We start from the raw sequence: 576,716 nt of genomic DNA, 5'->3' as shown, positions 1-576,716 counted from the left end.
TTTGCGCTTTGGTTGCCCTAAGTCGGCAGACATGGGTCCCTTGCTCACCTTGCCAATGCACTCAAGCTAACCTGGCTGATAACGGCTGATTAGCCAGTAACCAGTCCCATTATGGTTGTTTCCGGGCCAGGTAAGATATGGCTTGGCCGTTCAGGCTGGACTGCTCCCATGAGGCATAGGGTCAGACTAATTTGCATATGGCCATGTCTGAACTGGGGTGCTGCAATGAGCTACAACCTAACATCATGGGCATACTCAAATGGCAAGGCAAAATATTTGTGTCAAAAAAGGGTAGTGACCTTTGCACAAGGGGACACTCCCCACTACATTTATACAATTGGCACAGTGTGTCAAACAAAATATTACCAATTTTATTTCTCCCCCACCCCAAGGGGGCAAACAAAGCTAAAAGGATGGGCCCCAAAACATAAACAAAAAAGTGGGCATCCAAAAAAGGCCCCCAAGGGGAGTGACCCTTGTCCAAGGGGCCACTCCCCAGCACATCCCTAAAACAAAATTGCCCCCAAGAGGGGAGCGACCCTAGTCTTAGATGGTCGCTCCCCTACACACAAAAAAAATTGTGGGCTACCTAAAATGGCCCCCAAGGGGAGTAAACCATGCCAAAGGAGCCACTCCCCAGCACATCCTTTATATTTTTGATAAATTAGACTCCCCTGGGGGTAGCCAAAGGCTTACGAAATGCCCCCTAAAGGGGAGTGACCCTTGCCTAAGGGGTCAATAAATAATTTTTTTGAAAACCTAAAATGGCCCCCGTGAGAGTGGCCCTTGCCCAAGGGGCCACTCTCCAAAACAATGCCCGATTTTATAAATTTAATTCAAAATGTAAATAAAGTTGTGCCACCTCCCAGGTGGCCAACAATTTAAAAAATATGCCCCCTAAAGGGGAGCAACCCTTGCCTAAGGGGTCGCTCCCCAAAACTAAATAGAACACCTACAATGGCCCCCGTCAGAGTGGCCCTTGCCCAAGGGGCCACTCTCCAAAACAATGCCCGATTTTTTCATTTTTAAAAAAATAATTAAATAAAGTTGTGCCCCGTTCCCGGGTGGCACTTAAAAAATATGCCCCCTAAAGGGGAGCGACACTTGCCTAAGGGGTCGCTCCCCAAAACTAAATATAGCACCTAAAATGGCCCACGTGAGAGTGGCCCTTGCCCAAGGGGCCACTCTCCAAAGCTATGCCCGATGTTTTATTTTTTTTCATTAAATTAAGTTGTGCCCTCTCCCGGGTGGCCAACAACTTAAAATATATGCCCCCTAAAGGGAACGACCCTTGCCCAAGGGGCCACTCCCCAAACAAACAAACATTGCCATTTCTCGAAAAGAAAAAAAAAATCCCTGGTGTCTAGTGGGCATTCCTGCTGCACGATCGCACCATCGTGCAGCAGGAATGCTCTAAAGAGGCAAAGAGGGAAAGGAAAACCCTTTCCTTTCCCCTGATGCCTCTTTAGTTTAAATCCACCCTGCCCCAGCCCCCAAACTTACCTCTTACTCCTCCGACGCGCAGGAAGCAAATGGCTTCCCTGCATGTCGGAGGAGAAAGGGAACCGCCAATGACGTCATTGATAGCGCGGTCGGGGTGGGGGGAGGCAGGGGAAGGTCTTCCCCTGCCTTCCCCGCAGAAACGAAGTAAATCGGGCACCCGCGGGGGGAGCGCTGGCGCTCCCCCCGCGGGTGGGGCTCATGACGAGCTGAGCTCGTCATGGGCACCCGAGCACTGTATGTCATGACGAGCTCAGCTCGTCATGAGCATACAAGGGGTTAAACAACATTATATATTTTTCTGAAAATTGTAAAAAAAAAAAAATTTTTTAATTAAAACAGAAATATTTTCTTTTGTTTTATTTTTGTATTTTAATAAATTTATATAATGTTCTTTTTTATTTTATTTTTTCAAAATATTTTTGGGAGTTGTGCACCCAAAGCATACCTACCGCAGCAGGTCCACGTACTCTAGCCGCCATTTTGGAAAAGTCGTGAAGGATCCGCTTATGGTGAGCGACAAATGCGTGTTTTTTTCAGTTACGTCATATACATACAATGTCACGTGGTGTGCGCAACCGGTATGCGAGCGGTCCGTGACTCCTGCTCCTGCGTATTCGCGACACATGCACATTACAGTACGCAACGCTTGCGCGGTGGTGGGTCCCACGTGACGTCATATACGCACTAGGCCGCTCAAGGTGGGCGACTCCAGCGAAACTTTTTATGTTGTAAAATGATATGTATGTGTCTTTAATGTAGATATTAGGGCAAGAGATTATCTAAGGGATTCATAAAAATAATATATTTCTACTTGTAATAAACGTATATATTATTTTAAAATATATTTTTGCGAAGTCGTGTCGGGTGCACGGATCCAATGTGACCTAAAAAAAAAGATTGGTTCATAACATTTCCCACTGTAACTATTGAAGGACCCCACCCATTCTTGTTGGAGCATCTTCAGAGGAACATCTCTTTTCCAGCAAGAACCCTTTTGGCTTTGTTTTGGTGTTTTTCAAAAACTATCAAAGAAAATGGCATCAGGACAGCAGCAGCAGGTGGAAGAATCTTCGGATGAAGAAATTTTGAAGGAGGCACCACGTAAACAGAGGCCAGAATCTGTAGTGTAGAAGTTCTTCACTTTTCCAGCAGGGGAAAAAAAGTAAATGCCAGAAAGGTGACCTGCAAAATTAGCAAAAGAGTCCTCTCAAGAGGCAGTGAGAAAAAGTATTCATGCGGCACTGCCAGAATTTACAAGCATCTCCGGTTTCTCCATTCTCGTAATCTTGCTAGGTAGTAAATGTGGCTAGCCGCTCTAAACCGATCATCAGCTGTGGCTAGTACACCAGGAGCATCATCAGGAACACCTGCTATGGACATAAGACCAGAATTTGCTTTTCTGGAACAGCACTGTGTCAAGTGTAAAAAAATTATATGCTACGGTGAGCAGTCGGTGGATACAGTTTGTGCTGCCCAACGCAACCATCGCTGTTAATTTTTTGTTGTTGTTCTTTTTGGAATGATAACTCATTCTAAAAGTTTCCTGTTTAATTTGTTCCTTCTACTAATGTACATATCCACACATTAAAGCAATCAGTCATAATTAGCAATTCCAATTCCTATTCCCAAATACACATAATACTATCCAAAGTGTATATTAAACAACATTTATACACATTAAAAAAAATGCATTAAATGTTTTTTCATTAGAAAATATGACTAACTTCAAATGTTACACCTCACAAATGTACACCTCACAAATTAATATCTGAACATCTAAATTGATTTGTAGATTATGAAGCATCTGAATCACACACCAGATATTCTTATGCACACAATGAATATAGTGCACTGCTCTTAGCAAAACTAAAAAATGGCAAAGTCTCCCTCTCATTCTGCACACATACACATGTAAATGTTGAATCACATTGCTTCCCAGGTTAATTCAAATTCTAAAACACGTTTCTATGGGTTAAACATATCAACCCTTGCCAACTGACCTCTAACTGAACAAAAATTGCTTGTGGAATTTTCTGAAGTCACGTCTGGTCCGTGCACCGTAAGCGATGGAACCGCGGATACAGACGAGACTTCAACAGTACAATACAAATACTTTTAACATTTTTTTTTCATAACACACTACTTCTAACTATACCTGTGACTTTGGAAATCTCACTTCAATTTCCTTTTACATTAATATTTATAAGAAATACACATTTTAATGTCACACATAACTTCCAACCCTACCCCCATTCTGCTTAATGTCTGTTTCCATAGTAACAGTTCATGGAACACTCAACTGAACACACAGGTCACAAGTTCAGCATGCAAAGTTGCAAATTCAAACAGCAAATGTACTTGACTTTTCAAAATACCAGCTTGTCCTATCTAATACCTTTCAAACAGTTTTTACTAACCAATAAGAAACATGCTTTTTAAACACAGAAACATGCATCCTGTTTTTCACTCTATAATGTTCTCAAAGAACCAATCCCTTCTCTTCTTTTTTTTAAACTACATCTTGTCAACCATTTTAGAGCCTCTTATTTTACCAACTTCCTTCTTCACCCAAAGACATCTTTTAAATGCATCCAGACTTCCCTTCAAGAGCTTAGAGTGTGGATTATGGGACACCGCTATATTTTCTGGTGCAAAAGGTATGCTGAAAGCAGAGGTATTGACAAAGACCTAACTTTGCAAAATGTAGATATTAAATGGATTGGACAGAGCGGATTAAAGTGGCACCGATTGATGCCATTGGTTAAATCCTTTTTGCATCTCCAACACCCTGACCTCATAATTGTGCACTGTGGTGGGAATGACCTAGGCACTTTGACTGGGGTAGGTCTGGAAATGCTACTGGAGGACACCTTTGCAGAATTGATGTTACTTTTCCCCCAAACTGCCTTCGTCTACTCTAACATATGTCAAAGACAGAACTGGAACTGGTTCAATCAACTTTGTCCACAGATTGAGAAAGCTAGGAAACATGTCAATAAAGCTGTTTCTACTTATCTCAGAGAATATAGTATGGGGTCCATATATAACAACAATCTGCGTTTTAATATGGATGGTATCTACAGCAGAGATGGTGTACATTTCACAGATGAGGGAAACAGTCTATCTCAACAACTTTAGACTCTGCATAGGCACTTACATGTAGGTACCAAAATCTCCCAATAAACAAAGGGCTCTTTTTAGAACCACCCAAGATCAAAACATATCACCTAGAATTATAATAAAAAAATCGTAATTGTGTTTTTGCTGAGAGTTGCGTACCTAGCGCGACTAGGAGTCACGTACCCAGCGCGTTCACACCAGGGGGCTGCGCTGGGAGTCGCACACCCAGCGTGTTCACACAAGGGGGCTGTGCTGGGAGTCGTGTACCCAGTGCGTTCACACCAGGGGGCCATGCTGGGAGTCGCCCACCCAGCGCGTTCACACCAGGGGGCCGCACTGAGAGTCTCGCTAGGGTCGCAACTCTAAATTTTTCATAAAAGAAAACCGGCTCCTAGCACTAATTTCTATTTGCCCTGGGGGTCCCATCCCCCACTGCCTATCCACGTTGATGGGGACCGTGGGGGGAGGGAGCCCCAATGCCCCCACCGTCCCGCCGGCTCCCTGCGTCCTGTGAGAGCCGGCATTGCTTTTCCACATGGGGAGCTGCTGACATGCAGCTCCCCGTGTGGAAAAGCAATTCTGCTTTGGATTTTGTAAAAGAGAGCAGGTTTGCCTGCTCTCTCTTTCAAAATCCAAAACCAGAGTTTGCTAAGGTAGAGCGGGAGTCGTGCTCCCGTCCTACCATAGAAAACAGCAGTGTCCCGGGGTAGGCACCCCGGGACACTGCAGGAGCCAGCCCTGGGGAGTGGCAGTCCCCAGGTCCATTAAAGGCTATAGGAAGGGCCCCCCTCAAAACATTTGCAAAGCCCCGGGAAGGTGGTGGTCGCCGGGGCCGGGGGGTCTGCTTCGAACCCCCGAATTTGAATTTTAGTGCCCCGGGAAGGTGGAGGTCCTCGGGCGTGTGGGAGCTTGAGCCCCCCAACTCAGGTAAAATTATAAAAAATAAAAGCCCTGGGGGGTGGCGTTCCCCGGGGCTGCAGGGGCCTCCCTGGGCCCCCGCTATTAAATTTTAAAATACTCCCTGGCCCACCCGAGAGTTAAAATTAACGAAGCGAGGAAACCCTCACTCCGTTTTTTAAATTTTTCATCCGGATCCGCACACCCAGCATGCATTCTGCTGTTTTTAAAAAAAAAAAAATGCTTTCTTTGGCCCTGGGGGTACTTGTGGGACCCCCTGAGCAGGCCTAGGGGTCAGAGTGTTTCTACGCTGCCTCCTTTTCCTGTTTTATGCATTTGTTTCCCCGTTTTCTTGGGCCTCAGTAACCAGCTGCCAACACTTCCTGGTTTGGAGTGTTGACAGCCAATTAGAATGCAGCTCGTGATCGGCAGGGTGCGTGGATCCACCGCGCCTCTGTATATCGATATATATATTTTTTTTCTCAGCAACTACTGAACGGATTTACACCATTTAAGAAAAAAGAGTTCTTTCTAAGGCAAGGACTACCTTTATGCCAAATTTGGTGTAATTCCATTCAGCAGTTCGAGCTGTAGCCGTGTCTAAAGTTTCCTATGGAAAATGCATTTTTGACCACTTTTTTATTAATTTCTCAGGAACTACTGAACTGATTTACACCATTTAACAAATAGAGTTCATTCTGAACCATGGGCTACCTTCTTGCCAAATTTGGTGTAATTCTGTTCAGCATTTTCGGCTGTAGCTGTGTCTAAAGTTTCCTATGGGAATTAACATTGAGAAAATATGTTTTGGGACCCCCATTTTTTCTCGGACCCTGCTTGCCAAATCACCGTGAAATTTTCAACATAGAAGCAGTCAGGAGTGCCCCACTAGTTTTGAAACGTTTGCGAAGATTCGTCAACCAGCACCAAAGTTATTGGGAAAACAAAAAATGCTTTTCCTATGGAAACTAGGGGCCCCATTAGGATGGCGGGCGCGTTGCCGCCGCCGGCCTGGCGGGGACAATCTGCCCGCCATCCTTGCTGCATAGACCCCCCCGCCATATTAACATGGCTGGGGGGTCCGCGGCGGACGGAAAGACCGTCTGCCGCCTTGCGACCGGGGCGGAAAAGGGTTTATATGGTGGCAGTGTCTATCAGACACCGCCAGCCATATTAGTATGGGCTTCTTCAGATGCCTTTCCCGGGCGGCAATGCCGCCACGGAAAGGCATGCAGAGTCTGGTTTGGGAGCCTGAAGCGGGTCCCAATGGACTCCGGGGGGGGGGTGGGGTTGCACATGGAGGGTACCTATAGTACCCCCCAGCAGTTCCATGCACAGCATGGCAGGCACAGCGCGCCTTCCTGCCATTGTGGCAGGCGGTGCTGAGTGCACCGCCCGCCACAATGGTAGGAATGCTGGATGCGCCCACCACTGTGGGGGACGCATCCTAATGCTGGCCATGGGACCGCGCCCTTATGGCGGGCAGTTCCATTCACCGCTAGGATGACGGGCAGACAAGGTCGGCCCGTAATCCTAATGACCCCCTAGGTTATAACTGTACTTGCTGGCGACTGCCAATAGGATTTATATATATATATATATATATATATATATATATATATATATATATATATATATATATATATATATATATATATATATATATATATATATATATATATATGTATGTATATATATATATATATATATATATATATACATATATATATATATATATATATATATATATGCAAAAAAGAAGGAGAGAACTCTGGGTAGTTCTCAAGTTTAGGTGGAAAGCAGCTCCTATAAGAGCACTCTCTTGAGAGTCCTCTAACAGGAGCTGCCTTCTACCTAAACTTGAGAACTACCCAGAGTTCTCTCCTTCTTTTTTGCATAATTTATGCATCACTCTATGCCTGAAAGTTTTTTTTTAACTTATACTGGGTGCTCCCTTGTGTCTGGATAAAGCTATACCTCTCTGAAGAGCTCTAATTAGAGCGAAACACTATGTCAGGGGTTGCTTTTACTCATTTCAGGTTGGCTTGAGTTGGTATTTTACCAATTCAAAGCTGTAATACTGTGCTTGGAGTGATAAATGGCTTTTGTCATTTTACAGCTCGGCAAGGGCAGCACTGTGCTAGCCGTATGCTTAAAGACCTTGCTGTAGAAATGGCAAAAGACTTTGTCCTTTACTATCTCGGCATGGATAGCACTGTGCTAATCCTATGCTTAAAGACTTTAATAGAAAAACAGACATTTGAGGTGAGCAGATCTAGAGTGTCACTGGTGTTGAGAGTGCTCTAACAGGAGCTGCTTTCTACCTAAACTTGAGAACTACCCAGAGTTCTCTCCTTCTTTTTTGCATAATTTATGCATCAGTCTATGCCTGAAAGGGTTTTGTTTTGACTTATACTGGGTGCTCCCTTGTGTCTGGACAAAGCTATACCTCTCTGAAGAGCTCTAATTAGAGCGAAAAACTGTGTCAGGGGTTGCTTTTACTCATTTCAGGTTGGCTTGAGTTGGTATTTTACCAATTCAAAGCTGTAATACTGTGCCTGGAGTGATAAATGGCTTTTGTCATTTTACAGCTCGGCAAGGGCAGCACTGTGCTAGTCCTATGCTTAAAGACTTTGCTGTAGACATGGCAAAAGACTTTGTACTTTTCTATCTCGGCGTGGATACCACTGTGCTAATCCTATGCTTAAAGACATTGATAGAAAAACAGACATTTGAGGTGAGCAGATCCAGAGTGTGTCTGGTGATGAGAGTGCTCTAACAGGAGCTGCTTTCCACCTAATCTTGAGAACTACCCAGAGATCGCTCCTGCTTTTATGCATAATTTATGGGTCACTCTATGCCTGAAAGGGTTTTGTTTTGATTGATATATATGTGTGTGTGTGTGTGTGTGTGTGCGTGTGTGTGTGTGTGTGTGTGCATGTGCGTGTGCGTGTGTGTGTGTGAGTGTGTGGGTGTGTGTGTGTGTGTGTGTGTGTGTGTGTGTGTGCGCGTGTGTGTGTGTGTGTGTGTGTGTGTGTGTGTGTGTGTTGCAACTCCAGCCAAGTCTGGCCCTGGAAAAAGGTATGGGCTTAAAATTTATATTTGGTAAAGTTGGGCCTTGTCCAAGGCTGTGAATGCTGTGACAAAACCTCAAAGTTCCTTCACGAAAGATCTCTGAATAGGAGACCTTGAGCCAAAAAGACTGCCTTATGATGGTAAGAGATCATCCAATTTGGGTCAGGATAAATCTACACCTCTGATAGACAGATCACAATTGGCATTTCTCAGAATGCAAATGCACTATTAGGCCCTTTCAGGGGACAAACCACAATTGTGTTACCCAGCTTGCAAAGAGCCAATTGGCCCAGTTGAACATGGCATGTCTCTTGAGCTACAGGGCCATATCTAAAATATTTGATAGAGGCCCCGCCAGGAGCAGGAGTTTGCCCTGGTATCCACAGCAGACTCTATCGCCTTTCTCTGGATCTTGGGAAAATGTATCCAGGAAAATTGACATATTTTTGTCCACCTCCTGAGTCATGGAAACTTTGTCCTCTAGGGTCGGTCTGGGTCATTCCACTCTGAAGCAATTTCTGACATCCTTTCAAAGTCCTTTGAAGTCTTGATTAGACATAAACAACAGTCTGAGGGAAGGATTTCTGATGACTGTGGGTGTACAATCACTTCTGGATCAAAGAGATCTTCAAGAAGTCCAGAGATATCATCATTGGTTTGAAGGGACAACCCCCCACTCTTGTAACCACGCTCTAACCATTTCCTATTATTACCTTGGGGCAACCAGGACCGATGTCCCTCATTATGGGAGTCATATACGCCTTTCTAGTGGGATGGTTGGGACTGGGTCCTTCTCCCCAGCTAATCTTTCTGGGTAAACCTAATATTGTGCATCTTGGAAGAAATCTCTATGGTTTTCACAAGGAAAACATACTTTATTTTCACAAACACATTCTCATGGACGTCTTATTCCTTTTCGCCTTAGAATAGCTCTGCCTTCCTGATTTGTCAGTATGACACCCTGATGTGTGTTGCTTTTTCTGCTTTTGTGGGTCCAGCTGACTTTTTTGTCAGTTCATCGATATGAGACTGCAGAGGTTGTAGAGAAAGTGCAAAGAATTTATCACAGTATAATTGACTGTGGTCCCAATAACTTTTGTTTTAATATATTTTTGATATACCATAAATACAAGTAGAATAGAGCAAACAAAAAAGCAGCACCATGGTAAGTACAATAGTACACATAGTCAGTGGCGGCTCGCAGTGGGAGTGCTGCTGGGAGGTGGGGCAGGGTGGGGAAGGGGAAGGGTGGGGGGGACATGGAGTCGGACATACAATGGCCACGAGTAAAGTAAATAAATAAATAAAACGATTTACCTTGTGCTCGCTGCATCGCCTTGTCGGTGATTCAGCGAGCGCAAGGTAAATAGTTGTATTTATTTATTTACTTACTTTACTCGTGGCTGTCATATGTTCGACTCCACTACCCCCCCATACCGCCCCTCCAACCCACCGCACTCCCACTGTGAGCCGCCACGGCACATAGTGCACAAGCAGATCAGGATTCATAGTCAATACAGAGAGGCGTAGTGTGATAATCAGACTTCATTGACAGCCAACATCAGACCTTATGGGGGTGTTGAATGAATGAATAATATGCGACTCGTAAAGTGCACAGCTACTCCAAGGAGTGTCCTGGCACTGCGCTTATTAGCCACCTCACAGAATACAGTCGGACCATCTACTCTTTTTTAAAAAGCCAGGTTTTCAGCTTTTTATTGAACAATGAGATGGCATCCACTGAGCCTAAATCAAGAGGGAGTGGTTCCATGCAGATGGCCCAAGATAGAAATGAAATGAAATGAAATGAAATGAAAAATTCCACTTATATAGCGCATAACTGCCCGGAGGCCTCGATAGGAGTTCTAATGCGGCCAGAAAGCTATTAGCTGACTGCAGGTTTCTAGAGGGGACGTAAATAAGGTAGCCTGCACCTCTATGATGAATTGTCTTGTGGACCAAAACTAGGGCCTGATTAGGATCGCGGTTTTCCCGCATCCTCCGGGCCGGCGGAAGCCACCGCCGGCCCGGAGGATGCGGGAAAACCGCTGCGGAGGCACAGAAGACCCACCGCCAAATTAGGATGGCGGTGGGTCTCAAAATCCATCCGCTGCTTTTCCGCTGCTGTCTCCTTCCGACCGCGGCGGAAAAGCTCCAACATGGCTGGCGGTGTCTGTCAGACACCGCCAGCCATATTAGGATAGCGGAAAACATATGCTTTTCCACGGCGGCTTTTCCGCCATGGAAAAGCATACGGAGATTGCCTTTGTGGGCCCGTTGTGGGCCCCCTTGGTGACGGGGGGTGGGGGGTGGACATGGGGGGTTCCTATGGTACCCCCTGCATTTGTGTGGACAAAGCGGCGGGCACCGCGAGGTGCCTGCTGCTTTGTGCACGCAAATGCCGTGCATGTTTTTTTAACATTGCGGCGGGTGCAGCTTGAAGCTGCACCCGCCGCAATGTTAAAGATTGACCTGAGTCCGTCCGCCACCATAGAGTAGGAGGGACCGTCCGCAGGGGCTGCGGAGGTCCCTATGTGCAGATTAGGATGTGACCGCCAGGGTGGTCCCTCCTACTCTATGGTGGCGGGCGGACTCAGGTCCGCCTGCCATCATAATCAGCCCCCTAGTATTTTAAAGAGGATTCTCTTCCTTATTGAGAGCCTATGAATGGCAGGTAGGTGCGTGGACACATGCGTTCTCAGAGTCAGGCTAAGGAGAATGCGGGTTGACATAGTCTGGACCATCTGAAGTCTATTGATCAGGTAGTGAGGAAGTTCCAAATGAAGGCTATTTCCCATAGTCCAGCTTAGAGGTTATAAGCACCTGGACAACTGAATTCCTTGCAGAAAATTAAAGGAAATCTAAAAACTTTTTAAGATATGCAGTAGCCCGAAACATGTGCCTACCACATACTTGGTTTGTGGTTGGAAGGATAGGTGGTTGTCGAATATCACAACTAAATTCTTAACTGTTCCCTTCTGTGGGCTTGGAGGTGGGGCTTCTTTAGGCCAAAAGTCCTGCCATGTTTTTGGGGCGTTATGACAGAAGATTAGTATTGAATTTTTTTCAGCGTTACTTTTTAGTTGATGGGTGGCCATCCAGTGGAATACAGCTGTAAGGCAGGTTTTGATGGACTCTCGCAATCTCTTCTCCCCTCCCCCAGGAGAACAACAGCTGAGTGTCATCAGCGTATGATATCACTTCTGCCCGCAAGGAATCTGCCAACTGTGCTAGAGGTGTGTGGTACACATGGCATAGTGTAGGGCTCAGAGCAGAGCCCTGAGGCAAACCCACTGTCAACTCATAGTCTCTTGAAGAAAAAGAAGGAATCCATATTTGATGTCCTCTGAACTCCAAAAAGGAGGCTAGCCAGTTCAAGGCGTGCCCACCTATCCCAATAGATTGGAGATGTCCTAGAAGCCTAGAGTGTAAGGACTGTATTGAAGGCAGATGACAGATCTGGAATATATATATATAATATAGTCTTCCCCTAGCGTTCAAAGTACCTCTGATGTATTAGGCGACTTCCATTAGCGCTGTTTCCATACTGAAGTCAGGTCTAAAGCCGGGCTTGCTAGGATGGGGCAGATCATTAATTTCAAGATACTGGGAGAGCTGCTTATTTACATTTTTTTCCAGCACCTGAGACAGGGCCAACATTAAGGATATTGGCTTATAGTTAGACTTCTCACTGTGGTCCGCTGAGGTTTTTATAACAGGGGCAGGATTTTAGCCATCTTTTACGAAAAGGGGACTGTTGCTGAGGACAGTGAAGCATTAAGCACCATGTTGGCCAATGGGTTAATGGTAATTGCCCCAATGTTAACAGGCTAATGGGACATGGATCTGATGGAGATCCTAATTTCAGACTACGTATAGCAGCCAGTGATTGCTCCAAGGGGATAGGCTGGAAGCAAGAAAGTGTCGCCTTAGCAGTAGTGACCGTACAAGAGCGTACTATGCCCATCAGACTCTCCTTCAACTAACTGGCAGAGGAAAGGCTAGCTTGGATAGTTGAAATCCTATTTTGAAAATAAAAAGCCAGCTGGTCACACCATTCCGCGGAAGGTTGATGGATTCTGGCACAAGGACGTAACGTTTTTAACAACTCTGAAACTTTTCCTTGATTTGGTCCCTGCTTCCCCTATCATGTTCTCAGTGTACTTTCTTTGCTATTTTGACTACTGCATAATATTTTTTAAGAGCTGCCTTATATATGTCCTTGCCATTAGCATTGAATGTTTCCGCCACTGTCTCTCCAAGATTTTACCCTCATTCCTAAGACTGTCTGTAAATCAGGGGTCAGGTGGCTTATTTCTGCAGGGTGTGCGAGAAGAGACTGGTGCAAGCTTATTTGATGTATCACGGATACAGCTGTGAAGCAGGCTGGCATCGTCCACAGCTCAGCCATAGAGAGAAGGAGCACTCTCTTCCAAAGAGAGAATACATTCCAGTGGTTGTACTCTATGAAAGGCTCTTGAGGCACATGGGAATATGACTATAGGGGGTTGCGCTTTTGCTAAGACAGGCCTGCCAGACTTGATCAGGTAATCCCCTGTCCAGACTAGCATGATGCTAGAGATGATTTGGTCCAATACATGAACTGCATGATATGTAGGAATGAACACGTTTTGGGCAAGCTCTAGGGATGACATGGTTTCTGATAGTCCAACCACTTCACTGCCTTCTATTTTATCCATATGTACATTTAAATCCTTCAATATTATAAAATGTGGATATCTTAGGGCCCAATGATCAAGGCATTGCCTAAAGATTTAAGGACAGGGCCTGCAGTGCCTGGGGGTCTGGTAATTAACGACTGCATGATATGTAGGAATGAACACGTTTTGGGCAAGCTCTAGGGATGACATGGTTTCTGATAGTCCAACCACTTCACTACCTTCTATTTTATCCATATGTACATTTAAATCCTTCAATATTATAAAATGTGGATATCTTAGGGCCCAATGATCAAGGCATTGCCTAAAGATTTAAGGACAGGGCCTGCAGTGCCTGAGGGTCTGGTAATTAACGACTCAGCCATCAATTGGTGGGGAGATAGGGTTAGGCGAAAGCCCAATGCCTCTTCTTCTTCAAGATCATCGATAGAGATTGGCAGGCAGTGGTAGTCTTCCTTGTACACCATAGCTATCCCCTCTTCTCTTCCGCTCAGGTGGTCCTATTTGATAGACTTTAGGAATGGCTATGGTAATTGTGGGGTTGGACGATACAAAGAGCCATGTTTCTTTCATAAACAGAATGTCTGAATTTTCTTCACTCAAAAAGTAAAAAAATGTTGCTTGCATGTGTCTGCAGTGAGCGGACATTAATCAAGGCTGCAGATAACTACACAGTACTTTTCCTAACTCCAGAGCTAGAGGCAGGGACATTATCCCGTAGTGGAGGTTAAACTTGCCAATCACATTGAGGACAGGAGTAGCCCTACTTTATTGAAAGTGGGGGGCACTGTAGAGTACATCTGTGGGAAAAATCCTTTAAGCAGTGAAAACCATTTAATCACCACATCTTCAACAAACAGGTTTATTGCATATGCCCAAACTAATACAGCTGGGAGAGCGACATGCTATAATAAAAGCATAAGTCAGTCTCAAACTACACACGCTCCGAGTCTAGTTTTATAATACTAATTTTGGCAAACATTCATACCATCAATATAATGTGAACAATAGAAAAAAAGTCCTGCTTTTCCGTTATGTCCCCCCCAGATTACACACATTTCCTTCAAGCGCAGGTTTTTCCTGTGTACGTGACTTCTAGAAGTCACACCAGACTCCAATTGGAACATTCTCTGCTGCTCCCAATTTTCTGTTACATGTTCAAGTCAGGAAGTTTCTCAGCAAATATACAATCAGAAGAAAAAACACTTAAGTCAGACCACATTTAGAACTTTTTTTGAAAGGTTATTACCAGATAAAATGTGTAACTTAAACATGCACCTCTAACCAGACATTTAATAATAATAATAATAATAATAATAATAGGCAAGTTTATAAAGCGCCTGAATACGCTCAATGGCGTGTCTCCGCGCTATGGTGGGTGGTACTGACAGAACCCTCGCAGCTTAATATTGGGCCAGTCTACCGAACAAACAGATGGGTTTTCAGTCTGCCCCTAAATCTTGACTCAGAGGGTCCGAGGCGCAGTTCCAGCGGGAGCTTGTTCCAGCTTTTGGCAGCCAAGAACCTGAAAGACCTACCCCCAGGCAGGCCTTTCTCACTCTGGGGACCTTCAATAACCCAGAGCCAGCAGATCTCAATGCTCGAGGCGGCTCATAGCGGGTGACGAGATCCTGTAATGGCATCGGTGCCTTACCGCCCATGATTCGGTGGCATGTGCACAGAGCCTTGAACTCAATTCTACTCCTCACCGGCAGCCAGTGAAGAGCTCGGAGCGCTGCCCTCGAGGCCGATCTCCTGGTCAGCCTCAGAACCAGGGTGGCCGCGGCGTTCTGTAACACCTGGAGACAGTCGAGACTCCTTTCTGTGGCCCCCAGATAAAAGAGATTGCCATAGTCCAAGCGTGCTGTTGCCAGGGCATGCACCAGCGTCCTTCGGGCCTCCGTGGGTAGGAGCGCAAGAACCTTCCGCAGGCCCTTCAGGACACCAAAACATGCCCCCACCACTCTGTTGATCTGAGGCCTAAATGTCAGGTCGGTACCAAGCCAGATGCCAAGATTTTTGGCTTCCTGACAAGGTGTCGGTGCCGACCCCGAACAGGGTGGCCACCATGCTGAATTCCACACACATGGGCCCCCCCCACCACGAGCACCTCTGTCTTGCTGCCGTTCAGCCTCAGGCAGTTGGAAGACATCCAGGCTGCCAGCTCCTGCATGCATGCTCTGAAACTGTCCGCAGCAAGACCCGGCGCGCGTGATAGGGAGATGACCAGCTGCGTGTCATCAGCATAGGACACTATACACAGCCCATGAGCCTCCACGATGGTGGCCACCGGGGACACGTACAGGTTAAAAAGGGTTGGGCTCAGGGACGAGCACTTAAAAGGGGTTGGGCTCAGGGATGAGCCCAACCCTTTATACCGCATTATACTGTTTTTCTTTCTTACATGATAATATTTCACAGTTTGTGGGCAAGTGATAGGTAAAACGGAATAATGATCTGAATAATTAAGGCCCAAGTCTAAATTAGGGTTTTGATTCCTTTCATTCCCCTCTCTAGTCGATTCTTCGACTACTTCTTCACTACCCCTGTACATTTCTTCCAATTCTGTATTTTACATCTCTTTATTTTCTATTATAGGAAAGGAAACATACCTCACACTTTAGCTGTAACCCTCTTGCAACATGCTAAAATAACCTGAAATACCAGGCACATCAATAGCAACAGAACTATTATAGGCAACAAGGCCTTAGAAAACCCCGACATCCAGGACGGCACCCAACCAAACCAGCCAGTGGACCACTCATCTAGAACACCCTCTTCTTTCTTCATTTATGGATGCAAATTATACTAAGTCAATATGGCCTGAGTTAGATTTCCTTCATCTTCATCATTTGCCGATATGAAAGTGCAGCATACAGAATTAATTTTTCTACTTACCCCTCCTTCGATTGCTGTCATTAAGTTCAAAACATATCTGTTTTCCATTACCATAGGTCTGATTGAACGCAACACTTCTTAAATTGCATTAAAGCCATCTCCAGTAACATTTATTGCTTTCATCAAGTCCCACTGGATGATTTAAACCCAGCGAGCAGTTGCTTTTGCTTGAAACATAGGTAACAGATTCCCAAAAACTGTTTGAGCGTCATTGAACATCCTATACTCTTTGGGTACATCCTGCCACACTGAAGTTCCAAAGTACCCAGCCATCCTTTTTCTTCTGTGATGATGTAGAAAAGTTGATGCTTTACACATGGAATTAAAATGCAACTCTTTTATTTGTTTTGCTGGTATTACTATAGATGGGGTATGCAAGTCACCAGAGAACAGATTCAGCTCCAGTCGAGGAGTAATTGAGTGTATATTCTAACTCCACACAGTAAGTAGACAAAATATCGAACATTTAATATCGATAGTAAAAAATATCGATTTTCTAAATATCGACATTAAAAATGTTTGTTTATTGTATATGTATAATTAAAGCGAAGTTAAAAATATCGAATGTCAAAATATTGTTGTGTAAAAATGTTGATAATGTGTAGTATTTTGTAAATGTTTGTATTTAATGTGATAATGTTCTTTTTTTCATATTTTAATGTTTATTTAAATGTATTGTATATTTCAATTTGTTTAATTTTTGTTCAAATTGTATATATAATTTTAGGAGCAGGATGTTGGGTCTATAGGGGATAAGGGTGGGGAGTGTTTTAAAAATATATATTTTAAATGTACATTTATTTTAAAAATTCAAAATTTTAGAATTAATTAAAAAAAAAAAAATATATATATATATATATATATATATATATATATATATATATATATATGTATATCATTACGTTTTGAAAAATATTTTTAGGAGCGGGATGTGGGGTTTATAGGGGATAAGGGTGGGGAGTGTTTTTAAAAATATATTTTTAAATGTACATTTTTTTCAAAAAAATAGATTTTTTATTTTTAATTATTAAATTAAATTTTGAAAAATATTTTTAAGAGTGGGATGTGGGATTTATAGGGGATAAGGGTGGGGAGTGTTTTAAAAATATATATTTAAATGTAAATTTATTTTTAAAAAATAAAAATTTAGAATTACATTTTTTAAAATTATTTTTAGGAGCTGTATGTGAAGTTTATAGAGTATATGGGTGGGGAGTGTTTTAAAAATAAAAATTATTTTTTTTTCAAATTTTTAATAATTTACAAAAAAAAGTACTTTTTTAAATTTTATATAAAGATTTGAAAACAAATTATATGAGCGGGATTTGGTGTTCATAGGGCATAAAGGTAGGTAGTGTTTTTAATTATATATGTTATAAAATGTAATATTTGTTCACAATTTTTGAAAAATTTAGAAATAAAATTATTAGAAATTTAAATTTTTACTACATTTTTGAACATTTTGTTTTTGGACTAAGAATTTGAGTTTATAAGCCATATATGTGTGGAGTCATACAAATATTATTCATAAGAGTCATATTTATAATAAATGTATATACAATTTAGATTTTAATAAAAAATTGAAAATTAATATTACATTTAAATTTCTAGATAGATTTGTGGTTTGGAATTTTCTGTTTATAGGGTATATTTATGTGAATTTTCTTAAAAGATTTTATTCAAAATTTTTATATTTTGAATTATTTTAAGTTATCAAATTATTTTTAGTGTCCAGCACCTACATCAATTTAATGTAGATTAGAGCGGGATTTGGTGTTCATAAGGCATAAAAGGCATAAGGGCGGGTAGTGTTTTTAATTATATATGTTAGAAAATTTAAGATTTGTTCACAATTTTTGAAAAATGTAGAAATAAAATTATTAGAAAATTTAAATTTTTATTAACATTTTCAAAATTCAGTTTTTGGAGTAAGAATTTGAGTTTATAAGCCATATGTGTGTGGAGTCCTAAAAATATTATTCATAAGAGTCATATTTATAATACATTTCTATACAATTTAGATTTTAATAAAAATATTAAAATTAATATTAAATTTATATTTCTAGATACATTTGTGGTTTGGAATGTTCTGTTTATAGGGTATAATTATGTGTATTTTCTTAATAGATTTTTTTTCAAAATGTTAATATTTTAAATTATTGTAAGTTTTTAAATTATTTTTAGTTAGTGTCCAGCACCTACATCAATTTAATGTAGATTGGAGTGGGAATAGTACATTATTTTTGATTAGTGTCCAGCACCAACCCCAATTTAATGTAGACTGGAATGGGAATAGTACATTATTTTCAATTAGGGGCCGATTCCGATTCGGTAAAATCCCTATACAAATAGCCGTAAGGAGCATATTTCCCATACAAATCATACCCGTAAAGGTCCACGTACGTACGATGAAGTATGATTCGGATCCAAAGCAGATCGCCATACGAATCGTACTAAACAATGTACGACAAAAAAATACGTGCGATTTGTATCCGGAACACGCATTACGCGACGTCCGTACGTAATTAAGCAGCAGTTTCCGGCCCAGCAAGTACGATTCGTCTCTGTGACACCCCGTACAACCCTTTTTCTACGGGAGCTCAAAACGTCCGTAAAAGCAGAGTACAACCCGAACCGCATCCCCGGTATGCGACATACAGGCCATGAACCACATTGCCCGTGTCATCCCAGTCCTGTATGCCTACGAGCTGGTGCACAGAGACCGATGACGGCGCGTACTATGAAAACAACGTACCGCAACAACTGAAGTGTACTTATACGGTGCGTCTAACACGCTCGCATATAGCACCATTGCAATAGTAATACGAGGCACACACACGTCATGAATGTAAGGGTACGGTGCGTTTCACATGCTCGCGTATGGCAACATCACAATAGTGATACGAAGCGTACACATGCCAGGAATTTAGTGGTACGGTGCACTCGCGTATGGTACCATTACAATAGTGATACAATGCGTACACATGCCAGGAAGGTTGGGGTACAGTGCGCTCGCATATGGCACCATTACAATAGTGATACGAGGCACACACACATCAGGAATGTAGGGGTATGGTGCGTTTCACATGCTCGTGTATGGCAACATCACAATAGTGATACGATGCACACACACGCCAGGAATGTAGGGGTACGGTGCGTTTACCACCCTCGCGTATGGCACCATCACAATAGTGATACGAGGCACACACACGCCCAGAATGTAGGGGTACGGTGCGTTTCACTCGCTCGCGTGTGGCACCATTGCAATAGTGATACACGGCACACACACACCCGGAATGTAGGGATACGGTGCGCTCGCGTATGGCACCATTACAATAGTGATACGATGCGCACATGCCAGGAATGTAGGGGTACGGTGTGCTTGCGCATGGAACCATTACAATAGTGATACAATGTGCACACATCCCAGGAATGTAGGGGTACGGTGCGCTCACGTATGGCACAATTACAATAGTGATACGATGCGCACACACCCCAGTAATGTAGGGGTACATTGCGCTCGTGTATGGCACCATTACAATAGTGATACGAGGCTCACACACGCCATCAACCCCATCGTTTGTGTCACGCCAGTCTTGTACGCCTTGGACCTGGTGCGAGAACAACAGCCAGGGGCTAGGGGGGGTGAGGGGTGGAAAACATTACACATACCAAAGTCCCACCCCATAATCTGTATGCCATACATCACCACCAATGTCCGGTTACCTGAGGGGGGTGTCCAGCAACCCCTGCGTACCGCACAAACGGAAGGGTACGCGTCAATCTGGCCCTGCATATTACCTTCACATTGGTATGTGCAGGTCTGGGCCAGCAGTGTCCAGCTCCAAGGGGGGGGGGTGTACATCACTACCAGTAGTGGCCAGTCATATGGGGGTGGGTGCAGAGGACTCCCAGCAGTGGCCAGCCATATGAGGGGTGGGTGGATATGACTACCAGCAGTGGCCAACAGTTTAGGGGTGGGTGTATATGACTCCCAGCAGTGGCCAGCCATATGAGGGGTGGGTGGATATGACTACCAGCAGTGGGCAACAGTATGGGGGTGGGTGCAGAGGACTCCCAGCAGTGGCCAGCCATATGAAGGGTGGGTGGATATGACTACCAGCAGTGGCCAGCCATATGAGGGGTGGGTGGATATGACTACCAGCAGTGCTCAGATATAGGGGGGGTTCATCATCATCAGCATACCACAACTACATGGGGGTATGTGCACATCCCTAACTTGTGACTATAATGATAGTGCCATAGCAACACATCACTTACAGCAGTGTCCCACTCCCTGGAGGATGGATTACTTTCACCCACTGCGTGACACACCACATATGGGTGTGAATTCAAATTCTACATGCATACCCACCCATGGCGGCTGCAGGCTAAATACACACTCTACCATCATGACACAATAGTGTATAGTGATGTCACAGCCTACCAAACAAAGAGAGCGAAAGGGAACACACACTGTCACGCACATCCCAGGACTGATATGAATGTCCAGGTGGTGTTCAGACCACCAAGATGTAGTCTCTCATGGAAGGAATAGGGTTGAATCCCCTGAGATACAATGCACAAAATTGTGAGTCATGGGCCCAAATAACCTGCATAACAATTCCCATCATAGGGGTAGGCTGTGATTTCACACATGCATAGCGGTGAAAAGGGTGAATGTGTCCCTGAAGGCATTTGTACACACTCAAAACACAAGTACAGTGAGTAGCAAGGATGGCACAGATGAATGAGCAGTAGACATCTGTGAGCAGGCATGGCCATTGCTCAAGGGAACCGTCACCAAAAAAGGAAATGTGAACACATGTCAGCACAACAATTGTGCAACTGTTTGCAGTGAAGATGTCAGGTGCCACAGAGGAAAGAACACTCCTTGGACAATGTCTCAAACCAAAATGAACACACACAACAAATGAGGAATTGGAGAGACACTGTTATGGCACACAGATACCAGGGCCCACATCAGGACCATCAACAACAAACATCATTCATTACCCACGCATAATACAATGACACCAACTCCAGGACCCTCATCTGCAAAATCAAGTACCTGCAATGCAAAAGTGTTCAAAGTAAAAAAAAGGATTTATTCAGCACAGAAATCATAGGTGGGTTAAAAAGAGTCCATGCTCAAATAGGCCAATGGCCAGTCAGTCTCAGATGTCCATGAGGAGGACGTTGGGTAGCCTATCTACCCCTACCTTGCCTGCACATGGAGTACCTCATGGAACGTTGACCCTTGGGGGGCATCATCGGGGGCAGGACCAGGCACAGCAGGGACAGGAGTGGGAAGGGTAGGTGTGGTGGGTGCAGAGGTGGACGTATCCACCTGAATGGGTGGGGCAGCGCTGAAGGTGGACATATACTCTGAGCTGCACACTGCAGCCAGTTCGTCCAGCCCAACCCCTGCACCTGAGGACACTATTGTAGTGGAAAGAGAGGGCTGTGAGGAGTGCGGACTATGACTCTGGCTGCGTGTATGAGGTCTAACCCCAGCCCCTGTGGGTGTGCCTGCAGCCCCCTGAGTGTGCGCGCCAGGAGGTGTGCGCTTCTCCATATGTGAGGTTGTGCTGCCAGTGTCTGTTGGGGTGCGTGATCGTGTCTACCTGCATGTGCGTGGGACAGGTATGGGAGAGGGGAGTGTGGATGGGTCCGAAGGAGGGGGGGACAGACTGCTGCAGGAGGGAAACTGCTGCCGTCAGTGATGAGTCCATGGTCTGCATAATCCGACGTTGGTCAGACATCGTTGATGACATGCCCTTCATGAAAGACAACAACTGTGTCAGGATTAGAGTGTAGACATGGAGGACATTCAGCATTGATGTCTGACCAACCTGTAACTGGCGGAGTACGTCCACAGACTCCGCACTGAGGGCATCAGGGGTGACAGGGGCAGGGACTGCGGTGCCGGGGCTGAAGGATACATGGGAGGGCTGCACGGACAGAAGGGACGGAAGCAACTGGGAGGGTGGAGATGGTGCTGGAGGAGGGGGGGACAGACTCGGTGCTGCTGTCAGGTGTTGCTGCAAATTCACCCTCCTCATGGGAGTCAGTATCGGATCCATCGACGTGGGAAGAAGCGTCGCCTCCCAACAGGTCCGCAGACTGACTCCCCTCACCCTCCGTGCCACTGGCTACCTCAGACTCCTCCACGCTGGTGGCACTGTGGCTGGGTACCTCCTGGTCAGTGCAGCTATCTCCTCCAGTTTTGGGTGATGATGCTGTGCGCAAGGAGAAGAAACAGAAATGCATCAGTCACCTGTACACATCTGACACATGAGCACAACATCAATAGGTCACACTGCAAATCATGCCATGCATCATGAATAACAGCCAGATAACTCTGCACATATTTGAGCCTTGTACTGCCCAGTTGGTATAGACACAATGCTACTTGGACACAAGGATCCGAAGAAACACACCAGGCCACAACTTGAATGGGAAATACACGGAGAAGCTAGTGTTTGTTTACAGGAGAGCAGATCAATACAATGAAGTGATGCCACCTCTTGTTCACCAAGAAAGAAACAGTAGTGGTGCCCCTCAGGGCAAACTAACCCACCTCACTCCCCAAGGTGTCACCACACTCAAAGTCCTGTAAGTACATTTGGCAAAAATACATTTTTAAAAATGGCGGCACCTTGGGACTCACGATACTTTACACAATCGACATGTATTGAATGTGGTAAATCGCCATTTTGTGAAAAGAACACTTATGTGCCTGCATGAAAGATGTCTCACAAGGAAGTGCACAATAAAAAACATTTCCACCTTCATTGAAAAAGCTGGCACCGTTCCAAATAAAACACTGTTAAATTTGTTAGAAACAAATGGTGTTGCAGATTGTCCATATACATGGGCCAACGGAGGTGTTGATGTCTTGACACTCCTTAGTTTGTATCATCGACAACAAAGGACTTTCAATACCTCAAGCCCACTGTGGGAACATGTATATGGAAATCAAGCCACGCCATTTATCGCTAACACTGGCCTCTTCGAAAAGGGGCCAGCATCTTCCATGAAAGTGGAAATGTCGTTTTGTGTGCACCACCTTGTGAGACATCTATCATGCAGGCACTTAAGTGTTATTTCCACAATTCGTAAAATTAACACATTCTAAACATGAAGAACTTTTAACAAGTGTTGTGAGTGCCAAGGTACAATCATTTATGTGACACAACTTGAAATATGTCGATCCTCACATGGGCATCCATTCCTTGATGACACAGTTGCCTGCACATAAAACCTACTGGCTGTCATGTGGAGTGGCACACATGTCCCAACTCAGGACAATGCTTAAGCTAATGGGCCTGCAATTGTGATGGACAAAATCATTGCTGCATTGTGGACACACCCTTATCCCCAGGCAAAATGTCGACACAGATGTCTGCACACAAAGACAATACAGAGTTGCATCTGAACTAAATACATGTGGCAAAAATGTATGAGCCTGAATCATGTATGGAACAAAATGACATAGGCTGCAAAGCCCAAACAGAAACCACTGGCCACCATCACAGGGGCAGTGCATGGTGAATCATTGTTCAGCCAATTCTCACCCACAGGTCAGACCTGGCAAGGCTAAATCAGGCGTGCCCATGTAGACCTCTCCCGCACAACACCCCCATACCTCAGTCAATGTGATTGATACAGCTCAAGAAGTGAGACCTCTAAATCGGGGTAACAAAAACTGTGCAGCAACAATTCCAAAAGTAACTGAACCTCACCTCATGGGGCTGGCAATACATATTTGTGACAAACAACCATCAACAGATTGTTGTGAATAGGCACACAGGCACTGCCCAGTGTGAGTACGCACAAGCCAAATGTTGTATCCCTGTCCAGTGGACACATGTAGCAGACACAGGAAAAATACAAACTATGTCAGGGACCAATGCCACAGAGGCAGACCTATGCTGAACCCACATAGAATGGGCACAGTGTTGGATGACACACATTATTAGGAGGTCAGGGTGTCTCAGGGGACTGTAGTGGGCACACTGCTCCGTGGGCCTGGCATGAGCTGACTGTACCATGAGCAACCGTCATGGCAATATGCATATCTCCAACTCATGTACATCATGTCTGAGGCCACAACACTGGTCATGCATGCTGCAAGGTTGTGCAATTGAAACTTCACACTCCTATGTTGAGACTCATCATCAGTGCCAACAAATATGGAGCCCCAACACAGTGGATAGGTCATGGCACAGGCAAGGTCCCAACACATATCACAGACCACCCTCCCACATGAAACGGAAATCAATGTGCAGTCTAATTTTCTAGCACCCTAGATGAACGTGTGCAAATGTGATTACACACAGACCCAGGGACACATGTGAAGGAGGGGAAGGGATGAAAATGTGCACCAGGTGACTATGGGGAACCGAAAAGGCACTGCACATATAACCTGTCTGAGCAGACACCCCAACTGTGGGAGTGTAGCCAAGCTTCAGAGCACTTCAAAAAGCAGGTGACACACAATACAACAAACAGCCATGTACCTACCATCTCCTTGCTGCTGTCTCTCCTGCAACTGCCCATCGAGGTCTGGGAACACCACCGCCAGGACACGGAGCATGTGGGGGGTCAGGCGAAGGCGTCCACCATGCCGGCATGGAGGTGACAACTGCAGCTGGACCCGGGCGATACGCCGGGCCCAGCACCGGATGTCCTGCCACCTCTTTTGTACGTTCCTTAGGTGCCGGCGAGGGCCCCCTGCAGACCTGACTTCCCTGATGATGTCACGCCAGATTTACCCCTTCTCATATGGTGTTACCTGTCAGGAAGACACAGTGAGACACCATCACTACACCTGCTCCATGTCCCAGAGACACACACTTGCACATCTTTGATAATGTGAATAGGGCATAGGATGCTGACAGGAATTGTATCATTGTCCATGTGAATTTGGCCTGTGTGCAAGCTCCAATGCACCAAATGGCATTGAAAGCCAACAGATGGTGTAACAGGTGCAACACACTCACTGATCATGGCGCACACTGGGCAGCACATGCAACTGCAGGGTGTCAGACAGCACGTGCCAAGCAGTCACATATCCCACTCCACTGACGAACCCTCAGCAGACCAGACAGACACACCCTGGCACAGATCACTCGCCTGTCACTGACAACAACGGATACAACCCTCACTCTGCACATGTGCCACTTGCCTGTGGGGTGTCACAGGTGTCGTGCTAGCTTTGCAAGTCTGGCACACAGCACTGCTTACTTGTCACATCAGATGGGGAGAGCTGCTACATACGCCATGCAGCTGCGGTGCAACACATCACATAGACACTCACCCACATGACAAGGCACATTTACACACATCATTGTCCATGAGGTTGTACACATCATTTGGACAATCTCACCACAGGTCCCCTCAAGTCATTAACATCTGTGACTACAGTCACCTCTCACTCCGGGGGGACCACTGTTCCACCTCAGGACATTCGGAAATAAAGCCACCAAGGTTTGGCACAGCTGAATGTGTCATTCACTATGCAGTGAATGTCACAGTAAGCACAATGCAAGTGAGAAGTGAACACACATGAACTACATCATGCTCTGCATGAGAGACATCAGCATGTACACCCCCTGGAACTCACTCCAAACCACATTGCATGTCTGTCCCACCTGGACACAATGCCTGTTGTGACACTCACACAACAAGTGCACAGTCAAAGGTCGTGGAGTCAGCACACACCTGCTCCTCTGGTCTCCCATACAGCTTCCGGGACTGTGGGAGGAGGCTGTCCAGCAGGGCCTGGTTCTCATCCTCTGTGAATGCCTGGGCCCTCTCCACAGTACGTGCCATGGTAGCCAGAGGACGCAGAGACAGCAGCAGTGTGGTCCCTCCAATGTTGTGCAGGCAAGTGCCCTCTCAGGGGTTCATGCTGCCTTAAATCAGTGCTGTTGAGGGGCATTCAGTTCGAGGAGTACAGAGTGATAGGTCAGATTCGTTCGCATCGTACGTTTACTCCAATCCCTATAAACATACGGCTCTGACATGTATTCGCATGGTTTAAAATTTGAGCTTCAGCTCAACAATCATTTTGCAACATTATATTTTTTAGGCCAACTGACTTTTGCAGGACACCTGTTGGACACATAGCAACTTAAAACTCAGTATCCATGACGCCCAGGATGCATTCAGGGCCTACTACTCGTCCCCTATGTGTACCCTAAGTAATTGTGAGATCCACACACGTGTACGGTGCATTTCACGCGCTCGCATATGGCACCATTACATAGTGATACGAGGCACACACACGCCCGTTATGTAGGGGTACAGTGCGCTTCACGCGCTTGCGTATGGAACCATCACAATAGTGACATGAGGCACACACACGCCCGGAATGTAGGGGTACAGTGCGTTTCACACGCTGATGCGAATGCAGGGGTATGGCAAGTTTCACACTCTGATGCGAATGCGGGGTACGGTGCGTTTCACACGCTCATGTGAATGCGGGGTACGGAGTGTTTCACACGCTGATGCGAATGTAGGGGTACGGTGCGTTTCACATGCTGATGCGAATGGGGGGGTACGGTGCGTTTCACACGCTGATGTAAATGCGGGGGTATGATGCGTTTCACGCGCTGATGCGAAGGTGAGGGTACAGTGTGTTTCACACGCTGATGCGAATGCAGGGTACGGTGCATTTCACATGCTGATACGAATGCGGGGTACGGTGCGTTTCACAAGCTGATGCAAATGCAGGGGTATGGTGCGTTTCACACGCTGATGCGAATGCGGGTACGGTGTGTTTCACACACTCGCGTATGGCACCATTACAATAGTGATACGAGGCACACACACGCAATGAATGCAGGGGTACGAGTCGCACAAGGATGTCTATCAAGTACTTGTCATTGCATACTTTCATGTGCAGGTCCTAGGTGTGGCAGCCAGTGATATAGCACAGGTCATCTAATCTTGTTGCACAATCGATGTGTGATGACCTGTGGACACATGTCATGTGTGATGGGGCACTATGTGGCACACATCACCTTGACACTTGTCACATGTGTATCAGTAGTCCGAATTTGTCATGCACAGCAACACTGGGATGGCACTGTCATCACAGCGGGACCTGTCTCCTGATGCCAGGGACAGGGGCACTTTGTCAACTGACATGCCAAGCTCAGCATGACCCTATGACACGCAACTCCTCTTCACGTGCGGTAAAGACCAGGCATGGGATGGAGAGAGTATTCGGGGCTGTCTGGGAATGGTCTTCGACTGGTTCCAACGGAACAGTCTGAAAGCCAACTCCAGTAAGTCGGAGGTCTTATTCTTTGGTTGTGCCACCGACCCTGAGTGGCGGCAATGGTGGCCGTCTGACATGTGTCCTCCCGCACAGTCATCATTGGTTGCCAAAAACCTTGGTGTCAAGCTGGACAACAAGCTTTCATTGAGAACTCATGTCCTCGGTCTGGCCGGCACCTGTTTCGGCATTTTGAAGATGCTCCGCAAGTTCCTTCCATTGCTGTCTGTGGAGCATAGGCAGATTACTGTGCAAGCGCTCATTGCATCCAGGTTGGATTACGCCAATGCCCTCTTTCTTGGCCTCCCTGATTATCTGGTCCAGCGCCTGCAGGTGGCACAAAACTCTGCTGCACGCGCCATCTTTGGCCTACATAGGCGAGCATGTGCTTCCGGGTTGCTGCAGACGCTCCACTGCAGTCTGAATCTCTCTTCACTGCTGTGGTTCTGTGTGAGGAAGGTCCGCACTGGGGGGCGCTCTTTCAGCTTCAAGGCACCCCAGTTGTGGAATTCGCTCCCACTGGCAGCACCTCTAATCTGCTTCAGTTCAGGAAGAGCCTGAAGACTTGGCTTTTTAATCTCTAGTTTTTTCTGGTGGGCCTTTTCTTTTCCCTGTATCTGTTTTTTCTTGTTATGTTGTTTTACATTGAGCTGCCTGTGGAAAGCGCCGGGACACTCTTTTAGAGTAGCCGTGCGCTATATAAACTTACTATAACATAACATAACATAACATAACATGTGACTATGTCAGGTGGGTGTCATGTGTTCTATTGAGATTGCTGTTTGTGTTCTGTAAACTGCATCTGCTGTTGGTGCATCTAACAAGGGTCTGTGTTGCGATGGGAATGGTTTCACATCTACGCACACCATGTCACATGTGTTTTCCCACAGCTGTTGGGTCTGTGTGCATCAGACATCATATTTCCCCAGGCATACATGTCTGCGTTGTGTCAATGGATGTGTCAATCTTCATTATTCCAAAACATGTCCTGCAGGGCACCGCCTTTACCAAGGCCATTCCCGGACTTGGCTACCATGAGGGAAGGTGCCTGCATCAGACGTTACATATTCACTCAACAGTTGATTGAGGACTTGACGAACAAGCTGGCACCACATCTCCAACCGCAACACAGGTATCATACTGCGCTGACCCCCAAGATAAAAGTGATGGCAGCCCTACATTTTATTTGCTACAGTTACGTTTCAATTAACCATAGCTGATGTTGGTGGGATGTCACAGACGATGTTCAGCCTTGTCCTGCGTGATGTTTTGGCAGCCATAGTGGAGCACATTGATGAATTCATCAAATTTACTACTCCTGAAGAGTTGACAGATGTCAAGGGTGATTTCTATGCCCTGGGAGGGATGCCACATGTCATTGGGTCCATTGATGGGACACATGTGGCTTTGGTGCCACCATACGCACAGGTACAACTAGAACACAATGTCCTGAAAGGTGAAAGTCAGTAGACAATTATACATAGCATGCAAATAGCATTACTTGGGTGGGCAAGAAGGAGAGTACTCATTTTTTATGTCAAAAGGTAATTATTCATCTTTATGTGGTAACATACGTTTCAAGGTCGGATATACACAGTTAAGAACAGCACTGCATAGAATGTAATGACAACCACATGGAACTTGGTGCAACAAACGTGAATAAATAGTGCAGGTGGCGACGCAAGTGCAAGGAGAACAGCGTAGTTGGCGCACTGTGCATAAGGTGCAGACTATTTACAGTGAGTGGCTAAAACGGCACATGTGACATTGTGATATCACAGTGGGCACAATTGATTTGGTTCGAATCTAAAGCCACTAGGGAGAAGTGCGCCTATTAGTCAGGCTGTTAGGTCGACGGCGTTTCGATCCGGAGCATTTCGGATCATCATCAGGACTGGTTGTCTGATTTAGGAAGTGCTTCGAAGGATCCTAGAGGGATGGAATCCTTGTAACCAAACAGAAGGGGATGACTTAAGGCAGCCTGGGCGATCACCGGTTAATTGGCATCTGGGCTGCTTGGCAGAGCTCGCTGGAAACTTCAGCGCTCGTGACGGCCTTCGCCGACATGCGGACAGACGCGCTGATCTAATCAGCGCACTATCAGCACGGCCGATAGACACGGCCGGCTACAACACTGAGTTTCACGGCATCTACTTACCGAGTACGGCTTACTCACAGGGCCGTCACGAGCACTGAAACGAATGTTACCACATAAAGATGAATAATTACCTTTTGACATAAAAAATGAGTACTCTCCTTCTTGCCCACCCAAGTAATGCTATTTGCATGCTATGTATAATTGTCTACTGACTTTCACCTTTCAGGACATTGTGTTCTAGTTGTATCTTACCTACCCAGTCCTGACTTGGTCTATGGGTTATACTCCTGTCTTATCTATAAAAATAAAAACCATACGCACAGGAGCAGGCTTACCGCAACCGTAAACATTACCATTTAAAAAATGCCCTTGTGGTGTGTCTTGCTAACAAGCTAATTTCCCACATTTGTGCACGTTTTCCAGGATCGGCACACGATTAATTCATCATGAGATGTAGCAGGGTGCCACAAATGATGCTGCAGCTGTGCAACTAGCATGCATGTCTTGTTGGTGGGTAAACTCTGTTTGTCCTGTGTGTTTCAGTATCTTTTGTTCTTACGGCATCTCCTAACCCACTTATTTACATGATGTTTCCATGTAGGGACCTCGGGATATCCCAACATGCCATGGCTAATGACACCGCTCCGCAACCCAAGAACTGCTGCAGATCAGTGGTACAATAATGTACACAGGCAGACCAGGCGAGTGATTGAGAAGACGTTTGGCCTCCTGAAGAGCCAATTCCGGTGCCTCGATAAGACTGGGGGATCCCTCCCATATGCACCGGACAAGGTCTGTAAGATCTTCATTGTGTGCTACATGCTGCACAACATGGCAGTTGAGAAGGCAGTGCCACTCATCCCGGATCCTGAGGAGCAGGAACACCCACCTATTGAGGATCAAGGGCTTGGTCACGATGAAGTGATAAGGAGGAGGAGGATGAGATCCGGAGTCAGCTCATACGCAACTTCTTATCATAATTGTGATTTACTGGGTATGAGTGAGCAAGCTTGTAGCATTGAGTGGCATGTGTTGCAATGTGTATGTCCAGCTGACTGTATGCAAAGTGACTTTGATGTGTATTCTGATGTGTCACTCGAGTGCTGATGTCATGCCACACAGTAATGTGCAATGACTTTCTTTGAAATTTGCATGCGTCCTACATTGTTCATGTTTCGTAACTGCCCATGTCTGCTGCATAAAAAATTTCTGGTGACCTCTTGTGTCATTCCCAAGTTGCTGTGCCTGTTGTCTGCTCATGTCATTTTTGTCCTCCTGCTATTCCTCATGATGATTGCAATGTGGGCTGAATCAGCGTTCCATGCACGGACATGTGTAAATGTCAGTTCGGGTAAGAAATCCCAACAGGTTTTTTGGTGTTTCTACGGTTTAGGAATGTGTGGGAACTGTTTCTGTGCATGTTGTAGTACCATGCATACATGTCTCATCACCATGGATCAAATAACATGTAGCATCACTCCCATGACATGACAGTCACTCTTCTTGACAGCCATCTGTAGCGGAGTGTGGACTCTGGTGAAGGCATCAATGTGTGTAAATCTTGCCCCTGACGCATTGCGGATGCCACGGGTTGACATTGTGTGGGACATCACAACAACAGGCTCTATGGGGAATTGCAGCCTCTCCGTGTGCAGCAGGATGTGTTTGGCTCATCCCCTTAATATTGTGTGCCTGTACATTTGGATTTACAACATCCATGTTGTGAAGGTGGGGGTCAGCGTATGTTCCACATGTTCTGTCAACTGTCCTGTGAATCTGTTCGTATAAATGCATTGCCCTTTGTGAAAGTATGTCATGTAACTGTCACGTCGCTTCCTCAGGGCCGGTGGAGAACACTGCGGTGCAAGCCTTCTTGGTAAGTGGATGAGAAATTACATTTCCCATGAAGCCAAGAACGTGATGCTGATGAATGCACGAAGTTGCGCAGAAGCGAATGTAAACGCTTCCGTGGCACCAGTCGGGTGCCGTTAATTCCAGGATTCTCTTGTGGCGTGCTGCATATCCTGGTCACAGCAGGGGTGCTTTTGCACCATCGCTCCTCGTTACTCTCTGTTAAGCTCCGGCCCAGCAGCTTGTTCTGTTTGGCATTTTGAAGCCCAGTTGGACAAGCCTGATGACTGGCTCGGTAAATGGGCAAAATATTGATTCCAAAATATAGACAAACCAAAATATCGAGTCCAAAATATAGAATGGACAAAATATCAAATGAACAGAAGATAGACATCAAAAATATAGTTTTGAAGGTAAGTAATGTAATATCGATTTTAAAAATATAGACAGTAAAAATGTCGAAGTACATATTATAGTTTATAAAAAATATCGAATTTTTAATATTATCGAATTTTTTAAAGTGTTTTTTATTTTAGTATATGTGTGAAAAGTGTATATATTTTTGTAATTTATTTTAAGTAATTAATTTTATGTTATTTAATTATTGTGTAATTTAATTCTGTAGCGGGTTGTGGGTTTATAGGTGAATAGGGTGGGAAGTAATTTAATTATAATTAATTAAATATGTTAATTAATTAATTGGTATTTATTTAGAAACAATTGGTAATTATTTTTAATTGGTAATTAATTAATTCTTAATTGATAATTATTTTTTATTAATTGATTAATTGATAATTATGTGAATTAAATTAATTTATTTTCTGTAGCGGGTTGTGGGTTTATAGGGGAATAGGGTGGGAAGTAATTTAATTATAATTAATTAAATATGCTAATTAATAATTGGTATTTATTTTGATGAAATTGTTAATTCATTTTTAATTGATTAATTAATTCTTAAATTATTATTTTTTAATTAATTGATTAATTGATAATTATGTGAATAATATCAATTTATTTTCTTTAGCGGGTTGTAGGTTTATAGGGGACTAGGGTGGGAAGGAATTTAATTATAATTAATTAAATATGTTAATTAATTTATTGGTATTTATTTTGAACAAATTGTTACTTTTTAATTGATAATTAATTAATTCTTAATTGATCATTAACTTTTATTAATTGATAATTGATAATTATGTGAATTATATTAATTTATTTTCACTAGAGTGGGAATAGTAAAATGTATCCCTATGCTATCCAACGCTTTCCCTACTGTTGCACTCTCTGGAGTAGGAATAGTAATTTTTACCCCTACGCTATCCAACGCTTTCCCTACTGTTGCACTCTCTGGAGTGGGAATAGTAATTTTTACCCCTACGCTATCCAACGCTGTCCCTACTGTTGCACTCTATGGAGTGGGAATAATAAATTTAACCCCTACGCTATCCAACACTTTCCCTACTGTTGCACTCTCTGGAGTTGGAATAGTAAATTTTACCCCTTCGCTATCCAACGCTTTCCCTACTGTTGCACTCTCTGGAGTGGGAATAGTCATTTTTACCTGTACGCTATCCAACTTTTCCCTACCGTTTCACTCTCCGGAGTGGGAATAGTAATTTTTACCCCTGCGCTATCCAACGCTTTCCCTACTGTTGCACTCTCTGTTTTGGGAATAGTACTTTTTACCCCTATGCTATACAACGCTTTCCCTACTGCTGCACTCTCTGGATTGGGAATAGTAATTTGTACCTCTACGCTATCCTACGTTTACCCTACTGTTGCACTCTCTGGAGTGAGAATAGTAATTTGTACCCCTGTGCTATCCAACGCTTTCCCTACTGTTGCACTCTCTGGAGTGTGAATAGTAATTTTTATCCCTACGCTATCCAACGCTTTGCCTACTGTTGCACTCTCTGGAGTGGGAATAGTAATTTTTACCCCTATGCTATCCAACGTTTTCCCTACTGTTGCACTCTTTGGAGTGGGAATAGTAATTTTTACCCCTTCGCTATCCAACGCTTTCCCTACTGTTGCACTCTCTGGAGTGGGAGTAGTAATTTTTACCCCTACGCTATCCAACGCTTTCCCTACTGTTGCACTCTTTGGAGTGGGAATAGTAATTGTTACCCCTACGCTATCCAACGCTTTCCCTACTGTTGCACTTCCAGGAGTGGGAATAGTAATTTTTACACCTCCGCTATCCTACAGTAATAATATTGTGTATTTTATATTGATATTATGTTAATATATATATATGTTTTAATAGATATGATTGTATTTTTTTATATAAGTTAAATTAGTTATTTAATAATTTTAAGGTAATTTAAGTATTTTTAAGTATATTGTAGCTATTTATTTTTAATATTTTTTTAATTTTACATTAATTTTAACAAATACGATATTTTTATAATGTATATATATATATAAACGATATTTGGGGGTCGATATTTTGGTACTTACCTGTTTGTAGATAGGAATTCGATATTTTGTCTGTCGATATTTTGGAATCTATATTTTGGGTAGTCTATATTTTGTCCCTCGATATTTAGTCAGTGATCCGACTGGCTCTTGCGGGGCTTCCTTGTGTTTATCTAATTCCCTCCCTCGTTGGACGAGCTTCTTAAGGATCTTGCGGGGGCTGTGTAATTTCCCTTCTTGACCCTCATTGATTCCCTAGGGGAACTACGGATTGTTGGCTGTGTGAGACGCGCAGCAGCGCATTTGAATTACTGTTTATTGGACTTTATTCATACACTGTGAATTTCTGGATTACCGCAAGGCTTTAATTGCGTTGAAGCAGCCTGCAGAGCGTTATACCCCCTTCATATCACTGCAATACTCTGCTACCGTTTATGTTTCTTCTGTGATCCCTGTGCTAGTTGCACATTCCTTGGAACAGGATCATAATATTGGCTATTTCTTTTACAACTCGTACAACATTATCTTTGGTGTGTTATGGTGTTTCATCAACTTTCCATGTGCTATGAATTCATGTGGATTGTTCATCTCTGTTTTCACAGCAGGGGCTTGTAGAGCTCGTCCTGAAGAAAGCTCCAATTCCCCTGTTACCTGGCTCTTAAAACTTTTTGGGTATGTTGCTAACTTCTGGATAAATACATGGAAACGTATAGAACAGCCTTCTTTCTAAGTGTGAAGTAATGTCCTTCTTCTATCCTCAGATCCAGTAGCACTTTCATTACTGTGATCCCAACTAGGATACAGTGGCTGTTGTTTCCCTTTACAGGTATTACTGTTACAGTATAGTTCCTGATGTATTATGTGATTCAGTGACAAGAAATGTTGAATCCTTATGCTTGTTTACATTTGTTTCAGATCTCCCTCTCTGCTGTTCCCTTCCTTTCCTTCCCTCGCCTGATCACCCTTTTGAGTCGCACGTTTCCGAGGATTCAAGGCCCTGACAGTCACAGGCAGTCATGTGCACATTGGTTCAACATCAGTACAGGTAGACTCATTACATGACTGTTATTTTCTACAGAGCAATGGCACTGGCCATGGACATTGGCTCATGCGGCATGGCCTCAACACATACTTGATCCGTTTGTGTATTAAATGTGTTCACCACAACACAATCTCTGTCACCGCAGATCTCTTGCCACTTTGCATGCGTCATCTATCACAATAATTGTCAAAGATTGTGCATATGGGTGTATGTGTACTTTGGCAACATGCATGCAGTTCTTCATGACTAATGATCCCTATTGTGCATGAAGTACTTGGTTGTGTATGTATTTCTGCAGGTTGCTACCCACAACGGGCAGGCAACACCTGCTGACGCTGTGTGTCCTGGGCGCGGCTTGCCTATTGGAGCCTGATCCTGTGCCCGTCATTTTTGGTGATTGTTCATCCATTTTCTTTGAGTGACCCATGAGTAACCAGACACTCCTTCCTTTCCTTACACCTGTTACACTGTGCCTTTCTAACCTCCTTGTCTTTGTGTGCTAGTTTTTGCCTAGCTTCTCACCCCTTCCGCCGTCAGGTGTTCATGCATTCCTGCTGCTGCCTCCCCTGCGGCACCGCCCCACAGAGTGCCATGATTCTGCAACCCACACGCCTCCTAGATGCTCCTCCCTCCCTCCACCCATTCATAATGCAGGCAGCAGCTTCCTGTGCCACTGTTGCGCCAACGTCGCGCCAAAGACAGGACCGTCAGCGCCCGTCAGCGCCTGTCAGCGCCTGCAACATGCACAGTTCAAGACCCTCTTGTCCTTGCATAACCCACGTAACACAACAGACTCATGCTCCAGCCACCCTCCAAGCAATGAACACCGGACAATCAACCACCTGCTATCAGGCAACCCCTAAGCGCACACACGACAGCTTCACAGGCTGGGTGTGCAACTCAAACTACCTACACCACGCTGTGCCGCCTACCAGACCATGTCCTTAAAACCAGGTCACGTGCCTCCAACTCCACACCCGCTCTGTCCGCCAACACGCCATTGCACTCTGTTACCTCCTCAACACAACAGCCCCACACATCGCCTTCATTACAGTAACCTGGTTGAATGCATCCTCAGCACACAACTTCAACATTGCCATCACAGACGGATACAAGATCACCCGCAGGGACCGCACCAACCATCCAGGAGGATGAATTGCAATTCATTCAGATGTACACCTTCAGAGTCACATACAACACCAAGTACACACTCAGCATTGTCAGGCACCTGCACTTCAGGTTTCACACCAACCCCCTGACCACCCTCAGACTAACACACATCTACAGATCTCCAGGCCGAAACCCACAATTCGGCTAAGCCATAAACAACTACATCAGCATGCACGCCCTCACCTCCACAGACTACATGTGGCTGGGGGACAGCAACTTCTGGCTGGAAGACAACCACACTACCATCCTTCATTGGTACATCAACATTTGCATCCAGATCTCCGACAAGCAACACACTGCCCCACACCATGCTACAGATTCCCCAAAGATGCTTGATCTAAGTCACCACAGATGAGCTGTGTGGCACCCTCGCCCAGGACACTCCAACCAACATCACCGCCACACCCTGCAACCTCACACACTGGATCAGCGACTGATCCAACACTCTTGCCACATTGATGGACTTTCCTGTGAAGCACAACAACAGTTAAGCCACCTGGGACAAGGCAGACCTACTGGACTCATACAGATCTAGCCGGACGTTTGTGCAAATCTTGCGACACAAACAACCATCAGTTACCTTTCAGTCCTAAAAACCGCCACACACAGACATCACTGTATCATCAGCACGGACAAGAGGACATCCTTCAGATAGGGCCTAGGCACCAACACACACGACATCAAGGAGTTCATCGGCATCGTGAGTGAACTATCTAACCCCAGCTCTCCATCCAAAAGACATCCCACCCTTACAAGGCCAAGCAAATCCCTCGCAACATTCTACCACTACAAGCTCGTGGACATACATGGCAGCCTCGCCACACAGAGGCAGACACCATTTTTATCCGCTGGGCATACCCCCCCCCCTCAGGTTCTGGACTCTAGTCAGCAGCAAAGACACCACTCGGCTCATGTACACCATCCACTCCGGCTCTCCATCAGGACCCTTCCCACACAACATCTCAATCACAGCATACCCCATCCTTGAAGCCCACCTCCGGCACGTCATGAATGTCTCCTTTGTGTACGCCACATTCCATGGGAGCTGGAGGCATGCAGAGACCCGGGCCCTTCTTAAACAACCGACGTAAGTACCGTAGGATCTCCTGGAACATCGCCCTGCTTCCCTACCCGGCAAATGTCATCAAGAAACAGTCAACGAGCAACTGACCAACTTCCTCCAAGCAAACACCTCCAGGCAACCCGCCCCAGTCCATCTTCCACAGTAATCCCACCACTGCAACAGCCCTCATTGCCACCACCAATAACATCTTGGACCCTGCTCAACAATGGTGAGACCACCACCCTCACCCCCCTCAACCTCTCAACGGCATTCTAAACCATGTGCTACCACACTGTCAGATTACACATCTCCAACACTGGGATCCAGAGGAGGGCCCAGGTTTAAATCACCAAGTACCTCACCAGCAAGGCCCAGGGAGTCTGCCTCCCCCTTCAGCACGTAGTACACTGGGGTCATCTGGCCCATGCCCCAGGGCTCATATCTCAGCGTCACGATCTTCAATGTCTCCATGACCCCCCTCTCCACCATCACATGTGCACATGACCTCATCATCATGTCCTATTCTATTGACACTCAGCTGCTCCTCACCCTCACCAAAGACCCAGCCACTGCCAGATCCAACCTTGAAGAAGGCACGAGGTCCGTTGACGAATGGATGAACATCAGCCACCTGAGGCTGGACTTGGACAAGACTGAGGTCATCATCTCAGGATTTTCCCCTTACGGCTGGGACAAGTCCTTGTGTCCCACCGGCCTGGGCAGCGCACCAGCATCCAGTGGCCACGCACACAAGCTGGTGTTCATCGTAGACTCCTCGCTTACAATAACCATGCAACTCAACTCCATCTCTACCTCATGCTGCAACACCCTCCGCATGCTGCGAATGATCCTCAGATAGATCCACTTCAAGGCAAGACAGACAGTCACCCAGGTCCACGACACCAGCCGAGTCAACTACGGCAACGCCATCTACGCAGGAACAACAGCCAAACTCTAGGAGGACTTGTACGCATCCAGGGTGCATCCGTACACCTCATCCTCAACATCCCCCGCCACAGCCACATCACCGTCCACCTGAAATACCTACAATGGCTCACTGTCAACTGCAGAATCACCTTCAGACTCCTCACCCACACTCAGGAGGCACTCCACAACCCCAGACCCAAAAACGATCTTGGACGTCTCTCATCCAACACCCCGTTGCCCCAACTCCGTCCAGTCAACCTTGCCCTGGCCACCATTCATCACATCCGCAGAACAACTGCATGCGGGAGATAGTTCTCCCACCTCACCAAACAGACCTGGGACTCCCTCCCCGGGTACCTCCACGTGACCCCATGACCTCTACGCCTTCATGATACTCTTCCAAACTGTCTGTCCGAGCAGTATCGCACCCCCCCCCCTCAGCTGCTTGAAACCATCACGGGTGAGTATTGCACTCCATGTATGTATTTGATGATACATTATGACCTATGTGTGTCCTCGACCGGACTCAGATCCCAGTGTATGGATGTCTTGCGTTTGTTCCACACTCAGGCATACTTTGACATATCCCCACACGTATGTTGTTGACTCATGCTAAATGACTGCAACATCAATTTTCCTTGTGATTGTTTTGTTTATTTATCTGTCAGGTGCGTGATTCGTGAGTAAGTGATAGGTGCTGTACAATAATCCAGAGAATCCAAAGTTCACAGAGGGATATGTGATGCTTTGCAGTTGGAGTCACCAGAGTCCAGACCACAGTACATGGCATCATTGTTCAGACTGCAACCAGCAAGTCCATGTGGCAGAGTAGGACAGTCAATGAGGTGATGCTGTTGCACACAAAGTCCAGGTGCCAGACCAGGTGGCTTGGGAGATGCGCATGGCTCACTGTCTCTCACAGTCTTTTCCGTGGACGACCCACCTTCCTTGGGGGACCCTCATATGCAGGCCTTGACGATGCATGGGATGCTCCGTCTGATGATTCCTCCTCCTTCTCCTCCTCCCTGCTTGTGCCTGGTGGTGGTCTTTGCCTAGAAGTGTCTTGCCTGGTAGCACAGGGAGGGTGCTCCATGTTGTCTGCGATCCGACGGAGTGAATGGCTTATGTCCCTTTGCACCGCCAGGAGCTCAGCCAGTCTTGCCTCCATCCGTCCTTGGTGTTCTTGTTGATTGGCGTGTTGCTCAGCCTGCAGGTTTTTGATGCCTGTGAGGGTCCCCACTACCTGGCTGATCTCCCTGGTGTCCCACCGGTATGCCTCCATGATGTTGCGTAGTTCTGACATACCGGGCCCTACAGCTGGCTGGTCAGGTTCTCGTCTCCGCCTGACGCCCCTCCCACCACCCCTGCCCACACAAGCCTGGCCTGCCGTTGTGGGCACATCGGGTCGACAGGACCCCTGAGGGATGGCAGTGGTGGTGTTGTCTGCCACCTCCTGGGTGCCCGGCGAACCTTGTCCCTCATTGTCAGACTGGCTCAGTTGTTCACTGTGGGCAGGGATCCTAGATGTCTGCTGGGATGTGGCACAAATGGTGGTTGTGGTTGGCGCAGATGTCCCTGATCCAGGTGCTGCATGGGTTTTGCCACCAGAACTGCCAACTTGGTCGGGGTCATCCGTGGAGTGGTGAGAGGCGTCGCTGTCGGTGGGATCAGGGTCCCGCGGAGCCTGGGACTGTGAATCATCTCCCCCATTGTTTGGGGTAGATTCCGCACATTGCCCTGTGGGTGTGAGAGACAGACAATGTTAATGCCATTTAATGCAACATCCATTTTTCATACACATTGTAGTTGGCACTGTTCCACCTGGTAGTTGTGTATGCTTTGGATTGTCTTCCCTGTTCACTTGTGGATGGGTATGTTGTGGGGTCAGATTGATATGTGCTCCAGAGTCATTGACATGTGGGGGCATATTTACAATAACTGGCACATCCCTGCATATCAGCAGGGATTTGCCAGTCATTGTGTACCACAGCTCTGCCAGTATGGATGCAACACATTTACAATGCGGAGCACCATGGGGGAAAAACAGCACAGCTGCGTCACGCATCTGTGCCGTAGAAGTGGAGCATTGCTGGAGTTGCGTCGCCAGCGCAACGCAGCTCCAGCAATGCTCTGTGGTGCCCTATATGCACAATGCTGCGTCAATCCTTACGCCTGCTTCAAGCAGGCGCAGGGTTTTGGTGCAGCATGGGCTTAAAAGTGACTGAGTGAAATCTTGTAGATTTCACTCAGCCACTTTTGGGAGGCGTTCCTGCTCCGGAACGCCCAACCACCCCCCGTGCCAGAACACCCACTTCTGGTGCAGGGCTTTACAAAGTAAAGCTTCTCCCAGATGCGTCACCTTGTAAATACACAGCACCATAGCGCCACTTTTGTGCCGCCGCTGCGTCACAAAGGCGACGCAACGGCGGTGTGAAAGAGGAGCAAGGGGCTTGTAAATCTGCGCTGTGCATTTTTTGCCTGGATGCTTCAGCAGATCTGTATTGGTTTCGTTGAGTTACATGGCCATTGTGACAGTGGGGCACTCCATTGCCTGTCCCAGGAGGGTATGTTTGTGTAAGGGGTGTGTGTAACAGGCCGTGCTGGTAGTTGGAGTCTGAGTTGACACTGGGCCTCCCTCGTGATGTAGCTGTTCCCCCATGGAGCATGCTGCCATGACAGTGATTGTGAGTTCCTGTTCAAGATATCTGACCTTGTTGTCCTGGTGTTTATGTTTGCACTGGTCACAGGAGGGCCTTGTGCTGCCTACACCAGGGCCCAGTGTCAGCTATCTAGTCAGTACTTTCCCACTCCCTGTGCATTGAGCATGGTGCATGAGTGTGTACCTGGGCCCTATGGGATGAGGGCTATTGGGTCTGATTTGGAGTCCCACAATGCATTTTGTGACACCCACCCTCCCAGCATACCGGAAGTCCATGTTTGGGTCTGTGCTTCCTGTAGCATGGGACAAAGCATGGCCTTGCTTTCTCAATGGGGCATAAACATGTTAGTGGCATTAGCCTTGTTTATGGCTGTAGTTCTGGGCGGTGGGCACTTGGGGATTGGTGCAGGCATTTTTTGTACTTGGGGTGTGGATGCCATTACCCCCATGTTACATAAGTTGTTTGTGTACTCACCAGGCTCTACTACTCCTTCAATTCCATATACTTCCACCGGTGGAAGCAGGGCCATCACCTTCTCCTCCCAGTGCTGGTACTGTACTGGTCTACGGGGACCGCCACCGCCAGTGTGCTGGCTCTGTGCGTACTCTTCGTCCATTTTGAGCTTGATCATCCTCCGCAGATCCTACCACCTGGCCCGGCACTCCTTCGTTGTGCGTCTGATGAGCGCAACAGCATTCACCCTATTGACTATCCTCTCCCACAGTCGGGTTTTCTCAGCTATGCTGGTCCATCTGACCAATGAGCCAAACAGCTGTGGTTCGACTCTGATGACTTCATTGACAAGGGTCTCCATCTCCTCCTTTGTGAACTTTGGATTGTTCTGTGTGGACATGGTGTGGGGTGACGGTGTGTATGGATGTGGGTGTGTGGGTCTGAATGTGAATGGGGGTATGTGTGAAGGGGGATGTGTGCAGTTGGTGGTGTGTTGGCAGTGTCTGATACAAATTGAGTCTGTTGCAAAGGATCATGGTTTGTGTGTGTGGGCCCTTTTTATTGGTCCATTTGTGGGTGGGGCTTAGTTTGAATTTTTGGTGGGTGTGTTATAAGGGGTGGTCCTGAGTTAGCCCCTCTGTTTGCCTGTTTGGATCTGCCCAGGACAATCATTTCCATGGTTTGTTCACTGGAGACGTGTTTTGTGGCGTTGTACGAGCCGTTTTCACCCTCCTTGTTTTGTTTTACAGTGTCCGCGTGGTTCAGTACGGCTCTTTTAGTTGTATTTGCTTCTGTTTATTTGTGTGTCTAATGCGACATTCTCGCGGTACGAGTCGTTTTCAACCTCCTTGTGCTGTTTTACGGGGTTCGCGTGCGCTTCTTTCAGTGTGGGTTCGTCTCGTATTTGATTGTGTGGCTCGTACAGCATGTTTACGATTCTTACGGTTCACTTTGAGGGTCCGTATCGTACTGATTTTCCTTTGCTTTTCGTACGGTTCGCAACGATTCGGTCGTATATTTTTCCTACAAATCGTACTACGCGATTCGGATGGAATTGTACGATTCGTGCGGAAAGGGCTACGGATTCGATTCGTCGTACGGATTAGTTTACCGAGTCGGAATCATCCCCTTAGTGTCCAGCACCTACCTCAAATTAATGTAGACTGGAGTGGGAATAGTAAATTATTTTTAATTAGTGTCCAGCACCTACATAAAATTAATGTAGACTGGAGTGGGAATAGTAAATTAATTTTAATTAATGTCCAGCACCTACCCCAATTTAATGTAGACTGGAGTGGGAATAGTAAATTATTTTTAATTAGTGTCTAGCACCTACCTCAAATTAATGTAGATTGGAGTGGAAATAGTAAATTATTTTTAATTAGTGTCCAGCACCGATCCCAATTTAGGGGTTGATTCCGATTCGGGAAAGAAAACCGTCCTACGATTCGTATTTGTAGCCGTTTCCTTAGGATTCGTACAAAGCCGTCCAAATTGCGTGGTACGATCCATTTCCAAAGATTCCGTCCGAATGTTTATGAACCGTACGAAAAACTAGCGAAGAATCGTACGATACGGACTCGGCTACTGAACCGTACGATTTGTAAACATGGCATACGACCCGCCAAGTATGATCCTGATCGGAGACCGTGAACACGATTCGTAGGGGAAAACTCAGTCGCGTATGAACTGTGATTTGTACGCTAAACATCGCGTATGAGCGAGCCGCACAATCAAATAAAAAGCGAACCCCCCTTAGCGAAGCGCACGCGTACCCCGCAAATATGTCCCGTATGAGAGAGCTACACAATAAACTACAAAATGAACCCCCCTTAACAAAGCGCACGCGTACCCCGTAAATACGTCACGTATGAGAGAGCTACACAATAAAGTACAAAACAAACCCCCCTCAAAAAAACACATGGTACCCCTAAAACGGCACAAGGAGTGTGCAAAAGAGTCACACAACACCACAAACCATATCTCCTGTGTACAAACCATTGTAAAGCAATGTCCTGGCCAAATCCAAAGTGGCAAACAGAGGGTCAAACTCAGACCCACCCCTTATAACACACCCACCAAAAAATTCAAACTAAGCCACACCAACAAATGGACCAATAAAAAGGGCCCACACACACAAACCAGCATCCTTTGCAACATACCCATTTACCTACAGAGACTGACAACACACCAACAACCTCACACATCCGCCTTCACGCATATCCCCAATCATATTCAGACCAAAACACCCCCTTCACATTCAGACCCACAATCCCCCATCCATACACACCATCACCCCCCCAATCACATTCGCCCCACAACATGTCTGCACCAAAGAATCCAAAGTTCACAAACCAGGAGATGGAGATCCTTGCAGATAAAGTCATCAGAGTAAAGCCACAGCTGTTTGGCGCATTGGTCAGACAGAACAGCACAGCTAACAAAACCCAGCTGTGGGAGAGGATCGTCAATAGGGTCAATGCTGTTGCACCCATCAGGCGCACCAGGAAGGTTTGCCAGGCCAGGTGGTATGATCTGCGGAGGATGGTCAAACGCAAGATGGATGAGGACAACGCCAATAGCCAATTCACTGGAGGTGGTGGTCCCCGCAGACCAGTACAGTTCCAGCCCTGGGCGGAGAAGGTCATGGCCCTGCTACCACCGGTGGGAGTACATGGAATAGATAGAGTCGTGTAGCCTGGTGAGTATACAAACAGCTCATGTGAAATGGGGGGACTCCCAGCATGTGCCAGACATAAGAGGGGTTGGTGGATATGACTCCTAGCAGTGTCCAGACATAGGAGGGGTATGTGCACAGGACTTCCAGCAGTGCCTAGACATAGGAGGTGGGTGTGGATATGACTCCCAGCAGTGTCCAGATATAGGAGAGGAATGAGGATATGACTCCCAACAGTGTCCAAACATAGGAGGGGGTGTGGATATGACTCCCTGCAGTGTCCAGACATAGGAGGGGGTGTGGATATGACTCCCAGCAGTGTCCAGACATAGGAGGGGTGTGGATATGACTCCCAGAAGTGTCCAGACATAGGAGGGGTGTTTGCACAGGACTCCCAGCAGTGTCCAGACATAGGAGGGGGTGTGGATATGACTTCCAGCAGTGTCCAGACATAGGAGGGGTGTGTACACAGGACTCCCAGCAGTGCCCAGACATAGGAGGGGGTGTGGATATGATTCCCAGCAGTGCCCAGACATAGGAGGGGTGGGTACAGAGGACTCCCAGCAGTGTCCAGACATAGGAGGGGTGTGTGCACAGGACTCCCAGCAGTGTCCAGACATAGGAGGGGGTGTGGATATGACTCCCAGCAGTGTCCAGACATAGGAGGGGGGTGTGGATATGACTCCCAGCAGTGTCCAGACATAGGAGGGGGTGTGGGTTTGACTCCCAGCAGTGTCCAGACATAGTAGGGGTGGGTGGATATGACTCCCAGCATAGGCCAACAGTATGTGGGTGGGTGGATATGACTCCCAGCAGTGCCCAGACATAGGAGGGGTGGGTGGATATGACTCCCTGCAGTGTCCAGACATAGTAGGGGTGTGTGCACAGGACTCCCAGCAGTGCCCAGACATAGGAGGGTGTGTGGATATGACTCCCAGCAGTGCCCAGACATAGGAGGGGTGTGTGGATATGACTCCCAGCAGTGTCCAGACATAGGAGGGGGGTGTGTATATGACTCCCAGCAGTGTCCAGACATAGGAGGGGTGGGTGTACAGGACTCCCAGCAGTGCCCAGACATAGGAGGGGCTGTGGATATGACTCCCAGCACTGCCTAGTCATAGGAGGAGTGGGTGCAGAGGACTCCCAGCAGTGTCCAGACATAGGAGGGGTGTGTGCACAGGACTCCCAGCAGTGCCCAGACATAGGAGATGGGTGTGGATATGACTCCGAGCAGTGTCCAGACATAGGAGGGGTGGGTGGATATGACTCCCAGCAGTGTCCAGACATGGGAGGGGGTGTGGATATGACTCCCAGCAGTGTCCAGACATAGGAGGGTGGTGTGTATATGACTCCCAGCAGTGTCCAGACATAGGAGGTGTGGGTGTACAGGACTCCCAGCAGTGCCCAGACATAGGAGGGGCTGTGGATATGACTCCCAGCACTGCCTAGTCATAGGAGGGGTGGGTGCAGAGGACTCCCAGCAGTGTCCAGGCATAGGAGGGGTATGTGCACAGGACTCCCAGCAGTGCCCAGGCATAGGAGATGGGTGTGGATATGACTCCCAGCAGTGTCCAGACATAGGGGGGGTGGGTGTATATGACTCCTACCAGTGGTCAACAGCATGGGGGTGGGTGCAAGGCTTAGGGCCAGAAGGCTGCAAGGGAGATGGTGAAGAAGGTTAAACTCTGGACAACCCTATCACCACTACTGTGTATGCACAAGCCCAATTGCAATCATCCAATATGGTCCAGGTACACACCCATGGACCATGTTCAATGTACAGGGAGTGAGAAAGTACTGACAACATAGCTGACACTGGGCCATGGTGTATGCCGCACAAGGTCATCCTGTGACCAGTGCAAATACTAACATCAGGACAACAGGGTCAGATATCTTAAACCGGAACTCACAACCACGGTTATGGCAGCATGCTCCATGGGGGGACAGCCACACCATGAGTCAGGCCCAGTTCCAATGCACACTCCAACTACCAGCACGGCCTGTCACACACACCCCTTACATAAACATAGTCAGCTGGGACAGGAAATGTAGGAGCCCACTGTCACAACCGTCATGTAACACTACAAATACCAATCTGATGAAGCATGTAAGCAAAAAATGCACAGGCCTGATTCACAAGTCACTTGCACTTATACCACGATGACGTAGCTACACCTTACTGACGCAGCGGACGCACAAATATTACTGCAATGGTGCTGGGTATTGACGAGGTGATGCACCTGGGAGATGTGTCACGTTCAAAAGCCCTGCGGTAGAAGTATGTGGACTGGTCATGGTGTGTTCGTGTTGCGGTGTGCGGTGGCTGCCCGTCACGGCACAGCAACACCTCCCAAAAATCTTTAAAATTTCACTCAGCCACTTTTATGCACATGCTGCCTCAAAAACCTGTGCATGCCTGAAGCTGGCGTAAGGATTGACACAGCATTGTGCAGATAGGGTCACACAGAGCATTGCTGGATCTGCGTTGCACCAGCGACACAATTCAAGCAATGAGCCACTTCCATGGCACAGATGTGGGACGCAGCTGTACTGTTATCACACTATGGTGATCCACAGTGTGAAAGTGTTGCATCCATGCTGGCATAAGTGTGGTGCACAATGACTGCCAAATCACTGCTGATATGCCTGGCTGTGCCATTCATTGTAAATAGAACCTGACATTAAAATGTGCCCTGAACACAGATCAATCTGACACCACAAGTGAACAGTGTGAAAATTCCAAAGCAGGTGTAACAGTGATAACGACAATGTATATGAAAAATATTTTTTGCATTAAATGGCATTAACATTGTCTGTCTCTCACACCCACAGGGCAACATGCACAATCTAACCCCAACCAGGGGGAGAAGGATCACAGTCGCAGGCTCCACAGGACCCTGATCCCACGAACAGCGACGCCTCGCACCACTCCATGGATGACACAGACCAACCTGGCACCTCTGGATCCCAAACTCGTGCAGCAGCTGGATCAGGGGCATCTGTGCCAACCACCACATCCACTCCTGCCACATCCCAGCAGACAGCTCGGAGCCCTGCCCACAATCCACAACTGAGCCAGTCTGACAATGAGGGACAAGGTTCGTCAGACACCTATTAGGAGGCAGACAACACCACCACTGTCAACCATCAGGGGTCCCGTCGACCCGATGTTCCCACAACAGCAGCCCGGGCTCGTGTGGGCAGGGGTGGTGGGAGTGGCACAAGGCGGAGGCGAGAACCTGACCAGCAAGCTGACGGGCCCGGTATGTCTGAACTCAGAAACATCATATAGGGATACCGGCGGGATACCAGGGAGTTCAACCAGCAGGTCGAGCAACACGCCAGTCAACGACGACACCAAGGACGGATGGAGGCAAGACTGGCTGAGCTCTTGGCGGTACAGAGGGACATAAGCCACTCACTCCGTCGGATTGCTGACAACATGCAGCACCCTCCCTGTGTCACTAGGCCAGAAACATCCAGGCAAAGACTGCCAACAGGCACAGGGAGGGAGAAGGAGGTGGAACCATCCGACGGAGAGTCCCAGGCATCTTCAAGGCCTGCATATGAGGGTCCCCCAAGGAAGGTGGGTCATCCACGGGGAAGACGTTGAGAAGCAGAGGGCCATGCGCATCTCCCAGGTCACCTGGTCTGGCATTTTGCCTTTGTGTGCAACAGCATTACCTTATTGACTGTCACACTCTCCCACATGGACTTGCTGGTCGCAGTGTCACCAATGATGCCAAACACTGTGCTCTGGACTCTGTTGACTGAAACTGCAAGGCGTCACATTTCCTCTGTGAACTTTGGATTCCCCACATTTTTGTACAGCACCTAACACATACTCACATTTCACTCACAAGATGGAGAATAAAAAAAAAACAAACACAATAAGTATTGATTTTGAAGTATTTTTTCCGGGAGTCAACAACATACGTGTCGGGATATGTCAAAGTATGCCAGAGTGTTGAACAAACACAAGCCATCCATACACTGGGATCTGAGTCTGGTTGTGGACACACATAGGTCACAATGTATGATCAACTACATCCATTGTAGTAAATACTCACATGTGATGGTTACTATCTGCTGAGGGGAGGGGTTGCCATACTGCTCTGACAGACAGTTACGTAACAGTCTCATGAAGGTGTACAGGTCATGGGTAATGTGTCGGTGTCCAGGGAGGGACTACCAGGTCTGTTTCTTGATGTGGGATAACTATCACCTGCATGCAGTTGTACTGTGGAAGTAATGAATGTTGCCCAGGGCAAGGGTGGCTGGATGGACTACAGGCAACGTGGTGTTGGATGGGAGACGTCCATATTTCTCTTTTGGTTTGTGGTTGTGGAGTGCCTACTGAGTGTGGCTGAGGAGTATGAAGGTCTGCCTGCAGTTGACAGTGGGACTCTCAAACAATCAATCAAACAAGATATTTGTAAAGTGTGCTACATACCCGTGATGGTTTCAAGGCGCTGGGTGGAGGAGAGGGGGCTGCTACTGATCGAAGAGCCAGGTATTGAGGAGTTTTGTGAAGGGCAGCAGCTCCTGGGTCTGATGTAGGTTGGTTGGGAGAGTGTACCAGGTCTTGGTGGCGAGGTGGGAGAAGGATCTGCCGCCGGCGGTGGATTTCTGGATGCGTCGAACAGTGGCGAGGGCAAGGCTAGCAGACCGGAGGCTGCGGGTGGGGTGTAGAAGCTGAGTCAGTCATTGAGGTATGCTGGTACGGTGGTGTGTAGGGCTTTGTGTGCGTGGATGAGGAGTTTGAAGGTGATCCTCTTGCTGACGGGGAGCCAAAGCAGGGCTCTCAGTTGGGTTGTGATGTCACTGCGTTGGGGGCATCGAGGATCAGTTGTGCCGAGGCATTCTGGATGCGTTGCAGCCGTCTCAGGAGCTTGGTTGATGTTCCTGCGTAGAGGGTGTTCATGCAGTCCAGTCTGCTGGTGACGAGGGCCTGGGTGACGGTTTTTCTTGTGTTGGAGGGGATACATTTGAAGATCCGGCGTAGCTTTCGCAGGGTGTTGAAGCATGACATGGAGACGGCGTTGGCTTGCTTGGTCATGGAGAGGGCGGATTTGAGGATGACCCCCAGGTTGTGTGCGTGGTCGGTGGGTGCTGGGCCTAATCCTAGCGATGTTGGCCACCAGGAGTCGTCCCAGGCAGATGGGGTGGTGCTGAGGATGAGTACCTCCGTCTTGTCTTTATTCTGCTTCAGCCTGCTGTCCATCATCCATTCTGCAACGGCAGGAAGGGTGTGGTCCAGGCCAGGGCCATCTCTTGGATTCCAGCTTCATGGAGGCGTGCTGTTAGGGTGCAGTGCCAGACCGTGTCGAAGGCTGCTGATAGGTCCAGAAGGATGAGTGCGGCTGGTTCTCCTATGTCCATCAGGATCCAGATGTCGTTGGTGATGGCGATGAGGGCGGTCTCTGTGCTGTGGTTGCTGCAAAAGCCGGACTGGGATGGGTCCAGGATGTTGTTGTCTACTAGGTAGCGGGTCAGCTGTCTGTTAACAGTCTTCTCTGTGACTTTTGCGGGGAAAGTGAGCAAGGAGATGGTCCGGAAGTTCTTTAGGTCAGTGGGGTCTGCCTTGTGTTTCTTCAGTAGGGTGTTGATCTCAGCATTATGCCAGCTCTCCGTAAAGGTTGCTGTCTTGAAGGAGATGTTGATATTTTTTCGGAGATGGCGTGCAATGGCTGTGCTTGTGTTGTTGAAAACATGGTCAGGGCATGGGTCAGATGGGGATCAGGAGTGGATGGAGTTCATGGTCTTGCTGGTGTCTTCGTCGCTGACGTTGGACCAGGCGGTCAGGCGACTGGTGCGTGTGGAGGTGGCAGGGGTGGTGGCCTTGGTGGTGGATGAGGGAGTGTCTGTGTTGGAGCTGTCATGGAAGTCAGTGATCTTGCAGTGAAAGAAGGTGGCCAGTGATTTGCACAGGTCTTGTGATGGTGGAATGTCGTTGGTGTTAGAGGTGGGGTTGTAGAGGTCTTTCACAATGTTGAAGAGCTCTTTGGTGTTGTGTGTGTTGTTGTGTAGGTGGTCCTTGAAGGCGGTCCTCTTGGTAGTCCTGATGAGTTGGTGGCGTTTGTAGGGGACGTTCTTGTGGGCTGTGTAGCTGTCTGGTGTTCAGTTGCAGAGCCAGTTCTTATCCAGTTTTCGACAGGTGCGTTTGGAGGGCCGGAGGTCTTTGGTGAACCCAGTGGCTTTCTTGTTGTTGTGATTGGGTCGGTGTGGATCTGGAAGTGCATATGCTTGGCGGTGGTGAGGGTGTCGTTGGTGTTGTTTGTGATTTTGAGGGAGTCCTTGTGGATGATGGCGATTCCCCCTCCCACTCTGTTGGTGCGGTCTCTGCGGGAGATTTGGTAGCCCTCTTGGATGGCAATGGCGATGTCTTGTGCTGCGGTGACGTTCAGCCAGGTCTCTGTCAGGAAGGCGACGTCGGGGGTGATTGAGTCTAGGAGGTCCCAGAGTTCGATGGCGTCCTTGCGAGCGGAGTGGGCGAGGAGGAGGATGCATTGGAGGTGGTGGGTTCTCTGTTCGATGGTTTGGTGAGCCGGATTCTGTTGAAGCTGCAGTTCTGGCTGAGGAAAGTCCCTTGGGTGTGCTTTGGGGTAGCACGGTAGCAGGAGTTATCGCGTCCGGGGTTGCGTGCGTGGAGGGTGCTTGAGTCGCAGTGCAGGCTGGTTTTGTAGTGGCTTTGGGGTCCAGGGATTCTGGCGCTGGGCGCGGTCCTGGCACGGACAGGCGCAGATGGGCTTGCCTTTGGTGCACCTTTGTTGTGCCAGTGGCGCACCCACTGTGCACGTCCGCCATTTTAAAGCGGGGAGGAAGGTGCATCTGGGAGGCTGGACCATGGTGGCGAGGGGGCGTTGCCGCAGGGGTGGCGACGGGAAGGGGTGCGCAGAAGCAAGGGGGCGGGTTGGTGAAAAAATTGCATGAGCACACCTTAGCGGCTACAATGGAAAAACAGAGCACAGCGTACACGGAGGAGAAAGATACAAATCACAGGGGAAAGTGCAGTAGGCAACCGCAAATGCACAGGTGAAGGGTGGGCACAGCAGGTGCAAAGTCACGCTTCACGCAGTAGCGGGCAGGGAACAGGTGGAGATGTTCGGTGGCAGGGGGGGCGACCTGGCCTGCAAGCAGGGTCAAGGGTCACTCTTGACTCTAGTAGGTATCTCAGGTGGACGGTCATGCGGCTGTGGCAAGGGATGTTGATGATGAGGTGTGCGCAAGTGCCCTGGGTGTGCACATGTCCTCCTGGAGTCTGGCTCTTCTTCCTGTGTAGAGGTTGTTGACGTAGTTGAGCCGGCTGCTGTTGTGGACCCAGGTGGCCGTCTGTCTTGATTAGGAGTGGATCTATCTGAAGGTCTATTCCAGCATGTGGATGGACTTGCATCATGAGTTAGCGATGGTGTGGATTTGGTGAACCAGATGCAAACATTAATGTATCAATGCATGATGGTGGTGTGTCTGTCCTCCAGGCAGGAGTTGCTCTACCACTGACCCATTTTTTTCCATTTTAGCTGTGGGTCTGCATGCTGAAGTACTAGTCCAATGTCTGAGGAAGCAATCATAAAAGTTGTGTAGCAACCCAGTGGTTTAAAATTTTAACACAATTTATGTGGAAGCCTCTCAGCTCAATTACCATATGTTAATCCACTTCCCCTACTGACCCCCTGCACACATCCTTGCAAAGATTCACTATCAACACTGAAACGTCATGTGGAACCCTTACCTCAGATTGGTCTCTAATCCGGATGTGTGGAGACATACGTTCCTCCTGCACACCTTTAGTAAAGGTAACACAGATCCTGTTAAAGCTCCGAATGTACACCAAGATCTATCTATCAGTCCTGGCAAAGATATATGTGAAATTTTCATGGAAGCAACTGATGCACTTTTTTGAAGGTAATAGCCTCCTTCATGATTCACAATCCAGCTTCCATCCCACCCATGTGGCCTAGGTGGCCCTCACACAAATGGCAGACTCTATACGCTGGGTGGTAGATGGAGGTTCCAAGGTGGCATTGGTGCTGTTTGACATGTCTACAGCATTTGACACCATAGACCATCACATTCTTCAGAACCACATGAAGACCACAGGTGTGTGGTCCTCAGTGTTGAACTGGATATTGTCCTAACTAACTGACTGCACACATCAGGTCCGCACCGACAACATCGACTCCTTAGTCAAAACACAGAAGTGGGGTATGCCGCAGGGCTCTGCTCAGAGCACGCAGACTTTGGTAATATTTACTTTACCACGCTGGATGAATAGTTTGTCATGTCTGGAGTCTAAATGATATCATATGCTGAGGATCATTTGATTCTAATCAACTAAAATCCTGTCAGAGCTGCAAATTTTGAGCATCACCTTAATTGGTCCTTGGTGCTGTATGTCACTCTGGGGGTGTACCTCACAAAGTTTTGACAATCATACTTCTGGATAGTTGGTGTCGTCCTTACGGGTTGTCAAGTATCCATCTGTGATGGCAACGTAGAAGTTGTGTGCTGTGCTTACGTACTACCAGGTCACAGTAATGATGGTTTTGTGTTGTGCTGTTGTGTTGAAGGTAACAGAGTCCAATGTTGTGGTGGTGTAAGTAGCATGTGTGTAGAAAGGCGCACATGACCTGCTTGTATGGACATGCACTGTTATGTTTGGCAGTGCGGGGTTGGCAGTATGAGTTGTACACACAGCCTGCGAAGCTGTAATGTGTGCTCTTAGGGGTTGCCTGATACCAGGTGCATGATTGTCTGGTGTTCACTGTGTGGAGGGTGGCAGGAGGATGAGTCTGTAGTGTAACCTGTGTCATTGAATGACCACAGGGCCTTGCACTGTGCACGTTGCAGGCGCTGACAGGCCTGCCTTTTTTCATGGATGTGGTGCAACTGTGGCACGGACAATCTGCGGTCTGCCTTAAGAATGGAATAATGGATGGTGGAGCATATTGGAGGTGTGTGTATCGCAGAATCTGGCCACTGGGTGATGCGGTGTCACTGGGGATGCAGCATCAGAAATGTCTGAACACATGATGGCAGAAGGTGTGAGACACCATGGAAAAGTGGCACACAAAGACAAGGATATGTGCCTAGCAGCATGTTACATGTGTATGGAAAGGAAGGAGTGTCTGGTTAATCATGGGTCACTGCTAAGAAATGGGTGAACAATCACTAAATATGACGGCCACAGGATGAGGCACCAAAAGGGCAAGCGGGGCAGAGGACAAACAGCATCAGCATGTGTTGCAGGACCGTTGTGGGTTTTAAGCTAAAACAATACATACAAAAGCATGTTTGTCAATCACATAATGGACCATGACATATTACAAACACCATGCATGTTCCAATAGTACACATAACCACAAACATTGTAAAGTATGCCATAGATGAGGCATGCACACTGGAAAGACATCTGCGGTGACAGTAGTGGGGCACAATGTACACTTAGGAATACTGGTTCAAGTTTGTTCTGAGGCCATGCTGATTTAGCCAATGTACATGGCCAGGGGCATTGCTCAGAAGGAAATAACTGTAATGCAATGAGGGTACCTGTAATGCTGCTGAAACTATCTCCACACGACTGACAGGGACAGTTAGTACCTTTGACGCTGAAAGGGGTCCATCTCCAGATAGCCCCTTTGTCTGAGTGTGAATGACAGAATCTAAAGGGTGATCAGGCGAGGGAAGGAGAGGATGGGAACAGCATGGAGGGAGATCTGAAACAAAGGTAAACAAGCATAACAATTCAACACTTCTTGGCACTGAATCACATTATACTTGTGATGTATACTGTAACAGTTACACCTGTGTACTTTAACCACAGCCACTGTATCCAATTTGTCAGCACAGGTTTGGAAATGATACTACATCTGAGGTTTTAACAGGGACACATAAAAGGATCGCAGAGTTTGTCTCCTAAATGAAGGGGGTCTAACGCTCAACAGGGTGCTTCACTACAATTAGAACCATGCGCTCACAAACTTACTCACAGTGTATGAATGTGGCTAAAAAAATACAGTGAATTGAATGTGTAGCAGTGCTACTCACACAAATCAAATGGCTGTAGTCAGCCCTGGGAATCAGTGAGGGTCATGAATGTAAAATACACATCACAAGCTAGAGCCGTACTTAGCTAATGCAACGAGGAAGGGGATTATTTAAACACAAGGAAGCCTAGCAAGAGCCAATCATTGGCTTTTTAAACTGTGCCTTACAATGCCAAACATGACAAGCAGGTGTGACCAAACTCTACAGAGAGTAATGAGGAACAAAGCCAGCAAACCACCCCTACCGTGACCAGGATATGCAGCACAGCACAAGAGTTTGCTGCGATTAACGTCAACCGACTGGTGTAACGGAAGTGTTTACATTAGCAACACCACTACGTTGCTACGTCACAAGTGTAACATTCCTGGAATCATGGTAATAGAAAGTTGACATAAAGTTACCAAGAAGGCTTGCAAAGCAGTGTTCTCCACAGGTACTGATGTAGCGACCGGACAGTGACATTACATACTGACACAGGGGGCAATGCATCCATACGAACAGACTCACTGGACAGTTGTCAGAACATGTGGGACATACAGTGGGCCATACCTTAACAACATGTCAATAGGTAAACCAAACTGTACTGGCCCACAACATAAATGTGATGAGCCAAACACATCCTGCTGCACACAGTGAGGTTGCAATTCCACAAAGAGCCTGTGGTTGTGATGTCACACACAATGTAAACCGGTGACATCCGCAATGTATCTGGACCATGGTTTACACACATTGATGTATTCACCAGAGTCATCAATCAAAAACAGATGACTGACAAGAAGGGTGACTGTCCAGTCATGGGAGTGTTGCAACAGCATCTTGATCCATGTTAATGACACATGTATGTATGCTTCAGCAACAAGCACAGAAACAGCTCTCACACATTCCCAAAGCATACCAACCCAAAAAAACATGTTTAGATATCTTACCCTAACTGACATTTCCATATGTCTGTGCATGGAACGCTGAAGTGGAAATCATCACGATCAATAGCAGGAGTACCAAGATGACACAAACAGGCAGAGCGACCTGGGAAAGACAGGCACACAAGGGGACACATTAATAAGAATTGCATACAGACATGGTCATTTGAAAATACATCACAATGTAGTACACATGTACATTACAAATTCACTCATTGCACATATGCGTGTGTCATGACATCATCAGTTGTGTGACACATCACAACAAACATCAAAGTGTTTTCGCATACAGTCAGCTGGACACACAGTATGCAACGCATGCCACTCCATGCCACAAGCTTGCGCACGACTACCCAGTCACTCACCATTAAGAGAAGAAGTTGCATATGAGCTGACTCCGGATATCATCCTCCTCCTCCTCATCACTTTCATCATGCCCAAGCCCTTCATCCTCAATGGGTGGATGTTCCAGCTCATCAGGATCCAGGATGAGTAGCACGGCCTTCTCATCTGACATGTTGTGCAGCATGCAGCACACAATGAAGATGTTACACACCTTGACCGGGGCGTATGGGAGGGATACGCCGGTCTTATTAAGGCACCGGAATCGGCTCTTCAGGAATCCAAACGTACCCTCAATCACGCGCCTGGTCTGCCCGTGTGCATTGTTTTACCGGTGGTCTGCAGCTGTCCTTGGGTTGCGGAGCGGTGTCATGAGCCACGGCATGTTGGGATATCCTGCGTCTCTTACAAATATACGATTCAGAAAAGGGGGTGGTGATGAACAGAGTGTCTGAATTAAGCAGACCACTCTTACCCAGTCCAAAGATCAGGGCTTGATCCATCACCGTTATTTATCTCACTGCACCATCACAGCTCAGAACCTGGCTATATGCAAATCAGTCTGTCCCTGGCCTAGTGCATCATGGGAACAGGGCAGACTAAACTACCAAGCCAATTCTTCACCAGAAAGGAGACAAGCTACCGGGGACCGGTTTCTGGCATTTCAGCCGTCTTCGGCCCGGCTTGCTTGAATCCTGATGGTGCAGTGAGAAAGGGACTCATGTCTGAGTATACCCTGCCACACCTATAGTGGCCAAAAACGATTCAGAAAAAGGGGTGGTGATGAACAGAGTGTCTGAATTAAGCAGACCACTCTTACCCAGTCCAAAGATCAGGGCTTGATCCATCACCGTTATTTATCTCAATGCACCATCCCAGCTCAGGACCTGGCTATATGCAAATCAGTCTGTCCCTGGCCCAGTGCATCATGGGAACAGGGCAGACTAAACTACCAAGTCAATTCTTCACCAGAAAGGAGACAAGCTACCGGGGACCGGTTTCTGGCATTTCAGCCGTCTTCGGCCCGGCTTGCAGTGAGCTAAAAAACGGTGATGGATCAAGCCCTGATCTTTGGACTGGGTAAGAGTGGTCTGCTTAATTCAGACACTCTGTTCATCACCACCCCCTTTTCTGAATCATTTTGTCCACCATAAGCGTGGAAGGGTATACTCAGATGTGAGTCCCTTGCTCATTGCACCATCAGGATTCAAGCAAGCCGGGCCGACGACGGCTGAAATGCCAAAAACCGGTCCCCGGTAGCTTGTTTCCTTCCCAGTATAAGAATTGGCTTGGTAGTTTGGTTTGCCCTGTTCCCATCATGCACTGGGACAGGAACAGACTAATTTGAATATAGCCAGGTTCTGAGCTGGGATGGTGCAGTGAGCTAAAAAACGGTGATGGATCAAGCCCTGATCTTTAGACTGAGTAAGAGTGGTCTGCTTAATTCAGACACTCTGTTCATCACCACCCCCTTTTCTGAATCATCTTACAAATATACAGCGTGTTGAAATTTGGGTAAAGCAATTTCATCAGAGCAAACAAAAAATTAAACATACAGGACAAACAGAGTATACCCCCCAACAAGACATGCCCGATCGTTGCGCAGCTGCAGCATCATCTGTGGTACTGCTACGCCTCATGATGAATGCATCATGGTATGATCCTGGAAAAGGGCACAAACATGGGAAATCAGCATGTTTGCAAGACACACCACAAGGGCATTTATTGAGTGATAATGCTTCCTATTGCGGTAGGCCTGCTCCTGAGGCTGTGGTGGCACCAAAGCCACATGTGTACCATCAATAGACCCAATGACATGTGGCATCCCTCCCAGGTCATAGAATTCATCCTTGACATCTCTCAACTCTTCAGGGTGCGGAAATTTGATGAATTCATCAATGTGCTCTAACATGGCAGCTAAGACATCACGTAGGATACAGCTGAACATGGTTTGGAACATACCCCCCGCATCTGCAATGGTAAATTGAAACTTACCTGTGGCAAAAAAATGTAGGGCTGCCATCACCTTTAGCTTTGGTGTCAGCGCAGTTGGATACCTGTGTCGCGGTTGGGGATGTGGTTCCAGCATGTCCGTCAAGTTCTAAATGAAATCTCGAGTGAATCTGTAAATACGGATGCAGTCACGTTCCCTCATGATCTCCAAGTCGAGAAAAGGCCTTGGTAGAGGCGGTGCCCTGCAGGACATATTTTTTAAGAATGGAGAACAGCTGTCAGCCAAAAAATATTCCAATGTACATAGCACATGCAACACTGGCACTACACATCAAGGTACTATGGAGTCTGGTGTAAGCAATACATCCTGGACACATATGCCAGCTTCCTGGCACTTCAAAAATAACCAAAATACATCGGTAGTTTTTGATAAAAACATTACATGCACACAAAAAAATGCTGGGCTGCTCTGAGTGAGCAGAGCAATATATCACTGGAGTGACGCACATCACCAGACCTGCATTAGAAGGTTGTCATCCCATACAGACTGCTGACTGCAAGGCACAGACCCAGGTCACATGGAATATCTATTGGACATATCTTACAACTTGCTAATGAGGTGTGTATGTGACAACGCAACACCACAGCAATTGTCACGATGCAGACATGTATGCATGGGGATCAATGATGTATGATGCCATCAGAACCCAAAAGCCATTGAACAGACATATGTGGCATGGTGTGCGTACATGCAAAACCATTTCAGTCACAACACAGACCCATTATAGATGCACCAACAGCAGATGCATTATACAGAACCCAAACTGCAAATTCAATCTTCAAAATTACACACACATTACATTGTTACATAGGGACCTGATTAGCGTCAAATTGACAAGTGAGAAATTGCCACGTCCCTGGCATCATGAGACAGGTTCCGGAAGTGATGACTGTGCAATCCCAGTGCTTATGTGCATTACAACATGAGCATGATGATACCAATGGGACAAGTGGAAATGTGATGTGTACCACATAGTGCCCCATCACACATCACATGTGTCAACAGGTTAACACATATCAATTGTGCAACATTAAATGATATGCTGTGCCATATCAGTGCCTGGCACACCTAGGGCCTGCTCATGTAAGTATGCAATGACAAGAACTGGATAGACATCCTTGTGTTAACCGTACTGCTACATCTCTGCCATGTGTGCGCCTCGTATCACTATTGTTATGCTGCCATACATGAGCGTGTGCAACGTACCATCCCCCTGCTTTGACTCCAGGGTGTGAAACACACTGTGTAAAATGCACCGTACCCCTGCATTCACATCAGCGTGTGAAACGCACTGTGTAAAATCCATCGTACCCCGACATTACGTGCGCATAGTTTCACTATTGTAATTGTGCCATATGCGAGCGAACCGTACCCCGACATTGCGTACGTGTGTGCGCATCGTTTCACTATTGTAATGGTGCCATACGCGAGCGAACCGTACCCCGACATTGCGTACGAGTGTGTGCATCATTTCACTATTGTAATGGAGCCATATGCGAGCGAACCGTACCCCAACATTGCGTGCGTGTGTGCGCATCGTTTCACTATTGTAATGGTGCCATACGCGAGCGAACCGTACCCTGACATTGCGTGCGTGTGTGCGCATCGTTTCACTATTGTAATGGTGCATACGCGAGAAAACCGTACCCCGACATTGCGTGCGTGTGTGCGCATCGTTTCACTATTGTAATAGTGCCATACGCGAGCGAACCGTACCCCAACATAGCGTGCGTATGTGCGCATTGTTTCACTATTGTAATGGTGCCATACGCGAGCGAACCGTACCCCGACATTGTTTGCTTGTGTGCGCATCGTTTCACTATTGTAACGGTGCCATACGCGAGCGAACCGTACGTGGCATAATTTAATGAGCTGTAATAGTGTTCACACCAGAGTGACAGCTGAATGTACTCACTGATGATTATGTTTTTTTTTACCTGTGGTGATTTTGTACATATGCTGTGTTTGAACTCATGGGCATTGAAGAGTGTGAATGTTCCTTGTCACTTGGCTGAGTGTGTGTGTGATGTTTTGCACCACAGATGCATGGTGCATGCAGCAGGTGTAGCCATCTGATGAGACAGGTATGCAGTGTTCTGTGCATGACTTGCACGGTTAGCCCAACACCTGTGGCACCTCTTTGTCAAGTGTGGCATGTGCAAAGTGAGGGTTATATACAATGTTGAGACTGACAGGCAAGTGATCTGTGCCAGGGTGTGTATGTGTGGTCTGCTGAGGGTTCGTAGGTGTAGTGGGATATGTGACAGCATGTCATGTGCTGTCCAACACCCTGCAGTTGCATGTGTTGTACAGTGTGTGCCATGATCAGTGAGTGTGTTGAACCCCTTATGCCATCTGTTGCCTTTCAAAGGTATGTAGTGCATTTGTGTGTGCCCACTGAGCAAATTCACATGGACAATGATGCAAGTCCTGTCAGCATCCTATGCCCTGTTCACATCATCAATGTAGTGCAGGTGTGTGTGTCAGGGACATGCAGCAGGTGTAGTGATGTTGTTTAACTTTGTCTTCCTGACAGGTAACTGCCTATGAGAAGGGGGAGATCTGGTCGGACATTGTCAGGGCTGTCAGGTCTGTGGGGGGCCCTCGCCATCGGCTGATCAACATCATGAAGAGGTGGCAGGACATCCAGTGCTGGACCCACCGTATTGCCCGGGTCCAGCTGAAGCTGGAAGCTACACGCCGGCATGGCGGCAGCCGTCACCTCACCCCCCGCATGCTCCAGATCCTGGAAGTGGTCTTTCCAGACCTCCATAGGCAGTTGCAGGATGGACAGCAGCAAGGAGGGGGTAGGTACATGTCTGTTTGTAGTATTGTGTGTCACATGGTACTTGAGGTGCTCTGAAGCCTGTGAACACTCCCACAGTTGGGGGGTCTGGTCAGACAGGCTATTTGTGTATTGTAGTTTAAATTCCCCATATTCATCTGCTGCTCTTTTCCATCCATTCCCCTCCTCCAGATGTGACCCCTGGTTTGTGTGTTTCCAATTTTGCACATGTACTTCTAGGGTGCAAGGTAATTAGACAGCACATTGATTTGCGCATCTTGTGGGAGGGAGGTCTGTGAAATGTGTTGTAACCTTGCCTGTGCCCCGACCTGTGCACTGTGTTTGGCACTCATATTTGTTTTCACTGATCATGAGTATCAACATAGGAGTGCAATTTATATGATTCACATCCTACCAGCATGCATGAGCCATGTTGCATACTCATAAATGATGTACATCATTTGCAAGATATGCATAGTGACAAGACGGTTATTCATGAGACAGTCAGCAATGTCTTGACCCACAGATCTGTGTGCCCACCACAGTACCCTGAAACACCCTGGCCTCCTAAACATGTGTCATCCAACACTATGCCCATTGTATGTGGGTTCAGCATGGGTGTGCCTCAGTGGCATTGGTCCCTGCCATACTTTGTATTTATCATGTGTTAGCTACATCTGCACACTGTCCATGGATACAAGATTTAGCTTGTGCATACTCACACTGGGCATTGCCCGTGTGGCTATTCTCAAGAATCTGTTGCTGATTGTTTGTGACTAATATGGATTGCCAGCCACAGGAGGTGACCTTGCTGTACATTGTCAAAAGTTGCTGCACAGTTTTCGATACCCTGATTCTGATGTTTAACTTATTGAGCTGTTTCAAACACATTAATGGAGTGATGGGGGTCTTGTGCATGAGAGGTGTGATGGGCCTGCCTGTTTGGCCTTGTCAGTTGTGACTTGTGGATGTCATTTGTGAGTTAAAGCTATCAGCATGCACTTCCCCTGTGATTCTGGACAGTGCTGTCATTGGGGTCTTTACAGGCTATGTTGTTTGCTTACAGAGATGATTGTGCCTCAAAGATTTCTTCAACATGTATGTAGTTGCGGTGCTGCGCTGTTTAGTCCTAGTGCGCACACTTCAGTGCTCACATTTCCCATGTGGTTAAGGGTGTGTCTACAATGCAGCAATGATTTTGATCTCTGCAATTGCAGGCACATTAGCTTAAGCATTGTTGTGATTTGGGACATGTTGGCCACTTCACATGACAGCCAGTATGTGTCATGTGCTAACAACTGTATAATCTGGCGATAGATGCCCCTGTGAGTAGTGACACATTTGAAGTAATGTCACATTGATCAATGTCCCTAGTCACTCCCAACACTTGTTGAGAGTTGTTAATGTTTGGATTGTGTTCATATGAGAAAATGTGTGGGTTACACTTATGTGTCTGCATTATAGTTGTCTCATAAGGTAGTGCACACCACACAACCTGTGCAATGTTTTTGAATGAGCAGGCAGGTTTTGAATGCGGCCAGTGTTAGTGGTTAATGGTGTGCCTTGATCTACATAGACATGTCCCCACAGTGGTCTTGAGTGCTTGAGACTCCTTTGCTGTCAATTGTACAGACTAATGTGTGGCAATCCATCATGACCTCAGTTGGACCATGTATATGGTATATGGTCTATGCCATTTATTTCTAACAGTGTTTCATCTTGAAGTGTACAAACTGTCTCAATAAATGTGTATATGTTGTTTGTGTGCATTTCCTTATGAGAGATCTTTCATGCAGGGACATACGTGTTATGTTCACAAGATGGATAATTTGAACATACAATACAAGTTGAATATGTGAAATATGCAGAGTCCCAAGCTGCTAAGATTTTACTCCATTACTTTTCACCAAACACTACTTCATGGGCTCTGTGAGTGGTGTAACCTTGGGGAGTGAGGTGTGTTACTTTGCCCTGAGGGGAAACACAACTGTTTATTTCTTTGTGGTCTTGAGGTGGCATAACATCATTGTATAGATCAGCTCTCATGTAAACAAACAGAACATCCTCAGTGTGACTCTCACTCAAGTTGTGGCGTGGTCTGTTATTTGGATCCTTGTGTTCAAGTAGCATTGTGTGTATACCAACTGTGCAGTACTAGTCTTAAATATGTGCTGAGTTATGTGGTTGTTACTCATGATGCATGCCATGATTTGCAATGTGCCCAAATAAATTTGTGTTCATGTGTGAGATGTGTACAGGTGACTGATGCATTTTTGTTTATTCTCCTTGCCAACAGCATCATCAACTGACACAGGAGGAGACATAAGCACGGACCAGGAGGAGGGACCCAGCCGCAGTGCCACCAGTGCTGAGGTGTGGGGAGTCAGGCGGCCAGACTTTTGGAAGGGGACACTTCTTATCATGCGGACGGCTCAGCTTCTGACTCCCAGGAGGAGGGGGAATACGCGGCGATAGCATCTTCCACCACTGTGTCTGTCCTCACCTCCTCCAGACCCATCTCCACCCTCCCAGTTGCTCGTGTCCCTTCTGTCTGTGCTGCCCCCCCCATGTCTCCTTCGTCCCCGGCACCGCAACTCCTGCCCCTGTCTCCCCTGCTGCCCTCAGTGCCATGTCTGTGGACCTACTCCGGCAGATTCATGTTGGTCAGACATCAATGCTGACTGTCCTCCATGGTCAAACCCAGATACTGACAAAGTTGTTGTCATTCATGGAGGGCATGCCAGATAACATGTCTGACCAACATCTGAGTCTATTGTCCATAGACTTCTCACTGACGGCAGCAGTTGCCCTCCTGCAGCGGCAAGTCCCCCCCACTCCTTCAGAGCCATCCACATCCCCCTCTCCCATACCTGTACACTGAACACGCAGACACACAAGATCACGCACACCAACAGAGCCACCCAGCACACCACCACGGAAGTCAAGGCGCAGATGTACTTCATCGTACGTATGGGGACGTTGTAGGTGTACGAATCCCATGGGAAAAACGGACCGTACTGCGATTCGATGGGATTTTACCAGATCGGAATTGGCCCCCAAATGTAGACTGGAGTGGGAATAGTAAAATATTTTTAATTAGTATCCAGCACCTACCTCAAATTAATGTAGACTGGAGTGGGAATAGTAAATTAATTTTAATTAGTGTCCAGCACCTACCCCAATTTAATGTAGACTGGAGTGGGAATAGTAAATTCTTTTTATTAGTGTCCAGCACCTACCCCAAATTAATGTAGACTGTAGTGCGAATAGTAAAATATTTTTAATTAGTGTCTAGCACCTATCTCAAATTAATGTAGACTGGAGTGGGAATAGTACATTATTTTTAATTAGTGTCCAGCACCTACCCCAACTTAATGTTCACTGGAATGGGAATAGTAAATTTTTTTTTTTTTTTTTTTTTGTCCTCATCTGCCTTCCCCTCTGACGGAAGATACCAACCACCTTGCACGGCCTTACTGGCGTGATATGTGTTAGTGGCGGGAGATATGTGTCGAGAAAGAAAAAGCCAGTTAGGGGAGCATTCTTTTGACTCCATCTAGGTATGTTTCAACCTGCCGGACCTTGTTCGAAACTGTCCTAGCCCTTGGTCCAAAAGAGTAAAGATGGCATAATCATCGGACCCGGGAGAAAAAAAAAAAAACCCGGATCATCTCCAGTTGGTCAGGAGATCCCAAAATGCTAGCTTTCTCTTATTTACAGATCTCATTAGGTCTCTTTTGGATATCTCATATAATGAAGTAAGCCATGAACAGTGTAGAGGAGGTGTCTTCTCTACCCATTGGATGCAAATCTGTCTTCTCGCCATCAAAATTGCATAGAAAAGAAATTATTTTTCCTTGCCTGTGATATTGTCTTCTGTTCCAAAGATGACAAGTGGGAGAGTTATTGACAAGGAAGTGTTTAGTATGGAATTTAAAGTGTTTTTCACGTCTTCCCAGAATTTGGTTATATTAGGGCATTCTAGAAACATATGTATGTCACATGCGTCTGCTAAGTTGCATTTATTACATTTTTTGTCTGTTTGATATTTAGACAATTTCCGCGGTGTTAAATATGCCCTATGTACAGAGAAAATGTGATTTCGTACAAGCCAAGAGGGCTTTACGATGCTGCGTAAAATCTCAAAAGAGTTTATCCACCTCTCCTCGCATGGAATCCCAATTTCGGTCCCCCATAACTCATCCGGGAGTTTAAACTCCCCTTCGCTTTCTTCCAACAGAAGCCAGTACCATCTAGCTACTTCTTTTCCTCCAGTTGGACGTTCTACTAATTGTTGTTCCATTTCACTTATTTTTCCAATGTTACTGTCTTTACAGATTTCAGATCTTGCCCAACTATCCATTTGAATATATTTGAATCTAGAAAGCCCTGGGCCAACTTGCTCATATAACTCATCCCAAGTTATAAGTTTTTTATCTTTAAGTAGGTGGCCCCATTTACAGATGCCTGCTTGTTCAATTACATTGGACAAGTTATCTTTCAAGCATAGTGGTAACCCGGGAGAGTCCCAAATTGGTGCGTAGTTTGAATAGTAAGATAGTCTCAGTTTTTTCCTGATGTTAAACCAATTTTTGGCCCATGAATGTAGTGTTTTCAGTTTTATATTTTTGAAGAATGTTTGACTACCAAATTTAAACATAAAGCCATCTGCTGCAAGATTTGTCTCCTTTAGCATGGCTCCATACATGGATGTACTAGGTAGATTAGATGGCATTTTAAGAAGCATTCTAGAATAGGACATCTGAAAGGCCCATGAATAGAACATTAGGTCCGGTAGTGCAAGGCCCCCTTTTTCTCTTCTTCTTCTGAGCTTCTTCCATGATATTCTTGTAGTCTTGTAGTTCCATATAAATGAGTTGATTTCTCTTTGACATTTTTCCAACATTTTGGTGTTCATAGTTATTGGGATAGTGTTAAAAATAAAGGTGAATTTTGGGAGAATACACATTTTGACTAAGTTAACCCTTCCTGTTATAGAGAGAGGCAGGTGTGTCCAAGATTTCATATGTCTTTTGCTTTCACTGTGTATTCTTTCCAAATTAGTTTGAGCAAGGGTGCCGACATCTTGAGTTATTTTGATTCCCAAATATCGCATTGAGGATGAGATATTAATCCCGAGATCTAAATTGGGTAGGTTCCATGCCATGATCTCACTTTTGCTCGAATTTATGTCGTACCCTGAGACTTGGCCAAATTCTACAGCACGTTGTATAACCACTGGGTATGCCTTGACTGGATCAGCTGTAAACACTAGTATGTCGTCTGCATACAGTGCTACCCGTCTTTCCCAGTCTCCGAAACAGAAGGGTGAAATGTCCACCTCTTCCCTTAACACCTGGGCAAAAGGCTCGATGTATAAGTCGAATAGGAGAGGGGAAAGCGGGCAGCCCTGCCTTGTACCTCTTGTAATATTAAATGCTTCAGTCAAGGACCCATTAACCAGCAACCTAGCTGACGGAGAGTTATATAGCTGTTTAATCATTCTGCAGAACACTTCGCCACAGTTAAATTTTTTTAGGACATCATTTAGATAGAGCCAGTTAACTCTGTCAAACGCCTTAGTTGCGTCTAGAGTCAGGGTAGCCAGAGGGAGAGAAAAAGCGGTGGCAATATCTATAGCCCCTATTAGCTCACGGGTTAGCTCAGCTAATTGTCGCCCCTTAATAAATCCTTTCTGATCTTGATGGATTACAGTACCAATAACGCTAGCCAGTCTTGTGGCGATTATAGTTGTAAAAATTTTATAGTCGTTGTTAAGTAACGATATTGGTCTGTATGACCCACACTCTAATGGGGATTTCCCTGGTTTGGGAATGAGAACAATTGTGGCTTCGCCCCAAGATTTAGGCATAGGCTGTTCTTCCAATAGAATGCCATTAAAGAGTTCAATTAATATTGGTATAATGGCGTTCTCAAGTGTTTTGTAGATCTCTCCCGGCAACCCATCCGGGCCTGCCGCTTTGCCTTTCTTGATTTGACTGATAGCTTTTTTCACCTCCTCTTGTGTGATGACTGATTCTAGTGATTTGCTCTGGGTCGTCGAGAAATTTGGTAATGTAATGGCTTCCAACCAACTATCTCTTGCGTTTGAATCATTGGGGAGATCCTCTTTGTAGATGAGCTGAAAAAATTCAAGAAATGCTCTTTCTATCTCAGGACTGGTAGTTCTTGTCTCAGACTCACCTTCTATCTTAATTTCCCTGATGTAGTTTAGGGCTTTATCAGATTTGATTTTCCAAGCCAGAATTTTTCCAGCACTTTCTCCAAACTCAAATTGGGAAGATTTACTCGCTTCCCACCTTCTATTTATTCTCTCCTGCAGTATTTGTTCTAATTCTGCTTTCAACTCAGCCATTTGTTCTTGTTCTTCAGCTGTACTTGAGGGTGAGGATGTTTTTGACTCTAAGGTTTTCATGCCTTTTTCTATTCTATTTATCTTGTCAAAGTATAGCTTTCGTCTATATGAAGCTCTGTTAGTTATTTGTCCTCTCAGAAACGTTTTGAATGTCTCCCAGATGATTGTTGGGGTGGCTGAGTTTCTATTTAAGTCGAAGAAGGTTATAGACTCCTTAATTAGGAAGTTGATTTCCTCTTCTTCAAGTAGGAGTGTCCTGTCAAAGGACCATGAAGGGTGTTTGATGGAGGTTTCAGCCTTAAGAGTAAACTCTAATGCCGAATGATCTGACAGATGAGATGGAAGGTATTCTATTGATTCTAGAGTATCTTTTAGACAGTAACTAAAAAAGGCATAGTCTATTCTAGATTTGTGTTTAAACCTGCTGTTCTTATAGGACACCCCAATCTTCTTACCCGCTTTTTCTCTCCAAAGATCAGCCAGACCCATGTGTGCCATAATTGCTTTTAATGTTTCCCTAGATTTGATCGAACCAATATTTTTCGATCTTATTGATTTATCTAGTTTGGGATCGAGCACAATATTAAAATCACCCATCCAGATTATTGGGTCTTGCACTGTTAGTAATTGAATCCTTATTGCATCTAGATGTGATGGGTCGTCCGAGTTTGGACCATAATATCCCACCAAAACTCTAGTATGACCATCAAGCGAAACTCTTATCATTAGCCATCTCCCTGTTTGATCTTCCTTGCTCTCTAATATTTCTGCCTTTGCAGATTTTTTAAAGATAAACACTACCCCTCTTACGTTGGCATTATGGTTTGTGGAGCAAAATTTATCGATCCATCTATGTTTTTTTAATATAATATTTGCTTCTGTTTTGAGAAGGTGTGTTTCCTGCAACACTATGACCTGCGCCGGTGAGTCTCTCAGATATTGTAGTATTCGCTCACGTCTACCTCTCACGCGCAGGCCATTTACATTCCAGGACAAGAATTTAGTGCATGTCATAGTTTGCATCTTCTCCTGACACCCTTCGTTTTTTTTGTATTATATAGAATTTCCTTAGACCTAGCATGAAAATAGCCTGTTTTAGTAAAAGTCGTAATATTGAATATTTAAGCGAACAGTTGAGGAGCACAAATGAGGATTTTTTTTCCCTTCTACCACCCCCCCACCCTCCCCTTGCCCCGGGAAACCCCCCCATACTTACTCTGGCTTGGTCTTTAGCCAGATTAACGCCCATCTGCAGCCCATCCATGGACTACTACTGCTACCTGTTATTACAGGAGTATGTTAGTCTGTGAGCAAGTAGGGATAAAAAAAAGAGCTAAAAAAAAAAAAAAAAAAAAATCCTCTTCCTTTTTTTTTCTTCTCCTCTCTCCTCTCTCTCTCTCTCTTCCCTCCCTTCCTTCCCTTCCACTATGTCATTAAAGTAATCGTGAGCGTGAATCAAGTGGGAGTTTCAAGTGCTGTTTGCATACATATATACATATACACGTGTATACGTGCACACCTATATAAACGCACATACACAAATATATCTAATTATTCATTCATTCCTACCTTCCCCTATGCATATTTTCCGGTGATTATATATATACATTTATTGTGGGTATTTTATATATATATATATATTTTTTTTTTTCTTGTTTTCCCTCTTTTATTCCCCTTTCCTCACTTTTCCCTTTCCTTCCCCTACTTCCCCCTTCTTCCCATTTTTTTTTTTTTTTCCTTTTTTCCTCTTTCTCTTTATTATTTTTTGTTTTTTTTTTCTTTCCTTTTTTCCCCTCTTCCCCTTCTTTTTCCTTCATTACTTTCCCCCTTTTTTTTTTCCCCCCAACCCCTTTTTTTTTTTAATTTACCGTCTCCCTATTTGAAAATTCCTTTTCCTTTTTTCTTTATCTGTGTATAAACCGCTTTCTAAGCCTTATGAGAATGGGTCTGGTCGTGGGCTTGGGCTTGGGCATGATCTCGGATGGATTCTAGCAGCTCATCTGCGTCTTGAGTAGTGCGAACGTTATGCATTTTGTTATTATACATGATGCGCAGAAATGCAGGAAATCTCATCTGCACCGTAGCCCCGTAGGATCTAAATTTATCCATGCGCTGCCCCAATTCCCACTGTCTGTCCAGTGTAGTTTTTGAAAGATCAGAGCGAATTTCAAAGGAAAAATCCGGGCCTTTTATTGTACCGGCTTTCAAAGCTAGGTTTAGTATTTTCTCTTTAAGAGTGTACGTCTGGAAATTAATTAAGACTTTCCTAGGTTTGGTCCTCGCCGGATTCAAACGAAAAGGATCTCTATGTATCCGTTGGATGTCTTTGCCAAGTTCTTCTTCCGTTTCCTCCAAGTTAAGTGCCTCTTTTATTAGTTTTATTATGTATCCCTTGAGATCTCCACTTTCCTTCCCTTCCGGGATCTTCAAAAGTCGGATATTGTTGCGTCTAGAAAAGTTTTCCAACACTTCTATTCGCTCTTTCATGCTCTCTCCCTCTTTTTGAAGATTGTATATTTTTGACCTTGCACATTCAAGATTGTTTGTTAGTAGACCCACAGAGCTTTCTAGAGTCTCGGTCCTCTCATAAAGGCCATCCACCTTATGACCTAACTCCTCACAGGTTGCTCTTATTTCATTTTGATTAATCTTGGAGACTACAAATTCCTGTTTAATCTCTTCTCTCATTGTCGCAATGGAGGAGACTATACCCTCTAGCGATTTAGCGAGGTTCAGAGCTATGTTTTGTTCAGCTTCACTACCAACTAATACATCCAGGGACACCCCCTCTTTTGCTATTATGCTATGAGCTTCCTTCTCTGTAGGTAATTTTAGAACCAAAGGTGTGGGTGTAATAGCCGATGCTTCGGCCCCTCGCCCCTCATCTTGTTGGGCCACAGTTAAACCTCCGGTTAATAGTGAGTCGGGGTTGCTCTGCATTTGCTTGCTGTTTTCTAGTGCAGCTGCTGCCATATCTTGGGTGATCTGCAGAACTTGGGGTAGGACTCTAAAATATGAGCGTAGTGAAGGTGTAATATCCCCTGGGGCTTTGGAGCTTTTATTCTTGAGTTTATTCTTAATTTTTTGTTGTTTTTTGCTGTCTAGGACTGTTTCAGATTTTTTTTTTAAGTCCTGTGCTTTCTTGTGAACCTCCCCCCAAGTGCACTCTGGGCCCTGTAGTTCTTTTTCTGAAGTTTTAGCCTTACTCCTTGTTACTCTCCCTTGAGATTCCTTAGTCTGATCCTCACTACAGCCTCTTATGCGTTCGCTACTTATGGTCCCCCTTACATTAGTTAACCCCACCTTACTTGGGCAAGTGTTGGTTTTAGTTTGATCCTCCAGTTCGGCCGGTTTTCTTTGCACTTCTGCTGTTTTCCTGTTTTTTCCAGCTATCTCAGCCTCTGCTGCAACTCTGCTGCAACTGTGGTGCCTTTCCTTGCTCCCATGATCATTCTCTGCCACTGTGTGGAATCTCCGTGCAGCAGCCACCCGGCTGCGCCTTATCTCCGCTGCCGCCCGCCACCAACACAGTCGAGGAGCAGAGACCGGCAGAGATAACACTGCCGGTGGGCACATCCACAAATCCAAAGCACGCCGGCTGACACTGCAACCGAGAGTCTGCAGTGAAAGTTGCAACCCGGGTCCCACCTCCCTCCTCTCAGCTCTCAGGAACTGCCAAAGAAACACCTCTCCACGCTTCACTCTTGAGCCTGTGCTTGGAAGAGAGAAGAGAGAAAACGCCGTCACAAAATCTCTGCGTGTAATTTTTAAACGGGTCCGATTTTCCTCCCGCTTTCTCTCATTACTGCATCTTGGTGTTAGTGCCGTGGAGTAAGAACAGAATCTCCGGTCAGGTGTAATCTTTAAACGGGTCCGATTTTTCCTCCCGCTTTACTGCTTCACTATTAAGCCTGTGCTTGAAGAGAGAAAACGCTGTAGAGTAAGCACAAAAAAACGCCGTCACAAAATTTCTGCGTGCGATTTCAAACGGGTCCGATTTTCCTCCTGCTTTCTCTCATTACTGCATCCTTGGATCTGCTGCTCCCCTGGGCGAGCGCGCCGCTCTAGCCTGCGGCCGCCATGTTTCCGTGGGTAGTAAATTATTTTTATTATTTTCCAGCACCTACCCCAATTTAATGTAAATTGGGGCGGGAATAGTAATTTATTTTTAATTAGTGTGCAGCACCTCAAGTTAATGTAGACTGGAGTGGGAATAGTAAATTAATTATAATTAGTGTCCAGCACCTATCTTAATTTTATATTATTTTTAACATATTAGTATTTATTGTTATAAAAATCATTTAAGATAGTTTTGTATTTACAATTTGTTAAATAGGAGTAAATGTATTCAGTATAATTTTGTATTATAATGTTTGTAAGAATAAGTATTTTTTTTGTAAATTGTATGTAATGTAAAGGAAGCACAGTAAATAGATTTCATATAATTTTTATAAGACTTGTTATATATTTTTTAATTTTTTAATATGAGTCGAATGAAACACAAATCATTTTTATTACATTTTTATTTCATACAAATAAATTAATGCATATATTTAGAAATATGTGTTATGTACATCTTACAACAATTTAGACATTTTTACAAAGTAATTTTTATTTTCAATGAAATTGTACATTTTTTTAACAAATTATATTTAATACAATTGTAAGTATTGTATACAGTTATGAAAAAAAATTCTCTTTTATTGTATATGATGTACATTTTAAATATTTTAATACGTTTTTGTACATATTAAGTTTTTTATTAATATTAATATTCAAAATAGTAATATTTATTTTTAAACAATATTTTCAAGTGTAATCACATTTTAACACATGTTTAATAATATCATTTTTTTAAACAATTCGTACAGTTTTTTTATTTTTTTTGAATTTTTGAATTATAATAATATTATTATTTTTATAATATTTATTTTATAATTTCACAACATAGGTATATTTTGTTACATATTTTGCTAAAAAATAAAAAAGAGTACAATTTTATTGACATACTGGCATTTCCACCACTACCGCAGCTGGCTGTCCGGTCTGAGGAGCTCCGGCATTGAAAGGATTCCTCTGGAGATAGTCCACCCTAGCCCGTAAGTCCGCAGTTTCCTGGCGGGATGCCGCTAGATCGTTCTGCACATCGAGCAAGGCCGCCAACACGTCATCCATTGCGGCCATGGTTCTCTACCCAACCGGGAGGATGATTTGGTTTGTTAGGTCGGATATTATGTAATCCCTGGGTACCTCAGGATTGGGTTAATACTAACACCACCCTAACATCATCAACGGTGCAATTACACAGGATAACTTGTTGTGTTGGTTAAACCAGGTTTAATCACTCAAAGCACGAACTTATAAGCACAGTACAGCGGTGATCCGTTATAGGGTTGAAAACCCCCTGTGATAGTTACTGACCACTCCTTCCAACCGTCCTCAGCACGAATGCCGGTCCTGGCATTCACCAACAGAGGGCACTATGCTAAGCAGTGGTCGACAATGCCACTCGAGTGTTGTTGAGAGATGTCCACCTTACTGCCAAGCTCGTCCTCCGCATTAGTGTCGGTCCCGACACTGTCCAACGGAGGGCATCAAACAAGCAACTCTAGGACAGCTCTGGTCCTGCTCGGTTCCTTCGAGCGGGGAGCTTGTTGTACATAACAAAGTAAAGTAAAGTGCCCTGCACGCTCGATAACCCTCGAGCGGGGACTGAGACAGACTGTGCAAAATGTTCAAGCCCAGCGCACTCGATAACCCTCGAGCGGGGACTGAGGCAGACTGCTCGACACTTATGTACACGTCCAGCGTGCTCGATAACCCTCGAGCGGGGAAGGAGGCAAGTAACGCAACCAAGCACTATATCAACGCGCTCGATAACCCTTGAGCGGGGACAACGGCAAGCAGTGCAACAATACACAAGTTCAGCGCCTGATAATTCTCAAGCGGGCTCTACTACTGCTGGAAAGTGCTGCACTTGGAGATTACTCGATAACCCTCGAGCGGGGACTGTGGCTTCGAACTACGGGTCCCAACAATGTTTGAGCGGAACTTCTCCAAAGCGAGGACGTACACATCCCCTGTTTCCCCATGACAGAAACAATACGGAAGTCCAAGAACCAAAGTCTCACCTCATCAGAAGCACTGGCCCCGTGTCCCGATACCACGAACACTGAATATCCGACGCTGTCCTCTGCGTCCGATATCCTTTTTATGCCTGCTCTTCTGTCGGCGCGTACTGCGCATGCTCCCTGCGTTGCCCTCTGGGTAGCGTAGTTCTTCAGCGCGATTGTCTGGGGGTTGTGGTTCTGAGAACGGAACGGCAGCGCAGTTGATCCGTTCTGTGTCCTAACAGATTTCCACACCAGTGCTTTCCGGAGCTTAGCACCAGCACTTATTTCTCAGGGCCAGGTCTATGACACACCTGCCAACTCACAAGCTGTGGTGGCAAAGTGTGTCCCGGAATATATTGGCACTTCACACTGTCTCTCAGTGAAGAGCCAATATCATCACACAGTTAACCCATCGCTGGGTAATCAGTTTTCCCTGACAGTTAGGTGATTTCCCACACAAATGTGCGATATTTCTTCTCATCTGTGCATGCAGACTTTCCACAATGAAGGGCAGGAGTAGTTGCCCCCTCAAAACCCTCCTCAGCCCATGGGGGTCACTGGTGTACCTGGGCTAAAATCCAGTCCCCACTGCCAAGCCTGACACTGCAGGATATCTCTGAGAAGGTGTGAGGGCTCACTGGAAAAAGAAATAACCACATCAACAGATACTCAGCACCGCTTTTATCTGGCCAAATTACGTTTTTGCCTTGACCACAAGCCTCCTCTTAACTCCTTAAGTGCTCATGACGAGCCCAGCTCGTCATGAGTCACAGTGGAGCTGTGCTCATCATAACGGCTGTGCGCCGCCCACGCCTGATTGATTACCTGCCCGTGCGGGAGAATTAATCAGTGGGTGGGGTTGTGATGAGCCCAGCTTGTCATGAGCACAACTCCACTGTGACTCATGATGAGCTGGGTTCGTCATGGGCACCGCGGCACTGCGCTCAACCCCTATCCCCCGCACCGTGGAGGGAATTACCCCTGCAGCGAAGGGGTTAAACCGGGTCCTTTGCAGCATGCCATATCAGTGAATGAGAGCATGTGGTGTAATGGCCAGATGAGGATATGCCGACCTAGGAAAGGGATCTAGGAAAGGGAACCCGAGTCTCGGCATTGGCTCAACACATCATATGATTCTGGACAAATCACTTAATATCCCCCGGTGTCGTGCCTACCTAAGATGAATGTTTTCTTTTGATGCCACTTAATGGGATATGCCAGACACAGACATTTCCTTAGTGGAGTCATTACATGTATTTATGCCCAGTGACAGCACAGCACCCTTCAACCCTGCTGCCTTCTTCTCAGTACAGGAAGACAAAGATTGACATCCTTTCACCTTTACCACTCCCTCCTCGCTGCCGAGAGACTCCTCACACAATCTTCACATTGTTCACTCTCCTGGGTGGTGAGAGACTCCCCATATACAGGTTATCATTTCCCTCTCGTTTCTCAGTGGTGTTAATCTTTCCAAGCACTCTCTTTTTTGGCAGCTTGCAAAATATACTGACAATTTTCCTGCTTATCACGTGCTGGGGTGAGGCCTGGACATGTCCGTTAAATGTTTCAATGCTCTTTGTTACTTCCCACGTACACCGGCCTACAAGGCCCAAATAATATCTTTCATTCTGCGTTCTCACATGACATTTTATAATCCCACAAACATTCTTACTGATGCCTCACCTTCTAAATTTACATATTCCCTTTGAATACATAAGAAGCAATTGAGATGTGGCTGTTTTTGCACTCAGGGCTGGTTTTAGAGAGGTGCGATCGGGGCAGCCGCATCTGGCTCTGACTTTGGTGGGGTGTACTATATTTAAACATTACTTTTGGTTTTAAAACACATGAACTTCCCTGTTCGTCCAGCAGTTTCAGGCAACAATGAAAATATCAATTAAACTAATGCTCCTACTGGTGAGAAATTGGAATTTTATTTAATGGCAGTTTTACCTCATCAGAAAGCAGTTTGGATGGTTAATGTGCCTGCTGCACAGAACTTGTACTATGTTGATCACAGAACTGAGCGTGAGTGAACTGTGAGTAGCACTATAAAGAATGGAATGCATGTCAGAGCGAGGTTATGGAGAGATGAGCAGCACTGTTGGAGAGTGGTAGTGAAGAAGTTAATAGAGAATGAGGTTAGGGGGCAGCAAAAACGACTGTCCCACCTGGCACTACCAGCGTAAAAGCCGCACCTCCACTGCATGCCACCTACAAAGCTGAGAGCAATACCCCACTTGACTTCATTGAGCTTACTGAGACGGTTTGGACCTTGCACTTCATGTAGGACTGAAGATCAGCTGAAAGGCACCTTCAGGAAGCCACAGTTAGGATGATCTTAATATTTTACAAATTAACCACTGGTACAAATGAAAGGGCAGTGTACTCAACACTCGCCTGCTCCCCTGGTTTCTCATACAGCTTGCAGTACTGTGGGAGGAGGCTGTCCAGCAGGGCCTTGTTCTCCTCCTCAGCGAATGCTAGGGCCCTCTCCACAGTCTGTGCCATTGCAGAACCCAGAGGATGCAGAGACAGCAGCAGTGGTAGTCAGAGATGTGATCCTGTGACATGTAGTGCAGGCAAGTGAAGTCTCTGGGAAACAGATAGCCTTTTATCTGTGCTGTAGAGGCAGAATCTGTTCCATGCGTCTGAAGAAATAGGTCCTAGAAGTTCGCGTCATACAAAATTGTCCAATCCATGACATTGCACACATCATACACACCTTTTGCGTCGTTCAAATATGCTGCATCTTTCAAATATTCAGCATCATGACACCCTTTACTTTGATACATTGTTGTTGTGAGCTAACCGAATCTGTGTGCAGGTGATTCGTACATGTAGCAAACCTTGTCAGTCTCCATGACAGTCAATAGCCAATGCATGTGCCCGGCTTGGTCTGTAACTGTACAATGAGTCTTTTTAATTCTCACTCGCGTCTGTCTCCTTGACAGTCAATAGCCAATGCGTGCGCCCAGCTTGGTCTGTAACTGTAGGACGCGTCTTTTGAATTCTCACCCACGTCTGTCTCCATGACAGTCAATAGCTAATGGGTACACCTGGCTTGGTCCGTAACTGTACGACGTGCTTTTAGAATACTCACCCGCCGCTGTCACCATTACAGAAACCAGCCAAAGGATGCCACCCATAATATTTTGACAGAGACTCAGGTGCTTTACAACAGACAAGCAGCCTGTCATACGGTATCTGAAATCACATTTCACACATAATGACATGTGTGTGTATATGGCTCCACATTTCATATTGTAGGGGGCACATTGTGGCACAAATGGGGGCAAAAACCATTGTGTGTGATGCACATCACACTGTGAGTGACAACTTTGCATATCACCACCCAAGGCTTGTACACAGTTCCAGGTGCCCATTGTGTGTTCACATGTTACATACACCCTCACTTACAGCTGAGATGGACTGGGTGTAACAAAGTCTTCCTGAGCTAACATTGTGAGGTTAATCCAGAGTATTTGTTTAGTATGCTACGCACATGTGTCTTTTGTTATGTGGTAGGTGTAAATCGTTTCCAACATCGATCAGATTATGGCATGTGGGTTGCTTTTGCGTCTGTGTATCACAGACATCCATGTTTGACATGCAAAGTAATCTGGGAGCACATCATGTGTTTTTTTTATGGGTGTGATGGTACGTGTACATTAGCCGCTACAATAATGACAGTGTCCATGTGGCATTACAAGATCCCTGTGTGTGGACCTTACAAACACCTGTCATTTTGACAACACATCTATCCTCAACAGTCACCGAGGTGTTTGTTTGGTATGTGACATTTGCTCAGATGTACTGTGACAGACCCCATATATGGTTCACAGCACACCATCGCACTTTTGTCACCATCAGGAGCTGGAATGTTCTGTGAGGGGCACATAGCTAGCATATGTGTCCATGCTCAACAGCACATACCTGACTTCATTTTGTCGTGCTATGATGTAGCATGGGAATTATTGCATGTTCGTTGTCACAGATGAAAGCAAAATGTTAAGCTTTCTTTTCTCATTTATTTACTGCAGGAGACCAGCTGTCCACTGACCCTTCCCACACCTAGAAACCATGGCTGAACATGACAGCATCTGACGTTACTGCTTCACCAGACCACTAATTGAGGATTTGGCTGAGTAGTTGGCACCACATTTGCAGCCTGGACGGCCATATCCATAAGCGCTGACCTCCAAGGTGAAGGTGATGGCAGCCCTACATTTCTTTGCCACAGAAACCTTCCAGTTCACTGTGGCTACTACTGGTGGAATGTCCCAGACAATGTTTAGCTGTGTGGCACGTGATGTTTTGAACGCTAAGTTGAATTTGCTGAACCTGTAAATCAAATTTACGGTTCCATGACAATTTACTGATATCAGGAGTGACTTTAATGCTCTGGGAGGGATGCCAAGTGTCATTGGCTCCATAGATTGGACACATGTGGCTTAGGTACCACCACAAGCAAATGAACAGACATACAGAAATCCTAAACATTTCCACTCCATCCACGCCCTGGTGGTATGTCTGCCTGACATGATAATCTCACATGTCTGTGCATGTTTCCCCGGATCCGCACACGACGCATGCATCATGAGGAATAGTATGATCCCACAGATGATGTCCCAGCTGCAAAACCAGCTTGCCTGGCTTGGTGTTTAATGTCTGTTTACCTTGTGTGCATTTTGTAGATCTGGTTTTAACCCTCTTATCAGAACCATGATATGTTTCTTTGTTTGTCATGAACTGACTGGTCCCAATAGTGCAATATGTTCTGGCTGAGAAGGTGTGTGCAGAGCAGGCCTTGCTCGCAGTTGGGGTCATTGCAGAACCTCCTCCTCCCCCAGAGCCCAGAGAATCCCCCATAAACCATGCTTCCATTACACAGAGTCTAAGTTTAGGTTCAAGGTGTCTGACAGTGGGGTCCTGGTGTGTCTTTATGCACAACTCCCAACAGGGCCTTGTGCTCCCTACACCAGAGCCCAGTGTCAGCCATCTTAGCCCGTACTTTTCCACTCCCTGTGAGGTGAGCATGGTGCATGGTGGTAATCCTGTGCCATATGGAAGGAGGAGTGTTGACTGTGACTACAACTCCCATCATGATTTTGGCTACACCCACCTTCCTAGCAAACCCTACCTTCCTTCCTGTGAAAAAGCTTTCCTGGGAGTAAATGTGTGCAAACAAGATGGTTGCTGCATGTGCCTGGTATTTGTATCCCATTGCCTTGCTGTGAGTTTGTGCTGAGTTTTGTAATATTTGTGAATGGTGAGATTTCCTGTTACATTGCAGGTATGTTGTTAGTTACAATCTGAATTTAAACACAGATTGCGCCATGGATTGGTGCTCCTCAGCCAAGGGGCCAGTGTCAGGCATCTTGGATGTGGATTTACCTTGAGTCTCAGGTTGAGCATAGTCCCAGGGGTAGGGTTTGGTGTTGGTGGGAGGGGTGTGTGTGTGACAGGGCCTGCTGATAGATGTGGTCAGAGCTAGCCCTCCTTCTCCACTATAGCCCAGATAGGCCAGCATATACCATTCTTCCATGACAGTGAGTCAGACTTTACATTCAAGGTGTCAGGCCGTGGGGCCTGATGTTTGTTTGAGCACTACTACCAACAGGGCCTTGTGCTGCCTACACCAGAGGCCAGTGTCAGCCATCTTGGCAGTATTTTCCCACACCCTGTGAGGTGAGCGTGGTGCATGGTGGTATTCCTGGGCCATGTGGGAGGAGGACTGTTGACTGTGACTACGACTCCCATCATGCTTTTGGCTACACCCACCTTCCCAGCAAACCATTCTTTCCTTCCTGTGACGCAGCTTCCCTGTGAGTGAGTGGAACTGTGCTGGCAAGATGGCTGACAGTGTTGGTGTTTTGAGCCAAAGCCTTGCTGTATTTGTTAGTAAGTTTGTACATGTTGTGACATAGGTGCATGTTACTCTGAGATTGCAGGTATTGTGTTTATCCAACTGGCATACACATCACAGGATATTTATCTTTGGGTTGATATGACTTTGCGAACAGTGAATGGTTTCACTGACCCCCTGACAGAGATGTCTGTGGGTGTGTGTTGCCTCACACTTTTGGCTAGTTGTTTATGTACCCACCAGGCTCTGGTATTCCTGATAATCTATGGATGCCCTCCGGTAGGAGGATGGCCCGCACCTTCTCCTCCCAGGAAGTGAAATGCGTAGGTTTTGCAAGAGGGCCACCGCCGGTCTGTTAGCTCAGGGCATGGTCTCTGCCAATCAGCTTATTGACCCTCCTACGCACATTATAGTATCTGTTCCTGATGTCAATTGTGTGCAGGCAAGGTGCTTGTGCATTCATCTTGTTGACAATCCTCTCCCACATCTTGGTTTTCTGGGACATGGGGGTCTGTTGGACCAATGTGCCAAATAACTGTGGCTCTACTCTGAGAATTTCTTCTACCAAGACTTCCAACTCAATATCTGTGAACGTTGGATTCTTCTTTGGGGGCATGGTGATGGGTTGTGGTGAAGATGGATGTGTGTGTGAGTATGAAAATGAGGGTGAGTGAGTGTAAGTGAAGCTGGGTGTTTGTGAGTGTGCTTTTAGGGAGATCCTAGTAGTGTGAAGGTTGTGTGGTGGGTGAGTTGTGAGTGGGTCTCTCAGTGCAGTGTGGTAGTGTTCTCTGCTGGCTGTTCTGTTGAATTTGCAAAGGATCATGGTTAGGATTTTGGGCCTTTAAGTAGGTGGAGTTGTGGGTGTGTCTTACATGATTTTCTTTGACAATGCTTGTTTAGTCTGTTTCTGTTGGCTTCGGTTGAGCATGACGTAAAGGTTCAGTTGACCGTGATGGATGCTTTTCTCAGGATTTGCGGGGTTGTCTAAGTCTGTTACACTCACGTTATGCTATGTAGCATCATTCGCGTACGAGTCTGTTGCTTCGTGCGGATGCTAGGCAAGGTAGCATCGATCGCGTACGAGTCTGTCGCGTCGGGCTAATGCTAACCTATGTTGCATCGTTCGCGTACGAGTCAGTCGCGCCGGACTCTTTTACGGCCGAATCACTGGTTTCTGTATGTGTCAGTCATACGTACTGTGCTCCGTGTGAGTCAGTTGTGTTTCCCACACATTGCATCGTACTGCGCCGGTCGTACAGTGCTTGTACGTGTCGGTCGGAATACATTCCCATTGGTGTTGGCTGGTCTGATTTCCGACCAGAATCTAGCCCATAGTGTACTGCTTTTTCTGGTTGTTCAGCAACAGTTCCTAATGTCTAGACATAACATAGTCACAAAGCTCAGCACAATAGCATTATCATATAAACTGTGCCCCATCGCCTTGAGGACAAGAGAGGACAATAACGGCAGAGACGGTTGTACTGGATCAATAGCAGGGCCCAACAAGGAGCCCTGCGTAAACTAAGGTTACACTCATGATGAGGACCACCTAACTACATACACAAGGGATGGCATCTGTTGCCAGTCCGAGACATTGCAAACATATCCCTGTGCTCGCAAAGTAAGGATAATCGTAGCCAGATATATAATTTGCCATGGCTGGGATATTTGTCATATACAGTTTGTGAGTAACACTAATTACTTTGTTTAGTTGCAATTGTCTAATGATTGCAGCACATTTGCTTCATAATAGACAATAATAGTTTCAATCAATGTATTGTAAACTTTCTTCATGTTTTTCTTCTGGTTACTACAGGCATGATTGATTGAACGCTTGAGTTACGAAAGGAAAGAACCTGTTTCCATGGTTCCTTTTCAGGACTAGAGGGTCATGTTCGAGGCTGAAAAAATCACCTGTTTCTTTGGGAAGGTTAGGAGTTCAAGTGAGGCAATGTGAGTTAGCCATGTTTGGGCCAACGGGTACTGACGTACTAGATAAACTCAGTCCCTACAACCTGATGACCTGTTGTCCAAATACACAGTTCTGTGATACCAGTAAAATACGTAAATGTGGTGCTACCAACTTTGGTCCGGTACTTATTTAACAGATCTCCTGAGTAGTACTTCTGAGTGCCCTTAGTACCCTAAACACCTCTATCATAGACATCCCTAGTGTTAGGGATTAATCCTGCACAGTGTATTTAGGAAGTACCTACATTTTGTCTACTGGTTGTGTAAGCTTGAACCTTTAAAAGGATATCCATTCAAGTGTTTCCACTCTGTTTCCTTTACTTTATTACTATTAATTGGCAATGTCGGTGGTGATGTAACCTTTATGGATGAAGCCTATGATGTCTATAGATTATTCTTGAGTCAATTTTCCAGCTGTTGATGCTAACACACAAACATTTCTAACATACACTAACATGGCACCCCGTGCTCAATACAGAGTATATCAGCAATTATAAATACCACTTTCTGTTTGGGAACATCAAAATTGGCTCCGAGGCACCCTAGTACACATGCTGGCACATGTCCGTACGAAACCCCTAAGTAATGAGGGAGCCATACGGCCAGCGTTGGCTGGTTATACACCATACTCTAATGTACAAAATCTCAATGTTAATAGGCTAGTGCCACTAAACAATGTTCTAGGGAGGCTATACAGATGCTTAACTCAATATCTCATGCACCTTGATGGTTGTCCCAGCGCGGGTTACTCTAGCAGGACTCCCCAGTTGCTTTCTGTATCACAAATTAGCCCTATCATGATTTATGCAATTATGGGAAAAAATCCCACAAAACGGGACAAGATTCCTTTTTGGATAGCTCAATGAATACATAAAATTGAAGCCATGTTATCCCTTATGGCAGTGGTTCCCAAACTTTTTAGACCCGTGGCTCCCTTGACCTAGTTGGCAGTTGGCCGTGGCTCCCCACCATTGTTTTACCCACCCACCGGGGTGCCGCGGCGCACCCTTTGGGAACCACTGGTCTACATGAAGAATCAAGGCTAGACGTGATGAAGGATTCAGAGAGTAGCCATCACTGTCATAAAACTATTTGCAATCACAAAGATCTTATAAAGTACATCTCAATGCATACATAGAGTAGTATAAAGCACTCCCACTAAAAGTAACCAGGCTAGAGAAAGGCTCAAGGAGCTCTGTGGCATTACAAGAAGTTTACGTGAGGTGGGCTCCGACCATGGGTATCCGCAGAAATGTTTTCGGGGGGGGTGGAAATTTTTAACTTCATCACCATCCTCCTTGCACTCTTTCCCCCTCCACCTTGCACCCTCCCCCCTTCCCCTTGTACCCTACTTCACCTCAGCCTTGCACCCTTTTCTACCTTGCACCCTTCCCCCCTCTGCCTAGCACCCTTCTCCCCTCTGCCTTGCACCCTTCTCCCCTCTGCCTTGCACCCTTCTCCCCTCTGCCTTGCACCCTTCTCCCCTCTGCCTTGCACCCTTCTCTCTGCCTTGCACCCTTCTCTCTGCCTTGCGCCCTTCTCCCCTCTGCCTTGCGCCCTTCTCCCCTCTGCCTTGCACCCTTCTCCCCTCTGCCTTGCACCCTTCTCCCCTCTGCCTTGCACCCTTCTCCCCTCTGCCTTGCACCCTTCTTGCCTTGCACCCTTCTCCCCTCTGCCTTGCACCCTACTCCCCTCTGCCTTGCACCCTACTCCCCTCTGCCTTGCACCCTTCTCCCCTCTGCCTTGCACCCTTCTCCCCTCTGCCTTGCACCCTTCTCCCCTCTGCCTTGCACCCTTCTCCCCTCTGCCTTGCACCCTACTCCCCTCTTGCCTTGCACCCTACTCCCCTCTGCCTTGCACCCTACTCCCCTCTGCCTTGCACCCTTCTCCCCTCTGCCTTGCACCCTTCTCCCCTCTGCCTTGCACCCTTCTCCCCTCTGCCTTGCACCCTTCTCCCCTTTGCCTTGCACCCTTCTCCCCTCACACTCTCCAACATGCAGCAGTCACGAGTGACGACCCCTCAACGAGGAGTGAGGCAAAGACAGAAGCTCGCAGAGTGCGGCTGCATCAAGGCATAAGGCGCCCACCCAACGCTCTCTACCAGGCCTCTCACCCTGCACGCACCCAATGCTCTCCACCAGGCCCCTGAACCTGCACCCACCCACCCAATGCTCTCCACCAAGCCCCTGACCCCGCACCCACCCACCCAACGCTCTCCACCAGGCCCCCGACCCTGCACCCAACCAACGCTCTCCACCAGGCCCTCCACCCTGCACCCACCCAACGCTCTCCACCAGGCCCCCCACCCTGCACCCAACCACCTAACGCTCTCCACCAGGCCCCTGACTCATCACCCACCCACCCAACGCTCTCCATCAGGCCCCTGACCCCGCACCCACCCACCCAATGCTCTCCACAGGACCTGACCCTGCACCCACCCACCCGACGCTCTCCACCAGGCCCCTGACTCAACACCCACCCACCCAACGCTCTCCACCAGGACCCCCACCCACCCAACGCTCTCCACCAGGCCCCTGACCCCGCACCCACCCACCCAACGCTCTCCACCAGGCCCCTGACCCTGCACCCACCCACCCACCCAATGGAGGTTAAAGATAGTCATTTTATGCATATCTGTGCTCCCAGAGAGAACACTGGGTTACCGCCACAGGTTTATTAAGCTGCGCACGAACACCCTCTCTCTATCCCAATCATTAAATTATTCCACCATTTAAAGAATCCAAAATATATGTCATCAATAATGTGATTTTTCTGCCTGATAATGGACTTGGTACAATGTTGCACATGAATTTGAAAAAGCTGTCATAATAAGAACGTTCGTGAATGTCATTTGACAGTTGAAAAGTTTTACCCTCTTTCTGTGTTTTGGTCGGCTGGATTTTTTTTTGCTGCAGATTTAAATAGCGCAAACTCGGCCTGAAGAGCACCAGTCACGTTACACAAGGATACATTCATGTATTCTTTTTTTGTTGGCGCTGGGAGATTAAGTGATTTGCCCAGAATGACACATGATTCTGAGCTGACGTCGTGGGTCGAACCCGGTTCCCCAGCTCCAAAATTGGCAGCTCGCAGTTTCACATTTTGAGGATAATTATATATTTTTTTCAGACCCACATCCTGCACAGCGGCGCGGCGCCCCTGGCTTCCCTTCACGGCGCACCAGGGTGCCGCGGCGCACTCTTTGGGAACCACAGATGTATGACATAGATATTAAGAGTGTACTCCCTGGTCAGGTCCTGAGCATGGGTAGAGGAGGGGAGAAGATGGAGCTTGAGGTCAGAGCTACCCACTTTCGAACTGAGGAATCAGGTTTGATTCTGGTTTTGGCTCAACATCCTGTGATCCTGGGCAAATAACTTAGGGGCATATTTACAATAACTGGCGCATCCCTGCAAATCAGGAGGGATGCGCCAGTTATTGTGCGCCGCAGCTCCGCCATCATGGATGCGCCGCATTTACAATGCGGCGCACCATGGTGCAAAAACGGCACAGATGCGTGACGCATCTGTGCTGTAAAAGTGACGCATTGCTGGAGTTGCATCGCAAGCGCGACGCAGCTCCAGCAATGCTGTGGGGGCCCTATCTAGTTAATGCTGCGTCAATCCTTACGCCTGCTTCAGGCAGGCACAGGGTTTTGATGCAGCATGGGCCTAAAAGTGACTGAGTGAAATCTTGTAGATTTCACTCAGCCACTTTTAGGAGGCGTTCCTGCACCGGAACGCCCCCTCCTGCGCAGGAACGCCTACATGTGGCGCAGGGCATTACAACGTGACGCATCTCCCAGATTCGTCACCTTGTAAGTACCCCCGCACCATGGAGCAGGATTTGTGCCGCTGCTGCGTCACAAAAGTGACGCAACGGCGGCGTAAATGATGCACAAGGGGCTTGTAAATCTGCCCCTTAATCTCTCCATATCTAAAAAAGGAACATGTCCTTATGAAATGTCATTAGTGCTCATGTAAAGCACTCCAAAATGTTTGGGTTGGGTTTGCTCTATATAAAAATTGAGGGGGAAAAATGAAAAAATTCGTTTCATTTACTCTTTCAATGCTATTTGCATCTAAATAACAAAAGGGGCTCGTGACTCCACAAGGAGCATTACCCCCTCCTGTGCTGCAACACCTTCCTTTCTGCCACTGACTGGCATCTCTTTCACAGCTCATCAGCAGCTGAAAGAGTTGATTGCCTTTTTAAATGGTTAGATCTGCCAGGCGCTTATGGGCATCATCTTTTGCCTTTCAGTAAGAAGTGCCTGGATCTTCATTGGCAGGCGGGCCTCACAGCTATGTCTGTAGCCGAGTCCCCCGTCGCCGTGATGCTCTGCTTCAGAAAGGCAGAGACTAGGGGCAGAACAACCAATTAATCACGGAGGCGAGGGGGGCGAAAGTGACACATTCTCAGGTCTTTCACACTTCCTTTCCCACATGTGCGCGGCGCCCCTGGCTCCTGATAACGGCGCACCAGGGCGCCGCGGCGCACAGTTTGGGAACCACAGCCTTATGGGACCAAAAAATAAACACAGGATATTAACTATGTGCTTACTCTTTGGGATGATTCCCGGAATAGGTGACTGTGCCTATTGGGGCACAGCCTGCTGCTGTATATAACCTTATGCATGGTACTCCATCTATGGCAGTCTGGCAGTCTTGCCAGAGGTGTTGAAACAAATACAAAACCCTTGACTTAAGGAAGAAATTAATGGGAAATGTTCCTGTGGTCTCCTTAATGATTCTAGCAAATATTAAGGGCGAAGCAGCATCTTTGGCGATACAGCAAAGGCTTGCGCAGGTCGCACCAGTCTACCAGGACCGTGAACTACCTATAATTATCGCTGAGGTGTATACCTCGCTTGGATGCAATAATTTGGAAACTAGACCAATTACACTACATCATGGTGAACATGGGTCCGACAAGAACATTGCCAAGCAGAACAAGGAGTTTGTTCAAAAAGAATGGGGCAAATCAAAAACTAAAGAAAAGGCTGGGTCTGCAGGTGGTTCTAAGCAACAGGGGCACTCTGAATGTCACTACAATTTGCATGATCGCACACAATTAAAGTCACCTGATAGGTATCAGTATTTTGATACTCGTCCTTCTATCTCTCTTCAGGACTCGTTGTATAAACAATACAAGAGAGAAATGCATTCTGAACACAGATGGGAGGAGTATGTAAAACCAAAAAGGACTCACAACGCTCGTCTGATGCGAAGATTAAGAAGGAAGAACACACATTCCTGATTATGCACAACACATTAAACCAATATAGGAATTAATTCATACTGATTTTTCCAGTTTACCTTGGACATCAGACCACACTGACATACTCAGATCATTACAGTCTGACTTGCTTGCTACATGACACTTACATACATGTGTCAACAACACAAACCTGGTGATCATTATAATTGCAGGTGGTATTAGCTTTACATATCTCACCTTTAATGAAGGTGAAACAGTACTGATTGCATATAAATTGCATTTATATTCCAATGCGGAAATGCATTTTGCATCCTCTGAAAAAATACTGACTCCAGTTCAGATAGCTGTCAATAGCCTCTTCCATGAGTCGGACGGCCCCCGGCCGTCTGACATCAAGGTGGGCGTGTGCGTCGGACGGCAGAGGGTTGTCTGATGTACACACTTGTGGAATTCACAGCAGGGAACTGTGCACCACATTGAAGAGGTTAAGGAACTGGCACAAGGAAAATGCATTTATTATTTATTTATGATTATTATTATTTGCTGAGTACAACAAATCATCCACAGGGGGATCTCTCAGTGCCTCAGTAACGGGCAACAGAAGCAGAACTATGGCCATTTAGAGATTGAATAACCAGGTCTTGAGGAGTTTTCTGAACTGAGTGAGATTAGAGCAGGAGCAGATGTGAAGCATCAATTTGTTCCAGCGATGGGGAGCCCGGTTGGAAAAAGAGCGACCACCCACTCTGGTTTTATTTATCCTTTTGGGGCATAGTAACAATTGGTTGCTAGATCTCAGTTGTCGGTGGGGATATAAGGTTTTAGCTTATTTTTCAGGTAAACTGGTCCCTTCCCCTGCAGTGTTTTAAAGACCATGTATAGGAGCTTAAACACTGCCCTTTTTTTATGGGCAACCAGTGGAGCAGGTGCAGGAGGGGTTCAGATGGTGACCGGGGGGGGTGATTTTGGGCAAGGCGAGCTGCTGTGTTTTGCACTACCTGTAGCCTTGAGAGAAGTTCTTCCTTTATCCCTACCAGTAGGGAGTTGCCATAGTCTACTCTGCTCACTAATAGTGCCTGAATTAGAGATTTTCGAGCTGAGAGAGGTATCCATGGGAACCCCTTCTTGAGCATTCACACCAGGCAAAAACATGTGCCCGAGATGCATTTCACATGTTCATCCATGGATAAATTATCATCCACTATGACTCCTATATTTTTCACCCATTTTTTCAGAGTTGGGGACATTCCCAGTTCTGGAAGTCACCAGTCCGCAGACCATATCTTGTCTGCCTTTCCAAATAGGAGAATCTCAGTTTTATTTATGTTGAGCTGCAGAAACTTTGAAGTTATCCATGCTGTCGTTTTTAACATGTAGTTTTAAAAAATTTCCTTAGTGATAGAGGGATTCAGGGTCAATCATTATTATCAATTGAGTGTCATCCGCATACGAGATGGTCTCAAAGCCACATGATCTAATAATCTTAGCCAAGGAGGACATATTATTGTCATTTCTCCCATCCCAGCCTTACCGGCTGTCACAAAAGCCAGCATTCCAAATGCTATTGCCCTCCATCCTAGATGGATGCAATGGGCAACCTCCTTAACAGCTGCAGACGTAGATTATGTCTTTGACCCGTTTTTGCAAACACAGGAATTTCTGCAATAAGGGCATGTCTATCCCATGCCTAGCAATGTTTTGCCTCTTGAACTGTTTAAATATTTTGTTTATACTGATGGTTTAGCCCAGCCTACTATAGGGACCAAGCACCAATATTTGCCAGCATAAGCCTCCATTCATGGTGTGATGTTGTATGGTAACAAGTTGCACCCAGTCTTTAGGTGACTGCATTGCGCAGTTGGCTGAACTGAAAGCATTTCTTATGGCCCTGGAAAATATGGATCCTAGATTCCCCTCTCTAATAGTGTGTGATTCGTATTAATGTGTACATTCTTAATGACAATTTGCATTATTGGCCCCAGAATGGTTTCAGGAACTCCAAAGGAAACACTATAAAGTATAAGCTTCTTCGAATGAAGATAGCGGACCTCAAAGATAGGTTCCCGCAGGCTCAAGTTACTCATACATTGAGTCATCAGCATATTGGAATACACATTGTTGGGAATTCTCTCTCTCTGGCAGATAAAGCTGCCATGGCGTCAGTTTCAACAGCAAAACCTGCTGCAATTACTCATTCTCATACGAGGGTAGATGACGACATACTAGCTGCCGCTCATACCACACGTGACAGCACTCCTTTTTCTGAGGGCATTCCAGCTAAGAATACTTACTATTTAAGTGAACAAAATGTTCCCTTTGCTATAACTCCAGGAGTTGGTGATCATGTGATTCCCAACCTAAACAGCAGACTAGACTTAGTGAAAGCTGCGCATGGCGGTGTTGCATCTGCACATGCAGATGTGGCAACCACAATTCCCTTACTTCAACAGCGTTATTTGTGTGCATGGCTTATACAAACCAGCCAATACATTTGTCATTTGTTATGACATTTGTCAAAAAATTTAAAGTTTCACTGTGGCTCACCCCCCACAGACACACCTGTTGATTTCAAACAGAACAATCGGCAGCATTTATTTGGACCCTTGTGGTCAACTGAATTCGGGTGGATGTTTCAAATGTATCCTACTACAGTTGAATCTTCATCAAGTTGATGTTGATCCACAACGTTCATCTGACACTCACACTGTTATTAAAGATTTCAAAGTCGTTTTTGGAACATATGTATACACTACATTACACTACATTCTGACTAGGGCCCTGCTTTTGCCTTGAAGGCATATAGAGACACTATGGCTTCTGTTGGTCTATTGCTGCGTTACTCCTCCCACTATCATCCTGGGAGAAAATCGGTGGTTGAGAGGATGAAGCGTGACTTAAAGCAAGCATTAACAGCTAGAGTATTAGGTTTAGGGCGTAGCTGGATCCATCCCCTGTGTGGTGTTCAAAGAGCACTTAATAACCTCCCTCAATGATCTCTGGGTATCCGTAACCCATACGAGGTCCTTTTTGGCAACAAAATATATGTTCCAGACTTTTAAGGCCCAGACATTGTGGCAGCAGCCACGCCCTTTGACTAAATGATCAGTCTGCTGTCTTACAGGATTTACAAAACTTCTGTGGCAGCCAGGAGAACGAACAGTTGAAGACTTTAACTTGCTTCAGAATCAACCAGCAGCCATCACTTTTCAGATGAATTCCACAAGTTTCAAATCTCAATGGTGAGAAGATTGCAGTGAAGGAATTTGGTCCATCATACAGTGCATCGTGCCAGTCCTAAGCATTCAAGGTACAAGAACCGTCATATTGCCACCACTCACTGGTTCCAAAGACAATCGTTTTGTCATCATTGATTAACTAAAGTTACATAATGTGGTCTATACTAAATAGTAGCCCTCGAGGACTCCATGGTGGTTCCCTAACTCCTCTCGCTACCATACAGGAAATTTCTCTACAGCTTGTAAGCAACATTGGAGCTGTTTCTCCCCAGCAAAGGTGGGGGGTGACTGAACTTCAGTCAATTCCTGGTGCCGCTACAAATACCAGCCATATGATGGAATTGAGTGCTGTACTTGCTACTGCGTCTCCTGCATATCAGTGCTTAATTTGTGCAGGTGGTTTCCGCAGAGGTGCAACTAGAGCAAAATTTCAGGGGGCTACTAAACATTTTAGGGGGGATAATTCTTCCAGCAATAGGCAGAGTGGAGGTAAAATGGTGAAGAAAGAACAAAGCCTCACAGCAAAGGCACATTAACACATAAATCATATTTTAAGGACCTGTGAAGTACTCAGTTGTGGCTGCGATTAACTCAAAAACTGTCTGTGTGTGTGCCCGGGAAGCTGTCTCAGCCCCGGCTGACACTCGACGGGGGCCTGAAGCTCTTAAGCCCATTGGGTGGGTTTCTGGTGCTCAGGTCCGGCGCTTATTTCACGGGACCATTCTATGCGATCTTTTTCCCATGGGCAGTAGGTCCGGTAGTTATTGAAAATAAATTCCTGTTCTCCTTCTGGGCTTCCTGGTATGTCCTCACAAAAAGGCCCACACTGGTCCAGGCATATTGAATGAGCATCATCATCATCAAGTTAGATCATGCCTACCTTTCACAAGGAATATTGTTTCATTTCCATTGGAGAATGGCTGAGGCGGGCTCATGGCTGAGCTGATGCAAGGCAGGCTGGGAATGTGCAGGTCAAATGTTTCACAACATTGTACATCAGATTTTTTTTAAAGTGCGTAGCATACTTTTTTTAATCAACTCGCACTGAAATGGAGCTGAGCTGTCTATAATTCTGCATTTGAGGTGCTGATGGCCCACCACCTACCACAGTTATTGTCGGACCTCAGTGTGCACATGCTGCTCTGTACTCATTACAAACTGCCAGCACTTTAATTGCCTGGCCCTGGAAATATTTTGGGGAGCAGCTGGGCAGTAGGCATAGCAGGGCATGCTGAACCCAAGCAGCACAACAGTGAATCGCTGTGACTGGCCATCACCCCTCAAGTATCGGGTAAGTGGAGCAAATACTTTCCGGCGCTCAGAGGGCCCTTGTTGATTTTGCCTTGAAAATGAAGACTGTGTGCATTTTTCGAGTATTTTCTATCCTTCGCGACAGATAGTTCGCACTGGCTGCAGGATTGCAAGGGTACAAGAAGTCTTCATTTGTTCGAAGAAATAGCCACAAAAAAGGCTTTTTCTAATCTACAAGTTGCTTTTGACTTTACCGAAGTCAACAGAATGGCTAAGAAGAACTCTAAACAAAGAAAAGCTTTTACAAAGGGTACCCATCATCCAGAATCAAATGGATGCACTTCTTGATTTAAAATGTCAATGTCAGTGGGCTGAAGCAGGTTAGTTTATAGCAGTAAAGTCACACTTGCCGCATTGTCTCTGCAAGTGTGTCCTTGCATTTAATCTCCACTAAGTTCAATTACACGACCTCCCATCTGCCAGGGGATGAATGACAGGACGGAGACGAATGAAAAACAACTGCTGAAATTGATTGATCGAAACATACAGGCCGTGTCCAAAACCAAACCGAGCAATGGTATGTAGCGGAAACCATTGGCTGTCTCTTTAATTAAATCTACTTTTGGAACAAGACCACCCACTACACTGTATGTACTTGGCTTATTATGAGAGGCCAAGAGATACCTGTTTTGAGAAAAAAATGATAATTTAGGAGCTAAATTGAAAGAGTCACATATAACTTTTTTTTTCATTCTTCCACGACTGTTGCCTCTGAAGGACTGAAGTGTCTTTCAGGTTGTGCAAATGATTTAGTGCCCACTTGTTAAAATGTTGTTAAAATGTTAAAAATGCAGGTTGTTTAGGGGAAACTACAGGCAGACCAGTGCAAATAAGCCTAAAGTGGACAAATTGTAAAAGGATGCTGTAATTTAAAATCATTACATTGTTTCTATCTTTCCACTTCAATCTTGCACTTTGAATCTCTGCTATCCCCACTTCTCTTCACATTCTTTGTCTACCGTATCTAACTTTGCCTTCAGACCTCTCCTCCTTCCTCACGCTCGTTTTTGTGTTTTTTCGTCTTGCATATATCTTTATATCCACTCCAGGAATCAGTGTTTGATCTCAGGGTCATAAATGTAATTCTTGGTGTGGCCACACAGTCTTTCATCTTTCTGAGGTTGATAAAATGAGTGCCATTGAGCTGCACAACAACATTTTTCATTTGGTGTTAAGGCCCCCTTTGATGAGTATGTGCTTTACAAACATCCATGGTGTGGTAAGGACACAGAAATGTATTTTAATCTTTTGTTTTTCAATTTCTTTCCAATATTACACTGTCATTATTCCCTCTGTCCCTCCTAAGTCCAGTACCTTTCATACTTATATCCATTCCTCTGACCTCCTTTCATTCCATCATTTTCTCTTCCTCAGCACCTCCAGCCATGCCTCCTTTCCTCTTATCATTCTTGCTTCCTTACACCCCGATTCATTCCCCATCCTTCCTCCCTCAGTGCATTTCTTCCTTCTACCTCCATTTATTTGTTACTTTCTTTTTTTCCTGCTCCTTCCTTCATTCCTCCTTTAATTTCTTATCCTCAGCCCCTCCTTCAGCTTTTTTACTCCTTTCTTTTCTTCTTTCTCCTCATCCATCACACATCATTCACTTCCTTTCTCTCTCTATTCCTTCATTACTTCCTTTCACATTCTTTTCTTATTTCCTCCTTCTTTCATCCACTACTCATTTATTTCCTCACTTTAGTGCTCCGCTTCTTGCCTGCATTTGTTGCTGCCTTCTTTAATGTATACCTGCCTTCATCCCTTCCTTTCTTTTAAACAGCACAGTACAAGCACATTATTTTTAGTTTGCAAAGCTGTCTCAAATCCTCAAATGACCTTTCTTAAAGCTGTATTTTGAGATTTACACACATTCTCTAATTTTAGTTCATTGTTTTAAGTTGTTGTCATTGACTTCCTGTATGTTATATTATGTATGTAATGTTATATTGATTTGTACATATGTATGTTTGATTGGTTCAGATGCTCCGTCCATCACCACTCCCTTTTGTACCGCTTTGTTTGCCATAAGTTGGCGGGGTATGCTCAGAGGTGAGTCCCTTGCTCACTTTGGCACTGGGTTCAAGCAAGCCAGGCTGAAGACGGCTGAAATGCCAGAAACCGGTCCTCGGAAGCTTGTTTCCGGTCCAGGGAAGGCATGGCTTGGCAGTTCGGGCTGGACTGTTCCCATGAGGCACAGGGTCAGACTGATTTGCATATGGCCATGTCTGAACTGGGGTGGCAGAGTGGGCTAAAGAACGTGATGGATTAAACCCAGATCTGTTGACTGGGTGTGAGTGTATGATTGGTTCAGATGCTCGTCCATCACCACCCCCTTTTGTACCGCTTTGTTCGCCATAAGTTGGCAAGGTATGCTCAGACGTGAGTCGTTTGCTCACTTTGCCACTGGATTCAAGCAAGCCGGGCTGAAGACGGCTGAAATGCCAGAAACCGTTCCTCGGAGGCTTGTTTCCGGTCCAGGGAAGGCATGGCTTGGCAGTTCGGGCTGGACTGTTCCCATGAGGCACAGGGTCAGACTGATTTGCATATGGCCATGTCTGAACTGGGGTGGCAGAGTGGGCTAAAGAACGGTGATGGATTAAACCCAGATCTGTTGACTGGGTGTGAGTGTTTGATTGGTTCAGATGCTCCGTCCATCACCACCCCCATTTGTACCGCTTTGTTTGCCATAAGTTGGCAGGGTATGCTCAGACGTGAGTCCCTTGCTCACTTTGCCACTGGATTAAAGCAAGCCGGGCTGAAGATGGCTGAAATGCCAAAAACCGGTCCTCGGAAGCTTGTTTCCGGTCCAGGGAAGGCATGGCTAGGCAGTTCGGACTGGACTGTTCCCAGGAGGCACAGGGTCAGACTGATTTGCATATGGCCATGTCTGAACTGGGGTGGCAGAGTGGGCTAAAGAACGGTGATGGATTAAACCCAGATCTGTTGACTGGGTGTGAGTGTTTGATTGGTTCAGATGCTCCGTCCATCACCACCCCCTTTTGTACCGCTTTGTTCGCCATAAGTTGGCAAGGTATGCTCAGACGTGAGTCGTTTGCTCACTGGATTAAAGCAAGCCGGGCTGAAGACGGCTGAAATGCCAGAAACCGGTCCTCGGAAGCTTGTTTCCGGTCCAGGGAAGGCATGGCTTGGTAGTTCGGGCTGGACTGTTCCCATGAGGCACAGGGCCAGACTGATTTGCATATGGCCATGTCTGAACTGGGGTGGCAGAGTGGGCTAAAGAACGGTGATGGATTAAACCCAGATCTGTTGACTCGGTGTGAGTGTTTGATTGGTTCAGATGCTCCGTCCATCACCACCCCCTTTTGTACCGCTTTGTTCGCCATAAGTTGGCAGGGTGTGCTCAGACGTGAGTCCCTTGCTCACTTTGCCACTGGATTCAAGCAAGCCGGGCTGAAGACGGCTGAAATGCCAAAAACCGGTCCTCGGAAGCTTGTTTCCGGTCCAGGGAAGGCATGGCTTGGCAGTTCGGGCTGGCTGTTCCCATGAGGCACAGGGTCAGACAGATTTGCATATGGCCATGTCTGAACTGGGGTGGCAGAGTGGGCTAAAGAACGGTGATGGATTAAACACAGATCTGTTGACTGGGTATGAGTGTTTGATTGGTTCAGATGCTCCGTCCATCACCACCCCCTTTTGTACCACTTTATTCGCCATAAGTTGGCAGGGTATGCTCAGACGTGAGTCCCTTGCTCTCTTTGCCGCTGGATTCCAGCAAGCCGGGCTGAAGACGGTTGAAATGCCAGAAACCGGTCCTCGGAAGCTTGTTTCCGGTCCAGGGAAGGCATGGCTTGGCAGTTCGGGCTGGACTGTTCCCATGAGGCACAGGGTCAGACTGATTTGCATATGGCCATGTCTGAACTGGGGTGGCAGAGTGGGCTAAAGAACGTGATGGATTAAACCCAGATCTGTTGACTGTGTTTGAGTGTTTGATTGGTTCGGATGCTCCATCCTTCACCACCCCTTTTTGTACCATATTGATTTGTACAGCACATGTATCACCTGAGAGGGTATCAAGGTGCTTGGGCAAATGCTGCCTCCTCATTCTCCTTGACCTCTCTGCAGCATTTGACACAGTGGACCACAAACTCCTCATCAAGGGCTCCAAGAAAGAGCTGGCCTCGGCGAGGTAGTTCTCAAGTGGTTCTCCTCCTTTATAGACAACCGCACCCAATTAATGAAAATCAAGAACTTCACCTCCGAAACCCAGCAAGTTAACAAGGGCGTCCCCCAAGGATCGGTGCTCTCTCCACAGCTTTTTAACATCTATATGGAACCGCTTGCCAAACTACTCAATAAAACCAACATCCGCTTCCACCTCTACGCGGATGACACTCAGATCTATCTGGAAACCTCCTCTCTCACTGACATCCAAAGACTAAATGATGTCCTGAAAGATGTTCAAGAATGGCTAACAAACAACCATCTGAAACTAAATCCTGACAAGACCGAGACACTCCTCATCTCGAACAAGGATGACAACCCCCAAATCACTGAATGGCTAAAGGAAATCGATGCGCTCAAAGGGAATCTTACTCTAGCAGACTCTGTTAAATCTCTTGGCTTCACCCTGGACCCAAAACTAAACATGATGAAACACATTAAGAGCTCTGCCAAAAGTGCATTCTTTAACCTCAAACTTCTGAACAAAATCAAACCCTTCATCTATAACAAGGATCTCAAACTGGCCACTCAATCCCTTGTACTGTCAAGACTGGACTATGGGAATGCAATCCTAACAGGTATTCCTAAATCACACCTGGCACCGATCAAAAGAACATTACATGCGGCAGCCAGAATGATCACCGGCATCAAAAAATGTGATCACATCTCCCCGGCACTCAAAGAACTCAAATGGCTACCAGTAGAAATACGAAATAACTTTAGGACGGCCTGCCTAACCCACAAAGCCCTCCATACCGGCAAACCCGAATACCTGGCAAAAAAAACTCAAAACATCTGGTCAAGCCAGGAATCTGAGAAGCTCTAACTCCCTCCTGCTCATCATTCCTAAAACCAGAAAGAATAAAAAACAGCGGACTGTTCTTTCACGGGAAACGCCCCTAAAATGTGGAACTCCATCCCCACGCACATCAGAACCTTACCGTCCTTTGTGGAATTTAAAACCCAACTCAAATCCTTGTTCCTCATCCGTTCTCTTGGCTGTGGATAAGATGTAACAGATTGCAACACCAGATCTTTGTGCCCGCATTGAACCTTGATACCAATGAAGCTCTGCAGTACATTCATGCAGCTCTTACTATTACTCATGGATTGTCAATACCTTTCTTATGTCATGCCTTTGGTGATTATATGTGATTTTATGACTGTAAAGTGTATTGAACCCTTGAAACCAAAGAAGCTCTGCAGTACACATATGCAGCTCTCACTGTGACACTCGTTGATTGTCAAAAACCCTTCATATGTCATGCTTTTGTTGATTATATGCTATTCTCGACTGTAAAGCGCTCTGTTACCTCTGGGTCTTGACAGCGCTATATAAAACTTCAAAAATAAAATAAAAATAAATAAATAAGATGTGTAGGAATGAGGTCCCTGAGGTGCTTATGTGAAGAGCCAGGTCTTCAGATTCTTGTGGAATTCAAGAAGTGAGGAGTTGGCTCTGATGTGTTGAGGCCTGAGATTGTGGAAGGAGCCAATAAAGGAAGTGGGTGGAGCCACTAGAGAAAGTGGGTAGAGCCTCCTTAAAAAATGTGAGCACCTACACTTTATATTTTACAAAACAAGCACTGCTGCAGATGATGTTGTTTACATGATCCATCCCTTTTAGATTCTACCAGTTCTCTTACTACACCTGTGGCTCCAGTTTTTCAGCAAATTTCTTCTGGTGATTTTGTGGGAACAAATGATTTTTCATTCGACTTTTTTGACAGTTCCACCTTTCTAGACACTAATCGGACCTGTGTTTTCATTTCATGGCTGAAACGCAATTATTTGGTCCCTCCTTGGATATATGTTTGATAACACTTTCTTTAGTTTATCTACTTCTTTGGATTGAATTTGTGTTTGCTTTCTTCTTGCTAATAAATGCCCATTATCTGCCAAAACCCTCTGCCACAGAACTGGTGGATGAGGTGTTAACACCTCACTCATCTTCACATAAACTGAAAAGAGACCTGTCCCTTGTGAAAATTTCATCTGTCCCAGTAACTGATAATATTGTTTGGGATAAGGTCCCCTATGATATTTTTGGTCCTACAGAAATTTTTCAGATTCCTTATGTATTTAAAGTTTCCATGGGTGATATCATTGTACCTTGGTTACATTCTGCAACAGACAACCGTCCAGGGGACGAGTCTGAATGGTCACTCCCCGAGGTAGGGGGTTATACTGGCCCCCAAAAATTCAGGACTAAGGTGGAAACCTAGACAAGTAGACAAAGGTGTGGTTCTGGAGATACAAGGTATCCTTTCTCCCCCGTGGGGGTGTAACCAGACCGGTAATTAAAAAAAAAAACTTATCCTTCATACATTTGGAAGGGTCAGAGACACCAAATCTTGAATCATTAAGCATATTATATTTAAATGAGGACAACAATATTCTAAATTTAAAAAAAAAAAGTTTCCATGGGTGATGTTATTGTACCTTGGTTACATTCTGACGGTTGGGATGTTGACACTGTAAACGCCATGCTCTCAGAACTGGAATATTATACTGTTTTTGAAAGTGAAGCCTTGTACCTTAATTGTACTAATTATGGTGAAATGTTATGCTGTCATCATTAAGCACATAATTATGTACATGGGGCTAGTGTCCAATGCAAACTTTTTAATTACACCAAATGGGAAATTTCGCCAACTCCCCCGGAAGGTCGTTTAGTCAAATATAGGGATAAATTCACATATTTTTCTGACCATGACACATCAGCGCCAAAGTATTTCTATTTTTAACTTGTCCCCACACCACTAAAAATATATTTATACTGACGCAAACCAAACTCATATACACAGATTTATTTGTCACACAATTATCACTAAAAGGCTATGAGAATTGAAAAGATACTATTGAATTGAAATCAATCTGGGGTACCAAACATTGGCAGGTTTAGGGAACATACTGACGAGTTCAAGGGAAGAGATGCACTCCTTGTCGTCCCGAATTTACTCTTTTCTTTGCCATTGTGATTTTAACAGCGTGCAAAATCCTGCTTTGCGCTTCGTCTCAATGCGCTGTGACAATATAACGTTTTCACAGGAAACCCCTTAGTGATTCCGCCAGGTTGTACTGCCACACTTTGTAAGTTTGAATCAAATGAATCAATTTATTACTTTACTCATATTTTTCATCATAATTTACTCCTTCTTTGTAGTCCTTTACTCTTGATTTGTATTCAATTCACTTTACTCAATCTTATGGTAGACATGCATGTTACATAAAGTTCAGGAGTCCATATTGCGTTCCACATACCATGATATTTATTAAAACGACCCAATGCATTTCGGGAAGAAAATTCCCTTCGTCAGGGGCATCTACAAATACAATAATAAAATGATTTAGCGGACATATTTAACTGCTGATAGCACTTTATTATATTAAAAAACTAAATTCATGATTTTATAGAACGTAAGCTAATTCAAGGAACATTAATGCGATGATTTGACCCGTATTTAGAACCAATTTCATTCCCTCCTCGGTCTCGCTAATTATATTCAGTACCATATATACCGACACCTTTTCCCCTCTGTGTACTACATAACGTTACGATGTTATCATTGCCGTACAAACATATAATCGTGTACGCTTACAATGGCTAGCGAGTCCCCATATTAGTTGAGATTAAAACAAAGCATTCCTTCCTTCCTTCCTTCCTTCCTTCCTTCCTTCCTTCCTTCCTTCCCAGTGCTATCAAAACACTTCTGATGCAAGTGGTTTAGTCAAACTGCAAACTAGCCTTCCCTTCTTAATCCCGTGCCTACTCAACGTCAACAGTTAATTCCTTACACATGTGTGCCTTCAGATATCGCACGTGAACATTGACAAAGAGCTACCCTAATTCTTGACCCTCAATTACCACAACAGACATCTTATGTTGAGAGTGCTTGATTCCCACACAAATGATTTTTCTAAATGACATGGTTCAACAAACGACAAGTCTGGGACTTGCAAAAATTAAAGCCATGAATTCACGTAATATCCCTTCCATTGTCCAATTCGACAATTGGCAACATTTAACCAAATACAGTGAAGGACAGCTCAATAGGATGGTACACAATGGTACATTCAACTCCACACTTTCTGGTCCAAACAGGTGGTTATTGTGCCAAGGTACAAAAATGGTTGTTATGCTTGTTTTTTCAATTCCACACTGTGGTTTAAGGCAAGCAGACCAGACCCTCGTTATTCCCAATCTCAACGCTCAGGGATAGTAACCACCTATTCCGTAGGGAAATTGTGCCAACGATGGTTGGAGCTTTCCACATTGCCTCCAGTTAAACAACATCTTTCTCTCCTATCAGATGATATGGATCTAGCAGACCTCTTGTTGAACCTAAGTCTCTGCGTTCTAAAAGATTCATTTATGCCACTCAGGATGAAATTTGGAAATTGTCACAAATAGAAGCTGCAGTATGTTTAAAACAAATTGATCAAGATAATTTGGATAAAGTGCTTACTGTTTTAGATAATAGTATTAGAAAGTTGTCTTGTCACATTTACAGCTTGAATAACATTGTGTCATCCATTATTGATATTATGCAAAATGACGTCTTCATTATACCATGGGCAAAGTCAGCTTAGATCTATTATGTAATTTAGTTGGACACATCAGATATTGTAAGCTGGCCGAATGCCATGGCGTTACTTAAATTCTACACATCTATTCTTGACTTTTAATCTAACAAGTAACAGAGACTCATGGCAAAAAAAGATGTTACATATTGACAAGTTATAACAACTCCTTTTCACAATAGCTGAAACACCTGCAGCTGCCTGGTTATCATGGCGTAATATATTTGCCAATTTCAACATTCATATTTACATTGTTGTATGAAACATTTTCTAGTGGGAAGATATGAACCCCTGGGAGGGAGCTTTATTCATGAATTATGGTCACCTTTTTTTTCTAACTGATGAGAACGAACGGACAGAGAGGTAATCCTTTACTGGAAATTAACGCAACTCTTCTGTCAGCCACTTGTTTGTTTGTAAACATATTACTATTCACAGAGCATGTAACACTAATTTGGCCTGTTTTCTAAAAAGAAAGCCAACCCATTCAATTTTTCAAAAACTTATTGTCCTTTCAAATGGAAGTTACTTAATGTTAAACAACCAAGATTGTTGTGGGATGAAAGCTGGTATTCCGTACGACCTTTCTGTTCCCAGATAGTGACTTGCAGTAGTAACATAGTAACATGCTTTTATCTCCAACGCACGAGGTTTCAAATGTTTCTACTTGGCCTTTCATTCACACTTTGAAGGCCGATTTCAACAAGCTGAGCCAACTCAAAGCCTTATTGTTTCAAAAAGATGTTGCATTAACATCTGCCTGAGAAACCTTTGAACCACAGGTTGCAAGGACTTCCAACGAAATACAATCGCTTTTAAAAACTAACCTCCCACAGCATTTCAGGGAGCTTGTGCATCGTATTTTTAATGCATCCAATACTGCCGGTATAGTGCACTTTTTTAAACCAGTCTGGACTGGCTTGGTCAGTACCTTCAAGAAACTCATTCATACATTCTCTATTTTCAAGTGTTTTTGGAGGCATTCCTTTGGTGATATTCCTCATTTGAGTAATTTTGGTTCTATGTTTCCTGTTCCACAATGGATGTTCTGTTTTGAAGCCCACTGTTCATTGAATTACCACCAGTCCGACTGTGCTATGAGCGCATGATATGATTCTTTGAAGCCCCACTGCTCCAGGAACTGAACACTTACTGGTCTGTGTCTTTCACACATGGTTTACCTGTGTGCAACCCGGTAAACAGTCAGAATATCGAGTTTTTAATGTCAACTTGGACTAATATCGAGTGCAGAATATCGTTATACAAAAATATCGACTGTCAGAATATAGTGGTCAAGAATATCGAGTCTAAGGTAAGTAATATTGTTTTTAACACTATCAAAATCATTAATATCGTTTTAAAACATATCGAAGTCATTAATATTGTTTGCAAAAATGTAGTTGTTAAAGATATCTTTTTTTAGTTAGTGTTATGTATTTTAGTTTGTATTTTAAATGTATGTGTTCTATTTTTTGGCTAAGTATTGCATTTGTTTTTTAATATATGTGTTACATTTTTAGAAGTTATTAATTTTATTTTAAGTAAATTTGGCGTTTTAGTCCCATAGTGGGTTGTGGGTTTATAGAGGAATAGGGTGAGAAGAAATTTCATTATAATAAACGTATTTATCAATTTTTTAGCAGCTATTAATTTTATTTTAATAAGGTGTTGCGTTTTAGTTCTGCAGCGGGTTGTGGGTTTATAGGGGAATAGGGCGGGAAGTAATTTCATTATAATGAATTAATTCATATTTTTTATTAATTACCATTTATGTAATATTTTATATTGTTAATTGTGCTAATTAATTTATTAATAATAATTTATTAATTGGTTGGTAATTATTATTAATTAATTGTTAATTATGTTAATTGTGTCATTTCTTTAGGAGTGGGTTGTAGGTTGATAGGTGAGTAGAGGGGAAGTTTAAATATAATTAATTAATTTATATTTTTTATTAATTAATATGTATGTATTTAATATTTTATATTGTTCATTGTGGTAATTAATTTATTAATAATTGGTTGTTAATTATTATTAATTAATTTGTAAATATGTTATTTGTGTCATTTTTTTGGAGTGGGTTGTGGGTTGATAGGGGAGTAGTATGGGAAGTAATTTAATTATATTGAATTAATTAATATTTTTTATTAATTCATATTTATGTATTTAATTTGTTATTATTGTTAGTTGTGGTAATTAATTTGTTATTGATTATTTATTCATTGTTTGTTAATTATTATTAATTAATTGGTAATTATGTTAATTGTGTTGTTACAGGTGTATGTATATATGTATATATTTTTTTATTTATAATTTGTTATATATTTCTAAAATGTTACAAAGTATTAAAATAATTATTTATTAATTATTATTAAGTAACATTTTCTAATAATTCTAAATATTTTTTAAGTTATGTGTATTATTTAATTTATTTGACATTATTTTTTATTAATTTTAAAAAACGACAGTTTGTACTTCTATATTTTTAACAACGATATTTTTTGGGGATATTTTAGAACTTACCATTATGAAGATAGGATGTCGATATTTTTGACATCGATATTTATGTCCTGATATTTTAGGAACACAATATTTTGTCACTAGATATTTTTGTCAGTGATCCGTGCAATCCATGTTTCATTGCCTCTGGTGTCCCTTTGAATGGCCTCTCGATATTTGTCTCACAATGCAAGTGACTGTTCCTACGGACATGGACCGAATGATGAGTCCAATATCGACCAATTTTTGGAACTGCCGCAAGAACTTTCAAACTCTATCTCGAATGATATGGATGCAACACACAAAAACACATCCCTAGAATCGGCTGATAATGAGGTTCATAGCTGTTCTTTTGAGCTTTCTGATTGGGGCTATTGAGGAATCATAGTCTGCAGAAACTGAATCCATTCTGAATATAATTAACAATGACTGTGGGAAAGACAGCCTCCGGATAATTTGACTCCTTTTCTAAATGTCACTTTTGGTCAAATTTTGCCTATTTTCTTGTTCGTTATAAATCGCAATATTGCACTGCATTTGCTTTGCTTGTGCTTTTATTATTTTGTTAAGCTTTCCCAACAATGGAAGGGGTGTAGTGATTTCCCTTCCAGACCCACTTTGGTTCTCCCTTAGCTTTGCATTTTAGGCTGCCTAGCCACCTATAATACATTGGTTTATGGGACAGTATTTCAGAGAACATGGTGCACATGTTTACTATTCAGGGACACTTCTATGGATTTACTCTACATATTGTATAGTATTGTATTGTATTGTATTGTATATGTGCTTATGTAGCGCTACTGCCACCCTACGGGTATCCTGGTGCTCAGATATAGGAACACACAATCATCATGATGACGAACAGAGAGATAAATCATGAAGGATCAGGTATTATCATATAAATTGTGCCCTGCCCCCTTGGGGGCCAGAGAGGAGAATTCTGGCAGAGAGAAAGCTGTACTGGAAAGACAGCCGTGCCCGACTTAGATCCCTGACGTAAACTAAGTTTACACTCATGATGTGGACCACCTAACTACATACCCCAGGTATGGGGTGTGTTGGCAATCCTAGAGATTGCAAACATATCTCTGTGCTTGCATGGTAGGATACAGTATCAATATTTGTGTTCTTGGCAGTAAATCAATTTCTCTAAATAATAATAACAACAGCAGCACAAAAATTACACAACACAAATTGAAATGTGGTTCGCATCCACTGTTTTGGCTTTGTATTGTCTTAATAATATCTGATGCAAATTCAATTCAAAGCATTTCACTGATATGATCCTTACATTTGCTCAATGAAACAAAAGTGCAGTATTATTTACAGTGCTCTTGGTGGTAGATGGAGAAAGGGATGGGAATAGAGTGTTCAAGTGTAGGTGGGGGACCAGGAAAGGTAATGGTGACATATATACATCAACGCAAATTTTTATATATGTTTCCATACATGATAAAAATTTTCCCAATAGCATACATAACTCAATAGGACCCAAAATAATTATATGCAGTGTCACTAGAGTTTGTATTAGAAGTGTAGTCGACGTTTCGACCCCTAAGTTCAGGATAGTTATGGTCCTTGAGGTGGGGTCTTCTTTAGGACTGTGGGAGCCCCTGTGGGGAACAAACGGTGTGTGAGGGGAATGTTTACAAACATGTGTGTGCTACAAATAAAGTGAGGTATGGATACCTACGTGGAGAGATGACGGTGGACTCAATCCGCCGTATTCAATGAGAAGGTAGGACTTAGGATAAGCTCCTAATGGGAAAGGGAAAACATAGAAACCTTAAAAGGGACAAGTGGATAGAAGTAATCATGATCGACACTGAAAACACTGAATGGTTAACTTATTAATGATGTTGGACAGTAGCTGACTAGTAACCATCCAAAACTCGAGTCAAGCAGAGTGGGGTTCAAACCATGACAGATATTTAATTTCCATGGTTAGGATATTTGTCTCATACAGTTTCTTAGTAACGCTAATTACTTTGTTTAGTTGCATTTGCCTAATAATTGCAGCACATTTGCTTCATAATAGACTACAATAGTTTTAATAAGTGTATTCTAAACTGGCTTTATTCTGTCAACTATGAGCATGCAAGAGTGAGTATGTGAGTTAATAAAGGGAAGAATTTTTTTCCAGGGTTCCATTGGGGTGAGGAGGGTCATGTTCGAGGTTGCCAAAATCACTTGTTACACTAGGAAAAGTAGGAGTTCAGGTGAGGCATTGTGAACTAGCCAGGATTGGGAAATAGGCACTGACGTACTAGAGAGACTCAGTCCCTACATATTGATGTCCTTTTGTCCTAATTTATAGTTATGTGATATCATCAGAATCCATGCAACAATGAGAACCGTCCAGCCCGAACTGCAAGGCCAGGTCCAGACAAAACTGAAGTGCAAACAACCTAAGATCAGTTCTTCACAGACAGGAAACAGTTTCCAAAAAAGTAGGAGGGTGTAGCATTGTGTAGGGCTTAGTGGGTAATGCATCCACTTTTCAATTAGGCTCTTGCCTCAATTGGAAACCATTGTGGGGCGTAAGTAATAGGAGAAATGTGATCACATTTTTTGTGATCTGTCACACAGAAAGGTACTACATGAAGCACTGCTCTCAGAGGTAACAGGTGTTGCTTGAGGAGAAGCGAGAGTTCCCATAGTTAATTTTGGAAAGTACCAGCACCTGGCTGCAGTTGTCAGGTCCTGCTGTGGGATGAATTTGCCACAACAGTCTAAGTTGGTGGCAGGCACTCTTCGCCATGGATACAATCGGCTTCTGAAGGTGAAAGTTAATGTCAAGGATGAATTGCACTGATTTAGCATTTTCCACAATGGACGGTTCACAGTTCAGTGTAAAGACAAATCAAGACAATCTTGGGCAGGAAGGTTGACCTTTCTTTTGTGAGAGTAGACAATTTTTTTTTCGGGTTGAGTTTTAGGTGCTGGTGGTCATCCAATTGTAATCCTGTCAAGGGGGTTCGGGTAGGAGTATGTCAACCTGGCAAGAAATCTTCTGGTATATAGATCTGTGCTGCACTGGTACTCACAATGGACTGGCAGCCCACGGGGAACGGAAGACGCAGTCTAATCTTTCCCCGGGGGTATTCGTGCAGTAGAGGCAGGACATGGTTCGGGATAGGTTTTTCTGGGGGGAAGGGGTGTGTCATTTAGGGATATATAAGGGTCCGGAAAGGCGTAAAGTTCTCTTCCGGTGCTTGTGCATCACCGGGGGGAGTCAGGGTAGGTTTTTTTTTGCTGTTCTTTGCGGTGACGTGGGTGGGATCATTTTTGGGATTTTATCGCTTTGGTGGGTGGCTCACCGTGTTTTCAGCGGCCTGCGGGGAGTGCCTCCATGTTTTTGATTCCAAATGGCCGACAAGGAGAGGTGCAGGCCGGCCCCTTCAGCAGATGCAGTCCGGGCCGCTGTTGTGGCCTGCCTCCCCGAGGACGATGGAAGCCGGCCTAAGGTTGGCTCACATAGGAGAAGGAGGGGCAGGAAGTGCAGCGCGAGCAGGGTAGGGCAGAAGCAAATGAGCTGCCCGGCCCCAGTTGTGCAGTAGAGGTTTTGGAAGGGGCCGGGGCTCATCAGGGTAGTTAATCAGGGAGGGAGCCTGGGGCCAAACAAGCACAAGGCAGTGCACCAATTGGAAAGAAGGGAAAAAGGAGGATCACAACCCTTTCCCTATTGTTGAAGGACACATTTTGTGACTCCAAGGGCAGGGGGCCAAGGGCCCACCGCTTTAAAAAAATTCAAAGGTGCTGGTGGGGCCACCTAGGGCAAGGACACGGGACCTCAGGGGGAAATATGCACTGAGACAGTCAGAACCCACAACCCCATAGGATAGGAGCAGAGGTGCCAAAGAGTAGGTGTGCAGATGTAGATATTGAGGCAAAGATCAGGGAATAGCCCCGCCTGGTCCAAGACCTGAAGTGCGCTGGCTGGCATTATGTGAGGCCTGTGAGAGGGACGCAACAGCATGTCAGAGGTCGAAGGCGCAGGTCAGAGAGGAACAAGCAGGCAGGCCAGAGCCAAGGACCACAGGCCAGGGCAGTGGGAGATGGGTTTGGGTGCCAGCTAGTGGGGGTCAAGGGGAAAACACCAAAGTGGCTATTGCGGCCCAAGGGCACGGTAATGCACAGGAGCCCCCTAGTTGGCGCGGCCAATGGTGAGGGGGGGGGCAAGGTCGGCGGCAGACTCCAACAAAACATGGGTGTTGCTAGCGGGCGCACTACAGCTTTGAGACGCTGGCAAGAAGGCACGATGGGGTCTGCGGCCGCCAACCCAACATCGAGGGAGCGGGCTTGTGACAAGATGACTGTCAGGGATAGGTTTTGTGTGAAAATGATGGAGGTGACAGTGGAGCGCCAAACAAGCAGGTGGTAGGCGATGAGTATAAAGTTGAGGATGAGCTGCTGCTGGATTATGAGAGTGATGAGTGGGAAGAGGGGGAGTTGCGGGAGGAGAATGGGGTAGTCCGGCACAGCCACCATGGCACCAACTAAAGGTTCACAACACGTTCTCCAGTTCATGTTTTACAGCAGTCAAGAGTGGACACTAAATGGGCCAAAGGAAAGGAGAGACGCGACAAAGGGGAACGCGAAACAACTGGACGGGGGCCCGAGCCATTACCTTCAGGTACGGGCGAAAGGTGGTCAGTTTGGGAACGGGGGAAGGGCAGAAAGAGAAACCAGTGAGACAGTCGGTAGGGGTAGGGATTGGTGGGGTGACTGTAAAGAAAGATAGGAAGAAAGTAATAACTGACACCAGTGCATCATGTACACATGATTGTGGGATGAAACATAATGATAAAAAAAAGGCAGCAGTCGGATAGCTCGTCGAGTCGGATAAAGACAGTACGGATTCAGACAAAGCCAAGCATTAAAAAAAGTTGCCTTGTGTGGGCCTTGTGATGCCACTAGGGTCTCAGCTGTCTGAGAAGACATTGAATATAATATGGAGGCACGAATATGTTGATGTATTTAAACTATTACACAGGGATATACCAGCCAAAGAAGGGTGGAAAGAGGAGGAGTGGGAGCTTACGAGGCGGCCAAGAGTGATGATCAATAAAGAGAACTGGACGTCAGGTTTTCTTGTGCACACCTGTATTTACTGTGGGAAGTATGGGCACAGTGCGATAGCGCTGCTAAAATACATGGCTATAATTAGGAAGGCCCAAATGCATTTTGGTGGTTTCGCTTGGTTCAGCTACGATGAGGGGTTCAATCCAGACAAACCTTGGGGGGGGGAAGTTGACTCAAGTCACGTTTCGGCCCTTTCAGCCGAAGCCTGCCCCACAGTGGGCAGGCTATGTGCCAAAACCAGCTGGAGCCAATGTTGGGGCGTGCTGGTATTACAATAAGGGCTACTGGTCCAGGTACCCATGTAAGTTCATACATGAGTGCTTGAAATGTGGGTGAAGACACCCCATCACCCAGTGTTTCACACTGGCCACCCCATCTGAACAGTGGAGGGGGCACGAGGGAGGGGACAGCAGGGTCACCCTGGGACAAAAGGCAACTACTCCCATTAAGCTGGAAGCTTTGAGGCTCTGGCTGGCTATTTATCCACAAAGAGAGGAGGCATTGCGGCAAGAATGGGGCTTAAGGGAGGGTTTGTGAATCGGGTATCAAGGTCCTAGGAAGGAGAGATGGGCTTACAATTTGCGGTCAGCCCAAAAATTCCCAGGAGTAGTCGTACCGAAATTGGAGAAGGAAGTGAGAGAGGGGAGAATGGCAGGTCCATATGCTTTTTGGCCCATGGCAGATTTGACAATGTCCCCCCTGGGTGTTGTACCGAAGAAAACAGAAGGGGAGTTCCGGCTCTTTCACCACTTGTCATGGCCGAGGGTGTGTCAATGAATGATTACATTGCGGAGGTTGATTCCAAGGTTTTGTATGCTTTGGTGGATGATTCAATGGCCCAGTAGAGGAGCTGTGGTCGGGGGCGGAATTGGAAAAGTGTGGCATCACGTCAGCATTTCGTTTACTTCCCATACATCCCAAAGATTTTCAGTAGTTGGGCATGCAGTTTGATGGGTGCATATATGTGGACAAGGTTTTGCCGATGGGCTTCGCCATTTCGTGTGCACTATTTAAGGCATTTAGCACTTTCTTGCAGTGGGTTTTTACTAGATCCAGTGGTCACAGGCAGGTGTTGCACTATTTGGACGATTTTCTATTTGTGGGCAGGGAGAACTCAGATGAGTGCCAGTTGGCACTTCAACCTTTTCAGTGGACGGCAGATGCATTTGGAGTGCCGTTGGCACCTGAAAAAACAGAAGGCCCAAAGGTAATGTTGACATTCTTGGGAATTCAGTTGGACACAGTTGCGATGGTTGCAAGGTTACCTCAGGCCAAGGTGAATGAGATGCAAGCTTTTCTGCTGGAGGTGATACGTGAAAGAAATATTGAGCTGAAAAAAAGTGCAGAAACTTCTGGGATACCTCCATTTTGCATGCTGAGTGGTGTGAGGGAAGAACATTTTGTTGTTAACTGGGCTTGGCCATGTCTGGAGAGACTTAGCCACACCACAGGGTCAGGATTTCTAGGGCAGTCAGGGCAGACCTATTCGTATGGAGGACCTTTTCAGCTGATTTCAATGGGGTGCCAATGAACTTTTTGGACTACAATGTTTCTGGCAAATCCAGATTGTTTCTGATGCTGCTGGTGCACATGGTTTTGAGCTTTTCTGGGATGGCTGTTGGTGGGCTAAGTGTTGGCCGGAACACTGGGTACTTCAAAGGCATGGCATCGCCTTTTTGGAATTCTTTCCTTTGATTGTGGCATTACATCTGTGTAAATGTAAATGTATTTGAGCTTGTAAAGCGCACTGCTACCCGTAGGTTTCCTGGCGCTGTATAACGCTGGGGAACCCGTCCTGGCTTTCCCTGTGAGATGGTCCCTACTGGGCACCCACAAGGTGAAACCAGGCATCCCCGGCGTTGATGGGGCTGTTTGTGGAGATTAAGCAAGCTATTGCCCAGAGTTGCTGAGTGGGAGCCATGATTAGAGTGGCATCGAGGCAAGATTTATCGAGCCCGCTGACATTGGCCCAACACCCTGCCGCGTCGGGAATTGAACCCTGGTCCCGAGCCGACCTCTGCTTCTGGCTCTGCCGTCTCTAACCAGTGAGCCACACTACTGGGGAGGAAAGCTGGCAAACGTAGATAACAAGTCTGTGGTTGACCTGGTTAACAGACAGAGGGTCAGGAATCTGAGAATGCTGAAGTTGCGACGAAGTTTCATGCTGAGGTGTCTGTGTTTGAATATTGTGTTTAGAGCCCATCATGTCCCAGGTGCCCATATTGACATTGAGGATGCTTTATCTCATTCGCAGTGGCAGCAATTCAGATTACTGGTGCCTGGAGCGGACACAGCCAAGATGCCGCTACCGGTCAAGATTTGGCAGCTTTGTGAATGAGGGTCATCAATTTGGTGGAGGGAACTTTAGTGGCATCCACAAGAAAAAGCTATAGGCTGGCGTGGACCGATTTCTGGGCCTTTGAAGGGAATGTGCCGCAGGTTGGGACTGTGATCCTGAAGAGATTAAGAAAAGAATGTTGCATTTTGTCCTTTTTTGCATTGACAAAGATCTGTCACCCATCACGAATAGTGGAGAAGTGTGGCTCAATGATTAGAGATGCAGAGGTCTAGCCCGGGACCAGGGTTCAATTCCCCGCCTTGGCAGGTCTTGGGCTCAAAATTCCACTGACCTAATAATTCTCGCCTCGGTGCCTATTCCAATCATGGAGTCCCACTCTGCAACCCTGGGCAATAGCTTGCTTAATCCCCACAACACTAAGGATGCCTGGCCTCCACCTTGGGGGTGCCCAGGAGTAGACGCCTCAGAGGGAAAGCCAGGATGGGTTCCACAGCGGTAATCGTACAAGCGCCTTGAGACCCTTGCGGGTGAGTAGTGCGCTATACAAGTATCAATTTACATTTTACGAATGGGGAGAAGTTGTCTGGGATCTCTTTTTACGGCAAGCTACATTGGGGGCTTGACCCTGCTGTGAACAAGATTTTAAGTTGAATGCTGAAAAGTTGGGGGAAGCAGAGGGAAGGAGAGGTTTGGCACTAGGGGAGGCTGTTACGTTCGATTTGGTGGAAGAGTTATTGGGAGTCCTTCTGGGGTGCTGTTATGACAAGTTTGAGTTAGCCATTTGTAGGCTCTGCATGGTGTGGATGTTTTTCGGTGCTTTTCGAGTTTCTGAATTGAAGGGGTCGGGAAAGCCACCAGGGTTGCAGGTAGGTAATGTAAGTGTGGACACGGGACGTTTAGGGATATGGTTGATTCATTCCAAGACAGTTCAGGAGGGCAGGGGAAAGTGGGTTTGGCTGAATGAAGGAGGGTTGTCTTCAGTGTGTCTGGTTCAAGAGTGGGAAAACTTCATGAGGTGGCCACAATACTTTTTTGAGAGTATATTTTGTCATCTGAATGGGAGGCCTATGTTGGCATCACAGCTATTGATAGTAATGCAAATGGGCCTTCGCCGGCTGGGCAGGGACGCAACGGTCTTTGGGACTCATTCCTTCAGAATAGAGGCAGCGATGGAAGCAGCAGGCATGGGGTTGGGTTGGGACAGTATTTGGAGGATTGTTAGGTGGTGATCTAGCTGTTATGAGCGTTACGTGAGAAAACGATCATACAAAGGGTTGTTGTAGAGTAGAGGGATAACTGGGGAGGAGGTCATGGGGGGTGTAGGGAGCCAGAGGCTGAGGATAATGATTTTCTCTTTTATAGCAGGAAGTGTGAATGGCCCAGGGGCCAAGATGGTGACCTGGATCATGGGACATTGTCTGGTTCATTGGACAGCCATATATGGGGACCAGCAAATTTACTGCAGAGATCTGGGTCTGCACAGCAGCCGGTACGAGGTGCTTTGGTGGGGAAAAAGCTGAATGCATTGGTGAAACTTGATGCCATGATTGGCTAAGCTTGTACCACAGAGAGGTTGCCCGAACATGTTGCTGATCCATTTGGGGGGAAATGATTTGGTGAGGTTATCCGGTTTGACTCTTTTACAACATATGCAGAGGGATATTGAGTCCATCAAGAGGAATTTTTGTCCGGAACTTACATCATATGTACAGAGTTTGTGCCACATCACAGCTGGCGGGGGCAATTCGTCATGAAGTTATGGACAAGGCTCGCAGGAAACTAAATAGAGCAATGAGAGTGTTTTGTAAAGGTCTGGGGATTACGATGATCTCGCATGTGGGGATTCGTGAACAAGAGGTGTGCCTGTTTCAGAATGATGGAGTGCATTTGTCGAGGATGGGGAATGCTTATTATATGATGGACCTGAGGGACACAGTAAGTCGCCTGTGCAATGAGAACATATGGTGTAAGCGATATTGGTCGTGAATGGATTGTAGAAGAAGCAGAAGGGGAAAGGGTGGGCAGAAAAACACCCATTGAGGTTTATTCTGGGTGGCGGAATTTTGGGGGCCGAAAAGTCACATGTAGGCTCTTACACACCCTCGGGGGGGGAGAACAGCGGTGGCAGTACCTTGTCGGGAAAGAATGGAATGAGAAAGGACGGTTGGGGTTTGAATATTGCTCTGAGAGGTGATTGGATGGGTGATGATGTTGGGGGATTGTGGTTTTAAGGTATAAGTTGCTGTTTAAAGTTAATAAAGTATTAAGATGCAACCATGTCCTAGTAAAGTTGGTCTTTTACACTACCCATGGGTTATGGAATGTTTATTGTTGCACGATGGTGGCTCCTGGGGAAAGGAAGATGCAGTCTAGTCTTTCCCTGGTGGGTATTTGTGCAGTTGAGACAGGACATGGTTGGGGATACGTTTTTTAGGTCTCGCCTGTCGATGCCCATGCGCATCGAGCAAGGCGAGAGTATTGGCACTTATCCGCTCTTTATCCACACTGCAAGGAATCGTGGCGATTCCTTGCAGTGCACGAGAAATTTAAGCTCAATGTGCATGCGCATTGAGCTTAAATGCGCGTGCACATGCCCCCAGCCGCCTGCCTTGCCTACTCTCTCTCACAGCCTCCCCCTGCTCCGCCCCCTCACTACTTGATTGCACGGCCGCTAGGCCGTGCCTCCCCTACTCTCCTCCCCCCTCCTCCTCTCCTCCCCTGCCTGCCTTTTGCTCAATAGTTCTACCCCTCTCTCTTCCTGTGCCTAAATTATTTACAAAGACTCACATTGCTCCTACTACAAGCCTTTGAACCCGCCATCTCCCTGAGGTGAGTTTCGGAGACGTTTCGCAACGATTTTAAAATTAAAAGAACCCCGAAAACTGTAATTACGAGTCTTACTCACCCCAACAGCTCACAGCACTATCACCAGCGCCGTACCCGCTCCGCCCCCTCCCCTTCCCGCCGTGTCGTATTACTCCTCCCCTCTCCTCCGTCCGTCTTGTTCTTTTGCTCAATAGTTCTACCCCTCTCTCTTCCTGTGCCTAAATTATTTACAAAGACTCACATTCCTCCTACTACAAGCCTTTGAACCCGCCATCTCCCTGAGGTGGGTTTCGGAGACGTTTCGCAACGATTTTAAAATTAAAAGAACCCCGAAAACTGTAATTACGAGTCTTACTCAGCCCAACAGCTTACAGCACTATCACCAGCGCCGCCATAAGCAGCACGGCACATTACGTAGGAATAAAAAAAAAAAACACCAGGCGTCCTCGCGAGAACCCCGTGTCACGCGGGTAAACGGGGCGGTAGCAAGGTATCTCCATGGAAGTGTTATCGTATGTTGTTATGATGGAGCCGTTCCTCCGATTTTTTTCTTTCTTTGCTGAGATTAGTCCTGCAGGAATCTTCTTCTACATTTTAAGTGTACATGATCATATTGTGAAAAGTCTAATGGCACGCTTTACGCTGAGACTTAGGGTACTATTTGTACCTAGATGTTCGAGCGTTTAACATTTCACTTTTGTCCCGTCCTCTACAGATCGCTGGTGCTAGCGTCTTATAGCTTGTTTTTTACTGAAAGTAGTCACACAAGCACAGTACACAAAGCTCCCCGGCCTGTAGTTCAAGCCCCACCCCACGCAGCACCTGCAGGGGGCTGCCTGATAGAATCAGACTGCCCACACCCCTCCATAGGCGGTATTCCGGTGCTATTGTGCCCACTCTGGTAATCATGACGCCCCCTGCTGCGTGCATTTACAATGTGATGCGTTCCTTCCGCTGGAGGGCAGATTCGACCACACACTGTTCACAATCACAAGCAGGCTCTGTTCTGCAAGGTGCCGGGGGACCTTCCTGCAGCCCACGCGTTTCTAAAATGTCAGTTCCGTAGGTGTTTCCGACAGCCCTCCCCGCGGCTCACAGCACGTAACTTTCCTTAAGGGATGTTGTTTATCTCGTGTTTTGTTTTCTTTTTATAGGGATATGTTTTTATGCATTTATGACAAGGTCTCGTGGCGGTGTCACCTCGCATCCCAAAATACCTACCCCCTCACCCTCAACCCCTCACCCTCACTCACCCTCACCCTCACTCACCCTCAACCCCTCACCCACCCTCAACCCCTCACCCTCAATCCCTCACCCTCAATCCCTCACCCTCACTCACCCTCACTCACCCACACTCACCCACACTCACCCACACTCACCCTCACTCACCTTCACCCTCACTCACCTTCAACCCCTCACCCTCACTCACCCCCACTCACCCTCAACCCCTCAACCCCTCACCCTCCCTCACCCTCATTCACCCTCAACCCCTCACCCTCACTCACCCTCAACCCCTCACCCTCACTCACCCTCAACCCCTCACCCTCAATCCCTCACCCTCACCCACACTCACCCACACTCACCCACACTCACCCCCACTCACACTCACCCCCACTCACCCTCACTCACACTCACCCACCCTCACTCACCCTCACCCTCACTCACCCTCACTCACCCTCACTCACCCTCACCCTCACTCACCCTCACTCACCCTCAACCTCATGCTAAAGATTTACAAAAAAAACCATTAACAATTCTAAAAGCACTAACTCTAATGCTGCGAGACCTATTGCATTTCTTTTTTTTTTTTTTTTTTTAGTTCACAAAAAATTTTTATTGAGAGAGATGAGCAAGCATTACAGACATGAGCATATATCATGCATGGTTCCTGCATCAACAAGAGCAAGGACACAAGTATACGAGCATAACAAAAACAAAGGAGGGGTAAATTAAATTAAGATAATCTGAAATAAATCAATAAGCAATTCAAAACAAATCGTAAGGAAAGAAAGATAACACAGGCAGTGCATCAGTACATTTTCAAGGATACAGTCATAGGTGGAGCAAGATGACCACGTAAGTCAATGAGGTCAGCCGTTTGGACAGGTAGGCAACCCGGACTATGGACAGGGTGTATATGTGCATGGCGCATCAGGTAATCATGGTGGTTTAAATAGGTCGAAGTGAACGTCAAGCGAGGACCACAGGTTCCTATAGGGGGGGCGCCAAGGTGTAGCAGCCAGCGCAATATTGTCGGCTCCTCTGAGGTTCGAAACCCAATTGAGCCAGTGTGGGAAAGAAGCTTTGCCAGTGTCCTTCCAGTTATTCAGTATGAGTTTGACCGCTGCTGTCAAAAGTAAGTCAAGTAGGGCTTTATCATTTTCATTGAGGTTAACAGCTTTGGCAAAACCCATGACTAAGGTTGCAAATTCCCTCGGGAGCGAAATATGTAATACTTTGGTAATAAATGCGAAGATTCTATCCCAGTAGTCGGATACACAGGGGCATTTGAATATTAGGTGTTCTAGGTCCCCACCCTCTGCCGTGCAGTTCCAGCAGGAGTCATCTTCCTTGATGTTGTGCAGGAAGAGTCTCCTAGGAGTCCAAAAAGCTTTGTGGAGAAGCCAGAATTTAGATTGGGATAATGTAGGGCTGATTTTGTGTCGCGATGTAGATTCCCATATTCTGGCCCATTCTGCTTCCGATGTCGGTGTGGAGGAGTAAGAATCCCAGAAGGACTGTGTGGAAGTTGTCAGCTTCGTGGCCTGAGGGCGGATCAGTTTGTATATTCTGGACACCTGATGACCCTGTCTGTTAATCGTGTGTAGGTATCCAGGAAGGGAGGGGGTGACGTTGGATAAATCTGTTTTGGAGAGGGCCACTTTGATGTGTAAGAAGTAATAGAAGTCTATGTTCTGGAGTTGAAACTTTTTTAGTAGGTCATTGAAAGTGAGTGGTAATGGACCATCATACAGCTGATGAGGGAAGTGTATACCCTTCTCAATCCAAGCATGATTATTCATTGGTTTCCCTTTGTATAGCAGTTTTGTATTGTTCCACAGCGATTCCCATCGTGATTTACAAAATTGGTGTGGTAAGAATTTGCTTACATGAAGGAGGGCAGCCTTCGTGTTTCTGAGGATGGTGCCTGAGGATACAGTGGGTTGTGGTTTGGTAGTGAGGAGGGTGGAGGGGGGAAGGCCATGGAGGATGGATTTTTCCACCGACAGCCACACTGGGGTGTAGTCTGAGTGTGGAGTGAGCCAAAAGGCCCCTTGTCTAGCTAAGAACGCGGTTTGATAGAGCTTAAAGTCAGCTAGGTTGACACCTCCTAAGGTTTTATCCAGCCTTTGTTTTTTCATGCTAATTCTGGCTTTTTTCCCTTGCCAAAGGAAAGACGAAATTAACTTATCCAGTTTGGAGAGGAAATCTTTGGAGAAGGTGAGGGGCAGCATAGTGCTTAGGTAGTTGATTAGCGGTGATATCATCATTTTTATAGCTTCAATTCATCCCCACCAAGTAATAAATCGTGGGGACCAGCCGTCAAGGATTCTTTTAACTTTTGTCATTGTCAACGTTTCGTTGTGTGTGATGGTGCTCATTAATTTATCGGTGAACTCTATTCCTAAATATTTTATAACCCCTGTTTGCCAAGCTAGACCTGAGTTACCAAGAACTTCTTTGGTGGTGAAGATGTTTAGTGGTTTAACCTCGGACTTATCTTTGTTTAGCTTGTATCCCGATAGGTATGAGTACTTGCTGATGACCTATTGCATTTCTAATGCTTGTTTTCTGGGGGGAAGGGGCGGGTCATTTAGGGACATACAAGGTCCGGAGAGGCGTTAACTGCCTTTTCCGGCCCCTCTGTATCACTGGGGGAAGTCATGGTAGGGTCATTTTTTGTTGCCCGCCCACCCACCTTACTTTAGGAGAGGGTCAAGAGAGTGTGCACATTGGGGGGGTGCGTAGTTGGTTGTATGCCAAGTGTAGAACGGGTTGCAAGTTTAGTCAGTGGGGCGGAACTCTTGGGGGCTGAAAAGTCATATGTGGGCTCTTACACACTGGGTTTGAATGTTGTTCTGAGGGGTGATTGGACGGGTGATGATGTTGGGGGATCGTGGTTTGTTCCTGTTTAATGTTAATAAAGTATTATGATGCAACCATGTCGTAATAAAGTTGGCACTTTACACTACCCATGGGTTACGGAATGTTTGTTGCATGAAGAGCGTTTGAGTGCTGAGAAATAGAGAGTGCGTGCGATTGCTTGCAAGGAAAGCCGCTATATTATTGTAACTAACGTGGTTTTACAGCCACGTTAATAATAAGACCACTATATATCAAAGTGTGTAACGAAAAAACACTTAACTAACGCTGCAGCAGGAAAGAAAGCATGAGCACTCGCCTCCGGTTCTGCCACACAATTTAAAACACATTTGACCAGAGCCTTTCGTGCAACCTGGAAAGAATTAAAGTTAAAGGCTTTCTATATATAAACACTGTATGTGCCGCTTTATAAAATTAGAAAATAACGCTAGTGTGTAATATTTATCACTTTTCAATAGTTGGCAATCCATTTGCTCTCAGTTATGACCTTGCCTTTGAATGAAAAAAAAAAAGAACTGAAGGAATCAGCCTTCTAAGATGGCCGCAATATTGTATACAGGTTGTATGTCCTCTTTCTATTTCCAAGACTATCTAGTTTGACGGGCTCTGGAGGGTGGTGTGTTCCAGCTGTCGCTGGCCAGAGTCGTAACAGCTACAAGTGTGGACGAAGCTGCTGCGGCGACCATGGGCTCCCCAGTGGTGAGTACACAACTCTTTCCTTATCCTACGAAGCCACAGGTCTTTCGGCTGACAGTACCCCAGCCGTGGCAGCACCTTAAACAGAGAGCTGTCCCTGAAGTAGCAGCAGTCTGTCTCCTAAGAGGTTGGGCTGTCTCGGGGGTGTACCACCACTGCTCCTCCCTACCACCACAATTTACTTTACCATTCTTACGGTGTTTCCTCGTGTGCTTATTATTGCAGTCCACAGGGTTACATATTTTTTGCATAATTGAAAGCATTCCAGAACTTCATAGTTCGATTAATATAGCATGAAGCACGTGAAGGAATCGCGATTGCGCTGCTTCGTGCCAGACATCAAGAAAACGATGGTTCTTAGATAGTAAACCTGATTCTTTGGTTTAGGCTGTTGAATACTTTTTACCACGTGTTTATAATAGTATTACTTGCTCAAAGGGCGTCTGTATTTAAAAAAATCTTTTTTTGATTTACACAATTGCAAAATACGGTCTCGCGGCTTTTACAGGCTATTCACGATATAGTGAATAGCTCCTTTAGAATTGTATGCGCGGGTTTTAAATTGATGCAATCACATTAAAAGCGCTTCCTTCATGCATAACAAGCATCGCTCCTACGAGCACTCATTTCCATTATAGCACAATAAACATGCAGATAACCATGCAGCAGGAAAACACATCAGTCAACGCGCAACAATTGTAACAGAACCCTAGCAGCAGGGCACACAGACACAGAACAAGAGCACGGGCGAATGTGCATTATAAAAAGGGCATGAAGTGTTGTAGTTCTTGGGCATCGGGTGCTGCATTTCAGGGGAACACGAACACCTGTTAATGCGCCTCACAGGAGTACTGGTCGTTCACGCGATGAGCATCAAAAGAGCAGTGAACAAAGAATAGTTACTTGTAAGATACAAGGCTCTGTGGGTTATAAAAGCAAAGGATGATGTACCGTAAGGGGCACATGTTAAGGCAAACACGCGATGGTGTCACGTATGACGTGATGTGTCTCACGGCTTATGTGACACCTTTAGCAATTCATATGGTTTTTCAAAAGTATCTACAATACTGGAATGCTTAAGTCCTCAACACATGTAGTAGTAGTTACAGCCAAATTACAAAGACCTGAATCCAAAACGCATTCGGCTAAGGCGTTAGAAGTGTTTAAAAGTGCCAGTCACGCATGCCATGGGTTACCTGGAAGCTATTCACTTAAATGAACAGATGGAAACAAGCATTGGCAATGCCAATAGGTACGGCTGTAAAGGAATGTGGCATGCAGGCCTTAAGTGGGCCGGGTCTAGTCAGTGCTCAGCACCAGCAGTTCTAAAAGGCTGGTGCTGTCGAGCCACTCCATAAAATATATATTGTATTATATAGATAGTTGCATCTGTCTTACTTCCAAGGGTTCTCTGTTTTCTCCTTTCTGCATTCAGAACAAAAAAAGTATGTCTTAACATTTGTAAGTAATTTTATTTGCTGTACTCATTCAAACGGGCTCATCAGCTAATACAAAAGGTGATAAGGCACAATGTAAGTAAGAATTATGCCATCATATATCAGTAATTTCCCCAAAATCTGGAGACCTAAAATGTTTTCTTTAGTATGGTATGTTAATTAAGCATGTAGTGCACTCTGAGAATCTAATAGTGAAAAGATGCTGCAACATGTAGAAAAAATGCCTGTTTTAAATTATAGGTGTACAAGCTAGGCCGAGTACCTAGATCGAGTCCAGATTTTTGAGACAGCCGCAAACTATCTAAATTAGTTCTATTTAGAATCATTGGAACCTATTCACAAATTATACCTCATAGTAAGTTTTCTAGTACTGGAAATATACTACAAAATGCTAGTCACAAACTACGTACAGAGGCCTGTCTTAGCTTCAGATTGCGGAGTCTCCCCACGCTTAGGTGTACATTTTTGTAGTAAACGTGGGGGAGTGGCTGGAAAATGAGGAGTACTGTAACTATGGGGGTTAGGGAGAAGTAGGGAGGGATATAGTAACAAGGGTGTAGGGAGAGACATGGACGCACCCCAAAAACAACAATCCCGCTCCTATTCACAAACTTCTATAGTGACAACTGCCAAAAAGGACCCACAACACTAGTAAATGTACTCCAGTTCAGAGCTGGAGTTGGTACAGCACCACACATGACCAAATGCTGGTGCTCAAATACCCTCCCATTAAATATAATGGAGATAATGATTAAAATAGACTCCCACAGAAAACAAATGTTAAATTAAATTAATGAAAATAGTTGGAAAAATAAATATCATATAACGTTAAAAAAATATACCTTATTTTTACTTTATTTGGACATATTGCAACTTGAATTTATAAATTAAAATAACATTATTATTAAAATATAATGAAATTAGATTTGATTCATTCTGTATGCCACTTTTGATAATGATTAATACATAATATTTTTTGTTACTTTAGATGTGATTTTTTATATAAACCTAAGAAAAATAATAATTTAATCTATTAAAATTAATCTAGTAAATGTAAAATACGTTACTAATAATACTTAACACAAATTACAAAGCAACCTATGAATTAAAGCTGCACGCCTGTTGTAGTCACAATTATTTTTTCATTGATTACAGTCAACCACTTCAAAGGTCCGCTGCCTATGGACCAACCAAAACAATAATATACACCAAAAATAGAGAGGCAACAATATTTGGACAATGTAAACAAAGAATGAGTCTTGGGTCTTCAATCCTGAAGTCGAATCTTGCTTTATTAATTTTCTTATTTCAAGCCATGCATTTGCAAACTTAAACCAGGCTTCATCAGGGCTAAATGATATCTGATGATCTATGCCGTTGAGAGTCTATTGAACTAAACCGCAAAGTGTAATGAGGTCATAAAAACAAGATCCTTTATTTTCAAATGGCCACGCCTCATGTCCTAATGCACGTATACGAAAAAACCAAGGAAGGGAGCAGAGCCGCGTATGGGGACACATCGGTAACGACTCCTATTGAGTCCTTTGCAGATTGGCAATTTAACCCCAGACGTTCCAGAGGCTCATGAAGTTGGCTATTCTAAGACAAGTAATGCAATTTGCATAATACTTGAGATATACCGCTGTAGGTACATTATAGCCTATAAGCCAAACACATATATTTTGTTCACTTTTTTTAAATATCAATTACTGCTTTTACATAGTGCAACGTGAGTAAGTTGTGCACGCTGTCGTGAAGGAGTTGATCTCCGAAACATGTAGACGCACACATGAGGTGATGTACATAATCACGACAGTACCAGCCCGGGGACCAAAATAAAGAATTTTTGTCAGTCCAAAGAGCCAGGTCCTTTTTAATCTTTCACTCATCCCACCACTCACTCACATTAATATATTAAAATACCCTCACATGCACCATACATAGTCATTACCTCTAAGTGCTCCCGCGTAGTCGTAGGTCGCAGCGCGCCGCATCCCGTAGAGGGGTGCTAAGACCCCTATGATGAAGCATGACACCAAGGGTCCTTTTGGTGTGTGAGGGGTATTTTAAAAAACAGTAAGTGCTCCACACCGCAGTGAGGAACACTTCCAAACACTATATGGTGGATTCTTTTTGTTTATCTAATGCACGTATAAACAGGGTTTAAAGATAAGTTTTAGCAAGCAAACTATTTGCTGACAGCTACGAAAACTAACATTATCGCAGGATTCTAGAAAAGACGAAGTAATAACTGACATTTACGCGCATAAGTGTATGCAGAATGATGTTTTTTTATTTAGTAACATCGCAGGATTCTAGAAAAGACGAAGTAATAACTGACATTTACTCGTATATGTGTGTGCAGAATGATTTTTCTATTTTATCCGCGTCACAGTATGAGTAATTATATGTGTGTGAGTGAGGGGAATACTCTTGTGTGAGTGATCTAAACAATCGTTGGAGCAAAAGCGAGGTTACCTTTATTTGAGCTACTACCTTGCAAACAGATAACCAGCCGGTTTCTCGAAGAAGAATATATCACCAAAGTAAAAATATACCACAGTATACATTATACTACAGAACGTATATTCCACGTTATGGTGATGTGTTAAAAAAGAAAAGAGAGAAAATACGACCATTTTAATTTCTTTCTTTTATATTTCTGATGCCAATTTGGTAATTTTTTGAAGGGGAATTATTTACCCCTATAACAGATTAGCCTATTTTTGCTATCTGTTATTAGGACAAAAGGCATATAACATATAATTTATCTATCTTTTGAGTGTAGTAGGGATCACATACGGTCCTGAGAAGTAAAGCAGGGGGGACTGCTTACGAAACATGTCGACCTAGTAGGGTATGGTACATACATCCTACCTGAACCCCTTTTTAGGTCTCGCAGACGTAAACAGCAGGCGTAAGCCTGCTGTCTGCGAGACATCTTTTGTTGGCGTGTTAGGAGGAATGTGAGACAGAGCTCAAGCACGAGCGTCGCTGTCTCAGATTCCTCCTCGGGGGCGCGCACGGCACCACACACGCATGCGCATACACAGAGACACACTCCACACTCACGCATGCGCACATACACAGCCATACACAGGCACACACACACACTGCATACACACATGCAGACCCACAGACACATTCGAACACACACAGACACACGCGCGTACACCCCCCTCCCCTCCCACTCACCGGGCTCTTTCGGGCTGGTCGGGCACTCACCGGGCTGTTGCTGGGCATCGGGCTCCTCTCTGCGGCAGTCTCGTCGCGGCACCAGGGGACAGGACTTCACTTCCGGGGCTCCCTCCAGCACCTGGGAGCCCTGCAACACTCTGGCTGTTGGCAGCCCCGGGACTCTCCTCAACTCATGGGAGCCCCGGGCTGCGGAGAGGCCATCAGTCGGCCGGCTTCACTTCTTCCTCGGTGTCGGCGGGCGGGACTTCCTGCCGGATTGCAGGCCCCGCCCCCGTCTCGGCCAAAAGTGCCTGACTTCCGGTTTTCACGGAGCAGGGCTGCGGCTTTGATTTCTTTCGGGGGCAAGAGGGGTAAGCACCCTCGAATTAAAATATAATTATATATGCGAGGTGGGCACTCGCAAAGGACCTAAAAACGGGTCCCGTAAATAATTAGATAAAGTGCTCTCGGGCAAAATGCCGGGTGGGCACCGGCCTGGTAACAAAGCGCTCTCAAGCGTAGGGAGAGAGTGAGCGCGAGGGTACAATGGGTTAATAAAAAAAACCTGCATTCAGACGCCCATACCCGTAAGTGGACACCCATCAAAAAAATATCTGTTTTCTGTAGTCTCCAGCTGTAGAACTCACTTCCGCAATTAAATGCTGCTTGGAGTAGCCCTGACTCTTTTTGTACCTAAAGCTTCACTTTCCTTTCTCATTATGTGCAGAATAACACTAGCATTTCACGCTATTTCAGCAGAGCTGCAGGTTTCAGAACTGAGCTGTGTGAACTGCTGTTAGATATCCGTCCTGGTTTGCTTCTAAGTGCTGTGCAGTGTACAACAGGTGTACCTAAGTGCACTCTTTGTTTCCTAATTCTACTGTTGTTTTACTTTGCTCCTGCCCCCCCTTCCGGCCGTGTTCACTATGCTCCTGCCCCCCTTCCCGCCGTGTTCACCATGCTCCAGCCCCCACCTGTTGTCTGCATTTCCTTTGCTCTATCAGTATCCCACACTGTGACTCTGAGCGCTATTTTTTTTGTTAGGCGCCACACTCATGAGTGTATTCCAAAGGCGTTCTGTGAAGATCGTCATACTGTGGGCGCTGTTCACCAGAGCTGCCTCTTAGCGCTATGGAGGGGCGCCCACGTGGATGTTTCGGTACTCCGAGAGAATGAGCCGGTGTCAGTCTGTGCCTGAGGATCTGCCCCACGCAGACACCCATCCTCATCTTCACCGGAGTTTCGCTCGGTGCAAGCGGAACCCCACCGCCCTCACCTTTTAACTTTCGTTGAAACTGTTTTTTGTTTTACTGTACTCTTCTTATTGCTATAAATGAGATAATTACAATATGAGCACCTACTGCATGTTTAAATAATCACAGTGATTAAATACTACAATGTTAGTATGACCGTTATACCAGTCACTGGAGGAGTATTTTAGAAGACCTTTTGGCAGGAGTTCCCTTGCATGTCACTACACTTTCATTTAATTCTGAGTATGACCTAAACAGGCGAACAGTAATTCTTCTTGGGATTTAGAAACTCGTGCACTGTACCCCCTGCACCATGTTTTCGTTAGTTTTCCCTCATGTCACGTTTTTTGTGTGCGCCTCACGCTGTCTTCTCCCTCCTCTGTCCCTCACTGTCCTTAGTCTCCTCTGTTCTTCACTGCCCTTCTCTCTCCCCTGTCCCTCACTGTCTCTCTTCTCCTTCATCTGTTCCTCACTGTCTCTCTTCTCCCTCCTCTGTCGCTCACTGTCCTCGGTCACTCACTGTCCTTGATCTCCATCCGCTGTCACTCACTGTCCTTCTTTTACCTCTTCTGTCGCTCACTGTTCCTCTCCTTAGTCCCTCACTGTCCTTCACCCTCCTCTGTCTCTCACTGACGTACTTCTCTCTCCTCTGACCCTCACTGTCTAACCCTCACTGTCTGTTTTCCCTCCTCTGTTACTCACTGTCCTTGTTCTCTGCCCCTCACTGTCCTTCTCCCTCCTCTGTCCCTCACTGCCCGTGTTCTGTCCCTCACTGCCCTTCTCCTCTGTCATTCTTCTCCCTCATCTGTCTCCCTCTGTTCTCTCCCTCTCTCTCGCTCTCCCTCTCTCCCTCTCGCTCTCCCTCTCTCCCTCTCGCTCTCCCTCTCTCCCTCTCTCCCTCTCCCCCTCCCCCTCTCCCTCTCTCTCGCTCTACCTCTCTCTCGCTCTACCTCTCTCTCGCTCTACCTCTCTCTCGCTCTACCTCTCTCTCGCTCTACCTCTCTCTCGCTCTACCTCTCTCTCGCTCTACCTCTCTCTCGCTCTACCTCTCTCTCGCTCTACCTCTCTCTCGCTCTACCTCCCTCTCGCTCTACCTCCCTCTCGCTCTCTCCCTCTTGTTGCCACCACAACACCACAGCATCAATCTCTCCAACCATTCATCAACAACTGGTTCATATCTGTTCTCTCAATGTTTCAAGCTTTATTACAAATGTCACAAAAAGATGTTAATATTTCACTTCTGTTCTTGGATTTTCGTCACAATAACATGCACTGAACATAATCTTCACAAAAGTTTAAGCTATTGCCATTATAAATTACAATAACTTTTAAGTATTAATTATTAAAAAATAAATAAATGCCATTGTTGTTTGTAATATCAATACATCTAAGTCACCTAAATACAACACATATTGTATTACAAATGCTATAGGTGTCACATTTGCAAAAGTTAAAACTATTGGCATTGTAAATGACAAAGCTATTAAGTTTGCGATTGTCAAAACCAACACATGAATACAAAATTTGTCATTTACAATACCAATAGCTCAAACTTTCCTAATGCGAGACCTATTGCATTGCAAATGCTTGTTAATATTTCCAGCCAAGGAAGCAAATAAAATGGGACGGGAAGACCCCCATGATGAAGCATGACACTATGGGATTCATAGTGTGTGAGGGGTATTTTGATAACACATAGTGCTTTTCAAGGACAACTCTTAGATCAGCAGAGTTCACTTTTTTCACATCACGATTAAATATATATAAAAATATATATATAAATACATAGGATAGAATCTTTTTGGTTATGATAATTGTACTGGAGGTGGATTATATCTTATATACCTCTACTCTCCCTCTCCTTTGTTATTTTTGAGATTAAACCAGGCTTCGTCAGGGCTAAATGATACCTGAAGATCTACGCCGTCGAGTCTATTCAACTAAACCTCAAAGTGTAATGAGGTCATAAAAACACGATCCTTTATTCTCACATGGCCACGCCTCATGTCCTAATGCACGTATAAGTAGATGTGTTACTCGTTTTGAAAGTTGATTCCAAAAGATGTAAACATTAGTATCAAGTCAGTTCGCCTCCATAAACCCTCTGTGATAGGAGGGTTAGGCGCAGGAAAAACAGGCTGAGCGGTGGCCCGTATATGCCACCTCGGTTGTCCTGTCAGACGGATGTGTTTGAAAGTGGATAAACTATGATGTAGCATTTGTTTGCTTGCGTCCTGCATTTAACATACAATATGTTTGCTGATGTTTTCAAGTTTAATAAACTGTTTTATTTTTCCCTTTACTCTAACATATGGAGACTGCAGTCAGGGCAGATATCTCCTTATAGTAAAGTATGGGTAAAAGTTCCCTATACTTTACCAAAGGAAAATCTCCATTCCAGAAATCACCGTACCTTTGCAGATAGCAAGCAATGTATGTTAATTTCTTCAATGAATATCCTGAAAATCTGGAATGGATCCAGCTCTCCTGAATCTCTGACATTTCTCTTTTAACTTCTCTCTATATTCTCAATCCATTGTCTGTGCATACTTTAAATGCCAAAACAGTGGGTCTTTGTGCAATAAATCTTTCTAAATGGATGGGACCAGAGCTACTTTAGCATCAAAATAAGCCTATATGTAGCCCAATCTATTGTCAAGTAAGGCCCTGGATCTTCACATAAAAGAAGGATAATAAACGCCCACCTTTTGAAATTGTTGCCTGAAGACCTACCTTAGTTTCTACCTGCAAAGATGCAATGAGCGAGCTCAGCTTGCTCTAGGAATGCTTTGAAAAAGCAATACTCAATTTCTAAAGCATGGCTTTGGGAATCCACCCAATCTTAAAGATCTCAATTCTACTTCTTGCAGCATATTTGATTCTAATATTACAGTCACTATGGTCTGGCATTAGAATGATTTCTGAATTCATAAAATGACTTATCAAAAGCAGGCATTGACAGTGCTAGTCATCTTGGTATTTGTACAATGACAAGGTTTATTTTAGGCTTCACCAATGCACAACAATTTATGGGCAACATGTCACTACAGAGACCCATCTGCATAAGAAATGTCCATCCACGTTAAGGTCCACAAGCTTTGCAACGTCTTTTTTTGTTGTTGTCTGGTGACCTGAAGGGATTCACAGTGTCTGTGTCCACTGAACTGATAAGGTGAGCTGCTCATTTAACCTATTTGCAATCACCTAGTAATATTTGCTGTTTCTTGTCCTGTTTATATTATATGATTTGATTCTTTGTTGAGCGGTATGTGGCTGGTTTGTCTACCTTTTTCTTCAGCCTCGATTTTTATTTTTTATTTTGCTTGTAACGGAGCGTTTGCTCCTTAGTTAAGAACTACTTTTTCTGTGTGGTTTTCCTCTCTCTCCAGACAAATTCTGACAGCTGTAGTTCATAGCGCAACTTTTTATTATTTTATTTATGTAGCGCAGTCATAACCCTAAGCAAGGGTGCAGAAACACTTTACATAAAGGAGCAAGCAATTTCAGAACTAGAGAAGATAGATGGGTATCACAGAAGACAAATGTACAAGAATGTTGAAATGGCTTCAGAGACGTTAACTGTTGCACAGTAGTAGTATTCTTGTTAACAGCTTCTAATAACGGGAAGGTTAGAAAAACATTCAACTTGCAGGTTGTTGGAATATCATTCAGCTAAGAGGGAATACTGCGAAGGAGGGACTTATACATTTTAGTTAGTACAGGGTTTTTAATTTTTGGAGTTTTTTTTGGTCAAAAATTGCTGGACATGTAAATAAATTACTATACATATATATATATATATATATATATATATATCAAGTTCCTTATCTTAAGCTGTCGTGGAGTCTTTTTAGATTATAATTATGTGAATGCTTGAACATTGCTAGAAACCAGGGATTGGATCACACCTTGACCCAACAACATTAATCCTTTCTTGGGAGGCGGCAGTCGCACATGCAGACCGCCCTGCATTACCACCCAATCCATTACAGTTTTCCTTATGATTTCCCAGTGCCAAGGTTTGGTGATAGAGGTAAAAATTAGATGGATGAAGGGTACATGTCAGAGGAATAGGTGTCAGAGGAGGGTGGGGGACTTTGATTCACCAACTTAAACTCAATTTTTATCCTTTAACTTTATATTCTAAAGTATTTCTAGAGCACCATCTAACAGAGATAGTAGAATGTGTACAGTTAACCAAGTACAATAAAAAAAGAGCAAGGAAATGCAGGCACTAGTGGGCCATGTCTAGAGCAAAGTTAAGTCTATGCAACCTGCAATGCCTTCTCCCCTAAGAAGTAATTACACCGTATAGGGATCCAAGAGAACAGTATGAGGGCCATAAGATAAGGCGTACACGAATGATCGGCTTGAATCATTCAATTGATTCTTTTTCAGTTGCATTCCTTTTAACAGGTGAGTTTTAAGTAGTTTCACAAAGGTGTTAAGTAATTTAACGAAGGAAACAATTAATTAATTCATATTGAGTCATTACTGATCAGCTAAGTGACCTCCTTGAGTATGTACTCTATCCAGGTTCGTTATGAGAGAACCTTAGTGAATGTTTTAATGTAGCATATAATCTCTAGAAAGATATTTAATCAAGTTTGTAAATGGATGATCAGATTCTTGCAGTATGCTCTAAGCGGGAGCATTAGCTGGCAGATGGGTTAAAATGTGATTATATTGCCATTAAAAAAACAGTACAGCATTGTTTGTAATGTCCTTTTTTATAATAAGTGATAGTCGAAGGAGGGTTGCGCAGCATTTGGTTGTGATGAGAAGAAAGTAGATTTTGTGAGCTTTCCCATGGGCTTTGATTTTGGTGTGATTAAGTGGTTACATAGAAGGTGGCTCCTATTTGGGCAGTGATAGGTGGTCGATGGCATGGGCATTTAGTTTTCTCAGCCCAAACCTGTTTAGAAGCCTTAAGGTAGTGATAGGTTGCTCTGATTCTCCAACACTAACTCTCACAATGGCGATTGGGGGTGGTGGTGGGAAATACGTAAAAGGAAAAGGTGAGAAGAAAGCCACTTCCGTGTTGGTGGTGCTTTAATTTTTTACTATGGGGTTGGCTGTTTGATTCTTGCGCACCAAGGAGCATTGGAGCTACTTGTATTCTCCAGCTCCAACTCCTAGCGTGGTGGTGGTGGTGGTCCGACTATGCCTGTGTGAGGAGACACTGATCTTCCTCAGTCAACTATCATACAGAGTGCTGCTCTGATTTCAGTCCTACATGCGTGCCTTCCTTTGTCCACTCACATGTAGGGGGGCTGTAATGGCCACTTTATTAAGAAGGTGCATAACTTTAAATAACACCGCATTAACAGTTAGATCATAATTCAATCTCCAAATCAGCTTAACATACCTTCAAAACCTAAACCCCCAATGGTGATCAAGCATCCTCCAAAAACTATAATCTTGTTAAAGAAACCCCCCATCATTTTTCTTCCCTTTCCCCTTGTCCGGTACTCCCACCCCCCTCACCCTCTTTGAGGGATGGATAAGCCTGCTCGAGACTGTCCACCCCCCAAAAACATTCCGCTACACGGGAAAACCGAAGAGTTTTCCTGTCCCCACCAAGAGAATTGTAGTGCGAGCTGTTATGAAATTCTGTTGGAGCACTATACATTTTGATTCCATATTTTGCAATCAGGTCTCTCAATTCAAGTAATGAATATGCTTGCCCCATTTGAGATAAATGGACTCCATCATCTCGAAAAAGAAACCCCTCTGAAAGTGTTATATGCCCATGAGATAAACTGTAATGCCCAAAGAGCCACAAAATATTGGCATAGCTCTACTGACTTTACCTTTCACTTCCTCCATTGCTGCATGTCACTGTGGTCCTCTCCAATGTTGGCTTGTTATAAATTCTATCCAAATTCCATCAGTACCACTCAATTATTCTTTATTAAAAAGTTACCAAATCATTTTCACCTACACCAAGCATAAGTATATCTGACCATCACCAACCCAGTCCTGCAGCTTCCTACCGCCCCAATTCTAAAAGAGTGTGGGCCAAAAGAATAGGATTCTTACCCAACCTGCTGATCACCTTCCTCATTACTGCTAATAGCTGTGCAATAAAAATCCTGTTTCCATTAGTGTGGCATAAATATTCACTGGCTTACAAAAACTGGAAATCTGAAAATTGGCAAATTCCATTACAAGGCAACGACCTTCCACCCCACTTTTGTTCAATGAAACCCATTTACACCTGTCGAATTGATCCACCATATCCTTAATCTGTGTTGCTCTAGAAAAACGTAATTGCCACGTATACCTGCTGTGTGCTTATCCCCAGCTCTGACTGCCCCAAAACAACCACAGAAAGCATAACCTAAATGTTTAAACATTAAAACTGGTCATAACAGCAACTTGGCAACTACATCAACATTTGCTTTAACCAATCAAGTCACTAGTTCTCTCAACATTGTTGTACCGCTCTGTTCCCTACTTAAACCTTTAAGTACTTCTTTCCCCAGCACACTGCCTGCCTGGTCCCTACCCGACAACAACTGCCCGAGGAGTTACTGACTCTGATGGTGCAATCCTGAACTTTTTAACATATCGGGTGACGAAGATACGCCGTGTTTCATTCTCGGCCTACCTCAGCGTGGAAGCCGGGGCCTCGATTTCCAGCCCACCCGGGCTGGAGTTGAACAACATCGGCTGTGGACTTTGGGACTCGTCCGGTCTCTCGAACGGAGACACACTTTACTCGTTTCCAATGGCGATTTGATATCCTGTCTACACTGCAGGCGCCGCAGCGTGGCTCTCCGGTTGCTGTGGTCCTGTGTTCGGTGCCTGGAGACACTGTGAGCCTCCCGGGGGTGACGGACCGGAGCCCTGACTAGTGGCGAAGTTGTGGAAATCGTGAGGTGAGGGCGCCCATTGTTGTTGTCTGCTCCGGTTGTGCCTGCTACCCCGGAGTAGTCGACCTCCGGGGTTTATATCCTGCTCTGTCGCTTCGTGAGAGGAGATGGAGGGGACAGAAGGCACACCATCGCTGCACGCCGTAATGGCGGCCATTGGGGCGCTCCACTCACAGATCATCGTCCAATACCAGACACTGTCTGCAACAATGGACAATATTTGCCGGAGACCGGACGGCGACTTTTCGGCATTATTACGGCCAGCTGTACTACCCATGGACCATTGTGGGCTCAACTTTGAGGACCCTGTGCGGAAGCCGGATTCCGTGTGCGCTGCTGATCCCTACAAGATGGTTCGCGCGCCCGTGAACATTGTTAGCTTCCCCTGCTTGAGCCATAACCCACTGAACATCGACATGGACAACCTTGAGTGCCTCCACAAGATCACTTGTGGTTATCGGAGAGCTTCATTATCCTTCTACGCTTTTTCTCACTTGCTTTGTGGATTCCATGCAATTTTATCCTTTTTTCGACTCGCTCGTACTGACTTGAACTTTTATGAACGCTCTGCTGTTTTCACTGTCGTTGTGGTCTGGATTATAAGTGCTCTGGTTAATAATCGTACTGGCCAGGGTTAACCTGTGCTTTTTTTGGGTTTGGCATAATACTCTACCTCGCTGCTGGGATTGAGACCTGTCTTGTACAAGGGTTGGGTGGTGTGTATCATACTTCCCCGTACTGATTTTATATTTTGCTGCATTCTATTGTGACTGTGTTTCGGGGTGGTTTTACCTGGTGGAGGGTTAAGGAGTCCGGGAGTGTGCTTTTATCTCACCTCCTCCGCTTTTTCTTCTCTTTTAGGGATCTTTCTGGGCGACAGGCACGCTGCTAGTGGGTTAGGCCGTAGCCATTGCAGGGGTGCAGGGTGGGGGGGGGGGTTGTTATTTTGCCTTTGTTTTGTTCTATGGCCCCCTTTTTCTCCTTTTTCTCTCTTTTAGGGTTCCTATGGGCGACAGGCACGCTGCTAGTGGGGTAGGCCGTAGCCATTGCAGGGGTGCAGGGTGGAGGGTGTGGGGGGGGGTTTGTTATTCTGCCTTTGTTTTGTTCTATGGCCCCTTTCTTCTTCTTGCAGTGTCCGGTAGCAAAACTTTCTGTTTCATCCTGGAGTATACAAGTGGGCGAGGTCTGAGGGTGGGCGGCTACGATGAGATATCGGTTGTTTGGTTCTTTACCCTCCTTGAGCTAGCTAGTGCTTGCGTCTTTACTGTCCCTTAAGTTGGTCCGCGACTACCTTCCTACACCTACCCAACTTTATTATATCTTCGAATGTGTGGCTCCGGATATCCTGTATCTTCTTCTTTACTTTGTCTCTGGGGAGGGGGGGGAGGGGGGAGGGGGGGTTAAATGCAAAATGAAAACCTTATGAATAACACGCGATCTGCACTGTGTTCAATGCTACATATATCCTGTACCGCTGCCGGACCTCAGGGTAGCCGGCTGAAGAGCTGTGTTATTGAACTTCTTATACGTATCTCCTAACTGCGGTGTCCGGCCCTTGAGGTTGTAGATGTACTCCTGTAATTTTTGTGAATAATATAATAAAGGTTTTAAAAAAAAGCTTGTTGATAACTTCTTTGTGTGGATGCTGCAACTGAGTCTTGTTGTCTTCCGCCCCAGGTGCCAGAATTCGAAAAGTCCCCCACGGAAAACAAGACAGCGCATCCGCTATAGTTTTATTAACTACAGGAATGTGATATGCTTGAAAGAACAATGTTAAGGTGCAAGAGTTGCAGCATAAAGGCACGTAAAAACCATAAAACTTGCAAATTCCTTGACTTTGTATGTTAATCAACTCCACTACAGCCTAATCGCCTACAATGAAAAGGACATATCTGTTCTTGAACTTCTCTCCACACACGAACAATGGCACAAGTAGTGGGAAGTATACTAAAAGGCTATGCTGTGTACTGGCTGTAACCATTGTTCAAGCCAACTTCCTAAACACCAACGACCGTCCCAAAATATACCAAAACATTAAGCCCCGGATGCGTCTGAGAATATTTGTAACTGCCAGATCATATCTTCATCCTCCAAAAACATAGACACTCTTATTGAACTCCGCAAGAAACTACAACCAGATGTGAAGGTTAGCCTTGATAGCCGCAGTTATACGCGCTCTGTGATTAGGGAGATAGGTGCTGGAAAACAACGTGCCCAAACACCTACAAAAAGGTTCTGCTGGCCCTGACCACTCTACAAGCAAAGTTCAGATAACCCAATAATCTCTGCACCTTTCGAAGCTCCAGTTTCTTTTCATAAATCCTAGACAACAAGAACAACGCAATCTCCTGAACGTTCACCACTAGTAGCCTGGCTACCATTTCCCTCATGTCTATTTCAATTCCCAAAAAGACAATTTTGTGTTGACTTTCAGTTTTTCCTGGTGCTAGGGGTACACCAAGTTCTTGAGCCATAACCTGAAGCTTGTGCAAAGCCTTTGGCATTGGTCAGTGTTCTGTACACCAATGAACATAAAGTCATCCCAGTATTGAGAAACAGGCATATGGCCACTAAACGGGGTAAAACACCATTGTGAGAAAGTGCTAAAGGTCTCGAATAGAGAGCCACGATATTGCACTGCCCATAAGCAGCACTTTGTCCACATAGAAGGTGCTGTGGAAATGCCTGCCTAAAAGTTCAAAATCAGAAGGATGGATTGGCAAAAGACAAAAAGTTAGGTGGCTCACAACTAGTCAAACAGACTTTACTCCCAGATTTTAACTTTTTTCATGTTAGGGTGGAGCAGATTTCTTGTGGTTGATGGTTCCTTGTGGTTGATGGTTTATTTGAATAAAAACGCTCATCTGGGTGAGATGATCATAAATGGCATGACATGGCATGTCCTGGGATCTCTGCATCAGTTCTAAACACAGACACGTATACAATAAACTCCCTGATGCCTACCTCAGATGTGGTCAGATGTGGTCAGTAGGACAAGCAGCCTGGTTCTTCAGCACTGGCTAACGTTTCTTTATGCAGGATCACTTGACAAGACAGGAGCTGCCTTCCAGACAGGGGCTTGCTGAGTTTTAATATATCTGGATAACTACTATGATCGGCCTATTTTTCAGCAGTCTCAAATTTGGCAGATAACTCTTACAACATAATTTGCCTAAGATCACACAGTTTCACAAATTACAATCGCAATTGTGATTAGTACTCGGGTCTCAAGAATGTATAGGTGGCAAATTAATCACTAGGTCTAATCTGCTTTATGTGTAACACACAATTATTAGTATATTTTGTCAGTCAACAGAAAATGGAGCCAGGCATGTGTAATTAATAATGCTGTATATAGCTCTGGTTTAACTACGACTCACGTTTGTGAAAACAGGGACTTCACACATGATGTGGTTACCAGTCCCATACAGTGATTTCAGGTTGGTGAAGCCTTTAATAGCGATGCCAGTGTGCAGTGCCACAAACCCTATGCCATCTGCAACCCTCCCCACACACAACCCCCCCACACACAACCCCATACAACTCTCACCCACGCACACAACAACCCCCACACACACACACAATAACCCCCACACACACACACAACAACCCCCACACACACACAACAACCCCCACACACACAACCCCCCACACACAACCCCCCCCCACACACACAACCCCCCCCACACACACAACCCCCCCCACACACACAACCACAAGCACAACCACACTCAACACTCAACCACAAGCACATACCCAACCACACGCCACCACAAACCACACACCCAACCCCACACACACCCAACCCCACACACCCAACCCCACACACACACAACCCCCCACACACACAACCCCCCACCACACACACCCCCCCCCACACACACACAACCCCCCCACACACACACAACTCCACACACCACACACACCCCACCCCCACACCCCCATACACCCCCACACACCACCTCCCCCCCCACACACCACCTCCCCCCCCCCCCACCTTCCCCCCCCCCCCCACCTTCCCCCCCACACACCACCTCCCTCCCACACACCACCTCCCCCCCCACACACCACCTCCCCCACACACAACCTCCCCCACACACAACCCCTCCCACACACACACAACCATCTATCTATCTATGGCCCTCACTCTATCTATCGCCCTCACTCTATCTATCTATCTATCTATCTATCTATCGCCCTCACTCTATCTATCTGTCTATCTTATCTATCTGGTCTGTCTGATCTGTCTTGTCTGTCTGCCTATCAATCGCCCTCCCTCTCTCTCTCTATCGGCCTCCCTCTATCTATCGCCCTCCCTCTATCTATCTATCTATCGCATCACCACAGCATCACTCAGCACGACTACAGCATCAATCTGTGCAACCATTCTACAACAACTGGTTCAAATATGTTCTCTCAATGTTTCAAGCTTTATTACAAATGTCACAAAAAGATATTAATATTTCTGTTCTTGGATTTTGGTCACAAAAAAATACACTGAACATAATCTTCACAGAAGTCATTTACAAAAGTTTAAGCCATTGCCATTATAAATTACAATAACTTTTATTTAAGTATTAATTATTTAAAACAATTAAAAGCCATTGTTATTTGTAATATCAATACATCTAAGTCACGTAAATACAACACATATTGCAGTACAAATGCTATAGGTGTCACATTTGCAAAAGTTAAAACTATTGGCATTGTAAATAACAAAGCTATTAATTTAGCTATTTTCAAAACCAACACATAAATAAAAAAATTGTCATTTAAAATACCAATAGCTCAAACTTTCCTAATGCGAGACCTATTGCATTGCAAATGCTTGTTTTCATTGTATTAACATGTGTTTTGCAAAGTAGGGTGCGTTCTCTTTGTTCAGTTTTTTTTATATAAAAAAAGGAAGAAAAGCAACCCAGTTTGACTGATAAAGAACATTATGCTTTTCCCTGCCAGAACTGAACCACAAGATCATAAAACAGGTTTATGAAAATGTTAGAGCTAACCTGGAAAAAGAACTTTTTCTGTAAATTGGTGGTAAGGGACTTATATCTGGTTCAGTATATCTTTGGTTCAGTATAAATCAAACAGGTACGAGTTAATTTGTTTATGAAATGGTTCAAGGCCTGTATTTTTTGCATACTAAATCAATGTGCCTGCACTAACGGGGTAAATTCTTGCCCAGGTGCACGTTCCGTATACAAATGATTTACATTATCATCCTAACAAATCAATAACGTGATGCCTCCTGATGTGTCACCAGCTATTGTGTATGTTATTTCTTCTTAGGCTGGTCTGTCTGCTTCTCTGTTTCTCCATCCTTTTCTCCCTCTCTCGCCCCCTCTCCCTCACTCTCTTTCGTGAGTCAGTTCCAGCTGGTCTAATGGCATCTGAAATTTCCGGCTGTGGATGGTTGGAAAAAGTGACATTCTCAGAAACGCATGGGTGAATACGTTTAGAGACGAAAATGGGGATGAAAAGCAAAACAGAGCTTCATTTCGTTGAGAGCGGGGACAGGTTTTTAGGCCATTGTGAGGCATGGTGCCTAAAAAAAATACAAACTTGAAACATGATTTCGCCTACCCAGGCATGGTTCAAACTAGCCCCCACTGTGTCTACACAGACGTCTTCCTTTTAATTCTCGTATGCAGAGCTGATTCAGCATCTAACTGATGGCACGTTTTTCATCCTTATATGGACTTGATCAAGGCCCTCGATCCCGGAAGAAGTAAATATGTGTTAAAATACCTCTTGCTTTGTCCATCAGTCATAAAAAATGGTTTGGAAGATGAATCAAAGTCTCTGTTATTCATAGTGCACCAGGGGAAGTAGTGCGGCCAATTGGCGCCGAAACTGCACACAGACATGTTGGCAGATGTCACTGTCAATCAGCGTTTACAAGGTGCTAGCCGCTGTGCCATCTCCAGATGTTTTATTCTGTAGTCTAAGAAAAACAAGCGTTTCCAATGCAATAGGTCTTGCATTACTGAAAGTTTGAGATATTTGCGTTGCTAAAATTAATGCAACCCCAACAGCTCAACCCTTCAGTAATGCAACTACTATTGCATTGCAAATGATTTGATTGCTGAAGCGGCCACAAGCCTTTGTCTCTTTATTTACTTTGGTTACAATGGCGCAAACCACGCTTTAGCTGTAAACATCTTAAGCTAAATCACGGGTGCCACGATGGCTTCTAAAGTAAAGATATTAGATGTAAAAACACCATACACCCTTAAATCTTGGCATTGTATGGGGATGAACGAGAAGCGATTTTGCTATTTTTCTACATGAAAAACTATATTCCAGAATGAGAAATGTTTTTAAAAAAAAATAAGGTGCATTTGCAATTTCATCCAAATTGTAAATTGGTAAATTCCTGCTGGTGTGAACATTTGTCATTTTAAGCGTGGACATACACACAAAAATGTATCATACTCACATATTTAGGGGCCAATACCTTTTTGCGAATCTCTGAAAAGTAATACACAAGCTGCATCTTTGTTAGTTAATAGGCCACAATGACCTGTGAGCATACCTCCATGTAATAAGAAAGGTCGCAAGTTGTTGTTGTGCATACACACCAGTATTTGCTATTAAATAATACATGGCTAGCATTTGGACCTAGCAGACCTCAGGATACTGGAAGGACATCAAGTTCGCGCTATATAAAACTTTATTTAAAAAAATTAACCAGACCGTGGCCAATTAAAGGAAATACGGATTTTTGATACAGAAAAATGCGAAAGTTCCTGGTGAAGCTGAGGAGAGTAAGAGTACAAATCATGAGTAGGGTTGCTAACGGAGGAAATGAAATTACTGAACTGAAGTTCCTTTAAACATGACCAGCAACCTTTGAGACACAATATATTTGACTCAAAACAAGGTAAAAGTATTATTTAAGCATGCAGACTGATTCCCTTATGAAGTATCATTGGATGTAAATGATAGGCTTATTTTAATTAAAAAGTAAACGAATGCAGAAACGATTTTCCTCGACATGTGTGCGACGTGTAGTTTCTTTTTTACTGAAGGGTACACAGTTGCAATACATTGTCCATTTTAACTTTTGGCAAACCTGCCAAACTAAAAAGTCTGTTTTACTCTATTTCACTTTTTGTAAAATGCATCTTGCCACTGTTAGCTGTTTTGCGGCGCTCTGCCAGGGAAGGATGCAAAGTGGAAGGTGGTTGCACACAGGCGCTCATCATGGCACACCTCTGTATTCCCCCGAATCCTTCTGTACAACCTCCTTGAGGTCTTCCTACAAGTGGTAGAGGGCAGGTAGTGGTTGGCGGACAGGGTTGCGCTAGTGGTGGGGGAATCAAGTGGCTAAGACCTTTAACAGGAACGGCTGAGTGATATATATTGGCACTACTATAGATTACATTTTTCGCAGTGGTGAACATTGTAATCTAATGAATTATAAATGAGTAAACATTTCTTTCCAGGATGTTTTTTACCACCAGGTTTTGAGTGACATCAAATAGACCACGAGAGATAAACTAGAGTTGTCTATTATGTCCCTCGGAACCACTGCTTAATTTGTTAAAAAATAAAATAAATAAGTGCATGCCAGGGCCCTACTCAGGTGGTCACTGAAGCGTGCACCACTCATTGCCCTTGCCAGCGCTGCCAATAACAGTACCAACACAACTACTAGCCATCACACTCATACAGTGTGACAATTCAGACTATTCCCAGCCACCCTAAGCTATGAGAATAGTGTGGAATAGTCTGATTGTATTGTGATTTTTAATGTCTTTTTTTAATTATTAAACACAATTGGCGTGCTCATCTCAAAATTAGAACGACAGTGCCGACATGTGGTGGACTGTTTTTAAGCACAGGCTAAAATTAAGCACTGCTCAGAAAGCAGAGATGAAAAGCATCCCCATATTTCACTTTTTACCCATCTATAATTTTATGGTGTCTAGGCCCCCCAAATCATATGCCCCTGCTTTCAGCTGCTATAGAGGTGTAATAGGAAGCCATACATAACATGGACTCTTTTCCCTGTTCTGAATGTAATAAAATAAGTATCTGGCCTCACCCGTACCACTCTCTGTGCCTTCACTCCCCTCTGCTCCAGCAGCTATGCTCCCTGCATTCCAGCGCTGTTATGACAGATTCTGAGAACCCAGCCAAAGCTCCCTGGAATTACTTTATGATGTTTTGTAATCCATAGTTGCTACCGCATAGCGTGAATTACTGAAGTTGGAATCCAGTTATTCACGCTGATGGCTCTCTGAGAGCCATAGATAACAGAATGTTTAATCCATTAATTTCAGAGAGGCAGATGGTAGCATAGTACCAAAGCAGTATCTGGATGCAGTAGTAGTGAAAGTACCCTTTAGGCCTAACATAATTTGAGTGTAACTGGAATATGTGTAGATTGTAAAACCACAAACTTCCATATTCTGTATCTGGATTTTGGTGGCCTGGGAAGTGATAGGTTCAGATGCTGGGGATGAGAATGAGCCTAGGAATACCTCACAGACATGTTCACTGAATGGCACTACTGTTCGATGCCGCTCTGGGTGTGGTTTACAGCTTTGCCACTTCCCTCTCAACCATCAGCCTGTGGTGTGGTAACATCTCCGAAGACCTTGAAACAACTGTTTACTGAACACCTGGACATACATTTGCTATCAGCAATTATAAATAAATAAAGAAATACAATATGGCTATTTGGCTCATTGTGCCCGCAACCCAGAATATTGTGAACTCCACCGGCATAGAGTATGTGTCAGTCTTCATCGATCATGCTTTGTTCAGCAACTTTAGAGAAGTTGATCTCACCTACTCCGACCTTGGGCAGAGCGGTAATAAACGGCAAGAAAGCACCAGGTAGGAAATGGTAGGGAAGTATCACTGCACCAGGGCTACTGCCTCTGCCAGCGCCTACATGACCTCATTGATGACTTGTTCTGTACCATTCCGACAATCCCCTGAAACCATCCAGCACCAACATTGATGGGATGTGTTCCCCTGTGCCAACATAAAGTCTTAGTTGTGCTTGTTAGCACTGATTAAAATCGGATCCAAGTTTGCAACAATATATTTATTGACCATAATTAGCGTTATAAAAGAACATATCTGTGCAATTACCTGAACTTTGCTCTACAAGTTGAGTTGCACAATGATGCCAATAGTCTTCTGAATGGAGCTGTGTGATGTTGCCCCTACATTCCTTCTGGAGCTAAAGGCCCTGGATAGTAAAATACCATAAGTAGGTAGTTCCTACTGTAACCCGGTTTCCCCTCTGAGCATTGCCTGATAAACTATCGAAGTTCTACTGGGTATTATTTAGTCATAGTGTTGCTGTAGTTTTCTTGACCTACTTGGTGGTGTAATAGGTTGACTTGAAAAGTACAGACATAAACGCTGATCAAAAATATTGTATCCTGTTATGTTAATCCATAAACATAAGCATCTCAGAGGGGTGTCACAAAGAGTTCCCTCACCATTACAATGATCCTTCTTCGTTCTATCTCTACAGCCAGGCACACCATGGTTATTTTGGAATCCCTTTGATTGCTGTGGCCGATCAGATTTGGAAAAACACTCTTCAAACATAGAAGTAGGGCTATACTTTTGCATTGACCGAGCTCGAGAATGACTTAATTGGCAGCGCCACTAACACAGAAAACGGACAGTTGGGCACTCGAGGGAATTAAATGCAACTTTTGGACACAGTGTCATGTGTGGGCTGCTCCCTAATTCATGAAAAATTGCACCCATGCTGAGTTAAGTCTAATTTGACACAGCTGATGGTGAAAACTCGAGACAGCCCTGGCGAATCCGCGTCGCCTGGTCACCTTTGTCACTGCACCCCGCCCTAGTGTCGTCCCGACACCTGAACCCCTCAGGGTAATTAATGTATCTTTTGGGGTTGTTGTGTTGGCTGTCTTGGGGTTGGTGATGTTGCATTGCATCTGGGCAGAGTGTTTTCTGAGTATCCTCTGAGGGTTGCCTGGCTCCATTTCTAGACACGTTCATTTCAGAGAGCTCTTTGTGTCACGTGTTTAGGGTCCCTGGCTGCCACTGTATAATTGGCTGGTGGCAGGTTTCCAGAATGTCATCTCCTAGTCCCCGTGGGCTGGCCCGTCCCTGCTCTACAGAGTAGACAGCCATGCTTCCAGTAGACTGACTCCACGGCGACTTCCCTCACCACACCCCTGGCTGCAGCATCCAGTGTGGGCGGGTCTGCCAGCCGAGTCGAGTCTACAGCCCCGGCCCTGGAGAGTGTACAGCCTCAGCCTCGCACTCTGATCCAAGGAATCCGTACACCTACTGCATGCCCAAAGGGACAGATCAATAGAAGCCATGACCTTCTGTGCTCCTGCAGTGGCAAAGGTAAGAAGTTCTTAATACAGGGAAAGTGCAAGCAGCAGGGGCCCTTTGTTAGTACACTGGGATTTTGATTGTTTTACAACAAACAAACAGAATGATACGCGCTGGTAATATTCTTGAGAAATGTGTGGTCAAAAATGTTTGTTGGGCATATCTTTCTGAACTGCCATAAACTTGCAAGCTTGTCGTTACGGAAATTTCAATAAACTCTTGTCTTATTCAAGGTGGGAAAAAGTGCACTATAGTGTGTTTGCTTTCTTCTCAAATTAAATCACCTTCTTGGCGCAGGTTAGTGGATGGCAAAGAAGACACCCAGAAACCCTTTAGGCTGCACGGTTATGGGCAGACACGCTTTCATGAAGGAAAGAAAGCAGGGGTGCCTCTCTTATATTGATTTCCATTTGATTTTTAGGTCTGGCTTTAGTCTACTAAATTGGGTGCCTGAGCTTATGCAATGACCAAAGAAGATGTATAGAAAGCAAGGCTCTGCCCCCGCCTACATGTTGATCTGTTTCTTTACGGATGGTAATGATTCATTTGGCTGCAGCGGTGTTCGTTCAATTGTGTGCTGCTCTATCCTGCTTGCTGAATAGACTGCTGAGATTAGAATACTAATGCACCCATCTTATTGGCTCACAAGGTGTGTACCTTCACCGCATTCAAGTGTAATGAAGCAACCGTGTGTTACACCCCCCTAATAAATGTATGTTCTGATGAATAGTTGGATACAGGTACTTTCAGTCTGGTATGATGAGATGCCTGTCGGATTTCACTTGGGATTTTTGAATGCACGCACTGACAAAAACACACACACACACACACACACACACACTTATCTGTTTTGAAAATCCTCAAAATGGGTTATGTTACAAAATATTGTGTTCCGCTTACTTAGTACTTATATCAATCTGCATTTGTTTCCCTTTCTACTGCCCATTAAGTCCCTCTCCTGCAGCCTGCTTGTTGTATAATATACTTTGCATCAGCAGGATTGTTGGGAAATCTGAAGCTCACCCCTCCCCCCATCTTCCTGTCCAAGCTCCGCCCCTAGGGCTCCTGTGCAGCAAGTGGTGGTCAGTGCGGTAATTTCCTTCAGTGACCATACAAGGGTTCACTTTGGGTGGCGTTCAAACTTATTTTAATAGAGGATCCCGATCCACAAACCCAACGAGGAGGTTCAATACATTAACCACGCAGAAACATCACTTGCGGCGGAAGTGTGAGACAGGCCTAGGCAGGAGCTGGTTGTGGTACTTCCATGCAGGCAAAGGCTTTTCTATCAGGCAGTGCTGATGTTGGGAGCCCGCCAACTCCCTGCCTGCTGGTAAATTGGCAAGCTTTAAAAGTTGGTGGGAGCCAGTGAGAGTTGATGCACAAGTGACATGGAGAGGGGCTTGGGAGTGGCGTTGCAAGGGTGGCACTGAGAGGACAGGAGGGGGGGGTGGGCTAGGGAGAGAGAGTCTAGAATAAGGCTGATAAGACATGGAAGCCAGACTGAGAGCCATCCACTTCCACTCCGGAAATACGGCAGGAGCTCCCTCACCAAGAAGCTTATGTGCAGATCTGCTACCAACTTGGCCAAGTCTTTCACCTGGGGTTGAGCTTCCCCGACAGGTGTTCACCACTCATAGGCTGACCCAGAGCTGTGCGCCCCAAGGCAACCGTGTTCCACAATAAGCAAATGAGGAACAGGATGACCAAGAACCTACAAGGTAAACCTAGAGTAGCACACCTGAGCCCAGTGCTGGAGGGCCTAAAAAGGATTATCCTGAGTGTCCCGTGATATTAGGCAACCAAAAACTACAAGCTGCAAGTGTGGTTATGCATGTGTTGCACGGTGTGAGTAAAATGAGTGTGAGAATGTTATTATTATTTAATTTTATAGAGCGCGTAGTCACCCGTAAGTCTCCCAGCGCTAAAATCAGTACAACTAGGAGTCAGCAAGGGAAGGGAAGAGACAGTTTAAGGGAAGAGGTGGGTTTTCAATTGCTTCCTGAACCGTAGGTAGTTGGATTCGGATCTCAGGTAGTGCGGTAAGGCGTTCCAGAGACGTGCGGTGTGAACCGAGAAACTTATTCCTCCTGTTCGGGCCTTCTTAATTCTGGGGGTGACAATGAGGTGTTCCTGGTCGGAGCGGAGGGAGCAAGGGGCTTTGTAAGGTTTGATACATTTTTTTAGGCTTGGGGGACCATTGTTTTGGAGCAGTCTGTGTGCTAGGCAGAGGGCCTTGAACATCACACGTTCTCTAACCGGAAGCCAATGGAGACACTTCAGCGCTGGTTTGGCTGAGGCTCTGGCCGGGGTGTTAGTAAGGATCCGGGCAGCTGCATTTTGGACCCTTTGTAGTTTATTCAGGGTTGCCTCTGGGGCCCCTAAGTAGATGGAATTACTAAAGTCGAGCCTAGAAAGAATCAGTCCTTGGATCAGCAGTTTTTGAGAGTTGTGGGGGAGTAGGGGCAGGATCTTTCGAATTGACCTGAGCAGTCCAAAACACGTACCGGCTACCTTTTTTGCCTGTGTTGCAAAAGATAATATCTTCTCGAGCCAGACACCCAGGCTTTTTACCTCTGCTTTCGGATCTGGGATCGGGCCTAAACAGGGTGGCCAGATGTTATGAAGTGAAGTGGGTCCCTTCTGGCCAAGGAGGAGAATGTCAGTCTTTGAGCCGTTGAGTTTCAGAGACGATCTATTCATCCATCCTTGTATCTGCGTCAGACAGTTGTAAAGGTCCGCAGGTTGTTGTTTCGGATGAGAAAGGGACACCACTAACTGAGTGTCGTCGGCATAGCTGACGATGCTCACTCCGAACGGGATAACAACCTCCTCCAATGGGGACATGTAGATGTTAAATAATGTGGGGCTCAGGGAGGAGCCCTGAGGCACGCCACATTGGAGGGGAGTGTCGGAGGAGCAGGTGTTGTTCTCCCAGATTTGAAAGGAGCGTTGACTCAAAAAGGACGATATCCAGGACAGAGCAGTTCCTTCCACACCGACGCTCATGAGTCGTTGGATGAGGAGCTGATGTTGACGGTGTCGAAGGCCGCACTGAGGTCGAGGAGGATCACTGCCACTGATCCTCCTTCGTCTAAGAGTGCTCTGGCCTCCTCCACCGCCATGAGAAGGGCAATGTCGGTGCCCTGCCCGGGGCGGAAACCCGTCTGCGAGTTTTTTAGACGATTGTTGTTCTCCAAAAATTGTGACAGCTTTCTATTCACCATTTTTTCCGCGATCTTGCTGGTTCCCGGGAGGAGGGAGATTGGTCTATAATTTGCCAGGTCGACAGGGTCAAGGGAGGGTTTTTTTTAGAAGTGCCTTGACGACTGCCGCCTTCCAGCTAGGGGGGACGACTCCTTGTTGAAGGGAGGCGTTGATGAGGTGAGTGAGAGAAGGGGCGATCGAGGGTGCTACCTTTTTGAGAATACGTAAAGGGGCAGGGTCCCTGGGAGATCCGCTTTTAATAACTTGCAGCGTATCTTCGACTTCTTCTACTGTCACTTGTCCCCAGGAAGTGATGCATGGGAGGGTAGGAGAGTTGCTGGCTTCTCTCTCCTCGCTCGAACTAGTAGGTGGAATAGAGTCGAGGATTTTTGGGATTTTCTCCTTGAAGAAATTAGCCAGCTTGTGGCACTTTTCCTCATCAGCTTTGGGGTCTGGTGGGTCTCTCGGTCCCGAGTTAAGGACTTTGAGGAGTTCTTTTAAAATGGTAAAAGATTCTTTACTGGAGCTAGCGGAGTGTTCTATTCTCTCTTGGAAGAATAGACTTTTGGTTTTGCGGAGGGCGGTTTTGTAAATTTGTGAGGCGGTGTGATAGGCTTCCTTATTTTTGTTAGATTTGTCCTTCCTCCAAAAGCGTTCTGATCTCTTGCATTCCTGTCTCAGAGATTTGAGCGTCGGAGTATACCAGGGAGCGGGAGCCACTCTTTTTATGTGTTTAAGAGTGGTGGTTTTCGGGAGGAGTTGGTCTAGTGAAGATGTGAGCCAGGAATTGAATTGTTCGTCGGCCGTGACCGGATCCATGGAGAGGGCAGGTGTCGAATCTGAGAGTAAGCTGGCCCACTCTGCCGGTTCAAGCTTGTGCCAACGTCGGTCCGTCACTCAGATTTTGGGGGGTTGGGGGAGTGCTGTGGCAAGGTCCCAGGAGAAGGGAACAAGAAAGTGGTCTGACCACGGAAGGGGGATGGGGGGATCTGAGGTGATATCCCCAATATTGGTCAGGACGGGGTCCAGAAGGTGTCCTTTGTCGTGGGTGGGTTCGTTGTTGACAAGTCTGATGTTAAATGACCTAAGGTCCTGCAGGAGATCCAAAGCTAAGGGATCGGTGGGGTCGTTAAGGTGAAGGTTGAGATCGCCCACGAGGAGGAAGTTCGAGGCAGAGGAGGCTGATTGTGATACCATGTCAATGAGGGCGTTGAGGAAATTCCCTGTTGTCCCCGGAGGGCGATAAATCAACAGTCCTGAGATGGAGTGTGTTGGGGAGATTTGAAGGGCGAAATGGCAGCTTTCGCAGTCTGCAATGTTGGCGTTGCTAGTCCTACAGGCGAGATGTTCTCTGTGGATAATTGCCAGCCCCCCTCCTCTCCCTTTAGGTCTATGTAAAGTTTGAATGAGGTAGCCTGGGGGAAGGGCAATGACAATATCAGAGTCCGTGCTAGCAGAGAGCCAAGTTTCTGTGAGAAACAGCGCGTCCAGGCCATGATCCTGTATCAACAAGTTGATTTCGTGCGCATGCTTAGGGAGGGAGCGGCAGTTAAGGAGGCCAATCTGTAGCCCCGGCTTTCCCAAGCCTTGTTCGGCTGGGTTACATCGTACACAGTTGGCGAAGGGTTTACCTTCAGCGTGGACGTAGTGACAGTCCTGCTTTTTTTCCTTGCAAAGGGCTCGAAGCATGTCACTTGTATACACCACACATTTCAGCAGCGGATCCGGCAGAGTTCCTGGGCCTCGGGCCGGCTGGGCCTGGACGGGCCCAGACGGGCTTGCCTTTGGCGCGCCTTCGGCGCGCTAACGGCGCGCCCGCTGCGCCCGCTGCGCCCGTCCGCTGCGTGTCCGGGTGTTACACATAGTTTTATCCAGAGAAAAGGACGTAGGGAGGTGTGGCCTGGAGAAGTGGGCGTGGCCTTTGAGCAGGCTCGCTCGCTGATGGCAGTGCTTGCAATTTCCTACGCCGTGGCAGCGTTCAGGTCGGCTGCACGGGTAATTAGTAACAGGATGAGTGCCCCAACCAGCCTGGCAGGTGAGGGAAAGAAGCGTACATTTTTAAAATCAATTCACACACAATATTTTTAAAAATGACACAATTTCAAACAGAGCTCCCGGCTGTGCCTCAGGAGTACAGATTCTGGGAAGGGCTGGGCGTCGGCGCTTTATATAATCAAAGGGGGCGTGGCCTGGAGAAGTGGGCGTGGCCTGTGGGCAGGCTCGCTTTATATAATCAAAGGGGGCGTGGCCTGGAGAAGTGGGCGTGGCCTGTGAGCAGGCTCGCTCGCTGATGGCGGTGCTTGCAATTTCCTACCCCGTGGCAGCGTTCACATCGGCTGCACGGGTAATTAGTAACAGAATGGAGCTGAAGGATGTTGGAACTGAAGGATGCTAGCGAAAGTAAGTGTCAGCAGTCAATATGGGCTAGATGTACGAACACATTTTCCTATAGACACAGAATGGGTAAAACTGTTTGATACATCTGTCCGATGCGCCAAGAGAGAGCTCTGCAGCCTTCTTGTGAAAGACCAGAACTGAATGCTGCGAGTGTGTACATCACGGCATTGTCCTTGCAGCATTTATTTGTGGTATATATGCACCAGGTGTGCCTATGTGAGTAAATGGTGAGGCGTGCCTGTGTGAGTGTAGAGTGATAGTTAGGAGTACAGTGTGAGGGACATGTCTGTCTTAGTGAAAGATGTGCCAGTATGTGTGCACTGGTGACTAATGTGCCCTATTGACTGCAGGGTTATGTTGGGTGTGCTTCTGTGAGGGTAGGATATGAAGAGTGTCTCTGTGTGAAGAGTTGACTGTGCCTCTATATGAGGGCAGGATGAGCAGTATATCCGAGTGAATGTAGGGTTAGCTGTTTGATGGGGTGCCTGGACAGGGGGGGTATTGTATGAGTGTGCCTGTGTGCAAGGTTGCCTTTATGAAGCAGAGTGGTGGGTGGGCCCTTGATTACACTGGTGTGTGAGTGATGCTTGACGGGTTGTTTCTGTGCCACAGGAAGACACATGCCTGTATGAGTGAGGGGGACATGCGTTTGTCAGTTCCCGGTGAGCTGGTAAGCCTGTGTGACTGCCATGTTGCCCACTAATCCCTGGATTAGTCACCATCCCACTCTGGCTTAGGTTGTCGGCCCGCGCCCTTAATGAGTCACTTGTATTATTCAGTGTAATAGGCACTGAGAGCTTCTGTGTGTTCAGGGCCATAGGTAAAGGAGGCTGCTGTGGTAGGATAATCACTTGCATAGTGCTTCCCCCTACTTAATTCAATGTTTGTGTGCATGGCTGCATTCTTTGAGTGCCCCACATGTTGTCCTGTTAACCCTGTATTGGCTGTGCCCACCTCATGAATCTGTCCCCCTTCTACAGCCCAATTTTGTGCCTCTCCTTGGCCTAGCCTATGATCCCCAAATGACTGTGGCAGAGCATGGCTCTGTGCTTCCACTTGCACCTCCCTGTGTTGATGCCCAGCACTCCCCTGTGAACAGCATTTGCAAAATTGGCATGAGGCATTCTTGCACAATCACGCTAATTTGCTCACCACTGTTGTTCTTTCTGGTGACTTTTCTGCTGGACCTTGCTACCACCGTGTGGACTACAGACATTGTGTTCTTCATTTCTTTATTTAGGGATTTATGGAGCACGCAGTTACCCCCAACGGAGGTGTCCTGGCGCTAAGGCAGTTGACTGAGACGGGAACGCTGGGGTTTAGGAGCTGTTGAAGAGGCAGGTTTTTAGAACTCGCCGGAAAGCCGGTTCTGATTCAGTCAGGTGAAGGGAGAGTGGTAAGGTGTTCTAGTTTCGCGGTCCTGACCACGAATGCTCTGCTGCCTGTCCTCACCTTGCGAAACCGGGGAATGGCGAGGAGCCGCTGGTGGTTGGATCCCAAGGCCCAGTCATGATAGTAATACTGAAGTCTGACTCTCAGGTAAGCCGGACCTTGGCCCTTGGGGCCAGGGTGAATGCCTTGAATTCTATGCGCCTGATGACTGGCAGCCAATGAAGGTTTCTCAGGTGGGGAGTGATGGAGTGGCAGCATGGTACCTTGCAAATCAATCTAACTACAGCATTCTGAAATATTTGCAGTCTGCAGGTCAGATGGGCAGGGAGTCCAAGATAGAGACCTTTAGTGTAGTCCAAGTGGGATGTAATTAGGGCGTGGACTAACGTCCGTCTGCAATCCAATGGGAGGAAGTGGAGGAATTTCTTCAGAGTTCGTAGCTTCCCAAAACAGGAGGAGGAGAACTACCTAATCTGAGACTTACAAGAGAGCTTGTTGTAAATTCTCAATCCCAGGTTTCTCACCTTGTCTATAGGCTCAGGAGGGGGATTCAGTTTGTGTGGCCACCATAGCGCTGTGGGTGGCGGCGACTGGTGGTTGAAGAAGAGCACCTCAGTTTTATCCAAGTTCAGCTTGAGGCAAGTTTGGGTCATCCAAGCCGAGATGTTACTCGGGCACCTTCTAAAGTTCACAAATGCAGCCTCTGATTGTTCCTCAAAAAATAACATCAGTTGGGTGTCATCCGCATAGGAGATCACCTTCACCCCACAGGATTCAACCAGTGCTGCAAGTAACAAAAGGGTTGTCTAACTTACTTGCCTCTGGGTGTACAGAAGACAAGAGGCCTTGATTAAATAATTTGTAACTGACAGACTAGTCATCTTGCCAAAAGAAGGGAAGCAGAGCTCAGCCATACAAAAAAGTCTTACCTTTTGACGGAACAAAAGTAACTCGAGACCGGGTTTTGGCCTAATTGAGCCTCTTTAGTCTAGTGCAGCTTGGTTCGAGTGGCGTAGCGAGCATAGGACCCACAGCTGGACATACTTGTAGCACTTGGAACATCACACTGAGGAATGCAAAAAAGTGGTAGATTGAATACTTGAATTAATCCCAGCCAGTGTTAACTATTGGGGACGCATCCCAATCGATCGTTTTATTCCCACCATGTCACTTCAGATTAAACCCAGCCATATGCAAAATGATCGTGCTCCATTTGGTCCTAAGCTTGGAGGGATTGCATGGAAATTGCCTTCTAAGATTTCTATGGAAATTCACCAAACATTAACAAGGTAGTTTTGTAAGTTTTTAGTTTTATAGAAATCTGCTCTTACCTCCTTCAAGCCAGAATACCACCTAGAAGAGAGAAGAACATAAGGGGTCCAAGAATAGTGTGTGGCGCAGCGGCTAGGGCGACTGACGCCAGACTCTGGGGATCACGGTTCGATCCCCGGCGGCAGGGGTCTGCCCAGCACCATGTGACTCTGGGCAATAGCTTGTTTAATCTTCCCGACCGCCCCCAGTGCTGGGAAACCTACTACGGGTAGCTGTGCGCTTTACAAATACAGGATTATTATTATTATTATACTCGGCTGACCTTTAAAAAACCAAGACGGCCAGTAGAAAGGGGCTTTTGACTGTGTTCCCGGCATAGACATTTTCTGATACCTGGACGACTTAAAAAGGTGCCAGTGCTACCCAACGAAGGCGCAAACTTAGTGCATAAGATTTAAAGGGTTTTCCCACCTGGAGTATTTAGGCATTTAGTTTACGGTTACTGTGGATCTGCAAAAAGAAGCTCTGCTTGACCACAGCTTCCAGCTTTATCTCACTAAATGATTTGGAGTTCTGAAAAAGTTTGGAAGCTCAAAGTTAAAACTGTTGACTGTGGGGGGGCGTGGCTTAGCGGGCGAGCATGGCGGACGTGGCTGCCTAAGAGCTCCCGCCGGCCCGCCGATTATCCTGTGTTTATCCTGGCCCTGAACCCTGCAAAGTGCACCACACTTACGGGAGTGTTGGCGGAGGACACCGGGAGCCGTCCGGTGCTGGAGCTGCCGCGCCGAGACCATCGGAGGCTGTGAGACGAGTTGGTGCAGCGAGCGGCCTGGTGCCCGCCGGCCGAGCAGGGGCCTCGATTTTGACGTCCCCGGCCGGGGACCTGACCCGGAGCCGGCGCTGCCGCTCCCTGGCCGTGCTCTGGGGCTCCCTGCTGTCGGCGACTCACAGAGGGGTGCCCTGTCTGTCCTTGCGTTGCCGGCGGTGGGGGCCTGGGCCGGTAGGGAGGCCCTTGGGGGGCTGCGGCCTACCTGGACTTGCCGGAGCCGGGGCCTCGAGTTTGGCGGCCCCCGCCCGAGGGCATTCGCTCTGCTGTGGCTGTCTGCGCCGCCCTCCGCCTTCCGGGGGCGCGGCGCCCCTCGCCGCCGGCGGACGCGGTGCCCTCTGCTGGGACAGGCGGCGGCTCCATTGCTGGTGAGGGCTGCATCCTCCGCTCTTGTTGACCGGCGCTGTGGAGTGATGTGCTGGAGGGGGTCGCTGCGGACATTGGACATCTGAATACCGATTGTCCCCCCCAGGGCCTGGCTGGACCTGCAGGTGGTGTGGAGGCGGCGTAGGGGCCGGAGCGGCCGGGGCGGCCTGGTGTGTCCGAGCGCGGCCGGGACATTGATCCTTACGGCCGGGACTGGCCACGATCCGGGGCTGCCTGCTCCTGACACTCTGCGGTGGGATCCCCTGCTTTCCTCACCGTGTGAGCGGCGGGGCCCGCGACTGGAAGGGATATTGGAAGATCTACGGCCTACCGGGCCCTGGTGCAGTCGGACCTCTGAGTTGGCGATCCCGGCCCAGATCCATTGCCCCGGTGGGTGGACACGGCAGGGGGCCCCCCGGGTACTGAGGGGTCAGGTGGGCGCCTGACCCGGAGAATTGCCCTATCCTGCTCCTGTGGTGCCTGGGGCGGCGGCTGGAGAACTTGTGGTTTGCGCTGGGTTGGCCCATAACCGCGCCGTGCCAGGAGTACCGGTGGGCACGTCGACGTATCCTACACATTTGCGGAGCGGCTTTGCCTGGGGTGTACCTGATCTGTGGACCGGTGGCGAGGGACTCTCACGCGACCTGGTGTGTTCGGGACGCCTCGATCGGGGCCTAGCTGGGGGACTATTGCAAGAAGCGGCCCAACTGCAGGTGCGTGTCATTGTTCTACCCTCTGGGCGGCCGCCATGACGAGGGGCTCGGCCGCCGCTAAGACAGGACCCATTGACAAGTACACGGGCCACGGTGGAGGAGCCGGTGGGGCTGGGGGTAGTCATCCTGCTGGACCTGACAATGCGGCTTTGATGGCGGCCATTACACAGTCCCGCGACATGCTGGATGCGAAAATTGGCGCGGTGGGGGCCGATGTGATGCTGCTGCGTCAAGATCTTCGCAATGCAGTCGCCCGCATTGCTGAGACTGAGACCAGGGTCACGACGGTGGAGGGAGATGTTGGCACCCTCAAGAAGAAGATTGCCGATATGGAGCAGGTACAACGGGGCCTGGCGCTACGTGTGGAGGATGCCGAGGGGCGGGCGAGGCGGAACAACCTGCGCTTCGTTGGCTTTCCGGAGGACTGCGAGAAGGGGCCTATGGAGGCTTTTCTGTCCCAGTGGCTGGAGAGCTGGCTACCACCGGACTCCCTGTCGCGATGCTTCATAGTGGAGCGTGCCCATCGTGCCCTAACTCAGAAGCCGCCAGTCGGGGAGCGGCCCCGCCCGATCATCGCCAGGCTCCTTAATTTCCACGACAGGGACGTCATTCTCCGAGAGGCGCGGATGAAGGACACTCTGTTGTATGACAATCATAAAATAATGATCTTCCCGGACTATACCAAGCTGGTCCACCAACAGAGACACTCCTTCCTGGATGCCAAGGCCAAGCTACGTGGTCTGAAAATTCAGTACTCGCTGCTCTATCCGGCCCGCCTCCGAGTGATCTTCAACTCCAAGACCCTCTTCTTTGATACACCGGAGGCCGTCTTCGCCTGGACCGATGAAACAGTCAGAATCCGACCGCACGTCCAACCGGGGCTGCACTCTGAATCATCGCGCAGCTCGTCTCAGGACAGGAGCAGCTCGTCTGGCAAGGGGAAACGTCATCGCAAATCCCGCTCCCGGAGGAGGTCCCTGTCCCGGGACCCCCTCTTGGGGGACACACAGCCTGAGGCGGATGGATCTGATGGAGGCTCCTGATCGCCTATCGTGGGAGCTGCCTGCTGGTTGCCTTCAATATGGGACTACACCTGGCTGAAGCTGAACCGTGGTTGGTGGGATGTACTTTGGCTGGTGCAGTATTGACTCCTTCTTGGCAACTGCCGTGGCCTTTATGGGCTATAACCTTCTTGTGGTACTCTGCCTATAACTCTACTGTATGTTTGTTGGGGGTTCAGGACACGTACTTTGGGCTGCCTCCTTCTGTTGGGACCGGGGGGTGGTTCTGGTAGTGTGTCTGATTAGTTCGGGGGGGGGACTAGTTGGGATCCGTTGGTATGGCTGGCTTTAGGCGCTGTGTTTTGGGCCTGAAGTACCGTATGCCGCGACAGATACTTCATTGTTCCTTGAGGTATAGGGGTGGGGGAGGGGGGGACCTGGGTGTTTGGTTGCTTGAGGGTTGGGTAGGGGTCGGAGGGGTAGTAGGGGTTGGGGTCATTGGGTTTGTGGGGTCTGGGGTTCTGGTTCTGGGGGTGCACGTGGTCTGGGGGTTTTTTGCAACTGTGGGGTCTGAGACATGGGCCGGGGGCCGGGGTGAGTGGGACTGGGAGAATTATGATCATGGTTGATGTTCCTCACTTGGCGCCTAATGGCGCTTCCATACGTGTCCTTAGCTGGAATGTACGAGGACTATTGGACAAGATTAAACGGGGGGCAGTGCTTCGCTGGGCTAAGAGGGACTTGGCAGATGTGCTCCTCCTTCAGGAGACACACATGCTAGGTACGAAAGCCCTGAGTTTGCAGCGCTTTGGCTTCCATCAAGTGTTCCATGCCGGTTTTACCAGGGGTTCCAGGGGTGTGGCCATTCTTATTCATAGACGGCTGGCATATGTACATGAGCGTCAGTGGCTTGACCCCCAGGGACGTTTTGTTTTTGTGCAAGGGAAGGTCGGGGTGGAGCCGGTTGTGTTTGGCTGTGTGTATGCCCCCCCCCCCTTGCAGTGGGCCTTAGCTGAACGTTTGTTTGCCCTATGGGCTGAGTTCCCCCGCTCCATGGCTGTGATTGGCGGCGACTGGAATGATGTGATGGATGTGGCTTTGGACCGGCAGAGGAGGCCGGGAGTGGCACTTGTATCCTCCCCTACACGGTTGGGGGCTATGGCCGATGGGCTGGACTGGGTGGATGTGTGGAGACATATGCATGCGGAACGGCGAGAGTACACCTTTGTCTCAGCGGTCCATGGCTCCCTGTCCCGTTTGGATTATGTGTTTGTCCCGAGGGCCTTCCTGGCCAGGGTGACGGGGGCCGCGATTCGGCCTCGCGGGCTTTCTGATCATTCCCCAGTGGCGGTACAAATAGACCTGTGCAGGGCACGATCCCCCTTCCGATGGCGAATGTCAGCGTGGCATCTGCAGCGCCCTGACTATTCCCAGCATCTGCGTAGCGCGATCGCCCATTATTGGCAGGACAACCTTACCGGGGGGATGGATGTAGTGACAGTCTGGGAGGCTATGAAACCCACTCTGCGGGGCATAGATATTGCTTGGTGTGCGTCTGCTCGCCGGACTAGGCTGGGAGGCATTGCTGCGGCCGCGGAGCGGGTGGAGGAGCTCGAGGCTCGGCACAGCGAGGCACCCGATGATGTGGCACTGCGCCTACTCCTGCAGGCGCAACAATCTTATTCCTCGGTCCTGCTGGATGAGGCTCGTCAGGCGTGGCTGGCCACTCGTAGTCGGGTCTACCAGTGGGGCGATAAGTCCTGCGCCATGCTCCATAGGCTGTGTCAACAGAACCTACAGCCTCTTACTCTGCCGGGCCTTGTTGATGGTGCCGGAGTGGCGATTACAGACCCGGCAACTCTCGCAACGAGTTTTGCGCGCTATTATGAGCGCCAGTATGCCTCACGGGAGACTCTCTCCCCTGCCACTATCACAGATTATATTGCATCGGTTCCCCCATCGGCTGTGTCCGATGAGGTGCGCGAGGCCCTGGACCTCCCCATGTCGGTTGAGGAGTTAGGGGATGCACTGGGTCAGTTGAATGTAGGCAAGGCGCCGGGGCCAAGTGGTTTCCCCAACGAATTTTATAAGAAGTACTTTCTACAGCTCGGACCGCATTACTTGCGGGCTCTGGAACAGGCACGAGAGTGTGGTCACCTTCCACCGGACTGGCGTCATGCCGAAATAGTAGTGTTTTCGAAGCCGGGTAGGCCCCCCGATCGCCATGACTCTTATCGCCCCATATCCCTCATCAACTTCGAGGCCAAGCTCCTGGCAAAGGCGCTAGCGAACCGCTTACTTCCGCACATTTCGGCCCTTGTCCACCCGGATCAGGCCGGTTTTATGCCGCGCAGGGCAACGAGACACAATATACGACGGGCGCAGGCTGCGATACAAGCGATCGAGTCTTCGGAGGACCCGGCGGCGCTCCTGCTGGCCGATATTGATAGTGCCTTCGATTCGGTCAGCTGGACCTTTCTTTTTGCTCTGTTGCCGCTGCTGAATCTTGGCCCGGTATTCCTATCCTATGTCAGGCTGCTCTACACTGAGATCACGGCCTCGGTACGTATTTCGGGAATGGCATCTGCTCGCTTTCCGGTGTCCAGGGGCACGCGTCAGGGGTGTCCACTTTCCCCCTACCTTTTTGCGCTGGCCATGGAGCCGCTGGCCGCCAGGGTGCGCCGCGATGAGCTCTACCGTGGCTTCGTCTGGGGTGCGGATCACTCCGACCGCATAGCATTATACGCGGATGATGTGCTGTTTTTCATGACTGACCTGCAGCGTACGGGTCCTCGTGTCCTGGAGTTGATGCACGAGTTTGGCCGGGCATCGGGACTCTTCCTCAACCCGCGCAAATCGACCCTGTGGGTGCTGGGGAGTGCCACGGTGGACTGCCCTTGGGCTGCATCCCTTCGGATGGCTGTAGAGGGTGTGAGGTACCTGGGTGTCTACCTCTCCACCTCGTCTGTAGTGGCTTGGGACCGGAACATCCTGCCGGTGTGGGACCGGGTCCAGCTGGACGTTAAGACTTGGACACGCATGCCACTTAATATCTACGGCCGATCGGCCATCTTCAAGATGGTGGCTTTGCCCCGTCTGCTATATCAACTGCAGAACCATCCCTTCCAGATTGACCCGCAGTGGTTCCGTACGGTTAATTCTGTGCTGGGCCGGTTTCTGTGGGCTGGCGGTGCCGCCAGGGTAGCGCTGCGCACGTGCTTCCTCTCAACCTACTGCGGCGGTTTGGCGGCCGCGGATATTTTATCCTACTATCAGGCCTCTCATCTCCTTGTGCTCAACGAGTGGTGGTATGGAGACCGTAGTGATCCGGCTTATGCTCTTGAGCATTCACTGATGGGTGGCGCCTCCCTTCACACCCTGCTGTATTCGGCTAGGCGGAGACGACTGCTTCCGCAGGTCACCCAGGTGGTTTTCGCTGTCTGGCGGCGGGCTCTGCATCGGGTGGGCTGGTGGGGTCGGCTTACAGCTGAGACCCCGCTGTGGCGCAATGGCTTGTTACCGGCGCTGGCATCTCTATCCGGATTTGACGGTTGGGATGCGATTGGGATCTCGTCCCTAGGCCATGTCCTCTCTGGTGTTACCCTAAAGTCCTTTCAGGAACTTAGCTCCGAATTTAGCATGCCCAAGACACAATTTTTCCGCTATCTTCAGTTTCGCCACGCCCTTACCCCTAGTCTTTTGGGCCTGGAACAGCTCCCTGACTTTAGTCCTATCGAGGCTAAACTGTTTATGGGAGACCTGGGTGACAAGAAGGTCTCGCAGATATATCGCACTCTGGTCACACACTGTTCCCCTTCACTCGCAGCGCTGAGGGCCTCCTGGGAGGGTGATATTGGTCCATTGGATGATGATGACTGGCGTGAGGCGTTGGAATCTCCCCGAGGTGCTGCTATCGCTGTCCGCCTTCGCTTCATCCAGTTCAAATACCTCCACCGGGCGTATTATACTAGACGCCGCCTATGGCGGGCAGGCCTTATTGCGTCCCCGGAATGCCTGAGGTGTGGTTCTGAAGAGGGTACCCTGTTTCACACGATATGGTCCTGTGAGAGACTGACTCGATTCTGGGCTGGGGTTTGGGACTGCCTGTCAGAAGTGTTGGGCTGGGACCTGCCCCGTACCCCCAAGCTGGGCCTTCTCCATGTTCTCGAGAACGTTGGGGGCAATGTTTACAAACGCCATTTGCTGTTGTTGGGGCTAGTGGTGGCGAAGAGGGACCTGGCACAGGCCTGGAAGAGCGAGCGCGCCCCCCCACTCGGGGCTTGGAGGGCGGGCCTGGATTTCCTCATGGGTCTAGAGCAACCTGTTTTTGAAGCCCGGGGATGTCCCCGCAAACACTACAAAATCTGGAAACGGTGGGCGGATTACCGGGGCCTGCTCCTTGACCCCCCTATGGACATTGATGATGCATTACGGCTGGATGGGGATCCCGCACCCTAGGCCAATGGCTGGCTCCACCTTGGTAGGCCTTTTCATGTTGCTAGACTGTGATCACGTGCACTGGGTTAGGGTGGGATAAGGGGTGGGTAGTTGTGGGGTTGGGGGGGGGGGGGGTAGTTTGATGTCATTTTCTATATAACGCTGAGTTCGATGCTATATTGATGATGTATCTCTTTCTATCTGTTGTTGGCAGTCTCCTCCTGACTGTGGAGGGCTGTGCTGAACTTTGCCTGAACTCATAATAAAATTGGTTATGGAAAAAAAAAACTGTTGACTGTGATGTACTAGTCATCAGCAAAGGTTGCTTGAGTGCTGGTCCGCCACAAAATCTGACTGGTGTGAAGCTCTAGCCTTTCCTCGACCTCACCCTATCATTTCTGGTCTGTCAAGGAGGGTACTTACCTCCTGCGTCCCATTGACTTGCAATAGATTTTAGCACCACTGGGTGTGTTTCTCTGGGCATTTTTAATAACCCTATATACTCTCAAGCCAATTTCTGTCACCTTAGGATTTTTTTCTGATTTTATGCCTTGTCTTTAATGTTGTTTTGGCGCTGTTATAACCAACACAGAGGGAAGCCTGCTCACCTGTTCTATGATACCAAGTGTAAGCCCAGATTCCTCACCGAAATATTTTTTACTTCTAGGTCCTAGATTGTATAACTTAGTCGGAGCTTAACTACCTGTACAATGATGAGTGAGGCTCCCCTCCTTATTTTATGAATTCAGTTTCTTGCGGTCACTGTCCTGGCTGATTTGTGGCACATGCTGGAGGCTGTGCTGTCTCTGCACTGTCACATTGAGGATCTTAGTTCTTTGGGATAAAATAGAGGTACCAACGCTTTGGGGGGGTGGGGGGGGGCAGCGAATGTGAAAAGCGGTGAAATAAAGATATGTTCAGGAGATGGGAACAAATGAAGCAAGTGCAAAGACATTATTTTCATGAGGGTAGATGAGAAACCCGGAGGTAAGTGATCTTTGAAGAGCAGTGTTATTGAGCCGAGTGAGAGGCTGTGGAAGTGCAGGTGCGTCACAGAGGCAGGTAGAGGCGGCCATATGTAAACCGCTTGATCATGGGAGTGGCATGACTTTTCTCTTTTCTTATTGGTGAAAAGATCTGGATTTTGCTTTCTGGTTTGTTATATGTAAAGGGTGCCATAAGTTCGAATTCTCCACAGGCTGTACTCCGTGGTTTTGCAGCTGCTTGAATGTTTTTCCCATGTCCACGCTTGACTTGGAGACAAAGCGTGCAACTGCATAATTCTTCCCATAGTAGCATCCAATGGTACCGCACACGCACAATTTTCTTCCCTCTCCATTTTATGATATTTTGTTATAGCGGAAAGGACTCTGCCATCAACTCGTTGTTGTTGTTGTTATTATTATTATTATTATTATTACAGTTATGTATGCAGCTATATCCCATCCTACCTCTACCACTCTATCTTCTATGATCTGTTGCTTAATCCTTGATCTTCCATGTTCTGCGCCATTTAATTTATGAGCCACATGTGCAAATTGTTTATCTTATTGTCTCATAAGTACCTATGCTATATGTCAATCTGAATCTTCAATATAACTTGCAAAGCACTCTGATACTCCTGGGTCCAGCCAGCACGATATAACACCTTTTAAATAAATAAATAAATATTTGTAAAATATAGACACACTCCCAATGTCTGCAGCCCCAGTACAGCCTCCAGGTTTGTAACTTCTTCCTAAACTAGAGTTGAACTAGAAGCTGGGGTAAATCAAGTGGATGTTTATTCCAGGCCAGGGGGCCTTATACTCGAAGTGATCCGTCCCAGCAATCTTTTATACTTGTTGCTTGGGATTGTATACAAGAGGTGAGAGGAAGATCCCAATCATTTAGTATTAGACTTCTGGGTCTAGATTTATAGGTCCTGGAACACGTGTATGAGGTTTTAAATATGATTTTCATCTGAATGCGCATCCAACAATAAATAATATATATTGAGATTAAACAGAATTCCGGGTGTAGAATCATGAATATTCTGGAAGGGCGGACACTCTTTTTTTTTTTAATTTATTTTTTTAATCCTAAATTAGAAGAAATCACTACATTTCATTGCGGTCTATCCTGTAGCGAAATGCTTAATTTTCTCATTCTAATTAAGCACTGATGTTTATTGTATTTTGGAGCAAATCCGTCCAGGGTCCAACACTTAGAGGCAAATTTTAAAAAAAGCATTTTCAATGGAAAGTGGGTGTGAATTAAACTAACAGTGGTGGATGCCACTGTGTATTTAGTGTTTGTGATGTTGCCAGTACTGTCATGAATGAGGGACGTTCCAGCTGGATGTCTCTTTGCCTTTGCAAACTTGGCTCCAATACCTCTAGTTGCTCTATAAACTCGATAGGAACATTTGGCTGCTCTTGCCTGTTTCAAAGACCTTTAGCTACAAAGCCTGCCGTCACTCAAACATCTAAATTTAGCCGTGGCATAACTCTATTTTTTAGATTAAAGGAATTCGGGCTAAGATTTAGACATGAAAGTCCACACTATGAAAGTTCTGTACCAGGCTGCTGTCCTGAATGCGAAACTGACTGCCAGAAACTAGCAAAATTCCTTTCCACAATGTTACACCCTGCTAATTTGTATGTTATGTTCTTTTTCCCTAAAATATTGCTCTTCCAAAAACAAAAGTGAAAATGCATGCAAGCAAGATTAGAGAAGGTTGAGGGTTACAATCGTATTTATAGAAGAATAAGACCGCATTTCTGGTTTCACTTGAAGGGAGGTTAACAAAGAGGACTGTAGGGTGGCCGTTGGTGGGTCTGATTGATCTCAATTTCCACTGAAGTATTAATAATTTTTCCAATGTTTATGGTACTAGTCTAGCTGGAGGTTCATCCAACTAGAGAATGTGATTTCTTTAGGGCAGCAGAGGAGTGTTGAAAGCCAATCCCTTATCCAAGGGCAACCCGAGAGGACATGAAATCTTTACCTTTAAACGATTGTTACTCCAGTTGCCATTCATGTTTTCTGCCCCACTTGTACCATTACACTAATCTTTCGTTTTTTAAATCGCTCTTCACTCCTTTATTTCCATGATCTGCTTTCATTTTTAAACTCTGCACAGGCTAAACACCTTTCTTACCATCACTGCATTTATTTGGTCTGGCGTTAGCCAACACGTTTTGAATTTCCTGAAATTATATATAGAATATACTTCCTAACAGAGTCTATCAGACAGCTCTCTTCATATTTGGTCTGTTATTGTATCATTCACATTTTCTTCTAATAGCATACCGCATGAGACAGTGGTTGAGCTCTCTTCAGAGATTGGCTAACTTCACTGTGAGTGTCAGTATTCTGCCCTTTCTCAAGGAGCGCATTCAGGCACAAACAAGTTCCTTTAAGTGCCAGAGGCTAGTAATTGCAATGTTTTGTTGTTGAGATAAATAAATACTTTTGCATTTATCTGCTTTTTTTGACAAGGTCCCACCAGCTTTCCCAACAATAAGGTTTTAGAAAACCATGATAAAACAAAACAGACATTTGCAAAGCCAAAAGGTTGTCCTCTCTATTGGTGCATTGAGAAAGCCGAAAGGCTCGCAGCCATTGCCAGACATTGTCTATGCCAATGCTTGTTTACTGGTTTTAACTACTAACTTGCAATAATTTGTATCTCAATATCTATCTCTTTAATTACTTGTATATTTAGTCTACATGGTGGTTGACAATTTTTCTTTCAACAGTCTAATCTATTCCCTGACCTAGAATTTCCAAATGCAGTCCTCCTGATTTTCTTCACTGTTTTTTATTTAATTTTCATAAACGTAAAATATAGGTAATGGCAATAAGTGATTTACTATCAAACATTAGTGAGTTAAAAAATAATAGTAACCTCTCATCTTGCTGGTATTCCCCCTTGCAGAACAAAACATTTGATAAATAATCTGTTCCTTTGATGCACTGTTGTTGGTGTCAGGTCCGGTGATACCCAAGCAGTAACAAGTACGACACTATCCCCACAAATGTATATACAAAACCTCATATTAACTATTAGAATCCCTACAACAACAAAGGATGATCAGCGGTGAAGACAAGAATAGTTTTAAAGTGAATACAGCTAAAAGGAATTTAAGCATTACTGACAATATCTTGGAAGAGCAGGGTAAGTTGCTGTACTGAATATAACCTCTGCCTCTATTAAAATGAACATCTTAGGCAACTTGATGGTGAGTGTTTTTTCTTCGTTTATAAATATAGCTGGATAGAGTGTTATAGTGTTAGTCATGTTATGTCTAAACAGATTGAAACATGCTTCATTCGTTCGAGGGATTGCATTTTGCTCTAGGACATGTCTTTCTACAAGTGGCATTTGTTCACAAATATAAAAAAATGTAAAGATATTTCGCCTAAGTTGTATGATATACTGATCTAGTTCTCCCAAACCCAACCTTCCCCTTCAATCTAAGAGCAAATGTCTCTAACCAACAAATATTCTTCATTTCCTTGATAATTACTCAAGTCAGAGAAAATTCAGCTTCTTCCTTTGAAGATTGCTAGCTTCTGATTTGATACTCCAGACCTTGACCTCACGTGGACTACAAACATTTTCTCTCTTAAATCCTATCTAAAATCTCAGGGGTCAGCAAAAATAATGTTCAGCAGCCTTCTGATGCTTTACATGTTTCTAAAATGCACTGCACCCAGTTTATTGCCTGCAGCCACCTTGATCCCATAGAAAACCCATTCTCGTCTTGCACCCCCATGTTTCGGAAACCCAAGCGGACAAATCTGGAGATCAAACATCTGCAGAGATAAGTTTATTCATGAAGACAACTGGTGGGAATTGCCAAGTTTTTGGGGAAAAAAATACAAAGGTTCCTGTTACGTACAATGGCCTAGCTAGCCCCTCAGGGTTAAGGAGGTCTAGCTTGCACCAAATGATTTCTTAGATCATACAGAATTAGAAAATATATAGTTAATACTTTCTATACAGCCCTGAATTTATTATCGGTCATCAAATGAACAGTGCAGCATAAACAGTGATTCTACCACAAATTTGTGATCTGTGCTAATTACACGTAATTGATTGTGCAGACTATATTCACTAGGAAAACCTAACAATATTTGGTATTGTAGCACTCCGAACACTGAGGGCAACATTTCCTCCTTGGTTAGTGTCCCAGAATTGTGCTTTGTCCTTTTGAGAAATGCAAGACATTTGAGTAAATTTAGTTGAAAACAATATGGTAATACCGCCACATATCTTCAGTCTGCAACAAGGTTTTCATTTAGGGTTTGCACCAACACGTAGCCGTAAATGGGCCAAGAAACATATGATCTGTATGGGTGCACAAATAAACCAATATGGTACCTGTGTTTAAACAACATAATGCCAATCTTTTTTTCCTTTCTTGCATTGGTCTGGTCCAAGTTTGGCCAATATTGGTCCTCCAGGGATGGAGCCACGTCAGATTTTCAAGATACCCACCACCAACTATGTAAATAATTCTCGTTTAGGTTAATTGTATACAAATGCAGCTCCTGTGAATAGCCTGTACATATGCAATGAGTATGACGCTAATGAACCAATGTTAGATACCTGTATTTTAGACCTATGTGGGACTGAAGGATTCTTTGGAGATGTGGGCTAGAAAATCTGTTGCTGCTTTTCATTGTGAAAGAAAGCTGCATGATGTCCTCAATTCTTTTAAACTGTTGATCATCGGATGGTGGGTAACTATATTTCCTTTGATGCTTTTGCAGACCTCCGGTGTGCTGGTGGCTGTAGGAGTGGTGGTAATGACAGCAGTTGGCCTTGCGGTTGGAAATTACATATTCTGGAGGAAAAAGAAGCCTAGAGTCACCTTGCAAGATCCAAATGAGAAGTATCTGCTAAGACTCATCGATAAAACAGTAAGTTTGTTTGGGCTCTATGACAGAGAAACAAGTGGCACAAGCAAATTCTGCAGGTTTCCTGTCCGTCTACAGCCCAGTTTACAAGCTTCTGCTTTTTAGGAGTTGCCTAGGTCTTTTCCAAAACACATTATGTTTTAGTGGTTCAGAGCCTGACCATCCATTACCATTGGTTGGCTTTATTGTCACTTTACCATTGACTGGTTTTATTGCCACTCTAATTTGCTTGCTTCTTATTCGTTAGCTGTGTGGGCTTTCTTTCATCTTCTCATGCTTGTTAATGGGCCCATTACTGAGTCTTTCCACAGCTCGCTTTTCAAGCACTACTCTTTGTTTTGTTTAAGCACTCTACCAGAATGTATGTGTTTTGCTGCTATCACCTTGTGTACTTCTGTGCCCCTTCTACCACACTCAGTGTTCATCTCTCTTGCCCATGCACATTCTCCCCAAATACATCTTCATTGCTTTCTCATTTGCGTTGGTTCCCCCCACTGGCTTCACGTTGCTCTCCAGCCATTTGTTTCCTCACCCCTTGTTGCTACCTTGCATTTGCACCCCCATGTTGCTTCTCTCCTGTGTTGCCTGCCCCACTTGCTGTAAAAAACTCACCCATATACCCTCTTGTTGCATCCACCTTTTGTCCCCGGTGTTGCTTCCACCACCCATTGTTGCCCCGATTGCTTTTCTCCCCACTTTTACAAAAATATAAATGCCTTTTGTGTTTTTTCTTTTTTAGGTAGCAATTCATCTCGAATCAGTAACTAAAAAAAAAGCTGGCACGTCATTTTGTACGTGCCTATAAAGTGACGCAGGTGACAGCATCAGAAGCTTTTTAAATTTGTATTATTTAGCCATTTGACACAGCTTCGAGGGTGATGTCTCATGGCTAAAACCATTTGCAAAGCCATTGGGTCCCAAAGGCGAGACCTATTTACTTTGCCAGTGCTCATTATTACCGCTTCTCGGATTATGGAACAAGTTGGTTAGTCTGTTCGCCAGTGGCATACTTACTTGGACCAAAACCATGTTGATAAATGTAGCAATCTGACTCCCAGTAAGCCCAGTGAGCACACATGTATGTTTAAAAGAATCTCAGTTGATAATGGTCTATTAGTTTAGAATATATGGCTCTTGCAATTGTATTCAAAGTAACTGTATTCAGAACAGATCTCCACAACGTGAGTCCAACTCACACTTGTCTTGAGATGCCATGTAGTGGAAACATATTTTCTGCCTCTTGATGTGAAGAGAATAACCCCTAACCCTGTTACAGATATGCGCAACACTCTTAAACTGTCCCTTCACAATGGCACTGCATGCAGGAGTCTTTTATTAACTGTGCGATTACTTAAAATCTTTACAGTGTAAAACACATGAATAGCGCCCCCTCCGAACCACCCTTACCCCAGAAACAACCCAGTATTCAGCTTTAAAATAGCACCGTGGCTACATGGGCTCTATTTACTGCTTTGTGTCCATTTAAAACTTCAATAAAAAAAAGTTAAAATATTGGGTTACCATGCTTTCACATTTTTATACCTATTGGGATCGATGGTTATATAAAAATCCAACAGGGTCATTCCCTCCATGATATTAATGGTCATTAAAAAGAGTTCTTAGCATGCCCCATGGTGGGCCCCAAGTTGATTTATGATTCCAGTGACCTTGCGAAAACCCCCTGTATTAGCTGACGACTGACAGGGTTAGGGCACCAGATGATTTTCATTGCAGAGTGACAGGAACCCTGAATTCTCTGTCCTTTTGATAGGAATCAAGTGCAATTCTAATTTGATGGATAAACTTGCCAACTCTGGCAAGCAAGCAAGTTGTGGTTTCTGGAAAGCACCAATCCGAGGCCTCACTGCAAGTTCTGAGGCCCATGTCCCTTCGGGCCGGGCGCAGCAAACGATGACGATCGCTGGCCAGCTTTGGGCAGCAGCATAAGAGATGTAGCCTGGAATCTCTGTGGAAATTGCATAACCGGCAGGAGATGACGCTGTCAGTATGTGCCCATTTTGGGTTAAAGTCCGAAATCTTGAGGGCCGTGAGGCCCAAGTACAGAATTTTCTTTCTTGCTTGGGCTGAGAGTGAGTTTCGCAAATATGGTTGAGGTTTCCCAGGAGTATATGACTTATCCAGGGCCAGTGTGAGGGGGTTATACCGGAGTGGTGAAAGATTCAGTTCAGACGAGATGGTCTGGACTTGGCGCTTCAGGGCTTTGGCCCAGGCAGAATAAGGAATTTTGTGAAGGGGCATGATCTCTGCCTCGATTTTCAGTTGGTCTATTGCTTGTTCCAACTTGGAGTGCCATGGGGAACCCTCTGCCCTGAAAATGAATTTTAGGAAATATTTAAGATTGTTTTCAGGGGCTTTCAGTACTCTGATGTAATATTTTATTAGGTCCCCCTGTAGTGCCAAGTCCGGTCTGTGCAATCCTATTTCCAGCCTTAGTCTGGTGTTCCTTGCTTGCCTAGGAGCTTGTAGCACGGTCTTGTAAGCTTTTATCTGGGCTGCATTAATGACCTTCTCAAGTGCTCCTGGGAAGGCTAAGTGACCGTAAGTGATTGCAGGAAATAGTTTTGCCCGAAGTACAGTCAGCATGGGTTCTATAGATGGACATTCTAGGTGATGGCTTAGACGTCTGAGAGACAGAATTATATTGTTAATTCTTGGTGTTAACTCCTTTGTGTTTGGCTGCTGTGGCCCTCTCTGACACCCATACCCCCAAATAATTTTAGGATGTAGCTGTCCTGATTTGGTGCTCACCCAAAGGCCATGTTGCTTGTTTTTTGTGAGGGTATTTACCAAAGATTACTATTTTGGTCTTGCTCTCATTGATCTGTAGGCTATTTTCCTTGTTGTATACTGCAAGACTATTTAATGCTCTTTGGAGCCCCACCCTAGTGTGGTCCAAGATCACTGTATGGTCCACATACTGGAGAGTTCCCAGAGCCAACTTCCCCAATCTCCGAGGGACTAGGCTGGCGTCTTTCAAGGCTGGCCCCAAGTCTGCAGTGTACAAATTGAATAGTAAGGGGGCAAAAACGCATCCCTGCTCTAGTCCGGTGTTAGTTTCGATTCTTGGCGTTACGATTGTTGGACTTAGTTTGACCTGGACCCATGTCCCCTCGTAGAGTGCTTTTATTTCTTTTAGCAAGGTTTCCGGGATCCCCCAAGATTCAAGTTTTACCCATAAACGTCTTCAATTGACTCTGACGAAGGCCGTGGAGTAGTCTATGAAGCAGCAAAACAGGGGCAGCTTATTACTCAATACGGCTTGCTTCGAGACGTCAGAGAGTGCTAAGATGTTGTCCATGGTGGAACTATTAGCCCTGAAGCCAGTCTGGAAAGGGTGAGGATACCGTTCTTGGCCGCCAAAGCCTCTAGGTCCCTTAGTAATAGTCTGGCGTAAACCTTTGCTTATATATCAAGCAGAGCTATGAACCTATAATTAGCAGGGTTCGAATGGTCTCCCTTCTTATGTATTGGAAATAAGACAGAGCCTTTCCAAAATGTTGGTAAAATTGCTGTGAAGAATGAATGATTGTATAGCGGGGTAAGTATGGATGCAAAAAAGGCAGGAGCGGCTTTGAAGACTTGGGCGGGGATGCCATTTGGGCCAGAGGCCCCATTTGTTCTTATCGCCCTAATGTACCTTACAGTCTCCTCCACTGTATAAGTGACGGGCTGACTAAGCACTGTAATTTCTTTCTGCACGCTCTGAGTTTTAATGGTTACAGCTGCCACCTGGGACTGCTCTGGGCTGAGAGAGCCCATCTTGTTTGATCCACTAGTGTACAGACCCTTCACGTACTGTTCCCACACGTTGCCTGCAACACTATTTTCTTTGCGCTGGCTTCCAGAGCTCAGACTATTGATATATCGCCACTGCTTGCTGTTGTCTTTTTCTTTAATTAGTGAGCACACTTTAAGCCAGTTCTTTTCTGTCCACGGTCTTTTCAACTCCCAGACTTTCTTCTTATATGTAGCTCGCAAGGCAGGGATGGAAGTCATCTGTGACGAGTAGACGCCTTTCTTTTTTGCCTTAATTGCCTTATTAAGGGCTCGTTTACTTTGTGTCAGGCACCTCGGTTTTCTTCGTTCCAGCAAGGGTTGATTTGAGTGTGGGCTGGTTCTCGGTTGGTTGGTGTTACTCAAGTTCTTCTGTAAATCCGTTGTCAGTGTTTCCCAAAAATGTGTGATGTTCTTTATATCTTGTGTCTTTAGTTCTGCCTCCCTTTTGGCTACATACTCTAACAGGTTATGACTAAGGTTGGCTGTCCATTTTATTCTTTTGAGGGCTAGATGACGTTCATCACCTGTGGTTGTGCCAATTGTTTCCTGGGCTTCCTCCAGTTCCCGGGCCAGATTAAAGGAGGCACAGAGAGGCCTGGTGTCGCTTTCATCTCTGTCGTTCACAGTGAAGTCACATAGTTTGTGAGCCTGCCCTTCATTGACTAAAATATAGTCTATGGTGGAAACATTCCTGCAGGCCGACTTAGGGATCCAAGAAGGACAATTGTTTTTTTGTTTATTCCATGAGGGGAATGTAGATTAAAGTTGGAGAGGAGTGATATCAATGGGCCCGACTTCTTCCCATTGCTGGGTGCAACAGGGATCTGATCCAGACATCTTGTATTGAGGTCTCCCGCAATTATCACATTATGATGCTCAAAACTAATGAGTATACCTTCCAGGATGCTGGTAAAGGATTCCATGGCCTGTTGTGTTTGAAGTTTAGTTGGGTTAATGTAACAATTAATTAGTAGCAAGGGGTGAGGCTGTTAACCCTTTTTCAGCCCCTCAATTGTAATGGCTTGGAGGTCAGATGATTCTACTTTTATTTCTTTGATTTTAAATTTGCAAGCGTGACTTAGAAAAATGGATAGACCCCCAGACGGGCGTCCAAAGATGGTCTTTTAGGTCGCTGGTGTGTGATGTTCATAGAAGACACCAATTGGAGTGGTTGACTTGTCCCAGGTCTCTTGAAAGCACAATATGTCCCCCTTTGCGAGATAGTCTAGTGTGACTTTATCTCTGAAGATGTTACTTAACCCAGCAATATTCCATTAAATGAATGTTGGATTGCGATCTTGGCCACTAGTTGACGTTGAGCATCCTCTGTAATCATTGCTGTATATTTGATTAGGGACACTGTTGCCATACATCCCCCGTATGGGCCAGCACTTGCTGAAGCGGCTGCACTCTACGCTGCGTATCTCTGTGCGATATATTGATTTATAGCGGGGTTCTTGGTCTCCCTGGGTTCTCTCTCCCACCTAGACTTTTTTCATTGTGCCTTTGAGGATTGATGTATGTTCATGCTGATCATAATTGGGCGTTAGAACGTGTGGATATTTCGGCTCACTGAGGGCGGTAACCTCAATACCCCAGTCTGCGAGATGTGAAGCTTCGCTGAGGACGGCATGTTGGGCCTGCTGTTGTATGAATCCGACCAGGGTGGAATCACCGTGGGTGTCCCTCTCCAGACTTCTAAATTTTACCCACTCTGTGTTATCTGACGTGATCTGTGCCAAGGATTCAATGTAGCCAAAGAGGCAGACAATGTTGGATCTGTTCAGAATGTCGAAAGAGCCTTTGGCTGTATATCTGGGTGTGAACATCACCTCATGGATTACTGATTGACTATTGTGCTTGAAGGTGCGCCGTGCCTGTCCATCGCCCCAGGCAGTATACCTCTGAAAATTCAGGTTTGATGGGTTTTTAAGGAGATCTCCTGCCTGGTGTCTGTCTATCTCCCCATTTGGCGATCCCGCCTCTATTTGCTCTTCTTGCTGCTCGTCCTGGTTGCTTTCGCCATCCTGTGTTGGGGCTCCCGACCCGGAGAGCTAAAGGCCCTACATTGGATGCTAGGGGCCTCCTGTAGTGTTCGCTGCCGAACTGCTAGGGTCTTCGCTAATGTTTGTCCAACTATTTGTGGTCCCTCCCAGTGAGTATTCTGTTGACTTCGATCCTCCCCTGACACAGAATGTTCTTCCCTTGTCGTCTTGGCCTTGGTTACCTGTTTGAAGTTGAAAATGGGGAAAAGTGGCTTTGAATTATTATTGTTCTCACTAGCTCCAGAATTTGATAGTGCTGTTAATGTTGGTCTTCTTTTAGCTTTGGATTTCTTTAGTTGTTTCTTCATCTTTTTCTTGGCCTTCCTTGAGAGCGGGGCTTCTGCCCCTGTCACTGCTCCATCCAACTTCTCTGGCAGGGATGCATTACCCTCTGAGACGTCGATAGTTGTAACAAGTGGTCGGGCCTCAGAGTCCCTGTTCCCTTGTGCTACTGGGATGTTCTTATTACAATCAATCAATCAATCAAATAATTTGTAGAGCGCGCTACTCACCCTTTAGGGTCTCAAGGCGCTGGGAGGGAGGGGAGTCGCTACTGCTCGAACAGCCAGGTCTTGAGTTGTTTTCTGAAGGAGAGATGGTCCTGGGTCAGCCGTAGGGGGATGGGGAGGGAGTTCCATGTCTTGGCCGCCAGGTAGGAAGGAGAAGGATCTTCCTCCGGCGGTGGCTTTGCGAATTCGTGGGACGGCGGCGAGAGCGAGACTGGCGGATCGGAGCTGGCAGGTGGGTGTGTAGCTTGAGAGGCAGCTGTTGAGGTATTTGGGGCCCATGTCGTGGAGAGCCTTGTGTGCGTGGATGAGGAGTCTGAACGTGTTCCTCTTGCTGACTGGGAGCCAGTGCAAGTCTTTCAGATGGGCGGAGATGTGGCTGTGACGGGGGATGTCCAGGATGAGTCGTGCAGAGGCGTTCTGTATGCCCTGGAGTCTTTTCTGGAGTTTGGCTGTCGTTCCAGCGTAGAGGGTGTTCCCGTAGTCCAGTCGGCTGGTGACGAGGATCTGGGTGACAGTCTTCCTGATGTCGGTGGGGATCCACCGGAAGATCTTTCAGAGCATGTGCAGGGTGTTGAAACAGGATGACGAGACGGCATTGGCTTGCTTGGTCATCGTGAGGGATGAGTCCAGGATGAAGCCCAGGTTGCGTGCATGGTCCGTGGGCTTGGGGGCGGTGCCCAGCGCAGAGGGCCACCAGGAGTTGTCCCAGGCAGAGGGGGATGGTCCCAGGAGGAGGACTTCCGTCTTGTCTGAGTTCAGTTTCAGACAGCTGAGCTTCATCCATTCCACAACGTCTTTCATTCCTTCCTGGAGGCTGGCTCTGGCTCTGGCGTGGTCGTTCGTGAGGGAGAGGATCAGCTGGGTGTCGTCAGCGTAGGAGATGATGTTAAGGTTGTGTTGGCGTGCGATGGCTGCGAGAGTGCTCATGTAGACGTTGAAGAGGGTGGGGCTGAGCGAGAATCCTTGAGGAACGCCGCAGATGACTTAGGTGGCCGCGGATCGGAAGGGGGGGGAGGCGGACTCTCTGGGTTCTTCCGGCGAGGAACGAGATGATCCATTCCAAGGCTGTTCCTTGGATTCCGGTGTTGCTGAGGTGCCGTATCAGGGTGCGGTGGCATACGGTGTCGAAGGCTGCTGAGAGGTCCAGGAGGATGAGGGCAGCTGTATCCCCGTTGTCGAGCAGGGACCTGTTGTCGTTGGTAGCTGTGATGAGGGCGGTTTCTGTGTTGTGGTTTGCTCGGAAGCCGGACTGTGAGGGGTCGAGGGATCCGTTAGTCTCGAGGAAGGCGGAGAGTTGTTTGTTGATGGTCTTCTCGATGACTTTGGCAGGAAAAGGGAGGAGCGAGATGGGGCGGAAGTTCTTGAGGTCCGTGGGGTCTACGGTGGGTTTCTTCAGGAGGGCGCTCCTTACTTGGCTGTTCCGGCGGCTCCTTAGATGCACAGCTATCTGCTGGGAGAAAGTTGGTATTTTCTTGGCGCAGTCTTCACTACTGATGCCTTTGGGATTAATTGTTCTAGTGGGAGCGTCTCCCTCTGTCCTTTGGCTAGTGCCAGCATGTCCTTTAGAACTTCTGGTAGCCCTGACCATTTTTCTATGATGGTGGCATAGGAGCTAGTGTGTACTGCGTTGGCTTTTTGGACTTCAAGTAACACCTCTAGTCTTGCCAGCTTTTCATCTTGGCGCACCAGGTGCTGAGCCAATGACTGCAGTAAATCGATTTGTACTTACATCTTTGTAGACTGCCATAGCAATGCCCTAGCCATTGTGTCCTGTACTTCTCTTATTGCTAACAGGTTTAACTCTTTGAGAATGGCCTCTTCCGTTGCATCTTGCTGATCTGCTTGGCCCATCGGGCTCCAACCCTCTGTTTGGGATTTATTGATGTTGTGATTTATTGGAGTGGCATTCAGTGTTCTTTCAATGGTCTGTTCTAGTTTTTGCAGGAAGGAGGTAGTTAAATCATGTCTCCCTGGTGAAGTTGTCTTCTGAGTTACCCAGGGTGTCTCTGTTGGAGCAGTTCTCTTACAAGTGCTCATTAGTGGTTTAGCCACAACCACCTCCTTATGCTCTTCATCCTCTTCCTTTATAGGCCACTGATGGATATCAGCTATGACCCGTATTGGGCTTTTCACCCTAGCGGTTAATTTAAGACGACGGTCTCTGTCTCCCCTTTCCCTTCGTCTGAGTCTGTTAGACCGCTGGGGGCTTGAAAGAAGTGGGTGATGAGCCCTTGAGGGAGGGTATTACTGTTGTGTTCCTGAGTTTCTAGGGTAGTTTTACTCCTTGTTATCCTTCTTTGTGCAGGACCTGTAGGATCATCCTCCACCTCCATACCTGGGCATTTCCTTTTAAGCGTCATCTTTATGCACTGGCGTCTGGAAACTCTGGGGGGTTCTTTTTAGTACTTTGAGACCCCTAGTTAATGTTTTTCATCTGTGTTTGATGTAAAAAAACTAGCTCAGCAAGCATCAACCAAGACTACAGCACCCAGAATGCATTAAGTTGCCACGTTAATGCCCGAATCTGGAAGCAGGGTTTGTGGAAATATTTAGCGAGCTGTTTCTTTATATTTGCAGCATTAGAAGACAGTACAAAGTCAAGATAACGTCACAAGACGTCTATAAGGTCTCTATAAGCTGTTGTCACCCAGAGTCACCCTCAACCCCAAGAAAATTCTCCAGTTGGATATTCTCCTCGCAGCTATGAGCCTCAGAAAGGTCGCACCTAGGCCACAGAGAGAGGCCTGAGGAGTCACTGGCTCTAGAGGGGCTGGAAGCAGGGATGAGTGCAGCCGGAACCGCAAAGGACACTTGACTGGCTTCACTGTGGTTCATACAGGCTCCCCTCGCCGCCTGTGACCGGGATCAGTGTGCTCAGTGAGCCTGCGGGTTCATGTAGATTTTGGCCGGTGCAGGGTCAGCAGCGTTGGGCGCTAGCGTCATTCACCGCGCAGCGCCGCCAGAGGCAGTCATGGAATGCAGGACCCAGTAATGGCACTGTCTACCATGCTCTCTACAAGCACACTAACCACAAAGAGACAAGAGATGGACATCTGGCTCCATAAGCTGGAATGCCCCCTCGGATGATTATATTTTTCGTAGCGCTTGCTGTCGCTGTTTTGCTGCAACTTCAAGTAACAAGTATAACTACTCCTTTCATGATTGGTACTTTGTATATTAAACCCTGGGAATAGAAAGGCCGGGTCAGCCTTGCCCGATTTGAACATGATTTCTAGGTTAACACAGATCTCAGTGCTTAACTTAGCATCCCATCAGTCTTTTTGCTTCTACCCATCAGTGTCCCTTTAGCACCCTGCTGTGGGTTATCCTACTCTTGCCTACTAGATAACTGACCGTATCTGCATGCGTTTTGAGACTCGCTCAGTAGTTTCAGTGCATCTGTAGCTCTGCGTTGTTGGTGTATTCTTCTCATGTCTTTGTATTCCGTGGATTTTAACCACACCAGGGTTTGATGTTTCATCCCTCTTTGCTAAACACAGCTCCATAATAGGGTTTCAACAAATATCCCGCTTGTGTCATTAGTGTTTCAGTATACAAGTTGCCTGTAGATAAAATTAATCTAAAAAGTGGAATTTTTAAAAATAAATAATGTGAAGTTGTAGAGAGAACCGATTTTCTGTACACCTATTTTATAAGTTCTTTTTATTAAGCGCAGTTTCTATGTGAGCACACAGCCATGAAATAGAATAACGTCAACCATTCTCAGTGTATATTAACTAAATGCTTTTTCCTTGGAACAGTACCATCATTTTTAAGGATCATCGTCATACAGAACCACTGTCAGGCGCGCAACACCCATTGAACTCACCGGGCTTCAGCCCCCCCCCCCCCCAACCCCGTCGTGTGTGGCAGCCCGGGATGAGACAGATCCCGGGCACACAAAGAGCCGCATCCGAACGTTTCACAGGTCTTTAAAAGACCATTTGAATGTTAATTAGGCCTTGCAGTTGTTTCACCCCTTCTAAGAGCCCTTGCATCTCCACTCTATCTGCTGATTAAAGGTTCAGCCCCCCCCCCCCCCCCAGTTAACTGAAAACGTTAAATTATGAAAGGTTTAATGTGGTGTACATCATGCACACAGGTGTGAATTCAAAGACTAACCGCACCTGTTGACGAAAAGAAACATGAAGTAGGCCCTGTAGAAATGCTTGCTAGTTCCATCTGCAGCTTCAGGGACAAAACTGGGATTAAAATAGAAGAGAATATCCTAGGCATCGCTAAGAACTGTCAAGGTGTGAACTTGTGGTCAGTCTCTACTCTTTCTTTCTATGTGCTCTAGGTGTTCCCTACCTCTTGTCACAAAAGGGTGATTGTCTTTCTGAAGGGAAGTGAGTTGGGGAACCAAGAAGAAGGCCTACTGTCTAAGTATAGATCTGACATACCAAGAGAGGCTTCTGCCATCTTGAATTTTCAGGGTATGCTCTTTGAGGTTTCCTCAGCCATTAGGCACATCGCAAAGTGTTGTGATTACTTCACACAGCAAAAGGGGAAGCGGGACACATATGGGTATTTAAGTATTGATTTTTAAGTACCGATCAGTAGCATATTCAGTGTATACACATTCAGCAGTTTGCATGAGAACTTGGCCCCTCTTTTGTTCGGGTGTTTCTGTGTGCCTTGCTTTTTGCCACAGTGTTTATAACTGAAGTGAAAGACTGAGGTATGCACAAAAGGATCTCTTCCTGTTCCATTGAGAATTTTGTGAATTTGAGCCATACATGCTAATTTGTTCATAAAGGGACGGGGAGAAATGTGTTCCGTACTGAGACATGCAGGGAGCTGGAAAACGGCAGGTGGTGCATCTATGACGTCTAATCATGGCAGCACACCTTCTTCAGTTACACATACCTTGGGGAACCTACTGCCAGGTGTACCTTAACCTCTCTTGAGCATCTCGAACGTTCTCTGGGGGAAATGAAGAGTTCCAGTTACAATAGATTATTTGAATTTACAAGAGAGGGCTAGCTGGTATCGTTCCATCCTCCCCTTCCTGGTGTTCAGATAAAAAGTCCCTTACCCTGTGGTATAGCCAGATCCTGTTCTGAATTAGATTAAGAGGTGGTGCTCATGCATGTTAAAAAAAAAGTATTTCTTTGGGTGGACTCTATCTCCAGCAGAGTTGAGTACTTTGTTGGTGTGAATTCACTAAGCAAAACCGTGTAGAGCATTGGCGAGGCTACCAAGTATCTGATCTGAGTTTCCTGTGCAGGATGCATACCTGCTACAAGAGAAAATGATATTAGGAAGGGGACAGCAAAGTGCAGTTGCGCCTGAGAATTTCAGCCGAACTAATGGTGAGTAATGATGCATGTATAAACAGAATAATCCCAATTCACATAGGTCCAGTGATTTCATCCCATAAGTAGAAACCAATACAAACAGTAAAGTGAAAGCAAGATGGTGGCACAGGGCTGACTCGCCACAACATATCCTAATAGGGTGAGGACAAGTGTCTGGCCTTCTGTCTATAATGCTCAGGAAGAGGCCTGAGATAGAAGAACGAGTGGATTCTGTTACCAGGTCATATCGAGAAGAACGAGTGAATCCAAAAACCTCGCTGAATGTTCTTTGTTTATTCACCTGCCGTCTTTACAGCCTTCGCAACTGCCCTCCCCCTACCCCACCACAAACTTTATTTGCGGGACGCATGTTCTGTATCAACAAGGCTGTAGCACACCCTGTAGAGAGCGGTGGCCTCAGCACTCATCCCCTGAGAGATGAGATGGGGTGAGGGGGACCACTAGAGGATTTATCCGCGAACCTGGGGCACCCCCGGAAGGCTCTGAGTTACCATCAGAGGAGGCGGGAAATATTTGTGAGGATGAGCTACTAGGGGATCCAGAGGGAGTGGAATTAACTCAGACTAATGTAACTTTTCGAGAGGTGGACGCTCCTGTTCCTGCATCCTGCCCGACAACTTCTTGGAGTACACAATCGACAGGTCAACAGAAGTTAGAAACAGTGTCATTGGGTCAGTCACCCTTCGAAAAGGAGGACACGCCCTCTCTTGCTTCTATTTATAATCTGCTTGGCTGCACATAGAAGAGTATAAGAAGGACACACTGGCCTTAAAAACGTTTCATGTGAAGACACCGGTTGTGCTCAGAAAGCTATAAAATAAATATGGATATCATACACGAATGTCTTAATGATATTGAAACACAGGATGCCAGTCTGGTGTCATCAACACAATGTATGGGAAATCAAATGAAACAGCATGCGAACAAGTTGCAGTCTGACACTGTAACTCGACGACATTTAGAATCGTGAGACCATGGAGCGCAGGTGGCACCTGCGAGAGACGATACTGTTGTTTTTTAAGCTGGGGTTATGGTAGCCATGCTGGTACATGCCAAATTGAGGATCTTTTATAAGAGTCAAACAACATACTGCCAGGATCCCGAAAAGGTGCTGGCGCAGCTGGAGGCTGTGGGGGTAAGGGGGTGTGGGGGGGGGGGGGGGGGGGGGGGCTCCATGGACTCTTAAGGACTAAAATCCTGGTTGTTCTGCTGTATGGTTGCCTGTATCTGGCCAGGGGCTAATGTGGTTTAATACCGGTCTGATCCTGGGTCTCCCAGATACCGTTTTGGAGACTTCCCTAATTGGTGCTGGGCTAAGTTGGTCTCTAGTTTTCTTGTGATCCACTCATGCCTCACATCTTTTATACTCCTTTCTTGTCTTTCTTTATATAGTATGATGTCTTGTGTTTCTTTATTTTCTTCCTTTTTCTTCTATGACACTGGATAAGAATGTCTCTATTGCCTTTAGGGAATTTGCTGCCCCTGGGATGGTGGTGGGGTGGTGCCAGGTAGGACGGCAATCAATTTTAGGGGTTGGAGGGTGTTCATGTTTGTGGGCACAACCAAGTCTCCTCTTTCGAGAGGGACATGTTTTCCTTTGGTTGGGTTTGGATGGTAAAGGGGTCAATTTAACGTTAAAGTCAATTTTGGACTATGCTATTGCCGACTATGGCCTGTTTCCTCAGATTCTTGACCTTATACTCACAAATCCCCCTTTGGGTCGTCAATTTTGGACTATGCTATTGCCGACTATGGCCTGTTTCCTCAGATTCTTGACCTAAAGATTATACCCACGACACTCAGCGACCACAGTATATTGTTATTAACAGTGTCCTTAAACTCTTTGAATACGGCGTCTTGGTCGCTAAATGGCAATGAGGCTACCTTCCATACCACCTCTGGAAGGTGCTTCTGGAACAGTGCCGCCATTAATGGGGTGCAGGACCTATTGGCCAATACCCTTAGGGTAATAAATGAGTGGAATGGCAGCGAATTAGTTTGTTTTGAAGAATTTATGCGAAAGATTTTATTGCACGCAAATAAAACTGTCCCCACTAGGAAAGGAGAGGTAGTCCCTATGACATTGCGTAATCTGAATAGGGAATTAAATAAACTAATCCGCGAACAGTATGTTGAAAGGGTCCTGGAACGTGGGAAAGATATCGCTAGATTAAAAAGAAAGAGAAGCAGACTCAAGCTCAAAATTAAAAAGGATAGGGAGGATGAAATATGGATTAAACTGAGGGAATCTGCTGCACATGGTAACATTAAAGACTTTTGGGCAATAATTGGGAAAGGATGTGGCACACGCCATTCCCCTATTCCCATTCCTATCCCAGAAGAACTATGGTCCTCTCATATCCGAGAGCTCTATGCAGGGAACGGGACCACAGGTATGGATAACTTCATGTATGCTGCCCCTGAAGACCTGGTTTTCTATCCCTCTGAGAAAGAAATCGAGACGGCTATAAAAAATATGCGACCCTCTGGGGCCATGGGACCGGATGAGCTTCCGATGACGGTCCTTAAACAAGATCCCTTAAGCTGGAGTAAAATCTTGTACCCCTTGTTTAGGGCGTGCCATCTTTCCAAATGTGTTCCTGCTTCTTGGAGAGGAAGCATTTTGGTCCCTATCTTTAAAAAGGGTACAAGGGATAGCCCCAGTAATTACCGCCTGATTGCGCTCCTCGACTCCATCGGAAAGGTCTTTGCGAAATGTCTCCTTAGTTCTCTCTCTGATTGGGTCGAGGAGCGCAATATTCTGCCGTTGGAACAGACTGGTTTCCGAAGGGAGCATGGCACGCTGGACAACCTGACTGCCCTTCAGGTGATCACAGATAAATATGTCCAGGTGAGAGGGGGAGTTGTATACGCCGCCTTCATTGATTTCTCCACGGCGTTCGATAAAGTAGATCGTGGAACGCTGTGGAGAAAATTGGCGGCGCTGGGTGCCCCTACTCCCCTGTTGGAATTGGTGCGTGCCCTGCACACTGAGACCTGGTGCAGGGTATTAATGGGGGGCGAAAGGGGCCTTTCGGCCAAAATACCATCTCAGAATGGCCTTAAACAAGGCTGCTTACTGGCACCCCTTTTGTTTTCCTTATATACAACGGACCTCCCCGCTGCTGTGTCTGCCAGTGAGGGGATTGCACCGATGATAGGAGGGGCGCCAATATCCTGTCTGATGTATGCCGATGATATTTTGTTGCTTGACTTGACCCCCACTGGTCTTGCAAACCGGCTACAGGCTCTCCAGGCCTTCGCTGGGGAGCATCACATGAAGATCAATATTAATAAAAGTAAAGTGATGTGTATAGCTGGTAAGAAGAAGTGCCGCTCGACAAATTTTGGTTGGGCTATTGGAGGGCATAGATTGGAGGTCGTAACTTGTTATACCTTTTTGGGGAAAATATTCTCGGCCAATATGAGCGAGAAACTCCATATAGAGCACTGCTCCCGCAAAGCTCTTGCCCATGGCAATGGGTTAAAGTCCCTATACCAGGCAACGGGGAAAAGACACTTTGCTAGCCTTCTAGAAGTGTTTAGAGCAAAAATCCCCGCAACTATCTTGTACGGTATAGAAATAATAGAGGTAAAAAACTGGGACTTTTGCCACAAGATTGAGGGGAAACTCTTAAGATCCCTCTCGACTCTTAACAATGCTTGCCCACTGGCCGCCTGCAGGCTGGATTTTGGACTCAGGAGTTCCTGGGTTCAGGGTCTGTGCGCCCTAATAAGATGGGTGGCCAGTTTGGCCAGAGCGAGAGATGGTACCCTGCGAGTTTTACTCAAAAACGAACTATTGGGCAATTTTAAGGAGTTCTCTAAACTCGTAAGTAATTTTAGAAGGGCTGTGAAGATCCTTAAACTGGATGAAAGTGCTCTCTTCTCCTATTCTCCCACGCAGTTAAAGCATGTCCTTAAGGAGGCCTCGTGGGAGTTTTGTTTCCTTTCTGACAAAAAAACAGTTGGAGATAAAAGGAACGTGGAGCCGCTCATCTCCTCCTATAGGTTGAAACAGCCACAACCCTATGCCCTATGGAATCTACCACATGGGATACGTAGGTTTTGGTTTTTATTACGCTATGATTTAATCCCACTTAATATATTGCTGTCCAAATGGTATGGCACTTCTGCTTTGTGCAATTTATGTAAATTGAATAACCAGGACTGTATGCATGTATTATTGATTTGTCCTATGTTACGTAATTTGCGCAACCGATGGCTTAAAGTAATTTGTCTCCGCCTCAGCATTGTCACTTTAAAAGATTTTCTTTATGCACTTTATTGCCCTCCAAACGAAATGTTTTGTGCGTATATTTTTTAACTTTTTTAAAGGATTTTTAGCTATTTATTAATTTTACTGGAAAACTGTGTCTGCCCGGCCGTGTTGGATTGATTGTTTGCAGTATAGCTATTGCGGTTCGAATATTGTGCTTTTTAAACTCTTGTATTTTCTGTGATTGTGTTGTTTTGTATTGCATATGCTTATGTGGCCCTCTTTGAGAGCCAAAACATAATAAATAAATTTGAAATTTGTAAAGGGGTAGACAAACCTGGGGGTGGAGGATGTTCAGGGAGGTTTAGGGGTGGGGATGGTTAGTGGGAGCAGGATAACAAAGGGTTATTGCTAGGCCATGAGGCTCGGGTGGGGGCTTTGGGGTGTAAGTAGCTAAAATGAGGACGTTTTGGAGGCGGCATTTGAACTGAATCATCAACACGGGCAAAAGAGTCTATCTCATTTCAATAATGGTTAATGCTACTGGTTGCTATAATCTAGGTTTCTAGATTCTTAGTTGGAACATTAGTGGGATAAGCTCTAGTGCAAAGACCAAGTATGTAAGGGAGGAACTTGGCACACTTAACCCATAGCTGGTCTGCCTCCAGGAGACCCATCTCGCCGGAGGAGAGCTATCCAAGCTAAGCGCCGTAGGTGATAAAATCTTGGCCGCTGCAGGGTCCGATGCTCCTAACAGGGGGGTAGCCTCCCTCTCAAGAGGGAGGGACTGGGTCATGTGCCAGGTTAAATCAGATGGCACAGGGAGCTGGATTGTCGCCCGTGTAAATAGTTCCATTTCATAACCAATCTGTGTGGTCTACGCATCAAATTTGGATGGTCCCTCCATGTTTAATCACTTACTGGGCGAACTTAGTACATGGCCTGATTCTGTAGTCGTGCAGGGATTTTAATTTTGTTATGACACAAGGGTTTGATTCAACATCATCTTTATTAGCTGATGATGGCTAGGTTGCGGGCTGCCATGAAGTAGATCTGTCGTACACATGCTTTGGGTGAAATCTGAAGGGTCTGTAGGGGGGCATGAGCTGAGGTTTACTTTTTATTCCATCCCGTATGGGACATATTCCCGACTGGATATGTTTTTATCAGTCACTCCCTTGTGCCCGTGGTAACAATTAGCCTGAACTCGTGGATCGTGTTGGATCAGAATTCACTCTCACTTTTTATCAAGTCTAGTTACTTGACCAACTCGTCACCTCTACGGAGATGGACATATGATCTAAAACTGTTGGCTAGATCCACTGTATGATAACCATGACTGTGCCATGTTGAAGGCATGTATCCTTATTAATCAGGGGCCATGCCCAGAAAGCCTTTTCCAGGCCCAGACCACAAGTTAAGTTACATGCAAGGGTAAAAACGAGCATGCCTTGGAAGCAAGTTTGCGGGAACAGCTTATTCAACTTGAGTTGGATTATTCACACTGTCAAAGGTTCTCTAGAACCCCAGATAATTCTCTAAGGGTTTTTCAGCAACTGACAGTATACATTCACAGTTAAAGAAACGGATATGGGATATGGCGTGCTCTAAATATCGAGCAAGGCGGTTACAATGTTTTGAAAACAGTGAAGAGGGCTAAAAAATGGCACAGAACTTTCAGATATACTGGCTAGTCCACAGAAGCATTTTAAACACTGGTTGTGGAGGCAGACCCTAAACCTTTTTTTAGAGAATGATTTCCCTGAAGAATGGTATCCACCCGAAATGCATTGGGATTATGGAAATGCCATTTATAACGTTTTCATCATGAATTTGTAACATTGAATAAAATAATATGATATTCACATGTGATTAACATCATGATTCAAAAAGGAGTAAATAAATAAAGAAAAAAACGAATTCCAACATTCGTTTGAACTTCAAAGCAAGGGTCGTTGAACCCCCAGGAGTGCAACGTGCGGACACTAGGTGAGGCTCACCCAGTGCTTTTCAATGATTATTTAGTCTTACACCCCCAGGTCAGTAGGAGTGACCCACCTGCACCCAAGTTGATCAACTTCATAATTTCATTTAGAAGGTCTTTCAATATCAGTGTGCCTCACCATTCTCAAATCATTCCTAGATTCCCAGATTTCATCAGCCACCAACCTTTGCCTTTGAATCCTACTAATCACAGTCTTTTATTCTCTATCCACTACATCTTGTTCTCACCTAGCAATGGAACGCCACAAGAAGTTATTTCTTTCTACACTCCTGAACCCTTTCACTCTCTCACCTGTATTTCTTCAGAATACTTCTAACTGCAGATTCCTCACTTTTTGCAGTCACCCAGGAGCCAGACTGGAATTGGTCGTTTTTCAGCAATAGCTACTGCGTGCCAGTAGAGGGTGTCCTTGGATTCTGGAAATGATGCAGCATCTTATAAGGGCGTCGTCCCTATGCACTGATAACCGTTCCTTTTTTTCCACACCCTTTGATGCGGATCCTGCACTCTGCTCCCGAACTTTTCATCAATGATCCCCAACTTCCAAGAAACATCTAACATGACAGTGTGATAGGGAGGAAAAATGCTCCCCCTGAAGACTACAGGCTTTAAACCATGGCACACCTGCAGGAAGCAGATGCTGATCACATGACCACTGTCTTTGGTGCTTAGGATCCATGCTTGATTTGAAGTCCTGCAATTATTGCCCCTGAATGCACCTGAAGCTTGCCAGAGAACACAACGCAAAGCTGTACTTCTCCAAACGCAAGAAGCTAAGTTGGTCATGTTAGAAGTCATGGGCCTGATTATGTTTCAAGACTTCAGGCCTGGTTACGATCTTGGTGGATAGGATACACCGTCACAAATGTGATGGATATCCCATCCGCCGTATTGTATCGTATTCAGGCCCTTGTCCCTAGTCTAGGTCGCTTTACTCTGGTCACTCCTAGATGAAGTAAAAGGACAAGCCTTGACACTAGCACAAAAAAATCCAAGCTGCCCTTCCCAGTGCTCCTGGTGCAGGGAGAGGCTGTGTATTCAGCATTCGAAGCACCGGACTCCACTGCCATTATCTGATTTTGATCTTATTTCAGTGTTGGAGACAATGTGCTATGAATTCTCAGGGACATCGGTGACTCCGCAGTAGTTTGAGGCCTTGGAGGAGGTGATGCTGTAACATTTTCGGAAGATCCCGGGTCTCCCTGCTGCACTTTCAGACTTCTAGATCTGACAGAACTCCAGTTGGACTACCACCCACAGTGCATTGCTTGTCACTTTACCGCCACCAAGCTGCAGAAGGCCACACCACTTCAGCACCAGCTCCAGAGGCACCATTCCAGACCCAACTTCAGTTCCAGACCCAAAGACAAGTTTGGATAGATCTCGACTGATGCCGCAATATGCATTTGCCAAGGCTCATAGTCTGTGAAGATTTGATGTGCTTGCCTTGGCATCTGTATTATAGAAGATTGAGACTATTTTTTAATCTAATTCTCCTGCTCCAAAAGTCATTCAGCATGTTCCAGATAAAGAAGTGGACAGCTTACTCCCCATTACTACACTGATGCCGCCGTGTATTTACACCTGTTAAATGCTAGTGGCCTTGACATTTCCACTGAGACGGAGTTGGACTTGTCATTTGGGCCCACCTATCTAAGTAAACGCTTCTTTCTTGGTGGCGATTCATTGAGCCATAGAGGTGCTTGAATTGCAACTGCCTACTTTAGGTAATAAGGCAAATTTGATCACTGAAATTTTGCAGCCAGGTCCTTCAACTTCTGAACTGTTACTGCCCTTCAATGTGGAGGCTCTTTGGCTCAAGCCGTGCTCAACACCAGTAGTAAAATGCCCTGTCGCTTGACGCCTTCAGCACCTTTTCTAATCCAGCATCCGATGCCAGAAAGCCTTGTCGTACAGGCTTCTGCCAGGAAAGTAAAAACCAGTGCATTCTCCAGGGCTCCACTAGATAGGTAATCAGACCGCATGTTGAGACTTTAGAAAAGGAATAGTTTTCTTTTTTGAGATGGTGTCTTGAGGTTAGGGTTGCTTGGTATTCAAATCTGGTTTAACTCGGATGTATTCATAAATTACTTTTAGATATACTCCATAATTTTAAGAGCACTTAGGATGGATAGATGTCTGTGTTTAAGGCTTTATGATTTCTGAATTCTTCTAGGATGCAGAGAAGTAATTTTGTGGAGTTGGTGATTGTAAGTTATGGATACTAATTGATATTTCACATTTCCGATAAGGATCCCGTGAGAGCACAGATCTCCCTTCTTTTTACTGTCTTGTCCAAACCTACAAGATCAATTCTACACCTTGCCTTATGGTATTACTATTTTAGGACAGCATGGCCGCAAAGACTAGTTTAGACACTTATGTGTGCAGGAAAGAGGCAATGCAGTTCTTAAGGTACCCACCAGACAGAAGCAAATGCATACTCTAAACTTCAGATTAAGAAGCACCTCTTGCTTCAGTGAAATATGATCAGGCATGGAGATTCTCTGGATCTCCATTGTATACACCATGCACTCCAAGGTCGGAATCGGAAGACCAAGCACACCACACCATGGCTACAATGCAGGCTACATCTGCACTGTACTCCATACATCTGTATGAGCTCTATCGATCACCTTCACACAATCCTGCTGCAGTGGTTTACTTCCTAGAAGGGTTACTTTTGGAGCTTTTGCACAGGGTTACATTTTTAAGTAGGAATATTCATGTACTCACTGTAGGGATTTATGCACTCCACTATGGCCATGATTATATCTGCACTGCTGCCTGGTAGAAAAAGAAACTGGGTAATTACCATTTTTGGTGAAATTTATGTTTAGTGAATTGTTATGTTATCAATACACCAGCAGCACTCTATACCTGCCTGTTTAAATATTATTACTTTGTCAAAGTTGTGGTTGACGTTTACCCCTCTCCAGCTTTAATCGAAAATGCCCATATAAACTCTTTGAGATTTCTGTAATATTTGTGCCATCCTGTGCATTTTGATGATTTGGTTTGTCTTCATTTAGAGGTCTTGCTCATGTCTGGACTGAGAGGTACTACTATGAGCTCTAATCATAGCAAACACGACAAGTTTTGCTTTACATTCAGTTTAGACTTGTGTGGATTTTACTAGTATAAATGTTTAATATTTTGCCTGGAATTGTCAGTCATTGTCTGGCTTGGGTGATATTTTGCTAATCTAATACTTAAAAATGTAGGGCCAGATATACGAAACTATGTAGCATTTCTTAACGGACCAAACCGCTATTTCGGACCATTAAGAAATGCTAAATAGCCTTTTGGTATGTAGAGAGGCCTGAAAGTGGTTGCAAAATGCGACTTCTACCCAGTAAAAATCGCATTTTGCGATTCACTAAATAGTAAATTGCCAATGGGGATTACCTATTTGCTATTTCCTAAGACCTGTACAAAGCATTTCTTAAATGCAAAATGGGTATTTAGGAAATGCTATTACCATCTAATCAAAGTTGATGGCAACCATCAATTTGACTATTGTAACAGCTTATTCATCAACGCCCAAGCAAGAGTGACCAACAAAATGCAGACCATCCAGAATGCTGCAGCCCGCCTCCTGTCTGGAATCCCAAAGTTCTCACCAATCTCTGAGACTATAAGAGACCTGCATTGGCTCAAGATTCGAAACAGGATCAAGTTTAAAGCGCTGTGCATACTCTATAAAGCACTGCACAACTGTGGTCCACATTTCCTGAAATCCCATCTCAGATACCAGTCCTCCATAAGATCGCTCCGATCTAACAACCTTAAAATCCTTCAAATACCACGAACAAAAACAGTTAACTGCGGCAATAGACGCTTCCTTGTGGCAGCTCCCAGGTTATGGAACTCCCTGCCAGCTTCCATCAGACAGCCCATCCCTGTTGCATTTCCGCAGAAAGATAAAGACCTGGCTGTTTGATCAAGAATAGTTACCGGCCTAACCTCGGGAGTACATTCAAAGTTTCTAGCACCGAGACGCCTACGGGCAATTGTACGCGCTGTATACATTTCAAAAATAAATAAATAAATAAATGCAATTTTGAAAATGCATCAACAAAAAAAAAAAATTCCTGTACCATAGAGCGCCCTCTTGCCCCGAGGACAATTGAGCGCTCTACATGAGCACCATTAATTTTGCATTCCCAAATTAACAATTTCCTATTAGGAAAATGCAAATTGGGAGATGCAAAACCATTCGTACCTTTTGGAGTTTAGGCCCATAGGAGTGAATGGGTTTGCATTTCCTAATTAGCGATTTCCTAAAAGCGAATCATACTCTGTAGGAATCCCCATTAGGAAATTGCTTTTTTGTACATTCCATTTTGCATTTCCTGAATAGCATTTTCTTAAGATTCGCTATTTAGGAAATGCAAAATTGGAATTTCGTACATGTGGCCCTTTGTCTCTCCAACTGCTGGGCTACCTACCATCTGATATGGGCCTGACTTGCTCTCCTCCTATGGGTGTTTGCTTGCCTATTTACTGCAGGGTTGCATTCTTTCAATCTTCTATGTATGGAGACCCCCCTCCTTAACCGGCCATCTCGACTTGTATGTAAAAACATTAAAAGGATAATATGACTTTACTCAGTAAAAATACAATGGCAGATGGGCAAATTGTAAAATGTACCACTTTAACTGTTATTGACTAAGCACAGTAACGTGTCCAAAATAACATCTCTGGCAAACATGCTAAATAATACATGGACATGGCTTAGAGGAAGCCCCTTCGAGTTGTTAACAGTGCAAGTTGTGAATCTGATTATGTCGGTAATTTGAATGTTCTAAATCGTTTTTTTCAGATTATAAATCACAACACTAGAAGATTCCGTTTTGCTCTTCCGTCGCGGAATAGTGTCCTTGGACTTCCTATAGGTGAGGTGATTCTAAACTGCTTTTCTTTTTAAAGGCTGCCTGTGATTTGAAAATCTTTGGATTACATTTTAGCCACTGTATCTCTGAGAATTGGCAGGATGAGGACGGCTTAAGTGCTCCTCGTAGCTGGTCAAAAAAGTTGAGATATAAACTTGTTACTTTTAATTAGGTTGGGTAACGTGTAACAAAAGTGAGGATTTGTCAGGGAGGCAACACTAGACTCCTTTCTAGGTCTCGCCTACTAGACAGTGCATGATGTCTGGCTGGAAAAGACCTGTTGTAGGCTTTACAAGAATTTACAGTGGGTTTACCATTGGTTGACTTTGTCACTCTAATTTGCTTGCTTCTTCAATGGGTTTCCTTGTCTATATTGTTTCATCGTGTTTGTTCCTCTCATGAAGTATGACCAAGTATCCATCTTTTTACCTGACTAACTTTCTGGCCTCAGAGGGGCCAGCTTCACAGTGAGGAAGGGTGAAAGCCATTTTGTAGACGGTGTTTGCTTCTAATCTTTTGTAGCTGGGATTTTGTTGCAGCTGATGTGCAAGGTCTTTCGTAGTTGAGAAGAAATTATGAATGCATGCATGCTTCCTACTAAGGGAGCACGGTTTTCTGAATGCTTATTGTTTTGCTTGTATTTTAAAGTTAAACTTCAAATTGACATGCAATATGTTTCACAGTTTGCTATTTGGTACATATCACTGCCCCATTCAGTGGTTTTATTTATCAGATACATTTATAAACACTATTTTGCTATGAATAATAGGCTTTGGCGGTAAGGGAATTTATGATACCAGATTAGCAATTGTTTTGTTGTGTAACCAGTAACTTGTTTTAGTCTGTGAGCTGGACAACAACTGCAACCAAAGCGTACGGTTTGATTATATTGTTTGCAAAAGTTATTTTGTGTTTAACAATAGAACTTTGGAGAAGTTAGTAGGCGGTAATCTGTTTACAGACTTGTTTGTACAATGGGTATTGTTCTTTTTTTTTTTTTAATTTTCTTTATTGACAGGCATGGCTTTTGGTACCAACACCTCCTTCAGAAGCCAAAATGTATGCATCATACATTTGCACAAGTTTATTAATACTAAATTTAAAAAAAAATGCAAATCTCAAATGTTTGTACTTCTCTTCAGGGAAACATATCTATCTTTCCGCAAGGATTGATGGCAATCTGGTTGTGCGACCGTACACCCCAGTATCCAGCGACGATGACAAAGGTTTTGTGGATCTTGTTGTAAAGGTATCTGTTGGTTTCATTCACCTACTAAATGCTTTTTTAATTAGAATGAACTTAATGTTGTCATAGTAATATTATTTGTGTTGGCATGTGCTCGAAAGGGGGAGGTTATGGTAGTTTGTGTCTCTGGGTGATGAACTGGCAGGTGTTGGTCTGAGATTAGGAGGTATGGTCTGTGGGTAGACGTGGCGGCTAAGGTCTGGAACTCTGGATGAAGGTGAACTAGATCTTGCAGGTCTGGAACACTGTGGAATTGGGGGGCTATTAGCAAATTGTCTAGCGGTCTGTGAGGCCTGGGCAGTCATTGGCTGGGACCTTGAGGTGATGGTCGAGCTAAGGGTAGGGTAGATTTAATCTGCCTAAAACAACAGATTAAGATCTGCCCCCTTCAGGTCTCCAAGATAAAAAAAGAAATGAGTTATTGACTTTTATCATAAACTTGCATGAGGCTCAGCAAAGGGGAGATGTTAGTGCTCTTGAGCGATAAAGTGGCTCTCTAGTATATTGTCTAGGGCTGGGCGCAGTTTGCGAAGTAGCGCTTCTCGAATCTACGCAAAGTGCACTTCGCACAACGCAAGCTACGCGTAGCACTACGCGAACTGCGTAGTAGCATGTTCGCACTGTGCAAGATGCCGTTTTCAATGATTGCACAGAGCGGACAAGCAGCTGGCACTGTGCAATCATTGAAAACGGCATCTTGCACAGTGCGAGCTGTAGTTTTCTGCCACTCAAGGAGATTTTTCCTCGAGCTGCAGCTTTCTCAACGCGGACTGGTAGTTTCTCGTCGCGAGCATATGTGAACACTCTCAATGGGAAACCAGACCTCCCCGCGTTGAGAATCTCGCAGGGAGGTTAATTTTCCACGCTCGCGATCAGAAACTTGATGTTGCTGATCGCGAACGAGGAAAAAGTCTCTCCTGGATGTCATTTTGCTTGCTTGCGGTCGCCAACTTGACGTTGAGGACCGCGAGCAAGTAAAAAATGACCGCTATGCTATGCGTGTTTGCACTGTGCTACGTGCAGTTCGCGTAGTGCGAAGTTACGCTTTGCCCATGCCTAATATTGTCATTAAAGTGCCCATACCTGACGGTTCTGATCCCGTACGTCAGTGCGACCTTGGTCATAGACAGCCTGCTTCCATGTTCAGGGAAAACCTTAATGTAAGTGGGACAGAAAGTTTGTTACGAAAAGTGTCAACAGGTAGACCCAACCTAAAAGAAACCAGCATTTGCAATGCAATAGGTCTCGCATTTAAGCGAGTTTGAGCTATTGGGTTGTAAATGACATTGCCTTTTTATTTATGTGATATTTTTTTTTTATTTAAACCTAAATAAACGGCATAGCTATTTACAATGCAAATAGCTTAAACTTGTGTAAATGCGAGACTCTTTGCAAATTCTTTTTGCCTGGTTTACGATAAACTTGTTAAGTCTTTGGTTGCAATTTATTTGTGAGATTAGCTGCTAAATATGTGCATTGACCAATCAATAATTTCCTCTGTTTATACACGATGTCAATCCTCGCCACAGACACACCATTGAGACACACCTCCAGCAACCTGGCCATGAAGGGCATGGGGCCGACCCATATTCTACGAAAAATGTTATGCAAGCCCTTGAAAGCGGACCGTGCCGTGAATTAAATAAATAAAAAACTATTAAAGGCGCGTAGCTGCTTGAAAGCAGACCGCGCCGTAAATGAAATAAGTGTGGCCACTTTAGTTGAAGCGGACCGTGCTGTAAAGTAAAAAATACATTAATAATATAAGTGGGTGAGTGCAGCAAGGTCATGGGTGGAATAAGGGAAGAGCATTGAATAAAAAAGTGTTCAGCAACTTATAATGCAGACTGTGTAACCCCACCAGTAAAAGGTCCAGTCCTTATGGGAGGTAACAAATGGATAAAAGGAGTTACCCAAGAGGAACTAACAAGCCTCATAATGAATCAGAGCCAGCATTTACAAAGGACAAAGACTCCAGCCAATTAAAAATATGGGCAGGGGCATGGGCGGGGCTTTCACTGCATACTCGCCTATAGCATGCCTCGCAACACGAGCAGCGCATGCGTGCCACCGCTAGACTCGACCTAAAAAGATTTGTGTACAAAATCGAAAGATTGTGATTGTTAGAGGCTTTCCTAAATAAAGGTTGTATGACTTAACAACGCATACTTTTACCAACGCAAGCCTTTATCTCGGATATGCCTTTAACATGCATACCTTTACATCGCAAGGTGGGGGGGTATATATATATATATATATATATATATATATATATATATATATATATATATATATATATATATATATATATATATATTATGTGAAATCTCTCTCTCTCCCTCTCATTATTTATATATATATATATATATATATATATATATATATATATATATATATATATATCTATATATATATATCTATATACATTTAAATACATTTTTAAATATAGATGGATAGATTTATATTTATTTACATATTCATTGGAAAAAACAAATCTTACAGAGACGTTCTAGTTAGACTCACATTTTCACTCGTACAAAACCTGTGAAATTCTGCAGTTCAAGTTACTTGCGCCAACTATAGCTTACGTAATGCACTGCTTATGACCTCACATATTACACCACTCATGACCTGGTCAGTGACCTCACTGATGACCTCTCAAATCACATTGCTGATGACATCATCCCAAGAAGCACTCACACACCCACTCGCAACCCTTTACAGCCTCTCATACAACCAGGCACTCAACTTGGAAGCCACACAGTCACTTATCCACCTATACATCCACTAACTCACCCATACAGCCTCTAAACACAACCACTCACTCACCCATACAAGCCCTCACACACCCTGACATCCACACAACCACTTACATAGCCTGTCACACATCCATACAAGCACTTGCACATCCACTCACTCACCCACACATCCATCCACACAGATGCCTACTTTACAATGCAAAAACACACAGTGCCCACACCACAATTACTTAGTCAATACTTTGATAGGGAAAGAAACCAATTTATTGTGACTTCCCTAAGACAATATTTACTTGGTGTCCATTATTTTATACTTTTTATCTTTTTCGAGAACTTATAACAGAAAAAAGACCAATACATGCACAATATTTACAGGACTAAATGCACTTTGTACAATCTTCAAACATAAACATTATGTACAATTAAAAAAAAAATTGCATATGACAGTTTATTCCACCCAAACAAAACTGCCGACTCGTTTCTAGACCAGGCGTGGCGTCACTGGTCTTTCATCAGGGCTGTGGATTCTGAATTTCTGAAAAATGCAAAAACATTGTTTTGCTTTATCAGGCTTAATAGCAAGGGGTTCCTTTTTTCAATCGAGGCTACAGAAAATTAAGGCTACATACCAAGTTTTCGTTAGAGGGAAATCGAGGAATTGACTCTTCGAATAGTCCAGTTCACTATTTGTAGTGGCCCAAATGGATGTCTAAAAAGTTTTAAGAATGTGTGTAAATATAAACCGTTCGGGTCTTAATTTAACATGTTTAGAAACCAGGAAAAGAGAGGGAATGATTGCGTACCTTGGCATTGTTGGAGTGCCGAAGCACGGCGGAATCACTCATACAATGTAACCATCAAAGTTCGATTTCTAAAACAATAAGGTGAGTTGTTTGGTACGCGTAGCAATTACAAAATGAACTTAAGATGATGGATGTGGTCTCATAGACCTACAAGTGAGCCTACCTTATCGGAATCTCGTAGTGTTAAACCTGGGGAGCCGGGGGCCAAAAGTCTCCGTCCTGTAAAGCGAACAGAACGTAGTACTTTAAGATCACCAATTTAGAGCACGTAAGTGCGAGTTAGAAATGCATTGGAGCGGTTTACACACTTCCCAAATCCCTTGCCACCGCACGCCGTAAATGGGATCTGTTTTCTCTCAATGAAGATGGCCGACGCAATTGTGTGTTTGTTTTATGTACGTAATCACACTAATGCATTATGGGACTTGTAGTCAAGAGACCGGCATCGCTCATAATACGGACGCTGTCCAATTATCCTTATTTATCGTGATGATGTGCTCAAGTTTTGGTACTATAGCGCACATTTTTAGGTCTCGCCTGTCGATGCGCATGCGCATAGAGCTTGCGAGACTATGGGGACTTAACCACTCTTTAACTGACTTGCAAGGAATCGTGGCGATTCCTTGCAGTGCCCGTGACTTTTAAGCTCAATGCGCATGCGCATTGAGCTTAAAAGCGCGTGCACATCAGTTCCCTCAGCCGCACTCCAGGCCCCCGCTCCGCCCCCTCCCCTGCCCGCCGTGTCGCATTTCTCCTCCCCCCTCCCCTTATCTGCCGTCCCTTAGTCTGTTCCCTCTCCCCGCTCCGCCCCCTCCCCTGCCCGCCGTGTCGCATTTCTCCTCCCCCCTCCCCTTATCTGCCTTCCCTCCGCCTGTTCCCTCTCCCCGCTCCGCCCCCTCCCCTGCCCGCCGTGTCGCATTTTTTTTTAAATTCCCACTTCCCCCCTACCCCCAGCAATGCCAACACTGACGCCGTGCTCGGTGTTTCTCTTGTTTTTACACTGTATTTATTTTGAGCTCTCTTCAGGGGCTCTGTCCTTGCCCGGATGTCTCAATACCTTTTCTGTCATTAAATCTCTGGTTTTATAGCTGTAACTATAACTGGGCGCTCACCACCCCCGTCTGCATTACAATTTAACCAATGAAGTCCTCCATCAGCTTTGCCCGCCCCTAAATGTCACCAAGTCACCAATGTACCGCACTGCCCCTCATCCAGACTGGAGCCACATCTACCACCTACTCCCAAAATCACACAACCCCCACAATTTTGAATTTCGAGGAGTCTGGCAGAACCATTGCCCTCACCAATGGCAGCCCCAAGCTTGGTGGGGATCCATGTCTTCAGCAAACAGTCTGTCCCGTCCTCGGCGTCCCAGTACCCAATCTTCAACGCTGCAAGGGCACACAGCGGCAAATCTCGCGAGAAGAGCACGCATGTACTTTTGTTGCCATAATAAAATACCAAGTTTGATTTTAAGTATTTCAATAATAAAATATTGTATTGAGTAATGTTCGCATATATTTGCAGAGCATGTCTTGACAAATATTTTTTTGATTTTGTACAAAATGATGAACTCAAACGTTATTATGATATTAAAAAACATTCATGCTTTTTCTCGTCCTGAATTTTACTGCGCAGTACGCCAAAGAATTATAAACGTGTAAAGATGGATTCTGCTTTTTCACGGTATGAGAGCAGACGGCCCCTCGCAGTCTAGCCTGGCTCTGCCTGTGCAGCGGCGGAGCGCCCTGCCCATGCGCACCGCCTTTGTTGGTCTGGTGTACTCGATGCCTTCGGAGTAACCGGAAATCGGCGGTCTTTAAAGAGATACTCCAAAAGTTCCTGCTCGGGTATCACTGTAATTTTTTCAATATAGGTATCGGAAGCCTTACCGATTGGATGCCTGCCTCGTCCTCAAGAAGTAAGTCCCGCTTCTGGCCGCCTGAGTGGACCCATAGACTTTAATGGAGGCTCACACCTGGCCAGGTCCTCTGGATCTATAAGCTTGCATGTAGGTCCACATCTGGCAAGCCCAAATGGCAATATGAAGCTCAGCTAGGCTTAAAGGGTGTTTCATTCCTAGCATGACCCAGTGGATGTATATGTTTCTAAGGGTCTTTCACGCCTGACAAATCATAAATGGAATCCCATCTATCACAAGCTGAGGTTGTATACACCCATGGACTTAACGTGAGTCTCTGAGCTGTGCATAAAGACACAAGTCCTAAAATACATCCGTAAGAGGGAGTAAAATGCAACTACATGTGCATGTGTGCCACTAAGTACACAAGCTACCAAAAATCACATGACATCCACCACCACATCCACCACCACATCCACCACATACACATCCACCGCATCCACCACATCCACATCCACCGCATCCACCACCACCGCATCCACCACCACATCCACCCCCACATCCACCACCATCACCACCACATCCACCACCACCACCACCACCACATCCAGCACCACATCCACCACCACCACCACATCCACCACCACCACCACATCCACCACCACCACCACATCCACCACCACATCCACCACCACCATATCCCCCAGATCCACCACATCTACATGTGTGTGGCTCTGTGTGTGTAGGTGCAAATGCAATGTTCTTGGATTGTCGTCACAATAAAATACACTGAACATAATCTTCACAAAAGTTATTTACAAACGTTTAAGCTATTGCCATTATAAATTACAATAGCTTTTATTTAAGTATTAATTATTTACAAAATTAAAAGCCATTGTTATTTGTAATATCAATACATCTAAGTCACGTAAATACAACACACATTGCATTACAAATGCTATAGGTGTCACATTTGCAAAAGTTAAAACTATTGACATTGTAACTGACAAAGCTATTAATTTTGCTACTTTCAAAACCAACACATAAATAAAAAAAAGTGTCATTTACAATACCAATAGCTCAAACTTTCCTAATGCGAGACCTATTGCATTTCCAATGCTTGTTGAGGATGTAAGCGCTACTAAATTCGAAGAGCGTATTGGTCACGCATACACTATTACCTTCAAATAGGTACTTATAAAACGTATGTTAAATCTATCGAACTGGCGACATCAAAGGGGCCATAGACCATACTAATGGGTAGAGAGACATAGTGCCTACCAGGGATGTCAAACCGATGCAAGTCAGCGCACTCACGGTGCTTATATATGCGCTATCTCAGACAGGTTATTCAGACCGGTCTGCGCGCTGTTAAACTTAAGAATCAGGTAGGCCTCTTTTTGTAACAGAACGCGTTAGACGTCATGGCATTTAGACTTTGTGTTGACGGTATACAGAACAGACCATTTGAATTCCTGTTCGGTATGGCCTTTCTCACAGAAATGTTCTACCATGGGTGCAGACATGACCTTCTTCTTAATACGGGATCTATGCTGGCTAATTCTTTGATTTACTCGTTGACAAGTTTTACCTACCTAGATTAGCTGGCACGGACATCGCACCACGTATACAACATTTTTTGTTCTACAATTGGAGAAATCTTTGTGTCTCCACTTTGAGCCGAGGTGACTAAACTCATCACCTTCAATTGTGCTGGAACAAGCAACGCAATTACCACACTTGTGGTGTCCTTCGATCGGCTTAAGGTTCCATTGCGCCAAAAGGTCACTTTTAGGCTTCAGGGTGGCAATGAATTGAAAACTTGGCTTTTTATTAAAGCATACCAGTAAGCTCTGTTTCTGACTGCTGACAGCTAGTCATTTGATTTAGGCGCCTTGACGCCCATTGGGCATAGCTGCGCATTACAAATGCTATTTCATTCATTCAATGTCAGCGCGAATAAGTTAATCTCCAATACTGCGATTTCTTTTGAAGGCGAAAATAGGTTTGGGGAACAGACAGTTCAACCCCTCCAATAGGTGCCAGTTTTTTAACACAGCTTGTCGTAGCTTGTGTGTGTCCGGACAGAAGGTTGTGACGCACACTAGTTTGTTTAAAGGTGTGCGTTGTTTGCTTTGCAGGAGGCATTCCCTCTGTGTGTATTTTGCACGATTGAGCGAATGCTTTAGGAGCGCGCAGAACGGTCTGAATAACCTGTCTGAGAGAGCGCTTATATAAGCACCGTGAGTGCGCTGACTTGCATCGGTTTGACATCCCTGGTAGGCACTATGTCTCTCTACCCATTAGTATAGTCCATGGCCCCTTTGATGTCGCCAGTTCGATAGATTTAACATACGTTTTATAAGTACCTATTTGAAGGCACTAGTGTATGCGTGACCAATATGCTCTTCGAATTTAGTAGCGCTTACATCCTCAAAAATTTCCGCTATAGTACAAAAACTTGAGCACATCATCACGATAAATAAGGATAATTGGACGGCGTCCGTATTATGAGCGATGCCGGTCTCTTGACTACAAGTCCCATAATGCATTAGTGTGATTACGTACATAAAACAAACACACAATTGCGTCGGCCATCTTCATTGAGAGAAAACAGATCCCATTTACGGCGTGCGGTGGCAAGGGAGTTGGTAAGTGTGTAAACCGCTCCAAATTCATTTCTAACTCGCACTTACGTGCTCTAAATTGGTGATCTTAAAGTGCTACGTTCTGTTCGCTTTACAGGACGGAGACTTTTGGCCCCGGCTCCCCAGGTTTAACACTACGAGATTCCGATAAGGTAGGCTCACTTGTAGGTCTATGAGACCACATCCATCATCTTAAGTTCTTTTTGTAATTGCTACGCGTACCAAACAACTCACCTTATTGTTTTAGAAAACGAACTTGATGGTTACATTGTACGAGCGATTCCGCTGAGCTTCGGCACTCCAACAATACCAAGGTATGCAACCATTCCCTCTCTTTTCCTGGTTTCTAAACATGTTAAATTAAGACCAGAACGGTTTATATTTACACACATTCTTAAAACTTTTTAGACCTCCATTTGGGCCACTACAAATAGTGAACTGGACTATTCGAAGAGTCATTTCCTCGATTTCCCTCTAACGAAAACTTGGTATGTAGCCTTAATTTTCTGTAGCCTCGATTGAAAAAAGGAACCCCTTCTATTAAGCCTGATAAAGCAAAACAATGTTTTTGCATTTTTCAGAAATTCAGAATCCACAGCCCTGCTGATGAAAGACCAGTGACACCACGCCTGGTCTAGAAACGCGTCAGCAGTTTTGTTTGGGTGGAATAAACTGTCATATGCAACATACTAGGACCGGCTGGTCCAGTACTCATACGCTTATAAGTCACTAAGTTGTTTCATATTCCCCCTCAAAATTTGTTTTCCTCATGGTTTGAATGTAATATATTTTGTTGTCTGTGTATAAATGTTTGATGCAAAAATGTTTTAAACTGTACATAATGTTTATGTTTGAAGCTTGTACAAAGTGCATTTAGTCCTGTAAATATTGTGCATGTATTGTCCTTTTTTCTGTTATAAGTTCTCGAAAAAGATAAAAAGTATAAAATAATGGACACAAAGTAAATATTGTCTTAGAGAAGTCACAATAAATTGGTTTCTTTCCCTATCAAAGTATTGACTAAGTAATTGTGGTGTGGGCACTGTGTGTTTTTGCGATTTAAAAGAAGGTCTAGCCCTCACCACCAGTTCATGGACCTATCCCCTGTTGTTGCCACTACTTTACAATGCAGCCATTCACGCACCAACTCACTTAACCAAACAGCCACTTACGCATCCAGTCAGTCACTGATACAGCCTTTCAGACACCCACTCACTCACCCATACAGTCATTTACACACCCACTCCCACACCCATATAGCCACTGACAAAACCACCCACCCACTCACCAACATAGTCACTCACTAACCTACGTATACACCCATATTGACACTCAGACACCCACTCACTCATGGATACACACAGTGACACAGCCAATAATAATTTATGTTAGAAATAGTATCAATCATTAGTAGTATAGAAAGTATACTATTTAAACTTTTTTAGTACCTTGGTATGTATGTTTAACACACATAAACTTTTAGAAAACACTCACATTCAGAGGATGATGTCATCAGTGATGTCATTTGAGATGTCATCAGTGATTTTACTGACTGTCATTAGTGATGTAATATGCAAGTTCATAAGCAATGCATTGCGGGGGTGTAAGTTATAGTTAGCTCAATCAATCAATCAAAGCATTTATATAGCGCACTACTCACCCAGAGGGTCTCAAAGCGCTAGGGGAGGGGGGTCCGCTACTGCTCGAACAGCCAGGTCTTGAGTTGCTTCCTGAAGGCGAGGTGGTCCTGGGTCAGGCGGAGGTGGGTCGGGAGGGAGTTCCATGTCTTGGCGGCGAGGTAGGAGAAGGACCGTCCCCCTGTGGTGGCTCTTCGGATGCGGGGGACGGCGGCGAGGGCGTGTCCGGTCGATCGAAGCTGGCATTTGGGAGCGTTGAAGTTGAGGCAGCTGTTGAGGTATCCTGGGCCTTGGTTGTGTAGGGCTTTGTGTGCGTGGGTGAGGAGACGGAAGGTGATTCTCTTCTTGACCGGGAGCCAGTGCAGGTCTCTCAGGTGTCCGGAGATGTGGCTGCGACGGGGGATGTCCAGTATGAGTCGTGCTGAGGCGTTCTGGATCCGCTGGAGTCTCTTCTGGAGTTTGGCGGTGGTTCCGGTGTAGAGGGAGTTGCCGTAGTCCAGACGGCTGGTGACGAGGGCCTGGGTGACCGTTTTCCTGGTGTCGGTGGGGATCCACCGGAAGATCTTGCGTAGTATGTGCAGGATGTTGAAGCACGACGAGGAGACGGCGTTGACTTGTCTGGTCATGGAGAGGGAGGAGTCCAGGATGAAGCCCAGGTTGCGTGCGTGGTCTGTTGGTTGGGTGCGCTGCCTAGGGCGGGGGGCCACCAGGAGTCGTCCCAGGCGGAGGGTGAAGATCCCAGAATGAGGACTTCCGTCTTGTCCGAGTTCAGTTTCAGGCGGCTGTTCTTCATCCATTCGGCTACCTCTTTCATCCCTTTGTGAAGGTTGGCTCTGGCGGTGGCGGGGTCGTTGGTGAGGGAGAGGATCAGCTGGGTGTCGTCGGCGTAGGAGATGATGTTGAGGTTGTGCTGGCGAGCGATGTCTGCGAGGGGGCTCATGTAACTGAGTTTAAACGCTCGCAAATGCGAGACCTATTGCATTGCAAAAAAGGGCCTTCTTGTCCGCTTGTTAAATTGTAAATATCCAAGAAGAGATCTCCCTGCGACGTCTTCAAAGTAGTGATAAATAGTGCAGTGAAGAAGATGTGTGTTGTAAATTACACAAATTGTGAAGTGAGTTTCATATTATCCGAACTATAAACACTCACAAATCGCTCCATCACCTTTCGATCTGTGATTACACTTCGTGGCTCTGGAGGAAGAGTGGGAGGGGGGGCTATTTCCTGCCCTCTCCGTGATTTCAGTGTGGAATTGCGTAATGTCATTACAGTCTTTGGCCTAATAAAAAAACACTCAAGCTGTAGTAGGGCCCTGGCTTCACCTCCTGGTGCAGGGTGGGTTGTGCTTTATCGCAGACATGGAGGGATAGTCTCGGCTGCAGCTCTGCCTCGTACAGTGCCCCTGCTATTATTAGTGAGCAAGAGGTGCTGAGGTTGTGGTATTGGTGGTGGTGGTGGTGGTATTGGTGGTGTTAGTGTGGTGATGGTATTAGTGGTATTGGTGTTGGTATTGGTGGTGGTATTTGTATTGGTGATATTTGTATTGGTGGTATTTGTATTGGTGGTATTTGTATTGGGGGCATTTGTATTGGGGGCATTTGTATTGGGGGTATTGGTTTTGGGGGTATTGGTTTTGGGGGTATTGGTTTTGGTGGTATTGGTGACATTGACTGTGGTATTGGTATTGGCGATGGTATTGGTATTGGCGGTGGTATTGGATTGGTGGTGGTGGGATTGGTGGTATTGGTATTGGTGGTGGTATTGGGGGTATTGGTGGTGGGATTGATATTGCTGGTGGGATTGATATTGGTGGTGGGATTGATATTGGTGGTGGGATTAGTATTGGTGGTGGTATTGGTGAATGTGGTATTGGTGGTATTGGTGGCGGTAATGATATTGGTGGTGGTATTGGTGATATTGATATTGGTGGTGGTATTGATATTGGTGGAGGTATTGGTATTGCTGGTGGTATTGGTATTGCTGGTGGTATTGGTGGTGTTATTGGTGGTGGGATTGGTATTGGCGGTGGTATTGGCGGTGGTGTTATTGGTGGTATTGGTGGCGGTATTGGTGGAGGTGGCGGTATTGGTGGAGGTGGCGGTATTGGTGGAGGTGGCGGTATTGGTGGAGGTGGCGGTATTGGAGGAGGTGGCGGTATTGGTAGAGGTGGTGGTATTTTTGGTAGTGGTGGGGGTCATGTTAATAGAACAGGCTTTTGAAAACAACCAGTCAGGTGGCTTTAGTACAGATGACATGTGCTGTTGTCTGCATCAGCCCATTAGCACAGAATTATGTGCTACCTGAAATTCACATGACTCAATTCGCTAATCATTTCTAAATCCATTTTACTTGGGGGGGTTGGGGGGGGGGGGGTTGAGACAGACACAAGATAATGCCGGGTTAAAGTGATTGAAAGCATGCCCCGTGTCATGGGGCGGCCGTGCTGCTTTATAAAACACAAGCTGTTTCAGCTGAAGCAGCGCATTTCCGGCCTGCAGTAAGAGAAACTTAACTAAGAAAATAGTGCTTACAGACTAACCGGTCCCATGTAACAACTGAAGTGAAAGGGCCAGTCGCCATGGGAGGGTACAAATGAAGACCAGGATGTACTAAGGAGGGACTATTAACGAATCTGAAGCCAGCATTTACGAAAGACAACAACACAAGCCAATTAAAAATATTGGAAGAGAGTGGGTGCAGCTTCTCTCCCATACTATACTACAGCAGTCTCGGAGAGAGCCGCTAGGCTCGACCTAAAAAGGATAGCAGTAACGTACTAACCTGTTCCCACCCAGCACTGAGTTCAGCAGATGCTTCAAAAAGTATTTTTTGGGAACGGGTTTGACGAGGTTCTCACAAATTGCACACTGGGTTCAATTTACTACTCAGTCGTTGCAGATTTTCATTTGTTTTTGTATGCAGTAAGGAACCTTGTCTTCTCTCGGACAATGTAAATTTGCAAACTTAAATTGCAATGTACAGTAGATGATAATTTTCTGATAAAACTTTATTTACTCTCCCTCCAAGATCTACTTTAAAGGCAAACACCCCACTTTTCAAGAAGGAGGTAAAATGTCTCAGTACCTTGACAACTTGGCAATCGGGGATATGGTGGAAGTTCGTGGACCCAGTGGATTGCTGGTTTATGAGGGAAAAGGTAAGGCTGGTAGGCATCTGACCATGTTAAATGTAATGTACTGGGCTTGTCGTTTTCCCACTCGGTTTAAAACATAAGAACAAAACAATATTGCCTAAAGATAAGATATGCTTCTTTGTATGTCTCTTACTATGTGCTTATATTGGTTCTTTTAATTAAGAAGGATAATTTTTTATGGAAAAATAGGAACAAACCACGTGCTATGTTCCGATTGCCTCCTTGTACTTAGTTCTATTCGACCATTAGACAGAATTTAAACCCGTCTGTGCGGGTTCAGGAGTCTGGTTTTACTAGTGCTCGCTCTAGTAAACTTTTTGAAAGAATGATCGATGGACAGGGAAACACGATATGCTTCATAGTTTATAAGTGAGTAATGGACTTTCTGCAAAACCTCTCAGATATTGAGAAATGTTGCTTTATGCCCCTTCTGGCAGTGGTACAAGTCTTCAAAACACATATATTTACTCATTTTCGAAAGGCATTGTAAACAATATTTACATAATATTACTATATGCCAGTGTTCCACAAATATGCATATGTGGTACAATCTGCTTTTCTAATAAGTTTGTCCTTTTTTCATGAGTAATCGTTTTCTTATTCTCATTTTTTACACTTCCATAGGTATAGCTTTTGGGGCAGTACTACATAAACATTTAATCTCCTGCACATCATAAAGGAAAATCACACTTCAACAAGTAACTGGTCTAAGTAGTAATCCATGGGGTCGCACACTGCTCCACCCACCAGCGGATTCACCCCGGGCCATCCCTGGACACGTGCTTCTGGGTCGTTACCCTTCATCAGCAGGGAATAGGCGTATGTCTGGGGTTGCTGTGTAGGCTGCCAAAAGTGTTCTCAGGTCCGGTACCTCTCCACGGCGCCCCGGTGCGTGATTCCGAGCTCCTCAGCTCAACCGGCTCAAGGGAGCCTTAATAAACAGTAATCCATGGGGTCGCACACTGCTCCACCCACCAGCGGGTTCGCCCCGGCCATCCCTGGACACGTGTTTCTGGGTCGTTACCTTTCGTCAGCAGGGAATAGGCGTACGTCTGGGGTTGCTGTGTAGGCTGCCAAAAGTGTTCTCAGGTCTAGTACCTCTCCACAGCGCACAGGTGCGTGATCCCGAGCTAGTCAGCTCAACCGGCTCAAGGTAGCCTTACTAAACAGTAATCCATGGGGTCGCACACTGCTCCACCCACTAGCGGGTTCACCCCGGCCATCCCTGGACACGTGTTTCTGGGTCGTTACCCTTCGTCAGCAGGGAATAGGCGTACATCTGGGGTGGCTGTGTAGGCTGCCAAAAGTGTTCTCAGGTCTGGTACCTCTCCACGGCGCGCAGGTGCATGATCCCGAGCTCGTCAGCTCAACCGGCTCAAGGGAGCCTTAATAAACAGTAATCCATGGGGTCGCACACTGCTCCACCCACGAGCGGGTTCGCCCCGGCCATCCCTGGACACTTGTTTCTGGGTCGTTACCCTTCGTCAGCAGGGAATAGGCGTACGTCTGGGGTTGCTGTGTAGGCTGCCAAAAGTGTTCTCAGGTCTGGTACCTCTCTATGGCGCGCAGGTGCTTGATCCCGAGCTCGTCAGCTTAACCGGCTCAAGGGAGCCTTAATAAACAGTAATCCATGGGGTCGCATACTGCTCCACCCACCAGCGGGTTCGCCCCGGCCATCCCTGGACATGTGTTTCTGGGTCGTTACCCTTCGTCAGCAGGGAATAGGCGTACACATACCAGAGTGCTTAGGGGCGACCCGGAGGAGGGGCTAGCGGTGTGCGGTCCATTGCTGTTTTTTCTACATAAGGGCTCCCATGAGCCTCCCAAGCTGACGAGCTTCTGGACGACGCACCTGCGTGCTGGGCAACAAGGCCTGTGACGGTTACAAGGCGGCCTTCTCTTCCACCCCTATTGACTTTCTCTACTGATGAGGGAAGATATCGCGAAACCCGGGCCATGTCCCGGGTCTAGAGATCGGGGGAATGACAAGTATCTACTTGCACCTACATAGGTGAACCACTAACGAACTTTCTGTAATTCTTCGAACTTCAGGCACTACACATACCAGAGTGCTTAGGGGCGACCCGGAGAAGGGGCTAGCGGTGTGCGGTCCATTGCTGTTTTTTTTACTGGTCTAAGTAGTTGCATTTTACATCCTTTTTTTAAAAAAGAAATTAATTTTGATGTTTGGGAATTTGACAGTGTCACTTTAACTCATGGTTGGTTCCATGTCTCACATTGCACTGCAGTATATGTTAGAGTAACTTCATCTTTTCTTGTCGCAACTACCAGCCACCGCGCGGGCTCCGAGAAGAAGAGCCAGGCCTCGCCAGCCCAGGGACAGACGGACCCGGAGGGCCCAGTCACGCGCTCCTTTCTAGAGTCGCTCTTCAAGGGGCTGCGCGAAGATATCCAGGAGCTGAAGAAAGAACTCCAGGACGAGAAAAGAGGTGCGCCGGGACACCGACGCCATTGGCGAGAGGGTAGCGGAGCTGGAGACGAAGAGCGACGCAAGGGATATAGAAATTGAAGCACTGCAACCAGCAAGTGGACCTCCAGACGCACGCCGAGGATTTGGAGAACCGCTCCAGGCGGCATAACATCAGGATCCGGGGGGTGAAGCACTCCCCGGACACGGAAGATCTCTTTCGCTTTACTCAGGGCCTGTTCAATCAAATCCTAGGCCGGCCGACAGACTCTCCCTTGGGCCTGGACAGAGTACACAGGACGGGCCCACCTAGAGCGGCAACGGCCCACCCGGCCGACATCCTCGTGTGCGTGCAGGACTTTCGGACCAAAGAGGAGATCCTCAACAAGGCGCGCCAGATGGCGCCGGTGTCCTATGGTGCGCACTCCCCTGCTCTTTATCAAGACCTCGCAGCGCTGACCCTGGAGAAGAGGCGCATCTACGGACCTGTCAGGGCTGAGCTGCGGAAACGCCACATCTCCTACAGCTGGGGACACCCCTTTAGACTTGTGTTCAAGATGGGCAATAATCTTCACCAGGTTCGCTCCCTCAGGGAGGCGTGCAACCTCCTGAACATTGAGGAACCGACCGAAGCGGAGAACCCGGTGGCGGGGGGCACCCCCAGTGAGGAGGCGCCAGGCCGTTGGCGGCAGCAGCGGCGGCGACATAGACCGCGGCGCCCCGCCACCAAAGAGATAGCAGAAGGCCAACGAGCAGCAGTGGAGACCGTCGCACAAGGCCTGGTGAATCAAGAAAACGACTGACCCCGGGCCGGGGACCCACGGACCTGCGAGGTTACGGCTCGGCCGGGGCTGCTCGCGCCGGCGGCGGGGGCGAAGCCTCGCTAGCCCGCATTCTTTCTACGCCATCCCTTCGATGGCCGCCCTGGACGGAGACGTGCACTGTCCGCCGTCACCGTCCCCATCGCCTACACTCCAAGTGTTTCCCTTACCACAGGTCACGACACATGACAGTGCTCTCGCTTAATGTGCGGGGGCTCAACAGTCCAAACAAGCGCAAAGCAATACTGTCCTTCCTCGAGCGTTCCAAGGCGGACGTCTGCCTCCTCCAAGAAACACACCTTGTCCGCAGCGACCAGCACAGGCTTAAATCGCGCGCCTTTCCATGGCAGTTCTTCTCCTCATCCCTGAAGAAAGCAGCTGGGGTTGCGATTCTGGTTGCTAAATCATTCGAGGGGAGGGTCCTCCAGAAAGAAGCTGAAATTAAAGGGCGGCTTCTACTTTACAGCTTCCAGATTGCGGGCCATACTCTACTCGTGGGCTCGGTCTATGCCCTGAATGAGGGGCAGGAAAGGTTCTTACACACAGCGTTGGAGGCCTCAACATCCACCACACACACGCACTTACTACTGGGGGGAGACCTCAACATTGTATTTCATAACACAGCAGACCGATCAGGCCAGAGGTCCGGGCAAGTAGGGGCACTCACGGCTGCAGGACACGCACACATAGCGGACTTGGGCCTCATAGACTTGTGGCGACATACCCATCCCCAGACGACGGCCTACACATATTATTCGGCGGCGCGCAAGACTTATGCGAGGCTGGACTATTTTTTATGCTCCTCTCAACTGGCGCTGCAGGTCAAGGAAGTGGAGATAATGCCGGCCGCGCTATCGGATCACTCCCCGATGGTAGCGTCATTTCGAGTGGGGACCACGCCAGCTCCGCAACGACACTGGCGGCTACGAGATGGTCTTTTGCAGCTGCCTGATACCCACACGCGGCTCACCACCGCGATTGACAATTTTTTGGAACACAACGCCAATGACGACACCACCAAAGCCACTCAATGGGCGGCCCTCAAGGCGGTCCTGCGCAGTGAACTTATCTCCATTGCCACCGCCAACAACAGAGAAAGGGCTCTAAAGCAGGCCGAGCTTACCCAAAGGGTGGCGGAACTGGAGCAAATGCACCAGCGCACAGGAGCGGCAAGGGCATGGCGCCAATTATGCGCCGAGCGGAAGATGTTGGCCGCGCTAGACCAGGACGTGGCGGAATACGCCGCTATGCGCCTAAAGCACGCCTATTACACCGGAGGCGACCGTTGCGGGAAGCTTCTGGCGAGCAGACTGCGGGCGCAAACCCAACGCCAGCAGGTGCGCTCCCTCCTATCTGCTAGTGGCGGCCAGATCACAGAGGACGCGGCGATCGCAGCGGCCTTCGGCAACTTTTACGCGGCGCTATATGATGCGGACCACTTGGACTCTGCTGCCGGGCCGACTTATTTGCGGGACGCGGAGCTCCCCACCCTTACCCAAGCCCAATCGGACTTTCTGGATCGGCCCATAGGCCTGGAGGAAGTCATCTCTGCAATCGCCCGCCTCAAAGTGGGGAAATCCCCGGGCCCCGACGGCTTTACTGCAGCCTTCTATAAGACCTTTTGTCAGCAGCTTGCCCCCCTCTTGCGCGACCTGTTTAACACCTTCGACACACCTGGTGCCATACACCCAGACCTGCTAGAGGCGTCAATCTCGGTAATTCCCAAACCGGGCCGCGACCCGACGGCCTGCGGCTCGTACAGGCCCATCTCTCTGCTGAATGTAGACTTGAAACTCTACACCGGAATTTTGGCAGGCCGCATTGCGCCATACATGCAGCAGTTGATAGACCCAGACCAGGCAGGCTTCATCCCCCAACGGCAGACCAGCGACAACACCAGGCGAGTGCTGCACCTCATTGAGGCTGGGTCTCGCACTAAACCGGGTTGCATGCTCCTCACCATCGATGCGGAGAAAGCATTCGATAGGGTGCATTGGCCCTACCTCGACCAGGTTCTTCGCCACTTCGGGTTTGGGGAGAAACTCCGCCACCGCATCTTCAATTGCTACCGCCGGCCCAACGCCACCGTGAGAGTGAACGGCCACACTTCCCCAAGATTCGATATTGGCAGAGGCACGCGCCAGGGCTGCCCACTATCGCCGCTCCTATTCGCACTGTACATGGAGCCGATGGCTCAGAGGGTGCGACAACATACGCTCATCTCCGGCATTAAATTTGGTGCTGACACGCACAAAATCAGCCTGTACGCTGATGACATTTTGCTGTCACTCACCGACCCGATGCAATCCCTGCGTGCCCTCTTTGTGGAGCTTCATACCTTTGCCCGGGCCTCGGGTTTTAAGATCAATGAAGCTAAGTCTGAAGCCCTGAACATCTTTCTACGCCCGGACGTCGTGGCCGAAATTAAGTCCGAATTCAAAATCCTGTGGTCAGATGCAGCCGTCCCGTACCTGGGCGTCCGTCTGGCTCCTACTGTGCGAGGCACTGCGCGAATCAACTATGAGGCGCTCACGGTCAAACTCCGGGAGCAGCTCAGGCGATGGAAGCCGCTTACACTTTCGTGGCTGGGCAGAATTGCCGCAGTCAAAATGACACTGCTACCGCAGATCTTGTACCTATTCCAGACGCTCCCCTTGAATCCCCCGGCCGGCTGGCTTCAACAGACCCAATCGGAGCTGTCGCGATTCATTTGGAACGGCCGCCGACCGCGGTTTAAGCATACCCTCGCCACTTTGCCCCCGACGAACGGGGGGGTTGGTGTGCCCGACCTCGCCCTGTACTTCCAGGCGGCGCAACTGCGCACCTTTGTGGAGTGGTTCCAACTGGAGTCCGGCAAACACTGGCTCTTCCAGGACCAGGCGGTGGCAGGGCGCACTCTTCAGGGCGTGCCTTTCCTGCCTCGCCAACATCGGCCCCCTAACCTGTACGCCTCTGAAATCACTAGCACCGCCCTGAGAGTGTGGGACAGAGTAGCCGTGACCAGGGGACTGACCACCTTTCCCTCGCCTATGACCCCCATTTTCGGGAATCCTGACTTCACACCGGGCTTGGATGATGGAGCGTTTACGACCTGGCGGTCGACGCCCTGTAGGGCGGCGGGCCACATGTTTGACCTCAAAGGGATCCTCCCGTTCCAACAGGTCAAGGCGGACTACGGCGTGGCCGAATCGGAACGCCTACAGTACCTGCAGGTGCAACACTGGGTGCTCCACCCCTCGATCCAGCCTGGTGCCCAACGACACCTCACACCATATGAAAAGTGGCTGCTCACACGCACTTCGGATAAAAAATTGATTTCAGATCTCTATCAGCAGTTGCTCCTCACTCAGGCACACACACACAACGCGGGTCAGGTCAGGTGGGAGAGGGACCTGGGGCGGCAGCTTACGAGGAAAGAGTGGGAGGGGGTGTACCACAGAGCCAGACATTCAGCACACCACACCGGGCTCACCGAGACACTAACTAAAGTAGCCACGTACTGGTACCACACCCCTGAGAGATTACACCAATGGGATGCCCGAGTTAGCGATAGGTGCTGGAGGGGGTGCGGGGAGCTGGGAACACTGGAACACTTGTTATGGAGCTGTGAGGCGCTTCGCCCCTACTGGGATCCCATCCTAGACCTCATAGACGCACACCTAGATACGCAGCTGCCGCCCTTCCCAGCATACATTATACTAGGCCTCCCGAACGCCCTCATGTATCCTCTGAAGTCCTGGAGGGGGCGACTGATCGCACTGGCTCTGGGGGCTGCGGTCCAGAACATTGTGGCCCACTGGAGAGCAGCCCAGGCTCCGCAACAGCTAGGGTGGCTCCACCGGCTCTGGGCGATCCTGGGAATGGAGAAACTGTCATTGGCAGCGGCGGGGAGGGGGACAGAATTTGCGGAGCTCTGGTGACCATTCCTCGCCCTACTTACGGGGGAATTCCGTGAGGTGAGCTGTCCACGCTATCTGCGCCTGCTGCGCCTTGCGGAAACACCTCTCCCAGAACCCAAGACACGCTCCCACAAGCGCGCAGGCCGGGCGAGCGCAGCACCTCCGGACCACTAATGGAAGACAGTGACCAACCGATTATTCCCGGACATTGACAAGGAGAGGAGAGGGGAGGGTAAGGGTGGGAAGGGTAGGGGGGCTGTTAACGGTTTTATAGTTCTTGCATGTTGCACTAAATACTACATAGCTTGCACCTTTGTAGCACCTCTTATGACGCGGCCGGCCCGATCGGGTTGTAGGCGGCTTGCTGTGTTAACGAACAGTGTGGCCTGCTGGCCATGTTATAGGTACCAGAGGGATCTTCGCCCTTGGCCCCCCCGGAGTGGGGTCGGCCCACATTACATATCGAGGTGCATATTGATTGCCTGTGCTCAATAAAAGATTTAATACATAAGATGGCTTGCCTGGCCAATTTGGTGACTCTAGATAACCTTGTGCTGATCGTATGTCCCTGTGGCAGTGACCATACATTCGGAAGTCTGCCCTACCAACTTTCTATGATACTTTCTGTGCCTACCATGGTGACCACAAGTAAGTGGGAGTCTAAGTTTGATTCCAGAGAGGGCGCCTGAAAAATGGCTACCACATCTACAGAAGGCATCAAGTGCGCAAATTGCCCACTCCAGACTCAGGGAATTAGTGACTGAAAATAGCAACACTGATCTCTTTTGGAGGCCCTGTAATTGGAATATGTTCACTTTCAATTTTTGACAAGGATTCATTGGAGGGCAAGTTTAGTTCCAGCATCCGCTGGAATTCCAGCTCCAATAGCATACATTAAAGTTGTTGCATTTAAAAAGCTTGCTTTTATATCTTGAGATTTATCTGACAGTCCGCCGCAAGGTGAGCTACCACCTGTCCCCTTGATGTTCTTGTCAGTGTGTACTGCGGTTCTGAACCATTTACCTTGAAAACTGTGAGTGTTTAAAGCAGGCCGGTTGCCTGAATACTTCAGCTGGGAATAATGGAAGAGAACTCAGAGTCTGTTTTCTGTTTTTCGGGACTGGGTCCATAATTTAGAGGGACGGCTGTGGGCATTCATATTGTTCCGCTGTAGTCGAAATTCAGGGACTGGCGCAAGACGAACCAAAGTGAAAGCATTTGCCAAGAATGTGTTCATTAATCAAGAACAAAGGTCATAGGTTTGAAGATGATCAGATACCGTCATAGTTCCGACCATAAACGATGTCAGCTAGCGATCTGGTGGCATTATCCCCATGACCTGTCGAGCAACTTACGGGAAACCAGTCTTCGGGTTCCAGTGGGAATATGGTTGCAAAGCTGAAACTTGTAGCTGAAACATCATTATTACTGTCCTTCCTCCTAGTCGTTTTCCGCATTGTTGGCAACCTGCTCAATATGCAACTTTCACAATGAGATTTTACTTGACATGGAAGGAGGATTTGGAGGCATAAATCACTGTCAAGGTCTGCAAGGGCACCCCTCGTTGTTGAGGATGCCTTCCTTGTGGAAAACAACCCATAGTAACATGCTATAAACATCAAAATACCCAGAAGACTCACAAGCCTCATACACATTTTCAATCGTAGCACAACCTTGAAGCATTGGTGTCCTAGTGGACGGTCTTGTTTTACAACCTCAACAAGAATATGCTGCTGTTATAACATAATTAGTTTGTGCTACAATGACTGTCAATGAAGTGGCAAGCAAGACCGCATCGTACCAACATCTATAATATTTGAGATTTTGCAACTTTGAGCTTAAGACTCATGGTTGTTTACTAGTACGTTTGAAGGTAAAAACATGGACATGTCACACCAGCCTTAGTTAAAGCGTCTATACTTTAGCCTGAGACAAATCTATCTAGTTTCTGAGCTGAACACACTAAACCTAAATGTAAACTTGCTTTAGTTACAAGTATTGTTTTGCTGGTTCAAAATAAGGTTCCTTCCTCATCAAGCTCTATACTTTTTCAAACAAGAATATTAAACTGGTGGGCGGCATGAGAAAGAAAGTTTTGCCAAATTTCAGTTATTTCACTAAAGAGTTTATTTAATGTTCAAAAGCTTTTCTAGGTCATTCATGGTTTTCTCTGACAATTCCCATGTCTGAAGCCCACTTAAAAAACACAGAATTTAAAAATGTTGTAGAAACATTTGTGATTGTTTCTAGTTAATAGTGTATTGTAGAGGGATCATGGAGTGTTCTGGACTTAATTGAGCGTCGCCGGAAACTTCTCGTAATGTGAAGCCGAACTGTTCGGCTTCACATTACGAGAAGTTTCCGGCTTTGGACACTGTGCTTTCCGATCGGCTCCTCGACGGATATGACCAGCAACTGAGCGGCAGTACACCAGGCAAATCATTAATACTGTTCCATACTGTCAACGTCAGCTTCCTGTCTTGATAAAGACCCGCAGCAACCACCAACTGGGGCGCACCAGGGTCGAAACGTCGACGTTCAATCAGGTCCAGAACACTCCATGATCCCTCTACAATACACTAGGATTCATTTGAGATCAATTAATTGCTGTCCTATTAATTACTTGTGCATATAATTGTATCTATTCATTTTCACTGTACATATATTTCAGCACTTTAGCACTTTTTTCACCAATTGTCACTGAACTGTATCTATGTTTGATGGTCGCACTTTGTATTAATTGTTTGTTACTGAATGAAGTAATTCAGCATGAACATAATTGAATTCTAAACATGAATTCAATACCTGGCTACACAATTTATTTATTTCTGCTTGAGCATTTGTATGTGTGTATCAGAGAGTTCTCATTTATGTTTCATTTGCATATATTAGCATTTTCCAAAGCAATGTATCTTACCCAACAGAGCCATTTGTTTGATTAACCACTAATACCCAGGTTCTGAGGGACACAGGGTTACCCCTTTTCTTTAAGCTATGCTTGCGGGATGATGCGTCGCACTGGAGGGGGCTCCCTATCTCCCTTATGGGACGGGCGGTGGCGGTGTACGAAGGGGGACTGACAGTCCAGGATCTTAGGAAATACTACTGGGCTGCTCATCTTGTTAACGTCAATGGTCGGGTCTTCTCCCCACTTGAGGAACCAGCCTACAGAATGGATAGATTGGTCTTGGGTGAGCGTAGTCACTTGGGGAAACTGTACTGCAGGGGTAGGGGCTCCGTACATCTGCCACCACACACTAAAACGGTTATTGATATTTGGCATAAAGCAACTAGAATGACTGGGTGGGAGCAGAAACTTACTGAACAGACCCCATTATGGGAGGGAGACTTCCTGAAAGAAGAGCACAGACAGTAGGGTTTCCAAAAGTTGAGCCTTACAGGTATTAACGTGCTCGGGCCGTCTGGAAAAGGTGGATAAATTGTGACATTCGATAGTCTACGGGAGGACTTCAAATGGGTGCAGGTGAATTCCTTAGATATCGACAGCTGCGTTCGGCAATTCATAGCCACTTGACAGAGGGGACTGTGCTTCCAGAATACTTCCCACTGGAGGATAGGCTTCTCTTGGACCCCATGATACAGAAGGCAGTGTCACTGACCTACAAAAGTGGTAAACAATACTCCGGACTGCTTGGGTCTCTTGCGGGAGGCCTGGGAAATGGATGTGGGTCTTTTGGAAGATGATGACTGGGCGGAGGCCCTTCAGTGCCCCAGGCAAATAGCCATCAGAGCGAATGTTCGACAGGTACAACTTTGCATCCTTCACAGATCATATGCCTCAAGAATGGTGCAGGTCCGTACTAAGGGCGGGGGCTCCGAGGTATGCCTCAGGGGATGTGGCGAGAGGGGATCATTCTTTCATATTTTGTGGTCTTGCCTCAGTATTCAGAAGTATGGGAAGGGCATTGCCAGAGTGATGGAGGCTGTATTGGGTGAACAGGTCCAGCTGGAGTCCACATGGCACATCCTTGGCATCACAGGAGACACTATGTGGCCGAAATGGGCGCTAAGAGGAACATTGCATGCAGGGGCGCCGGAGCCCCCGCCTGTGGCTGCATGGCATTGCAATAGGGACTGGTGTCATAGTGCGGAGCGGGTGGTGTATCATAACTGGGGATACCCTCACAAATGGGAGAAAATATGGGGGCCATGGGTATTGTATAGGAGTCTGTGAGGGGTCTCATGAGGTGCACTGACTGGGTTTTATGGGAGGGTTTTGAGTCGTACTCCACTCGGTAGTGTGCGGTTCTGCATACTGTGTAATTGTATACTGCGTGTTATAGTGCTTGAGATTTGTCTTGTCTGCTACATGCCTTGTGTGTATATATATATATATATATATATATATATATATATATGTGTATACTGAAAGATTCTTATATCTGAAGCTTGTTTTTCATTTAATAAAAATATTTTTTTTTAACAAAAACATCTGGAACAATAACCCCCATAGGAAAGAAATTCATCTTTGGTAGCGTCATATAGATGATATCTTTGAGATCTGGCATGGGACAGACACAAGTATCACCTCCTACCATTCTCAAGTTCACCCTAACTGCAGACCTGGACAAGGTGTCCTTTTTGGATGTAACCATTAGTGCTAAGAAGGACAAGCTCAATACAACCCTATACAAGTAACCTACGGATCGTAATCGTCCCCTACACTTCAACAGTGCCCGCCCCAGGGCATTACGGGAAAACCTGCCTGTCTGTCAATTCCTGAGAATTCGGAGTAATTACATAGACCTACTTGACTATAAGAAGCAAACAGTCACTTTCTAACAAATAAAGAGAAAAAGCTGACCCGGAACGAGTGATAAAAAGGCTTAAAATAGAGCCCGCAATATCCTGAGGGAAGCCCTCTTTGAAAGTAACACCAAACAAGAAATGGACACGCTGAGCTTTGTGAGTACCTACCACTCTATCAGACAAAATCAATAAAATCATAAATAGCTGGCGAATTCTTACCTCTAGCCAGCTGAACTTCTAAAAACCAATATTTTCTTTTAAAAGAAATGGAAGTATACGTGACAGACTAGCCCACAGTAAATCAGGGCATGAAGAAGATGAACTACAAAACACACTGTGGAGCTTACAGCAGGTGCCAGGCCACTCCCCGTGTAGCAACTGTACATCATGTGCCCTAACCATGCACACACACACTCTGCTCCCAAGCTTTTGCCGATCCTAGATCTGAAGAGCACACATCCTTAATGTTGTTTACACAATCACATGTCCTTGCGGCTTACACTATATCAGCATGATTACTAGGAAAATCTAAATAGGAATAAACAAGAACAGGAGCACAGTATATTGTAAAAAAAAAAATCTACTAGACTTACAGCGCACTTCATTGAGAGTAACCACACAAGTAAAGACCTACGTGGGTCTATCATTGAGAAACTGATTCCGGGTCACAACACAACCAAAAGACTCCTGGAAAAGGAACAAAGATGGGTGTAAAGCTACGGATGAAGATATTGGGATTGAATGAGGACATCCCATGGCACCAACTTAACCTATTGTTCTGATATATGTAATACACTCCTGCATCCAGCAATCTCTCCTCCCTTTGGGTCTTTGAAGTATCCCTTCGGACCCTCTTTGTTATAAGTAACAAAGTATGATCGTATTCCAGCATGACAGGGCTTTATGAAAGAGAAATGAATGAATGAGAATTTTATAAAGCGCTACGTTCACTCAGAGGAGCATATTGGCACTAGCAGAAGGTGATCAAGAGGTCAATTAGTATGCCACAGCAGAGGAGATGCATTAGAAACGAAGATCAGATGAGGGAGAGCGAGATTTTGTCAGGGGCAGAGAAAATCCATGTTTTCTGCAGTTTCCTGAACAGAAGTTCTGATCAGGCCAATCTCAGCTGGACCTGCAAAATGTTCCAGGGTATTGTTCAAGTTCAACATTTGTATAGCGCACTACTCACCCAGAGGGTCTCAAGGCGCTTGAGGGAGGGGGTACTTTACTTATCGAATATCCAAGTTTTAAGTTGTTTTCTGAAGGAGAGGTGGTTCTGTGTAAGGCGGAGGTGGGTGGGGAGAGAATTCCAGGTCTTGGCCGCTAAGTAGGAGAAGCTTCTTCCTCCCATGGTGGATCTATGGATGCGTGGAATTGCGGCGAGGGCTTGATTGGACGATCGTAGTTGGCGGATGGGGGTGTAAAAAGACAGGCGCGTGTTGAGGCATTCGGGTCCTGGGTCGTAGAGGGCTTTGTGTGCGTGGGTGAGGAGGCGGAACGTTATTCTCTTGTTGACGGGGAGCCAGTGGAGGTCTTTCAGGTGGCCGGAAATGTGAGCTTGGCGGGGGATGTCTAGTATGAGTCTGGCTGAGGCGTTTTGGATGCGTTGGAGTTTTTTCTGTAGTTTGGCTGTGTTTTCGGCGTAAAGGGTGTTTCCGTAGTCCAGTCGGCTTGTGACCAGTGCGTGGGTGACCATCTTTCTTGTTTCGGTGGGGATCCAACGGAAGATTTTTTTGAGCATACGTAGGATGTTGAAGCATGATGATGAGACGGCGTTGACTTGTCTGGTCATCGAGAGGGAGGAGTCTAGGATGAAGCCCAGGTTACGTGCGTGGTCCGTAGGTATGGGTGCGTTTCCCAGGGCTGGTGGCCACCATGAGTTGTCCCAGGCGGAGGGGGATGATCCTAAGATGAGAACTTCCGTTTTGTCCGAGTTCAGTTTTAAACGGCTGTTCTTCATCCATTCGGCTACTTCTTTCATCCCATCGTGTAGGTTGGTTTTGGCGGTGTTTGGGTCTTTGGTGAGGGAGAGTATCAGCTGGGTGTCGTCTGCGTAGGAGATGATGTTGAGGTTGTGTTGGCGCGCGATGGATGCGAGGGGACTCATGTATACGTTGAAGAGGGTGGGACTGAGTGATGATCCTTGTGGTACGCCGCAGATGACTTTGGTGGCCTCTGATCTAAAAGGGGGGAGGCGGACTCTCTGTGTTCTTCCGGCTAGGAACGAGATGATCCAATCCAATGCTTTTCCTTGTATTCCGACGTTGCTGAGGCGTTGTATAAGGGTGCTATGACAGACTGTCGAAGGCTGCGGAGAGGTCAAGTAGGATGAGGGCAGCTGTTTCTCCGCTGTCCAGTAGTGTTCGAATGTCGTCTGTTGCTGCGATGAGGGCGGTCTCGGTGCTGTGTTTGGCTCGGAAGCCGGACTGGGAAGGGTCGAGGAATTTGTTGGATTCGAGGAAGGCGGCGAGCTGACTGTTGACGGCTTTCTCGATGACTTTGGCAGGGAATGGGAGTCGCGAGATGGGGCGGTAGTTCTTAAGTTCAGTGGGGTCTGCTGTGGGTTTCTTCAGGAGGGCGCTGAGTTCGGCATGTTTCCAGCTTTCCGGGGAGGTAGCGGAGTTGAGGGAGCAGTTGATGACGTCTCGGAGTGTGCGATAATGGAGTCTGCTTTGTTGAAGATGTGGTGGGGACATGGGTCGGTTGGCGATCCTGAGTGGATGGAGTTCATCAGGCGGATGGTGTCTTCAGTGGTGATTGGGTTCCAGGCGCAAAGGTTGTTGGAGGGGGGTTTTAGTTCGGAGGTGGGTGGGGTGGACTGGTCTTCGGACTGGTTATCAAAGCTGTTATGTATGTCAGTGACTTTGTTGTGGAAGAATGAGGCTAGGGAGTCGCAGAGGACTTGGGAGGGAGTGATGTCGTTGGTGCCGGCGGTGGGGTTGGTAAATTCTTTGACGATGTTGAATAGTTCCTTGCTGTTGTGGGCGTTGTTGTCGAGTCGATCCTTGAATGCTGATTTCTTGGTGGATCGGATTAGTTGGTGGTGTTTGCGGGTGGCGTTCTTGAAGGTGGCCAGGTTGTCAGTGGTTGGGTTTTTTCTCCAGGCTTTTTCCAGGGTGCGGCAGAACTTCTTGGATTTCTTAAGGTCATCGTTGAACCAGGGGGCATTTTTACTACCTTGCTTGATTAGATGTTTTTTCAAGGGTGCTAATTCGTCAGCGCTGTGGGTGATCCATTGTGTGAGGTTGGTGGCTGCAAGGTTTGGGTCCGATGATTTTGCAGGAGGGTTTTGGTGAAGCAAAGTGAAGAGTTGCTTGGTGGTAATTTTGTTCCAGTTTCTGCGGGGAATTGGTTGTGGGTGGTTGTGGGTCGTAGTCTTTTTGTAGTTGAAGTGAACGCAGCTGTGGTCTGTCCAATGGAGAGCTGTGGCGTGATTGAAGGAGATGTGCTTGCTGGAGGTGAAGATTGGGTCGAGCGTGTGCCCGGCATAGTGGGTGGGGGTGTCAACAAGTTGTTTAAGTCCGAGATTGGCGAGGTTGTCCAGAAGGTGGTGGTGTTGCTGTCATTGTTCTTTTCCAGGTGAAAGTTGAGGTCCCCAAGGAGGATGTAGTCCTCGGAGGGGAGGGCGTGTGGGCTGATGAAGTCAGTGATGTCTTCGCTGAATTGTGTGCGGGGTCCTGGTGGCCTGTAGATGAGGATGCCTCTGAGTGTGGTCTTGGGGTCGGTGTGGATCTGGAAGTGAAGGTGTTCGGCGGCAGCGAGATGATCGTCGGAACTGGTCGTGATGCGGATGGTGTTCTTATGAACAATGGCGATGCCTTCTGTTTGGTTGATGCGGTCTTTTCGGATGATCTTATAGCCATCAGGGATGGCTATGGCGATGTCGGGCGTTGATGAGGCGTTCATCCAGGTTTCTGTAAGAAAGGCGATGTCCGGCGATGTGGTGTCTAGTAGGTTCCAAAGGTCAACGGCGTGTCTGTGGATCGAGCGGGTGTTGAGCAGGATGCACTTCAGGTGGTTAGTGCCGGAGCTCTGTTTGGAGTTTGGAGATTTGGTGTGGGTCTTGATGCAGTCGAACTTGCAGGAGTGACAGGTGAAGGGTTCATGGGTGTGTCCTGGGGCGGCTTGAGGGCAGTTTGGTGGTCGGCCGGGGTTAAGGGCTGAGAGGGTTGCGGCGTTCCTTTTTTTTTTTTTTGTCCTCATATTCGCCCTTGGTGACCATATAGTAACGAAGAATTAGAGGAGATGACTGAGACACTGACCCAGGTTAACTGGGGGGGATTTAGATGGGACCGACCGGAGTATCCCACAGTGCCATGCATCCACAACTTAATCATCATCAGATGGCACCGACAGGGCTGGCATACTGCTATATACAACCCATTTCGTAACCAAAGTCGCACGTGTAGGGTATGTATAGCAAAAGGGGATCAAGAGAGACGACCCTTCAAAGCAGCACAATCATAGGACATGGGAAAAAACCAACAAAAAAAAACCCATGATGTTCTGGTCTATGATTACCAATTCAAAAGTAGCCAAAATCTCCTCTTGTGTTGGTTACCCACTCTAGCCATATCCAATTTGGACATCTGTAACATAGCTGCACGCCAATCGGTAAAGAGAGGAGGTGTCTTGTCTTTCCACCGTCTACAAATTTCTCGTCTAGCCAACACACAGCTATAAAAGACCAGTTTTTTACTTATGCCTTCAAGCTCTTGTATAATACCAAAGAAGACTAACATAGGACTAGGGCTGACTTGCGAACCTATTGCTGATGAGAGGGAAGCACAGATTTCATTCCAAAATGATGTTATACATGAACACTCAAAAAACATATGAACGTCTGATGCTGCTACCAGACAACATCTAGGGCATGCCACGTGAGCATTATTGGGGAACTTTGATAAACGCAGTGGAGAGTAGTACACTCTATGGAGTGTAAATAAGTGGTTACGACGGAGCCAGGAAGGTTTCACAATCTCCCCCAGAATCTTAAATGATTTTAACCACAAACCCTCCACATCGGTGTTGGTGATATATATTTCCCAGAGCGAGTGGGGGAGCAGGAGTTCGCCATCAGTCTCGTCTAGTATAAGGTTGTACCAAAATGTAATCTCTTTTTTTAAGAGGAGGTTTGTCAATCAGATAAGTAACTAGATTGCTATCAGCGCCTATTTTAAACCTACCCCTACCTTGACTATAAGCCTGGGACCAACTCTGGATTTGAAGGTATTTAAAGCGTGAGAAGCGAGTTCCTATTGTTGAGCTCAAGGTCTTCCATGAGAGTAAAACTCCTTCGACAAACAGGTCCCCCCAAGATGAAAGCCCGGCCTCTCTAACTGAGAGAGCTAGGCTATCCAAAAGCCAAGACGGTGCACCTGGAGAGTCCCATAATGGGGCCCTACTAAGATAGTAGTCCAGTTTGAGTGTGCGTCTTAAATTAGCCCATGTTCTGGCAAGGTCCCTCAAAACCTTTAACTTGACCTTCTTAAAGTACTTAGGGTCACCAAATTTTAACAAAAAGTTTGTTGGCCCAATTTTTCCCCCTTAAGAAGTGCTACAAATAATTTCCCGCACCCTACGTTATTAGGGGTCTTTAAAAGCATCCTGATGTGAGAAAGTTGGAAGGCCCAACCATAAAACTGCAGATCCGGTGCTGCAAGGCCCCCTTTTTCTCGACGACGTCTTATCTTCTTCCAAGATAACCTAGGCGTACGGCTGTTCCAAATGAATCTATTTATTTCGGTTTGGAGTTTGGCAGTCAAAGATGGATCAAAAAAGAGAGGGATAGTATTAAACAAAAACATAATCTTGGGTAAAATGGTCATTTTAACCAGGTTAGATCTACCTATCGGGGAAATAGGGAGAGCTGACCATGATCTCATCGATCTTCGAGCCTACTTAGCCACAAGAGCAAAATTTAAAGGGACGATCTTTTTAATGTCCGTATAGATATTTAACCTGAGATACCTAAGGGTAGAACTAGGCTGTAACCCTACGACCGGTGCAGGGTGATTCCAGACCATAATGTCGGTTTTGGATGCATTCACTTCGTAACCGGATATTGCCCCAAACTCTTCTGCAATAGATATAACAGTAGGAAATGCCGAACTCAACTCGGATGAAAAAATAAGAACGTCGTCCGCATATAGTGCGACTTTCCGCTCCCATCCTTCAAAAATAAAGGGTTTTATATTAATATTATCCCGGATTAATTGGGCGAAAGGCTCAATGTATAAATCAAATAAAAGTGGGGAGAGGGGACACCCTTGACGGGGTCCTCGTGTAATGTTGAATGGATCAGTAAGTTCCCCGTTGACCAATAATGAAGCAGAAGGGTTTTTGTATAGTAGTTTTACAGCTCGCCTAAAGTTATCTCCCAGATTAATCTTTTTTAAAACTTCCTCTAAGTACACCCAGTTTACCCTGTCAAAAACTTTTGTGGCATCGAGAGTAAAAACTGCTAAGGGAAGTGATGCTGATGTGGCCATATCTATTGCGCCAATAAGGTCATAAGTCAGTTCGTACAGTTGCCTTTCCTTTACAAAGCCCTTCTGGTCCAAAGGCAAAATGTTGTTTGCTATACCACCCAATCTATTCGCAAGCACGGATGCAAAGATTTTATAGTCTGTGCTAAGAATTGAGATTGGCCTATATGACCCGCAGTTAGTTGCAGGTTTGCCCGGTTTTAAAATCAGAGTTATAGAGGCCCTATCCCAAGAGGCGGGAGGTAAGGCACCTTCTAGTAGGATACTGTTAAACAAGTTTGTTAAGTAAGGAAGAATTGATGGACAAATTACTTTGTATATTTCGGAGGGTAACCCATCGGGTCCTGCAGCTTTGCTTTTTTTACTTTTCAAGATGGCAGAACTTACTGCCTCCAGTGTGATAGGGCCATCTAAGACTTTCCTTTGTTCTAAGTCTAAAACCGGAAGAGCAATCCCAGATAACCAATCCCTTGCTTGGCTGGGTTGTACATTCTTATCTTCTTGATATATTTCACTAAAGAAACTTCTAAAAGCTGCACGAATTCCCTCATCTGTGGAGTGTAATACTCCATCTTTGCTGATAGAGCTAATATTGTTTCGGACCCTATCAGTCTTCGACTTCCAGGCAAGGAGCTTACCAGCACCTTCCCCATATTCGAAATGGGCCAATTTGCTAGCCTCCCATCTCTCTAGAACCCGTGCACTCAGAACCGAGGAGAGATCTCCTTTTAGGACCGTTAATCTATCTTGCAACTCGACTAATGGGGACCCTGTTGATACTGGGTTCGTGTCAATCTCTTCTTGAAGTCCTGCTATCTCCAATTCAAGAGAGGCTACTGCATCCCTATAGGTCTTGTTTTTGTATGCCGATATATTGGTTAGATAACCCCTTAAAGTAGCTTTGAATGCGTCCCAGGTAGTCCCAGGTGGGGCAGACCCCTGATTAATCTCCCAGAAGGATTTGACTTCATGATTTAATGCCTCTGGGATGTCGGGAGAGACGAGTATTGATCTATCAAAAGACCAGTTTCTTAGAGAGGGCCTAGATGCTACCTCTAGCTCAAGCAGGATGGCTGTATGGTCCGAGAGATGAAAAGGTAAATGAGAGACTGATTTTACCTGTTTAACTAAAATATGGTTAATCAAAATAAAGTCAATCCGAGATTGGTGGTGAAATTTGTAATTCTTAAATGTGACCCCCCTTTGGGACCCATGAAGTGTCCTCCAGATGTCAATATAGTTCAATGCTTTCATGTTATTTAACAAAAACATCCTTGTCTTAGATAGTTATAGCCCTGTTGGAAGGTGACTTATCTAATATTGGATCTAAGACTATATTATAATCGCCTGCTAGAATAACCGGCTCTGGGGATAGATATAATTGTGAAAAAAGTGTGACCAATACTGATGGATCGTCTTGGTTTGGGCCGTAGTATCCTACTATCGTAAATGGTGAACCCAAAATAATAACTGAAACTATTGCCCATCGACCATACGGGTCTGCCTGTTTAGAGACTAGCCTTGCCCTGATGGATTTTTTAAAAAGAATGGCCACCCCCCTGATATGTGAAGTTTGTGGTGTAACAACCCCAAAATCTATCCATCTATTCTTACCCAACAAGTTTTGCATTACAGTTTAGGCCAAATGTGTCTCCTGGAGCACTAATACTTGCGCAGCAGAATCTCGTAGATATTGCATGATGTTATTTCTTCTTGGAGAAGTCCGAAGACCATTAGTGTTCCAGGACAAAATGCATAGGTTATGCATTATACTGGGGAAAAAAAAATTATAAGAACCAAAGGCCAATTCTGCCGAACTCCAGTGGATAAACTATGTATTAGCTGACTCCTGTCTTTCCCCTCTAAAAAGTACTTTAAAGGACGTTTAAGAGGACAATTTTTGCTTTTTTCCTCCCCCCTAACCCCCCTCCCACCACATACCCCCACCCACGGGAAACCCCCACTCTATATATCTGGACTCCCAGAAAGATAGCACACCGCTATGGACCCCTGCCACTACCGACCAACAACCAAATTTGGGGGAAAAGAAGGAAAAGAAGAAGAAAGACCTAAGTGAGATTAAGTGAGATGTAGGTAATATGATATCCTAGAATACGACCAGTAAGTGGATGTAGGACTTGTCACCTGGTTTAACAGGATTGTGTTGAATAACTATTTTTTTTTCTTTTTTTTTTTCCCCTTTACCCCCCTTTATTTATTTATTTATTTATTTATTTATTTATTTATTACCTTCCCAACGCCATTTACTCTATACTATAGATCTCATAGTTCTTCAAAGAACATAAATGCAGATTCTGAGCCTTTTACCAAGTTTTTAACCAAGGCTAGATTGACTTTTAGAAAGCCAATAGTGAGCACGTCTGAAACCTGGAAGGAAAGGAGGCAAATAACTAGCGAGGACCCAAGAACAGATGAAGTGAAAATGGACCCAAAACTACTTAGCAGACTCTGACCTCCTATCCATACTCAGCAAGAAGTCATCAGCAGCCTGTACTGATCTTATGGTGTGCATAGTATTCTTATACATCAATCAATCAATCAAAGACATTTCTAGAGCGCACTACATACCCGTAGGGTCTCAAGGCGCTGGGGGTAGGGGGGGTGCCGCTACTGCTCGAACAGCCAGGTCTTCAGCTTCTTCCTGAAGGAGAGGTGGTCTTGGGTCAGGCGCAGGTCGGTCGGGAGGGAGTTCCAGGTCTTGGCGGCCAGGTAGGAGAAGGACCTTCCTCCTGTAGTCGCTCTTCGGATGCGGGGGACCGTGGCGAGGGCGTGGTTGGCTGAACGGAGGTGGCGTTTGGGAGCGTAGAAGTTGATTCGGCTGTTGAGGTAGCTCGGGCCTTGGTCGTGTAGGGCTTTGTGTGCGTGGGTGAGGAGGCGGAAGGTGATTCTTTTGTTGACGGGGAGCCAGTGTAGGTCTCTCAGATGTCCGGAGATGTGGCTGGTTCGTGGGATGTCGAGGATGAGTCTGGCTGAGGCGTTCTGGATCCGCTGGAGTCTCTTCTGGAGCTTGGCGGTGGTACCGGCGTAGAGGGCGTTGCCGTAGTCCAGTCGGCTAGTGACGAGGGCCTGGGTGACGGTCTTCCTGGTCTCGGTGGGGATCCACCAGAAGATCTTCCGTAGCATGCGTAGGATGTTGAAGCACGCCGAGGAGACGTTGTTGACTTGTCTGGTCATGGAGAGGGAGGAGTCCAGGATGAAGCCCAGGTTGCGTGCATGGTCTGTCGGTTTGGGTGCGGTGCCCAGGGCGGGAGGCCACCAGGAGTCGTCCCAGGCAGAGGGTGAAGAGCCCAGGATGAGGACCTCCGTCTTGTCTGAGTTCAGTTTCAGGCGGCTGGTCGTCATCCACTCGGCTACCTCTTTCATCCCTTCGTGCAGGTTGGCTCTTGCGGCGGAGGGGTCGTTGGTCAGGGAGAGGATCAGCTGGGTGTCGTCGGCGTAGGAGATTATGCTGAGGTTGTGTTGGCGTGCGATGGCCGCGAGGGGGCTCATGTAGACGTTGAAGAGGGTGGGGCTCAGCGAGGATCCTTGGGGGACGCCGCAGATGACTTCGGTGGCCTCTGACTTGTACGGTGGTAGGCGGACTCTCTGTGTTCTTCCGTCGAGGAAGGAGATGATCCATTCCAGAGCCTTGTCCTGGATTCCGACGTTGCTGAGGCGCTGTACTAGGGTGCGGTGGCAGACAGTGTCGAATGCCGCGGAGAGGTCTAGGAGGATGAGGGCCGCTGTTTCTCCGTTGTCCATCAGGGCTCGGATGTCATCGGTGGCGGCGATGAGGGCGGTCTCGGTGCTGTGGTTGGCTCGGAAGCCAGACTGTGAGGGGTCGAGGGATCCATTCGTCTCGAGGAAGGCGGCCAGCTGCTTGTTGACGGTCTTCTCGATGACTTTGGATGGAAACGGGAGGAGCGAGATGGGGCGGTAATTCTTGAGTTCGGTGGGGTCCGCTGTGGGTTTCTTGAGTAGAGCGCTGAGTTCGGCATGCTTCCAGCTCTCGGGGAAGGTGGCAGTGTCGAAGGATGTGTTGATGATGTCTTGCAGGTGGGGTGCGATGACAGCGTCGGCCTTGTTGAAGACGTGGTGAGGGCAGGGGTCGGTCGGGGATCCGGAGTGGATGGAGTTCATCGTGCGGATGGTGTCTTCGGTGCTGATCGGGGTCCAGGCTTGGAGGGTGGTGGTGGGGGGTGGTTGTTCGGTCGTGGTGTGCGTTGGTTGGTTGTTGAAGCTGTTGTGTATGTCCGCGATCTTGTTGTGGAAGTATGAGGCGAGGGAGTTGCAGAGGTCTTGCGATGGGGTGATGTCGTTGTTTCCTGCGCTGGGGTTGGATAGCTCTTTCACGATGTTGAAGAGTTCCTTGCAGTTGTGTGCGTTGTTGTCCAGCCGGTCCTTGAATGCAGTTTTCTTGGCGGCGCGGATCAGCTGGTGGTGCTTCCGGGTGGCAAGCTTGAAGGAGGTCCTGTTGTCCGGTGTAGGTTCCCTTCTCCAGACTTTCTCGAGGGCTCGGCAGTTCTTCTTGGAGCTCTTGAGTTCGTCGGTGAACCATGGGGCTTTCTTGCTGCCGGGTCTGCTGGGCGGGGTCCTCAGCGGGGCGAGCTCGTCCGCGCAGTTGCTGATCCACTTCGTGAGGTTGTCGGCGGCCTGGCTGGGGTTCGCTGAGCTGGCAGGAGGGTGCTGGCTCAGGGAGGTGGCGAGCTGGTCGGCAGTGATCTTGTTCCAGCTTCTGCGGGCAGCCTGTTGCTGGTGGTGCGCGATATTCAGAATAGTTTCTTTAAGAGAGTATGTGAGAAAATTGACCAAAACTTTTCTGGGTTTTGTTCTCTGGGGGTTCCTTCGAAAAGGCTCTCTGTGAATGCGCTGGATATCCATAGCAATTTCTTGTTCCGACATGTCTAGTCGTAACGCCTCTTTTAAGCGAGAGACAATGAATTGTTTAATGTCTGAACCCTCTTTCTCCTCCGGAACATTCAAAATTCGAAGATTATTCCTCCGGGAATCCACTTCGTGAGGTTGTCGGCGGCCTGGCTGGGGTTCGCTGAGCTGGCAGGAGGGTGCTGGCTCAGAGAGGTGGCGAGCTGGTCGGCAGTGATCTTGTTCCAGCTTCTGCGGGCAGCCTGTTGCTGGTGGTGGTGGGTCGTCGTTCTTTTGAAGGTGAAGTGGACGCAGCTGTGGTCCGTCCATTGAAGCTCTGTGGCGTGGCTGAAGTCGATGTCTGTGCAGGAAGTGAAGACTGCGTCGAGTGTGTGTCCGGCGAGGTGGGTGGGGGTGGACACCAGCTGCTTGAGTCCAAGATTGGCGAGGTTGTCGAGCAGGGTGCTGGTGTTGCGGTCGTTGTTGTTCTCCAGGTGGAAGTTGAGGTCCCCCAGGAGGATGTAGTCAGCGGAGGGGAGGGCATGCGGGCTGACGAAGTCGGCGATGTCCTCGCTGAATTGGGTGCGTGGTCCCGGAGGTCGGTAGATCAGGGTGCCTCTGAGGGTGGTCTTCGGGTCGGTGTGGATCTGGAAATGCAGGTGTTCGGCAGTGGTCAGGGTGTTGTCGTGCTGGTCGTGAGACGGATGGTGTTCCTGTGGATGATGGCGATGTCTCCTCCCATCTGGTTGGCGGTGCGATCCCTCCGGGTGATCTTGTAGCCCTCTGGGATGGCGATGGCGATGTCGGGAGCTGAAGAGGCGTTCATCCAAGTCTCCGTGAGGAAGGCAACGTCCGGGGCTGTGACGTCTAGGAGGTTCCAGAGTTCGATGGCGTGTCTGTGGACGGAGCGGGTGTTGAGCAGGATGCACTTGAGGTGGGTGCTGCTGGTGTTCGACTTGGCGGGTGCTGGTGCGAGGCAGGTCCGGATGCAGGTGAACTTGCAGGCGTGGCAGCTGAAGGGTCCGTGGGTGCGTCGTGGGGTGGCTCGGTAGCATCCTGGGAATCGGCCGGTGTTGAGTGCGATGAGGGTGGCGGCGGTGTACGTCAGGCGGGTCGGTCGGGGTCCTCGTGGGCCAGGGGTCCTGGCGCTGGGCGCGATCCGGTCGCGGACGGGCGCAGACGGGCTTACCTTTGGCGCACCTTCGGCGCTCAATCAGTGCTCCCGCTGCGCGCGTCCGCTGCGCGGTCGCTCTGGGGACGTCATAAGAAGGGAGCCGGTCGGGAGGGTCTGCGGGGACGCGGGAGCGCGATCCAATCGGCTGTCGGGGGGCGGGGCCACGGGCTGGGGCGGCGGGAAACGCTGGAGCCGGCTTGGCGGCCCTCGTGTGGCTGGGGTGGCGGGAAAAGCAGGTGTGGGCTCGGCGGCCCTCGGGTGGCTGGGGCGGCGGGAAAAGCAGGTGTGGGCTCGGCGGCCCTCGGGAGGCTGGTGCAGCGGCAGCAGGCACAGGAGCGTGGGGGTGACCAGGCCGAAGGCGCTGTGGTCACTCCCTAGATCTTGGTCTGGCTCCCCTTAAGAAGTGAGCCGGTCGGGAGGGTCTGCGGGGAGGCGGGAGCGCGATCCAATCGGCTGTCGGGGGGGCGGGGCCACGGGCTGGGGCGGCGGGAAACGCTGGAGCCGGCTTGGCGGCCCTCGGGTGGCTGGGGCGGCGGGAAAAGCAGGTGTGGGCTCGGCGGCCCTCGGGTGGCTGGGGCGGCGGGAAAAGCAGGTGTGGGCTCGGCGGCCCTCGGGAGGCTGGTGCAGCGGGAGCGGCAGCAGGCACAGGAGCGTGGGGGTGACCAGGCCGAAGTGCTGCTGGAAAGACCAACTGGGCAACGGCCCCTTGACTCCTAAAAGCTTCCAACCTCTTACCAAGCTCCCATTGTCTATCGAGCGTAATTCTAGAAAGGTCCGATCTAATCTGAAAGTTGAACCCCTTAGCATTTACCACCTTCTGTTTCAGCGCGATATTCAGAATAGTTTCTTTAAGAGAGTATGTGAGAAAATTGACCAAAACTTTTCTGGGTTTTGTTCTCTGGGGGTTCCTTCGAAAAGGCTCTCTGTGAATGCGCTGGATATCCATAGCAATTTCTTGTTCCGACATGTCTAGTCGTAACGCCTCTTTTAAGCGAGAGACAATGAATTGTTTAATGTCTGAACCCTCTTTCTCCTCCGGAACATTCAAAATTCGAAGATTATTCCTCCGGGCATGATTTTCCAAAGTCTCCATCCTGTCGGACAAACTCTGATTTTCTTGTCTAAGGTTCATTAGTTCTGCTTTTGTGGCACTTAGATTGATGTTTACTTCTGTGACAGAATCTTCAAGAGTTTCTGTCCTGGTGGTGAGAGCACCAAGCTTACTATCCAAAGACTGGCAGTAGCATCGAATATCGGCTTGATTTGATGCAGAAGTCTCAAAGCCCTTTTTAATGTCTGCAGCCAGGGTTGCAAACATTGCCTGAAAAGAGGCCTGCAATGTGGAAACCAGATCCGAATTCAAGGCATGAGTGGTGTCATAGGGAATGCTAGGATCTCCCCCGCCCCTAGTAGAAGCAGTTGAGCCAGCTTCTTGAAGAACTGACTGTAAACTCAAACCAGATGCTACACTCGGCGGAGCAAGAGGTAATGGGGGTGCCAGTGGGGTAAACAGAACCAAAGAGGGCACAGATTGCTCCAAGTTAATGGCCGCATGATGATCTACTGGGTCCAATTGACCTGTTCCTCCTAACATAGGGGAGAGCAGTTGGTCCAAATTACAGTCCTTATCTTTCTTGCCCTTATCACTGCTATCATTGTTATTATTCGCAATATTGCTGTCTTCGTTGGATTTGGCAGTGGCGGAAGTACTGATTTCATTTAGGCCCTCAACATCTTCTAAAAGGAGATCCTGTGAAAAATCAGAAGTGGGGACATTCGTGCCCGCCGTTTCCTCTATAGGAAGCCCTTCCACTTTTTTAGCAGCCATCTGTACTTCTGGTATAGTATCCCCTACCTCCTGACTCTGTAGGGGGGAGAGGGAGTTATTGGCCAACAACACCACTTGAGGGACAACTTTAAAGTAAGAACGCAATGAGGGAGTTATTTTTGAAGTGGTGACAAAATTCTTTGATTTGTTTTTTGCTGACTTAGGGGTATAGGAACGCTTTGCCTTAACTTGGCCAGTTAGGTATGTCGACAGCTTTATTTTGTTCCTAGAACAGCTATGGTTTTGCCTCCTTTCGTTTTCAAACGATAGCGGGGGCGGCTAGAAAGTTACCTGAAGAAGACCGCAAAAGGCGTTGTGTTGTATAGGGGCGTATTCTGGACCTATTATATGTCGGCCCTGAGGCTTTTATGGCTTTATAAGTGATTGTTAGAACTTTGAACAGTATCCTTTTATGAATTGGCAGCCAGTGCAGGCGTTGGAGAGCTGCCGCTGACGGGGACCCTCTGGGTAGCCTAAGCCCCAACCTGGCCGCTACATTCTGGACCACCTGTAATTTTTTTTTAACTGCATTATTTATACAGGCTGTTGAAGTAGTCCGAAACGCGATAGAACCAGTGCTACAGCAACTGTCTTCCTCGCATTCATAGGGAGTAGGTCTAGGAACTTGTTAAAAAATGTTACGGTATGAAAGCACATGCCAGCCACTGCAAGTGCTTGACCATGGAAGGATAAAGTGGGGTTGAACTTAATCCCTAGGTTCCGTACTGTGTCTGCAGTATTTGGAGGTGGAACCATGTTTGCAGGCCACCATTGACTGGTCGTGAAGAGTTTGGCTTCCCGAACAGCATGATTTCCGTTTTTTGGCTGTTACATTTCAAATGGTTGAGTTTCATCCAGGTCATGACTGCCATTAGGCAGTGATAGAATTTTTCTTTCGCCGAGGTGGAGTTTGTCAATGGTAAGGATGATCTGTGTGTCGTCTGCGTATGTAATGGCTTCGACATCGAAAGAATCTATTAGTACTAGCAGAGGGGTCATGTATAGGTTAAATAACGTTTGGCTTAAGGAAGACCCCTGTGGCACCCCTGATATTAGCTGTTTTTCTGCAGACTTGTGACAGCCGAGGGTGATTATATTACGTCTGTCCTCTAAAAAAGACGAAAACCAGGCAGGCGCCTTATTAGTAACGCCACTAGTCGCGAATCTATCTCGTAAAATGTTGTGGGAGACCGTATCGAACGCGGCCGATCAATCTAACAGAATCAGTACTGCATCTTTGCCCTGGTCTAATGCAAGCTTTAGGGTTTCCGTAGTGTGAAGCAGCACTGATTCCATTGACTGGCAGGTCTGAAACCAGATTGTTTTGGGTGTTGAATGTTTTCCTTGTGCAGATAGTCATTTAGTTGCTTGTTGGACAACTTCTCCACTATTTTACTCAGCCATGGTAACCATGAGATTAGTCCAAGATTGGAGAGGATGGTAGGGTCCGTAATTTTCTTTTCTTGAAGGGGTTTTACCGCCACAATCTTCCACTTATCTCGTACACCAGAAGATTCGAATGAAGAGTTAATTATTTGATTTATAGTCAGATTGATGATGTCCACAAGTGCATGTAGCATTCTAGGAGATCAGGGATCAAAGGGTGAGCCAGATTTACAGGCGAGCATGGCTTGTCTTGATTGTTCTAAGCTGATTTCTTGAAAACAAGAGAATTCTCCTGTAGTCCCTAAGGATATAGGCTTATTGACCAAGGAAGTAGTCTCAATAAAATCTTTCCTTAAGTCAGTGATTTTATTCTCAAAATATTGTGCAATTTTATCGCATAAACCTGGTGGTGGTATGATTTCCTGGTCTAATATTCTAGGGTTTATTTATGATTTCACGATGTTAAAAATAGTTTTTAGATTTGTTGCTGCTTGATGAATTTGGTTGGAATAGAATTACATTTTTTCTAGTTTTATATGATGGTGGTAAAGTCTGAGGGCTGCTTTAAAGGGAGTAAGGTCCTATGATTCGTAGCCCCATCTCCAAATTCTTTCCTATTTCCTACATTGTCCATGTAATTCCTTTAAGCGGGGGGTAAACCAAGGAGCCTGTCCTTTGTTAGGCGAACCCTTCCTGGGACAAGCAATTGGGACTAAACTACCTACAAGGGATGTCATCCACTCATTGAACCTATCATTATCAATCGAGGGGATGCCCGTGAGGGTGGGTTTGCCCATTTCGGCCATTTGTCAGAAGCTCTGGATAGTTAGGCATACTGTTCCACTTGCAATTCCCTGTGGGAACATATTGCCTAGGAGAATTCCCTACTTGAGCCTTATTAAAATCAATTTTAAATGGAATATATTTATGATCTGACGAGGTGCTCTGCGGATAGGCTGGAATATGCAAAAACAACAGGTGATGGACCGAATGTGGATCAATGTCACACACTCACCCCAGTCCAAAGATCTGGGCCCAAATCCATCGTTTTTTTGCACTCCACACCACCCTGGGTTAGACAATGGCGATATGCAAATCAGCTCTGACCCTGTGCCCCATGGGAACAGTCCAGTCCGAACTACAAAAGCCATGTCCTTCCCAGAACGGAATCAAGCATCCGAGGACCGGACCGGTTTCGAGGTAACACCTCTCATCAGCCCGGCTAGCTTGACTCCAGTGGTGTGGAGTGCCTGGGACCCACGTCTGGGCATCCCCAGCGCACTTAGGCTGGTCATATTTATGCAGATACCATCTAAAGTGTGTCCAGCATCATGTGTAGGGACCTCTATCAATTGTTTTAAGCCGATGGTACTGATCATTTCAGAAATATGTCTTGTATTGGGAATATCTTTTGCTTCTAAGTGTATATTAAAATCTCCTAGGATAGTGAAATTAGAATATCTAATCACTAGGGAACTGATGCTTTCCCCAAACATATCTAAAAATTTAAACCTAGGGCCCGGGAGTCTATAGAGCAATACTCCTGTAAACGTGGTGCTGCTGTCTAGCTGGAAGCAGAAAGGGAAGCTCTCGGCTACTTTAAATTCTATGATGTTAATTGTTGTAAATTTCAAGTGTTGCTTATAAATTATTGCTAGACTCCTCCCCTTCTCCCCATTCTATCATGACTTGCCAGTGTGTATCCTTGTGGGAGTGCTTGTACAATGTCTGGATTTGAGCACTCATTCATCCATGTTTCTGTGATGAATAGGTAATCTAAATCCATCCTGTTCAGAAGGTCATAGATATGTAAGGCGCTCCTGTTTATTGGCCTTGCATTAATTAGACCGCAGTGTAGTCGTTTATTAAATGTGTTATGATTTTCAACGGAGACCTGCTCAGGACTTCTACTGTGATTGCCCAGGGTGGCTCTACACGTACAGCAAGATAGTGGGCCTTCCATGATGTCTGTGTGAAACTGGACTTTACAGTTACTGGCTGTGAGAAGGTGGCCTGATATGCAGTGCTCACTATTCTAGTGATCACTATGAATCAGTCCAACAACCCTTATTGATGATTGGTTGTAAGTCAACCTTATAGACCAGCTATCCTAGTAGCGTGGATACGAGCAGTCTAAGGCTAAAGACTCGAGAGGGCGTGTTAAGCCAGCTGTTATACAACACATATACATACCCCTTGAACACCAAGTGAAAGGACACCACACAAGTGTTATGAAAATAAACAGTGTATTTATTAAAATCACAACAGCCCTGTACTCTTTATGAGGACAGGGTACTAAGCACAACACAAAACTCTTACGAAAATACTTAAGTTAGCACAGTATATACAAATGCCCGAGGGGCACGGAAAACCATATACTCTGAAAGTGGAATGCGAAATTACTAGCAGGTAAGTACAGTACTAATAGGCTTTGGAATCGCTAGGACTTGACTATAGAATCGTTAGATTACTTCTAGGAGACCCAGGGGACTCGGGTGCAGAGGGTGCACTCTCACGCGTGATGCGGGACAAAGTCTATGGTAGCTAGTAAAGACAAAGTTAGTGTTCTCGGGCGAACCCGACCTGGTAGGAGGAAAACGAAAGTGGATTCTGACCCTTGGATAGTGAGGCTATGCTGGGGCACCGAAATGCCGAAGTTACCTAGCCCAGGGGCTGCAGCTGCATAGGTCTCAAAAGACGTCGGGAATCCTCGTAGACGGACCAGGAGCCTGGAAGAAAGATGCTGGCAGGCGACCAGTGAAGAGAGTTCGAAGTGATCCAAGCCTGGATCTTGAAGATAGATGACACCTGAAAGCAGAGGGGACCAAGTTCGTGACTACTAGCCAGTAGTCAGGTGGCACCAGGAGGGCACCGGATGGTAGTCACCTCGACTAGGTGAGTGGGCGACGCTGGGCTCTGCAGATCTCACGGACCAGGAGGCGTTGTCGGCGACCAGGATGGAGGAGCGAGCTGTCCCACGATGGATGAAGCTGTCGGCGTCGCTGGACCCAGGATTGGGCAACAAAGCCTTGGCTAATTCAAGCCCACGCGGTGGACCTAAAATGGCGTCTTGAGTGGACCAGGAGGGTCCGGGGTGCTCCTCTTTTGGAAGGGAGCAAGGGCCAGTCTGGAGCAACCAGACCAGCAGCAGTGATGTCGTCGGGCGTCGTTCAGAAGGCCACAAGCCAGCGGGCTAGTAGCCAAACAACGCGGTGAGCAGCAAAAAGCAGAAGGGCCCCACGCAGATCGTGGAGATGCTGGGAGGCTGTACTTCGGTGCTGGAGCTGCTCATGGTCGGGGCTTCTCGGACCCCAAAGCACTCACCAGAGGGTCACTCGGCGGGCGTGCTGTAAAGAAGTCGTGCAGTCTTGGCGATAGCCGGTCCCTCGAGGTCTCGTCGCACTCACGGTTCTCAGCTTGGCTGTAGAGGTGAGTAGAGGTCAGAGGTGCCAGGGAAGCCGGGTCTCGTCGAGCTGTGTCGTCGGATTCCTGAGGAAGGACTTGCAGCAGACCGCAGTGTTCCTTAGATGGTGCCTGCGGATGCAGGGTGACTACTCCTTAGTCACAAGGTAGAATCTTGATGAAAAAATCTTGAAGTCCTTTCGCAGAAAGTCGTATCTTGATTCCAAAGATGATCTAATTTGGAAGGGGGCCCGCTCCTAACTTTATACTAGGAAAAGGGGCTGACCCGGTGACTAGGTCCTGCCTATGGGTGGGACTAGGAGGGTGGTGGTTACACCCCTCTCCCATGCCGGACTTTCCCCAGGCCAGGGGCTGGTGTGCCCCTGGAACTGGTTCTGACCGGCCTATGCGTAGTGAGCACCGGGGTGCCACTCAGCAGTCACCTTCCTGTAAAGCCCTGCCTACCCAGGATACACAAAACCCTGTCTGGGATGGTGCTAGCACCGCCCCGGACAGGAAACCCTTTGTCCAAGCTCTCCTCGCTGGAAGGACTCCCAGCAGCAGGAGGTCAGACTCGTGTCTGTGGTGGCAGCATCCATTTTGTGGAGCTGAGGCTTCGTTTAACTTTAACCGGGGTTCACAGTTACATACATGTTGTGTCCCTCTAGAAGGGTGGAATGCTAACCCCGTCGCCAGAATTGGCGAGGGGTTAGTATTCCAATTCGTATGACACCTTACTCGACATGTTTTGATAAAGCAATACCAAAGATAGCATTTAACCGCGAGGATTATAATGCACTTAAGAGTATATGGTATGCGTTATCATGGAACAGCTATTAGGACTTGGTTCCGCAAGCTGCAGACAGGCTCAGCTCATGCCAGAGCACCATCTCACACGATTCCAAGCACTCTGCCTTCAGGATTGTCAAGGCCTGCCATAGGAGTGACTGATAGGAATCTGTGTGTCCGTTTTTAGGGTTAGATATAGGTATACTATATCTACAGCAAAGGGTGATTACACGACTTTGCCCCAGCTGTCATGCAGCCAGTTGTGTCAAATTTAGGGGGCCAGCCAGGGGTGGCATAATACATGCTTCCGCCCCTGGTAGGCCCTGGGTACACCTATGCCCTGAGTTACAGGGTCTGATAAGGTGGCCCAGTACCAATTGGAAATGTACCTAAGGTACATGGAATCCATTTTACAGAGAGAGCAGTAGGCCTGGGGTCCTGATTGGCAGGGTCCCAGGTCGACTATGTCAGAAACCAGCTAAAACACAGGGCAAAAAGTTGGGGGCAACCATAGTCAGGAGGTACCTTCCTACACAACCCCCCCGCCCCCCCAAACGAAAGGAGATAAGGCTATCCTTGTCCAGGTAAGACTCTATTACCTAAGTGGCCATATAAGGAAGGACCAGCTCTGGCTTGGTTTCCCCCTGTGTCATGGTCCACTAAGCAACCCCTCACCCTAAGGGTATCTGAGGGTCTCCACCATAGGGAATCTCTGTCTTTGGTGTGTCTTGGGAAAGAAAAAGGCTGATGCTGGGATGGAGTGCTGAAGTGAGGCTCCTCTACCTTTGGGCTCAACTTCCTCCAATCACCATCCATCATGTGTGCCTTTCTTTCCTTAGCTGAGATGCACTGTGCTCTCAGGATCAGCCTCTGGCTAACTAAAGCTGGAGGCTGAGTCCCTCTGTTTGGCTTACTGGAGGGACAGGTCAGGTTTGGGGTTTTTAGGCCCCAGGTTTGGCTGTTCCAAACAGTGTCCAGCTGTGGGAGGTCCCTAACTACTTTTAAGGGGGATCGCTCAGGAGTCTGATTTATTTTCACTTGGCTAGGTTTACCAGCTTCAGTGATCCTAATCTGTTGATTAAGGAGTTCTGTTGGACAGGGGGCCCCTTGGGGTCCACCACTGGCCTCCCTGACCTCTTCAGCCCTGGGCTGACTGAGGCAGGGTAGAGAGGGGCAGGTTACCTGCTCCAGACTGGGTCCCACCTTGGAAGGGTCCACTGACATCAGGGGCTCTACCAGGCTAGGCCTGACTACCTCTGGGGCAGTTCCTTCACAAGGGGTCAGATCAGTTCCCTGAGGAGGCTGATCCTTTCCTAGAGTCTGGTGGGATGGAGATTTCTCTTCCTCCTCAATGCTCTCTGTCTGAGTGGAGTGATCCATTGTTTCAGGCTTCACAACACTATCTGTTTGAGTGGAGGCTGAGACCATTACAGCCTTGTCAACCTTTTCAGGAGGGCACTCAGTTTGTGTTTGGGCTGTGACTGTCACAGCCCTCCTATCCTGTTCTGGGAAGTCTGTCTGAGTCTGGGCAGTGGCTACCACTGCCCTTCCAACCTTTTCAGGGAGGACTGGTGCTTGGACTGGGGTTGCAGCTATTACTGCCCCACTAACCCTTCTGGATAGGCCTATCATCCTGGAGTGGGTTTCTTGCTCCACCTCAGCCCATGCTGAGAGCTCCAGGTCATTCCCCAGTAAGCAATCTACAGGTAGGTTATCTGCCACTGCCACTCTCATGGGCCCTGTGACATTACCCCAGCTGAGCTTGACTACTGCCATGGGATGCCTTCTTTTCACTCCATGAATGTCTGTCACCTGATAAGTAAAACCAGGGGTCAGTTGAGCTGAGGGGACCAGATGGTCAATCACCATGGTGATGCTGGCCCCTGTGTCTCTGAATGCCTCAACTTTCTGACCATTGACTAGGAGCTCTTGTCTATACTTTCCCAAAATGTGGGGACCAGTAGTGAAGTTGGCAAACCCCATGCCAGTCTCACAGACAAGAGTGGTGTCAGGGGATCTGGCTAGGCCATAATCCGCCTGATTACCCAAAGTAATGCCCACCACATTCTTGGGGGCACTCCCACCACCTGGGGGATTACCACTAGTGGTAACAGGAGGTCTGGGCGTATTACCTGGGGGTATGTTTTCCTTATTGCTATTTTTAGGGCAACTGACATCACTTTTGTAATGGCCCACCTGTTTACAGGTATGGCAATAAGGTTTCTTCTGTTCTGAAGGAGTGTCCTGGGACCCACCACCCTTGTTGGAGTTTTGGGGCCCTTGGGAAGTCTTCTCTGTGGATTTATCCCCACCCTTCTCTTGAGGCTTGGTTGATTCCTTCTTTTGGTCACCACCCTGGTTCTTAGGCCTGACCCTGGTTCTGACCCATTTGTCTGCCCTCTTACCCAATTCCTGTGGAGAGGTCAGATCAGAGTCTACCAGGTGCTGGTGTGATAACTGGTTCTGACAATTACTTAGGATTTGCTCCCTCATAATTAGATTGTACAATCCTTTAAAATCAGTAACCTTACTACCCAGTAGCCAGCCTTCAAAAGCCTTAGTGGCACAATCAACAAAGTCAGTCCAATCCTGAGACTGAGTTTTCTGGGTGTCTCTGAACATCATCCTGTACTGTTCAGTGGTTAAACCAAACCCATCAACCAGTGTATTCTTCAGGACTTGGTAATTGTTAGCATCCTCAACTCTAGTAGTGAGGAGCTTATCTCTACCTTTACCTTCAAAGGAGAGCCACAAGATAGCTGCCCACTGACTTTGGGGAACACCCTGCACAGTGCAGGCCCTCTCCAAAGCAGTTATCCATTTGTGGATGTCATCCCCTTGTTTAAAGGGGGGCACTATCTTACTCAGGTGTCTTGTATCAAAACTCCTGTCCCTATTGCTAGGTATAATTCTGCCACCAGTGGGAATTGTCCCACTCAATTCTTGCTCTCTAGCAAAGGCAAGTCTTTCTTTGGCCAGGGCAAGTTCTTCCCTTTCAATCCTCAGATTGAATTCCCTTTCCTTGGCTTCATATACTCTCCTCTGAGGGGATGTCATCCTCCTTTGAGAAGAGGCCTGAGAGCCATTGGTTCGAATGGATCTGTTAGAGCCTCTGGATATAGACCTAACTCGTCCATTCCCAATGTTAAGCTGACCTGAGAGGGGTCCCAGGGTTCTCCTAGTACCATTCTCATGCCTGCTTAAGTTGTCCCTAGTTAGCTGACTAACTACTTCTGGACCTTTGTCTGCCTCATCCCCTGACAACTCATCCTCATCCTCAGCATCATCTGCCTCCTGGAGGGGATGGTCATGGTCATCAAAGGGACCCTGTAAGGAGGGCATACTCCCATCTGGATGAGAAGGATCTGTGTTGGCAGACCTCCTGGCATCACAAGTCTCTAAGAGACCAATCAGAAAGGGAATTGTGGGGTTAGACCCCTGTTTTAACTTCCTGGATGTGCAGATTTGCCTCATCTCCTGGAAGCTAAGAGCAGCATATCTGGAAGTGGCCTGTGGAAGGTCCACAACCACAAGAGGGGTCTCTGAAGACTCTCCGTGGTTAGACATGCTTCTAGTGTGGTGTAAGTGATGCACCTACCTACACTATTTGTTTGCCTACTGATCCCTTGCTAAGAGTTGCAGCCAAGGTGTGCTAAGCCTTGAGGAGCTACAACAGCTGGTTCAGTAGAACTCAGAGTATTCTAAGCTAAGTTATATGTACCTGAAGTACTTATGTGATCTTTCAACAAGATATTCTTAGGATATGTGTGGTAAAACAACAGCAAGCTCAAATCCCAACCGCTGCTCACTAATGTGAGAAGGTGGCCTGATATGCAGTGCTCACTATTCTAGTGATCACTATGTATCAGTCCAACAACCCTTATTGATGACTGGTTGTAAGTCAACCTTATAGACCAGCTATCCTAGTAGCGTGGATACGAGCAGTCTAAGGCTAAAGACTCGAGAGGGCGTGTTAAGCCAGCTGTTATACCACACATATACCCCTTGAACACCAAGTGAAAGGACACCACACAAGTGTTATGAAAATAAACAGTGTATTTATTAAAATCACAACAGCCCTGTACTCTTTATGAGGACAGGGTACTAAGCACAAAACAGAACTCTTACGAAAATACTTAAGTTAGCACAGTATATACAAATGCCCGAGGGGCACGGAAAACCATATACTCTGAAAGTGGAATGCGAAATTACTAGCAGGTAAGTACAGTACTAATAGGCTTTGGAATCGCTAGGACTTGACTATAGAATCGTTAGATTACTTCTAGGAGACCCAGGGGACTCGGGTGCAGAGGGTGCACTCTCACGCGTGATGCGGGACAAAGTCTATGGTAGCTAGTAAAGACAAAGTTAGTGTTCTCGGGCGAACCCGACCTGGTAGGAGGAAAACGAAAGTGGATTCTGACCCTTGGATAGTGAGGCTATGCTGGGGCACCGAAATGCCGAAGTTACCTAGCCCAGGGGCTGCAGCTGCATAGGTCTCAAAAGACGTCGGGAATCCTCGTAGACGGACCAGGAGCCTGGAAGAAAGATGCTGGCAGGCGACCAGTGAAGAGAGTTCGAAGTGATCCAAGCCTGGATCTTGAAGATAGATGACACCTGAAAGCAGAGGGGACCAAGTTTGTGACTACTAGCCAGTAGTCAGGTGGCACCAGGAGGGCACCAGATGGTAGTCACCTCGACTAGGTGAGTGGGCGACGCTGGGCTCTGCAGATCTCACGGACCAGGAGGCGTTGTCGGCGACCAGGATGGAGGAGCGAGCTGTCCCACGATGGATGAAGCTGTCGGCGTCGCTGGACCCAGGATTGGGCAACAAAGCCTTGGCTAATTCAAGCCCACGCGGTGGACCTAAAATGGCGTCTTGAGTGGACCAGGAGGGTCCGGGGTGCTCCTCTTTTGGAAGGGAGCAAGGGCCCGTCTGGAGCAACCAGACCAGCAGCAGTGATGTCGTCGGGCGTCGTTCAGAAGGCCACAAGCCAGCGGGCTAGTAGCCAAACAACGCGGTGAGCAGCAAAAAGCAGAAGGGCCCCACGCAGATCGTGGAGATGCTGGGAGGCAGTACTTCGGTGCTGGAGCTGCTCAGGGTCGGGGCTTCTCGGACCCCAAAGCACTCACCAGAGGGTCACTCGGCGGGCGTGCTGTAAAGAAGTCGTGCAGTCTTGGAGATAGCCGGTCCCTCGAGGTCTCGTCGCACTCACGGTTCTCAGCTTGGCTGTAGAGGTGAGTAGAGGTCAGAGGTGCCAGGGAAGCCGGGTCTCGTCGAGCTGTGTCGTCGGATTCCTGAGGAAGGACTTGCAGCAGACCGCAGTGTTCTTTAGATGGTGCCTGCGGATGCAGGGTGACTACTCCTTAGTCACAAGGGAGAATCTTGAAGAAGAAATCTTGAAGTCCTTTCGCAGAAAGTCGTGTCTTGATTCCAAAGATGATCTAATTTGGAAGGGGGCCCGCTCCTAACTTTATACTAGGAAAAGGGGCTGACCCGGTGACTAGGTCCTGCCTATGGATATTTGGATATTTGGAGGGGTATTTATAGAGCGCGGCGTTCGCTCCGGATGGAGCATCATGGCGCTGTAGGTCCTTGAACCAGATCGCAGAGTGATAGGAGAGGGGGTCTAGATGGCCGCTTTTGTCCAGTCGTCGGAAAGATTAAAAATCCAAGTTTTGAGGAGCTTCCTGAAAGGTTTCTCGAGAGTCTGAAGTCTGAGATGCCTAGGCATGCTGTTCCAGGCTCTAATAGCCAGGGTAGTGAGGGTTTTTCCGCCTTTAGACTTCAGATTGAACTTGGTGGGGGTCATGAAGTTTTCATGTGAAGATCGGAGGGAGCGACTCGGATTATAATGAGGGAAGCGTCTGGACAGATAGGAGGGACCGGATTTGTTAAAGCCTCGGAAAGCTACGGTGAGAATCTTGAAGAGTATTCTCTTGTGCAAGGAGACCCAATGCAGGGTTTTAAGGGCTGCAGAGATTGATGATTTGCGTGGAAGTTTTAAGACAAGGCGGGCAGCGGTGTGCAGAACACTTTGAAGTTTCGAGAGAGTGGACTTTTTGGTCCCTGCCAGAAGGCCATTACAGTAGTCTACTTGTGAGAGTATGAGGGCTACCGCAACAGTCTTTCTGGAGTCGAGGGGGAGAAAGTCGAAGAACTTTCTCAGGGACTTAATTATGCCGAAGCATCTTCCTGCTACGGTCGAGACGTGGAGTTTGAAAGAGAGGTCAGAATCGAAGAGGACCCCGAGGGTTCTGGCCGACGAGACCGTCTGAGGTGGAGCTGCGGAGTTGTCAGGCCACCACAGGGCAGGGCAGAATGAGGCATTCTTTCCAATGGGGAGGATCTCAGTTTTATTTGAGCTGCAACGGAGGTGGTTGGCGTCCATCCATTGAAAGACAGCTGTTAGGCAGTGTTTAAGATTGAGCTCTGCCTTGTTGGAATTGTCGTCTAGGGGGATGATAAGCTGAGTATCGTCGGCATAGGAGGTAACAGTTATGCCGAACGATTCTATGAGGGTGAGAAGAGGGATGAGATAAATGTTGAAGAGAAGGGGGCTTAGGATAGAACCTTGAGGAACTCCGGAGGATACCTTTTTCTCATTGGATTGGAAGGAGCCAAGGGTGACGGTTTGGTACCTATCGCTGATCCATGACAGGGCTGAGTTGGTGATGCCGATGGGTGGGACTAGGAGGGGGGTGGTTACACCCCTCTCCAATGCCGGACTTTCCCCAGGCCAGGGGCTGGTGTGCCCCTGGAACTGGTTCTGACCGGCCTATGCGTAGTGAGCACCGGGGTGCCACTCAGTAGTCACTTTCCTGTAAAGCCCTGCCTACCCAGGATACACAAAACCCTGTCTGGGATGGTGCTAGCACCGCCCCGGACAGGAAACCCTTTGTCCAAGCTCTCCTCGCTGGAAGGACTCCCAGCAGCAGGAGGTCAGACTCGTGTCTGTGGTGGCAGCATCCATTTTGTGGAGCTGAGGCTTCGTTTAACTTTAACCGGGGTTCACAGTTACATACATGTCGTGTCCCTCTAGAAGGGTGGAATGCTAACCCCGTTTGTCAGAATTGGCGAAGGGTTAGTATTCCAATTCGTATGACACCTTACTCGACATGTTTTGATAAAGCAATACCAAAGATAGCATTTAACCGCGAGGATTATAATGCACTTAAGAGTATATGGCTATCATGGAACAGCTATTAGGACTTGGTTCCGCAAGCTGCAGACAGGCTCAGCTCATGCCAGAGCACCATCTCACACGATTCCAAGCACTCTGCCTTCAGGATTGTCAAGGCCTGCCATAGGAGTGACTGATAGGAATCTGTGTGTCCATTTTTAGGGTTAGATATAGGTATACTATATCTACAGCAAAGGGTGATTACACGACTTTGCCCCAGCTGTCATGCAGCCAGTTGTGTCAAATTTAGGAGGCCAGCCAGGGGTGGCATAATACATGCTTCAGCTCCTGGTAGGCCCTGGGTACACCTATGCCCTGAGTTACAGGGTCTGATAAGGTGGCCCAGTACCAATTGGAAATGTACCTAAGGTACATGGAATCCATTTTACAGAGGGAGCAGTAGGCCTGGGGTCCTAATTGGCAGGGTCCCAGGTCGACTATGTCAGAAACCAGCTAAAACACAGGGCAAAAAGTTGGGGGCAACCATAGTCAGGAGGTACCTTCCTACACTGGCCTGCATGTTGAGCTCCATTAGGTAGTTTCTAGTATATTGTATTATTGGTTGAATACCGGCAGCATCACTGGTCCTGGCAGCGTTCCGGACGCAGACTGGCTTGCCTTAGGCACACTTTTGGCGCACCAGCAGCGCGTCCACTGTGCGTCCAGAGTAGCATACTGTTCCGTAAACCCAACTCTAGTCCTGTGACCCGCAGTGGCTCACCGGAATATATATATATATATATATATATATATATATATATCCATAAGGGTTGCGGGAGCAACAGAGGATTGGGTGGGGTCTGAGGGAATGCAGTAGGTGGGGGCGTGAGAGAACAGAGGTGCCTGAAAGCACGTTTTAGAATGTGGAGCAATACAGCGGCTGTGGCAGATGCCAGGCCCTCTAAATAAAGTACATTTCCTTTAAATTCTCTATTTTGAAGGGCCATGAGGGGTAGAGGACCAACGGAGTTTCAGGTGAATGGAAGCAACAGGTGTCTGGGTTTTTGAGGTAGGGGTAAACCAAACTCTAGAGAGTAAACGGAAACACATGCATTTCCCAAAATGTGAGCAGCGAAAGGATTCAAGTCATCCAGTCAAAAAATCTAGTCTCTCTATGCTCCGGGGGAGGGGGGAGGGGGGGTGGGAGGTGGGGAGGAGTAGGGGGGGGGGACGGACGGACGCAAACACAAGAAGAGGAGGGCTAGCCCTTGAATAACCAACAAATGAGTGACCATAAAGCCTACCAGTGCTAAGCAATGGGTTGTGTCTAAGCCTTTGATATGGTCCACTCTATTCTTTAGTCCACAGATAGCTAAAAGTTGTCTGGTAGGCGAGGTATAAAAATATGCTCAAAGAAAGGGTTCAGACTCATTTTGGACAGCAATACTGTAGACTAATAGGTAAAGGAAAACTTCTGGAACCTTACCATGCTCTCCTAGATCATTCTTTTTTTACTGTGAGGCCACAAGAAGTGCACAATAGATACGCATTTACATATCCTTGACAAAGCACCAGTAATTCTTAAGGTCCATGGTCCACAATTATTACAGCCAGTACAGGGAGCGTTCCTTTGGCTTAATCACCCTGAAACCCTTGTGGGTATACCAGCTCTTAAAAAGTAGCCTTTACCTCATTAAGTACTGAGAACTTCTCTACTAGTGACAAACCTTTTACATATTTGGGGCAATTCATTACTAAGCCACTAATCTGTGCCCTTTTTAGGTCTCGCTACCGATGCAGCGCATGCGCTGCTCAAGTAGCGAGACTTATTGTCGCCGTGCAGCTCGCGAAGTGAAGACAGGAGAGGTGCACAAGTTACCAAAGTCATTGCAGTCAATGGCTGTGACCGCGCGCTTTAGGAGACACGCGCTGTGAACGTGTGCGCTTTAGGAGACACACACTGTGAACGCGCGCGTCTCTTCTCACGCTATCCCTCACTTTCACAGCGCGTGTGTCCTAAAGCGCGCAGTCAGAGCCATTGTCTGCAATGGCTTTCGTAATCTCGTCAGCAATGCATCCTCAGACTCAGATAACATACCCTGACCCGGAAGGAAGCTGCAGGCAAGTCTTTATTTGTTCTTAGCCATTAGTGGGGCAGTTTGCACTAGTGGCTTTTGATAGCTCGGCTAGAGATTTGATTCTTGTGGCCAAGCCACACCCCTGGCTCGGTTGCCTACTCACTTTAGTGGATTGACTTCACACAGCCCCGGGGTACAGGCAGGATTGGGACCGAAGAATCAGAGGGCATCATTGAGTGATGAAAGGGGGGTCCCTGATGGATGCAGGGGGGCTAGGGAGGTAACGCAGGCCTCGCAGCCTTGGCCGCGCAGGAGCCCCCAGTTAACCCAAAGCCAATGAAGATTTGCGAGTTATGGGAGACTCTGTGGCCCTCACCACATTCTGCAAGGTGGGGTGGGGGGAGGCATTAGTCTGCGCTACCCCACTGCAGAGATCTCTACCGGCCAAAGAAGGGTTCAGTTGGTGGTAATGGGGTCCACTGATGACACACTCCGTATAAGTGGGCCTTTTTAAGACTTGCACATTTAAGATCTCATTAATTAATCTTGATCTTAACATATGCGTCTGCTTCTCCCATGGTGTTGTATTTCATTCCTATAGCGCTTCACGCCACAATAGCATGTAGGAAGCTGCCGTATGGCGCGGGGGTGCTTGGATGAAACGTTGCATCAGTCTGGCTATTTGGAGAGTGTGCTGGTGTCCTGTGTGCGTCACCGGAGTGGTGGCCTCCCCTGCTTGGGTGCTACGCCTGGTGTGAGATGGCGAGACTGGTGACGACAGATCACATGCACCTTAAAGTGGTTTATTATTGTGACTCATTGAACGGGTCTCTGTGGACCCCCACCGATGAGCGATGAAAGAGCAGACCGAGGCAGGCCCTGAATAGAGGGGGTGCCGCAAGCCTGGGTGTGCAGTGGGTCACATTCTACCACCACTGTGCAAAGCTAGCTCCTAGTAAGGAGCAGACTGCTTCTCTAAGACCGCCTCGCCTACTCTTTAGTAACGCCGGACAGAGAATGTCTGTGAAGGTAAGAAATGACAAAGTGAAGCTCCCAGACCATTTTAGTAAAATTTAAAAAGTATTTTATGACTACATTAGGCCAAAACTGGAATTGAATCAGTCATTCGAAACTTATGGCTTATTAAAGCGTCATTCCATTCCTCATGGTTTCTCCTTTCTGCATGGGTAGTCTGTGAAGGTTCCTGTGCAGTCCTCTCCAGAGGCCACTGGAGGCGTTTCTCCCTCCAATCACCCAGCACGACTCCCAGCCCCGGGAATGAGGCCTTTAGCCTCTAGGCAGGCTGGAGAGGCTGGGTGAGAGTCAGTCATCTTGCGCAGGTAGGCACACTTCACAGCTCCCACACGTCAGAGTTCCTGTAGGGATGTTTCTGGCTCCATCTCCACAGCAGACAGTCTGTCTTTTCAAGTGTGCTTGAGCCAGTAGATAGTGTCCCCTTCCTCTCCTCCTCAACGCCCAGTCCTTACTGTGGACTCCGGTCAGCAGCCAAGGTTAGTGCTCTTGCATTTCTGGTGCTTGCTTACAGCAGTTTTAATATCTTTGAGTTTCTTGGTGCTCAAATAGGTGTAATTTCTATTATTTATATATGTTTCTGTTTTTTTTTTTTTTTTTTAACATCATTTTTATTGCATCGCCAATATAAATGTACAGACAATATATTCAGCAAAAAATAAAATAGCATGACATGAACCGATTCGATTGAAGACATTCGATCTTCATCCGGAGGGATCACCCCGCTCTTGACGCGGGTGGCTTCAGTTCCGTTCTGGTCCCGTACTTCTTACATTGTCTGACCGCTTTATTTTGCACATAACCCTGGAATGCTTTTGTGATTTACGCCCCTCCCCCTCCCCCAATTTCGGTACCCCAACATCCCTCCAAACCAGCTTCCCACCCGCCCTCCCCCGTGGTCGCGCTGCGCTTGAGTAACCATGTATTAGTGCCCGGTGTGTTGTAGGAGGAAGCAAACAATCGCTAAGGTGTGTTCTCCTGTATAGTGTTGGGGTCTGCTCCAGCTAGTTCGCTCTCGCCTTCCTGCCCCTCATCGTCCACTTCCCTGAGCGCCTGCACCATCACCTCCCATGCAGTCGCCCTTTCCAGTGCTTTCTCGTCATTCGACCTCCAAGCCATCTGGTACCGTAGGGTACTATCACACGCTGCCCATCTCAGACACTCTCCATACCATCTTTTATACGTGGGCCCCACTCTGGACTTCCAATTTCGTGTGATCTCCCGCTTGGCCAAGATAAGCCCTAAATCTATAAATTTACTTGACATCGTATTTCTAGGTGTATGTGGGAACCAGTGAAGGATGCCAACTGCTTTAGTATACTGGATATCCCTGTCCGTCGCGCCGTTAAGGGCCCGCCCAACTTCCTGCCAATAGTCGCCTAAAGAGGGGCAATCCCACAGCATATGACATAGATCCGCCCCCGCTGTATTACATCTGGGACAAGCAGCGTCGGTCGCCCCAAAGTACTGTTGGATTTTCCCGGGCGTGAGGTATGCCCTGTGGATAACATAAAAGTGGATCAATTGGAACCTGGCATTCCTCGAGCTCTTCCGCGCCCTCCTCAGCAGTTGGCCCCAGGTCGTGTCTGGTATCTCCACCTGGAGGTCCAGCTCCCACTTGGTCTTCAGGGCTGCCAAAGGTTGCAAGGCCTCCCGCTGCATCCTCGAGTACAGGCACGTGACGGCCTTAAAGGTTCCCGCCGCCATCATGGCGTACTGGCAAGCCATCGAGGTGCCTGGTTCCTGCAGCCCTTCCCCCCAGTGGGCTCGCATGGCGCCCGTGACTGCCGCGTGCAGCAGGTAGTCACCCCTCGGTAGGTCAAATCTCTCCTGCAGGTCCCGAAACGGCAGCAACACCCCATCTTCGTAGAGGTCACCCAGCACGTGCACTCCCGCCTCCTCCCACCCTAGCAAGCGTGACCAATCACCTCCATGTGGGAGGGCAGTGATCATTCCCAGCGGTATTTCGGGGGCATACATAAGGCGGACACCCGCCCGCTTACGGGCCCGGTCCCAACATAGCCGGAAAGTCTGTTCCTCGACCGTCAGGTCTCCCACTCGGAGTTTCTGGTGCAGCGTAATATAAGCCAGAACGTGTCGCGGGGTGCCTTCGGCTCTCGCGTCCTCGGGACCTCTATAAACTCTCGCCACCTCCTGAGTAAAAGTCTGCAGCTGCGCGGCGAGGTAATATCCTTCGAAGTCCGGCACTGCCATACCTCCCTCATCTTTGGGGCGTAACAGCGTGTCGAGCGCTATGCGTCTCCTACCCGTGCCCCACAGGAACGCTATAATCAGTGACCTCAGGCGTTTGAAAACCGAACTCGGGATCCATACCGGCAGTGTCCTAAAATAATACAAAAGCCTGGGCAGGGCTATCATTTTAAGCAGGGAAATTCTACCAGCCAGGGAGAGCGGTAGAGTCGCCCAGAAGTCCATAGATCCACGCAGGGCGTTAATACAGCGAATTATGTTGCCATCCAGCAGGTCGGACGGGGCGTGGTAAACCTAAACCCCTAGATAATGTAGGCAGCGCGGCTCCCACCGGAGTTCCTGAGCGGTGAGTGGGCACTGCTCTCCCGGCCTCAGGGGAAACAGACAGGATTTAGGCCAGTTGACCCTCAGGCCCGATAACCTACCGAACTGCTCCAGTAGCCTCCGCGCCCCCTGAAGTTCGGCGCCGGCGTCGGCCAAAAACATCAACAAGTCATCCGCATATAGGGAGATGAGGTGTGGCCTCCCCCTAAAAGGCAAGCCTGCGTAGTGGCGGCCCAGCCTGGCTACCGCAGGGAAGGGTTCCATTGCCAACGCAAACAGTAGCGGAGATAGGGAACAACCCTGTCTAGTGCCACGCCTAATCGGGTATTGTCTTGAGATCAGTGCGCCCACCCGGACCCTTGCTACCGCCTCAGTATAGAGGACCTTGGTCCACTGTATATATCCGTCTCCCAACCCGAAGCGACGCATCACCTCATACAGGTATCCCCATTCGAGGCTGTCAAATGCCTTCTCAATGTCGATGGACAGGACAAATGGGGAGACGGTGTCTGGCCAGTCCGCACCCATCAGTCTCGTAAGTCTACGGATGTTATGAGTGGTATTGCGCGTCGGTATGAAACCGCACTGGTCACCATGAACCAGGCCCGTCATGTGCACTAGTAATCTGTTGGCCAGAATTTTACTGAGGATCTTGTAGTCCGTCGTCAACATAGACAACGGGCGATACGAGGACAGCGCCGCACCCTCCCTGCCCGGCTTCAAAAGTGGGATCATAAGGGCCTCGCACATAGAGCCCGGGAGTCGGCCCTTCTCCTGCGCCTCATTGTATACCTCGCGCAGCCGCGGAGCAAGATGTTCTAGGTATTTGCCATACAATTCGATCGGTAGACCGTCAAGGCCCGGGGTCTTGTTTCTAGCCATCTGTTTTATAGCACAACCTATTTCTCCTAGGGAGATGGGCCGCCCTAACTCTTCTGCCTCCGAGTCCTCCACTCGCGGCAACTCTAGCCCGTCCAAGAACTCCTCAAGCTCCTCCGTCCCTCCCGTATCACCACTCAGATAGAGCCCTTCATAATAAGCTCGAAACTTGTTCAGGATCCCGGGTTGGGAGTGGCAAGGCTCCTCCCCTGGCTCCTGGATCCTCATGATCGCCCCACCCCCCCGGATAGGGTTAGCAAGCCAAGCCAACATCGCCCCCGCCTTATCACCTTCCGCATGCGCCCTCGTCACGTACGCCTTGTGGTCGAAGCTACGCAGCCGCTCCAGCTCCACCGCCAGCCCCTCCCGCGCCCCGCTAAGCCCCTCCTGCAGTTCAGGGTGATTCGGGCGCCTCTTCTCAAGATCCCTCAGCCGTGTCTCAGCCTTGTCCAAGTCATCCAACAGTGTCTTCCGCGCCCCTGCCGTGTGCCCAATACAGTGTCCCCGCACCACCACCTTGAAAGCATCCCATTCAACCGCCCTCGTGGAAGCCGAGCCACTGTTCTCCTCAAAATACCTCTCAATACGTTCACTCAGGGCCTCCCTGAACAACAAGTCGTCCAGGGTGTCAGGTTGCAGGCGCCATGTTGGCACGCAGTTAACAGTCACCATCCATTCCAGAGACATCAACAAGGGGTTGTGGTCCGATATCGTCCTGGCCAAGTATTCCGCCCCTCCCACCGCGGGGAGCACACATTCCGAACAAAGAAACGCATCCAGCCTCACATGTAAATCATGCAGGTGCGAGTGAAAGGAGTAGTCCCTGGTGGTGGGGTGCAACGCCCTCCATGCATCCGTGAGGGCCCAGCTCTCCTGCCATTCTGATCTACGCTTGGCGATCCTATGTGCTGGGGACGCGCGCAGCGGGGGATGGGACCTATCTAGTAGCACATCCTCAACTGAGTTGAAGTCCCCTCCCAAGAGGACCGGCCCTGCCAAATAACCCGCCAATTTGCCCGAGATGTTAGACAAGAAAGCGGGCAGATCTACATTAGGAGCATACACATTACAGAGAGAAATCATCCTGCCTCTCAGCCTTCCTTCCACCGCCACATATCTGCCCTCTGGGTCTATCGACGACTTCGAGACCTGGAAGGGGACCCCCGCCCGTATCCAAATCAATGTCCCCCTCGCAAATGCTGAAAATGTCGTATAGAATAATTGCCCCCTCCAGCGCCTTTGTAGAGCCGCCCCTTCCTGCTTGTTGAGGTGCGTCTCCTGCAAAAACGCTATGTGAACCCCCCTACGCTTGAGGTACGCCTGAACCTTATGTCTGCGCGTCATGGATTGCATACCCCGCACGTTCCAGGTCACACATTTCAACGCTCCAGTACTAGCCATTCCCCCCTACACAACCGGACCCCACAGCAAAGAACAGTGTTCGTATAAGTCCCGCGACCACGGGCCCCCCCCCCCACCCTCTCCAAACAGGAAGCCAAACCCCTCCAACAACTACAACCCCCTGAGCAACCCCAACTGCTCGCAACTCCCACCCCCCCAGGACAGGCCCCCCCGCAACTGGAAGTACCCCCATCCAAACCAACACTCCCGACCACCCCTCAAGGAAAGGTGGTAATATTCGCAGTCCCCACTGCGATGACCTTAGGGGCCAGTAAGGCGCGGCTCAATGCTATAAGACCTCCAACAAATCAGCCCCGCGCGCTCCACCCCACAATCCCCACATTACAGCTCCCCAAAACCTCAATCAAAATCTTTCCACTGCTGCGGGTCCATCGCCCCGGTGTCCAACCAGCGAGTCCATTCCGCCATACCAGTTCAACACGCCTCCAGTATCTCTCCCGAGGTCTGCGGCGTCACAATAGGGCCCCGGGCTCCACCAAATTCCGATTGTCCTGTCTCTGAGCCCGTGCCCGGGGCCTCCGAATCCGTACCCTTCCCAGACTGAGTCCTGGCGGCTCTAGATAAGTCCACCACCGCCTGTAGTGCCGCCTGCCTCTCCGCCTCCGTCTGCGACATCGAAGGTTTCCCGGTCCTCTTGCGGTTCCTTCTGATCCGTTGGGACTGCCTGATCGGCTTTTCCACCTTAGCTTCTTCCTCCCTGGCCTTAGCACCGTCCGTTCCTGCCTTATAAGTGTCCCACCAGTCCCATGCGTCCGCGGAAGTCGTGAAGAATAAAGACTTCTCATCCACCACCACTCTTAGCTTGGCAGGAAACAACAGGGAATACTTGATGCCTTCCTGGCGGAGCTCCCGTTTGAGGGACAGGAAGTTTGCCCGGAGTCGCTGAGTCTCAAACGTGTAGTCCGGGAACATGGTGACTCTGTTGTTTTCCACTTGAAAGGGCCCTGCCTCTCTCGCCCTCTGCAAAAGCCAGTCTCTGTCCCGGTAATGGAGCAACTTGAACACCACCGGGCGAGGAGGAAGGCCCAAGGCTGGCGGACGCGCCGGAACTCTATGTGCCCGCTCCAGGGAGAAGAAGGGGGACAGACCTTCTGGTGCTACCTCCGTCCGCAGCCAGTTATCCAAATAGCCCACCATGTCGTCGCCTTCAATTTTCTCCGGCAGGCCCACTAGGCGTACGTTGTTGCGCCTGTTCCTGTTTTCTGCATCCTCGGCCCTCCTTTCCAGCACCTTCAGACGGTCCATCACGTCGGCCATCTGGGCCTTCACCGTTGCCTGGGCCGGGGCTAAGTCCTTAACCGTGGACTCCACTGATTTCACCCTGTCCTTGAGTTTGTCGTGGTCGGCCTTCAGGAGGCCCAAGCCCGTTGCCACCTGAGCTATATCTTGCTGCAGGGCATCCTTTGTGGTGGCGATGGCTTCCAGGATACGATCCTGCATCCGCTGTAACGCCGCTTGGTCTCTCTCCGCTCCTTCCGCCGCCTCAGTGTCGGTCGCGCCATCTCCCTTCCCCTTCGGCTTCCCCATCTGGGCCGGGGTGGGCGGTGGTCCTCAAGTGTGTACTTGGTCGCCCTCCGAGCGTCGCCGGGCACCGTCCTCCGGCCGGGTTCTCAGGCCTAGAAATGTCACCAAGAAGCAGGAAGCATCGAGCGGTCGTGGCCCGGCCAGCGCCAGTTGCGCCAGAGGTCTGGGGTCCTCGTCTCCGGGTCCCTGTCGCACCGTTGGTGCCCCAATCAGGAGACGGTCCTCAACCACCGCCCAAGGGCGCGCCAAAAGTCCATCCGGCACCTGGGGAGAGGCGCGACTCGGCCGCCAACACCTCTAGCGTGTCCGGGAGTGGTCTACAGTGGGTCTCCGGGCAGATGTCTCCGTCACAAGCTATCCCATGCTCTCGCCGCCATTTTGGGGTCCGCGACTTCTCGGCCGAGTTCAGCTTTCAAAGTTGAGTTACTGCTGTGGGAAGGCTCGGTGTCGTCCTCCGTGGGACCCGGACCCTCCGCAGTACCGTCCAGTACCGGATAGTGTCCTTTATCTCGGGGTTCAAATGAGTTTTCAGGATATTTTCCGGGATCGGGCACGGAGCTCCGAGCTCACGCTGCCTACCTCCTCGGCATCCAAGCCACGCCCCCCTTTATATATGTTTCTGTTGTCTATATTGCTTGATTTTGCTCGTAGGATAGTGTCACTCATAATCTTTCATGCGTGCCCATTTAAAGTTGGTGCTATATAAAAATGCAAACATTCTACTTGCCACAGCTTACGGGGCAGTGGTTGTGTACAACAGGACAGTGTACTTCAGCTGTATCCACACATATAAATTATAGGACATTTAAAGGAGCACTTGTTTAGTGACCAACCTAATCCAGTGAGATATTTCACTGAGCAGTTCAAAGCCGCAGCAGACATCACAAAGTACTTCTACTATGTCTATTGTTGGTGGTTGTTAGAGGTTGCGGACTGGGGAAACAGGGGTGTGTGTTTTTCTCTGCACTGGAAGCCCCTTTATATCTAGTGCTTCACAGACTGTGCATATATGTGTGCATAAATTGCTTATCCTATAAAATACTATTTATGTATGGACGACATATTTTCAAAAGGGAAATTTTTCCATTACATTTGTTTAAGGTGTTTAAGATGTTTCTAATACAACATATGTTTTTAAGTTTGAAAATCAGAAGCATGAATTGCTGTTCAGAGATAGAGTATTTTTGGTATTTACGACTTTGAGCTATTGGTATTGTAAATGCCAATACGTTTTATTTATGTTTCTTTTTTTTAAAACAGATAAAAGCCATTGTCATTTACAATGCCAAAGTTTAAGCTATTGGCATTGTAAATGACAATGCAATTTATTTATCTGTTTTCAAAACCAACACATGGATGAAGAGTTTGTCATTTACAATGCCAATGGCTCAAACTTTTGCAAATGCGAGACCTATTGCATTGCAAATGCTTGTTCCCATGTGTTGTGGATTTTGGAGGTACCCAAGGTACATGGATTCCCGTGGAAGGACCTGAGAAAATAGCCAAAATGTGCAACATTTTTTGCGTAAAAGGGGGCAGAATATTGGGCAAGAAACTTAATTTTTTTAACCAAAAATAGCATCAACGAAAAGCTTGCTGTGCTAAGATAGCCCCAATTGCAAAGTTTCAGGGACAGGCAAATGTTATAAAAACTCATTTTTGCAACACAGATTTAGCAGTTTTCAAAATGGTGGTTTTTATGCCCTATTCTATTTTTGCTGTTTTTACCTACTTGCAGTTTGTTAGGAACAAAGGTGTGAACCTGGAACGCTGTAGGTTTCTGAAGACAAAATTCTGAATTCAGCAGTGGTTCATTAATGTAAATCACTCATGATTTACTAAAAAAAAACCGAATTGTTCAAGTAAAAAGCTAATTAAAGCAAATGGGTAATAAATAGAAAAAGTTGACAGCGTTTTCATCTTTGTTTCTTTTTGCTTTATGCTTCTTTTTGCCCCAATTACCAATATACATATGTAATGTACTGTGATGTCTGTTTGGCTTTTCTGGTCAGAAGGATGTATAGTGTTCATTGATTGTGCAAAAACATGTGATGCATTGTCGGTACGCAAGTCGCTCAATTGATGGCATTAATGTATAAGTAAAATCTAAGGAATAAAATGGGCGTGAAGAAAAGCATTTCTGTAATGTGCCCAGGAAACTGGGTTCATAATTAGTGGTTATTTGCCCGCCTCTGAATTCGGGGTTAATCTGTAATATCCTGTCACTTTGAAGGCGTTTTTCAAAATGCATTCTTTCTTGCACACTGGCTTACATTCGGAGTGCAAATATGGAGAGATATTCAATAGATAATAAATATCCTATTATCTGTCCCACACCTATTTCGATAAAACCATTCTGTTGTGGCTTACATGGTTATCTTCGCTTTTTCTTGTCTAGAATACCTGCAATCAAACTTTGGCTAAAATCACAGAATTTTTTTCGCATTGCTGTGAAGGCAGGATTCGAAATGGGGACTGACTAAAAGTCCCACCACCCAGTATTCCACAATTCTCCCAACAAAAAAACAGTATCCTATTTGTGTGGATAGGCATTGCACCGGAAACAGCTCATCTCAAAATGAGAATGAAGATGTGTATCTCCAGATAAGCTACATGCATCTATTTGTTATATGGGATTGAATCCATGGAGGGCTGTTTTAGAAACATGAATAACAAGTCTATATCGTTCGCAAGACAGAGTGTCATCTACATATCCGAACTGCATTTCAGTCTAAATACGTCCTTATCCTTCTGCAAAAGATCTAATGCCTACTGTGATCATTGGTGTGGTGCATTTGCCATGTTTTAGTACTGATTCTCGCACAGATTCATATGCTTGGATTATGCTCCATCCTGAGGATGAGAATCCTTGGTGGAAACTGGCGAGCACTTAACCTGATAGCATGCACAGCCTGTTAAACTGACTGTAAGGCCTAATACTAGGACCAATGAGGAAGAGCGGTTATGAACTCCAGGCACTCCCCCCAAAGACTTCCATAGCGCAGATGTTCTACTTCTTGTCAAGTGAAAGGGAATCTTCTAGAGCTGTGATGTGCTCTTTCCAAGAGCTTTTTTCCCCTTAAGGTTACTTCTGAATAGATTCAGTGGAATGAAAAAGAACATCTTCTTAAAGAGGAAAAGAATTGTTTTGTCCCTGTGAACTATTTTTCCAGTCACTATGGCCTGCACCTGTGTGACAAAAATGTCGATGAGGTGCTACAAGCAATTAGAACTGATGTTAAAACGTCAATGTGGTTGACTTCAAGACAGAAGAAATCGCCTTATGCATCCGAATCTACATCAGTACTGTTTCTACCCTGCAGACAACTTTCTTTTCAACAGAACTGTTATCCATAATACCAAACGTCCCAAGGAGAGTTCGGCACCCACCAACAAGTGACATGGTGGAAGCCAGAACAAGTCTCAAGACCAGTCTTAACTAATTTACGAACCACTCCGCCATCACCTTTGCAAGGATGTTGCGGGAAGTATGCTCAGTGACATCATACACAAGAATTGAAGTAAGATATGATAAATAGTTTGTGCTCGTTGTGATAAATAAATCCTAGATCATAACCTATACCAAAGAGAATATTGAAAATTTTGCATTTTTATTTTTAGTCTACAGAATATTTTAAATTTTTAATATTTTTTTTGTATGCTATCCTTTTTTGCATATACTGTCAATGTATTTAAAGACTTAAGAACAAGAGGTCTAAGAGGTATGCAACCTGCATTGGATCGAATAAGTAAAGTGAAATTTCCCAGTATAGGCCCTCATTTATCTTTTGGTGCTAAATCATGTGGCGTCGCAAAGCAAGAGTCCTGATTTTACCAGATGGTATCATTGAAAAATGCATGTCTCAGGAAGACATGGGGCATAACTTGGGGTAACAAGAGATGGCTGGTGAATTCCATCAGCTTTTTATTAATTCAAGCAAGCCGGGCCGAAGAAGGCTGAAATGCCAGAAACCGGTCCCCGGTAGCTTGTCTCCTTTCTGGTGAAGAATTGGCTTGGTAGTTTAGTCTGCCCTGTTCCCATGATGCACTGGGCCAGGGACAGACTGATTTGCATATAGCCAGGTTCTGAGCTGGGATGGGGCAGTGAGATAAATAACGGTGATGGATCAAGCCCTGATCTTTGGACTGGGTAAGAGTGGTCTGTTTAACTCAGACACTCTGTTCATCACCACCACCCCCCTTTTCTAAATCGTTTTATTAATTGAGGCAGAATTACCATGGAGTCACTTAGGGGCTGATTACGTGTTTTGCGGTACATCAGACCGCTTAACCTGTGGTGTAGTTCCCTGGACTGCCAGACTTGTGGTCCCCTGCCTTATTACAATTATGTGGTGAGACTGCCATAGGCAGGCTGCAACCTTCGGGTATCCGGGTTCATGCAGAGGTGGCACCACAATGAGAGGCCTTAATATGCTGGTGGTGCAGCCACGGCACCGCTTAGCAAATTCGGAGTTTCCTCACTGCCACGGTTTTCATGGTAGTGAGGCTGGCATAAACGGTGAGGAAACCTAAGGGGCCCTACAGGTCCCCCTCTTTCCTCAGGGCCAGGGGGTGTCTGAAGGGGTCACAAGTCCTCGCCAGACACGAACCTCTTAATCTGGCAGGTGGTGTCAGTATGGTTTTGGCTGTGTGAGATCAGGGAGCTGGCATTGCACCAAAGTCGTAGTTAGGCCCTTAGTATTTCCATCATTGAGGAAATTAAAGGTTAGTGGTACAAAGAAACTGTCATCCAAACACCGAATTATTGTTATCATGTTTCTGCACTGAAGGGTTTACATGGAAAATTGATAACCCTGTTCAGTACCTCAGGAACAGAGTTTTATGTAGCAGATAATAGAGGTGGTAACATGCACCTTGTTTAAACTTTGATTTTCCACACGGACTACCATTTTGTCCAATTTGCACTCGTATTGTGTATCTATAAAATAAGTGGAATAAAAGCAAATGCTAATGTTTATGCCCTGGTACCTCTTCTTCTTCCTTTTTTTTTGTCCTCATCTCCACCATGGTTGTAATCTGTTGATACTGTGGAGAGGGAAGATTGGCATATTGGGGAGTTGACATGCTGTCTCAGTCGAAGACTGGTAGGGGTATAAACGATGTACTGATCTGCCAAAACCCTACAGCTACGTCGTTCTCCCTGCCAATCCTTACACCTTGTTACTTGTAAGACAGATTTTTACCATTAGCCAGTTACCACCATTACTTTTATCAGCAATTCGCCGAGAGAAGGGGCGAAGATGTTTTAGCAGGGAGAGTATATCATGGCTTCGTAATCATCGGACCTGGGGGGGGAGGACCAATCGAGTATCTGCCAAAAAGCTCTTTTGTCTGGTTTCCCAGCCCTGGCGAGATCCATTTTTCATATTTGTAACATGGAGGAACACCAGTCATGTAACAACGGAGGAGAAGCCTCTTTTCACCGCTTGCAGATTTCTCTACAGGCCACCAGGATAGAGTAGAACAAAAGGTTATCAGCAGGACTTCGCTTCTGATCTACTACACCAAAGATTACAAGCCGGAGATCTATAACCACTGTGGAACCTAATGAAGATGTTAGTTTGTTGCCAATTGAATCCCAGTAAGACGTCAAGTGTGGACAGTCATAGAACATGTGTGCATCTGAAGCCACCACTAGACCACACCGGGCACATGCCACCGGTTCCCCTGTTGAAAATTTAGACAGTCTCTGGGGGGAGTAGTAGGCCCTGTGAAGGGTAAAAAGGTGGTTCCTGCGGAGCCAGGCTGGTTTGACTATGTCCCAGAGAACATTGCAGGAGATTATCCATAAATCATTCAAATTCAAAGAAGGCAACAAGGAGCCCCATAATAGGTCTGGAAGATGGAATTCCCCATCGATCTCTTCCAAGATTAGGTTGTACCAAAGGGAAACCTCCTTGGGTGCCGGTGTTTTATCAAGCAGAGAGGATTCCAGTTGGCTACCTCCTCCTAAGGGAGTATTGAGACGACGGGGAGCTCCAGCTGACTGCACTTGTGCCCAGCTTGAAATTTGCAAAAACTTCAATCTAGAGAGGTTGGGGCCCACCTTGCTCACTAGATGTTCCAAGGAGAGCATGGCCCCTTCCACAAACCAGTCACCCCATGTTGAAATTCCGGCGTCTATTAGTGGAATTACCAGGACATCATTTACCCAACCTGGGGGAGCAGGGAGATCCCATATAGGCGATCTGTTCAAATGGTATCCTAGGGTAGTAGCAACTCTGAGATTGAACCAAGTTCTTGCTAGGCCCTGCAACACCTTCAGTTTGACCTTCTTGAAAAATTTAGGGTCTCCAAACTTAAAAGGAAAACCCGACTGCCCCAGTCCTTCACTCTGTAATAATGCTGTAAACATCATCCCTATGTCTTGGTCTGATGGAGTTTTTAGCAACATTCGAGCGTGTCATCTGAAAAGCCCACGCGTATATCTGAAGGTCAGGACTGGCCAAACGACCCTTCTCCCTGCGACCCCTTAGTTTCTTCCAGGCTATTCTTACACTCTTGTTCTTCCAGATAAATGAAGAGATATCGCTCTGCATCTTTGCTATTAGTGATGTGTCAAAATATAGTGGTATACTGTTAAAAGTAAAAGTCAACTTGGGTAAAATGGACATTTTCACTAAGTTTGCACGACTCAGGACTGTCAGTGGGAGATGTCCCCAAGATCCCATTTACTTCCTACACTCTTTAGCAACTAAAGCAAAGTTGGTAGAGGCAATCAGGTTGATATCAATAATGATTCTTAAGCCTAGATATCTCATTTTACTGCTTAGTTACTCAGAAAGCCCTGTTGCTTCGCTATTCCATGCCATAATTTCGGTTTTGGAGGCATTAACCTCGTACCCTGAGATTTTACCGAATTCCATTGCTAGATTTATGGCTGACGGAAAAGCGGTGCCGATATCTGACGTCATGATCATAATGTCTTCTCCATACAGGGACACCTTTTTTTCCCAATCTCTATATTTAAAAGGCATGATGTTATTGTCCTCCCGAATTTTTTGAGCAAACGGCTCAATATAGAGATCGAAAAGCAGGGGGGATAAAGGGCAACCATGCCGTGTGCCCCTTGTAATAGTGAATGGTTCTGACAAACCACCATTGACCAAGACCGAAGCAGATGGATTGTGATGTAAGAGTTACACCGCTCTGTGGAAAGCCAGACCCACGCTGAATTTTTCCAAGGCCCCCGACAGGTACAACCAGTTGACCCTGTCGAAGGCCTTGGTGGCATCCAGCGTGTGGATTGCCAGGGGCATTGAGGAGCTAGTTGCCATATCGATTGCTCCTATTAGGTCGTACGTCAGCTCGAAGAGCTGGCGACCCCTAACAAAGCCCTTTTGGTTGGAATGTAGGACTGAGGGAGTGACCTGACCCAGCCTCTTGGCTAAGAGGGACGCGAAGATCTTATAATCAGCGTTGAGAATTGAAATGGGGTGGTAGGAACCGCAGTTAGTAGAAACCTTACCTGGTTTCAGGATGAGTGTGATGGATGCGTTATTCCAAGATAAGGGCGGTAAGACTCCCTCCTGCAGAACTTGATTAAATAATACAGCAAGGAAAGGATCTATATCACCCGCAAGGTGCTTGTATATCTCGGCAGGCAAGCCATCAGGCCCGCCGCCTTGCCCCCTTTGATGTTGTGTATAGCAGTCCCCACCTCTTCTTCCGTAACAGCCTGATCTAAAAAAAAAGCACTTTGTTCTGGGGAAAACTATGGCAATGAAATGCAATTCAGCCACTCCTTTATATTTTCGAGGGAGATGTTATTGTCCTCCTGGTAGATGGTCTGAAAAAAATCTTTAAAGGCTGATCTTATTTCTAGATCCGAAGATACGGAACCAAAACTAGTTGTTATAGGCCCTATATTATTGCGAGTCCGGTCGGTTCTAGACTTCCAAGCTAGAAGTTTACCCGCCCCTTCTCCGAATTCAAAATGGGCTAGTTTACTTGCTTCCCATTTTTGGAGGATGCGCTGATTGAGTACTGAAGCCAGTTGCCCTCTGAGTTCCAGCAGCTTCTCCGGTTTGGCCAATGTAATGGAATTGGGAGCATTGCTGGAAGCTTCTAGTTCTGTTTGGACTAGTAACAAGTTAGCCTCAATAGATGCAACTTCTTGGGTGTACTGCCTCCTACGGAAAGTAGTTTTATTCTTGATAACCCCTCGCAAGGAACACTTAAAAGCGTCCCATACAAAGCTAGAGCTTGCAGAACCGATATTAACTAGAAACAATTCTTGTGCTTCTGCTCTAATATACTCCAGATCATCTGGAGATGTAAGAAGGGACCTATCGATAGACCATGACCTGATCGGGGATTGAACCAAGCCTTCAAGATCTAAAAGGACTGCGGAATGGTCCGACAGGTGAGATGGTAGGTAAGTAACATTTTTTACTAGATCAAGCAAAGCTCTACTTACTAAAAAGAAGTCAATCCTGGATCGATGATGATATTTGAAATTTCGGAAAGAAAAACGGTTTTCTGCCCCGACCTTACTCTCCAAATGTCTATAATTCCGTATTGACACATAGCTTTAAGTAAAAAAAGCTCTGGATTTAGACAAAGTATGTTGTCGACTAGAAGGGGTTTTGTCTAACAAGGGGTCAAGAACGATATTAAAATCTCCTGCTATTATGACAGGTTCTGGGAAGTGCAAAAGTTCAGAGAATAATGATTCCAAAGCCGAGGGGTCAACTCGATTAGGCCCATAATATCCAGCTATCGTAAAGCGTGAGCCACCTATAACCACGGTAACGATAGCCCACCTGCCTGCGGGGTCTACTTTCTGCGCTATAAGTCTTGTGGTAATAGTTTTTTTTTAAAGAATGGTGACCCCTCTAGTAGTGGCAGTTTGAGAAGTAGAGACAGACGGATCTATCCATCTGTTTTTATTTACCAAATTGAGTAGCTCAGCCAAATGTGTCTCCTGAAGTATAATGACCTGCGCATCAAAATCACGTAAATATTGTAGGATCCTATTTGATCTAGGTTTGGTGCGCAGGCCAATAATATTCCAGGAGAGAATCTTAATAGTACTCATGGCTGGTGTAATTAGTAAGGCTAGACATTACAAGCATCTTTGTCTGAGATACAAGACCTGTCCATTTTTTAGAGATAAAAATAGAATTGTCAACAACCAGTTCGGAAATGGGGAACATTTTATGCTTTTTTACCCTGACCCTCACCCAAGTGAACCCCACCCCCCCACAGTTGAGGAACCCTTGTATGTCTAACCGGAACACGTCCGGTTTGTGGTACCCCTGACCCATTCTAAGCCCCCACGAAGCGTTTTACTTATATTGTTGAGGACTAGAAAATGCTACCTGTGTAGTTTGATCTATTGTAGCTCCACACGAAATCAGAACAGATACCTCGAGGTGCGAGATGTGTAGGTTGTGATTTTCACATCTTGTTAATATTAGTTTTATTTTATAACTCTACTTAAGGTTTTTATACTTTTATATATATATATTTTTTAATTTTGTTTTGTATGTGCTTACTATTACGAGAATTTTTTTTTAAAAAATTTAAGAGTTATATATATATATATATCTTTTTTTGGGGGGGGAACCGTACCGTAGGAGAAAAGAAACAGAGAGCTGGGAAAGATCAGGGTGGGGCTGTAATCGTAAGAACTCTATCCGCTTTTCCTTAATGCAGAATAAGTGGCCATGGCCCCATTCTCTCAGCCCAAACCTGACCTGCCCTCGGCCCCCTTGGGCGCACCAATGGTCATAAGAAGCTCGTCTGCAGCCTGATCTGAGCGAATGTTGAACATTTTATTGTTGAACATAATCTTCAGAGCAGCAGGAAAGCTCAACTGTACTGACGCACCTAATTTCCTGAAGGCCTCCATCCTCCTGCCCAGTTCCCACTGCCTGTCCAGGGTGGCCCTTGAAAGGTCGGATCTTATTTGAAAGTGAAATCTTCTCCTGCTAGGGATTTTTGTTTCAGGGCCAAGTTGAGGATATGATCCTTCAGTAAAAAAGTATGAAAGTTAACCAATATCTTCCGGGGCTTTGTCCTCTGTAGATTTCGTCTGAAGGGGTCCCGATGTATCCGCTGGGTATCAACATTCAACTCCTCTTCAGAATGAACTAGATTAAGAGATTTTTTTAGTAGTTAGATGATGTAAGTCTTGATGTCTGATCCTTCACTTCCTTCGGGTACATTTAAAATGCGGATGTTACATCGCCTCGCGTTGTTTTTCAGGTCCTCCATTCTATCAGCCAGAGCAGTATCCTCTCTTTTTAGTTTAACTATATCCTCCTTAGCATTTTCCAATTCAAGAGACATCCCAGCCACTGTTTCTTCCAACGCTCCAGTTCTTGAGGAAAGACCATCTATCTTACTGTCTAAAGACTCACAGTATGATCTGATCTCTCTCTGGATTTTAGATGCCTCTTCAAAACCCCGTTTGATGTCAGCTGACAAATTAGAAAACATAGGTAATAATGAAGAGAGTGAGAGATCTGGAGGCATACTGGAGGCAAAAGCAGGGAGTCCAGAGGGGATGTCAGAGATGGAAGAGGGATTAAGAGCAGCTTGCAGTGGAATGTTTTGGTTTTCTTTTAAGTGGCCCTCTAGATGTTGACGTACTGAAACGTCTGACTCAAGGCATGTATCAACCTCCAGACATGTGTGCTCACCCAGAAGACTACAAACTTCTGTTTCAACAGAACTGATTGGTGCCACAGAGGTTATAGGAGCCTCACAACGCTCTAGAGAACCACTAAGACTAAGACTGATATTGTTTTCAGTGCCCAGTTCAGCTGATGGTTTCGTGAACGGGAGAGCAGAATTAATCTCTATCGAAGTAACGCCTGTGGGTGTACCTCCCTCCCCCCCAGGTTGTGCTTCATTACTAACCACCTCCATGTTTTGAGGTCTAGAGACCAAAGAGACCAAACAACCAGACAGAACTGTGGTCGGGGATATACCTGGAGGAACACAATGGAGGGGGATAGCTCTGTGCCAAATCTAGGACCTGAGGAATGACCTTAAAATAGGATCGCAGTGATGGCGTTATCTTAGAGCTAGAATCTAGAACTGCTTTGACTGATTTAGATTTTTTCGCGCTTTTGGGTTTCACCTCAGAGGAGAGGTAGCAAGAAGTTTTAGAAGGCGCTTTAATGGTGTTGATACTAGTTAATTTAGTCGGCTCAGGACCCACTTCAGCAGTATCCTGAATCGCTTCCCCAGACTCCAGCCTAGTTCCCAGGACAGGGGGTCCACTCGTGCCCTCCTTTTTCTTATTAGTTTTACCTCCCCTGTTTTGATTTTGATTTTGGTATTTATTGCCTTTATTCCCTCTACGGCCCCTGTTAGCAATTGCTGGACGCAAATTTGAGGGGGTTTCAACTTGATTCAGGCAGTAACTTCTTAGAGTAGTTGATCGTGTGGTTTTAACCAAACTATACTCTCTCTGCCTTACACTGGGACCCGGACCGGACGCTAACCCTGGGTCTGGTAACCCCTCTTCAGGTAACTTCAAGCACTGACTGACGGCTACCTCCCCCCCTCCTTGCTTCCCCTTCACCTCCTTTGTTGCAGGAGCTGCAGAAATTGTAGATATCAACGTAACATGGGCTGCTGTGGCCGTTGTAAATCCAGAAGCAGCTGCTGCTGCGGCTGCTGCTGTTACCGCTATGTCCGCTCGCTCAGACTCAGCCACCTTCCCTGCAGGAACCACAGAAGAGCGAAGGTCTCTAGAAAGAGACCGCAGGTGTCTCCCACGACGGAGCTCCAGGGCGGCTCGATGCCACGTCCACAACACTGACGGCGTCTGCAGTGACGGCTGATCCGCTAGAGGCTCGTCTGCTGGTGCTCCGAGGAGGAATGCCGAAGCAAGCTGGAACACGCCCCACTGGACACGCATGGACAAGGAAGAAAGACCGCGCAATCGGCCCGGAGCAAACTTTTCGTCAGATAAATGGCTTTTTTTCTTCGAATTATTCAGTAATTCAAGCGATTTGACAGTCCCCCTAATGTCACAGGAGTCTCATAGAGAAGTCCTCGTTCTTTCAACGCTGAAGAAAATGCATACGCTCCACTAGGGCTCAGAGCGGAGTACCGCGGCAGTTAGCCTACTGACGCCATGTTTCTCGAGTTCTCCATGCCCTGGTACCTCAATGTAATTCATGGTGCATTGATGTGCAGTGCGGCAAATTCCATTTTAAAATCAATACATCTGTCCACAAGGCAGATTCATAGCTTGATGGGCAATGTGTACCAAGTCTGAACAGCTTATTGGTGGCGAAGATGCCTTCTTAATGCCCATTTGTTAAGGAGCAATTCTATGATCCTCTGCCCAGGTTTATGAAGTCATAGACCTTTCTCCTACATAATTTATCGCCAAGACAAGAAAGAGCTGCAGGCCTTTAGTATCTACCATAGTCCAATGTTCCCCCTTTTTTTTCCTGATTAAATGTCATATAACTAGAATAAGAAACTGAAAACCAAATAGCATGCATTCGCTTTCAGAGATATTCGAGAAACGTCTGGCCCTGGTGCCTGTTCTAGTTATAGTCAAATAACCCTTTCTTTCTGTTTATTCACTGAAATGCCCTTTTAGATTTCATCACATACAGCGTTGGCTTCTGGGAGAGTTCCTGTTACCACCAGTACAATAATAAGAACAATTACAGAAAGAGAGTGGGTTTTGGTGAGGCCCTTCCAGTGATTGGTTTTCATGTACTTTTGCTGGCTAGCTATTGCTTTGCTATACTTATACTAAGTGCTGGGTATTTTGTGGAAGGTTAAAATGTCTGCCATTAGTTTTGGCATTTGCTTTTGGAGATGGTGCATGACATAAGTGACAAAACGTGATGATTAAACACTTATATCAATCACTGTTATTAGTATACTGAAAGATTTAACCTGTAAATTCAACAAGTAGTTACAACAGGTCCTAGTTAATAACTTGCCAAACGTCCCGCTGACGTTTTAATGCTGATTGATGATTTCTTTATTGAATATTGTTTAGGTTGGGGTGTTTCTGTGTGTGTGAAATATTATTTATCTATGCTAATATTTTTAGCTCAGTTTGGTTATTTTTCTGTGTTTCTTTGAAGTCAGTTTATTATGCAAGTGGTTTCACTTTCTGAACTCTGACAGCATTATAGGATGGAGTTTCACATTGAACTCTGACTGATGCATTAGGAATATACTTTGAATTCTGACATGCAATAAGCTTCCACCCCACATGCCCTCTTGCACACTTCTTCTCATCCGCTCTTGGTTGTGGCCATTTTGCTTTGCACCTGACCAGGGGGTACCTTTTATTGCAAATTGGTTGTATTCAATGGAACAGATTACTTGAGAGCCGAGAGATGCATCCACCTATCTTGTCTCGGGCAAGAAGCTGAAGACCTTTCTTTCTCTCTTGCTCTTTAAACTATACTGGAGGACCGCCTGCTCAGTTTGTTCCCCTAAAGCTGGAATGCATTCGGGCAAATGTATCTAAAATATTCATCATCCATTCATTCTGAGATTCAAACCCACTCTCTAAGTAAGTCTTGGACTCCTCGGGCTCGTTGTCCTGAGAGTCCTGTATCAAAAGTGTGTACTTTCTGTCAAATAGTAAACTGCCCTCGGTGTACGAAAATTGAAAGACGGTGCCTCTGTGCGTGCGCGGGGTGCGTGAGTGCAGGGTCCCGCGCAATAAAGCCTGCCTTATTATCTTTTCTAATGCTTGTTTGTTGTGTTCTCTGCTATCGACGCCATGCGCATCTTACCTGAAGGTCCGATTTCTCGTTTTTAACCGTATCCCGATGTTTTTTTTTATTATGTACGTTATAGCACGGTCTTGCACTTTACAACTGTCCGGTGTGTGACACACATACATACCTGTAAACTCTGCAACAGACTCATTTAATCTCTGAACGATTGGGCCCTGGCCAGTATCCTGTCTCCCCCAGATAGTTTCTGCTTTAAGGTGGGTTTGTACCTGACTCACTGGACCTCAAAGGCCTAAGATACTGCGGCCTGCAACAGGAAAGGGCCAATTGCAGCTTTTCAAGGACATGCAAATGTGAATGACAATTTCTGTTATACCAAGCACTCGCAAAGCACCCCCTATAATGGGACTGCTAAGCTACTGGATTTGTCAATACTTGTTTGTAAATCATTGTAACTTAAAAGAACGCAATAGCTGACTGAGAAGTGTCAGAAATTAAAGGAAAATGTTTGCCATTTACTTTCCACACAATAAGGAAATGGAACTCAAGCTCCAGCTATTTGGAGCCAGCAGCAGCCTGGTGAGCAGATGTATGGGCCGCTGGAAAAAGAGACATCCTTCCTGTCACTCTAAGTACACTTTCCGTTCGAAGAAAGGCTGAGTGCATGCAGCAGCCTCACTCCACCCAACCCTAGCCCCTCCCGCACCATAAAGGCCTCCTTTGTGGCCAAGGGCGTGCACTTTTATGTATCCTGTGGAAGGATGGAGATGAAAGAAAACCCAAGACAAAGCCTGCTCTTTAGTCATACCTGAAAAAAATATGCCTGCTGCTGTGCTTTTACTGACAAGCTGGGACGGGTGTAGAGTAATACGTAGAGCTCGGGTGGGGCGTGGAGGGGAGATGGCTAGCAACACATGGGGCGAGAGCAAGAACACACATGCACTTGCATAAAGTGCGCAGAGAAAAGAGGAGTCCCCTGATGTGACCTGCTGACTCTAGGCCACACCTAAAAGTGGCTTTGCTCGTGCTTTTATCAAAAATGTTGCGGTACAAAAGGGGGTGGTGATGGACGGAGCATCTGAACCAATCAAACACTCACACCCGGTCAACAGATCTGGGTTTAATCCATCACTGTTCTTTAGTCCCCTCTGCCACCCCAGTTCAGACATGGCCATATGCAAATCAGTCGAACCCTGTGCCTCATGGGAACAGTCCAGCCCGAACTGCCAAGCCGGTGATGGATTAAACCCAGATCTGTTCAGATGCCACCCCCATCACCACCCGCTTTTGTACCGCTTTGTTTGCCATAAGTTGGCAGGGTATGCTCAGACGTGCGCCCCTTGCTCACTTTGCCACTGGATTCAAGCAAGCCTGGCTGAAGACGGCTGTAATGCCAGAAACCGGTCCTAGAAAGCTTGTTTTCGGTATAGGGAAGGCATGGCTTGGCAGTTCGGGCTGGACTGTTCCCATGAGGCACAGTGTCAGACTGATTTGCATATGACCATGTCTGAACTGGGTTGGCAGAGTGGGCTAAAGAACAGTGATGGATTAAACCCAGATCTGTTGACCGGGTGTGAGTGTTTGATTGGTTCAGATGCTCCGTCCATCACCACCCCCTTTTGTACCGCTTTATCTAAAATGTTAGCAGTAATAGGATGTCTGGCCAAAACTTCTTTGAATGGCCCGAGTTGAGCCACAACATTGTTGATGGACATTAATGAAAGTGGCAGTGATGGAAGTGAAGGCCGCAGTGTAACATTGCGGGTGCCTGATTTTGAAAGGTTAAAACTAAAAGAGAAAGGAAGTGTCAACAGCTTCTGACGATGGGTGAATCAGACCATCCCCAGCATGAAAGACTAAGTCAGATCAAGTAATGCAAGCAGTTTGCAATTGCACTACATTCCTGTTTTATAGTCAACATATGTGTGACACAGAAGACCTTGAACTTCCTACAAAAATCTGCCCACTGTATGACGTAATCTATACACAAGCAGAGATCAGCTACAGATTCAATAAGTTGAAAGTAGAGGTAAACCCACATTTGCACCACGTTGCAACAACTGGTTTTCCCTGCAACTTCGTGTGTCTTTTTTTAAACTTTGCAGGTGCTGAACGAGTACACACGCCAGTATTCTCTTATGTAGTTAACAAACTCCAAAAACTTTTGATAACTTTGCAGGCACATGTTTACTTTTGCCCACAGTTAGTAGGAAGATGGAGTTCCTCTGTGTACAGTGGCTTCATGGATTCGAAAACATTACAATGCTACGTGTGCCGGGAGGCTCGTGCATGCAGTTGTGGATTTGGGGAAATAGTTGGGAGAGGCAGTGTGCTAGCAAGTCTAGATGGTGACGGGGGCTGTGATTGCTGGGGAAGGTGTTTTCACGCCTCTCAAGTGTCAAGGAGCGGTGAGTACACTTGGTGAACAGAAGGCAGAGAGCTCCCCGCTAGAGATGCTGTAGTTCCTACAAAGAGGCTAGCAGTTAGTAGCATGTGCCCTCTGTGTCCTCCACAGACGCAGACGCTTCCTAGGGAGTGAATGTTTAGTTCGCGCTGGGTGAAATGAGTCACCGCCGCAGGAAAGGGTGTGATCTTGTTCAGTTTGTCTCCGATGTGGTGTTTTATTCTAGCCTTTGGCTTTCAAAGAAGCTCGTGATTCACGGATGCGGGGGCGCCGAGAGATTTGCAGAGAAACGCGGTTTTTTTTTCGCATGCCACACACCACCCTTCCACCCTTGCTGTCTGTCTGGCGTTAATTGTGTTGCTGAGGATTTGCATTTGACGATGTATCAGAAAGCCCGACACCTCTGGGTAAGAGTCAGCCACACCCAGCTTTGTAAGACTCAGCGAAAGAGACCTCACCTCACTACCAGCTTTGCAGGCCCCAGGGGGAGGGTGGTCCTGGGCCTCGCTGCCACGACAGTGCGGGGAGCCAGGCCCAAAGCCTGCCTCTGCTGCAGAGTCTGCGAGTCCACCTCAAGCCTTTCAGGCTGTTAGAGGATAGTGGCGCCCATTGGCGCCTAGTTTACGCTCCACAAAGCAGAAGCACACAGTATACCTCTTAAAAGCAATGGTTGGAGGGTTAATATTCCAGTTATTTAATTTGTTATAATTTTCTATAGTGCGAACTAGACCCGAGACATCGGATATGCTTTAGATGAGCACCAGTTTCGTTGCAGATGGACACATTCATTTTTGTTAGGCACAGGGAGATTAAGTGATATGCCCAGAATCCCAGGATGTTCAACCTCGTTGGTGAAACTCGAACCCGGTTCCTCCGCTTCGAGGTCCACCGCTCTAGCCGTAAGACTACATCTTCTCCCAGTTTGCGCTATACACTGTGGGCGAGGTGTTAATGTAAACACTTTCTGGGCTGTGTGGGCACCAGGGGGGCAAGGTGGAAGTGGCTCAAAGGCCTGAGCAACACCTGGCCCCCAGGGAGGCCGATTCTGGCACACAATCACCCCTCCCCAGCCCACAATCAACATGATTGCTTGGCAGGGCAGGGGGTCAAGGAGAGGCCACAACTGATAATCTCTGAATGGCCGCCCAGCGAAGCTTCTTTCCTCTCCCTGTTGGTGCTCTCTGTGGACTGGGAAAGAGGGGGGAAAAACTGGCCCACAGAGTGCACTGAGACACCAGCCCTTCGGCCCATGCCCAAGTGCCCGCAGTGCCAATCCGCCCCTGGCCAGGCCAGGTCCTCCCTGAACTGGAGACCAGCATCCTAGGAAAGGTTAAGGGGTTTCACCCCTCATCAGCCAGGATAGTTTGACTCCAGTGGCATGGAGAGCACAGGACCCACGTCTGGGCATACGTGTCCTAATCAGGGTAACCAATGCAAAACAATTAAAAGACAGAAGCCCAGGCTGAATCAAGGAGAGAAAATAACATTAGTAAACAATGACTGTGGGAAGTAAACCAGAGCAAACTGGGGAAAAAAATAATTAAGCTCCAGTCATTTTTAGGGCGAGCGAAGCGAATAGCCCTCTTGGAGGGATTTGAAATCTGGACCTGCAAATTCCTCACATTCCTCACGCTCGTGCGTGTGAGTGTCCATTTGCGGCCTGCTATTGGTCTTTCAGTGCTTGCTATTTTTCAGGTAGACACCAATAGGCCAGAGGCGGGCGCATAGCTCTGCCCCAGGCCTATTGGTGTCTATTCCGCGGATTTCCTGACATATGCTTTCCATTAATTCAAAAAACACAGTTGATGGACAGAATGTAGAACAATGTCATACATTCACCCCAGTACAAGGATCTGGGCCTAAATCCATCGTTTTTTTTCCACTCCACTCTACCCTGGGTTAGACACTGGCTATATGCAAATCAGCTCTGACCCTGTGCCTCATGGGAACAGTCCAGTCTGAACTACCAAGCCATGTCTTTCCCAGACCGGAATCAAGCATCCAAGGACCGGTTTCTGGCTATCAGCCTTCATCAGCCTGGCTAGCTTGACTCCAGTGGTGTGGAGAGCCTGGGACTCACGTCTGAGTATACCCAGCACACTCTGGGTGAAAATTGCAAAAAACACAGTTGATGGACAGAATGTAGAACAATGTCATACATTCACCCCAGTACAAGGATCTGGGCCTAAATCCATCATTTTTTTTTCCACTCCACACCACCCTGGGTTAGACACTGGCTATATGCAAATCAGCTCTGACCCTGTGCCTCATGGGAACAGTCCAGTCCGAACTACCAAGCCATGTGTTTCCCAGATCGGAATCCAGCATCCAAGGACCGGTTCCCTTCCACCGCCTCCTTCTCTAACTCCCTGTTTTCTTCTCCCTTGCTGATCTGCTGCTCTCTTCCACCCACCTTTCTCTAACTCCCTGTTCTCTTCTCCTGTGCTGATCTGCTGCTCTCTTCCACATACATCCTTCTCTAACCGCACACACACACACACACGCAACCACGCACACACACACATACAACCACGCTCACACACATACAACCACACACACACAACCACACCACACACACTCAGTCGCACACACAACCACACCCAACCAAATACACAACCACATACACACAACCACACATACACACAACCACACACACACACAACCTCACACACACACAACCACAACCACATACACACAACCACATACAGACACACAACCACACACACAACCACACACACAACCACACACACAACCACACACACAACCACACACACACACACACACACACATCTATCGCCCTCACTCTATCTATCTGTCGCCTTCACTCTATTTATATATCTGTCGCCCTCACTCTATCTATCACCCTCACACTATCGCCCTCACTCTCTATTTATCAATCTATCTATCTGCCTCACTCTATCGCCCTCACCATCTATCGCCCTCACCATCTATCGCCCTCACTATCTATCGCCCTCACTATCTATCGCCCTCTCTATCTATCGCCCTCACTATCTATCGCCCTCACTCTATCTATCACCCTCACTCTATCTATCTATCGCCCTCACTCTATCTATCTATCGCCCTCACTCTATCTATCTATCGCCCTCACTCTATCTATCTATCGCCCTCACTCTATCTATCTATCGCCCTCACTCTATCTATCGCCCTCACTCTATCTATCGCCCTCACTCTATCTATCGCCCTCACTCTATCTATCTATCGCCCTCACTCTATCTATCGCCCTCACTCTATCTATCTATCTATCTATCGCCCTCACTCTATCTATCTATCGCCCTCACTCTATCTATCTATCGCCCTCACTCTATCTATCTATCGCCCTCATTCTATCTATCTATCGCCCTCATTCTATCTATCTATCGCCCTCACTCTATCTATCTATCTATCTATCGCCCTCACTCTATCTATCTATCGCCCTCACTCTATCTATCTATCGCCCTCATTCTATCTATCTATCTATCGCCCTCACTCTATCTATCTATCGCCCTCACTCTATCTATCTATCGCCCTCATTCTATCTATCTATCGCCCTCACTCTATCTATCTATCGCCCTCACTCTATCTATCTATCGCCCTCACTCTATCTATCGCCCTCACTCTATCTATCTATCGCCCTCACTCTATCTATCTATCGCCCTCACTCTATCTATCTATCGCCCTCACTCTATCTATCTATCGCCCTCACTCTATCTATCTATCTATCGCCCTCACTCTATCTATCTATCGCCCTCACTCTATCTATCTATCGCCCTCACTCTATCTATCTATCGCCCTCACTCTATCTATCTATCGCCCTCACTCTATCTATCGCCCTCATTCTATCTATCTATCGCCCTCACTCTATCTATCTATCTATCGCCCTCACTCTATCTATCTATCTATCGCCCTCACTCTATCTATCGCCCTCACTCTATCTATCTATCGCCCTCACTCTATCTATCGCCCTCACTCTATCTATCTATCGCCCTCACTCTATCTATCTATCGCCCTCACTCTATCTATCGCCCTCACTCTATCTATCTATCGCCCTCACTCTATCTATCGCCCTCACTCTATCTATCTATCGCCCTCACTCTATCTATCTATCTATCGCCCTCACTCTATCTATCTATCGCCCTCACTCTATCTATCGCCCTCACTCTATCTATCGCCCTCATTCTATCTATCTATCTATCGCCCTCACTCTATCTATCTATCTATCTATCGCCCTCACTCTATCGCCCTCACTCTATCTGTCGCCTTCACTCTATTTATATATCTGTCGCCCTCACTCTATCTATCACCCTCACACTATCGCCCTCACTCTCTATTTATCAATCTATCTATCTGCCTCACTCTATCGCCCTCACCATCTATCGCCCTCACCATCTATCGCCCTCACCATCTATCGCCCTCACTATCTATCGCCCTCTCTATCTATCGCCCTCACTATCTATCGCCCTCACTCTATCTATCACCCTCACTCTATCTATCTATCGCCCTCACTCTATCTATCTATCGCCCTCACTCTATCTATCTATCGCCCTCACTCTATCTATCGCCCTCACTCTATCTATCGCCCTCATTCTATCTATCTATCTATCGCCCTCACTCTATCTATCTATCTATCTATCGCCCTCACTCTATCTATCTATCGCCCTCACTCTATCTATCGCCCTCACTCTATCTATCTATCTATCGCCCTCACTCTATCTATCTATCTATCGCCCTCACTCTATCTATCTATCGCCCTCACTCTATCTATCTATTTATCGCCCTCACTCTATCTATCTATCGCCCTCACTCTATCTATCGCCCTCACTCTATCTATCGCCCTCATTCTATCTATCTATCTATCGCCCTCACTCTATCTATCTATCTATCTATCGCCCTCACTCTATCTATCGCCCTCACTCTATCTATCTATCGCCCTCACTCTATCTATCTATCGCCCTCACTCTATCTATCTATCGCCCTCACTCTATCTATCTATCGCCCTCACTCTATCTATCTATCGCCCTCACTCTATCTATCGCCCTCACTCTATCTATCGCCCTCACTCGATCTATCTATCGCCCTCACTCTATCTATCTATCTATCACCCTCACTCTATCTATCGCCCTCACTCTATCTATCGCCCTCACTCTATCTATCGCCCTCATTCTATCTATCTATCTATCGCCCTCACTCTATCTATCTATCTATCGCCCTCACTCTATCTATCTATCTATCGCCCTCACTCTCTCTATCTATCTATCGCCCTCTCTCTATCTATCTATCTATCGCCCTCACTCTATCTATCTATCGCCCTCACTCTATCTATCTATCTATCGCCCTCACTCTATCTATCGCCCTCACTCGATCTATCTATCGCCCTCACTCGATCTATCTATCGCCCTCACTCTATCTATCTATCGCCCTCACTCTATCTATCTATCGCCCTCACTCTATCTATCTATCGCCCTCACTCTATCTATCTATCGCCCTCACTCTATCTATCTATCGCCCTCACTCTATCTATCTATCGCCCTCACTCTATCTATCGCCCTCACTCTATCTATCGCCCTCATTCTATCTATCTATCTATCGCCCTCACTCTATCTATCTATCGCCCTCACTCTATCTATCTATCGCCCTCACTCTATCTATCGCCCTCACTCTATCTATCGCCCTCACTCTATCTATCTATCACCCTCACTCTATCTATCTATCTATCGCCCTCACTCTATCTATCTATCGCCCTCACTCTATCTATCTATCGCCCTCACTCTATCTATCGCCCTCACTCGATCTATCTATCGCCCTCACTCGATCTATCTATCGCCCTCACTCTATCTATCTATCGCCCTCACTCTATCTATCTATCGCCCTCACTCTATCTATCTATCGCCCTCACTCTATCTATCTATCGCCCTCACTCTATCTATCTATCGCCCTCACTCTATCTATCTATCGCCCTCACTCTATCTATCTATCGCCCTCACTCTATCTATCGCCCTCACTCTATCTATCGCCCTCACTCTATCTATCGCCCTCACTCTATCTATCGCCCTCACTCTATCTATCGCCCTCACTCTATCTATCGCCCTCACTCTATCTATCGCTCGCCCTCACTCTATCTATCTATCTATCGCCCTCACTCTATCTATCTATCGCCCTCACTCTATCTATCTATCGCCCTCACTCTATCTATCTATCGCCCTCACTCTATCTATCTATCGCCCTCACTCTATCTATCTATCTATCGCCCTCTATCTATCTATCTATCGCCCTCTATCTATCTATCTATCGCCCTCTATCTATCTATCTATCTCCCTCTATCTATCTATCTCCCTCTATCTATCTATCTCCCTCTATCTATCTATCGCCCTCACTCTATCTATCTATCGCCCTCACTCTATCTATCTATCGCCCTCACTCTATCTATCTATCGCCCTCACTCTATCTATCTATCGCCCTCACTCTATCTATCTATCGCCCTCACTCTATCTATCGCCCTCACTCTATCTATCTATCGCCCTCACTCTATCTATCTATCGCCCTCACTATCTGTCTATCGCCCTCACTATCTGTCTATCGCGCTGTAGTGTAGTTCCTGTATTCCCAATAGGCTCTGCGCATTGGAATAATATATTCAGCAGTGTAGACCTAGGACTGAGGTCGACTAGGTCTCTACTGACTATACTAGACTTAAGGTTTGCCAGCTAGCTCAGAGGTCACTAGAAACTTTCTTGAATAAACGAGGAGGAGTTTAACCTCCCTGGATAGACAAGAAGGGATTAGCTTCCGACAACCATATAACATGACAACTTTGCTCCCTCAGAATAAAGAGTGTATCTCTAGAGTCGTGTGAAAACAATAGACAGCTATTTCACTCAGTCAAATGTGCGTACTTAGTTTCACCAGAGTGCAGAGAAAAGCGAGACTGGCGTTTTCAATAAAAGGTGTAATTTATTGAGCAGTCTTCTTTATCATGCAAGAGAAATGAATTGCCATAATTGCAATACTTAATGTAAAGTAAAGTGCATACAGTAAAGAGTATTATGAAATAATACTGTAAAAGCATTGATATGGTTTCTTAGCCATAAGATACTTTAAAATGGATAAAATATATACATACATATATACATTGACTAACGTACTCAACTGGTGCTTCTAAAATACGCCTACCCCGGTGTAGCTGACCTAAGCCTAATACGTGGGAAGGAGTAAGTAAGTAGCAGTTTGTTAGTTGGTTTTGCCAAGAATCTGACTCAAGATTTCTCTTTAAGGATTTAGTCAGCTCCGTACCTGGGTAATAGAATGCAGGAGGTCTGGTATTTCTCTTTCAGGACTCGATATCCCAGCAGCCCGCGAAGGCGGCTGAGAACACCGGAGCTGGATTTCTCGGCAGGAGAAAAGACAGCGTCTCTCTCAGTGCGTCAAAGAGGAGGGGCAGCGTCCGTGGGCTCTCGCATCAGCTGGGCTCTCGGGCAAGTAGATAGCTGCTCGGCTCCAAAAGCACCACTGTGTGTTTGCTTAAGGCAACATTGGTATATTTATACCTGAAAGGTGCAGAGTTTGACGTAAGGTTTGGACATAAGACGTCAATAAAGATGTCACTAAGAACTGACTGTTCCTTTAGTGTTCGCAGGAGTTTAATGACAAATCAAAACAAAAAGCAAATGGGGATTTCCCAGGTTGCTGGAGGTTTGGTGTGTCGAAAGAACTTGTTGTGCTTTCTAGGAATCCAAGGAAGTAGCTTCTGCCGTGCTTTGGACTGCAAGGGCTATTTACTTAAATATGGATCTGATTCTTATGCCATTATAGGGATATTATTGATTATAGTGGTACAAGGACATAAAATAGCAATATTGATTCAGGTTCCTAGATGAAAACACAATACCCACTCCACGATCTAATGTCCATCATTACTAAAACTAAGCAATAGTAAACATTTAAAGGTGCATGTGTATTCCAACCCACCCCAAAATACATTTTATGTATTCGAAATGGTGTATGCGAAATACACGAAAATGATTATTGGTACTGTACGCTTTTCAAGCAGTGTAATCATTCAGTTAAACATGCTTATATATATTAGCTGAACGATTTGCGAAAATTACACATGAAATGGCTCTTAATACAGAAAAGTAGGTCGAGACCATTCCATCACATATAAATACAGTTGCTGTAAATGTGCTAGAGGCTGAGGTAATATATTGTCTCTAGGGTTCCTAAAAATAGAAGCTCTGTTCTTTAAGAATAGTTCTACTTTAAGCAGAGTACATGAAAACGCTGCTCCTGAGGCGGAAAGCCGGGAGAGCGCACCGATTTTTAAAATTGTTATTGTGACTTTGTGCTTTTAAAACTTGAAATATCTCACTCACCCAAGCTCTCAGCACCTCAAGCGGCACCTCCGCTGCCTAGAAACCAGCGTGCTGAACGCTAGCCAGCGCCTCGGCCGATCGACAGGCCACGCCCACACCGGAGGCCACGCCCACCGCCCACAGCCTAAAAGAGACGCTGCTCACAGCCTCTCCACCATAAGAAAACGCTGCTCCTGAGGCGGAAAGCCGGGAGAGCGCACCGATTTTTAAAATTGTTATTGTGACTTTGTGCTTTTAAAACTTGAAATATCTCACTCACCCAAGCTCTCAGCACCTCAAGCGGCACCTCCGCTGCCTAGAAACCAGCGTGCTGAACACTAGCCAGCGCCTCGGCCGATCGACAGGCCACGCCCACACCGGAGGCCACGCCCACCGCCCACAGCCTAAAAGAGACGCTGCTCACAGCCTCTCCACCATAAGAAAACGCTGCTCCTGAGGCGGAAAGCCGGGAGAGCGCACCGATTTTTAAAATTGTTATTGTGACTTTGTGCTTTTAAAACTTGAAATATCTCACTCACCCAAGCTCTCAGCACCTCAAGCGGCACCTCCGCTGCCTAGAAACCAGCGTGCTGAACGCTAGCCAGCGCCTCGGCCGATCGACAGGCCACGCCCACACCGGAGGCCACGCCCACCGCCCATCTACCCATCAACCTATAAGTATGTGCCTCCCATGGAAGCGCAGCGGACGAGCGCAGCGGGCGCGCCTAAGGCAAGCCCGTCTGCGCCCGTCCGGGACCAGGGGCCATACCCCCTACAGGCTCCAGTACACCTGAGGCAGCCATCATTCGCTACAATCGTATCGATCTACTAGCCCTGCGTAAACCTATTGAAACAACAAACTGCATCCAAACCGGCCCAGGTCTATCCTACGGTCCCATCTCATGCCGTTCTTGTCATTGGACCAGCCTGGGTCAATCCTCAACGGATCCTCACATGATCCCCACCAACCCCCAGCATGAACTAAAATGTCTATATTTTAATGCCAGATCACTACCCAAGCATGCACTCGACATATGGGACACCTTAACCTCCAAAACGCCAGATCTGGTTTTTGTCACCGAAACGTGGCTATCAGATGCCAGTGCCCCGGACCTAGCTAACGCTCTCCCCCCCAATTATAAAATAATAACACAAAACAGACAAAGCAAGAAAAAAGGAGGCGGAGTCGCCGTAATTTTTAAGGACCACCTAACTTGCCTAACGGATACAACTAATGCGGAGCCTGAACATGAGCTACTACCATTTAGAATTCTCGTTGAGAATCATGTCATGCTAGCGGGCGCAGTCATCTATAATCCACCTGGACAACAAATTAACCTCAGTGCGAAACTCCTGAATCAAGTACTCCCTTTGTGCCTAAAACACAAAAACTACATGATCATTGGAGACTTTAATGTCCATTACGAAAACCCCAATGCCCCTGGAGTCGCTCAGCTTAAATACGACATGGAAATCCTCCAACTAAAACAACTGGTCGATAGCCCTACGCATATAGCAGGGCACACCCTGGATCTCCTTTTTACGAACATCGAACCGACCACTCTCAAGGAAACTCTCCCCCTGTCATGGTCTGACCATTTCATGCTCTCATTCCTACTTGAACTTCCTGGCAAACCCGTGAAAATCAGATCCTCCCCCCTCACCTCCAACAGAGCCTGGAAGCTAATCAAAGACTCCAATTTCCAAAATCATTTTCACGAGACAGATGTCTCCCTACCAGATAACGAACCTATTGGTAACAATGCCATCCGGCTAGAAACCAGCATCCGCCAAACATTGGACAAAATTGCACCCCTGCGAGAAGTTAGGAATAAAACAACCATTAACGAAAAATGGTACACCCCCTCCCTCAAGAGCCTTAAAAGGGAATGCCAAAAAACAGAACACCAATGGAGACAAGCAAAAAACCCCACAACCAGAGCCAACTACACTGCCAAAAGGAAACAATACATCCTTGCCATCCGCGAGGCAAAAAAGGCATTTTTCGTGCAACGAATCAACGAAAACCACAACTCGGCAAAAGAGTTGTTTAAAATTGTGAAGGAGCTCAGCAACCCATCCTGCACCTCGCAAAACCTCACCCCTTCAACAGAAGCATGCGAACGGATTAGCTCCTTCTTCTCTGAAAAAATCAATAAAATTTATTCAACCTTCACCCCCTCCCACACCGTCCCCCCTATGATAACTCTGACGTACGCCCATCTACATCCGACAACGACAACGATCGCATAGACTTGGGCAACTCCCCTCGCCTATCCAACTTCCAACCACTCTCCGAAGAGGAAGTACTAACAGTCCTTAGAGCAATAAAATCCGGCTCCCCTGCAGACCCCTGCCCACACTTTGTATTCTCTGAAATTGCACCGACTCTATGCCCAATCATCACCAAACTTTTTAATCAATCTCTCACCTCTGCGTCCTTTCCAGATTGCTGGAAACACGCATCTGTAACCCCCCTCCTGAAGAAAGCTGGGGCCGATATTCTCAACCCAGAGAACTATAGGCCAATTTCACAACTTCCTTACCTCTCCAAAGCATTGGAGAAAATGGTTAACTCGCAGTTATCCAAATATCTTGAGGACAACTCGCTTCTGGATCCCACCCAAACTGGATTCAGATCCAACAATAGCACCGAGGCTACGCTGCTGGCAGTGTCGGACAGTGTCAGATGCATCACTGACCAAGGGGGTTCGGTGGCTCTGATACTGTTGGACCTGTCGGCAGCGTTCGACACAGTGTCGCACAAATGCCTACTGAACATTCTCCGGTGCAAAGGTATACAAGACACAGCGTTGCAATGGATTGAATCCTTCCTGTGCAACCGCACCCAAGCAGTGCATATGGGCCAATTCCATTCAGAACCCCGCCCCATCGGCTGTGGAGTCCCACAAGGGGCTTCCCTAAGCCCCACTCTCTTTAATGCCTACGTATCATCTCTGGCCGACATCGGAAGAAAGTGGGGCATTGGCATTTGCTCATACGCCGACGACACGCAGCTGATGGTGACCCTGGATGAAAGATCGGAAAAACTAGAAACAACTAAAAATAAACTCCACAGCTGCCTCTCCGAAATGGCGGACTGGATGCGTAACCACTGCCTCAAGCTCAATGCCGGAAAATCCGAAATTTTATTGTTCGGAGGAGCTAAACTATCGTGGAATGATTCTTGGTGGCCACCGGCTCTGGGAACAGCCCCCGCCCCGAAACAATATGCCAGGAACCTGGGCATCATGATGGATGACGCACTATCCATGAAGGACCACGTGCGCACACTTTGGGGTAAGGGATTTGCAATCCTGAAACTCCTCGCTAAGATCTTCACATGGATCCCACTTGACTGTCGTCGTACGATCACCCAGGCCCTCCTAGTCAGCCGCCTGGATTATGGCAATGCTCTATTCGAAGGAATGAACGAGCAGTTGTTCTCCCGCCTTCAGGTCCTGCAAAACCAGGCTGCCAAGCTGGTATTCAACAAAGGCAAACGAGACTCTGCATCGGCATGTCTAAAACAACTCCACTGGCTGCCGATGCGCCAGCGCGCCACATTCAAACTACTTTGTCATGCGCACAAAGCCCTCCATAAAACAGGCCCTACAATCCTGCAAGGGAAAATCGAATTTTACATTCCAAACAGGAACTTAAGATCCATTAACTCAGCCCTAGCAAAACCCAAGCGTATCTACAAAACAAGAACAGGAAGACGAGCCTTCTTGCATCTGGCGGCCAAACGATGGAATGAACTACCGATGGATCTGAGACACACTGTGAACCTTCTTTCATTCCGGCAAAAACTCAAAACACATCTCTTCCCCAAATAATAACCCCCCCTGCTCAACCTCAGCAGCCCTTTCTTATTCAGCGCCTTGATATCCCCTGGGATGAATGCTGCGCTCTACAAATACCACAAATAAAATAAAAATGTGCCAGAAAAAGGTAAATATTTTGGGAGTTTTGAAAAAATAATTTCGCTTTCAGGGGAAAAAATAATTCCAAATGTTTTTAGTAGCTTTTGTTTATCAAAGCTGATGGCCGAATTCAGAGTTCAGGGGAACGCTGTGTGCTCGTTGCTTAAAAGTTATTCTTTCTGTTCAGGGGAGAACATCATTTCAGACAGACTCGCAAAAAATTGGTCTACGACATCAGGTGAAAGTTCGACCAAGTTTGAAAGTGCCGCAACAGTGCAGTCATGAGAATGATTGCGATCATCGATGTCAGGATCAGCAATGCTCACAGAAGGTCGTACCTGGGTGATGCTGCTCTCATCTCGTACTTCACTGCCACCTAATCGTAGTGGTGAAGTCTCAACGAATGCCGTCATCAGAATGGGTAGCCGCTGGGGACAACATGATGCATGAGCCGTTACAGGACTTAGCAAAGTATCTGTATCCAATGGTACTGCTGATGGTAGTGTAAGACAGACGTCCAACACGCATTCTTCTCCGCATAGCATACATCGAAGCACAGGTAGGATGCAATTTTGCCAGATTGGTCTGAATGAAAGAAACCAGGTCATATTCAGATCTCTTAGCCGGGCTAATCCAAGGACTTTAGTTATGCGGTCCCGATAGAGTATAGCTAGGATAGTTTCTTCCATTGTTGCTGGAGTCTTGTCTGCGACTTGGCTTGCCATATCGGAGCAGAAGGGTCAAAAAAGTAGTGGTAGGCCGCCAAAGACAGAATGGACAAAATTGGGAAAAATGCCCAGAACTGCTTCGAAGGGTGTTAACAGTCACGAAAAAATTGTCTTAAATATATGTGGGATACCACTGGCATCAGACATATTTAGGATTTGGCTTAGAATTCCTACGAAATGCACGGGGCAATTTGTTGCACGATGTTCCCATTGATTATACTTAAAAACATTTCTAGGTTGAGCAGATGTATGTAAATAGTGATGTGCAAAGTGATTGTAGCAGTACATTTGATCATAATTCAACGAACCATGTAAGTTAGTAATGTCAGCAAAATTTACAGAACATGATTAACCTGACATCATATTATTTATGCTTTCAAAGTCCCAATCATCAGAGAATGTACTTGGTTTTACAAAGTCACTTAATGAAACCTTGAACTGATGTGGATATTTCAAGAGTTCAACCGGGCCATAGATTTCGTAATCCGTGTTGTTTCAAGCTACCCCACCGGGTATTGGAATGGCTGTGACATTCACTGATGATAGTTCTCTTTTCTCGATGTGAGATGACTTGTGTGGCTTAAGGACCAAGTTGATGTTCTGACTTGCTGTGTCCATTGTACTGTATTTTCCCTCAATGAATTTTCCCAAACAAAGTACCATGATGAGCCAAAGCAGGAGGAAAAGTACACCTAACACAATCCAAAATTCAATCCATGGGGAAATCAGATAGGTTTCTTTGAGTTGATGAAAGAGTTCAGTTAATTTGTCTTTGAAGGTTTTGTTGCTGGCGTTTCTTCAGGTTCGCTTGGATCTTCAGAAAAGTTATCGAATTTGATGAAGTAGCCCGATGCAGTTCTGTCAATTGGTGGAATTGCTTCCGAATTTTCCTTTGCTTTTTCATTTTTTCTTTCATTAGCATAGTCCGAGGCTACATCGTTGTAGACAGGTGTTTCTTGACAAACTGTTTCAATTTGGGTTTCAAGAGGCACAAGTTCCATGGCATTGTTGCATAGTCCTTTTTTATTCACTGCAGGTTTATCAAATGTGATTAGTCTCTCAGTTTGAACCTCTTGGATTGTAGCAAATTTTGGTATTCTGCTATTTCCTGGGAGTCCACTGGGCCTACTACTTATTATTGGCCACATAATTGTGGTTTTACCAGGTCGATGGATACAACTCGGTTCTCCTTTTTACCAGCAAGGGGCGGTAGTACAACTGATCTAGTTCCGCTAACAGCTAAGACAGGTACTGCTTTTCTGAAAGAAGGCCCAAATTCCTTCTTCACCGCGATATTCTCTCTGACCAGATCCCCAATCTTTGGAATCCAGACAGGCCTTGCTGGGACAGGTGGTTTATCTTCAGTGGCCGTTGGCTGCTGTTTTAACTTTATGTTGCTCAGGTCTTTTCTTGTTTCATTTAAGTCCGGTGAAACAGCCAAACGATCTTTGGTATCAAAGCATTTTCTTTCTACCACTGAAGTCTGACTATCTAAGTCCTGAATATGCATTCTAGTTCCAAACAATAGTTCGTACCGACTGAAACCTTTTAGAGAATTTCTTGGCAGATTGTTAAGACTACGTTGGACACTTGTTAAATGTTGGACCCAGCCATCACCCGAACCTAATACCCTCGCCGTTTATAGATTGCTTTATGTCCCGGTTTTTTCTTTCCACAATCCCATTTCCCTCAGGATGGAAGGGACAAGAGTACCGCAATGCAATGCCCATGCTGGCCATGGCCTCCTTATAAGCTCGAGAGCTAAAAGCAGGACCCTGGTCAGAATGTAGCATGCCAATTGCGTATGTGCCGATAAAGACTCGCAAATCTTTTATAATAGTTCTGGTGTCAGCCGAGCGCTGGTGTCTGTATTTTTAAGTGAATCTAGTCTTAAAAGGAAATTAATGGGACGCTGGATTTTACATATAGATTGCCTTTTGCTAACTACAAGAATGGCCATGGCAATACTCCGGTCGGTTCACTACTGCGATCTCTGTTGCAGTTTGGACAGCTCTTTGCAAATTTGTAATGTTGCAGGCTCATCCCCGGCCACCAGTATTCTGATTGTAATTCTTTCTGAGATTCCATGATCTTTTTGTGCCTCGGACCTTCACCCATGTGTGCGTCTGCTATTAATAAGACTCTCCTGTTCGTGTTTGGAATTACTCTATCCCCCACTCCAGGGATTTGAGCAAAAGGAACGGAGTTTGCATCAATTATGTATGTATAATTGAGTGGATAGTTCACGGGTAGGGCTGCACAGTCGCCTTTTGAAGACATTTTTACCGCCAGCATGGTTTCCCCGTCTATGTATTTTTCTGAACGCTTTTTTGTGGCTAAGGAAGCCGGTTGAGTTGCTTCCGCTGTGGCTGTATTCGCCAATGAATTCCCTGCAACGTGAACGCCATCACGTTGATGACTCAGTGTATGTATCACGTGAGTCTTTCGTAGTTCTTTCTGCAAAAAAGCTACCTGTTCCCAAAGCTTCTTATGCTTTATTGTGGCATCTGTGTCATCTTTGTAATCGTTTTGAACCCAGTTCTGCAAGTCATTATTGTAAGATTTGACGCAGAAATGTGAATCGCATACTATTAGTGTCGGGAATTCACAATCGGCATTTTCAAGCGCCATCTTTAAAGATCTGATTTCAGCTCGCTGAGCCGAACAGTTTCTCAGTGATTCAGTTTTTGTTATTTTTGGTCTGAATTTACCACAGCGCCAGCGACCTTTAACAATCGCGCACGCCGCATTGTAGGATTTATTATCCACATCGTAATGTTGTGCAAATCTGTCCATATAGATTACACAAGAGTACTGTTAGAGAGGCAGAATTTTGATTGGCAGAGGATATTCTTCTTCATATTTTAGACCTTTCAGTTTTTTCATGTTCGGGTCAAAATAGTATTTCACGTCTTCTGCAGCAAGAGAATTTTCCCACTGTATCCATTTTGTATCTAATGCCACCGTTTTTAGATTAACTGGGCCTAATAACGCCTCAAGGGCTGATTCTGCTGTAAAAACAGTTATTCTTTTGCCTTGGGCTTGGGCTCTTTCTTTTGCTACTATAGTTTGAACCGCATTTACAATATTCTCAGTAAGACAATGTTTTTTCAGCTTCTGTGTACAAATGTGATTTGTAAGCTATTGGTACCGTTTCTCCCTCATTAGATGTCAGGTATGTGAATCCGCATCTTCCTGGGATGACTCGGATTACAAGGTTGCGTTTCTTGTCGCAAGTTTGTAATTTTGTTTTAGCTAACATGTCTGTTTGCAATGATCTCAAAATTTCTGTGTGTTTCTGAGTCCAATTGATTGGTTTAAAATCAGGTTTTATTAATTCGTAGAGAGGTTTAACCCTCTCTGCATAATTTAGAATGTAAGTTCTTCCGAAATTCAGGAAACCTAGTATTGATTGTAAGTTCTTCAGCGTTTTTGGTGCTTGGAGTACAGCGCACTTCTCTAAGAAGTTGTATGCTAGGCTTTTGCCTTCACTTGATATTTCATATCCTAAAAACAGGACAGTAAGATGGGCAATTCGTGACTTTTTAAAGTTGAATTTGTATCCCTCTGCTGCGAACCCAAGTATTATGGTGTTCACTCTTTTCAAGTGAGCATCCAGGTCATCATCTGTGAGATAGATATCATCGACATAAGTTAATGCCTCATCATCATATATTTGTAGTAACTCTGTTACCCTTGCTGAGAATAATCCTGGGCTATTCTTGAATCCCTGTGGGAGTCGACAGAAATTTTTCTGTGACCCCATTATTGAGAAAGTGGTTAAATACCTGCTTTCAGGTGCAATGTTTTGACAAAAGAATCCATTAGAGATGTCTAATGTTGTTATGTATTTTTTGCAAACAATGTTATTCATTAGTGCTGCACTGTGTGAGTTTTGTACAGCAAATGTCTTGCAACATGAGTTAAGGTGTCTGTAGCCCAAGACTAGACGATATGAATCGTCTGGTTTGGAGACAGGAAACAAAGGATTGTTCATTTGAGAGGTGCATGTTTCGATCATCCCTCGGTATTCAAGTTGATCTAATATCTCCCTGACTTGTTTTTCAGCTTCTTGCTTAATTGGGTACTGCCTTTGTGCAGTTGGTTGACATTTTAACTGGATTTTGTGAGGAGGAGAGTCCTCATCCCATCCTACATGATTTTTATATAATGCAGGAGCTTGAGCTACTGCCCATTTTCTTGCATATGTGTATTTTCTATGAATTGGAATATGATTTGAGAAGGCAAGCATCATCATTTCTTCGCCACGAGGGCACTCCCTGACAAACTCTGGTGGCCAGTCTTTTTCAGCTAATAGGATGTCATAGCCTTTTGAAAGGTTACCCCAAAACAGACCACTTACTTTCCTAGTCTTTTCTCCCTCTATACGCAATGTTATTTCGTATATTTTATGAGGTTCGCTAACTCTGGTATCTGCAGTTTCCACCTGAATGTATTAATTTGTGGCCACTGTCTCCAGATGATTCATCAGGATCTTGCGAGCTATTGTCACTTCTGCTGTGCTGTCTAGCATTATCTGGGCCCACTCTCAGTTTTTCAGCTGTGTCCTCAGTATCCATGACATGTTTGATTATTTTAATACTGGCTACCTTCTTTCTTGGAAATTGTAATTATTTACTTTGAGCAGGTTCCTTGTCTTTGGACTTGACGTGCTCTTCCCTGTGTTCTGACAGTCCTCTTCTTTCCGATTTCTGCGAGAAAGTCTGAAAAGATCGAGAGGGACGTGTATCAATATCTTGATATCTATCAGGCTTTTTCAAATTATCCCTATTTCTAAGGTTGTATCTTTTCTCAGAGGGCTCTCTCTGGGGAGACTTGTGTCCTTGGTCCGGAGATCTTTCTCTCCGCTGAGGAGACCTTCCTCTGGACTGGAATCTTTTTTCTTTGGGAGTGGATTGTTTATTTCCATCCCAACTCTTTTTTGGAGTGTTTAGATTATTTTTAATAAATATCTTCTCAGGGTTTTCAGTTATTTGGGGTTTTACCGGTTTCCCACCTAAACTATCTCTACCTAGTTCTTCATAGGATTTTTCTATGATTCTGGCAAGTTCAATTGGTTGGTCTGCTATATCTGTTTCTTTCAATTTCTGGCGGATCGCCACAGATGCTGCTTCTCCTTTTATGTAGGCTAATAATATAGATGAGACCTGCTTGAAGTCTTTCAGTAATTTCATACCCAGAGTTAAAGCAGGTTCTGGACCGTATTCATTTTGAATCTGTCTTAGTACATCTGGTATTACCGCCATGGACGGAACACCATGTGTTTTTGTGTAAATGGACGTAAAGACTGTGCCCCAAGTGTCACAATCCTCCACATGTGGTGCGATCCCCATTGGAAGGCAGATAGTCAGAATTCTGTGTTTCTCACTAGGGGTGGGTAGTATTCGGAAATACCGCCTCTATTTGAGTTATCTTTTGTGCTAGCCAGAATGGAATTTGGTCCCGTTTTGCGGGTGTTTTACCAAGACATGAGTGAATGTTCAGTGGTGTAATTTTGTTTGTGTTTCCCTGATGAGGGTTCAGCTGTGGAATGTTAGTAGCTGGTTGGACTGTTGAAGTCCGCATTACATATTGGACTAATTGTCTATGTATTTTAATTAGTACTTTTAGCTGGGCTAAAAGTTCCCGGTCTGACATTTTCTCGGTGTCTGGATGTGGTGTGTAGCTGGCTAGAACCGGCCTTGTTGCTCCTGGTCTACCTAGAGGACCGAGCCTGGTTATGTGATTATTATGTTTTAGGGCACCTTTAAACTAGAGCAGGTGCTCTTGGTAATTTAGTGGGATTTCAACGTCCTCGAAAGGAGTGTATTCATCCGGAGGTTCCTCTATTTTGTAATAGTGGAATTCGTGTGTTACAGCGTTTGCTGCTGGAAAGTTTATCCATAAATAGAATACCTCTGTCTGCCGATATTCATGGGCCTCTACCATGAATCTGACTGTACCACCTCGTGATGTCAGTCAGTTTTCTATAAGTTTAATAGTTATAGTTTGTCTTATGTTGACCGGAATGAGTATAGCATTCGGGTCAGTCTGTAGGAGACTCTTGTCCTCTAGGAGTCGAGCTGCTATTCTAGCTGCCTCCCTCTCGTCTTCACTTTCCCCCATTTTACTGGCAGATAGCTTTTTTGTTGCAAATCAAGTTTCAAGGAAACAAAGATTAGGTGCACAATATTTTGGAACACTGTATCCTTCAACGCTGACTAAACCAAAAACTATACAAAGGAATCTCTTCCTACTAAGTTCTGGCGGATTTTAACCTTTTACCCACTCCAGACGTCTTTTGGAGTATTTACGGGAAAAAGGGTCTGTGTGAAAAAGCACGACTGAGTTACTCTAACGTCTTGCGTTAGTTTTATCGCCTTACCAAACGTTGGGCGCCATGTAGTGTAGTTCCTATATTCCCAATAGGCTCTGCGCATTGGAATAATATATTCAGCAGTGTAGACGTATGACTGAGGTCGACTAGGTCTCTACTGACTATATTAGACTTAAGGTTTGCCAGCTAGCTCAGAGGTCACTAGAAACTTTCTCGAATAAACAAGGAGGAGTTTAACCTCCCTGGATGGACAAGAAAGGATTGGCTTCCGACAACCATATAACATGACAACTTTGCTCCCTCATAATAAGAGTGTATCTCTAGAGTCGTGTGAAAACAATAGACCGCTATTTCACTCAGTCAAATGTGCGTACTTAGTTTCACCAGAGTGCAGAGAAAAGAGACGGGCGTTTTCAATAAAAGGTGTAATTTATTGAGCAGTCTTCTTTCTCATGCAAGAGAAATGAATTGCCATAATTGCAATACTTAATGTAAAGTAAAGTGCGTACAGTAAAAAGAGTATTATGAAATAATACTGTAAAAGGATTGATATGGTTTCTTAGCCATATGATACTTTACAATGGATAAAATATATACATACATATATATATTGACTAACGTACTCAACTGGTGCTTCTAAAATACGCCTACCCCGGTGTACCTGACCTAAGCCTAATACGTGGTAAGGAGTAAGTAAGTAGCAGTTTAAGTTAAGTTGGTTTTGCCAAGAATCTGACTCAAGAATTCTCTTTAAGGATTTAGTCAGCTCCGTTACTAGGTAATAGAATGCAGGAGGTCTGGTATCTCTTTCAGGACTCGATATCCCAGCAGCCCGCGAAGGCGGCTGAGAACACCGGAGCTGGATTTCTCGGCAGGAGAAAAGACAGCGTCTCTCTCAGTGCGTCAAAGAGGAGGGGCAGCGTCCGTGGGCTCTCGCATCAGCTGGGCTCTCGGGCAAGTAGATAGCTGCTCGGCTCCAAAACCACCACCGTGTGTTTGCTTAAGGCAACGTTGGTATATTTATACCTGAAAGGTGCCGAGTTTGACGTAAGGTTTGGACATAAGACGTCAATAAAGATGTCACTAAGAACTGACTGTTCCTTTAGTGTTCGCAGGAGTTTAATGACAAATCAAAACAAAAGCAAATGGGGATTTCCCAGGTTGCTGGAGGTTTGGTGTGTCGAAAGAACTCGTTGTGCTTTCTAGGAATCCAAGGAAGTAGCTTCTGCCGTGCTTTGGACTGCAAGGGCTATTTACTTAAATATGGATCTGATTCTTATGCCATTATAGGGATATTATTGTTTATAGGCGTACAAGGGCATAAAATAGCAATATTGATTCAGGTTCCTAGATAAAAACACAATAGCCCTCACTATCTGTCTATCGCCCTCACTCTATCTATCTATCGCCCTCACTCTATCTATCTATTGCCCTCTATCTATCTATCGCCCTCTATCTATCCATCGCCCTCTATCTATCTATCGCCCTCACTCCATCTATTTATCTACCCCTATCTATCTATCGCCCTCTATCTATCTGTTGCCCTCACTCCATCTATTTATCTACCTATCTATCTATCTTTCGCCCTCACTCTATCTACGTCTATCACCCTCACTCTATCTATCGCCCGCTATCTATCTATCGCCCTCTATCTATCTATCGCCCTCTCTTTATCTATCGCCCTCTCTTTATCTATCTATCGCCCTCACTCTATCTATCGCCCTCACTCTATCTATCTATCGCCCTCACTCTATCTATCTATCGCCCTCACTCTATCTATCTATCGCCCTCTATCTATCTATCGCCCTCTATCGCCCTCACTCTATCTATCGCCCTCTATCTATCTATCTCCCTCTATCTATCTATCGCCCTCTCTTTATCTATCTATCGCCCTGTCTTTATCTATCTATCGCCCTCACTCTATCTATCTATCGCCCTCACTCTATCTATCTATCGCCCTCACTCTATCTATCGCCCTCACTCTATCTATCGCCCTCTATCTATCTATCGCCCTCACTCTATCTATCTATCTATCGCCCTCACTCTATCTATCTATCTATCGCCCTCACTCTATCTATCTATCGCCCTCTATCTATCTATCGCCCTCACTCTATCTATCTATCTATCTATCGCCCTCACTCTATCTATCTATCGCCCTCACTCTATCTATCTATCTATCTATCGCCCTCACTCTATCTATCTATCTATCGCCCTCACTCTATCTATCTATCTATCGCCCTCACTCTATCTATCTATCTATCTATCGCCCTCACTCTATCTATCTATCTATCGCCCTCACTCTATCTATCTATCGCCCTCACTCTATCTATCTATCGCCCTCACTCTATCTATCGCCCTCACTCTATCTATCGCCCTCACTCTATCTATCGCCCTCACTCTATCTATCTATCGCCCTCACTCTATCTATCTATCGCCCTCTATCTATCTATCGCCCTCTATCGCCCTCACTCTATCTATCGCCCTCTATCTATCTATCGCCCTCTATCTATCTATCGCCCTCTATCTATCTATCGCCCTCTATCTATCTATCGCCCTCACTCTATCTATCGCCCTCTATCTATCTATCGCCCTCTATCTATCTATCGCCCTCACTCTATCTATCTATTGCCCTCTATCTATTTATCGCCCTCTATCTATCGCCCTCTATCTAACTATCGCCCTCACTCCATCTATTTATCTACCCCTATCTATCTATCGCCCTCTATCTATCTGTCGCCCTCACTCCATCTATTTATCTACCTATCTATCTATCTATCGTCCTCACTCTATCTATCGCCCTCACTCCATCTATTTATCTACCTATCTATCTATCTTTCGCCCTCACTCTATCTACGTCTATCACCCTCACTCTATCTATCGCCCGCTATCTATCTATCGCCCGCTATCTATCTATCGCCCTCTATCTATCTATCGCCCTCTCTTTATCTATCTATCGCCCTCTCTTTATCTATCTATCGCCCTCACTCTATCTATCTATCGCCCTCACTCTATCTATCTATCGCCCTCACTCTATCTATCGCCCTCACTCTATCTATCTATCTATCGCCCTCTATCTAACTATCGCCCTCACTCCATCTATCTATCTATCGCCCTCTATCTATCTATCGCCCTAACTCTATCTATCGCCCTCACTCTATCTATCGCCCTCACTCTATCTATCGCCCTCACTCTATCTATCTATCGCCCTCTATCTATCTATCGCCCTCTATCTATCTATCGCCCTCTATCTATCGCCCTCTATCTATCTATCGCCCTCACTCTATCTATCGCCCTCACTCTATCTATCGCCCTCACTCTATCTATCTATTGCCCTCTATCTATCTATCGCCCTCTATCTATCTATCGCCCTCTATCTAACTATCGCCCTCACTCCATCTATCTATCTATCGCCCTCTATCTAACTATCGCCCTCACTCCATCTATCTATCTATCGCCCTCTATCTAACTATCGCCCTCACTCCATCTATCTATCTATCGCCCTCTATCTAACTATCGCCCTCACTCCATCTATCTATCTATCGCCCTCTATCTAACTATCGCCCTCACTCCATCTATCTATCGATCGCCCTCTATCTAACTATCGTCCTCACTCCATCTATCTATCTATCGCCCGCTATCTATCTATCGCCCTCTATCTATCTATCGCCCTCTCTTTATCTATCTATCGCCCTCTCTTTATCTATCTATCGCCCTCTCTTTATCTATCTATCGCCCTCTCTTTATCTATCTATCGCCCTCTCTTTATCTATCTATCGCCCTCTCTTTATCTATCTATCGCCCTCTCTTTATCTATCTATCGCCCTCTCTTTATCTATCTATCGCCCTCACTCTATCTATCTATCGCCCTCACTCTATCTATCGCCCTCACTCTATCTATCGCCCTCACTCTATCTATCTATCGCCCTCTATCTATCTATCGCCCTCTATCTATCTATCGCCCTCACTCTATCTATCGCCCTCTATCTATCTATCGCCCTCTATCTATCTATCGCCCTCTATCTATCTATCGCCCTCTATCTATCTATCTATCGCCCTCTATCTATCTATCGCCCTCACTCTATCTATCGCCCTCACTCTATCTATCGCCCTCTATCTATCTATCGCCCTCACTCTATCTATCGCCCTCACTCTATCTATCTATCTATCGCCCTCACTCTATCTATCTATCTATCGCCCTCACTCTATCTATCTATCTATCGCCCTCACTCTATCTATCGCCCTCACTCTATCTATCGCCCTCTATCTATCTATCGCCCTCACTCTATCGCCCTCACTCTATCTATCTATCGCCCTCACTCTATCTATCGCCCTCACTCTATCTATCGCCCTCACTCTATCTATCTATCGCCCTCTCTTTATCTATCGCCCTCACTCTATCTATCTATCGCCCTCACTCTATCTATCGCCCTCTATCTATCTATCGCCCTCACTCTATCTATCTATTGCCCTCTATCTATCTATCGCCCTCTATCTATCTGTCGCCCTCACTCCATCTATTTATCTACCTATCTATCTATCTATCGTCCTCACTCTATCTATCGCCCTCACTCCATCTATTTATCTACCTATCTATCTATCTTTCGCCCTCACTCTATCTACGTCTATCACCCTCACTCTATCTATCGCCCGCTATCTATCTATCGCCCTCTATCTATCTATCGCCCTCTATCTATCTATCGCCCTCTATCTATCTATCGCCCTCTATCTATCTATCTCCCTCTATCTATCTATCGCCCTCTCTTTATCTATCTATCGCCCTGTCTTTATCTATCTATCGCCCTCACTCTATCTATCTATCGCCCTCACTCTATCTATCGCCCTCACTCTATCTATCGCCCTCTATCTATCTATCGCCCTCTATCTATCTATCTCCCTCTATCTATCTATCGCCCTCTCTTTATCTATCTATCGCCCTGTCTTTATCTATCTATCGCCCTCACTCTATCTATCTATCGCCCTCACTCTATCTATCGCCCTCACTCTATCTATCGCCCTCTATCTATCTATCGCCCTCACTCTATCTATCTATCGCCCTCTATCTATCTATCGCCCTCACTCTATCTATCTATCTATCGCCCTCACTCTATCTATCTATCTATCGCCCTCACTCTATCTATCTATCTATCGCCCTCACTCTATCTATCTATCTATCGCCCTCACTCTATCTATCTATCGCCCTCTATCTATCTATCGCCCTCACTCTATCTATCTATCTATCGCCCTCACTCTATCTATCTATCTATCGCCCTCACTCTATCTATCTATCTATCGCCCTCACTCTATCTATCTATCTATCGCCCTCACTCTATCTATCTATCGCCCTCACTCTATCTATCTATCTATCGCCCTCACTCTATCTATCTATCTATCGCCCTCACTCTATCTATCTATCGCCCTCACTCTATCTATCTATCGCCCTCACTCTATCTATCGCCCTCACTCTATCTATCGCCCTCACTCTATCTATCTATCGCCCTCACTCTATCTATCTATCGCCCTCTATCTATCTATCGCCCTCTATCGCCCTCACTCTATCTATCGCCCTCTATCTATCTATCGCCCTCTATCTATCTATCGCCCTCTATCTATCTATCGCCCTCTATCTATCTATCGCCCTCACTCTATCTATCGCCCTCTATCTATCTATCGCCCTCTATCTATCTATCGCCCTCACTCTATCTATCTATTGCCCTCTATCTATTTATCGCCCTCTATCTATCGCCCTCTATCTAACTATCGCCCTCACTCCATCTATTTATCTACCCCTATCTATCTATCGCCCTCTATCTATCTGTCGCCCTCACTCCATCTATTTATCTACCTATCTATCTATCTATCGTCCTCACTCTATCTATCGCCCTCACTCCATCTATTTATCTACCTATCTATCTATCTTTCGCCCTCACTCTATCTACGTCTATCACCCTCACTCTATCTATCGCCCGCTATCTATCTATCGCCCTCTATCTATCTATCGCCCTCACTCTATCTATCTATCGCCCTCACTCGATCTATCTATCGCCCTCACTCTATCTATCTATCTATCGCCTTCACTCTATCGCCCTCACTCTATCTATCGCCCTCACTCGATCTATCTATCGCCCTCACTCTATCTATCTATCGCCCTCACTCTATCTATCTATCGCCCTCACTCTATCTATCGCCCTCACTCTATCGCCCTCACTCTATCTATCTATCGCCCTCACTTTATCTATCTATCTATCTATCTATCTATCTATCTATCTATCGCCCTCACTCTATCGCCCTCACTCTATCGCCCTCACTCTATCTATCGCCCTCTATCTATCTATCGCCCTCTATCTATCTATCGCCCTCTATCTATCTATCGCCCTCTATCTATCTATCGCCCTCTATCTATCTATCTATCTCCCTCTATCTATCTATCTCCCTCTATCTATCTATCTCCCTCTATCTATCTATCTCCCTCTCTTTATCTATCTATCGCCCTCTATCTATCTATCTCCCTCTCTTTATCTATCTATCGCCCTCACTCTATCTATCGCCCTCACTCTATCGCCCTCACTCTATCTATCGCCCTCACTCTATCTATCTATCGCCCTCACTTTATCTATCTATCGCCCTCACTCTATCTATCTATCGCCCTCACTCTATCTATCGCCCTCACTTTATCTATCTATCGCACTCACTTTATCTATCTATCTATCGCCCTCACTCTATCTATCTATCGCCCTCACTCTATCTATCTATCGCCCTCACTCGATCTATCTATCGCCCTCACTCGATCTATCTATCGCCCTCACTCTATCTATCTATCGCCCTCACTCTATCTATCTATCGCCCTCACTCTATCGCCCTCACTCTATCTATCGCCCTCACTTTATCTATCTATCGCCCTCACTTTATCTATCTATCTATCGCCCTCACTTTATCTATCTATCTATCGCCCTCACTCTATCTATCTATCGCCCTCACTCTATCGCCCTCACTCTATCTATCGCCCTCACTTTATCTATCTATCGCCCTCACTTTATCTATCTATCTATCGCCCTCACTCTATCTATCTATCGCCCTCACTCTATCTATCTATCGCCCTCACTCTATCTATCTATCGCCCTCACTCGATCTATCTATCGCCCTCACTCTATCTATCTATCGCCCTCACTCTATCTATCTATCTATCGCCTTCACTCTATCGCCCTCACTCTATCTATCTATCGCCCTCACTCTATCTATCTATTGCCCTCTATCTATCTATCGCCCTCTATCTATCTGTCGCCCTCACTCCATCTATTTATCTACCTATCTATCTATCTATCGTCCTCACTCTATCTATCGCCCTCACTCCATCTATTTATCTACCTATCTATCTATCTTTCGCCCTCACTCTATCTACGTCTATCACCCTCACTCTATCTATCGCCCGCTATCTATCTATCGCCCTCTATCTATCTATCGCCCTCTCTTTATCTATCGCCCTCTCTTTATCTATCGCCCTCACTCTATCTATCTATCGCCCTCACTCTATCTATCGCCCTCACTCTATCTATCGCCCTCACTCTATCTATCGCCCTCTATCTATCTATCGCCCTCTATCTATCTATCGCCCTCTATCTATCTATCGCCCTCTATCTATCTATCTCCCTCTATCTATCTATCGCCCTCTCTTTATCTATCTATCGCCCTGTCTTTATCTATCTATCGCCCTCACTCTATCTATCTATCGCCCTCACTCTATCTATCTATCGCCCTCACTCTATCTATCTATCGCCCTCACTCTATCTATCGCCCTCACTCTATCTATCGCCCTCTATCTATCTATCGCCCTCACTCGATCTATCTATCTATCGCCCTCACTCTATCTATCTATCTATCGCCTTCACTCTATCGCCCTCACTCTATCTATCGCCCTCACTCGATCTATCTATCGCCCTCACTCTATCTATCTATCGCCCTCACTCTATCTATCGCCCTCACTCTATCGCCCTCACTCTATCTATCTATCGCCCTCACTCTATCTATCTCCCTCACTCTATCTATCTATCGCCCTCACTTTATCTATCTATCTATCTATCTATCTATCTATCTATCTATCTATCTATCGCCCTCACTCTATCGCCCTCACTCTATCGCCCTCACTCTATCTATCGCCCTCACTCTATCTATCGCCCTCTATCTATCTATCTCCCTCTATCTATCTATCGCCCTCTATCTATCTATCGCCCTCTATCTATCTATCGCCCTCTATCTATCTATCTATCTCCCTCTATCTATCTATCTCCCTCTATCTATCTATCTCCCTCTCTTTATCTATCTATCGCCCTCACTCTATCTATCGCCCTCACTCTATCGCCCTCACTCTATCTATCTATCGCCCTCACTCTATCTATCTATCGCCCTCACTTTATCTATCTATCGCCCTCACTCTATCTGTCTATCGCCCTCACTCTATCGCCCTCACTCTATCTATCGCCCTCACTTTATCTATCTATCGCCCTCACTTTATCTATCTATCTATCGCCCTCACTCTATCTATCTATCGCCCTCACTCTATCTATCTATCTATCGCCCTCACTCGATCTATCTATCGCCCTCACTCTATCTATCTATCGCCCTCACTCTATCTATCTATCTATCGCCTTCACTCTATCGCCCTCACTCTATCTATCTATCGCCCTCACTCTATCTATCTATCTATCTATCTATCGCCTTCACTCTATCGCCCTCACTCTATCTATCTATCTATCGCCCTCACTCTATCTATCTATCGCCCTCACTCTATCTATCTATCGCCCTCACTCTATCTATCTATCGCCCTCACTCTATCTATCTATCTATCGCCTTCACTCTATCGCCCTCACTCTATCTATCTATCGCCCTCACTCTATCTATCTATCTATCTATCTATCGCCTTCACTCTATCGCCCTCACTCTATCTATCTATCTATCGCCCTCACTCTATCTATCTATCTATCTATCTATCGCCTTCACTCTATCGCCCTCACTCTATCTATCTATCGCCCTCACTCTATCTATCTATCTATCGCCCTCACTCTATCTATCGCCCTCACTCTATCTATCTATCTATCGCCCTCACTCTATCTATCTATCTATCTATCTATCTATCTATCTATCGCCCTCACTCTATCTATCTATCTATCTATCTATCTATCTATTGCCCTCACTCTATCTATCTATCGCCCTCTATCTATCTATCGCCCTCACTCTATCTATCTATCTATCGCCCTCACTCTATCTATCTATCGCCCTCACTCTATCTATCTATCGCCCTCACTCTATCTATCTATCGCCCTCACTCTATCTATCTATCGCCCTCACTCTATCTATCGCCCTCACTCTATCTATCTATCGCCCTCACTCTATCTATCGCCCTCACTCTATCTATCTATCGCCCTCACTCTATCTATCTATCGCCCTCGCTCGATCTATCTATCGCCCTCACTCTATCTATCTATCGCCTTCACTCTATCGCCCTCACTCTATCTATCGCCCTCACTGTATCTATCTATCGCCCTCACTCTATCTATCTATCGCCCTCACTCTATCTATCTATCGCCCTCACTCTAGCTATCTCTCGCCCTCAGTCTAGCTATCTATCGCACCACCACAGCATCACTCAGGGGCACCACAGCATTACTCAGGGGCACCACAACATCACTATGCACTACTACAGCATCACTGAACGCCACAGCATCACTCGTTGCCACCACAACATCACTCGTCACCACCACAACATCACTCACATCACTCGTCGCCACCACATCACTCACACCACTCGTCGCCACCACAACACCACTCGTCGCCACCACAACACCACTCGTCGCCACCACAACACCACTCGTCGCCACCACAACATCACTCGTCGCCACCACAACATCACTCGTCGCCACCACAGCAGCAATCTGTGCAACTATTCAACAACAACTGGTTCAAATATGTTCTCTCAATGTTTCAAGCTTTATTACAAATGTCACAAAAATATGTTAATATTTCACTTCTGTTTTTGGATTTTCATCACAATAAAATACACTGAACATAAACTTCACAAAAGTTATTTACTAAAGTTTAAGCTTTTGCCATTATAAATTACAATAACGTTTATTTAAGTATTAATTATTTTAAAAAAATTAAAAGCCATTGTTATTTGTAATATCAATACATCTAAGTCACGTAAATAAAAACATGTTGCATTACTAATGCTATAGGTGTCACATTTGCATAAGTTTAAAGTATTGGCATTGTAAATGACAAAGCTATTAATTTCGCTATTTTCAAAACCGACACATAAATAAAATATTTGTCATTTACAAGACCAGTATCTCAAACTTTCCTAATGCGAGACCTATTGCATTGCAAATGCTTGTTTTAATAGATGTGTTTCCACAAGCCATAATTAATATACAAAAAAAAGCAGAAAAAGAATTTAAAACAAAGTATTTAGATACGTTTCCTTATCGTTTGTCTCCTGTGGCTTTAATTTTTGATTCATTACTTAGACAGTTAAGGCACACTTTTTGTGACCGTTTTACGTAAAATCGGATCCCTATTTCTATCTGGGTCAAAGTGATGTTCTCTTGAGGGTCATGTAACCTTTTTACTCTCTATCTCTGAAGAGTTTATTACAGTACTGTGAAACTGACACACGAACAGACTTGCACATCTGAGGGGGATGGGCTGTATGGCACTGCTCATGTCAAAAATACTTATTGCGTCATACATTCAAATGTCATATGTTGCTCATAGGTGCTCCTCCTGAACCTTATAGAACAAAGGCAATTTACTAAGGAGTTCTTTGGGCAGTATATATGACAGAGAATGCAACATTTCTTTATAAGATCATGAAAATCAGAACGGATTTGCAATATCCTTATTTAGGTCTCGCTTAAGCAGCGCCTGCGCTGTTTCTTCGAGACATACTGTATTTAGGATATGGGCATAAAGCGCCGCCCACTTTCCACCCATCTTTTTAATTGGCTCCTGTCCCTGTCCTATGTAAATGGTGGCTTTTCATTGGTCAATAGGCTTAGTAGTCCCTCCTTAGTACCGTCTTATCTCTTCTTGAAACCTCCCCTGTTACATGTGTTCCTCCCTAGCCTCAAGGCACAATTTTCTTAAAAGGCTTCAGTCAAGACACACACTTGGTACTAAGCTAGGCTGGAGGCTGGCAGTGGTTACTTCGCTCACTAGAACGTCTCACATTTATATGAGACAGTCTATAAATTTCCCTTTATCAGCTCCACACAGAGTGCAACCTAATCCGAAATGAATGTAATAATTCTTTTGTCTCATTTCAAAGCTACTAATTGTATATATGAACATGGCTATTTTTATAAACTCCTAGTACTGTCTTGCATGCAATGCATTATGGGTAGGGTGAATTTACCATATCTTCTGCAGAGTGCAGTACCATATGTGACCTAAAAAGGTCTGAAGTGCTGATGCCTTGCTCACCAGGGACTTCTAGAAGCAGTTTGTGGTACTGCACCTAGACATGCAGTGCTGGTGCCTTGCTGACTAGGGACCTCTAGGAGCAGCTTAGAGCGGATTTAGTTCCAGACTGTGCATGGTCCGCCTCTCCAACCCATTCACCTATGGTGCTTGGTGTAATGCTACCTGTGATGGAAGCAATGACCTCTTCTGGGGGACTGGCTACAGAATAAATGTGGAAATACAAAAAAAGAAAACAATGCATGTCATAATTTGTGGAAGCATTATATTATGTTACTTTCAAAACCAGTTGTCTGTCTGTTTTAAAAATTTGTAGCAGCTGTTAGATGGATTCCTGCTTATCTGAGTTGTAGCAATTCACTAAATAAACAGCGGACCATATGGCTTTTTTCTCAGCTAAGGACTGAACTTTCGGAGAAAGAACGCTCACATGAAAGGAATTAAGCTTCATCCATGTGAGGTCATTACGGGCTTCATTGTAATTCGAAATCGAAATGAAAAATTGCTCGGTTTGCTCTTTTCTGGCATAAATTTTGGTGGGTAAAGCTGACCAAATATGCACGTGGAGTACAGTGGCGTAACAATAGCCCCACAGCCCCTAAGGTGTAGGAGGGTGCTAGCTCCAGGACCCCTTTCTCCGGCACTATGCAAGGGTGGGCCTGAGAGCTCCTGAATGTGCCGGAGCATGGGGGCCCTACCCCAGTGCACTTTGCAGGGGGACTGTAATGACCAGATTCTCAGACCAGATAGAACCAGCTCACTGAGCAACACCAACCTGGCCAAAACGTAACCACCTCCCTCCTCAGGACCATCTAACCGGGCACCTGGGTACCTACCTGAGGATGGGGAACTCGCAATATACAAGCTCATATCATCAGAAACACCACTAAATCTATAGGGATACTAAGAATACTCACTGATTACTAAGGACATCCATGACTACACCACACTCATACCTCATAGTCTCGCGACCTCATGGGTCCAGACTAATCTACCCTGGGGCAGTTCTGATTATCTACCATTACACACTGCTCACCATCAGTGCTCACTCGACACGCAATCCGGCGCGCCTACACACATGGGCCTGCAGTCCCAGTGCTCTCATTTATACCCGGTCTGCAATCCGGCAGACCTACACACCTCTCTACCTTAGGTGCTCTCACTTACACACGGCCCGCAATCCGGCAGGCCTCCACACCGTCTCCTTCCGGTGCTCTCACTTAACACAAGCCACAATCCTGTGGGTATACACACTGACCACAATCAGTGCTCTCACTAACGCCACTTACCAATGACGACCACTTTCCTATGAATACCTTCAGCTCTCTGTCTCTCTATGTTGGGAAGTCTCTCTCTCTATTCACTAAGGGTTTGCTACTACAATAATAGAAATTGGTATGGCTTTCCAAATTGCAATATGTATAAACTTTATCCCTTAGTTGCAGGTCTCCTATCTCCCTACTTATTCACTATTACTTACCTGATCAGGGGTAACATCTGTTCAAACAGTAATACCTGACTAGGAGACCAGGTTACCTCCACTGTATGGGGACAAAAGATATACACCACACTAGTTCACTAAGAAATGGGGAAGTTTTATTATAACAATGATGAAATACACATACATAAATCTATGGGGTCTCTATGACTGACAGTAGTTTTAACACACCGCTGAAAGAAAAGGATTAGACATACAATTTATCTGCAGGGTAACAGGAACTTTTAACACACCGCTGAAAGGAAAAAGATTAGACATACAATAGCCTAGGGAATAAGGACAAGATTAAAGGAACGAGGTCACCTTGGGAGTGTGAAGTCTTGCTCTAGCTGTCACCTGGGCTCCTCTCTCGTCTGTGCCTTGGCTCATCTCAGACTCTCTCTCTCCTGCACTCTTGGATACACCTCTGCGCTGATCACTTTGCACTGGATTTCTCTCCCCCACGGACTCTCTCCACCTTCCAACTTCAATCTAATGGTTTCTGCCGTTCTGATAACTGTTCATTCCACTAGCTTATTCACTCTGGATACGGTCTCTGTGCCAATATCCAATTAACTCCAGCTGCTCCCACAGGTTAATCCACGATATAACTTCAGTCTCTTCTAAAAGGCATTACTTCAGACTCCAGCTATTCACAACTCCTCCTGATAAGTAACTGCTTCTGACTGCTTCCTTCAGTTCCAGCTCACTGACTGTCTGTTTGTTTTCTCTCTGTTCCAAGCATTTTCTGTCTCTTCTCCTCTTGCAATTCCACTCCTCCAACTCTACCAACACTCCCTGCTCCTCCAATTCAACTAACTGCAACTTCAGCTCAGCTCTCTCTAGCTCGAACTCTCTCTCTGCAACTCCAACAACTCTCTCTTCTACCACTCCAGCTCAACTCACTGACTCCGCCTCTGCACTTCACTGATACAGAATGCTGTCTCCTCATGGAAAGTTCCAGCCAGCAGCTTCCTCCCACCAATCCCATGCACCAGGCTCCTTGCGCTAGACGCTCCCACGCATGTTTCGTCTAGAGACCTGAGCCCAGGAACACTTCCTGATTAGATTCAGCTCTGGCCAGTTCTCTCCAGTTCGCTTAGGGCGAACAACTGCTCAAAACCAAAATATTACCTTTTCCCTTGAAACCTCTCAGCTCCATCAAAATGGAGTCCCTCTAGTTCTGGGCCTATACGCCTGAGAAGGATGAAATAACCCTTAGCTCTGTCAGAGTACCTACATAAACCATACCAATGTGTAATATAAAGTCAGGACCACAGGATCCAACCTCTACTATAAGCAAAAATGACAGGCCAAAGCCAATAGGCAATAGATGGCTTCTTCTAGATCTGGAAGAAAGGGCTTAAAAGGGCCAACACAAGCTAGGAATACATATCCTAGATGTGAGCAAGATTAAAGTCTATATCACTGGCAACTAGGGCCAAAAAGCCTGTCTGTACAGGGACCTCCGCAAGTTTTGTTACATCACTGCAGGGGACAGCAGGCAGAATTATGTGGGGAAAAAACTGATAACCATTGTTATTCTGCATTGTGTGACTCAAAAATGTGAATCTCTGTGAGACCGTCCGCGAATACTAGACCCGTGCTACTGGCATGTATCAAGGGGAAAATTCAGAGGCGGCTTTCCCAGCATTCTAAAAACAAGTATTGGCAACACCAATATGTTTCACCTTGAGGATATACTGGTTTGTCAATGGTATTTAGCCATGCTGCACAGCATCTCCAGTTCTCTACAGCATGGCTAAATAATTCTGCTTTGCTCTTTCTACTTGAGAGCACACTGGACAGGATTCCCAGCAGGAGGCAGGGAGCGCACAGGCAGGATGAACTCTCTCAGGTAGGGGGCAGGCTTCGCTCTTTTTGGACTCGAAGATCCAAGAGGCAGGACCTCTAGTGGAACCAGATATAATGTTGACTATCTGATTCTTTTAAACACTAATTTTATCAAACAATATCTGTTTTTACTTACAGGCAAATTCTCCATCCAGCCAGACAAGAAATCTGCACCAGAGGTGAAATTTGCCAATAGCATTGGAATGATTGCTGGAGGAACAGGTATGTGTACAATCCGTGCAGTGAACCTAATGGGCAATTATTTTAATGGCATCTGTGGCAACAGACTAGTCTAAGTTAATTTCCATCTAAACGGGAATTTCCTAGCATGAAGAAAAGAAAGTGTTGCTCGCTTGTAGTATACTTGTAGCTTGCCTGGAAAATGTGCTGTAATATTTGATTCCTGAGTATTCAAATTGCATCCTCCTTTCTAGTACCTTCTAACTGCCCGCTTGATTCTCCTTCACCATATTCTACTGTAAACTCCACATATTGGAATCTAGCCAGAATATATTCGAGGGGTGGTGGCTATCTTGGAGTTGAGAGTAGCCATTTGGAATGTATGGACCAATAGTAGCATTTTCTTACTGTTGCATCAGAACTCCCTTAGTTGAACTTTAGGCCAGCCATCTGTTGAACAGATTATGGAAAACTGCCTGAATGTTCTTAACACAGCTCTTAATTTGATATCCCTTAATAAAGTACATGATTACCAGACCCATTTTCTTGCCGCTAGAGACATTCACTTGGAAGTATGGTGACAATATATGATATCAGGATTGTATGTGAGTTGAAGGGTGATGGCGCTGATGTATTTCAAAGACTCTAGTCTAGGCTGTTTTTATCCAGCTGAGTTCTGGTGTAGCTGACAGAATGGGGGGTGGGGGGGGGGGGGGGGGGTGTCCATCAGCTTTGTTAGCCGGAGTAGGTGAAGCCCAGTGAGAGAATAAAGAATACACTGAGGTGTAGCTTCAATAGGGAAATAAATAAGGAGGGGGACCCAGATGTCTGGCTGCTTAAGGAGGCTGACTGGATACAATTCCCCCCTTAGGCTTAGCCCGTAAAGAAGACTATGCCTGTCCCAGTCGTTCATGGTGTGAGGAAAATAAGGACTGTCTGTGACCACCAGTGCATTGTTTGAAAAACGCTTGTCTTACCGAACGCAGAGTGCCCTCATAGCCCGCTGTATTTGGGCTCCCTGCAGCGAGGGTTGTCCAGTCACAGGAGGGGTAAAGAGCAGACTAAACTGGTAGCCAGCAAACTCGCAGATTGCTTACCCACCTCCTGGCACCCCCCTCGGGTGCAGGAATTGCATCTGCCTGAGTCGGTCTTTATAATGGTAGCAGTACAACTAAAAAGTAGTAAATCGGAAGTACAGAAAGACAAGAGATGTATTTAACTGACGTATGGGCAGCAGAGAAAGAGGATTACAAAATGGTGTTGAGATGTTTTATGTCACTGTGGACAATCCGATTGGTGTAGGATGTGTGACGTCCTGACCGGAATGGTGAGAAATGTAGTCATATAAAAGTTATATTTTTATTGTTTGCTGTAAAAAATATGTTAATAAACAGGAAGAAAGGAAAAGCATAATCTGAAGCATCCAGACCTGGCATAGAATCAAATGTTGCTTTTAAGTGTTATTAAATATTGTTAATGGCGTATAAGATGGATAATGGGAGACTGAAATTTATGGTCCTAGAATTCTATTAAGGGTCTCCAATGACCTAAGTAATCACAAGGCGGAAGGTCATCATATGAGGTACACTTTTTGTAAATTATGAGACCTGAATACAAAGTCTTATGTATAAACGTGAACCAGTAGTTGAAAAACACTGCAGTCTGCCTAGGATATACTATAGTCAAGTATGTGCATTTGTTTAGCAGCTTATTCTGTATGTCTCGTTCTTATATACATAAACAATCTTTGCATATTTTGCAAAGGTTTTATTTTACATCCACAGTGTGACCAGTGCATAGTTCTTAGTATAATTGGTTCCAAATTGATGGTATCTTTTTAAGTCACAAACATTTCTATATCTGTCCAATGCCTAATTTGTATGCTGTATGTAATGCTTATAGCAGGCAATAAGTGTAGCGAGTTGGTGGGGGAAATACTTTTTCAACACCCAACTTATGGTTAAAGAGGAGCAAATTATTCCTTTTTTATGTAAACCAACATATTCCTCCTTTGTGAAGTTTAATAACATTTGCATTGTTGATACTTCGCCACTCTGTTTTCCATATGCAAATGAGGTAATTATGCATTTGCAACTCTTCTTCTGCTACGGTTTGTCATCGACTTGTAGGTTGCGCATATGTAAGTTCTAGTCATGCAGTGTAATTTACAGACACTCTGTAAGTTACATACACACAGTGTAACTTACACAAAAGCAAAATTATTTACTCCAGGGGCATCTTGTATTTTTTTAGTTTTTGTGAATCGTGCACACTTTACACATGTGCAAGATTTACTTTTTTATGGGCACTTGGAACCAGAAAGAAACATTGTTTCCATGGTCTATAAAAGAGGTGTGGCCGGATGGCAGGCTTATACCATCTTTCCTGCTCTGAAATGTCGTGCACAAAATCTATTTTATAAAAGATGTCTGTGTGTGCTATCTGGGATTTCTTTTTAATCTGGTGAGGACTCCAGCATCAAAAGAAATTGTTGAAGTAAGGTGCCGTATTTTGCAATAAGGAAGCTCATTGCAGCATGGTTTTAGTCTCCATTTTGGTCTGCTATACTAATGTCTACTTTGGTTTCTGTGTAGGATTAACACCAATGCTACAGCTCATCCGAGCTATATTGAAGGACCCAGGTGACACTACTCACTGTTCTTTGCTGTTCGCCAACCAGGTTAGTGCTTTGGGGGTGAGGGGGAAGTAAAAGGTTGATTAATCAATGCACATTACCTGGTGGTTCTTTAACTTATGACGCTATCCGAGAATAGTTTATTTTTTTTTAACATTTCAAAATATTTTATTGAAGACATTTTTCACATATATGAAACCCAATACAAAAAATAATACCGAACTATACAGTATAGAAAGCAAACTACAATATGTAAGAGAAAGTACAATTGCAGTACCAAGAGAATAGGTCATTTTAACATCTGCTTTCTTGGGAGTGTGACATATTGTGAAAGGATTCGCAAAAGGTTTATCCATGAAACGAAATGTTGAAGTTATGAATTTAGCGATTTGCTTGAAAATGTTTTGTAATAATGGACATTGCACTCTCAGGTTTATATAGCTGTAATTCTGTTTTATAAAGTTTCTGGTCTTGAACATCAACCGTGGTTGTTATATTGGACACCTGGTGCCAAGACCCACCAGGGCTTGGAACATGGAAATGTATACAACTCCCATATTGACCAGCCCCCCCCCCCCCCCCCCCCCCCCCCCCAAGATTTTGTGGCTTTGGGTGGCAAATTCTGTGGACAAAAAAGCTAAATTTGCGGCCCAAAACTTCAAAATTCGCTGTATTTTTTGTGGTGGGTAAAATATGTGCCAGCCACAAAAATACTACAGACTTGTGCTTTACAATGGACTGCAGGGTCCGCAGGGGGCACACAAAGGTGTGAGGCGACCTGCAGGCTAATTGCTCAGGAGGGGGTGAGGTGCATATCAAAGGCAGGCGACGGAGGAGTTGATCTCCTCTGCTGCCTGTCTGTTGCTCACCCTCCCTTTAATAGCTCAGTGGCAGCACAGAGCTAATAAATAGAGGGTGGACACAAGTTTTTTTTTTACATAATGTGAGGGCACTTTTGTAAAAATTGCTGCATATTTACAAAAGTGCAGATTTCGCGATTTTTTAGCAAATTGCAAAATGCTAGGTCTTGTTGATGGAAACAAAAGAGATCAGGATTGCCCTGGAACGAAAAATCGACTCAGTATCTCAAAAGGTAGACCTGTTATGGGCCAATCATAATAAACTGGTAGACATAGCGTCAGATGCAGAAAGTACTCAGGCCAAGTCCTCCCAACATTGACAGAGAATACCGCCCATCTATGGGCATTGGAGAGCGAGGTAGCCACTCTGGTGGACTAGCTGAACGATGCAGAGGGCTGATCCTGCCGTAACAATTTCCGGCTGGTTGAGATACCGGAGAGACCCGAAGGCCCAAGTGGAGGAATGGCTCTCATCATTGGTCCTGAAGGGGAAAACCTCTAAGTGGTTTACAGTGCAACGGGTAAATAGGGTGTCCATACGACCACCAGCCTCCGGGCCCCACCTCAGGCAATGGTAGTCAGGGTGCTGAAGTTCTGGCACAGGGATATCGTACTAAAGTGGCACAGACACATGGCCCTGTATAGTGGAGGGAGCTACTGTCAACATTTTCTGTGACTATACACCTGTAGTCCAGCAACAAAGATAAACTTACTTGTCAGTCAAACCATACTTCTGAAAACTGGACATCCGTTACTCTTCTCTTTCCAGCAAAGCTCTGTATCTTAGAACCATGGTTGTGATAGCAATGTTGTGTTTGCAAGACAACTAGCCAAGTCTGCTTCTGAAGGAATATTTATTAGTTTCCTGTACAACCACAAAATCACCTAGCAGACACAGAGAGTTCTTTGACAAACAGGCTTCCTGAAGTGTGTGGAGTCATTGCTGAATTAGGATGGATAGTTTGTGGGCATTCCAGAGTCGCAGTACCATTATGTGCTACCATTCTTAGCAAAATAAGTGGTGCTGGAGAGCCACTCAGTAGCAAAAATATGAGGCCACAGTTTAAAGTACAACACTAAAGTTGGACTGACAACTATAATCAGTTTCGGCAATTCATAAATGACCCATACACGACTCTCAAATTGAAATCGGGTTAAAATGTTTTTCATATTTTAATAATGTTTACTAGTTTTCAGAATTATTTACAAGTGAACAATATATACATTTTATTTATTTCATTTCCACAACCAGTAGTGATAGCAAAGAATGGTCGACAATATATTGTTTTGAGGATAAAAGAAATCCACTTTTTCAGGGCTCTTGATCTGTGTTATAACCCAAACACTAGGCTAGCATTACAATTTAGTTGCTCCACCATGGCTAATTGTGAAATCACAAAAAAGTAAATAAAGGGGGGCGTGGCCAACTGCCGAGCATGGCGGCAGCTCGAAGGAGCGACATCGGCTTAGGAACGCAAGCGGCACTCACTGATCCGCTCCCGGTGAACGTCTGATGCCGGGAAGTGCTCCGTTCTGAGACGGACTGCTGGGGCCTCTAACTACCCGGCAGCACCGGCCTGGCGTACCTGGCGGACCCGGGCGGAAGTGCGCCCTGCCCGGCTGAGGCGCGCGGACACCAGCCGGCACCTGCAGTCCTCCGTAAAAAGAAGTGCTTCGACGCTCCATGTCACCGGAGTGAGCCCCTGAGGGAGCGACATCGGCTGCTTCACCCCGGACTGGCTACGCATATCGCCCACACGCGGAGTGAACACCCTCGCAAGCGGGGACATCCCTGAACATCGGCGACGCCATTTTGGGGGTGAGAAGAGGATTGGAAGTACCGCTCCCACTGCGAGGTGAGACCGAGTGAGCCGGGGACCCAGCAGCGCACCCGCAGATCCGTGCATCGGACATTCGCCCAAGCCTACCGGGGGGGCGGACGCTGCTCCTTGTCCCGTGGCACACAGAACCTGTCCTGGGGGGCGTCTGTTGTAGAATCCGAACTACTGGACGGAGCTGTGACCTCTTGGGGAATCCACCCCGGCGCTGCTGCTCAGAAACGCAGCGGGAATCTGACGCTGCATACAGGGTGCTCCCTGCCCAGAGAACGCCGGCAACGCAACACAGCGCTGGTGCTAGGCGTGCTACAACGACCACAAAGGAGCGGAGTGCACACGTGGTGGGCCACACGACAAAAGCACTGAGACCGGCCTCCTAGCAAATACGACCCCACGGCCGTGATATACTGGGGCACTGTGGGTAGCGGTGCAGGCTCCTGTTGACGGTAGGAACCCCGTCCGACCACACGTAGCCTGACGACCGGTGAACTACAGAGGAGACCGGGCTGCACGACAGCGAGCGCGACGCCATGGCAGGCAAAGGCACAAGAAGTGCGGCGACGCAAGCGAAACTTGATAAATTTGCGTATAGTCAACATGGACACTCTCAGGGGGGCGGGCGCCAATCCTCTGGTGCACCTCCGGACACAGAAGGGACAAGGAAAGTAACCCTGGAAGACATTATGAAAACCCTCACTGAGGTACAAACAACAGTGGGCACTATTTCCTCCGAAGTTAATTTGCTGAGAGCGGACTTTAAGAATATGTCAGAGAGAGTGTCCCAAGTAGAGGTGGTCACAAAATCACTCATTGAGGACACTTCGGACCTGCAAGTGGCGATGGAGCGAATGGAAAAAGTCACGAAGCAACTACAGGACAAGCTGGATGATCAGGAGGGGCGCTCCCGAAGGAACAACGTCCGCATCCTAGGCCTTCCGGAATCGGAGGGGAAGGGCGCCATGGACCTGTACATCGAAGACCTTATCAAAAACAAGCTACAACCGAAGGGCCTATCAAACTTTTTCTCTGTTGAAAGGGCGCACCGGGTCCCTGGGGGTGCGGCCAAACCGGGAGCCACGCCGCGACCTGTCCTGGCTAGGCTATTCAACTTCAGAGATAAAGACTCCATCTTGCAGGCGGCAAGGGTCGCACCGCCTGTAAAAATTCAGAACTCGACTTTGGCCTTCTTTCCGGACTATACGGCAGAGGTGGCCAGGCGCCGGAAATCCTTCACTGAAGTGAAAAAGACGCTACGTGACAGGGGCCTGCCCTACTCGATGCTTTTCCCCGCCAAATTGCGGATTGTGGCCGAGGGAAAAACATGGTTTTTTGACACACCTGAGGTGGCACGAGAATGTCTGGATGGATGGAGGCAGGTGGGCCAACCCCAGCGCCCGCACAGGGACCGCCAGAACCAACGCAACGGGAGGACGACGGAGCACCAAACCAATAGCCCTACGACTGAAGAGGGAGCCGCGGGACTGGACTCTGATCTAGAGAGAGACCCTCTCGACTCAGGCCAACCTGTTAGGGGTTGATTGATTGTGCTGCATATGGACCGGCACGCTTGCAGCCCTTGGGACCTCGTAGCTGATGGAGCTGAGTCGGGCGGGCATTGGCCGATGCCTGTGGGGGACTCACCAACCCCACGAGCAAGTAAGATAGATAGGGTTGGAACTAAGCACTCTGCCAAGTTGGGGATGCGGGCGGGACATCGTCCGTGGAGCAGGGGAGCAGGGAGGGGGTGGGGGGGGGGAAAGTTGTAATGTTATGGTTATCGTTATTGATCATCACTACTTCCATAAGGAACACGGTCGCATTGCTGGCCATCCACACCTGGTGCTCCGGCACACGTCATTCCATACAGGCTGCGCCGCACTGCTGCACATTGGCGTCACTGGTCTTGAATACAGATGGCACGACAAGAGCAAGCTGCACCCACTGAGGGCGCCCCTGCGCTGACAATGGTACCCCCACTGAAACTGCTTACGTGGAACGTCAGGGGACTAGGGGATAAAATTAAAAGGGGTTTGGTACTGCAAACCATCAAACGCCATGGGCCTGAGTTGGTTTTGCTTCAAGAAACACACCTGGCAGGGAATACATGCAAGGCTCTAGATAGACGCGGGTACACCATGGCAGTTCATGCAGAATTTACTACGGGTTCCAGGGGCACTGGGATACTCCTTAAGAAAAACTCACCCTTTCTGGTTCATAGCCACGGGACGGATGATCAGGGACGCTTTGCGGCGCTTTCTGGCCAGTGGGAGGGGAGAACCCTTAATGTGGTGTCAGTATACATCCCCCCGGCGCTACACTCTACAGCACTGCCGGCACTTGGGCAATTTCTTCTTGATCTTCCGGAGGGTGACATAATCATTGGGGGGGACTTTAATGCTATAACAGACCCCTTGCTGGACACCTTCCCCACACGAGACCGCCCGAGAGGGGCTGCTGCTCTTCCTAGCTTCCTGAACGCACTGGGCCTCACGGATGCTTGGCGTCAACTGAATCCCACGGCAAATCAGTACACGCACTACTCCTCCACACACAACAGCCTCTCGCGTATTGATTACTTCTTCCTTTTAGGGATAGGATTGGGCTCCATAGATAAGCTGGAAATTCTACCCAGGGGCATTTCTGATCACTCCCCAGTCTCACTACACCTTACCACCAAAGAGTCGAAGCGCGCCAGAATATATCCGATATATCCCAATTATCTACAGATTCCTGGAGTCAGGAAAAAACTCAAACGGCCACAACACATTACTTTGCCGAAAATGTGGGAACGGTCTCCTCACCCTCGGTGCTCTGGGAGGCATACAAAACGGTCCTACGAGGTGCAGCCATAGCGGCAATCACTGGGCATAAAAGGGACTCCAGAACTGAACTTGCAAACTTAGAATTGGCGCTTCGCGCAGCGAACACTGCCCACATGTCAGACCCCACCCCAGAAACCGCTCATACGTTACACCTCCGACAGCAGCAACATCAGGCTCACCTGACAACGGTCACTAAGGGGCACTTGGCAAACACCGCACACCGAATATATGACGTGGGAGATAAGGCTGGGAGGATGCTGGCGTGGTTGGACAAGCGAGGCGGCAGTAACAGAGGGATACAGAGACTATACGATCATGAGGGCCAGATACAGACACACCCGGAACAAATAGTACGCACCCTAGCACGCCACTTTCAGGGGATATACACCCCGGTACGGTCTGTCACGGAACAGGAGGCAATGGCCTCGCTCAGACACATCGCTATCCCTGTGCTGCCACACGAAGCGCAGCAAGACCTGGAAACAGACCTGACAGAGGGCGAGATCCAATTGGCGATACAGGCATTACAATCCGGCAAAGCACTGGGACCTAACGGCATACCTGTAGAGTGGTATAAAGCGACAGCCTCGATGCTGGCCAGACTCCTGTTAGATATGTACAATGAAAGTATAGAGAAGGCACTGCTCCCACTCGACCAGCGCACAGCCACGATCGTGGCCATTCCCAAACCAGCCAAACCACCAACTGAATGCACCTCATACCGACCCATTTCCTTGCTCAACATTGAAGCGAAGATATTGGCGAAACTCCTAGCCAGTCGCCTGACCCAACACCTACACACTTTGATACACCCCGACCAGTCGGGTTTCATGCCTCACCGGAGCATGGCGCTGAACCTGCGGAGGCTACATGGGGTGCTGGCGCGGGCGCATCTTCTTACGGACCGAGCTGTGATACTATCCCTGGACGCCAGGATGGCGTTCGACCTGGTGGAATGGGAATACTTGTTCGCTGTCCTGACCCGAATGGGCTTCGGCCCAAAGTATCTTGCATGGGTGCGGTTACTGTACACATCACCGGTCGCGCAGGTAGTCGCGAATGGTCACATTTCACCACCATTCCCACGGGGGCGAGGAACTAGACAAGGGTGCCCGCTATCGCCCCTTCTCTTTGCATTGGTGCTGGAACCTTTGGCAATCCTGCTCAGAGCGACACCTCTGTTCCGCGGCATCACCTGGGAGGAAGGGTGGGAGGATAAAGTCTCCCTGTATGCGGATGATATGCTGATCTACATGGTCATTCCCACCGAGGGGGTCCCTGCCCTATTGGCACTGTGCGATGAGCATGGCAAGGCGTCGGGATATACCCTGAATTGGTCCAAATCCATAATATACGTGCTCAAGGGCCCGGCCCCAATGTTACATGACGACTGTCCCCTAAAAATAACGTCCACCTCCTTTAAATATCTGGGAATTTTCATTACTACTGATGCTGCGGAATAATATACCAAGAACTTGCTTCCACCTCTGGCACGCCTACGTGCGGACGTTAAATTCTGGGCTACACTGCCGCTGACCCTCCTTGGACGGGCAGCGCTATATAAAATGATGGCTCTCCCGAGGTTTCTCTATGTACTTGAGAATTCCCCTTATATCGTGGGCCCGCGATACTTTAAACAAGTCGCTGCACTGATATCCAGCTTGCTGTGGAGCAATGGCCCAGCGCGAATAGCGCATGATAAATTGGTGAAGGGCTGGTATGAGGGAGGGATTGCATTACCCAATCTCCAGCTATATTATTGGGCGTCCCAACTTAAAATAATTAATCACTGGATCCACATCCCACGGGGAGACCCCGCATATAAGGCGGACTGGTCACAGCTGGGTACAGACGGCATGCTCGCAGTGCTATACAATTGCTCGCAAGTTAAGAACCTACTCGGTCCGACGTTTCACACGGCGACACTATGGCACACAGCGCAATCGCGTCTGGGTTGGAAGGGGAAAATCACCAGGTTAACGCCGTTGTGGGACGCTAAAGCGCTGGGAAACTTGAGGTCCTGTAAGGGATTCACACAATGGGACAACATAGGGATTTCAGTGGTGGGGGACCTTTGGGAAGGGGGCACGGTGCTTGCATTTTCCCAACTCCAACAACAATATGGTTTAGGCCCCACTGAGACATTCAGATATGTGCAGATCCGACACGCACTACTACAGGCAATACCACCTGACACCACACTCCCAGACTCGTCACCACTGGAGGACAGGCTACTGACGGAGTTTATGGAACAAAAGGCAACCTCTCTCACATATAAAAAACTAGTTAACAACTTACCGGACCCCACGCAGAAGCTTAAAGAGAAATGGGTTGGGGAACTGGGTGAGATGGATGAGACGGAATGGAACGAGGCGCTTGCATCACCGTGAGAGGTAGGCATATCGGCCAGGTTGCGCTTAGTGCAACTCAAGATTCTACACCGCACTTACTACACCAGAACACTTCTACATAAAATACAGAGGGCGCCACACCCATACTGCCTCAGGGGCTGCGGGGAGGAGGGTACTCTGCTCCACACTTTGTGGGATTGCCCACGAATCCAAGACGTCTGGAGGCAAATTATGCGCACTGTCTCCCAGGCCATGGAAGTGTCAGTCCTGCCTGAACCCCGTAAATGCCTGCTAAACACTTGGGACCCTAATGACCTGGACAGGTATGGGCAGCTGTGGGTTACGTTGGCTGTGACGGTGGCCAAACGAGACATTGGGCAAAAATGGGGTGCCCCGGAACTGCCTACGGTAGCTGGGTGGATCAGGAATATGGACCTCCTAATGGTGAAAGAGAGGGCAGTGTATGTGCTACAGGCTTGCCCCCGTAAATGGAATAGGGTGTGGACGCCATGGAACAAATATAGGGGAGAACCGTGTGAACCATTGCCGGAAGGCGGGGATTCGGAGTCTGAGGAAGATGAGGACTAGATGGAGTGGGTCTACATATTGAGTGCTGGTGTGTGCCGGGAGGGTGCAGGGTTGCAATGCTACCTTGGGAATAGTACTGCGCATGTGGAATGGCCGACTGCTGACTGTGTAAGGATATAACCCATTGCCAAATGATGACCTTAGTTGGGTTTTCTTGTTTTTACTTTATCTAAAAGTTGAAATGTTAGGAGCGGGTAAACATACCAAGAGTGAGCTACTCATGGACTAACATGTGGAAATATTGTGAAGGTATGACACAGACGGTATATACCAGTTATTCATGACTGATCCATGCCCAATTCAAGGTGGCAAACGTTATATGTTGGAACACAACATGTTTTCTCCATTTCTCCTGATTGCAAATACCGCTGACATGCAAATGCGATCTACATATGTTAATGTGAATATGTCTTTTGCCATCCTCACAAAGATTTTTCAAAAAAAAAAAAGTAAATAAAAAAAGAAAATGTTGTTTGTGGTTGGATTATACATAATGAATATTAATATAATTGCATAAATTCAGAACATGTAAATAAAGCATTAGAAAATATTTTTACTAGAACATCATTGTTTTTAGTTCCAATACTACAAACCTATGCTAGTAAAATTATCGATAATAGTTTGGTAGGGCGGCTTCCCATGTGAACAGAGGCGGCTCCTTCACTAAGGCGGAGGAGTCACCCCACTGCTCTTCAGCGTTGCAAGAAAAGGAAAAATAAAATGATAATAACACAATGTTAATATCATTTTATTTTTCCCTGCTGAAGCCTACGCTGGGGTGGGCGGGGCTTGGCAGTCGTCACAGCTAGCAGGGGGAGGAGTGGTGAGTGCACTTAAGTGGACATGAAGGTTTTCCTACCGGCCGCTGTCAATGATAAATGTGGATGTTCAGATCCTAGCCAAATTAATTGCTAATCTGCTGCAGCCTCTGCTGCCAATCATAGCGCTCCCCGATCAGTCGGGATTTATCCCGGGAAGATCAACATCTTATAACTTAAGGACAATTTTTTCGGTGTTGCACTATCTACACCTAGACGTGAAAGCTGCGGTTGTGTTTTTAGATGCCACTAAGGTGTACGATACGCTCGGATGACCATACCTATTCTCGACTCTAGGGCGTATGGTGTTAAGCCCGCTCTTTATAAATCGAATCAGGCTGTTCTACACATCACCTAGCGCACGCATACAGGTGAATTGTTTGCTTTCTGATCCATTTACCATTTCGCGAGGTACCAGACAGGGCTGTCCATTGTCTTCTTTGCGATCGCGATAAGCCCCTGGCTGCTCGCATCCGTCAGCACCACACTGCGCAGGGAATAGGGTTCAGTTCCAGAAGCCTACTCATTTCATTATATGCAGATGATGTCACTCTCTACATTATTAACCCGGAGAACTTGGATCCATTTTTGAGGGAGTTTTTTTTAAAATTAATATCTTTATTGGAGTTTTTAGAAGAGCATTAAAACAAAAAAGTACAGCTCATTGAAGACGTAGACACACTTCCAATCAATACAGCAGGTTATCTTCTGGGCAAAATAGCACCAAACAAGTATACAGTCTTAACAACAGAATGACAGTGACCTGCATTACAAGTTCTCACACGATTCATGTATGAGGCACCATGTACTTACACTACAAATACCCCCATGTGCGCAAAAGAGATATGAAATAACAAAAATAGGCTGAGATGCAGGAAGTGAGATGTGGGGGCACATTCACGTGTCTGATCCCGGTGTGTCCAAATTGGGCATCCCCGGTTGGGAGGCGTCTCTGGTCTCCGGCTCCTCAAGCACTAGTCTTCTAGATACATATAGGGACCAAAAGTTTTTAGGCCTGTTGCGGGGTGAGAGCAGTTCACTGTATGCCTCTGTTTGGGTGCAGCAGAACAGCATATCCCTAGACCATTGTGTCATAGTAGGGGTCGGTCCCCCCCATCCAGAATACGGCAACACATCTCCTAGCAATGAGAAAGGCCATATCCACCAGTCGTCTATGTGATTTAGGGAGCGGCTTAGAGTAACCCAGTAAGGCTAAAAGCGGGTCCAGGGGAGCGTCAAGTCTGTGATGCAGTTAACTTCAGCAAATACTTTCCCCCAGAAGGCAGCAACCCCCGGACAGTCCCAAGCCATGTGCACAAAATCTGCCACCAGCGTACCACACCTTTCGCACTGCGGGCTCTCGCGCACAACGTATCTATGTAAGAGCTCCGGAGTGTAATACACTCTGTTCAAAAACTTAAAGTGCACCAGTCTATGGCGCCCATTAAGCGATATACGTTTTGTGCTAGGACAGCAATAGTGACATTTGTCATCAGTTAGTTCCACCTGCAGCTCCCTCTGCCATTCCAAACGGGTCTTAGTGTATGTTCCGTCCCTCTCGGAGAGTGCAGCTCGATATAATGTAGAAACCAACCTGGTGGGCGATTTGGCCCCCACTATCGCGGTCAAGGCCCGAACCTCCGGGGCTCCGCCATATCCTCACCGAGCTGATCCCTGAGTGCATGCATCACCCTGTGAAATTGGAACTGCGTGAGCGAGGACGGTGTCCCCTCCTCACTAACAACCTCCTCCCAGGAGCGTGCTGTACCATTTGCAAAGAGATCCCCAACCGTATTTATATCCAGCGTCCGCAACACCACTATGACACCTCTGTCCCGACAGGGAGCCAGCCAGTGGCACCAGTCCAGATGGGCCCATGGGGAGTATAAGAGGTTACCTGCCTGAACGTTCAACAGCCACTTACATGCGTGAACAAGAGTTAAGAGAGTCCAGTATCGCCGTACGCCTATCATGTGGTTGAAACAGCAAGGCCGGCAGGGGGACCAGAGCAGCCACAATGGTTTCAATCAGTGTGTGCGGTATATCAGAGGGGCCGTGCATCCAATGGAATGCATGTTAGCCCTGTGCTGCCCTATAATATAATTCCAAATCAGGGGCGCCCAGTCCACCCATCGAATATGGCAGAGTCAGTATCCGCCAGGCCATTTGCGGCTGCTTGCCAGCCCACGCCAGGCGGACCATCAAAGATTGTAGATGTTGGCAGAAGGCCCTAGACCGTACCATAGGGATGTTCGTGAAGAGAAACAAGAACCGGGGTTGTATCACCATCTTCATAAGTGAAATTCTACCCATCAGAGACAACGGGAGTTTGATCCATCTTTCAACGTCCTCCTCCAGTTTGGAAGTGGCGACTCCGTAGTTCTCCCTCAGAACAATTTCTGAATCTGTGTGGAGCCGGATGCCCAGATATCTCACCGCATCCGTGGTCCATTGAAGTGGGTACTCCGGGTCTAATCGCGTCGTAGCAGGGATAAGTTGAAACATGATGGACTTGCCCCAATTCCCTTGTATGCCCGAAAGTGAACCAAACAAAACCACCTTCTGCAGGACTGGGGACAGGTTGGTCTCAGGTTCCCTATAATAAAGTGTTGTCAGCGTAAGTAGACACTATAAACCTGTAATTTGGAAATCTAATGCCCCTGTATCCATAATACTCCCGCAGAGCACATGTCAGGGGTTCCGCCGTCAACGCATAAAGTATCGGGGACATGGGGCAGCCCTGCCTAGTACCTCTGCCGATTGGTATGGGGTCAGTGACCAACGAGCCTATCCGAACTCTGGCCGTGGGTGCTAGGTACAATGTCGCGAGCAACTGTAAAAAGACCTCTCCCACTCCCATTCTGCTCAAGACCAATCTCATAAAGGGCCACTCAACAGAGTCCAAGGCCTTTTCCATGTCGAGAAAAACTGCAATCGCAGGAATTTCCAGTTGAGTATGTTGCATAACCGCGAAAACAGTCCGCAAATTGTATGTCAAGTTTTGCGTAGGGACGAATCCGGCCTGCTCAGGGCCTACCATACTGATCACCAGGGGATGGAGTCGATTGGCTAGTATCTTTGTAAAGATTTTCGTGTCCACGTTCATTAACGATAAAGGCCTGTAAGTGGCGCAATCGTCCGGGGGCTTCCCTGGCTTGAGTATAGTGACCACAATCACCTCACATAGTCCAGGGCATCGTCCCTGAAGTGCAGAAGTCTTCGTACAGTGTGAGTAAATGCGGTAACAGTATGTCCTGGAAAGCTTTATAGAACGAAACCATGAGATCATCACTGCCTGGGGCGCTCCCCGCTCTCATCTGGGATAAGGCTAAAGTTATCTCTTCACGCTCTATGGGCCACATCAGGAATTTACGGTGCACATTAGACAGCCAGGGCCGCTCAATAAGAGTCAAGTAATCAAGGATACGTTCCTCTGAGCCACTTCCCCCAGGAAGAGTACGGCCTTCCATAATATTCTTGGAACTTCTTCGCCACCTGCACTTCCGTGAGTGGCGGCGCCTCCAGGCCCGACGCAATATTTGGGACCGCGGAAGTATCCCTGCGTTGTTTGAGGAGTTGCGCTAAAACCTTCCCCGGTCGTTCACCCTCGCCATAGGATCTGGTAACGGCGTATTTCCCAAGATGCTTAAGTTCCGCATCAGCCTCCTCGTGGAATTCACGTAGAGTCTGAGTCAGCTCCCGGGTATTATCCTCAGTCGGAGCAAGAGCTCTCCAGTTCCTTTAGTTTACGCTCCAGGGTCTCCAGCCTACCACGTATAGATTTGAGGACTCCTGCGTGCTTAGAGATAGTGATTCCCCTAATGTATGCCTTGAAAGCCTCCCATACCGTTTGGAAGGAGTCTACCGATCCAACGTTCTTCTCAAAGAATGTCGCAATGGACTCAGCCAACTCCTCTCTAAAAGCAGCGTCCAGTAGGGAGTAGGGCAGGAAAAGCCATTGGAACGGAGGGATTTGTTTCTTAGGCAAGGCTAATGCCAATAACAGGGGGGAGTGGTCCGAGTATGTGCGCGGTAGGATCACACGCGCTCGGATCTGCTGGAGTGGCTGACTGGAGGCAAACCAATGGTCAATCCTAGTGTGAATATTGTATTGCGCAGAATAGTGCGTGTAGCCGCCCTGGATAGGGGATCTGTGCCGCCATACATCCATCATATCAAAGCGCAATAACTCTGTCTCCACCACCATAGCCGCGAGGCGTCTGTCTGGACCGTCCGATCTGTCCATGGCTGGCTGTCTGGTGAAGTTGAAATCTCCCCCCCCCCACAAAGTCTGGGACTGGGCGTATGGCTGGACTTCTAGGGATAACTTTGTGTAAAAGTCGGGGTTATCATAGTTGGGACCATAAACATTGAGAAGGAGGAGTTCCAGCCCCTTATCACTACAACTAGACAGTACGAACCTGCCCTCCCTGTCTGTTTCAAGAGGTTCCAACGTCAGTGCAGACCTCTGGTTAACCCATGTCAGGACCCCTCTAGCATGTGACGTGAACCCCGCAGCATGGATATTGCCCAGAAGTCCTTTGGAGCGCAAAATGAGGCTGTCTGGACGTAGGTGGGTCTCCTGTAGGAGAGCCACATCTACATTGTGCCTATTAAAATAATTCAAAAGTTTTCGAACCTTGCGGTGGTCATTCAGGCCACGTACATTCCACGTGAGAAGGGCCATAGAGTCTAGAGCACCCTCCTGTGCAGTCACTTGTGTGTCAGAAGCCATAGTGATCGTAAATGAAGTGTAATTTGTGTGTGCGAGCCTGGGTTGCGTCCCTTTATAGCTGTAGACCTAAAGATTAAGAACTCTAAAACAAAGTCATAGAACATTCCCCCCAATGTGCCATCCTCCCACCCAACCGCGGCCCAGTACCTGTTGCTGAAATCTATGAATGCAGTCTCCTACAATGCTACAACAAGTGAGCATGTCTAATATCAGCAAACTTAACAGGCCCACATCACCTATCCCCCCCCCCGGATCCCTCCCACGTCTGCCCTGCCCCAACTCGGCAGCGAAACCTACCACCTGCCCCAGGTAGAACCTTCCCCCCTACCCAAACAACAAAACACATCCCAGGTGTGATTCACTCAGGGATGGATGTAGCTCGCAATGGCAAACAAAATAGCACAGTTTCAAATACCAACGCCCCGCTTACCGCCAATTAGGAGCGTTTGCAGCTGCAAAAAAAACTCATTAAATTATAAAGACATCATACATATATCATCCCTTCAAGACCCCCCGTGGTCCTCTAACCAGGCTCACTCACATCTTCCCACCCCCCTACCCGCACAACCCCACGCCCGAGAGGATATGTCAAAGCAAACCGTCTCAATCCCATCTATTCCTCGGCCCGCATCCCCCTCAGAATAGGGAACCTAATCTGCAAGGCGGGGGGGGGCCTCGTGTTTCTTCGTCATCATAGGTGTAACATTCTATCCCGTACCTACGGGACACAAGGCACCGGGCATACTCTGTCGTCGATCCGAACACATCCTTGTTCACTCCCTACGCAATCCCCTCCCTCCCCCACTAGCAGTACAAAAGAATACTCAGCAGTGATATATTGCGCTCCCCGCTCAGTCCTGCTCCTCCAAAGATCCACCCGCCGCCTCGTCCAGTAAGGTTTGTCTGGAGACTTTTGCCGTTCCTTCGACTAGTCTTTTAGGGCCTTCTGCAGAGCTTTAGGGTCAGTGAAGGTGAATGAGCGTCCCTGCCGGTTAACTCTTAGCTTTGCAGGATAAAGCATCGCATAATCAGCCCCCATATCCCTGAGCTGTCTCTTCATCGGGGCAAACAAACGCCTCGCCTCCTGCACCCTAGCAGTAAAATCCAGGTATAGGGAGATTGTGTACCCCTCAAAGCTCAGTGGCTGATTTTCACGCGCCAGTCTAAGGGCCACGTCTCTGTCTCTGTAGTTCAATAACTTCGCTATAATTGGTCGAGGGGGGGGGGGGTGCCCGGCTTAGGACGAGGCGCGAGAGAGCGGTGCGCCCTCTCCACCACGACCTTCTCTGAGAAGGAAGCATCTCCCAGAAGTGACTTAAGAAGTTTCTCGATAAAGAGTTCCATGTTCCCCGTGGAGGTGGACTCCGGCAGTCCCGTGATGCGCAGATTACAGCGCCTAGAGTGTGCTTCCAAGTCCTCTGTTTTGTGCTGTAGTAGCTGTATCACCCTGCCCAACTGTTTGTGCTCCGTATCCAGGCCGGTTTGTGCCTCCTCCACCTCGGTCACCCTGCGCTCCGTCATATCAAGCCTCTCTGCATGCTTGTCCAATTTTTCGGCCATGCGGTCCATCAGATACGTGAGCGCATCCATCTTGGTGCCAAGAAGGTAATCCTGCCTTGTAGGTTCTTCTCCATTGTGACCAACAAGCTGCGGATGTCCTGTTGTTGGTCGCCCGCTGTCTGCTCCTGCTCCCCAAGACTGTCCTCAGTGGTGGTATCCCCGGGCTTGAACCTCTTAGGGTCAAACAACAGTTTAGTTTGCGACCTGTCTACGCGCCCCATTCCGGCCAAGTCAGCAGACCCCCATGCCGTAATGCGCCGCTTCCTAGGGCTGGGCTACCGATAGGTGGACCGGCCAGTGGTGGAGGGGAAGCCTGGCAATCGCGTCTCCTGCGGTCCAGACCGTAGCGGTCAGGCAACAGGCTGAAACGGACCACATGGTTCGGGCCACAGGGCCTCACAGCGATCCCTGCCCACTCGGCAGAAAGGGAATCGCGGACCCTGCCCAGCCCAGGACAGCCAGCGATCTCACAGCCGAGCACCACAGTTAGACCCCGAGCAACCCAGCCTCCACCAGACAGCGCTCACTTTCCACAGACTATTTCTCCAGTATATAGCGCACTCCGGGGCAGGCCAAACCTCTGCGCAGATCTGCGTTGGCAAACTGAGGGGGCCGTATGTTAGGCAAAAAGGCAATGTTTCTCCACAACACTTATGTGCTGGCCGGACACAGGGCGATCCGAGGGGGGGAGAGGCAGAGGGGGGAGGGGAGGCTCCCAGCAAACGGATCTTCCGAACCTCACAGCCCAACCCGGGCGCAGCAAATGTTCAGGCCCAACAGCAACGTAAAGTGTATCTCCGGGAGCATCCACCACATTCAGGGCCTCGCCACCACACCGGAGAGAGAGCAGCTCAGGGCTTCTGGGTCGCTCCTAAAGTATTCACGCAGCCCGCAGCATGCAGACACCACCTCTCAAGAACCAACCTTCAGTCTGTTGCGCTCCGGCAAATATTAGGGCTGAGCTACACCGCCTCTGCAGTGTGACGTGTCACCATTACAAATCCACAGGACCCGTGTAGGCCAAAGAGACCTCAGTCTCTCGTCTGCCGGTTCGCCGACTTCCTCCTTCAAGGCGAACCGGCCGCAAGTGTCTCTCCTCCTCTTGTGGGCCCCGCATGGACGACGCAAGACAATCCTCAGATATTTTGCGAGCTCGGGCCTCACCCAAGAGACCCCTGGGTCGCGCACGTCCTGCGCAGCCTCCTCTGCTCTCCATTCGCCGCCTCCCTTCTACTCCGGGCGCTGCACCACCTGCGCTCTCCTGGACTCCGGTCACACTGGGAGGGGAACGGGCAACCTCCCACCTCCGCGGCAGCAATCCTTGCCCCAGCAGCAGCCAAGCCGCACAACCAGCATCGATGGGGGGGGGGGGGGGGTTGGAGGCCCCAACGCGGAGCACAGGCACCCCACCGCAGCTCCACACGGGCCGCAGCGAGTCCCGTGCCAGCTGCAAGTCATCGCGCCGACAGGCCCCCGAAGACCACGTGGTGCGGGGGGCCCGCGCTACAGGGGCCCCCTTCCCACACTGTGCAGTGCAACTACTGCTCTCTGGTGTTAAATATAAATCATCTTCTGCCAGGAGGAGGTTTCGGTTGCTCCGACCTGCCAGGCTGGCTTATCTGTGCTCTCACTTGGGCATTTGCAACATTGTTGCTAACTGGGCGGTGCGAGCGGCGGAAGTTAAGCTTGAAAGTTCCACTGCTCGCACCGGCTCCTGTGCCTCTCATCATGGTGGTGTCCTGACCTGACCAGGCTGCTTGAAGTCTCGTCAACATAGCCTGGCCCCGGAAGACTCGGTCCATCAGGGTCAGGTGAGCTTCAATCCTCTGGTATTATTATATCTATAGTGTTAACGTATGAGGGAAGCAGTTCACACCTCCTGCTGGTTTGTATCATAGTGCCCAGAAGGCTGCAGCTATTATGTCTCACTTATCACTCACTTCATGGCAATGTCATTTTTGGTTAGGCCTCGTGTTAGTTAGGCACAATTACATACCTTGCCAATTGACGGGCAGGGAATAATCACGTAGTGTGCAGAGAATCCTCTTGGCTAGGAAATAACAGTCTGTGCTTTAGAATGGCGATGTTGAAATTGAGCATAATTGTTGTCTGCACCAATAATAACTGCCGATTCTGAGGGATGCATAATTATATAGGCCACATATCTGCAAAAGTGATTCGAACCAACTGGGCCTTCTTTTGGGTACATGGGACCGAGTCTACATTCAGTGCGCTGATTCACTTGGGCTCAAGAGGCGGCACACAATGAAAAGAGGGGAGGAGGTCTTTATTGGAAGGAAGATTTGACAGTGTTGGCTTTTGGCTGGTCTATTTGTTTTTTTTGTGCGCCTGTTGCAAGTGCAGTGCTTTCCCAAAGTATGCATGTCACTGTCACAGGTCCTCATGCGCTAACTTTCTTGGACTGTTTCAGGACCTATTAGGTCTGCTGTGCAGCATCAGGTTTTACTGTTTATCTCCCTCATATAATTACCAAACCTTGCCTGCAGCTTAAATGAGGGAGTCTCTATCTTGGAAATCAGCGCAGTTAGTGGGCAGCAGCTTTCTTTTTCCTTCAGGTACCATCTGCCAGGGTCCGAAGGATAGATCATATGACCAGTCAGTGTGTGGGCTTATTTCATTTGGCTGTTTGTGGCTAGTGCACCAGGTATTACTGTTGATTTCCCTCCTAGTGTAACAAAGATTACTTGCAGCAAGCCTAGATGCATGCAATCTTTTCTATACATTGCAAAAAACTATAGAGCATGTCTTGACAAGTTCAAAACTGTTTTGATTTGCAAAAGTGGGCCAATTTTATTTTTCTAGTTTGCTAAATGGTGGGCACTTTTAGCCTGCTGCCCATGTTTATTTTCTGTCCCAGTGACGACCTGGAGTGTGTGTGTGGGGGGGTTAATTTTCTAGTCTGACTTACAGACAGACACAAGTCAGCTCTTCATCCTATATTACCCTACTACGCAACCATTCCATTTTTTAGCCATTTTGTACTGAGAGCCAGAGGCATACTTTTATAAATCTCAGTATATTTTTTCAGATGGACTGGCCTCCAAACTTTAATTGGTGCCTCCTACATAGTGTTGATCCACTATTGATGTCTTGTCAGGCTAAGCTAGTGGCTCACAGCCCCCTGCAAACTCCCATCTAATGTGTCTTCATTGCCATGAAAGGATTTGCCGCAATTGTTTTACCGTATGGTCATCTTATAAAGAGGTTGTAGGTTAGTGAGATTTCATTTCAGGAGTTTTCTATTAGTTTCAAGATCTCTTTAGAGCTTTTCATTCTTCAAAATATTGTAATTTCTGATATTTAGCTCTTTCAATGCATTTCATTCCATTGTTTTAATTGAGAGCAAGTGTTACTCTAAGTGTGATATATTTGGCAGCTGAATGTTACTCATAAGTATATTGAAACCATTGAAATGTTACACATAAGCAATCGCAAAACTTGGCAGCTATGACCCACTGTGCGCATCAGAAATGAAGAGGCTGAACATTGTGGAGTGCCTCAGATAGGAATGTGTGCTGTTGTATAAATAACAACGACAAACTTCTAGAAAACTATGTTGTGCACTGGTGCTTTGCATCAATTTTAAGATTTTAGAGTTTCTCGCTGCTCAAATGGGTGTAATTGCTGATACTTATATGTTTCCCTCGTCTTCATTGCCTGATTTTGCTCGCGAGAGAGTGTCACTCATAGTCGTTGAATGGCACTCATAATTTCACAAAAATTATGAAAATGTCACACATAAGCAATCTGAAACATTGGCAGCTATGTTTATACTGTATTTTAGCAGGGCACTTTGCAAAAATTGACGGCGCATAATTCAGGAAACAGTGACAATTAGATGTGCGATTTCCACTCGGGCCGCTGGTGCGCGTCTGCGCGGTCTTCACCCTTGGTCATTCTCATGCGCATGCTACTTTGCCCAATTTAAAATGTGCTTGAGGTGTGAAGCGGTTGAGAGGGACCGTGTGGCTCAGGACCGACAGGTGCGGAAACACATTGTGAGGCGTTTTCCCGTGGCTGGGGTGGCGTTTTTCCGTGGCTGATAGCTCACTGTTCCTTGAAATAAGATTTGTGCAGTGCACCACCAGGCCTACACAACGGAATATGTACAGTGCGCTGTTGTCTGCAATTGTAATTGTATTTATACTGCGCTTACTACCCTTGACGAGGCGTTGAAATGCACCACTATCCCCAGTAAAATGTGCAATACCCTGACATGAGCACTAATAAAAATGTGTGCAACGAATACCTTATTCCCCAAAAATAAACGGCGTGCTTTGCATCCTACTCAACCAGGAAACCTCAATGGTTGATTCTCTCTGTCCAGATGGGTGCTGTATATTTAATTGGATTGTACCAGCTTTTGACAACAATTCTATTATATGTGTGATGGGATAGCGCCTGCAGCCGTGAGTGCGTGTGTGCGTGCATGCACATTTGTGCGTTCGTGAGCACACAAATGTGTGGTTGTTTGCGCGAGTGTTTGTTTCTGGCTGCCTTTTATATGCACTAGCCGTGCTTGTTGAGTTGAAGGGTGACATACGAGCAGCGAGATACGCCTTGGTTAATGGCAAAGTTCCCTCGAGCATACAATATGAACATAAATCTGATTTATATTAACAATGTTGTTTATCCGGACCGGAAGATTAAAGTGTCTTAGATTTTACGTGTCATATTATTGCACATATTGCTCGCACGCGCCTTTTCGATAAGCGGCGTTGTTTTTGAAGCCCGCTGGGGTATTGGTACAGTGCCCTCTCACCAGTCTAAGGGAGACAGGCAGCTAGCTGTTGGCAGCTATGACTAGTGAGTGGAACAGGGGAGGTTATTTAGAAGCCCCCTGCACGACCAGTGCGTCACTCTTCCGGGGGCCCCGACCTACGCTCCCTGCACAGGGCCACCATGAGCCTAGAGCCGGCCCTGCCTCCGTGATGCTTGCGAAACGATGCAGCTGCAGGATAAATTACGAATTTTCTGGCGGAGTAGCGGAGCTCTCGGCTCAAGCAGCCTTCCTGGTTGCGAGCTAGCTCTGCCCCTTTTTGAGGGAGTTCATTCGCTTTGGAGGGCTAGCTGGTGTATTTATAAACTGGACTAAATCGGCGATCTTTCCGCTGACTGATGGTACTTCCCAATGATATTGGAGTTCCCCTTGAGGTGAGAAGCTGAAGCGGTTAAATATTTGGGGGTTTGGATGAGCCGAGACACACGGGAGGTGTGGAGATTGAACTATTGCCTAGCTGTCACGTGGCTGGAGGAAAAGGTGAAGGTGTGGTCCAAGTTGCCATTATCGCTGGCCGGCAAGATAGCACTGGCTAAAGTGGGCGTCTTACCAAAGTTCTTGTATTTATTTGTCAATATACCGATCCCACTTTAATTCCCTGAAATCGCAGATGGTTTCTTTGGCGTGGGCGGGGGGTCAGGCCAGAACCTCCTGGGACCTACTGACTCTCCCATTGAGACAGGGCAGTTTGGGGGCTCCCGATATGCAGCTATAGGCACAATTTTTGCACTATTGGACACACCCGACCCCCTTCCAGCTGCATGTGGCAGTCGAGACTGATGTGATGGCCCCTGTCCCACTTAAAGTGGCATTATATCAAAAAACATGCCACCCTCGTGGAGACAGACTCTGCTGGAACACTATGTTGGCCATGGGATGAGCTGCGCAAAAGGGCAGGAGTTCCGGTGCTATAAGCCCCTTCCATTCCTTTGCGGCAAAACCCAATGCTACCTTGCATACAGGATAGTATAAGTAAGTCACTGTCCCAGAGATGAAACTTCAGACTTTTGCGGACTTGTAACCAGGAGACGAATTCAGACCCTCCCCGCGGAAGCGACTGAGGGTCAGACAGTGACATTTACTGAGATCTTTCTGTATCATAGGTGCGCGCAGCATGCCAAGCCCTTTTGGAGGGATACCAGAAGGCACCCCCGCCTTTGCCTACACTAGAATTAGAATTAGAAATAGATTTCTAGAGCGCGGTTGCTGAGAGAATTCTAATCACTAACTAAGGACTATTCTGACTGATGCTGAATATAACCTTTTTGTGTTCCTCCTTCCCATTTACTTTAGGAACTTGTGTGATGAACTGTAAAGAGTAATTGTTCCTTATATTGACTGTTTTCCCTTGATTGTGATTAGTATATTTTTATTTCGGTTTTTAACTAATATTTTAAATAAACTTGTGCACTTGGTAATTTATTTGCTGTTTCAGAATTTTGATCACTACTGCATTGTTTTTAAGTTTGCTCGTTTTGTGTGCTATATGTTTGATGTTATGCTATTTTGATTATTGAGGCCAGAGGGAATTGCTTTCTTGACAAAGTCAACAGTTGGTACCCCATCCCTTTGGTAGAGGGTCCCTCTCTCTTTTATTAGAGAATAATAAAGTCTTCAGCTTTTTACGGAATGAGAGCAGGTCCGGGTTGGAACGAAGTGAGAGGGGGAGGGTGTTCCAAAGTTAAGCTGTGTTTAATGAGAACAACCTACCCCCGGATCTAGCTCTCTTCACTCTAGGAACCACTGCCAGGAAAGCCTCAGTGGAGCGGAGGTTCCTATTTGGGTGATAGGGGATGAAAAGGTTGCTATTAATTGCGGGTCCTGTTTTCCAAAAGGCCCGGTGCGCAATGCACAGCGCCTTGAATGTCACCCTGTGCTCGACTGGTAGCCAGTGAAGACTTTTTAATGCAGGTCTGGCTGACTGGGCTCGTGGAATCTGTAGCAGGGTGCGTGCTGCGCAGTTTTGCACCACCTGGAGTTTCCGGAGAGTCATCTCGGGAGCCCCTACATATAGGGCATTGTTTGAGTCCAGGCGGGACTGGATGAGGCCTTGTACTGCCACTTTCTTGGCTTCTAGAGGCAGAAGTGGAAGGACTTTCCTTAAAGTTTTAAGGATGCCAAAGCAGGTGGCGGACAGCTTAGTAGCCTGGGTGGAAAAGGAAAGCTTCCTGTCCAGTCACACTCCTAGGCTCTTGACGCTTTCCTTGGGGGTGGGGGGAGTGCCCAGAGCTTGGGGCCACAGGGAAGTGAAAGGTATTGGCGAGGCTGGGCCTAGAAGCAAGAGCTCTGTTTTGTCTCGGTTTAGTTTAAGGGACTAAAATCTCCATCTCCCCGTAAACTCATTACGCGCTTGTACACCCACATGCAGAACACTGCCCCGTTGGTGATACCTAAATCCTTTAGACACTGGAATGACGACCTCGAGACCTCTTTGACCGAAGCCCAATGGGAATTTTGTTGTGGGCAACTCACCAAACTCTCTCCGAATTACAAGTTAAGATTGATCCATTTTAAATATCTGCACAGATTTTATAGAACACCAGTGAGCCTCCATCGTATGGGTATAAGAGGACGATAGTTGTTGGCGCTGCGGCTTCACCCCGGCCATGTTTCTACATGTCGCGTGGGACTGTTCCTAGTTTTTGACTCAGTGAATCACATCCTTGGCTTATCACTGGCCCCATCCCCTGCTCTTGGCCTCTTAGGGTATGTTAGAGAAACACCGCCCAAGCTGCGTAAGCTACATGCACTCCTCTTACTGTTTGCGAAGCGACAAGTTGCAATCCACTGGGGCAGGAGACAAGTGCCCTCCATTAAAGAATGGGTTGGGGATGTCACATAAGGTCACACACAATTGAGCATATGTTTGGGAGCTCCTGCTGCCCTCTTCTAGACCTTGTAATATATGGGAACCATTTCTGACCTGAGCTCAAAGTCAGCAAACATTGAATGTAGTAACGAATACAGGAGACACTCAGAATATACCACTCACATGATGTGGTATTATCCTTTACTTGCCCCTGGGGTCTGTCTACCTGTCATAGCTCCTAAGAAATGTGGTCATGAGAATGGTGTACAGATATGACTAATGCCCTCTCTGATGTAGTATGTAACGTACTATTATTTGTTGTTGCTGATTCATGCGACTATCTAGATAAATTATGAATGTAAATCCTTCTGCTAGTGGAGGGCTTACGAAGTGTATGTCACTATTGGGATTTGTATACTATTGAGACTTGTATACTATTGAGACAGTGTTTCTTGGCGCTCCTATATTGGTCAATATCATGCTGGCTTGTTGCATTGCACTGTAATTTGTTTGTTTGAAAATGTCAATAAAAAAAAGTGGACATGAATGTTTAGTCGACAAGCCAAACAGTTATGCACACTTAGCATGTTCTCCACCCGGCTTTATCTCACAGCCTGGGTGGAGGTCATGCACAAGCTCCTACTCCCTGTCTCAGCCACTTACCTGCCACTCTTCTCCACTCCCACTGCTCCTGCCCTTCTCCTCCGGAAGTAGATGGGCCTGAAAGTACAGTTTCCCTACCCAAACCAGATGCTGCTCTCATAGCATAAGACCAGTGCTAGGATTGGTCTGAGTACCTTGTTTGCAGCTCAAAGACTTTACCTGGGAGCCTGTAGAGTTTCTGCAACCTGTTTGAGAAACATAAGTCCGCATGTCAGTTTGGCTGGCCTAAGACAGCTGGCCAAACTGACATGCGCACTTGTAAGTCCACAGTACTCCTCCCTGCCCTGGTCTGCCCCTCCTGTCGAATGTAAGCAGCTCAGATATAAATAAAACAATAATAACAATGCTTTATTATAGTTTTATTTATCCTCTACTGTAGTGAGGTGACACTCCTCCGCCATTATGGAGGAGCCGCCCCTGAAAACTAGAGGAAACCTAAAATGAAAATGTTTATGAACTCTGCAATTCCAGCTATTAATAGATCAGTCTGGTTTTTCTCAGTTTATATCATCACTGCTACTAACTTAGATGCTGTTTCTCACAAATATTTAATCCAGGCGTAGCAAGTCATGCAAGAATATTTTTGTATGCACAACTACCGCTGTGAGTCGCTGTCAGAGCTCAATCCTTCAGAAGAGAAGGGGAGTTCAGCGACTCAGATGAAAGCAGAAGTATTTCCATCCTTCACACCACTTTCATAAGAGGAATTTGTGAAGCTGGTAGGTCATAGTTGGGTTATTGGTAGATCGTCCTCCCAGCTAGGATCTGAAAAGATTACTTTTTGTTTGACGATTTCTCTAAGAACCATTAACCAGTTTATTTTGGAAGGTAAACTCCTAGAGCAAATGAAAGAAACGCCGAAAAACCACGGGATGGCAAGCTACAGAATGGTTTCAAATTTCTCACATCCTACTGAATTGCTAAAAGAATTGGGGCTCAGGCAGCTGAAAGCCATTCTTGGTAAACCATCCAAGGCAGGACTTGGGTCAACCAATAATACAGAGGCACTAACAACCTCCGTCCTGGATGACTGGTGCCTGAAACTGGTTTTGTATTAAGCTAAAAGAGTGGTCCCTAATACCTACAACCAATATTGACAAAAATCAATTTTTCATTTAATGACAAACATCTGAACCATATCAAAAGATGGGTGCTAATGATAAAAACGTGCCCCATGCTCTATTTTGTGCAATTTGTTACATAAACTTTCCTGAGATGCACATTTTTGCAGTCTTGAATATTTATCTAAAAACTTGGCTCCTTGATTATCCACGTTTTTGCGCTAAATATATTTTTTACATATCCTTAACATGTACTTCCTACTTTTTTGGTTTAATGTCAATTCTTCCTCTAAATAAAAAAATGACTGAAGGTACTTTTTTTTCCCCAAAAAATGTGTGCTTGGCTGTGTGCTGCATTTCTGGCCCTTTGTAATTTTTCGCCTTTACCTATTGGCCAAGCTTACAAAATCCAGTGCACGAGAAGGTTCAGCTCTTCAATTGATCTGATGAGTTGAAAGCTCACAGGCATTCGTGTGTGAATAATGCCTTCCATTATGTAGGTTCATGTATTGTGTTGGTTGACTAAGCGTGTGCTAGTTTGACATCCAGTGGCAGAGTATTTCATCCCTGTTTCCCAGCACTCGGAACCACCATCTCCCTTTGCCAGCACAGTGGGAATATTAATTGCAATTTAGTCTTTCATGTTTAACAGCATCTGATCATTTGTTATGTGACCAGTATTGTGTGCACAGGAGACAGCTTCTAAATAATCCTGAAGGCAGTTACTGGTCTGCCACCCTGAAGGAACCGCCTCCATGTGCCTTTTCTTATTGAGGAATTTGTTTTTTGCTATGTCGTCCTACTTGAAAAAGAAAAAAAACCGGAAGTTGTGGTGGACCAATACAAATGCCTTCAGAGTGAGGAGCCAGGTGTCGGAGAAGCCATGCTTTGGGCCAGCATTGCGCTCGGACGCCATTAACTCCACCTCCTTTCTGTCTTGGTAGAGCGATTCAGATATCCTGTTGCGGGACGACCTGGAGGAGTTGCAGGCCCGCTACCCAGAGCGCTTTAAACTGTGGTTCACCGTGGACACCGCCCCAGAAGGTAAAACCTGACTGCCTGCTTATTGTCTTGTTCTTGATCATTTTGGCTAACTTTACAATCTGTATATGGCTTCCCAGTCTCAGAAAGGGGTGAAAAGACTGTGAATCAATGCAGAAATTGGGTGGGAATGGGCCAGATGTCAGTTCCAGCAGCTGTTCTTGAGCCAGAGCTGGGTTCCGGTCCATCCCCAAGTGAATACTCGCAGCTGTAGCCTTTAGACGCCAGGCCACATCCAGAGGGTTACATGCACATTCAGTGTGTTTTGGAAAGTAGACTGCAGGAGTGGTGGGGTTTAGCACAGCATCAAGTGTCTCTTCACAGAGGATCAGAAGTTCCTTATGTCTGAGTTGTGTGTCCTTGATGTGAGTGTTTGGAGGTCCATTTGGACCTCCAGAACTTGCTTCTACCTAGATTTTAAATGTCAACCAAGACACACTCCATTATTCACTTTATAAAAGCTGTCAAGCGTTAAAGTGCGAAATAATGCATCTTTGTGAGTTCTGTAAGAATGCCAGAGGTATGTGTGTTTGTGTTTGTAATTACACTAACCACCATATGTATGACAAATAGTTTTTTTTGGCACCTAATAGTAGTTCATTAATCACAAGCCCATTTTATTAACCTTGGAATATGAAAAATCAGACACAATTCTGCAAGGGCTCCAACCTATGATTTGCTGGTTACATGCTGTTGTTTTTAGGGGGTGCAAGTTATTTTACATGAAATGCAAATCTGACCTCCACATCCCATGACCTGCTTTGTGGCAGACACATTAACTCTCAGAACTGTTTAAAGATTCAATCCTATAGCCAGAGATTAGACGGGGATCTGTACCGTAAGTGCATTAATAATCAGAAATATGATACGTGTTATACATTCCTGAAACTTATATCTTTGCAGCAAGTGCCTTGACCTACTAGATCGTTTTAAAATACAACCTGTGATCAGATCAGTTAATAAGCTAGACCAGCTTTACTATTACTTAATTCCATGTTACCATTTTCATTTGGGGGAGGGTTTAAAATAAAGCATAGACTGTCACTGTCTTCACTCTCAATATGGTTCTCTGCCTCCTTAGGACTTCACCGCCTTTCTACAGTATCCTCCTACCACAGAATTAGTGGGTTCCCTTATTAAATATGTTTCCACTTCTACCACTGTTGGAATCCATTTACTAACGAGAATACTGCTGCCACATGTATCTAAGGTTGCAAAACGGTTGCACATTGGCAAAGAGTTTAATATTAGGAGGAGAAATAATGTTGAATTGGACTACAATGCATGTAACTGTGACCTGCTTACTATGCAGGACGGCAATTATTTCCTGCACGTGACTGTGTTTTGCTTTAGTTCAAAGTGTAATATTTGTCATCTTTGATGTACAAGGTTATTGGTCCACCCCTTCCTAGGTGGACCTCTACTGGTTTGTTCTACTCCACTTTTCCTTCCTCGTGGAATGTCCTGGCTGCGAGGGCCGGGCACCAGAACATTGTTTGCACAGCAAATTGCCTGGGAGCCAGGGCCTCATGCAAACCTGCAGGTTTCAGTTCCATATGAGGCCTTTTCTTCTCGCTGTAATCGATGAGATACTCTCTGCCCTCCCTAACAAAAGGGCTTACTGCGGTCTTCTATCTACTATGTCCCTTATACATTTCATGGCGAACCTCAAGAGATATTTGCACCAAAGACAGATCTTAAAGGCTGACTTGCACCACAGGTGCCTGCTGCATTTACATGCTTAGCATCCCTAGTCCCACTGTGAGCTCTCATATTCTTTATTTTACACACCAGTCCCGAGTTTCATCTGCTCACGGCCCCTGTTCAATTCTACTGATTTGTGTCAGAGTAATCCAGATAGGATGCTAGTAATCTTAATCATTTCCAAGTAGACAACCAATATTCCCATCTATTTTAGCTGCCTCTGCGCCTGCCACCGGCCTGAGCCTATTCTCCTAGTCTTGAGCAGACCTCACAAAAGATAGGATGGTTCCCTGTCCTTTGGGGTTTGGGACCTGGACCGTGGTAGCCTTGAGGCATAAAGAGTTTTTCAGTCCTTGGGTTTATCCCCCAGCCTGTGCTACAGACTTAGAGAGAGTGAATTTTGACATCTTTATGCATTGGATTCTCCTACATCATATATCCTAAAGACCCTTTCTGTTACCCTTGAATCTGGTCCACGGATTTCTACAGCCAACAAAAATAGGGTTCAATAAAAAGAAATAAAATCCCGGGTGATCCTGCAAGAAGGGAACATTTCCAACATTGTACTTAACACAAAAGAAAAATAGTTGTAGTAGAGATGCCAGCCAATAAAAGATGACAAAGAGGCAATGCTTGATGGGAGGAACAAACACAAGATTGGCACGCTGGGACACAAATAAGAAGCAGGCAAATGAGTGGCAGGAAAGCCAAACGATAGTAAACAGTGGGTGGATTCCAATCCCCTCTATGTTCTTAGTAGGCCACAACATGCCACACACTGGGCATCACATGAGCTGTCCAGTAGACTCAAGCTTAAAATTGGAAGTGCATTTGAGTGTTTCCCTGCAAATAAAAACAATAAAGAGTGTAAAAATTGGAGAGAAGGAGGGGGAACAAATATAAAGAACCTCAACCAATAAAGCCAAACAATGATACAGTGGCAATTGTTGTACTACAACATTTTATGTACATTTATAAAAAGGCATTTTTGCATACCGTCCTTAGATCAGTGATATTTCTCATTAACTAAGAATGTATTGAATCTAGATCTATTGCAGTTGCCCAGTTTCGGGCATAGACCTTGGATGTTCTGTCAGGTTCATAGTCATCCTGATGGAGAGCGAATGGACAATGTTATCCTATCGGTCAGAGATCAAAAGTCCTCTGCAACCTTTGGAAGCTATCCCAAACAAGTTGTTTACTAAGGGCAATGTTTGTCAACGACTAAAGGTGGTAGATGATTATCCCTTCAATCGACAGATTTGCTGTTTGATAGAAATGTAAATCAGTCTTAATCGGGCATATGACTGGAGTGGTTTCTTTTAAGCCTGGAGAGATTTAACCGGTCCACGTTTTATTGTTGATCCGCAATAAAACCAAATACAGCTCAGCATCCCATTGTATGAAGGAGCTACATGGTGACCCGGGCGATTTTAAAAAATCTACGCCCCATCTCACTTCTACCTGCCCCAGGCAAAATGCTGGAAAAACTGGTCCAACATCAACTGACCAGTTACATTGAACTAAATGGGATCCTGCATGATACTCAATCAGGTTTCCGAGCAAGATTTAGTACAGAGACTGCCCTATTGGAGGTGGCTGAGTCAATTAGATGGTCATTGGATTCAGGGGCTCAGGCGCTGTTGGTGCTCCTGGATCTGTCAGCTGCGTTTGATACGGTTGACCACACTATCCTGGGTGTTCGCCTAAAAGAAGTCGGAGTGGAAGGAACTGCTTTCACATGGCTGACCTCCTACCTGAGTGGACGCACTCAGAAAGTCGCCCTTATGCCACATGAATCTCAAGCGAAACCACTTTGGTGCGGGGTACCCCAGGGCTCAGCACTAAGCCCTCTACTCTTCAACATCTACCTAGCTCCTGTTTTTTTTGATTGCCAACTGGGGAGTGAAGGCTATTTCTTATGCTGACGACCCCCAGCTGGTTTTCTCCTTTAAAGAGCAGACAGTGGATGGATTCAGAAACTTTAAGGGTGCCTACGCGATATAGCCATATGGATGAACACCAATAAACTAAAGGTAAATCCGGAGAAAACAGAGGTGCTGTTTTTCGGGCAAGGAAATGTGCCTAAACCAGACTTGTGGTGGCCAGCAGAAATGGGCTCCCCACCATCCCCTGCTACCTCGATTCGCAACCTAGGACTAAAATGGGAAACAAATCTGACTTTTTTGGCTCAAATCCAACAAGTCTCTGCGACCTGTTTTTGCAAGCTAAAAAATCTTTGAAAAATCTTGCACTTTCTGCCGGATGACTGCCGAAAAACAGTGGTTCACGCGACAGTTACATCAAGGCTAGACTATGCCAACACGCTGTACCTCGGCCTTCCTAAATATGCAATAAATCGCCTTCAGATGATTCAAAATGCGGCGGCCATACTGGTCTGTAAGACGCCGTTTAGACAACATATCTCCCCGCATTTGAGAAAGCTTCATTGGCTTCCAGTGGAGAGAAGAATCATGTATAAGGCATTGACTTTAGCCTATCGGGACTTAAATGGTAACTGCCCGGCGTATTTGAAAGAGAGACTTCGCCCGTACAAACAAAATCGGGCGTTACGCTCCAACTTCCTCAATCTGCTGCAAACCCCGCGCTTTCAGAGAGCACGGTTGGGAGGTAGAGCCTTCACAGTAAAAAACGCAGCACTGTGGAACTCCCTCCCAGCATCGCTGCGAAGCACCAAATCGGAAGCATGTTTTAAAAAGGACTTGAAAACATGGCTCTTCAAGACTGTAGCACCTTAGTTCAAAAAACACCCGCCATTGCGGACGCATCTACGTGGGTTCTTTAGCACTGGGACACCCCTGTGTCTGGGATAGCTGTCACGCTCAATAAATGACAGTATTATTATTATTATTATTATTATTATTATTATTATTACACTGGCTGCCGGTGCACCAAAGAGCTAAATTTAAGCTTCTCTGCTACGCTCACAGAACTTTACATAAGAAAGGCCCTCACATTTTGCAAGACAAAATGGCATTCCATGTGCCATCACGCAACTTGAGATTGCGTCATCAGGCACTTGCAACGGTCACACGCACAACCAAAGTCAGGATGGGCGACCAATCCTTCTCCACATCAGCCGCGGTTCTTTGGAACGCCCTCCCATTTGACCTTCACCTGACAGACAACTATCTGCTTTTAGGAAGAAGTTAAAAACATTCTTGTTCCCTAGATACTGACCCCACGGACCATTAACTTAGAATAACCTGCTTTCTCCCCTCTGTTCTGCTTTCGGTCCTAGCACTGTAATGTCCCTTGGGACGAATGTTGCGCTTAACAAATACTAAAAAATACAAATTGTGCCAAAATGAATACAGGACAGGGGGGTTTATGTTAATGGAAAATCAATATACAACACACAATAATGGTTGGTGTTGGCCAATTCACAAGAGTACTTGTGAAGAAGTAATATGCCAGGTAATGCAGGAAGAGTAGAAAATGTTCTTTATTAAGATCTCAGTAAGGAAGGATCCCATCCACAGCAGACCAAGACAGTAACTGACTCCAGACGCTTAAAGCTGCAGTGTAAAGTACCTTAAAGCAGAGGCTTTGTGTTGAGATCCTTCAGAAAGTTCTTTTCTTTCCATTTACACCTTTTCCATCAGAATGAAGATTATGATAGATGAAAGATGAGTCTTCATCCCGTCCTCGTTGCCAGTGTGAGGAAGTAATATGCCAGGTAATGCAGGGAGCGTAGAAAAGGTTCTTTATTAAGATCTCAGTAAGGAAGGATCCCAAGCAGACCAAGACAGTAACTGGCTCAGTCCTGGAACACATTGGAATATCAACAACCATGCATCATAACATTCTATAGATGACATTCTACATGCAGGAAGTACATCATACATAAGAATAGTACCCAGAAGAATACCACAGTACTCTTGATTACAAGACTAAGCCCCGAGCTGTTAGTGTTGCCATTAGCAAATGATAGCAACATGTTATGTCCAGGGATAACTTTCCATTGAGCACATGATAGTTTTATGCTTGTGGTGCATTTTTCTCTTGGATTACCTGCCCTGTAGACCATGGATTCCACCTTATTCAATACTCCTATTCCCCCATGGCCATGCCCCACTTCAGTCAATACTCCCATCTATCCCAAACACCCATCAATACCTTCTGCCACCACAGTCACTACCCACCTGGATTCAGTCACTACCTACCTACTCCCACCAGCCTGACTGCCCACCTCAGTCATTAGAAACCTGGTACCTGTCTACACACTACTGCACCCACCCAGGTCCCTTCCCACCTGTCACTGCCTGACTGGCACGCTGCTGTCCCAGCTCTGCTGCTACCCACCTGCCCCTATGCCCCTGCAAAGGCTACAATCCACCTTCCACAACTAGTCTGAAATAACAGAATCAGCTGCAGCCCTGCCCCAGCGGCAATGCACCTACTGCAATCTTTTCTCACTGGCCCACTCTCCCTGCCCAAGTCCTGCCAGCACTAAGGCAAAGTGAAAATACAGACACTTCACTGGGAGAACCCAGACCCAGGGCACCGACAATCTTCACGGCTCGCCGCAGCCGCTTCTGTCACCGCGGCCGCAGAGCGGGGAGAGCGGAGAGCACTGACCGGGGGCATTCTCGAACTACAATACCCAGCATCCCTTGGAGGCACAGGAGACGTGTATCTTCGCGTCAGGATTCCGCGCCCGGAGGCGCTTATTAACGGCTGCTGTTCCCGCCGCGCGGGGGCGACGCCGGGCGAAGCCCGGGCAAAGGGCGGGCCCTCTGAGGCCCTCAGAGGACCCGAGGAGGACGGGACGGGCCACCCCACTTGGCTCCATCAAAGGAGGAGGTACAGAGACGTTTAATCCTTCTTATCTTTACCGCTTTGAACTGCCTACTGTTGTTTTCGGAGTTCTGTTTCCCAATTACTATGTCCGTCTGGGAGGAGCTGAATGCCCTGTGTGGCACAAACTATGTCCCGGATGTATCACCCCCCCCCCCCCCATAGCGGGCAGAGACACTGACCAAATAATCTGCACTCCCCAGGATGTACCTTTACCCCCCCCGAAATAATCCTCTCTCAAACCAATATACTGTCCCGGGGCTTAACCGGTAAAAGGAATCATGATGAGGAAATAGATAATACCAATGAGAATCTATCAAATACCGATCAAATGTGCTGTAGCCCCTCATTATCCCCCTCCAGCCCAACCTTATTAACGTCGGATAAGGCTGGGACTCGAACAAATGACTCTGTATCGCCCCTCCAATTGACCCTACTGGCTCAAATTGAGCGATTGTTAAACTCTGCATTATCACCTCTGGTTGCAAAAATCAATGATTTGGGGGACAGGTTGACCAGTATTGAAACAAGCATTGGAAATGCAATAGGTCTCGCATTAGAAGAGTTGGAGTTATTGATCTTGTAAATGACATTTTATTTATTTGTTGGTTTTTAAAATTGCTAAATTGATGGCTTTGTCATTTACAATGCCAATAGTTATAACTTTCGCGAATGTGACACCTATAGCATTTGGAATGCAACATGTTTTGTATTTACGTGACTTAGATGGCAGCTCTGGTCGTTAGGCCACATCTCTAGAGAGCAGGAGAGTGCAGCAGGGGAGAGAAGCACAGCAATGCAATAGGTCTCGCATTAGGAAAGTTTGAGCTATTGGTATTGTAAAGGAGACATTTGTTATTTATGTGCTTGTTTTGGAAATAGCGAATTAATAGCTTTGTTATTTACAATGCCAATATTTTTATCTTTCGCAAATGTGACACCTATTGTAACACAATATGTGTTGTGAGGGTGAGTGAGGGGTTGAGGGTGAGGGGTTGAGGGTGAGTGAGGGTGAGGGGTTGAGGGGGAGGGGTTGAGGGGGAGGGGTCGAGGGTGAGGGGTTGAGGGTGAGGGAGGGTGAGGGGTTGAGGGTGAGTGAGGGTGAGGGGTCGAGGGTGAGGGGTTGAGGGTGAGTGAGGGTGAGGGGTTGAGGGGGGTTGAGGGTGAGTGAGGGTGAGGGGTTGAGGGTGAGTGAGGGTGAGGGGTTGAGGGTGAGTGAGGGTGAGGGTGAGTGAGGGTGAGGGTTGAGGGTGAGTGAGGGTGAGGCTGAGGGGTTGAGGGTGAGTGAGGGTGAGTGAGAGTGAGGGTGAGGCTGAGGGGTTGAGGGTGAGTGAGGGGTTGAGGGTGAGGGGTTGAGTGTGAGTGAGGGTGGGTGAGGGGTTGAGGGTGAGTGAGGGTGAGGGGTTGAGGGTGAGGGGTTGAGGGTGAGTGAGGGTGACGGTGAGTGAGGGTGAGGGTGAGTGAGGGTGGGTGAGTGAGGGTGAGCCAGAGCCTCTTCCCCTCTTGCAGGTGCAGTGTTTTCCGAGTGCCCTTACAAAGAAGGTTATGACCTCACGATTGGGACGTCCGAAAAGGGCTCCTCTGTGGATGAAGTGACTCTCCCAGCATTCAGGTATGGCAGCCACTATGCACACTTTATGGGAATGGAGGAGACTTTTATATGAAGAAACAGTAGCATCAACGTGTAATTCACTGCTGTTCAGTCAAGAAATGCTGACCACATCCGAAGGGCTTCACTTGGTGTTTAAACTAGTTAACTCCCTGTAACACACGTTCTCCCATGATACCCGAGCCAGAATTTGTAGCACAGTACATACCATTAGTTTGATGGCCTTGCAAAGGCTGTGGGCAGGTGCATACAATTGGGCAAGAAGGCCTGAAAGCCCAGTCTACTGACTCAGAAGGCATTCCTTGAAAGCAGGTGGGACATAGATTTTTTCCCTGAGTACCCAGGTGTTCTGCAGAACTCCTGAGGCACTCTAAACTGACCACACAAAATAGAGAGATTACGGTCAGAATTGTGAATGATAAAAGGGATATAGTGGCGTAAAACTGGACACTTTGAAACACTTCTGAAAAATAAGCTTAATTTGCATGTATGCATGAATAAGCCCAGGGCTAGTGTGCTCATTGCATTCTCTGGATAAAAAAAATAACTTTCAGTATATGGGGAAGGTGCCACGCGGACACCGATGCTGTGACGTTGGTTATCCACAGTTGTAATTGGTTTGCACTTCAGACAATTTAAAATAAGAGCAAGATCATTCAATTGATATTTTCTTACATTTTGTGAGACACTTACATTTAAAATGTTCCTCAATTTAGTTAAAAGACCGTAATTATTTAAGTTGTAGGTTTGCAAAGTTATGAGTCAGCTGGGCTTGAAAGTCATCACTCGGAATTATGTCTCTAGACAGGAGTTCAAAGTCAGTGGTGCTCGGGTGAATTATGTTGCGTGTAGTGTAGAGACCGATCTTTGACTAACGACAGCCCCTTAGAAATTGATGGAGCCTGGTCCTGTTTATGTGAAAACCCCAGCTGCGCAGGTGTCAAAGTTTAAAAAACAATGACTCGCAAGCCATTGTGCTCTCTATGGAATCTGCTGTCGTTAAAATATGTACAATCTGCGCAATCAACGCTGGGCGTGTCATTGTTTTTTTTTTACTTTGACATGCTGCATAGCGGCTTGTGCCGCTGTGTAACATGTCTAAAAAAACATTGACAAAGCCAATAGATTCTGAATAGGCAAAAGCTATTGGCTTTGCTAGTGTTTGTTTAAAAGTGAAGTGACATATTGCAAGCTGCAGCGAGAACTTGGCGGAAGTGTCTGGGGAGCAGTCGCCCCTGTTAACTTAAAATAGAATGCAACATTAATTATTTAGGATACAGTTCCAGCACTTCTTGCAAGGGGGTTGGGTAGTGATGGTATAATGAGGAGTCTCTGAGCTCCCGGAACAGACCAAGATCGTAAATGTTGATGTTAGGCAGGTGGCAAACATGGTAGCTTAGGGCAGGGGAGGGGGCGGAGCGGGGAGAGGGAACAGACGGAGCGAAGGCACATAAGGGGAGGGGGGAGGAGAAATGCGACACGGCGGGCAGGGGAGGGGGCGGAGCGGGGAGAGGGAACAGACGGAGGGAAGGCAGATAAGGGGAGGGGGGAGGAGAAATGCGACACGGCGGGCAGGGGAGGGGGCGGAGCGGGGGCCTGGAGTGCGGCTGAGGGAACTGATGTGCACGCGCTTTTAAGCTCAATGCGCATGCGCATTGAGCTTAAAAGTCACGGGCACTGCAAGGAATCGCCACGATTCCTTGCAAGTTGGATAAAGAGTGGATAAGCCCCCATAGTCTCGCTTGCTCGATGCGCATGCGCATCGACAGGCGAGACCTAAAAACCTTAAAAAGGATTTATCCATTAACTGAAAATACTGCTATACCCATATGTTCTACTCTCACTACCAACCATGAAAAGCCTAAGACCATTGCACCCAGGAAAGTTCAAACTTTTGACTCCCCTCTTACCACACCCATTCCAAGTGGCCGCAATGTTACTTTTAATCCCGCACATGTCCCTCACATAGTTCCTAGGATTTCTCAAGAAAGAAGGCATCGAATTAATCTACCCCCTGAAGCCGCCCCATATGTCACCGTTCTCTCTGGGGTCCCTGCACTCAGTCAGGGCAAACGTGAATTACACCAGGACCTGTTGAATAAAGCCATCTTTTGGCTCAAAAACAACAGACCGTTACCACCTGCTCTAGATGGCGGGATCCTGAGCGTCAGGAGGGTGGGGTGGCTAGGTATGTTGCCCAAAGATATTCCGGGGGACTTGATATTAATTAAATTTAAACACAGGAACACTGCCCCCTATTTACGATCTACCCAGCCCAAAGTTGGAGATGGTCCCATCTGTATCTGGGACCTGTATGACTTTTATCCTGGCCCCCGAGCACCGAATTATAATACCTGGTGAAAAGGGGACTCTGTTCATCTTGGGTTATTATTTTGATTAGTTGATTTGCTAAACTGTTTTAGTTTGTTTTAAATAGTCGGTTTTCTTTTAACCTTGCAATGAATTGTTGAGTTATTTATGCATGTATGTATTTCTTTCTGTTGCTTTTATGGTTTTAAACTCAAAAACCGAATAAAGCTTACTTGAATTTAATTGAATTGAAAATACAGACAGAATGGATTGCAATGCATGTCCAAGCAGTGTCATTTGCATAAATGTTGTTCTCATTATTTGACCTGGCCTGGACGTTTGTAAACCAATCCCTTGCATTTAAAATCAAAATGCATGCAACTATTTCTTTTTATGCTTTCTGCCCACCACTCCAGGTGTTGTGGTGCACTGGGAAATATGCAAACAAAATCCATGCCAGAGGGGGCTACTACAACTTCTCCCTCACCCTGTCCCTTGCCAGTGGCGACCACAGCTGTAAAATCAGAAGATTTACCATAGATTTTTTTAGCAGCATTTGTCTTTATTTGAAACTGTGAATTATCTACCTGTATGAAGATTTAAGGTGTGGCTCCACAGAGTATTGACGTTAATAGAGTTTGGTAATGGAATATGTCATAAAACCGGCAGATTCACTGTCTATTCTTCGGTGACATTTGGCAGCCAGTAAGACTCCTGGTAGGTTTCTTGTCAGCAAAACTCATCTGGCCCAGGAAGCTGGCTCCACCAACGTGCAAAGGTTAAGTTAAGCAGAAATTGTGGTGGTTCAACCATACAGTCAAAAGCGGCTTATTTACCACCATTCTAGTGAATTTATTTCCTTGAAAGAACACATGGAAAATGTAGCAGTATTCAGCCTCCGAGCGGGGATTGATAACTCAGACTGTCAATACTGCGCTGGAGTTCGAGGATAACTACTGTTCATTATATGCGCACAGCCCACGACCACCACCTGAGTACGCCTCATCTTTCTTTGATTGCGGATTTACAGCTGCACTCTTGAGGTGGCAGCCGCCTCGGAAATGGACGAACCATTGAGGAGGTTGCGCCAGCCCTCTCTGCCATGAACTCAGGCAAGACACAAGGACCCAATAGCTTCCCGGTAGAGTATTACAAGAAATCCAGGACTGCATTATTGCCACACCTGTTCCCACTCTACAATGAAGTGATAACCAAAGGCTATTTCTCAGCAGGGCTAAATGAGGCGCCACATGGGTCATGCACAAGTCGGGGAAGTCCTTGGTGAATTGTCCTATCGTCCAATTTCTCTTAAAATTGTAAATTGATACTAGTGTAGCGCACTACTCACCCGCAAGGGTCTCAAGGCACTTGTACGAATACCGCTGTGGAACCCATCCTGGCTTTCCCTGTGAGGCGTCCACTACTGGGCACCCCCAAGGTGGAGGCCAGGCATCCTTAGCGTTGTGGAGGACGTTGTGGAGTTTAAGCAAGCTATTACCCAGAGTTGCAGAGTGGGACTCCATGATTGGAATAGGCACCGAGGCGAGAATTATCAGGTCCGTGGAATTTTGAGCCCAAGACCCGCCGAGGCGGGGAATTGAACCCTGGTCCCGGGCTAGACCTCTGCATCAGGGTCTGCCGCTCTAATCATTGAGCCATCAACTCTGTGCTTAAAATCTACCTCAAAGTGCTGGCTACATGTCTACTTTAGGTTCTCAAGTGGTGGAGAGTTGCACAGCTCAAATATATTCGAAATTTCATACAAATAGTTTGTCGATATTGTCAAAGTATGAGGTTGCTGCCTGGGTGGCGTCTCTTGTCATGGACGTCAATTATAACATCAAGAACAGTGATTCCAACGGATGTTTGAAGCATCCCCTGGCGCTCCTATCTTATGTGGTTGGAATACTCCAAATCAATTAGTGTAAATAAAAGTTCATGAGCATTTTTGTACAGAAATGATCTTATTTATGGTCATAAGTTCTTATTTCTTTCCATGCAGTTCATTTTTGTGATTCGTTACATTCAATAAGAACAACCACTTATTCAGTCCAATGCATTTCGGGCTGAATAGCCCTTCATCTGGGACAAACACTAGAAGCAAGACAAAAAATGTGCTATTCAAATGTCTGCAAACAATATATCATACAAAATAATGTGTATGCACTAAACTATTAGGTGAAAAGAGTGAGAATTCGTGACAAAACCATAGTGCAACCCCAAGTGTACATAGTGACAGAAAATAAACAGCCAACATCACTCATGTGTTATTCTTTCAGTTTAACTTTGTCGTATCGTTATTCCAATGCTGCTGAAAGGAAAGTGTATTAGTCCCCTAATCTATTGTGTTGTGTTAAGGGGAAAGGTTAGTCTGAAAGTTTTGAAACTTTATTAGTGGACGCGCAGCGTCTCTTCTGGATTTAAACCGACCGTGAATGCATCCTCGTCTGACGCGAAGCAGCCAGAATTGGCGGCCAATCTCGGTAAATATTGGAAACGTGTTCTCCCCACACTGATCCACCCTGATCAATACAAGTTTATGTCTCGCCGTGGTACACACGATTGTATTCGCAGAGTGCACACGGGCACGGCCTACAGTCATTTGCTGTCCGGTTCCAATGCTTTTCTCCTTATAGACTTCAAGAAAGCTTTTGATTCCCTCGACTGGGATTTTCTTTGGGATGTTCTAGATCGAACGGGCATTGGGACCGCTTTATATCCTATGTTCAGACTTCTTTATATGCTGGTCCCACTGTCAGGATTCGAGTGAATGATTCCCTTTGGTGGGACTCAGAGGGGGAATCAGACAGGGTTGTCACCAGTCCCCTTGTCTCCCTCATGATTGAGCCTCTGGTGGCGTGGGTCAACTGTGACTTACAGCTACGGGGGTCCTGGTGGGGGCCGGGTGTCGAGGAGGACCGTATTGCGAGTTATGCTGATGACGTGCTGCTCTTCTTGAACAATCCAGGGGCAACCAGCCCTAGAACACAACAAATGCTTGAACTTTATGGCTTTTGGTTGTTTGCTATACTCACCAGGAGTTGATGTGTTAGCTGTGAACTGAAGAGTCACTGTTATCTATACCTCTGTTCACAGCGTTTGCTTGAATTAATTTCTGTGTATCAGTCTCCCAAGATGTAAATTTGTTGCTTCATCACTAAATACACATTTTTTTTTAGAATATAACTTACCATCTCCGTGTGTTCTCTTTTCCTTCCTTTGATTTATTCTAGCCAATTACAAAGTGTGATATTCTGTTGATACACTTGAGTGTTTTACATATGTACGACTCGCAACTAAGATTTATTGGTTTCTAAAACAAGTCCCTTGTAGCATACTTTGACTTTAAATATCCAGTGCCCAAGCCTACAAGGGTTTATTGGTTTTCCCCTGCCTCTAACATGAACTTTATGGGCAGGCATCTGGTTGGCTAGTCAATCACTCAAAGTCTCTGTTCTTTCCGGTGACTGTCATCCTGCAGGACTTGACTGGCGGGCCCCTATACCTCTCTGGCCGTTAAGCTTACTCTGTCTTGGTGTTTACATCTCACTTCTTCCCAATCTTGTCTGGTCCTTGAATCGGATGCCCCTGGTGGCTCACAAGCGCAAAGATCTTGGGCGGTGTTCCTCTCTCCCTCTCAACATCATGGGAGGATTGCCTTCTTTAAGATGGTGGCATTGCCACGCTTCCTGTATATTTCGCTGAACTTCTTCCATAATATCCCCAGGTCCTGGTTTCGCTCCATACAGGCCATGGTGCAGTCTTTCTGTGGGCCCAGCAGGTTTAACGTATCACGTTTGTAAATGTATGCATTCCACCTTTGACAGCGGCTGACCTGCAGCTCTACTACTGGGCCTGGCAATTTGCGGTTCTGGTTTACGGAGGTCGAGAGGACCTGGGATAGCGGGTGGAAACATCAATTATATCATGGGATGTGATCGGTGGCGGTTTGTATGGGTAGCCGATCCCTCGCTCCTTCCAGGACTTGGCCAAGTGGATTTTCGCAGCGTGGCAGGCGGTCATCAAATGGATTGGCTGGAAGATCGAGGTTACGCTTCAGACCACCCTCCCACCCACTCTGAAGGGGTACTCTGCTTTGTCAAGTGGCTAAGAGGGGGTTGGGAGGTGGGACCTGATCGAGATTTCACATGTGGGTGACATTTGGCATGGTTCGCATATGCGGTCCTTCTCAGATTTGCAGGCCTACTTTTAACTATTTAACTCCCAGTTTTTCAGATTCTTGCAGCTTCGATAGGCTTTGTCAGCCCACCTGTTCTCCTTGGAGGGGGTTCTTGAATTTTGTCCCATGAAAGGTGCACTTTTCACTGCTCCTCTTGGGTAGGGTGGGGTCTCTTAAATCTACAGCTTCCTGGTCACTAACTCTTCGGATTTACTTGCTAACCTTCGCACCCTGTGAGAATCATGGGTTGGTTCTCTAGAAGACTGGGAATGAGGGGAAGCACTTATGGCCCGAGAGAATTGGCCATTTCCTCTTTGCTTCGGATAATTCAGATGAATGTTCTACTCACTACGTATCTGACGTCGCTGAGGATCTGGAGGATTGGCAAGCTCCCATCATCCTCATGTCATAGATGTGGAGCGGACGGGGCAGATTTTATCAGGTATTCTGGTTAATCCCCATCATACACAGATACTGGTCCCGACTCCTGGGGGTCCTGTCAGGGCTGTTGGGAAGGCCATTTGATTGCTTACTTCGGATTGACCTCTTGGTTCTATTGGAGGACCAGGGCAGGAGGCGCGCTGAGAATTATCTCATGGAGCTGGGTTCATTACTTAGTAAAAGGGTTATAGCCCGAAACTGGACTTGAGCTGCCGTCTAGGACTAGCTGGCCTGGCAGTGGCTATGGACTGGTGTCGTAAAATCAAGGAGCCGAAAAACAGAGCGGGGCTGCGCACATAAGCATTGCAAGATATGGGGTACTTGTAGGGGGTTACTTTGGGCTCTAGGGATTGTAATGCTTACCCTTATACAGAAATATGGCCTCAGAGTCACGGCTGATTTGTATTGTGTTGCTTGTCTTGTTACTTGTGTTTAATTTATGCCTTGAAAATTCAATAAAATATTTTGTAAAAATATAAAATTATATATGTAGAGAGTGACTAAATAATTGTCTTTATTTAACACTGTTTCCTTTGGAGTATTTGTTTTGTGTATTTTTTTCTTCAGTACCTACTTCCATCATTTAATATAGGAGTGTGGGCTAGCAGAAGGCAGACCGTTACAACCTATAACTTTCGCCTCAGCACTGACTTGGTCCTCTGCTATTGACCCAAGGTGCACAAAAATCCTGTTTGTAGGGTTGGATAGTAATAAAACCTCATTCGGTTTACTCTAAAGTATGTACTTATTTGGCTTACTGCCCTACTTTCACATTAAAGTAATCATTTGATACCAAAACACGGCCACCTAACCCCGACTAAGGGTAGGGATACTAATTCTCTCATTCTGGTCCGGAAGAAATGCCATAGATCCCTCTGAGGCGTGAAACATGTCGACCTACACACGTTAATAGATTGTCTTTCTTCATAAGTAGATGTAAACAATGTACACATAATATTTACATAATATTTACCCTTACCAAGGGGACCTCGGAGTACATAGATTTTTGGTACCCCTTAGGTAGTATGGTACGCCTTAGGTAGTATTAATTCACCAATTTACTCATTCAACACATCCACCCACACTCATCATCATGGCTATTTTATCACAAGATCTCCGTCAAAGAGCCCTCTTGCGGGCCCCGTGGGGTAATGCAGCGCCACCATATGAGGAGCCAAGTCAGATGATGAAGTGCGCCACCCTTACGGATGTGTGAGGGCACTACATCCTAATAAGGAAGGCCACCTCCCCCTCCTTTTTGCTATCTATCCACTCTGAAACACACAACTATAGGAATAGTTACCCTTTCAGTATTTGTATGTGTTGGAAAACGAGGCAGCATCTGTGAGGCCTGCACAAATAATATGACACATTTGTCCTTGACTGGGAACCAAACACCCTAGGGCAGCGCCTGACTCTCAGAGGGTAGCGTTGCAGAGCAGTCTGAGGCTTACTCAAGGGAGGTGGTGTGGGCTAGTAATCGCCATTTTCAGGTGCGCAAAAATAACACTCAATATCTGATAGTCCAGTCTGCACTTGGCTTTATAAAAGTAAGAGTACATTTATTAAACACACACACTACTCAATACTATACACCAATTTACAAATATACATAAGCTGATGGAATTACTCTGTGACATTGCATAACCTCTCCACCCCTCCCGCAGGGGGGGTGGGGTCTAGTACCACCACTCCCATGTATGCACATCATCTTGCCCCCAATGCAATTAGTTTAACATAACCTGGAGCAAGGGCCCTGCGCACTGGCACCATCCCAGTGGCGTGCAACACCCCCCCCCCATTACCTCATTAAGCATTAAACGGGGCTACACCTGCCTTGGTGACACATGACCCTGACTGAGCATCTCCTACTGACCATAATGTATGCACTTCTACATCTTAAGGGCTAACAGTCCGGGGTCTTCACCCAAGTGCAGCAGCAAGAATACATGTTTATGCACACTTTAGAATGACAGTACTCCTCACATTTGGATATCATTAAAATGCATTGCAATTACAGCCCCTAAAGGCATCACAGAAGATCACAGGATTATGCATATAAAGCCAGACACCCTAGCAGGAATGTCTGATAACATAATCCAACTTTGCTTATGACATCACATTACACCAGTACTTCACATTATTCATGTGACCTTCAGTCCCTTTAAAGGAAATGACCATTAGTAAAAGCATTTCTGGTGCAATTACATTTCTTCACCTGCAGGGGATGCCTTCTTACAAACCTCCCCCCTCAGCCCTTCACTCCTTATGGCAATTATGCAAACACCCTCAGCTGAGGAACAAAAGTTCCAACCCAGAAGGTGATAATTGTTGGCTGAGCCCTTGAGGGGTTATTCCTTTGAAATACTTAGGAAACTTAGGGTGATGCGTCTCTTCGTGCAGGGGGGGAGACTGTGCTTCTCTAGCAGCACCTTTTCACTATTGAGGGTGACCCCCCTCCTCTGGGGAACCACCAAGGATCAAAATGGCAGGAACAGGCTGGGGAGTGCCGTCGCACTCCCCCGTGGTTCAGGAGGACCTGCTGGATGCCGGCACCCGCGGCAGCACAGAAGAGTGCTGGCCGGGGAGCCGGCGTGGGCAGCTTCTCTTCCTGTGCAAGTACTTTTTAAAAGTTGAGTAGGGGGCTGGCAGAATTTGAGACCCCAAATTGACGGATAATCAGCAGGGGAATAATGGGGAATTGACTTACCAACTCCGGAGCCCCGTCAGAATGCTGAGACTCAAGATGGCGACCCTGGCCTGTCCCGAGGGGTAGGGATCGCCGTGGGCTGTGACCCTGCCGTCTGCTCCTGGCAGGACCCACGGCCGTTGCTGTGCCGCCTGGAGAGTACCAGAGGGGGTGCTGGAGAAGAGGGTCGGTCGTGGATCGCTCGGCTGAAGCGCCTCCTGAGGCGGGTGGCGCGTGTCATGTGAGCCCGGTGCTTGAGGCCTGCTGTAATCGGCCCCCGCCCCCTGCCGAGTGCGCCCACGCTGGTGGCGTAGACGGTCGCAGGGCTTGCAGTAAACCTAGATAGCGGAGGGCTCCTCCGACCCTGGTGGTCCTGAACGGAGTGAAAGCAGACAGCCATTCACCAAAGGAATCGACGTACAACCCCCGGTGCCACGTCGGACTGCTGAGCCTTGAGAGGGCGGCCCTGGCCCGCCCGAGCGGTAGGGATCGCTGTGGGCTGCTCCCATTTAATAGTAAGCTGGCCGCGGCCCCCGGCTAGACCCCTCGGCCGCTGCTGCACTGCCCGGAAGATCGCTGGAGAGGGTGCTGCGGAAGAAGGGCAGCCGTGACTCAGAGCGCTGGGAGGCGCGAGTCACCCGAGCCGGTGCTTGGGGCCTGTTGAGATCGGCGTGCCCGAGCTGGCGGCGAAGACGGTCGCGGGGCTGGCGGTGATCAGAATGCCTGGAACAGGGGAGTGCAGTTCCCTTGTGGAGAAATAAGGATTCCCCCGCTTGCGGAGGATCACAAGTCGGTGCGGCCCAGGACAGTGCCGGTGGCAATCGACCCGAACAGGCCGTGAGCCTAAGTCAGCCTGGGACAGAGACTAAGGGCAAGCACAAGAGGCACTGTGCAACAACTAAGCCAGAGGTGGCAAGTAGCGAACCCCGACCATCAACTGGGGCAGCAAAGCAACCACCCTGCGGAGGCCTGTAGCTCCGGACCAGGAGAATACGTAGAGCGCCTAGCAGACATCCTTGACTCCAGGTTGCCCGTGAGGCCTGTCCCTGCATCACTAGCTTTCAGGAGGGGGGCTGTCAGGAGTTGCCCTGGGACACAGGAGCCGAGCATGGGGAGAGATAGACCCCTAAGAAGCACCCAATCTAATAAAATAATGCAGTACACAGTGCCGGGCCCTACAGCTGCAGACCGCCTCAGGAAGGAACCAGAGCAGAGTGCTCACCAGGATTCGGCACTCGACACATCCGACATACTGGAAGCCATACGTGAATCTCGAGTGGAGCTAGAATCTAAGATGGATGGTATGGCCTTGGATATTAATCACTTGCGCCTGGATCTCAGAAAGTTGGCGGACCGGGTCACCACGACTGAAGGAGACCTGCACATGTGGCAGACCGAGATCCGACCGCTCTGGAAGACGGTATCAGCCCTTCAAGAACACACAACCCGGCTAGAAGATAGGGCAGACGACGCAGAGGGGCGGTCAAGGAGGAACAACCTTCGCTTTTTGGGATTTCTAGAAAAGGCGGAGGGGCTGGCAGCAGACTTATTTCTGGAGGGTTGGATCAGCTCTGCATTCCCTACCCTCAGGCTCTCCAAGATGTTTTCAGTGGAAAGAGCCCATTGATCCCTCGGCCCGCCACTGAAACTGGGGGTCCCGCCTAGAGCCCTGATTGCTAGAATGTTCAATTTTAGGAACCGTGACACGATCCTGCAATTTATTTGCACCAATGGTCCGCCTAGGTTTAAGAATCATGATATTCATATTTACCCGGACTATACCAAAAAAAGTACAAGACTTACGAAATGATTTCCTGGGGGCCAAGCGCCGACCTCGGAACCTCAAATACAGTTTAATTTTCCCGGCCAGACTCCGAGTGCAGTATGAAGACAAGATGCATTTCTTTGGTAATCCTTCGGAGGTAACGGATTGGATGGATTCAATGGGACTGGATGGCCGAGACCAAAACTAGGGCTGGCAAGAACAGAGGAGGAGGAGTGGTCGGCAACGCAATCCTCAGCGCTGCACAGGAGAGCAGGGACCTGGGGTATGAGATTTGTCAGACAGCGGGCGTATCAGGGTGGGTCCAGATGGCACCCTTCTTTCCGAAATAGAGGCGATCCCGATGCAGAACCAGTTTTTGCCATTATGCTTGGTACAGGAAACCTAGTCGGACCTGGGGGGCACCACCAGCCTGGTCGATGGGGGCTCCTGAAATACACTTGAGAGGCGGACACTGGCTTATGACTCTGGGATTCTGGGTCATTGTAACTGTAAGTACAGACTAGGCTGACCGACACTTGACTTAATTGTGGGGATGTTACATGGAAGCCCCGGGCCCAAAGGTACTGAGGGGAGGAGAGGAGGAAACGTTTCTGAATGGGAGGTCACTTTTTCCACCACTATACCCTTTAGATGCGCCAGCTGTGGTGTGCTGAGGCAGCCTGGCTAGACTTTCAGTTGAGCGGGGCCGCACAGTGCCAGTCAGTTAGGCTGTTTATCGGAGTAGGTGTGGGTGACTTGTACTGAGAAAGTTGTATAACTCATAGTTGTTACTTCAAGTTGGGGAGGGTACTCTAGCGGGTGGGTGGAGCTTTGGGGCGAGGTCCTGAGTCTTCAGACCAGGGTTGGGTTATGAGAATGAAGTACTACTGCCTTGGGGAGGGGGGAGTTTGGGTTGGGGGTTCACAATGTTGTTGTTTCCTTTGGTTTACTGCAGGGTCTGGTCTATGCTGTGCTACTAGAGGTTAGGAGAGATGGTTACAAAATGGGTCACAATACAACACAGTTGGAGGTCCCACAGGCAGACGATGGGGGCTGCCAAGTCAACAGAGAATGACTCCTGACCGGTGACATGCAGAAGTATACATTTATAATGTGGAATGTCCAAGGGCTCAATAATGTGATCAAAAGAATACGCGTGGCAACTTACCTCAGAAGGTATGGGATAAGTATAGCTCTACTTCAGGAGATGCATTTGTGGGGAGACTGTCTTAGGTATGGCCAGCGTCGATAGATGGGCCAGTTTTCCGCGACTTCTTATTCGAGGTTTGCGAGAGGGGCGCTTATTTGGGTGGCCTCTGGAGTGTCCTTCAAAGCCTTAAATATTAGACAAGACCCGAAGGGGGAGATACGTGATTGTGGTGGGGCCGCTGCATGTGCATGGTGATTGTATACACCCCGAATAGTGATGATGGGGAGTTTCTGAGTCAGGTCTTGGGGCAGTTGGATCTGGATCCAGATACTGAATTGATAGTCGCTGCAGATTTTAACTGTGCCCTTGATGGGGAGATAGACAGGCACCCCCCAAAACTGGATGCCAAACCTAAGGTGAGGTAGGCTGTGGGTCAAATGCTTCAAAATTATCATCTACTGGATATTTGGAGACACCGCCACCCAGGCCATCAAGTGTATTCGTGCCACACACCTGCTGCCAATACCTATAGTAGACTAGACTATTTCTTTGTCCAAAAGTCGGCGGCCCATCAAATAGGGGAGACACAGTATCTGGCCCGATATTTGTCCGATCACTCCCCTATTAATAACATACGCTTTAGGCCGGCCGAGATCTAAAATACAGCTGTGGAGGCTAAACGTTGAGGCCTTTGCAGACCCAATCTATAAAGACGCAATAACGAATGGGCTATAAGCCTATTTTGATGAAAACTGGGGCACGGCCAGCACTAGGGCATTCGATTGGGACGCGATGAAGGTGGTCCTGCGGGGGTTTGCATTTCTACGGAGGTGGGTTGAAAAAAACACTTGAGTGAGATCTACCCCAACAGGAGGAGCATTTGGCAGCACTGGAAAGAGAGCTACCCACAGATAGGTAAGGGCCAGCTAAGTGGGCGGAACTGAGATGCAAGATAGGGGACATCTGGGACTCGCTGGGCAAATTCAACAGTACTGCGGGCAGACGCCGTTGGTATACTGAGGGGGACAAAGCCGGACTTCTACTGGTGCGCTTGATTAGACTGGAGACTCAGCCCCACCCAATTTTAACTATCAAATCTGAACTAGGACATATGGTTTACACACAGCAAGAGATTAACAAAGTGTTCGTGACCCATTTGCGCAAAATATACTCTGAGCCCCAGTCCCCTGTCGCCCCATCGGTTATATCAGCCTTGATGGCGGGAGTGGAACTGCCCTGCATAGACCCAGAGAGTCAGGAGTCCTTGGGGGCCCCGCTCAGAGGGGAGGAGGTACGAGCAGTGATCGCCCATCTGCGGACTGCTAAATCCCCTGGGATGGATGGCCCAGCGGCCGAACTCTATAAAGAGTATAGGGGGGGTCCTGATCCCCAAATTGTTGCAAATCATGGCGGAAGCCGGCAAAAGCAGCATTCTCCAAAACTCCATGCGCGAGGCACTAATAGTGATGATTCCCAAACCGGGTAAGGACCCCCTACTCACCAGTTCTTATAGGCCAATTTCCATGCTAAATGTGGATCTTAACATTTTTAGCCAAGTGTTGGTGAACAGGCTCCTCCCATATCTCCGTCAACTGGTACATGATGATCAGTCCGGTTTTATACCGGGCAGGAATACACTGCGGAATATCTGCCGCCTCGCACATGTTATGCAATCTTTGGAGGGAAGCGCCCAACAGTGCACCCTAGCTTTCCTTGATATCGAACAAACGTTCAACTCGATCCGGTGGGACTATTTATGGCAGGTGCTCCTAAAACTGGGTCTGGGGGAAGGGTTTGTTAATTGGGTTCAACTACTATATGCTCGGCCGGTAGCGAGGGTTCGCATGGGACGGTAGGTGTCGGACACAATGTCTAGAGAGAGAAGGACGAGACAGGGGTGTCCGCTTTCCCCCCTGCTATTTTCCCTGGCAATGGAGCCACTGGCATGTTATCTTCGTAGTGTGCTCCAGGGACAGGGCATCCGGGTGGGTGGTATAAAACACATTGTGTCTCTGTACGCCGATGACGCCCTGATATACCTGCAGCGGCCGACCCTTTCGCTGCCGTCACTAATGGCGGCGCTGACTCAATTTGCTGAAGCTTCCCGGCTATACATTAATAGAGCAAAATCGCAACTGTATGCGATTTGGACAGAGCTCAGCTCCCGGACTTGGGACTTCCATGGGTGGCGGATACGCCACGTTACCTGGGAATATGGATAGGCAGGGATGAGACCACCTTTTACCAACATATTATGGGGAGAATACTGCGGGGTCTCCGGGGCAGTATTGCCTTCTGGAACACACTCAAACTTTCTTTAATGGGGAAGATTGCCCTGAGAAATATGGTGGTCCTGCCTCAATGTCTATTCACAATGCAGGGTTCCTTCTTTGAACTCCTGGATCAGGTATTTAAGGAATTGGACACACTAATCGTTCTATTGCTGTGGAACGGCAAACTGAGTCGGGTTAGCCTGGACGTTATGAAACTTAGATGGGGCAGGGGAGGCTTAGAAATTCCAGATATGGAACTCTGCTACTTTGCCTCGCAACTCCAACATGCTATAGCCTGGCTGGATACGGACCCCTCCTGGGAAAGGTCCTTGCTGGCAGACTCCTATGGGGATCAACAGTTGGGGACTCTTCTCTGGCGGGCCAGGGGGCGACGTCCCCCATTGGTGCGGCTATTAGCCAGTATATGGAACCGAGTAGTCCACAGACTCATCCGGGCTAGACCGTTTGCCCGAGAGGCAGATTTCTGGCTTATGCCGGCCTTCGCTCAAATTGAGAGGGTTATGTCAACTGATAAATGGAAAGAGGGAAGATGCCTTATGCTGTCGGACATCTATCCGGATAACAAATTCATCACCTATCAGGAGGCAGTGGCTACCTTTGAGTTGGGATCAGGGCAATTCCTGCAGTATGCGAAAATAGCAGCAACAGCGCAGCAGATGTGGCCTTCCTTCCCAGAGGCCCTGGGGCAAACACATAGGCTGGTCACCATGATCACCATAGCAGGAGGGCGGACATTTGTCACCCACCTACATAGGGCGCTGGGGGAGGATAAAAAGAATGAGCCCCTAAAGATAGAGGAGAAATGGCAGCGGGTGTGTCCGCAGGAGATCACATCATGTGACTGGGAAAAAATGTGTGTGTTCGGAAGGTGTCGGTATGCAGTTGATTCAAACAAATCCAGTATAACATGGTACACATGACCTATCTCTCACCCAGGCGGCTTCATATCATTGACAACTCCAGGGATCCACACTGCCCTAGATGTCGCCACGCCCCAGCAGATTTCCCGCATATGGTGTGAACCTGTCCGATAATCCAGACTTACTGGACGGCAGTCTGAGAGCACTTGACTAGAATTACAGGGTGGCAGATTGACATGGATCCGGGCCCTTGTCTTTTGGGTCTGATTCCCCGGGATCCTAAACGTAAGACTAGTAGACGGTTTATGGTTCTGGAACTTGTTATAGCTAGACGGCGCATCACAATTCACTGGTTAACCCAGCAGGGTCCCATACTGGCGAAATGGTAAACAGACTTAAGGGAGTGGGCAATGGCCGAGAGGGGCATATGCGAGCCACTAGAAGGTATGATAAACTACCTGAGGTATTGCTGGCGTGGGGATGGGGGGGCGGGGGGGAGGGGATTCAGGAAGTAACTGGACAGGCCTCACAATTCACACAGGGGTCACAAGAGGGGACAACTGCCAGTGGGGGCTAGCCCCCAGCCAAGAGGAGAGGAATGTGGAGACCCCAAACGAGCATTGAGATACATGGCCCACTACTTAGACCCGGCGGAGGGGGGATCGGGAGGGGCTTGTTGGGGGGCCGGGGGGTTGGGAGAGTTGGGGGGAGGTTAGGGTTCATCTGGTTACAGCGAAGGTAATATGCCACGATACCAAAGCAACAAAGTAAACCGTGAATGCTTGGAAAACGTCCAAAGGACTGCAAGTTGGACTGAATTCTGGAGTTTATTGCTGGGCTGGTTCACTACCTCGGCTGAGGTAGAAGTGTTATGTACTTGTATTTGAACGTGATATGCAGGTTGAAAGAACAAACTAATAAAGATTTTTTTTTTTTTTTAATCCATACCATGGGGGTTGGTCGCGGGGTGATCAGCTGGCTGGCGCACTCTTTCATGGAGATGTCCTACGTCACCTTCCAAGCACTTGGAGAGCTATGAGAGAAGGAATTTGGCAGAGCCCTGGCTTACCCAAAAAGGATCTCTAGTAATGCCTGTCACCAGCTGATCCAATTTTATGTGCTCTATCGAGCCTAATTCTCCCCACAGCTCATCTAGAGGATTTACCTGATGTACCTCCTTTAGGACTGCCTTCAAATTCAGCCCTTATGGAATGAGGTCCTTTGGTGCCTCAAGGGTGTCCGAGATAAGAGGGATCAATTCTTGGGAGGTTTGATCGCTAGGCTTTGTTCCCCACGCTTAGACTCGCAAGGCGGCAATGCGTTTTTTAGAGACAGCCCTCATTCTGGCCAAACACTCCATCACGATAAAATCCAGCAACCCTGGCTTGGGAATATGCCCCTTCCGCTGGGTGGTGAAGAGACAGAGACCCTCAGCCGGGAGGAGGCAAGAAGTCTGCGCTGCCAACTGATCACTCACGTCTAAGAACTTCTGTCCAGATAAACTGGCCCTTGAGCTTCCTTGGGGATACAAAAAGTGCATGATGTACGGAGCGTTTGAGCCAATCAAACACTCACCCCTAGTCAACTCTCTGGGTTTAATCCATCACCATTCTTTAGCTCACTCAGCCACCCCAGTTCAGACATGGCCATATGCAAATCAGTCTGACTCTGTGCCTCATGGGAACAGTCCAGCCCGAACTGCCAAGCCATGTCTTCCCTGGACCGGAAACAAGCATCCTGGGACCGGTTTCGGATTCATAATCCTCATCAGCCAGGCTATCTTGAGCTTCCTTACCATCCCCACAATCCGCATGTAGCCCCGACCAACACCGGTCTCTTGAACCCATAGACTGCTCTTAATGAGGTTGTTATTATTATTTTTGATTTGTAGAGTGCTTAATACCGGAGGTGGCACCCATCCCAGTTTCCCTTCCCCATCCCCCGCTTCTCCAGTCACTTTCTCGTCTTTTCACCCTTGACCACTTATTCCTCCCAGTTTTGCTAACTCCCCTCCTTGGAGCTTGCTCCACTGACATCTTTTTTCCCATTGCAAGCCTCCCTGCTTTATTATCCGTCATTAATCATAATCGATTGCCTTGCACCCGTTTACCCCAATTGCCGCTGAGTCATACTCCGGGCCTACCGCTATTCACTATGCCAAATGGCGGGGAGCATCTTAACCACCCAGGGAGAGGTGCAACTTGGGTCATCCCTAGCACTGCAAGTATTGTTTTTACTTCTATTAAAAATCAATAAAAAAATGTTTCAAAGAAAAGCAAAGACTTCGACCCGATGCTGTAAAGTATCTTTCAATTAACAGTTCTTCCATTAGCATTATTGAAAGTAAATGTCTAACATTTTAAATTTGTGTTTACGTTTTCGGGAGTCACCGGCAGAAACTACATTGCTCAGTTATAACCACAAAAGTGCCCATACAGCTGAACGTTATCTATGATGACGAGTTGTGTTCAGAAATAATCGGAAGTGTACGTTTCCTAACTGGAATGGCATGGCAAGCAAAATAACAATGGATGTAACACAAAATGTGTGACTGCGGGGCAATTTTTGATTTGTTCAGCATTCTGTCCATCAGCTGTTCTTTTTGCATTTGTTGCCCTAAGTGGGAATGGTACACCTGGACGTGGGTCTTATGCTTGCTATGCCACTGGATTCAGGCTAGCCTGGCCGAATAGGGGTGATACCCTGAAATCAGTCACAGGATGCTTGTTTCTGGTCCAGGGAAGACCTGCCCTGGCAGTTGGAGCCGGACTATTTCCATGGGGAACAGAGTCCACACTGATTTGGATATGGCTGGGTCCAAACTGGGATGGCACATCGAGCATACAAACAATTAATTTAACCCAGATCTGTGACTGGGGATGATTTTTTTCTTTCGTTCAGCTTTCCGTCCATCTGTATTTTTTGCAGTATTATACATGATTACCTGCATATCTCCTGTTCAATTCCGAAATTCTTAGGATGGCGTAGTGGGGAAAAGCACGTCTGGTTACCCAACGTGCCATCCATTGTGTCCCATTATGTGCAAGTCTTAAAGGAGGGCGTTAATGATCTAGAAAAGGGCCTCATTGTCTGAAGTGAATTTAGAAAAAGGCTTGTTTATGCATAGATCTGCTCCTTAGTATCTTTTGCTCGTAGAGGAGTAAAATGAAAACCTACCTGATAGTCTTGGATGTAGTACAGTGCACGTTGTTGTGAATATAACTGTGCCTCTCCTTTTATATTCTCAGGTTGGGAGTACAGCACAGGATTTGTGGATGCCAAAATGATCAAGGATCACCTACCTGCACCAGCTGACGACGTCCTCATCCTTTTATGCGGGCCGCCAGCCATGGTCCAGTTTGCCTGTATTCCGAACTTGGATAAGTTGGGCTATCAACAAAAACTACGTTTTAATTATTGACCCCATCATTGGCTGGTAGATCATGTTCAAACTTGCTGTGTTAAAATCTGCAAACAAACGATGGAACTCTACACTATGTTTGCGCCCTCCAGTTTGCTGACATGGAAAGTATAACCCGCTCTGAAGTGTAAACATCCCATTTATTCTTGCTAAAAAATCACTCCGCTTCCTTACCCTGATAAAGGGGAGCAGGTCCTGAAATACTGAGCAGCTCGCTCATGTCCCTGTTAGATGACAAGAGTACTTGGACGGGTCACTGCTTACTGTTTTACAGTCTCAGGAGTAGATTGGGCAAGTGATGTGATGAAGGATTTATGTGCTCTTTGTTGTGAGCTTGAAACATTGTGATTCCATATACCTTAGCTGGGCCTAAGCCCTGTGGGTGGTGGTTTGTCCTTGAGCAGGTCTAGATAGTGACCTACTACCACCACGGGCTCTTTTAAAAGATTTACTGCCTGAACCCTGATCACAGCCCCCTTTCTTGATTAACTCACGTTGGCTACACATACTATTTAAACCCACACTCCCACTGTAGGGTGTATGTTTCCTGCACTGACCTAGCAATCACCTCTTAAAATTGTTTAAAAAAACTTTACAGTCCTTGAATGCCCAATTCCCTTCTTTGCTACACTCCCTGTTGAAGCGCTAGATACTAGTACTTTGAAGGCCGGTTAATCCCTCTGAGACATACCACTTCAGAGATGGGGAAAGCTGCTGAAACTAGAAGAGTGATAACCGGTGTCCAACTTTTATTTCCTTATGTACGCATATTCTATATAGGAAGCGTCATTTCCCAAAGATTGACTTTGCATACCAAAGAAATGTTTGACCGGAGGCGGCAGCTCCATCTGTTGGGGGTCTGCATTGTATTAATTTTGACAACGAGAAAATAATGTCACAAATTAAAGAAGACGTGTAGTATACATACAGCGAGCCTCAAAGAGCTGAATACATACATTCTATGTGAACCACTATCTGGACGGAAGGATGGAATGTGCTGCATCTTTAAGATGATACTCTAACTTCTCTTTTTATTGAGTCTAGCGTTTCACTTTGCATTTACTGTATGTTAAGCACTTGTGCTCTTAGTTGTTACACCAATTGCCTTATGTCACAATAAATGAGTTGTCTAGATGTGCCTTCATAGCTGACCAATACCAAAAAAGCATAAAATAAAATATCTTGTATTGCTGTTTTAAACTGTTTCGTTTGTGTGTCCAGTCCATATAGTTATCTGGTATTAAGGGCTAGTGAGTCATTTGCATTGGATTGTTCTTTGTAAGTGCAGGAAAATCTCCAAGGGACAGGGACGTCAGGCAGGCAAAATGAGCAGCAGGCCAACAAAATAAGAAAATGCCATGAAAGTGTCACTGCCAGAGCGAGCAACCACCTAGTATAAGCGATTACACAACACAATGAAGAGATGGCTCCTCCTTCTTATATAGTCTGAAACTTGGAAGAAGAAGCAGTCAAGACAGTAAAGACTTTTCCACTATGATAGTTGGTTTGCAATAGGTTGGGCAAACATAGATATAGAAAAAATATTCTCCCTCAAAAAAGGGCTGAATTAAATGTTTTATATATTGTTCGGAACGGTCCCTTCTATGCATGTATAGTTCACCTATTTCTCTTTTTTTCTCTCAAACACACTGTCTTTGTGATATACACACTCTGAGATCTTGTGGACTCGGTTTTGACAGTACAGCTCTAGTATTAAGCTGGTAGACCCCCTGTGTTTCTTGTGTTATACACTAAGTAGGAGCTGGGGATATGATCAGGTGTGGGTCTCTAAATTATATATCCCTTGGACCCTTTTTTCAAATTTTTGTGGTTATTGTCCAATAAACTATGTGCACAAACATTGGCAATAGCCAATAGTTCTTTCCCTTTGAAATAGTCCGATTTCTAATGCTTTTGGCCGCAGCTGTGCAGCACCAGGAAAGAAGAAAAAGAAGAAAAAAGGAGTATAACTTGCATGTGCATATACTCGACATGATGCTATTGTGACAGAGCATGACTTATGCTGCACGTGCATTGCACGTAACTGCCCCAATGTTTCTTTTCTATTTACTCTTCCAAGATGCCATCTGCCACCTGGAGCAGTAAATTAAAAAAACTAAAATGTAAACTTACATGAACCATGTTTTCAAAACCGAGTGACCTACAGCAAATGGCAGCTGTGGGCACTCTAAAAACTAAAAAATGATATTTTTGTTTTTGTATTTCTTTTTCTTCAAAGTTTTTTTAGTGGGAACTTGACCCAAAAGTATCCGGTATCGGAGTGCTTTACATGAGCACTGGTTGCTTACACAAGGACACATTCATTTTTGTTAGGCACAGGAGATTAAGTGATTTGCCAAGAATCACAGGAGGTTGAGCGTCATTGCCGAGACTCCAACCCGGTTCCCCCGATTTGAGTACGCCCTCCCTAGCCGTTAGGCTACATCCTCTCCCCAAAAACAAAAGCATTTAGTGCAGACACATCAAAAGACTAAAAAAATGTTGTAGAGGGCAGATACGGGAGGGGTGGAAGTGCAAAAAATGCACTGGTATTGGAGAAGGCAACATGGAGGAGCTTGAGGCAGGGAGAGTAAAAGATTTCTAAAAAGCAACAAGGGAGGGCTGGTGAAGCAATGGATGAAGTGGAATGTGGGGCAGTATCTGAAGGGAGAAGCTGCACACCCGAGACACAGCAGGAACACATGCACTTAAATGGTGATGAAGAGAAGTAGTTCCCTGAATGTGAGCAGTCGAAGAAAACACCCAATCCAATCAAACGGATGATAAAGAAGCTAGACTTAAAGAGAAGGGACAAGAAGAGTAAGGGAGCTGTTGGACTTGGCCCTCTCTCCAGGGTCATTCCCAAACATTTTGCCTTCACACTCCTGTTTTCTGAACTTGTTTCTATAGCTTTTAGGACCCTGTGCAGTTTACCACTACTAACCAGTGCTAAAGTGCTTGTGCTCTCTCCCTTAGACATGGTGCAATTGGCTTACACCCACTTGGCACATTTAATTTACTTGTAAGTCCCTAGGAAAGTGATACTTCGGGTACTCAGGAACTGTAAATTAAATACTACTAGTGGGTCCGCATCACTGATTCTGCAACCCATTTAAGTAGCCTTCTAAACTGGTCTCAGGCCTGCCACTGCAGCTTGTGTGTGCAGTTTTAAAATGTTATTTCGATCTGGCAAGATAAACCTTTTGCCAGGCCTAGACCTTAATTTTTTTAATACATGTAAGTCACCCCTAGGGTAAGCCCTTCACAGCCCAGATGGCAGGGAGCAGTGTATTCAAAGTGTGGGACGTGTACTTTTTAGTGTTCTATGTCCTGGTAGTCATCAATTTGCTTTTTCACTATAGCAAGAGCCACTTCTCCCATAGGATAACATTGGGTTATTTAAGTCACAATTCTGAAAATGCAACTTTTGGAAAGTTGTAATTTTTTGTTCATAGCATTTAGTGCCTGCAGCCTGTATCCTGGGTCACATTGCTAGATGTAGCTAACAGTTGGTCTTTGGGTATTACTCATAGAAAGTGAAACAAAGGGGGAATAGGTGTTGGCAGGATGGACCAGCCCTGTCTTGTGGGGTAGGTGGAGTGGTCACGTACCCCACTTGCACATCACTAAGTCTCCGTCTCAGCAAACTCAGAAACAGTTTCACGCTAGTCTTTAGTGTCCCAGACAAAATGGGGCCAGAGCAGGGAGGCAGGAACCTTCACACACCTCTGTAAGGTGAGAGCTTTAGAAGCTTCTCCCACTTCAAAGTGGGCACCAGGTATAAGTAGTGGACTCAGACCAAACTTTTCAGTGCACATTTGGACCTGTGGAAGACACATAAGGACTGCTGTGCTGCTCTGCTTCAAGAAGGACTGATACTCTGCTGCATGGACCACGCATCGCAGCCACGCAGCTCCTCGGAACCACAGCTGCATGCTCAATACTCAACACGGGACCTCACAATGCTCCACAACCAGGATTTAAGGTACTTTGTTCAGCTGGCTTAACTTGGTCCCTGTTTCCAACCTGCGTCCCATCATGGGAGGCCTGAAGTTGTGGCTTTGTACTGGCCGAGTGTGTCCAGGTACCACTGTTGTCACTTTGTGCTTTAAGCACTGTTTTTTACCTAAACCTTTGAATTTGCATATCTCCAGTTCTAGTAACTGGATTTTTGTTCTTTTGGTGTTAAATAATTAACTATAAGATGCTCTTTTTTTTCTAAATTGATGTGAGATTTTTCTTATGTTGTGCTTTACCTTTATTACTCTTTGCAGTACTGCATAATTACTTTACACCTTGCCTCGAAGTCGAGCCTGACTGCTTTGTGCCACGTTACTAGAGGTTTAAGCACAGGTTAATTTGGAGTTTGCTTGTGTTTCACCCTCACAAGAATTGTGATTGCTGCTTGAGTAGGGTTTCACCAAGCTCAACCAATAACCCAATTTCCTACAGAAGCCATCAAATATGAAGCAAACAAATCAGTTTGACTAGAAATCCAACCAGTGGTAAGCAATGGGCTGACCATAAGATTTCCTTAATAGTTGATATGGTCCACAAGAAGGTTTTTGCAAACAAGCCTCTACAATCGGTCTGTAAGCCAGATCAATTGCAAAAACCAAACTGGAACAACCTACATTAGTGACATAGATAAAACACAGGGTTGTTGGCTAAAAGTTAGGCTGCATATTTTACAAGAAGTTAACAATGGTCAGAATAACTTAATACTGATGTCTTCCGGTTCAAGAACCATTGCTCTTCCAGAACAGGGAAAACTAGGAGGAACACAAGGACGCCTAGACTCGATGCCAGAGTCCTGGACCCATCACTGTGGAAGAGGAGTGCAATGGATTTCCTGGTCCAACTCGCCAATAAGTGAAATTCTTCAGTATGTGGTTCAGCATAGGGCTTTAAAGGCCAGATGTCAATTACCAGGATCCACAATGTCCTGAATAGTGTTTTACCACAATTGCCAGTGCTAGATTTTGGTTGCTGTTGTTCCACAACCTTCATGCTCACCCCAAAAAAGAGAACCCAGGCTTTAAAATAGCCCACATCTGTGTGCACAGACAGATGTCATGTGTGACAGGGCACCTCCCATAAATACCTCGTCCTAAAGTGAATGTGGAAGTTAATTTTCATCCCATGTTGTCAACACATTCAATCCATATTCAGAGAAGCCTTGAGGCCTTGTTTTCGCCGAGGGCTATCTTTTTCAAGCTGATGCACACTCACGCCATACAGCAGCGTCAGAGGTGATGGCTACGCTGATTGTAACCCACCGATAAAACCAATCCATCTACACACAGCAACACCATTTGTATTATGATGAAGGGTTCAAACATCAGAGCGACCACTGATAGTCAAGAGAGCACCACTGTGGTCATGTGGGTGTTGAAATAATTATGCATGGCCACGAAAACTCGATCAGGAATGTTTGGAAGATGGAATATATTTACATGATTTCTTTTTGGTGTCCGTTGATTCCAAACCATTCATAACTGCACATAAACATTCTGTGAAACTATTCCTGACTTTTGGAAAGAAAGACAGTACATTTCGGCTCAGAATCAGATTATGCTGCATGGAGTATATCTTAAACAGTCAAAGGTAACTAAAGATCAACATACATTTGAGTTTCCATTTCCTAGGTAACTCCGTGGTATTGAGATGTCTGTATTCCATGGATATGATTTGCTTCCTAGGTTTATCAGACATGTATCTACTCTACTGACACAGGGTTGTGCAGACACCATGTGGATAGTTGTGCATCTTTGTCTCCATCAGCAAGATTGATCAGAATGCCACATCACACTCCTGATAAATAAGCACGTTCTTTTCTTGGTACGCATGAAAGTTCATGTTTACACTACATTCTAGTAAAATACTGAAGAACGCCATTTTGTTTGACTAATACTCGGAGTTCAGTCATTTTAGCAATCCCATTCATTTGTCCACTGCAAAACAAGCAAGAACATATCCTTTTTTTAAAAAAAATAATAATTAATTAAGACTTTTGGTTTGTTCATTTGTGTTCATGTATGTTGGGAAATTCTGTTGTTGATCCAAGACCCTATGTGAGTTATTTATTAGAAAATTCGGTCTAACTCATGGGCAGGGATTGAGCTTTAGATGAGAATGGCTAGTGGTAAAGTGTTTGTGACAGAATAGCATGATGCGCAGTTGGAGTGCAGATACCCCATTTTTCAAACTTTCAAAGGAGATTTTGGTGGTGAAATAAGCACAGGGTTTTATAGATAAACTGGGAAATAGAACAAAAAATAACATTAAAGAATAATGACAAACCATTGTGACATACTGTAAGACAAAGCCCTACATTGATTGTGCAAAAATGATATGACAATCCATTGAGGCATCAGAGCTGTTAAATCCTGTAGTGACTATCCAAAAGCTGGATCAATAGTTTGTGTGCGTCGATCAGAACTAGTTGCTGAATACTTGTGTTAGTTGATGGGATTTCATAGCGTGCAGTGGTTCTCAACATTAAATTGATCACTGTATCTATCACCTGTGCAATTACAGCTGGATTCTAGCTACTTTACTTGCCTTATCACATCCTGGGTGCTTGCAGAAACAAGATCGTGCCTTTTGGATTTGAGTTTGCATCCACTATGCTTCAGAGGGTTATGGAAAAATGGTGGGAGAGGAGGTGTGGGTTTTCAACATCTCATTATGATCGTGGAGCCAGTGAAGAAGAAATTAAAACTCATCATGGTCACGTGTTGGAGGTAATGAAGTGTCATGGTCTTCCAATCATATTGCCTAGGTGTCCAATAAAAAAAAAAGTATTCGGTACACACACTGGTAAAAAGCAAAATATACACAAAAGAGCAGAATAATGTATGAAACTCCTGGTTAATGCTGATGTAATACTATGCATTGTTTAAAAACAGTTCTCTTCAAAGATGGTGGAACATGGGGTTTTGTGAAAGTATGAATGGAATACTGTGTGTCTGAGGGAATTTCATTGTTTGACAAGCGAGAGAGATGCTGTGCCCTTGCACCAAACAAACCTGGACCTGCTAAACCCTGACAACTACAGACCCATTACAAATGGACCTTTCCTGGGCAAACTGATAGAAAGAGGAGAATGCCGTACTTTCAGACTTCCAAACAGGATTCCATCCGGGAAAAGGCACATAATCTGCCCTCCTTGCCACCTGGGATGACCTGAAGAACACAGTTGACCGCAACGGGGTACTCTTGGCTGCCTTTGACATGGTTGACCATGACACTCTTATTCAAAGACTCTATGAAGCCAACATAGAGAAGACTGCTCTAGACTGGATCACGTCCTACCTTTAAAACAGAACTAATGTCATCCATACCCCACCTTTCTCATCCAAACCGTACTCCACAAAGGCAGTGGTCCCTCAAGGTTCTATCATCTCACCCGTGCTTTTCAACATCTACAGGAAGTAATAACCAGTACTGATTAATTTCCCCTCACTTGCTATAACTATGCAGATGACACGCAAATACTCCTTCAACTGGAATGCCCCAAAGACATTGGAAACTCGCCAATTTTCAGTTGTCTCAGAGCCGTGGATCAATGGATGACTTGAAGCCATCTCAAATTGAATGCTTCCAAAATGGATTACTCTTGTATGGTGATTGGAAACATTATGACCTGCTTGCCACCTGGCCTGGTTTACTGCCTAAAGTATTGAAGGAAGGAAGAAACCTCGGAATGACCATGGACTCCCAGCTGTCGATGAATGCCCAAGTGGACAAACTAGCAAAATCCAGCTTTGTTACTATAAAAACTATCCGACCAATCTCCCCCATTTGGGATTTTCAACACAAGGTCCAAGCTACCATCTCCCTTGTTGTGTCCATACTCAATTTTGCCAATAGCCTCTACCATGGATCACCTTTAACAACCATGAAAAGACTACAACAGATTCAGAACTCGGCTGCCAGACTACTCTTGCATATCAAACCAAAGAGACCACATCTCCCCTGCCTTGAAAGCCCTGCATTGGTTACAGGTTGCCAGAATATCCATGTCCAAGCTGCTTTGTATCACCCACTGATGCAGCGCTACTCCGGAAATATCTTCTAACACCTCATCACCTTTCCCTGAAGTTTAAAATCACACATTTACTCATCAGTGGGGCCCATAACACTGCGAGTCACTTGTACACACTTTCTCTACTTCTTGGATTGGTGAGACTCAAAGGAAAGCTGCTGGATCATAGCGGAGTGTCTAAATTAAGCTAAATATTTATAATATGTACACCTGCAGTTTAAATTGTTTTACCATGGTTTTATCAAAGAAACAATTTATTCAGACACACAAACATTATTTGTCAATGGATCTGCTAGTAACAAATTAGGCTAAGGCTGAACAAGACCAGCTTAATTCTCCATTTATCTAATTTTTTATTTAAAGAAAATCCTCTAGCATGACCTTTATTTATTCACTTATAAATTCGTTTAATGCAAATAGATTTTAAGAGAATGAAAATGTTAACTCATACATTTATATTTCATTTTAATTCAGTACTAAAAAATAAGCACATTATTAAGATTATAGGACATGAATATTAGAAAAAGACATAATAGTTCCCAAAGTTCATCTCCCTATTTCTTTCTAGCTATTAACCTCCTCTAAAGACTCCTTACTCATTCAAGTAAAGTTAAAGTTCAGAAAAATTCAAAGTCCTTATGCCTCAGGAAAACTCAGCATTCTGGCAGCATGTCAGGATACACAGATGGAAATCGAAGAAGAGTTTTTTTTCTTAAGTCCGGACACACTCTTTTATACCCTTTTTCCCTATTTAATCTATCTACAAAAGTAACTATTAGTGTCTTTTAACAGTTCTGATTGGTTAATTCAAGGGGTGGATGAGCATAACCTTAACCTCATCATCATATTGTTAAATTTCTGCAAGATCAGCTCAATGAAAATGATCTTTGTCCTAATTATATCCGCTTCTCTCATTTCCTTTAACTTGTAAGTTTTAGTTCTTTTCCCACGTTTCTCAGCACGGATGTCCATTTTGTTGGCACTCAGCTGGACTTTCAGGGCACACTGTCCTTGACCCATTCTGCACAAGCAGTTCTTACTCGTCTGCAGTTCATTTCACCATGCGCATGCGTACTGCACTTCAATCTTGGAGTCACAAACTTCGATTTTGTTCTAGGCCTCATAGGCCAGAACGGGAACTATTGTAGAAACAAACACAATAAAATGTAAATTATTGAATTATAAACCTTCTGTGTACCTCCCCCTTTACTGAGGGATCTCTGTTAGTTATTACCTAGCAAATAAAGCAACATATATGCGTGATTTACTCATCAGTCTTCATGTTTTTGCCACAAATAAACAAACAGAAAGCACATTCAGGCCGTTTTTGGTTAGTTTATAGCTGTTGCATTAATTTTGAACGGAACATCACTTAGTTAGTTGATTATAGTTTCCCACATGAGCAAATTAGTTTCCCATGTGTACTTGTGTGTGCGTTCTATTCTATGTTGATTAATTTTCAAAACCACATGATTAATTCATGTTATTGTTATGAGTAAGTGACTTCACGAGAGGTATACAAAATGTTGTTTTTCCACCTCGCTCCATCAACTCCCTCCTTTGGTGATTTATCACCAAATATCTCCCAAAATTTTGCAAATATTCATCTTAACATGTTTCAAGTCTTTCGATTAGTATAGAATATACTCTAGTACCTTCCATTTTTCTGCTGTCTTGATAGTTTCTCTTGAAACTCTGCCATCTCTATATCACCCTTTTCACGTTCTCTTTCTTGGACCACCTTCTTTATTGACCTTTTAACATTTCTTCTCTTTCTAATCATGCAACATAATCTTAATAACAAAATCACTACTATTATTATTGTTACTGGAATTAATACTCAACCTATAATAGAACTACCTATTTCATGCAACCAATGTTTAACTGCTAAAAAACATCTACCAAGTCCTTCAAGGACACCATCAACCTCCAGTGGTTCAACTTCCTTGTGCAATTCTGTAAGATTTTTAACATATCTCTCAATGTTTTGACTTTTATCTGAAATATAAGTGCAACAGTGTTCTACTTTCAAATTCCACAAACTCCTCCTTCTTTTGCCAAAATTATATCTAGAGCAAGACGATTTTGCATCACCACAGCCCTCATAGCAATCATTTCAGTGTTTACCATTTAAAAATCCACCTGCAGTGTCTGTTAACAATTTCCGAATTCTGTTTGCATTAAAAGATATCCCCACTGCGGGTATCAGTGCTCCAAAAACATCACCTATTATTTCTATTACACTCTCTCTTTTTCTACGACTTAAAGGTTTACCTATCTCACGTATCCCATTAGTACCTCTATCTACATGGAAATTTTAGGAAAAACCTGGCCTACATAACAGGACCCATACCAATAATCAGGCAACCTATAATAAGCTTTGTTCCCACAAATGAAATAGATTCCAGGAAAAACTGGGTCATTACCACCTTTAAATCCCCAACCCCCTATTATACGATAAGTGTCTTCACATTGACTCACTCACACAAAATAATTGTCATACACAGTATTGTCTCCGCGAATACAAAATTTCCCTAATGATGGGGTATCTATGCTTATGGCCACATTTACATTTCGTCCATTTAATTTTTCATCCTCAGATTCCCAATATTTAGATTTAGTATGCTTTACTTTTTCATTTCTTTTATATATAGTCCTCATTTCCTCAACCATGTCTAAAAATGCCTTTTCTTCATTCCTCATTTTACAAGTCAAATTATGTCAAAAAGCATAATCATGAGTCAATTCTTGAGTTTCTAAGAAAAATTCTCCCATAACTTTTGCAGGCTTAACTTTGTTCATTTCATTTATAACTCTCAATTTTGCAAATACTCTAATTTACCTGTTTTGTAAAATAAACCTGCTATTACACTACATGTAATTCCATATGTAAGTGGAAGATGGTGATAATCACTAGCATCCATGGTTCTAACATACTCAGATAATACTCATAATAACCTTGAAAAAGTATTCTTTGAAAAATCACTAATAGATTTATCCTGATGAATCTCTGGCTTATAACATGTACTTTATCAGTTTTTAATTCATTATTCCGTCCATTCATAGTCCCATTTGCTTTCATTTTCTCACCGTTTTCTCTGAAGGGAATAATAATAGCTAAAATCAACCATACTAACATTAATAGTCCAGTACAAATTAACCACATTCTGCACCATTTTCTAAACATAGAACATTTCGTAGTTACATTAGTAGTAGCCATTTTTTTTTTTACAAGATCCATGTTCAAGCTGCTTTGTATCACCCACCAAGCAATACATGGAATGGGACCACTCTTCATCTGGAATAAAATCACCAAACACATTCAACAAAGGAACCTCCGCTCTAGAGTGGCACCTCTCCTCAAAATCCCAAGACACAAGAAAAAAACCATGGGTGGCACATCCTTCTGTGTTTAAGCAGCCAAACTATGGAATTCTTTACCCCCACAGACAACAACCTTATCTTCAGAAAATGACTCAAAAACTTGCTCTTCCCCACATAAGCACAATAAGCAAACAGAAATATACAGCATATTCTTCTGTATATAGGCATTAATTTGTATTATAGATAGGTACCTATGTTGCAAGGATCCTGCTAATACACAGAACTGTGCACAGAGACCTAGGACATCAGTGAATTGTGGTGTATGTAGTGATATGTCTCTAATAGAGTATTCTGTATTCTGCATGTATAATTTAGAATACTTGGGGAGTCAGTTACGGTGTAGCAGAGGACATGCTATCACCTACATACCAGTGCTGTCCTGAGGTTGCCAATAAAGCATTTGAATACTTTAATTAGTACTTCTATTCATTACAAACTTGGCGAGGAGGACTTGCAACCTCGAAGAATCCACGCAGAAGCAATTTCTGGATTGATTTACTATCAAGAAGTCAAGGTCAGCCTGATTGTGAGGAATCCAAGGCATCGCCTAATTACTTTAATCTGGATTTACGACTTCCTACAACTTCAAACGAGCGGATGATCGTGGACTCTAAAAGGTATTGGTTTTTTTTGTCAAGTAATACCTTTGTAATTCTACTGTCGTCAAACGCTTGGCTGGGGGCAGTTAAGTGCTCTCACGCGCGTTGTTTGCCTTCAATGTTGTGGAGCCTGTAATGATGCTGATTTCTTCCCCCACAGATCACAGGATGCCGGGATGTGTAGAGCAGTTTCTTTATTATAATTATGCAAATCGCTAACACGCCGAGCGTCTAACTCTCTCCAGCTCCGGTCGCTTCTGCCGTTTCTCTCCTTCGCGCGCTTTCCTCCTTGCCCTGTGCGCATGCGCCAGTGTTCCGCTCTTGCTCCGGCGCGGCACGTCATCACGCCATGCGCCGGAGACTAGAGCGCAACACTGCATATCTCCTCTTTTTTCAATAACACAAACAACAACTGTGGTTCAAGTTCAATAGTCACTCATATCATAGTCTTTGAAACGAGGAGGCAGGGTGACTGCCCTCCCGGCACGGGTTCGTCTTACCGGGGTGAGCTCTTCCCTGTTACCTTCACCGGGAAGACTCCTCACGACCTTCTGTGTGCCTTTTTCTTTCTCCCCAGCCGGGGCCATGTTCGTCACTGCTCCTTCATCTGTCCGCACTTCTTCGTTCTCTTCATTGTCCTCTAGAGTAGGCCTTTCTTTCTGCCTCTCATTACTCATCTCTATCTCTTCCTCTCCATTGGCTTGCCTCTGATCCTCAGTCTCTTCCTCCTTGCTTGCCTGCCGGCCACTGCATGATCCTGTTGACCTTTGCCATACGTTCTTGGAACCACACTTTCCCATCGCTGAGCTAAGCTGCTCTTCCATACACTTCTTGAACCTGCAGGGGTTTGCTGTACTTGCTTTCACCTTTTCTTTGGAGAGTTGCGAGTTTGACTCTAACCCATTCCCCTCTTTCCAAGTTAGTGTCTTTGGTGTTGTGCCTTCTGTTGTAATGTGCGGCGTACACCTTTTGGGCTCTCTCCAGGTTGTGCTGCACCACCGACGGCGACCATTTGCTCGTCACAGTTTTTTCTCTCCACACCACATTGTCTCTCATGAAGGGGAGCCTGCCCCTCAGGATTTGGAAGGGGCTGTAACCCAGCACTGTCGGGGTGATCCTGTAGGCCCACAGCATGCTCTGAACTTCCGTTTCCCAATCTTTCCCTTGCATTATGGCAGCCTGTATGGACCCCATCAGTACACGGTTGAATCGTTCCACTTGTCCGTTGCATGCGGGATGATACACTGCTGTGTGTTTGGACCTTATACCGTTCCTTTCCATGTACTTGGTCCATTTGTCCGAGGTAAACTGTGGCCCATTGTCACTCAAAATTGTCCTTGGTATTCCTTCCCTCAAGAACAGTGAGGTGAGAAATCTCAACACCGTGTCTGAGTCCATGGTTTCTTGCACATCTATTTCAGGCCACTTAGAGTATTTGTCTATTACTACTCACAGGTATTTGGCTGTACCCCTGTTGTCTAGAACAGGTCCCAATATGTCCACGGCTATGTCTTCCCAGGGCTTTTGGGGACGCTCAAATTCACCCAACGCGGGCCTCAATGGTCTCAGTATTTTATCTGCTCCTTGGCACTGGCCACATTCCCTCACTTGCCTTTCTGACTGTCCATTCCCGGCCACCAGTACAACTGTTTCACTCTCATTTTTGTTTTCACAATGCCGAGGTGCCCTTCATGAAGCTGACCCAGCAGCAGAGGAATCAGTGTCGCTGGAGGGATTACTTTATCCCCCCGGTACACGAAGATGCCTGAGTCACTCACTGATAGTTGTTCCCTTACTTCGTAGTATTTCCTCAAGGTGGCTTTGAGATGCCTTTTTTCTGGCCACCCCTGGATCAGATACTGTTTGACTTCTTCCATTTCACCGTCATTCTCGTAGGCTTGGGCCCATTCTTGCTTGCTGATTGTTCTTTCCGAGTCATCCATTTCCGCCACCATTTCATCCGTGACGGGCGGAACTGTCGGTGCCTCTTCCATGGCTGAGGCCCTGCTCAAATAATCCGCTACTTTGTTCCGTGTCCCTGGCAAGTACTCTACATCGTATGTGAAGTCTAGTAACTTGAGTGTCATTTTTGCAATGCGTGGTGTGGCTGTGTCGTGGCCGCAGGATGTCAATACCTTGACTAGAGGTTTATGGTCTGGTTGCAGCTTGAAGCGAGTGCCCCAAATGAATTGTCTGAATTTTCCCATGGCCCATGTGACCGCCAGCAACTCTTTTTCTATAACACTGTATTTCTGTTCAGTGGGAGACAACGCCCTGGATGCAAAGCTGAGTGTCTCCACTGTGCCATCCTTCCTTTCCTGTGCCAGCACAGCCCCTAATCCTTTTTCACTGGCATCAGTTGTCAATATGGTGCTGCCCGTCGGGTCATATTCGTGCAGGGGTACTGCTCCACTTATGTCGCTCTTCAGACCTTCAAATTCACTCTGTGCCTCTTCATCCCATTTAAACAGCGACTTGTCCCTGATGAGCTGTCGGAGTTTATGAGTCTTGGTGGTGAAGTGTCTTACAAATTTACTATAATACTCCGCCATTCCGAGGAATGACCTAACTTCCTCCTTGTTGACTGGGGGTCTGGCATCGCGAATGGCTTTCACATTTTGTCTTTTGGGGGATATTCCTTGACTCCCTATTTCATGTCCGAGATAGGTGACCGATGACATGCCCAGCTTGCACTTACTCCATTCGGCTGTGAGACCTTTTTCTTGTAGCACAGTAAGTACTCTTGTCAGTTTCTTGTCATGGTCTTCTTGATTGGTTCCCATGATCAGGATGTCGTCCTGAAAGTACTGCACCCCTGGCAGGTCCTTGAATAGGCGGTGCATTAACTTCTGGAATACAGCAGCCGCAGATGCCAGACCAAATGACATGCGGCGGAACTGATAACACCCAAAGGGTGTGATGAATGAGGTTAATTTCCTGCTCGATGGGTGTAAGTCAATCTGATGATACGCTGAAGTGAGGTCAATTGTAGAAAACCAAGTCACCCCTTTCGTTCTTGCTAGCATCTCCTCAATCCTTGGTAGGGGAAATGTTTCCACAATTAGACATTTATTGAGCTCGCGGAGGTCCACACATAAACGCACCTTGCCATTGGGCTTCCTGGCTAAGACCAAGGGGGCTAGCCATTCTGAGCTGTCAATCGGTTCAAATATCCCCTGTTCTTCTAATCTTTGGAGTTTCTGATGGACTACGTCCTTGATGGCGATGGGGATGTTCCTGACCTTGTGGGACACCGGGCGGGCATCGTCCTTGAGGAGTATTTTATGTACAAACGTTTCCAGTTTTCCAACCGTGCCTCCAAACACCTTGGGGAAGGCCTGCTTCAATTTGTCATGCTGTGGCCATCGGCCGTCTTCCGTCAAAAGGATTTGCTCCTTGCCTCCTGGATCCAATTTTATTCCCAGGTCACCTGGTCTCTCCAACCTAGCACTGAGGGTCCTCGCTGCGCTACATACAGCTTGCAGATCGCTGATCTACCCCTAAATTCAAATTTTAGGGCGTGGAAGCCCACCATGGGAATCGCATTGCTGGTGTACGAAATGGGTCGTATGTCCGGTGGGTTTAACTGTGGACCCAGGGTGGGCGCAAAGTCTTCCTCCCATACAGATCGTTGCACAATGGAGTATGGAGATCCCGAGTCAATCGCTATGTGGACCTTCACTCCTCCTATCAGCATGTCTGTGCGTGGTTTGTCCGATCGTTTTCCCGTTACTTCCAGCACCTGTTCTTCGACGCACAAGACCATGTCGTCATCTTCCTGGTCCTCCTCCGTCTGGTCCTCTGACAGGGACTGCCCTATGCACTTCACCATGGATTTCTTCCCTTTCTTGCGGCATACTTTCTCGAAATGGCCAACCAGGCCACAAAAGGAGCATCTGGCGCGAAACGCTGGACACCGTTTGTCTTGCGCAGAGTGAGCTGTACTCCCGCACCTGTAGCACGAAAGTTTGCTGTCCGTGGGCTGTCTTCCAGGTGATGCCTGTTTCCCTGTCAACCTGGATTCCTGCCTTCTTTCTCCTGTGGATCCCTTTTGCCTGTTGGCCGAAGGAGCGTCGTCTATTTTGTTGACCATCTGCCTCTGCGTGCTCTCCTTCTTGGCTGCCTCTGCGCAGCGTTTTGAAAGTTCCGCTTTCTTGACCATTGCAATTACGTCTTTGAGCGACGCTTCTCCCTGCGCCCACAACTTGTCTTGGACCGACTTGTTCGTGGTGTCCATGACTATTTGGTCCTTGATGTATTCGTCCTGTAGTTGCCCATACTTGCACGTGATGGCCAGACGCCTCAAAGCTGCCACGTAGTCGTCTATTGATTCTCCTTCTTCCTGCTTTCTTTGTTGGAAGTTGTACCGGTCGATGGATACACATATCGCCGGACGATAGTGGTTGTCTAGATCTTCCAGAGCATTCTTGAAGATGTCATTGTCCGTGTCTGGTCTCTCTTTTGACACGATGTTCGCGAACACGCGTACACCTTCCGGGCCCAGGTTATGCAGGAGTAACCTCTTCTTCCTAACACTGGGGAATGGCTCACCGTTTTCATCTTCCACGGCTTCCACATAGTTCTTGAAATACTCCCTCCAGTCTTCCCACTTCATCAGGGGTTCGCCTGGTCTGGGTAGGAAGGGGATGGGTGCCGTTAGTGATGTCGCCTGGTTGCTCATTCTGGGCGCTGTTCTAGGTCCTCCGTCTTGGTTCCCTGGGCTGCCCGGTGTGTTGGGGTTCCCTTCTCTGTCAGAGTCTTCTCCTTGGCTTTTTGGACTGCCCGGTGCACTGACAGTTCTACCTTGTGTGGTGCTGGGGAAGTGTACTTCACCTTCCTCCCTATTACTCACTGTCCCTTCTTTCTGCCAGGATCTCAGTTACGTGCCCCTCCGCGCGCTTTGCTGGCTTTGACTTGCTCTGATATGGCTTGGTGCCACGTGGGTGCAGGCTGCTGTGGTCTTGCGCTGCTGCCACGCTCTGCGGTGCCCCTTTCTACTGTCTCTGACCTGCTTTTATAGCCTTGTCCTGTTGCTGCTTCTCCTGTGGTGCTGCGTGGGGTTGGTGGGGTGATCCCAGTCCTCGTCGCTACTGTAATGATGCTGATTTCTTCCCCCACAGAGCACAGGATGCCGGGATGTGTAGAGCAGTTTCGTTATTATAATTATGCAAATCGCTACCACAACGAGCGCCGAGCGTCTAACTCTCTCCAGCTCCGGTCGCTTCTGCCGTTTCTCTCCTTCGCGCGCTTTCCTCCTTGCCCTGCGCGCATGCGCCACTGTTCCGCTCTTGCGGCACGTCATCACGCCATGCGCCGGAGACTAGAGCGCAACACTACAGAGCCTTGAGCTGTCTTGCCTGCGAGCTGCGGTCTCACCGGAGTTCTGTTTCTCGCGTCACTAGGGTACGTGATTTAGCGCTCTTTCGTCATCGCACTGGTCATGACCCCGACGTGACACCATCTTGGAAATTGACATTTCTTCAATTTCAAGCCTCAGTGCTCACAGAACTTCGCTGGAAAGTAAAGCATTTCACTTCATGGTAAAAGGAGTGCATCATTTTGTTATATATTTCAACCAGACAGTGAGTATTTTACAAAATTTATTGTGCTTTTGACTCTTTTTAAGTATTTTATAATGACCACCCCAGCAGCAACTTCTCAAGGAGAGATAGCTCCACGTAGTGAATCTGCTTTACATCTTTATACACCAAAAGAATTTCTGTCTTCTCCAGGCGAACCTATCATTCAGTGGAATGAATGGAAAGAATATTTTTTAAATTAAATTGCTAATCTTGAAGATTGTAATGGAAGTTATTCACCTGAAAGAAAAAAAAGGCTGTTAATGTACTGTCTGGGTCCAGAAGGTCTTCGTATTTATGGACAATTGCAACAAAAAGAGAGATCCGGTGATATTGACGTATTTAAAGATGCCTTATTGGATTTAGATGAACACTTTTCACCCACAGTGTGTGTTGCTGTTATGCGTCACGCTTTATTCCAAAGAAAACAAGAAAAACATGAGCCCGTTGAGGATTATGTATCTGCCTTACGTAAACTTTCCATTACATGTAAATTTGGTAATTTTAATGAGGAACTCATAAGAGACCAAATAGTTATGTATGCGAAGAATATGGCTATATAAAATAGATTATGGGTAGACGGTGATTCAAGTTTAAAAGAAACAATTTCTAATGTTAAAAAAGCAGAATTATCAGAACGTTGCGGTAAAGTCACACTCTTATCTGATAAAAAAGATAGTAGTGATTCTGTTAGTAAAATATAAGAAGGTCCTAACAAATCTTCTCAAACACACAAAAAGAAGATTGATAAGAATGATATAAAAAAGAATGACAATTCTTTTAGAAATAACCAGCAGCAATTTTCTTGTTACCGCTGCGGTAGCACTTTGCATTCTGCAAAGTATTACAAGTGTCCAGCACGTACTGCCAAATGTTTAGAGTGTGGAATAATTGGTCATTTTGCCAAAGCATGTAGGCGTAAAACATACAAGAAAAATAAGAAAGTTGCCTGTGTGAGAGAAAGTGACATTGAGGAATCTTTCTCAGATGATAGTGAAGATGATGTCAAACTCAAGTGTGATAAAAAAAAAAAGAAAGTGGTTCTGAAAATCTCAGGTGACATGGGAGACAGTAAACCTTTATGTTGGGTGTCCTTTGGAGGTGTTCCTTAGAGGTCACAGCAGATTCTGGCTCGCCCTACACGATAATTGCTGAAAATGTATGGTTACACCATTTTTGTTCCATCATTGGTAATCATTGGTAATCATTTAGAATCACCTGATATTAAATCCAGAAAGCTGTACTGGTGAGAAAATTGACATTATTGGTTTCAGACAGTTAGTTTTCAGATTCAAGGGCAGATCTGCCTTGTGCAAACTATATGTAGCCAAGGATGGACCATCCATCATAGGTGTAAGGTTTAGCTCGGCTAAGTCAGTCCTCTTTCTTTGGCCATGTACAGGCAGGTCACAGGGGGCAGAGAGGGAGTGGGCTCTTGTTTTTAAGGGCTTCCTACCTGTGATACAGTGCTTGGTTTTGTATCCTGTCGTTTGGACCTGGCTTTGCTTTGGACTGGATTTGTGTTTTATCCTTTGAGCCTTGACTTGCGTGGGAGTTCCTGAGACTGTGCTACGTGAACCGGCGGCTGCCGGTTCCAGTTTGTGTCCCTTTTTTCCCCTTGGATTTATGGTTCAGTTATTTGTACCCTCGGGGAGCGTCTTTCGGATTCCCCTGTTGCCTGCTGCTCTCACGGAACATTGAGACCCCACCAGTGACATTGATTTGGAGCCGGGTCAGTGCGCTGATCGCGCCATCTTCCGGGGTTTACTGTTGCCGCTTCCCCTCATTGTGCATAGTTTGGGCCATTTCACAGACTATGTTCTGAAACCCTTTCTTTCCTGAAATTGCTCTTATAGTTAGTTAGTGTAGGTTGGGGGTTTATCGTCTGGACTTTAACAACGACACTTGTTACCTATTTCGTCACAAAAGGTTTTTTTTCTGTCCCATGACTTTTTCCCCTTCGTTTTGCCCCTCATTGAAATCCCGGATCAGTTGACCTAGTTGTTATTGCTCATAACTGGTGCTGCCTACATATTTACGGAAATTGGGAGTCGACTACAAGTACTCCGCTACCCCAAATATACTGCATCAAGAGATAGTACATTGGTAAGAGGGGTTTATGTGTCTAGGGGTGTCTGTTACTGTACATTGCCGCAGAACGAATAGAAGGAGACTTGTTTTAAAGCTATTGTTACTAGTGAGTTCTTGTTCTTTTGTCTCCCGCTTCAAGTATACTTCTCCAGCTGATGGGATTATCTACCCTAGAAGTCCAGTGCACCTATTTCCTTTTTTTCCCCCCTCCCTCTTCCGGCGCTCTGGTTGTTAGTGCCCTGTGTATATATATATTTCGGTGCACTCAGCTAGAGTGTGGGCAATGGATAGGGATCATCATCGCCTCCGCAGTATTGGGCATAGTTGGATGGGTCGAGGTGACACTAGGATGGAAAGACCAACGTAAATTGAACATTATTTTGAATCCCAATAGTCCAGAACAAGTATTAGTGGTCTGTGAGTCTGAAGACACTAAGAAGTGGGTATTGGACGAATTTACCAATGTTTTCAACAACAAAGTGGGGAAGTTAAAAGGTTTTTCACATTACATTAGGTTAAAACAAATTGCTAGCCCTAAACTTCACAAAATGCGGAATATTCCATTTATTGTGTGAGACGAGGTAAAACAAGAATTAGATAAGCTTTTGAGTGCCCACATCATTGAACCTATAGAATCATCCGAATGGATATCTCCGTTGGTCGTCGCGAGACTAGCCAACGGCAAGGTCCGATTATGTGTGGACTTAAGAGGGCTAAATAACAACATTATTGTGGATCAGTTTCCATTACCTCGCATTGATGAAATGTTGTCTTTAACCAGGGAGGCAAAGTGGTTTTCCACATTAGATCTGTCATCAGCATATCATCAAATCATGTTAGATCCTAACTGCAAACTCTTGACAGCGTTTTGTACTCCTTTTGGGTGTTTCCAATTCTACTGAAGGCCGTTTGGATTGGCATCAGCGGCAGCTGTGTTTCAAAGGCTCATGACGCAGTTGTTAAGTCACATTCAAAATTTAGTCTTTTTTCAAGACGATATACTGATCATGGGAAAATCAAGGTAGCACAATGATGAAATCTTAAAGGAAGTACTACAGGTGCTTGAAAAAAAGGGTCTAACAGGTGAGATTAGCAAATGCAAATTTGCTGAATCAAATGTAACCTATCTAGGTCATGTGATATGTCGTGAGGGCATTAAACCTATAGACAAACTCGTTGAAGCTATATCCAAAGCTCCCTCACCATCTAACAAAGACTAACTCCGTTCAATGATTTAATCCCCCTGCTTCGACCTTTGTAACTACAGATGCCAGAGGGAAAGGTTTGGGTGCAGTGCTAACTCAAAGCAGTGAGAAGGGAAGTGAGGATGTTACAGCTTTTGCTTCTAGATCTTGGTCTCCCACTAAGGAGAAATACTCAGTTATAGAAAGGGAAACATTGGCGTGTGTATGGGGCTTAGAGCACTTTAGGAAGTTTATTTGGGGAAGAGAATTCACTGTGAGAATGGATCATAAAATATTAACTAGGGTGTTGACAACAGAAGGATTATCTAGAGCTTTCCATGAGATTTCAAGATTTTATCTATAAAGTGGAGTACGTCCCTGGCAGGATGATCGTCACTGCTGATTTTCTCAGTAGATTGTCATTACCCGCCACAGAAATTGATTCCAGTCCTTGGAATGATGTATGTGTTGCTGGCATTTTTGTGGATGATAAGTGCCAAGGTCTGCAAGAGAATGAATGGATTGAGGCGCAAGCGAATGACACTGTTTTGGAAAAAGTGAAACATTGTGTAGAACATGGTTGGGAAGGATGCTACAAACCTGACTTTCTTGGTGAACTTAAAGCATTCTGGGAAGTGAGAAATGAGCTAGGTTTTGAAGGGATATTTTTAGTAAGAGGGGAAAAAATTATTCCACCCTCTATTCTGAGAAATAAAATACTTGCTCTTTGGCCTGAAGGTCATCCAGGTATTGCCCGTACAAAACGGTGTGTTAAATCACTGTATTGGTGGCCCGGGGTGGACATTGAAACAGAACGTTTCGTGAGATCATGCGTTGAGTGTGTTTCAGCTGATAAGTCTCAGAAAACTCTGAATCCTCCATCAAGTCCTTTAGTTTGTCCAAATTTACAGTGGGAAGACGTAGCTGTAGATATAATGGGACCTGTACAGTGGACTGATGGTTCACAGAAATATATTATTGTATTAATAGATTTGTTTTCAAAATGGCTTGAAATTGAAATAGTTACTAAGATAGATACTAGTTCTGTTATGAAATTTCTTGAAAAGTCTTTACTGACGGACAATGGCGTCCAATTTAAATCCCTAGAAATGAAAAAATTCATGGAGTATGCTGGAATTGAGCAAAAGTTCACTGCGTTGTACCACCCTAAGGAAAATGCAGTTGTTGAGAGGATGAATAGAGTTATTAAGGGTATTGTACAGCTTGCCATGAACAATAAGAAAGATTTTAAAAAAGAATTGATGAAAATGATGTGGAGTCATAGGGTCACTCTACATGATTCTATTGGTAATAGTCCTTTTATCATCATGAGAGGTAGGATTCCCCATTCCAAAGTAAATCCTGGTTGGATGAACAAAGGAAAAATGATTGGGACATCAATGACATCAAGGAATGCATGAATAAAACTCAACAGAAGAACAAAACATACTTTGACGGCAAACATGGAGTCAAGGATGTGAATATTCATGTAGGACAATGGGTAAGAGAGAAATCTAATAGGAAAATAGTGAAAGATGAAAATAGATTTAGTGAACCAAAAAGAATTGTTAAAGGTAATAGAAACACGGTCCAACTTGAAGATGGATCTATTTACCATATGAGCAAATTAGCCATTGCCAAAAGGTCTGATGTAAAGGAGAAAAATCTTTGTACCAATGCGGACTCTGAGACTGATGGGTCCTGGTGGATCACCACTGATCATGATAACACTGTTAATATACCTGTTTCCAATGAAGAATCAAATGTATCTATTGATGATAAATCTAGTCATACATCAAATTCAAATGTTGACAATACAGTTTCCAACTTACCTTCAAACAAAGATTGCTCTAATAAAATTAGCAGTTTTGGTAGAAGTATTACTAAACCCAAGAAACTTGAAGATTATATTTGTACTACTTATATTTATTTAATATTTTTATTTTATTTTATGTTTCCTTATATAGAGAGGTAAAGGGTGTTGTTTAAATAAAGAAGGGGGATGTGTAGTGATATGTCTTTAATAGAGTGTAGAGTATTCCGTTATTCTTTATTCTGTATTCTGCATGTATAATTTAGAATACTCGGGGAGTCAGTTACGGTGTAGCAGAGGACGTGCCATCACCTACATACCAGTGCTGTCCTGAGGTTGCCAATAAAGCATTTGAATACTTTAATTAGTACTTGTATTCATTACAGTGTACCAGAAACTCACCTCAGTACCTAGAAAAAACCCAGCCAGCTAGCATCAGTGTCACATTAGCTCTTCGCCCTATAGCAAAGTAACCAATGATTAGACAACCTAGAACATGCGACTTAGGATCATCTCAGGAATGGTGGGAAGTGAGAACACTCTTTTGTTATACTCTCATACCAGTCCACAACAGGAGTAAATAAGAGACACTGTAAGGTTAAAATATTTATTCTAACAACGTGATATCATGTGCTGTATTTTAGCCAACATAGCAGACATATGATTAAAAATAATATGGTCAGCATGGTTACAATTCCCTAAAATACAAAAGGGGAAATCATATTACAATGATGGTGAATACAGGCCCTATAGCGCCTTGTTTTAACACCCTCCCTATATAGGAACTATGTATTCTAAACTATAGAAGGTCTCCTAGGCTTGTGTGGGGGACCCCATTACCTTTCCGCTCAGTAAGAGTTAATTACATCTGGATCAGCATAGGCATCCCTGGAAATTGAAATCTATCAAGTGTGTGAAATCATGGCAAGTGTGGAATAATAAAGGTGCCAGAATCTTACTTGGCTCACAGCTGCCAAAATGTTGTGTCTAGAAAGCGTTACTCGAAAATGTGGAACACATGTTTTGATAACCTTGACGGCTTCAGCACTCACTGTGCAGACTAGGGGCACGATGTAAGTCTAGAGATGTCGAAAACAAACCTTTTCTCATGTGTAGACCTTTGTGAAGGCTAACTTACAAAAACAGCTACGCAGAGTCGTGTGCAAAAGCAGCAAAAGGTAAAATGGCATTTAAACTTCAAATAAGCCATGCTAACATAAAATGCGTACAAAACAAACGTCAGGCCATACTACACCCTCCCTTGATTGGGGAACGCACAATAAAGGAGTTCAAGTTCGAATGAGACAGAACCAAGTTCAGGAATTTTGCCAAACTTGAGAACTGGGAGTAAAAAATCCGAATTAAAAAGTAACCAAGTCATTGAAAACATTCATGTGTGTCCATGGTGTGAAAAAATACCTCAAAAATTGAGAAAAACATTAAGGCATTAGAGGGAAAAAATATTCACCAGTTCAGTACGTGTCTATAAAGCAGAAAAAAATGCTCACTTCAATCCAACAGCGTATAGGCACCATACGTTGCAACTGCCTCCGATAGGAAGTCGTTGTCATCATCCATGAACATTTCAGCCATCCAATTAAGTAATGGAAATGAAAATACATGTTCTTCAATAGCCGTAGCCTCTAGCAGCGTCAGAGGACAACACAGGCTTACTTCAAGATAACTGCGTACCAGAAAGTCATTGGCCGGAGTCCAAATGTTCCAATTGCATAGAAACCCCATGAGCCGCTGCGCAGGCCATAATCCCGAAACTAGAACAATCTATTTCAGGAGCAACTAAGGGACTCATTAGTAGAGTAAAATCCAGGTCAGGAGACACCGTGTTGCAGAGACACAAATCCAGGGCCCATTCAAATCCACAATCCAGGCAATGGAAAACAGGCTGCATGCAAGTGAAGAATGAGAACCGGAAAGATAAACCATACGCCACACTCAGAGTCGCCAGAGGGAACGATCCATAGTATTCTAGCATCCGGTTATGAAGCTGGAGCTGCTGGGGCAGAGCATCTTGGGGCACAGACTGTGCATCCATTTTGGAGTAAACAAATTAACAGCAGTATGCCCGCTCCCAAAGCGAGAATTAACGGGAAACCGCCGAAGACACTCGAAAAAATCGAATGAAAAAATGCAGGGATCACACCAAATATAGTTTGGAATAAGGTCACAAGGCCAGAATGTACTACTTTAAAAAAGTGTGCCAGTCCCGTGGTCGACGAGGCATTAAAGATTGCGTGAATCGAAACACCGAAATGCAGGGGCAGATCTGTATTTAAAGAGGCATTCACCTCAGTACGAGTATTTGCAACGTGAAGGATGAATGCCTCACGCGCAGATGTAAGAGGGACTTCCTTCTGGGACAAAGGAACTCTTATTCGACTCATCTTGTTGAACTCTGCTTTCAAGGTCGGGATAGAAGGCCAGATGGAAACATCGAGCCTCCCATGTGGAGGAGGAAACCAGAAATTCTTACAGCAAACTACAAGCTGGGAAACTGTAACGATATAAGGAATACCGGCAAGCTAACCACAGCAATCTTCATTATTTAATAACAAATAACTACAGTTTGCAAGCAACGTGAAAGTCGGTGTAATAGCAGTGGTGGGAGTGCCTTTCAAAACACAGGCAAGGTTCGGTGGCAGTAGATTACAAGAACTGTGCAATTGCAGATTTCTACAGACTAAAGAATGATCTGGTGTGGATGTGCAATCTTCACCTTTCAAATAAACTTCCTTTCCTTCCCTCAAGCACCTATATGTGAATGGGAGATTCCAGACTTCATGAAAATAAGCACTACCTAAAGGTTCAAATCTACCTATGGCATAGTGTTTCATGCATGACTCAAATTTAAACAGGGGGAAAGATAGAGTTATCAACCCATGGATGAGCCAAATTGCAAAATTTGACTCTGCCACTGAAAATGGTAACGGTTCCAGTTTTTCAATATGCCACAGTTTAAACGTGGCATCCTTCAGTGACATAAATTGTTGTTTACCAGTCAAATTAAAAGGCAAAGATAACAAAGTCGTGTTCATGTAAACCCAAGGCACCTTCCCATTTTTTTACGTTTGAATAGTCCAAGCAAACTGCATAACAGAACGCAATTGATTCCATACATGGTACAGTACTGCAATGTCTTCTTGTACAATATCAACCACAGATGAAACAATATTATCTGATGTGTAAATACGGGAAGAAAGGGTGTGAGTGCTATTATCTACAACAGCAAGAACTTTTTTCTAAATTGGCCTGATCTATAGCTCTGAGCCTAGAAGCAGCTTCAATCTTGGACAGTTTCCAAACTTCGTTGTAAGCAGCATATATCCACCTTTTCGATCTGCCTGCTGCAGAACCTTTAACAAGATCATTTAAGTCAACGGCATCAGTGAGTTTGGATAAATGCAGCTTAACAGACACCAAGGTTGAATGTCTGAGTCAACTCTGGCATAATTTGCCTACAGAATAGGTGGTGAATGAATGTGGAGTCTGAAAACGGGGATCTCTGTATAGCCAGGGGTCAGACCCAGAAAATGGTGCTGGCACGAATCTGCACTTTTTTGCCATAGCAACCAGCCTTCGGGATTAATGCTGGAAACATTAAAAGAGGAATTTCCCAACAGGGCTTGTAATTCACTTAGGGAAGAACTGGTGTAATTATTCCAATGGGGAAATTCACCCAAATCAGGAAATAAAGGAGCATTTAATTTTTTAGAAGTAGCCAATCCAAAGCAGGTGGTTTGTGAAATAGTGGCATTCAGAAACAACATATGGTTTGGGATGAGACATGACCGATGCAAAGCCTCAATGCCTTGCACTTGCCAACTTTTAGAACCCCAAACAGATTTAAGATCAATGTTATCTTTCCACAGTTCATAGTCCCCAACTGGTATATAAAGGACTTCGAATACAGTAATTTTGTGTGGGTAAGTCTAACCTTGGAAGAAGATTTCTCAGTCATCTTAAAATAAAATGCATTAGGGTTTGATTGATTAAAACCAGTAAAATAAAAAAACTTTTTCAAAAGCGTTTTGAGCTGCCTACCACTGGTGCGGGCCAGTGTTCCCACTATGTGTAGTTAACCACATTTCTAAATGAATTCGTCTTATGCAGAAAGTGATTGCCAAAATGCTGGTAACAGTACAAATCACCATAGTTTGCAGATTCTAAATATAAATCTTCAGCATCGAAGGCAGCATAGTATTTCAAATCAGAAAATAAAGCCTCTAAGGCTTGACGTCCCAATCATCAGAGCGAATATTTTGTTTAACCACATCCCCCATAGAAACAAGGAGTACATTGGGAACATCCCATCTAAAACGGGCCAAGCAGTTATATTCACAAATGTCTGGTCCCTCTTCATGATGTGTGAAGAGGAGTGGGGAGCCAAAGTTCCATCAATCAGTCTAATTGAAGTTCTTTCTTGAACGTAGTGTCCATTTATAAAACGAAAAAAATACAACACAAATCCGATGGACATGAATAAAACAATTGAAAAAAGCACCAGCCAAATGTAAGTCCAAGGGGGATTCAAAAAATGTTTTTTAAACCAGGTAGCAAAAATCAAAACCTTTGAAGGGGACTTAGATGTGGACGAGCGTGTGTCAAATGAAAAACGGGACTGATTAGCCACACGAGTCTCCGAATCAGGCATAGACAAGTTAGTGGGGTAAGTATATTCAGTATCATTAAGAGGATCACCAGCAGGTGGATTCAATAAAGGATTCGTAAGTGGATTCATTTCAATTACAACATCAGGCTCGATGGCAGGATCCGGGACCAAAACAGAGTGTTGCACCATTGCTGGACAAGAAACCGCAGGTGTCATACTATGAAGAATAGGCCACGCTCTGTAGTTTGACATTGTCAATGGAGATGTACCTGTTCCCCTTTCGCCCTGGAAGAGGAGGTAAAATGACTGTTCTTGTACCCTGCACACCAAGCACAGGAACTGGAGCTCTAGGAGGGACCGAATTCCTTATTGTTGTCGATCTTCTCTCGGACCAGTTCTCTAACTTGGGGTAGCCAGCCGACTACCGGAATCTGCAACGCAACATCAGATGTAAGGGGCAAGTGTTCCTTTGCAAGACTGTCTCTGGTCTTTTGTAGGTTCTGCAAAACATTAGAATGTTCATCTACGTCAAAGGATGCGGCTGCCGCCATGTCTAGTCCATCAATGTCCCGGACAAACATTTTGATGCCAAAGAGCATTTTGTATGGGGTCCGCCCACCCAGAGACCTTCCAGGGAGATTATTTATATATATTGAGGTGGGTTAGCCAGTCTCTGCCAGCACCTAATACATTCGCTGTCAAGGATTGCTTTAAGTCACTGTTCATCGGCTCCACAACACTATTACACTCAGGCCTGTATGGAGACGAAAATTTGACTTGGACCCCCAAAGAACTCATTGCTTCCTTGAATGCCTAGGAGGCAAACGCTGGACCATGGTCCGAATGGAAGGTGCCACACGCAAAAATTCCCACAAAGACACGCAAATCCCTTACAACAGTTCTGGAATCAGCACTCCTTTGAGGCCACAACCACACAAAGGGCGTGCAAGAATCAACTGCTACTAAGATGTACTTATACGCAGTATCAGATGTGAAGGGACCGCAGTGATCCAAATAAACACACGCAAGTGGTTTATTAGACATGTACAACTGAGTTTGGTGCGGGCATGCAGCAGTAGACGGTTTAATTTGCTGACAAATGTCACAGTGAAGGACATAATCACGCGTTTGTTTGTACAAACCCCCCACCAATACCTTTGCTGGAGAAGAGATACAGTAGCTGACACGCCAGCATGCGATGAAGCTATCCCAGCATGGGCTGCTGTAATCAAAGTCTGCCTACGGTTCGCGTTGGGAATCACCCTGTCACCAACGTCGTTAATTCTCACATAAGGAACTTTATCAGGACTTAAATTATAAGAGTATTTAAAAAGGAATCCTCTGGGGTAATTACCTCCCTTCTCTGTTGCGGCAATAGCAGCCAAGATGTCATCAATCTTACTTTGGAACGTGTAACCGCTACTACTGCATATGTTGCAACTGCTGTCTTCGCAGCTTCATCCGCGAGACAGTTGCAAACAGCATGAACTCCGACAAGCTGGTGATCCAGAGTATGAATTAGAAAGACGACGGGGAGCCATTCTTTGAGCTCAGCCACTCGAACCCAGATCATTTTATGTTTTATTGTGCGACCTTTGGAGTCACGATAATCATTTTGAGTCCAAAAGGGGAGATTGTTGTACGATTGAACACAGTAGTAAGAGTTCAAACAGGTCAGGGATCCTAGGTCTAGATATTGATTCCTAGAGAATTAGAAGGTGAAGGAACTGTGCTCGAAGCTCTGGACCTTGATAGCTTCACAAAGTCAAGTTATGTGTTTATGAGCTAATGTTCCGTCTTTATGAACAAATACTTAATTGACGAGGATAAATCCTTATTGTCAAATGTTTCGCTGATAGAGGTCAATTGTTCCATTTCCAGTAATTAGCCACTTATTTAATCCATATCTCTCTTTGTTTGTTTCATAAGTTTTGATTGAGGAAAACAGCCAGCTTTTATTGACAGTGAGGAAAACAGCCGACAAGTGTTTTGGCCTTTGTGGCAGATCATTCCAGGGCTTTCTCAAGGCTAAACAGTTTCATCAATTTTTGTGATTAAGTCGCAGTAAGCAGCATTTCAGTAGATAGAATTGAACATCCACATTTTTGGGAATAGCGATTCGGCAAAGGTCCACGCTATGGCTGTTTTCCTCAATAAAAACTTATGAAACAAACAAAGAGTGTAATGGATTAAATAAGTGGCTATTTACTGGAAATGGAACAATAGCCCTCTATCAGCGAAACATTTGACAATAAGGATTTATCCTCGTCGATTAAGTATTTGTTCAAAAAGAAGGAACATTAGCTCATAAACACATTACTCTTATTGTAAGTGACTCTTACTACTGTAGGGTTGTCACACTGGGAGCGGCGTACTCCAATGCAAGCATCGGAGCACAAAGTTCTGCCAATTGGGCGGTACAGTCCCCTAATGTTTGTGTATGCACGACATCGGACTTGAATTTACCATCCACCATGGTACTAACCACAATTGCGCAGGCCGAAGAATATGTGTGCTTTGAAACCGTAGCCGCATGTGCGCTTCCGTCAGTGTAAATGATACAACGTAAATCTTCAAGTGGGCGCATAGTCAGAGGGGCAGGATGAACGAATTCATACTGCAAGAACTCCTGAGTCTGCAAAAGAGGAATCAAAAATGGGATGTCAAGGAGGTGGCCCATTGTATCCATTGAGGGTGCAAAGCTTTGGAATTTGGTACACTGGCTTTCGTATCTGCCTCCAAGGCAGGATACGGTGTACCAACCAAAATGCGCTTTCCCTGCGACAGTGCACGTTCCTTTAGAATAGCCATTTGCACTGCTGTCAAAACTTTCTCCACAGTGGAAAACCGCAACTCAGCCGAAGTGTACAAGTGTGACTTGTAAGCGATAGGGACTGTGTTACCCTCATTAAAAGTGAGGTACGTGAAACCCACTGCCCCTGGCACGATTCTTATCACCAGGTTGGTGTGGTTATCACGAGTCGACAAGAATTTAGATTCTAGAAGATCAGCCTGAAAAGATTGCAAGATGGCTGAATGTTCAGGCAGCCAGCATGATTTGGAAAAAGAAGGTTGTATCAACGCGTAAAGTGGCTTGATACGCTGGGCATATTCGGGAATGTAGGTACACCCGAAATTAAAAAAAAACAGTAAAGATTGTAATTTCTTCAGTGTTGTGGGAGCTCGCAAAAGTGTGCATTTCTCCAGGAAGTGAGGAGCCAAACCTCTACCTTCATTGTTGAGCTCGTAGCCCAGGAACAATACTGTGTATTCTGCAATGTGTGATTTTGCAAAGTTAAATTTATAGCCTAAATCCGCAAAACGGCAAATTATGCGGTCTACACGACACAGATGCGGCCATAATTCGTCGTCTGTGAGATAAATGTCATCCACATATGAACCTGCATCTGCGTCGAGTACCTCCAAGAAGGAGACGATGCGGGCGGCAAAGACGCCTGGACTATTCTTGTAGCCCATAGCCAAACTGAGAAATTGGCGTTGTTTGCCACCACTGGTAAAAGCTGTCCATTGACTACTAAGAGGGGACAGATTGTGGGCAAAAAAAACATAGGATATGTCAAGGGTGGTTTTGAACCTTTTACGCACAAGACTATCCACAAGAGCAGAACTGTGAGTATTCTGTACCGCACACGTACGAAGTTGGGAGTTCAGGTGGCGGTAATCCAATACCAAACGGTACGAGCCATCCGGCTTGGTCACAGTAAAAAGAGGATTATTCATCGGAGACACACACGTTTCAATTACACCTTGATATTCCAATTGTTCAAGGACCTCTGCAACGGGAGTTTTCGCTTTACGTCGCATGGGGTATTTGGGTTGAGGCTGTGGCATAGGCCGCAAGGGAATCTCATGTCTGGGGGAAAATGTGTCCCAACCACAGTGAGTACAGTACAACGCCGGAGCAAACGCCTTAGCCCAACCTTCTGCAAAATGCATAGCCTGCTCTTTCGGCACTGTGTGCACGAAACTAGGGAGGATTACCTCCTCCACCTGCAGGGCAGCCAAGACAAAGGGTGGGGGCCAGTCCACCTCCACCAACAAAATGTTATAAGTAGTAGTAAGATTTTCCCCAAAAAACCTTTAACCGTACATTGTATGTCGCCTTCAATGAAAAGGTCAATTTCTAAAAGCCTATCAGGGGGAGCCACTCTAGTGTAAGCTCAACTACAACGGTGTCAGTCGCTGTGACCTTCAGTAGTGGACGCAACGCCTCTCAAATGATGGTAATCTCCGCCGCGCTGTCCAACAGCGTTAGCGACCATGTCAGATTCCGAAGCCGCGTTCTCACTATCTGTGGCACATCTTGCTGTTACCGCAGCAATTTTCTTCTTTTGAAACTGGGGCCTTTGACGCGGTGACTCGTCCTGCTTGCCTTTTCGGTCAGCCTTGCGTGGCTGCTCACAGCTCTGTTGTGCACCTTGTCCTCTGCCGCCGCCTCCTCCTCCACCGGTTGGTGTTACCGATGTTTCCTGCAAAGAGCGAGGAGAACGTTGTTCAGGGATCTGAAATCTATCAGGAGACTTAATCATTTTGCGGTCGCGCAACTCATATGTACGCTCAGTAGAGGCAGGTGTAGGTGAAGCAGAACGGGACCCCTGTTTCTGTTGTGGTTTCCCCTGTTTTTTGTTCTTACTCCAATTTTGTTTCGGAACTTTCGGGTGGTCGTCTTTATCAGATGACGCCTGCTGAGTTTGCTGTTGTGTTTGTTTTTTAGCAAAAGGCTTAACACCCAAACTATTACGGCCAACTGTCTTATAAGCCTCCGTAATATTTCTCTGTAATTGACGGGGTTTCTCGGCATCGGGAATATCGCGCAAAGCATTATACACCGGGAAAATTACTGAATCTCCCTTGACATTCGCAAGGACGAGATCGCGAACCATGTCAAACGCTCCCACGAGTCGCATTCCCAATTCTACAGCCGCCTCCGGTCCGTGTTCATCCTGAACACGTTTAATGACGGAGGGCAGAACAGCCATTGACGGGGTGCCGAAGCACCTAGTATAGACTGCCGCAAAAATCACAGCCCAAGTGGTACAGTCATTTACGTCTGGCACTAAGACTTTCTGCAAACTAATAGTAAGGATCCTGTGCTTCTCCACAGGAGAGGTATTCGGGAATACTGCCTCCAGTTGGTCAAAGTTCTCGGCAAGCCAAAAAGGCATCTCATCCTTATCCTGGGGACGCTTGCCCATAATCGCATTAACCATAACTGGACTAAGCTTCAGTCCGTTCGGTCCAACTGGATGCGCCGCACCATCCGGGAGGTTGCGGGTAATGTAATGAACCAGACCCCTCATCACTGACACTGCAGAGGCATAAAGGGGTCTCAATTCAGCAGCTGTACAACGCGCCACATGAGGGTACGGGGTATAAGCAGCTAAAACAGGCCAAGAAGCGCCTTCAATTCACAATGGTCCTTGTCAGACCATCGTTAGAACGTATGAGAGGGTGCCATTAAAGAAAACGGCATGCTGCCAAGCAGAAATCGGAATTTCCTGTGTCCTATATGGAGCATACTCTGCAGGCACGACAGACAGTAAGAGTGAAATACATCAGAAACAGCATCAACCGCAGGAAACGTGACCCACGAGTAAAACAGCTCAAACGGGTACTCTGCGTCAGCCGATACAACAAAAACAACTGCTTGTCCTTCCAATGAAACTAGGAAATCCTGCAAATGATTCCGCACAGCCAAGCGACTGTGAGCTGGGATATCAACTGCAGCCATATCGGCACAGTGAAAGAGAAGAACAATGCAATAAAAAATCACAACTGGGTAGCAATTCAATAGAAAACCGTTTAGGTAGTTTTTATCCGTCACCACTGTCAACCTGAAACAATAGTGAGGGGGTCGTGGACCGATACAAGCACTACTCAAGCGTCTCACAATAAGACCACTACGTTGGCGGCGCCATGTTGCAAGGATCCTGCTCATACACAGAACTGTGCACAGAGACCTAGGACATCATTGAATTGTGGTGTACCAGAAACTCACCTCAGTACCTAGAAAAACCCCAACCAGCTAGCATCAGTGTCACATTAACTCTTCGTCCTATAGCAAAGTAACCAATGATTAGACAACCTAGAACATGCGACTTAGAACCATCTCAGGAATGGTGGGAAGTGAGAACACTCTTTTGTTATACTCTCATACCAGTCCACAACAGGAGTAAATAAGAGACAGAGTAAGGTTAAAATATTTCTTTTAACAACGTGATCTCATGTGCAGTATTTTACCCAACATAAGCAGACATAGGACTAAAAATAATATGGTCAGCATGGTTACAATTCCCTAAAATACAAAAGGAGAAATCATACTACAATGATGGCGAAAACAGGCCCTATAGCGCCTAGTTTTAACATCCTCCCTATATAGGAACTATGTATTATAAACTATAGAAGGTGTCTTAGGCTTGTGTGGGGGACTGTCATGGCTGGATTTTCTGATTAGATGGGATCAGCCCCTAGGGGCCCCTCCAACCCAGCCAGAACGTAACCACATCCCTCCTCAGGACCATCTATCCAGGCACCTGGGTACCTACCTGAGGATGGGGAACTCGCAATATACAAGCTCATATTATTAGAAACACCACTAAATCTATAGGGATACTAAGAATACTCACTGATTACTAAGGATATCCATGCCCTACACTACACTCATACCTTATAGTCTCGCGGCCACTCAGACCCAGACTAATCTACCCTGGGGCAGATATGACACACAATCTGGCGTGTCTACACACGTGAGTCTGCAGCCCCAGTGCTCTCCCTTATTTCCAAACGGTTTACAATCCGGCAAACCTCCACGCTGGTAATCCTCCCCAGCGCTCTCACTTACACAAGCCACAATCCTGTGGGTATACGCGCTGGTAATCCACCCCAACGCTCTCACTAACGCCGTATATCAACGACGACCACATTCCTATGAACACCTTCAGTTATATGTTGGGAAGTCTCTCTCTCTGTGTTCACTAAGGGCTTGCTACTACAATATTAGGAGTTAGCCAATTAATATAATGTACCTCTTATTCTTGGCATCAAAGGTCCACTCGCTCCCTATTTATGTGATCACCACTTACCTGATTGGGGTTACTCATCCATTCATATAAACAACAACCACCTAGGAGATACATTTACCTGGATTGAACAAGAATACAAGGCACATTTCAGTTTACTAAAAACTGGGGGTTTCTTTATTAGAACAATATAAACACCTACACAGATCTGTAACTGACAAAGACTATAGATAGAACACACCGCTGCAAGGAAAAGGATTAGCAATACAATAGCCTAGGGAATAAAGACAAGATTAAGATGCAAGTGTGAAGTAAACTAATATGACAGGACTGATATCACCTGATTAGTGTGAAGTCTTGTTCTAGCTGTCATCTGGGTTCCTCTCTCGTCTGTGCCTTGGCTCATCTCAGACTCTCTCTCTCTCCTGCACTCTTGGATACACCTCTGCGCTGATCACTTTGCACTGGACTCCTCTCCCCCACGAACTGTCTCCACTTTCCAGCTTCAATCTAATGGTTTCTGCCGCTCTGATGCTCTTCATTCCACTAGCTTGTTCACTCTATTTTGAATGTCTCTGTACCAATGTCCAAATAACTCCAGCTGCTCCCACAGATTAGTCCACGATCTCTCCTCCGTCTCTTCTAAAAGGCATTACTTCAGACTCCAGCTATTCACACCTCCTCCTGATAAGTAACTGCTTCTGACTGCTTCCTTCAGTTCCAGCTCACTGACTGTCTGTTTGTCTTCTCTCTGTTCCAAGCATGTCCTGTCTCTTCTCCTCTTGCAATTCCACTCCTCCAAGTCTACCAACACTCTCTGCTCCTTCAATTCAACTCAGCTCTCTCTAGCTTGAACCCTCTCTCTCTCTCCTACTCCAACAGCTCCTCACTCTTCTACCACTCCAGCTTGACTTCTCTCCGCTCCGCCAACTCCACTCGACTGCCTGGCTCCGCCACCTCCACTCGACTGACTGACTCCGCCTCTGCACTTCACTGATATAGAATGCTGTTTCCTCATGGAAAGTTCCAGCCAGCAGCTTCCTCCCACCAATCCCATGCACCAGGCTCCTTGCGCTAGACGCTCCCACAGTGACCAGTCTGCTTGTTTCGTCTAGAGACCTGAGCCCGGGAACAATTCCTGATTAGATTCAGCTCTGGCCGGTTCTCTCCGGTTCGCTTAGGGCGAACAACAGCTTTAACTATAAACTTTACCTTTACTCTAAAAAGCCTCTCAGCTCCCTCAAGATGGAGTCCCTCTAGTTCTAGGCCTGTAGGCCTGAAAGGGATGAAATACCCCTTAGCTCTGTCAAAATACCTACATAAACCATACCAATGTGTCAAGTATGTCAAAGCCAATAGGCAATAGACAGATTAGAGTCAAGAATAAGGGATCTATCATCATATTAAGCAGCTATCCTCTTCTAGGTCTGGAAGAAAGGGCTTAAAAGGGCCAACACAAGCTAAGAATACCTATCCTAGATGTGAGCAAGATTAAAGTCTATATCACTACTAAATAGAGCCAAAAACCCTGCCATTACAGGGACCCCATTACCTTTCCGCTCAGTAAGAGTAAATTACATCTGGATCAGTATAGGCTCTCTGCATCCCTGGAAACGGAAATCTTCCAAGTGTGTGAAATCATGGCAAGTGTGGACTTATAAAGGCGCCACAATCTTACTTGGCTCGCAGCTGCCAAAATGTTGAGTCTAGAAAGTGTTATTTGAACATGTTGAAAAACAGCTAACATGTTTTGATAACCTTGACGGCTTCAGCACTCACTGGGCAGACTAGGGGCACGATGTAAGTCTAGAGATGTCGAAAACAAACCTTTTCTCATGTGTAGACCTTCGTGAAGGCTGATTTACAAAAACAGCTATGCAGAGTTGTGTGCAAAAGCAGCAAAAGGTAAAATGGTGTTTAAACTTCTAATAAGCCATGCTAACATAACATGCGCGCAAAGCAGGCCTCAGGCCATACTACACCTATATATGTCTATTGCTTTGTATAAACATGTAGAATCATTATTTAAAAAATAAATAAAATACATTTTTAAGTACAACACTTAAAAACCAGAGTTAATCTAATGCATCTTCAATCTACATATACTTACTTCCTTTATGCATCTATACACCTTCCATGTACTTGGATCTATATATTTATTACTTTTCTCCTTAAAAAAACATACAATGTACTACCCTATTTCTCACCCTATCCCTCTCTCAATATATCCTCAACCTCAGCTCTCTGACTAATCTCAAACCGCTACTGCTCTTTCCAATGCACTACCCTATTTCTCACCCGTACCTCTATTAATATATTTAATCTACATAGACTTACCTCATAGACTTACTTCCTGTATGCATCTATATACTTTCCATGTACTTATGGATCTATATATTTATTACTTTCGTGTAATTCAGCATGTCCGATGCACTACCCTATTCTCACCAAATAACTCTCTCAATATATCTTCTACCTCAACTCTCTGACTCATCTCAAACCTCTTTCTACTACTCTTTCCAATGCACTACCCTTTTTTCACCCTATACCTCTATCAATATATCCTCAACATCCTCTCTCTCATTCATCCCTAACATACCACTGCTATGATTCCCAAAATATTCCTTTCTAGACTTTCCTCTACTCTACCCCTCCTTGCATCATCCAACACCTTTTTCTGTACCGATCCCCAAAACAAGCCTTTTCTAAACTCTTTCCTCTGTCTCGTCCCCTCCACATTCCTTTTAACTCACCCAAGCCTCCTCCTACTGCTATGACCTCCAAAACAAACAAACAAAAAAAGTCCTTCACTCTTCTATTTCTCCATTATCCTTTTTATTCAAAATAACAGACTAACATGCCCACTTCTAAATTTCATATTTCACTAGACTAATTTCATATTTTATTATGCTAATTCAACTCAGATCATTTATGGATTCTGGAGTAGTGTGCTACTCGTCAAAAAAACGCTTCAACACCTCAACAGGGGTAACAAGCGCTATATAAATGCAAACCTTTTTCCCTCTTCTATCTGTCCGCTATCCTTCTCAATTAAAAAAACTGACTAAAATCCATCACTCAAATTACTTTCATATTTCACTATACAAATTCAACACTAATCCTTTACGAGTTCCAGAGAAGCGTGCTAATCGTCAAAAAGTGCTTAAACACCCCATCAGGGCAAAACAAGCACTATATGAATGCAAACCTTTTTCCCTCTTCTATCCCTCCGCTATCCTTCTAAATCAAAATAACAGACTACCCTATCCACCACTCAATTTAATTTCATATTTCACTATACTAATTCAACACTAATCCTTTATGGGTCCCACTATTCTTTTGAATCCAAATAACTGACTAACATTTCAATAGACTAATTCAACACTAATCTTTTATGGGTTCCGGAGTAGCGTGCTACTCGCCGAAAAAGCGCTTCAACGCCTCGTCAGCGGTAGTAAGCGTTATATAAATGCAATTACAATACAATACAATGATGTTTTGATTTATTTTTTTTCATTCGATACTTTATTCGATATTGTCATATCATAAAAGTACATACATTCATAAAAAAAAAACATTGGAGCTACAAATGTACATTTCATATGAAAAATTGCTAAAATGCTATATACATTTAAAACATAATTACATGACAATACTAAAGTACGGCGGTATTTAAAAACATTATGAGTTAATGACCATGTCCAAAGAGTCTAAGCTTTAGTAGCATTAAATGTCCTCGTGCGAAGGAGCCAAGCACTTGATAAATATTTTGCCACACCACAAACAATGAAGAGGGAAGATGTGTTAGTTGTAATGATGCGGACGGCAACCCGGAAGTCTCTAACCCCAAGCTCCCTGCAAACCGGTCTCAGCCATCTATGTCTTGCCCTCTTATAAGCTTTACAGCCAAACAGAAAGTGTGGAAGGAATTCTATTTTGCAAGGACAACAAGGGCATGCACCGTTTGGGGCCCTTGACCCTTTCCAACCTTTGGTGAAATTGTTGAGTGGTAATGTCCCGTACCTCATCTTTAAAAAGATCACTCCGTCTCTAGGTATTCTGATGAGGTCTAGAAACGGTTCCAACTTCCTAATTGGCTTGTGTTCTGAAAAATGCGAGGTTAAAGGGCCCCAGCTCGGATTCCTCTGTTCTTCTGCCTCCACCCACTTCCAATAAATTTTCTTTATTACTTGCTTTGGGGATGGGGACTGGGTGGTCCAGGATTCAGCCAGACCCAACTTCAAAACCATCTGTTTGAGTTTGTTTACCCAATGTATTTTACTCCCGGTGTTCAAAGCAATCAGTTCGTCCATCACCAGGGCATAGTTTGCTAGCTCTGGGGTCCTCTTTAGGCGCACCCAGAACAGCAACGGGCGCAGATGGACTACATCTGAGATAGAGCGTTTGCCCATATCTAAATACAGTGGTTTCAGCGGGGTTGAGGTCGGTAAGGCAACTAACTCCATTATAAATTTATTCTCAGCTCTGACCAAGTCTTGGACATTTTCACCACCCCATAGTTCTGCCCCATATGTCGTAGAAGGCAGTGCCCTTCCTTCATACACAGCGAGAGCCGGGGCAATGGGTCTACTAACTGACAATTGCTGGCTCCTTAAGATGGCACCCGAAACTCTCTTGAGGTTTAGCAACATTTTGGCTATATGGGAATCCCACCTCATTTTACTATTGATCCTGATTCCCAGATAGTCAAATTCCTCGACCACCTCGAGTGGGGATCCATTAAGAGAAATCTGAAGTTTTCTTCCCTTTTTGGGGGGGTAACACCATCAGCTTTGTTTTAGTCGTGTTGATGGTGAGTCCACGTTCATGGCAAAACAGGCTGAATTTATCCAATAATTTTTGGTCTGTGTATGGACTGCATAGCATTTTTTAATTTATGAGGAATTCCTTTGAGATGTAGAACTCATCACAGGAAGACTTTAGTATTATATTTAACGCACATTTCTGGGAACTCCTCACTAAGAATCATCAGATGATTCTTGAACCATCAATAGAATAATTATGTGGAATATAGTGAAGTAAAAATAGTGTAGTTGTAGATTATCTAAGCAAGTAAAGGAGAAGTATAAACGAGGAAGCTTTGACGTGGAAGGGATGTAAAAGTTTATTTTCGTTGTTAAAGAGTTGTTTGCCAGAGGAATGGAGATCTGTAGTATATGCTGATGACAACATTTATAAATTATGAGGTTCCAGTTGAAATTATGGTCCAAAATTGTAATGTGGGGTACATTTATTTTTAGGTCGAGCCTATAGCAGCAGCGCGCATGCGCTGCTCACTCTGCGAGGCATGCAGTAATGGAGTATGCAGTGGAAGCTCAGCCCACTCTTCGCCCATGTTTTTAATCGGCTCGTGTCATTGTCTTTCGTAAATGCTGTCTTCTGATTATGAGGCTTGTTAGTCCCTCCTTATTATGCCCATTTGTACCCTCCTATGGATACTGGCCCCTTTACTTCGAGTGTTACATGGTACGGTATGGGATAAATAGTGCAAACGAAGATTGCAGGTCAGGTACGCAGCAACCAAAAGATTAATGAGCGGCCATCTACCCGATAGAAAGGTGTTGCCCCGGTTTGAGTAGAATACACATCAGTAGGTTCGGGGTGGCCGAAGTCCCGGTGCAGCAAAAGTATTGTTAAGGAAATCATAACTGGCCAGAAGACAAGAACCGGAGTGTCTGCTGTGGGCCAGCAGAGGTGGGATCCAGCGGTGGAGAGACTAACGCATTTCAATGTGGTGATCCGCATCACCGCACTGAAATGCAAAGTCACGCATTTACAGCGCCTCATCGCGGCTGTCAATAAGCCAGAGCACTGCTAATAGCACAATGAGAAATAAAGCAGCGCGTATTCTACGCTGCTTGTGGCAGGCTTGGGGGCTGGGTCAATTCGCTCTGGGCTCAAGCAGGCTACAATGTGATAAGTTGTTCGTCATGTCATGTCATGGCACGCGGCAAGATCATTGACAGACCTGACGTCACGAGTGCAGAGTCAAGTGAGTCAGTCTGCTTGGCCAATTACTACTGTCAAGACAGCCCAATAAACACTGATAGTGTGTGTCACATGCACACATAGGCGGGCCATGCCACTAGTGGCAGACTTGACTGTCGTTTCTGTTTTCTCGGCTAACCAGGCAGCCTGACGCTGGCTGAACACTGCGCAGTGACTTGTGCCTGCAGGCTGAGGCTAGTGCTGATAATAGACGACCACCGGACCCGTCACCTACAACCCAGTCTGGTGGCCGGAGTGGTGATGCCTCAGGGGCACGACAACCTGCAGCACTGAGCAGCCATGATGATCCGAATCATGGCGCTTGGCAATGGCGGCAGTCGATTCAAGTCCTGGACCGCAGCCACTCCTCGCGGTGCAGAGGGATTCACTTGTCAGTCACACCTTGATCACAGGACTCAATCCCATCGGTCCTCATCTGATGTCAGCTCATCTGCCGGGACGCACAACGTGCACATTTGTCAAGGGAGGGAGTTGACGTTCAGAGGGTAGGAGGGACTGAGGAGGTGGGCGGCTGGGCCGTAAACCAGTGTTCACCTTGAGTAAGTGACAGTGCCAGCGTAGTGTAATCTACATTTGCTTTTAGCAGTGCAGCGCCATGTGATCAGCAGCTGCGTGCTGGTCGGTGTTACTGAAGTTCTGCCTGATATACTTTACCCCCTTGGCCAGCCAACAGTGAAGCGCATGATAATATCCATCTCATGATAGCCAAATGTGGTGTCATCTTCCTCATAATTCCACTGAAGACACAGTCACTGAATAAGTAACGCAGCACACTTTATTAGAACCCCCTGCACCAATTAGGCCAGCAAGCTCCAACTGTCCTTTTAAGCAGCTTACCTGTGCTGTTGGCTGCAGAGCTGGGTAGATAGCAGCATGCCATCCTGGGAAGACTGCTTCGGGATAATTTTATTAAGTTTGAGAGTGTGGTTTTTGAAAATATAACACTACAGCGACGTGTCCTTCCTCCCGTTGCTGCTGCCACGAGCACAAATTAGAGCCTCCTGTGCCAGCTCTCCTTTTCTTTTTGTTTTCAATGTACTTTTGCCCGCTCTTCTGAGCTACAGTGTCTGCCCTCATGTGCTGACTTTTCTTGTATTTCTTTGTAGTCCAGCCCCCCTCCTCCCCATAGCCCCCTGGTTCCTTTTCCCCCATAGCGCACTTTTTTCCCGCTGCTGCATCCCCACCCCCTCACTCGTCCATTCGCCTTCCCACCCGCCTCCCAACTGCTCCTCCCACCTACCTCCCCTTGTTAATGGCGGCTGCTGCACAGCCGCACAGCGGCCATGCGGCTCTGACGTGCCTAAGGCATGCCCATCTGCGCCTGTCCGTGCCTGGACCACGCCCAGCACCAGACCCCCTTGTTCCCTGCAAGCGCCACGACACCGGAAGCCGCTATGATGCCAACTTCCTCCACGCACTCAACGCCGGCCGATCAACCACCTGCTTCCAGGCTAGCCCGAAGCTCACCCACAGACCCTTCACCTGCCAAAACTACAGCTTCACCAGCCAGCAAACACCTGCGCATCCTCACCCTCCAACCAGGGCAGGCCGAAACCATCTCCGGTGCATACTACTCAACACCCGGTCCAACCACAAGCACGCCATTGAACTTTGGCAACTGCTCAACTCATCCTCCCCGGATGTCGCCTTCCTGACTGAGACCTAGATGAACCCTGCGTCGGCTCCTGACATTGCCATAGCCATCCCGGATGGCTACAAGATCATCCGCAGGGACCTCACCAAAAGACCAGGAGGAGGAATCGCCTTCGTCCATCCGAATACCCTTAGAATCTCAACCAGAACCGAAGACACCCTCAGCACCACCGAACACCTGCCCTTCCAGATCCACATTGATCCCAACACCATCCTCAGAGGAATCCAATCCTCGTCTACAGATCCCCTGGACCCAGACCACAGTTCAGCGACTCCATCACAGACGTCATCAGCCCACACACACCGGCCTTCACAGACTACATCCTCCTCGGAGACCTGAACTTCCACCTTGAGAACACCAACGACAGCAACTCCACCACCCTGCTCGACAACCTCAAACAACTCATCAAGACATCCACCCAGTCCACTGAACACATGCTCAACCCCATCTTTTCCGCCAGCAACCATGTCACCTTCAGCCTCACCACCGAGCTCCACTGGACCGCATACACTTCTCCTTCGAGAAAAACATCGCACACAACCACCCGCAACGAATGCCCCACCGCAGCTGGAACAAGGTCACCAGCTAATCACCACCCTCACCCTAGACCCACCCACCGACCCCACCGACCACACCGACACCGCCGCACGAAACCTCCGGCAATGGATCGATAACTGCGCCAACACTCTTGCTCTGATCAGGAAACCCTCACACAGACGCACCGACAGAAGGGCCATCTGGTTCACCACCAAAATCCAAGCAGACTTGCTGAAGGCTCAAGAAGAAGTGGCACCACGAACAGACACCGGACAACCATGCAGCCCTCAGGAACGCCAGTCGCAGACACCACCAACTCATTCGAACTACCAAAAGGACCTCCTTCAAGGAACGCATCGACAACAACGCACACAACAGCAAAGAGCTCTTCACCATCGTGACGGAACTTGCCAAACCCAGCTCCAGCTCTAACGACATCCCACCATCACAAGACCTCTGCGACTCGTTAGCCACTTTCTTCGACCGCAAGATCATAGACATCCATGACAGCTTTAACACTCTGACCTGTCCCCCCCCCCCCGACAGCCACGACACCTCAGACTCGCCGCACACCGGCTTCCTGATCTCCTGGAACCACGTCAATGACGACAGGACCATCAAAATAAAAAAAACACCATCCACTCCGGCTCACCATCAGACCCCTGCCCCCACCACATCTTCAACAAAGCGAGCTCCATCATCACACCCCAAATCCGGAAGATCATAAACAGCTCCTTCGAGACCGCCACCTTCCTGGAGAGCTGGAAACACGCCGAGATCAACGCCCTACTCAAGAAACCCAAGGCAGACCTAACGGACCTCAAGAACTTCCGGCCTATCTCCCTGCTCCCGTTCCCGGCAAAAGTCATCGAGAAGATCGTCAACAGACAACTGACCCGCTTCCTCCAAGAGAACAACACCCTGGACTCGTCCCAATCCGGATTCCACAGCAACCACAGCACCGGAACCGCCCTCATCGCCGCCACCAACGACATCAGGATCCTGCTGGACAATGGTGAAACCGCAGCCCCTATCCTCTTCGATCTCTCGGCCGCCTTCAACACCGTCTGCTACTACACCCTAAGAACACACGCCTCCACAAGCGGGGATCCGCGACAAAGCCCTGGACTGGATCACCTCCTTCCTCACCAACATAACCCAGAGAGTCCACCTCCCTCCTTTCCGTTCCGAAGCCACCAAGATCACCTGCGGCGTACCCCAAGGATCATCCCTCAGCCCAACTCTTTTCAACGTCTACATGACACCGCTCGCCAACATCGTCCGATCGCACGCCCTCAACATCGTCTCATACGTATCCTCCTCCTGCTTTAACACCCTCCGCATGCTTCCCAGATCTACAGATGGATCTCCACCGAAACCAGAAGGGCGGTCAACCAGGCCCTCGCCACCAGCAGGCTAAACTACGGCAACTCAGCGGTAATCACAGCCAAACTCCAGAAAATACTTCCAAGCATTCAGAACGTCACCCGCACGCCTCGTCCTCAACATCCCCCGAAACAGCCAAATCACTGCCCATCTGAGTGACCTCAACTGGCTCCCAGTCAAAAAAGAGGATCACCTTCAGACTCCTCACCCATGCTCATAAAGCACTCCACGACACTGGACCACATACCTCAACAAACGACTCACCTTCTACACTCCCAACTGCCAGCTTCAATCCGCTGACCTCTCTCTCGCCACCGTCCCACGCATCCACCAAACTACTACCGGCAGCAGATCTTTCTCCCACCTCGCCGCCAAGACATGGAACACCCTTCCAATCAACCTACAACAGACCCTGGACCTACTGACCTTCAGGAGTCTTCTCAAGTCCTGGCTGTTCGAACAGTAGCAGTTCTCTCCCTTCCCCCCTTAGCGCCTTGAGACCCTCGTGGATGAGTAGTGCGCTCTACATATGTCTGATTGATTGATTAATTGGCTCCCGGCTGTGACCTATCTATGTGAGGTTGAGTGTGCCTCAGCCAGACACTTGCCTGACAATTGCCTAATGCCCAGTGCCTACCAGCGAGTCAGCTGACTGTGTTGACTCAATTAATATGCAGCTGACGATCCACGTTGTGCATATTGGGGCCTCACATCAGGTCATTTGCATTGTCTGTGCTGCTCAGTCTTTCCACCTGGGAAGTCAAATTCTTCTTTCCCACTCAGCAAGCCTCTTGTCACCACTTTACTTCCTAAGTGCCCTTTTATTTCTGGTACTTTGCAGTAGTTTTTAGGTCTTTTTTAAGTTACTCTTGCTCAAATGAGTGTCATTTCTGATATTTATATGTTTTCCTCGTCTTCATTGCTTGATGTTGCTCGAGAGAAAGTGTCGCTCAAATTCGTTGAAATTTCACTCATAATTACACTGAAAATATGAACATGTCACACATGGCAATCTCAAACCTTGGCAACTATGGAGAGGCATGGGGAAGCGTAGAGGATTGCATGGAAATGGGTCTTCTTGGTCAGAGCCTTTGGGAAGGGATTCGACAGGAGGCTGTAGGAAAAGTCTCCCATTTTTTCTGGGGTGGAAAAGAACTGATGCTAATGGATCCCACCTATGTGCGGGTTAGTTTTCATGGGTTTTGAATGTGTGGGGATTCGGAGACATGAACCCGTTGGTCGGGAGTGGTCCTTGTTGGGGGTCTGATTGCGTAAACGTATTCATCTTCAGGTTGCTTAGAGCTGTTAATACTTATGGACATCTGCTGCCAAAGCTGATACGCAGAGTTACCAAGGTATCCCCACCACCGACGGCCCTTAAAGGAAGTGTCCACTGACTCAGTGTTAATTCCACTGGAGGATTCAGGAATGGCTTACTCTGCTATGGTTTGGATTGCTGTCATCAATGTTTAAAGCCAAGAAATTGTCCATGATTCAATGTTTGTAAGGGAGAGGCATTCCAATATATTCTTTAAAACCTCCCACTTGTTTAAATGTTGGCATTTATGTACAATAGCGACGGGCAAAACGCTCTTGTGACCATCTTTGTCCAGCATTTGGTGCCAATGGCCTGTGCTGTTGAAGTAATTTCTGATTCCTCTTTCATCCAGCTGGAGAGTGACCTGTTACAGGCATGTGTCTCACCGATTTTTATTTGTAAGCGGTTTGTTAGTTATTTTGTATGCATTTAGGTGAAACAATAAAGGCATACCATTTCCCGCTGAAAGGCAATATTTCTATCCATGTGTTCCCATACGTGGCGTGTCACACAGTTATGGTGCTTACTTTCCCTCCATGTTAAAGAACAGTAGATGTTTCAGCACCCGGGCTAATGTGCTGCATAGCTAAATACATGTAAGGTCCCAAAGGCGAGACCGATTGTATTACAAATGCTTGTGTATTTAGGGAGGAGTTATCTGATGTGGGATTGTCGTTTTGTACCTACCATAGGGTTAAAGAGAAGAGTAATGGAACTAGGGCGTGAAGAATATCTCGGAAAAACTTTATTGAAAAAGGTTTATTAGTATCCCATGTTGGATCCAGCTGTGGAAGATGTGATAAGGTGTCGTATCGCCTGTAGGGTCCGGGACAAGTATTAGGAAAAATAATTCCATGATCACAAACGGTGGATGTACCATATATGTCATGGGAGTTATTAGCAATGGTCATTATTGGAGCTCTGACTCGTACAGGAGACAAGAATAGGTGTGCCATTGCAACAGTAGATTATTATTCAAAGTGTGTGGAAATTGAACCGGTGATTAGGATATTCTAAAGTGATAAAATCGTTTTTTAGACATTGTTTTGGAGAGAATGGATATCCAGTTATTTTACAACGGATTACGGTGTACAGCTTTGTAAAATGTTTCTGAATTGTTTTACAGGATTATCATCTTGTTCACCAGTGTACCTCATTATAGATCACCCATAGCAACGGTGTAGCTGAATGGATAAATAGACTGAATGCATTAATCACAGTTCGAGTAATGGTTTGGATTGTAAATCTGCAGTAGCTGAAATGCAGTGATAATGCACAACAATGAATAGTAGCATGCATAAAATTAATTTCGAGATTGAGTAGGATTGTAGAGCAGAAGATATTTCTGGGGTGGTTGGAGAATAGGAGGATGGTTGTACTTAATGAAAAACAGTGTGGGAACCGAAATTTGAAAGTTTCATGCCTTTAAATTGGGATTACCTTTCTGCCAGCAGCCTTCATTTGGATAAGTACATGCTCTGTGGATTAGTACCTTGTATTCACTTTGAAATCAACTGAAGATCTGCAGCACTAACATAGTAGAGAAGAACATGCATTACCAATGTACCCCATACCTATTTTATGCTTTAATATAGAAAAGCCAAGTGAGGTACCCTGTTGCTATACCCTTACCAGAAGGTGAGTAGTTGGACTGCCAGGAGTAGAGAGGAACTGCCTAGACCTGATGGACACAAACAGATAACTCAAAGAAAGAACCTGTCTAAGGTCCAATGAATCAAAAACATAAGAAAGCCCCTGAATAAGAAAATTACTGGCAGAAAGAACAAGGGAATAGAAATATATACACAGGAACTCAACAGACTGCCTGATCGCATCAGTTGACGGAGTATCTCAATGTATTTTGAAAGATGCTGATTACATCATCTAGGTCAGGGTGTATATACATATGGTTTCAACAGTACTTCAAACACAAATATGAAACACAATTAAGAAAAAGAATGTTCCCAGTCAAAATGTTATAAAAAATATATATAATGTATATTAGTTCATAAATCTCAACATTACCGGGCATAGCATAAGTCCATCGATATAATGAAAAAAGATAACTGAATCCACAGAAACAACAGTAATATCAGCCCCACTAGTACTCCAGCTCATCAACCATACCATTCATACTGCATTCATTCAACAGACAAACCTAACCAGTGAAGTAGTGTGGCTCACTGGTTAGAGGCGGCAGACCCGAGAGCAGAGGACGGCCCGGGACCAGGGTTCGATTCCCGACGCGGCAGGTTTCTGGACCAGGGTCAGCGGACTCGATAATTCTCTCGCCTCGGTGCCCACTCTGATCAGCGATCACACTCGGCAACTCTGGGCATTAGCTTGCCTCATCTTCACTAACGGCCCCACCAGACCGCCGGGGATGCCTGGTCTCACCCTGGAGATACCCATTAAGGGACCATCTCTCAGGGAAGCCAGGAAGGGTTTCGCAGCGGTCGAAGCGCCTTGGGACCCTCCGGGTAAGTAGTGCGCTATATAAATGCCTATACATTACATTACATACAATCACATATCAAAGAAAACATAAACCCACAAGACATTAATTGCCTATAGATAATGGCATACCATAAATGCTGAACAAGTGAAAGATTTAACAATCCTCAGCTGTTTGATACATATATGTGATCACTAATACTCGTGTCTTGTGGTCGAATGAGGCATATTATTAGACCACAAGAAACGAGTATTAGTATACCCAATGGACAATATGCTGAAAGACCATGGTGCTTGAAAGAAATTGATTACATATATGTATAAAACAACGCAAGAGCGCAGCATTCTCTATTTAGGCAGCAGTGCGGAGACGACTGCTACGAGCAGCAGACCCCATCAGAACACGAGCAAACAGCAAGTGAGATCGCCAGTGAGTGGCCCCTTGCTACACCGAGACGTCCCCTTTCTCTTTTCACAAGCAAGTGCATGGTAACAGGAAAGCTTAATCAGGGACATATGAACTCTTCTAACACAGACCCTGTGATGCTTGCAGTCGTTAATGACGGCGCTGCTTGGTCTCTAAACAGATGTCATCCTAATTAATGAGAGGCTGCTCACCAGCCTAGTGGATTGCCAGTAAGACAGATACAAGTCACAGCTCACACTGTGACTCTAACTAAATACATGGCATCCAAACCTCACACACATAACAGCTCACACGCATCCAGCACTGAGTGGGGCCCCGGGATGTGGGGCCTATGAGAGACCTGGGATTGTGACCCTCAGGGTGAGTGCCGTTTGGAGGAGCTCCCTCCCTAAGTAAGCGTAGTTCGCCACGAATGGGGAAAAGGCACAACACTAGTTGCTCATCAGCAGGGCAGGTACGCACTGGGAATTAAAACACAGTGGACGATACCCTGGTAGCAATCCGCGTATGCGCCCTCAGAGAAGCCGCCCTCACTGAGGCAGGCTTGCGACCCTGCTGAAGCCTGAAGCATTGGGAAAAGGGAGACTAAACAATCAAAACTGGTCTTCGAGCAAAAAAAAAACCTGAGTTTCCCCAGCCATGGGGGACAGTCAACAGGTTTTGGAATCAGGCGGCGCAAACTCTCCTGAAACAGATATTCGAGAAATGTTTAGGGACTACAAACAATCCCTCACTGCCGTTGATAATAAAATTGTCTCTTTGTCAGGCAGTTTGGACCGCCTGAAGGGAAGGTGACGAAGCACGAACAATGCCTTGAACAGGTACAAAAACAAACCTCCGCTCTAGAAGATGAAGGCATGGCCACTCAGGAGAAGCTTCTCTGCATGGAAAAGGTACTTGAGGTGATCAGAAATAAAAACGAAGGTTTGGAAGCCAGATCGCGCCACAACAATCTACGAATTGTAGGGGTTCCAGAATCCACTTCAATGTCACGTGTAGAAGAAATGCTGCTGGCGCACTCTGGAGAATCGCTGTCACCCGTGTGCATTGTGGAGCGTACCCATAGATCTCTTGGTCCTCAACACCCTCCTGGCGCGTCAGTCCGACCCATCATAGCGGGCCTCTTGAATTACCGGGACAGAGATACCGTGCTGCGACTGGCAAAACGTTGTATGTCAGGAGACCCAGGTGTCCTTTTACCCAGACTTTACCTTGGCAGTACAAGCGGCCAGAAGGGACTTCATGCCAATAAAATGTACCCTGCAACAACTGGAGGTTAAATACTCCCTACTTTACCCAGCAAACCTTTGAGTTTTTCACGCCGGACGGAGCACCTACTTCACCGACCCAAAGAGTGTGGCTCAATTCGTAAAGGATCTGTGTCTGGCCAACTAGACAGACCGACCAAGAAAAGACACGTAGGAAGAAAAACGTACCAGTGATAACGATTGAGCATGCACAGCGATGCTGGATCCCCGAGTGACTGCCGACGTTAATCCAGTTGAGCGGGCCAGACATGCTCTAAGAGACAATGTCTCTCCCCATTTGTATCCTTTCTCCTAGTAATAGTTTGTTGCTGATGATTATGCTTGTTTAACTTACATTGAGACAGGCTGCTTTCATGTGAGAACTCTGTCCCGCTGTCCAACCTTTGCAGGTGGGCACGTTGGCTCCTAGACCTTTCCCCACTGGGGATGAGTCCCTTTCTTTGCATAATAGCAGAGCTTTGTTGGGGATGTGGGATGACTGGGGTTCATGCTCAGCCTGATTGGGAGGGTTGGAGTGGGTGGGGAGTGGTCCTTGTTGGGGTTGTTTTTTGATAACAAATGTTTAAAGTTTCATCCCTACTCCTTTTTCCCTATCCTTTGCCATGACCGATCTACCTTGAGTGATACACAACATTGGGTGACCAGAGTGAAGTGTGCCACATGGAATGTCCGTGGCCTGAATGATGCGCGTAAGGCAAGAATGGTGGCTGCGCAGTTGGACCGACATAAAACGGACATCTGCTTCATGCAGGAGCGGCACCTCACTGAGCACACACGCGACCGGGGTGGATTGGAAAAAAACATATTGCATGCTACTCAAACTATGCTCGTGGGGTGGCCATACTCATCAGGAAAGGGCTGTACTGGCGCATGCGCGCAACCATATGCAACAAAACAGGCAGATATGTTATGATGGCTGGCTCACTGGGGAGGGACCCCCGCTCAGACTGATCTCAATATATGGCCCTAGCACTGATGTCCCTGAATTCTTCACAGAGGTCTGGAGAGTGGTGGACTCTAGTCCCAGGTGCTATAATCTGGGGAGGAACTATAATGTAGTACTCAATTCCAAAAAAGACAGATCGGGGGACTCCCGCCGCCCCTATGTTCGAGTTGCGGCACAGCTGCAGGCCGTAATTACAGATGAAGATTTGATGGACATGTGGAGACATAGACACCCCTATGGGTCGCAAGGCACATGCATTGCGTCCGCTTAACCTCCTGGTCGCGGATCGACTACTGGCTGGTCTACCGCGATGCAGCGACCTGGGTTGTAGAAGTGTTACATCTGTTCTGGACCCTCTCAGATCATTCCCCAGTGATGCTAACAGTAGATCTTCCCAAGTACCAAACCAGGGCATTTAAATGGAGACTCCCGACGGGGTCGTTACAGGATCAGGCGTTCCGAGAAACCATCAGGCTTTATCTGAGTACTTTGCCCTCAATGAAGGCACAGTCGACTTTCCCTCGACCCTATGTGAGGCTTTCAAAACTGTCATACGGGGTGAATGCATTGCCTAACAAGCGGGGGTTCTTCGCTCAGTTCGGGGGACCTCACACATTTAGACGGTGAAATACAAGCCCTAGGGCAGGAGTTTTAAGCCAAAGGCAAAAATAAGTCTCTGCTACGCCCAATCAGAGTATTAAAAAATTGATAAATTCGAAAAGGCAGTTATACCCAAAACTCACTTCCTAAGCAAGGAATCCAGAGCACGACGATACGGAGAGGGAGACCACACAGGAAATACGCTGGCGGGCTCCTAAGGACGCCCTGGGCCAGTGATTACATACCGGAGCTAAGCATAGCTGATGATGAACGAGGGTGGGTCAATCCGCTGTTCAAGCTGAAATGATCTCCTTCTACTTATCCCTCTATCAAGCCTGACAAGAAACAACGCCCGAGCTGGTGGAGTTTTTTGATACTCTGCAGCTGTTATGACTGGAGGAAGGAGGTCCTAACTCGGTGAACCCTTTACAGAGGAGTAGGTGATCAGAACTATTAGAGCTCTGCCAGGTGATAAGACCCACGGCCTTGATGGCTTAACAGCTGCCTTCTATAAGGAATATGCTGACATACTCCTCCATCATCTAATAAACATGTACAAGGAATCCGTAGGGCGGGGAGTGCTACCCCCATTGTTTTGTGAAGCCTTAATTATTACAATTCTGAAACCAGCCAAGGATCCCCTAAGATGCGACTCATATCGACCACTGTCCATGATTAACAGTAAGATCCTTGCCAAGCTTATCGCGGCACGACTTCTCCCACTGCTGCCAATGGTGCTACACCCAGACCAATGTGGCTTTGTCCCTGGCAAAGCTACTGCCCACAACCTCTGAATAATCTGCGCCATAATGCCGGAGGTGGACCCGCAGCTGCAGGCTGATGCACTTTTCTTAGATGTTACCAAGGCATTAAACGTGCTTGAATGGCCATATTTATTTACATTCCTGGGCCATATAGGACTTGGGGCCATATGTATCAACAACCGGACTTGCAATTCTGAAATAGCGATTTTTTAGAAATCGCTATTTCAGAATCGCAAATTGGGATGTATGTACAAATTCGCATTTTTTTGAGAATTCTTAGTATTCCTTAATTGCGATTCGCAAATAAGGTATACTTTCCCATTCATTTCTATGGGCCAGGAGACCCCTAGAAATTAATGGGAAGTTATTCTCAATTTGCGATTCGCAATTTGAGAATCGCAAATTGAGAATAATTTCACGGGTGCAGGGGTGTCCAAAGGACACCCTGTTGCACCCCTGAAATAAGCATGGGTGCACATGTGACGCACATACATGCCCTAAGGGCATGTATGTGCATCACATGGCACTTTGAAAAATGCAAAAATGTGCATTTATCGAGGAATTCGCGAATTACCACCAACTTGAAGTTGGTGGTAATTTGCGATTCCTTAAGGTCAATTTGCAATTTTTTGCTTCATACGCCAAAATTCTGCTAATTTCGGCGTTTGCGAATGCGAATTGGCTTGATACATATGGCCCTTTGTAACAAGTTCATCAAACTAATAGCACTCCTCTATTCACTCCCCATGGCACAAATCAGGGTCAACGGAGTGACATCACCCCGTTCCCGGTGTCCCGAAGCACGCACCAGTGGTGCCCTCTGTCGCCCCTGCTCTTTGTTGTGGCATGGAGACTGTTGCGGCTCGGTTACGGCAGCACCATGCCCACAGGGCGTTCACTCCTCGGGTGATACTGGTTTTGCTATACGCTGACGACGTCACGCTTTACGTCAAACACCCAGCAGTCAACCTTAAACCCCTGACCCCAGGATATTCAACTGGGCAAAGTCGACAATCTTCCCGATGATGGAGGGCACCACCAGGGTACACTCAGAATTCCCCCTGCAGTGGACACAAGACCCAGTGAAATATCTCAGCATATGGATTAGTCACAATTCTGAGGAGCTTTGGCGCTCCAACTATGGCAGACTGATGGACTGGCTAGAGCTTAGTATAAAGAGCTGGATTGCACTGCCACTGTCCATGTCTGGTTGGCTGGCCATAGCAAAAATGGCGGTTTTATCTAAACTCCTCTACCTCTTCATGAATCCGTAGGGCGGGGAGTGCTACCCCCATTGTTTCGTGTGGCCTTAATTATTACACTTCTGAAACCAGCCAAGGATCCCCTAAGATGCGACTCATATCGACCACTGTCCATGATTAACAGTAAGATCCTTGCCAAGCTTATCGCGGCACGACTTCTCCAACTGCTGCCAATGGTGCTACACCCAGACCAATGTGGCTTTGTCCCTGGCAAAGCTACTGCCCACAACCTCTGAATAATCTTCGCCACAATACCTGAGGTGGACCTGCAGTTGCAGGCTGCTGCACTTTTCTTAGATGTTACCAAGGCATTAAACGTGCTCGAATGGCCATATTTATTTACCTTCCTGGGCCATATAGGACTTGGGGCCATATGTATCGACAACCAGATTTGCGATTCTGAAATAGCGATTTTTTAGAAATCGCTATTTCAGAATCGCAAATTGGGATGTATGTACAAATTCGATTTTTTTTTGCGAATTCTTAGTATTCCTTAATTGCGATTAGCAAATTGCGAATCGCAATTAAGGAATACTTTCCCATTCATTTCTATGGGCCAGGAGGCCCATAGGAATGAATGGTAAGTTATTCTCAATTTGCGATTCGCAATTTGAGAATCGCAAATTTAGAATAATTTAAAGGGTGCAGGTGTGTCCAAAGGACACCCTGTTGCACCCCTGAAATAAGCATGGGTGCACATGTGACGCACATAAATGCCCTAAGGGCATGTATGTGCATCACATGGCAATTTGAAAAATGCAAAAATGTGCATTTTTCAAGGAATTTGCAAATTACCACCAACTTGAAGTTGGTGGTAATTTGCGATTCCTTATGGTCAATTTGCAATTTTTTTTTGCTTCATACGCCGAAATTCTGCAAATTTTGGTGTTTGCGAATGCGAATTGGCTTGATACATATGGCCCTTTGTAACAAGTTCATCAAACTAATAGCCCTCCTCTATTCACTCCCCATGGCGCAAATCAGGGTCAACGGAGTGACATCTCCCCATTCCCGGTGTCCCGAAGCACGCACCAGTGGTGCCCTCTGTCGCCCCTGCTCTTTGTCGTGGCATGGAGCCCGTTGAGGCTCAGTTACGGCAGCACCATGCCCACAGGGCGTTCACTCCTCGGGTGATACTGGTTTTGCTGTACGCTGACGACGTCAAACACCCAGCGGTCAATCTTGACCCCCTGACCCCCAAGTTATTCAACTGGGCAAAATCGACAATCTTCCCGATGATGGAGGGCACCACCAGGGTGCACTCATAATTCCCCCTGCAGTGGACACAAGACCCAGTGAAATATCTCAACATATGGATTAGTCACAATTCTGAGGAGCTTTGGCGCTCCAACTATGGCAGACTGATGGACTGGCTAGAGCTTAGTAAAAAGAGCTGGATTGCACTGCCACTGTCCATGTCTGGTTGGCTGGCCATAGCAAAAATGGCGGTTTTATCTAAACTCCTCTACCTCTTCACGAATCTCCCACTGCCTCTAACCTACTCCTTTAGGAGACGGCAACACTCCACCATGATCACTCTTGCATGGGCTGCCAAACAGCCCAGAATAGCCTCAGAAAATCTCACTCTGCCATTCGAGCAAGGCGGACTTGGTGCTCTGGATTTCGACTTGTACTACTGGTGTTTATCCATTCCTACACAATTCATGGCGCATACCGCACCCGATCAGGTGGCCCCGCTTCCTCTCCCCTTGGCTATATGCCAGACACGACCTCGTCCCGGGGCTGAAGTAGACACGTGGAATGCATGGTGTGGGCATGGCACGAACTACGCCGAAGAGCGACTGGAAGAAATGTATGCCCCCTCAGTCCTCCTGCTTCGACACCCGGCGTTTCCGTTTCTGGGAGAGGCCGGTCCTTGCGCCACGATGCGAAAATGAGAGATGTGTTCCCAGAGGGCACCTTTATTGCGCCACATCATGTACAGGAGGAGGCAGGGTTGACTACTCTAAAAAAGATTACATACTACCTGCTGCGTGCCTGCGTACCCTCCTTTCCAGCCGTGCCTCCCTAATTTCAAACCCTTGAGCGCTTTCTGAAGAACCCAACACCACGTAAGCACATCACGCGCCTTTACATAGATATGCAACACACAGCTGCCCTGCGCGCTCATCAAGGGTGCGAAGCCATGCTTGACATCCCAATCACATAGGAACAATCGACATTCTGCTGCACGCAAGCGCGGGCTCTCTCCCTGAATTATAGACTTCGCCTTATGCACTTTAATTTCCTCCACAGATAATATAGGACACCAGCCTGTCTTCACACAGCGGGACTGATTAATTAGGCACACTGCCAGGGATGTAGCTCCCCTGAAACGACCTTCCTCCATCATGCCTGGGAATGTCCAAAAATTCAACTCTACTGGGCAACCATTTATGACATGATAGAGGAGATGACGGACATACCCATGGAGAGATCCCCGCTGAATGCACTGCTAGGATACGTAAGAGAACTACCGATGGATAATAGAAAGCTTGCTGCCTTGCTCCCCCTGCTTGCTAAGCAAAACAAGTCCCACATAGCGAGGAATGGCTTAGGGATGCAGTATTTTGTCAGGAACAGCTGTCTTAATATTGGGGCCTACTACCCCCTCAAACTCGGCTCAGAGATATCTGGAGACCGCTGCAACTATTATATGCGATTACGCACAGATGACGAGGTGCCTACACATCCACAGATCCTGGGCATCCAGGAGTAGCATGGGAAGAACCAACAGAAAACACCAATGAAGACCGTATCAATTCCATAGACTAGATGAACACGACCAGTGCATGTACAGCAAACGGAATCTAGTATGGGTGATTGGAATGCACTGAGAAAAAGCGAGCATGTACCAGAAGCAAAAAATACAGTAATAAGCAAGAGTCAAGCATATCACTTTGTCTTTTAAAAATGCAAATACATTTTGAAAAACTTCATATTAAAAATAAAATTCTTATTTTCAAATACATTTTTTGTTTGTAAATTAAACTATTTACTGATTTGTGTGCTTGTTTGATGTATACTTGTTCCAGTATTTTTGCATATTTGTTTGAAGTTGAAATCGTAGAAAGTACTTGTGATACAAGGGGGCCACATAAGTCAAAAGGTTAAGAAGCGGTTTGGCTAGTGACCTCATTGTTCCCTCTGGCACTTCCTGGGATAAGCATGGCAACATGGCACCCTAGACTTCAGTGCATGATGGATCTGAAAGAGGATAGTAGAAAGATCATCTTAGAGCTGTTGGAAGCAAATAAAGAGATGCTGCAATGTCTCCTTGACTGCACCTGCGGTACTTTGGGCTAGTAGTGTTTGTTACCTATCCAGAGTTCCTGGCTCGGGGAAAAGATGATTCCCAGTGCCAGATTGAAGCAATGACTCAAAGGGTCACTTGTTTGGCCCCTAGAGCAAAACCAGGGACATTGAAGCTGGAAGAGTCTAATTTGCCATATTGATAGCCACCTTAGACGTTTTGCTGCTACCACGCACTTCAAAAAACACCGCCACCACACACCCCTACCCCGGTTGTCGTCACTGGGTAGTTCTAGTTAGGTCAACGTTTCCATAGGAAATTAGTGTTTTATCTATAACTGCCACTGGTTGACAAATCGTCACAAAAGTTTCCAAAAAAGTGTTCTTTTTTGCCTAGTTTGTGCATGTAAAGTATTGGGGTGATCTGTCAAGCAGGGACAAAAAAGGGGCGGGCGAAACGCTAAATACCCTTGCATTTTCCATAGACTTTAAGAAGTACTACCACAAAAACTGCTGTATGGAACTACCACAAATTTGGCAGCAAGATAGATCTTGGTCTGTAGATTGTGCCTTTTGTGATTTGGTGTAAATTCATTCAGTAGTTTTTGAGAAATTAAGGTTTAAAAATAATGATATATCTGGACGGTTGGGTCAGCAAGAGTCTCTAGAGAATCTTGGGGGGGGCACCAGTTTAAAAATAGAACATTCTGAGTGGCCCACGGAGCTTGTTTCCCTTTGATCAATTCACTGTTGGGGGAGCGAGCGCTCCAATTGGCTGCCAGCAACATAGGACAATTTTGCTGTCAGCAACTACATCACTTGGGGACTTGATACCCTGTCCTGAAGTTTTGAAAAAAATTATATAAGGAGACAGAGGAGGGATACTCTGCCCCACCTAGGCCTGATGGGGGGGAATCAGGACACATTTTGTCATGATCCCATGGGACCACTGCAAACAAATAGCAGACCTCTATCCCCTGGGTGCAATGTATTTCATAAGGGGAGGGGGGCCACCCGGCCCTCTGTCCTGAGCCTTTAATGGTCCTGGGGACCCCATCCCTAAAGCCGGCTCACTTATTGGCTCTATAGTTTGATCCAATCTCCGGGACACAGCAGTTTCCATGTCTGCACAACCGCGGGTACGGAAAAATTTGTTTGCTCCAGCCTGGTGGGAGCATTTTCAAATCTCCCGACAAACGGGAGCAAACATTAAGTCTGCTCCCAGCCAGCAGAAGCTTTAAAAATGCTCCCGGTTTCTGTGAGTACACTTTTGTTCAGTTAGGCATGATGTTAATTTTAATTCCGGCTACACTGCCACACCACGAAATATACAAGTTTCCCCACCTGCCTATGTTGGTAATGACTTCTTTGAACAGCCTTGAGTAGTTAGCAGAATAGAGATTCCACAATTTAGAAGTAGTATAGATTCCAAGATATGTAATCTTTTCTGTAGCCCATCGGAATGAAGTTTGTTTAGTTAGTCTTCTTTCACTATTTGAGGCCGGCTATTCCCAGTAGTTCTGATTTTGAGGAGTTGACCCTAAAGCCAGGGAGACTGCCATAGCATTCTATCAAATCTAGGAGTAACGAAAGAGATGTGCATGTATCTTTTACTGTCACATAGTATATCGTCTATGACTACATTAATTGTATTTTGTTCTCCTCCCAAAAGTCATACCCTTAATCTCTGGGTGTTGCCCAATATGAGCAGTCAGTGACTCATTTGCTAATATGAACAGAGACAGGCACCCCTGTCTAGTGCCTCTATGTAGGCGGAAGGATTTAGATGTACCGATATTGACCAGTATTTTGTCAGACAATGTCCGATAATTGGCTGTTATCCATGTCTGCATGAGTGGTCCCAGTACTACTTCTTCGAGGACTTTATGAAGGGATAGCAAGCTCATCTTGTCAAATGATTTCTCAGCATTTAGTGACAGTATAGTAAGAGGGATCTTTTCTACAGGATCCTTCCTTGAGGAGCTGTAACACCCGACAGATATGGTCTCATGCCTGTCGATTAGGATCAAAGCCTGATTGGTTGAGGTAGAGTAGATATGGCATGTCGGTCATTAAGTGTTCCACTAGAGCCTTAGTGCAGATCTTAGCGTCTGGGGTTAGAAGGGTAATGGGCCAATATGCTTCACAAAGGTATGGAGGTTTAACCTCTTTATGTATTAATGTAATGTGAGCCTCTGCCATGGTTGGTGTGACTGATTGTAGGAAGGAGCTAAATAGATCCACCAAATGTGGAGTTACTGGAGATCAAAATTACTTATAAAACAAATTCATCAGCCCATCCGGACCTGGTGATTTATTGGAGTGTAAGTTAGTGATGGCCTTAAAAACCTCTTCCGGGGTAATCAGTTCTTCCATAACTGCACTATTAGCTTTGGGCAATTTCCGAAAGCCTGCTCAGCTAATAAAGTCGCCCACCTCTTTGAGATTCACTGGATCTGTCAAATGTGACTCTGAGTAATATTTCCTGAAGGCCTCTTTTTTCCTGTCTTATCCACAATTGGTTTACCCCTGGTTCCCTTTATGGGGAGTGTATCTGCTTAATCGCCTTAGTCAGTCTAAGCCTCTGAGCCAGCAGAAAGAATTTTTTTTGTTTTGCCCAGGAGTCCTCTCACTTCAGTCAGGGTTCGCAGGAACGTCACTGCCCCAGTCTTCTTTGAAGTCTTCCTCCACCAGTAGAGGTCCAGTCTCTGTCTTGAGAGTCAATTTATGTACCTGCTGCCTTGTCCTTTAAAAAATACCCTGTCCTCTGAAAGCTGCCTTGAAAGCATCCCAGAGTGCCCAAGGGCCGTTATAAACTAATTTGGGATAGACTTTCTTAGGGTCTGTATGGCCGGCCACCTTATCTTTATCGACCTTCCAATGTCCCCCTGCTCTCATGACATCAGACCTGTCTTTGCCCCCGATCAACACTGAGTGATTCAGTATTCTATTGAGCAATGGGATATGTTATGAGGTTCTCCACCCAGTTAGGAGTACCCCATGCAAGGTCTATGCATGGGTACGATCTGTACACATGGAAGAAATAGGTATAGTCAAGTCAAAAATCTTTATTCGAATTTTTGTCAAATTCATAAAAGCAGTACAAATATACAATCCCAATAAAATAAAATAACCATAATTCCAAATACATTTAAAACGTCACACATTACCAAAATTACAGATTATTTAGCAGCGATATTACAGAAATTTACTAAGGGTACTCCATTGTTTTACGTACATAGGTAATAACTCTCAAAAAAGTGCTGGTGCTGAATATCAATTCATCATTGTTCAAAGGTAGCAGCATCAAATAAGACTGTTCCAAAGAAAGCGGTCTGTGCTTCTTAAATATGGAACTAGAAACCATTTAATGTATTTTAGATAAAATTTACAAAAGAAGAAAAAATGTAAATCATTTTGTAAACTCATACCATCACATGGGCACAATTTATCTTCAGATCTTATTAATGAATAACCTAATGGGAAACATAATACAAATCTAACAGTGCCTGCCCTTAAACGGAACAGAAGTGATCTTTCCCAGTTTGTCATTGGCAATGTAAGATACAATGGAATTGGTTGTATATACAGACCTTTATTCACATAAGCCTGGATAGTTGATTTAGTTAGCTCCCTCGCCAATCTATCTTTACAATAAAGTGCGTACAGTGCAAACTTTATTTAATTTTTGTCTTTAGGCTCAATCTTGCCGGGGTCAAAGAAAAGATGACCTTTACCCACGCTGCTCAGTTTATTAAGAACTCCAGAGAGCCAAGGGATTGAAATCCCTTTCTCACAATTAAGACAATCTCTTATGATTTCATGGGTTAGGGAGGCCAATTTATTTCTCCAAATAGCCAGCCAGAACATGACCGGTCTCAATGCTATAAAATCTGATATGTAATACAAATTCAATTCGCAATTACAGATATACTCTGAGGTAGAAATAGGGGCTCCAAGGATTTTCCTACAGAAACGATTTTCCTCGGTCTGGATACTAGATGTTTTACCCAGACCCCATATCTCAGCCCCATATGTTGCTACTGGGACGCACTGTAGTTTAAAAAAATTTAAAATTGCTTTTGTTGCACCTACTTTCTTAGGCCGTGGAAGGCTAAGAATAGAGTTAATGGATTTTGAGACCTTGCTCGTGGCGTGGACCAAATGTCCACTCCACGAACCGTTCGCAGCAAAAACCATTCCTAAATAGGGAAAAGTATTAGTGGAATAGTCTGTCTGATCCCACCCAAATAACACTAAGCTGTCTTTTTCCCGGGCCACAAGACATGATAAAAGATTTTTTTTTTATTTACTTTAGGATCTAGGGTATCCAAATATTGTGCAAAACTTTTGACTAAGCTACGAAGAGCGTTTAGTGTGAGGCCCATAAGCACCGCATCATCTGCGTAAAGCAGAGTCGGTAGTAGTCCCCCCCTTATTATTGGGACATCAGTAGTTGCCAGTTTAAAAAATTTATTTAGTCCATTAACATAAATAATGAACAACAGGGGTGCTAAAACGCACCCCTGCCTGACTCCTCTTTCTACCTTCATGTGCCCTGATATTTCCCCCGCCATCCCGATCCTTAATTGTGCTTTTGTGTCGGTATGTAGGTAGGCCAAAAAGTGTACAAGGGGCTCTTCTAGGCCATAATCTAAAAGAATAGACCACAATTTGGACCTATTTACTAGGTCGAATGCGGACGATAAGTCCTTAAACGCTAAGTAGATTGGTGACGACCTAGCGATAGTATATTTGCCAATTACTAATCTTAAGTTCAGGCATTGCTCTGTCGTCCCAACCCCACTTCTAAAGCCCATTTGACAAGGGTCTAAAACCCCCGTGTCATCTACCCAGTCATTTATTCTATTATATAGCACTCGCCCCATAATTTTCAGAGTGTTATCTAAGAGTGATATAGGTCTATAATTTGCTGGATCTGTTCGTTCCCCTTTCTTGTATATCGGCACTATTACACTTGTAGACCATGTGCCTGGCATTGGCACTGATGGTAAACTATTAAAAACTTTTTTTTTAAATAGGTGCCCAAAGTTCAGGTTTCCATTTAATGATGTCTATCGGGAGGCCATCTGTCCCAGGGGCTTTGTTGCCAAGGCTTTGTTTGATAGCCACGATCACCTCACCTAAACTGATCTCTAGGGGGCACAATTGACCTGGTATATAGTTGCTACTAACATTTGGTGATGTTGCATACACTTTGGAAAAATGATCTTCCCACTGGTTACTCGGAATAATACAGCTTATTGCTGACATTTGAGTTCCCATATTACGCATATTTTTTACTGCGGACCAAAAAACTGTTCTATTCTTCCCTGCTGCTGAATCCAATAGCTCCTCCCAACGCTCTGAAAGAATAATTACCTTACACTCCCCTATTGTGGATTTATACTTCTTTCTCGCCTCCCTAACCTCCATTTGGCATCTAGGTTTTGCATTCAGTGCCTTACGTAAAGCCCTATTGGCAGCTGAGCAATTACTGTCAAACCACTTGGGGTCCATATCTGTTCTGTGGTTAGGGACAGTTAGAAGTGTCTTTATAACTGTACACAGATTGGTAAAGTCTGTGATTACTCTTAAGTTATTCCCATCTGATAGTGTGCATGAATCGATCAGATGTTGGTGCTTATTTGTAACCTGCGCGATTATGCTTCCACTATCAACCCCCCTCCATTTCAGTCTTAAATTGTTTGTCACGGGGGTTATATCTCTAGCCCCAGGTGTGCGGGCAAACGCTGGGGAAGACCCCAGTCTAATATTCGCCACTAGTGCATTGTGATCCCCAAAGGCAGTCTCTAATACCTTAGTCATTGTAAGGCAATCAATGAGCTCGGGTGACATGAAAATGTAATCAATAGTTGTCGAATAGTCTCTGCCTCTAAATGTCAGGACATAATTAGTTGTGGGGGTAGGGCTTACATCCATGATATTAGTTAGGATATGCTCACGAATGAAGAAGTCCAATTCTAAGCCCCTTTTTGCTGCTCAATCAATTTGACTGTTTCCCATATTTAATTCGGGATTTGGAATTTTAGCATTAAAATCCCCAGCTAAGATTATCCTTTTGCCCATACTTTTATCTGGTGACTCAATAACGTCAGACAGAAATTAAAAAACTTCTATAAAGTTTTTGTTTGGGATTGAATAAAAATCATTGTTATAAAAATTAATCACATAAAAAGGGACCTTTCTTTTATATTCAATAATCTGGATATTAGGACTTTTAGTTGGTATTGTCTTAATGCTGCCACCTGCAGTTATCCTAATACCAGTTAGTAACTCGCCCATAGGCCGACCGAAATCAGGTTTAGTTGCAGTTACACTATTGCAATAAAAGCCATCTATAAGGAGATCGGTAGTGGCCCATGTCTCCTGGAGCATTATTATGTCTTTATCAGATAGTATCTTTAACCAATCCGGGTCCGATAATCTTGGTTCCAGCACTGCAACGTTCCAACTGAGGATCTCAAGGTCAGTTTTGGTTGATATATTTAGGCAAGCTTTTCCAAAATTCTCATTTGTGGTCCCCTTATTTAAAACTCTTTGTTCAGGTAGAGCGCTAACCTTACCATCCCCAGTGCTTTCAATCGCTGTACTCTCCTTACTTTTTATCCGTGTGACTGATGGGCACTCCGTTATGGATGCTACTACTGCATTTACTTCCCTATCATCCGGAATAAGCATCAAATGACTGTTAGGCATCCGATTACCTCTTCTGTGGAGCTTTCTGTACCCCTCCCAATCTCTGGGGGGCCCGATGGTTACTGTCAGTCAGTCGACCATCTCCAGACAGCTGTACCTGTTGGCGGTCGGAACCCCTATAAAGTTTTCCATGAATGCTCCGTCTCTGCCGGGTTTCGTCCCCAGTCTCCTCCCCAATCTCCTTGGCCCATTCTACTCCAATTCCTATCATGACCCGGCCCGACACGACTCCTAAGGGGATAAAAGAAGGAGAGTTGTTTGGTTTCAATACGTTCATAGCGCCCTTGCGTTCTCCACGAACATATGTAGTCTACCGTACGTGGGTCCTCAAAATTAATTATGACACAGTCACCCTGGGTAGTTTTCCGCTCTTCTCCCACCCAGGGGACTCTGCGCACCATTAAGATCCTACTTGAGCAATGAGGGGGTAGGGGTCGGTTGGAGTTAAGCCAGTGTTGGACTTTGTTCTTTAGTGACCAACTGGATTCATCTATATGGTCCGCCACCTCTGGAACCCCAGTCATAACTACTACTAGTGGACTTGCTTCTGGGGGCAAATTAACTATGGGTCTACGCTCTTTTACTCCCCTCTTCCAATCCCTTTTGGGGAGTGTTGGAGAGGCCTTAGGTGGGCTATCTTTATGTCTGGTAGGCACAGCAGGGTTTACTGATTTAGCTGCTGTTTTGTTGACTTGAGCTACCGGGGTCTTTGGCTTTGCATTTATATTTGCTACTTGTACAGTCGTTTTCTTAGGTAATGAGTCTACCTGTTTGTTGTTTCTAGGTTTTGTCCCCCCAGCCGTTATTGCCCCATGATTAGGTGTGTCTTTGGGTGCATTTTTGGAGAGGGCGCTCAATTCGGCCAGTTGTTTTTCTATATGTAGGAGTCTAGTCTCTATTGGGGACAAATAGATATTAAAAAGCTCCCCAATTTTTGCTAACAAATTACTATTTTCATCGCAGTGGTTACAAACCCTCTACACTTTCTGTGTCCAGAACTTCGTTTGTCACATCAGGGTGTGATTTCCCATTGCCATTCTTTGCGGGATGATCTAACCCTTTCACATACTTTTTCTTTGACACACATTTCTCCTTAACCGTTGGCGCCTTTGCCTGTTTCTTTTGTTTCTGTATAGAACACTCCCTCCTTCCCCTTGACTGCCTGATGCTTGTATCATCTGGCGTAAGGTTAATAACTAATTCTGGGGACCTTTCTAAGGCCAAACTTAATTGTGAATCCGACAGAAGTTGCGACGCTGACAGATCAACTATGTTTGGCATACTATGTACTTCTGCCCGGACATCTACCAGAGAACCTGCATCCTGAGCTTGTACTGGGGTTCTAGCTAATGCGAGTGGTCCCAAGGACGAGCGTCTAGCCAGAGCTAGATCTTGAGAGACTCTGCACTCCAGAAGAATAATGCCTTGATCAATAGCTTAATTTGCCCTTGTGATAAAGTTGTCCAAAGGATCTACAATCTGTGCTCCACCCGCAGCCGTTTTACTTCTACTACCCCTCGTAGACATGATGTACAAAATATGAGTATATACTTAACAAATATTAGCTCGTACGATATAGTTATATATGTAAAGCATACGTACAAATTGTCTGTGGGCGGAAGTAGTAAAGAATAAATAAATAAATAATAAAGAGAGGGGGCCCGGTCCGGTCTCACACGGTCTTTAACGGGCTTAAACAGGCCCGCCCTTACCCCCGGGCTTTGCCCGGCTCGTCCCGCGGCGCAGGTGCCCTCGTCACTTTTGAGCGCCTCCGGGCGCCAATCTGGCGGCAGCGGCCGCAAAGGATCCTGGGGATGGTAGTTCTCCCTCCACCCGGCGGCTGCAAAATGGTATGCTGCGGCGGCGGGAGGGAGAACACAGGAGCCTGCAAAGGTCCGAGGGTCTGAGGATCGATGGGACCAAGGTTAGTGCGTCCCCTCTTCAAGCACAGTCCAATTTCTCAAATTCGCCAATGGGTACGATCTGTGCACATGGAAGAAATAGGTATAATGCTGTGTCGTGGGAATCTTCGCTTCTCATATATCATTCAAGCCAGCTTTTCTAAATTTCCCCAAGAGAGACTGTGTCATGGCACCATGATGATATCAGTTCTGTAGGTGTCTGTTAAACTGTGCATACAAAACTATACAAAGTTACCTAGCCACAGTACCTTATCAGGGCTCCAGTTCTTTATTTTAACTAGCATCTGAACAAGGAAGGTTTCCTGGAAAATATTTGGGTCATAAACATTAAGAATTTTGACCTACTTTCTGGTCCCATTCCCTCCAAGTATAGGAGGGGGGCTCTTTCTCATCTTTAACTAAGATGATCTATTCTAATAAAAAATCCCTATGCGGGTGTATCACAATCCCCCCTTTTTCTTACTAATGGTCGAGAAGAATTGTGTGGGGTATAGTCGAGCCACTGGACTTTTGCAGCAGAAGATGGCCAAATTATGCAGCAGGGTTGAGTAAATAATGCAGTAAAAAAGGCAAATTATGCATCTTAATGCGCCACACTTTATGATAGCATTATGTCATTATTACTATAGTGGACATTGTCTGGAAATTGGTTGCACCTCATTTGATCTAGATTACACTCAAATATAGTAATAAGCAACAAAAAGGTGACTAGTCAATCATTTTAAAGGGCCTTCAACTATGCAGCAAGATGTGTTGCTGTGCTTTTAGCAACTTTTGAACCAATTGAGCTAGAAACAAAATTATTTTTTGGTAACATTTGCAGATTATGCTGCAAATGGGGGATTATGTGGCACATGCAGCAAATCTATAAATCTGCAAACCCCCGCGGCCGCACAGTGAGATAATTCCAGTGGCCTTGAGTATAGGTTATATTGCATGAGCTGAACATCTGTGTGGCGTAGGTGTGTATCTTGGAGGTAGATTACATCTGGAAGAATTTCCCTCACCTCCCTCAAAATCGTATTCTGTTAAACCCCGGAATTCAGTTCCAGCACATTCCATGATATGATTCTCTCCTGTTTCACTTTTTAAGTGGCAAAAGCTTTTAGTTTGGCTCCAATTCTTGGCTGGCAAGTACTGTGTGAACCTGCTTACAGACTGGGATGCTCCTGGCCTTCGGGAACTGCACATGGTGTCCCACAGTGTAGGTACAGAGTGTACCCAGTCAGTCAGTAAATAAATAAATCGTAAATCATACGTTCTTATATAGCGCCTTTCACCGTAAGGTCTCAAGGCGCTTGCTTTGGGAACCCGTCCTGGCTTTTCCCTGCGAGATAACCCCTACTGGGCATCCCCAAGGTGAAAGCCAGGCATCCCATCGCGGTGGGGCCGTAGTGGAGATTAAGCAAGCTATTGCCCAGAGTTGCAGAGTGTGAACCCATGATTCGAGTAGGCACCGAGGCGAGAATTATCGAGTCCGTGGACATTTTTTGAGCTCAAGTCAGTCAGTCAATAAAACTTTATTTGTTTGTTTACAACCATAAAAGTATACAATTAGCAACATATCATTCAATTAAAAAGCATAAGCAAGTCAGTATCATACAAAATGCGGCACATCTTCATGCCTAAATAACACTTTTCCTTTAAAATTAAAAGCAAAGCATCCTAAGATTGTTAAAATCAAGTGCTTCATTCGTTTACATCAAGTCCTTTATGTATATCGGCTACAGTGCTGTTATCCTTTAATTGCACAATCTCGTATTATCATGAGGAGACACTTGCAATATCTACTCTGTACATTTGAGGAACACTTTAACTTTATTCATAAATTTCCCCATGGCAAAGGCTATATCAGAGTTCATCATTCCCACTAAGATGTTAACAGCTTGCGTCCTATCTTAATCCCATATTTTTTAAAAATCGGGCATAGAAACTCGCTTCGAATATCTAAAAACTTCATACAGTCTAATAAAATATGTAAAATGTCACAGGGGGTATCTAAAGTGCAAGTGCATTTACCATTTTTGTCAATCATTACATTTGTAACCCCATTATTTGCATAGCAGGGGTTTATCCCAATTCGCACTTTTAACACTTCACGCCTTAAACAATAGCTAGGTAATTATCTACATAAGGATAATGTAGATCATTTTTCCAAGCCAAGGTCATGTGGGGCACTGAGGTTTTTCGCAAGAGGTACTCCTGGTCATATATACGAGACATTTGAAATCCCAATGACCTAAGTTCTTTCTTATCTATTATTAAATGGCATGACTGAGGGCATAGCCTTAATCTAAGCACTCTATACGCTTCACTTATTGAGGCTCTTGTCTCTTTTGCCAGGGACAGCTCACTAGTGGCAATTTCTCCTTTACACCACTGAGAGATTTTCTGGGCCTCGCCTGACTCTAGGTGCTGCCAGAAACGTATTAGGGTCATGCAGGCTGTTATGGCCCCAGAGGTGATTCCCAGCTCTAGTCTTGCTGCTTCTACCATAGACGAAATTGGCAACGAGAACAGTTTTTTAGGATATTTCCCTCCTCTTTATCCCAGCAGTTTTTGCCACTTAAATAAAATACCTCTGCCCCATACTGGAATTGTGGAGGGACCATAGCTAGGTAGGCCTTTATAACCGGCCTATCCGACATTTCTCCATATACGCTGTTAAATCTTTTAAGTCCCTTTACAGAAGTTGATGCCCTCATTTGTAAAACTTCCAGGGGGGTAGACCATTTCAGATTACTCACAAACCACATTCCCAGGTATCTGTCTTCTGTTACCTTTTCGAGCAATTCTGTGCCAAGATACCAGGAGAACTTCATTTTGCTCCTACTGAAGTATAGGATTTTGGTCTTCTCCATGTTCACTACTAATTTTTTATTTGAACAGTATTCTTTAAACATGTTTAGTTTTCTTTGAAGACCTATCTCCGTCTGGTCCATAATTACCAGGTCACCTGCATATAATAAGCAGGATATATGGTTCCCTCCTAGTTTTAGGCTAGCCCCTCTAACCTCTCCTAATTTTAAGGGCAAATCAGCTAAGAACAGGGAAAAGAGCAGGGGGGCAAGAACGCACCCCTGCCTCAGGTCGTTTCCAATCTGGATCCTCCTAGACAATCCTCCCTCCTCATCCAAGATTATCTGGGCCCAGTTTTCAGTATGTAGAGCTTGGATCAAGGCCAATAAATCACCATGTATTTTGTACCCTACCAGGGTTGACCACAGCTGCTCCCTGACCACCAGATCGAAAGCCGCACGGAAGTCCACAAACCAGCAAAAAAGATTACCCCTGTGTTCGGTCGACTTCCGTGCGATGGACCAGAGAGCAAAGTAGTGATCCACCGTTGAGTGTCCTTCTCTAAACCTTCCCTGTTCTGGGGATACTATCTGATTTTCATCTGCCCAATCCCGGAGTAAAACCAAGATTACTTTGGACAATACTTTTTCGCCTATGTCCAGGAGATTTATTAGGCGATAGTTTGTAGGGGAATTTACGTCGCCTTTTTTGTGTATTGGTCTTGCAATAGCCCCTTTCCAACTAACTGGCACTGTTCCGGTATTTAATATCCCCTAGAACATATTTGAAAAGAACTCTGCCCACCACTCTGGATTTGTTTTTATAATGAAAGCTGGTAAATTATCTGGGCCGGCAGCTCGTTTTAAATTTAGCCTAGCTATTATACTCCTAATGTGACCTGGGGAGAAATGCTCTTTTACTTCTTCCCTAACTCCTGGTCAGCTATTGGGTCTTATTTCCACCATCCTTGGCCATATACCACAGATTTCCTCAAGATAAATTACCCACTTATCCTCAGGTACTGAGCACTGCAGGGTCCCTACAACTTTCCCAGTACATTCTTGTATCAATTTCCAAAAGCCTTTCACATTTTTTTCTTCAATTGCTTCAAGTAGATTCACCCAACATTTATCCTTATAGGATCTTTTTTATCTATAATAATTGCCTTATATTTTATCCTTCATTTCTTTAATTCAAGTAATATTATATCATTGTATCTGCCTCTAAGGCTTCTTTCATGTTGCCAAATACTGGCCTTTACTTTACTGCAATCGTCATCGAAACATGGCTTGTCAATAGAATGTAGTTTAGCCTTAATTACTAACTCATGATTACCACGTTTGATTTTTATCCTGAGGCATTCTACCAGTTGCCTTATTATATCTTCATACCAGGAGATATCCTCACCTGGTAGTAGGTTTTCTAATGCAAATGTTAACTGCAATGCGCTCAGTTTTTTAGGACTCGCCTAGCTATTGCTGTTAAGCAATCGCTATGCGAGAGACATAGAGAGATATAGAGAGCTGCTCCAGGAAAGCTTACCAAGGGGCTTTTGAATGCGGATTATGGACAGTGCATGTGCTCCGTGCGCGTGCTTGCCATTTGCTCCCCCGCCCCCCCCATCAGACTTGAAAGGAAGCCACTCGCATACCACCATTCGTCTCAGACTTCAAAGGAATGCCTCCCACTCCCCTGCCCCTCCGCCACAGGAATGCCGAGAGCTTGCTTTTTTGTTTTGCTTTGCGTGAACTCGCCACCACATAATCTGCTGTGTCTTTTGCTTTATTATTGATATTTAATTTGTTGCGTGAACTCGCCAGCACATAATCCGCTCCTGAATCGGACTTTGTTCTTTTCTGCTTTTTTTGTTGTTTTTGCTTGGTGTGAATTCGCCGGCACATAATCCGCTGTGTAATCCGCTGTGTCTTTTGCTTCATTTTATTTGTTGCATGAACTCACCAGCACATAATACGCTCCCGAATCGGAGCTTGACCCTTCCTGTGTTTTTTTTTTATTATTGATTTGCATACCCGAGCGGGCTTGATGACTGCACAGCATTCCTTGACCCACCGGGTACCGGTGCGATATTCTTTGTTATTTTAATTATAAAACAAAATTCAGCTGGTGCCTCCTTCTCTCTTGAGCTGGAGAATGGAGGCTTTCGCGCTGCACCTCATACCGACGACACACAAAAACCTCTTTGAAGTCGGTGTACTTTTCCTTGGTCCAAGGCTGTTGTAAACAGCGCCAACTTTTTAGAAGGTTCCCTTCTGTAAACAGGACTTTAATTATTGGTGTTATGTCGCCTGAATGCGTATTCAATCCACATTTTTGAAAGCCAATAAAGCTCGGATGTATTCCAAAACTGAGCCAGACCCTTGGTTAGGAACTTATGCAAAATGATTTATTTATACATTTTAACGCGAATGAATCACGCAGCATGCTGTCATCAGTGTTATCTGGCGTGGTTTTTTGGTTTGCTCTATGATATAAATTTCAGCGCTTTGCAAATGTTCTCTATTGACTCCCCTTCGCTTTTTCTATTTCGCTCGTCTTTTTTTGTGCATTTTTATTGGCATGACATTGTTTTTGGGAGGCGCCTGTTCTGTCCTCTGTCTCCCAACACCTTCCTGCTTTGACTCACTCTCCCTAAGCACTGCTTCACCTTTCCAGGTTTCAGGTGATTGCTATGACACACCACAGCACTCTAGTTCCTTCCTTCCGTTATTTTGATGGGCGTAATTTTTTGTTGTTGTTGCAACTTTTATATAGCTCGAATTCAACTCGAACGTTTTGGAGCGCTTTACATAAGCACCAATTATATTACACAAGGACACATTCGATTTCGGTGAGCACGAGGACATTAAGTGACTTGTTAAGACTCAAAGGATGTTGAGCCAACGCAGAGCCCAACTCCAATGGCGGCAGCTTTTAGCATTCTTCCTTTGTTTATCCTTTCACCTGTTTCTTTCTTTCTTTCTTTCTGTCCTCATTTCAAACACCCTTTCTTTATCAAAGTATGTATTTCGTTCAACATTCCTTCCATAGCCATTCTTTCTCCCCCCTTCTTTTTAAGTTTTCCAATCGTTTACTGTTGCTCTTCCATTTTGTGTATTCCCTTTTTTCAATCTATTCATTTTTTGTTCAATCCCATTGGGTTCTCCTTTTACCCTTATTTTCGTTCCTTTTAATTTTTCACGTTGTCTTTCAATTCACAACTTTTCGCCTGTTTCTTATGCTTTTTCTTACACCTTTCTTCCAATATTTGTCTTTCTTTTTTGTCCTCTTCACCATGTTAGTCATTCCCTCTTCTTATCCCTATATTTTTCTTTTACTTTCAGGGTTTGCCTCTTACTTTATTTCTTTCTATTCAGTTCTTTCAGTTGTATCTTTCACTTTCTCTCTTTCTTGCTTTTTTATAGTTCTTTATCTTTATTTCTCTCTTCTCTCTCAGTGCACTTCTATAGTAATGCGTAATGAAAATGTGCCTAGCCACCGGTTCTATTAAGTTTCAATTCTATTAAGAACTCGGAGGCGAGGATTATTCCTTTCTTCCTTCGCTCTTTATTTTTTACAGCAGCAAGAAACAATCACAAAAACGACATTTCCCATGAACAGTTGGGAAAAAACGACAGTCTGATCATAGTCCCTTGTCAGTCTCCGCACTCTTGCTGGCTCCCATCATGCTCCACAGCAGCTTCCTCTTCCTCTTTCTTCGCGCAAAGCATCTAATCCAGTACATTCAAGCATCCGGTTTGGAACCGTCATTCCCTGCAAAAAGTCGCAGTGTCAGAACAGAGCTACAGCCAACACTAGACAATTGCATATAGGCAACAGTGGAAAACATCTACAGCCCAAACAAGCATAAGAAATGCATGAAAGATTTACTTACATCCAGTACGGGGAGGGTCCACTTCTTGGAAGTCATTGGGAGGGATAATCCTCGCCTCAGAGTCCTTAATAGAATTGAAACTTACTAGCACTGGTGGCTAGGCAAATTTTCATTCTATGGCTGGACCGGAGGCTTCGCATTATGTCAGTTCAAAGCTTGTAGACAACTAAACTTGCCACATCCAGAACCGGTTTGAAATAAAACCACTTCAAAGTGGAATCTGAGGACCGCATCAGATCCTCCAATCGAGCCCCAAGGGCGAATGCTTTAGAGGCAATAGCCCCTCTCGCTGAATGAGCACCAAATTGCTTAGTATCAATTCCCGCCTCCTGCATCACCCAACGCACGCACCGAGCGATAGTTGGGGATGAAACAGCCCTTTGCGGTTTACGTAGGGCAATGAGAGGTTGTCTTTCGCCCGGAGGGCGGGTATCATCAGTCATATCCTCATATGCACGGAGGCACTGTACTACACACAGTTTAGGGGAATCCGGAAAAGCCGGGTATGAGATAACTCTCGTGTTGAACTTAGTCCGCCTACTCAGCGTGAAAGACACCCCTTCTGGGGAAAAAACTCTGGCCGAGATGTCTAATGATCATACATCCGAGACTCGCCTGCAAGAAACCAGGCATAGCTGCATGACCAATTTAGCCATTAGTTCCTTCTGAGATAGAAACCTATTCGACTGCCATGACAGAAACAAGTTCAGAACCCTGTTCACATCCCAAAGGACAGAGTAGCGCGGTTTCGGAGGCAACGAGAGGCGAATTCCCCTAAGAAGCCTACACACCAAATGGGTGCTCCCCAACCGGGGAACCCTGCACCAGCGCATGACCAGCCGATATCGCAGATAGCTAGTCCATCTTCCGCCAAACCTGCCAGAAAATTAAGCACATTGACTACATCTGTCCCCACGGGATCAACACCCCGTCGCACACACCAACGGCGCCATCGATGCCAGGCTGACCGATACATCTTGGTCATGCTCTCAGCCCATGCTCTGGCGAGCAAGTCCTCAGCTTTTCCCGAAAGGCCTGGGAGCATCCAGCGACGCCGGAAATCCTCCATGCCATCAGGCGCAGTGATCTCTCTTGGACTAACCTGTGGGGAACCTTGTCCGGATTGAGCAGAATGTGAGGATAATGGGGGAGTAGGATTGGAAAATCCCAAGAAAGTTCCAGAAGAACCGGAAACCAAACTGGAGACCTCCACCATGGCGTGATCATCACCACATCCGTCAACTGGCGGGGCAGCAGCGCTGACACCCGCGTTATCATTGAGAACGAAGGAAACGCATACCCCTGTTCGCCCGCCAATCCTGCAGGAACGTATCCGTCGCCTCCGCGAACGGATCCGGGCGCCAACTGAAGAACCGTGAAAGCTGGTGGTCTAGGCGCGACGTAAACAGATCCACTGTGAAAGGACCCCACCTCTCCGCCAGCAAGGAGAACACCTGAGGGTCCAACTTCCACACGCTGGCATCCAGGAGGTGCCGGGAGTGCCAATTGGCCACCTCGTTCTGCTGACCCGGCAAATACTCTGCCGTGACCGACACCTGATGATCCAGACAAGAGTGCCAGAACTCCAGCGCAAGATCCGCTAGCATCTTGGATCGGATACCCCCCAGATGGTTGATGTACCTGACCGCGGAAACGGTGTCCATCCGAAGGAGGACACAAGACTGCACTCTGTCCTTCGTCCAGCACTGGACCGCAAAGGACCCCGCAAGCAATTCCAAGCAGTTTATGTGTAACGACTGCTCGAGTGTGTACCAGGCGCCACTCCCCGCACCGTGCCCCCCAGCCGGCACGACTGGCGTCTGACTCGATAATGATGTCCGGTGCTGAGCCAAAAATCGCATGCCCATTCCAAGACTCCATGTGCGTCAGCCACCACTGCATCTCGACTGACTCCTGGTTACAGAAACTTGGTTAAAACCCTGGTGTAATCCCGACTTAGCCATAGCCCTCCCGCAGAATTTTCTCATCCAGCGTTTAGATAGACCTGAACAATGGTGAGGGGGTCAGGCTATTATCTACTGTAATTCCCTTAAATGTTCTACTCAAGGATTGGCAGATATTAAAGGGGCAGAGGCGCTAGCCTTCTCTTTGGGCATCCATGACTCTTTTACCTTTTCTGGTGCCCCCATCTATCGCCATCCGGGACCCCCAACAAAGTTTCTGGAAACTGTGGGAGATGTACTGAGCGAGTTAGCGCTTAGATTCTCCCACTTTACAGTACTGGGCGACTTAAACCTGCACCTAGACTCCCTTAATGAACCAGGAGTTGGTTGCTTTATGGATATCATTGACGTGCTTGGACTCACTCTTCTGAATCGCGAACCCACACATCTAGCAGGACATTTATTGGATTGTATCTGCTCAAATTCCACTAGGCTGAGAGTTAAGCCCCCCAGCCCTCAGATTTGGTCCGATCATTTCTTTGTTCCTTTTCATATTGCACTAAATCCTAAACCTATGGTCACCACTATAAAAAGTATTAAAAGTCCCGAGGAAAAATACACTCCTAACTGGAAGGAACTACCCAGCAGACCTGATGTTGAAGAAAAGTTAAAAGTCAGTATACCGGTTCTATCAGGTCACACTTCTGCTAACAATCAGAACTTTTGTGATTGGATTGCCAGAGCGGGTGCCTCGTTGGGACCAACCGGCAATAAGAATCCAAGGGCCACTAAGACCAAAAAGAGTGCCCCATGGTTTTCATTGGCCTTGAAATTGGAACTGGGAGAAGTAAGAGTTTTGGAACGGAGGTGGCGTAGGAACTACGATGCTACCACCCGCAACGCCTATAGATCAGCGAGACGGAAGTATCATGCTGGAATAAAGTTAGCCAAGAAAGCCCATTACCTACAGGCCATCTCCACGGCGGGCCAGGGACAAAAGGAAATCTTCAAGATAGTAAAGGATTTTATGAACCCATCAGCTCTTTCGCAGGAGATTCCTCCGTTTCAAAATCTCTGCAATGCGATATCTGATTATTTTGACAATAAGATCCTCGACATCGTGAAGACTTTCCCTCCAGTACCCGCTATGCCGGTAGTTGCTGAACAGACAGAGGAGGTGAGGACCTCTGCCCGCTTGGAGGAATTTGCCCCAGTCTCCCTTGAAGAGACCTCCAAGGCTATTCTGGCCAGCAAATCTGGATCCCCTTTTGATCCTTGTCCCCGTTTAGTCCTACAGACCTTAGTAGAGGTGGTTAATCCTATCATCAATAGGATTATTAATTCATCATTAGCTACGGCAGACATTCCTAATGACTGGAAGCTTGCAGCTGTCAAGCCTCTCCAGAAAAAGGCACTAGCTGACCCTACCACCCTTTCCAACCTGCGTCCTATCTCCCTGCTTCCGGTGCTGTTCAAACTGGTGGAAAAGTTCATCAATAGTCAATTGACGAGCTTTTTGGAGAAGAATAACATCCTACATCCCAACCAGTCAGGGTTTCAGGCAAAACACTGTACCGAGTCGGCCCTGCTATTTACAGCAGAGACCCTACGAACGGCCATGGACCAGGTAAAGAAGGCTGTCCTAATCCTACTTGACCTGTCGGCAGTCTTTGATACGGTCTCACATAACATCTTGGTGGACCGGTTGGCTGCCGCAGGAGTAGGAGGGCAGGCCTTGGCATGGCTCAGGAACTTCCTCAGCAATAGACGCCAAGTCACAGTGTTGGGTCAATACCAGTCTGAAGCAAAGGTCGTCAGCTCCGGGGTCCCTCAGGGCTCGAGTCTAAGTCCTGTACTTTTTAATCTGTATATGGTACCCCTAGTGAAACTAATCTCATCATTCGAGATCAGTACAATATCATATGCGGACGACACCCAGCTCATCCTGGTGTTGGACAGGGAACGGCCTGGTGCCGAGGAAGATCTTAAGGAGTGTCCAGCAGCAACGTTTAAATGGATGACTGACAATCATTTAAAATGTAATGCTGGAAAGACAGACATCTTGCCGTTTGGGAATCATAATCTGTTTTCCCCAAAAATGTGTTGGCCTACTGAGGCAGAAGCCCCCCCCCAACACAATTACATCTGCTCGAAACTTGGGTATCAAGTTCGACGATCAACTGTCTTTCAAACATCAAGTGGTGGCCGTAGCTGTGACGTGCTTCCAGATTATAAAAGCTTTGAGGACGTTTTTTGATCTTCTCCCGTTGCCGGCCAGAAAAACGGTTGCAGTGGCCCTAATAAATTCCAGGTTGGATTACTGTAATGGCTTATATACTGGAGCTAATAAGGCCGTACTCCATAGGTTACAAATGGTCCAACATGCAGCGGCCCGCCTTGTATTACGTTGGCCCCTTAGGTCTTCAGCCTCAGTAGCACTCAATGCGCTCCATTGGCTACCAATTGGTAAAAGGATTCTCTTTAAGATTCTTATAATCACCTTCAGGGCATTTCAACAGCAAGGACCAAAATACCTGTGTAATGGGTTCAGAAGATATCACCGACACGCTGTTTGAGGTCTGCCAGTCAGAATCTGCTCATAATCCCTCGATTCAAGCTGGCAACAAAAGGTGGCAAATCCCTTTTTGTGCTGGGCGCCAAGGCCTGGAATAAGCTCCCGCCCTCTTTACGATCATTGTCCCAAGAAACTCAATTCAGGAAAGCATTAAAAACCTGGGTCTTTTCTTTAACTGATGTTGCCTGCAGAGCGCTGGTGTAATGTGTAGTGCAAAGTGTAAGCTATCTCTTTTCCCTCCAACCCTTCCATCTGGGTTGGGTGAGATCCAAGATACTCCTTGGAGTGATAGGAGCGCTATAAAAGTGTCCTTTACATTACATTACATCTCGTCCCTCACCTCCTCCGACAACGGAATCAGCTGAGAGTACATCAGACCCTTCCTGAGGTGGTAAGCCTTCAGACGTTGCATGGCCCGATAATGTAATGGGCCTGGGAAAATGGCCTGGATGGACGAGGATAGAAGACCCACCAACCGGGCGAATTGGCGGAGGGATATCTGCTGTCTCCCCAGAGTTTGGGGCAGTTCATGCCTGATCTTCGCCATTTTCCTGGCCGGAAGACTTAGCGTCGAAGCAACCGAGTCTATCTTGAACCCCAAAAAGGTGGCACACTGGACGGGAACTAAAAGGGATTTTTTCTCGTTGATTACGAACCCTACCCCTTGAAGGAGGTCGACCGCCACCTGTAACTGGGAGGTAAGCCGCCCCGGACACTGGTCCATGAACAACATGTCGTCCAGGTAAACAATCATTTGCATGCCCTGGGCCCGCAAAGCCTCCTCCGCAGGGCAAAGCACCTTTGTGAATCACCACGGAGCAGATGAGAGCCCGAAAGGAAGCGTGGTGAAATCGTAAACTCGACAGTCCCACCTGAACTGGAAGAAACGCCGATGAGGGGGAAAAAACGGTACCGTGAGATAAGCGTCTTTTAGGTCGAGCCTGACCATCCAATCGGATGGGCGTAACACATCCCTCAGGAGGAGGATCCCCTCCATCTTGAAATGTCGGTACACCAGCCACTCGTTGAATTCCTTCAAGTTGATGACTGGTCGCCGGCCTCCGTCGACCTTGTCGACCAATAAGAGATTGCTGAGGAAACCCTCTGGGTGCTCGCAAGCGCAACAAATCGCCCCTTTTAAAAGGAGGACGGAAACCTCTTCGTGCACCAACTCTGCATCGCGCTGCGAGAACACAATGGGACGGGGACAATGTAGCTGACGCGGACGGCCATGGAACTCCAGCTGGAAGCCCTGAACCGTCTGCAGCACCCAAGCATCGATTGTAAGGGAAACCCATGCCTGATAAAACAGCGCCAAGCACCCCCCTACCCGCAAACTCGCTGAAGGCAGCACACTCACCTCTCCCAGCACCTTGTTGCTGGCCTCTCTGGCCTCCACGACCACGGAACCATTGTCCCCTCATGGGATAGAAGTTGTTGAAGCGGCCGTTGTCTTGGAACTGACCGCGGCCGGAGCCTTGCCCCCTTTCGGAGCTGTTGCCACGGCCGAACGAGCAGCCCCTGCATCATCCAGTCTTCTCAAAAACCCGAGGGGCAAAAACCTTTTGGATATTAGACTGTGCCCTAGCTAGGGAAGTGAAAGTGGCCACAAATTTTCCTAATTCTTTAATGAAAGGGTCTCCAAACAGACCTCCTTGCGCTACAGCGCCAGCCTCTGAGGAGGCGAGGTCACCCAGTTTAGGGTCGATCTTAATGAGCAGTGACCTCCTCCTCTCCATTGAGAGGGCGCAGTTAGCATTTCCAAGAAAAACTATGGCCCGCTGGGCCCAGTTGGAGAGGACCTCCCGAAACCTTGGCCTCCTCGGCCATGTCCAGGATCTTAGTCATGGGCCCCACAGCGTCCAACAGCTTGTCCTGGAACGTACGCCAGGACCTATCTATACCCTTCAGAGGGTCCTTCACAAATTTTGTCAGAAACGTGGCCATCTTGGGATCGATGTCTGGAATCATGGCCACCTTACCCTCCAAGGAGGGGCGAGGACACTCCGCTCAGAGATGCTACGGGAGTCCTTATCCACTGGCTTGCGCAGGCGGTTCGCACGTACTGGGCTACCTTCTCCCCGGGAACCCAGTCCGAAGACCGGGGGTGGACGATATCGTCCGGGTCCAGAATGTCCGAAGGACCTGCCGAGGATGAAGCCTGGGACGGGAGCCACAAGCGGGAGGAGCAAGCCTCCTCGTCCGTGTCAGGTGAATCCTCACCATCCTGTGGATCTGGGGTCACCGTCCGAGTGGTCGGAGGGGGAACCTCCGCCGGGGTTAATGGGGTGGGTGGGAGGCCCTAGTGCGCCATAAATGCTCTCTTGACCCTCGCGAAAGCCTTGGGATCCACCCCCTCCGTGCAGGACTTCTTCAAGGGAGGGGGGGAAGGGGAAGGGGAAGGCACGGGGCCCGGGCGGGGTCTGCGTGGGAATAAGGGCTGCCAATTTGGCGTACGCCGCGTCCAACCTAGCTGTAAGGTGTCCTTCCAAGGGAACCATAGCCTGATCCACTGCCCTATAGATTGAGTCAACGACCGCCTGGTAGAAGTCCTCATCCCAAGCGGCGTAACTCGGACGATCCTCCTCCGCCTACTGGTTTTGCTCGCCCTGCATTGTGAGGTAAATTAGGCTCTGCAGGAGAAGAGCAGCGGCACCAGCACCACTACTGGACCCTCACGGGCACCAAATTAAAGCTGGGAGGGAGCCCAGGCAGATATGGAGGCGCAAGGAACACAATTCAAGGGGCCAGCCCTGAGGATGCTGCAGCCCACCTAGTCACTGGGCACTACCCGGCACACAAGCGTCCCACAGCACCAGACCAGTGCTAATTACGACCCAGCAGGGTGTTCAATAAGCCCACTACAGACCCACCAGGGCGTTAACAGACACAGAAACACGGGATAATTGCGACCCCACAGGGTGTCAGGCCGGGTGGCAGGGGGCAAGACGAGCTGTCTGTGCCAACGCGCGCAAAACGCTTTCAAAAAGCGCTCCCCGCTCGTGCCAAACACAGAAAGGAGCGTGCGCTCACTGGGGTTGAAAATCGCATGAGGAGCGCAAAACGCGTCCCGCGATTGCTAGGGGGAATCTGAAAGTAAAATACAGACAGCGCTCCAACAAATGCCACAAACGCTGTCACCACAAGCCCCCCAAACCCAGGAGAAACAAAAAAAGACACTTAACTTGCTGCTGAGCAGCGAAGAAAGAGGAAGAGGAAGCTGCTGTGGGCATGATGGGAGCCAGCAAGAGTGCGAAGACTGACAAGGGACTATGATCAGACTGTCGATTTTTTCCCAACCGTTCATGGGAAATGTAGTTTCTTGCTGCTGTAAAAAATAAAGAGCGAAGGAAGAAAGGCATAATACGAAGCCTCCGGTCCTGCCATAGAATTTATATGACGCAGGATTCACAAGTACTAACAAAGGTTCACAGATTCACAGTCACTGCACCAGTTTTGCATGTGAGAATTTCACTCTGGGGTTATATTCAAGGATGACACACATTCTGCTGCCTCTTCTGCTGGATTTTATCCCAGTGGGATGCAGCTCTTGTATTCTTCTTTAAGCTTAAAGAAATGTTGCCTTCTGTGTTACTCATCCGTGTCTCTTTATAGGTAGGGCATGTCTGTCAATGGTGTGGTCTCCTAACACTCGCGGCCTATCGAGATATGCACACTCCTTCAGGCCTGAACGCCACACACTGCTGCACGCCTCACACTGCTGCACACCTCACACTGCTGTCACTGCTGCACGCCTCACACTGCTGCACGCCACACATTGCTGCACGCCACACACTGCTGCACGCCACACACTGCTGCACGCCACACACTGCTGCATGCCACACACTGCTGCACTCCACACACTGCTGCACGCCACACACTGCTGCACGCCTCACACTGCTGCATGCCACACACTGCTGCATGCCACACACTGCTGCGCGCCACACACTGCTGCGCGCCACACACTGCTGCGCGCCACACACTGCTGCACGCCGCACACTGCTGCACGCCGCACACTGCTGCATTACTCATACTACTGCATGCTGCACACTGCTGCACGCCTCACACTGCTGCATATTGCACGCTACCTCATGACTCACACTGCTGCATGCCTCACACTGTTGCACGCCACACACTGCTGCACGCCACACACTGCTGCACGCCACACACTGTTGCACGCCACACACTGTTGCACGCCACACACTGTTGCACGCCACACACTGTTGCACGCCTCACACTGCTGCACGCCTCACACTGCTGCACGCCTCACACTGCTGCACACCTCACACTGCTGCACGCCACACACTGCTGCACGCCACACACTGCTGCATGCCTCACACTGCTGCACGCCTCACACTGCTGCCACTGCTGTAATCCTCACACTGCTGCATGCCTCACACTGCTGCACGCCACACACTGCTGCACGCCACACACTGCTGCACACCACACACTGCTGCACGCCACACACTGCTGCACGCCACACACTGCTGCATGCCACACACTGCTGCATGCCACACACTGCTGCACCCCACACTGCTGCATGCCACACACTGCTGCACTCCACACACTGCTGCACGCCTCACACTGCTGCACGCCTCACACTGCTGCACGCCTCACACTGCTGCATGCCACACACTGCTGCATGCCACACACTGCTGCAAGCCTCACACTGCTGCACGCCTCACGCTGCTGCACGCCGCACACTGCTGCATTACTCATACAACTGCATGCTGCACACTGCCGCACACCTCACACTGCTGCCCGCCTCACACTGCTGCACGCCTCACACTGCTGCACGCCTCACACTGCTGCATATTGCACACTACCGCACGACTCACACTGCTGCATGCCTCACACTGCTGCACGCCAAACACTGCTGCACTCCACACACTGTTGCATGCCACACACTGTTGCACGCCACACACTGTTGCACGCCACACTGTTGCACACCACACACTGTTGCACACCACACACTGCTGCACACCACACACTGCTGCACGCCTCACACTGCTGCACACCGCACACTGCTGCACGCCGCACACTGCTGCATGCTACACACTGCTGCATGCTGCACACTGCTGCACAACACACTGCTGCATGGCTCACACTGCTGCATTACTCACACTGATGCACGTCACACACTGATGCACGCCACACACTGCTGCATGCCACACACTGCTGCACGCCACACACTGCTGCACGCTGCGGCATGCCGCACACTAATGCACGCTGCACACTGCTGCATTACTCACACTGCTGCACGCCACACACTGCTGCACGCCTCACACTGCTGCACGCCTCACACTGCTGCACGCCTCACACTGCTGCACGCCTCACTGCTGCACACCTCACACTGTTGCATTACTCACACTGCTGCACGCTGCACACTGCTGCATGCCGCACACTGCTGCACGCCACACATGTTAAAATGTTTACCTAAAAAGTCCTTAATAGATTTTGATACTGCCGACCTGCCTTTTGCACCTGCTGTCTTTGAGGTCGTCAACACTATCTGTGGGGTTAAGCTCAGTGGGGGGGGGGGGAGGGAAAGAGTCCCCTTTGCTGCTGTTTTACTTCAGGTGGGTGCCGTCACATCACCATTTACATCCTTCGATCCTTTCATTATTTCAGTCGAATCATCCATCCCAGGGCTTTTATTTCCAGCTTTCTTGAGATTTTTGGGGGCTTTACGGGGTTTAGATTTTCCTAGGGCCATTGTCTTTAGTTTCCTCCTCTTTGGGCCCTTTATCCCTTAGCTCCTTCCTTCAGGGGTGCGTGATGTTGGAATTTTCTTCTCCTTCACTTTCTTTGGCTTCCCCCAGGTCTTTGGGTACACTGCAGCCCCCGCTCCCCGTGCGCTTTGTATATTTCTCCTCATTATTTGAATAGAAATTACATTATCCACTTACCTCTGTTCTGAGGGCCCGCACTCTTGCCTCCACCACTTCTCAGTTGCAACCACACTGTTTCCTTCTCCAAACTGACTCCAGGCAGTTACTCAGCCGCTTCACCACCTGAGTCTTGCTGAAGTTTAGTTTCCCACGGGGTCTTTAGTATCAGCAATTACCTCCCCGCAGCTACTTAACCTTCTGCCTCCTGAGTAAGGTACTTATTTGCCTTCACTCAGCTCCTTCCGCCTATATTTCTCCAAGGCTCCATCCCCACATGGGCGGCCACTGCGATCCAGCCGACGCTTACAGCTTGCAGCTCGTGGCGCGCGCCTCCCGCACCTCTGTTGCCGGGCTCGCGGCATGCGCCCCCCGAATCTGCAGCTCCACTGGCAGCAATGACGTCTCTCGATGGACCCCGCAAGACCCCTGCACTCCTGTAGCCAGTGGCCGCGGCGCCGCCCACAGGGTCGACAAAGATCGATGCAAAGTCGGAAGCGAGGTAGGAAGTGGGAGGTGCTCCGCAAGAGCGCGTCCGTAGCACAGAACTGAGGAACGTGCTAGTAGTCTGTAATAGTGTACCCACTTGTACAGAATTAGTTTCAGAATTCATTCAAAAATACATAATGTCACAACCTGAGCCATGAACTCAAAGGTAAGTCAGTGGATAGAGCATCTGCAGAGTCAGACAACTCTCGCCTCATGCTTACTGGTGCAAGACTAATTTCTTGCCAGCCACTTGCTTCCATAAGGACTTATGGAGATACATTGCTTTCCTCTGCCTAGCCCCCTCATTCCCCAACTATGTTCTGTGAAAGAAGCATTGCCTAGGGAATGCAAACCTTGGCAAATCCAGTGGGTCTCACCTTTCTAATGCAAGTGCCAAGAGCTGTTGGCTTTGCTAATGTTTGACTTTAAATTACTGCTTAAAAAAAGTAGAAGAAAAAGCATTTCAAAATACTGGAGAAAGAGCAAACACATATCATATCGTATCTTAAAACTGTATATTGAATTTAATGTTTTGAGCCTTTATAATTGGCACAGTTTATTTTTCAGGTAACTCAGAACAGAATTTAAAAATAAGCAAGTATCAGATCGTGAAGGGAAACGCTGTAAAACCCCAATGTAATATCCACAGGATTCAGCTGTTTGGTCTTGCATTGTAGTCCAGGGAGCAATGTTTGGGCCACCAAAAGAAGCATCTTGCCAAGTACACTTTCTGCCTCAGAGTCCAGCTGAGTGAGTGCAGCAGATGACGCTTCACCAGGCGCCATAAAAGCCTTCTGTGCCAAAGCTTGTTCTTTCATACAATATTTGGAATGAAAATTCTGCTTTCAGCAATACCCTGGCAAAAACATCACTGTTGGTTTGCTTTTACAGACAAGCTGGGAGGGTGAGGCACATCAGAGGTAGTTGTTAGGGGATTGGGTGTTTGAGGGGAGGTGGGAACCAGCCTCAGAATGAGATAACGCTCTTGGCGTGCTGACTAAAAAATAAAAAAGTAGTTCCATAAATCTGTGCAGTAGAATGTTACAAATTGGCCAATGAAAAGGATTTTAAAGAGGACATCTTTCATTGGATGAAGAAACACAAGAAGAGAATGTCGAGCCATTAAATAAGAAGCAAGTAAACGGGAGTCATAATAAAGCCAACCAACGGCAAGCAATGGGCGGGCTCTAAGCTTGCACTGTCTGGCGGCGAGACCTAAAAACAGAGAGTGAATCTGTCGGCTGGTAGACTGCGTCTCATCTAGTCCTTACCGCAGTGCAGAAACAAGTTGTGTAGCTACTGCAGAACAAGCCTAATGTAAATGTGATTGTTATTTAATTTACTGGACAAGGGGTGGGGGCTGGCCAATTTAAAACACGGGCAGACTTGCTTTTTCCTCCTCTCCAGATGGATGAATTCAGTATACAGAGATCTGCAGCCCGGTGGCAGGAGGTGTGTACGGGGGGCTATTCTCATCCAAACATCAAGGAGCCTTCTCAGCATCAGTTCACAGAGTAACCTGCACACAGATTTACGCTGCGAATGCAGACATTCATTTGCTGAAGAGAAAGGTTTGTCTCATCGTTACAACGGTAACAATGGTGGAATGTGATTCTTCGGAGACATACTGTCATAGTAAAAATCACACCATTCAGAAATTCAGCTTCAGTGTTTAATGAAAGGGTGAAGGGAATAAATTAGGTCTTCAATAATCCTTTGTTTCTAAATAGTACTTTTACCCAAATTTCTATCTTAAATATGTGCGTAATAATGTAAACATTGATGAAGCGGGCTTCAGAAAATATTTTATTCTGACTCGTGGATTCAATTCCCCATAACATGAACTAATCAATTAATGAGCTGTTGCATGATTTGTTTAATTAACACAACCTAGATTAAGTTTGCACCACACATATACACGCGGGAAACTAATTACATGTGCTCTTGTTGCATTTGCAAGTCTGTTTTTGTAACACATGATTAATATTGTCTTGTTTGTTATGTCTGTCCTATTGTCTTTGTCACTATTAATATGCAGCTGATCATTCATGGCATGTGCTTTTTATATGTGCTTACATGTATGTCCTATGTTGTGTTTGTCTGTCTGTGTATCATTTAATTATCTTTTTATTCTTTCAGAAACATAAAGCTGGATTACATGAAGAATGGTAGATATTTTATGTGCTGCTTTAAATGTTTGCTTTTGCTAAATGTCTTTTTATTAGTGGGTTAATTAATAATTAGTAAGGGATTGGGTGGTACAGAAGGGTTTGCTTTACCTGAATTAATCACTCTTTTTGTGTTTGTTTAAATATTAGCTCAAGAGTGAGATGAGGCCTAGTCTCTCTTTTTGAAGAAAAGTTGGTCGGCCTGAACTGAGCAGAAGCTGGAGCCAAGTGTACACGTTTGGAATCTTTCCATGCAAGAGTTTATTGAACTTACTTCTTGTGGCTCTGACTTTTTAAAAAAAGAGGCTCTAACAATGGAGCTTGTTTTCATGGACTGCTCTGGATGTTCTTTTACAAGGCCGAGGAAGTGACAGGCATAATTCTGCCGAGCTTTTGGTGGAAGTTGGATTGGTAACTTTTTATGTTGCAAAGTTCGGAAGTTGATGTCACTCTATGTCAATGGACAATGGCATGGCGACGCGCATATTCTCTGGACTGGTAGCTGTGGTGGCCTGACAGCCATCAACCAATCACAGTACTGAACTTTTCTAAAAAATAACATTTAGTTAGATTTGAGAGCAAAAATGATATAAAATTGGCTCTCTTGAAGGGTTTGGGGCTGTCTTTTCCAGAGGGGCGAAGCGCTGTCGGATTGCCTTGGGATTGATTGTAAGCATTCAACTGTTTATTATTTGTTTCTCTTTCAGGTTAGAAAATTAACTTAGAGAAAATGTTTGTTTTCTTAAGTTCATTATTTTGATCAATTCTAACTTGACAGCTTACATTGTGCCAATGATTTTGCAACTTGAATTAATAAAACTAAATGCTTGATTTTAATAAAGAGAGTTAATAAAGATTTTTCAATTATGAATTTAAAAAAATAAACTTTTCAAAATGACAAGCTGGTCTTGTTTATTGTAGATAGTTTATTGCTTAAAGTCAAACAACATATTGATCTATTCACCTCATGATTCAGCTACTCTATGTTTCTTATGGGCCTGGTATTGATTGGTAAGTGTGATAGTGGATTGTGACATCATTTATAAAGAATTTTAGTTGCTGCGCTGCATCAATTTGGTAGCTTCAGACGGTTATATGTTGTTTTTGACATGCATGTTACATGTATGTTGGTATTGACATAGGATTGATGTTTAACAACTGTTAAGTTTTTGATTATGTCAGATTGTTATATGTAGTCTTAAAGAATTTTTTCCAGTAGTGTGAAAAATTCCTGGTTAATTGCCGGCAAGGTAGTGTGACTAGAAGATTTACACAGTGCATTTGTCTGTTTCAAAATTGTGGTATAGAATATATCACGTGTTGTGGACGTACAACACAAGTTTAGGGACCTTAGATTGCATGGTTAAATGTATAGTGAGGATTGCCTATGAAATTGTAGCATTAAGCAGAGGGACCTGGTGAGCCTGTTATAAAGCCTTCTGTGAAGAGAGTAGTAGGATTTATCCAAGCTTGAGTGAAGGGTGAGATAGCGTCGTCTATTTCTTATCAACGCCTGACGTTTTCTGTGGTTGGTTCAAGTCCTGCCAAGAATTCATGTGTGTATGATCAGGGTTTTTCTTGTTTGAAAGTGTGTGAATGGTTTGTAAAACTGAAGGGTAGGGTAAGAATTACTCTATTAGCAATTGAAACTATTCTGTGAGAATAGCGTCGTCTATTCCACACTGAGAATACTTGAATGAATGTTTAAAACTATCTCTTTGTTAGAGAAGCAGACAAATGGTTTGTTTCAATGTTGTTATTAATTGCGTTTTTATAAAAATGATTGGAAACGTTTTTGAGCCTTTATGGCAAAGAATACGCTACTTTAGAGTATTGCAAAGTGTTTTGCGCTATTTAAATGCATTTAAAAGCATTGCGCGCTATGTAAATTCATTTAAAAGTGCCCCGATCGAAAATTGTGAAGGAGGGGCTGATTTAGGAGTGGAAGCGTGTGAGGAGAGCCTGCAGCTGCAGCCTGCTGCATACGTCAGAGCCTGCCGCGCTCTGATTGGTTAGAGTGTCCGAGCAAAACGGCGCTTTCATTGGTTAAGGCGTGATAAATACTGTTTATTTTACAAGTGTTTCCCCGTTTTGATTTCTGTTTTTCTGTTGCAGATCGCGCTATATTTAGGAAAATACTGCTTAAATTGCAGGTCACATCACAGCTGATGTGTGTTGGTGAGCGTTGCACTAATCATTAATCTGGGAGTGAAGCGTAGTGTTGTGGGCTTTTATTTGCACTTGTAAACATCCCCGTTCTTTAAACGTAATTGATAGATGTGCGCTAATGTTTTAAATTAAACCTAACTGTGTTGCGCGAGCATTTTGTGAAGGAGGGGGGCTGGAGCGTGTGAAAGAGCTGTCAGCGCGTCAGCCGCCGCGCTGTTATTGGTTAAGCGCTCCGTCGCGTCATAGCGAAGCCGCGCATCCATTGGGTGGTGGTGCGTCGTGTCAGAGGCAGTGCCGCGCTCTGATTGGGCGAAGCTTCGTGCAAATCACGAGAGAGCCGCGTTTCATTGGTGAGGCTCTGGTGAGGCCTCTGTGTATGCTTTGTTAATTAAAAGATTTGGGCGAAGCATCGTGAGCTGCGCTTAGTGTTGCGCGCATTGCATTAGAAGAGGAACGCGTGTGAAAGAAATTGACTCTGCGGTGGTCGTAGAGGGAGACGCCCTTTGTTCCACGTTACAGAACAGGGTCGCGCACCCATTGGCTGGTGACGCGCACACCCCTGGTTCCCGGTGCATCATAGAGAGGTCGTGCACCCATTGGTTGTTGACGCGTAGCGTCACACAAGGGCCGCGACCTCATTGGTTGAGGCTTTGTGAGCCTCGAAGTTGTTTTAAAAAGGGATTTCCTGCATAAACATTATATTTGTGCCTGCTGCTTGGGGATTTACAAAATTAAGAAGCAGACTTAGATTTCAGTGTCAGTGTTATTAGGCTGTGACCTTATTGGTTAAGGAAGGCTTCGTGAGCCATTGGGCGAGGCTTCGTGAGTCGCGCTAGGATTGGGCGAGGCTCTACGCAGTGTCTTAGAAGGGCCGCGACCGGATTGGTTAAGGCTCTGGCAGACATTTTGGTTGGCTGAGCAATATGATAAACACACGCTGATTGGTCAAAACACTCGAACACATTGTTTACCTTTTGCCAGAGTTTATTTTTCCACGCTAGTGCGCAAAGCTTCATTTTTTAATTTTAAAATTGTTTCTGATATTTACCACTATTAATTAGTGAATAATACAGCAACAGATACCCTGATTAGGACAATAGCAGCAAAGGTGATTAAAGCAAGGACATTGATTATTAATTAGTACAATATTAGATAAAAACAGTTGTTTAGAGTTACAAATAAAGTTATAATATTTACAGCCTTTGATAAAACAGCATTGAGATACAAACATGAGTTATTGGGATGATTATAAAAAAAAGCCTACATGGTTTCAAAAGGTGAAAAATTATTTTAAACCTGACAAGAAAATTGAGACACGTGGTGGTAAATTACTTCATAAGTACAAAACTCCTGCAGCCTATATGGAAGGTGAATATGGTTATCATACTGTAATTTGGTTTGATAACTGGATGCATTATACCAAAAAGGATGGTGTACTAGCCTGGCCAGAAGATGGGTCATTTAATATGAAAGTTTTACAAAATCTGAGAGGAAAAATTATGGATCTTGTGCCAAAGCCAAGACCTACACAATTTGAAGCCTTAGTTGAATGGGAGGTTGAGATGATGGAACTTGAACGTGAAAGCAAGTGTTCCGCACCTAAATATTCAAAATATGTTGTAAATAAAGAAACACATGAGGATAAAGTGAGACGCTGGAGAAAGGCAGACATTTATGATGGTCTGTATCCCATAAGAATAATGATTAATGAAGATTTAGAACAAAAGACAGCTGGAAAAAGAATTGATGAGGAATTAGATGATGCAGTTTTAGAAGATATTTATGCCACTAAACCTAAACCGCCACCTTATCAAGCAGGTTCTCAATCTACCCCGAGAGTTTCTACAGAAACTTCTCCAAGTGCACCTCCTAGAGAAGTTGAGGAAGGTTCTCCTAGATTTTTAAAATTACCTGAAAGCGTAGGCTCAGTAAATAATTGTAGTACACCTAAAAGAAGCAGAGTTGTTCATCAAGAAAATAATTCTGTGAGAAATCAGGAAAGATTACCAGCTGATCAAGAAATTTCTAGTTACAATAAAGCAAAGCAAGATTTAATTGAACAGTTGACAAAAGGCATAGAAGCAGTTACAGTACCAGTAACTATTGGTCCTGTGGTACCAGTTTTTGATCAAGGAGATAATAGACAAACTGCCTTAACAGTTCCATTAAATGCAGAAATTCAAAAGGTTGCTGAAAAATTTTATTCAGAACTTTCAGAGATTCATAGAGAAAAATCTATGATGCCAAATTTAACACTACATGGAAGTTTGTCAAGTTCGCAAACACCAACTGTGGCAGATTCAGACTCAGGTTTAAACAGAACAGAATTATCTCAAAATGGAATGTCCCCTGAAGCTCCTGATTATAAAAAGCTTGATGTAGCTAAATTAAAAGCTGACCTGGAGGAATTAATCATTGGAACAATTGGTACTGATAATTTGAAGTTGTATCAAGATGATGAACTGTTGTTTATTTGCAAAAGTATTCAGTGGAAAACTAAAAACAGGTATGAACAACTGGAAGAAATGGCTGCTGAGTTAGAAATTGATTTGAGCAAACAAAAACATTTACAGAAACATTACAGGGTGGATTTCTCTGAGAGGGACATTGATAATTTAAATGCTGCTGGAAGAATAACTCACATAAGAGAATTAATAAGTTTTCTCAGAAAATTAGGTGAATTAGGTAAAATGGAGGATAAAATGGTCAAAGAAAGAACAAGATAAAAGACTAGGAAATGATGAAATTTCTGAATTTCCAATGAGAGAAATAGCTGGAGGAGGGTATGTGCATGTTCCTTGGTCCAGACAGGATATTCTCCTGTTTACCAATGATTTTCCACGTTTAAGGGAAAAACCAGTGGAATGGTACCGACAGGTAGACAGATTCATACGGGTGTCAAAGGTTCTATGGATTGATCTGGATGGATTCTTTGACATTGTTGTTCCATCAGATCTTTGGACAGAATGCAAGATTTCTGTGGATTGGCCAAAAGAAGAACCTGCCCGAGACAAAATTACAGGTGCCCCATCAAAAGATGTCATGGATCTTTATAAGAAAGTAATTTATTGGCTGAAAGGGAAAATTCCCCCAAAAGAAGTGGACTGGGTTAAAATAGACAGAACAAACCAGGAACCAAAAGAATCAGTTCATTCATTTTATGAAAGGTTACTGTTAGTCTTTAAACAGTACAGTGGCTATGAAAAATTAAGTGAAAAAGAAATGAGCCACTTTATATACAGATTTGTATATGGCCTGAGACCTGAAATTGGTGACATGATTAGAAATGGAATTGTTTGTTGGCAATCATTATCAGTTGATGACATCCTGAGAAAAGCAAAATATTGCAGTGATGAGATAGATGCAAGGCAGAAGAGTCTTAAGGAGAAGGCAATGTGGGAACAGGTGAAGGTAGCTGAGCAGCAACAACAACAGTTAGGCTCTATGCAACAGGGAAAGTTCAAGGGTAATTTTAATAATACTAAGCCAAAATTTAATGTAAATGTTGAAGAGCTGAAACAAAAGCTCCCATGTTTTAATTGTGGCGAAATTGGACACTGGAAGCGAGAGTGTAAAAACCCGTCCAGAAATTTAAAAAATAATTCATTGAATCCACAGGTGCAGTGTGAGTTAAGTCCGCAGCAACAGCAACAGCTACAACAGCAACTGAATGAGTTAAGTCAGCAGCGACAGCTACAGCGACAGATAGTGAACCAGACACAGCAAAGCCAGTTTCAGCAACAAAATCAGGTACAGCAGAATCAAATTCAACAGAGTCAGTTACCTCAAGCACCATTCCCTGGTAGTGCTAACACACAGAGATTTTCTCCTGAAACAGGTTTCTGTGGAAATAATTCGGTTAAAAATGTGTCAAAAGTTAACATGACAAATGCTTCTCAATTTTGGTTAAACGACAAAGAGGTGAGTGATTCATCAAAGGATTACTCATGACGGTGCCTGAGAGAGGAGGAAGAGTGTGTGCTTGGACCCACTCTTGAGGTAGATCAGTCTGGTCCATTTGTTAATGGTAAAGTAGGGGTGGGCGGAAAATCCGTTCCGCTCGCGGATTTTGCGGATTTTCGGGAAATCCGCAATCCGCGAGATTTGCGAATCTCCCGCAAAATCCGCAAATCCGCGAGCAGCGGATTTTGCTCGCACTGCTCGCACTGTTCGCGTGAGTTCGCGCCCCGCGAATAAGTGCAAAATTGCAGAAATACGATTTTAGCAAAACTGAAAGTAACTACTTACCAGGTTCAAAAGTTCAGGCTCATCATTAGTAGCCATTTCCTGTAGTGCTTCCTGAGGGGCCCCTCCAGAGTTCAGTTGCCAGTTGAAACTATTATGTGACCCTGCTCTGAACCTCAGAATAGTTACACATATGCCACAAAGGTCCTGAATTACAGCTAAGGGAGACAAGCAGGAGCCAGGCTGGAAGTTAAAATCCATTAATCAGCCCCTAATTCATTATTGTCAGTTGGGGCAGGGCAGGTGTTGTAACTAATTTTGCAACAATGAAAGCACTTAGCAAGTGCAAAAGATCACTAATCAGGGCGCACTAAGGAAGCAGGTGCCAGCTAAAAAAATATTCTGTGACACATTAATCAGCCCCAAATTAATTCAGGTCACTTGAGGCAGGGAAGGTGTGCTTTGCTTTGCCGAAAATAATGTACACTGGACAACCAGAGGGTGTGGTGATGAAACAGAGGGTGGCATGGGTGGGCCAGAGGGTGGCATGAGTAGTCAGAGAGTGGCAGTGGTGACAGAGAGTGGCAGTGATGAAGAAGAGTGTCCCAAACAGGCTGGACACGTAGAAACAACAAGTTCGCGAAACTTGCGACCCGACAGGTAAGTTCGCAATTTGCGAAAGTGTACAAAACCCTCGCGAACTGGCAGAAACACGGGCGAACACAAAAAAAAAAAATCCGCAAATTCGCGGGAATTCGCGGATTTTGCGGATTGCGAATCCGCAAATCCGCAAAATTCGCGAACGCGAGATCCGCAAAATTCGCTCATGCCTATGGTAAAGTAAATGATAAAGATATCACTTTCCTTGTGGACACAGGTGCTACCCGTTCTACTGTTAGATCAGCAGAAATAGAAAACCTTCCTCTCTCGGGTGAAACCATTCAAGTTGTGGGTGTAGCTAATCAGCAAATTAAAACAAGTTTGACAGATCCAGTAAAAGTGGAGATAGGCAACTACAAAGATAAACACAGATTTCTAGTTTGTGACAGCAGTCCTGTGAATCTGTTGGGTCGTGATATATTATGTAAAATGATGTGCAGAATATATTGCTCACCAGAAGGCATTGAAATGCAAACAGCAGAAAAAGATGGGCTTTATAAATGGACTATGCTAATGGTGGAAGAAGAAAAAACACCAATATTTCCTGTATTTGATAAAAATGATTTGCCAGAAGAGCTCAAAGAGCCAGTTAATCCAGCAATTTGGGACCTAACAGGAAATGATATGGGTCTTATGAAAAATATTGATCCAGTAAAAATCACTATTAAACAGAGAATTGATTTTCCAAATGTTCCTCAATACAAAATGAAGGCAGAGACAATTGAAGGTGTCATTCCTGTGATTGAAAAATTCATAAGTCAAGGAGTGTTAAAAGAAATTGAAAGCAGCCCACGAAATTCACCAATTATGGGTATTAAAAAGCCGAATGGAACATACAGAATTGTTCAAGATTTAAGAAAAATTAATCAGATAGTTGTCCCATGCTGTCCCATTGTTCCAAACCCTGCAGTAATTCTTTACCAGATTCCACATGATGCAGAATGGTACACGGTCATTGACCTGTGTAATGCCTTCTTTACAGTACCATTACATCCAGATAGCCAGCAAATTTTTGCTTTTAGGTTCCAAAATAGGATCCTAGCATGGTGTCGTATCCCTCAAGGGTATACTGAGAGTCCATCTATCTTTAATCAATTATTAAAGAAATCCCTGGAAGATCTAGTATTGCCTGGTAATTCGACATTGGTACAGTACATTGACGATTTGCTTGTGGCAGCCAAAACACGAGAAAATTGTGTTACTGATACCATTACTCTGTTAAATCGTTTGGCAGATGAGGGACATAAAGTCTCACCAGCAAAATTGCAGTTTTGTAAACAAGAAGTGAAATATCTTGGTCACAGAATTGCAAAGGGAACCAGAAAAGTGACAGTTGAGAGAATCAAAATGATTCGAGCAATACAACCACCGACAACACAGAGACAGGTGAGAATGTTTCTAGGAATGGTTGGTTACTGTCGACAATGGATTAGTGGGTTTTCAGTCATTGCAAAACCACTTCAGAGATTAACAAAGGCAGATATAAAAGATCCAATCAAATTGTCAAAAATTGAGCTAGAAGCTTTTGAGCAGTTAAAAAAGAGCTTATGTGAAGCTCCTGCTCTGGGAATGCCAGATTATGAGAAGGAATTTGAACTCTACTGCAGTGAAAGAGAAGGTTGTGCATTGTCAGTGCTTATTCAGAGGCATGGAAACTTGAGAAAACCAATTGCATATTTTTCAGCTGTTTTGGATCCTGTTGCAAAAGCTTTGCCAGGTTGCTTAAAAGCAGTGGCCGCAACAAGTGTAAGTCTTGAGCAAAGTGAGGGTATCATTATGAGTTTTCCTGTAAAGGTATATGTACCTCATTCAGTTGAGATTCTCCTTACCAGAAGTAGAACTCAACATTTAACAAGCAGCAGACTGACAAAATATGAAAAAACAATTTTGGGTTCAGACAATGTGTCAGTTGTAAGGTGCGTGAACTTGAACCCTTCTACATTATTACCTGATGGAGTTAATACTGAGGTAATTAATGAGGATGACATTGATCATGAATGCCTGGATGTTGTAGATTACTGCACAAAACCAAGACAGGATATAAAAGATGTTCCATTACCTGAATCAGACATAATATATTTTGTTGATGGATCTTGTTTGAGAAATGATGAAGGGATTCTGAGAGCAGCATACTCAGTGTGCACAGTCTCAGATGTTGTTGAAGGTTCACCTTTGGATGGAATTTGTTCCGCTCAAATTGCAGAATTAATTGGTTTAATTCGAGCCTGTGAAAATGCGGTTGGCAAAAGAGTAACCATAGTGACTGATAGTCAGTATGGTTATGGTGTTGTTCATGATTATGGACAACTGTGGTCCAATAGAGGTTATTTAACTTCTGCAGGAACACCGATTAGAAATGCGAAATTGATTAAAAGATTGATTGATGGCATTCAGTTACCAGAACAAATAGCAGTAGTGAAGTGTTCAGCTCATAAAAAAGGTGATGATTACATCACCAAAGGAAATGCTTTTGCAGATGAGATGGCAAAATATTGTGCCAGAAACAATTACGCAATCAATCGGGAAAAAGACGAAAGTCACACAATGAATTCTCTCCTGCTAATTTCTGTAGTTGAAACATGGCAGGAAGTAAAAGACTTACAGGATGAGGCAAGTGAGGAAGAGAAAAACATATGGTTAAAAGGTGATTGCAGACCAAGAGAGGAAGATGGAATTTGGGTACATAAAGATGGAAGAGTTGTAATGCCAGACAGCATGATTGCTGATATGGCACGATTGTGTCATGGTCCAGGACATATAGGTAGACAGTCCATGGTTAGATTATTTAGAGAAACATGGTACAATGTAAAATTTAGAACAATTGCAGAGTCACTTTGTCAGAGATGCTTGACCTGCCAACAGATGAATCCCAACAGAAAAGTTGTTGTAAGCATGGGAACCATAGGACGGGAGGGTGGTCCTTTTACCAGATTACAAATGGATTTTATTGAAATGCCAAGGCATAATGGTCTACAATATGTTCTGGTATTTGTTTGTCTGTTTTCAAGATGGGTGGAAGCTTTCCCAACTCGTCATGCTAATGCAGTTACTGTAGCAAAATTACTTCTTAGGGAGATTGTTGGACTTGGCCCGTCTGGCAGGTCCGCCCCTGAAGTTTTTATGGTATATGCAACCTGGGGATGGTGATTCCCCCTCTGAGTGCATGTGAAGAGAGAGCGACCTACCCTTCCATAGGAATACATGGGGGATGGATGAGTCCTCGGTAGTTCCCGATGCGTAGGGTGTGCAGGGTCAAGACTGGTATGTATGAACTCGTGAGATTGAATGCTGCGCAACGGTATATGTGGTATGAGTGTGTCTAGTGTAGAAGTCCCCCTTTTGGAAGTTGGCATATTTGTTGAATGTGTGCCTGGCGTATGATTGGCCGAGGCTGGCTGGTGAGCTGGCTCCCAAGATCTGGGAGTGTCTGCCCCGGTGGTGAATGGAGTGTTTAGCATGCTGATGTGAGGGGAGGAGTGAGCCTGGGTCCGCTTGTGGATTGACTGTCTGGTTTGAGTGTCATGAATGGGGCTGGGTTTTCCCCAGACAATGCTGGCTCCACCCCCTGGGGTGCGGCTGATGTTCCTAGCCTGGCCAGTGTAAAGAATCCCCCCATAACCAGTTCCAGCTGGTTCTCCCCCTGCCTGCCCCTTCAGACCAAGAATGTGTGTATAAAAAGGGTGCTGTGACACTCTGGACTTGTTCTTAACTTGAATCTACCAGGGGCTGCTGCTGCTTGGGCTCAGGGTTGGCTTGCCTCCCTGGGCCCTGCCCTACTCCTGGATTAAGGATGGCCCTTTCCCCTTCTTGGCGCTGCTGGGCCACCCCTGAGGTCCTGGACTACCTATGGACTTTGTATCCTGCATCTAGCGCTTGGGGAGCGCTGTCCCTTCTGCCCAGCGCCCGGAAGCGCTGATTCCTGCCCTCTACCGCTTTGGGAGCGCTCTATTTTCCCCCTATAGCGCCGGGAGCGCTGTATCCATACTCTGGCGCTTGGGAGCGCTGGATTCATCGAGCCGGTGCCACCCGGCATTTGCCCTGCTCCACGGAGGTGCCAGACGCCCAGCGAGTGCCTACCTCGCCTACCCCCTTGCGTGGCATATTTACGAGGGAGCCTACTCCTCGCTGCCTCCCCGAGTTCACCGCCGCAGCCCGGAGTCGCCTGTGGAGGCGCTGCGCCCGCCTCCCGATCCAGGGCCGCGCTGCCATTGGCGGCCCCGGAGAAAGCATTGCCCCACCGCCATTGGTCCTGGCCACCGGGACTCCTACCGCGTCATTGCTGGGCCGCGCAGGGATTGGCCCGACCTTGGGGGCGTCGCCGCGCACACCCGGAAGTCCAGGGAGCCCGGCCGCCTCGTCAGAGGACCACAAGAAGGAGGAGGACGACAAGTAGCGGCGGGAGCCTACTCCGCGTGCCTGTATTGTTCCCCGATGCTGCCGAACCCCCGAGATTGAGGGAGGGCCCCGCCAAGCGAGAGGAGACCAGCGGAACTGAGGAGGACGGCGCACCGATCTGATGAGTGCCGAGAGAGAGGGAGCGTCGGGACACATTGCCGGTGCCCGCCCCTTCTCTTCAGCGAAACCCTTACTTTGTACTGACAGGCCCGGGAGGCCTCCAGCGAAGCCGAAGTCCCCCGGGAGGGACTCCGGCCACTCCCACTCTGTCCCCGAGTCCCGAGTGGCTCCTTCATGGCCCGTGGGGCCCCCCAGTAAGATCGAGTCCCCCGAGAGGGACTCCCCCGAGGTTCATGAGCCCCGAGAGGCTCCACCTGGTGGCTGTTGTCCCCCCGAGCCCGAGAGGCTCAGCCCAGCGTCCCTGTTCTGAATCCTCGAGGCTCCCTCTTGGCGCAGATATTCCCCCCGAGCCGCGAGGTTCCCACAATGCCCCCCCAGCTGCCCAGCACTTCGTGGGTGGCTGCCACATTTAGGTTTGCCCCGGGCCCCTTGCAGCCCACCCTGAACATCGAGACTGTTGGGCACATTGCCCCCGAAAGGCTAGCTGGCCTGTGGAATGCTATGGACTAGTATTAATGTGTTCCCTGCGAGTATTCTGTGTCGCACCTCTACGGGTGCTCCTGTTCTGTTATGTACCGTGTCCTCCCTTCCCCCCTGAATGCCAGATGTCCCCTGTAAGTGATTCCTGGTCAGAGTGAGTTCTACTGCTAGTTCAAGGAAGCTCCCAGTCGATATGTGTTCTAATGCAAGATCCATCATGCGCATACCCCTGGCAGGGGCCCCTTGGCCCTGCCCTGTACCTTCTTCCCGGTAACCCTTACCCGTGCCCCTGGCACCTTGTACGATGTGTGTTCCTATGTGTCCTTCTTAATACAAAGACTATTTTCATATATACTTTGTGTGGAGTTCCTTTTGTGGGAGGCCTGGGATGTTGCTGTTGGCGGGTGCGTGCGCAAATGCTTCACATGTCCTCCGAGATAGGCCTGACTGCCCACGCCGCGTTACCTAGAGGGTGAGCAGGGGTCGACTTTACATAGGAGTGGCGGTCTCTGACTGGCTGTGGCGCAAGCCCTGGCCGGCCGGGGGTCCCATTTCCTACAGAGATCATACCTAGGTATGGATTTCCAGTCACTATTGAAAATGATCGTGGAACTTATTTTGAAAACAGTTTGATGAAATTGGTTTGTGAAGCTTTAGATATTGAACAGAAAATGCGTTGTGCTTACAGACCACAGGCATCAGGTGTTGTTGAACAGATTAATGGTACAATCAAAAATAGGCTTTCAAAAATGTGTGATGCTACATGAATAAAGTGGATGGATGCACTTCCACTTGTTCTAATGTCAATGAGAAGCATCCCAGATAAAAAGACAGGTCTTAGCCCTCATGACATCGTGATGGGCAGAGTGATGAGGCAAGCATTTGTTCCAGTTGGCAAATTAATGAGTATTAATGATAGCACAATTATCGAATATTGCCAAAACCTATCTGATGTAGTGCATTCTGTATTTCATCAGGTGGGAACTGACATTATTTCAAAAGAAAAGTTACAAGCTCAAGATTTGCTACCCGGTGACTGGGTGAGGACAGAGGTTCACCGAAGAAGGAACTGTTTATCACCAAGGTGGCAGAAGCCACGTCAAGTGGTTCTGATAAAAACAAATGCAATAAAGTGCAGAGGACTGAAAAGGTGGATTCATCCAAGCCATACAATTCGTGTGCCACCTCCTGAAAATTCTGATGAAGAAAGTGATACAACAGCTGATTCAGATTCAGAAAGAGACCCAGAAGATCCTGATTCTGATTCTGATGATTAACAAGAAAATCAACATCAAGAGAATCTAGGTGAAAGTCAGAACTTGAATAAAGAAGATCTGAAAACTGGAAATCGAGGTGTTGATGATGATGATTTGCTTGAAGAAGAGTCTCTGAGAGAAAAGAGAGATTCAGAAGAAGCAGAAAATCCTGAGCGAGATGAAAATCTGAGCCATACTATTGAAAGGCGAAGTAACTCTGTAAACAAAAAGCTTGAAGCTGGGAAGTTGAAGGTGATTCCTGAAGAAGAAGAAGAAGAATTACCAAGTACCAGTAAAGGTATTGTTTCAAACGGAGTGAAGCTGCCGAGTAAAGAAGTTCCTAGGTACAGATTTGAAGTCTCTGATACAGACACTGAAAGTGATGAAGAATCTGAAATAAGAAAATACAGAAAAAGAGCTTGGAAATCTGAATGTGTGCCAAAGAAAAAAGTCTTAAGAAAAGGAGACATTTGGCCTGAAGATAATTTAAAATTCAAACTAGTGAAGAAATCAAAAGAACAAATAAATAAGATTTCTAGTCAAGGAAGTGAACTTGAAAAGAAAAACGAGGGCGAAAACAAGAAAATAGAGGTTATCACTCGTAAAACAAAAAGAGTAATTAGGCCAAATCAAAAATATAAGTCCCCAGAGTGGACCTATATTGTAATTCCACCAATTGTTGAAGTGGAAAGCAGTGGTCAGGAATTTTTAGAAAGTGACAGAGATTAAAATTGTTAGAAATTGTGTAGACATTGCTTGGTGCGCGGCTGCCCGGCGTACCCGACAGGAAGCTATCGTCGCGGCTGCGGGGCGCGTGGAGGTGTTGGAGAATCGGTGCCGGAGGGAAGGGGATGCAATGGCGGTACGGCTGCTCCTGCAGGCGCAGCAATCCTATGCCTCGGTGTTAATGGACGAGGCTAGACAAGCTTGGCTGGCTACGTGGAGCAGGGTGTACCAGTGGGGTGATAAGTACTGCACTATGCTCCATAGACTATGTCAACAGACGCTGCAACCAATCACATTACCAGGCCTTACGGACGGGGAGGGAATCGCCATTACGGACCCCGCGACCCTTGCGGTGAGCTTTGCCACCTACTATGCAGAACAGTATGCTCCCCGAGACAGCCTTCCGTCAGATGCTATTGATAAGTTCATTGCTGACCTCCCCCCGCGCAATGTCGGATGAGGCCAGGAAGGCCTTGGACCTCCCTCTGTCAGCGGAGGAACTAGGGGATGCACTGGGCCAACTCAATGTGGGTAAGGCGCCGGGACCGAGTGGGTTCCCTAGCGAATTCTACAAGAAATTCCACCTGCAGCTTGGGCTGCACTATAGACGGGCGTTAGAAGTGGCGCGGGAGCGTGGTCGCCTGCCGTCGGACTGGCGTCAGGCCGAAATTGTGGTGTTCCAAAAGCCGGGTAGGCCCCCAGATCGACATGACTCATATCGTCCCATATCCCTGCTCAACTTCGAAGCCAAATTACTGGCCAAGGCGCTGGCAAACCGTCTTCTCCCTTATGTTACAGATCTGGTCCACCCGGATCAGGCGGCTTCATGCCGCATCGAGAGACGCGACACAACATCAGGCGTGCACGGGCTGCGGTGGACGCTGTAGGGGCGACCGGGGAGCGGGCTGCACTATTGCTGGCAGATATTGACAGGGCGTTCGATTCGGTCAGCTGGGCCTACCTTTTCGCTCTCTTGCCGCGTCTCAACCTGGGCCCGGTGTTCATCTCATATGTTAGGTTGTTATATACATACATCACTGCCTCGGTTCGCATCTCCAGGGCGATCTCAGAGAGGTTCCCGATTGCCAGGGGGACCCGGCAGGGATGTCCGCTATCCCCTTATCTCTTCGCTCTGGCCATGGAACCACTAGCCGCATGGGTACACGTAGATGCACAGTATCGTGGCTTTGTGTGGGGGGAGGAACTCTCGTATAGAATCGCGCTATATGCGGACGATGTCCTCTTCTTTATGACGGACCTTCAACTCTCCGGCCCTCGAATATTGGAAATATTGCAGGTCTTTGGCGAAGTATCGGGACTCTTCCTCAACCCGCGCAAGTCAACCCTGTGGGTGCTGGGTGGAGAGCTTGAGACGTACCCCTGGGCTTCGGCCCTACAGATGGCGGTCGGTGGTCTAAAATACTTGGGGGTCTTCCTATCTGAGTCCGCCGTAATTGCATGGGAGCATAACGTGCTACCGGTGTGGGACAAAGTCCAATCAGACATCAAAACCTGGTCTCGCATGCCCCTTAACATCTACGGCAGATCTGCAATTTTTAAGATGGTCGCCCTCCCGCGGCTCTTATATCAATTACAGAACCATCCGTATAGAATTGATCCACAGTGGTTCCGTCGCGTGAACTCAGTACTGGGCCGCTTTCTTTGGGCTGGTGGCGTCTCTAGAGTGGCGCTGCGGACTTGCTTCCTATCCACGTACTGTGGAGGTCTGGCTACTTCTGACCTCCTGTCCTACTATCAGGCCTCTCATCTGCTAGTTCTAAATGAGTGGTGGTACGGCGACCACAGCGACCCGGCATATGCACTGGAACACTTCTTGATGGGTGATGCCACGCTCCATACACTGTTGTACTCGGCTAGGGGGGCGGAAGAAATTGCCGCGGGTCACACAAGTAGTTTTTGCAATTTGGAGGCAGGTGCTGCGCCGCATGGGTTGGTGGGGTAGGCTGACAGCGGAAACTCCACTGTGGAACAACGGACAGCTTCCCGCACTGGCTTCCTTGTTGGGGCGTTAGTGGCTGGGACGCCATCGGGATTACCTCACTTGGCCAAGTCCTTGCGGGGACTACCCTCAAGTCCTTTCAGGACCTCAGCACCGAATTCAGCATGTCCAAAACCCAATTCTTCAAATATCTGCAATTCCGCCATGCGCTCGCGCCAAGTCTAGTGGGGCTGGACCAACTTCCCGAATTCAGCCCTGTGGAGGCCAAGCTCTTCATGGGGGACCTGGGAGACAAGAAAGTCTCCAAATATACCAAACGTTAGTCACCCACTGCTCCTCTTCTCTCCTGTCGTTGAAGGGGAGACTGATATTGGTTCCTTGGATGAGGATGACTGGAGGGAGGCCCTTGAGTCCCCCCGTGGGGCCGCCATTGCTGTGCGGCTCCGGTTCATACAATTCAAATACCTGCACAGGGCCTACTACACTAGGGAGAGACTGTGGAGGGCGGGTCTTATTGCTACCCCGGAATGCTTGCGCTGTGGGACTGAACGAGGTACGCTGCTGCACACGGTGTGGGCTTGTGTGGGTCTCACCCGATTCTGGAATGGGGTGTGGAATTGTGTGTCGGAGGTACTGGGGTGGGACCTTCCTCGTACACCCAGGCTGGGTCTCCTTCATGTCCTAGAGAATGTGGGGGGAAACATTTACAAACGTCACCTCCTATTGCTGGGTCTAGTTGTGGCTAAAAGGGATTTGGCGAGAGCCTGGAAGAGCGACCATGCTCCCCCACTTAGCGCCTAGAAAGCAGGCCTAGACTCATGGGGCTTGAATTACCTGTGTTTGAGGCCAGGGGATGCCCCCGGAAACATTACAAGATCTGGAAGCGGTGGGCGGATTACAGGGGGTTGACCTTGGAACCACCAGTTGATGTGGACGATATACAGCCCCCGGAAGGGGACCTTGGGGCCTAGAACGGCATCAGATGCCTACTGTACAATACTTGTCTACTATTGCGGAATGTGAACACGTGCACCGGGTTAGGGTGGGATAAGGGGTTGGTAGCGGGGGGTGTGGCTGTTAGGGGTGGTTAGCAGGGCGTTGGGGGCTGGGAGGGGGATGATTCGAAAGTCTAGGCCGTATGTTCCATCTGCTACACATTTATTGTTGACGGTGTCCTCCTGATTGTGGAGAACTGTACTTATGTTCTGCCTAAACTTTCAATAAAAGCTGTTGTGAAAAAAGAAATTGTTAGAAATTAGTTGAGGATTTATTTCCTGGCATAAGGCTGAAGAAAATGTGTTAGGTAACTTTTTGTTTCCTGGCATAAGGCTGAAGAAAACTTGTTAGGTGACTTTAGGTCGAAGAAATTCTGTTTAGTTGAAGAACACATATTTGTGACACAAGGTCGAAGAAAAACTGTTTAGGGTTAAAATCTTTAAAAAAAAAATGTAAAAAGGGGGGATATAATTTTTGTTAGTTAGTTACTTACATTCATTTGAATTTAAAAATTTTGTTTTTAGAAATGCCTAGATCAGATACTTCTAGGTGTTCAATTTTTAAAAAATGTTGCAAAATGACTTCAATTTGTGTGATATTATTAATTCTACTTTGGTTAATTTTAGCTGTGGTCTATCCTTTTGATGTTAATAAGCAAAAATCCAAGACTAATATAACTAGTAAAGTAGAGTCTAAGCATGAGAAGCATGCTGGCAAGTCCAGTAGAGTTATTAATCACGATCCAGAGTTTCATCAAGATAGATCTATTGGTGATTTTTCAACCAATTCATTTTCAAGGCTTTTATCTGAATATGTCAAAGTAATGAATGTTAAAGATTGCTATGTGTGTGTAAAATTACCTGCTTCTGTTTCTGAGGGGGTGACATATAATATGTTACCTCTCACTTATGGCATTACCTGTAGTGTGATTGCTAGCCTGTTTTATCAAACTGGTCGTCTGGAGTATTATTACTCAGACTTTGATGAGGGTTTTGCAAATCTCAAAGTTGTAAATAGCTTAAACAAAGTAAGGCCTGCGAAGCAGATGAGGGAATTCTTTTTAGTTACTAATGAACTAAACTATGAATAAACTATGAATATGCCTATAGAAATAATTTAACATGCAAAATGAGAGCTGAAGAAAAGACTTTCCTTAACATGGTTGAGGAGAGAAGGGCTGTTTACAAAAGAAATGAAATGCTAAAACATGCTAAATCCAAATACTGGCAGTTAGAAGATGCTAAATTAAATGGTGTCAATACTAATGCAGCGATTCATATTGATGAACCAGTTAGTGGTAAATTTTGTATCAGAAGAGATAATACTTTATATGATAATCTTTTTGTGGGTGCTAGTCAATGTGAAGATACTTATCGAATTGTAGGGGGATGGGGATTCAAAGGTGGAAAGGATCCAATTTTCCCTGGAATTTATTTTATTTGTGGTAATAAAGCATATTTTAGCCTTCCGGACCACTGGTACGGGACATGTTATCTTGACCTGGTCTTTCTAAAAATATTTCATGTTGATAGAAATGAAAAGGGTACCTTTGAATTTGGTGAACACTTGAATCTGAATAGGTACAAAAGAGAATTTTTTTCCGAAATCCTGGGAGACATCTTTGGTGCTGTTATTCCTATGGTGGGGATTACAATGAATTCAATTAAAATTAGAAAAGTTTCCACAATTGTAGATAGGTTGTCAACTGATACTGCAAGTGGTTTTCAATTGGTTAGCACAGAACTTGTTGCTACCAGAAGTATGGTTATGCAGAATCGTCTTGCATTAGACATTCTGCTTGCAAAAGAGGGTGGAGTCTGTGGGGTCTTGCATGTCCAACATTGCTGTACTTATATACCTGACAAAAGTCGGGATATAGAGTTACTTGTTAAGAATATTACACATTTTCATGAAGAAATAGAACCTATGGAGGAAGAGTCATTTACTGAAAAAAATTGGGAAGAGAATGGAAGCTATTAAAAATTGGTTTTCAGAACTTGGCAGATCAATATTAGGCAAAGTGCTCTATCCAGTAATTGTCATTATTATAGTGATAATGCTGCTAAAAATTAGTTGTTTGATCCACAAGAGGAGAAAGCATCAGAATGAAAAGAGAAGGATTTATAAACTCAAAAAGGAACAAGAAAAGGAATATGAATTAGAAGAAATGCGAAGGGTTCAGTTTGATAGAGAGAATCAGACAGCTGAAACAGGGGTTTAGGGAAACTAATATCGAGAGAATTCAGTGTGTGTTGTCTCCAAAATGGGTAAAAATTTTCTAAAATTTTTGGGTGTTGTTTGGTGATTTTAAAATCACCAGATGAGGGAGTTGATGAAGCGGGCTTCAGAAAATATTTTATTCTGACTCGTGGATTCAATTCACCATAACATGAACTAATCAATTAATGAGCTGTTGCATGATTTGTTTAATTAACACAACCTAGATTAAGTTTGCACCACACATATACACGCGGGAAACTAATTACATGTGCTCTTGTTGCATTTGCAAGTCTGTTTTTGTAACACATGATTAATATTGTCTTGTTTGTTATGTCTGTCCTATTGTCTTTGTCACTATTAATATGCAGCTGATCATTCATGGCATGTGCTTTTTATATGTGCTTACATGTATGTCCTATGTTGTGTTTGTCTGTCTGTGTATCATTTAATTATCTTTTTATTCTTTCAGAAACATAAAGCTGGATTACATGAAGAATGGTAGATATTTTATGTGCTGCTTTAAATGTTTGCTTTTGCTAAATGTCTTTTTATTAGTGGGTTAATTAATAATTAGTAAGGGATTGGGTGGTACAGAAGGGTTTGCTTTACCTGAATTAATCACTCTTTTTGTGTTTGTTTAAATATTAGCTCAAGAGTGAGATGAGGCCTAGTCTCTCTTTTTGAAGAAAAGTTGGTCGGCCTGAACTGAGCAGAAGCTGGAGCCAAGTGTACACGTTTGGAATCTTTCCATGCAAGAGTTTATTGAACTTACTTCTTGTGGCTCTGACTTTTTAAAAAAAGAGGCTCTAACAATGGAGCTTGTTTTCATGGACTGCTCTGGATGTTCTTTTACAAGGCCGAGGAAGTGACAGGCATAATTCTGCCGAGCTTTTGGTGGAAGTTGGATTGGTAACTTTTTATGTTGCAAAGTTCGGAAGTTGATGTCACTCTATGTCAATGGACAATGGCATGGCGACGCGCATATTCTCTGGACTGGTAGCTGTGGTGGCCTGACAGCCATCAACCAATCACAGTACTGAACTTTTCTAAAAAATAACATTTAGTTAGATTTGAGAGCAAAAATGATATAAAATTGGCTCTCTTGAAGGGTTTGGGGCTGTCTTTTCCAGAGGGGCGAAGCGCTGTCGGATTGCCTTGGGATTGATTGTAAGCATTCAACTGTTTATTATTTGTTTCTCTTTCAGGTTAGAAAATTAACTTAGAGAAAATGTTTGTTTTCTTAAGTTCATTATTTTGATCAATTCTAACTTGACAGCTTACATTGTGCCAATGATTTTGCAACTTGAATTAATAAAACTAAATGCTTGATTTTAATAAAGAGAGTTAATAAAGATTTTTCAATTATGAATTTAAAAAAATAAACTTTTCAAAATGACAAGCTGGTCTTGTTTATTGTAGATAGTTTATTGCTTAAAGTCAAACAACATATTGATCTATTCACCTCATGATTCAGCTACTCTATGTTTCTTATGGGCCTGGTATTGTTTGGTAAGTGTGATAGTGGATTGTGACATCATTTATAAAGAATTTTAGTTGCTGCGCTGGATCAATTTGGTAGCTTCAGACGGTTATATGTTGTTTTTGACATGCATGTTACATGTATGTTGGTATTGACATAGGATTGATGTTTAACAACTGTTAAGTTTTTGATTATGTCAGATTGTTATATGTAGTCTTAAAGAATTTTTTCCAGTAGTGTGAAAAATTCCTGGTTAATTGCCGGCAAGGTAGTGTGACTAGAAGAGTTACACAGTGCATTTGTCTGTTTCAAAATTGTGGTATAGAATATATCACGTGTTGTGGACGTACAACACAAGTTTAGGGACCTTAGATTGCATGGTTAAATGTATAGTGAGGATTGCCTATGAAATTGTAGCATTAAGCAGAGGGACCTGGTGAGCCTGTTATAAAGCCTTCTGTGAAGAGAGTAGTAGGATTTATCCAAGCTTGAGTGAAGGGTGAGATAGCGTCGTCTATTTCTTATCAACGCCTGACGTTTTCTGTGGTTGGTTCAAGTCCTGCCAAGAATTCATGTGTGTATGATCAGGGTTTTTCTTGTTTGAAAGTGTGTGAATGGTTTGTAAAACTGAAGGGTAGGGTAAGAATTACTCTATTAGCAATTGAAACTATTCTGTGAGAATAGCGTCGTCTATTCCACACTGAGAATACTTGAATGAATGTTTAAAACTATCTCTTTGTTAGAGAAGCAGACAAATGGTTTGTTTCAATGTTGTTATTAATTGCGTTTTTATAAAAATGATTGGAAACGTTTTTGAGCCTTTATGGCAAAGAATACGCTACTTTAGAGTATTGCAAAGTGTTTTGCGCTATTTAAATGCATTTAAAAGCATTGCGCGCTATGTAAATTCATTTAAAAGTGCCCCGATCGAAAATTGTGAAGGAGGGGCTGATTTAGGAGTGGAAGCGTGTGAGGAGAGCCTGCAGCTGCAGCCTGCTGCATACGTCAGAGCCTGCCGCGCTCTGATTGGTTAGAGTGTCCGAGCAAAACGGCGCTTTCATTGGTTAAGGCGTGATAAATACTGTTTATTTTACAAGTGTTTCCCCGTTTTGATTTCTGTTTTTCTGTTGCAGATCGCGCTATATTTAGGAAAATACTGCTTAAATTGCAGGTCACATCACAGCTGATGTGTGTTGTTGAGCGTTGCACTAATCATTAATCTGGGAGTGAAGCGTAGTGTTGTGGGCTTTTATTTGCACTTGTAAACATCCCCGTTCTTTAAACGTAATTGATAGATGTGCGCTAATGTTTTAAATTAAACCTAACTGTGTTGCGCGAGCATTTTGTGAAGGAGGGGGGCTGGAGCGTGTGAAAGAGCTGTCAGCGCGTCAGCCGCCGCGCTGTTATTGGTTAAGCGCTCCGTCGCGTCATAGCGAAGCCGCGCATCCATTGGGTGGTGGTGCGTCGTGTCAGAGGCAGTGCCGCGCTCTGATTGGGCGAAGCTTCGTGCAAATCACGAGAGAGCCGCGTTTCATTGGTGAGGCTCTGGTGAGGCCTCTGTGTATGCTTTGTTAATTAAAAGATTTGGGCGAAGCATCGTGAGCTGCGCTTAGTGTTGCGCGCATTGCATTAGAAGAGGAACGCGTGTGAAAGAAATTGACTCTGCGGTGGTCGTAGAGGGAGACGCCCTTTGTTCCACGTTACAGAACAGGGTCGCGCACCCATTGGCTGGTGACGCGCACACCCCTGGTTCCCGGTGCATCATAGAGAGGTCGTGCACCCATTGGTTGTTGACGCGTAGCGTCACACAAGGGCCGCGACCTCATTGGTTGAGGCTTCGTGAGCCTCGAAGTTGTTTTAAAAAGGGATTTCCTGCATAAACATTATATTTGTGCCTGCTGCTTGGGGGATTTACAAAATTAAGAAGCAGACTTAGATTTCAGTGTCAGTGTTATTAGGCTGTGACCTTATTGGTTAAGGAAGGCTTCGTGAGCCATTGGGCGAGGCTTCGTGAGTCGCGCTAGGATTGGGCGAGGCTCTACGCAGTGTCATAGAAGGGCCGCGACCGGATTGGTTAAGGCTCTGGCAGACATTTTGGTTGGCTGAGCAATATGATAAACACACGCTGATTGGTCAAAACACTCGAACACATTGTTTACCTTTTGCCAGAGTTTATTTTTCCACGCTAGTGCGCAAAGCTTCATTTTTTAATTTTAAAATTGTTTCTGATATTTACCACTATTAATTAGTGAATAATACAGCAACAGATACCCTGATTAGGACAATAGCAGCAAAGGTGATTAAAGCAAGGACATTGATTATTAATTAGTACAATATTAGATAAAAACAGTTGTTTAGAGTTACAAATAAAGTTATAATATTTACAGCCTTTGATAAAACAGCATTGAGATACAAACATGAGTTATTGGGATGATTATAAAAAAAAGCCTACATGGTTTCAAAAGGTGAAAAATTATTTTAAACCTGACAAGAAAATTGAGACACGTGGTGGTAAATTACTTCATAAGTACAAAACTCCTGCAGCCTATATGGAAGGTGAATATGGTTATCATACTGTAATTTGGTTTGATAACTGGATGCATTATACCAAAAAGGATGGTGTACTAGCCTGGCCAGAAGATGGGTCATTTAATATGAAAGTTTTACAAAATCTGAGAGGAAAAATTATGGATCTTGTGCCAAAGCCAAGACCTACACAATTTGAAGCCTTAGTTGAATGGGAGGTTGAGATGATGGAACTTGAACGTGAAAGCAAGTGTTCCGCACCTAAATATTCAAAATATGTTGTAAATAAAGAAACACATGAGGATAAAGTGAGACGCTGGAGAAAGGCAGACATTTATGATGGTCTGTATCCCATAAGAATAATGATTAATGAAGATTTAGAACAAAAGACAGCTGGAAAAAGAATTGATGAGGAATTAGATGATGCAGTTTTAGAAGATATTTATGCCACTAAACCTAAACCGCCACCTTATCAAGCAGGTTCTCAATCTACCCCGAGAGTTTCTACAGAAACTTCTCCAAGTGCACCTCCTAGAGAAGTTGAGGAAGGTTCTCCTAGATTTTTAAAATTACCTGAAAGGGTAGGCTCAGTAAATAATTGTAGTACACCTAAAAGAAGCAGAGTTGTTCATCAAGAAAATAATTCTGTGAGAAATCAGGAAAGATTACCAGCTGATCAAGAAATTTCTAGTTACAATAAAGCAAAGCAAGATTTAATTGAACAGTTGACAAAAGGCATGGAAGCAGTTACAGTACCAGTAACTATTGGTCCTGTGGTACCAGTTTTTGATCAAGGAGATAATAGACAAACTGCCTTAACAGTTCCATTAAATGCAGAAATTCAAAAGGTTGCTGAAAAATTTTATTCAGAACTTTCAGAGATTCATAGAGAAAAATCTATGATGCCAAATTTAACACTACATGGAAGTTTGTCAAGTTCGCAAACACCAACTGTGGCAGATTCAGACTCAGGTTTAAACAGAACAGAATTATCTCAAAATGGAATGTCCCCTGAAGCTCCTGATTATAAAAAGCTTGATGTAGCTAAATTAAAAGCTGACCTGGAGGAATTAATCATTGGAACAATTGGTACTGATAATTTGAAGTTGTATCAAGATGATGAACTGTTGTTTATTTGCAAAAGTATTCAGTGGAAAACTAAAAACAGGTATGAACAACTGGAAGAAATGGCTGCTGAGTTAGAAATTGATTTGAGCAAACAAAAACATTTACAGAAACATTACAGGGTGGATTTCTCTGAGAGGGACATTGATAATTTAAATGCTGCTGGAAGAATAACTCACATAAGAGAATTAATAAGTTTTCTCAGAAAATTAGGTGAATTAGGTAAAATGGAGGATAAAATGGTCAAAGAAAGAACAAGATAAAAGACTAGGAAATGATGAAATTTCTGAATTTCCAATGAGAGAAATAGCTGGAGGAGGGTATGTGCATGTTCCTTGGTCCAGACAGGATATTCTCCTGTTTACCAATGATTTTCCACGTTTAAGGGAAAAACCAGTGGAATGGTACCGACAGGTAGACAGATTCATACGGGTGTCAAAGGTTCTATGGATTGATCTGGGTGGATTCTTTGACATTGTTGTTCCATCAGATCTTTGGACAGAATGCAAGATTTCTGTGGATTGGCCAAAAGAAGAACCTGCCCGAGACAAAATTACAGGTGCCCCATCAAAAGATGTCATGGATCTTTATAAGAAAGTAATTTATTGGCTGAAAGGGAAAATTCCCCCAAAAGAAGTGGACTGGGTTAAAATAGACAGAACAAACCAGGAACCAAAAGAATCAGTTCATTCATTTTATGAAAGGTTACTGTTAGTCTTTAAACAGTACAGTGGCTATGAAAAATTAAGTGAAAAAGACATGAGCCACTTTATATACAGATTTGTATATGGCCTGAGACCTGAAATTGGTGACATGATTAGAAATGGAATTGTTTGTTGGCAATCATTATCAGTTGATGACATCCTGAGAAAAGCAAAATATTGCAGTGATGAGATAGATGCAAGGCAGAAGAGTCTTAAGGAGAAGGCAATGTGGGAACAGGTGAAGGTAGCTGAGCAGCAACAACAACAACAGTTAGGCTCTATGCAACAGGGAAAGTTCAAGGGTAATTTTAATAATACTAAGCCAAACTTTAATGTAAATGTTGAAGAGCTGAAACAAAAGCTCCCATGTTTTAATTGTGGCGAAATTGGACACTGGAAGCGAGAGTGTAAAAACCCGTCCAGAAATTTAAAAAATAATTCATTGAATCCACAGGTGCAGTGTGAGTTAAGTCCGCAGCAACAGCAACAGCTACAACAGCAACTGAATGAGTTAAGTCAGCAGCGACAGCTACAGCGACAGATAGTGAACCAGACACAGCAAAGCCAGTTTCAGCAACAAAATCAGGTACAGCAGAATCAAATTCAACAGAGTCAGTTACCTCAAGCACCATTCCCTGGTAGTGCTAACACACAGAGATTTTCTCCTGAAACAGGTTTCTGTGGAAATAATTCGGTTAAAAATGTGTCAAAAGTTAACATGACAAATGCTTCTCAATTTTGGTTAAACGACAAAGAGGTGAGTGATTCATCAAAGGATTACTCATGACGGTGCCTGAGAGAGGAGGAAGAGTGTGTGCTTGGACCCACTCTTGAGGTAGATCAGTCTGGTCCATTTGTTAATGGTAAAGTAAATGATAAAGATATCACTTTCCTTGTGGACACAGGTGCTACCCGTTCTACTGTTAGATCAGCAGAAATAGAAAACCTTCCTCTCTCGGGTGAAACCATTCAAGTTGTAGGTGTAGCTAATCAGCAAATTAAAACAAGTTTGACAGATCCAGTAAAAGTGGAGATAGGCAACTACAAAGATAAACACAGATTTCTAGTTTGTGACAGCAGTCCTGTGAATCTGTTGGGTCGTGATATATTATGTAAAATGATGTGCAGAATATATTGCTCACCAGAAGGCATTGAAATGCAAACAGCAGAAAAAGATGGGCTTTATAAATGGACTATGCTAATGGTGGAAGAAGAAAAAACACCAATATTTCCTGTATTTGATAAAAATGATTTGCCAGAAGAGCTCAAAGAGCCAGTTAATCCAGCAATTTGGGACCTAACAGGAAATGATATGGGTCTTATGAAAAATAATGATCCAGTAAAAATCACTATTAAACAGAGAATTGATTTTCCAAATGTTCCTCAATACAAAATGAAGGCAGAGACAATTGAAGGTGTCATTCCTATGATTGAAAAATTCATAAGTCAAGGAGTGTTAAAAGAAATTGAAAGCAGCCCACGCAATTCACCAATTATGGGTATTAAAAAGCCGAATGGAACATACAGAATTGTTCAAGATTTAAGAAAAATTAATCAGATAGTTGTCCCATGCTGTCCCATTGTTCCAAACCCTGCAGTAATTCTTTACCAGATTCCACATGATGCAGAATGGTACACGGTCATTGACCTGTGTAATGCCTTCTTTACAGTACCATTACATCCAGATAGCCAGCAAATTTTTGCTTTTAGGTTCCAAAATAGGATCCTAGCATGGTGTCGTATCCCTCAAGGGTATACTGAGAGTCCATCTATCTTTAATCAATTATTAAAGAAATCCCTGGAAGATCTAGTATTGCCTGGTAATTCGACATTGGTACAGTACATTGACGATTTGCTTGTGGCAGCCAAAACACGAGAAAATTGTGTTACTGATACCATTACTCTGTTAAATCGTTTGGCAGATGAGGGACATAAAGTCTCACCAGCAAAATTGCAGTTTTGTAAACAAGAAGTGAAATATCTTGGTCACAGAATTGCAAAGGGAACCAGAAAAGTGACAGTTGAGAGAATCAAAATGATTCGAGCAATACAACCACCGACAACACAGAGACAGGTGAGAATGTTTCTAGGAATGGTTGGTTACTGTCGACAATGGATTAGTGGGTTTTCAGTCATTGCAAAACCACTTCAGAGATTAACAAAGGCAGATATAAAAGATCCAATCAAATTGTCAAAAATTGAGCTAGAAGCTTTTGAGCAGTTAAAAAAGAGCTTATGTGAAGCTCCTGCTCTGGGAATGCCAGATTATGAGAAGGAATTTGAACTCTACTGCAGTGAAAGAGAAGGTTGTGCATTGTCAGTGCTTATTCAGAGGCATGGAAACTTGAGAAAACCAATTGCATATTTTTCAGCTGTTTTGGATCCTGTTGCAAAAGCTTTGCCAGGTTGCTTAAAAGCAGTGGCCGCAACAAGTGTAAGTCTTGAGCAAAGTGAGGGTATCATTATGAGTTTTCCTGTAAAGGTATATGTACCTCATTCAGTTGAGATTCTCCTTACCAGAAGTAGAACTCAACATTTAACAAGCAGCAGACTGACAAAATATGAAAAAACAATTTTGGGTTCAGACAATGTGTCAGTTGTAAGGTGCGTGAACTTGAACCCTTCTACATTATTACCTGATGGAGTTAATACTGAGGTAATTAATGAGGATGACATTGATCATGAATGCCTGGATGTTGTAGATTACTGCACAAAACCAAGACAGGATATAAAAGATGTTCCATTACCTGAATCAGACATAATATATTTTGTTGATGGATCTTGTTTGAGAAATGATGAAGGGATTCTGAGAGCAGCATACTCAGTGTGCACAGTCTCAGATGTTGTTGAAGGTTCACCTTTGGATGGAATTTGTTCCGCTCAAATTGCAGAATTAATTGGTTTAATTCGAGCCTGTGAAAATGCGGTTGGCAAAAGAGTAACCATAGTGACTGATAGTCAGTATGGTTATGGTGTTGTTCATGATTATGGACAACTGTGGTCCAATAGAGGTTATTTAACTTCTGCAGGAACACCGATTAGAAATGCGAAATTGATTAAAAGATTGATTGATGGCATTCAGTTACCAGAACAAATAGCAGTAGTGAAGTGTTCAGCTCATAAAAAAGGTGATGATTACATCACCAAAGGAAATGCTTTTGCAGATGAGATGGCAAAATATTGTGCCAGAAACAATTACGCAATCAATCGGGAAAAAGACGAAAGTCACACAATGAATTCTCTCCTGCTAATTTCTGTAGTTGAAACATGGCAGGAAGTAAAAGACTTACAGGATGAGGCAAGTGAGGAAGAGAAAAACATATGGTTAAAAGGTGATTGCAGACCAAGAGAGGAAGATGGAATTTGGGTACATAAAGATGGAAGAGTTGTAATGCCAGACAGCATGATTGCTGATATGGCACGATTGTGTCATGGTCCAGGACATATAGGTAGACAGTCCATGGTTAGATTATTTAGAGAAACATGGTACAATGTAAAATTTAGAACAATTGCAGAGTCACTTTGTCAGAGATGCTTGACCTGCCAACAGATGAATCCCAACAGAAAAGTTGTTGTAAGCATGGGAACCATAGGACGGGAGGGTGGTCCTTTTACCAGATTACAAATGGATTTTATTGAAATGCCAAGGCATAATGGTCTACAATATGTTCTGGTATTTGTTTGTCTGTTTTCAAGATGGGTGGAAGCTTTCCCAACTCGTCATGCTAATGCAGTTACTGTAGCAAAATTACTTCTTAGGGAGATTGTTGGACTTGGCCCGTCTGGCAGGTCCGCCCCTGAAGTTTTTATGGTATATGCAACCTGGGGATGGTGATTCCCCCTCTGAGTGCATGTGAAGAGAGAGCGACCTACCCTTCCATAGGAATACATGGGGGATGGATGAGTCCTCGGTAGTTCCCGATGCGTAGGGTGTGCAGGGTCAAGACTGGTATGTATGAACTCGTGAGATTGAATGCTGCGCAACGGTATATGTGGTATGAGTGTGTCTAGTGTAGAAGTCCCCCTTTTGGAAGTTGGCATATTTGTTGAATGTGTGCCTGGCGTATGATTGGCCGAGGCTGGCTGGTGAGCTGGCTCCCAAGATCTGGGAGGGTCTGCCCCGGTGGTGAATGGAGTGTTTAGCATGCTGATGTGAGGGGAGGAGTGAGCCTGGGTCTGCTTGTGGATTGACTGTCTGGTTTGAGTGTCATGAATGGGGCTGGGTTTTCCCCAGACAATGCTGGCTCCACCCCCTGGGGTGCGGCTGATGTTCCTAGCCTGGCCAGTGTAAAGAATCCCCCCATAACCAGTTCCAGCTGGTTCTCCCCCTGCCTGCCCCTTCAGACCAAGAATGTGTGTATAAAAAGGGTGCTGTGACACTCTGGACTTGTTCTTAACTTGAATCTACCAGGGGCTGCTGCTGCTTGGGCTCAGGGTTGGCTTGCCTCCCTGGGCCCTGCCCTACTCCTGGATTAAGGATGGCCCTTTCCCCTTCTTGGCGCTGCTGGGCCCCCCCTGAGGTCCTGGACTACCTATGGACTTTGTATCCTGCATCTAGCGCTTGGGGAGCGCTGTCCCTTCTGCCCAGCGCCCGGAAGCGCTGATTCCTGCCCTCTACCGCTTTGGGAGCGCTCTATTTTCCCCCTATAGCGCCGGGAGCGCTGTATCCATACTCTGGCGCTTGGGAGCGCTGGATTCATCGAGCCGGTGCCACCCGGCATTTGCCCTGCTCCACGGAGGTGCCAGACGCCCAGCGAGTGCCTACCTCGCCTACCCCCTTGCGTGGCATATTTACGAGGGAGCCTACTCCTCGCTGCCTCCCCGAGTTCACCGCCGCAGCCCGGAGTTGTTGTGGATGCGCTGCGCCCGCCTCCCGATCCAGGGCCGCGCTGCCATTGGCGGCCCCGGAGAAAGCATTGCCCCACCGCCATTGGTCCTGGCCACCGGGACTCCTACCGCGTCATTGCTGGGCCGCGCAGGGATTGGCCCGACCTTGGGGGCGTCGCCGCGCACACCCGGAAGTCCAGGGAGCCCGGCCGCCTCGTCAGAGGACCACAAGAAAGAGGAGGACGACAAGTAGCGGCGGGAGCCTACTCCGCGTGCCTGTATTGTCCCCCGATGCTGCCGAACCCCCGAGATTGAGGGAGGGCCCCGCCAAGCGAGAGGAGACCAGCGGAACTGAGGAGGACGGCGCACCGATCCGGTGAGTGCCGAGAGAGAGGGAGCGTCGGGACACATTGCCGGTGCCCGCCCCTTCTCTTCAGCGAAACCCTTGCTTTGTACTGACAGGCCCGGGAGGCCTCCAGCGAAGCCGAAGTCCCCCGGGAGGGACTCCGGCCACTCCCACTCTGTCCCCGAGTCCCGAGTGGCTCCTTCATGGCCCGTGGGGCCCCCCAGTAAGATAGAGTCCCCCGAGAGGGACTCCCCCGAGGTTCATGAGCCCCGAGAGGCTCCACCTGGTGGCTGTTGTCCCCCCGAGCCCGAGAGGCTCAGCCCAGCGTCCCTGTCCTGAATCCTCGAGGCTCCTTCTTGGCGCAGATATTCCCCCCGAGCCGCGAGGTTCCCACAATGCCCCCCCAGCTGCCCAGCACTTCGTGGGTGGCTGCCACATTTAGGTTTGCCCCGGGCCCCTTGCAGCCCACCCTGAACATCGAGACTGTTGGGCACATTGCCCCCGAAAGGCTAGCTGGCCTGTGGAATGCTATGGACTAGTATTAATGTGTTCCCTGCGAGTATTCTGTGTCGCACCTCTACGGGTGCTCCTGTTCTGTTATGTACCGTGTCCTCCCTTCCCCCCTGAATGCCAGATGTCCCCTGTAAGTGATTCCTGGTCAGAGTGAGTTCTACTGCTAGTTCAAGGAAGCTCCCAGTCGATATGTGTTCTAATGCAAGATCCATCATGCGCATACCCCTGGCAGGGGCCCCTTGGCCCTGCCCTGTACCTTCTTCCCGGTAACCCTTACCCGTGCCCCTGGCACCTTGTACGATGTGTGTTCCTATGTGTCCTTCTTAATACAAAGACTATTTTCATATATACTTTGTGTGGAGTTCCTTTTGTGGGAGGCCTGGGATGTTGCTGTTGGTGGGTGCGTGCGCAAATGCTTCACATGTCCTCCGAGATAGGCCTGACTGCCCACGCCGCGTTACCTAGAGGGTGAGCAGGGGTCGACTTTACATAGGAGTGGCGGTCTCTGACTGGCTGTGGCGCAAGCCCTGGCCGGCCGGGGGTCCCATTTCCTACAGAGATCATACCTAGGTATGGATTTCCAGTCACTATTGAAAATGATCGTGGAACTTATTTTGAAAACAGTTTGATGAAATTGGTTTGTGAAGCTTTAGATATTGAACAGAAAATGCGTTGTGCTTACAGACCACAGGCATCAGGTGTTGTTGAACAGATTAATGGTACAATCAAAAATAGGCTTTCAAAAATGTGTGATGCTACAGGAATAAAGTGGATGGATGCACTTCCACTTGTTCTAATGTCAATGAGAAGCATCCCAGATAAAAAGACAGGTCTTAGCCCTCATGACATCGTGATGGGCAGAGTGATGAGGCAAGCATTTGTTCCAGTTGGCAAATTAATGAGTATTAATGATAGCACAATTATCGAATATTGCCAAAACCTATCTGATGTAGTGCATTCTGTATTTTATCAGGTGGGAACTGACATTATTTCAAAAGAAAAGGTACAAGCTCATGATTTGCTACCCGGTGACTGGGTGAGGACAGAGGTTCACCGAAGAAGGAACTGTTTATCACCAAGGTGGCAGAAGCCACGTCAAGTGGTTCTGATAACAACAAATGCAATAAAGTGCTGAGGACTGAAAAGGTGGATTCATCCAAGCCATACAATTCGTGTGCCACCTCCTGAAAATTCTGATGAAGAAAGTGATACAACAGCTGATTCAGATTCAGAAAGAGACCCAGAAGATCCTGATGATTAACAAGAAAATCAACATCAAGAGAATCTAGATGAAAGTCAGAACTTGAATAAAGAAGATCTGAAAACTGGAAATCGAGGTGTTGATGATGATGATTTGCTTGAAGAAGAGTCTCTGAGAGAAAAGAGAGATTCAGAAGAAGCAGAAAATCCTGAGCGAGATGAAAATCTGAGCCATACTATTGAAAGGCGAAGTAACTCTGTAAACAAAAAGCTTGAAGCTGGGAAGTTGAAGGTGATTCCTGAAGAAGAAGAAGAATTACCAAGTACCAGTAAAGGTATTGTTTCAAACGGAGTGAAGCTGCCGAGTAAAGAAGTTCCTAGGTACAGATTTGAAGTCTCTGATACAGACACTGAAAGTGATGAAGAATCTGAAATAAGAAAATACAGAAAAAGAGCTTGGAAATCTGAATGTGTGCCAAAGAAAAAAGTCTTAAGAAAAGGAGACATTTGGCCTGAAGATAATTTAAAATTCAAACTAGTGAAGAAATCAAAAGAACAAATAAATAAGATTTCTAGTCAAGGAAGTGAACTTGAAAAGAAAAACGAGGGCAAAAACAAGAAAATAGAGGTTATCACTCGTAAAACAAAAAGAGTAATTAGGCCAAATCAAAAATATAAGTCCCCAGAGTGGACCTATATTGTAATTCCACCAATTGTTGAAGTGGAAAGCAGTGGTCAGGAATTTTTAGAAAGTGACAGAGATTAAAATTGTTAGAAATTGCGTAGACATTGCTTGGTGCGCGGCTGCCCAGCGTACCCGACAGGAAGCTATCGTCGCGGCTGCGGGGCGCGTGGAGGTGTTGGAGAATCGGTGCCGGAGGGAAGGGGATGCAATGGCGGTACGGCTGCTCCTGCAGGCGCAGCAATCCTATGCCTCGGTGTTAATGGACGAGGCTAGACAAGCTTGGCTGGCTACGTGGAGCAGGGTGTACCAGTGGGGTGATAAGTACTGCACTATTCTCCATAGACTATGTCAACAGACGCTGCAACCAATCACATTACCAGGCCTTACGGACGGGGAGGGAATCGCCATTACGGACCCCGCGACCCTTGCGGTGAGCTTTGCCACCTACTATGCAGAACAGTATGCTCCCCGAGACAGCCTTCCGTCAGATGCTATTGATAAGTTCATTGCTGACCTCCCCCCGCGCAATGTCGGATGAGGCCAGGAAGGCCTTGGACCTCCCTCTGTCAGCGGAGGAACTAGGGGATGCACTGGGCCAACTCAATGTGGGTAAGGCGCCGGGACCGAGTGGGTTCCCTAGCGAATTCTACAAGAAATTCCACCTGCAGCTTGGGCTGCACTATAGACGGGCGTTAGAAGTGGCGCGGGAGCGTGGTCGCCTGCCGTCGGACTGGCGTCAGGCCGAAATTGTGGTGTTCCAAAAGCCGGGTAGGCCCCCAGATCGACATGACTCATATCGTCCCATATCCCTGCTCAACTTCGAAGCCAAATTACTGGCCAAGGCGCTGGCAAACCGTCTTCTCCCTTATGTTACAGATCTGGTCCACCCGGATCAGGCGGCTTCATGCCGCATCGAGAGACGCGACACAACATCAGGCGTGCACGGGCTGCGGTGGACGCTGTAGGGGCGACCGGGGAGCGGGCTGCACTATTGCTGGCAGATATTGACAGGGCGTTCGATTCGGTCAGCTGGGCCTACCTTTTCGCTCTCTTGCCGCGTCTCAACCTGGGCCCGGTGTTCATCTCATATGTTAGGTTGTTATATACATACATCACTGCCTCGGTTCGCATCTCCAGGGCGATCTCAGAGAGGTTCCCGATTGCCAGGGGGACCCGGCAGGGATGTCCGCTATCCCCTTATCTCTTCGCTCTGGCCATGGAACCACTAGCCGCATGGGTACGCGTAGATGCACAGTATCGTGGCTTTGTGTGGGGGGAGGAACTCTCGTATAGAATCGCGCTATATGCGGACGATGTCCTCTTCTTTATGACGGACCTTCAACTCTCCGGCCCTCGAATATTGGAAATATTGCAGGTCTTTGGCGAAGTATCGGGACTCTTCCTCAACCCGCGCAAGTCAACCCTGTGGGTGCTGGGTGGAGAGCTTGAGACGTACCCCTGGGCTTCGGCCCTACAGATGGCGGTCGGTGGTCTAAAATACTTGGGGGTCTTCCTATCTGAGTCCGCCGTAATTGCATGGGAGCGTAACGTGCTACCGGTGTGGGACAAAGTCCAATCAGACATCAAAACCTGGTCTCGCATGCCCCTTAACATCTACGGCAGATCTGCAATTTTTAAGATGGTCGTCCTCCCGCGGCTCTTATACCAATTACAGAACCATCCGTATAGAATTGATCCACAGTGGTTCCGTCGCGTGAACTCAGTACTGGGCCGCTTTCTTTGGGCTGGTGGCGTCTCTAGAGTGGCGCTGCGGACTTGCTTCCTATCCACGTACTGTGGAGGTCTGGCTACTTCTGACCTCCTGTCCTACTATCAGGCCTCTCATCTGCTAGTTCTAAATGAGTGGTGGTACGGCGACCACAGCGACCCGGCATATGCACTGGAACACTTCTTGATGGGTGATGCCACGCTCCATACACTGTTGTACTCGGCTAGGGGGGCGGAAGAAATTGCCGCGGGTCACACAAGTAGTTTTTGCAATTTGGAGGCAGGTGCTGCGCCGCATGGGTTGGTGGGGTAGGCTGACAGCGGAAACTCCACTGTGGAACAACGGACAGCTTCCCGCACTGGCTTCCTTGTCGGGGCGTTAGTGGCTGGGACGCCATCGGGATTACCTCACTTGGCCAAGTCCTTGCGGGGACTACCCTCAAGTCCTTTCAGGACCTCAGCACCGAATTCAGCATGTCCAAAACCCAATTCTTCAAATATCTGCAATTCCGCCATGCGCTCGCGCCAAGTCTAGTGGGGCTGGACCAACTTCCCGAACTCAGCCCAGTGGAGGCCAAGCTCTTCATGGGGGACCTGGGAGACAAGAAAGTCTCCAAATATACCAAACGTTAGTCACCTACTGCTCCTCTTCTCTCCTGTCGTTGAAGGGGAGACTGATATTGGTTCCTTGGATGAGGATGACTGGAGGGAGGCCCTTGAGTCCCCCCGTGGGGCCGCCATAGCTGTGCGGCTCCGGTTCATACAATTCAAATACCTGCACAGGGCCTACTACACTAGGGAGAGACTGTGGAGGGCGGGTCTTATTGCTACCCCGGAATGCTTGCGCTGTGGGACTGAACGAGGTACGCTGCTGCACACGGTGTGGGCTTGTGTGGGTCTCACCCGATTCTGGAATGGGGTGTGGAATTGTCTGTCGGAGGTACTGGGGTGGGACCTTCCTCGTACACCCAGGCTGGGTCTCCTTCATGTCCTAGAGAATGTGGGGGGAAACATTTACAAACGTCACCTCCTATTGCTGGGTCTAGTTGTGGCTAAAAGGGATTTGGCGAGAGCCTGGAAGAGCGACCATGCTCCCCCACTTAGCGCCTAGAAAGCAGGCCTAGACTCATGGGGCTTGAATTACCTGTGTTTGAGGCCAGGGGAGGCCCCCGGAAACATTACAAGATCTGGAAGCGGTGGGCGGATTACAGGGGGTTGACCTTGGAACCACCAGTTGATGTGGACGATATACAGCCCCCGGAAGGGGACCTTGGGGCCTAGAACGGCATCAGATGCCTACTGTACAATACTTGTCTACTATTGCGGAATGTGAACACGTGCACCGGGTTAGGGTGGGATAAGGGGTTGGTAGCTGGGGGGTGTGGCTGTTAGGGGTGGTTAGCAGGGCGTTGGGGGCTGGGAGGGGGATGATTCGAAAGTCTAGGCCGTATGTTCCATCTGCTACACATTTATTGTTGACGGTGTCCTCCTGATTGTGGAGAACTGTACTTATGTTCTGCCTAAACTTTCAATAAAAGCTGTTGTGAAAAAAGAAATTGTTAGAAATTAGTTGAGGATTTATTTCCTTGCATAAGGCTGAAGAAAATGTGTTAGGTAACTTTTTGTTTCCTGGCATAAGGCTGAAGAAAACTTGTTAGGTGACTTTAGGTCGAAGAAATTCTGTTTAGTTGAAGAACACATATTTGTGACACAAGGTCGAAGAAAAACTGTTTAGGGTTAAAATCTTTAAAAAAAAAAAAAATGTAAAAAGGGGGGATATAATTTTTGTTAGTTAGTTACTTACATTCATTTGAATTTAAAAATTTTGTTTTTAGAAATGCCTAGATCAGATACTTCTAGGTGTTCAATTTTTAAAAAATGTTGCAAAATGACTTCAATTTGTGTGATATTATTAATTCTACTTTGGTTAATTTTAGCTGTGGTCTATCCTTTTGATGTTAATAAGCAAAAATCCAAGACTAATATAACTAGTAAAGTAGAGTCTAAGCATGAGAAGCATGCTGGCAAGTCCAGTAGAGTTATTAATCACGATCCAGAGTTTCATCAAGATAGATCTATTGGTGATTTTTCAACCAATTCATTTTCAAGGCTTTTATCTGAATATGTCAAAGTAATGAATGTTAAAGATTGCTATGTGTGTGTAAAATTACCTGCTTCTGTTTCTGAGGGGGTGACATATAATATGTTACCTCTCACTTATGGCATTACCTGTAGTGTGATTGCTAGCCTGTTTTATCAAACTGGTCGTCTGGAGTATTATTACTCAGACTTTGATGAGGGTTTTGCAAATCTCAAAGTTGTAAATAGCTTAAACAAAGTAAGGCCTGCGAAGCAGATGAGGGAATTCTTTTTAGTTACTAATGAACTAAACTATGAATAAACTATGAATATGCCTATAGAAATAATTTAACATGCAAAATGAGGGCTGAAGAAAAGACTTTCCTTAACATGGTTGAGGAGAGAAGGGCTGTTTACAAAAGAAATGAAATGCTAAAACATGCTAAATCCAAATACTGGCAGTTAGAAGATGCTAAATTAAATGGTGTCAATACTAATGCAGCGATTCATATTGATGAACCAGTTAGTGGTAAATTTTGTATCAGAAGAGATAATACTTTATATGATAATCTTTTTGTGGGTGCTAGTCAATGTGAAGATACTTATCGAATTGTAGGGGGATGGGGATTCAAAGGTGGAAAGGATCCAATTTTCCCTGGAATTTATTTTATTTGTGGTAATAAAGCATATTTTAGCCTTCCGGACCACTGGTACGGGACATGTTATCTTGACCTGGTCTTTCTAAAAATATTTCATGTTGATAGAAATGAAAAGGGTACCTTTGAATTTGGTGAACACTTGAATCTGAATAGGTACAAAAGAGAATTTTTTTCCGAAATCCTGGGAGACATCTTTGCTGCTGTTATTCCTATGGTGGGGATTACAATGAATTCAATTAAAATTAGAAAAGTTTCCACAATTGTAGATAGGTTGTCAACTGATACTGCAAGTGGTTTTCAATTGGTTAGCACAGAACTTGTTGCTACCAGAAGTATGGTTATGCAGAATCGTCTTGCATTAGACATTCTGCTTGCAAAAGAGGGTGGAGTCTGTGGGGTCTTGCATGTCCAACATTGCTGCACTTATATACCTGACAAAAGTCGGGATATAGAGTTACTTGTTAAGAATATTACACATTTTCATGAAGAAATAGAACCTATGGAGGAAGAGTCATTTACTGAAAAAAATTGGGAAGAGAATGGAAGCTATTAAAAATTGGTTTTCAGAACTTGGCAGATCAATATTAGGCAAAGTGCTCTATCCAGTAATTGTCATTATTATAGTGATAATGCTGCTAAAAATTAGTTGTTTGATCCACAAGAGGAGAAAGCATCAGAATGAAAAGAGAAGGATTTATAAACTCAAAAAGGAACAAGAAAAGGAATATGAATTAGAAGAAATGCGAAGGGTTCAGTTTGATAGAGAGAATCAGACAGCTGAAACAGGGGTTTAGGGAAACTAATATCGAGAGAATTCAGTGTGTGTTGTCTCCAAAATGGGTAAAAATTTTCTAAAATTTTTGGGTGTTGTTTGGTGATTTTAAAATCACCAGATGAGGGAGTTGATGAAGCGGGCTTCAGAAAATATTTTATTCTGACTCGTGGATTCAATTCACCATAACATGAACTAATCAATTAATGAGCTGTTGCATGATTTGTTTAATTAACACAACCTAGATTAAGTTTGCACCACACATATACACGCGGGAAACTAATTACATGTGCTCTTGTTGCATTTGCAAGTCTGTTTTTGTAACACATGATTAATATTGTCTTGTTTGTTATGTCTGTCCTATTGTCTTTGCCACTATTAATATGCAGCTGATCATTCATGGCATGTGCTTTTTATATGTGCTTACATGTATGTCCTATGTTGTGTTTGTCTGTCTGTGTATCATTTAATTATCTTTTTATTCTTTCAGAAACATAAAGCTGGATTACATGAAGAATGGTAGATATTTTATGTGCTGCTTTAAATGTTTGCTTTTGCTAAATGTCTTTTTATTAGTGGGTTAATTAATAATTAGTAAGGGATTGGGTGGTACAGAAGGGTTTGCTTTACCTGAATTAATCACTCTTTTTGTGTTTGTTTAAATATTAGCTCAAGAGTGAGATGAGGCCTAGTCTCTCTTTTTGAAGAAAAGTTGGTCGGCCTGAACTGAGCAGAAGCTGGAGCCAAGTGTACACGTTTGGAATCTTTCCATGCAAGAGTTTATTGAACTTACTTCTTGTGGCTCTGACTTTTAAAAAAAAGAGGCTCTAACAATGGAGCTTGTTTTCATGGACTGCTCTGGATGTTCTTTTACAAGGCCGAGGAAGTGACAGGCATAATTCTGCCGAGCTTTTGGTGGAAGTCGGATTGGTAACTTTTTATGTTGCAAAGTTCGGAAGTTGATGTCACTCTATGTCAATGGACAATGGCATGGTGACGCGCATATTCTCTGGACTGGTAGCTGTGGTGGCCTGACAGCCATCAACCAATCACAGTGCTGAACTTTTCTAAAAAATAACATTTAGTTAGATTTGAGAGCAAAAATGATATAAAATTGGCTCTCTTGAAGGGTTTGGGGCTGTCTTTTCCAGAGGGGCAAAGCGCTGTCGGATTGCCTTGGGATTGATTGTAAGCATTCAACTGTTTATTATTTGTTTCTCTTTCAGGTTAGAAAATTAACTTAGAGAAAATGTTTGTTTTCTTAAGTTCATTATTTTGATCAATTCTAACTTGACAGCTTACATTGTGCCAATGATTTTGCAACTTGAATTAATAAAACTAAATGCTTGATTTTAATAAAGAGAGTTAATAAAGATTTTTCAATTATGAATTTAAAAAAATAAACTTTTCAAAATGACAAGCTGGTCTTGTTTATTGTAGATAGTTTATTGCTTAAAGTCAAACAACATATTGATCTATTCACCTCATGATTCAGCTACTCTATGTTTCTTATGGGCCTGGTATTGATTGGTAAGTGTGATAGTGGATTGTGACATCATTTATAAAGAATTTTAGTTGCTGCGCTGCATCAACATCAATCACAAGAAAGGGGAGAGGGTCTAGAGATATGTTCCACCACCCCACAGACCCCCAAGGATATATAGTACACACACCAAAGGGGGGTGGGGAACACAAACAAAGTGACGGATAGACAGGACTAAAAAGTCAAAGAGTCATCTCCCAGGTGACTCTTTGGGCTCGAAGAGTGTGGTGTTCTAACGTTAAGATGGCCTCAGGTTCATCTACTGCCATAATTATTGAAAAAGATACCGCAGGCATTGATGCTTCCATTTAACATAAAATATATCTGTTCATTTATCGAGTCAAGGTCAAGCACAGAACTTCATTTACTTGCAGGCCACTCAGTATTATTAAGGCTACAGAGACTTGTTTATGAATTTGGGAGAGAAAATTCCACCATGTGGCTTTTAGTACAATCTTTTACTAAATGTCAAATAAAACACACAAGCTCTGCTGTGTTTTCACAGCTGTGTGCACTGTTTTTAACTGTTAGAGAGGGATGACTTATTGGGGCATCTATTTAGCAGAATTTAAGTCATTTCTGCGGTTTAAAAAAATAGGATTTAAATGTTTGACTGGTTTTGTTACCAGCTTGGAACTTGCTTTTGCTTTGAGAGCCAAGCTGGACCCATGGCTCGGTCTTACCATAAATTATCTGGCTAGGGCACCTGTAGTACGAAGTGAGTTTCAATCCAACTACATTACTCGCTTCTCAGCTGAGACTGTTGCTCTGATAGTGCACATCTGAACCTATTACTTACTGGTAATCTTCATTACTCTGAGTCCGGAGTGCTTCATCCCAATCATGAACAGTCAGACTGTCCCCCACCAGCACCTTCCCACGTCCTTTTTCGAGGGTAAATGTAGTTCTTTTTTTCTTTCGTGGACTACCAGACACTTCCTATATTCACAAGCCAATTGTATCGGTGCCATGACAGGAGGGAGGGCTGAGAATGGGACAACGAGTAGCTCCTGATTCAGAGGAATTAAGATTACCAGTAAGTAATAGATTAATTACCTCCTCTTCATCCCTCCAAGTTCTGGTCGTCCAAAGAATCATCCCTTTTCAACTCTAACCTATAAAGTACTGTGAAAGTGTTAGGAGTGGACCAAATGGTTGTCCTACATATCTTCTGTACCGGAGTTATTTCTGCCTAAGACGTAGATACTGCCCTGGTAGAGCAAACCTGCAAACTCTAAGGAACAACGAGCCAGTTGAAACACAACCTTGTGTGATGGCTTGCTTTACCTATCCACTCAAAGTTGTTGTTGCCACTTTCTTCCCTTTACTTGCTGCCAAATAAGCCACAAATAAAGCTTTTGAAGATGGAAATTCCTTGGTTCTCGCCAAATATTAAAATAAAGCTCTCTTAGCATCTAATGACTCAGAAAACCCTGCATCTGAATTATCATTCACAAGTGGAAGACAAATTTCCTGCAAACAATGACATTGTTTCTAGACTTTAAGCCTGAACTTAGGATCAGACTTCAGAACAATTTTATCTGGCAGAACTTCAAACGAGGGTCATTTATTACAAAAGTCTCTAGCAAACCAGTCTCTTAGTTGATGTTATGGGCAACAAGAAAAGGCACTTGTGCCAAAACCTGTGCCATTTCTGCTGTATCCAAAGATTCAAATGGTTTCTCCTGTAAACCTTTAAAAATAACAGACAAATCCCAGGTAGCTACTGCAGTGTATACTACTGATCTCCTCAGCCTAAAGCTCTTCAATAACTTGAAAGACAGAGGAATGATCTTGGAGGTTCTCGTGGTGGTTCTCTGAAATCTCTAACTGCTGCCCACTGGGATGATGGTGTAGAGGGGGATAAACCTAAGAAGAAGCCACCTCTTTATACATTTAAAATATGGAATTGATCACAAGAACTTGTACCGACCCCTTTGCTTGGCCCCAGTTCTCAAGATGAGCCCAATCCCTAATTTAGACTGCCAGAGTTGAAGGCTTCCATCAATGCTGAATGTCAGTTGCTACCTGCTTTGAACATCCTAAACCAGTGGTGGAATGAGCGAAAGAATGAGGATGGATTAAACCCAGATCAGTTGACTGGGGGTGAGTGTTTGATTTGCTCAAACGCTCAGTCCATCATCCCCTTTGGTATCGCCTCAATCAGTAATAGCACATGCAGGCAATGGCCTACTTGGGAAGGCACCCAGCCTGGGTAGAAATCGATGACTAGAACTCTACCAGCACACACCACAGTCAAGGCAAACGTACATTATCCCCCAATAACCTTTGACATACTTCTGAGACACCCTACAGTAGTAACACAGGCTCATAGTTTTAAACCGTTGGTTTATTTTATCTTCTATTGGTGTTCTACAAGTGACCGTGCTACACATACTTGCCATATTATCGGCATTGTACACTGTATAGTGTATTATAAAGTATAATATTTGTGCCTACAAAAACTTTGTGAGCTTTCTGTGATGTATTGCTAAAAACTCCAATAAACATGGCTTAAAAACAAATTAACTGTCGGGCAGGTGAGTCTATAGAAAATGGGCAGTTTACAGATAGTACAGAGATACCACATTTCAAAGGTCTCTTGACTAACATTTAATAACAAGAAAAAAACAGGACATTGAGGTCCAATTTCCCTACATAATGAATGTGCATGGGACAAGTCAATACCCTGGTTTTACACATTGCTAAATCCCAGCATGAAGTCCCTTTCTAAGTACCCCCAATTTTAGCATTTAAGTGTAGAGAGGCCCAGGGACATTACCAGTGGCGTAAGAAGGGGTGTGCAGTGGGTGCAGGCCGCCCCAAGTGTCATCTCTGACGGGGGTGACAAAATGGTGGAGCGCTTATTGATAAGGAAGGGGACAGGGTGTTTCTTTCCGCCAAAGTCTGTCTCTGCAGGTTGTGCTCATGGGGTGACAAGAAATTTTCCGCACTGGTTACCACCTGACCTTGCTACGCCTTTTGACATTACTACTTTCTCCAGGATCACACGTATCAAGTGGGGTATCAAGAGTTAAAGAGCCGACTCGTTAAATAGCCTACAACAATATCTCCGATGTAAATCAACAATAAAAAGCAGGAGTGTGATTGGAAATCTAGGGTGACAGCACATTCCTGCACCATAGCATGCTCATGGACTGCAACTTTATCATCTTGTGTGGTCAATTGTCACACGGTCACTTCCACATCCTGTTTTTTGTTAACAAGCACTGAAAACAGAGAGTTTGTCTCCCTGGTCTGCCCACACAGGGATCGTTAAAACACTTTAGAAAACAACACAAGACTCCGGCGTCATAAATATAATAAAATGTAAGCCTAAAGAGACACACAGGCAAAGTATAACATTATTAGAGATGAGAATTGAATACATCGCATTATACTAAGTAGCCTGTGCCAACAGCCCAAGACATAGCAGTCTAACAGACCCTCAGAACCTAATGTCCGGATCTCTTCAGCTATGCTCTGAGCCCCATGGTGTGACTATAGTTCTTGTGACATCTTCCTTGCCCATGATGGTGCCTTCGTTGAGTGTCAGTAGGAGTCTTCGGACCTATGCCACAGGGTGTATGGAGATTAGAGGCATCTCCACAAGGAGATGAAGCTTGAAGTCCAGTATGGTTAGGACAGTACGTCACATATCAGTTGTGCAAGGTGTGTGACTGCCAAAGCAACAGCCACTCTGCTTGTTAAATCTCCCCAGTGGTCTAGAGACCAATCCACCTATTCGTAAAATCACACTGAAAGGGAAGCACAAACGAACACTATTGTAACAATTCCTAACAAACTGAAAGGCCGTTCACTCGTCCTCCCAGAATGTGCTTTGGGGCTTAGAGACCAATCACCCTACGAGTCTGATAACATTAAAAGTGCACTACAAACCAACAGTCCATGTGTAACAAACTGAGTAGCTACTTACTCATCCTTCCAGAAAGTGCTTTGGGGACGTGAGGGGTAAGAACAAATTTTAGAATTGCTACGATGTAATACAGGCATCCAACGCTGGGGCTCTAAAGAAAATTAATGTACACTCGTTCACCATTGTTGGCTTTTTTCCCATTGCAGAGATAGTTTGCAATCATCTCGTTGACTGTTATAAAATTATCCGTAGATTTCAAATATTCCAGCAATAATTCATCCGTAACATGGGCATCCTTCTCCTTAAACTGGCCAAGTTGTTTGCTCAGTACCCCACGAATCTCCTTTGGCTTCTCTTGAACTCCAAAAACAATGACTAGGCCTGTGCAATTCAGACCAATAGAGGAACAGAAATCCAGTAGCTTCTCATACCTGGTTCTGCTGGCATCCTCCAGCCTGGAGATGGCACTCTGCAAAATACGCTCATAAGGGTCCTCGTCCATCTCAGTGGGTCGGTATGCCTGGCATAGTTGCACCGTCTGCACAGCGATCTGGAAATGGGTTTTGGTTGACCCGCCTGTCAGAGTCCAGACCCAGTCCACACCCAACAGAACCTCCTGCTGCTTGGTCATCCTGGAGGTGGTGATCCGATCCTCCATGCCTTTCTCCTGGCAGTACTGGATGAAGCTCATCAGGAAGATCTCGTTCAGCGTCCTGGTGCTGACGCGCAGCTTCTGCTCAGGGTCCTTGAAGCCCAGGTAGGACTTGACCTGTTCAGAAGCATGGATAAGTGCTTGGGTGAAAACCTCGCATACCACATCTGGCTTGTTGTCCACCATGAACATCAAGGTTTGATTTTGGCCCATCCTGGAAATGTGCAATGTTCCCAATGTGGCAGTGATCTGCGAGGCTCCTTTGGAGAAGTCAGTCACCAGTCTTCAGGCACAGAACTCATCAAATCTACCAGGCTTCAGACCCATGGTTTTGGAAGTGTACAGGGGCTGGCCCAATTACATCACATCGCGTGTACCTGGTCCAGGGTTCTGCAAATTGTACTCAGAAGCACGGCCAACAGAAGTGCACAACGCCTCGGGTTCAAATCACCCCGGTGAGCCAGGTTCCAGTGGTTTCCAAGGGCACCAAGCATCAGCGATTCCTCAAGTGTGCACCTGCCTTCAGGAATCCCAAACTCGCACCATCGTACCTTGCCTGGGTCGGGGAGCGATCTTCAGCTTCTTTACAATGAGACTTATGAACAGTGCCTGTGCTTGTTTGTAGCTCTCTGATTTCCAGGTACAGCACGCCCTCGGGCGCTCGCTGACGCTGTGCCCAGACTGACTTCCTGGTTTGCGCTGCATACTGACGCACATCGGACCTGTCACGCGACCCCGCCGGCTTGGCCCAGGCCCTGATTGGTGCAGTCGTACCTATAGACGTCCTTAACAAGAAGCTACAGGAAGTAGATGGTGCCAGTTTCGCTGATGGGAGGCCGCTGTGACCCCTGAACTCAGGAAAGTGTTGTCTATGTATACAATAGAAAAGCCTCGCCCGGGGGGGGGGGGGGGGGAATGCTTCGTGCAGGTGCGGCCGGGCTTTCGACTCGGCAGGGATGTTAATTTGATTTTTTTTTTAAAGCAGATTAAAGTCGTAAACGAGTTTCACTGTAGTGTTTAACGTGAAGCACTTTAGAAACATGATAGAGCGAAAAAGAAAAGCATTCTACGTCCATTGTACCCTGCAGCAGCTCTCTTTGGTTGGTACTGTACAGGCGTCCTTGTTAGGTACACATTGCTGCCTCACTTTACTCGAATCGGTCTGTTAATCACACTTTCAAGGGAGTTACTTAGTCTAGTTTTTATTTATTTCACGCTTCCAGCAGAAAGGATTATGCAATGTAGCGATATCAAGGATTATAATTTGAGCAGCCACAGCAAGTTCTGCGTTCCTAATATCATATCACAAAAAAAGGAGGGTACAGAGTTCCTAGGTGATATATTGACCACTCACAAGATACGTTTTTGGAAAAAGTGCAACAGGTGATGAGGAGGGGAATTCGTCCTTTCGGAAGTGGGGCTCTCACACACCCAGCAAGCTAGGTGTCATGCTTCATCATATGAGCCTGCTCCTCATCGGGCAGGCGCTGCAGTGCCCGACGGGCACCCTTGAAGGGGCTCTTTATCGGAGATCTTTTGTTTATCGCTGTAAGGGTGCCGTAGGTGTGAGGGACCTAGGTTAGTGTAGATGTATGAAGTGGTGATAAAACAGGTAAGGGAGTCCTCTGTGGTGAAATTTTATTCTGCGAGGGACCCAGCCTGATTAAAAGTCAAAAGGGAGGGGTAACTCTTTTGTTATAATGTGACAAAAAGCGTACTCTAATCCCAGATGGTCAACATATTTCTCGCCCTATATTGTCACTGAGTGATCATTGGCGATTCTTCAGGACCGTGTGTATTTAAAGAAAACTATCTACATGTGGGTGGAGAGGTGCAATGCTACCTACCACTAGTTGTCCCCTTGGGACATTACCCTTGGAGAAGTGAGGCGACCTGTAGTACAAGAGAGAACACAGCATTCTAAGTAAGTTTTTAATTTGATGATGGAGATATATTGTGTACAAGTGGCTTAGTTAAAACCGCTATGCTCATCATGCATTAAAAAAATTAATAAAAAATCATAAAAACACTCCCCTTAGATTTGAGATTGAACATTTGTGACAGAACCATGGTGGTGAGTGATGTGTAGACTCACCTAGTTATGTATTACGTTTTGTCTCATCAGGTGCAGCGAAGTTTAAAAGACACAGACAGTGGTGTCTCTATAGGGTTGAAAAAAGACACACATCAACATCTCAGGGGTCAACTTCATGATTTTAGAACCTTCTGTCTAAGCAAAATCAAAATGGAAACCATAAGGATCGTGATTAGCCCGCTCGTAACCAGAACGGGTGCTTTAGCATCCACTCCAAATTTCATTCAACAAGTAAACCCTAGTAACATACCATTGGCCCCAGGAGGCGTTTTGCTAGGGGGTTATAAGTTGTTAAGCCCACCACACAGGCTGCAGTAGCAGACCTAGAGTTCCATTTTGCATGGCCTCTCATTGATGGCATAATACATGCTTCAGCCCATGGGAGGCATCTGGGGTACCCATGCCCTGGGTACATGGTGTATCAAATACTAGGGACTGATATGGGTACTTCAGTATCCAATCTGGAGTGTACCAAAGTACAGGTATGTCATTTTAAGGGAGAAAGCAGATAGATTGGGGTCCTGATTAGCAGGATCCCAGTCAAACTAGTCAAAAACAGTGAGACATCAAGCAAAAAGTGGGGGTAACCATTAGAAGCAGATCCTACTTTCCTACAATATCCTTTAACGATGGCTGCCGGGATCCTAATAAGACCTGTTCAAGACTCATTTAAAAAACACATCACACTGCCATTATGACGTTAGCACTGTGCGGAATAAGCAAGTGGCTCGGAGATATGGGTCTGCTCCAGGAAGGAGGCAAAAGAGAGTTGTGGGATGTGTCCTAGCAAAACAGAACCGGCCTGTGGAGCTCGGGTGCTGAAACTACTATTCTGGAAAAGGTCAAGGATTGTGTCTTCTGGGGTGCTACAGGCAGTGATGCTACTATTTATGGGATGCTAGATTTATGCCTGGCAAATTTTCGTGACGTATTGGTACTACCACTTGTGTTCTCAGTTCGTTCACTGGTGCTTCATACATCACATTTTTTACTTTCTCCCTCAATCAGTTCCATCAGTTCCCTAACTTATTGCCTGCCTTTTGACTTATTACGGATCATTATTTGGTTTTGTTGTTTTGCTTTCCCTTTGTTTTCTATTATATCTTGATTCCAGGTTTGCTAGCACCCTGTTTTATGTCAAGTACGGCAATAGCTTCCACCTGTGTTGTCTGAGATTCCCATCAACCCACCATTCTGAAGCCAGTAAGCAAAAGGATCTGTACTGTCATCATATTGCTGACCTATTGATGTCTATTAATGATACTAAATATCTATATGTTGGAGTTACACTTTGTACATACCTCACCCTATTATAAAGGACCTGAACCCAAAGTTGGCATCGCAAGCTGATTTAATTTTCTGCGAATAAGAAGGTCATTTTGCAGCTATGATAAGTTTTTTATGTTCAGCTAATCTTGATCTGTAGTTAGCCTTCTCTTCAAGCTCATCGTTTTAGTGCCACTTCTGTTCTTGCCTACGACCCTCCTGTCCAGAGGTCTTAAGAGTCTCATCATATCATGGTTGAGATACCTTTTTAGGTCTCGCCTAGCGACGCAGAGCATGCGCTACTCACCTTGGCGAGATCTCTTGTCGTTGATATCTTTGCCAAAAGGGGACAGGACATGTGCACACATACAGAGGACAGGAGATGTGCATGCGTACGGGTCGCAGCAGCACAATGTGCTTTCACTTTTGGGGTCGCGACGTTTCAGCATAACGTGCTTTTGCTTGTTGGATCACTGCCATGGATGGAAAGAACAATTTAATGGGGACGAAACACTCTGACTCCACAAAGAGCGCTCTCCACCGAAACAATGCACAAATCTGCAGTGCTGTAAAATTTACCATGCAGTAAACACGGCTTCCATAGCCACTAGCATTTGCATCCCGCGGATGCTTGTCTCACCTGACTAACCTCATGTATGAGCTTGGCCGGAATCTCCTTGCGGATAATTTTGCCGAAGATTGGATCAACACAGAAAGAGGACACAAAAGCAAAGGAGGCGCCATTTTGAAATAGGGTAATTTATTTTGAAGTTAAAAATAATTTTGCGGCGCCTTATGCATGTGTTGTTATGCATGTCTTTTGGAACGAGACTTCAACGGAAAACAACGAGAAATGCAAGCAGGCTTGATTATCTCATTTACAAGTCTCCCTGGCCAAACCAAATGATTTTTTTTTGCGGTCACGGCTGCGGCCATATTAGGCATCATTAAACCTATGCTAAGCCCTTCTGCCGCAATATGCCATTGACACGTCTGATCCCGTACCACTTTTATTACTCCGAGATGGGCTTCTCGTTACCTAAGAGGGCTCTATCAGTAGGTGCCGTATTTTCAACTCTCGGTCTAGTGTTTAGAGATTCTGTCTTTTGGAGCAGATGGACGGTAGGATGAAAGTGAGCGACAAAGGAGACACGTGAGCGGAGTTAGTGTGTCAATGGTGGTAAAGACAGAAAAAGAGTCCTGCTTTGCTCGGCCCAGACCCAGAACACACTTTACCATCCCTGATTTAATTACTGCAGGTTTTGGGATAGAAAGAGGGACAGAATCTTTGGGCATTGACTATTAAAATTAGGATGTTTTTGTCACAAAATGCATTTTAAAAAGTACAGAAATCACTTCACTGCCTGTGTACTTACTATCAGAGTCAAACGTCCGCAAACATTTTGTACGTCTGACAGTTATGACGAATGTGATTGGTTAGCCCATCTTGAACATGTCTACAGTTAATGAGAGCTACTTGCTTGAGGCGTTACTCTTTCACTTATAAACTTTACTTTTCTGCCCCTAAGAGTTCCGGGTCTGGGCTGTGCCTGTGTTCGCAGTAGGCAATTATCTCAAAGTCTTCTAAAAGTCATTAAACAGGAGGTGATCCCTCCTCTGACATGAGAAAGAACAGGAAGTTCAAAAAGAAAGCTTAACTTACCTCTGGCCATATAAGGCTAGCATGCCCAGTTGCATTTACAGTGTCTATTTGTTTGTATTAATTTATCAGTTTTAGAAATTCAGCCCTTTTATATTGAACATTTTATTTGGTCCAAAAACTAGCGGCACCTGGCTTCTAAGGTTTGAATCAGCAGGTGGATTTGTGATACCTTTGTGGAAGTTTTCCACACTTGAATAAGAAATGTACATACATTTTAGTTGTTGCTCAATTGATTTCATATATGTCTATTGACATGGAGGTATTGCATTTGAAACTAAATCATTATGGGGGGTTGCAGCAATAATATCTGGGTCTGAGTTTTGATCTGGCCAGGGATTTGTATTAAACACAAGGTTGGCTTGATGGGTCAGAACAAAGCTGTGGAATTCGAGGTGATGCTTAACTAAAGAACCCGTATTCAGTAATACACATTTCAAACTAGAGTGAACATGGCAGCTATCGTTGGGTTGGTGTTGCGGGCCCCCTGTTCCCGGAATGCATTCTAAAGGATCAAATATCAAGCATTTAACTTTGCAAGTATGACAAACTTTTTTGATAGAATCAGTTAGGGTAATAGGACATACTTTATTTAGTACACTGAGGAGACTTACCAGATGGTCGAAGAGCCAGCAACACTTCTTGCAAGTAAGCCGACCTCCGTGCCTGACTTTAACCTAAATGGCCAGGGGTACGGGTACTGGGCGCGATCCAGGCATGGACAGGCACAGAGGGGCTTGTCTTAGGCACAGACGCGATGCAGAGTGTCTTATATCGCCCGTCATAAAAGGGGCATCACTGGGGAAGTGGCAAGTATCAGTCACTGTGGGATCGATTTCAGCAAAACAGGTGAGGGCAAATAAATATGCAAACTAAGATCCAGCAATCTCGAACCTCTAGCGCAAGCTTTCCTGTGCGAGAAGACTACTGGCACAGGAAAATTTAAGGCAAAATAAAACAAGAGAATTTAAAGCATAAACTTAATAAAAATACTAAAATGGACAAAGCCCTAATACAAGATGACACTGACTACAGAGCCGGGCAGCTCTGAATAAGAGCACCTTAGTGCCATACAAAGAAAACAAAACCAACCTTGTCGCAAACATTTGACATCTAAAATGACATCCCTGATGACATCATTCACAGATCCACTCTTGCATACATTCCCACCCCCATACAACCTCTCACAGACTCACTCACACCCCCTCCACAGATCAGCTATGGGGCGCTTCCGCATCCCTCTTGCCTCTTCCCAACTCAGTGCTCTGCCCTCTGCCCAATTAATTACATCTTGGTCCCAACTTTCAACCTTAGGTCCCTGTAATGACTTCCACTCTAGTGCTATCCTGCTTTTGGCAAGACCCAGGACCAAGTCAATCAGCCTATTTCCAACTTTCCTCATGTGAGGCCAGGGTGAAAGGCCCAGTAGACACATTCGTACCATAAGAGCAAGCTCCCTGCCCAGCACCTCTTTAATTTTGGCAAGAACTGCTTCCCAGAAGAGGCGCAGCTGCTGGCATTCCCATATCATGTGGCTAAAGTCTGCATCAAGTTGGAGACATAGTGGACATGACTGTGCTTCCCCCCATATGTGATGTTCAAGCAGTGGGGTGTCATATAAGTCATAACACGTGCCTAAAATACATACAATTCAATGTCATACACATGAGATATCTTCTTGAGGGACTTGTGGTAAATATAATTTACCGTACAAGTTTTTCCATATAATTACTGACAAGTAAAAGAATAGCTCAATCGAATGAGAGACAGAGTCCGGGGTGTCTGAGTCATACGGGCTTTAATCAGGATGGCTCGAGCCATGGAAATCAATTCCATCAATACAAGGGTTCGGGGGTATATGCAATGATGGCAAAAAGATGTCAACGATTTATTAACTGTACATGACATATATAGTAAAACACACAATGGTAATGGATACAGTAGGCGTGACAAGTGAAAAGTATATGATAAGAACACATGTGCGTAGCAGAAAGGCGTGTACAAGGGTGTGCACGGAGGCGTGTGCTGGAAACGTCACAGAAACGTGTCATAAGCGGGTGGGTGCATTGAGGATTCTGCAGAGTCAGCTGAAACCTATGACCTGGATGCGCGCGTAGTTAGCATGACGTGTGATTGACGTGTATCTGGGGAAAACGGAGGGTCTGACTTTAGCACTAGTAGGGGAGACAGAAGTCTGGCATGTCAGATCGACCTGTTCCTATAACATGTCCGATATCTTGTATTTGGGGAATGTGTTTATCTGAAGCAAAAGGTCTCTCGGGCAGAGGCTATTCTATACTAAAAGCATAGGTGTCTAAGTGCAATGCGCGGGGCCATGGGCCTACCATGGTAACGGGAGCAATGAATTACGTGAAGGAGACAGGAAGACTTGCTCTTTGCTCTGCAGCCAGGGATATGTTTACCTAAATCACTAGACAGGAATGTGTTTTCGAGGAGGCTGAACAGATAACTTGAAGGCAAAATACTGTTTTGGCAGGCAGGCCAGGTTGAGCCAGGCACCGCTTCGCTTGGCAGGAAGTAAGGCAGAGGTCAGGGATGCATCTCCATGCTGCAGCTTTCAGAGGCAGAGACAGAAGTGGTTCGAAGGCAGAAATCAGGGCCTAGCTCTGCAGAGCCAGGAAAAACGTGAAAGTGCACCATGTAAAGACGTTGGCATGGCATGGTTAGGAACTGAATTATCAATCCATTCATGGTGGATCTGATAGAGGACATGTTAACGTTGGACGCAAATGTATTTGCGTCTTCAGATTCGGTTGCGGAGGGAAATTACATGCACTTTAAACTCGTACATGGAGACGTTGGGGTACACGTTAGGGGACATATCTGACCATAAAAATTTCAATTACCTCAGACTGCAAAACCTTACCCCATTCAGCGCCTGTAAATTCTCCACCCGCTATCCTCTCCCATCTCTCCCGTAAACCACACAATGGGTACAAGGATGCCGTAAGGAGAGTGGCATAGAAACACTTCACCTGATGCCCAGCTGCGCCCAGGTTATCAGTGTGTGTAAGATTGGGTGTCTCTCAGGTTCCTCCCTCCCCCCACCCCACAAGTGTCCGAAGGATCGGACCAACCCCGCCTAATGCAAAAATGGTCCCTGAGGGAGCCCACAGCTATCCACCAGTTCCTCAAAGGGGATTAGAGTTTTCTTCAAGTAACAGCCCCACACGTTTTCCAATCCTGCCGCCGTCCAGACCACCAATTGATACACAGTAAATAACGATATAGGAGTCCCATGTGGCAGACCCACTAGGGGAAACATTGGAGTATATCTCAGAGATCTCTTGGCTTTAGCTAGAGATCTGTTCCAGGTTTGCGATGTAGTGCACTGCAATACGGTGTGATACAGAGTAATGGTAGTCAGGACTAATAATTTGACCAATAATATGCTCGTCCAGCTATCAGGCTCCTACAGGCGTGTTCCCGCTTCATTTACCCCCTCTAACCATTGTGCCAACCATTGCAGTTGAGCAGCCAACACGTAGAACTCATTGTATGGTACTCCCTGCCATTATTCGACCATGGGGCGCTGTAGTGTCTTTAGAGAGATTTCTCGGTTGTCCATAGTCCCACACCAGATCACACAACAGGGAATTCAGTGAGCAGAACCATAGGGAGTCCTCCAGAATTGGACACATGATCTTAGTGACCACACAGCTCTGCCTAGGTTTTCTTCTCTTAGATCCTCTAATAAATGGAATATATGGTTGCCTAGATATTTAAATGAATGGGGGGTCCAAAGAATGTCGGGTTGTAGTGTCTCCGGTCTGGGTATTAGACACGCCACCGGAAACAAATAGGTTTTCGCGTTATTAACCCGGAGTCCTGATACCTGCCCGAAGCCCTCCCAGATCTGCATTGCTGAGGCAGTGCCCACCACCGCCTCCTCCAAATAGATCAGCAGGTCATCCGCATACAATGAAATTGTATGCACCTGTAATCCCATTGTAAGGTTCAACCCGCACCTCCCAATTGGGCCCTCTCTGCAAGCGGCTCTAGCGCCAGGTCGAACAAAAGAGGCAAAGGGGGTACCCCTGCCGAGTGCCACGGAATATCCTGTACTGATTGGAGATTGTCTTACCAGTTTTACCCCTTGCTGTGGGCACAGCATAAAGGAGCTGTACCCACTTCCCCCAATCACTCCCAAGACCCATCCGCAACATGTCTTCAAATAGATATTCCCAACTAACCGTGTCAAACGCCTTTTCCAGGTCAATTGACAGTATCGCCGCCTGGTGGCGGAGCGGTGTCTCCTCATGGGATGGAGTAGAGCCTAAGGAGGTTGTAGGAAGTGCAGCAGGAAGGAATAAACCCATTTTGATCCTATTGAACAAGGGATCTCATGTGAGGAAGTAACCTGCATGCCAGAACTTTGCTAATATTTTTTTAACCTTGGTTGAGCATGTAGAGCGGTCTCAAATTCACCACTCCGGCCCCTATCTCCTTGGTTTTAGGGAATGGAAATACGAGCGCATCCAGAGTAGTATCCAGGAGGATCCCCCATTTGAGCGATTCTGCTTAGAGGATCTCCAGCTGTGGTGCCAGGTTGGTGGTGAATCGCTTATAGAACTCTGCCGGGAGGCCATCAGGACCTGACCCTGCGCCATGGCCCCAATGGCTGCCCGGATCTCGCTCAGCGTCACTGGGCCCCCCCCCCCCAACTCCTCCTGTGTCTAGCAATGTACAGTCCTGAGTGGTAAAGGGTCGAGGAAGTCCTTAATGAGTGATGGATTGGCAGCTGCCGGGGCAGCATACTGTCTCTCATTGTAACTGTGGAAGGTAGTATTGATTTTGTCCGGGCTGTAAAGTGTATCACCTGTTCCCTGCTTTAGCTGGGTAATAAGCGCACCACGGGTCTCCGGCACGATTAACCACGCCAAAAGCTGTCCAGCTCTCCCTTCCTCCCCTTGTACCCTATCCAGATAGTCCTTATAATTGTGGCATCAAAGTCGGCCCAGTACTTCGTGGTAGCTCGCTCTTGTTTCCTGCAACCTAAGTAAAGAGGTGAGAACGAGCCCCTGTTCATTGTCCAACTGGTGCATCTTACTCTCTAAGTCTAGAATTTCTTTTTGCATTTCTCGCTGCGCCCCAATCGACTATGCCGTACTATGACCGGACACCACCACCTTGAAAGATTCCCACTCCAGCAGGGCAGAGGACGCCGTGTAGGCATTCATGGGGAAGAAAGACTCAATAAGAGCAGTCAAAGATGGCCTATAAGGGCCATCTTCCACTGCCAGTGTATTGAGCCTCCAGGAGGGAATTGGAGGACGTTTCCCTACAGGTTGATGAATCAGCAGTAGAGGGCTGTGATCAGACAGGGTACACTCCAGATACTCAGTGTATGTAATGGAACCACTAAGAGATGGCATACAGAGAAAAGTGTTGAGCCTAGTATGTACCTGGTGGATCAATGAGAAAAAAGAGTATTCCCTGACCTTTTCATGTTTCCCTCTCCAGATATCCTCCAGGCCCCAGTGGCTAATCCAATCCCGGAATCCTGCTGCAGTGCGACATGACTGCACCCCCAATAGCAGTGGGTGGGAGCGGTCAGCCATAACATCTGCAACACAATTAAAGTCTACACCCAATAGTGCTTGCCTGGTCATATGAGCAGCTATCTGGGCCGAAAGGGAGGTCAAGTAGCTGAACTGACCATGATTGGGAGCATAAATGTTGCCTAGTGTTATCTCACAGCTTGCCAGACAGCATTACATACCTTCCCTCTGCATCAATCAGTGCATGAGTGAGATCAAAGGGGACTCCGAGTCTTTTCCAAATTAGTACCCCGCTATAAAAAGGCCGAAAAGGACATTGCATAGACCTGCCCGGTCCATCTCTTACGAAGTTTCCCAACTTTGCCCTTGGTCAATGAGTCTCCTGAAGGAGGGCTATATGAAAATCCGTGCTCTTCAGATAGGAATAGATATCCTCTTATATTCCAGGTTAGGACCCTTATTGCATTATGTGTAGGTGTCATGCTTGCGGTTTATCCCGCGATGACCACCCCGAGGACACCCTTCAAGCCCTGCTCCCCTAGCTATGTTTGACCACTCTATCTTGCGAACATGAAAAATAAATATACCAACATAACAATCCCAGCTATAAACAACTCCCTGATCCCAGAGCAGTTCGATAACGGCCAGCCACCCAAACTGTACATAGAACATCAAGCACAAATAGAGACCCATCCTTAATCAGGTAGGGGACTCAGTGGGGGATGGCAGTGATAAGTGTAATCTTAAGACTACTGGACTGTCCACTGCACACCGGCCCAAACCAGTGCGGGCCCCAGTGGGTCCCGATCAGGCATCCAGGGCCCTCCTGCCTCCCCCAGAGAGCCTGAAAGGACGGGAAAAACCACTGGCCTTCCACGTAACCAAATTACCTTGTTAGATGTGTGAGGAGTCTACACTGCCAATATGAGAAGAGTCTGAGTCAATCCCTTCCGATTCTCTCGAGGAGCGAGACCCTATCTCCGAAGGGGACTTCCTGCCCTGCACAATTACCGCTACTGCCTGCAGTGCCGCCGCTCTCTCTTTTTCAGTTTGTGAGGCCGTTGGACACCTTGAAGTACCTCGTCTGGATTGTCTTCTGGTTCTCCTCTTGGCTGGACTTCAGCAGTCAGGGACATCCCCTTACTTAAATATTGATGTGTCCTAGAAATCATGGAGTTTTCAAAGAACTACCATTCCCTTGGGGTTCTTTGATGACGATATTATGTCTGACTTTACGTCAAACTAGACACCTTCAAGGTATAAATATGCCTACACTTGCCCTAGCAAACACACGGTGGTTCGGAGCACCTCGACTATCTACTTGCCCGACACAGCTCGCTACAGCAAGTGCCGAAGGAAGCCGGCCCTCCAGCTGATGCACTGATCGAAAGGCTGCCTTTCTCTTGCTGAGAATCCAGCTTCAGTGTTTCCAATCTCCCCTCGCGGGTTGTTGGGAAATCGAGTCCGAGACAGAGATACCAGACCTCCTTCATTCTAAAACCAAGGTACAGAGCTGATTAGACCCTAAGAGAAATCTTGGATAGATTCCTGGCAAAGAAAAACGAAACCTATGCTACACCTCACTTACTTCTTCCCTCGTACTAGATTTAGGTTAGGTACATTGGGGTAGGCGTATTTTAGAAGCACCAGTTGAGTACTTTTTAGCCTTTGTTATTTTTGTATGTATTTATCTATGGTTTAGAAACCATACAATGCTTTTACATTATTATTTTATAATACTCTCCTTACTGTACGCATTATACTTTGCAACCAGTATTACGATTGTAGAAGTTTACTTTACTTGCTTGAGAAAGAAGACTGTTCAATAAACCCTTTTATTGAAAACGCCCGTCTCTCTATTTCTCTGCACCTCTGATGAAACGAAGCATGCACGATTGATTGAGTAAAATATCTATCTATTGTTTCCATGACTCTGAAGATCAGTTTTATTCTTGGGGAAATAAAGTTGTCATGTTTATGCAGATGTCAGAAACGAATCCCTGCTTGTTTATTTCCAGAAAGTTTCTAGTGACCTCTGAGCTAGCTGGCACTCACAATTAAGTCTAATATATTCGATAGAGACCTAGTAGACATAAGTCCTACGTCAAATCTATAGGATCTGTTATTCCAATGTGCAGAGCATATTGGGAATATAGGAACTACACTACATGGCACATAACGTTTGGTAAGGCACTAATTTAGCGCTAAATACTAGAGGAACTCAGTCGTGCTTTTCACAGAGACCCCTTTTTCCCATAAAATACTCCAATAGACGTCTGGAGTGAGTAAAAGGATAAAATATCCGCCATTACTGAGTAGGACGAAAATCCTATGTATTCGTATTTGGTTTGATTCAACGTTGAATTATACAGTGTTCCAAAATATTGTGCACCATATCTTTGTTTCCTTGAAACTTGCTCTGCAAACTTTCAGTCAACAAAATGAGTGACCCCAAGAATGGTGGAGCTGCAACTGCAAACCAACCAGGTTTAAACATTACAGGTTTCCAAGAAACCGACCCTGATGCTATAATCATCACGGAAAACTTAAGGAAAACCATCGCTATAAAGCTTATAACGAATAGCCTATCACACAGAGGTGGTAGGGTAATTTTTGTCATAAAGGCACACAAATATCGGCAGACAGAGGTATTCTATTCATGGATAGTCTTCCCTGAAGCAAATGCAGTATCGCACGTGTTTCACTTCTACAAAGTAGAGGATAATCCAACGGAATACGTTCCTTTCGAGTACATTAAAATTCCACTAACATACCACAACATCAAAATCATATTACCAGGCTCGGTCCACTAGGTAGACCAGGAGCAACATTGCTGGTACTAGCCAGCTATACACCACACCCTGACACTGAAGAAATGTCAGGTGCTGACATATTAGTTCAACTAAAACAACTAATTAAAATACATAGACAATTGGTTCAATATGTCATGCAGACTCTAACAGTCCAACCTCCTATAAGGATTCCACAACAAACCCCTCACCAGGGCAACACAAATAAAATTACACCACATACTTTTCAATCCGTCATTGGTAAACTACCCGCAAAAAGGGAACAAATTCCGTTCTGGATAGCTCAAAAAATTACTCAAATCGAGGCAGTATATCCTGACAGTACACCTCATGAGAAACACAGAATTTTAACAATCTGTTTACCAATGGGGATCGCACCACACCTGAAAGACTGCGACACTTGGGGTACGGTCTTTGCTGCAATCTACACAAAAACACATGGTGTTCCGTCTATAGCGGTTATATAGCAGATATTCTGAAACAGATTCAAAATGAATACGGGGCAGAGCCTGCTTTAAATCTGGGTATGAAATTACTGAAAGATTTCAAACAGGTCTCAGCTATAATATTAGCTAATATTAAAGGTGAAGCAGCATCCGTGGCGATCCGCCAAAAAATAAGGGAAATTGATATAACTGGGCAACCATATGACCTGGCCAGAATAATTTAAAAATCCTACGAAGAAATAGGAAGCGATAGTTTGGGTGGGAAACCAGTAAAGCCTCAACTAACAGAAAGTCCTGAAACGGTCTTTATTAAAAACACTCTCACTACTCCTAAAAAGAAGTGAGAAAATACTAAACAAACTTCTAATGAGACGCGTTCTCAGTCCAGAGGTAGGTCTCCTTAAAAGGAACCCTCTGAAAAGAGCTATAACCTCAGGAACAGGGATAATTTGAGAAAACCTGATAGATATCAAGATACTGATACACGTTCCCCTCGTACCTTTCAGACTTCCTCACAGAAATCGGAAAGAAGAGGACAGTCAGAACACAAGGAAGAACGCGTTAAGTCCAAAGACGATCAACACGTTCCAAAAAATAGGAAAACCCAATTCACCAAAAAGAAGGTAGCAGGTCTAAAAATCAGACATGCAGAGGATCTTGAGGACACAACTCAAGAACGGGGAGTGGGCCCAGACAATGCTGAATAGCCCAGCAGTTGTCACCATATATCGCAAGATCCTGAAGGATCATCTGGAGACAGTGGACTTGAATGAGTACATTCAAGTTGAAACTGTAGACACCAGGGTTAGTGTACCCCATAAGTTATATAAAGTAACGCTCCGGATGGAGGGGGACATAACTAGAAAAATAAGAGCACTCTTTTGGTAAAAGCTCTCCAAGGGTTATGACATTCTTCTAGCTGAAAAAGACTGGCTACCAAAATCTGTCAGGGAGTGCCCACACTGCGAAGACATCATTATCCCAGCCTTCTCCAATCATATTCTAATTCACTTAAAATACACCTATGCCAGAAAATGGCTGTTGCCCAGGCTCCAGCATTATATAAAAATCATGTAGGATGGGATGAGGATTCCCCTCACCATAAAATCCAGTTAAAAACTCAACCAACTGCACAGAGGCAGTATCCAGTTAGGCAAGAAGCTAACAAACAGGTCAGGGAGATATTAGATCAACTTGAATACAAAGGGGTGATTGAAACATGCACCTTGTCCATGAACAATCCTTTGTTTCCTGTCTCCAAACCAGACAATACATATCGTCTACTTCTGGACTACAGACATTTAAACTCTTGTTGCAAAACCTTTGCAGTACAAAATGCACACCGTGCAGCACTAATGAATAACATTGAACGTAAAAAATATAAAACCACACTAGTGTCGTGTTCTTATCTAGGACCCTAATTGGATATTCCCGATTTATGCCCTTGTGAGGTTATAAGCAATAATGTCCTGACAAAGGCATAAGAATCAGATTCATATTCAGTAATAGCCCATGCAATCCAAAGCACAGCATGGCTACTCCCATCGACTCCTAGAAAGCACAACGCGTTCTTTAAACAAACCAAGCCTCCAGCATCCCGGGAAAACCCCCCCTGCTTTTGTTTTGATTTGAACAAGAACTCCTGAAGTTCTGCAAGAACTGTTAGTTCTTGGTGACGTCTTATGTCCAACCTTACGTCAAACCCGGCACCTTTCAGGTATAAAATACCAACAGTTGCCTTAAGCAAACAGACGGTGGTTTGGTGCAGAGCGGCCATCTACTTGCTCGAGAGCCAAGCTGATGCGAGTGCCCGCGGAAGCCGCTCCTCCTGTTTGACGCACTGAGAGAGACACTGTCTTTTTCTCCAGCCGAGAAAATCCAGCTCCGGTGTTTCCAGCCTACCCTTGCGGGTTGCTGGGATATCAAGTCCTGAGGAAAGAGATACCAGACCTCCCACATTCTATTACCAAGGTACGGAGCTGACTAAACCCTTAGGAGAATTCTTGATGCAGATTCTTGGCAAAATTATCTTAACCAACTTAACTTAACACTGCTACTTACTTATCCCTTCCCACGTATTAGGCTTAGGTCAGGTACACCGGGGTAGGCTTAGTTAGAAGCACCAGTTGAGTACGTTAGTCAATGTATTTATGTATGTATATATTTTATCCATTTTAAAGTATCATATGGCTAAGAAACCGTATCAATGCTTTTACAGTATTATTTCATAATACTACTTTTACTGTACGCACTTTACTTTACTTTAAGTATTGCAATTGTGGCAATTCATTTCTTTTGCATGAGAAGGAAGACTGCTCAATAAATAACACCTTGTTATTAAAAACGCCCGTCTCTCTATTTCTCTGCATTCTGGGGAAACTAGGTATGCACTGCTGACTGAGTGAAATAGCTGTCTATTGTTTTCACACGACTCTAGAGATATACTCTTATTCTGAGGGAGCAAAGTTGTCATGTTTATGCGGTTGTCGGAAACTAAATCCCTTCTTGTTTGAGCCAGGGGAGCTTGTCCCTCCCTATTCATTGAAGAAAGTTTCCAGTGACCTCTGAGCTAGCTGGCGCAAACCTAAATTAAGTTTAACATAATCAGTAGAGACCTAGAAGACCTCAGTCCTACGTCTACACTGCTGTTTATGTTATTCCAATGCGCAGAGCCTATTGGGAAAATAGGAACTACACTACATGGCGCCCAACGTTTGGTAAGGCGATAATCTAACGCAAGACACTAGAGTAATTCAGTCGTGCTTTTTCACACAGAACCCTTTCCCCGTAAAAACTCCAATAGACGTCTGGAGTAGGTGAAAGGTTAATATCCGCCGGAACTTAGTAGGATGATAATCCTATGTATTAGTTTTTGGTTTGATCAACGTTGAAGGATACAGTGTTCCAAAATATTGTGCACCTAATCTTTGTTTCCTTTAAAGTCGATCTGCATCAAAAACTTTCAGTCAGTTAAAATGACAGAAATTGACAAAGAAAGGGAGCTAATAAGACTAGCAGCTCAACTCTTAGAGGAAGACACAAATCTTCATGAAACCGAACCAAATGCTATACTCATTCCGGTCAATCTAAGAAGAACTATAACTCTAAAACTTATAGAAAATGGGCTGACACCGTGAGGTGGTACAGTCATATTCGTGATAGAGGCACACGAATATCGGCAGACAGAGTTATTCTATTCATGGATACACTTTCCAGCAGCACATGCTACGACAAAAGACTTCCACTATTACAAAATAGAGGAACCACCAGATGAATACACTCCTTTCGAGGAGATTGAGATTCCACTAAAATGCCAAGAGCACCAGCTCTGGTTTAAAGGCGCCCTAAAACATAATAATCACATCACCAGGCTCCGTCCACTAGGTAGACCAGGAGCAACGTGGCCGGTGTTAGCCAGCTACACACCACATCCAGACATTGATAAAATGTCAGTTCCTGAACTTTTAGCTCAGCTAAAACTCTTAATTAAAATACATAGACAATTAGTCCAATATGTCATGCAGATTTCAATAGTCCAACCGACAATTAACATTCCACAGCAGACCCCTCACCAGGGGAACATAAACAAAATCAAAACCACAGAACATACAATCATGTCTTGGTAAAGTACCCATAAAATGGGAACAAATCCCATTCTGGTTAGCACAGAAAATTACTCAAATAGAGTCAGTATTCCCGGATACTACTCCAACTGAGAAACACAGAATTCTGACTATCTGCCTCCCGATGGGGATCGCACCACATGTGGAGGACTGTGACATTTGGGGCACAGTCTTTGCTTCCATCGACACAAAAACACACGGTGTTCCGTCTATGGCGGTGATACCAGATGTATTAAGACAGATTCAAAATGAATACGGTCCAGAACCAGCTTTAACTCTGGGTATGAAATTACTAAAGGACTTCAAGCTGGTCTCAGCTATATTATTAGCCAACATAAAAGGTGAAGCAGAATCTGTGGCGATCCGCCAGAAACTAAAGGAAACAGACATAGCAGCCCAACCATTGGAACTTGCCAGAATCATAGAAGAATCCTATGAAGAGCTAGGAAGAGATAGTTTGGGTGGGAAACCGATAAAACCCCAACTATCTGAAAGTCCTGAAAAAATAATTTTAAAATCCAAAAAAGAGTTGGGAAGGTAATAGACAAACCATTCCCAGGGAAAAACGTTTCCAGTCCAGAGGAAGGTCTCCTCAGTTTAGAGAGAGATCTCCAGGCCGAGAAGACAAGTCTCCCCAAAGGGAACCCTCTGAAAAAAGATACAACCTTAGAGATAGGGATAAAATAAGAAAACCAGACAGATATCAAGATTTTGATACACGTCCCTTTCGATCCTTCTCACTGAATCTTTCTCGATCTTCCTCACAGAAATCAGAAAGAAGAGGACGGTCAGAACACAGAGAAGAGCACGCCAAGTCCAAAGACAAGGAACCTGCTCATCAAAGTAAAAAATTACAATTTCCCAGAAAGAAGGTAGCAAGTATTAAGATTAAACATGCCGAGAATTCTGAGGCCACAGCTGAAAAACGGTGAGTGGGCACAGACAATGCTAGACAGCGGAGCAGAAGTGACCATAGCTCACAAGACCCTGATGAATCTTCTGGAGACAGTGGACACGAATGAATACATTCAAGTTGAAACTGCAGACACACGAGTGAGTGTGCCCCAGAAGCTATATGAAATAACATTACGTATAGAGGGAGATAAAACCAGGAAAATAAGAAGTCTCTTTTGGTAAAAACTTTCAAAAGGCTATGGCATTCTGTTAGCTGAGAAAGACTGGCCACCAGAGTTTGTCAGGGAGTGCCCTCATGGCGAAGAAATGATTATGCCTGCCTTCTCGAATCATATCCCGATTCATAAAAAATACACATATGCAAGAAAATGGGCAGTAGCCCAAGCTCCTGCTTTGTACAAAAATCATGTAGGATGGGATGAGAACTCACCTCACCACAAGATCCAGTTAAAAAATCAGCCCACTGCACAAAGGCAGTACCCAGTTAAACAAGCAGCTAAAAAAACAAGTCAGGGAAATCTTAGATCAACTTGAATACCAAGGGGTGATCGAAACATGCACCTCTCAAATGAACAATCCTTTGTTTCCTGTCTCCAAGCCAGAGGATTCATATCGTCTAGTTTTGGGCTACAGACACCTTAACTCCTGTTCTAAAACATTTGCAGTGCAAAACTCACATAGTGCAGCACTAATGAATAACATTGTGTGCAAAAAATATAAACCGCCATTAGACATCTCTGTCAAAACATTGCACCAGAAAGCAGGTATTTGACCGCTTTCGCAATATTTGGATCACAAAAACAATTTTGCCGACTCCCACAGGGATTCAAGAATAGCCCAGGATTATTCTCAGCAAGGTTAACAGAGTTACTACAAATATATGATGATGAAGCATTATCATATGTCAATGACATCTATCTCACAGATGATGACCTGGAGACTCACTTAAAAATGGTGAACACCATAATACTTGGACTCAGAGGGTTACAAATTCAACTTTAAAAAGTCCCGAATTGCCCATCTAACTGTCCTATTTTTAGGTTATGAATTATCAACTGAAGGCAAAAGCATGGCAGACAATTTCTTAAAGAAATGTGCTGTACTCCAAGCACCAAAAAACGCGGAAGAATTTACAATCACTACTAGGTTTCCTGAATTTTGGAAGAACATACATTCTAAATTATGCTGAGAGGGGTAAACCTCTCTATGAATTAATAAAACCAGATTTCAAACAAACCAATTGGACTCGGAAACACACAGAAATTTTGAGATCACTACAAAAGGACATGTTGACTAAAACAAAATTGCAAACACGTGAGAACACACGCAATCTTGTAATCCGAGTCATCCCAGGAAGATGCGGATTCACATACCTGACCTCTAATGAGGGAGAAGCGGTACCTATAGCTTACAAATCACATTTGTACACGGAAGCTGAAATGAAATTCAGATCCACAGAGAAAATTCTAACTGGAGTTGGAACTGCTGTAGCTAAAGTAAGAGCCCTAGCCCAAGGCAAGAGAATAACTGTTTTTTCAGCAGAATCAGCCCTTGAGGCGTTAACAAATCCATGCAACCTGGTTAAAGGAATATTAGATCCAGAACGGATAGAATGGGAAATTTCTTTGGCTACAGAAGATGTTAAATACTATTTTGACCCAAAACTGAAAAAACTAGATGATCTAGTATATGAATGGGAATATCCTCTGCCAGCTGAAATTCTGCCTCTAGAAAAATATACCTGCGTAATCTGTATGGACAGATTCGCACAACACTTTGATGTAGAAAATAAATCCTATGATGCAGCGTGCGCGATTGTTAAAGGTCGCTGGCGCTCTGGTACATTCAAACCAATGATTACCAAAACGGAATCACTCAGGAAATGTTCATCTCAGCGAGCTGAAATAAGAACCTTAAAGATGGCGCTTGAAAATGCTGATCGCGAATTCCCCACACTAATAGTGTGCGATTCGTATTTCTGAGTCAAATCCTTAACAGTGACATGCAGACATGGATCAAAAACGGTTACAAAGATGACACAGGTGCCACAATAAAGCATAAAAGGCTTTGAGAACAGGTAGTTCTTTTACAGAAAGAACTACGAAAGACTCACGTGATACACGCATTGAGTCATCAACGTGATGGCGTTCACGTTGCAGGGAATTCATTGGCTAACACAGCCATAGCGGAAGCGGCTCGCCCGGCTTCCGTAGCCACTGAAAAGCGTTCAGAAAAACATATAGATGGGGAAACCATGCTAGCGGTAAATGCCTCATTAAAAGGCGATTATTCAGCATAACCTCTCAACTATCCACTCAGTAATACATACATAATTGATGCAAACTCCGTTCCGTTTGCTCGAATCCCTGGAGTGGGGGATAGGGTAATTCCAAACACGAACAGGAGAGTCTTCTTGATTGAAGACGCACATATGGAGTTGGGTCTGAGGCACCAAGAGATCGCGAAATCTATAAAAGAATTACAATCAGAATACTGGTGGCCGGGGATGAGCCTGCAATGTTTCAAATTTGCCAAGGATTGTCCGGACTGCAACAGAGATCGCAGTCGTGAACCGACCGGAGTAATGCCAGGACCCTTTTACTAGAAAGCTTTAGGCTATCTTTAACGCAGAAATCCAGTAGGAGAAATGCGTCCCCATAATAATTAAGACAGAATTCACTTAAAATGTAGACCACCACACTCGGCTGACGCCAGAACTGTTATAAAAGATTTGCGAGTCTTTATCGGCACATACGCAATTGGCATGCTACATTCTGATCAGGGTCCCGCGTTTAGCTCTCAAGCTTACAAAGAGGCCATGAACAGTATGGGCATCGCATTGCGGTATTCTTCTCCCTTCCATCCTGAGTGAAATGCGGTTGTGGAAAGAAAAAACCGGGACATAAAGCAATCTATAACGGCGAGGGTATTCAGTTCAGGTGATGGGTGGGTCAAACATTTAACAAGTGTCCAACGTAGTCTTAATAATCTGCCAAGAAACTCTCTAAAAGGTCTCACGCCATACGAACTATTGTTCGGAACTAGAATGCTTATTCAGGACTTATATAGTCACACTTCAGTGGTAGAAGAAAAAAGCTTTGATATCAAAGATCGTTTGGCTGTTTTACAGGATCTAAATGAAAAAAGAAAAAACCTGAGTAACATAAAGTTGAAACAACAGTCGACATCCACTGAAGAAAAAACACCTGTCCCAGCAAGACCTGTCTGGACTCAAAAGATTGGGGATCTGGTCAGAGAAAAGATCGCAGTAAAGAAGGAATTTGGGCCTTCATACAGAAAAGCAGTACCAGTCTTAGCTATCAACCAAACAAGATCAGTAGTACTACCGCCCCTTGCTGGTAAAAAGGAGAACCGAGTTGTATCCATCGACCTGGTAAAACCACAATCATGTGGCCAATAATAAGTAGTGGGCCCAGTGGACTCCCAAGAAATAGCAGAATACCAAGGTTTGCTACAATCCAAGAGGCTCATGCTGAGAGACTAATCAAATTGGAGAAATCAGTAATGAATAAAAAAGGACTGTGCAATAATGCCATGGAACTAGTGCCTCTTGAAACCCAAATAATACCAATTCGTCAAGAAACACCAATCTACAATGATGTGGCCTCAGACTATTCTAATGAAACAGAAAAATGCAAAAGCAAATGAAAATCCGGAAGTAATTCCTACAATTGATAGAACTGCATCAGGCTATTTCATCAACTTCGACAATTTCTCTGAAGACCCAAGCGAACATGAAGAAACGCCTCCAACACAAACTTTTAAAAACAAAGTAATTGAACTTTTCCACCAACTGAAAAAGACTTACCTAATTTTACCATTGATTGAATTTTGGATTATGTTAGGTGTACTTTTCCTCCTGCTTTGGCTCGTTATGGTTATATGTTTGGGAAGATTCATTGAAGGAAAATATAGTACAATGGGCACAGCACGTCAGAACATCAACTTGGTCCTAAAGCCACACACATCTTCTCACATCGAGAAAAGAGAACTGTCATCAGTGAACATCACAGCCATTCCAATACCCGGTGGGGTAGCATGGGACAGAACTGATTATGACATTTTGTGAGACCTAGTACTTTCTCTGATGATTGGGACTTTGAAAATATTAATAATATGATGTCAGATTTAGTAATGTCAGCCAAATTTACAGAACAAGATTACTTGCAGGGTTCATCCAATTATGAGGAGCTTTACTGCTACAACCGTTATGGTGATCACTATTTGCATAAAAGTGCTCAGCCTAGAAATGTTTTATCTTTTAACCAGTGGGAACACTGTCCAACTCCACCAAAAGACAGTTCGAAAAAGTTTTCTGAGAAATTCCAATACTTCTCAGGGTTTAATAACAGTGATCCAAAAATGTTTTATTTTAAAATGTCAAATAGAACAGTAGTGACAAATACTAAATTGATGTATTCAGAAAACTTTTATGACAAAATGTCTACATTAGATATCGAAATTTGGAAAAACACCATTGAAACAAAAACAATCTGGAGTTCCAAAGATTGGCCAGTACAAGGCCTAAAAGCACTTTTTAGGGCCTGCATGATCCCAGAACAAATTATTTTCTTGAATGACACAATTCAACAAACTACTTGTCTTGGCCTTGCTAAGATAAAAGACATGAACACACCGTCTATTCCAAAACCAATGCCCGATAGTGATAGCACTACTGATGTGGAGATAGACGTTTCTAATATTTTATACCAAAACAGAACACATATTGATTGGAAAAAGTGGTTGATCTGGCCAACAGACACGAATAACTGTCAAGATAGATTCCTGAACAAAACACAGGGGTTCAAAATGGCCAGACCAGACCCTAGATATTCCCAGAGACAACATCCAGGGATAGTTACAACATACAGTGTAGGGAAACTTTGCCTTGAGTGGCTACAGAGATCAACACTGGCTGAAATTAAGCAACACTTGACTTTACTTAAAGACGGTGCTGACTTGCATGATTTCATAATGGGACCACGCAAACAGCGTCAAAAACGTTTCATAGCGGCCGGTATATACGCTGCATACAACGAAGCATGGAAAATAATGCAAATTGAGACAGCAGAAAAAATACGAGAAATTGATCGTATTAATTTGGAAAAATCACTTTCTGTTGTGGACAATGGGTTAACGAGTCTGTCTTCCAGAATATATTCACTGGACAGTATTGTATCGTCTGCCTTCGACATAATAGAGCAGGACTTACTAATGCTATAGCATGGTCAGTCTCAATTACGTTCTATTGTACAGCTTGGATAGACGTTGCAAAATCTGCGTTCAGGCTACGTACCATGGCGTTTAATCAACACAACGTCATTATTAGGTGTCTTTAACCTTACTGTTAAACAAACCAGTTTGGCACAAAAAGGAGCAGATTATACAATCCTGAGCATTGAAAAACTCGAGAGATTACCATTGACAATGTCAGAAAGACCTGTCATTGAATGGATAATACATGGAACGATTAAAATTCCGATAAAAACTTTCCAGTTTAATTACTGTCAAGAGTATATACCATCAGGCCAGTATGAAAGGTTTGGTAAAGAATACATCAAATCAACCTGGGATTTACCTTATACACACAGATGTTATAGTGAAGGAAACAAGGAGGTATTTCTTAGTGGTAAAAATTGTAAAAAATCACTAAGCGGTACACTTCTGTGTCAGGGTATTAATTTGCATGGAGCCTGCGAAGGGTCTTCAAACAACCTTTCATGTCACCTGCATGGCACGCCTGCAAAACAGATAGAGACTTTTTTTAGACCACTTTCTAATGGTAGTTACATTTTAATTAGTGACCACAGCTGTTGTGGCATGCTGCCAGGAAAAGCCTATCTGACAACTGTAACTTCCAGGGCCATTTGCTGAATGCAAGTATTGTATCCACACAGCAATCCAGATATGGGGGCTGCGTTATGGCCTCAGTTGAATATATCTTCTATTCGAATTGATACTTTAAGCAGAATGAAGTCTATTCTTTTACAAACAACTGTGCCTCTAACGTCATCAAAAGAAATGTATGAACTGCAAGTTGCAAGGACAACAGCAGAGATACATACCCTTTTATCAAAAAATTGCCCCGTACATTTCGTAGAAGTGTTAAGCCAAATCTTAAACATGTCTGATACCAGTGGCATCGCACATGTATGTAAGACAATTTTTTCGGGACTGTTAACACCATTTGAAACAGTTCTGGGCATCTTTCCGAATTTTGTCCATTCTGTCTTTGGCGGCCTACCCTTAATCTTGGGACTCGTGGCAGGAATTTTATTTTTGCTTCTTCTGCACCGATATGGCAAGCCAATCCACAGGCAAGACTCTAGCAACAATGGCAGAAACGATCCTAGCAATACGATACCGAGACCGTATCACTAAGGTTCCTCTGATTGGCTCGGCTAAGAGATCTGAGCACAACCTGGTTTCTTTCATTCAGTCCGATCTGGCAAAATTGCATCATACCTGTGCTTCGATGTCTGCTATGCAGAGAAGAATGCATGTTGGACATCTGTCTTACACTACAATCAGCAGTACCAATGGATATCGATACTTTGCTAGGTCCTGTAACGACTCATGCATCGTGTTGTCCCCAGCGGCTACCGATTCTGATGACGGCATTCGTTGAGACTTCCCGACTACGAATAGGTGGCGGCGAAGTACGAGAGGAAAGCAGCACCAAACAGGTACAGCCTTCTGTGAGCATTGCTGATCCAACCATCGATGATAGCAATCACGCAGAGAACTGCACAGTGGCAGTATTTTCAAACTTGGTCGAACTTTCACCTGAAGCGGTAGACCAATTTTTTGAAGGTCTGTCTGAAATAATGTTCTCTCCAATCAATGAGAATAACTCTTAAATAAAAACAATGAGCACGCAGCGTTCCCTGAACTCTGAATTCGGCCTTCAGTTTTTTTTAAACAAAGCTACAGAAAATATTTGGAACTTTTCCCCTGAAAAAGAAATTATTTTGCCCATACTTTCAAAATATTTACTTTTTTTGGCACATGGTACTCTGCTTAAAGTAGAACTATTCTTAGAGAACAGAGCTTCTATTGTAGGATACTAGAGACAATATTTTACCTCAGCCTCTAGCAGATATACAGCAATTTGTATAAATATGTGATGAAATGGTCTCGACCTTCTTTTCTGTATTTAGAGCCATTTCATGTGTAATTTTCGCAATTCGTTCAGCTGATATATATATGCATTTATCTGAATGATAACACTGCTTGAAAAGCGTACAGTCCAATACTAATTTCCGTGTATTTACCGTATACCATTTCAAATGCGAAATATGTATTTTGGGGTGGGCCGGAAAAAACACATGCACCTTTGAATGTTTAATATTGCTTAGTTTTAGTAATGATGGACATCAATTCGTGGAGTGGGTGTCGTGTTCTTATCTAGGACCCTAATTCGATATTCCCGATTTATGCCCTTGTGAGGTTATAATCAATAATGTCCTGACAAAGGCATAAGAATCAGATTCATATTCAGTAATAGCCCATGCAATCCAAAGCACAGCATGGCTACTCCCATCGACTCCTAGAAAGCACAACGCGTTCTTTAAACAAACCAAGCCTCCAGCAGCCCGGGAAAACCCCCCCCGCTTTTGTTTTGATTTTACCAAGAACTCCTGAAGTCCTGCAAGAACTGTTAGTTCTTGGTGACGTCTTATGTCCAACCTTACGCCAAACCCGGCACCTTTCAGGTATAAAATACCAACAGTTGCCTTAAGCAAGCACACGGTGGTTTGGAGCAGAGCGGCCATCTACTTGCCCGAGAGCCCAGCTGATGCGAGTGCCCACGGAAGCCGCCCCTCCTGTTTGACGCACTGAGAGAGACGCTGTCTTTTTCTCCAGCTGAGAAAATCCAGCTCCGGTGTTTCCAGCCTACCCTTGCGGGTTGCTGGGATATCGAGTCCTGAGGAAAGAGATACCAGACCTCCCACATTCTATTACCAAGGTACGGAGCTGACTAAACCCTTAGGAGAATTCTTGATGCAGATTCTTGGCAAAATTATCTTAACCAACTTAACTTAACACTGCTACTTTCTTATCCCTTCCCACGTATTAGGCTTAGGTCAGGTACACCGGGGTAGGCTTAGTTAGAAGCACCAGTTGAGTACGTTAGTCATTGTATTTATGTATGTATATATTTTATCCATTTTAAAGTATCATATGGCTAAGAAACCGTATCAATGCTTTTACAGTATTATTTCATAATACTACTTTTACTGTACGCACTTTACTTTACTTTAAGTATTGCAATTGTGGCAATTCATTTCTCTTGCATAAGAAGGAAGACTACTCAATAAATAACACCTTTTTATTGAAAAAGCCTGTCCCTCTATTTCTCTGCATACTGGTGAAACTAAGTATGCACTGCTGACTGAGTGAAATAGCTGTCTATTGTTTTCACACAACTCTAGAGATATACTCTTATTCTGAGGGAGCAAAGTTGTCATGTTTATGCGGTTGTCGGAAACTGAATCCCTTCTTGTCTGAGCCAGGGGAGCTTGTCCCTCCCTATTCATTCAAGAAAGTTTCCAGTGACCTCTGAGCTAGCTGGCGCAAACCTAAATTAAGTTTAACATAGTCAGTAGAGACCTAGATGACCTCAGTCCTACGTCTACACTGCTGTTTATGTTATTCCAATGCGCAGAGCCTATTGGGAAAATAGGAACTACACTACACTAGATATTTCTACAGTTTCTTCTGTCAAAACATTGCACCTGAAAGCAGGAACTTGACCGCTTTTTCAATCATGGGAACACAATGTCATTTCTGTCGTCTCCCCCGGGAATTCATGAATAGTCCAGGGTTCTTTTCAGCCAGAGTAACAGAGTTTCTACAAACGTATGATGATGAGGCATTATCCTATGTCGATGATATCTACCTAACAGACGATGATTTGGACAGGCACTTGAACAGGGTGAACACCATAATACTTGGATTCGCCTCTGAAGGGTACAAATTCAGCTTTAAAAAAGCAAGAATTGCCCACCTCAACGTCCTTTTTCTGGGATATGAGTTATCAAGTGAAGGCAAAAGCCTGGCAGCCAACTTTTTAGAAAAATGTGCGCTGCTCCAACCTCCTAAAATGCGGAAAAACTTACAGTCAATTCTAGGTTTCATACATTCTAAACTACGCAGAGAGGGTTAAACCTCTCTACGAATTAATCAAACCTGATTTTAAAACAACTAATTGGACTCAAAAATACACCAAAATTTTGCGTTCAGTGCAAACAGACATTTACAGACACGCGTAAACGTACGCAACCTTGTAATCAGAATAATCCCAGGAAGATGCGGATTTGCGTACTTAACCTTTAATGGAGGTGAAAAAGTACCAATTGCTTACAAATCACACTTGTACACACAAGCTGAAATAAAATTTACTTCAACAGAAAAAATTCTGACAGCGCTTCAAACTGCCGTAGCAAAAGAGAGAGCTCTCGCACAGGGTAAACGCATAATGGTTGTTACTCCTGTACCTGCCTTAGAGGCAGTGACAAAAGCAAGCATTCCAAATGCTAAGGCTTTACATCCAAGATGGATACAATGGGTTAACTCTCTTGCTGCGACAGACGTTGAATACGTTTTTGACCCCTACTTGAAAACTCAAGAATTTCTACAACACGAACAAGAATGTCCTCTGCCGCTGAGATTCTTCCCCTGGAACAGTACGAATGTATTATTTATACAGATGGATCAGCTCAACCCGCAATTGGGGGTAAACAAGCTTATAATGCTGCGTGCGCGATGTTAAATGTCGCTGGCGCGATGGTAAATTCTGACCTTGGGTCACAAAAAAACAATCTCTCGGAGACTGTACAGCTCAGCGAGCTGAACGACAGGCTTTCAAGATGGCACTTGAAAATACCGATCGCGAATTCCCCACACTCATACTGTGCGATTCATATTACTGGGTTCAATCTTACAATGAATACTTGCAGAACTGGGTTGAAAACGGTTTCAAAGATACAAAAGGTGGCACAATCAAGCATAAGTTGCTTTGGGAACAAGTAGCTCGATTACAGAAAGAACTACAAAAGACTTACGTGATCTATACACTGAGTCATCAGCGTGATGGCGTTCACGTTGCAGGGAATTCATTGGCTGATGAAGCAGCGAAGGCAGCTGTGCAAACGGCTTCCGTAGCTGCAATCACTTGTTCGAAAACAAAAATAGACAGCAAAATAATTACCGCTTCCAATAAAGACAGCGGTAAAATGTTACCAAAAGGCTTTCCACTCAAGTATTCATATATAACTGATGTAAATAATGTTCCTTTTGCTCGAATCCCTGGAGTGGGGGATAGAGTAATTCCAAGCAAGGAACATAGATTAGGACTAATCATAGCAGCACATGAAGTGCTTGCCTCTGCACACGCAGGTGTTTCCGCCACAGTATCATTATTAAAACAAAGATACTGGTGGCCGCGCATGAGGAAACAGACCAGAAACTATGTTTTGGAATGTGAAATCTGCTAGAAAATGAAAGTTTCAACAGTGAAACGCCCGACGCAGACGCCCCTTTTAATTTCAGATAAACCATTAGCGTACCTTTACCTGGACCACTGTGGTCCCTTACAGAGGGATGGTAACTACAAATATATCATGGTCGCAGTGGATTCATGCTCAAGATTCATTTGGATGTGGCCTCAGCGCTTGGCTGACGCCCGAACGGTTATAAAAGATTTGTGAGTCTTTATCTGCACATACGCAGTCGGCACGCTACATGCTGACCAGGGTCATGCGTTTAGCTCCAAAGCTTACGAAGAGGCCATGGCCAATCTGGGCCTTGCATTGCGGTATTCAAGTCCATTCCATCCTGAGGGAAATTCTGTAGTGGAAAGAAAAAACTGGGACATAAAGCAATCTATAACAGCGAGGGTATTGGGCTCGGGTGATGGGTGGGTGAAACATCTAATAAGTGTCCAACGAAGTCTTAATAATCTGCCAAGAAATTCTCTGGGTGGAATCACTCCATATGAAATCCTTTTTGGTACTAGAATGTTTGTCCACGACCTCGATCGTCACACTTCAGTGGTGGACCAAAAACCCTTTGATATCAAAGACCGTTTGGCTGCTTTGCAGGACTTAAATGAGAAAAGGAGAAGTCAAAGCAACACAATACAGAAGCCAACAACCACTGAAGGAGAACCACCCATCCCAGCTAGGCCTGTCTACATTCCAAACATTGGGGATCTAGTCAGGGAAAAGATCGCGGATAAGAAGGAATTTGGGCCTTCTTACAGAAAATCAGTACCTGTGCTAGCAATCCTCTGACCAAGAACAATGTTACTGCCGCCCCTTGCTGGAAGAAAAGAGAACAGGTTCATATCCATCGACCTGGTCAAACCATATCATGTGGCCGATAATAAGTAGTAGGCCCAGTGGACTCCAAAGATGTAGCAGAAGACCAAATATTGCTACTATCCAAGAGGTTCAGACTGAGAAACTAATAACATTTGAAGACTCTGCAGCACAAAACAAAGGACTAAGCAATAATGCAATGGAACGTGTGCCTCTGGAGACCCAAATAACAGTTGGTCAAGAAACTCCTGTCTACAATGATGTAGCATCTGACTACACTAATATGACAAAGGGTCCGGTAGCCCCAGTGATTTAAAAAAATCCTGATGCAATTCCAGCAATTGACAGAACTGCCTCTGACTATTTCATCAACTTTGATAAGTTTTCTGAGGATCCCAGTGAGCCTGAAACGACGCCAGTAAATAAAACATTTAAAGAACAAGTAACAGAACTTTTTCAGCAACTTGAAAAAACTTAGCTGGTTTCACCATGGGTTGAACTTTGGGTTGTGCTTGGCGTACTTTTCCTCCTACTTTGGCTAATCATGGTATTAACTTTGGGAATGCCAATAAATGGAAGATATAGTAAAATGGACACAGCAAGTAAGAACATCAACTTTCTCCTGAAGCCACACAAATCATCTCACCGTGAACAAAGAGACTTGCCGTCAGTGAACATCACAGCCATTCCTATGGGAAACATCCTGAACACCGACTCCACAACAACGAGTTCCGGAGTCACGCAAGCCAAATAACGAATTGCCCGAACAATGACTCAGTCTTAACCACGCATGTGCGTCGTTAAGGCTGAGCTGGTCTAGTGTTCGGGCAGGGCGGAGTTCGGCTAGCGCGTCAGAGGAAGAGGTAAGATGGGTTACTTTTAAGGGGGTGGAGGGGTTTAGGGTTAGATTATTGGGGTAGGGGGGTACTTATTTATTTAAAAGGGTTGGGGAATTCATTTATAAGGGTATGAGCGCACCAACAGCAGTCACACCGATGACATCATGACTGCCAAAAAATGCACTGTGTTTTCCTTCGGAGTGCAATGATCTATACAAGGAATTGCTTCATACCCAAGGAATTGTAAGAAGACTGAACGGGATTACCAGGTGGTAATTTCTTCACGCCTCACACGTTAAGGAACTGGATGTGACACTAAAGTGGCACCTCACTGTGCAGTTTGTGTGATCTTATCAGTGAATATGGGTGTTCAATGCATGGGTGACACTGACGTTTGATGACAAGCAGGTCTTTTATGTAAGGGGGATCACAGTGCCTGACCTAACGATTGGCCTTTCTAACTAGCACAGCTGACGCCACCAAATGTACCATCACCAGCTGCTGCATGACTGTGTTGCACATGCATGCCCTTGTACTTCACTATGTCCAGAGGTTATGTCTAGTACACCCTTGTGTGTGTCAATAGCTGACGTGGACTGTATTTGCATCATAGAGGAGCATTGCCTCATCCAAATCATCGCAATGGGATGGCCTGCTGTCATGACAATGAATACCATGGCACCTATAACTGACGTAGGCAATGGTATCTCTTCCAGCCCACTGCCACAGCAGTCACATTCCTACACTTGAAAGGCAAGTGGAACTTTTGTTGAAGCACTATTGTTTTCGATGTATGTGTTTCATGCATCTGCTTTGGTTTTTAATGTCACCAGTGTAATTGCGTTTATTTTTATAGTGGGGGGCGGGGGACAATTGGTTTAGTGCGTGTGAATGAATGTGTTTTTTTAAGGTCGGGAATCAGTTATTAAGGGATGGTGGTTCGGGGTACTAGTAGAAAAGCATTTTTATTAACACGCATTCCTTTACCACGAAAAATCGTGGTAAAGGAATGCGTGGTAAAATAAATTGTGGTTTAGACAAGGTCGTGGTTGCAGCCTCGTTGATAGGGAAGTCGTGGTTTGGTAAGTCGTAGTTACAACATAAAACCGTTCCTATACCTGGTGGTATAGCATGGGATAGAACTGATTATGATATCTATGGTCCTGCAGAGCTGTTGAAGATTCCACATCAATTTATGTTTTCCTTTAGTGACTTTGTTTCACCCAGCACGTTTTCTGATGATTGGGACTTTGAGACTGTTAAGAATATGATGTCAGATTTAGAGATGTCTGCAAAATTCACAAAACATGAATACTTAGAAGGCTCATCAGATTATGCATAAATGTATTGTTATAATCACTACGGTCATCATTATTTGCACAAATTTGCAAACCCTAGAAATATTTATACTTTCAGTAAATGGGAACATTGTACAATGCCACCAAAAGGTAGCTCAAAAACGTTCTATGAAAAATGTCCATACTTCTCAGGTTTTAATGTCACAAATCCGGAAACGTTTTACTTTAAAAATGTTAATAAGACAGGAATGAAAAGTATGTTAACCAATACAAAGCACATTTATTCAGCAGCCTTTAATGCCCAGCTGTCCTCATTAGGCCTCGACTTTTGGAGTGACAATGTAGAAACAAAAACTGTCTGGGGCTCAAAAGACTGGCAGGTGCAGGGAATAGAAGCTTTATTTCGAGCCTGCATTATCCCTGAACAAATAATGTTTTTGAAGGACAGTGTTCAACAGACATCCTGCCTTGGCCTGGCCAAGATAAAAGATGTAAACAACCCGTCCGTACCTACACCCACACCTGATAGTCAAAACACTTCAGAAGGAGGGGTCGACCTGAAAACTATTTTACTTAAAAACAGAACTGATCCTGATTGGAAAAAATGGTTAATCTGGCCCACAGACACGAATAACTGTCAAGATAGATTCCTGAACAAGACACAAGGATTTACAGTAATTAAGCCAGATCCAAGATATGTCCAGAGACAACATCCAGAGATAGTAACAACATACAGTGTAGGAAAACTGTGCCTTGAGTGGCTACAAAAATCTACACTTACAGAGGTTAAACAACACTTATCTTTACTTAAAGATGGCGTTGATTTAAGGGACTTCTTACAAGGTCCTGCGAAACGACGTCATAAACGTTTCATATACGCAGGTATATATGCTATTTATAATGAAGCTTGGAAAGCGACACAGGCAGAGACTGCAGAAAGAATACGAGAAATTGATCGTATTAATTTAGAGAAAGCACTCTCTGTACTTGACAATGGGTTAATAACCCTGTCATCCAGTATTTATTCTTTGAACAGAATAGTATCCTCTGCCATAGACATAATGGAACAGGACTTGCTCATGCATGGACAGTCACAATTACGTTCTATAATGCTTTTAGGCTGGACGTTGCAAAATCTTCGTTCTGGATATGTGCCATGGTGTCTAATCAACACCACATCATTATTTTCTGTATTTAACCATACAGTAAACAAATCACTGTGGCACAAAGAGGAGCAGACTATACGGTGCTGAGCATTGAAAAACTGGAAAATTACCATTAACTGTTTCAGAAAAGCCTGCAACAGAATAGATAATACACGGGATAATCACTCTGCCTGTCACAATTTTCAATTTTCAATACTGTTTGAAACATATACCAGTGGCCGTGTATGAAAGGTTGGGTAAGGAATACATAAAGTCAACCTGGGAATTACCATACACACATAAATGTTGGAGTGGGGGAAAAGAAGTATTTCTTAGTGGTACACAATGTAAGAGCGCACTAAGCGGTACACTTTTATGCCAGGGTATTAATTTACATGGAGCCTGTGAAGGTTCTTCGAACAACTTATCCTGCCACCTGCAAGGTTCTCCAGCAGCAGTGATAGATCCAATTTTTAGGCAGCTTTCTAACGGGAGCTATATAATGTTGAATGATCACAGCTGTTGTGGAATGATGCCAGGAATAGCCTATCTCGTAACTGTGTCAGCCAGGGTCACTTGTTGTATGCAAGTATTGTTTCCTAAAGCTAAGACAGATGGGGAGTCGCCGTTATGGCCTTCACTGAACATCTCTTCTATTCAAATTGATACTTTAAGCAGAATGAAAACCATTCTTTTACAAACAACTGTGCCACTGACCTCGTCCAAAGAGACGTATGAAGTACAAGTTGCAAGGTCCTCTGCAGAGATCCATGCCCTTATATTCACAAACTGTCCAATACATTTCGTAGAAATGTTAGGTCGTATCTTAAACATGTCTGATACCAGTGGTATTGTACATGTATTTAAGTCAGTTTTTTCGGGACTGTTAGCACCATTTGAAGCAGTCCTCTGCATTTTTCCAAACTTCGTGCACTCTGTGTTCTGCAGCCTGCCTCTCATTTTGGGACTCGTAACAGGAATACTATTCTTGTTCCTTCTGCTCCGATATGGCAAGTCCGGTCAGCAGCAATACCCAGATTACCATAGAGAACACTCTCCTGGCAATGAAGTGTCGTGAGTGCATGATACAGATTCTGGGCCTGGCTCGTCTAAGAGACCTGAATACCACATGGTTCCTATAATTCCGACCAATCTGGCAAGATTGCAACTTACCTGTTCTACGATGCCGGCTTTGTGGAGAAGAATGCGTGTTGGACGTCTGTCTAACACTTCCATCAGCACTGCCAACGGATGTTGATACCTTGCTTGGTTCACTAACGGCCCATGTATCGTGTTGTCCCCAGCGGCTACCAATCCTGATGACGGCATTCATTGAGATCTCACAGGCGCAATCTGCTGACGGCGAGATATGTGGATCGACAGGCACACAGGTACCATCTCCATCTCTGACGAATATTGCTAATGCGGCTAACGCTGACTGCGATGCTTCACATTTTTGTGCTATCGGTTTACTTAATGAAGTGGTCCAACTTTCACCTACTGTGGTAGACGATTTCTTTGCCAGCTTAGAAGATTTGATGTTTTCTCCTAACAACGAGAATTACTTTTGAAGTTAGCACACAGCGTTCTACGGGACTCTGTATTTGACCTTCACTTTTCAAAACATAACTTCCAACTTTAAGAACTATATTTCTCTGCAATTTGACTTTTTCCAAAATTGAACTTTTTTGGGGGGCACAAAGTAACCTGCTTAAATTAGAACTATTCTTAGAGAACAAGAATTCTTTGAAACACTTCCAAATGACAATATTTTACCTTGTCCACAACCTAAACAGTATATATTATGTCATGGAATGGTCTTGACTTTTCTTCTGTATTTCAGAGCCATTTCGTAAATGTTATTTCATGACTCATTTTGATAAGCATTTTTCAATGGCACACTACATGCTTTGAATGAAAATATTGCTTTTTTAAAGGCATACAGCACAAATGCTCATCTTTCATGTACAACCATTTCAAATGCATTTTATGTATTTTAGGAGGGATTTTTACACATCATGCTTTAGATATGTTTAAAAATGCTTAGAATTTAGTAATATCGAACATAATAAAGTGGAGTGGGTGTTGTGTAGCATTTTAGAATCCAAGCGTAATTTACTGACTAATGCCCTTATATAGATATGAATCACATTGCCCTTATATAGGCATTGAAATCGTACCCATATTTAGACATAACCCATCCAGTCCAAATACAGGCATGGCTACTACCACTAGTTCCAAAAAGCCACAACGATTTCTTGGAAAACTCGGCTTCAGCAGTCAGGGACATCCCCTTACTTGAATATTGAATTGTCCTAGAAATCATGGAGTTTACAAAGAACTACCATTCCCTTGAGGTTCATAGATGACGTTATTATGTCCGACTTTACGTCCAACTAGACAACTTCTAGGTATAAATATGCCTACACTTGCCCTAGCAAACACACGGTGTTCGGAGCAGCTCGACTATCTACTTGCCCGATGCAGCTCGCTACAGCAAGTGCCGAAGGAAGCCGACCCTCCAGCTGACGCTCTGATCACGAGGCTGCTATCTCTCGCTGAGAATCCAGCTTCAGTATTTCCAAGCTCCCCTAGCGGGGTGTTGGGAAATTGAGTCCGAGACAGAGATACCAGACCTCCTTCATTCTAAAACCAAGGTACGGAGCTGATTAGACCCTAAGAGAAATCTTGGATAGATTCTTGGCAAAGAAAAACTAAACCTATGCTACATCTCACTTACTTCTTCCCTCGTACTAGACTTAGGTTAGGTACATTGGGGTAGGCGTATTTTAGAAGCACCAGCTGCGTACTTTTTAGCCTATGTTATTTAAGTATGTATTTATCTATGGTTTAGAAACCATACAATGCTTTTACAGTATTATTTTATAATACTCTCCTTACTGTACGCATTATACTTTGCAACCAGTATTACGATTGTAGCAGTTCACTTTACTTGCTTGCGAAAGAAGACTATTCAATAAACCCTTTTATTGAAAACGCCCGTCTCTCTATTTCTCTGCACCTCTGATGAAACGAAGCATGCATGATGGACTGAGTAAAATATCTATCTATTGTTTCCACCACTCCGAAGATCAGTTTTATTCTTGGGAAAAAAATTGTCTTGTTTATGCAGTTGTCAGAAACTAATCCCTTCTTGTTTATTCAAGAAAGTTTCTAGTGACCTCTGAGCTTGCTGGCACTCACAATTAAGCCTAATATATTCGATAGAGACCTTGTAGACATAAGTCCTACGTCAAATCTATAGGATATGTTATTCCAATGCACAGAGCCTATTGGGCTATAGGAACTACACTTCAGGGTGGGCGCCGGTCGAGTCACCAGTCCCTCCAGCAACAATGTGTCGGCACCTCCAGCCAGCGGAGGGTCCAGCCTTAATCTCCAGGGCCCCCCCTTGCTCCAGGGCTATCCCCAATCCGGCATTCAGGCCCCGGTTGCTGCCGGAGTAGCGGGATAATTACGGGCCGGTGGGGAGCAACAGGCTCGCGCGACCACCATTCTTGGCTGCCAAGCCACACACCCTTCTGGAGTGAATATATATATATTTAGAGGCTGCGGTGGTTTGCTGGGCGCAAGGCTTCTGAGGTCCCGACCTCTGGCTCCGTTCTACTTTTACGGAACCTGGACTGCTTCTTTCATACAATCTGCCCGGGATTGGCTGCTCCCGGCTTCTGGACCCTCCCATTGCTTTGAGGCACAGTGTTGGCGCTGCTCCAGGCGTGTTGCAACGCCTTTCTGTTTTCGAATCGCTTCTGATTCTGCCTTTGCTGTGCCCCCTGTCTACGCGCTGGATAAATACATCATCTGCCACGCATCGCGAGTGAGGAAGTTGCTGACCTTTCGGCGTGGTGGGAGGCTCTCTCTGCCGGTCGGCTGACTGGTGGACAATCCGACACCGATTCCGGTAAGGTTTCTTCTTCTTTCCTCTGTTTGTCGTATGCTGCTTCCTCAATACGCAGTAGTGGGTTACGGGATTGCCTTTGATTCATTGCCCGCATCTAGCCTCTCCATTCTACACAGGGACTTGGTCAGTCATTTTCATCCAAGCCAGACGTTCGTGTATTCTTACATAGGATTATGATTTCAAGTGACGCGCTCAGAAACAGAGAAGCCACAGCTGAGGCACGCTTTGACAGTCTTCCTGTTAATGTTTCTAAACCAACTAATGAGGCGCCAGGTTCGGCTGATAACGATGTGAAAAATCTACTGAAAACACTAGAGAAACTTCTCTGTGGTGAAATTTCTAAATGGTGGGAGAAGAAATCCCTCGAGAAATACAGGGATGCCAACAGGATACCGCGCGGTTTAAGAGTTCTCATTGTCCCTACCTATGAGAATCCAGACCCCCAGATGCTCCAAGAATGGGCCGAAAATAACTTGAAAAGATCCATGAACATGCTACATATTCTAATCAAGTATGCTGAGTCAGACCGCAACAAACTGCTACTTGAAATTGATCGTGTGAATGGTTTACTGGAGGCGTCAGGGGAAACTGATTTAATCACCAAAACAAAGGCAGAAATCGACTTACGAATAAAAAAGCTGGAAGATACTATTATTGAGCGTAAAATCACCAAATTTGCCCGGGATAAAAATGACTATGCCACAGGCAGAATTTTTACCTTCTCCAGGAAATACGATAACCTGAAACGGAAAGCGGTGGCAAATACCGGCATTTCTCAAGCCAACCAACCTTCAACTTCTGCTAGTACGGTGCAATCTGATAATAGCGACAATCTCTCCCTGAACTCGCTTACTTCTGGTAGCGAAGACGACAATACACCAGGGAGATCTACAGAAGGACTTTCCAACTGTGAAAATTTCACACTGGTCGACGAACTGAATTTTGTGAGCGAGGACCGGCGTTATTCCCTGCGCTCCCGGCAACCTCAAACCAAACCAGGCAATCAAACAGCACGCAAGGAGGGTCATCTTCAAACGCAAATACTTCGCGCGGAAAAGTAAAAAAGAATTGGAGAAGATAACCACCATGGTGGAAAACACTGTCATCAATTTGACTGACTTTCCTCTAACCGCAGCAGAACAACAACTGCTCTCTCTTGGGCTATCATATTGTCCCCCCAACAGGTTTTCATACAACCAAACACGTATTGACATCTATAAGTTTATTCGCAAGATTAAACTCATCAAATACTTTAAACTTGAATCTAAAAGGAATCAAGCAGCGACCACATCAGATGCCAACACAACGATACCTGCTTTACAAGTTCAAGATACTGCGGGGCTACAAAACTTGCTTGATCTTGCCTTTGACAATGACTCACAGCCCACTCCTACAGTGAGCCAGAGCACAGAGATGAGCCGTTCAGCTGTCACCCCTTTTCGCCCGAAATCCACTTTTCTACCAATCATGCCCCGTGATGCGGTGGATGTATTCAGCGACAGGGTGATTGTAGAATTGAAAGCACTCAACAGAAAAATTCTAAGTCAGAGGAAACAGACAAATTATAGTGACAACCAATACCACCAGCTTGTGAGCAAACTTCAAAAGAACAAAGACATTGTAATCAAAAATGCAGATAAGGGTGGTAACACGGTGCTTTGGTTGACTAAGGACTACAACACTGAAGCACAAAGACACCTTAATGACACCTCCTGTTATCTTTTGTCCTCTCAATTTGCAATGAATAAATGTCATGAAACTACGCGCAAACTTATCCACACATGGAAGCGCAAAGGTTTGCTCACCAAAGATGAATGCAATTTTCTGGTCAATGATCATCCGATCACACCTGTGCTATATTTTCTACCGAAAATTTATAAACAGGTTACTCCAACTCCAGGTCGTCCCATCATAGCTGCCATTGGGAGCAGCAACGAGAATCTTTCTAAGTACATAGACTTCATCTTGCAGCCTCACATGAATAATCTCCCATCCTTTTTGAAGGACACCACGGACTTCCTCAATAAACTCATGGAAGTGGAATGGAATGAGAATTTACTATTTTTGGTAATGGATATAGAATCTCTCTACACGTCGATACATCATCAGCATGGCATGCAAGCGTGTAAATACTATTTGGACAGAAGAGACATTGGTTTTCGAGATCATAACATCATGTTGATGGAAATGTTGAACATTTGTCTTACCACTAATTTCTTTAAATTCCAGGGTCAGATATACCAGCAATTGCGTGGTGTGGCGATGGGCTCGTGTTTCTCCCCCAGCTACTCCTGCTTACATGTGGGCTGGTGGGAGGAACACAAGCTCAGGACCACGCACCGCCACTGGCTACCCTATATTGCGCATTACTGGCGCTTTATAGATGATGTCTGTATTATCTGGAAAGGATCAGCGGATGAGGCGGAAACTTTTGATAAAGAACTCAATGTTAATGTTTTCAATCTTAAATTCACCTCTACCATCACCACTGATTCAGCAGAATTTTTAGATGTCAGCATTTTCATCAAAAATAACCGAATTGAAACCTGCCTGCATAGAAAGGCCACTGCAGGCAACTCAATTTTGCATGCTCATAGTTCTCATCCTGCCCACACAATCTGGAGCATCCCCTATGGGGAGTTCATTCGTATCTGCAGAATATGCAGCGATAAGGACTCTCTTGAGAAATGTTTAAATGAATCCAAACAACGATTCATTCACAGGGGTTACTCTGATTCTATCCTTGATAAGGCTCTTCGTAAAGCATGTACATTTGAGCGGAAAACATTACTCATGCCCAAGGCTCCTAACATCCCTACCACTGAGTGCAATGTACGTCTGATCACCAACTACAGCACTCAGGAGCGAAAAATCAGGCGTATCATTTCCTCTTACGGATGTCATTCTTGGGCCTCTGCTTCCTAGCATCCCAAATATCACATTCAGAAGGGCTCCAAGTATGCGAGACGCCCTTGACAGACCTATGCCTGAAGACCCGCCCAAAAAGAGCCTGACAACCAAAACTGGTTTCTTCAGATGTACATCATGTCGAGCCTGTACTTTTGCCAAAAATAGCACGCATTATGTTACTGCATTCTGCTCCACACCCATTCCTATTCGAGAATACCTGACATGTAGATCTGAGTATGTCGTGTACAAACTCAAATGCACATGCAATCTTGAGTACATCGGAAGTACCAAACTTCCGGTGCACCAACGGATTTTGCAGCACATCCGTGCAATTGTCAACAGTGACAACAATTATCCTGTCGCTACACATTTTCGAGCTGTACATGATAAGAAATTGAGGGATCTCGAATATACAGTTCTATGCTCGGTACCCCAACCCAGACGGGGAGGTGACAGAATGAAACTTCTTCGGCAGAAAGAATCTCACTTGATTCTTGCCTTAGATACTAAGGCCACCAATGGACTTAACCTTACCGAAGATTTGAGCAATTTCCTATGAACTGTGTTTTGATCAATGATGATTTTGTTTTCCATAATTTTTTCTGATGTGACCTAGATTACCACTGAGTTGTTGGCCGGCTGGTCAGCCTTTACATGTATATATTTCGGTCTGGTGTTCATTTCATTTCTATGAGAATCAATTGTGTTTATTTTGTTAGTTGTGACACCAGTTTGCAGGTTCTCTTGCATTTGATTATTATCTTTTCTGTCATTGATACTTCTCTCAGCTGTGGTTTCTTTCTACTTTCTTTATAAATTCCTTCTTTTCCTTTTATTTTTCACTTTATTATTTTTTCTTGCTTTCTCTGATCGGACTTCTTGGCTTGATCTTTCAGATATAATTTGGTTCTCTTTTTCTAAATATTTAACTACTCACATCTAGTGTGCTGAGGTTTAGTCTACATGATTGTTCATTTTTTCGTATGCAATATTTAGAATATTTCATCTTTATTCCTATGCACAGGACGTTTATAAGCTGTAGTACAATAGCTATGTCTTTCTTGCAATGCAACTTGGCACTATGTCATCATGCTCTTTCTATGTTCTTTTTGAACAGCATTGCTTCAGGTGGTATATGTCTGGCACTTTGCCATCACTATGTTTGTAAATAACCCTTTTTCAAACGTCCACTTGTTTTCCTTACGGTAGCTATACCCTTTGTACAAAGTATTTAATTTTGAGTCCATGTGCATACCAATTTAAAACTATTTTCTACGAATAGTATGTTCATTTTGTTGTGACCTTGTCACCTCAGCATTTGTTCTTCATGATTCATGATATTTTTACAACATTTTGTCATTCTGTAGTCTTTCTATTATGTTCATTATTCAGAGAAGGCGTGTGTCATTGGTTGTTATCATTTGCCCTTTATTTATGTTTACTATATATGCACTTTCTTGTTTCTGGCGCGTTGTGTGAAAAAGCTCTCTCGCAGAGTGAAACGCGTCATCCTTCTTCATTAAAACGTCTTCCCTGTTTCCATTGTTGGATCTGTTATTTTTAGAGGCTGCGGTGGTTTGCTGGGCGCAAGGCTTCTGAGGTCCCGACCTCTGGCTCCGTTCTACTTTTACGGAACCTGGACTGCTTCTTATATATATATATATATATATATATATATATATATAGATGAGGGTATTTGGGTGGTAAGGGTATTTTTAGGGTTAGGGTAGGGTGAGGGTATTTAGGTGGTAAGGGTATTTTTAGGGTTTAGACTGAATGAGCGTCTTAGGTGGTAAGGGTATTTTTAGGTTGAGCATTCGAAACCTATTGTATATACTTTAGTATATACTTATATGTGTATGTACTTTGTGGGCTCTGGAGATAAGCCGTAGGACTAGTCTGCTGTAGCGATTACCCAGAGCTGGAGAGCTAGTGTAATGAAATACCGATGCAGCACTACATCTCCCAGAAAGCCCTGGGGCCTGACGACGCAGTCCACGCCCTCTGATAGGGTATAAGAACACTTCCGTCCCATTGCAGGTTGCTTGTCAATCCTTCCGGTTTCTTGATCGTGTATGGAACTAGCCTTCCGAGAGTTGAGAGTGCGCGGACGCTTGCCTTCCCACTGAGGACGCCGAGATCAGAGAGTGCGCGGGCGCTTGCCTTCCCGCTGAGGACGCCGAGATCAGAGAGTGCGCGGACGCTTGCCTTCCCGCTGAGGACGCCGAGAGCTGAGGGTGCGCGGACGCTTGCCTTCCCGCTGAGGACTCCGAGATACTTTGAGAATTTCTAGTAAGTAGAAATCTGATCTATTCATTTGTAGCACGGCCGTGCTATCCGAGAGTAGGTATCTGTTGCTAGCGGATATTTCCCCGTGGATCTTACCGAACCTAACTCGTACTAAAAACATCTTTCCCTCCCGATAGTGATTAGAACTACTTGAGGAGAAAGTTAACCTGAATTTTCCTTCTTGTGAATCAAGCTGTGACTTAACAGCCCCACTCCCGCTTGAACTAGAGTCTCCACCTTTTTCCAGACTTCAGGCCGTTTCAAGCGGTGGTTATTCGTAAGTGACTTATTGTTTATATGTGTATACACTACCACTGTAGGCCTTGCCTCATAACCATACTAAACAAGTGTTCTTGTAATTATGAGGGTATTTGGGTGGTAAGGGTATTTTTAGGGTTAGGGTAGGGTGAGGGTATTTAGGTGGTAAGGGTATTTTTAGGGTTTAGACTGAATGAGCGTCTTAGGTGGTAAGGGTATTTTTAGGTTGAGCATTCGAGACCTATTGTATATACTTTAGTATATACTTATTATATACTTATATGTGTATGTACTTTGTGGGCTCTGGAGATAAGCCGTAGGACTAGTCTGCTGTAGCGATTACCCAGAGCTGGAGAGCTAGTGTAATGAAATACCGATGCAGCACTACATCTCCCAGAAAGCCCTGGGGCCTGACGACGCAGTCCACGCCCTCTGATAGGGTATAAGAACACTTCCGTCCCATTGCATGTTGCTTGTCAATCCTTCCGGTTTCTTGATCGTGTATGGAACTAGCCTTCCGAGAGTTGAGAGTGCGCGGACGCTTGCCTTCCCACTGAGGACGCCGAGATCAGAGAGTGCGCGGGCGCTTGCCTTCCCGCTGAGGACGCCGAGATCAGAGAGTGCGCGGACGCTTGCCTTCCCGCTGAGGACGCCGAGAGCTGAGGGTGCGCGGACGCTTGCCTTCCCGCTGAGGACTCCGAGATACTTTGAGAATTTCTAGTAAGTAGAAATCTGATCTATTCATTTGTAGCACGGCCGTGCTATCCGATAGTAGGTATCTGTTGCTAGCGGATATTTCCCCGTGGATCTTACCGAACCTAACTCGTACTAAAAACATCTTTCCCTCCCGATAGTGATTAGAACTACTTGAGGAGAAAGTTAACCTGAATTTTCCTTCTTGTGAATCAAGCTGTGACTTAACAGCCCCACTCCCGCTTGAACTAGAGTCTCCACCTTTTTCCAGACTTCAGGCCGTTTCAAGCGGTGGTTATTCGTAAGTGACTTATTGTTTATATGTGTATACACTACCACTGTAGGCCTTGCCTCATAACCATACTAAACAAGTGTTCTTGTAATTACAGACAGTGTTGTGCCTTGAAGTCATCCGAAGCCTTAGACCAGACCTTGAGGGGTGTCTTCACAACAACCTTCCCCGAGCAACTCCCCTTCCCCTTACCTGGAGGACTACCTGTCTCCGGTGTGTACATCACCCGGAGAGGGTCAGTGTTATCGGGTATAGGGAAGACTATCTTCTCTCCGTGGTCCCCGCTGGCTAGACACCTAAGGTTAGTGGCTCGTGTGTTCTTCTCTTGGATTACTTGTCTGCTGCTAACCTTGACAGATTGACAAGCCCAAGGAAGAAGACTGGCCTGGGCCATGGATACTAGTGCGACCTTGGCCTCGTTACTTGAGGGATTTAGCTTACTCCAACAAGAAGTTCATGCTTCCCGAGTTGAGAACCAAGAGCTTAGAAAAGATATGAACACCATGCGTAGAGAAGTCGCTGGTATGTCAAGAAGAAATACCGGGGCAGGGTCTTATATTAGAGAAGCCACGCTTCCTCCTCCCGGACAAACCATATCCCAACCCGCGACCCCAATGGCAACAGGGGGTGGGTTCTTTACCCCTACAGCCGTACCTTCATCCTCCACAGACCACACTCCGACAGTGCACGTCATTCAGAATACCGGAATACCTTTGGCTGCCCCGGAGAGGTTCTACAGAGATCCCAAGAAATTTGAGGCTTTCTTAAACCAGTGCCGTCTCCACTTTTTATGTAAACCTTCCGTGTTTCAGGATGATGCGGCCAAAACCGCATTTATGATGTCCTATATGGGAGGTAACGCTGCAAGCTGGACTATCCCTTTGATGGAAAAGAATGATCCCGTTCTACACCGATTTTCAGACTTCTGTATCGCCTTAAGGAAACTGTTCGATCGAAAGACTCATATGTTATCCTTAGATAAAGAACTCCTGACATTGCGACAAGGGTCACAGGACTTACTAGCGTACATCACCTCTTTTAATCGGCCATTAGCCGAGACTGATTGGCCACAAGAAAAGAGGACCTCGTTGTTCTATCAAGGCCTGAGGAGTGAATTGAAGGACGTCTTGTCTCAGGTAGTCCAATTGCCTGCGACTTGCGAAGAACTCATCGACCTCACGGTACAATTAGATCATAGGCTATTGGAGAGAAGAGGAGATCGGAGCAGGGGTGATGGCCGTGGATGGTATCCTAAATTTAAACTCCCACAGGAAGACAGCTCCAAGAGTTCTGATGGTACTGAACCCATGCAAATAGGGGGTATTCGAGGACCTCTGACGTCGGAGGAACGAGAGCGACGGAGAAAAATGAAACTCTGCATGTATTGTGGAAAAGTGGGGCACTTTATACGAGAATGCAGAGCAAGAACCCCACAAACGGAGAAGACCACCGTACCACGAAAGACTGCTGCTCTTGGAACACGAGAGACGTCGGAAAACTAGAACGTCCAAACCAGATCGAGATCTCTGGGATGGACCAGCAACCAACAATGATCTCCACATTACTTGCCAATACGATGATGCCTGCAGTGGCACACATGAATTTGCCCATATCCCTGTGGACAACCCGGGATACCTTCACGCATATGGATGCGTTGTTGGATTCAGGAGCCACGGGAAATTACATGGACATTGACTACGCTGACTCCCTTGGAATATCGTGGGAACAGAAGAAAGAACCTGAACAGGTAAAGGCCGTGGATGGATCCGTTTTGTCATCCGGGCCTGTGGTTAAACATACGATCCCTTTAAGAATGCAGCATGGAGAACACACGGAGTATATACAATTTGATTTAATTGCTGCTCCTCAGTTTCGTCTGATCTTAGGCATGCCATGGCTCACGTTACATGATCCAGTTGTGAGTTGGTCAGCTCGCACAGTCGCCTTAACCTCACCCTATTGCATGGAACATTGTTACAATCTCTTCTCCGTGTCCGAAGAAGACAATGAAGAACGTCCCAGTATTCGACACCTGGCTGTGGCTTGCTCAGAAAAACACCTATGCAGTACTTCCAGTCTACCTGAAATATACAGCGAATATCGTTCCCTGTTCGACAAACAGAAGGCCACCGGGTTGCCCCCACACAGGGTCTACGATTGTTGCATCGAACTCCTCCCAGGTGCAACTATTCCGTGTAGTCGTGTGTATGCCCTGACTGAACATGAGAACCTCTATTTACAGAACTACCTTGAGGAGAATCTTGCTACTGGGTTCATCAGCCATTCCACGTCGCCTGCTTCTTCGCCCCTATTCTTCATCCCGAAGAAGGACTGTGCAGAATTAAGACCCTGCATAGACTACAGGGCCTTGAACAACATCACGGTGAAGAATAGATACCCCCTTCCATTGATTCCAGTTATGATGGACCAAATAAAGGGCGCTCGTTACTTCACCAAGTTAGATCTCAGGGGGGCTTATCATCTGGTCCAAGTAAAGAAGGGCGACGAGTGGAAGACCGCGTTCCGAACAAAGTTTGGCTTATTCGAGTATAATGTCATGCCCTTTGGCTTATGCAACGCCCCTGCGGCATTCCAATTTTTTATGGACGAAGTGCTCAGAGGCCTTTTGGATACCATATGTATGGTGTACATTGACGATATCCTTGTGTACTCCAGTACTCTTCAGGAACACGAACAACATGTTAAGGAAGTACTAAGTCGCCTGCAACAACACCAGCTGTTCGCCAAACTGGAAAAGTGCCTCTTCCACGCAACAGAAGTCTCATTTCTGGGGTATGTGATCAACGCCAATGGCTTTCAGATGGAGAGTGGCAAGGTGGAGGCCATCACAAAGTGGAAAACCCCTCAAGACGTGAAATCGGTGCTAAGTTTCCTTGGCTTTGTGAACTATTACCGACGTTTTATCAAAGACTTCTCTAAAATCATCCACCCCATTTCCAATCTATTACGGAAAAACGTTCCTTTCAAGTGGGGAGAGGAGGCAGAACAATCTTTCCGCATGCTGAAAGACAGATTCACCAAGGCCCCTATCTTGAGGCATCCTGATGCCCAACTTCCATTCATTTTAGAAACCGACGCCTCACAATATGCCTTGGGAGGGGTGCTATCACAACGCCACCCTGAAACAGGACAAATCCACCCAGTGGCCTTCTACTCAAAGAAGCTCAGTCCCAGCAAAGTCAATTATTCAATCACGGACAAGGAGTTGCTGGCCATCAAGAGAGGTTGTGAGGAATGGAGACATTACCTGCTGGGGGCACGGCATACCATTGAGATCTATACGGACCATCGGAACTTGCTGTTCTTAAAAACTGCAAAGGCTCTAACCCCCAGGCAGTTGAGATGGACTCTCTTCTTCTCCGATTATGATTTTGTCATCAAGTATCGGCCAGGCCCTCAAAACGGAAAAGCCGATGCCCTCTCAAGGAATCAAGACACTCAGGAAACCCATTCAGAAATTCCCGTAGAACCATCATCCATACTTCCTGAAAAATCCTTCCCTGAAAATACGATTGCCTTACTCACCTCCAGAGATTTCCTCGAAGATACAAGAGTGGCGTTAACAGATATCGATGTCCAAGCTTGGCTACTTGAAGAACCCCAATGGAGAACACAAAAAGACGAACTTCTGTACTACCGCCAGGCCTTGTATGTGCCGGACCCTGGGTTGCAAATGCAGGTACTCAATTGGGCACATGACTCCGTGTTGGGCGGACATTGGGGAGTGTATAAAACTATAGCTACCATTGAGCGTTCATTTTGGTGGCAGACTTTACGAAATGATGTCAAAAAATACATACGGAACTGTTCGGTATGGCCCCAAGGAAAAGCAAAACACACCAAACCCACGGGTCTGCTACGCTCAATTCCAATCCCTCCTACACCGTGGCATACGGTCTCGATGGATTTCATAGTGGAGATGCCCTTATGTCAAGGAAAAACAACAGTATTAGTGATCGTAGATCACTTGACAAAAATGGGACATTTTGTACCTTTGGAAGGCCTACCTACCTCTGCCGAAATGGCCATGATTATTTTGCAGCATCTCATCAGAGCCCATGGCATTCCCCGAGTATTCATTACAGACAGAGGGACTCAATTTACATCCCGCTTTTGGAAAGCCCTTTGCGAATCATTAGCTATAGATGCTAGACTCTCTACGAGCTACCACCCACAGACAGATGGCAAAACAGAAAGGCTCAACCAAACTATCGAACAATATTTGCGTTGCTTCACCTTGCAAAACTCGACGGATTGGGTCACCCTATTATGGCTAGCAGAATTCACGTATAACAACTCTGACCACTCCACCCTGGGGTGTTCCCCCTTCTTTTGCCTCCTTGGGTACCATCCGAACATTCTTCCCTTCGAGTGGCCGGTAACGACCAACCTGCCCAGTATTCAGGAACATCGTGCTCATTTACAGGCTGTACAGATAGACGCGAAACGTCACTTGGCGGAAGCTCAGGCATCACAGAAACGCTACGCCGACAAGAAACGCACACCTGAACCGGTCTACCAGGTGGGGGATAAGGTATGGCTTTCCACAAAAAACATTCATCTCCGGGGTATTAACAAACTCAAACCTAGATACATAGGTCCCTATAGTGTTGAGGAAGTCATCAACCCTGTGGCCGTAAAATTATCCATTCCCCAGAACTGGAGAATTCATCCAGTTTTTCACGTCTCTCTGCTCCTACCTTGTCCCGTAGACACTAGATTGCCCGTTCATCCTGCACCAGTGTTGGTAGAAGGACTGGAGGAATACGAGGTAGAAGAGTTGTTGGATTCACGGATCCATCGGGGGAGAGTGCAGTATTTGGTTGGTTTGAAGGGATTTGGGGTCGAGGAGAGAACTTGGGAACCTGAGCAGAATCTCCACTGCCCCGATTTGGTTACACAATTTCATCAGCAGTTTCCAGGGAAGCCGGGTCGACCGCAGGGTCGGCGATCCTCGAGAGGGGGTTCTGTAGCGATTACCCAGAGCTGGAGAGCTAGAGTAATGAAATACCGATGCAGCACTACATCTCCCAGAAAGCCCTGGGGCCTGACGACGCAGTCCACGCCCTCTGATAGGGTATAAGAACACTTCCGTCCCAATGCAGGTTGCTTGTCAATCCTTCCGGTTTCTTGATCGTGTATGGAACTAGCCTTCCGAGAGTTGAGAGTGCGCGGACGCTTGTCTTCCCGCTGAGGACGCTGAGATCAGAGAGTGCGCGGACGCTTGCCTTCCCGCTGAGGACTCCGAGATACTTTGAGAATTTCTAGTAAGTAGAAATCTGATCTATTCATTTGTAGCACGGCCGTGCTATCCGAGAGTAGGTATCTGTTGCTAGCGGATATTTCCCCGTGGATCTTACCGAACCTAACTCGTACTAAAAACATCTTTCCCTCCCGATAGTGATTAGAACTACTTGAGGAGAAAGTTAACCTGAATTTTCCTTCTTGTGAATCAAGCTGTGACTTAACAGCCCCACTCCCGCTTGAACTAGAGTCTCCAGACTCCAGGCCGTTTCAAGCGGTGGTTATTCGTAAGTGACTTATTGTTTATATGTGTATACACTACCACTGTAGGCCTTGCCTCATAACCATACTAAACAAGTGTTCTTGTAATTACAGACCGTGTTGTGCCTTGAAGTCATCCGAAGCCTTAGACCAGACCTTGAGGGGTGTCTTCACAACAACCTTCCCCGAGCAACTCCCCTTCCCCTTACCTGGAGGACTACCTGTCTCCGGTGTGTACATCACCCGGAGAGGGTCAGTGTTATCGGGTATAGGGAAGACTATCTTCTCTCCGTGGTCCCCGCTGGCTAGACACCTAAGGTTAGTGGCTCGTGTGTTCTTCTCTTGGATTACTTGTCTGCTGCTAACCTTGACATCTGCTTCCGCTTAGGGACGTTTTTTTCTGTTCAGTTGCCTCTATTTAACTGCCTTGATAGAAAATGACCACCAGAGGTCGGTAAAATACCAGAATTGCTTTCTGCTGAGAAACTTTCTTTTTTAGGTCTCGCCTCGGCAGCACGCATGCGCTGCTCTAGGAGGACCTTAAGCCATCGGTCTGCTCATTTTCAAGCACACACTCTTGCTTGTGGCAGCTTCCACCTTGCGGGAGCGAGCAGCGGCGCACGTGCTAATTGGCCGTTGTGTTTACCCTGTCTCAGTGTCAGTCTATTTCCTGTGTCTGTGGGTTGCCTGTCTCAGCATCAGTGTATTCCTATGTCTGTCTGTTCCCTATCTCAGTATCAGTATAATCCTTGTGGCTGTGTTCTCCCTATCTCAGAGTTTGTGCATGCCTTGTGTCTGTATGTTCCCTGTCTCAGTGTCAGTGTATTCCTTGTGTTTGTGTTTTCCCTGCCTCAGTGTCAGTGTATTCCCTGCATCTCTGATCTCCCTGCCTCACTGGCAGTATATCCCCTGTCTTTTGTTTTCCCTGTCTTAGTTTCAGGGTATTCTCTGTGTCTGCGTTCTTCCTGTCTCAGTGTTAGTGTATTTGCTATGTTTGTGCTTTTCCTGTCTCTGTGGCTGTGTTTTCTCTGACTGGCGGGGCCTCTACAGTCGCTCACTTATCAGGCTCCTGAAACGTCAGTAAGTCTTGGGCAGCCAGTCACATGTGATGCCTGTGCCTCAGAGAGGCTACCAGATTTAACCTCTGTCTAAACACCTATAAGGTCCCAAAGGCAAGACCTATTGGCTATGCCAATGCTTGTTTTATTTTTCTGTTCAACGGCCTCTATTTAATTGTCTTGATAGAAAATGACCACCAGAGATCAGTAAAATACCAAGAATTACTTTAACATTCTCTAGATTCCAGTTCATAGAAATTATCTTCCATGAGCACCTGTAGACAATATTTGTTTCAAATCTCATATTTTCAGTGATATGACCATTGAAGGCCCTAATTTTATATCAAAACAGAGCTTTTCCCGCTGAAAGGCAATATTTCTCTCCATGTGTTCCCATAATTGGCGTGTCACACAGTTTGGTGCTTACTTTCCCTCCAGGTTAAAGAACAGTAGATGTTTCAACACCCAGACTAATGCTAAATACATTTAAGGTCCCAACAGTGTGAGATCAATTGCATTGCAAATGCTTGTTAGGGTTTAGGATGGGTAAGAGTATTTGGGTGGCAAGGTTGTTTTTATGGTTTAGGGTGGGTGAGGGTGTTTGGGTGGCAAGGGTGTTTTTAGGGTTTAGGGTGGGTAAGGTTATTTGGGTGACAAGGGTGATTTTAGGATTTAGGGGGTGAGGGTATTTGGTGGCAATGTTGTTTTAGGATTTAGGGTAAGTAAGGGTATTTGGGTGGGATAGGTGTTTTTTCGGGTTTGTGAGTATACTTGGGTGGCAAGGGTGTATTTAGGGTTCATGGGGGTTAGAGGTATTGGGTAGTAATGGTATATTTAGGGTTTATGGGTGGTTGTGTATACGGGTCAATAAGGTTTATATATATATATATATATATATATATATATATATATATAAAACGAAAGCAGTCCTTGTTCCGTCAATGAATGGCGGAACCTAATAGGTCTGGACCTCCAGAGCCACACGCAAAGCAGCGAAGTAGAGCCAAAAGAACAATAAATCCTCCAATGGGTGAACAGGGAAGACGGTTTATTCAATACAGATGACGCGTTTCGCTCCACAGGGGAGCTTGTTCACATAGCACGCCCAAGACACAGAAACATTTAAATAGTAAAAATAAAAGTGGGACATTGCAAAAAAAGTAGTGAACGCCTTCTCTACATTTCATCATAAACATGGTGGAAAGACTAACTTACGAGCAAGTGCACAAAAACATGAATGTAAGACTAGTATTTACAAATACAAATAACAGTTCATTTGTTTGAGAATGTGATCATGAGAAATCTCCGAAACGATAACAAACATTGGATATAAAGTGTATATGGAGAGAATGATAAATTCAAAAATGAACAGATTGAAATTTATATACATTAATGTATTGTGAACTATCAAAACTGATCATCCAAAAGAATAACGACATAGTGCCTTAGAATGAAAAGAAACATGAGTGTTCACAATGATAGAATCAAAGCACCATATCCGGGATGTAATTAGAATCAAAGGTCAAATAAAATTAACACATTATTGATGGTAGCCGTGAAAAATACTGTCTACACACTAAATAAAGAAATTAAAGAATAGAGAGGAGACTGTGATATCAGAATATTGTAAAGAAAAGTTCAAAAAAGAGAAACAATAAAAAATTGTTGGATATCTATCTGAAGACCACAACTGAGAAGATGACAGAATGAATCAAAATGATCGCACAGTGTACATCTCAAATCTGGAAAACCAGTACCTGCCAACTAATTATCTAATTGTAATTAGTAAGGGTCAACACCAGACAGGACTAAATCGAGAAAATGAGGCAACCACTCGACCAACTGAGAGATGAAAACCATATAAAAAAGAGAAAAGAACCAGATCAAGACAATATCCAGGACTAGAGAACATCATGGAAATATATATATATATTCCAGACGAATGTCCTCCCACAATTGAAGACACCCTCACGATGTTGTAAAGATTTAACCATTTATTGTTTGGCAGGCTGCAACAAAGACAGGTACGGCTTCCGTTCGTGATCGTTTTCGCCTTCCGCCACACGCGTTTCGAGTCTCCTCTTGTTCACTGGCTTGGCTTCTTGATGTCAGAACAGCGTGATTGTTTCTTTGCACCTGCAGTAGTTTTAAATAGTCCTGCCCCTATTGGGCGTGTGCCACAGCGCACTCTGGGTTAGGTAGTTTCAATTATTGTAATCCATAGTGGTAACCCTGAAAAGCGACATTCATTAATGCAGTCCCGTTGGGTCACTTAGTCTGACGTTACTGGTTATTGCAATCTTACGCCTCACCAAACTGGCAACATCGTTCCCCACATGTGCCGCCTACTGCACAGCGCGAGGACCTGCCATACAGCAGTGGGGTATCTACGTGGCCAGAGCAGGCCACTATATAATCCAGACAAATATGCTCCCACAATTGAAGACACCCTCACGATGTAAAGATTTCACCATTTATTGTTTGGCAGGCTGCAACAAAGACAGGTACAGCTTCCCTTCGTGATCGTTTTCGCCTTCTGCCAGAAGCGTTTCGAGTCTCCTCTTGTTCACTGGCTTGGCTTCTTGATGTCAGAACAGCGTGATTGTTTCTTCGCACCTGCAGTAGTTTTAAATAGTCCCGCCCCCATTGGGCGTGTGCCATAGTGCACTCTGGGTTAGGTAGTTTCAATATGGCTGAGATACCCGCCACCCCCTCTCAACACAATCCCCAAGAATGGGAATACGGAAACAGTTCTGAACTTTTGGAAGGCGGGAGGGAGTTACCCTCCCGGCCGTATTTATTAAAATATGAAACAAAATTAAAACATTAAAATAACAGTTTCATATCATGTACAATTTCATTTCCACATTACGATGTTTTGGCTGACCTTAACACATTTCTAATACAAAGGTTCTCCTAGCCGATACTAATATCCTACAAATGCATTTTTAAATTGAAATTGTACATCCTAACGTTAAGGGCCAACGGCAAGGTCGTAACCGGTGTCAGATCCCTAAACCAGAACTCCCCCCTCACTTGTGAGGGGCGGCCGCACAGAGGACTGCACCTCATGTGCACATACCAATTTCCCTTGTCTTGACGGGGGCCCCAATTAACTCGACGCCATCTTAATGGTCGTCCGAGGACTCGTGTGAGGTGTCTAGAAGGTAGCGTAGACCCCCCCCCCACCCCACACAACTTACCACATCTGCCGTCGCAGATGTCCTGGCCCCGGGAAATTCCCAGGAGGGGCCCGTAGCCCCTCCTATCCAGGGAGGGGCCTTGACCGCCTTCCCTTTCCTTTCGGCGTCCCATCCTTAGAAGGGACCGCCTCCCCGTTGAGGGGCCAATGGCCACCTCCCCCCGGGCGCTCCCATCCGTAATGGGTGACGCCCCCCCCAGGGATCTTCCAATTACTGCTCACCGATCATGACCTTACCGCCCGACCAAATAATAAATACGACAAACTAATTAAAAGAGGCTAATTACTAAAGAGGAGAAAGACAAAAGATATTCAAAGTATGAACTGTCTAAACATCACTGATCAACTCTGGTGCGAATACTTTTATTCAATAAAGCATACCGTAAAGAATTATCCACTTTATTGCATACTGAATCACAACTTTATTCAGAACAACCTGTAAGAAAAAATTAATTACCACGTCAAATGACTTTATTTCAAAAACAACTTGCTGTCCTCAGGGGCTGGTGGGTGGGTCAAAATTGGCTCTTCGTTCCGTCTCGAGCTCACGTGCAGCGGGGAGGTGCAGCTTCAGAGCACAGGAACAAGAGGATGCTTCCTTGGCTTGTCGCTCCTTTTATCCTTCTTCGGGCGGGCGTAAACCCGCCTCCACCCGCCTCCTGGGGCGTGGCTGGCGGCTTCAGTGTCTAGGACAACCCACTCTTGGGCGGGAAAAAGCGCGCCCCGGCTACGCCGCTTTGGGCATGCCAGCCGAGACTCGCCTCCCGCCCAAGATGGCTTCCCGGGGGGATCGGGGTACTCCACCATACGTTCGGGGGGACCGAGTGGTCGCCCCTTTCCATATGGCTGAGATACCCGCCACCCCCTCTCAACACAATCCCCAAGAATGGGAATACGGAAATAGTTCTGAACTTTTGGAAGGCGGGAGGGAGTTACCCTCCCGGCCGTATTTATTAAAATATAAAACAAAATTAAAACATTAAAATAACAGTTTCATATCATGTACAATTTCATTTCCACATTACGATGTTTTGGCTGACCTTAACACATTTCTAATACAAAGGTTCTCCTAGCCGATACTAACATCCTACAAATGCATTTTTAAATTGAAATTGTACATCCTAACGTTAAGGGCCAACAGCAAGGTCGTAACCGGTGTCAGATCCCTAAACCAGAACTCCCCCCTCACTTGTGAGGGGCGGCCGCACAGAGGACTGCACCTCATGTGTACATACCAATTTCCCTTGTCTTGACGGGGGCCCCAATTAACTCGACGCCATCTTAATGGTCGTCCGAGGACTCGTGTGAGGTGTCTAGAAGGTAGCGTAGACCCCCCTCCCCACCCCACACAACTTACCACATCTGCTGTCGCAGATGTCCTGGCCCCGGGAAATTCCCAGGAGGGGCCCGTAGCCCCTCCTATCCAGGGAGGGGCCTTGACCGCCTTCCCTTTCCTTTCGGCGTCCCATCCTTAGAAGGGACCGCCTCCCAGTTGAGGGGCCAATGGCCACCTCCCCCCGGGCGCTCCCATCCGTAATGGGTGACGCCCCCCCCTAGGGATCTTCCAATTACTGCTCACCGATCATGACCTTACCGCCACAGGCCGGATAGTTGACCGGCTATCCGGACCCCCCACAAAACTCCTACCTAAAGGTCATGCTGTAAACTCTTTAACCAGGCTACGAGGTCTCCTATGAGTAAAGCATTCCCCACCCGGGACAAATGGACCCCATCTTCTAGATACATATGGTCCCCCCTGATACACCCATGAGGAATTGAATGCAATGCATTTGTACGGAACAGTCTACCAAGCTTGTTATTTACCTTCTTCACAGAATGATTTATAGCAGACACTGAATTAGCCCCCCGCCACACCTTTCGTGGAATCATATGGGACCATGCAATTGTGCACCCTGGAACCCTTCTCGCCAACCAACTTACTGTGGATAGTATCGCCTCGAGAAGTAGTCGTCTACCAGTGGTCACCAAATCATTGCCCCCAAGATGCACTATGATTATAGATGGCGGTGACCTTGTCCGCCCTAACAAACCCTCAAAAAAAGTTTGAAACTGGTCAATACAGAGCCCGCCCCTTCCGTAGAAGGTCACCCTGTACCCGTATTCCCCAGCCATGTGAATCATGTCACCTGCTTTCAATACGTCCGCGGCACGCCTCACGTATGAGTGGCCCACGACCCACACCACTTTTTCCTCAGCCGGTGATATTTGACCGCTGGTTCCCAGGTGTCGGGTCGACTGCACAGTCCGCCCCGCCTCGTAAGCTTGCGAAACTGTAAACCAAACAAAAACAAGAAGCGTGAGTACATGATATCAGCTTCACAACATGTGCAACCGCACATACCTTTTGTAACAATTCGAGGACCAACGCCCCAACTGTTTTACTTTTTCCACACTCAGACCCCTGGCTGTAGCCTCTGTAGCAGCCCCTATCCGGAAGGAATGGGTCCCAAACTCGCCCGGGTTCAAGCCCGCGGCCGACATTGCCATAGCAAGCACCCGCTGGAACTGAAACCTCGTCAGTGGGGTGGCATCGGCGTGTCTCAGCAAGGTCCCCCCCCATGATGCCGCCCTCTGCGCCAAATATTCCTCAACGCATGCAACAGGGCACATGGGAGATCCGGGAATCCGCTGGACTACTACACTGTCCCCGATCGCACCCTGATCGGTCTTGGACCTGGCAAACGAGACAATCAACGTCTCCCCCTTAACTTGAATGTGCTCCCGGCACAGTCCACCCCCCGTATCCTGCTTGTTCTTCACCACCAGTTCGCTTACCCGCATAGCCCCATGGAATGCTAATGCAAAAGCGGCCCGGAATAACACTGTTTCTGAATGAGATGAACATGTCGCAGGGAGTACGGACAGTAACAGGGCCAACCTTTCCAGACCTATCGGGTGCCTTTCATCTACTCTGCGACCCTCAAGGCGTTGCCACCCACGCAGCACTTTCTGTACTACAAAAGACGCTGTGGGGTCCTGGATACCATGAGCCCGTGCCATAAAGGAAATGGCGGCCCGATGCCTCTGGGCCGTAGCTACCGATTTGCCTGCCTGATGTAATGACAGCAAAAACTTTAAGACATACTCTTCTTGGACCCAAAGCTCCCCCCTAGCAGAACCCAAAAAGGACCAATAGGAACGGAACGCCCCTTCATATGCCTTCCTTGTCCTGGGTGCTAAACTCTCTCCCACGAGGTTTTGTAGTTCGGGGCACCGAGAGACCAGAGAGCTTCGGGAAATGGTGCCGCCACCGGGTCCGCTGTGGGCAGAAAACCCCAGAAGGCCTGCATACGGAAACGAGAAAGCGCATCAGCAGCCTGATTCAGCACCCCTGGCACATGTCTTGCCCTAAAGAGCACGTTCAATTGCATACATAGTAAGACAATTTCCTTAAGCAACCTCAAAATCCATTTGCATCGTGCTGCCTGACTATTGATACACTCAACCACGGTCATGTTATCAGACCAGAACACCACAGAGTGATCCCGAAACCCCTCAGGCCATGTTTTCAAGGCCACCAGAATAGGGAACAGTTCGAGAAAAGCGATGTTACCTGTGAGCCCACTCTCGTGCCACCATGACGGCCATGTTTGAGCTGACCAGTGATTACCAAATATGGTGCCAAAGCCTATACTCCCCGCCGAATCTGTCCACAACCCCAACTCCTCGGAGGACACCGCCGGTTTGTTCCAGACAACCCGACCATTGAAATCCGCCAGGAATGCCAACCAAATGCGCATGTCCTGGCGAATCTCTGCCGAGAGCCTCGTGCGGTGGTGCCCCTCTTTAAGACCGACCATGGCTTGTGCAATCGAGCGGGAAAAAGGGGGGCCATTGGCATCACTCTAAGGGCAAAATTCAATTGACCCACAGTCTGCTGCAATTGATGCAAATTTACCTTAGTCTCGCTAATACAAGTTTCAAGCGAGGCCCTGAATTTCATTACCTTTTCTTTGGGCAACCGGAAGCAACCCTCTTCGGAATCGAGCTCTATTCCAAGAAACTCGAGCGAAGTAGATGGCCCCACAGTCTTACCTGGCACCAATGGCACACCAAACTGATTCATCAGACCACAAAATTCATTTAAAGCCTGTGCACATTCTGGGTCCCCGGCTGCCCCCAGGAACAGAAAATCGTCAAGATAATGCATAACATGCTGAAACCCCGTCATTCTTGTGAATGCCCATTGCAGAAAACTACTGAATTTCTCAAAATATGCACAAGATATGGAGCATCCCATTGGCATACATTTATCCATATAATAGCGTCCCTGAAACATGAAACCCAGGAGACGCTGATCGTCTGGGTGTACCGGGAGCAACCGGAACGCTGACTCGATGTCTGACTTGGCCATCAGCGCTCCGGGCCCCAGGCGATTCAACATGGCGACGGCATCATCGAAAGATGCGTACCGCACCGAACAAACTTCCGGGTCTATCGCATCGTTCACCGAAAGACCTCTCGGGGCTGACAAGTTATGTATCAATCTAAACTCACCCGGGTCCTTCTTGGGGACCACTCCCAAGGGTGAACAAACAAAATTAGCAACTGGTGGCATGTCAAATGGTCCAGCAACCCGACCCCGGGTCACCTCCTTCCCAATCTTTGCTTGTACCACCGCCGTATTCTGCAGGACCGACAGTTGGTTCCTACACTGTGCTTTACCCTGAAAATTCCCCACCGGGATGCGGAAACCATACGAAAAACCGTCTCGCAACACCCCAGCGGAGACATGATCCGGGTATTCATTGAGCCAAGGAATCATTGCCATGGTATCAACCGGGGTAGGTAAAGGCGCCCCTCGGACTATTTCAGACCTGTTTGGCGCTTCCCCTACTTCCGTTATCACCCGTTTTGGCTCTGCACATGGTCTCGGGATGCAAGGACTGTCCACACCCCCCACATTCGTGCCTAAACTTGCATGACCCCTGGGGCCTTGTACACTTTCCCCTGTTAAAATTCCAGCAGACCCCTTTTTTACCTGTATTGCCATTCGACCTTGAATGGTGCTCATTACTCGATCCCGCCCGAAAGGGCGCCCCTGATGAGTGGCGGGAAAACTCGCCCCCATTCCCCCCCAACAATGGCGCCTTTGTCATGCCTGATTTCTCCATTTTTTGCCAGGAAATGGAGTCGTAACAATCCCACGTCAGAGATGTGTCGAACTCCTTGGCCTTACGAAAAATATTATCATAACAAAACCACTGATTGCCCTCATATGTCTGAGAAAACTCCATAATACGTGTCTGGTACACAGGTAACTCGGCCAACAGTTCAGGCCTCCGTTCCCCCATAATTGCAGTGAATATCCCAAACGCTCTGCCCCAATTACCTATCGTTTCATCAACTCTGAAAGCGGCCATCTTGGCGCGCCAAACACTCGGTGCAGAAACTCTTTTTGTATTTTCACATGCTCAATCTCGTAATGATCAGTTAATAAAGAAAACATGTTTACATATTTCTCAGCCCATATCCTTTCTTTGATTTCCATCGGAATATGCTGAGCCACTTTCTCCCTTCTCGAGGGTACTGACCCCTTCCCCGCAATCGGCAATAGCTGCTTACCTGAACCGGAAGCTGTGACCGTAGTCGCTGCCGAACTCATGCCCGCTGCGGGTTGTCCCACTGGAGCCTGCGGGGGAACCAAAGGACATGGTGCCTTTGCAGCTTCTCTTGATTGCCGCAACTGCTTCATTACTGCCCTGGCGTCATCTAACGTTGCCCCCTCACTCTCTTTCCCCAACCATGCTGCCAACTGTGCAGCCAACTCGGGAGGCATATCCTCCCCGTTCACTGGGGTAACTACCACGGGAATTCGTTGTCCCTCGTTCGGGACCGGGATCGGCGCCTCAGTCGGTGCATCAGGGTGCGCCGGCGGCGTCTCGGGAACCGGGGCCTCTTCCCCAGCCGCCCCCCTCTTGGCCCTTCTACCTCTCCCGTTAGGGACTACTCCCGGCAATGCTGGTCCGACGACTCGCTTGGGGCCTCCTACACCGTTCATTGCCGCCATCTGTTTCTTCATCTCGGCCATGTCCTTCATGAGCATGCGGAGCATCTGATCGGTACCGACCCGCTTTCCGACCTTCTTGCCCGGCATTGTCCAACTCTGATTCTCTGAAAGAACAAAGACAAAATTAAAACGCTCAAAATTGGCTCTTCGTTCCGTCTCGAGCTCACGTGCAGCGGGGAGGTGCAGCTTCAGAGCACAGGAACAAGAGGATGCTTCCTTGGCTTGTCGCTCCTTTTATCCTTCTTCGGGCGGGCGTAAACCCGCCTCCACCCGCCTACTGGGGCGTGGCTGGCGGCTTCAGTGTCTAGGACAACCCACTCTTGGGCGGGAAAAAGCGCGCCCCGGCTACGCCGCTTTGGGCATACCAGCCGAGACTCGCCTCCCGCCCAAGATGGCTTCCCGGGGGGATCGGGGTACTCCACCATACGTTCGGGGGGACCGAGTGGTCGCCCCTTTCCATTATTGTAATCCATAGTGGTAACGCTGAAAAGCGACATTCATTAATGCAGTCCCGTTGGGTCACTTGGTCTGACGTTACTGGTTGTTGCAATCTTGCGTCTCACCAAACTGGCAACATGCGCCGCTTACTGCACAGCGCGAGGACCTGCCATACAGCAGTGGGGTATCTTCGTGGCCAGAGAAGGCCACTATATAATCCAGACGTATGTGCTCCCACAATTGAAGACACCCTCACAATGTAAAGATTTCACCATATATTGTTTGGCAGGCTGCAACAAAGACAGGTACGGCTTCCCTTTGTGATTGTTTTCGCCTTCCGCCATACGCGTTTCGAGTCTCCTCTTGTTCACTGGCTTGGCTTCTTGATGTCAGAACAGCGTGATTGTTTCTTCACACCTGCAGTAATTTTAAATAGTCCCGCCCCCATTGCCACTGTGCACTCTGTATTTAACAGTAACGTCATACCAAGTCACCCAACGGGACTGCATTAATGAATGTCGCTTTTCACCGTTACCACTATGGATTACAATAATACTGTGCCAGGAGTGATAAAAGTTTTTTTTTCATTTTACAACTAGGCAAGGACAGCACTGTACGAGTCCTATGCTTAAAGACTTTGCTGTAGAAATGGCAAAAGACTTTGTCCTTTTCTATCTCGGCGTGGATGGCACTGTGCTAATCCTATGCCTAAAGACTTTGATAGAAAAACAGACATTTGAGGTGAGCAGATCTAGAGTGTCGTTGGTGTTAAGAGTGCTCTAACATGAGCTGCTTTCCACCTAAACTTGAGAAAAACCCAGAGTTCTCTCCTTATTTTTTGCATATATATATTATAAATATATTATAGATAGTTAGATAGATAGATAAGTAGATAGATAGATAGATAGATAGATAGATAGATAGATAGATAGATAGATAGATAGATAGATACACACACACAAACTTCCTCCCTACTCCAACAAGGATGAGATCACAGACACGAGGACTAAGGTAAAAGATCACTTCAATGGATTCGGCCTCTCCAAAGGAGACAGGTTTTGGCTATCAACCGCCTTTTTCATCCAAAAAAACACAATTTTCCCCACACGTTTTATATGCACAATACATAAACATTGAAAACACACTACGGAATGCTCATTAGTTCTATTCTACTGGTGGGGTCACATAGGAAGACAGTATTGATATTCAGCATAATCGCGCAGGGCTTCCATGAACAGTCACTACTTTTAAGTGGAATATTACAAAAATCACATATGTAAAGGCCTAAATGGTCTAACTTTGCCTCCGCGCCTGTTAAAAAAACTGCTTTTCAATCACCTTTGCACTCACGCTGCATATTTTCAGTATTAACATAATTTGCCACCACCCATTACACATTGGTTATCGCGCCACTGTTTGTAACTGAATTAATACTTCTCATTGTTCACCAGCTTCATACAAATGGGCACGAATTAGCATCAAAGCATATTGCAAACAATACTGACCATGAAGATATCGCCCCCTGCTGGGAATTTAACAAATTTTAAAAATATGATGGCATATGTAGTTGCTAACGAGAGCATAATGCAATTAATTTTTACAAGGGTGACATTGTAGAAAATGAGAACTTTTCCTTGCAGGTCGACCACCCCTCGCGGGCCTCAGGGCAGTTAGACTCTGCCTCAGCTGAATCATGTGAGACATCCAACAACCATAAAAATATGAATGATATAATTTGGCACTGAGTTTAACGATTACGTTCTTAAATGTCTGCCAGGAGTCCTATCCTCTACATATTTATTATTAGCGTTCTTGCTGAACAATGTTTTTGTTGAGAGAAGTGACACCGCTTATTACACTTGAGTACAATGTGCGGAGAGGGTGGTAGGGCACAACCAAATTTTGTAGGAACAACGGACCGGACCTGAGTGTAACTCGATTTTCTACATGAAACTGAGAGCCGTGAAGTTGATGCTTTTGTCCACTGTGAGCCAGTGGAGGTCGTGAAAGAAACCAGATACGGAGGACTATTTGGGGAGCCGCAATAGAATCCTAGCTAATGGATGTAGGAGAGTAGGGTCTGCAATCCTATGATCACCCAGATTTTTTGCTTTTGTTTCACTGGTTTACGACTTTCTCTGGCTGTGGGCCTGCTAATCAGACCCACAGCCTGGCTGTTCTCTTTCTAAATTACGATATGTACCCTAGGTGCATTTACCAATTGGTACTGGGCCACCTTATCAGACCCCGTAACGCAGGGCATAGGTGTACCCAGGGCCGCCAGGGGCTGAAGCATGTATTATGCCACCCCTGGCTGGCCTCCTAAATTTGACACAACTGGCTGCACGACAGCTGGGGCGAAGACGTGTAACCACCCTTCGCTTTAGGTATGGTAGCTCTATATCTAACCATACCATGGACACCCGAGTTCCTATCAGTCACTCCTATGGCAGGCCTTAACGATCCTGAAGGCAGAGTGCGTGGGCTCGTGTGAGCTAGGTTCAGGCCCGAGCCGAGCCCGGTTGCAGCTTGCGGAATCAAGACCCAATAGCTGTTCCATGATAACGCGTACCATATCGGTAACTCCGGTGTCGCGTTATCAAGGCATGTCGAGTAAGGTGTCATACGAATCGGGGTGCTGCCCTCTCACCAATGCTGGCGACGAGGTTAGCATTCCACCCTTCTAGAGGGACACGACATGTACGTAACTGTGAACCCCGGTTAAAGTTAACTGAAGCCTCAGCTCCACAAAATGGATGCTGCCACCACAGACACGAGTCTGACCTCCTGCTGCTGGGAGTCCTTCCAGCGAGGAGCACTTGGACAAAGGGTTTCCTGTCGAGGGCGGTGTTCGCACCGTCCCAGACAGGGTTTGTGTATTCTGGGTAGGTAGGGCTTTGGCGAGAAGGTGACTGCGGAGTGGCACCCCGGTGCTCACTACGCACGCATCTGCCGGTTAGAACCAGTTCCAGGGGCGACAGCCCTGGCCTGGGGAAAGTCCGGCAGGGGAGAGGGGTGTAACTACCCCCCATCCTGGTCCCACCCTTAGGGCAGGACCTAGTCATGTACCCACCCCTTTCTTTAGAATAAAGACCGGAGCGGGGACCCTTCCAAATTAGATCATCTTTGATTCAAGAACTACTTTCTACGAAAGGACATTCAAGACTCTTCTCAAGATTTCTCCCTTGTGACTAAGGAGTAGTCACCCTGCATCAGCGGGCACCAACTAAGAACTCTGCGGTTTGCTGTAAGTCCTTCCTCAAGGAATCCGACGGCCCAGCTCGACGAGAACCGGCTTCCCTGGCACCTCTGACCTCTACCCACGTCATCAGCTCAGCTGTGATCTGTGGGTGCGACGAGACCTCGAGGGACCGGCCATCATCAGAACCTGCACGCTCTTAAAACCAGCACGACCATCGAGGTAACTCTCTGGTGAGTGCTCTGGGGTCCGAGAAGCCCCGACCCTGAGCCGCTCCAGCACCGAAGTGCAGTCTCCCAGCATCTCCACGATCTGCGTGGGGCCCTTCTGCTCGCTGCTCAGCACGTTGTCTGGTCACTAGCCGCTGGCTTGTGCCCTTCTGTGACGACATCCGAGAATCATCACTGCTGGTCTGGTTGCTCCAGACTGGCCCTTGCTTCCATCTTTGCGAGAAGCACCCCGGACCCTCCTGGTCCACTCAAGACGCCATCTTAGGCCCACCACGTGGCCCTGAGATCTGCCAAGGCTTGTTGCCCCATCCTGGGCCCAGCGACGCCGACAGCATCATCCTTCGTGGGACAGCTCGCACCTCCACCGTGGTCGCCGACAACGCCTCCTGGTCCGTAAGACTGCAGAGCCTAGCGTCGCCCACTCACCTGGTCGAGGTGACGGCCAACCGGTGCCTTCCTGGTACCCTCTGACTACTGGCTAGTAGTACGAACTTGGTCCCCTCTGCTTTCAGGTTTCATCAATCTCCGATCCAGGCTTGGATCCCTACGAACTATTCAGCACTGGTCGCCGGCCAGCAACTCCTTTTCTTCCGGCTCCTGGCTCGTCAGCGAAGACCCCGACGCCTGTAAGACTTGTGCAGCCGCAGCCCTCGTGGCTAGGTAACTCGGCATTTTGGTGCCTGCATAGCCTCCTTACTCTAGGGTCCTGAGTCCCTCGCTTCCGACTTGCCTTATCGGGTCCGCCCGAGACCTTAATCTTTCCGTGTCCTCGGACACTTGTTTTAATTGTGCACTTGAAGTATTTGCTAAAGAGATTTGGTTTGTGCTTAGTACCCTGTCCTCATAAAGAGTACAGGGCTGTTGTGATTCTTAATAAATATACTGTTTATTTTCATAACACTTGTGTGGTGTCCTTTCACTGGGTGTTCAAGGGGTACATGTGTGGTAAACAGCTGGCTTAACGCGCCCTCTCGAGTCTTTAGCCTTAGACTGCTCGTATCCACGCTACTAGGATAGCTGGTCTATAGGTTGACTTACAACCAAACACCATAAGGGTCGTTGGAACGATACATAGCGGTCGCTAGAATAGCGAACGTTGCATATCGGGCCAACTTCTCACATTGGTGGCAGCGGTGGGATTTGAGCTTGCTGTTGTTTTACCACACGTATCCTAAGAATATCTTGTTGAAAGATCGCACAAGTACTGTTAGTACATATAACTAAAAGCTTAGAATACTCTGAGTTCTACTGAACCAGCTGTTGTAGCTCCTCAAGGCTTAGCACACCTTGGCTACAACTCTTAGCAAGGGTACAGTAGGTAAACACGTAGTGTAGGTAGGTGCATCACTTACACCACACTAGAAACAGTATGTCGGACAAAGGAGGAAACTCTGGGTCTCCCCTTGTGTCAGTTGACCCTCCACAGGTCATCCCTTCAGGATATACTGTGCTGAGCTTCAAGGAGTTAAGACGACTGTGTCACTCCAGGAAGATTCAGCAGGGGTCTAACCCCACAACGTCCTTTCTGATTGGTCTCTTGGAGACTTATGATGCCAGAAGAGCTGAGAAACTTCGTAGCTCTTCTAATCCAGAAGGAGACATGCCTCCCCTCGAGGGAACCCGAGACGATCCTGACCTCATCCACCTCGCAACTGAGAACGAAGATGTGGAGGAGGATGAGGATGAGGATCTCTCTGGGGATGAGGCAGATAAGGGACAGGTAGAAGTCGTCAGACTAAGCAGGTCCAACTTAAGCAAACATGATAGCGGTACTGGGGGACCCCTGGGGCCACTATCAGGTCAGCTTAACATTGGGAATGGACGAGCCCGATCTCTGTCAAGAGGCTCTGGCAGATCCCTTCAAACCAATGGCTCTCACAACTCTTCTCAGAGAGGGATGACGTCCCCTCAGAGGAGAGTGTACGAAGCTAAGGAAAGGGCAGCCAATCTAAGGATTGAAAGGGAAGAACTTGCCCTGGCCAAAGAGAGGCTTGCCTTTGCTAGAGAGCAACAGTTAAGTGGGGCAGTCCCCACTGGTGGCAGCAATGTACCTAGTAATAGGGAAAAGAGTTTCGATACGAAACACCTTGGTAAGATAGTGCCCCCCTTTAAACAAGGGGACGACATCCACAAATGGATTACTGCTTTGGAGAGGGCCTGCACTGTGCAGGGTGTTCCCCAGAGTCAGTGGGCAGCTATCTTGTGGCTCTCCTTTGAAGGAAAAGGAAGAGACAAGCTCCTCACCACAAGGGTGGAGGATGCTAACAATTACCAAATCTTGAAAAATACACTCGTTGAAGGGTTCGGCCTAACCACTGAGCAGTACAGGGTGCTGTTCAGGGATACCCAGAAAACGCAGTCTCAAGATTGGTCTGATTTCGTCGATTGTGCCACTAAGGCTTTTGAGGGCTGGTTGCTGGGCAGTAAGGTTACTGATTATCAAGGATTGTATAATTTGATGATGAGAGAACAAATTTTAAACAATTGTCAGAACCAGTTGTTGCATCAGCATCTTGTCGACTCGGATCTGACCTCTCCCCAAGAATTGGGAAAGAAGGCAGACAGATGGGTTCGTACAAGAGTTAAACAGAACCAGGGCCAGAATCAAGGTGGTCAGAAGAAAGCAGACCAGAAGGGTAAAGATTCTAAAGGGGAACAAAATGACCAGAAGTCTTCGACAGGTCCCCAACAACCCAAAGAGGGTGGGGGTCAGGCTCCCCAAAAGAAGAAAGAAGGCCAATCCAAAAGATGGTGCCAGTACTGTAGAAGTAAATCTCACTGGTTTAGTGAGTGCACCAAGAAAGGAGGAGGGCAGACTCCTGCCACTGCAGCCCCTAAGGCACCTGTGCCCCCTAGTACAGTCAGCAGTGGTAGTGCGCCTCCCAAGGGTTTAGTAGGGTTAACCCTGGGTTCTGAGGGGCGTGACAACTTAGTTGGCACACTCACTCAGGCTGTCCTTGTCAGTACAGGGGACGCGGACGTATCCCCTGACGTAAGCCCCAATACTTTGGGCAAATACCGACAGACGCCTTTCATAAATGGAAAGATGGCTCAGGCCTATAGGGACACTTGTGCCAGCGTCACCATGGTGACGCCTAACTTTGTGGACCCTGGACAGATCATGCCAGGTACAGAATTCCTGGTGACCAATGCAAGCAATGTCACTACCAATCACAGTATGGCAATTGTAGCTTTCTCCTGGGGAGGGGTAACTGGCCACAAGAAGGTTGTAGTTAGTCCAGACCTCCCAGTGGATTGTTTGTTGGGCAATGATTTGGAGTCGTCACAATGGTCAGAAGTGGAGCACCGGACTCACATGGAAATGTTAGGTTTGCCAGCACATGTGTTCGCTGTGACTAGGTCACAGGTCAGGAAATGCCCCACTGAACAGGTGCTGGATCCTGGAACAACGGACCAGACACCTCCCAAGAAAAAGAGCAGTAGGGTTAAGGCTGCGCCTTCCCCCTTGCCCCAGGTCGAGGATCAAGTCTCAGAGGAGGCTGACCTACAGGAATTGAGGGAAACTGAGCCTAGGGAATTCGAACTTGATCAAGTTGAATTCTTGGGTTCAGGGGGACCCTCAAGGGAAGACCTGGGGAAGGACCAGTTAGACTGCCCTTCTCTTGAACCCCTCAGACAGCAGGCTGCTGCTGAGGCTGCTGGGAACGCCACAGGTACCCACAAGGTATACTGGGAAGATGGACTCCTGTACACTGAGTCAAGAGACCCCAAGCCTGGCATGACCAGGAGGCTGGTTGTACCCTTGTCTCAGCGTGGTTTCCTACTTACCTTGGCCCACGAGATTCCCTTAGCAGGTCACTTAGGCCAGACGTGGGACAGGCTTGTCTCACACTTTCACTGGCCTCACATGAACGAAGATACCAAGGAGTTTTGCCGCTCCTGTGTCACTTGCCAAGCCAGTGGTAAGTCAGGTGGCACGACAAAGGCCCCCCTTATACCAATGCCTGTGGTGGAGGTGCCCTTTGAACGGGTGGGGATCGACATCGTCGGTCCCATGGAACCACCTACAGCATCAGGGCACAAGTTTATACTGGTGGTAGTGGATCATGCCACCAGGTATCCTGAAGCTATTCCCCTTAGGACCACTACAGCACCTGTTGTGGCAAGAGCCCTAGTTGGAGTGTTCTCCAGAGTGGGCTTCCCTAAGGAGGTCGTCTCCGACAGAGGTGCAAACTTTATGTCGAGCTACTTAACTGCTATGTGGAAGGAATGTGGTGTTAACTACAAGTTCACTACACCCTATCATCCACAATGCAATGGGCTTGTTGAGAGATTCAACAGGACCCTAAAAGGGATGATTCATGGACTACCGGAAAAGCTTCGGCGTAGATGGGACGTCCTGATCCCCTGCCTCTTGTTCGCCTACAGAGAAGTCCCGCAGAAGGGGGTTGGCTACAGCCCTTTTGAACTTTTGTACGGGCATCCTGTAAGGGGACCCCTGTGTTTGGTGAAGGAAGGATGGGAGAGACCTCTCAAAAAGCCTGCAGCCAACATAGTGGACTATGTGCTTGGCCTCCGCTCGCGGATGGCTGAATACATGGAAAGGGCATCTGAAAACCTTAAGGCCAGCCAAGAACTCCAAAAAGCTTGGCATGACCAAAAGGCTGTCTTGACTGTTTACCAGCCCGGACAGAAGGTGTGGGTGTTGGAGCCAGTGGCCCCAGCAGCACTCAAGGACAAATGGTCCGGGCCCTACACCATCCTGGAGAAAAAGGGAGAGGTCACCTACCTGGTCGACCTGGGAACTCCCCGGAGCCCCCACAGGGTGCTTCATGTCAACAGGCTAAAAGCATATGTCGACAGGAAGGACATGAGTTTGCTCATGGCCCTAGATGAGGGACAGGAAGAGGAGAGTGACCCTCTCCCCGACCTGCTCACTCAGAATCCTGACGATGGCTCGGTAGATGGTGTTGTCTTTTGTGGCAGCCTCTCCGAACATCAACAGAGCGACTGTAAACAGGTTCTTCAGTCGTTCAGACATATGTTTTCTCTAACACCCAGTCAGACCGATTGGTGCACCCATGAGGTTGACACTGGTGACAGCTTGCCCGTCAAGAGTAAAATCTACAGGCAGCCTGATCACGTTAGAGACTGCATCAAGAGTGAAGTGCAGAAAATGTTGGAGCTGGGAGTCATTGAACCCTCGGATAGCCCTTGGGCTAGTCCCGTAGTTCTAGTGCCGAAACCTCACACCCAGGGTGGTAAGAGAGAGTTGAGGTTTTGCGTAGACTACAGGGGTCTCAATGCAGTCACTAAGACTGGCGCCCACCCAATACCAAGGGCAGACGAGCTTATCGATAGATTGGCTTCGGCCAACTACTTAAGTACGTTTGACCTGACAGCTGGGTATTGGCAAATCAGGTTAGCTGAGGACGCCAAGCCTAAAACCGCATTTTCAACCCCTGGTGGGCATTATCAGTTCGTGGTAATGCCCTTTGGTCTGAAAAATGCACCTGCCACCTTCCAACGGTTGGTGAATCAAGTCCTTACTGGGCTGGATGACTTCTGTGCGGCGTATCTTGACGATATCGCTGTCTTTAGCTCCACCTGGGAGGATCACCTGGTCCACCTGCGGAAGACGTTAGAGGCACTGCAAGCAGCAGGTCTCACTATCAAGGCCACCAAGTGCCAGATAGGGCAGACACAGGTTGTATACCTGGGCCACCTTGTAGGTGGGGGTCAGGTTCAGCCACTGGAGAGCAAGATACAGTCAATCAGGGACTGGGCTCCTCCAACCACCCAGACTCAGGTTCGAGCTTTCTTGGGCCTGACTGGTTACTATAGGAAGTTTGTCAGGAACTATGGTTCCATTGTGACACCATTAAACGAACTGACAAGTAAGAAAATGCCAAAAAAGGTTCAGTGGACAGCGAGCTGTCAAAAAGCATTCGATGACCTAAAGCAGGCCATGTGCACGGCGCCTATCCTCAAGAGTCCGGACTACTCCAAACCATTCATTGTCCAAACAGATGCTTCTGAGTTGGGTGTGGGAGCTGTTCTTTCTCAACTGAATTTTGATGGTCAAGACCAGCCCATTGCTTTTATAAGCAGAAGGCTGACCCCTAGAGAGAAGAATTGGTCAGCTATTGAGAGGGAGGCCTTTGCTGTGGTTTGGGCCCTGAAGAAGCTGAGGCCATACTTGTTTGGCACTCACTTCAAGATTCAGACCGACCATAAGCCCCTCTTGTGGCTAAATCAGATGAAGGGTGAAAACCCCAAACTGCTTAGGTGGTCCATTTCCCTACAGGGGATGGACTTTACAGTGGAACACAGACCTGGGACTGATCATGGCAATGCCGATGGGCTCTCCAGATATTTCCACTTAGAACAAGAAGACTCACCTGGTCAAGGTTAGCTTATTGTTCCGACGTTTGGGGGGGGGGTCATGTAGGAGAGTAGGGTCTGCAATCCTATGATCACCCAGATTTTTTGCTTTTGTTTCACTGGTTTACGACTTTCTCTGGCTGTGGGCCTGCTAATCAGACCCACAGCCTGGCTGTTCTCTTTCTAAATTACGATATGTACCCTACGTGCATTTACCAATTGGTACTGGGCCACCTTATCAGACCCCGTAACGCAGGGCATAGGTGTACCCAGGGCCGCCAGGGGCTGAAGCATGTATTATGCCACCCCTGGCTGGCCTCCTAAATTTGACACAACTGGCTGCACGACAGCTGGGGCGAAGACGTGTAACCACCCTTCGCTTTAGGTATGGTAGCTCTATATCTAACCATACCATGGACACCCGAGTTCCTATCAGTCACTCCTATGGCAGGCCTTAACGATCCTGAAGGCAGAGTGCGTGGGCTCGTGTGAGCTAGGTTCAGGCCCGAGCCGAGCCCGGTTGCAGCTTGCGGAATCAAGACCCAATAGCTGTTCCATGATAACGCGTACCATATCGGTAACTCCGGTGTCGCGTTATCAAGGCATGTCGAGTAAGGTGTCATACGAATCGGGGTGCTGCCCTCTCACCAATGCTGGCGACGAGGTTAGCATTCCACCCTTCTAGAGGGACACGACATGTACGTAACTGTGAACCCCGGTTAAAGTTAACTGAAGCCTCAGCTCCACAAAATGGATGCTGCCACCACAGACACGAGTCTGACCTCCTGCTGCTGGGAGTCCTTCCAGCGAGGAGCACTTGGACAAAGGGTTTCCTGTCGAGGGCGGTGTTCGCACCGTCCCAGACAGGGTTTGTGTATTCTGGGTAGGTAGGGCTTTGGCGAGAAGGTGACTGCGGAGTGGCACCCCGGTGCTCACTACGCATCTGCCGGTTAGAACCAGTTCCAGGGGCGACAGCCCTGGCCTGGGGAAAGTCCGGCAGGGGAGAGGGGTGTAACTACCCCCCTTCCTGGTCCCACCCTTAGGGCAGGACCTAGTCATGTACCCACCCCTTTCTTTAGAATAAAGACCGGAGCGGGGACCCTTCCAAATTAGATCATCTTTGATTCAAGAACTACTTTCTACGAAAGGACATTCAAGACTCTTCTCAAGATTTCTCCCTTGTGACTAAGGAGTAGTCACCCTGCATCAGCGGGCACCAACTAAGAACTCTGCGGTTTGCTGTAAGTCCTTCCTCAAGGAATCCGACGGCCCAGCTCGACGAGAACCGGCTTCCCTGGCACCTCTGACCTCTACCCACGTCATCAGCTCAGCTGTGATCTGTGGGTGCGACGAGACCTCGAGGGACCGGCCATCATCAGAACCTGCACGCTCTTAAAACCAGCACGACCATCGAGGTAACTCTCTGGTGAGTGCTCTGGGGTCCGAGAAGCCCCGACCCTGAGCCGCTCCAGCACCGAAGTGCAGTCTCCCAGCATCTCCACGATCTGCGTGGGGCCCTTCTGCTCGCTGCTCAGCACGTTGTCTGGTCACTAGCCGCTGGCTTGTGCCCTTCTGTGACGACATCCGAGAATCATCACTGCTGGTCTGGTTGCTCCAGACTGGCCCTTGCTTCCATCTTTGCGAGAAGCACCCCGGACCCTCCTGGTCCACTCAAGACGCCATCTTAGGCCCACCACGTGGCCCTGAGATCTGCCAAGGCTTGTTGCCCCATCCTGGGCCCAGCGACGCCGACAGCATCATCCTTCGTGGGACAGCTCGCACCTCCACCGTGGTCGCCGACAACGCCTCCTGGTCCGTGAGACTGCAGAGCCTAGCGTCGCCCACTCACCTGGTCGAGGTGACGGCCAACCGGTGCCTTCCTGGTACCCTCTGACTACTGGCTAGTAGTACGAACTTGGTCCCCTCTGCTTTCAGGTTTCATCAATCTCCGATCCAGGCTTGGATCCCTACAAACTATTCAGCACTGGTCGCCGGCCAGCAACTCCTTTTCTTCCGGCTCCTGGCTCGTCAGCGAAGACCCCGACGCCTGTAAGACTTGTGCAGCCGCAGCCCTCGTGGCTAGGTAACTCGGCATTTCGGTGCCTGCATAGCCTCCTTACTCTAGGGTCCTGAGTCCCTCGCTTCCGACTTGCCTTATCGGGTCCGCCCGAGACCTTAATCTTTCCGTGTCCTCGGACACTTGTTTTAATTGTGCACTTGAAGTATTTGCTAAAGAGATTTGGTTTGTGCTTAGTACCCTGTCCTCATAAAGAGTACAGGGCTGTTGTGATTCTTAATAAATATACTGTTTATTTTCATAACACTTGTGTGGTGTCCTTTCACTGGGTGTTCAAGGGGTACATGTGTGGTAAACAGCTGGCTTAACGCGCCCTCTCGAGTCTTTAGCCTTAGACTGCTCGTATCCACGCTACTAGGATAGCTGGTCTATAGGTTGACTTACAACCAAACACCATAAGGGTCGTTGGAACGATACATAGCGGTCGCTAGAATAGCGAACGTTGCATATCGGGCCAACTTCTCACAATGGAAAGCAGATGTGTCTATATTTTTCTGCAAGCGCCCATGATTGTTGCCTTCATGAACTATGAGATTCTCGGGCCTACGCACCCCCGTAGCTTGCAAAGTATGACACACACAAGTAGTACGTTTATGTGGTACTGAACCTCGAGGCTCGGGTTCCAGTACCTTTTATTCTCACTCCTTGTTTCCAGCCCCTCCTTTACATGCTCACTACCATTGTGTCACAAATGCGGGTGCCTACAGTGACACACCCCTCAGATCATAGGTGGGTGAGACAGGCGGGCAACTAGAGCCAAATTTCGGTGGGGGGCTAATTCTTCCACCATAGACAGAGTGGCTGTAAGAAGGGGTCAACACACCACAAAAGCCTCATTTGCAAGTAAATGGTCTTTTAAAGACCTGTTAAGTACTCGGGTGTGGCTGCAATGAGATGCTCGCAAGCCCGCAAAGCTGTCTCTGCCCGGGCAGACACACACGGCTGGGGGGGGGGTTTGGGTTGAAGCCCCGTGAGCCCAATGGGTGTTGCGCGCCTGGGGTGGGACAAGTCCTCCAAAACATAACTGTGCAGTTCAGTAAAAAGGCTGAAACGTTGAACAGCAGGGGTAGAGATTGAGTTGTTGCTTGGCCGAGGACATGTTCCTTGGTCTGGTGCTTGCCCAGATCTGTTGGGAAGTAGGGGTAGGAGGTTAGGCAGCTCATGTGCATGGTTGTGCATGTTCATCTTGTGGAACATACATGGCGGCTCACCGCATGCTTCTCTTGTTGCACACACTGGAAGCAGCACCGTAAACGTGCGGGTCCACATAAGCGCTCGTCACTTCCGCTCATCTGCTATCATCTGCTGTATATATGTAATGTAGGGACCTTAGCAACACCATAGCAATGACACACTGTGATAGGGTCACAAAATAGTGATTCAGTGGGAGCATGCAGTAACTTCTCAGGTAATTATAAGACATTGTGTGATTAGATTAGGGGGGTGAGAACCCAAGTCAAGTAATAATCACAATCCTAGTCAGGGTGAACCTCAAAAGTTATTAAATAAACCTAAGCTCAACCCTCTGGTAGCTATGGCACAGACTAAACAGGCCTAACTTTAGAGGCAATGTATAAAGTGTTTATACAGTAATCAAATACCAATAAAGTCAAAGCAGGACGCAAGAAAAATCCCAAACCAATTTAGAAAATAGAGAATATGTTAATAAATACGACACCAAAACAGTAAAAATCCAACAAAGGGAACCTAAGATATGAGTTTTTTTAAATTTGAATTAAAAATAGTACCAACTGTGGTCATCTGGTTGTGCTTGACCCGTACTAAGGTGAAAGTTAAGCCCTACCACAATGCAGCATGGGTCAGATATAGGAACTAGTTTGTCCTGGTCAAAAAGTTATCTAAGCACTTAGAAACTCATGAAATTGTAAAGTCTTCAGTGGTGCAAGGCAGCTGGCTGTAGCCAAAGAGGACCTCACCAACAGGGGATCACTGGAAAACACGGGTTCCATGAAGCTGTTGATAAAGGGGGCAAAAGCCTTGAGTGAGAAAAGTTCCAGTTTTATACCCAAGAAGTCCTTAACATCAATCAGGTCCTCTTCGACTGTAGCACTGTTAAAGTGTTCTATTTCGAACTTAGAAACTTTTCTAGAAGTTACATTTTCCCAGCAAGTCAAGGCTGCAGGTTGCAGGCTGTAGCTGAAGTGGGCTCAACATCGACGGATTCCGGAGTCAAGAGCTGTAGCTGAAGTGGGCTCAACATAGACGGTTTCCGGTGTCAAGAGGTCCCACTGAAAAGGTTTTACTGCTGCAGAGAAGGACTCAACATGAGCTACTGCAAACTAAGGCCCAGCTGTGAAGAATCTTTGTCAGATTGGCTCGGCAGGTTGGTCTCAGTCTCTCTATGATTTTCTAGGCAAAATGTTGTCAAGAAGTCCCAGATTTTAGAATGAGACAGGAGGAGAATATACTGACAACAGCCAAGGCTCCAGGACCTTGAGGACAGCATGTGGGGGGGCAAGACTAATTGCAGCAGAGGCCAGCAGCAGGATCCAGAGCAGGTGCAGTTGGGACTGTTCACCTGGGAATGTAGGGAAAAGACCTCTTAAAGTTTGTTGTGCCCCTGTAGCTCCAACAGGAGGTCAGCTTTGTGTCCATCTGAGTCACATCTGGATTATTGTGTACAATGTATGCAGGCAGGCTTCTCAGGTTCTGAGGAAGGTGCTAAGAAAACCAATTGTATGCCCAGTGGCAGCCTGTGGATTGGGTTACTCCTGGCCACTCCCTGACCAATGGGCTAAGAGTTCCCAAGGATGACACTACCCACATTTGCAGCACTACCTGTGTGTTTTTATGAACACTTTGCCACGGTGCAACTCTCTCCCTAAATCCAACATGGCAGAACCCTTTTCCCCTGGTCAGAGCTCCGTGTTCCCGCCAACTGTGGTCACTCTAAGACAGTTTTGTGGCAGCCCCCCCCCCCCACAGGGATTGGACCCTACCTGACTAGGAGGACAATAGTGGGGGCAGACCCAGGTTTGAGCTACATCTGCCTGTGACAGGACTGGCCTCCTTTCTAGCCCAGCAAGTGTCTGGGCACAGCCCTCGGGCCACACTGTTCAGTGAAGGGCAACACCTCGCAACACCCAAGTCTTTTGTCCTTTTCCTGGGAGCAATGCACACCTCACCATAGATGAGCCATCAGCTGTCAGGTATCAGATGGAATATTTACAGAATGTCCTTAGAGGGGAAAAGGTAATTCTTCTAAAATATCTTTTCCTTTCCTTAAAAGCTAGATCAAATGTGACATTACCATTAATTTGGATTTTGACTAACTGTTAAAGAGTGGCCTTAAAATATTTCTCCTGATGTTACCAACCAGAAATCAACATTCTAAGGTAGAAAAATGTAATCCAGCGTTTTCCTATGTGGACAGCTAACTTTTTTGTAGTGAAAATAGCATTTAGGCGTTATTACTGTAAAGAATGTGTAACATTACACTTTTACACCTCCTACATTTAAATGCCAACCACTCTGCCTAATGGCCACTAAGGCCTACCTTGGGGGTGACTTATTAATATTTAAAAGGAAGGTTTAAGCCTGTCAGAAGGGTGGATTTTCAGATAGGTTGAACTGGTCGTTTTGAACTGCACTGCCAGATTACAATAATAGGTTTGGGGTCAGGTTTGCTCTGTCACTGCAGTAGGTGGCACCATGGGTGCTGAGACATTTAACTTACAGGCCCTAGTTACACTTTATTCCATATACTAGGGACTTATAGTTAAGTTAATTGTGCCATTTAGGTGTATACTAATTTCATCATGTTTAAAGTGGAAGCAAAATAACTTTACCGCTGGTCAGCAGGAGTAAAGTACACAGAGTTCTATGGGCAACAAAAACTGTGATTTGGGCAGTCAGTTCACATCAGTTTTAACCACCTGACTTTTAGGGGATTTCTGGCTAATGCGGCATTTAATATTCTTTAAGGATTCTTTCTTGTGTATTATCCGCTGAGTTTTGGTATATATGAGAATTAGAATTTGCGCGGTAGTACATTACTGGTGTAGCTTTAACTATGAACCAAGTGTAATGCATTAACGTCCTACGTTTTTTCAAGGAAAAACAAGTGCGTGAGGAGAGCATGCTGGAATATATCATAGTTTCTCCATATTGATGAAGGAGTATATCGTAGTTTCTGCAGATTGGCAGCACCGTGTAATTCTGAAAACAATGTGGATTTTACATCATTGATCAGTTTGTTTTAAACTGTTTCTCCAAAAAGATACAGGACAGAAGAGCTGTAGGAATCCAACACTTCTGAAGGTCATGGATAATTCTAAGTGCATAGAACAATTGATGCTTTCATCAAATGCCCTAGCTTCAGAGAAAGGCAATTCGCCTATCAGCAGCATTTAGGAAGTTGGGCCTGTTTGTTCTGTGAGCTACAGGGACATGCCAAATAGAACTTCAACAAAAAACAGTATGGGAACTCTTATAGGCATGGGCTCTGAATTCACTTTGGCAACAGTGTGAATTGTTCAGCACAGGGGAAAACATTTAATCTGTATAAAATGAAACATGGGCACTTTCAAGCTATTTGCAAGAGTGTGAGGTCAACTGTAAAGTTTAGCAAGGCTGTGGTTCAGGAACAAAAATGCATTGACAGGTTAAATAATGTGTTGGCTGTGAACTCCAATGTTGGGTCTTCTAGTGCATGACCTGCTGATGGGCCCTTATGTGAAGTTCATATGGATGATGTTTTCCTTTACTTGATACCTGATTCAGGTTCTACCATCATATTTTCATCTGATGCCACCTTTAAAGTCAAACTGGGCAGCAATTATCAATTTGTTAGCTTGACAACATTCCTAAAGTATTCAGTGAATACAATATTTTAATATTATGGTATTTGTTTGTGATTACGAGTGTTTGGGTAGAAGGACTGTGACAAATATGTAGCCAATAAGGGCAGAGAAATCCTGGGATGGCAGGCCCTAGCCAAGTTAAATTTATTTTGGTAACCAGGATCTAATTCTCTGAGGTGTTTGGTTATTATGTCTATTTGAAACGTAGATTGCACTGCAGACTCTATTGAGAACATTTTGCCAAAGTTTCCTGGACAGTAAATGGGTGTGATCACTGCTTTACAGCGAAGGCTCAAGCGTTCCATTTATTAATGAGGTTTGTCCTGTTCTCTCAAGTGTCAGCAGAGAACTTAAAGCTGTTTTACATAATCTGTGCTTGGAGTAAATAATTCAGCCTACAGATTCCTCTGATTGGATTTCACCTGTTGCGCTTGCCTGAAAAAGGTCAGGTGATTTACATCTATGTGCCGACCTCTGCACCCTCAGTAGGAATGCCCTGGTAAATTGCTGTCCTTTGCCCTAGATTCATCCATTTGCCAACCTGGGCAATTTTGATAATTAATTTATTGATAGGCATATCACCAAATTCCACTTGCTATTGAGTCCCAAATACTAACTGCATTGATGACGTCATTCCGGGGGTACATGTATTTACTTCTCAGACTTGGGCTTGAGGCAGCAGTGAGACCTTTTCCAGAAAATAATGGACACTCTCTTTGGTGATATCCATGGTATTCAGGCATTCCAGTATGACATCCTGAGTTTTACACCATACCCTGATTAACATAATGCCAGTCTGGAATGTGTAGTGACCATTCTCAGGGACAGAAGTATGACAGGCAAGTAAAGTGCAAATTCCTTACAAAGCAAGTTGATTATTTGGGTCATACAATCTTACAGTAGGAGTAACAGTGAAGCTTTTTTTGATCCAATCCATCAAGTAAGCAATGCTGCCCATTAATAAAGACAAAATTGAGTGAGTATTATGCTTGTTTCGTTCATAGTTATGCAATGATTGTATAACCTGTCAGACAGTTGTTAAAAAAGGGATTGGAATTTACATGGTCTTCTGCAGCTAATGAGACATTTGAGAAAGTGAACAAAACAGTTTTTGAAGCTCCAGCTTTAAAACAATTTGTTTCAAGGCAGATGTTAATGAGCGAGAAGTTGCTGTTGCATTGCATCCCTTTAAACAGGCTGAAACTAATTACAGTACCATTGAGCGAGAGGTCCTCACTTGTACATGGGCGGTAGAAAAAATGAAAACTTACATTTGCGGTGGTGCTTGAATATATTCATGGACCACAAGCAATCCGTTAACTTATTGAATGGTAATGGGGCTGGGAAGGCCTAAGCACGTTTGGTGACACTTTTGTTTAAACTCCAAGGATACAATTTAGACATTAAGTATCTGATTTAGAGTTTGGTGGATGGGATACTCTGTCACAAAGGTGATGGATATCCCGTTTACTGTTTTACAAGTGCCATAGGATATAATGCACTTGTATTATGGTGGATGGAATATCCATCACATTTGTGACACAGTATCCCATCTACTAAACTCTATATCAAACCCTATTTATGTACACGGAGGAACACACGTCCGAGCTGGCTGCTTTCCGGAATGCCTCTGCAGGACAAATAAGCTGATGATGACTCAGAAGAGAATGAGTATGTGGTGTAGCCTTGGATGCAGTGTCAGAATGCAACAGATTATTTAATGAAAGTCATTGGTGCGCGGTTTAGGAGGATGACTTTTTAGTGCATAAAGTTATTGTATGAAAGGGCCTCTTTTTGACAAGGTCGCTTCCACCTTTTGCTCACTTGGACTGATGTTTTTGATTGGAAGTGCACTGGGTCCCTGCTAACTAAGCCCCAGTGCCAGTGTATTTTCCCTAAAAACAATACAAATGGTAATTGTAACCCAATTAGCAAGGATTTTAGCCCCTTGTAAGCCTCTGGTAAATGGCACCCATGGTACCCAGGGCATGGGTACTCAAGAGGGTCCCTAAGAGCTGCAACATGTATTATGCCACACAGAGGGACATACAAAAACTGCATGCAGACTGCCATTGCATGACGCGTGAAATGGTGCAAGCCATTCTGAAATCACGACATTGCACACACCCTGTGTGCAATGCCAACACACACAGCATGTACTATATGTAAGTCACCCCTAAAGCTGGCCTTTAGAGCCAGTCCTGCCAAGTACCACGCATTAGGCATTAGACTAACGCATTTCAGTGCAGTGATCTGCATCACCGCACTGAAATGCGTAGTCACACATTATGCGGAGCGCCTCAGCAGTCAAGACAGTTTATAGCACTGCCTAAATTAAACTGCTGAGCGGCAGCGCGCATGTGGTGTGCCGCGCAGTCTAGGGCTCCCTCTGCTGAAAGTCTTCAGAGCTCAATGCTGGTGGTGTGCCTCAGGGCTCCTCTCTGAGTCCCACATTATTTAATGTATACATGGCCCCCCTGGAGGATGTGGTGGCTCCATTTAACATCAAGATCGTGAGCTACGCCGACGACACCCAGTTGGTGTTCGCCCTCTCACAGACCACGGATAATTCCCAGGTGCTACATTCCTGCCTATCCAAAGTCCACTCTTGGATGGGGGATTCAGCACATAAGCTGAATGGCTCAAAAACGGAGATAATGCTATTGGGAATGAAAAATCCCTCACTCCCCTGCTCGGCTTGGCCCAGCTGCCTGGGATCCCCTCCCAAACCCAAGGCCGAGATTAAGAGCCTGGGTATTTGGCTGGAGCAAGATCTCTCCTTTAGGACCCAGGCCTCCAAACTAGCTGGTGTCTGTTTTGGCCTCCTCCGATCGGTGCGTAAAGTGCTGCCGCTGATTCCTTTTCTATCGCGGAAGCTTTTAATCCAGGGACTGATCATATCCAGATTAGACTTCAGTAATGCAGTCTACCTGGGTGCCCCTGAGATCACTCTGAACAAACTTCAACAAGTTCAGAATGCGGCGGCACGAATGCTTCATAACATCCCCATGTCACGATCGGCCAAACCAGCATTGAGGGCGCTGCACTAGTTGCCAGTGCGAGAAAGGGTTAAATTTAAATCTCTCTGCCTTGCACACAAAATCTTGCAAGGCAGAGGCCCTCCCGCCCTCCAAAAGATGGTGACCCCGTATAAAGCAAGTAGAACTCTTCGCTCTGATCAACAACATCTAATTGTGGTCCCCAGGGTCAAAAAGGCCCGATCAGGAGGAAGGAGATTCTCCGTAAATGTTGCAGCCCTTTGGAACTCACTCCCCCTAGGTTTACGCTCGGAGCCATGTCTTTTACGTTTTCGTAAACAATTGAAAACGTTTCTCTTCTGCTAAACTGTTGTGCCTCCTCTCTGTCCTTACTGTTACTCTGTTTGGTGAAGCGCTGGGATGCTCCAGGGTAACCACGCGCTATACAAACCTGTTTAATAATAATAATAATAATGCTACAATGTAGCATGAGGCGCACGGGGACCGACCTGATATGTCGTCCTGTGGCCATAATACATTTGTGGGAGGCAGGAGTGGCAGCAAATCATCATAGCGGGAGCTAGCAGCGCTGCCGGCTCGCATCGCTGGCTGCCGCCTCCTTTGTCACCATGTGGCTCACCTGTCTAAGTGTGAGGAGCTGAGCAGCTCCTGTAAATTAATTTGACCCCCAGCCGTCGCTGCGAAATAACTTATTGAGAGAGGAACTCACTGGCTGGGAAACGTGGGACTCTGTTTTCCAGGACACGCTCCATACTCTTTGCAATGACCTGATCGCCGTGAAGGCCCGCAGGTAACTCTTCTGTCTCGTGCTCTTAAGACCACTGAAAAAGAGTCAGCTGCCTGGAAAGTGTATTAGAATTTGCCTGCTGATGCGTCACCTCTTTGCATTTCTGCAAATGGGAAAAATATTTTCACGGGCACATTAAAGCTGGGCCTTCTTGCCTCTGAGTACTTTAGGGTCATGTTTGTGACAAGCATCGTCTGCCATTGAAATGCAGGGCCGGGGTGACATTGTCACTGGAATGCACTGGGCTAGGATGTTCGGAGAAGAAAAATTTAATTAATTTTCTGAAAAAAATATGCAAAATCGAGTCAGACTCTTGAGTTTTGTGTCAGCTGAAGTTAGAATTCTGCTACATAAGTTGCAGAGGGATGGAGGAAGGAAGACACGGGGATAGTAAAGAGAGTGGTGGCAAAGAAAGGACAGAGGAGAGAAAGGCAAGAGGCAGGAGGAAGAAGAGAAGAGGCAGGAAGGAAGAGGAGGTGGTGAAAGGACAACAGGCTGTGGCAAGAAAAAGAAAGAATAGAGGAAGCGGACGTTTGACCCTAAAAGACCAGATGTGAAAATTATTAAGGAAAAGAGAGGAAAAAGATGAAAAAGATAAAAGTGAGCAAGTGGAAGGAGAGAGGGTTTATGGAAGCAAGTATTTCATTCCAGTTTTCAATCTAAGGTGCCAGATCTGCCCTAACTACAAGGGATAAATGAGCTGAGGATGGAATCGCCTTCCTTCCACTGTGGAATTATCTTGTATTAATTTTATCACAGTGAAATGATCTTTTATTTATTTGATCATATTATCATAAATCGCTTTCGTAGAGCTGCGGCCTGCCTGAGATTATTCTCTCTTAAAGGGGCATCCTCAAAGAGAAAGCAACAGGCCTCTTCTGCCTTTCTTCCATGACGTCTGTTTGAATGTTGATACCTATTGTGACATCATTCACTAGATGGCCCCTTTAATGAATGGCCTTGTGTAGCATACACAGTATGATTCAGACAATCTTGTTGCGCCAATGGGTGAAATGTCGGATATATTTTCTTTTTCCCTCCGCTTCGTTCCTTAATTTTGGCAGCCAGAAAGTGTCACTCATAGTCATTGATATGTCACTCATTATTACACTGAAATTATGAAAATGTCACTCCTAGGAATCTTAAATCTTGGCAGCTATAACAGTGCATTATATTACACGTGAGTGCACAACTGCATGAGCAGATGTGTACCTGTGATGCCTAGATCCATTGCTAGTCATTGCAAGTGTTCAGGAAGCCATGCTCCCATAGAGAAATGTATTTATTTATTTATTTATAAAGTGTTATATAGCGCAAACTTGACCCAAGAGGGTATCAGAGTGCTGATAATGCGGTTGGGACTGCGGACCAGAGGTTGGTCAGTCCCGATTCCCCAACGGTGTCGGGCAGACGCAAATCTGCCTGACATCATAATGAGGGCCTATGTCAGTTGAAGTGCCCACCCTATGTTTGTAGGCGTTTGTATGGAGTATCTTCATTAGGGGTGGTATGCACACCGTCTTTTCACTCCGTGTAATCCTTGATTTTAGACTTAGAAACGACCTGCTGCATTTTGTTCGTATTTTCGTTGAGGTCCGGATGGGCACGCGCTAATATGTGAAGCATTCAAAATGCATAACGCCACACATGAGAAAAAAGAAAAATGATGAGACGTAAATCTTTTGGCAAAGATCATGGATTATATAGGATTAAGAAGGAGCAAGGTCAAACATTGGATTAACTACAGGATGTAGTATCAAGTTAGCTGTGCGTCTGGGTGTGGAGCGTTCGTATGCGCTCCCCACAAGTATCGTTTGTATGGAGTAGCCATTGTTTAACACTGTTTATATAACTCTTGTTTCAAGTGACTTTGTCACTTGTAGATGTAGTACTTATATTTGGTACTGCATGCACATTTTCAGTAGATGGCTGTCTGCTCTCATTCAGCTTGTTTAATTTCAATCAGCAACGCCGATTTATCTCACTTATTGGTTGAAATGTTATCATTAAGTCTTAGCACAACAGGGTTTTTTTGTGCAGTCAGTCTCCCAGCAAACCACAATGTTAGTTTTTTAATGGTGCATCTGTGGAATGATATAGATTTGCCAGTGCACAACAGTTTAATAACTCTACCTAGGTCTATTAAATCTAAATATATCAAGTCACATGGAAAAGTTTAACTCTTTCATAGACTAATGCCCAGTATTACAATGATCTGTAACAGGGAAAAGTTGCCAGGACCTGTATAATTCTTAGCACCTTTGAATTACCACCAGACCAAACTATATTGTTTTTATTTGATCTAATACTTTATTAGTACATATTCTTCAACTTTTTAAAACTTTTTTTAAGTATATTCAAAGCAGAAGAGACATTAAAGTGTAGATGCAGAAAATACTTATGTACACTGGTTTACAAAACATTGAACAACAATCTTGAGTATATAATAAAACTAATAAACAAACATAAGTAATTAAATCATAAGCAAAACATCATATTATCATGATTGTCTTGTGTTGCCTTTTAGTATCACAATCAAAATATTAATTTCATATCTACATATTACTTCTAAGACATCCAAACAGGTGTTACATAATTCATCATTTCAATTAAGAAAGAGTGAGGGAACAAGGGGGAAATACATTAGCTTCATGATACATATGACTTTACTTCTGTATCTAGACTAAACCAATTCTATAATTCCTCTGTGTTCATATTCTGTATCGTAATAAAGCCAACGCGTTTCGAGTCTCTTATATTTAATAATTGGACTCTCATCAGGGCTCTCGATTCTTTTAAGCAGCACTGTTGGTTTTCTGAAATCAGGATGTATAAAGAAAATTGTTTTAAAATTGATATTTTATGCTCCCTTATTATACATTAACTTTCTCTTTAGGGTTGTGCACTAGTAATTATACCTGGGCATCAGTGTACTGTTTTGCAGCTCGAGTGTCTCTATCATTAATACTTCAGTCAGAGTTTGACAATGTGCTTCTCTGGCTACACTTCATAATTTTTCTTATCTACATGAAAGATGACATGTCGTTAGTTTAATGTGAGCATAGGCTTTCATTAATGAATATGTTAGAAAGCTTTTCAGCATACCTGAGAATTACATTAATTTATTTAAATATGGCGCGCTCCTCCAGGCAGTAATCTCCCTCAATAATTTTAATTAATCTGGAAGCAAAACATTACTCTTAATTAGTTTGGATTTTTATGGTGGAACTACGTTTTGCTTTCAACATTTGATATTTATTTGAAAGCGTACCTTATGGAGGATGCATCCGTCTTTGAAAAACGCTGATTATTTTAGGGGGCAGCGTGTTGCCTTTTCTGTGTTTTCTTTAGTCGTATCTGCACGGAAAGTGGCAAGCCATTAGTGCGATGGCACCATAAATATTTTGCTAATGGGTCTGCTTGAATGTTTTTCCCATACCTGATAAAAGCATTCCCTTATTTGAATGCGAAGAGTTTATCTCTCGGTGGTTTAAGTTTTCTAAAGACAAAGCATAACGCTTAATTAGCTTCAGCGTTAATGTTATGAAAGCGCGTTATCGTACCAACAGGTAAATGTAAATGTAAATTGATACTTGTATAGCGCACTACTCACTCGCAAGGGTCTCAAGGCGCTTGTACGAATACCGCTGTGGAACCCATCCTGGCTTTCCCTGTGAGGCGTCCACTCCTGGACACCCCCAAGGTGGAGGCCAGGCATCCTTAGCGTTGTGGGGGCCGTTGTGGAGATTAAGCAAGCTATTGCCCAGAGTTGCAGAGTGGGACTCCATGATTGGAATTGGCACCGAGGCGAGAATTATCAGGTCCGTGGAATTTTTTGAGCCCAAGACCCGCCGAGGCGGGGAATTGAACCCTGGTCCCGGGCTAGACTTCTGCATCAGGGTCTGCCGCTCTAACCATTGAGCCACACTTCTCGTAAACTCGTACCTTTAAAGTCAGTCACGTGCCTTCAAACAATGTTGTTCCTCTCAATAAATGTGTCTCTCTGAAAGACAGAGTTTGTTGTAAAGTCAGGCTATGCTCATGTTCGTTAAAAACGGAGCTTCAGTAGTAAGCGTTTTACCTAAGCTTTTCATCACTTTTGTTCTCATCTAGTTTTTCACAGTGAAGCGGCGGCATTTCAATTTTGGAGACATCGCAAAGATGGCTTTTAACTTTGAATCATGGGGGATGTGGTTTTCAGTACCATAAAAGTACTGTTGACTGTTTACATTTGTAATGGCTGTGTCTTTACCTGGCATTTAAGTACTGTGATACTACTTTTATTTTCTTATTATATTTGATAAATCAGAGACAAATCTTTAAAAAAACATGTTGTTATAGCAATTGTGTCGATTTTAGTTGCAAATCTTAGGTAGAGAAAAATAAAAAAAATACAATTAAAAAAAATATATAATAATAAAGTAAACAGCCATAGCGTAAAGAGAATACATTCCAAGGAATTTAGGTGGGTGTGCCTAGTTACATACTAATAATCACAAAAACATGATCATAATATAATGCATTTCAGTGTGATGTTTGGTATTAACATTGCTGAAAATGATCAGAGTGCAATGTCAAGAGCGCAGAGGAGGCAAATTGTGTATTGAGCAAGTGTGGAATATAAGAGCCAGAGACGGCTTGGTCGGAGCACCAAAAGGAGTGGTAAAAGCTAAACGAGGTATCGGAACATTGTTTACAGCATGGATCAATTCCAAAGAACAAGATGTGGATTGCACGGCACCAAGGCAGACACAGGGAATGATTTCAAGGTGCAGTAGACAGGTGTGTGTCTCGCACACTGCAGCATTGTTTGTTTTTCATCCTTGTAACTTGACACACACAAAATGCCTCATGCCTTGCAAATGGAAAATTCATCAAAACGGTTTCACAACAAAGACTGCAAGCAAGGCTCTCACCTCACTGCTGCTCTCAGTTTTTTGAGATTCATCGTTTAGAGCACGGATCACACACTCCAGGCTGGCCCTGGTACAACAGCTCAGGGGATGTGAACTAGCAGGAAATACATAGTTTCAGACCCCTGAGCATAACACCTCGCACCTGGTTACTTAACCCGATAGGAAGCTATGCCCTCTCGCGCGCCCAGCCCACCAATCACACTCATGACCAACAGTAGTTTCTGCGTAGCAATGAAGGAGGCAGAGGACGGAGACACACTCACTCCTTCTTTGTTCACACGGGCTGCCCTGTCTTTGACCATTTATTTTAATGGCACTGTTTTGTTCCCACCTGGGGTCATTTAAATAACAAACCAAAGAGAAATTCACATGTAAAAATTAAATCCCACTGCGCCCCTCAGTTTGTTGTCACAGGCCCAACGTGTGCCTCCAGGGCAAAGAAGCCCTCGCTCATCCAACACATGTGCAATGAGCAAAAGGCCTCAAACCAAACTCCTCTAATTCTATGTCAGGACCGGAGGCTTCAGATTATGCTATATCTTCCTTCGCTTTATTAACATAAAGACTCCACAGCAGCTTAGGAAAAGATATAATAAGAACAAAAATGCTTTAAACATAAAGCATTAACGTAATGTTCAACAAAAAATAAACAACAACTCCCAAGAGTCTCTTGCGTAACAATAGTCCATAGTCCTTTTACTCTGTCCATCATCACTATATAACCGGACTACTCATCATCTTCCTCCTCTTTCTTCGCTGCTCCCGCAGCCAGATAAGTGCTTTTCTATTTGTTACCTTTTCATTGTGATTGATTGTCTTGTGTACGATCTTTGGGGGGACTCCTTGCATGGTTTATTCCCTTACAGAGTCCCCAGTTGCGGGAACGTTCTTCGTTCCTACGCGACTTTATTCCCACTTGTGTGCGGTGTGTACATAGACCGCAAGGGGGCGGCCTGTCGTCTCGCCGACCCTCCGGCGCGCCTCCGCAGTGCGAGGAGCCACGCCGTAGGGTCTGCTTGCGCGGGGGCCGATCCTCGCGTACCCCTCTGACACCTGGTGATCCGGGTCAGTACTTTTGCCCACTTTTTGACGCCCTCTGGGGTCTGTATGGCGGTTCTGACCGCGTGAATCGCCTTCGGGCGAGATCTGTGCACCTCTTTACCCGTGTGTGGCCTAGCGCGCTTGAGGGGTACGTAGACCCGGTCCCGGCGAGGAGGGTCTGCGCGCTTGGGGGTTGGTGCAGCCCACCTGCCACGTCAGCTGGCCCAAAACGGGATCGCAGCCGCTTGGCCTGCCCACATTCGAGAACTTTCTCGGTTGCCGCCCTCTTGGGTGCCCCGCATTTGCCCTTGGTTCCGAGATGGAAGGGGAATACGATGAGGAAGCCTGCCCCTATCTGCAGGATGATGAGTTCTATCAGGCGGTAGACAACTCCATCTATCGTTGCGTGACGGAGGTGGTAGGGCCCATGGAGGACCGCCTTTCCGCCCGCATCGTGGAGGAGTGCGCGAAGCTGGCAGCGGCGCAGGTGCCTCCGTCCCCCGAACTCCCGGGGACGTCCGGCGGGTTGCCACCCGCTCCGAAGAGACCTCGTGGGGAGGGACCTTCATCAGAGGCCCAAGGCGTGGACAGGGGCGCTTTCGAGCGGCTTCGTGACGCCTTCCTGGCCAAGGCGACGGCGGTGCCCCCTGCACCCTTGGTGGATCCTGGCACTTCGGGCGACGTGTCTACGGCGCCCGCCTCCCCGATCTACGACTCTCCGGACTCGGATGACGACGGGGAGTCGACCCGTTCTTGGCTTCCGACACCTTCAGCGACGGAGATGCCCCGAGACGAGTCGGGCATGCTGGACCCGGACGAGATCGTCCACCCCCGATCCGCGGCCTGGGCCCCGGGGGAGACGGTGGCGAAGTTTGTCGCGGGCAGGCTGCGCAAGCCCCTAGAAAAGGAGGCGAGGGGTTGCCTGCGTGGGGAATGGGGGAATGCCCTCGGCCTACCCTGGAAGGGAAAGTGGCCATGACACCAGAATTGGACCCCAAGATGGCCACCTTCCTGGCGAAATTCATGAAGGACCCCAGGAAGGGGATCGACCGGTCCTGGCGGGCTTGCCAGGACAAGTTGTTGGATGCGGTCGGGCCCGCCACGAAGATCCTCGATATGGCGGAGGAGGCTCGAGTGAATGGCACTACCATTTCTCCGGAGGTGCTCTCCAACTGGGCCCAGAGGGTGATCGTATTTTTGGGCAACGCCAACTGTGCCCTGTCCACGGAGAGGCGGCGTTCGCTCCTTATCAAGCTGGATCCGAAGCTGGGGGACCTGGCCTCGTCGGAGGCAGGTGCCGTGGCTCAGGGTGGCCTCTTCGGTGAGCCTTTCATCCGCGAGCTGGGAAAGTTCGTGAATACGTTCACGTCGCTGGACAAGGCTCAGTCCAGCATCAAGAAGGTCTTCCACCAGCGTTTTTCTGGAGGGGCCGGTCGCGGCAGGGGCCGCGCGATCGGCCGTGGTCAGCAGACCAACAACCGAGGACAAGGCTCCGGAAGAGGTCAGTACCAGACCTCAGCCAACTACACCAACTTCTACCCCACGAGGGGACAGCGCTATGGTGGCAGAGGGTTCAAGAAGAACTCCGGACAAGGAAATGCCCCCGGTAAGTGTACTTTGCTTGGATCAAGTTCCGATTGGGGGGCGGCTGGCAAGCTTTTACGGGGAGTGGGAATTGCTCACTGCCGACGCTTGGGTTTTGCAAACTGTAAGAGGTTTCCATATCGAGTTTTACGACCAGCCAACTCAGGCGAGGCCCCCGCGCCCGATGGTTTTTTCAGAATCCGACGCGCGATTGATAGACGAAGAGGTCTCAAACTTGCTGCGCAAGGGAGCCATCCGTCTATCAACGCGCCACCCACATGGGTTCCTCAGCAACGTCTTCCTAGTGAACAAGACGGATGGGGGCAAGAGGCCGGTGATCAATCTCAAAGAGTTCAATGGGTGGTTGGTCTACCGTCACTTCAAGATGGAGGGGATCCACCTCCTTCGAGACGTGCTCCTCCCTCGGGATTGGATGGTACGACTGGATCTCAAGGATGCCTACTTGGTCGTTCCCATCCACCCCCCTCATCGTCGTTTCCTACAATTCCTGTGGGACGACAAGGTGTTCGAATTCACCGCCCTGCCGTTCGGTCTTTCTTCGGCCCCGTGGTGCTTCACGAAGGTCCTCCACCCGGTGGTGGAGTTTCTCAGAAGTCAGGGGGTCCGGATGCTTGTATACTTAGACGACATCCTCCTCATGGGGCAGTGCCCGGAGGTGTTGGCGGGCCAGCTGCGTCAAGCTGTCGGCCTGCTTCGGAGACTATGGTTCGTCATCAACGGCTCCAAGTCGGTTTTGGTTCCCACTCAGCAGATCACCTTTTTGGGTTTCGTGGTGGACTCGGTACAGGCGGTCTTGAGCCTGCCGGGTCGGAAGGTCGCGAAGATTCGACACCTGCTTCGGCAGACGATCGCAAGAGAGCGTACGTCACTGCGTCATATCGCCAAGGTGGTGGGCCTTCTCTCGTCCTCCATCCAGGCGATTTTCCCGGGCCCGCTGCACTACAGGGCTCTGCAACGCTTGAAGGCGCAGCATCTGCGCCGTGGGATGTGTTACGACCAGTGGGTTCCCCTCACGGACGAAGTGAAGGAGGAAATGTCATGGTGGCTGTCTCACATGGAGGCATGGAATGGGCGAGCGATCTTCGGTTCGGCTCCGGACCTGATCATAGAGTCCGACGCCAGCAGGTCGGGCTGGGGCGCCCGGTGCGGGGATTTCTCCACCGGCGGCGCCTGGTCGTCAGAAGAACAACAATTGCATATCAATTGTTTGGAGCTCCTTGCGGGCTCCTTCGCAGTTCGCTGTTGGACCAAAGACTCGGTCAAGGCTTGTGTCCTGTTACGGATGGACAATATTTCGGCGGTTCGGTATGTGAACCACCTAGGAGGTCCTCGTTCCCGCGCCTTGGCGGATTTAGCGAAGGATTTCTGGGATTATTGCCTGTCTCGTCACATTGCGGTGACGGCGGAGTATCTGCCAGGCCAGTGCAATCAGGTAGCGGATTGGCACTCTCGACATCTCAGGGACGCCAGCCAGTGGAAACTGGATCCGGAAGTCTTCCGGTGGCTACACTCCCTTTGGGGTCCCTTCTCGGTGGACCTCTTTGCGTCCCGTCTCGACCACCAGCTGCCGCGGTTTTACAGCTGGAGGCCGGACCCTCTAGCGGAGGCCACGGACGCGTTCTTGCAGGATTGGAGTCGGGATCAGCCGTTCGCGTTTCCCCCGTTCTCCATGATCATGCGAACGGCGGCTCAAATACGCCGCCAGGGTGCGGAACTGGTGTTGGTTACACCGCTGTGGAGGTCTCAAGTATGGTTTCCGGTTCTTCTGGAACTTTCTTGGGATTTTCCAATCCTACTCCCCCTGTTTCCTCTGCTCCTGACGAACCCGGATCAGGAACCTCACCCTCTCGTCGTGCAGAACACTCTCCGCCTCGTGGCGTGGAGGCTCTCAGGAGACGCTGGGCGCTCCCGGGCTTTTCGGGGTCGGCTGAGCACTTGCTCTCCAAAGCATGGGCCGACAGTACGACGAAGCGTTACAGATCCGCTTGGCTTAAGTGGATGCGTTGGTGTTTACGAAGGGATCTGGATCCCGTGGTCGCAGGCCTTGTTCCCGTGCTGAATTTCCTGGCGCATTTGGCCGACAAGGGTCTAGCGTATAGGACGATCAATGCTATCCGGTCGGCGATTTCTGCGGGTCATGATAACATCGATGGCCACCCGGTAGGGGAACATCCTTTTGTGTGTCGGCTTCTGCGGGCTGTTCGCCTCGCACTGCCGCCAGAACCCAGGTACTCCGTCCTTTGGGACGTCAATTTGGTTCTGAATTTGTTCCTGTCGTGGCCAGCCAATTCTTATCTGTCTCTTAAGGAGCTGTCGGCGAAGTTAGCCATGTTGTTATGTCTGGTTTCTTGTAGGCGCGTCTCGGACGTGCGCGCGCTGGATGTCTCTGCACGCATTTTTTCCCCGGATGGGGTTACTTTCACCGTGGGCCGGCGTACTAAGACGTCGTCGCGTTCCATTTCTTATCCAGCCTTTACTGACACTCCTAAGTTGTGTGTCGTGCAATGCCTCAAAGCATATGAGGACCTGACCTTGGATCTGCGCCCTCCGGGCGAGCGTCAGTTGTTGATTGCCCTGCGGAAGCCACACAAAGCTGTCTCCTCCCCTACTATTGCTCGGTGGGTGCGATGGGTCATGCAAGAAGCAGGCATCAATACTTCTCTCTTTGGAGCACACTCCGCCAGGGGGGCCATGGCCTCTAAGGCATTCTCGGTGGGTGCTCGTCTGGAGGACCTAATGCGCGCGGCGGATTGGTCCTCGGATTCCACCTTCAAGAGGTTTTATTTTAAGCCGGTGGTGGATTTGGTTCAGTTGGTGGTAAGTAAGCTTTAAACTAGCATAATCTGAAGCCTCCGGTCCTGACATAGAATCGAAATTTGCCTAGCTTTCGTAACGGTAAGTTTCAATTCTATTAAGGACACGGAGGCGAGGATTATCCCACCCGGGCCACAGTGGTGTCTCTACCCACCCGTATGGCAGTAAGTAAAGCGTTTTCCTTTACATTGTCAGTACTGTGTTATTCACTGAATGCTCCTCGCCTTGTTGTCGCATTCCTGGGCCACCTCGCTGACGCTGTTCCTTTTTTGACAGGCAACGACGGTGCTAAGCAGGACCAATGAGGCTCAAGCGTGATCTGCGCGAAGAAAGAGGAGGAAGATGATGAGTAGTCCGGTTATATAGTGATGATGGACAGAGTAAAAGGACTATGGACTATTGTTACGCAAGAGACTCTTGGGAGTTGTTGTTTATTTTTTGTTGAACATTACGTTAATGCTTTATGTTTAAAGCATTTTTGTTCTTATTATATCTTTTCCTAAGCTGCTGTGGAGTCTTTATGTTAATAAAGCGAAGGAAGATATAGCATAATCCTCGCCTCCGTGTCCTTAATAGAATTGAAACTTACCGTTACGTAAGCTAGGCAAATTTCGATTCCTCCCCTCAGAAAAAATTTAAGATTCACTCCAGTTCGTGACTAAGCAGCAATTGCAATTTTTTTCCAGCTAGGTCTTATCTTTTTCTTTCTGTCCCAGGGTGGGAGGGCTATGCCCCTCACGCTCATTAACACCAGCCGCTCCTGTTTTCTGCTTACTTCCTAACACTTACGAAGACTTGACTCGTCCTACAGCTAGGCACCCTCCCCAACACTTGGAGAACTACCCAGCACTTCGAGAACTAGCTATCATCTCCCTTGTTGTAGAAAAGCCACCCCCCAGCATCCACATGCACCGACCGCATCTATCCGGTTCACCATGCTGTTGGCCATCAGGCCCACCGAGGGAGTATCACTTCAGGAGGCTGTCTTCCTGGCTTTAGGAGGTTAGCCCCATCTTTCAACGGAGGTTTGAGATGCTACACCCTCCAGGAGCCCCTCTACACCAATACCCTTAGTAGCAGGGCACCAGCCAAGGCTTGTTTAGTGTCCAGCCCAGACTCTGCTGCCTTGGAATCTGACAAGGAATGTCAAGATGGATGAGACCCATGACCAGAGTGGCCCTGCTGCTTGTTTGTTTTCCTCCTCTCTGCAGGTATACCAACAACTGTGAGAGCCTCAAACTCACGTGCAGCCGCGGTCGGTAGTGGGATGACCTGCAGGGCGGTGACGTGGGGAGGGGGAGGTGCAGGGTGGGGGGTAGTAATCTATGGATTGCTGACCTTTACAGACAAGTAAACATATAAATAAATAAAACGAATTTTGTTGCGCGCACTGCATCGCATTTGGGGATGCAGTGCATGCAACGTGATGAATTTTTTCTGTTGGGGGTGGGGGGATGGTCACTGAAAGTTATTCTTATAGACAATGGTATACACTTTTTATAACAGTACATGCACAACCTTTTGAGTATGCATTTTATAAAAAATATCTGCATATTGCCTTTCACATCCCTGCTTCGAATAGTTTGATGGAGATGGGCAAACGCTTTCTCAGTGAAGGGGTGCAAACAGCAACAGCAGCCAAGCGCATTGAGGAAGCAAACATGAAGCCAAGGATGTGTGCTTATGTCACAACTGAATGTTCTCCTTCTAAGCTGCTGAGGGGAATTGAGCTGAAAACCAGGCTCTATCCTTAGTGGTTAAACATTTTGAAATTGGGGTGTGATGACAACACTGGTGATGATTTTGTATTGCGTAAAAAAGTTCTGAGGAAATAAGACGCAGCGAAACAACATTTTGATGATAAGAGGGTGGCAAGCCCTATGAAGCGATGTGAAGCGGACTCTGTGCTGACTAAAAGAAACCTCTCATGGTAGTCAAGGGGGAGTCAAGGTTTATCCCACCTGTCAAGATTATCAAGATTTCCAGGTCAGATGTGTTGCTGAAAGGGAAAAGATATGGGAAAGGAGTTTGGTGCATGTGACAGATGAGTAGGTGAGGGTCATTGGTAAGTCCATGCGGTGTCTGGTGATCCTACATTTGATTGGTCTGCATGGGGTGGCGATCAATCAAGGCACTGGGTGGGGGGTGTTCTGAAGTTCAGTCAAAGAGCCAGGTCTTGAGGTCCTTCTTGAATTGAGGCAGTGAGGGTGATTGGCTCAGATGCAGATGAAGAGAGTTCCACGTCTTTGCAGCGAGGTAGGACAAGGATCTTCCTCTGGTTGTGGTCTTGCGGGTGCGGGGGATAGTATTCAGGGCCAGGTTGAGGGAACGGAGGTGTCTGGCTGGAGTGCTGAAGGACAGGCGTGGTTGAGGTATTGCCCTGATGCTTGAACATCTGCTAGTGGTTCAGCCCACTATAACGGAGTGGACTATTCCGAGGTTCACTCTCCTCCAGAGGATGCTTGGGTTCCCATGGATCTGAATCTAATGGCTCAGTTATCTCTACTAGACAAACACACAGCAGTGATTTTTCATGTCAAAGTGTTGCTGCTCCTGCAGTAGCTAGAACAGGAAATAACCATGTGTGGTAACCTTTATAATTTGTTCCTTATTTTTAGCCTACTAACTGTTTATATTCAGAATGATGCATTGCCTTTGTTCTTACATTTCCATTATTTTATTTAGTTGCTGTTTAATCTATGTTCTAAATCCTATTCAGGTACTGTCATGTCGTGATCGCATTGGGCTGCCCCGTGTGGGTACTCTCAATAAAGTACATTTTTACATTATTTCGCTCAATGCACTTATTACATTTTGGCGACGAGCGGAGTGCCAACTGCCAAATCTAAGAAGAGCGCAGTGCACCAAACCATTGCTGATTCGTTCTTATGTGCTGCCTAATCTGGTTTGCCAGGTTGAGGCTTTTTGCTGTAGGGGTTTCGGGAGCTCTATTTCTGGCACTGCTGACTGCCGTTGAGCTGCCCGCCCTTCTGACATCATTACAGGTGTTGTGGCTTGCAGGTTTGTTCGGACAGGTTCTCCAGGGTTGCTTCACAGAATCATTGGGGAGTGGCTCAGTGCCATGAGCTGTCTGGCATTAGTGAAAGTGTGGGCAGCTGGTTGTGCGTGCACTTATGCAGGGCTGGACTGGCCTATAGGGCGATCAGGCAGTGGCAGCTCTTTATCAAGAGGTTCAGGGCACAGCAACCTTGCCTTCTTTGAGGCCCCTGCACATTTTCCAATTTAGCAGGGTCATGAACACTGCTACTGCACAGGGTAGCCCTCTCGGCCTCGTCTCCAGGCTTCTGATGACAGGAAGACGACAGGGCTGAATCATGCTCATTTCCACTGTACTATACAAACAGATTTTTTTTTTTGCGCTTGTGGGTGTTTATAACTACACTACAAAACCACTTTTGTACGTCATAAAAGAACGCGGCTGCCCGTGGCGCTTTGCAGTGAACCCTTTAAGAGGGCGGCAACCTTAGTTCCGCATTAGGCACCTCCCACGGACCCCTTCCCACGGGAGTCTCGCCTAGGTCCGGTGCCTCGGCTGCGTCATTTCGGTTGCGCAGTGGGCTGGGGACAAGTAGTTATACCTTTCCCCACCCACTGGCCATCCACACACTGCATCACATTTCAGGGGAAAGGAAAATATTGCCATGTACACGGCCACCAAGCAGGAAGGCATGGTTCAACTCAAATTCAATATAAAATAAGAAGGAATGGGTAAATTAGGCGTGGCCTCTTTAGAAAACACCACCTGGTACCCCGATAGGGACGGTGCACACCTGTCAGAGGTAGATAAGGAAATGGTCTACCTAAATGGGCTAATGGCAGGTTGCAGGCGGTTATGGAGCACACCATGGTGAGGGTGCGCCGGATATGAGGGCGGCCATATCCTGGGCATTGGCGGAGTTACAGAGGGATTCAGAGGCTGATTGGTACAAAGGGGTACCCTTTCGGGAGCACAGAGTGGTGCCTTATGCCAAACCCTGGGATTCTTTATGGCAGGGTCCTGGATGAAAACGTCAGCGACCACCTAGTCCTTCGGGTGGTTGTAAGCCTGAGCAACCGGGGACTGGCCTTGCAACGCTCCGCCCCTAAAAAGGCTTGAGTAAAGTTAAGGACTGGTGGTCCATAGTATTTAATGGGAAATAATCCCCACATAAATGGTAGCACCGATTAGGTAGGCCAAGGTGCAGTTTGGCTCATCAGGTGGGCAGGGCAGATTAGGTGAGTGACTGCTGCCTTCCCTTAGATAGCCAGTAAGTGAACCCCCCCCCCCCAGGTCGGCTTACTTCTTGATGAGATAAACCTGCAGTAAACTGTTTTCCAACAAAATTTGTGTGAACTGATCATTTTGTGCAGCGCAACCAATTACTGCTTAGTGGGGAGTTTCCAATATCTGCACTATGCGGCTGCCCGTGGCACACGCAGTGGGCCCTGTGAAGGCGGCCCCCTAAGTGCCGCATTAGGCATATTCCCGCAGGCCAGCTGCCAGGGCCCCTTCCCACAGGAGTCCTGCCTATGTCTGGTGCCTCAGCGGCATCATTTCTGCTGTGCAGTGGGCTGGGAACAGGTATTTAAACCTGCCCCCACCCATTAGCAATCCTCTTTGTTCCTCGCTGGACATGCTGTCACCCTCCCAACCGCTTACCCTGCGTGTCGGCGCCAAAGGACTTGAACGTATTAATGTATGAATTTGTTCTGCAGGCGGAGTTATAGGGCAATCTGGAGGCGGATTGGTACAAAGGCCCCTTGGTTCAGCGAATCCTTAAAAGCTGAGAATTCTAAATGTAAGCGCCTAGAGCGGAGATGGAGGAAGGACTATTCTCACGACTCCAAGGAGGCCTACAAGAAGGAAAAAAAACATTACCACAAGCTATGCACTATCGCCAGGGCCAGCTTTGTCTCTAAAACTATCTCTGAGGCTTCAAATTGTTCCAAAACGCTCTTTGGACTGGTCAGAGAGCTACCTGGCTCAGAGACCATTGCAAAACCGCCACCCTTCAACAATAACCAGTGTGAAGAGCTTGCTCACTTCTTCACGAAAAAAATGGAAACTATATATCTGGATATAACTAACTCGCACTCCAATATGACCCGGCAACCACACACAACTACATCTCGAGACACTACCTGCCCCTCTTCTACCGACTCTCCTCTCAATAACTTATACATGGATTCCTGGCCACTTCTCAACCTGGACGCCCTCAAAAATATTTTAGGCAAATTAAAATCTGGCTCACCTAAAGACCCTCTTCCCAT

General features: G+C 46.1%; 2 protein-coding genes across 2 annotated transcripts; one reads left to right on the top strand and one right to left on the bottom strand.

Annotated features, from left to right (window-relative positions):
• The first annotated feature begins 116,169 nt into the window (after positions 1 to 116,169).
• Positions 116,170 to 353,653, top strand: CYB5R1 (cytochrome b5 reductase 1). The gene is made up of 9 exons (XM_086923080.1): positions 116,170 to 116,300; positions 160,784 to 160,933; positions 183,653 to 183,725; positions 184,865 to 184,971; positions 197,704 to 197,833; positions 296,654 to 296,737; positions 299,290 to 299,375; positions 325,181 to 325,280; positions 352,349 to 353,653. Exons 1-9 carry the CDS (start codon positions 116,286 to 116,288, stop codon positions 352,519 to 352,521), a joined length of 918 nt encoding a protein of 305 aa, XP_086779206.1. The 5' UTR covers positions 116,170 to 116,285; the 3' UTR covers positions 352,522 to 353,653.
• Positions 353,654 to 478,829: 125,176 nt separating this feature from the next.
• Positions 478,830 to 481,774, bottom strand: LOC147712382 (rab15 effector protein-like). The gene has a single exon (XM_086923079.1). It carries the CDS (start codon positions 481,237 to 481,239, stop codon positions 480,526 to 480,528), a length of 714 nt encoding a protein of 237 aa, XP_086779205.1. The 5' UTR covers positions 481,240 to 481,774; the 3' UTR covers positions 478,830 to 480,525.
• Between the last annotated feature and the right edge of the window lie 94,942 nt (positions 481,775 to 576,716).

Source organism: Lissotriton vulgaris, chromosome 5 (assembly GCF_964263255.1).
Source record: "Lissotriton vulgaris chromosome 5, aLisVul1.2, whole genome shotgun sequence".
Classification (NCBI taxonomy): Eukaryota; Metazoa; Chordata; class Amphibia; order Caudata; family Salamandridae; genus Lissotriton; species Lissotriton vulgaris.
The sequence above is the reverse complement of the archived record's forward strand: the minus strand, read 5'-3'. Positions and strand labels throughout refer to the sequence as shown.

Bases quoted from the DNA above. Each gene is read 5' to 3' on its own strand.
- CYB5R1 (XM_086923080.1), top strand. The intron at 160,934-183,652 runs GTAAGTTTGTTT...CGTTTTTTTCAG, and splicing joins TAAGACTCATCGATAAAACA to ATTATAAATCACAACACTAG. The intron at 197,834-296,653 runs GTAAGGCTGGTA...TTTTACTTACAG, and splicing joins GCTGGTTTATGAGGGAAAAG to GCAAATTCTCCATCCAGCCA.
- LOC147712382 (XM_086923079.1), bottom strand. From the start codon at position 481,239: ATGGGCCAAAATCAAACCTTGATGTTCATGGTGGACAACAAGCCAGAT.